Consider the following 492,750-nt stretch of genomic DNA (forward strand, 5'->3'; position numbering starts at 1 on the left):
AAAACATCCATACATGTAAAATAATAATAGAACTAAACTTTTAAATAATGCATTATAACATTACTCTTCTTCATAAAATTAAAGCAAGAGATTGTAAGACTGTTACTGGAGGGGGAATCTCTTAGGAAAAGGGGCAAGATTGACTTTCCTTAAGATTAAGGACGGTATTAACACTGAGGTCATTGTTTCTGCAGGTGGCCAGGGCTGGTGTTGCTTTATCCCAGTAAGGCTCCAGGGAGAGAGTGGTGCAGGGAGCAGGGACAGAGCAAACAAAGTAATCCTCCAGGAATCAGCCCCCAGCAGAGAAGAGGAAAGGCCCAGGCTTAGCAGAAAGGACACACGGGGCTGGAGTGGACATGAACTGGTGTGCTGTTGTCTCACTCAGTAGTCACTGTGGGTGTTGATTAAACTTGTGTGACATTGTAGAAGGCATTCCTCAGGATGTGTAACCTCTGTTACACAGATGTACAGCCCAAGAGGGTGAACTGCACAGATTGGTGCTTCCAAGCCAACCCAGCCTTGCTCTCCACACTCCCATGGATAATGACTACCTATCCTTGAGGGACACCAGGCATGCTGACTGGAAACAAGGTCCCACCTATGGCCCCCCTGCTTGCAAACTCTGTTCCTGTAACCTGCATATTTGTGTATTATTTATTGTGTAAAGTATAATGTGTGAAGTGAGAGTTAATACTACTAATCAACGTGCGAAAAAGAAGAGCCAGCTCTTAAGTAAAATCAGGATTACTTGGCAAGTTGCATCTAAAAAACTGACCTTGTTTGTGAATTTATTGGTTATTCAATAAATTCTGACATTATGGTGACATAAACATGTCCGTCTATGTTTCTTGTGCAAAATGTGCTTCAAGGTTTCCTCTGTGGGCATCTCTAAACTTCATGTGCTATAAACAAACGCGTTGGCATTTGAACTTTTTACTCATTTTTTAAGTCAGACATGACAACAGTTGGCACATTTCCTGCCTCAGAGGAAGAAGGCATAAAAGTTCTTAAAAGATTTCATTCAGGTACCTGGTCCTACTTGGCCCAGCGAACTAAGAAATCCTAGGAAGTAAGGAAGTTTGGATCCTAACTATCTTCCGGGACCACTGCATCTCCCAGAGGGCGCCCTCACCTCGAGCCGGGACCGCAGGTGGGAGATGCAGGACCCGGGGCGTGGTCTCAAGGGTGGGCACGGAGGCGTGGTCTCGAGGGCGGGTCCTAGGGCGTGGCGCCGGCCTCGAGGTCTGGAGCGCAGCGGGCTGAGCGCGCCAGGATCCGCGGTGTGAGCCGGTCGGCGGAGTTTCGTGCGCCCAGCAGGAACAGGCTCCAGGTAACCTAAGCCGGACCAGTGGCCGTGTAGCCCAGCAGATCTGGACAGCATCGAGCCGGATCTACGTGGGCGGGCGGGACGAGCTCCACCGGGGAGGGAGTGGTGCTGATACCGGGTGAGAAGGCGCTCGGTCCGGGTGCCCCGGGCCAGGATGGAGCAGGAGCGGGCGTCCTCTTCCCACCCACCCTCTTTCCGGTCCTTCGGTGGGACGCCGCTACACTGTGGCATCTGGAAGTCACTTTCTGACCTCTTTTGCCCGGACCCGTGTAAGGAGGGGGGGGACTTAGAAATCGGGGTTAGGTGCGGCATGGAAAGTAAGAGGAAGGTAAGAGGCGAACGGTTACAGTGGTGGCTTAGGCGCCAAGGAGACTTAAACTTCGTAAAACCACAGCCCAGCGAAGAGGCGTTGCGACCCCTGTTAGAGCACCGACCGGGAAGCCGGCGCCGAGGCAGACAGTGCCTGGGGTCCAAGCAGTAGCCGTTCTTCCTCTTGCCTTGTTCTTCGGGGCTGCCGGTCTGTTACGAAAACAGGTAATTCTTCTTAGAATCGTTACTTCTTTAGTTTCTTTGCTTTTGTTTTTTGGGGCTATTTAGATTTTCTGTCTTTCCTTTTGTGGGAGTGGTGGCTTTGAACAAAACAGAGATTTGCCTGCCTCTGCCTACCAAAGTTAAAAACATGCGCCACCACGCCTGAAACTTAAGAAACCCATCTCATGCTCACAGCCGCTCCCAGTCTCAGTTCTTTCAATGCTGAATAAAAAGTGCGCCCCCCCCCACGCCCCGCGCCCCCTTCACGTGACTGTTAATCCTCTTCCCAGTTCCACCTTAGAGGAGTCGCTGGTAGATCCGAACTTGGCTCTGCAAAAGCTGTCAGATTGATGTGAATTCTTTGGCTTGCCATTTCACCTCAGAAGAGAGTTGTTTTGTTACAAATAATGGAGCTAGAGGCAAATTAGGAGGAGATACAGTGTTCAGACAGAGCACTGGTGCGTTGATTTGAGAAGGCGGGTGGGTGGGGCTGTGACCTGGATTTGGTGAGTAGTGGGGGAGCAATATGTTTTTTTCCTCTGGCCTGCTGCCCCCATTTAGAGCTGCCCTGAAAGGCAGGTTTGTCTTCTAGAAGGGAAGAGGAGGGGTAAATGTTTTTTTGGGGTTTTTTTTTGTGTTTTTTTTTTTTTAAGATCAGCGTAAATTACCTGTTAGTAGCTTAGGTGGCACAGACAGGGGCCCCGATGCAGGAGGATTGGGAGCAGGTTTCAGTTCTGGAAGGGTGGGAAAGTACAGGTATCTCTGCTTTCCCCTTTCTTCTTCCTTTCCTTCCTTTTTCAGGCTTTAAAGATGGTATTTTGGGAAAACCTTGCTTTCTTAGAAAGAGCCAGTTAGGAAATTAGGCAGTGGGAAACAGTACTGTTGGAAACCGACTTTTCTAAATGCCAGATGCTGTTTTTTTCTGGTTGTTTGTTTGGACAGGGTCTTACTGTACATAGCTCAGGCTGGCCTCAAAGTCTGGATCTACCTCCTGAGTGCTGGGATTTCAGACACGTGCAGCATGCCGGGCTCAAAGGCTGCTAGCTATGAAGTATGTAGTATTTGAGCCGCGCTGAGTAATGTAGTCGTTTATGGGGCAAGGGTCCCTGTCTTTTTTATTAATTCATCTTTATTAATGAGGAATGTACTCACAGTTCTAGGTCAGGATGTCAAATATCCAACCCTGCAGAAAAGGGTGTTCCCGGGTGACTGTTGTAAATCAGATATGGTATGTTCTTGTGGAGTCTCTATTCTTAGCCTTGACTAGGTACGGTTTGATGCTGTCAGGTTAACTTCAGAGACAAATGTCTTATGTGTTTATAGCACTGTTGACATTTTTGGCCAGATAGATTTCATTTTGTGATAGGGTCTGTGTAGCCTGCAACTCACTATGAAGTGGACAGAAAATGACCTTCAATTTCGAATCCTTCCGTACCTCCTTCCCAGGAGCTAAATTATAAGTGAGCTCCACCAAGCACCCTTATGTGGTTCTGGGTACCAAACCCAGAGCTTTATTCCTCTACTCTTGCAATCTGAGCTTTAGCCCTAGCCCTTGGCCAGATGTTTTCTGTGGCAGGGGATCGTTCTGTACTTTATATGACTTTTACCAGCATTCTTGTACCCACCGGGTGATAGAAACACCTCTCATACTCCAGTGACAATAATCTCATGTGGCTCCAGACATTGTCAAGGATTTCCCAGGGGAGCAAAGTCACCCCAATTGAGAATGAAAGTAGGCCTGCATGTGAAATGTTCTGGGTGTCAATGAACTATTGTTTAAGTACTTCCTATCAAGAGAAGCTATCAATAAATTAAAATGCCTTGAATTTTAAGACATTTTTTATTACAAAAATCCAAGAGTTACTATTCCCTGTGAATGGCTTGTGTGCCACAGAAATTTTATCGCCACAGAAATTTCAGGTATTAATGCCATTGTAAAACTTCATAAAGTTTGGAATTAGAAACATAAAACTAGAGAAGGAATACTAGCGGCTATAGAGTTGATGGCTCAGAGGTTAAGAGCACTTGCTGCTCTTATAGAGAACCAGAATTTAGTTTCTAGAACCCATGTTGGAAGGCTCACAATTGGTTGTAACGCCAACCAACTCCAGGGGTCTGAGGCCCTCTTGAGGCATCTCTGGTTACCTGCATGCATGAGCACATACATGTTAAAAAATAAATAAATCTTTAAAAGAGGAATATTAAACTGATTTTTTAAAAAAGTACACTCAATGTTTCTTTCAGCTTTTTTAAGTTAATGAAACATGGGTTGACCGTACATATTGATTAGGAAAAGTTGACAGTCTGTAGTGTCAAGAATTTTCCATGCATGCCTTTAACCCTAGCATTCAAGAGGCTGGAATGGAAGGATTAATGGTTCAAGGCTACCCTGGCCTTCATAGACCCCCTCCCTCAGCAAGCAAACAATAACAACAGCAAAACCTAACCAAAAATTCTAATGCTGAGACGCCATGTAAATAAAGCCAGTCAGATGGCTCAGCAGGTCGAGATGCCTGCTGCCAACCCTGACTGCCTAGGTTCAATCCTGGGGTCCCACATGGTAAGAGAGATTCAGTCTTTAGCTAACGGCATTCTGTGGTACACTTCCGTAGTCTAAGAAACCAAAAGTGAATGAAAAAGAGTGCCATAAAACACATGCAGTAACTGCTATAGGAAGAAAAGGCGACCCCTTTATTAGGCCTTACTTAAGTTCAGGGAGGTGAAAGCATAGCCCTGGCTATGAAAGGTGCATTTTTAACCGTGAGTTGCTTGTAATTGGCCCCTTCAGAAATAAAAGTAATTTGTAAAACTCAGGAATGTGTACATAATTTGTGAGGTGGGTTTTTTGTTTGTTTGTTTGTTTGTTGTTGTTGTTTAAAATGTAAGAGTGTTAGGCTGGTGGGAACAGAGTATGAGGCCAGCATGCCAGGGGCCCCATGGGATGGATGCATAGGCTGTGTACCTGGGAAGCTGGCTCCGTTTAAGCTCTATGTCCATAGCTAAAAGGAGGATGGCAACCCCACCCAAGTGAAATGTTACCACCCCCAAACCCTGGAGTTTTCTATTTTTTTTTTCACTTTGTGCCAGGTGGGATCAAACCCAGGCCCTTGCCCCACCTAGGCTGGCACTCCTCCACTGGGCTTTGTCCCCAGCCCCTCAGGGGGTTTCTGAGACATTGATCCGTACTTTTACTTCCAATTAAGAAATTCTCAAGAAACCCTCCCATGATTAGTTTTTCTTTTGTGAGAATAGTAGCCATCATTCCTTGGGGTCCTGGGTACCTGGGCTACTTGTTCACTCAGGTTTGTTCACTGAACAGCTGTTTACTGAGCCAGGCATTGTTGGCTCTGGGGCTCCAGCTGCGACCATGATGGAATGAATGTCTCTGTAGTTTGTCTCTGCATTTATGCATCCGTTAGTCTGTTGGCTAGAGAGACAGACAAGCACACAGTCACACAAGGTATCCTGATCTTAAGTGGTGCTTCAGAAAAGCACATGGTATTGTTTGTTGCGCAAGGGCCGGTCCAATGGTTTGGGGAAGGCCTGGACGGTTTCCTTCAATATAAGTTGTATTTGATATTTAACATACCCCCAAAAGTGACTAGGAAGCAACCAGGTAAGTTAGGGGATGGAGTTCTAGGAGAAAAGTGTTGCGCTGAAGAGGAAAATGCCTTGGGGCCATTTGTAGGACTTTGGATTGTGGTAGTGGGTACCCACTCATGGGTCTGAAATGAGAAAGGGGCTCCTCTGTGGTTTTCAAATGATTACGCTGCAGCCGTGCAGAGCGGTGTGAGGAGCGGGTACAGCGGGTACTCACCGTGCCTATGGGGTACCAGTGTGAGAAGACTGCTTTGTACCCCCAGAGAGAGAGCACCAAAGGCTTCAGTTCCTCAGCCAGTCATGTGGCACAGCCTGTGCAGTCATGGGCAGCCACCCAGGAAGAGAGAGTGGGTGTTAGCAAACAGTGCCACCCCAGGCCCCTGCAGTCACCCAGGGATGGTGTGGTGGGTAAAATCTGATAGCTGAGGTTTAGTTTGTAGTTCACATCAGAATGATAGCGGCGCTTAACTAATACTGCTGACAGGGAGGCAGCAAGGATGACTCAGAAGTTTCTGGCATGAACAGCTGAGTGGGATGGGATAGGGAAAGCATTTATGGTGTTGGAGAGCACCAGGTGGGTGGTTGGGATGAGGTTGGTTGGTACCAGGTCGGGAGGGAGGTGATTCCCTTTTGGAGATGTTTTGCCTGTGAGAGAGACAGCTGAGGAGCTGGCAGCTAGAAAGATCTGGGATGGAAATGCCTGCAGACCTTGGAATGGAAATGCTCACTGCATAGTAAAGCCTTGAAAGAAAGGGTAGGGTGAAGAGAGAAAAGGTCTGTTCCTGCAACTGTTGACCCTTCCCTGTTCGAGAAGAGAGGCCAGCTGAGGCTGCTGTTCAAAAGGAACCAGTACACATATGGGGTAGGAGAAAACCTGGGGTCTGTAGTTTCTGGTTTGGTTTTTGTTGGTTTTTTTCTTTTGTGGTCAGAATTGAGTGGAGAGACACTGCATTGGTTTAGTTGTACCTGGAAACATCAGGCAGGTAAGAGGCTAATAAAGTATGGGGAAAATAAAGGGTGGGCCCAAATTCCAGGGATGATAAGGACTGTGGGGCAGGGTTAGTCCGTGATAGGAGAGAGAGGAGGCATGAAGATGCTTCATTTCACTTTTCTTGAAAGGAACAAGATTATTAGCCGAGTTTATTTGTTTCTGAAGTAGAATATTACTTTAACTAGTGTGTTGTTTTTGTTTTTTTTAAAAAGCTTTTTATAAAAAAATGTTTAATTTTGCTGTGCTAGGGATTGGACCCATGTGAAAGACAAGTACACTTCTAGAACTATAGTCCTGTTGGAGTATTTACTGGTGCCAAGGTTCATGATTGAGTGCCATGAAAAGTATTGAGTTCATTTTTCCTGGGAAGATGTGAACAAAGTCTGTTCATCACAGAGAGGGCAGTGGTGATAGACTGAAGGCTTCCACCTAAGTCCCTTTGGTGAGCCAGTGGGACTGTGGGGGGTGGGCATCTTACAAGGAATGTGGGTGAGCTGGAGAGTGGCCTCACCTTTCTGGACCTTGGGTGTAGCCTCACACCTTGGAAACTTTGTGGATGGCTCACAGGCTTTTGTTTACAATGTAAACAAACATCTTGGCTTCCTCTGCAATCCTGGTGACCTAGGGTTTTACTCTGTCTTTTGTAGTCCTATGTGATGTTTCAGAACCATTTGAATTCTTCCTTAGCAACCATTTGGTTACTTCAGATGCCACCAAAATCTTGTATGTAGATAGCTGCTGTAAAGACTAGGAAGCACCACTCTCCCTTAAGAAGCCCACACCCAATCTGGATGTATTGTATTCTTCCCCGAAGAACTTTTTTATTATTATTATTATTAACTCCTGTACTAAAATTCCTGTTAAAAAATCCCTTTTAGAAACTCCAGCTCTACCTCTCACTGACTTGGCCTGTGTAGCGAGCACATACCCCAGTTACGGGGGAGGAATAATCACTCTTGATTCAGACTTGGTATAACACTCATTTATTCACACAGTAAGATTACAAGCAATAGTCATCCTGTCTTCCAAATGGAAGCAGGAGTACCTCTCCGGGTGTACAGGTCCGGACTCGCCACGTCTGTTCCTCAGGATCTTGGGTCAGCCTTCCTCAGGTCAGCCACGTCTGCACTGGGGACAGGATCTCACGTCTCTGGCAGAGGAGAGTCGTCTCGCGCAAGGGCCTGACGAGCTCTGTTGGTCGGATCTGAGGCTTCATCTTTTATGTTCTTTCCTGGCTAGGTTTCTAATCTTATCCCTACTTCCACACATAGCTTATAGCTTATCACTGCTCCATTTGTGGTTTACTTACATTATTCTATTGCTTATCACTCCTGACCAGGGTTGTTCACCCTAGGCCTTACATGTGTTCCTTACAGCCTGAAATTCTTTTCTGGTGTGAAGTCAACAATTCTGACTTCCCCTGAGTAGAGGTCTCTGACTAGAACTTCTTGAGCTGCTGTGGTGGCCGTCAGAGCTGAGTCTGTGTCCTACAGTGAGCTCTGCTTCCTGCTTTTCCTTTGTGCTTGGGTGACTAATGTCAGTGACACCTGATTATGGGTCTTGGTTTTTTACCAATTTTGCCAAGGTTGCCAAAGGACAACCTTGAATGTCATTCCTCAGAAGCATTACACTTGATTAAATTGTTGAGACATGGTTTGATGGTAAGGCTAGGTTAGATTTGGCTAGGCTAGCGGTCCAGAGTGCCAGCGTTCTGCCTGCCTTTCTTTTCAGTGCTGAGATTACAAGTGTGTGCCACTGTGCTTAGCATCCCCCTCCTCCTCCTCCTGTTCTTTTTCTTAACATGGATTCTGGGGGTGGAAGTCAGGTAGGTCTTCATGCTTGCTGAGCAAGAAGTTTACTGACCAAAGTATCCCACCAGTTTGGTGCCTCGGGCTTTCAATCTCAGTCGTGGGGGTGGGGAGCAATTAGTGGATCCAAGGAGCTTGCTGGACAGAGTCTGCATACTTGAGATACTCTGCCTCAGAAGACAAGCTGGGGAGTGACTAGAAGATACCTGATGTTGACCTCTGGTCTCCACGTGCAGGTACATGTCTGTGCACCTTCCACACATGCCAACATTTACACATCTAATACTCAAATTGTGAAGATGGATACAGTGTCTAGTTTCTCCTGGAATATGAATATAAAATCTTACATGTATCTCCTTGTACTCATAAGTACAATTATTTGTCAATTAGAGTATATTTACAAGGTGGGGGGTATAGCTTAATGGAGTGCTTGTCTAGTATGTGGAAAACCCTGGGTTTGAGTCCTAGCACTGCCCAAATGTAAAATAAAATTTTCCATTGAAACATGTGGCAATACTATAATGATTTACCAGCCACCGCTTTTGTCACATCATGGTCACATGCTATTGTTGAGGATCCGCCTCAGGCATTTGGGTTGTTTTTGTAAACTTGTGGGGAGGGCTCTGGCTCTCTGGGCAGCTGTGTGAGAAAAGGTGAAGGAGAGTACTGCAAAGCAAGTCTCAGGTCAGTGCTGTGTCATTGTATATTCTGACCAAGCCTTCTGTGAAAGGTCAACTGCAGGATTCAGCTGGAGTCAGGCGGTGAAGAATTTTCTGGAATCAGCCACTGGACACAGGAATGTGCCTAGGGCACTGTCTTGGGCTTGTCGGGTTTGTTTGCTTGTTTTGTCCTTGGGAGATGAAGGTAGAACTGTTGGTATGTATGTCTAACCTTTGAAGAGTTGGAGCCCTGGACCTCAATTTGTTATGCTATTAAATAAGATAATCCACCAGTGGAGGCGAAGTCCTGACTCCTTTCTCTGATTAATAGAGCCTTTGGTATAGCTCAGGAAGCCTTCCTGTAGCTACTCTGTGACCCTCCTGAAAACTACATGAGGTTCTTAGTCCCCACATACCACAGGTTCTAGATGAAAGCCTACACTCTACAGTCTTACAACCTGTGTGTGTGTGTGGGGGGGGGGGTTGTGCAGCACTAGGAATCAAACCCGGGACCTTCTGATGAAATATAGTTGAAGCAAATTATATAGAATGTAACAACAAATTTCTAAGCTCCCTGAAAATACAAACTATGGCCAAAAATGTAGAATTAAAAAACAAAACAAAACATTGCTGGGCAGTGGTGGCGCAGGTCTTTAATCCCAGCACTTCGGAGGCAGAGGCAGGCATATGTCTGTAAGTTTGAGGACAGCCTGGTCTACATACAGAGTGAGTTCCAGGACAGCCAGCGCTACACAGAGATACCCTAACTCAGAGATAGACAGACAGACAGACAGACAGATAGATAGAAAGTAGATAGATAATGGGTAAGTAGGTAGATAGATAGTAGGTAGGTAGATAGTAGATAGACAGACAGACAGATAGATAGATAACCCCCCCCACACACACACACACACACCTTCAGAACAAACAAACAACAGCAACAAAAAACCACGGGGCCAGAGAGTTCCGGTCAGTGGTTAAGGGCACTTGTTCTTGTCAAACTGGTGAGCTTCTGTGTCACCAAGAATCCTTGTAAGTAAGACCTTGCAGTAAGATAGAGAGTGGTAGAGGACACTCCTTACCATGTGTGCCCTCCTCCACATGTTGGGGATTTGAGGCTAGCCTGCTTTACATAGTTAGACCAATCTCAAAACTAAACAGATTTAACGAAGGTTCAATATGAGGGAATGTAAACAACAATAAATAGAGTTCACAGTGGGGGTAAATACAGTGTAAGCGTGTTATAGACTGGTTAACTTTAAACATATTTTTTATTTGTATTTGTGTGTGCCTGCATATGTGTCTATGCAGCATGTGCATACTTGGTACCCAAGGAGGCCAGAAGAAGGCATCGGATCCCCTAGGACAAGAGTTACAAATGGTTGTGAGCTGCCATGTGGGTGCTAGGAATCGAGTTTGGATCCTCTGGAAGAGCAGCCAGTGCTTTGCATTTAACATGTCTTCTTTCCAGCCCCACTTACTCTTCTTTGTTTCTTGGAAGGGGGTGTTTGTAGCTAGAGTTTTCCTGCTTGGCCCACAGTCAGGACAAATCTCTGTCACCTGCCAGTCCCACAGCCGCTCAGACCCAACCAAGCAAACACAGAGACCTATATTGCTTACAAACTGTATGGCCGTGGCAGGCTTCTTGCTAACTGTTCTTATATCTTAAATTAATCCATTTCTATAAATCTATACCTTGCCACGTGGCTCGTGGCTTACCGGCATCTTCACATGCTGCCTGTCATCGCCATGGCTGGCAGTGTCTCCCTGCCTCAGCCTTCCACTTCCCAGAATTCTCTTCTCTGCTTGTCCTTCCTATACTTCCTGCCTGGCCACTGGCTAATCAGTATTTTATTTATTGACCAATCAGAGCACATACAGACCATCCCACAGCGGGGATGGGCTGTGTTTGAGACAGGATCTTGTAGACCAGCCTGGCCTTGAATTTGCCTCTACCTCTTGAGTGTTGGGGTTGTATGTGTGTGTACACCTACCACACCTGGTTTGGTCCACTTATTTCTAAAAACTCCCAAGTTCAATATGTGATCATATTCCCAACTAAATCATTTAAAATTTTGTGTGTGTGTGTGTGTGTGTGTGTGTGTGTGTGAAAGAGGCTAATATTACACAACGTGTATTGTAACCTCATATTCCATTGAAAATATACACTTTTATGTTTCTGGGTTTTTTTGTTTGTTTGTTTGTTTGTTTTGTTTTGTTTTTCAAGACAGGGTTTCTCTGTGTAGCTTTGCACCTTTCCTGGAACTCACTTTGTAGACCAGGCTGGCCTGGAACTCACAAAGATCCGCCTGGCTCTGCCTCCCGAGTGCTGGGATTAAAGGTGTGTACCACCACCGCCCAGCCACTTTTATGTTTTAATGTACCTCTGAAAGAAATACGATGAAATTTTCTGAAAGAAGACACTGCAGTGTAGAGACTCGAAGGTTCTCTGGAGCCTTCAGTTGTTATATGGTGCTTTCCAAGGTTCCTGCTGGATCCGGCTGGCTATAGAGGTCATCGTTATCAAATTCACTTATTTCTCATTGGTGAGCAAACTCAAGAGAGTATTCAAGCAGTAGCTGGTGGTGAGTACTGAAGAAACCCCTTGGTGATGTGCCACATTCCAGCTGAAATATTGACAAAAGTCATAGAGTATATGCACATGTTACACATAATTAAAATAATTTCAGAGATGAAATGGTACTCTGTAACTATTATGGTTCATTTGGAGGGCGTTCAAGGTGTACAGAGATTTCTAAATACTGGTGTAGGAATACTGTTCCTGGGAATTCCAAAGAAATCCTTTCAAAGAAAACAAAGCTAGGAATATATTAATATATTCATAGCGAATGTTCATAACAACATAATTTGGAAATACTCTTAATATTCATCCCCAAGACACAAATTGTGGTGAAAACAATAAGGGTCCTTGACATCCAGGAACTGAAAGGGGCAGAAGATAGTGCCCACTGCCATGTAGCCTGAGCAAATAAAGTCTGCCATGTTCACAGATGTGTATGAAAAGCAGTGGAGAAGAGTAAAACCAGGGCTGGGGGTGGCTCAGTACACTTGCCTTGTAACCCTCCAAAAGGAGTGACCCTGGAGGATATGAAATGATACACTGTGAATTTGTCTTTGAGAAATGATCATAATGCTTTGTGAATATTTGGACTAAAACTTACGTTAGAACATTGATGCCTTTTAAAAAATTTCTTCTTGGAAGCCGGGCGGGGGTGGCGCACGCCTTTAATCCCAGCACTCGGGAGGCAGAGGCAGGTGGATCTCTGTGAGTTCGAGGCCAGCCTGGACTACCAAGTGAGTTCCAGGAAAGGTGCAAAGCTACACAGAGAAACCCTGTCTCGAAAAAACAAAAAAACAAAAAAACAAAAAAAAATTTCTTCTTTGAGAATTTCACATGTATACAACATATTTTTATCATATCCATTTCCAACTCCTTACCTCCAGTACCTCCCGGATTTCCTTCCATGTCCCTTTCCCAACTTCATTGGCCTCTCCCTCTCCACTGAATCCCAAATTGCTGCTACCCAAATGTTCATAGGTATAGGGCCACTGGAATACCTCAACCCACTAGACTGTTCTCTAGCCACCATCAATGGCCAGTAGCTCCTCGGCTTGGAGTGGGGATTCATGCAATCCTTCCCCATCCATGCTGGATGTTGGCTGGCTTTAAATCTGTTTATAACTTTTTGTTGTTTGTTTTTTGAGATAGTCTCTGTGTAGTTCTGGCTGTCCTGGGACTTGCTATGTTGACCGGGCTGGTCTTGAACTCACAGAGATCCTCTTGCCCCTGCCTCCTAAGTGCTGGGATCAAAGATGTACACCACCACACTTTGCCAGTTTGTGATTTTTTTAAAAAAAAAATTGCTGAAATTAAAATTCAAACATAAAAATTAGAATAAACATCCCCCCTCCTCCAAAAGAAAAAAAAGGTTCCCATTGAATAATTTTGGGTGTATGCTCCCCACATTTTTCTCATTGTATACATTTGATACTTGGATAATTGGATACTTTTTTTTAAAATGGGCATACTGGAATATAACAAATATGATTTCTTCTCAGAAACCTTTTTTTGATGTTACTACATTGAGATATATGCTTGGCTTTGGAGATGATTTTAAATTTAACAACTGTATCAAAAAGTAACTGAAATCAAGTGAACATGGTGGGTGAGGTTTCCTGGTTATTTTGAAGCATATGGTCATATGCAGAGCACAGGTCATGAAGAGGTCCCTGAGGCCTTTGGGCTGACATACTTATAGGAGAGTTTATGATATCCAACCTGCAAGAAGACTGAGGGAGTGGGGGGTGGTAAAGACCCAGGGGACAGACCTGGAGCTGTTAATGACTGCTTACTGTATGGTGCTTGGCTATAAAAAAAAGCCTGTGTTCTGGTCTCTCTGTCCCCAGGGTGTTGGCCCTTTCTCATCACTGACGCCTGCCAACCAGAGCAGATGACTGTTGTTGGAGAACTTTTCTCCAGCTCCCGCCACCAAGTCCCGCCAGTCCCAGAGCCCATTTATAAAATAAACATATAAACTCTTATATTATTTAAACTGCTTGGCCATTAGCTCAGGCCTGTCATTGTCTAGCTCTTATTTTTATATTTAGCCCATTTTTGTTAATCTTTACTTTGCCACATGGCTCGTGGCTTACCGGGATCTTTTCATGTGGCTTGTCATGGTGGCGGCTGGCAGTGTCTCTCCCTCAGCCTTTCATTTCCCAGAATTCTTTTCTTTGTCCCGCCTATATTTCCTGCCTAGCCAATGGCCAATCAGTGATTTATTTATTGACCAATCAGCAACACACTTGACATACAGACCATCCCACAGCACTTCCCCTTTTCTTTTTTTTTAAAAAAGGAAGGTTTTAATTTTAATATAGTAAAATTATATATAATAAAACAATTATCAAGCAAGAATTATAGATATAATATTAAAGAAGAGATCCTATCTATCTTATATTTGTGAGTTTAAGGTTTTATATCTAATTTATCTTTTATTATAACTAAGGAAAATTGTAAGTATCTAGTTTTTAACCATATCAAAGACCTCAGAAGGATATATTATTATCTGAGAAATGGAGAAGGATATAAGCAACTTTTAGGAGTCTTGTAGGGTAGACAGAGACAGCTGGCAGCCTGGACAGTCATTTAAAGTTCTCTTGTAAAGTTGGGGCATCTGTCTTTAGCCCATAGGCCTAGAGTCTCTTATTTATTTTTTTTGTGTCCTGTAGAATGTCTGGCAGTTTTTTCTGTAAAGCAGGAACCTGAAGGACCATTTTGTCAAGCAAAGTTTAGTGGTCATCTTTTTATGGGTCCTGCATGTCCAGTTGATCAAGCAGTCCAGGCAAGAACAGTTTCTTGCCCAAATGGCTATTTTTGTCAAGGTGAAGATAAATTCCATATGGAGTGTCTTTGATGCCCATCCTCCTCTCTGAAGTAAATCGGTGCTGTCAGGAGCAGACATGTCTCATTGTCCAAAAAGTCTAAATTTTTAAAACATTTTAAATGCCATATTCTGTAGGTCTTTGAAGTGTTTGAAGACTATCTATCTATTTGAAATATATCTATGTATATTTAGAAGACTTAATTAACATGGCTACAAATATTATCATAGATGATTAACTATTAATCTATTTTTTAATTATTCATTATAATTTTAAATGAGTTATATAAACATAATATCTCAAACAAGAATAGAAATATATATATAGTATAACAAAATTAAGTTTAAATTTATATCAATAAATTAAAATCTATAGCAATGTAAAACATTTTAAACAAGTTGTTATTCTTTAAAAGTAGGTTCAATAATCTACCCTTTCATCCTATCATATCTAAACTATCCCCCTTTTTGTTTTAGAAAGAGATTGTATTTATAATCAACCTGATTTAAATAAAAATATTGGTTTTTCTCTGTCCCACATCAGAGGGCTCTTCTGATTTGGGACATAAGAATCTCTTAACCATTTTTTTTTTGAGCAATATGTCTGGGTTTAGAGGGGGAGTGAGCCAATTCCATCTCTAAAGCCAGCTTGGTATATTTGGGAATTTGGGCGTAGCTTTTCTTATTACTTCCTGCTGGAGGGGGGCGCTGTATCTTTTGGAGACAGAAAGAAAATTTTAGGATCATGGAGTAGTCCGTGAGGCTGTATATCTGAGCCAGTTGACTTGAAACCATTTTGGATGTTGAATCATCTGGGCCATGGTGTCATTGGTGACCTTTCAGGGGGTCTTGGCTGGTCAAACCTGATGTATCTTAATCTGGAACAAATCCATAGTCTCTGGCTTTCTGTGGAAACAAGAGCAGAGACTCTTTTCCAAAGCAACATATCCTTATATCCAAATTTTGAAGTCAAGGTACCTTTAAAATATACATTTTGATATAATTCAACAGCTTTTATAATCAAATGTTTTTCTACAGTTATGAATATCAAAGAGAACATAATCCAGATTCTTTGTGTGGTAGCCATCTTTACGTGGCTTATTTTTTTTATATTAGCTTGAGCCTATTTCTTTTAAACTGCAGCCTTCTAAGCCTGAAATGGCGCAGTGGCTGCTGGCTCCGCCCATTTCAGCTTCCCAACATGGCGGTGGTCCGCTTTCCGCCAGCTCTGGGAGCCGTAACTCTCAGAAATAGTGGGTCTACATTTTTACCAAAGTAGCGTGTAGCCCAGAAACCTCTTTTTTTGTTTTGTATTAGCAAAGGCTAAATCCATCACATAGCTTAATGTGCCATTTGCAGAGGCCTCATTCCCACCATACTGCAGGTCGAGCATGCACGCCAGGAACCCGCCATAGTGGATCAAACATGCAGGCTGCCGCTAACTTAAAAGAGACAACTAGAAATTGTTTTTAGCTCTGTTTTAGAATCTTTTTTTTAAGTTTTTAGGTGGAAACTCTTGCCCCACGTTGGGCGCCATTTGTTGCTGGAGAACTTTTCTCCAGCTCCCGCCACCAAGTCCCGCCAGTCCCAGAGCCCACTTATAAAATAAACATACAGACTCTTACATTATTTAAACTGCTTGGCCATTAGCTCAGGCCTGTCATTGTCTAGCTCTTACTTTTATATTTAGCCCATTTTTGTTAATCTTTACTTTGCCACATGGCTCGTGGCTTACCGGGATCTTCCCATGTGGCTTGTCATGGTGGCGGCTGGCAGTGTCTCTCCCTCAGCCTTCCATTTCCCAGAATTCTTTTCTTTGTCCCGCCTATACTTCCTGCCTAGCCAATGGCCAATCAGTGATTTATTTATTGACCAATCAGCAACACACTTGACATACAGACCATCCCACAGCAGATGACCACATGTAAAGCAGCTGGACTTAGTTTCCTTTTACTCTATTCCATGAGAGCAAAAATATCTACTTGGAGGGTAATAACGAAACCAGAGCGGACAACCACATGTAAAATAGTTGCAGCCTCGATTTCCTTTTTACTCTTGACTATTCCATGAGAACAAAAATAGCTACCTGGAGGGTGGTGATGGGAATTAAACAAGAATGTATGTGAAGCACTTGTTCAGTATTAATAGAACCATTCCCCTAAATGGTGGTGGCCCACGCCTTTAATCCCAGCACTCCAGAGGCAGAGGCAGATGGATGTCTGAGTTCAAGTCCAGCCTGGTCTACAGAGGAGTTCTAGGGCTACACAGAGAAACCCTGTGTGGGGCGGGGGAGAAGAAAAAAGAAGCAAATAAATCCACAGTCCTGGACACTCCTGTATCAGTTCTTAGATACACATCAAATTCAAAGCTCCTCAGTGTGAGAAGTAAGTGATTTTATTTAAACTTACACCATCCTGTAGCTAGGGTTTTCCTGCCTGGCCCACAGTCAGGACAAATCTCTCTCACCTGTCAGTCCCACAGCCACTCAGACCCGACCAAGGAAACACAGAGACTTATATTGGTTACAAACTGTATGGCCGTGGCAGGCTTCTTACTGTTTTTACAGCTAAATTAATCCATTTCTATAAATCTATACCTTGCCACATGGCTCGTGGCTTACCAGCATCTTCACATGCTGTTTGTCATTGTGGCGGCTGGCAGTGTCTCTCTGACTCAGCCTTCCTCTTCCCTGCTTTATTCTCCTCCTTGTCCCGCCTATACTTCCTGCATGGCCACTGGCCAATCAGTGATTTATTTATTGACCAATCAGCAACACACTTGACAAACAGACCATCCCACAGCACCATCCCAATTTCCCTGACACATGGTGTTAATTCTACTGATTGAAAATAAGACCACTACCACAGTTTAAAGCCAAATTTGAAGCAAGCTTTAATTAAATACTGGCCAGGTGGATGAGCTCTCTCCAGGTCCATTCAGGTTCCTGGGAAATGGCCCAGAATCACAGTTTGTAGTGGCTTTCAGAAGGAAAACCCATAATTTATTGCATTTCCCATCAGGTCCAGTCAGGGGCAAGCGTACATCCTGAAGTACCTCCAGCCTATGAACCTCCTGCCTACATGTGATCAAGCACATCCGGTACATATGGGTCAAACAAATTTGTTTAGGGTAATGAAAACCGTGTGACTTGTTATCTCCCATAAACATAGGCTCCAGCATTTCAGGAACTATCTGTCCTTGGGCAAGGGGCTTGCAGATCAGAGTCATTTTTGTTTCATGGATCTCTTAGGCATAGTACTTAAAACCTGAAATGTAACTGGCTCTCACCATGGCCCAGTAGGCCCAAGACACAGACATCCTTCCCAGCCCTGGCCATCATGAATCTGCTAAGGCCAGCTAGCACCCAGGAATTGGGCACCTCTCATCAAGTTCAGCTCTTTCTAACAAAAGTTCAGCACCATTAGGATAATCCCTAAACAGGATGGGAACTCTACCCAAAATGAGGTCTGTGGTTTGGGGTTTCTTTGTAAATGCTCCTTCTGTAGAAGCCAACAGTGGGTGCTTTGAATTCATGCTCTTCTCCCTGACCCACTGTAACTTGGACTGTCTGAGTACTGAACTTGAGTTTCCTTGTCTGGAGGCAGATTCATTTAACAGAAAAGCATCAAAGAGGCTGCCCTACATTTTGGGGAAGGGGTGGGTATGTTTGAATGTTGGATCTTCTTATTCAGTTTTTACTAACTGAATAAGCTTGAGCTAGGTCCAGAATACAGTGTGAGTAGCTGGAGATGGGAAAGGAGTCCAAGGCTAGACACTGGCCTCCAGGAGCTACCCAGAGCACACAACATAGATCAGTCTACACCATGTCACTGAAGTTCCCAGTTGACCGAGCAGCACTATGTGTTACTGGTTTCTAAGTCATCACTAAGTGAGCTAGGTATTTGGAGGAAGTGGCTATGGGTTGGTCTCAGGGTCTTGCACATTCAAAGCATGCTGCCCTCACTCAGCCCATGATTTCTAAGGAACTTTACCGCCTGTTAAGAGTTGGCATAGTTAATTTGTAGCTGAAGTTTTCCTGTGCCCACCTGGCTCCCGCATCCTCGCAATCCCACAGACGCTCAGACCCAAATGAACACACAGAGGCTTGTAATAATTACAAACTGTATGTATGGCCTATTGGCTCAGGCTTCTCACTAGCTAGATCTTACATCTTAAATTAACCCATTTTTTATAAATCTGTACTTTGCCACGAGGCTCATGGTTTACTAGTACCTTCACGTCTTGCTTCTCATGGCGGAGACTGGCAGCATCCTCTCTGTTCTGCCTTTCAACTTCCTCCTCTCTAGTTAGAGTGTCCTGCCTAACCCTACTCTGCCTCACCATTGGCCAAACAGCTTTATTTATCAACCAATCAGAGCAACATTTTTTCACAGCATACAAAAAAGACATTCCCCCATCCCTTCCCCTTTTCTTTCTAAACTAAAGGAAGGTTTTAACTTTAACCTAGTAAAATTACATATATTAAGCAAGAATTACAGTTACAGTAATTTATATCCGTTTCTGCTTGTCTTTACCTCTTTTGGCCCAGTGGCTTCTAATAGTGAATGATGGGCTTCAAGGATGCACCACTCATGTGATTCATGGGAGGGGACCATGTGGAAGGTGTTGAGCTGGGTTTCTGAATGTGCTAGGGGCAAGCGGGCAAAGAACACTTGTGATTGTTAATAGGTAGCCTTGGACCTCATCGTTTGGAATAAAAATAGGTCAACAATCCCATTTACCAAACCAAAGGTAGAGAACTTGAGGGCAGCCTCTGAGATGCAAACCATGTTTGAATTTCTGGGACTAAGGAAGCACTGGGGTGATGGGAGAATTTGTGGTGGGGTTCGTTCAGGGCCTGGGCCTGTCATGTGGCAAACAGGATGGGCTCAAGTTTCTTCTTGCTCAGTTTCCACTTCAGGGTGGAAAAGCAGCCGAAATCTCTGCTGAAGGGCTGCGCTCGGCTGTCATCTTGTCTCATTGGAAAAAACGTGGAGCACACAAGATGAACTTGAAAATAGCTTCAATCTAAAATTTTGTTTCCGTCAAACTGTGCTGCCACAGTCACTCTTCTAAAATAACATACCGGGCATTCAGAAAAGAAGAATAACTGCAAAGCTCACACAGCTCACTTGGAAGTGGGCAGGGAGCTCCTTTACTCTTTTTTTTTTTTTTTTTTGGCCTGTGATCCTAATGAGGTTGAAGATTTCTTTTAAAAACCATTTTCCCAGTGGATGTGAGTGGATGTGATTCTTTTGGGACTGTTGAAGTCCATCTCTGTGAACCAGCCCTGCGGGTGCCTGAACCAGTAGGACTTCTCCTGTTACTCACACTTCAGCACCTTGTGGGTAATATTAAACCAGCTTGGCTGAGGAAGCATAGCAACCTTTGAGGCGATGACTCTGAAATCTTTGTTCTGAACTAGTCTGAACTTCTCTTCTCTTCTCTTCTCTTCTCGTCTCTTCTTTTTCCTTTCCTTTCCTCTTTTCTTCTCTTTTTTCTTCTCTTTTTTCTTTTCTTTTCTTTTCTTTTCTTTTCTTTTCTTTTCTTTTCTTTTCTTTTCTTTTCTTTTCTTTTCTGTGGGTGCTTGGAATTGAACCCAGGGTCTTGTACATGCTAGGCAAGCCCTCTATAACTCAGCCTCAACCCCAGCCCATCTCTAAGTTTTTATACCATGGAAATAGAACTATCCTTTTTTCCCTTTGAATAACCTGGCATTCCACCTACCTGTACTCTGCTGATAATTTCCTTGAGTGTCTATGTAAAAATCATTTTAAAAGATGCTTTTGAGTAATATGCTTTGGGACTGGATGTAGTTCAGTGTATGGCCCTTGCATGAGTAAGGCAGCCCTGGGTTTGAGCCCCAGCACTGCAGAGTAGCTAGGTAGGTAGACAGACAGATGGTAGATAGACAGACACGTGCAGCTATCCTGCAGTGAGTTTGGCTACTCTAGTACCTTGTATAACTGGAATCTTAGAGAATCTGTCTTTTATGTCTTTGTATTTCAGTTAACATAGTGCCTTTGGGGTCATTGATGTTACAGTATGTGTTGGAATTTTGGTTTTTTGTTTGTTTGTTTGTTTGTTTGTTTTTTTAAGGCTGAATATTATTCCACTCTGTTGATCGAACACATTTTATTTCTCACTTCTTTTTCTAGCTGCTAGTGTGATGTCTTTTGAGTACTTAAGTACAGTTATGGGCTTTCCTTTGACTTTCAAGGGAATGTGTGAAATGTAAGAAATTCCTGTAGTTAAAGGCATGTATATTTCTAGCACAAAATTTTAACTTGAAAGAGAAGTTGGTAAAGGATATTAGTGATGGAGAAATAAAGCTAGGGTTGGAGGAAAGAGACTTTTGCTATGGGAAATACAATAATGTTATTATATTAAATATTGAAATCCTCTTTGAACTGATAGGAAATCCTGCCTCTAATTTCCTAATTTCCCCTTGTCCTGGGCTTTGGCCATCCTCTACTGTAGTGTCCACACTTGATGGGCCCCAAGGGAAGTCACCCTGGGATGAGAGGGCCTCTGCAAGTGCGCTGATGCCAGTGAACTCACCACAGCTTTTCTGTTTTAGTATCATTATTAGAACTCCTCCAGGTTTGAGAAAGACCCACTCAGGCCAACACTAGCTGTCTTTCACCTTTGATCTGCGTATGTTGTTTAAAGAGAGGTCTGGATCAAGAGTCTTGGTTAGTTTTTTGTTTGATGTGTGTGTGTGTGTGTGTGTGTGTGTGTGTGTGTGTGTGTGTGTGGCAGGGGACAGAGGGACAGACATATAACAAGAAAATGTAAAACCTGCTTAGTCAGTAGGTTAGGCAGAAGGACAGCAAATTTGAGGTTAATCTGAGCTACATAACGAGACCTTTTTTTTCCACAAAACAAAACAGAAAATAACAAAGACATGATTACGTAAGTGTGAGTATCTGAAATTTTACCTTGTAGAGCTGAGGAGTCCACCGGAATTTCTGTGAATCCTGTAGAAGACAGATGACTCCTGGGCCATTAAAGACGTGCTGTAGGAGCAGCAGTAGGAGTCAGTGATTTGCATTTTCCACTTACTATCTTTTTTTTTATTCAATTTTTTTGTTATTATTCTATGTGCATGTGTATCTGTATGTGCTGCATGTCTGTGGGGATAGGTGCCCATGTGGTATGTGGAGGTCAGAGGACAGCTTTTAGTGTCAGCTTGCTCCTTCTACCACCTGGGATCTGGGATCTGGGTACTGAACTCATGTCATCCGGCTTGCACAGCAAGCTCTTACCTGCTGAGCCAGCTCGTTGGCCCAGGTTTGTTCTCTCCCTTTCTCTTCTCTCTTTTCTCTCTCTCTCCCTTTTTCTTTTCTTTCTTTCTTTCTTTCTTTCTTTCTTTCTTTCTTTCTTTCTTTCTTTTTTCCTCTGCTGTTTGGTCTGTTTTTGTTTTTTTGAGACAGGATCTTATATAGGCTAGGCTGGTCTTGAACTCTTGGTCCTCTTGCCTCTACCTGACAAGTGCCAGGATTATACAGAAATATACCAACTGTGCCCAGCTTCATGTAGACCTAACAAGTGCTGGGATTATACAGAAGTACACCACTGTGCCCAGCTTCATGTAGACCTAATTTTGTTAGAGCAAGTAGATGACCAGTTGATAAAGACAAGGTGATTTTAAATATTTATTTTATTTTATGTTAATGAGTATTTGCCTGCATATATGTGTGTCATGTGGGTGCTTGGTGCCCATAGAGGCCAGAAGAGGGTGTTAAATCCTCTGGAACTGAAGTTATGACTAGTTGTGAGCTGTCATGGGGGTACTGGGAATTGAACTTTCATCCTCTGTAAGAGCAACAAGTGCTCTCAACCGCTGAGCCACCTCTCCAGCCCCTAAAATCAGTTTCAATGCAGATTGAATAAAATCCACCTCTTTTGTGCTAAAGACTGAAGGCTTCTGTTTAGGTAGACTAGATATCTTTTGATATTTAATACTTACGCCATTAGAAATCACAAGCAGGGCACTGGAGAGGTTGCTCAGCGGTTAAGAGCACTTGCTGCTCTCCCTGAGATCTAAGTTCAGTTCCCAGTGCCCACATCAAATGGCTGACAGCCACCTGTTACTGCAGCTTGAAGGCATCTGACACCGTCTCTGCCCTTTGTGGACACTGGCACATACACATAAATAAAAACAAACCAATATTTAAATATTCTTTGTGTAGAAATAGCAATAGTGAGCTCATCACATCAAAACAGAAGTCATTGTTTCTGAAACCCCCTCCTGGTGTTTTTAAGAAATCAGCTAGTGAGAAGGGAAGAGTCAGGGCAGCAGTGCTCTATGGGTGTTTGGTAACCGCATTGTCACCCTGGTTGCTACAGCCATCCTATTGAGAAAGTGCTTATCACACCTCTGGGAAGACGCACTGTGTCCAGTGAAGCAAGAGTGAAAGGATGCCTCATGCCCTGGTGTTCTGAAACGCTTTGAAGACTTATGCATGCCTGTGTTCTACTGGCATCCAGTGCCTGTGTGTGTGAAAAGGCTGAGCATCAACACACCATGATTTCTCTTCTGTTTTGTCTTTCCAAGTTAATATTCTCCCTTTTTTTCTTGTTCATTGTACTTCTTTATAAGATGAGATCTTGGTATGGAACCCTGACTGTTTTGGAACTTGCTGTGTAGATGTGGGCTGGCCCCCAGAACTCAAAAAGATTGCCTGCCTTTGCCTCCAGAGTACTGGGATTAAAGGCGTGTGCCACTGTGTCCAGCCAAATTAATCCCATTTTCACATTTTTTGTGTGTTCTATGTACATTACACTCTTTTAACTTGAACTGTGCTGTAACTGTCAGTCACTACCTCCTTCAGGGGTTTCCTCGGTTCTGTCTCCTTAAAGAACTGTCTGGAACTTCCCTTGCTCACCTTAAGACTGTTTTTCTCCATAGCTGGCCTCTCGCTCTCTTTTGGAACCTTGGGATTTCCATCTCCTCTCTTATGTTGAGTGCCCTGATCAGCCAGTCTCTGGCTTTTTCTCAATAGACAGTCCAGCATACACATGAGGACAGATAGTATGGGCTTAAATAAACCTAGCTCTTTGGCTTATCTAGCTGTGTGACCGTAAGCCATGTAACCTCTTTCTGACTCAGTTTCCCCATCTTAAAGGGAAAACTTACTTCTATGTGGAGTTATAGTGAATAGTGAATATCCTGTGTGCTAGCACAGGTCAGTCACTTGAAAGAGTTCCTGGAAACTCTTTTAAGCATCCCAAAAGCAATGATGCTTGTAGACGAATTTCTAAGTGGTGTCATTAAATAAAAAACACAGAGCCAGAAATAGGGGTGATCTGACAGAGATCAAAGGAATCGGAACAGCCACCAGTTAACCTTACCTCACCACGCCACAGTTTCCAAAAGTGAGTGACTTCCTGTCTAAACAAACTTATATATCTTTCTGTTCTGCTAACTCATTTCCTCTCTCCACCAAACTACATCACTTCCTGTCTGTCTGCACAGACCTCCAGAACTCTATGGTTGATGCTGGGATTAAAGGCATGTGTTACCAGGCTTGGCTGTGTTCCCTAGTGTGACCTTGAACTCACAGATATAGATGGATTAAGGGTGTGTGCTTACATTGCATGACTTCTGTTTTTACTAATAGTGGCTGACCTTTCTCCTCTTTTTTTTTTTTTTTTGTTTTTGTTTTTGTTTTTCGAGACAGGGTTTCTCTGTGTAGCTTTGCGCCTTTCCTGGGACTCACTTGGTAGCCCAGGCTGGCCTCAAACTCACAGAGATCCGCCTGGCTCTGCCTCCCGAGTGCTGGGATTAAAGGCGTGCGCCACCACCGCCCGGCTGACCTTTCTCCTCTTATCCTCAGGTAAATTTTATTGGGGGACACAGATAAATTATCATCACAGATGCTGTTGGCATCACAGTTAGGGGTGCTCCCCACCCCCCCTTTTTTTTAAGTGGCATACATTTTGCAGTAACCTGCCAAGAAGAGGCTTGTGTGACTTTCTGTGAACATGCCTTTATTTTGTGTCACATTTGACCTGCTGCCCGGCAGACTTGGTGTTTGCAAATGAAGCTTTGCCTAGCTTCATGGAAGCCTTCAGCAGGCACTGTGCCCCAAGTGTCCCACTACCTGAGTCTTATGCTTAAGGATTCAGCTTGTAAGGCTCCAGGTCAACCATCAGTCATTCCCTCTAACTTTGGAGATTTAAATGTGGGCCTTTACAACTCTATACTTTAAAAAAAATGACTTATCATTTGATCTTCAAGCAGTATATATTTAGAAATGTCTGCTTCCTGCCAGCTGCAGGGGACTGAATGCAGCTCTCCCCCAGCAGTCAAAAGGATGAGGGGATAGATGTGACACCCCTAGCAGAGGAACATGGGCTGTGTTTGAAGGTCTCGCTCATTCAGCAAACGCTGAGCGATCTTCTGTGCCTGGCACTGGGTTGTGGCTTTGACTCTTCTGTCTCGTCACCACATGATCTCATTTTGGTTGTAATATTCAAAATACTCTTTCTAAAGGGGCCCCAAGATGCAACCCAGTGCCGCTTATAAAAGGTCTGTGTTGCTTTATGTTTTCTTGGCAGGAGCCTCAGAAACTGAGAGCAGTAGATACAGGTCAGGAGCGTTCCTTGTGGTTAGATTCTCTTTCAGTGGGAGACTCAGAGTCTAAGCAGACCTCAGGGAGTGACAGACAGCAGTGGGTAGGTAAAGAAGAAGGGGATTGGAAGGGGCAGAGGCCCGGGGCACCCAGAGGAAGAGAGGTTATGAAGGTGCAGATAGCAGGAAAGAGGAGCCCCACCCACATGTCCAGCCCTTGCCCTCAGCCATCTGTTCCTAGCACATCTCTTGGCCTTCTCCTGGTGGCACTTTGGGCTTTCTCACTGGAGTCACAATCCTGAGACACTTGTGTGACTTGGTATTAGACACAGGAATTGGTATTTTGCTCATGTCACAGCAGTCCCTGAGAGGTTGAGCACAAGATTATTCCCTGGAATGAGATGCTAACTGGACAGATTTAGATCATGCTTCCTGTTGCTGTGGAGGTATGGACCCTGGTTTCTCATGTGAGCACTGTAAAATCGAAAGGAAAAAAGATACAGTAGATAGAGTTGTTTGTTTGGGTTGTTGGTTTTTCGAGTCAGGCTTTCTCTGTGTAGTCTTGGCTGTCCTGGAACTCTGCTCTGTAGACCAGACTGCTCATAGAGATCCACCTGCTTCTGCCTCCTGAGTGCTGGGGTTAAAGGTTTCAGTCACCATGCCCAGCTTCTTCTGTTGTCTTGCTATATAGGCTAGACTGGCCTGGTACTTGAACTCATCCTCCTGTCTGCCTCCTAAGTGCTGGGATTATAGTTGTAGGCCACCATACTTTCTGGTTTTTTTTTTTTTTTAAATATTAGAAATGTAATTGTTAGGTCGCAGGCTTTTCATATGTCTAGAAATGAGCTCAACCTGGACTATAGAAGGATTTCTGACAGTTAGACAAAAGCCAGCATTCCTCAGGAACTTTTGAAAAGGCTTCTCCATCTTCTCTCCCCCTGGCTACTCCTGCTCTGTCTGTCTGTTCTCTCTCTAGCCTCCCAACCCCCATGCCGCCATGCTCTATCTTTTTCTGTCTCCACTGATCTCTTCTACTCTTCTAGCCCTGGCCATATCTAGTTTGTTTCTGTTTCTCTCTACTCTGGACTCTTCCAGATGCCTCTGGATATTTTAGCTCTTATTCACAATAAAAGCCTTCCTCCCAATGGAACAGATATGCCGGCACCCCCTTGCATCAGTCATAAGGAAGGTGTAGCCTCAGCCACACATTTTGTTTTCTTAAACACTTACTCTTCCCACTTCTCTTTTGGTTCAGTGGTCTTTCTGAAAGTGAAACCTGCACTAGTGTTTGGTTTGGGGGTGAATATGAGTGATATTTTAGAATCTGTTTTATTTTGGCATACTCAAGTGTGTCCTGGTTCTATTAGTAGACTGTGGTTTTGAAGTGCTCTCATTTTTTGCATTGCCTGTCTTCTTGTGTTTCTTGCATATTTTAAGCTGAAGTTGATCCGACAGTCAGTGGTTTGGAGACCTTGCTTGCATCTCCTGTAAAAACAGCCCTGCCTTGGCTCGCACCCTTATCCCAGCTTGACTGTTTCTGTCTGGTCCTCACCGTATTGAATTGTGCAAAATGGTCATTAGTTAAATAAAAGGAGAAAGAGGCTTTTGTTTTACCACAGCCAGGTAAACTGTGCTCCCATGATGCTCTGATTAGTTATGGGTGTTGCTGAGTGACGGGCTGCTTCCACACTCATCCCCTGTTGCTTACTGCTCCTGACTCGACTTTACTGAATTTCATCTCCCTCCCTCCGCCTCCCTTTCTTTCCCTACCCTTCTTTTCTGATGTGGGGGATGGATCACGAAGCTTAGAGCACAGTTTTATTAAATTTTGGTTCACAGCACTTACATGCTAAGACCCAAGAATTTTCAGAGCTAAACCATGGGAAGCTAGGTATATGACTGCCTTCACCATAGCTCATCTCCTTTGTCTTTGGACTGACTCCATCATTATGTCTGTCCCTAGTTCCCTTCTTTTGCCTTGTTTTCAAGGTAGCTGTCATAAATTCAGCCCAACGTCTGCTGTTGTTTAAACTGGTTTGCGGTGTTTTATCTTCATGAAGACCGTCACTCCCAGGACCTTGCCCACCGTTGGCTTTGTCACAGTTCTAGGCTTCACTCTCCCTGTTTCTAGAGCTCATGCTTGGGCAACAGCTGCCTGAGCACAGGTTCACAGTGTAAGTGTGTTTTCTACTCCGGGGTTCTTTTTATTCACTTGGTGGGTCTCCTGGCCATGCTGTCTAAAAGGTCTGTGTTTTCCCTTGCTGGTCCAGGAGTCATTTTGTCTCTAGAACTCCTTCTACCCTTTCTAGTGACTTTTCTCATTTTGGCTATCATGTCATTAATGTTCAAAGGCCTGGGTTTTTTGTTGTGTTTTTGTTTGTTTGTTTGTTTTTTGGTGGTTTTTTTTTTGTTTTTTGTTTTTTTTTTTTGCTAGGTGTTCTGTTTTTCTGCTTGCTCTACTAACCTATTGCTTTGGGGCAAACCACCTCAAATGTAGCCCCATCTACTTTATTTTTAACTCACCTGCTCAAGGATTCAGTTAAGACTGGCCATAGCTACAGTTGCCTGATGATTTATCCGCTTGGTTGAGGCACCTGTGACACCTGGAGCCGATGTCTGGGGTACCGCTGTCTGATTTCTTCTCCCTGCGGCTTCTCAGAGCGTGGAATCTGTTTTGAAAGGAGCCTCTGGAAAGCCCAGTTTCCAAGGCAGGGAGGTAGAAGCTGCATGTTCCTACATGGGCTGATATTGGTGCTCAATGTCATTCCTGCCAAACTCTTTTGGTCAACGTAATCATTATCTGTCCAAATTGGTGTGTGGGCCGGGGTTAACTGCTTGAATAGGGGCTGGCAAAGTCACCTTATGGAAGAGCATAGGACAGGACTATTCTAGCAGCCTTCTGACAGTGTAATCCACCTCATAGTTACTTTTATTTTTTTTTCAATTTTACTTGTTTAAGTAGAGTGTGAGTGTGTGTGTGTGTGTGTGTGTGTGTGTGTGTGTGTGCATGCTCGCACCTGCACAAGTCACGGTGCATGTGTGGAGGTCAGAAGACAACTTGCACAGTTTTCTCCTGCCTTGTGAGTGCCGGGGATTGTCAGGCTTGGCAGCACATGTCTTTACCTGCTTTGCCATCTCACTGGCCCCATCATGTATTTGTTTTTGAAGACACCATGTCTCTCTGAGAATCTGTAATGGTAGTTTTCCTCTTCCTAAAGTCCGTTTCCTTTGAACACTTAAGAAGTACTCACTTGTAAGAGAGCTATGTAAGTCTCATTTTCTCTTAATCTAGATTCCCTAGTAAATAAACTGTCTCACAGCGATGACCAAAAATTCCAGGAGCTGATAGGGAAAACAAGTGGGCTAGACCGCGTCCTCACTGTTCTACATGCTTGGGGCTCTCTGTTTTCTGTTGGGGATCACAGACTCTCCGGGGGCACTTCTGCAGAGAGGAAACCTTGCTCTTAGCTTGAGGCTTGAGGTGGAGCCTCAACTGTTTTGTAAACAGCTTCCAACCCCCCCACCCCCCCAACACCCCACCCCCCACCCCCCAACACCCCACCCCCCACCCCCCAACACCTCACCCCTCACCCCCCACCCCCCCAACACCCCACCCCCCACCCCCGAAAGGTAGGTATGTCTCCAGCAATCCCTGAACCTTTTGAAGATCCCACAGTGTACACAGAGCTGCTCTTTCTGTCTCTGTGGTGGGCTGGGACTCTGGGCTTCTTGCCCTCCCTCTGCTCTGCCCGTAGTGCTTGCACACTCCTTTCTCTTCATCCAAGGTCATCTGCGTCTCCCTTCCCACTCCACTGAGTACCCAGCTGCCTCCCGCCTTGACCCGGGTGATTATTTATTTGATGTTGTAACACAGAGAGTGATCATACTGTCCTTGAGGCATGTCATACTTCTCTCATCCCCTTTCCTTTACCAACTCTCCTTATTACTGACACAAAAACCCAAGAGTCTCCTTTTGGAGTTTACTCTTCTGTTTGTTTTACTCACATGCTCATAACCTCTGTTTTCAGGTTCTCTTCTCTCTTCTCACTGGAGAGTAATTTTGTTCTAGTATGTAAGTTAAGAATCTTTAGTAAGTTGTTAGCACAGTATTCATGCGTAGTTCCCTCAAACTTCCATTCTTCATGGAAACCCCTTTCTCGATGATGTCTCCTTTTCCTGTCTCCACACTTGAAGAGAATGCTCTACTGGTTGAGGCTGGGATGACGAGTGAAAAATGCTAATGAACTGCCGTCTCCTCCATTTACCATGATGATAAATGTGCAGAATCAAAGGCATGATTAGTTTGCTCAATTGTCCTTCAAGTCAGACGGCTGAGTATTGCAGAGGACAACCATTCACAATCTGTACGCTTATCTGTGTGTACTGCCATGGCTGTGCTGTCTTAACTTGTGCAGCTTTGAGTTACTGTCTGACATCCTTTTATTTCAGCCAAATGGCTCCATTTATTGTCCCTTGTAGAGCAGTTACATCAGCATAAATTCAGCTTTCCTGGGACAGTCGTAACTTCTCAATGTTTTTACTGATCATTTGATGACAGTCATTTGTGGGTTTTCTTGTTTCATTTTGTCTTGTTTTTTGAGGCCCAGTCTCCCTATGTAGCCCAGACCTTTGCCTCTGACCCAAGATGACTGGTATTAAAGGCACTGACCACCGTACCTGACAGTTTGTGAGTGTATATTCATTGGAGCTCAGCGAACCAGAGTGTACAATTCATTTTGATAGATTTCTATGGAACAGTTTTAGGTTTATAGAAAAATTGCAGAGAAAAATAGTTCCCATACTACACACTATTTTCCCTGTTATGAACATCTTGTATTAGTATTTTTTTTTTAATGTGTGTGTGTATGTGTGCATGCACATAGGGGTCCCCATGGAAGACCAAAAAAAGGTAACATATCATTTTTGATTGAAGTTCCAGGTGGTGGTGGCTGCCTGCCGTGGGTGCTGGGAACCAAACCCTGGTCCTCTGGAAGAGCAGAAAGCGCTCTAAACCACTGAACTATCTCTTACCTCCTAGTATGGTGTGTTTGTTGTAACTGACCCCCCACCCCCACCTCTTCCCTCAATGCTGAGAATTAAACCCAGCACCTCATGGTTGCCAGGCAGGTGCTCTGCTGAACTGATGAACTGCACACTGGTGCTCAGCAGTTAACTCCTGACCATTGTGAGGGGTACATAATGTCCCTTAACCACGGTCACATGGAGTAATTTCCCTGTTCTCTAATAAGCAGGCTCTACTTTTCCTCCTTCCCTTCTTCCTCACCTCTGACAAATATTGATCTTAATACTCTCTCTACAGTTTTGTCTTTGCCAGAACATCTTGTGCTTGGGATGACAGTTTGCCATCTTTTCCAACTGACTTCTTTCTGTTATGATAGGATAACTTTTTATATCAACTCAATAATGTTCCATTGTGTGCATGTGTTAGCCACTGAGCAAGGCTGAGCCTAGCAGGAGGACACTCCTATGTTAATGCATTTTTGGCCTATCTTTTTCTTGGTTCCGAGCCAAAACTGTATGGTACAATAAGCTAAGCATTTCCAGAAATGCTCCCATCCGTCACTGTAATCTCCATGACCTTAAACTGAGCCTATTGAGGAGTCAGCCCACCCCTACATAAATTGTATAGACTCCCTGCATAAAACCCCCACACTTTGGAAATGACTTCTGTGCTTAGCTTGCCTGCTGCAAGAACTACAGCTCTAGTTCTTTATGTCTCGACTGTGCATATTTTAGCTTTGCTAAAGTCACTGAGGTGTGAATTTATTGCTCTCGGTTACAGCTGTCCCACAATATGCTTATCTATTTACTTATTGAAGGACATCTTGAGTATGTCCAAATTTTGAATGAAGTTACTATAAACATTGATTTGCATGCTTTTGCAACTCACTCATGTAAATACCAGGAATGTGATTGTTGGGTTGAATTGTTACTGTGCATTAAGTTGTATAAGAAACTGCCCAATTGTTTGGTCATACTGTTTTGTATTCATGGACCTATTTGAGCCGCTGTTCAAGTACATAGATAAATTTGTAGAAAGCTAATTTGGAAAGCTTTTCAGCCATTATTAAACAATTCTTCCTGTACCCTCTTTCTCTGTTCTCTTCTTCTGGGACGCCCCTTGTCCATCTGCCCAGATGCTTTTCATGTTGTCTCTCAGATCTCAGAGACTCGGTCAGTGTTCCCTAATTGTTTTTTCTTTTTGTTCCTCAGACTGAATACTGTCACTTAACTTTTCTTCAGGCTCACTGATTGCTTCTCTTTGTCATGTCAGCTCAGCCCTGCTTTTGGACCCCTCTAGTCAGTTCAGGTGTTATAATGTGTCAGTTCCATTTAGTGCAGCGATTCTCAACTATGGGTCACAACTCTCTGGGGACCAAATAACCCATCCACAGGGGTCGCCTAAGATCATCAGAAAACACAGGTATTTACATTATGATTCATAGCAACAGCAAAATTACAGTTATGAAGTAGCAATGAAAATAATTTTATGGTTGGGGGGCAGGTCACCACAACATGAGAAGCTGTATTAATGGGTCATAGCATTACAAAGGTTGAGAACCACTGATTTAGTGATTATAATATGTCCATTGTGGTGATATTTTATTTGTGCTGAAATGTGATATTTTATTTGTTTGTTAATAAATAAAGTTTGCCTGGAGATCAGAGGTCATAGTCAGCCATAAACAAAACTCAGGCATAGCACAGGCCCTTAATCCTATCACAGGCAGGCAGAGTCTCTGCGTGTTCAAGGACACAGCCAAGCTGGTGACACACGCCTTTAATCCTAGTACCAACCATAGAGACCTGGAGGTCTGTACAGACAGGCAGTGACAAGGAAATGAGGTGGCTGGGCCAAGAGCCAATGAGAAGGCAGAACAGCAAGGCAATAAAGGTGCAGGTTAGACAAAAAGAAGCTGGTTCTCTCGGGAAGCTACAGCAGCGTGGTGAGCTAAGGTCAGCTGGTGGCTCTCACTGTTTCTCTGATCTCTACGGCTTTCACCCCTGTATTTGGCTCGGTGTTTCTCATTTAATAAGACTGTTTAGAAGTTTGTCCACAGTCCATTCCAGATTTCTGTTGGTCCTTTTTTAAAATTCTTTTTACTGCCATTCTCAATTTCTTAATTTGGTTAGCTACCTCATGATTTTAATTCTTAAGTTTTTTGAATAGATGTCTGGTAGTTATTTAGTCTGCTAAGGCTAACGCCTGGCCTTCTTTGGGCATAGAATTGACCACTTTCCCCCTATGTATGGGGCAGACTTGATTTCTTTGCGTGCCTTGTAAAAATGTTGGTTGTTGTATCTGGACATCTTGTGATCGTATTGACTCTGGAAATCAGACCTTCAACCCTGTCTTGCCGAGACTCCTTGTGACTCCTGGTTTTGTCGTTGTTGTTTTTAAGAGGCTGTATTATTGTGGGAAGTCACTCAAGTCTTTCATCAGGTCTGTAATCCCAGCACCCTAGAGACTGAGGCTGGGGGATTACAGATACCCAGAAGGCCTTGGTACAAAGTGAGATCTTGCCTCAAAATGAGAAAAAGAAAGAAAAGAGGGGAAGTCACTGTTTGTTAGCCTTATGGTGGTCTGCGAATGATTGGACAGAAGTACTTTTCCTTATTCCCTAAACTAAAATGGGGAAAGAGTTACTTAAAGGGATATTGTTGGTATTTTGCAATTAATACTAATTTTATTTTTAATTATGTATTTTGTGTATAGTTGTAAGTATGGTGCCTGAAGTTACAGGTGGTTTTGAGCCACCTGACTGACATGGGTACTGGGAACTGAATTCAAGTCCTCTGGAAGCACAGCAAGCGTTCTTAACCACTGAGCCATCTCTCAAGCCCCCATTGTTAATGTTAGTGGTAGCAACTTTAAGTATTGGTGATTAGAAGAAAATGAGGGGAGCCGCTTACTTAACTGTGAGGTTGTTGTTAATATATCAGTGAACACAGGGAGTCTTTATAATGAGGACAAAGTGGGTGGGATTCTCCAGTTAGATTAGACTGTTAAATTGTTCCCTAGCACTCATTTCGGGAGTGCTGTTGGAGTGAGTTTCTGTTAGAAAGCTTAACCTGTGTTAGGCCCTTGGTTTGGTTCTCAAAGGAGGAAGAGAAAGAGAGGGGAAATTTTTTAACCTAAATCACACATACAGTATTAGAAAAAGAAGTTAAGATTAGAAACCTCGGTTAGCCACAGGTTTGAGGGAGAGGGTGGAGTGTAAACATACTAGAATCGTTGCTTTCTGGGGATGTGCATACTACAGACACACACCATTAGCACCCCTTCACTCAATTCCCTTTTCATTTTGCAGACTGTTTGAAAAGCCTGCTGGGACATGTCATCGTTGCTGGATGCCTGGTGCTCGATAGAAACTTGGCAGGTCGGTAGCTCCTCTGAACAAGTGCGGGATGTCGCCAGGAATCAGAGCCCCGACGAATTCAGACGTCCTGTGATTCTAAATGGTAAAAAGTCTGAATGTTTTTCTTTGTCATCCTATCAGTATTTACTTTCCACTTTGTCTTATTAAATGCTTGTCTAACAAATTGCTTCCTAATGAAGTATCTTAAAGTGGCATTGTTTATTCTGGTGTTAACAATGTACTTCAAGCCTGGCGTGGTGGTTCATGCCTAAAATCCCAGTTAGTACTTGGGAAGCTGAAGCAATGTGTTCATCAGTAGTTCAAGGCCAACCTGGCCTCCAAACAACAACAAAAACACTCTTCCCTCCTTACTTCCCCCCTCCCAAAAAAAATTGCTTCAGGTCTGGTATGGATAAAATGAATGACCTTTGACCATTTTTCGAATAGTTATGGAACAAATTACCATGTCACAAAAATGTTTTTTGTTTGTGCTTTGTTTTTGTTTTAGTTTGTTTTTGAAGCAGGATCTCACTGTGTATCCTTGGCTGGCCTGAAACTCACGAACATCCAACTACCTCTGATTCCTGGGTGCTGGGATTAAAGGCTTTCATACACTGAGTTTACAGAACTGTTCTTAAAACAAAGTAAAACCAGTAGGCGCTGGAGAGATGGCTCGGTGGTTAAGAGCACTTGCTGCTTTTGCAAAGGACCCATGCTTGGTTCCTGACACCCACACGGAATGTCTTATAACTGCATGGGTAACTCTAGCTCAGGGAATCTTTGGTCTCTGTGGGTACTGTACTCATGTGGACATGCTGCCTTCCCATACACATAATTAAAAATAAAATAAGCTTACAGGGAAAAAAAGACTCAAAGGAGTTAGTTCTGTCAATGAAGAACTTGCTTTATAGAACTTGCTTTATAAACTTAAGCACCTGAATTCAATCCCCAAAACAACAAAAACAAAAAGCAAAGTTGCATAGTTTGTCATCTCAGTGCTAAAGAGGCAGATAAAGTCGGGTCCCTGGGGCTCTGGGGCCAGACAACCTAACATACTTGGTCATCTGTAGGCCAATGAGAGACCCTGTTGCATAAAAACATGGCAAAGAGCAACTGAGAAACAATACCCACCACACATATACAAGCATGTGCATACTCACCCTGCCCCTGAGTGTGTGTGCCTTGTACACACACACACACACACACAGAGACACAGACACACATACACACACAGGCGCACACACACACACACACACACACACACAAAAATAATATTTGAATGTTTATAAGCATTTTATATACTGAAAATTGGTTGGGCTCTTGGCATTTGAATTGAGACAATTTATAGAAGTGTTATTGTTTTTTTTTCTAATTTTGAGTCAGGTAGCCTCAACTTTACTATGTGTCCAGGGATGACCTAAAACTTCTGATCCTTCTGCCTCTGCTTGTGTGTTGAGGTTACAGATGTGTAATGTACCTGATCTTATGTGGTACTGGGCACTGAGTCCAGGGTTTCTTGCATGTTTAACAAGCATTCTACCAACTGAACTACACTCCCAGCCCATGTTGTTTTTCTTTTTTTTTTTTTGTTTTTTGTTTTTTGTTTTTTGTTTTTCGAGACAGGGTTTCTCTGTGTAGCTTTGCGCCTTTCCTGGGACTCACCTGTGCTGTTTTTCTAAGGGCTTATAATTTGTCATAGCCAATGCAGGAGATGCAAAGCTGTATTGTTTATTAAACATATTATCACTGTGGAACTGCACTTAGGGGTCCACCCAACACAGTCACCAATCTGGCTTCAGTTCAGCTAAGCCTTTCCAGCCTACTTTGAATACTCAAAATTTGTCTTGTTTCCAAGATCAGATACACAATTGTTTTTAAACTTATCTCTAAGTGTATCACAGCCCTAAATCAGCAAAAAGCAGAACGGATCTGACCTTTGCACATCTCCTGGCTGCTGATAGCTGCTGATGTCTTTCTTTTTGTTACTTTTTAGCATTGTCCTGTCCAGTGATATCTTGTCCCACTGATAAACTGGCAACTCATCGGGCCACAACAGAGGGAAACTGGAGGAAATACCATTGGCATCCAAGGCCTACAATATTGCCCCATCTCAAAGGGAAGTCTCTGACTGTTATTTGAAATGCTGAGAAACTTGTTTCAGAGGAGACTTTTTTCTTATCCCGCAAAATACTATTTTGTGGGTCTTGTCCTCTCTCTAATTACCTTCTCTGTTTTAAGAATTCATCAGAAGCCTGAATTTGTTAGTATCAGACACTTGGAGCTTGCTGGAGATAATGCTGATAGCAACATTAATTGCACCAAAGTTTTACAGAATGACCCAGAAGAAATCCAGAAGGTGAAGCTGGAGTTACTAACAGTGAAATTTAGGAAGCGCCCGCGGTGGACACCGTATGACTATATAAACATGACCCGTGACTGCGCCTCTTTCATCAGGACGCGCGGATACATTGTAGAGCCCCTTAGTAAAGAAGAGGTCGGCTTTCCAATTGCTTATTCCATAGTGGTTCATCACAAGATTGAAATGCTTGACAGGCTCCTGAGGGCCATCTATATGCCTCAGAATTTCTACTGCATTCACGTGGACAAAAAAGCAGAGGAATCCTTCTTAGCAGCAGTGATGGGCATTGCATCCTGCTTTGGTAATGTCTTTGTGGCCAGCCAGTTGGAGAATGTTGTTTATGCATCCTGGAGTCGGGTTCAGGCTGACCTCAATTGTATGAAGGACCTGTACAGAATGAGTGCAAACTGGAAGTACTTGATCAATCTTTGTGGTATGGATTTCCCTATTAAAACCAACCTAGAAATTGTCAGGAAGCTCAAGTCATTCTCGGGTGAAAACAGCCTGGAAACTGAGAAGATGCCTCAGAACAAGGAAGAAAGGTGGAAAAAAAAATACGTTGTTGTTGACGGGAAGCTGTCAAACACTGGGGTAGCTAAAGCCCCACCTCCACTCAAAACTCCTCTCTTTTCAGGCAGTGCCTACTTCGTAGTCAGTAGGGAATATGTAGGTTATGTGCTAGAAAGTGAAAATATCCGAAAGTTCATGGAGTGGGCACAGGATACATACAGCCCGGATGAGTACCTCTGGGCCAGTATCCAGAGGATCCCTGAAGTCCCCGGTTCTCTCCCCTCGAGCCATAAGTATGACTTGTCTGACATGAATGCCGTCGCTCGGTTTGTCAAGTGGCAGTACTTTGAAGGTGATGTTTCCAAAGGCGCTCCTTACCCGCCGTGCAGCGGAGTCCATGTGCGCTCTGTGTGTGTTTTCGGAGTTGGCGACCTGAGCTGGCTGCTTCACCAACACCACCTTTTCGCCAATAAGTTTGACATGGATGTTGACACCTTTGCCATCCAGTGTTTGGATGAGCATCTGAGGCATAAAGCCTTCGAGGCCTTAGAACACTAACTGCTGTCGGGAATCCTGGGGAAAATAATGATGCACAAAAGTGTTACCCTCATCTGTTTCCTTTGTCTTGTATGGGGTCCTCTCTGGGGTGATGGCTTTTAAGTCTGTGTCAGAGAAGCTGCATGAATTGTGCAGATACAATTACAAGAGAGGTTGACACATTAAGTGTTGTACAGCAGTTGTGAGGAGAGAGTTAAGATGGCTGGAAGCTGGGGAAGATTTTTATGGACAGAGGGGACCCAGGTGATTGGCAAAAAGGCCAATGAAGGAATTAGCCTCCCTGACTAATGAAAAAAACCAAACAGGTACTTAATCTAGAGGAGATTTGATTTGTGCCAAAATTCTCTTGGGAATTTTAAACATGATAATTTTCTTGACGTGAATAAATTTGTAGCAACAACCAATCACAAAGATACGATTTACATTGTATATTTTTTTGGAATGGACATTTGGTTTTCCTCTTAAGTTATCCTTGTAAATAATCCACTTCCTGCTGTGACTCTGTGAGTGTGGTGTCTCTGTGTGTCATCTCAGGGAGTTTAAAATATGTTCAGCATGAATATCTCTATCTTAATTTTTGCTTCTAACTATGCATACATATTTTCAAAAGCAAGGGAGAAGGGACAGTTTCTAGCTCACTGATTTTATGGATTCTTTTAAGTTATTAGAAAATTCTAGGAACCAGCTGGGTGTGTGGCCTGTGCCCGTGAAGAAGGAGGATTGTTTAAGCTCAAGTGATAGCAGCTAGGCTGGCAAAATAACAAGACCCCGTCTCTTTAGAAAGGAGAAGAAACAAACTCAGTTTTTCAGATATATAATCTTTTATCCCATCTTCCCAGACAGTGCGTGCTGTCAAATGGCGTACATGTTGCTGTTTTAAGACCCTATATCAATGCTTTGGTTCTTTGGTGTGATTCAGTCACCAGTAACTAGTACAGAAAACGAGGGAGGATGAAGGTGTTCAGGGGAAGGGTCTGTGACAGCCATGGCAGAGGCCCGGTGCACAGGTGTTTATAGCCAGCAATTGGTTCTGTCCTAAGAAATTAAGGTTTCTGCCCACTGGATGGGCTAGTGTCGAGTGGGGGCATCCTGACCCTGTTATCTGCCCACTGGCTTTTCTTAGCCTGCTAGTTAGTAGTTTCTCCCTCTCTCATGGCCCGTGAGGAGGGGGAAAGAAGCACGCTTGTGTCCACATGAACTGTTTGAAGGCCTGGGAAGAGCGCTGTGGTATCACAGCGTGTTTTCACCAAAAGACAAATGGTAGTTTCTGCAGTTCAGACGCTCATCTCAAGTGAAATTCGTTTTGTTTTATTTTCCCCCTCTTAATATTATTTAGCTAAATCTAAACTGTTTGGCCAGAATCATAATGAATGTGAAGCCTTGTCACTTAGTATTAATTTTTTTTTTTGGTTTTTCTAGACACGGTTTCTCTGTGTAGTTTTGGTGCCTGTCCTGGATCTCACTCTGTAGACCAGGCTGGCCTCGAACTCACAGAGATCTGCCTGGCTCTGCCTCCCAAGTGCTGGGATTAAAGGCATGCACCACCGCTGCCCAGCTAGTATTAAATTTTAAACAAGAATCAACACCTTGTACTTTTATTTCTAAAATGTAGTCAACTTTATAATAATCCATGAGAAAGTCATCACATCAGACGATTTTAAGGCATTCAACTGATAAACTATGTTTTCTGCCTCCAAGCTAGAATATATTTTTCTTTTAATGACAGCTATTGTCATTAGAAAAGCTGGGGGTCAGTAGATAAGGTGGGTTTTGTGTTGGTCCAGAAGAAACATGTCTGCTATGACAGTGCTCATGGAGATGCCGTGGTGGGTGCTGTGTGCCCTCCATACCGGCTTCTGGTTTCGTTCTGTAGTTTGGACCAGGTTTTGTCGAATGCTTCTTTTAGTAGGAAGACTTTCAACCTATGAGACAGGGCATCTTTTAAATCTAAAACCGGTGATACCTGGCGACATAAAATTTCTGCAAACAGCTGTGACTTAAGCAGTTTTTCTGTTTCTATTTTGAAAACGCAGGGTTAAAGCAATAATAGTCCAGTGACCCAGCAAGCAGCCCTGTCCTGAAGTCACCAGCGGTGAACACACATAGCCCCATTTGCTTTATACCCAGTGAACTCTTGAACTTTGCAAAACTGGAAATTAAATTTCTTTAATTACAAATGTTTTTTAAAAATGAAATCTTTTATGTTATTCATCTAAACACTCTAAGTATTATAGTGTGGCTGCATTTAGTTTAAAGACAAGTTGGAGGGTTTTTTTTTTCCACTATAGGAGTAAAACTGGGATTCTAGGGTTCCAGAGCCCCGCGTTAATGCTGTGAAGCCGCTGCCACTCTTTTGATACCTCACCTTCCTCCCATTGCACTTGTTGAACTAAGTCCACTGCGGTAGCATCCCGATGCCTGACACAGGGCTCCTGCGGGGTCTGTTTACTGGGACTCAATGAATTTTGTTTTTAAATTTTCCAATATGACTTAAAGCAAAAGAAATTCATACAGTGGGGATTAATAACTGGAAGAACTGAAAAGGGAACTTGAAATGAAACCCTAAGACATCCCAGAAGAGCACAATTCCAGTTCACTGGGCGAGATACAGGCTTTATTTTAAGTTTCTTCATAGTTGTTAGGAAACACTAATTTTAATACAATCATTAAGGTCTTTTATAGAAAATTTTTAGTAATCACATTCACAAATAAAATCGAATTCTAGCTATTAAGTCAATCAAGATTTGTGTATTTGTTAAAGATTAATTTTAAAAGATTGTTTATTTTATAGGCAACTGCGTAGATTTTTCCAAGTCTGAGGTAAAAAAACAAAAACAAAAACAAAAAACAAAACTGTTTTGCCTTAAAAACCAGGAACATTATGATTTCAAAATGTGTATTTGTGTCACTCATCTAGGAGGATTCATTTAAGTGAATGTATTTCCTCTTCACATGATTTGAGTTCGAAGAGGCTGTTTTAGTAGTTTCTGTGTAGGATTGATGGAACTGGATGTTTTTATCTGCTTAAATAATCATCATTATGAAGTATAAAATGCAAGACTATTTATGGTAAATTTTACTTTTTTGAATGAATCGGTCATATCACCATTAAAATCAGTCATTCAGAAACCAATGCTGTGTCTGCACAAATTATTCCTTCCTTCTTAGTTAAACCAATCACAATAAAGTTAGTTTTTCTGTTTGTGAATAGTGATTGAAAAATCAAGGTAGAGAGATGTCTGAATTTACCAAGGTAAAAAATATCTAAAAGGAAGATATGGCTAGAGAAAATTACTTTGCAAAGTAAGATAAAAGGCTAGTGTAATGGTGAACTCCAGACGCAGGGAGAATCACTGTAAACTCAGGACAAACCTGGTTTCCATAGCTAGTTCCAGGCCAGCCAGGGCTATACAATGAGACCCTGTCAAAAAAAAAAAAAGGTAAGAAGTCATGCTCAGAGATGAAGGTGGGGAATTTAGAAGCATGCTGTGAGTTGCATTCCACATGTTGGACACACTTCAGCTTGTGTCAGTGATACAGAGGACAGATTTCCACAGATTAACTCCATGGCTGTAAAGCTATGTGGCACCTTAGCCTGTCCGGCATGTACGAGAACCTTGATTCCCAGCGCGCGCGCGCGCGCACACACACACACACACACACACACACACACACACACACACAATGATAATAAAATCTTTTACAAGATTATAAAATATTCAGATTTTGAGAGATGAAAACTATATAATGTGATCTTCTAAAAGAAAAGGTATTGAACAGAAAGAAGTGCTTGGAGTTTTCCCAAAATTGCACCTGTTTGAGTCATTCCCTCCAGCTCAATAAAATTATTGACTGTTAAGTCTGAATTTTCCTCATGATATGTCTTAGAAATCTTATTCCTTCTATCTTGTGTACTTACTCAGACAGAAGGGGCTCCGCCTTCTTGCTACTCTTCCCCAGGAAATGATTTAGATTTAAGCTGTGGGGCTTAGCAGTGTGTTTTAAGGCCTTATCCTTGACTAACTATGAGATTTCTTAGTTGTATAGGTCAGGTAAAGCAATTTCCAGAAGTAGCCAGAAGAGCAATGCATTTGCTATTGGGGGGGGGGGGGGGGAGGGGAGTGCTGGTTAGTGATGTTACTTTATAGAAGAGCCATGCATACATGCCTCACTTCTGTGGACCATTGCCAAAATGTCTTCAAGATCCTAGAGTGCTTAGATTGGTAGTGATTTTTGCCTTTGGCTTCTTAAAATGTATATGTGTGGGGTTGGAGAAGTGCCTCAGAAATTAAGAGCAATTACTGCCCTTCAGAGGACAAAAGAGAGTCCCAGCACCAATATCAGTGACTCACAACTGTAAACTTAAAGAACCAGACCACCAGAGCCACACTGAGGCCAAGATAAAGTTTTATTTTGGGGAATGAACTTCCAGGCTGTCTCCAAGAGAAGGGAGAACGGCCCTGCCGAAAGGGAATTTTTATAAATTTTATTGGAGTTTCATAGGGTGATTTTAGTCTAGCAGGAGAACATTAAGGGGAAAGGAACTGTAGCAGGCAAAAGGAACTTTTCTGTAAGCAAATTTTGTGAGGAGAGCCTCTGGCTATTGGGATAGCAGGAGGCTGTGGTCAATCTGTTCTGAGGTAAGGGGCCAGCAGACCTCGGAGACATGCAAAACATCCAGAGGGGTGGATCCCCACACTCAAAAGAGCATCTATCTTGCTATCACATAGGTGACTCCATCTTGGGCTAGCCCCACAACATACTGTAACTCCAGCTCCAGGGGAATTGAATCTGACACCCTCTTCTGCTTTCCCCCCAACCTGGCATTCACTCATACAAACCCAAATAAATAAAAACAAATCATTAATACACACGCATATGATTTTTTTTTTTTTTTTGGTATCAGGTATTTGATGACATGCTACTTGCCAGTGAGAAAAAGATGTTTATCCTTAGTAGAACTAGAAAACATTCACCTTCTTCCTGCCATAGGGGTAACTTTGATGAACGCTGTTAGTGCAGAAGATCTTATCTAACTAGAAAATTTCGTGCAGACTGTGTGAAGGATTTCCCACATTTAAGATTGGCTAAGAAGAGAAACCAGTGTGGTTTCAAGAAACCATTGAAAAAAATTCTGAACATTAACACCATTGGCTTAAATATTGCTAGGTATTTATAATTTATTTTTGTTGTCTTCAGACACATTAGAAAACTTCCTGGCCTGGTTAGAATTCCCTTATATTTACTTGATTTAAAAGAAATGTTTTCTCATTAGAGAATTTTTTCCTACACCTTCACTCAAAGAAGAACACTCATTTGCATATGTTCCTTGAAGCTCATTGAGTGAATAATAACTGGCATTTGTTGGGCATTAGCGTACTGCATGTTCTACGCACCTGGAGGGTAACGTTACTTCGTTTTTTAGCACAATCGCCCGTGCTGTTCTGGCTACAGCTTGCAAAGGAGTTAGACATAACTCAAAGGGCATCTATTGATTTCAAACAGAACTGTCTTCTGTTTTGGCCCCACCTGTCCTTCCCAGCCACCTGCTCTGCTTTGAGTGGAACACTTCTTGGGAGGAGGCATGTATGCATGGCTCTTTCACAAAACACTACTAGCCAGCCCTTCCTTCCTTCCTTCCTTCCCTCCTTCCTTCCTTTTATTTTTTTCTTTCTTTCAATAGCAAATGCATTGAGAAATTACAGGCATAAAAACAGATAGTTCACTCATTGTGGAGTTGTTGAAATGATCCCTTAAAGAGCTTGTGGAGACATGAGAGAAAATTGAAGAAGCATGGTGAATGCAGAAGCATGATTCCTCCTCCCCCCACTTTTTCTTTCTTTCTTTCTTTCTTTCTTTCTTTCTTTCTTTCTTTCTTTCTTTCTTTCTTTCTTTCTTTCTGTGTGTATGTAATTATGTGTTCGCTAGTGGAGGTCAGAGGTCAGGTGTCCTCCTCTGTAACTCTTTACCTTGTTTTTTGTCTAACAGGATCTCTCACCTAACCTGAAGTTAGCTGTTTTTGTTAGACTGGCCAGCTAGCCCCAGGTACCTGCCTGTCTCCACTCCCACCCCCCAGTACTGGGGTTTCTGGTTTTTAAGTAGATGCAAACTTGGATCCTTCTTATGCATGTGTATAAGCAGCACTTTGTCTGCTAAGCCATGCTTAGCCCTGGGAGGGAGTCTTAAAGGCAAAAGGGAGAGGAGAGTTTGGAAACTATCAAAAGAATAGTTCTGATGTGTCTTCTTGTAATACCTGATGAAAGCATAAGATGGAGAAGGAGGTATCCTTACATAAAATACATGAAAAGTTTCAAGCCCCTGGTTCCAAGGCAGCCTGTGTTTAATCTGTATTCTCTAGTAATAGCAGCATGCCCAGGAAATGGAGAGAATAGGGGACTTATGGTAGACTGAGCCCTGTTAGGCTGAGTTTTGTGTTTCTAAGTGAATTAGCAATTGCAGGATTCACCAAGGAATGTGAGGTATGGAGGAACCAGCTGGAAAGACCAGCATGTGGGTCACAGGCCAGCAAAGGTGGGTGGGCCAACAGAAAAGCTTGAGGGAGAAAGGAGAGATTAGAGTGTTGCCTCCAGGCTGTTGAGGTATAACTGACAAGCAAAAATTATATGTGATTAAAGTGTATGGCAGGATGTTTTGATAGATGCTCACACTTGCTAAGGGATGACCACAATCAAGTTAATGAGCATACTCATCACACCTCACAGTTACCTTTGTTTCTGTGGTAAAAACACTCCAAGATCTACTCTTAGGGACCACAGAGATGGCTCAGCCAATAAAGAGGTTGGCTCCCAAACCTCATAACCTGAGTTCAATGCCCAGGACCCACATGGTAGGAAAGAATTGACTTTCCCAAGTTGTCCTCTGACCTCCACACAGTGACAGTGACACAAACAATAAATAATAAATGTAAGAGAGAGACCTCCTCTTAGTAAATTTGAAGTACACAGCACAGTAGTAACCAGCTACCCCGTACTTATGACTAGAAGTTTATACCTTTGGAACTAAATCCCCTCCATTTTTTTTTCTGCTCTCACAGCCCCTACAATCAACTTTCTGTTGTTTCCATGAGGCTGACTTCTTTAGGTTGCACCTGCAAAGAGGCTGGGAGTTGTTTGTCCTTTGCCTGGCTTCTTTCCTTTGATGTAGTGTCCCCTGACTTATCCACATTGCTTTAACAGCACACTTTCCTTCTCTTTTTCAGGGCTGAATAGTAGTATCATACTCACCCATTTTCTTCATCTTTTTGCTTGTCAATGAATACTTATAACTCAAAAAGTTCCAACAAAGCAAATATAGCAACTCACGACTTTGACAGTCCAGTGAGAGAGATGGGTGGTCATAAAAGAAGAGAAGAATTTATTCAGCTTGGCCTGAGTGGACATTAACAGGGAGCAGTGTCCTAAGTCCTGTCTTTCGTATACTAATAAAGCTTCAGGATTTCATAGGGAACAAAAGAAGCAGTGGGATGAGCATGTGTGCAGCCAAGTAATCTTGGTTGAACAATGTTCTGGTTGATCATGCTCTTGGGTCTCATTCCAGAGATCCATCTGGCACCAGAGAAGTCATTTTTCCTTGAGTAGGGCAGTTCAGTTCTGATCCCACAATGATTGCTTCTGCCTGGGGACACTCTCTTCCTGCCATCAAATGCAGTCCTGCAGAATTGTGACTCCTGGAATTTGAGATAAATTGGGAAGGACTCAGGGCCATCAAACCAGAACAACAACTCCTGGATGGGAACAATGGCTGGGTGTTCCTTTGAGGGAAGCAAAGGACTGTCTCAAAGGAGCCCTTGCTATGTCAGACCTCATCTGTTGTGAGTATGACTGCAATAGCTGAGAGCCCAGAGATTTCACCAAGATGATTTCAGTCTCCTTGATGGATACCCACCAGTTGGGATTTTTAGCTATAGAGGATCCTGTAATGCTGCCTTCTCTCTATAATTGCTGTGTTCACTTATACTCGCACTGAAAACATAGAACTCTCTTTGATCCATGATGTTACTAACACTTAACACTGACTGGTGTTTGCTATTTCCCAGCAAATGTATGATTTGCACTTCCTGGACAATTTTTGAAATCATGTACCTTTTCATATACCCATTGGTTATTAGTGTGTCTACTCAAGTCCTGCCCATTATTATTGTTTCTTCTTTTTTACTACTAAGATGTATGAGTTGCTAGGGTTAGGGAAATGTAAGGTAATAAAGTGCCTGCCTTGCAATCATGAAGCCTTGAGTTTGGATCTCTAGCACCATAGTGCATTTCTGTGACCTCGATGCTATTGAGGGAAGGAGAAAGGCAGACTCCTGGAGCTCGTTGGCCAGCTCATCTGCTGCACTGGTACATGAACAATGAGTGAGAGACCTTGTCTCAAAAACAGAGAGTCACTTTGGAAGACACATAACAACTTCTGACCTTCACAAACACACTCATACAGGCACCCCCACACACACATGTGTACACACCTACACGAGCACATATACTGTGCATGTACAAATGCAAACACACAATACCACAAAAATGATATATGAAAAATAGGGAGGTGGTTCAGCAGGTAAAAATCCAGACATTGTGAGAAGGTGGGAGGTGGAGACCAGAGACTCACTGCTAAAGCTCCCAGGCAACTAGCTCAGAGTATTTAGCATGATAAAAATGAGAGAGACTCTGCCTCAACAAGAAAGGCAAGAAACAGCTCCTAAAAGTTGCTCTCTTACCTCCACATATGTGCTGTGGTGCAAATGTACCCACTACTGCCTACACACAAATAGGTAAGTATTCTTTTTAAAAGTACATTAGTTCTTTGGGGCTGGAGAGATGACTAAGTGGGTAGAAGTGTTTTTGTTTTTGTTTTCTATACTTTGAGGATTAAATTTTTATGACTTTATAGTTATCATTTTATAATTCATGTTAATATAATTAGTCTTGTATTGGTCTATAATATCACCAAGACCAATATCAAGGAAATTTCTCCCTATGTTTTCTCCTAAGGCACTTGTATTTTCATATGTGTTATGCTTGCTAATTTGATTTGATTTGATACATGGTAGAAGATGAGGATTTGGTTTTGTGGTGGTTTGAAAGAAAATGGCCCCCAAAGGTAGTAGCACTATTAGGAGGTATGGCCATGTTGGAGAAAGTGTGTCATTGTCGGGGCAGGCTTTGAGGTCTCTTTTGCTCAAGCTTCCTTCAGTGTGACAGTCAGTCGACTTCCTGTTGCCTGCAATATGTAGCACTCTCAGTCTTAGCACCATGTCTGCCTGCATGCTGCCATGCTCCCTGTCATGATGATAGTGGACTGAACCTCTGAAAGTGTAAGTGAACCACCACAATTAAATATTTTCTTTGTAAGTGTTACCATGGTCATGGTGTCTCTTCATAGCAGTAAAAACCCTAAGACAGGTTTGATTCCTGTGCATATGGATGTATAGTTTCCCCAGGTCATTTATTGAAGAGATTCTCTTTTCTGCATTATATGCTATTGGTGATTTCTCTCTCTCTCTCTCCCTCTCTCTCTCTCTCTCTCTCTCTCTCTCTCTCTCTCTCTCTCTCTCTCTGACAGATTCTTACTGTGTAGCTCTGGCCACTCTTGCACTCTCTATGTAGACCAGGCTGGCCTCAAACTCACAGAAATTCACCTGCCTCTGCTTCTTGAGTTCTAGGATTAAAGGCATGGGAGACCATGCCCTGTAAGGAATCTTTCTCTGTCCCATCAGCCAGCTCCCAAATAACAACACAGAGACTTATTATTAATTACGAAAGCTTGGCCTTTAGCTTAGGCCTATTTTTAACTGTCTCATAGCTTAAATTAACCCATTTCTATTAATCTGTGTTCTATCAAGTGGAATTACCTCTCTACCATCCTGCACCTCCTGTTTCCTCTCTGTGTCTCCTGACATCTCCTACACACCTAGTTCCTCTTCCTCTTCCTTTTTCTCTTCCCAGAAATCCCACCTATACTTTGTGCCTAGCTATTGGCCATTCACTATTCAACTGTAGCCTTTCCTTTATCATCCCCAAGATCTTGTTTTAGTAATACTATCACAACATAAAACATAAATAACACTAAAAGTCCCACAGTCTTTAAAAATTTACTCTCATTAAAATATTTAAAATCGCTCTAAAAATCCAAAGTCTCTGAACTCTGAGTGCCTGTAAAAAAAAAAAAAAAAAAAAAGTTACATACTTTTTATTTCAAGAGGGAAGAACTAGGGCCTAGTAAAAGTCAGAACAAAGCTACCCCCAACTCCAACAGTATAAATTAGATCCTATAGCTCTGTGTCCCACATCTGGGATGTGTGGAAGAGCCTGATTAATTCTACTTCTTAGGTTCTACCATTCATCGCACAGCTTGTCCAGTAGACTCAGGCCAACACCTCTGTACAGCTGCCTGAGCCTACTGGACTAGCTGTGTCTTGGTGGTCATCCTACAGTCCTGGCATCTCAGATATGCTGGGGTCTCCACTGTAACTGGGTTTCACCTTTACCAATGGCGTCTTCAGGTCTCTCTTCAGGGACACAGTGCCAAGCCTTAGCTACTCTCCATGACTTCTTTGTGCTCTCAAGGCCAACACCACATAGATAACTCTTACACATTACTGAGTTTGGCTGCCAGTATGAGAGGCAGCCTTGGCCTTCTCTGGGCTACAGCTTCCATGTGCTAACCCTGAGGAAATATTTCCAGAACATTTCAACTCAGTGATGTTGGTCTCTTTTTAATCATCACTAATTTTCAACTCCAGCTAGCCAGCATCAACTATCCCAGCAAAGCAAAGGTTTCACCTTAGTGGTTTTGGTCTTTTGCTAACCACAACTGATTTTTTACCTCCAACTGTCCAGAAACACATTCTTAATTTGAAATACATCACATGTATGACCCTGATTGAGGCTTTGCTTCCCTCTGATATGTCACAAGCCAGGCCTCCATCTTCTGTATTGCTCTCAACATTCTTGTCTTCTAAGCACCCACAGACCACCTTGTTAAGCTCTGATCATCTCAATGGCTTTTCCAGACCAGAGTTCCAAATATCTCCATGGTATTTCCTAAAAAAACACTGTCAGGTCTGTCACACCAATATCCCGTAATATTTACCCAAAGTCTTAGCAGCCAGGTACCCTGCCTCTGAAGGGGTCTTTGTGGGCAAAGCTTGTAGGTGGCTAGAAATCAGGGTCTGTCTAATCAAATTATGATGGGCCTGTGTATATACTGAATTACTTCTAATGGACTTTATAGACTAGACCTCACAAAACTCTTCTCCAGTCTTAACAGTTTACTGAAGCTGCCAGTCCCAAAGCATCCCAGCACTTGCCCTCTCCCTTCCATAGTGCTTCTTTCATAGTCTGTTGTCATCAGGCCCTGATAATGTCTCATCATCCCTCATCTGGGCCACAGCCAGTTCCTGAGCTGCCTGTTTGTGCTGGCTTCCTGAAAACATCATCAAAACAACCTGACCCCAGGCAAAGCAGAGTGTGTGTTGCTATGTTCAGAATTCTGGTATCGTTTCAGTGAGAGGAAGACCCTGTTAAGTGTTTTATGAGGTTTTGAATTCTAGTTGAGGGGAGACAGGGTCACTGTTAATATGGAATCTTGGATAATGGTTAGGATGAAATGGTCGGGATTGTAGGACATAGCAAGACACAAATTTTAAAACAAAGAGATTTATTCATTTGTTTACAGACAAGGTCTCATGATATAGCCCTGGCTGGCCTGGAACTCAATGTGTATGCTGTGGATGATTGATTGATAAATAAAACACCGATTGGCCAGTAGCCAGGCAGGAAGTATAGGTGGGACTAGCAGAAAGGAGAATTCGGGGAACGGGAGAGGAGACGCTGCCAGCTGCCGCCATGAGATGTTAAGATACCAGTAAGCCACAAACCACGTGGCAACTTACAGATTAATAGAAATGGGTTAATTTAAGATATAAGAACAGTTAGCAAGAAGCCTGCCATGGCCATACAGTTTGTAAGCAATATAAGTCTCTGTGTGTTTACTTGGTTGGGTCTGAGTGGCCATGGGACTGGCGGGTGAGAGAGATTTGTCCTGACTGTGGGCCAGGCAGGAAAACTCTAGCTACATGTGTAGACTAAGCTGGTCTTGAACTCATAGAGATCTGCTTGCCTCTGCCTCCTCCATCCTGGGTTCAAAGGTGTGCACCACCATGCCTGGCTGAGCAATGGGTTACCTTTGTCTTTGGATATCAACTGTCATCTGATCCTGTTTATAGGTCTTAGAGGATGTTCCTGGAGGGAAAAATGAAGTTATTTGCAGGTTGAGTGTCCAGGGAAAACATTTTGAGCACCAGTAAAGGGTGTTGACAAAGATAGCAAGCTGTGAGTGTGATGAGTTTACATCTCAGTTCCATTCCTCTGTTGTCACACTGCTCAACTCCAACAACAGAGGCAGGAACTGTAGCGGTAAATATTTACTTCCCACCATAGGCATTCTAGACACTTTTTAGATATCAGCTCATCTAATTCTTCCTGTGAACCTGTGTGTTTTCAACCTTCCAGAAATGGAGGAACTGAAGCAGCACCAGGAGGTTAGGTCACTTACCCGAGTCATACAACATCTCTTCACTCCCAGAGTGAACTCTCAAAAGCAGAAGTTTGGAATTTGCATAAACTATTTTGAAGATGCCCTGTAATTTAAAAAAGTCAAGCCATGCCTCCCCCCAGAAGACATGGGTTATTAAATGAAAATCTCAATGCCAGACATGGGATACCTTCCTATGAGATGTCGGTCAGGGAGGTAACAGATGCCCCTAAAACAATACAGACTATTGCCGTTGCTCTTGCTTGCCCACAAAACCAGAAGATAAGGCTTTACTACTTCAGACCCACATACTTTGGTTGCAGGACATAGAAGTCAAGCTAAAACGAACATGGAAACATTCTCCGCTGGTTAGCGTTCATACTTCTAAAAGGTGCTAAGTAGACCACTGGGGTAGAAAAGGCATCAGTGGACTTATCCAGCAGCAAAGCTTACTACAGTAGTGACCTTCCAGACAAGATGTGCCCACTGGTGAAATAGTGGCATGACTGCTAAAAGGGTAACAGACCACTCTCTGATTGAATTCGAGGGCTACTCCACAAGAGTGAATTCATGCCTGGTATTGTACCTGGTCAGAAGCACCTGGCTTGGAAGGCCAACGCCCTAGGGGAGAACCTCCTAGATATGTCAAACCCCCTTCCTAAATATTTATCTCTGCCCACATAGATTAGTGCAGCTCTCAGCCTTGGTCTGAGAAGCTCCTTTTTTGCAGTGGGCAGCGGTAGAAGCACAGATTCAGAACTGGTCAAAGTGCTGAGAATATGTGACTGGAGTGCTTATCCCTAAAGGAGTATCTCTATCAGTCCCTGTGAAGTTCGGGGAACATTGCAGAAGAACAGGTAAAGAAGAACATAAGAGCTGAAGTCTGGGGAGGAATGCGGAGAAATGCTTGCTGTCGTCTGGACATGACATGGGATTTACACTCATTAACCCACAGCTGTGGTTACTTGCCCAAGATCAAGCCAGTTAACATTCCAGCATGGATGAGGGAGGGTTCATGAGGCTCCATCCCTAGCTGAGAAGCTATTGACAATTAATTGATGGCTACTGTCTGTCGGGGAAGGAGGATCACTTTTCTTTAGGCATGTGGCTTCTTCTGGGTTTATCAGGCTCAGGTGGATGGCTCCACAACCATACACATTCAGGCAGCACTAATTAGACTCAGTGAATTATACCAAAGAAAACTAAGGAGAGGACATGAAGGTGGGAGAGGCTGTAAAGTGGGAGATCCAGGAGGAGTGGGAAGGGTATGTTGGGGGGTATGATCAAGATACGTCGTATACATGTATGAAATTGTCTATGAATAAACAAAAAAAAAATTTTAAAAAGAACTAAGATTCCAATTTCTTCATGTGATATACACAACCCTCCTTGACTTCGGGACTGGCCTGAAGCTAAAAAGGTGTGGAAGCATACCCCAAAATACCAGATTTTGTCATCCTGAGAGCGTCAGGAGTTTGGCTGCTCCCTGACTTTGCTAGAATGCAGTAGACCCCAGCATCTAGGCTTTTCCCAAAGTGGACCTCCCCGATGCACATAGCAGCTGATAAGCTCACACAAGTCTCTAAGGCTACAGGACTAGTTGCTGCTTATCTGAACTCCAAAACATCCTAGGCTGGACTTCCTGTATGACCTTACAAAGTTCATTCTCCTGGCCCCCAATGCTCCCAGATATGCAGATGAAGTACCCTCAATGTTCTTTCTCCACCCAGTGACATACCACCACATGAATCCAACTGGCCATTCTTCCTAGGGTATAAATGTCCCTTGCCCCTCTGAATAAATGAGCTGTTCACTGACACAGTCTCTCGGATCATTTTTGCCAGTCCTACCGTTGCTACTCAGGATCCGCTTTGGTCTGCCCCATTTCCTCTCTGGTCTGGCTAGGGCTCAATAGTCCAACCACACCAGGACGAAGCGGGGCTTGAGCCTGGCACTTGACCTTGTCTCTGCTCCATCTCTCTGGTCTTTTTTATTGTATGATATGTCCTGTCTACATATGGTTCTTTGAGCACATGATGCTACTCCATGTCTTTATGAACAGTGTTCACTTGAGGCTTTGAGTCTCTGGTACCTACTCATCACCTCTCTCATAGAATAGCACTGGGAATACTCTCCAATCAGTTTCTGTCTACTTGCTGTATCCTCATTTTACATGAACTGAGAGCAGTAAGATGTTAGAGCTACTGAGCTCGTCTCTCAGGAAACAGGAGGATTCCCTGCGAAGGTCTAGACTTGACTTTACAGACTCTATCTCAGGGAAAGGGCTACCTGGACTTGACTTTACAGGCTTCATCTTAGGGTAGGGCCACCATCTCAGACCACCTGCTGTACTCAGTTTCAGGAAGGACCTCAGGAATGTGCCATGACAACTCGAACGAATACAGAGCAGTATCCTGCAGACATCCTGTCTGAGGTTTATGGCTCTTGAAGATATCTAGATCCTGTTCAGCGGATTGTGGTTCCCCACCAAAAGTCTAACCCAATGGTTTCAAATGTGGTTTTGCACCCAAAGTCTAGACCAATAGTTTCAAAAAAAATCACCTTGCCCCATATCCCTTCTACCCAATCCCAAATTGCCAATTCCTGGCTTGTGGTTTTTCCCTATGAAAACTCTCTACACCTGGGCTCGTGACCGCCGCCACATTTCCTTCCATCTGCTGTGTGGTGGCCCAGGTTGAACCTGAATAAAAGGACCCTATGTGCTTGCATCAGAAACCGGCTCATTGGTGGTCTCTCAGGGTTTTACAAAATGGGTACAACATCCCAAACACCAAGGAAGCAGAGGGATGATATGGGAGACACAGATGGTATTACCAGGCTGTGTCTTGAGCCCCAAGCAGTTGAGTTCAGCCTCTTCATTTGCAGGTCAATAAATAATGTCTTTGTTTAAGGGAAGTCTTATTAGTCAGCTTTCAGCTGCTTTGACAAGGCATATGAAAGAAGCAGGGGCGCGGTTTATTTTGGCTCACAGTTTCAAAGATTCCAGTCCATGGGCATTTAGCACCATGGTGGCACAGTACATCATGGCAGGAAGACCCGGAAAAGAAAACCACTCACCCTATAGTGGCTGCAAAGCACAAAGGGAGAGAAAGGGGGGTCAGGGTCTCAGAGATTCTTTCCAAGTTACACGGTAACAACTTAACTTCCTTTCTAGGTCCCAGTGGCACGGCTAGTGAGTAAGTCTTCAGTGCACCTTTAAGGGACATCGAAAATCCCAAACACAGCAACACTTAACTGCTGTTTTGAGTTTATTAAAAAAAAAAAAAAAAAGAAAGAAAGAAAACAATTATCTACTTATTTAGTATGCATGTATGTGTACAAATGTACACCACAGCACACATGTGGAGGGCAGAGGTGGAAGGTATATTCTCCTTCCACCATGTGGGTCCTGGGGATCAAATCAGGTCATCAGGCTTGCTGAAAAGCACTGTAACCCACTGAGCCAGCTCACCACCCTGCTCATTTGTTTTTGAGACAGGGTATCACCAGAGAGCGCAGGCTGGCCTCAAAGTCGCTAATCTCCTAGCTCCGTCTCCTAAATGCTAGGATTACAGGTATATCCCACTAAGGCCAGCTTTGACTGAGTTTTCTTACAAAGCATTTTCATCAAAAAAGTTAATGTACATCACACGTTTTCCTAAAACACGTTGCTGCAGGGTTTCATAATAGAAGGTGCTTTCAGCATCTGGCTCAGACATCTATTGTGTTTGTGTGTGTGTGTGTGTGTGTGTGTGTGTGTTTTCTTCTTCCCATTGCTGTCCCCCTTACCTCCTTGCATGAATGACCCCTCTTTCCACAGTGTCCAGGGAAGAATTAATTATCTAAACTGGATCATTGAATTTGTGCACATACATGTGCTATTGGGTACATTTATTTAATTGAATGCACTTTTTAGTATAGTTTAAAGTTCATATAAAAATTATAAAGTTCAAATAAAAAATTTTCCCATGCATCTTTCGCTCCCACTCCAGCTGTACACAAAACTCCTCTCCTAGCAGCATCCTGCACCTGAGTGGAATGCTTGTCACAGTGGTAGGTCTTCACTGACTTACCACTATCTCCCAAAATCCAGAGCTTGCATTGCGGCTCACTCTTGGTGTCCTCCTGTCTGTGGGTTGTGATCATATGCAATGACACCTAGTCTCCATTTAATCTTATTAAACAATTTTTTTAAATTGATTTATTTTATTTTATGTGTATGAGTGTTTTGCCTGTGTGTATTTTTGTACATTGTATGTGTACCTGGTACCCTTAGAGGTCAGAAGATGGTGTCTGATCCCCTGAAACTGAAGAATGGTGTGAGCCATCATGTGGGTGCTGGGAACTGAACCCGGATCCTCGGCAAGAGCAACAAGTGCTCATAACCATTGAACCATCTGTTAGCCCCATGTTCCCATCATTTTAATAACAGGAGAAGTACAAATGCTTGATACATGGGGTTGCTTCCTAATAAACCTATTGTGAGTTGAGATATTATAAATCAAAAATGTTTAACATTCCTTACCTAGTATACCCTCACAATACACTGTCGACCACCACTTATTTACCCTGTGACAGCATGAGTGAGTTCTGCAGTCTGCTCAGGTTCTATTTTTATTTTATTTTGTTTTATTTTATTTTTTAGTGATAAATTAGCCAAGAATTGTGGTATCCCAGTAGCCCACCTGTCATGTGACAGTTGTGTGAAAAGATTCCTGGGGAAGGCCTTTCTCTCTCTTGTTACTATGGCTTAACTGCTCTCTAAGCCAAAATGCATACTACTTTAAAAATTAAGTTTGTGCATGTACACACACAGCTCCCCTGTTTTCATTATCCAAGCCTATGTCCTCTTTTGAACCTCATACAAACTGGAGTCTAGCATTGTAGGAAGCAGGTGTACTGTGACCATGACCATGACAGTGACCTCCTTAGTGGCATTTCTACATTCCGCTTAGGAAAAGTACAACAGGAACTCACAAAGGTAGGACTGTCATCTCCTTCTCCTTCCTTCTCTATGAGTGAGCAAAACGAACCTACCCTGGCAGAGACCCACATTCTGTGACCTGCTCTCGAGTTAACACAATCACATGCTTAGGTAGCTAGATTGCTAAAGATCAAATCTCCTCAACAGAAATATTTGTGGGCAGAACATGAAAATGACAGAACACTATAGTTCAGATGCAGCATTAAGTATCCAGTGAGGTTTTGTTTCACCTAGAAAATTGTAAAAGGTTGAATTTAGCTAAGTATTACAAGGTTATTAGAAATTCTGTATGCTTTCCCCATCTGTTACAATTTCTATTTGAAAGAAATTGAAGTGAGATATTTTTCCCCTAGAAGAGTAATTAATCAAGATTAAGCAAATTAATTTACTTTCTTAATGTGCAGGTGTTTAGTGAGTGCTTACTGTCTATCTTGTTCTATGCTAGGCCTGGAAACACAGAAATGAAGGTGACACGTCCCTGCCCCAGTGAGCAAAATCAGCCGTCAATTCACATTTTTACTCAGTGCAGTATTTATTAGCTGTCTTTACAGAACAGCATCCAGCCTCCAGATGTTACTTTAATCTTTTAGTATGTATCTTCTGCTAAAGTACAGCCTCAGATTGGCAAAAGGGTTTGCAAAATTCATATCTGCTAAGGGATTGTCATAGAAAATGAGCCACAAATACTTAAAATTCAATGATATGAAAAATTAAGAACCTACTCTAAACTATTTTTTTTTCCAGAGCTGAGGCCCAAACCCAGGGCCTTGCGCTTGCTAGGCAAGTGCTCTACCACTGAGCTAAATCCCCAACCCCAGAACCTAAACTTTTAAAATGAGCAAAAGACGCACAAGATGATCTTTCAAGGCATTATGACTAGTAATATATCATAATAATAATCATAGGAAAATAATAATCAAAAAATAATCATAGGTAAATAATCATAGGAAAAGGTGTCCCACGTGTCACTCAAGAATGTCAAGTTAAAACAATAAAACACCAAGGCAGACCTGTCAGAATGTCCAGAACATGGGAACAACAAACGCTGGTGAAGAGATGGCACCAGCAGGACCCCTCATTCACTGCCAGTGGGAACTCAAAATGGTACAGCCAAACATTGTCTGACAGTGCCACCCAGCAATCATGATCCTTGGTATTTGCCAAAATCACTACAAGTGAATGGGAGGCAGCTCAGTGAGTACAGTTCATGCTTGTGCAAACATTCTGAGTTCATCCCACAGAATCCATGTGAAAGCGAGGCTTGGGAGCACATGATGAAATCCCACTGCTGGAGAGTTTCCGATATTCGAACACTTGCTCCCTGCTTTGTAGCAATGTTCAGGAGGTAGTACAGTCTTGCTGGAGGAAGTACGTCGCTGAGGTGGCCTTTGAGAGTTCATAGCGTCACACTACTTCCAGTTCAACCTCTCTGCTTTGTGTTTGTAAGTAAAGATGTGATCTTTCAGCTTCCTGCTCCAACAGCTCGGGGGAAAAAAAAGGGAAAGAGATAGTACTGATTGAAAATATGACAAGCTTTTGAAATTGTGTGTGTGTGTGTGTGTGTGTGTGTGTGTGTGTGTGTGTGTGTGTGCTGGCTAGTCTCACTTTAACATGACACACAAATTAAAGTTATCTGAAAGGAGGGAATTTCAGTTGAAGAAATGCCTCCATAAGATCTGACAGTAAGGCAGTTTCTTAATTAGTGATTGATGGGTGAGGGCCCAGCCCGTCGTGGGTGGTGCCATCCCTGGGCTGGTAGCCCTGGGTTCTATAAGAAAGCAGGCTGAGCAAGCCATGGGAAGCAAGCCAGTGAGCAGCACCCCTCCACAGCATCTGCATCAGCTCCTGCCTCCAAGTTCCAGCCCTGTTTGAGATCCTGTCCTGACTTCCTTTGCTTATGAACAACAATGTGAAAGTGTAAGCCAAATAAACACTCTCTTCTCCAACTTGCTTTTTGGCCATGCTGTTTCATTGCAGCCCTAACTAAGACCGTGTAGAAACAAGTTAGAACAAATTCTCAAATGCTTCAGATGAAATGAAGAGGTGGACAAGAACTCAGTTGTTCAGGCTCTCCTCGGTGTCTCGGCCTGAGAGAGGGTGAACAGTTATATTCAATACTTGATCTTTCTGGTAGTTATGTTCTATAAAGTCAAAGTCCATCATGAATTAGCAAATATTGAATATATAATTGTAGACACAAAGTAGTGCCTGTGATACTTACATGACAATGTAGGATTCTCAGAATTTTCTCAGGTGACCCAGGCCTAGTTCAGGTGTACTATTCCACTCTAACTAAAAAGCTCCCCCTTGCTATGTGTCTGCACTCCATTATTATTATTATTATTATTATTATTATTATTATTATTATTATTACTTTGATCTTTCAAGATAGGGTTTCTCTGTGTAGTCTTGGCTGTCCTGGAACTCTCTCTGTAGACCAGGCTGGCCTCAAACTCACAGAAATCCACCTACCTCTGCCCCCCCACCCCCCACTCCCAGTGCTGGGATTAAAGGTGTGTAAAGGTGTGCACCACCACTGCCTGGCTCTCCTTATTTTAAAACAAAGCTACACACAATAGGGATTAGCCCAAGGGAGAAGCACCCCCATGCACAGTTCTTGCCCCACGCCTCCTTCTTTTCCAAATCTAGTCATTCATTTGTGATGGTAGCCATCTTGCTTTCTGGTGACTGCATCATCTGATAGCAGGAAATGAAGGATGCTGATCAAAGAACTCTGAAGGGCTTGGCCTCAGCATTGCCAAGAGTATCTGTTGAGGGGTCTGAGAAGTTGGCCTAGAGTTCCAGCCAAGACGGTTTTCCTTGTCTGGGCAGCCTGTGTTGGACCACTGGGATGACACTCTCAGGGCTGCACTCCGCAGTCCTCTTCCTAGCACCACACTGCAGTACCCTCCCTGCTGCTTGGGTGGCTGAGCAGTCAGTCACGGGAAGACGGACGCACAGCTATGTCCTTGCCTTATCTTGCTCCCACAGCTGATACCATCTGTTGAGAGGCCTTAGAGGAATCATGGGGTTGGTTTATTTGTTTATTTTGGTACTTGAGATGGGCCTTGAGCATGCTAGGCAAGAGATCTACCACTGAGATGTATCCACTACCCTTAGAGAAGTCATTTATCCTTTCAAATGCATAGAAGCAGAGATTTAGCAAGAACTCTTTATGCATATTTGGGAAGACGGGGGGGGGGGGGGGGGAGGGGGAAGCACAATAAAAATATCCCCTTTTGCCCCCCTGAAAATCTAGAAAAGTCCAAAGGGGTAAAAATAATGTGCAATAGATAATTCTTTAGGTGTTATGTTTTTAGTCTGAAATAGCCCCTGCAAGTTCATGTTGTAATTTTGTTCCTCAGTTGGTGAAGCTCCTTAGGAGACTGTGGAACCTCTAGGAAGTGGGGGTCTAGCTGGTAGAGATAGGCCACTAGAGACAGGCCTTGCAAGGTTGTAACCTGGGTCCTACCCTCTCTGCTTCTGTCCATCCTGATGTGAAGAACCTCACGGTCCCATGAAGCTACCCCTCAGGCCTTTCCTGCTGCCATGGCCTGGACCCCCTGAAATCATGAGCCCAAATAGACATTTTCTCCCCTGAGTTGTCTCTGTCAGCTTCTTGGCCACAGTGACACAGAAGTCACCAGGACGTTAGGAGACATGGAGTGGTAACCTTTTCTTTGTTCTCTACACTGAGAAAGGAGTATCCAAGGAGTCCTTGATTAGGACATGTCCCTCTACTTCCCAATGCCACCAAAACTGCTGTTGTGATTATTTAGTGTCAATCACTGTCTTATTTGTCCCTTGAAGTTAAGCATCAGGTACAGTGTCCTTTTTATTCACTATCATCCTGTCTCCCAATATTGCGGTGTATAGCAGGTATTCTATAACAATGTGGTTGAACATAAGTTAAAACAAAATGGTAGAGAGGAAAATGAATGTATTGATGAATTCACATATTCATATGAGTCTATGCTGACCAAACTGATATTCAGGTTATTTTTCACAGTTTGATTTTTTTTTCTGAAGATAAAAAAACCAGGGCCTTAGAGATGCCACACAAAACCTACCAGTCATCAGACATTGTAAGTTGCCAACTTAGCCTCCATCTCTCTTCTTTCTCTCTGGCCCACTATTTTGAGGGGAGAACAGCCCTCCCTACCCCTGCTAACCTTCTTGAGCTCAAGAAGAAGGCAGTCTTGACTATTTAGAAACTCGGGGCCGAGTTACTCACTTTGCACTTAGCTTTTAGGGGTTTGCTTGTGACTGTTCCCCAACGAGATGGTCAGATCTGCTTGTCATAGGGGATTCTGGGAAAGGCCTGGAACTCCTAAAGGGCCATTGGGAAAGACAGAATCTCTAGGTTTGATGTTTCCTAGACGTTGTATTTGGAATAACTGAAGTCATTGTGTGACCCAATAAAATGAGAAAAGAGACTGAAAAAGTGGAGTCTTGGAGAACCAGCCTGATTCAGTGAGTTAATATCCCACAAGTTACCCCACCTTTGGCCTTGTCAGTATCAAAGTCGTTTTCATAGTGTTGAAGGCATTTAGAGTCATAGTTATTTTCAGATAAAGAAGGTAGTGAGAAGTAGCAAACACTGACTTATATTCAGGTCTAGCTCTAAAATCTGTGTGTTTATCCATCCTCTCCACTCTTTGAAAACAAGTGCCAGAAATTTCTAAATCCTGTGACACATAGATATTGTCCTAAAGCAGACAATTGTGCTTCATCCAGTGGCCTTAACGGATGAAGGCCACTGCTTCACAGGTATACTTGCATTAAGCACCTAGTGATGCTTAAATATCTAATTCATATTTCCTTCTTCATTGGTCCACTTTCCCCAGAGGCATTACAGTGAGGGAAGTACCCTTGTCTTGTTTTTCTATAATTCTGTATTGATGTTTCTTTTTAAGTTAAAAGACAGACTGAGTAAATTCAAATAGCAAATGGCGGAGTTCTGCCTTCTGTAATCAAACCATAAGAAGGGTGGGGCTGGCCTCACGCATGAGTGTGGCTGGAGCCAGGAATGGTTAGCAACTGGTATAGAGTCTGGGCTCAGCAGATCACAGAGCTTTCCCTGCAACTGTATGCCCTCACACCCTTCCGTATTGCTAGGAATTGAACTACTGACCAATTCCCGACAAATGAGAGAAAAGCCTTTTCGGTTTCTGCAGAAAACCTCTGTGAGAATGGACTGGATCAGTTGGACAGAAATTGTGTGACCCAAAGTTGTGTGTCCATGCTTGTATTTAAAAAGGTGCATCTTAAAAAAAAATTCTAGGGGCAGATAAAGACAAGAGCAATCTTACCCTCCCAGGGATTCTTTTAGCCATTTTACCAATACCTGTCACCACACAATTGCAAACAGATCACAAATGAGCACACACAGTACACCCTCATCAAGCCCTCTCAATGTCAAATCTCTGTATGGGCACCATGGAAGATGACTGTGGTGGCACCCAACACACCTGGAATGCCAGGATTTGGCATGCTGGAAAAAAAGACGGCAAGTTCAAGCCAAGTCTGAGACATCACATAATGAAAATATGAATTTCATATATATATATATATATATATATATGTGTGTGTGTGTGTGTGTGCGCGTGTGTATGTACACATGCATATACTTTGATATATACATTTTCCATATATATATGGAATATCTGTATCAGCCCACCATCAACACCAAGGCTCAGAGAACATTGTGTAAGAAAGGGTAGAAAGGACGTAAGAGCCAAAAGATGGGAGGAGAGCTGTGAAATGTGTCTCGGAACATGGCATGACTGTTGCACCCATGCATTCACAGCAGCTCTGGTTTTCTGCACAAGACTGTACGCGATCAAGTCAACAAGATCAGTCAGCAGTAGAACAGGCAATAATTGGACTCAGTGGATTGTATATACAGAAAAGGAGAGGGTGTGAATGAGGAGGAGCATATGTGGAGGGTACCTGGGAGGTGTGGGAGAGGGGAGTTAGGAATGGAAATGATCAAGATACACTCTTTACATGTATCAAGTTGTTGAAGACTAAATAAGAGACATTATATTAATACATATTCATATGTAATATAAATATGTTTTATGCGGTTTATATTATATACTACTTAATATCATATAGTAGATAATATAAATATTGTACATATTTATATATTAATTGTATATGTATATAGCATATGTTACATATATATGTAATACAGAATGTATATGTACATACACATGTATGTGTTGTGTTTGTGTGTGTGCACATGCCATAGCTCATGTGTGGAGGTCAGCGTACAGCTTCCTGGGTCACCAAGGAACCTTTACCCACTAAGCCATCTTGTTGCCTGTGGTAGTTTGGATGAGAGTGCTCCCCATAGAATCATATAGTTGTGTACTTTGTCCCCAGTTGGTAGAACTATTTGGGAAGGATTAGAAGGTATGGCTTTGTTGGAGAAGGTGTGTCACTGGGCCTGGACTTTGAGGTTTCAAAAGCCCATGTCATTCCCAGTGCTCTCTTCCTTTGCCTCATGGTTGTGTCTCAAGATAAAAGCTCTCAGCTACTGCTACAGCACCACGCCTGTCTGCCTGCTGCCATGCTCCCCACCATGTGGTCCTGGACTCAATCTCTGAAACTACAAGCTCCCAACGAACTCTTTCTTCTGTAAGTTGCCTTGGTCATGGTGTCTGATCACAGCAACAGAAAAGTAGCTAAGGCACTGCCCTCCCCCCTTTCCATGGCAGTGTCTTATGAAGCTCAGGTTGGCTTTGAGTTCATTATATTGCTGAGGAGGACTTTGAATTTCTGATCCTCCTGTCTCTACCCCCCGAGTTCTAGAATTGCAGGCATATACCACCACACACAGTTTTATGTTGTGCTGGGTACTGAACCCAAGGCTCATGCATGCTAGGCAAGCACTCTATCAGCTCAGCTACACACCAACCCCCATACGCTGTGTCTTGATTCTTGGCAGGTAGCACAGTCCTTTCCCTCAGAACAAGCTCACACATGAAACTCTTTCTCGAAGCCTGTGGCCTCAGCTTTACTTACATTTAGGCCATTTAGTCCCCAACTTGTTTTTGTAGCCCACTCAGATCTGTTAGTGCTCTGTCTGCATGGAAATGAGAGAGGACATCAATCACTGAGTTACTTTGATGCCCATGGGACATGGCTCAACCCTGAGAAAGTCTCATGGTTTCTTTGGCTTTTAGTGTGAGCTAACAAATGGCCTTTCATAAGGACAAGACTCAAGTTTGACTACAAAATTGCTTTATTCCAGTGGAATTTACAATTATCCAAATAGAGAGAAACGACTAAATAAATACATCTCTCCACATCATGATCCATCAGCCATCATTGGTGTGTAATGCAGAGGAGAGGTCTTACAGTGAGCCCCTAGACCAGAAACATCAAGGCCCCCTTGTTTGAGATGTGAAGTTTTAGATGGGGGATGGAGATGGTGGTGGGAAGTGCTGACTTAGCATGTGTAGGACTCTGGATTCACCTTGAGAAAGGCAGCTTCTCAGACTATGTCAGACGTACTGACCAAGAGACTCAGTGGGCAGAGACCAACCACCTGCCTTATCATGCCCATTACATGATTCTGATGAGTGCTCACATTTGAGAACTACAGGAGCTTACAGACACCAAGAGGGAGGGCTCTGCCATGTAAGGGTTCAAATAAAAGCAGATTGCAAGAGTGCCCGTGCCACAGCCCTAGTTTTGAAATATCCCTGCATGTGCATGAGTATGGAGAAACAGACTTGTAAAGCTAGCCATGACAATGCTGACATCGGTTATCACTCGGTAGTGAATAAATGATTTCTTTCATTTTGTAAATGTTTCTAAAGTGACTAACGACTACCTACACAATTTCAAGAAAGGTTAAAATTGACCTTGTCCAGGAGGGAATATTCAGCAGATGAGAGATGACCCAGTCTACTCCTGAGAGTTTAACCCTTTTGGGGAATCTCTTTTTCCCCCGACTGCCATCAAGTAAGCCACAGAGCACAGCTTTCCTTGTAAGTGTCTCAAGCAGGGAAACCCAGTTTTTTGTATAGTTGTATTTGATGGGTTCTCGTTCTCTCTCTCTCTCTCTCTCTCTCTCTCTCTCTCTCTCTCTCTCTCTCTCTCTCTCTCTTCCCCCCTCCCTCTGTTTTGAGACAGTGTCTGAGTACATAGCCTTGACTGATCTGGAGCTCACTATATAGACTAGGCTGGCCTTGAACTCATAGAGATCTGCCTGCCTTTGCCTCTACCTCCCAAGTACTGGGATTGAAGGCATGCACTACCACATCCAGCTCCATTTGTTTTTGTTTGTTTGATTTCTGTTAGAACAATTACATTTTCTAAAAATACTTTGTCAAGACCCTCACGTGCTAACAGCAGATAAACAAGCTCAGAAAATACAAAAGTCTAATTTTCTGAAGGTGGTTTCAGATGCCAACCCTCTGCCCCTTCCCATTTCGTAGATGGTTTGGGCTGTCTCTGGTCAGACTATTTGCACTAGGTCACCCCAGAAATATCCCACCCTCTACATTCCCTTCTGGAGCTACAGCCCCAGCCTCGCACAGAAAACCTGGTTTCCTCTCATGTCCCTGGTAGGGTGGCAGTGTCAAAATGATAAACTGACTTGTTCCTGGAGCATGACTACAGGTTGCAGTGAGTTGGAGTCTGCAAAGATCTATGGGCTTAAGAATCACTCCATACCAGGTGTAATTCACAGTCACACCTGCCTACAGGAAGTGCAAGATTATAAGTTAGAGATGTCTGTAATCCTAGGATTTGGGAAAAGGAGGAAGGAGAATCTTGAGTTTGAAGCCATCTTATCCAATAAGATCCTATCACAACAGCCTTCCTTCCCTCCCTCCCTCCCTCCTTTTCTGTGTACACCTTTACTTTTAAATAACTCAGCTTCAGAAGAGCGTAACTTCCATTTCTTTCTGAAAGAAACATTAAAGTGTCTTAACAAATCTATTAATTCCACTAATAGCCTAAAAAAATCATTTTTCTTGTTTCTGTGAGAAAATACCTTATAAAAGTAACTGAAGAAAGGGTTCACTCTGGCTCACAGTTTGGGGTACAGTCCATCGTGGGGGGAAGGCGTGGCAGAGGAACATGAGGCAGCTGCTCACACTTCGTCATCTACAGCCATCAAACAGAGAGACAGACAAACGCTGGTGCCCAGGTCATTTTCTCCTTTTTACTTAGTCCCAGATCCTACCATATTTAGGGTGAGTCTTCCCATCTCAATTAACACAATGTAAACACTCCCTCACAGACATCCCCGGATGTGTGTCTCCTAGGAGATTCCAGAAACTGTCAGGTTGACAATACTAAACTTCACATAGTCCGAGTCCAAAACAAAATGAGTTTTAAGCATTTTCTGGGGTTCTGCTCTATTAGGGGCACTCCCTGTTTCCAGGGTTGTTCTTTCTAATATATTTGTATCTTTTGTAGTTGTAGGTAAATTCCCACCAGTCACTGATAGAAGACAGTCACTTTGTCCCCCTGCTGGCCTTTATCTCCAGGTGGTGGTTTTTGCTTTGTTTTGTGCACACTTGTATGTGTCCAGGGTATTCTAAATGATTGAAGACCTGCAAGTACAAAACCCTGCTTGGCCCTCCTCAGCATTGGGATCCAAGCAGATACCATCTGTCAGGGTGACTAAAATTTGTTTTAAAATGCTTCTGGAATATATTGTGAGGCTTTGCACCTGTTATTCAGGTAAAATGAAAACCTCAGCTGTAAATCCACAAAATACTCAGAATGAATTAATTAGTATTAAAATAAGAAAGGGTTATATTCCAGAAGAGGCTTAAGTACTTTTGTTTAAGTAATATTGCTAAGCCAAATACTGAGTGACAAGGGTTGAAGACTTTTTTAGACTTATTTATTTTATGTGTATGAATGTTTTGCCTGCATGTATGTCTGTGCACCACATGCATGCCTGGTGCTTGGAGAAGTCAGAAAAGAGCTTTGAATCCCCGGGAACTTGAATTATGGATGGTTGTGGGTCACCATGTAGGTGGTGGATATCAAACCTGAGTCCTTTGCAAGAGCAACAAGTATTCCTAATGAGTCATCTTAAGCAATAGGACATCTTTGAGGCTCAGTGAGGATCCCCAGCAGCTGATTTCCCTCCTGCACAAAAGCATTTCCATCAAGGTTGTCCCTAGTTGATCTTTCCCAGGTCTCCTCAGCTACTTCTCTGAAGGGGGAGCTGTTTTATCTCTTAGGTGTAGGTTGAAGACAACCATTTATTCATTTCCAGTTGGGTATATTTGATCAAAATTGTTCACCATAACTAACCAAAATCCAGCAAAAGGAGGCCAAATAGCTAGCTATGTGCTCTGTTGACTGGGTTGGCAATGGTTTGTTTCATCTATATCTGTATATCTGTTCCTACTAGTTCTCTCTCTCTCTCCCTCCCTCCCCCCCACTCTCTCTCTCTCTCTCGTGTGTGTTTATATGTGCAGCAGCCAAAGGAGAATGTCATATGTCTCATTCTATCATACTATGTTTATTTCCTTGAGACAAAGTCTTCCAGTGATCTTGGAGCTAGCCTGGCAGTCAGCAAGCCTCCTGTCTCTGCCCATGACAGCACTGGTGTTACAGACACACACAGTCACATATGGCCTTTTACATGGGTGTGGAGATTTGAACTCAGATCCTCATGCTTATGAAGTAAGAACTCTTACTTTTTGAGCCATACCCCAGGCTGGTATTTGATTTTTAAATATTTTACTTGTGTGTATATAATAAATAAATATCATGTTTGTGTGGGGCACTATAAAAGTGGTACATATGTGTATATTTTCCTAAAAGGATTGGGGGGTGCTTATGACAAGAGACAGGAACACACAGGAAGTGGAAAGCAGGGAACTACCTGTTCCTCAGCCCAGACTCAGAGTCGGGAGGCTCCAGGAACAAGCTATGATGTTTTCTAGACTAAACCCTCCATTATCACTTCTGCAGTAAAGTGATAGCAACAACAGGCCAGGATGGACAGTTCTGTAGTGCTCTTTGGGTACTTTGAGGGATCAATGTCATAGGAAGCACCTACCTCACCAGCTAAAGTTGTACGGGCTAATGTCTTCTGATCCAGCTTCAGAGGGATGGGGACAGAACATGGATGGGACCGCTTTGATACTGAGTACAGGGTGGAGGCTTCCTGAAGTAGGTACGGAGGCTTTCAGCAAAGGCCGAGGTCTGCAGCTCAGCTCTGTGACAGGACCACGCAGCTGGTACAGGGTGGGCAGTATCAGGGTTAGTGTTACTGCAGACAGAACCTTAGCCATTCCACCACATTTTCGGAGGCTTTTGAGCCAGCACGATCACTGAGAGAGATACAACATGACTTTCCCTTTCATGGATGCTTTCCATCAAAACGGCCCATGTTGCACAATTGCACTGATATAAAGATGAATAGTGTCTGGACTAGATTGTTCATGACACCTATTAGTTAGGGTCCCCTGGAGGAAGAAAGCAGATCACATAGATATATAAAGAGGACTTATTAAACTGAGGTACATGATTCCACTAGAGAAGTCCAACCATAGTTGTTGGACCACTAGAGAGGATGAGAAGCTGGTGGCTGCTCTGCCCATAAGCCTGGGTGCCTCAGCTGTTCAATCTGTTGCAGAAAGTCTGGAGGATTCCTGGAGAACTGCTGTTCTTCAGCTCATACCAGAAGCCCAAAGCATCTCTTTCCATCATCAGTGAATGACTAGGCAGTGGCAGCGACAGGCTAGACTTGGCATTGGGAGTGAAGGCCAAGTGAGCAAAAATATTAAAAACGCTTTCCTTCTTCCAAGTCCTTTTATCTGGGTTGATACCAGAAGGTTCTCCCACCTTTAGATGGGTCTTCCCACCTCAATTAAGGTCCCAGGCATGCACACAGGCCAACCATAATATGGACAATCCTTCACTGAGAAATCACTTGCCCAGTGATTCTAGGTTGTACTAATTATGTTAGCAATGAAAGCTAACTATCCCATAGTACATTCATTGTTTTTTTCTGATCTTAAAACTTGAATCACTTTTGTGGGTCTCTGAAAAGTATCATGAGGCCTGAATATTCTGTTTATGGTGACTGAAGGATGGTTGTCTCTGCTTTCACTCAACATTTTCTTTCCTTTCTCCTTACTTACAGCACTTTCTGACTACTTTGCTGAGTTTAATCCAATTTTTCCTTCTCACTACAATTGGACATTTTAATACAAACTGGTCTTGTGTGATCATCTGCCATTTCAATTTAAAAAAGCAAATGACAATCTTAGCACATTCATCAAGCTACCCAACTATTGTTGCTCAAAATGATTTTTCATAAAATTTGAAAGCTATAGTTTTCCATAAACACATGACCATCAGTTCAAACCCTTTCAGTTTGCCCTGAGTCCTGAGTTCATGCCATGAGCCTGGGAGTGCAGCTTTGTAGGCTCTGTGTTCAGAAAACACCAATCAGAGGGCTCTACACACTTCACCTTCCTGCCCAGCACCCCAGTGCCCCTGCTGGAGTGTGTGTGGGGTTACCAGAAAGAGGAACAATGTCAGCAGGCCCCCAATTCTCAGCCAGCTGACTGTTTGCTTTATGGTTTTAGAAGAAAACCAAAAGTGAAAAAATAGTCTTTAAAAACTTGTGGTGTCTTAATTGTAAAAAATGATGAGTTTCCTTATGACATCTTCGTGTGTGCAGATCATGTACTCGGCGCATATTCGCTCACCACCTTCTCTGATCCTGCCTTCCTCTCCCATTGTTCCCATTCTCTTTCCAAATCATCCCATCTCTTTTCATATATATGCATACATACATATTTAAATTAGATTTCATGCATGAGAGAAAACATCAGATTTGTCTTTCAAATTTGGCTTATTTCACTTAACGTGATTATTTTCTTGCAAATGACATAATTTCATTCTTCCTTTTGGCTGAGTAAAATTCAATTGCATACACACAATGCCATGTTTTCTCTGTTTGTTCATCAGTCAATGGACGCTGGCTGGTTCCAGAACTTGGCTTTCGGGAGACATAACACAGCTCTGCAGTTATTCCTGGGTGCTAACAGACTCCCACAGTGCATACCTAAGAATGGAATCGCTTCATTATACGGTACGTCTATTTTTAGGGATTTTTGTTTGTTTGTTTTTAAGGAATCTCAAGCTGATTTCCCATAGTTGTGCATTAATTTATAATCTCACTAATGGTGTAAATCTGTTCTTCTCCCCCAGTCTTTATCAGCATTCTTTGTTTTTGTTGTTAATGACATTTTGCCTGTCCTGATTTTAATTTGCATTTCTCCAATGGCAAAGAATGTTGAACTTTTAAAATATATATTTATCAGCAATTTGTACTTACAGAACAATATATATATATATTTTTTTCTGAAACAGGGTTTCTCTGTGTAGCCTTGGCCATCCTGGTACTGCATCTGTAGACCAGGCTGGCCTCAAATTCCCAGAGATTGGCCCGCCTCTGTCTACCAAGTTCTTGGATTAAAGGTGTGCACCACCACTGCCTAGCCAGAGGAATATTCGTGTGTGTGTGTGTGTGTGTGTGTGTGTGTGTGTGTGTGTTTTGAGACAGGGTCTCTCTGTGTAGCTTTGGCTGTCCTGGAACTCAATCTGTAGACTAGGCTGGCCTCAACCTCACAGAGAACCGCCTGTTTCCACCCCCCAAGGGCTGGAATTAAAGGCATGTGCCACCACTGCTCAGATAGAAGAATATTTTTATAATTTGCTGGGGATCTCAAATATGAATCTTTAGGAAATGAGGTGTTATGTAGGATGTGATGTGAGAATATGGGGTCTCCCAAGAACCTTGAAAATCATTAGCATCCCCTTCCTAGGGTAAAAATATTATGAAGGACAGATGGGCAGTCAATTCTACCAAGCCAAAGGGGCTGTTACTTGCTCCTAATTTGGAGGTTTTACATGTTATCATTTTATGTGCCTTATACCTCATCCATCTGAAATGGCTTATTATTAAATGTAAGAATATGCTCCCAGGGCAGGGGTATGGCTGAGCAGGATAAAGGGTGTGGTGGTTTGAATGAGAAGTGTCCCCCCATAGGCTCACAGATAGGAATACTTAGTCTCCAAGTGGCATTGTTTGGGAAGGTTGTGGAATCTTTAGGACTTGGAGCTTTCTGGTGGAAGTACATCACTGGTGGTAGGCTTTGAGACTTCATAGCCTGACCCCACCTCCGGTTCTCTCTACTTCCTGTGTGGATGAAAGTGCTTAAGTCACCTTCCTGCTCCTGCTGCCAGGCTTACCGGTTCCCTGCCACCATGGAGTACATCCCTTCTGGAAGGGTAAAGCTAAATAAACCCTTTATTTCTCAGTCTTCACCAGAGTGTTTTATTGCAGAAATAGAAAATTAACTGATGCAAAGGGTAAAAAGCATTACCACAAAAGCCTGGTGAGCTGAGCTCCACTGCTGCCGGAGTCACTGGTAGGAGAGATTAGATTCCTCAAGCGATCCTCTGACCTCCATCCACCCTCATGCTCAGGAGCCAGTACTCACACACAAACATCATGCATTCAATAATAATGATGGTGGTGATAATAAAGTAAAACTTAAGTGGAACAGGCTCCCTTTCAGGATTTTCAATGGGGCTCTGCTATAGAGCTCTTGTCTAGCAAGTGTGGTGTAGACAAATTTCTAAACAGTCTTATTAAATAAGAAACACAGAGCCAAATATAGGGGTAAAAGCCGTAGAGATCAGAGCAATAGCCGCCAACTAACCTTAGCTCACCACGTCGCCATAGCTTCCCAAGAGAGCCTCTTCCTGTCTAACCTGCGCCTTTATTGCCTTCCTGTTCTGCCTTCTCGTTGGCTCTTAACCCAGCTACCTCACTTTCTGGTCACTGCCTGTCTATGCAGACCTCCAGGTGTCTATAGTTGGTACTGGGTTTAAAGGCATGTGTCACCATGCTTGGCTGTGTCCTTGAACACACAGAGATTCTGCCTGCCTGTGATAGGATTAAGGGCGTGGGCTACCACCGCCTGACTTCTGTTTTTGGCTTCACTATGACCTCTGATCTCCGGGCAAACTTTATTAACATACAAATAAAATCACATTTCAGCGCAAATAAAATATCACCACAATGTGGCACCCTGCATTCTGTGGGGTCCCCTTTTTCCTCTCTGTCCATTGGCCACAAGTCCATGAGGACAAAGGGGCAGAATCCGTGACAGAGAGCTTTGTAAGACCTGTGAACACGGTGAAAATAGCTTTCCAGGAGAGAGCGTCAGTGAGACAGGGTCAGTGAGACAGCTGAAACTTTATTTCAGAATGAGGGGATATAAAAAGATGCGAACAGAAGCTGGGGCACCACCTAATTTGCATTAAGCAGCAAGTTCCTACCAGAAGGCTCCTAGCTCATTTCTAATTACCATGGACAGCAGGGGAAAAGGCTTCTGCAGGAGACTGTGTCAAGGGTCACTCTAGAGATAAGTCAGGCATCCGGGCCTAGAGGTATTCTCCAGATAAGGTCAGGTAGAGAGCAGCCAGCCGCTGCAGTGGGAGGGTGGGGGGCTGGGGGTGGGGTGGGAAGGTTCTCCATGTCACTGAGTTTGGAGAGAGCTGACAGACCATGGTAGACTGCAACCTCTGACCAGCAGGGCCTCCCAACAGCATTCCATCTCCAACATTACAGGCAAAAAAAAAACAAAAAACAAAAAAACAAAAACAAAAAAAAAACAAAAACAAAAAAACACCAAACCAAAAAAAAAACCCAAAAACAAAAAAAACGAAAATGAAACAACCAAGAAAGAAAGAAAAGTTGTTTTTCAGTTTCTCATTTGGTTTAATTAATCAGAAGTGAATGCAGTCACTTTAATCCTTCCTTCCGCTGAGCTTTAATGGCCACAGATGAAATGCAAAGGAAGCTGGAACAACTCCCACCAGAAGCAATGTGCTATGGGAATGAAAGTCTCAGACTCCGTTTTCAGAAGGAGTGGGCTTAAATGCCTGCCATGCCACTTATGAGCTGGGGGCCTTTGATTTTGGGTTTCCTTCCCCTTAAAGTGGGGTCATAGAGGAACTAATATCATGCATGCACTTTAATGAACACGGCACGATGAACTCTCAGATAACATGCACTGAGGCCAGTACATATCGAACACGTGATACGTTGTCACAGTGCGGGCCCTGGGGAAGCCGGTGGTGGGGATTGCTTATATCAGGCTCCCTTGAGGCCTGTTATCTGATTGAGGAAACACCGCATGGGGCAACATTGAGAGCGCACAGCACCGGCTCAGAAGGAAGCAGAAGGCACAAAGTGACAACTCCTACAACTCCTAGTCCAGGTTCTGGAGAGAATGAGGGGAAGCCAACAAACAAAAGCATGTGAAGATGTAGACAGGGCAGATATGTGCTTGAAAGAAAAAGCATTCGATCTTCATGATGGAGAGCATGTCCTGTCCTCAGAAGGAAAATTAAAAGAAGACTTGGAACATTTCAAGGCAAACCATCAACCAGCCCTGGCTATTTCATGGGGCTTATGCCTAAGCTTCAAGTCAGAAACAGGCCAAGCCCAGTTGTACATGTGACAGCATTTTGACCAGGGATGGTATGCAGGACCGTGGTCTATAAGACGGTAATGAATCTGAAAAACACCTGTGACCTAGTGATGTCCTAAGAGAATGCAGTGCCCTGCACATCTCCCCTGTTTGTGATATGCGAACAGACCTACTATGTGCAAGTCACAGGAGAGTGCATCCATGGTGGTTTACAGCACGCAATGCTTAACAATGGGGCTAAGCTATTGTGTCTCTGGTTCGTGTAATTACTAAGCTTTTTTATCAGCGTCTTTGAGTCTATTCATTCCATTTATCAAAAGGGAAGTTTCCAGTTAAGCCATGTGCAGTGTGACGGTCCTACGCCCCAGGTTTCCACTGCCAAACTGGACTCTCTCAGCTTCTGTCAGCTCGGGCTGAAGGTCACACAGGAAGTGGCCTAACACCTGTCTTGGAATGTATTGCTGTTGTTCAAACACGAATATGAGGGAAGTTTACAGCTTCCTGCTTCTTCCCAGCTGAGCAACTCTCGGTACCTTTGTTCTCAGGCTGCACTAAACACAGAACAAGAGCTTAGGGATGAGAGATATAGCCACAGTGGCCAACTGCCCCGGTTTGCCTGGGGCCCAGGGCTTGGCTGCGCTAAAACCCTACAATGCCAAGCAAGAATAGCTCGTCACGGTACATATCCCTTCTATGAATTGATCATGAAAAAAAAAAAAATGATTGAGAGAAAAAAAATGTGCAAACAAATTTCTATCAAACCAAGAGAAGAATAAAAATGAAGTCAGAGACACAGATGGCTTAGCAAAAGAAGAAGCATGTGCTCATGTATGAAGCCGATGCAAAAATTATAGCTCCACCTTGGTGTGTTTTATAAATCTTAACAATATTGGAGAGTGGAAGGAGGGAGCGAGGGAGGAAGGGAAAGGTCAAGAGGTCCTGACTGTTCTCTTTTTCTTTTCATTTTCATAAATAAGAAGTCCATCTAAAATTAAAACAAACGATGAAATGTTCCCACTGACAACGTAAGCAGGGAATACATTTCAGCCGTCACTGCGTTTTTAAAACAGAAATTCAGGGCAGTGAAAAGGCTGAGTTGGGAAAGCCGCTTGCTACACAGCCTGATGACCCGAGTTCAATCCCGGCATGGTGGAGGACAGTCTCCCATCGGTTGTCCTCCAAGTTCCACATGACTGACGCTAACTCACTCATCAACAGTGCTGGTTAGTTTTTGTCAGCTCAACACAAATTAGAACCACCAATTGGAAGCCTCAGCCAGAGCCACTGCTTGACCCCGGTCAACACCATCTTTGGATTTGAACCCCAGTAGCCTGGTCCAGGAGCTGCCAAGCCGGCAGCATAATCTATCTGGAGCCATGCCCACATTGTTATTTCATTCTGTTTCCCATTAAAGACAGACAGAATAAAAATGTTCCAGACACCTGGGTCCCATGCATTCAAACTGACATCAGCAAACTTTCCTGGCTGGGTGCCCACCCGAGGGCGGGAGCAGGGCCAGCACACTGCGGCAGAAAGGAGACAGAAACCATTGCTGAAAAACACTGAAGCCCAGCCAGAATCCTCCAGAAAAAGCAGAGTCCCAGTTCAACCCAGCAACCGCTACAGCCATCAGTGGCTCCACAGCTAGAGCTTGAACTGGCTTGTGCCTTGTCTCAGGCTCCTTCTTTCTCCTGGCCCTCCCTGGGCCACTTAAATAGGACATCTTAAACCAGATAGCCTTTGTCCTCACTGCCCCACCTGCCTGAAGTTCAAGATTGGGTGCCGGCATTCCGACACAGCCTTTAAAATGCTCGTATAAGTGAACATAACACAAAATTTACCATTTAAGTGTGTATTTCAGTGGCATTAGCTGCATTTACATCACCACACTCAGCATAGGTGTTTAATACAGGGGACATGTTGAGGTGGTTCACCCTACAATATTCTCATCAATTTTTAGTCTTTAAGAACGTCAGAAGAAAACCATTCGTCACGGTTCTCCATTCCTTGCACTCTCTTCCCACCTCCTCCTGCTTGTCTACTTGTTCCTCGCGGACAGTCTGCTGAGAATCACTGTTTGATGATGCTTTTCTGTGTCGTCTCTGTCCATTTCCTGTCGCTGTAACAAAACACACCAGGCTGAGTTAGAAAAGAGGCTTATTGAGCTCATAGCCCCAGAGGTGCAAAAGCCTCACGGCTGACAACATTACAAGTGTAGAGAACATGTGTGGAAGAGATCACGCAGCAAGATGGGAAGGCAGAGGAGACATGAAACTGGAATGTACTTCAGAATACTTTAATCTTTGGAGAAAGAACACACACCATGGATTATATCCCTTCTCAGGACGGTGCCCCAATAACTTGCCTACCCTCTGGTGGGTTCTGCCTCTCAAGGTTCCACCCCTCAACACCACAATGCTAGTGACTCCCTTCCAGCCTAAGATTCTTGGGTGGACATACTGAAACCATATCCAAACCATCGTTGGGCATCTTAAACACAAGTGCATTCTTCAAAGCACTCTTGACTGTCTCTGTGCTTCAGAGGTGAAGAATCCCATCACATTTCACCGTCCTGTTTCCTTTCTTAGTGTGTTTGGATGGGGAACACTTCCTCTCTTTGTGCATGCCATGTTTGTGTGTTTGAATGTGTGTTTATGCTGCTGGGAATACACAAGTGTTTGTGAGTGGGTTGGTTTGTTTTTTACATTGCTACTTACCAAGAGTTCAGACCAGCTACTTTTACAGAGATCACTTGATTTTTTTTTTTTTTTTTTTTTTTTTTGTCTAATTGTTTCCACGTGTTAGATTCAAGCTCAGTATTATGGGTAGGAAGCTATTATTTTGTTATTGTTGTTTTCTCTCTCTTTCTCTCTCTCTCTCTCTCTCTCTCTCTCTCTCTCTCTCTCCCTCTCTCTTTGGTTTTTCAAGACAGGGTTTCTCCATGTAGTTTTAGTACCTGTCCTGGATCTTGCTCTGTAGACTAGGCTGGCCTCAAACTCACAGAGATCCTCCTGGCTCTACCTCCTGAGTGCTGGGATTAAAGGCATGTGCCACCAACTCCCGACTATTTGTTTGTTTGTTTGTTTGTTTGTTTTAGACATAGTCTTACTATATAGCTCAGGCCAGCCTTGACCTTGGGGCAATCCTTCTGCCTCAGTCTCCCAAATGCTGGGATGACAAGTATGAGTCATCAAGACATGCTTTGAAGTTATTTATTTTTTTGGCTTCAAGCAATGTACCATAATCCAGTTCATGAGAGCAGTGATCCTGTTGTGTCCAGAAGACACCTGCTTTGTGCCAGTCCTTCCTGACTTCTGGTTCTTATGATCTTCCCATGTCCCCTGTGATGGTCCCTGAGCCTTGGGGAAGCCAGTAAGTGGCTGGCATGTGTGCTAGCAATGGCTTCCTCTTTCCTGTTGACCCCTCAAGGCATGCTGCTCTCTCCTTTTCGGAGTCTGTGATACACTGTTTCTGTCATTCATGTGTTTTATACTGTTACCAATTTTGTGTCTCACCTGGCCATGGCACTCAAACCTAACTTCTGTTAAGGTTCTTCCAGAGAGGGCTGTCTGGGTGGGAATAAGCTGAGGGGATAAATCAGAAAAGAGACATGGGGCATCTGCTGTATCAAGTTACCTGAGGGGACACCCAGTCACAGGTCTGACTTTAGGGAGCTCATCCACCCCGGCGGGACTATCACACTGCAGGCATTCCTCATGACCTCCTCTGGAATGCCACCAAGAAAGGACTGGAGTTCCTAAGTTCTTCACAAGGGAACCCCAGGACAAAATGAGAGGGGGTGAGGAATTCTCAGGTGAGTAGAAACCGGAACAAAATGAAGGTTAGTCAGACGAGAGTCATGGACGATGGTGACTGTGCAGTCAACAGACATTGCTGTTCCTTCACAAAGGTTGTTTGGAGTTTTATCTTCCTTCATGGTCAACTTTTTTTCTTTTGTATTGGACTTTTGAACTCCAGTTGAGGAAAGCAGTCTAGTCTGCCCAAAGTGAAGGATCCCAGATATTCATGAAAACACCAGTACTGTATTAGTGTCAAATCGGGAGGAACTGAACTAAAATTGGAAACTACTGGTTCTTGGTCATATGAATAGTGTCCCCGAGAGTGACTACTAGAATTAGAGAAGGAAACTTTTTTCTGTAGTGCAGGTGGATACTGACAGGCAGCTCACTGGTAAGTGGAAAGGGCTCCTGCTGACCAGTGACCCTTACCACATTGACACCATCAGAAATGAAAACATTTGGCCCCTGGTCCCTGCTTCTTGGTTGTGTAAGTCACAAGCTAAAGGTTATGAAAGCAATTTGGTCTATTCTCAAGAGTTAAAACCTTTGCAGATAAGAATGGAATTTCAGCATCAGTCCTGTTCTTTGGCCCATCCTCTCCTGTACCAAGCTCTCCAATCGCCAAGGCATTTCACAGGTTTAATTTTTATCAACTTATTTGATAAAATTCACAATTCAGACATAGGAATGTCTTCTCAATACCAGGAAGGGAAAACACTCCACAAAGCTTGGAACAGAAATATCACTGTAAAAAAGCTTACAAATCAACACATAGGTAAATTTATAAATGTACTTAACTCTGCCTGAGATGTCAAAGATGGGATGTCTAGATGCCCAGAATGTCAAATTTATAAATGTGACATTGCCCAGGTTCCCTTAAATACAAACATGTTCTGAGTTATCTGTCTTGAGTAGATTGGGCTTGAATGGATGATTCCCCAGAAGAACTCAGTATCAAATCTCTTTCTAATTTGCCTGGAGGTTTCTGGAACAAAAGCTTTTCTCTTCTTGGTTGTTTCCTTTGCTGAAAAGTTCAAGGTCTCCCACAAGCACACTCATTGACCAGCGCAGATGAGTCTCCTTCCTGTCACCTTCTTTGAACAGTACCTGCTTCTTTTTTGAACCAGTTGCTCTGTTCTTAGTTTTGGCTGGGGATGGAGTTATTCACTGAGTGCATATAAAAGGCGTGATTGTTCCAGACCATCGTTAAGAGCATTTACAGAGGTGGGGGCAAACTCAAAACAAAGCAACCCACTCTAGGAAATGTAGCTTGTAGCTTGGAATAATATTCCCCCATTTTTCCTTCCAGAATAATTTCCATGCCAGGTAACTTCTGGAAACTCCACATAAATATTTATTCAAACTTAAGATCTTCCCACAATTCAGCAGAAATTGGGAAACCCCTCATTTTAGTGAGCACCGATGTTAACTGTTTGTTGGATTTCACAGTGAATCTAAGGCATTTATTATTTTACCTATCTCCTCCAAACTGTGCAAAAACATGATAAAAGGGGCCGAAGAGATGGCCCAGTGGTTGAGAGCACTGGTTGCTCTTTCAGAGGGCTTGTATTCCATTGCCAGCATTTACGTGGTGGCTCACAACTGTCTGTGACTCGGGTTCTGAGAGATCTGGGGGCACACACTCACATGGTACACAGACGTACATGCAAGTAAAGCACCTATACACACTAAATAAAAGCATGCATTGTTGCTCACTGTCTTGATTCTCCCATCTGCCTGAGACATTCAAGTAGTTTTGCATCACTGCAGTTTAAATGCCGAGTGTTTACTCCCTAGACAGTTCAAATGCTCTCCAAGTATTTTGTTTGTCTGAGGTGGGATCTTGGGAAGTAAATGCACAAAAGAGGGAGATAATAGTAATACTCGCTGAAATCTATTCCATGCTTACCATATCCTTGGCACCATGCAGCATTTTACACACATTGGCCATTTTTATCACTGCCTGTGGGGTAGTTATCACTTATCCTTTAAGTATTTTAGAGAATATGTATGTTGACAAATATTGCCTCAAGAATATCCCAATCTTATATTTCTTTGTTTGAAATAAATACATTTTAAGTTTTACTTTTTTTTTTAAAAGATGTGTTTGTGTGTGGGGATATGCATGTGAGTGCAGGTGCATCCCCTGGAGTTGGATTTACAACAGTTGTTACCTGTCCAATGTAGGTGCAGGGAACCAAACTTGTGTCTTCTGTTAGAACAGTGCATGCTCTTAACTGCTGAGCCATCTCTCAGGCCCAGATTTTCTAAGAGTAGAGATGTTTTGTTTTTCCTTATGTGTCTTCCAAATGCAAAACGATGCCTGGTCTCTAATAAATATTTATAGAATGAACGAATGAATGAACAAATGAAGTCCTCCACATAAAAGAGGATGAGAGCATGGTCCTTCAGAATTTGCTGGATACTCTTGTGTTTTCTTCCTTTTATACGCCATGCACCCACAGATTCCACGTAGAAACAGCTTGCCTTTGACATATTGGTTTCTATGCTAATCTGTGGGCTCCTGTTGTGGGTGTGGCTGGCACTCATTCAATCTCGCCTTCGATTTTATCTGGAGCATGGGCCAGGTGTATCTTCCTAGAAAGCTTTGGATTTTTGCCATGTTTAATCTGCCTATTGAGGGGATATAGTAACAGGCCATTGAAACACAGAGACACACGTTAATGTTGGTTGTAAGACTGGCTTTAAGAAAGTGAAGCCACAGAAGATCACATGATTATCCGAGGCAGCATGATTGGTGGGCTTCCTTTTTCCGTATGCAGCTGCTATGTACCAGCAGTCAAGTCCTCTTGGCTTTCCTGAGAATTGGGGTGAGAACCAGGATGAGAAACATCAACAACAAACCAGGAGCAAATCACAGTGGGGATGAGTCCATTGATTCAGCTGAGGAAATGACTCTGCTTCGGAACAGATCAGGTCTCATGTGGGCAGAAATAACAACAGCACTGGAGTCTGTGGTTGAGAGAGGCAGTATCACTTAGGTGGCCAGTCCCGGGGTTGGGGGAAAGAAAAGACCTTGGGATCTTTGTCTCCCATTCAAGCCATCAGTAGCGACACCTCTCTCTTCAGAACTCTGCGGAGCAGAATGTAGAGGTTTCTAGGGGACTGGCTGGCCTTTTCTACTAAGCAAAATGTGAAAATGAAGTAGAAATAAATGAAAGCGTGGCCTGGAAGGTAAAGTGCCCAGGCATAATTCCATCAGGGTAAGGACTTGGAATTCTGGTGGGAAAACGTTGTCCCTGCTGTGGAGGGAGACTCAGGTTGTATGCAGATTAGGTAGAGAGGATGTAAGGCTGTCCATTGCAGTGGAAAGCCCATGAGTGCTCTGTCAAGTCCGCTGAGGAGTGTCAGAGGGCATTCCTAACATCTTCAGACAAAGCTCATAAGTGACCCTCTGGCCGTGGGCGGGCAGGGGTGGAGGGGACCTCCTGAAAATACAGCAAGGAGAGTGCCCTCAAATGATGTCCTTAATGTGGCATTTCCTGATCACGTTTCCTTAGCTGTTCCTGCCAAGTTCTCGCTCTGCTGGAGAAGCAGTCTTGGTGCGGTGTCAGGAAGCATGCAGTTTCTGAATTGCAGTTAGAGAAACCGTTCCTTAAATACTTCTCCTGGGCCAGTGAGGTGGCTAGGTAGGGACAGGCACTTGCCACCAAGTGTGCTGACCTTTAGACATTGATCCTATGGTGGAAGGAGAGAACCCTGCAAGTTGGCTAGTTGCCTTGTCTTTTGACCTCCGTATGCGTACTGGTGCATGCACTAGTGAACATCCTCTCTCTCTCTCTCTCTCTCTCTCTCTCTCTCTCTCTCTCTCTCTCTCCCTCCCTCCCTCCCTCCCTCTTCCATACACACATTTACACTAAATAAGTAAATGTACTCCCGCTCTCTTCCTTCCTTCCTTTCTCATACTCATACACACTCACACGAAAGAAATAAAACGTGGAAACAACAAAACACTGCTAAAGTGGATGGACACTCCAGCTCAGTGCTAGAGTGCTTGACTAGCATGTGTGAGGCCTTGAGTTCAACTCCCATCACTGCAAAAAAAAAGTTCTGAGTTTCTCACAGCGATGCTCTACAGATCTTGAGTGATTTCTTCCTCTAATACCCTGTTCTTCGTTTCTATGACAAAGGATCATCTTTCCATTGATTGATATGTATTGGGTTCTAGGTAAACAGCAGCTAGCAATGGCAGGAATGGGATTGTGAGTTTTGTGAGGCTGAGCCCTTTGAGAAGGATCCATTCAGAACTCACCGACGCTTTCTGTGGGACAGAGTGTGCTTTCTTCTTACAAGTCTCAAAGAGACTGCACTTCCCAGTGATGGGCCATCAGCGTCCTCAGCACAACGCTACTGAAGAATTTTACCAGGTTTTTAACTGTGTGTGTGTGTGTGTGTGTGTGTGTGTGTGTGTGAGAGAGAGAGAGAGAGAGAGAGAGAGAGAGAGAGAGAGAGAGAGAGAGAGAGAGACTGAGAGATTTCACTCCACATACAACAGTCATATACTCTGCAACAAGGCTTTTTAAACCATTTCCACCTGTGACCACTTTTCACCTGGAAAATTTTTAGCAATCAGGCATAAAGGAAATATATACGTGTGTAAAATATCTACTGAAATCAAACATTTACTGATAATAAATCAGAGAGAAATTTATTTTAAAACAATTCTTTGACATACACAAAAAAATTACCATGTATTAAAGATGAAAGGAAAACTACGGGCTAATGAGATGAACTCATGTATTTATTTTTACATAAAGCTTAAATCTTGGCTGACTCTTTGATACTATGGGAAGTAAAGCATCTTCAATGCTTTTCAGAGTTGACCGATATTTTGATTTTTCAATCATCAATACTGAGAGTCCTACTTCATACAAATATATGACAAAAATGATAGAAGATTGTTTAAGACCATTTCAGAAATTTTTATTAGAAAGTCTACCCAAACTCTGAGTTGAAATTCTTTAACATTTCTAAAACTAACTTGTCAGCAACTCAAATAGAAAATTTTAAGATCAGGTAATCTGGCATGATCCAATTCGGAGATATACCAATTTGATATATGCTCAGGAGATTTACCAATCTGATATATGCTCAGGAGATTTACCAATCTGATATATGCTCAGGAGATATACCAATCTGATATATGCTCAGGAGATATACCAATCTGATATATGCTCAGGAGATATACCAATCTGATATATGCTCAGGAAAGGAGGGACTATTAAAAGTCTTCACTTTCTGTTATTTAACCATTGTTTCTAAAAGCACAGAACTTGTATGTACAGTGAAATGGGGCAGTTCATGGCATGCAGTAGCCTGGAGGCTGAGCTGGCGTGTTTCAGGCGGCGTCTGTGGGTCCTGTAAGGCAGGATGGCAGGCACAGTGCCAAGTGCGCACGGTTGTACGTCCAAAACTAAGGCTGCAGTGACATCAGGGGAGCATTGTGGATGAGCCCTGCCTGAAACACCCCAGATTCATCATGCACTGGATTTCGAGTTTTCTTCAGTCATTGCACATTCTGAAAACTTTTAGTGTTGCCAAGTCTTGTTATTATCTTAACACTCCACCACTACACAACCACGTTTCCTTCCACAATGCAGCTGTGACACAAATCACAAGACACTCATTTAAAAAAGCAGAATAAAACTTGAGCAGGTGAAGATTTCTGATCACTTTAAAACCACAGAATTGGACTAAGAATTTTCAAAACCCTGATAGAAAACAGGTGGGCTCACAAAACTGCTCACCACATGCTAAGGCAAGTAAAAATTAGTTATTATGTGGGACTGACTGAACTCAGGGTCGTTATAATTATGACTTTTCTCTTGAAGTCACATTGGTTCTTAGAAGTCTTGTTTTTCAGATGTAAGGAAGCCTTTTCTCCTTTCACATATGATGTCTATGCCTTGCAGCAATCTAAACAAATCTGGGACATGCTGCTTTTCTTGCTGCCCCATCACTCCGGAGTTTGGAACCTTTTTGAACATCCTTATTGGTCTCCTGGGTATTTGCTGAGTGAGGATCTGCAAGATGTAATTCATCAAGCTCTTGGGCTTGTAAATGTCTATATCTGATACTTTTCATTGTCAAATAGTTTTGTTTTTATTTTTCAAAGTTACATCTATTTATTTGTTTGCTTCATGTGTGTCTTGGTGTTCAAGAAAGAAGTCAGAGGACAACTTTGGGGAGCTGGTTCTTTCTTCCTAACATGTGGATCCGAGGGATTGAACTCAGGTCGTCAAGCTTGGCAGCAGATGCCTTTTACCCACTCTATGGCCAACGTTGCATTTTTTTTCCCCTCAGAATTTTAAAAATTAAATCTTTAGAATACAAAATAACATGGTGTTTTCACATACTGCCAGACAGTTTTGTAGTAATTTTTGTTTTTAAACAACTATTTTGGGGCCTGGTGAGATGGATCAGTGGGTAAAGGTGCTTTCTAAAAGAACCTGGCAAACTGAGTTTGACCTCTAGAACCCACGGAAAGGTGAAAGGAGAGAACCACTTCCAAAAAGTTGTCCTCTGACATCCATACCTGTGTAGTGGCACTGGAGACCTTGCAATCATATCACACACACACACACACACACACACACACACACACACACACACACACACTTTAAAACCATACATCTGGGCAACAGGATGGCAATACAGCCTGTAGTAATGCCAAAGCTCCAGTATAATGTAAGATATATACAGATGAGAGATGGCTTAGTGGTTAAGAGCACTTTCTGATCTTCAGAGAACCCAGGTTCAATTCCTAGCACCCACATTGCAGTTTACTATCATCTGTAACTCCAGTTCCAGGGCACCAGATGACCTCTTCTGGCTCCTGTGTGTACCAGGCATTCATGTGGTACACTTGTGCAGGCAAAATACTTATATACGGAAACTAAAGCTAAATAAATAAATCCTTTTTGTTTTTTTAAAAAAAAGGCTATGCATATGTGATCTCCAGCCCATAACTACGGCAGAAGCCCCAAGCTCCATTGTAGGCCATGCCAACACCCAGATCCCCAGGTAAGCACCACCCACCCCTGTGGGCTTGAGGACAACCAACACTCCTTCAAAACCCACCCAGCCTAACAGCTGCTCCTCCCCTCTTCACCCTATCCCCCCCATACCTCTGGTTGAAGCCCCCACTAGAGGCCATGCCAGCATCCAGATCCCCAGAGGCCACACCGGCACATAGAACCCCAGATGTAGCTGGAGTTTTCCTGCCTGGCCCACAGTCAGGATGAATCTCTGTCACCTGCCAGTCCCACAGCCGCTCAGACCCAACCAAGTAAACACAGAGACTTATATTGCTTAAACTGTTTGGTCTAATGGCTCAGGCTTCTAGCTATCTAGTTCTTACTCTTAAATTAATCCATTTCTATAAATCTATAACTTGCCACATGGCTTGTGTCTTACCGGTGTCTTCACATGCTGTTTGTCATGGTGGTGGCTGGCAGTGTCTCCCCCACTCAGGCTTCCGCTTCCCAGAATTCTCCTCTCTCCTTGTCCTGCCTACTTCCTGCTTGGCCACTGGCCAATCAGTGTTTTATTTATTGACCAATCAGAGCAATTTAACATACAGACCATCCCACAGCATCCAGAGGAAACCGACTAGAGAAGAGGTACTCCAGCAGCCAGAACCCCAGCCCCCAACTCAAGTAGAAACCCCCTGCTTGACCAGAGGCCACTCTGGCCATCAGAAGTCCAGTCCCCAATTCAGATTGAGACCCTTTATTCAACTACAGGCCAATAAGGCAAGAAGATCAGAGAGGAAACAGAAACTAAGGAACAAAATACCCACCTAATAAAGACAAACTAAGAAATCGGCTCCTAGACCTGTAATCACCCCAAACCCAGATGCCAGATGCCAGTATAAGAACATAATCAACAACAGCCAGGGCAATCTGTTACCACCAGAGCTCAGCCATCCTACTATAGCAAGCCCTGAATTTTTCAACACAGCTGAAGCACAAGAAAAACTACCTTAGAACTAATTTTATGAAGATAATAGAGGTCCTTAAAGAGGAAATGAATAAATCCCTTAAAGAAAACCAAGAAAGCCAAGAAAAACAAACAAACAACTGAAGGAAAACAATATACCTGTTCAAGACCTGAACATGGAAATAGAAGCAATAAAGAAACACAAACTTAAGGAATTTTGGAAATGGAAAATCTAGGTAAGCAAACAGGAACTAAAGAGGCAAGCATCATCAACAGAATACAAGAGATGGAAGGGAGAATCTCAGGTATTGAAGATATGATAGAATAAATGGATAACATTGATCAAAGAAGACATTAAATCTAACAAAATCACTGACACAAACATCTAAGAAATATGGGACACCGAAACTAAGAATAATAGAAATAGAAGGAGAAGAATCCTAGCTTAAAGGCACAGAAAATATTTTTTAACAAGATTATAGAAGAAAATTTTCCTAACCTAAAGAAGGACATGCCTATAAAGATACAAGAAGTTTACAGAACATAGATTGGACCAGAAAAGAAAGTCCCCTCACCACATAATAATCAAAACACTAAACACACAGAACAAAGAAAGAATAATAAAAGCTGCAAAAGAAAAAGATCAAGTAACATAGAAAGGCAGACCTATTAGAATTACACCTGAATTCTCAATGGAGACTCTAAAAGCCAGAAGGGCCTAGACAGATGTCCTGCAGACTCTAAGAGAACACAGATGCCAGCCCAGAATACTATACTCAGCAAAACTTTAAATCACCATAGATGGAGAAAACAAGATATTCCATTATAAAGTCAAATGTAAACAATATCTATCCACAAATCCAGCCCTACAGAACATATTAGAAGGAAAACAATCCAAGGAGGTTAACTATACCCACAAAAATACAGGCAATAAGTAATTTCACACCAGCAAAACCCAAAGAAGGGAAACACACACAAACACTACTACTACCACTACAACCACCAACAACATAATAATAACAAGAAATAACAATCATTGGTTGTTGGTATCTTGTGGTGATATTTTATTTGTGCTAAAATGTGATATTTTACTTGTATGTTAATAAATAAAGTCGTCTGGAGATCAGAGGTCAAATAGCCATAAACAGAAGCCAGGCAGTGGTAGCCCACACCCTTAATGAGATCACATGGCAAGCAGAGTCTCTGTGTGGTCAAGCATACAGCCAAGTGTGGTGACATGAGCCTTTAATCTCGGTACCAACCATAGAGACCTGGAGGTCTGTACAGACAGGCAGTATTAAAGAAGTCATGTGGCTGCGCTTAGAGCCAATGAGAAAGCAGAACAGGAAGGCAATAAAAACACAGGTTAGATGGGAAGAAGCTCTCTCTGTGGAAGCTACTGCTGGTGGTAAGCTAAAGCTAGTCATGGCTATTGCTCTGATCTCTTCAGCTATTACCTCTGTTTTGGCTCTGTGTTTCTTATTTATTTAATAAGACTGTTTAGAAATTTGTCTACAGTATCTCTAAACATCACTGGACTCAGTTTCCCAATAAAAGGACACAGACTAACAGAATGGATGTGAAAACAGTATTTCTCCTACTGGATACAAGAAACATACCTCAACATCAAAGATAGAGTAAAAAGTTGGAAAAAGATTTTCCAAGCAAATGGACCTAAGAAACAAGATGGGGTAGCCATTTTAATATCTAACAAAATAGACTTCAAATCAAAGTTAATTAAAAGAGATGAAGAAGAACACTTCATAATCATCAAAGGAAAAATCAACCAAGATGATTTCCCAATTCTTAAAATCGATGCTCCAAACACAAGGGCACCCATGTTTGTAAATGAAACATTACTAAAGCTTAAATCACACATCAACCCTCACACATTGATAGTGGGAGACTTCAATACCCCACTCTCACCAATGGACAGGTCATCCAGCCAAAAACTGAACAAAGAAATACTGGAGCTAACATATGTTATGAACCAAATAGACCTAACAGATATCTACAGAACATTTTACCCCAAAACAAAAGTATATACCTTCTTCTTTGCATCTCACAGAATGTTCTCCAAAATTGATCACATACTTGGTCACAAAGCAAGTCTCACCAGATACAAGAAAACTGAAATAACCTCCTGTACCTTATCAGACCACTATGGATTAAAGCTGAATTTCAACAACAATAGAAAGAACAGAAAGCCTACAAGCTCATGGAAACTGGACATCTCTCTACTGAATGACCGTGTGAAGAAAGAAAGAAAGAAAGAAAGAAAGAAAGAAAGAAAGAAAGAAAGAAAGAAGTTAAAGGCTTTCTAAAATTCAGTGAAAATGAATGAACGTACCTAAACTTATGGGACACAATGTAAGTGTTGCTACGAGGAAAGTTCATAGCACTAAGCACCTTCATAAAGAAACTGCAGAGGTCTCATACTAGTAACTTAACACCACATCTGAAATTTCTAGAACAAAAAGAAGCAAACTCACAGAGGAGGAGTAGATGGCAGAGAATAATCAAACTGAGGGCTAAAGTCAATTAAAAATAAAATAGAAACAAAATCTAAATAAAATAGAAACAAAAAGAGTACAAAAAAAAATCAATGAACCAAAGAGTTGGTTCTTTGAGAAAAATCAACAAGATAGACAAAACCTTATCCAAACTAACTAAAAGATAGAGAGAGAATATCCAAATTAACAAAATCAGAAACAAAAAAGGGGGAGAAAATAACAGACACCAAGGAAATCCAGAGAATCATAAGGACAGACTTTAAAAACCTGTACTCCACCAAACTGGAAATTCTAAAAGAAATGAACAATTTTCTTGACAGATACCACTTACCAAAGTTAAATCAAGATCAGATAAAAAATTTTTTTTCCGAGACAGGGTTTCTCTGTGTAGCTTTGGGCCTTTCCTGGAACTCACTCTGTACCCTAGGCCAGATAAACAATTTAGATAGACCTATAACCCCTAAGGAAATAGAAGCAGTCATTAAAAGTCTCCCAACCAAAAAAAGGCCCAGGGCCAGACAGTTTTAGTGCAGAATTCTACCAGACTTTCAAAGAAGAGCTAATACCAATACTACTCAAATTATTGCATAAAATAGAAACAGAAGGAACATTACAAAATTCATTTTAGGAGGCCACAGTCACCTTGGTACCCAAACCACACCAAGATTCAACAAAGAAAGAGAATTACATACCAATTTCCCTCATGAATATTGATGCAAAAATGTGGGGCATACATGGGCTGCAAAGAGGAAGTTAGACAAATAGAGCTTAAGCTGTTTATGCAGAGATTAGATACAAAGGATGGCTGAAAGGAAGTTAGCTTGGGTTGTTTGTATGGAGATTAGATACAAAGGATGGCTGAGAGGAAGTTAGCTTGGGTTGTTTGTATGGAGATTAGATACAAATGATGCGGAAGGAAGTTAGCTCAAATTGTATATGCTGAGACCTTTAAAGTGATTGGTTGGTTCCTTCACCTACCCACCCCCAGGGTTCTGAGGTTTTCTGGTATAAAAGAAGCTTACTGCCTAACAATAAACAAGTTCTTGCTTGACTTGACTGCCCCGCTGTGTCTGATTGTCTCTGGGTAAGAGGAAGGCTAGGAAACTGGCTAGCAGTGCACTTACCTTTCCTCGGTTCTAGGCCACCTCTTCACAGGTGACCTAAGTTCCCGGTGGGGCAGGACCCCACACAAAAATACTCCCAAACCAAATCCAAGAACTTGTCAAAAAGATCATCCACCATGATCAAGTAGGTGCCATCCCAGAGATGCAGGGGTGGTTCAACATATAAAAATCTGTCAATGCAATCCACCATATAAACAAACTGAAAGAAAAAACCCACATAATTATTTAATTAGATGCTTAAAAATCCTTTGACAAAATCCAACACCCCTTCATGATAAAAGTTTTGGAGAGATCAGAGATACAAGGGACATATCTAAACATAATAAAGGCAATTTACAGCAAAACTATAGCCAACATCAAATTAAAATGGAGAGAAACTCAAAGCAATTACACTAAAATCAGGAACAAGACAAGGCTGTCCACTCTCTCCATATCTATTCAATATAGTACTTGAAGTTCTAGCTAGAGCAATAAAAAACCAAAATGAGATCAAGGTGATACAAATTAGAAAGGAAGAAGTCAAACTTTCACTATTCACAGATGATATGATAGTATACATAAGCAACCCCAAGAATTCTATCAGGGATCTCCTATAGCTGATAAATACCTTCAACGAAGTGGCTCAGTACAACTCAAAAAAAAAAAAAATCGGTAGCCTTCCTATATACAAACGACAAATGGGCTAAGAAAATAAAATTCAGGGAAACAACAGCAACACCTTTCTCAATAGTCATAAGTAATATAAAACATATTGTGGTAACTCTAAACAAGAAAGTGAAAGACCTGTATGACATAACTTCACAGAAGATATCAGAAGATGGAAAGATCTCCCATGCTCATGGATTGATAGGATTAACACAGTAAAAATGGCCAAATTATCAAGAGCAATCTACAGATTTAACACAATCCCCATCAAGATCTCAACATAATTCTTTACAGAGCTAGAAAGAACAATACTCAACTTCATATGGAAAAGCAAAACAAAAAACAGCATAGTTAAAAATAATCCTGTACAATAAAAGAACTCCTGAGGTATCACCATCCCTGATTTCAAACTCTACTACAAAGCTTTAGTAATAAAAAACATATGGTATTGACATAAAAACAGGTTGATAAGCCTGGGAGGCCAGCCCTTTTCTGAAGAGAAAGAGGAGGAATGGATCTGGAGGAGAGGGGATGTTGTGGGGTGGGGGGACTGGGAGGAGAGGAGGGAGGGGAAACTGTGGTTGGTATGTAATATATGAGAGAAAAATAAATTTAAAAAAATAAATAAAAGGAAGGAAGGAAGGAAGGAAGGAAGGAAGAGAGGAAGAAAGGAAGGGAAGGGAAGGTTTTAGTTATTTGTTTTCATTTGAGAAACATCATCATCCCAGGATAGTACGGGCTATGCCCACATCACTTAAATGGTTGTATAATAGCCCAGATCTCCTTATTTCTAACTATTAACCTTTAAGCTTGCTTTTGTGCTATATAAAATAAATGTTTTTACATGAAAATCAATACATGTAATAGTTGTTTTAAACTTAATGAACTAGGATAATTTCAGAAAAAAATAACAATGATTATTTTGGACCCAATACGAGTGACTGTAGACAAGACTGTATTTAAGTAGAAAATTAAACTTTATCCATTATCAAGTTCTGGTCTCATTTGTTCTCAAAATAGAGTTCTGCTGTGTGTACAAGTTGGCCTCAAACTTGCTATCCCCTTGCCTCAGCTTCATAAGTACCAGCTATATAGCATATGCCATCATTCCTGGTTTGTAACTGATTGTTTTAAACAGCTTTACAAACTGAAGCTGAATGGCCTTAAACTTCAAAACAGTCACTGTGGATTCTTCTCAACTTACAGTGAGGTTTGCCTTTGTGTACCAGAGTCCTAGGCCAGAAGCATGGGTGTGTGTGTGTGTGTGTGTGTGTGTGTGTGTGTGTGTGTGTGTGGTGTGTGTCCCAACATACCAAGACCCTTCACCCACTCTGAAAGAAGTTTTGATGTAGTGGGAAAGGAGTTTCTTCAACACAGCTATGCTGGGAAGGGAAAAATGGAGATCGGTTATCTTTAATCCTGTCCTTGAGGGAGGTTGGTAATGGTACTTGCCTCACATAGAGGAAGAACAAAAGCCTGGTGCTAGCCAGAAGCATGTGTGGTCAGTAGTCTTTGTGGGACTATGGTCCGTTTATCTTTTTATCAGCCATGTTGTTAAGTGCTGCCTAAAAGTTAGTTTTGGTATCTGCCACACGGTGCTTCATGATCAGGGCTGTTGTTGCTGAGATCCAAGGTGAGTGTAGAAGAGAATGACTCAGGGGATGAGTAAATCAGGACCGGAAAACAGCACTGTTACAGCAATGACTTGTTCCTCTTTTAGGTTTGGGGCATTGACTGGAAACATCTACACTTTGTTTGGGTGGTTTAGAACCGGACGTTATAAAAGATTGTAGTTGGTAATCTGTTGATTATGACTTCAGCCATGAAGGAGGAGGTTTATCAGTTTCAGTTGAACACTCTGAAATAGTAAGCACCTGATGTGCAGACAGAGATTTGGTTTTTGTATGCTTATTATTTTTTCCCCTGCTAGTGTTTCCTGTAGCCAGGCTGGTCTCAGGTTCAATCAACAAAGTCTGACCTTGAACTTCCGATCCTCTAGCCATTACCTCTGAAATACCTGGAATGATGGACATGAACCACCACACTGTGTTTATGCAGTGCTGGGGAAGAAACCCACAGCTTTCTGTATACTAGGCAAGCACTCTACTGACTGAGCAACACCCTAGCCTTTGTCCTCAGGTTTAAAGTAGTAGATTAAAGCTGAAGGCAGAGACACCAAACTTTATCCTGCAGGTCCCAGTGAAAAGTCAATGCTTTTAGGAGAATCAGCCTCCAAAGTTCTGTTACAGCCTGGTAGACCCAGTGTAAACTGAAAATGTCCTAAGATTGAGAACATGTTGGATCCATCTAATATGCTGGCATTATGCTTAGCCTACTCCACCTTAAATGTGCTCAGAATGGTCACAATGGAAATACAACTGTGCAAAGCCACATAGGATACAAACTCCATTGTTAAATGAAGCACTGTCTATGGAACGTATTAAATGCAGTACTAGGGACCGAAGGGCATGGTACAGGCAGTTTCCTCTCAGGACCACCCGGCTGACTGCCACAGCTCAGCATCCCTTGAGAATATTGTGACACTTATATTGCTAGCTTGAGGAAAGGTCAAAAATACATTTTGGGGCTGCAGAGATATCTCAGTAGATAAGAGTGAATGATGTTCTTGCAGAGGACCCAAGTTTTGTTCCCAGCAATCACACTGGACAGTTCACACAACTGTCTGTAACCCTAGTCCCATCATGCTTCTGCAGGCATCTGCACACATGTGTGGATCACACATATGTATATGCACATATATATATATATGTGTGTGTATATATATATACAATGTAAAAATAAAATAATCTTTAAAAATAGCTTTATTTATTTTGAAGCCTTTTCTACATGTATAGTGTATATTTTGCTCATATCAATCCCTCACTCTCCGTTTCCAACCCTTCTCAGATACCACCACCCTACTAACATCCTATCTTTTAAAATAGCTCAATGAGTCCAGGGAGGGCTGTCCCTTTGTGCATGGCTATAAGGCCATCCATGGGAGCATGGGCAACTTACCAGGAACTAGCAATTGCCATAGCTCCTCAGCTAAGGGTGGGGCCTTGTAAGCTCTCCCACATCCATGCTGGAGGTGTTCACTGGCTTGATCTTGTGCAGGTCCTGTGTAGGCAAGCATGGCTGCTGTGAGTCCATGAGTACAATAGCCATGCCATGTCCAGCCACAGCTCTGCAGCAGTCCTTCCTGACCTCTGTCTGCTAGTCTTTCTACTTCCTCTTCCACAACGTTCTCTGAACCCTGCAGGGAGGCTCATTGCTATAGATGTCCCGTTTAGGGCCGGACATTCCCAATCACTTGTTCTCTGAACGTTGGCCAGTTATGAGTCTGTATTAACCATCATGCACTGCAAAAAGAAGCTTCTCTGATGAGGGCTGAAAGCAGTACTAAGTATGGCTATAAAGTTAAGTACTTAGAAGGCAGTGTAATACTCTTTATTTGGAAGAATAAAATCAGGAATTTCTCCCCTGGGTTCTAGACCCTCCCAGTCATGGTTCTTGATCACACCCTATAGTTTGTGTTCTCCCACAGCAGCCTTTTCTCCACAGCCCTGCTACCATTTGTTTTCTTTCTCTTAGCCATTCTGACTGGGCTAAGATGAAAATCTCAAAGTACTTTTAATTTGTGTTTCTCTGATGGCGAAGGATGGTGAATACTTAAACATTTTTTTTCTTCGCTATTTGTGTTTCTTCTTTTGAGAACTCTCTTCAGTTCCATAGCCCATTTTTTCAGTTGTCTTGTTTTTTTCTTGGTGTTCAGTTTTTTTGAGTTCTTTGTATAGTCTAGACCTAATCCTGTATCCTATGTATAGCTGGTAAGTATTGTTTCCCCATCTATAGAGGGAAGATTTAAGAGAGAAGGGGGTTCGAGGGTAAGATGTAAGAGGGGATAGTAGAAGGATAAAGAACAGCAAGGATATTTGAAGAAGACAGAGAGAAACCTGCTATTTTACACAATTCTGAAGAACATATTTTAAATGTTATTTTACTTTTTATTCATGTTTGTGTGCATGTGTGTATGTGTGCACACATGTGTGTGGTATCTGTAGAAGCCAGAAGAGGGCATCAGATTTCCCTATAGTGAGTCACCTGATATAGGTTCTGGAAGCTGAATTCAAGTCCTTTGCAAATGCAGCATGTACTCTTAACCACCGAGGCATCTCCCCAGCTTTCTGCTCCCCACTGTTTAAATGTAGTTACCCTACACAGGAGGATAATGCTCCTCTCACAAGCCAATGCTTTAAAGCTTCTGTTACATGGCAGTTTTACTTCCTCGGTTGGGTTAATTACAAAGTGTATTGTGAATGTGATTTTTTTTCTCCCTGATTTCTTTCTTAGCATTTTGTTGTTGTTTGTTTGTTTGTTTGTTGTTTTGAGTTTTTTTGTAAATAAGGGAGCTATTGAATTGGGTATGTTGATTTTACAACCTGCTACTTTGCTGAAAGTGCTTGTCAGCTCAAGGAGTTTCCTGGTGGAGTCTTTGGGACTTCTGTATGTAACGTAGTTTGCAAACAGAGATCCTTTGAAGTCTTCCTTTCCTATTTATATGATATTATTTCCTTCTGTTGTTTTATTACTCTAGCTAGGACTTCAGGCACAACACCTTGTCTTGTTCCTGATCTTAGTGGAAGTGCTTTAATTTTCCTCCATTTAATGACAGCTGTGGGTTTATCATACGTGGCTTTTATTACGCTGAGATACGTTTCCTCCGTTCCTAGTCTCTCTGGGGTTTTTATCATGAAGTGATGTTGGATTTTGAAAAGGCCTTTTCCTTGATGGCCACACATCGAGGAATCGCTCCTGTTTCTTTCTGCCAACTTATATCTCCTTTTCATGCTTCACTGTATTCCATAGCTTTCTTATATTTACAGCAGACTAGGTATTTTATGAACAACCGAAACTTGTTTGGTCCCTGGTTCTCGATTACTACATTCCAGAAGACAAGAGGTTGGGAAGACGGGTGTCAAACTCATCCTTTTATCAGGAACCCACTCCCACAATAACTCATCCAGTCCTGAAATAATAGCTTCGATCTTTCATTAGGTCAGAATCCTCCTGACCTCATCATCATTTGAGACTCTCATTTCCAACACTTACACATGAACTTGGGGATATACATTCCAACCAATAGCAGCAGCACCCATATCTCTCTATCTGATTTAGATCATTTCCTGATTTGCTTCTATGTAAGCAGCATTGGTCATGTTGAGGGCTGTATTCCCAGCACCTACCAAAGTATCTTACACACACATTGGGTGACTAATACATACCTGATGAGTGAATAAATACCACAAGACCATTTCCTCCCCACACAGCTTGCTCTTTGTTTCAGGGGATAGCAGCATTTTCCTCTAAAGGGCCAGATAGTAACTAATTTAAGCATTGTGGCTGTACAGCTCTGAGCATGCAATGTGAAAGCAGTCATAAACAATAATTACAGGAGTCAGTGTGGCCATGTTCTGTTAAATCTTTATTTATTAAAAACAGCCCATAGTCCAGATTTGGACTTTGGGCTATATTTTGTAGGTCCTGGTTGTGACGGTTAATCACTGTTGCCAACTTCACTGGTTTTGGAGTCACCTAGAAGACTCTCCTCTGTGTGTGTCTTTGATTTCCAGAAAAGTTTAGCTGAGGAGGGAAGGTTTACTACAAATGTGTGTGCTCCATTGTATGAAGCAGAAGTCCAGACTCAATAGAAAGAGGAAAAGGAGAAACCCAGATGAGCACCAGAATTCATCCCTCTCTACGTTATGACTGCAAGCTCAAAGTGACCAGCATCCTCTTGCTCTTGCTCACATGCTTTCCCTGCTGAACTGTCACCCCTCAAACTGAGCCAAAACAAACCCTCTTAGGTTGTCTTCATCAGTACCTTTTGTTACAGCAGCAACAATACTGTGGTGTAGATCAACCTGACTGTATACTTGCTGGTTTGCATAACACAAGCATTCTGATCACCCATCGCCCTCAGCATGGTCCTCAGCATGGCATTCCATGCCAGCAGGCTCTTACTCAGGACAGGGAAAGCTGAGTGTACCCTCAAAAGTCCATATGAATGAGCATCATATGGTTCAGCCTTTCACTGGATAATATCAAATGATAGTTTTCTCTCCAAGAATCTTCAAAACTCCTACCTCAAAGCTTGCCTTTGATCACACCCCACAATCCCTAAATAGTCCAACATGGTTTCCTTCATGGTCAGTGTGGTAATCTCAGAACAGTAACTTCAATGTTAGAAGCTGGTATTTCCCAAGTCAATCACCAGGAAAGGCAATCTCAAAGCAGTAACTATAATTCTGTTGCTTCTGCTATCATTATTTTTGGACCACCCTGGCCCCCACTAGGAGGAATGTTCCCTCGCTTCCTCCCTCCCTCTCTCCCTCACTCCCTCATTCAACAAATATCAAGAGCACAATACACATATCCCCTCATCATACCAGCTATTCTCAACAAGTGTGTACAAAAACAAAACAAAACAGATGTGCCAGCTGTGATACATGTCTAGCCCTCAGGAGGCAAAAACAGGAAAATTAAGAGTTTGAGGCCAGCCTGGGCTACACAGTTATTTCTATGCCAGTCCATGCTAATTAATGATATCATGTCAAAACAAAACAAGAGATCCCCCTCCCAAATCCTTCAGCCAGGAAACTTCGCTCTACATAATCTTTTCTTTTTTGAACTTTGAGCTATTTTGCTACCAAGGATTATGCTGGAGAGAAAAATCTTACTCATGAAAATGAGGGCCTCTGGGTTTTTCAGTGGTTGTTTTCTACCTTTTTTTGTCCAGACTATTAGGTTCACTGATTCTCAAATCAGCAATTCATAGTGCATATAGCCAGGAGTTAGCTGGAGGAGTTCCAGGCCGGCTGAAATAGCAACCTTTTGACCATGACTTCTGGGGGGAAAGGAGCCCTCTCTGCAATCATCGCTCATGAAACTTCTGGAATGTGTTTGCACAAAGGGCTCATTGAGAGTCCACAGGTCTGCTACAGCCATTCCTTTATTTCTGTGGAGGAAGCATCAGCAAATGCAGCCATCAGATTCTTCCATGTCTGCATAGGGAGGGGTTCAAAGGCTGTGTGTGCCTTGAGTAATCCGCAATTCAGGCTTCCCCTGTGGGTGGAGGTCCTGGGGAAAAAGCCGAACCCCTGAGTCAGAGTAAAGACTGCCAGCTGAGACAACTTACTGAGCCTCGCTGGCCTCCCCATCCTTGTCTGGGACAAGCAGACAAAAAGAGAAAAGAGCCTCCTAGGGGCAGCAGCCCGCCAAGAACCCCGGCAATGCCAGCCACTGTTTTATGAAAGCAGAGACTAGCTTCAGCAATTTTACGAAAAATGCCCTCCTAGCCTGCCTTCCAAAGTCTTCCGTGTAGCTGTGTGTCCACAGAAACACCAACTTTATCTGTCCTCTTGTGGGACTCGTAAAGGGGAAGCATGTCCCAGAGGTAGAATACATCAAAGTGAGCGGAGCTAGAACAGATGTGGGTTTGCAAATGCTTTCTTTCCCTCTGTGTGTGGGGGGGCGACCAAGTGTCTGAGGATGGACGGTTAGGAAAGGTTACTGAAGCCCTGCCCCCACGCCCATCTGCCTGAGCCCCAAGCCTCTTCCTGAGACTTAGAGGCCGGCCCCCAGCTCCCATCTTGCCCAGGACTTCCCTTCTGAAGCACAGGTGAGTGCCCTAGCTTGCCCCCGACCCCATCCCTGGGCACCAGCCACTCCGGGGAAGACCTGCCCAACTTGGGCCCAGGTTCTGGTCCCCGGGCAGGTGCCCTTCTACCACAACCGGGAAGGATCCCCTTCTCCAAGACCCCTGGCAGACCCTGCAGTCTCCACGCCCTGCCCCCACGCCCATCCGCCTGAGCCCCAAGCCTCTTCCTGAGACTTAGAGGCCTGGCCCCCCAGCTCCCATCTTGCCCAGGACGTCCCTTCTGAAGCACAGGTGAGTGCCCTAGCTTGCCCCAGACCCCATCCCTGGGCACCAGCCACTCCGGGGAAGACCTGCCCAACTTGGGCCCAGGTTCTGGTCCCCGGGCAGGTGCCCTTCTACCCCAACCGGGAAAGATCCCCTTCTCCAAGACCCCTGGCAGACCCTGCAGTCTCCACGCCCTGCCCCCACGCCCATCTGCCTGAGCCCCAAGTCTCTTCCTGAGACTTAGAGGCCGGCCCCCAGCTCCCATCTTCCCCCGGACTTCCCTTCTGAAGCACAGGTGAGTGCCCTAGCTTGCCCCCGACCCCATCCCTGGGCACCAGCCACTCTGGGGAAGACCTGCCCAACTTGGGCCCAGGTTCTGGTCCCCGGGCAGGTGCCCTTCTACCACAACCGGGAAGGATCCCCTTCTCCAAGACCCCTGGCAGACCCTGCAGTCTCCACGCCCTGCCCCCACGCCCATCTGCCTGAGCCCCAAGCCTCTTCCTGAGACTTAGAGGCCGGCCCCCAGCTCCCATCTTGCCCAGGACTTCCCTTCTGAAGCACAGGTGAGTGCCCTAGCTTGCCCCCGACCCCATCCCTGGGCACCAGCCACTCTGGGGAAGACCTGCCCAACTTGGGCCCAGGTTCTGGTCCCCGGGCAGGTGCCCTTCTACCACAACCGGGAAGGATCCCCTTCTCCAAGACCCTTGGCAGACCCTGCAGTCTCCACGCCCTGCCCCCACGCCCATCTGCCTGAGCCCCAAGCCTCTTCCTGAGACTTAGAGGCCGGCCCCCAGCTCCCATCTTGCCCAGGACTTCCCTTCTGAAGCACAGGTGAGTGCCCTAGCTTGCCCCAGACCCCATCCCTGGGCACCAGCCACTCCGGGGAAGACCTGCCCAACTTGGCCCCAGGTTCTGGTCCCCGGGCAGGTGCCCTTCTACCACAACCGGGAAGGATCCCCTTCTCCAAGACCCCTGGCAGACCCTGCAGTCTCCACGCCCTGCCCCCACGCCCATCCGCCTGAGCCCCAAGCCTCTTCCTGAGACTTAGAGGCCAGGCCCCCCAGCTCCCATCTTGCCCAGGACTTCCCTTCTGAAGCACAGGTGAGTGCCCTAGCTTGCCCCCGACCCCATCCCTGGGCACCAGCCACTCCGGGGAAGACCTGCCCAACTTGGGCCCAGGTTCTGGTCCCCGGGCAGGTGCCCTTCTACCCCAACCGGGAAAGATCCCCTTCTCCAAGACCCCTGGCAGACCCTGCAGTCTCCACGCCCTGCCCCCACGCCCATCTGCCTGAGCCCCAAGCCTCTTCCTGAGACTTAGAGGCCGGCCCCCAGCTCCCATCTTGCCCAGGACTTCCCTTCTGAAGCACAGGTGAGTGCCCTAGCTTGCCCCCGACCCCATCCCTGGGCACCAGCCACTCCGGGGAAGACCTGCCCAACTTGGCCCCAGGTTCTGGTCCCCGGGCAGGTGCCCTTCTACCACAACTGGGAAGGATCCCCTTCTCCAAGACCCTTGGCAGACCCTGCAGTCTCCACGCCCTGCCCCCACGCCCATCTGCCTGAGCCCCAAGCCTCTTCCTGAGACTTAGAGGCCGGCCCCCAGCTCCCATCTTGCCCAGGACTTCCCTTCTGAAGCACAGGTGAGTGCCCTAGCTTGCCCCCGACCCCATCCCTGGGCACCAGCCACTCTGGGGAAGACCTGCCCAACTTGGGCCCAGGTTCTGCTCCCCGGGCAGGTGCCCTTCTAGCCCCACTGGGAAGGATCCCCTTCTCCAAGACCCCTGGCAGACCCTGCAGTCTCCACGCCCTGCCCCCACGCCCATCCGCCTGAGCCCCAAGCCTCTTCCTGAGACTTAGAGGCCAGGCCCCCCAGCTCCCATCTTGCCCAGGACTTCCCTTCTGAAGCACAGGTGAGTGCCCTAGCTTGCCCCGGACCCCATCCCTGGGCACCAGCAACTCCAGGGAAGACCTGCCCAACTTGGCCCCAGGTTCTGGTCCCTGGGCAGGTGCCCTTCTAGCCCCACCGGGAAGGATCTCCTTCTCCAAGACCCCTGGCAGACCCTGCAGTCTCCACGCCCTGCCCCCACGCCCATCCGCCTGAGCCCCAAGCCTCTTCTTGAGACTTAGAGGCTGGCCCCCAGCTCCCATCTTGCCGTGGATTTCCCATCTGGAGGAGAGAGAGAGAGAGAGAGAGAGAGAGAGAGAGAGAGAGAGAGAGAGAGAGAGAGAGGAGAGCACCCATCCTCCCCCGGACTTCCCTTCTGAACAAGAGCTTCCATCCTGTCCCGGACTTCCAATTTGGACAAGAGAGCTCCCATCTGGACAAGAGAGAGAGACTTCCTGAATCTGTCAGCTCTGAACCAAGTGTGCGAATAAGGCCAGGAACGAACCACAAGGAGATGGGCAGACGTCAAGGCAGAAACACATACAACAAAATGAATAGTAATACACCATCACCAGGCCCTAGCCCTCCTCCAACACCTAGACCTGAACATCAGAAATTGGAAGAAGCAGAAGAAAATAGCCTTATGAATGTCATCATGAAGAAGCTAGAGGCTCGTGTAGAGGAAAAGACAAAAAAATGTGAAGAACGCTGTAAACAACTAGAGGAAAGGGCAAACAAATTAGAAGAAATCAATAAAGTCCTGGAAGAGAACAATAAAATACTGAAAGAAAATCAAGAAAAATCAATGAAACAAATGAAGGAAACAGTCCAAGACCTGAAAAGGGAAATAGAAAAAATGAAGAAGACACAAACAGAGGGAATGCTGGAAATAGAAAATCTGAGAAAACGATTGGGAACTTCAGATGCAAGTATAATCAACAGAATGCAAGAGATGGAAGAGAGGATCTCTAGCGTTGAAGATACAATAGAAGAAATGGATTCATCAGTCAAAGAAAACACTAAAGTCAACAAAGTCATGAACCAAAATGTCCAAGAAATTTGGGACACCATGAAAAGACCAAACCTACGAATAATAGGGGTAGAAGAAGGAGAAGAATACCAACTCAAGGGCACAGAAAATATATTCAACAAGATCATAGAAGAAAACTTTCCCAACTTAAAGAAGGAAATGCCTATGAAGATACAGGAAGCCTATAGAACACCAAACAGACTAGACCCCCAAAAAAAGTCCCCTCGCCACATAATAATTAAACAATTAAACGTACAGAATAAAGAAAGAATATTAAGAGCAGCAAAGGAAAAAGGCCAAGTGACATATAAAGGCAAACCTATCAGAATAACACCCGATTTCTCAATGGAGACTTTGAAAGCCAGAAGGTCCTGGACAGATGTAATGCAGACATTAAGAGACCATGGATGTCAGCCTAGACTAATATACCCAGCAAAACTTTCAATCGTCATAGATGGAGTGAACAAGACATTCCATGACAAAGCCAGATTTAAACAATATTTATCCACAAACCCAGCCCTACAGAAAGCACTAGAAGGAAAATTCCAACCTAAGGAAGTCAGATACAACCTCGAAAACACAGGCAATAGATAAAGGAAAGGTTACTGAAAAGTCTAAAGGCTCATTTAAAAAAGATGGAACGCCTACAGAATGGCAGAATTGTAATCACCCTGCAGATGGGAAGAAGTTAGAGTTTTAGGAGTGAAAGCGCAGGTATACTTCTTATATAAAACAGAATAAATCAAAACTGTCAAGTATGGCATGCGGAGGAAGGAGGATCAAGAGTTCAAGGCCACCCTTAGATACATTGTAAGACAGAGGCCAACCTGTGGTACATGAAATCTTATCTCAAACAAACAAAGCCAAAACAAACAAACAAACAACAACAAAATAACCCAAACTCTGTGGAAGCACAAAGTCTCCCTCAACCACCAAGTCCTCACCACGGTCCAACACAACCTACAAGGCTCCCCCATGACAGCCCACTCTCTGAAGGACAGAGTTTGATTATCTCTGTGCTTGGCATCTGTGTTATGTAGCAGAAACAGAGTAGCCTGGAAAAGAGATGAAAATGCAGCTACTGTCCCAGCCCAGGGCTCAGGGGTTTTTGTAAGAACACAATAATAATAATAATAACGAGGGCTGTTTGTTGAGGCCTTTCAGTATGCCTGGTTCCTGGTAGGAGTATGTATGCTCTCTCATTTTATATCCAAGACGAGAATGTTAAGCAGCTACTGGTTTCCTTCCCGTTTTACAGGTGAGGACTCAGAGGTTCAGGAGGGTAAGGACCTTGGTAAGAAACTCTGACTAGAGCAGATTTTCCTTAACTCCGTGGTCTGCTTCTTTCCACTAGACCATTTTAAAAGACAACTTAAGTCTGTCTAGCCCTTCTTGTTGCAGGCCACCTAGAGTCTGTGGATTCTAAGCTTGGGTTTCTATAAAGCCATTTCAGAGTGTATTGCCTCTAGTCTGGATGGATATTTTTGGAGAGGAGTGTAGAGTTTGGATTAAAATGGTTTTTTCCTGGGTGTAACAAGAGAGTATAGTCTCAGACACATGATGAAGTTCTATTTTCCTCCTGTGTTGCCAACTCGGTCTGTTTGCTTATTTATTTATTTTCTGTTTATTTTTTCTTCCCAGCCCTAGCATAAGGCAACTAACTAACAAAATCCTCACCTTAACTTAAAATTCAAAAAGGGAATTACTCATCAAGGCAGAGTGACATTGATTTTTATTCAAAACAAAACGAACATAGTAACACAAACCGGGAAATGTGCTGCCTGGAAACTTTGAAGCAATCTCTAGTAGAAGAAGGGAAGAAAGCAAGTGAGTGAGCATGTTCTCCCTCCTTGGGGTTCAGAAGGCAGGAGCAATGCCTCTTGGACTGTCAGGAAAAGATGACTGCTTTGTCCCCAGCAAATTCATCCTTACCTTGGTTTTAACAGCTGACGAATTAGGAAATTATAGCATGTCAGATTTTGAAAATTCTGCCCAAAGATGAGACAATCATCTCTCAAGCAAAGCAGACTTGTCTCATCCCTGTTCGTGTGGACCAGCTTTTTGTGTGTGGGGAATACCAACTCCCACCTTTCATATCAGAATTTTTTTTTTTTAAACCAGACCTGAGGACCGAACCCAGGTCCCTGTGCTTGTAGGCATGTGTCTCCAAATAAGCTAAATCTTCAATCTGGTCTTTTTCAACCATATTTTTTGACTGGTTAATTTTGTACCTGGAATACTTCCAGGTATATGGTTCCACTCATTCATGGTCCCATACGTCCTCTAAACAAAAGCTTCGGCAGTTCCAGTTTCCTTGAGAAGCCTCAGCTACCCTGGGTGTTTGTAGACTATACAAACTGGGTTTGTCTCAGTTGATTCTTTATTTTTTATGAAGTTTGTTGTTGTTGTTTGTTTCTTATCATTTTTCTTGATTGAGATAGAGGCTTACTTTGCTTTGGTGATTGGATAGCTGTGTTAGTATCATTTATTAATGATGATAATAATAATTCCCTCCTTGAGTTGAAATTATACTTTTGTCAAGTGTTTTCATAGATGCTGAGCTATCTTTCTGGGTTCTCAGGTCTCCTCCACTGCTATTTCTCTACAATACTGTAACCATCCTACTGTGGTAGCTGTACGTTCCTTTTCATATATTATTGGCTGTCTTTGTACATTTATTCATTCATAATAATTTCAAGAATCTTATCAGTGTTTGCAGAAGAAGGACCCTGGGGCCTGTCAATATTATTGACAAGACAAAAAGAACTGTGTAGGTGTGAGGAAGTAAACTGATTTGAGGTGGAGAGGTTATTGAGAATGAATCTGTGGTTTTGATCTGATGACGTAATGGTCCTTACACAAAGTACCCAGGAGGAGTCAAACAAAGACGAGGAGGCGGCAGTGTGATGTCAGAAGCAGAGATTAAGTAAACCATTTGAAGACAGAGGGACAGGCACAGGCCCAGAAATCTGTACTAGAAGCCGGAACAAAGACAAAAGGTAAAGAAAGGAAGATCTCCTCTCCTAAAGAGCCAGGCTCGTTGACTCCTTCACATTAGCAGCGGGTATCAGTCAGTTTTCTGGTACTAAAACAGAATGCCTGCAACAGTCAACTTAAAAGGAAGAAAGGTTTGTTTTGGTTTACAGTTAGGAGGTTTCAGTCCATGTTCTGTGGGTTCTGTTGATTTGGGTTAATGGCCAGGCAGTGTATCACCTTGCTGGCAGGGCAGAGAGAGCTCTTCATTTCATGGCAGCCAGAAAGCAAACTAAGAAAGACCAAGATTTAATATTTATTTTATTAAAACCTCCTCTTTTTATGGGGATGGTGGTTTGCCTGCATGTTTATTAGTGTGCCATGTAGGCACAGTACCAATGGGGGCCAAAAGAGGGCAAGTGAGTACTGAGAATCGAACCCAGGTCCTTTGGAAGAACAGTCAGCGCTCTTAACTGCTTAGCCATTTCTCCAGCTCCAAGATTTAATATTTTATCAGCAGTATTTGATCAGATATTTAATGTATGTTATATATGGTATAATAATAAATATGCAATGATTTCAGAGAATGTGCCCATGTTAAACTGGTGCCCTAACAGCATCCTCTCAGAATCCCAGATGGAGGAGCACCTTGTTCCCATCCTCACAGCTAAGAGATGTGGCCTAGTGCAGGCTAGGAAACACTCAAAGGCACATCTAGTGGCAGATGCCAGATATGGAACCTGGTCACTCCACTAGGAAGCCTGTGTTTGGTCACTTGGCCACCTGCTCACAGCACAAAGCCAGAGTGCATGCTGGGACTGCAGGCCTGAGCATCAACTCCAAGAGTGCAGGAAACCCTGGAAGAACAGTGGTGGCTTATTCTTCCTTAGTTTTCCAAAAAGCCCTTTGAGGAAACTTCCTACTTCAAATTTTTCCCTTGGGACAAGTTTTTGGTTCTTTTGTTGTTGTTGTTGATATATATGTTCATTTTTATACATTTTGAATTAAAATATAATTACATAACTTCTCCCTTTCCTTTTCCACCCTCCAACCCTCCCCGTGTCTGCTTCCTCCAATCCCTCCTGTACCCCTCCCCATTCTCAAAGTGACAGCCTCCGGGTTTTTTGTTTTAAAGCAAGGCGGGTACAAATTTCAACACTTAAGAAGTAAATTTGCTTTTTAGAAAGGGGAGGAAAACTTTCTCCATATTGATGGATGGGGAACATGACGCGTTCCTTCTCTGGCTCCACCTGTGTCTGTTTACTGTAGGGCTTGTCTGCGGTAACAGTGTGGGAAGACCTTTTTGTCCTGTTTACACTGGGTGTGGCTTTTCCTCCTCCACCTGTGTGCAACTCCCTGTGAACACGGCTTGGGAGGGACTTGTGTGTGGACTGGTGCTGTTGAATGTCTTCCTACTGGCACCACAGAAGCACTTGTGTAACAGGATAGAGTAACAGGAAAAGAAGGCTACATGTATACATATACTCCTCTCTCTGTGTCTGTCTCTGTCTGTCTGTCTGTCTGTCTGTCTCTCTCTCCTGTGTGTGTGTGTGTGTGTGTGTGTGTGTGTGTGTGTGTGTGTATGTGTATGTTTCTGTTCTCTTTTTGTTTGTTTGTTTAAGTCAGGGTCCCACTGTATATCCCTGGTGGCCTGGAACTTGAAATGTAGGCTGGCTTCGACCTCATAGAGACCCACCTGTCTCTGCCTCCTGAATGCTGGAATTAATGGTGTGAACCACCATGCCTGGCTTTTTCTGCCATTCTTAAAATTGACACCTAGGGGTTGAAGGTATAACTCAATGGTACAGTATAGTCTTAGCATGGGCGAGGTTCTGGGTTTTATTTCTAGCACCTAAAACAATCCAGCATGCTGAATTCTCTGGCTAGATGCGTGGATGTTTCCTGAAAACAAGGATATCCTTTCACTAAAGCACAACAACTTGCTAAAATCTGTAAGTTAGACCCAGGGAGATATCTAGGTGGTTAAAAGTACTTGAATTTGGTTCCTGGATCCCACAGTAGAAAGAGAAAATTGACTCCAAAATATTTTCCTTGGCATGTGTGCTTCAGCACACACATACACACACACACACACACACACACACACACACACCAAATAATAACAATAAAACTTATTTTTAACAAAAATCTGTAAATTAATATGGCTACTGTAGGTGAGGTTTTTCATTGGGACTGCTAGCTCCCAAATAACCTCACAGAGACTTATTATTAATTATAAATGCTCAGCCAATAGCTTAGGCTTATTACTCACTGGCTTTTACGACTTAAACTAACCCATATTTATTAATTTACATGCTGCCACATAGCTCATGGCTTGTTACCTCATTTTCTACATGTCCTCCTTCTTCTGCATCTCGCTGGTGACTCTGCCCTTCTTCATCCCCACATTCTTTTTCCCTGTCCACAAGTCCCACCTAACTGCTTCCTGCCTAGATATTGGCCATTAGGTCTTTATTAGACCAATGAGAGCAACACATCTTCATAGTGTACAAAAAGACTATTCCATAACAGCTATACTATAACTGACAGATTCTCAGACCCTGTCCCAGTGTCACTTGTAGCATGAATCTTAAAAGGTCTTGTTAATAAAAACAAACCTGGAGCCAGGTATTGGGGTGAATGCTGAAAGATCAGAGAAACAGAACCAGCCATGGCTAACCTCACCTCACCAGTTCCTCAGCTGATCTCGTTTCCTCAAACTGGAAGCCTCTGTGTCCTCATCTGAATGGATCTCAGCTGAACTGCTGCTAAAAGCTAAAGGCTTAAAGAGGCTCTAGTTCCTGGTCCTCATGCCTTATATACATTTCTGCTTCCTGCCATCACTTCCTGGGATTAAAGGTGTGTGTCACCATGCCTAGCTGTTTCCAGTGTGGCTTTGAACTCACAGAGATCCAGACAGATCTCTGCCTTCGAAATGTTAGGATTAAAGGTGTGTGTGCCACCATTTTCTGGCCTCTATATCTAGTGGCTGCTCTGTTCTCTGACCCCAGATAAGTTTATTAGGATGCACAGTTTATTGGGGAACACAATATCACCACAGTCACCCTCCAGTGACTACTGCAGCAAATGAGTTCCTTGAGAATTTCCTGTTGTATGACATTGTCAATGACTTTAGCTTCCTGTGGTGTGCAAGAATTAGTTCCTGGCCAATCCTGGACTGTCCAGATCTCCCAAGTGTGCTCCCAACAAACCCATCATTGGAATATTAGTTCAAAAATGCAGTATGAAGGAGGCAATTGGGGAAATACTATATTGCCACACCCTGTGTGAAGTATAGAGTCTGCAGGCACAAGAGCTGTACCCATAAAGTTTGATCTTACACATACAAAGTATGCAGAACTATTTGGATCTATTAATGGAACACTTTTCCCTGAAGGAAATATTAGCACATTGCATTCATACTATTCTCAAATGGCCAAAATACTACAAGAAGGCCATAGAGAACCTCGCAGCAAAAGAAAAGTTGAAGTTTCTCAATGTATTAGGCACAAATACTGATGGCAAGACTGAATTCATTGCATCCATTGCAGGATACAAGCATCCAGTAGACACCATCCAATGGTATCTTGCAAAGCACTCTATGAGTGAAAGTGATTGAGAGGCATTTCCCATGCAACCAATGTTGTGAAGATCGAATTTTACTCAGCAGAGTTTTGTTTTTTCCTGAAACTCCCCCCCCCCCGCCCTCCCCCCCCCCCCCCCCCCCCCCCCGCCAAAAAAAAACAGTTATCATCATGAGTCCAAACTTGAGGATATGGAATGTCTGATTTATCAATTCTACCCAGTTCATACTAGAAATACTTCTTCATTTCAGCATTGTTACACATTTGACCAAAAGTCTTCAATATGTTAACAGAGCAACTTTGAGTAATTCAATGATTGAGTTGTTAATCTGCTGCTCATGGCAAAATGAGAAAACCACACAGATTCCTTTCCTGGGTGCCTTGTTCTGTTTCTTTATTTAGTACATGATTATTTTTAACAGATTTGATAATTTGATAGGAAGAGAGATAAATAATCATAGTGTTTTTCATGGAATTGTCTTCTTGTATCTAAAGATTAGAAAAATGTAAGTTTATTGAAAATAATAAAATTAGTTAGTTCCTAAAAATTTTCCTTGACCTTTCTGAATTGGATGCTGTATTAGGGACCTTTGAAAAATGCAACTACTCACAGAGTACATTTGTAATATATTTACATATTGTATACATATTCATGAATATATGCATTTATTAGATTTGCCTGCAAGATAACAGAGTTTACAAAGTCCCACAGTGGAAGTGCAAGTTAGAGGCTGGAAAGCCAAGTGGTGGCTCAGTCTCAGAATTAGATGGTATAACTACTACTCAAGGTCTAAGGCTTGAGAGCCCTGGATTCTTTTGAAACTCCAGAAGGAGAAGGGAGGAACTACCCTCTTCTATGACTTTCCATTGGAACTCCCCGCCAGTTTGATTATCTCACCCACATCCGAACAGATCTGCCTGACTCATACGCAACCTTCCCTGGAAACACCCTTATAGATGAAACCAGAAGGATGCCTTATTGGTTCTCTAGGCACCCCACGATCCAGTCAAAGTGATACCTAAAGTCAACCACCATAAGCACTTTTACAGATTACAGACCTGTGGTTAGAAGTCAGTCTGTTCTTTCCATTCCTGCCTTATGAGGAGTTCTCAGTTAAATGTCCCCAGCACACTGATCATTTGATTAAAGGCTGTCTGCCACACACCCTGCTCCCCTAGGAAACTACTCTTTTTATAGTTACTCCAATTGCAGATTTTCTGCTATAAAAATATCTTGTGGGGGAAGGTCTATGTAAACATCCCATTCTTCATTAAAGTTTCTGCTTATCTATACATTTATGTTGCCAAGGGCTAGCGGTTTTCTGTCTATCCAGTCAACTATAAGATACTGTGGTGCTCATTTGTTTGATGTTGAAATTAGTTTCTATGTCTTTTTGCTGTGCATCCCATCATTGCTTTGCTTTTGAGTACAAGGTTCATACTCAGCTTCCTTGCCTCAGCCCTGGCATTTTTCTCCAAAATATGCTGGCTCTTTTGTGGAGAACTATATCATCTGAGTTAGGGTTTCTATTGCTGTGAAACACTGTGACCAAAAAGCAAGTTGGAGAGAGAAGGGTTTATTTGACTTACTCTTCCACATTGCTGTCCATCACTGAGGGAAGTCAGGACAGGAACTCAAACAAGGCAGGATCCTAGGGGCAGGAGCTGATGCAGAGGCCATGGAGGAGTGTTGCTTACTGGCTTGCTTCCCATGGCTTGCTCAACTTGCTTTCTTATAGAACCCAGGACCGCCAGCCCAGGGATGGCCCCTCCCACAACAGGCTGGGCCCTCCCCCATTGATCACTAATTAAGAAAATGCCTAGAGCGGGATCTCATGGAGGCATTTCCTCAACTGAGGCTCCTTCCTCTCTGATGACTCTAGCTTGTATCAAATTGACGTGAAACTGGCCAGTACACTTATCTCGTAGAAGATAAAAATGAGGCTTGCTCATTGCTATGAGAGTTTCTCTTACTATAGACAAAGCTGACAAGATATAGCTATACTCAAGTTTATGTAGCTATGTACACATATGTATTCATATATATACCTGCATTTTTACATTTTTTTTTCGGTCTTTCTATGATGGTTAATCTTCATTGCCAACTTGATTAGATTTAGAAACATGTAGGAGATTGAGCCACAGCTCCGGGTGTGTCAGTGAAGATGGTTCTAAAGAACTACCTGGAAAGGGGGTAAGACCCTCTCTAAATGTGAGTGGTACCATCCTCATGGGCTGAGCACCCAGATGGACTAAAATGGGAAAATGGGAGAACACTGAGTGATCTCAGCAATCCCTTTCTGCTCCCTGATTGGCTGTGAGGTAACTGCTATGTTCCACCACACTCCCATCACTGTGGACTGACTCTGAATCCGTGAACTGAAGCAGGTGGTTAGTGGATTTGAGGCCAGACAGACTTTGTCTCTACAAGCAACAAACAGACAAGATTCCAGAAAAGATATCAGAAAAAAAAATGTAAAGCCTCTCAAAAGCAGAAGTGAGCATAAAGGTTGGAGAGGAAGTCATCATGTTAGGAAAAAAGGCAGGGGCATTATACAGAAGTGGTCAGTATGATTGACACCCGGTCTATGATGGTGGAAATGGCTGACTCATGGCCTGCTTTCACTTAGCTGTTGGAGTTCTTTGCTCAGTTGAACTGGAGCCAGCTGAGCTGGGCATGGCTGTGTGGACCAATGTTAGCTGGATTGGATGGATAATTTTTAGTCAAACATTCCCTGGTTTTGGAGAGAGTTATTGCAGACAGAGGGTTGTAGATGTTTCCAACCAAACATCAGACACCTCATAAAAATCTGTAGAGCAAAACTTAAAAAGGACAGATCATTTCATATTCCTCATATAGACATTTTGTGGATTAAAGACAGCAGCTTGAATATTTGTATGTCTTTCAGTTTTCTTCATTTCTTCACTAAAATGAGAGTAAATAATTTTTTTTCTGAAAACCCATAAATACAAGGGAACTGTGAATGGAGGAAATTCAAAGGAAAGCTTGGTGTATTAGTAAGGGATCTGTGACTGTGATCTGACATAGAGACTCAGTGAACTGAAACCCACGCTGGCAGTGAGGGGAATGAGCCACCTGTCAGCTTGCACCCAGGATGCACAGGACTGAGTGTCATTAGGCATCTCTGCAGTAAGGACAACTGGGCAAACACGGGGAGGCCTCTTGGGAGGTCTCTTTTAAAAGCTTCCTTCTCAAGGTCTTCAGTAGACCTCCCTGCCCCACCCTTTGTTCAGAGTGGGAGTTCAGCCTCAGAGCTGTGCTGCCCAGTGTGGTAAGTGCTTGCTACACATACCCTTTGAGGATGTGCTGTGTGGCTGTTCTGAACTGGGGGATGTTGTAACATGAAAGAGACACTGGATCTCAAAGATTCAGTTAGAAACAGAATATAAAATATCCTGGCCAGCAAGCTGGGTGAGCAGGTAAAACCCATTGCTACCAAGCCTGATGACCTGAGTTTGATTCTTGAGACCTATATGGTAGGGAAGAGAGTAAACTCCTAAAAGTTGTCTTCTGATCTCCACATGTGCATGCATACTCTATGTGGTAGTTTGAATGTAATTGGCCCCCATAATCTCATAGGGAGTGGCACCATTTGGAGGTGTCGCATTGTTGGAGTGGGCATGTCCTTGTTGGAGGAAGTGTGTCACTGTGGAGGTGGGCTTTGAGGTTTCTTATGCTCAGGATACCACCCAGTGTTTCAGTCGACTTCCTGTTGCTGCAAGATGTAGGACTCTCTCAGCTACTACTCCAGCACCATGGCTGCCTGCACACCACCATGCTTCCTGCCATGATGATAATGAACTTCTGAAACTGTAAGTGAGCCACCCCCACCCCAATTAAATGTTTTATGTTATAAGGGTTGCTATGGTCATGATGTCTCTCTCTCTCTTTTATACACACACACAAACACACACACACACACACACACACACACACGTAGCCAGAAGGTTCTCAGGTCCCACCAGGCACCCACAGTCCTGTAGCCTGCTTATAAAATAATCACACTGAGGCTTAATATTAATTATAATTGCTTGGCCATTTGCTCAGGCTTATTACTGACTAACTCTTACACTTAAATTAACCCATAATTCTTATCTATGTTTAGCCACGTGACTTGGTACCTTTCTTCGGTTCTGCCTTCACATTTTGCTTCCTCTGTGTCTGGCTGGCAACTCCTGACTCTGCTCTTCCTCTTCCCAGCATTCTCCTTGTCTGCTCACCCTGCCTATACTTCCTGCCTGGCTACTGGCCAATCAGTATTTTATTAAACCAGTGTACAAAAGCATTATCCCACAGCACACATGCACAAACAAATGTAATAAAAACTTTGAAAGATAAGATATAAAATAACATGGCAATTTAAAAAATATTGCATGCTGGTCAGTGTAGAGCATTTGAGCACGGGCTTCTGCCAAGCATGCCCTAGGGTCAATCCTCAGTACTGTAGCCAACAAACAAACAAATAAAATGCTAATTAAAAACAAATAGATAAAATACTGATTCTCTGTTAAAGCAGTATTAATTTTGGTCAGTGAACTGAATAAAACATGATTACAATGAACTTCTATTTATTTTTAGTTTTAATTTGTAGACAGAGTCTCATGTAGCCCAGGCTGACCTTGAACTAATAAATAGTAGGGGATAACCTTGGATCTGATCCTCTTGCACCTACCTTTCAAGTGCTGGGATTATAGGTGGGTACTGTACACAGTTTTATGGTGCAAGGGATGAACCCCGAGGCTCTGTGCATGCTGGCCAATACTGAGTGTATCCACAACCCTCTTTTTAATTCAAATTTAAAACCACTTCTATAGTTATATTATATTTCCACTAGAACATGCTGCTCTAGAATGTATTGACTAAGGGTTACTTAGTGACAAGGGCATTGCTGAGGAATTTCCATACTGAATGTGGGGTGGCCAACTGGAAGCTGGAGTTAGACACTGAGACTCAGCCAATGTGGATTTCTGACAGCTAGGTCAAAGATGGATATTCGCCTACGGAGAAGCTAATCAGTCTAAGAAAACCATGAAGACCTGAGGCAGACATGTCAGCCCTTGACTCTGCATCTTTGGCATAGGCTTTTGTACATGAAGCCCTGAGCTCTGCAAACTCCTACTATTTGCATCAATAGAATGCTCCTTTCAGCTACTGGTCAGGCACACCAAGATACCAGCGGGCTTGTGTGCTCAAGGTACCCACGCCAGCTTCCGTCCCTTGCCTTCCCACTTTTCAGTCTCCCTCTTAGAATCTCCTGAGATTACCTCTGAAGTAAATTATCTGACCTGGATGGCCTGCTTCTGGATCTGCCCTGAGATAACCTGAGGCCAGGCAAACTCTAAGTTTGAATGCCTTCAGGTAAACAGCACAGCCAAGGTCACCTTACAGGGAAGCCATGAACAGGTCTCGCTCATGTATTCATAAATTTTGATATTTTGGTGTTTCATATTATTTTATTTTCTAGCTCTGTTGCCATGTAATTGGCACAGAAAATCTTGTATATAATATACGTACTCTTCCCAGCTTGCACATATATGCTGCTTATTAACTGTAGGCACTTTGTCATGTGAGCAGATCTCTGGAACTTCTTGTGTGACTGTAACTTTATAGTCATTAAACAACCAACCACTCCGTATGTCCTTCTCCCCCCAACCCCACAACCACCATCCTACTGTCTGCTTCAACACCTCTGCCTATTTTTGGTGTCTCATGTAGCAGAATTAGCTGTCTGTGTTCCGTGAGTCACTTTTGCTTAGCACAGTAGCATTTTCTTCACCCATTTGTTGGCAGATACACAGCTCCATCTTTTCCATGTCTCAGCTCCTATGGAAAGTGCTGCAGTGAACATGGGAGTGAGGATTCCTCTCATAGACCTCAGCTATTTCACACGAATGCCACAAGTGGGGGAATGTTGGGCCACATGATCATTGTGTTTTGAGTATGTTTGAAGAACTCTATACTGTCTTTCACAATGGCTGCACTATTTCACTCTTCCAAATTTTGAGAACCAGAGACTGTTTTTTTCTGCATCCATACAGGTGCTTGTTATCTTTTTTTGTTTGCTTTGGTTTGGTTGTTTTAGTGATAAACTCTCATGTGGGCTTGCTGTACGTTTCTCTGATGACTGCTGAATTTATTCTCAAACTTGCTGTTTACTTGTGTGTGTTCTTTGGAGAATTATCTGTTCTATCCTGCTATCCATGTGTTACTTGGCTGTTTCCTTATGTTAGCTGCTATGAAAACTATAATAAAACCATTTTCTCAGAGCCTAATTTCAATTCTATTATGTAGCTATTCATTGTAAAGTCTACTCTTAAATATAAGTAGAGTACCCAAACAACTAGACATTCAAAGAGAATAAAGATTCAGAGGCTAACACTGTTTGAGGGATACATTTAAGATAATGACAGGCTCTGAGCTCAATTCCCAGCACTGCAATAAAGGAAGGACTAAATACATGAGTAAATGAATAAATTAATAAATAACCAAAGAACCTACCTATGGCTTATGTTTCATGCTGCCTTGATTCACAGAGGTAACATTGGGCCATAGCATCGTGCTAAATGTGCAGAGTGTACATGCAGGTCTGTGCTCCTCTCACTAACAGATCACTAAAATATGAGCTATATGTGTCTCAAAATTAGTACCTGCCATCTTCTGAACACACGATGGGTGCCACTCACTGTCTCCAGTGCTGGATTTGTTAGAATTCTGCCCTCACTCCAGCTACATGACTGCACATGTGCAGTTCAGGGTCTTGCGTCTTACTTCAGCAGTGGACGTTGGCGACTACGTATACTCGGTGTGGTCACACAGTCTGTGCCTTAAAAGCCAGATGCAGACCCCACGCTCCCTCTGCTCTCTCTGCTCTGCTCCCCTCTCCCCCCACCCCACCATCTTTCTCTCTCTCCAGGCCTGGCTCTCCTCTCTCCTCTCCCCTCCTTCCTCCCAATAAAGCTCTCTGTAACTCTGGTAGTTGTGGCCATGGCTCATGACTTTTCTGCCTGTAACCAGTGCCGCCACCAGCACCACACCGCCACCAGTGCTATTTATCATCCTTTCAGGATTAAATGGGTTAAAGCCAGTCCCTGCTAGCTAAATGTGACAGAAACTCCTTTGCTGAAGGAAAATGCAGCCTTAATTGCACTTTATTTCTGCTCCTCAGTCTATCTCATATTCCAGGACCAGGAACGCTCCCACCCCCAACCCAAAGCAGCCATCTCATGATCAGAACTGAAATTGCTCACCCTACCCCCAGGCAGCAACAACTTCCCTTGCATCAGCAAATCCCCAATCACCAGACCTGATACAATGACCAATCAGAGCACAGTTTGACCAACCAAGACTGTTGGACTATACAAACTTCTTGCCCTGTCTTCTTCCCCTGTATAATTCTGTGGTGATTGTCAGGACCTTGAAGACAGAATTGGATAGTTGGCCTGCTGTCCTTTCCAGTTCTGGAGACACTGAAATACATTCTTTATCACTGTTACTTATTTCTATGCTGTTGATTTTTTGGAATAAGTGGTAAGATCTGGTGTTTTGGGTTCTCCCCATAGTCAGGCCTCTGGCTTAGGACTCCAGTACACAAGGAGATATATTCAAAGGAAAGAGACAGAAGGTCAATTCTGTTGTGTGGTGGTTGGAATCTTGGTGGATGGAATCTTCACGGCAGACCAGGAGAGCCAGAGTGACCCTGAAGTGAGCAAACGGTGGAAGCCATCCTGGAGAACCAGCGGGGATGCTTCAGAAGGAAGGGCATCCCCCACAGGAAGCAGACTCCTCTGAGAGAGCTGGAGGGAGGGGCATAGGCAAAAGGATCCAGGAATGGGACTGGAAGAGAGCCCAGCTCACTTCATGCAAGGCTTGGCTTACAATGCTAGGGCAGGAGAATGACTTAAAGACATCAGGATGTCATAGACAGACTCTCGGGAGTACCACCTAGAGAGAATCCTCTTCTGTGCCCTCTCCACTGTTTCAGTCTAAACGGCTTCCTTCCCTTCTTGCAGTTGCCCTAGAGCACTAGTTCTCAGTATGTGGGTCATGACCCATTTGGGGGGGTCACATGTCAGATATTTACATTACAATCCACAATAGCAAAATTGCAGTTATGCAGTACCAATGAAATAATTTTAGGGTTGGGGGTCACCACAGCATGAAGAACTCTATTAAAGGGTCCCAACATTAGGAAGTTTACGAATCATTGCTCGAGAGGAATGGAACAATAGAATAAGCACTCCTCCAGATCTTTTGAGAAGGAAAATAGCAGAGACAGTGGACACAGATGCAGCAGGTGCATGACAAAGCTTTGAAGTATATTTGTGTGTGTGTGTGTGTGTGTGTGTGTGTGTGTGTGTGTGTGTGCCCACTCCCTGCCACCAACACACAGCCCATTGTTTGCACCTCTCTCCCAGCATCTCCATGTGGTCCCAGAGACTGATCAACAGCTGAGCTGAGGTCTGTAGACTCAGCTGATCCTGGCTAATGTGACTATTTTCCCAATTAGTATCTCGTCTTAAACCAATTCCCTGGAGGATAGCTCTAGAAAGCACCAGAAGGAATCTATGGGAGAAAGCTGGGCTCTTTATGAGCTGATAAGTGCTAGACAAAGGCCTTGTGATGCCTATAAACCACCAACAGGCATGAAGGATGGATGGGGGTTCTGGGAAGCTAGAAAGAGAGGTGTCTACAGGAAGTCCTTTAAAGAGTATGTAGGGAGCCTGGTAGGGACTCCTGGGTTTTCCCTTGCTAAGAGAACCACCAGATAGCGATTGTGCCATCAAATATTGGGAATCTCTGTGTCCAGAACACCAGACTTCTCAATAAGCTAATGGGAGGGTGTGTGTGCTGCTGAGCTGCATGGCCTAGACTTTTGCTCCAAACCAAGTTATGGAATAGAGCCAGATGGGGGCTGTCGGGAGCACAGAGGTCTTTTCACCCAGAGCACTAGGAAAACCAGGAATGTTAAACATATGGGGTTATCTATTCAATGGAGGAGATAAAATACCTACATTCCACCCAGAAAGCTGAGAGAGGATATTGTTAATGACTTAGTGACCTTTGGCTATCAATAGAGTCAGATCTCACCCAAATCCCCAGAATGTTTATCCCAGACTCTCCCTCCCTAGACCTATCTTTAGCTCCCAGTTAACAGAACCCATTATTAGGGGAGATGTCACATGCATTTTATGACCTGCTGACCTCTATGCTATCTGGGTCAGAGGCCACACTGGGTTGTAGGTCTTTTATCTATAGAGCCCACCTTCACAGTCACAGAGAGTCACACCCAAGCTTTAATGTGCACCTGGAATGGTAATGCTTGTTGTCTGGAAACATTTTCCCAGATTCTATTGTATTTGAATATACTTACAATAAACTGCCTGGCATCAGACTCTAGAAGTTTGGTCCAATTTGACTGAGTCAAACTGAATCTAGTTTTCTTTCTCATCTCTTTGCCATTCATTTCTGCCTGTCATAATACCTGCAGGGACTCTCCTCGTGGGACATTGCCTTAAAGCTTAGCTTTGAGATGAGGTGCTAGTGCAGGAAAAGATCTAGAAGAAATAGAAGACAGGTTTATAGCTGAGAAGGGTAGTTTTTCACTAGATTTCACAACCTCACAATAATTATTCTCTGGCACCAAGTTCAGTTCAGTGGGTTCCCTGGGCAGTGACACCCTCCTGACTCACAGACATCCCATCTAGTCTACATCTATGGCTTTGCTTACAGGCTCATGTTACTTGATTCTTTTTTATTTATTTATTTATTTTTTTTATTTTAGTACAAGGTCTAACTAAACAGCCCAAGCTGGACTGGAGCTTGCTCTGTAGCTCAGGCTGGCTTTGAACTCCTGGTTCTCCTCCCTCAGCCTCTGGAATCCTAGGACTCTAAATGTGCATCACTATGCTTGGCTTCAAATGTTTTCTTATTTTATTTTGTCTCTGTCTCTTTCAGTGCAGGCAGGTGACATCTAACTGGTACAAAATCTACTGTTTTAAAAAGGTTTATTTATTTTGATTTATGTGTGCATGTTTTGTCTGCATGTATGTATATGTTCCATATATATATATATATACACGCCTGGTGCCTATGGAGGCCAGAAGAGGGTGTCAGATCCCCTGGAACTTGAGATACAGGTGGTGGTGAGCTGTCATTTGGGTGCTGAGACCACATGGATCTCTTTAAAAGTAGTAAGTGTTCTTAAATGCTGAGTCATTTCTCCAGGCCCAGCTATAAAATTCGAAAAGCCTTGTTGGATCTACCCAATGAGACAGGAGGGCCCTCCACAGGTCACTTCTGGATAGACACCTCTCTTCCTGACTGTTGAGACGACAGACTGGGTTCATATTTCATACACAAATCTTTGCAAACTTGTGTCCAGCCTCACCCATGGTCCAGACAGATGGAGTTATCCAGCCTCACCCGTGGTCCTACTTTATACAAAATAGTAGACCATAATCTAGTCAAGTTTTCTGCCACTTTTGTGATATATATTGCCTATCCTCTAGTGTCTAGTAACATTTTCCTCATTTCCAACACTTTAGCATTCCATCAAAAACATTTTGATACTCCAGTTTCCAGCAACACTCTGTTCGTGATGATTATGGCTTTTCTACAATTACAGCAGTAGCAGTATTATCAAATTCCTGAAAACTCAAAAGCCTTTACAGATCTCCTAATTCCACTTCCACATTTCAGATATGTTATGTCTCACTGTCCTGAACCCAAATCTGTATTCATTTGCTTAGACTGCCCTGACAAAGAGCCACAAACTGAAAAGCTTTAACACACACACACACACACACACACACACACACACACACACACACACACACAGAGAGAGAGAGAGAGAGAGAGAGAGACAGAGACAGAGACAGAGACAGAGACAGAGACAGAGAAATCTATTTTGTCTAAAAGGCTAGAAATGCAAGGTCACAGTGTAAGTAGAGTCGTACCCATCTGGAGCTCCAGATCAAATCCTCCTCCTCCTAACTGCTGCTGGTGATTGATAACCTGTTCCTCCAATCAATGTGCCATTTCTTATGATGCTTTCCTGTCTGTGCATGTCAACTTTCCCTTCTTATGAGGATGCAGGTCACATGGGATAAGGATCCACTCTAGTGATCCCATTTGGAAGTCTGTCCCCAATGGAGTCACATTGCAGAAGCTGAAGGGTAAAACTTCAACATCTTTTTTAGGTGGGGTGTGTTGTCACAATTCAGCACATGGCAGTAGATGGTGATAACAGATGTATGTAACATCTGCCAGATCAAGACAGAAAGTCTTTCCAACACCAAAGGCTCCCTCAGCCTCTATCCTCCAACAATCCCTCAACACAGCCTTGATTCTGAACATCACAGCTTTGTTGTGTGTGCATGATTCTTATTTCATTTGTTACCATTTGAGAGCCAAAATAGAAAGGAAAATTTCAAATACTCATCGGGGAAATTTGTAACAACGAATTTGGAAAGATTTTATTTATTCATTTATTTATTTATTTATTTATTTATTTATTTATTTAGTTAGTTAGTTAGTTAGTTTTTTTTTTCAAGACAGGGTTTCTCTGTGTAGCTCTGACTGTCCTGGAACTCTCTCTGTAGATCAGGCTGGCCTCGAACTTGCAGAGATCTGCCTGCCTCTGCCTCCCAAGTGCTAGGATAAAAAACGTGTGCCACTAGACTTTATTTTTGTTTTAAATTGTGTGTGTGTGTGTGTGTGTGTGTGTGTGTGTGTGTGTGTGTGTGCAGTTTCTACAGAGGTCACAGTCAATTTGGGGCTAGGAACAGAACTTGGGTCTTCTTGAAGAGCAGTATTCACTCTTAACCACTGGTAATAACTAGAACACTCATGTAGTCAGTGATAACCTGTGCTTACAGGGCTTGGTTTTTAGCCACTTGGGACATAACTCTACCAAAACTTCATACTTTAAAAACAATTTATTTGGCTGGGTGTTGGTATCACATACCTTTGATCCCAGCACTCAGGAGGCAGAGGCAGGTGAATCTTTATGAGTTCAAGGCCAGCCTGATCCACAGAGCAAAAAAAAAAATTATGTGGTGGCACACATCTTTAATCCCAGCACTCAGGAGGCAGAGACAAGTGGATCTCTGTGTTTGACGCCAGCCTGGTCTTCAAAGCAGGTTCCAAGACACCAAGGCTACATAGTGAGACCCTGTCTTGAAAAATCAAAACCTAAAATCAAACCAAAACAAAACAAAAAGAGATTTATTTATTTATTTACTTATTTTTGAGGCAGGATCTTTCTCTGTAACTCTGGCTGGCCTGGAACTCATAGCAATCCTCTATTTCAGCCTCCCAAGTACTGGAATTATAGGTGTGCGCCACCTTGTTCTAGCTAAGACAGTATATATTTTGGATTTCAGCTAAATTCCAAGCACTATGTTATTTATTTATGAACATTTTATTTAATTTTATACCATAAAACCCTTTTGGGGAAAGTATGCTCTTTTCATATTTGAAAAAAATTCATTAGGACAAATGTGTTTGCCTAGCAAATAGCTAATCCTCAGCTAACAAATGACTCCTGGGTCCAGACAATGGGCTTTGGATTCTCAGATTAGCATTTGGTTCAGAAAATATTTGGTGTGTGATCATTTGGGCCATAGGCAGGGGACTTGTGCACAAGTACCACATTTAACCTGCCCTCAAGAGAATGCATGGTCCTTGGAGAAACCACAGTGAAAAGATAGCTTTAAAGCAGTGTGTTCAGAGAAGGTAAATGCTAGTCCACTTGGGTGGGGATGATTTATATTTTGAAGGAAAGAATAAACAGGAGATGGGCAAAAGAGATGAGCAGAACAGAGTCAGGAAACAAGGCAGATCAAGCAGGCGACAATGCTCGGCCTGAAGTCTGAGTCGTGTGGTAGCTGGAGCTGAGTCAAAAGCAGAAGCCATGCCAGACATCTGTGTCATCATGAGGATGGCTTTCCGGAGGTGGCAAATGCATTGCTCACAGACTTCTTTGAGACTACACATGCTACTAGTATTCTGTGCCATGCCGGGCTATGCCATGCTTGAGTTTATGACATCCATGAAGGAGATCAGGTGCCACTAAAGTGTTTTAGGGAGTAAACTTCATGAACTTGAACTTCCAATAACTTTCTCAAGAAACAGTGTGGGAGAGTTGAGCAGGTACATCTGGGGAAGAGTGATCATTAAGAGTTCAAAGAAATGTAAGACATGTACTAGAAGAAGTAGTAAGCATGGTATGGTATGGAATCCCTGAGAACAAGCTAGAAGATACAATCGCTAACAGCCAGTGAGTCACTGGAGGCCAAGAGGTGAGACATGGTCTGCCTTCCCAGCCATTACAACTATGCATGCATGCAATTGCTCTGCTGGTTCTAACTCTGACATAATCAGCCTGGCATGCAGCCCAAGACACAGAAATTGAAGGGCAATAAGGAGCCCAGTGAAAAATGAAGGGTCCATTTGTCAATCCAGAAGAGAAAAAATTCTTTATCTCTTCTTTTCCCCCTTTCCTACTCCCTTTCCTGGATCTGCAAATGCAGAAAGAGTGCAATCATTCTTGGGGTAACAATCCTTTAAAGACCCCGGGAAGCTTCACTAGACAGGCAGGGAGTGAAGGGTTTAACAAAGAAAATATCGCATATTTAAAATGCATATTGCATAGTTAAAATGTGTGCGTAGAAATAGGCAAAAGGTCCTGTGCTGTTTCACTAGATAAGAATGTGCAGAAAGTATTGACCACAGATGAACTGCACACAGATGACTGCTGCTTGAGACTGCCTCCCTACAGAGACCTTGGTTTAACTAAGCCTGCCTCCTTGCTCAGCTGTGTGCCCTAAAATCACCCCCTCATTCAGTGGTACGCAGAACAGACATGCAGAGTTTCCAGCCTGCTGGTTGGTCTCCACCAGAGCACAGGGCCCACCCCATGCCAGCTTTTCTGTATGTGTGTCTGTGTGTCTGTCTTTTCTTCATGACCTTGTTGCCCCATCAGGGTAAGTCCAACGCTGTTCAGGTTACCTAAATTGGCTCTTGAAATGCAAGTATCTGTGGCAGAATGGAATCTATCTGAGTACACAATGGAAATTAGTCTCTTTTCTTTGGGCTTACATTGTTTAGCTAATGCGTCACATTGTTGACACATTCTCTACACACATCCCTACAGTGACTGAGTGATCAATGGGAATGCTTAGTGAAGAGGAGTACAAACCAGGATGTTTCTGCAGTCCCGTGTTTCTTGGAGTAGTGGGATGGGAGGTGTTGAAGATGCTGGGGTTTGGAAATTACTAAATGGAGCTAAAGATTCTCTAAATGAGATGATGGGCTAAAAGAAACAAAACTGGAAACGTAGAGGAAGAGCATGGTGGAGCTCAGAAGATTCCAGAAGTTGGGCGTTTAGATTAGAATGGGTAAGGTGGCTGAAGGTGGAGTCTGAAGCATGGGTTTCACATCTGTCTTGACCTGATCCCTTACTGGAAATTCTTTCTTCTACACCGGACCATTTAGCACTGTCTTTGAAGTCCATGAGCATTTTAGATTGGATGGACTTGGTTCCAAGTCTGCCCCTTACTGTGCAGGAACCGCAAGAGCAAGAACCTTGGGCAAGGATCCCCCAGGCACCATGAGCTTCCTCAGTGGGAGGGTTGGCACAAGGTGTGTAGGATGAGTTAGGCTACACTGTCATCATGGCATTCTATGGCCATGCCACCCTGAACGTGCTTGATCTTGTCTGTCCTCATGGCCATCAGCTCTTGTGAAGAGAAACTTCTGGCTTCAGGAAATTTAGGCTAAAAGGCTACTGTTTATCCACTGAGGGATTTTTAATTGTGGCATGATTGGTATTTCAGGCAGGATAGTTATTTGCTGGCTTATCTTGTGTATCATGAAATGTTTAATAATATCCTGGCTTCTACCAAACAGATATAAAAGAATAGGATAATTGTCATCAACTTCCAAGGCAGCTTAGAGACCACTGATCTGTTAGACTCCTTGCCTGGGAGAAGCAATTTCTCTCAGAATCCCAAGAAGACCCTTGAAAATTGTTTGGTAAGGAAAGAGTGGAGCTAATGGTCTGTGGAACAAAGAAAAGGAAAGAGAGGTGGGGGATTAGAGAGGGACACAAAGGAAGAAAAAAGGGTGTCACCGATGAAGGGTGATGTGTGGATCCACTTGTTCCTGACCCCAGGCTACAGCTCCCACACAGACCTGAGGCCTATGCAGAAAATGAACCACTGAGCAAGTAGCAGAGGCTGGACTTTGGGTAATACCTTGCCTTTTAAAGCACCAAGTATCCTGGTACTTCTATTTGTTTGTTTGTGTGGAGACAGGGTTTTTCTTTGGAGCCCTAGCTGTCCTGGAACTCGCTCTGTAGACCAGGCTGGCCTTGAATTTGCAGAGATCAGCCTGCCTGTGCCTCCTGAGTGATGGGATTAAAGGCATGTACCAACATGTCCCCCTGGCTAATCATGGTGTTTTTTTTAACCAAACTCTATGTGCCTTGAGTTTTCAGAGAACTGCACATGTTTTCTCACTGCTTCCTCTCTGAAAGCCAATAAGATAGGTGATAATATTATCCCTGGTTTGCAGATTAAGATATAAAGGATCAAGAAGAAACTGAAGCCTTCCAGGTGCAGATACAGGATTTGGGTGTTCGTTGGTTGCTGTTTTAATTGAAGTGCTGGGGATGAAACACAGAGTGACTCGTGCTAACATGTGCTCTGCTGTTGAACTATGCCTCCAACTCCAGAAGAAGAATTTGAGTGAAACTAACTGCGGACCTCTGACCAGAGAGCAGGAATATTCCAGCTTAGATGGCCGTCAATCCAGGTCCAGTAGAAACGGAGTGCAGGGAGCATTTCCTGGCACACATGGATCTCTGTGCCTCCAGGACTGACCTTGGACCCAATGCTGGTCTGCTATGGGAAGGCAGCTGCTTCCTGTGACAGTATCCCACTCTCCATCTGGTGCATTAACTTGTTATTCATCTCCTCCGCTCTCCCTTGGCCTGTAGGTCACCAGGCTACTCGATAGCACCTTGGCCAGAGACTCAGTGGCTAAGGAAAGGAGAAGAAGGAAAACTTAACTCAACTCTTGTTACCTGAGGCGGCAGCTGAAACCAATGCCCACAAAGGGAGTTTTGTGTTTCCCATGAATTTAAAATGTTCCTGTCACTCATGCTACCAAATGTCCTAAGCTGGTGATTAAAGAAAGAATGCCATCATTGTGCAAGCAGGGTAGTTTATGAGGAAAACATCATAGAACACATTTAGTACATTAAAACCTTAATCCCAAGGAGCAGATTGCAAGGAGAGAGTGTGCTGTATCATTGCGCCTGCCTTGACTGGAAGGCAGAGGAGGTGTACAGGGAGAAGAGAGCTGTGGAAAGGCCCCAGATCTTCAGGGGCTAGGCATGGAGTGTGAGTGGTCTTCTTTTGATTGATAGGCTTGAGTTATGGAATTTGTTCACTGGGAGGGTCTTTCCCCACAATGCATCTTATTTTATTAATTTTTATGCACAATCACACATAGGCATATGTTGCTAAAATTCTTTCCCAGGGAGAAACAGAAACAACATATATCTCTCCTTTTAAGGTTCCAAGGACAAACAGAGGCACAATTCTGCTGAAGTTTACTCTGGGGATCCAATGAGTTCATTAAGGGTTTGAGTGCTCCTCCCTGCCACAGGAAAGACCCAAAAAGCCTTTACCCAGTAGGAATGAGAGCTTCCCTGTAGCCACATAGATGGAGCCTCCTGCCCATGGACCCCAATCCCCGCCTGTATACTCAAGTTCCTCCCTGAAGCCATAAGCAATTAAGGCAGAGTTGTGTACAACAGGGAACAGGTGGATACTCAGATAAAGTCTGTGACCCTCTCCAGTCTTCCATGAGGGGTGTAAGTGGTCAATAAGCCCAGCTCTGATAAACCTTTTGCAAGGGGGCACAACTGAACTCCCCAAGATGGCAGCTGATTGACTCCTAGGATAGTCACTCACAATAGCATAGGATGATAAATAGGAGATTTTCCCTAGAAGTTCATTCACAGGGCTTAGCTTGACTTACTGTGCTCATATCCAAAACTTGTCCAGATTAGATCAGCCTACTGCACCTCATTGCAGGTGCTTCAGGAAGTGTTTGGCCATGAAAAGGGAGTTGCAAGAGTCAGTAGGTGCCATAGGTCAGAGTGTCCTGAGTGCTTTGTTTCAGAGTGTTTGTGTGTGCAGCTTGGTACAGGTGAGGGTCTTAGGTTGCTAAGTGCCTTTTCAGGAAAGATGTGTGTGTGTAGCTGAAGTTAAGAGGGGTCCCCAGTTGCTAAGCTTTCTCTACACTTGCCTGTTCCATTACTGGGAGTGGCCTAGGAGTGGAGCTCAGTTAGTAGTATGCTTGCCAAGCATGCACAAAGCCCTGGGTTCAACCCCCAACACTGTATGTACGGGGTGTAGTGATGCATGTGGCATGTCTTACGTAATCCCAGCATCCAGAGGTGGAGGCAGGAGGATCAGAAGCTCAAAGCGATTCAGGGTGACAAAGCCCATTTGAGATCAATCTAGGACATACAAGCCTTTGTCTCAACACAACAAACCATCCTGGCTTGTAGCCTAGAGGTGCACTTGCTTACAAGCTGAGGACCAATTTTACCTTAGCTGAGCGGGGGTGATTCTATTTCATTTCTGAAGTTGAAAGTAAAATGAGAGGTGAAAGGGTGAAAGTTCCTAATTCTGACTTGTATTTCTTCTTTCAATGCAGTCTTAGAAACTTCTTGAATGTCAATAAAGTAAAATTTCTCTTCTGTACTCCCCGACCCCAACTTTTCTAAGATTTTCAGAGAGGGCTGTTACTACTTTTTTGAATTAAAAAAAAAAAGGAAGAATTTTTTTTTTTTTTAATTGAGTACACTAGAAGAAGGTGAATGGGCTGGGCAGTAAGTAGAGTACCATCCATCTACAGCTTATGGCCATGGGCCATGTGCAGCAAGGGGCGGGATGCCCTCCACTGCTCTGCTGAAGTTGTTTAATGTGTAGCTTACGGGCATGTAGTGCATGCCTTGAAGGAGGGCAGTCCAGACTAGTCGGTGTGCACAGTAGAAATCACAGGACTACGGGTTGCATTCATGGTGGCTCACACTAAGGTTCTAGAATACTTTTTATTTATTTTTTTCAATCATGAAACAGCTCAAATAGAAGCAGTGTGGAGGGAAGGCCATTAGTCAGAGACCAGAAATGGAGCAAGGCAAGAGAATTTGTTCAGAAACTATGCGGTTCTAAGGGAGGAAGCAGGCCAGAGCAGAGCAAAGCGAGACGCTCAGTAGCGGTGGAGGCTCCAAAATCACATAAGGTTCAGGGGTTGTTTGCACATCACAGGCCTTCTCACATATGTTCTCTGTGTTGTGTGTAGTTCTGCATACAACTTTTATGCATGTCTCATTAACATCTTAAATCTCCACGCAGAGTTGGACACTTAGGGTTACAATGGGTCTCAGGTCATACACTCTGGAGTGCCTCTGTACCAGTGACTCCAACTGGTTCTATATTGGCTTCACCTGGGTGTTTCCAGTTTTCCTCTTTACCCTCTCCCTTTTCTCATAACATTTTCTCAAATGTTACAGCCTTTGGATAAGTCCTTCCTGGGCTCACCCTCAGGCCTGCTCTTCTGCCTCAGTGTTCACCACCCTGTTCCACAGTGTTGAAGATTCGTCTGTGAATGGAACATTCCTGACGATGAGTATGTTTGAGAGCGATTGCATGTTGATGTGTTGGAGCTGTAGCTCCTAAGCCTTCCCATCGGCTGAGCACACTGACACGGACCACCTGGAGAGGCCATGCTTAGCACAGGCATCGCAAAGCAGCAGTGTTCAGTGTTCTAGGAAATGCAAATGACCAAGGAGCCTGGCCTTATCCCTTCTGAGTTATTTCCCTATATTAGTCAACCACTGCAAAAGATGCAAGAAGAGACCGATGTTCCTTCTCCTTCCAGTCCTTCCTTGTTCACCCTTCAGGATGCAGTTGGCTGGTGAACGTATGCTTGCCGTGTCTGAAATAAAATGAGGTGTGTTGTTTCAGTCACTATTTCTGATGCTCTGGTTGGGACAAAATGTATGTTATAACACACTCACTGAGGTCACATAATAGTGTGGAAATCTAATAATTCCACTTGCAAATTAACTGTTGATATGATTTGCATTTAAAATTGAGCAAGGCTGGAGAAATGGCTTAGTGGGTAAAGGTGGCTGCAGCTAAGCCTGATTCCTGAATTCCATACCAGGGACTTATTTCTCAGGCTTATCACCAATAGTGACATCTGCCTACCTTGTATATGACATTTTTGCTTCTGTACTTTGGTCACCGTATCTATGTGATACGAATTACAATCTTCCCAGTCAGAAATTCAAGAGACAACACTCCTTCCTGGACTCATCCTTCCTTCCACAGACCCTGGGTTACCTGCTAGCCCCTCTGCTCAAGTTGGAACATGTTACTCCTCTAAACGGAGCCTATGCATGCCACCCTCTATCACATAACCAACATTAACATTATAGATGTTCTGTATTGAATGGATACGAATTCCCTGCTTCTGTTGTTGGGGGCTTTTGGTCTTTTTTTTGGGGGGGGGATTCACCACCCAGCTCCCAAATAAATCACACACAAAGGCTTATTTTTAATTTTGAATGCTCAGTCTTAGCTTGGCTTAGTTTCTATCCAGCTTTTTTTAAACTTTACTTTATCCCACCTGTCTTTTGCCTCTGGGCTTTTCTCATTCTCTTACTTCTGTAAATCTTACTCTTACTCTGTGGTTGGCTGTGTAGCTGGGTGGCTGGCCCCTGATGTTCTCCTCCTCTGGCTGCTTCTTTCTTTGCTCACTCCTCCATCTCTCTTCTTCCTCCTCCCAGATTTCTCCTTCTGTATATTTTCTCTGCCTGCCAGCCCCACCTATCTCTCTCTCCTGCCTTGCTATTGGCCATTCAGTTCTTTATTAGACAGGCAGAGTAACGCAGCTTCAGAGTTAAACAAACCCAACATAAGCAAAAGTAACACACCTTAAACTAATATTCTCCGTCATGCTTCCACCAAGCAAAGAAAAGTAGATTAAAAGTCACTTCATATGCTGGTGTAGAGAAAGTGTGTGCTTCCTTCAGAGTCGTGTTGTCCAATGTTAATAACATTCTCCCCTCTCTTTCTTGACCGAATCATGCTTGTCCTTCAAGGAGCAGCCATATACATTATTTAGCTTCTGGGGTGTTTGATGCTAGCTCAGGCTGTATCCCTGCCAGTGTCTTGATCCTGCTATTCACCAGTGCCCCTTCTGCCTCTCTTGTAAATGGTCACAGCATTTGCCATCACTCCATGACACAGGAGGAAGAGCGTGCGCATGCTAGAATTCCCAGGAAGATCTCCAGGTTTGGTTCTGATTGGCTGAGCTCTCACCAACATCAGTTGAATTGTGTTAGAGGTTGATTAACTTAAACTGAAGATTATTTAAACTGATTGCTTTAACAAAGGGGAAGTGAACTCTACTAATGCATTACATTATATATATTTTGATGTTGGGAATGGAACACAGAACCTTGACCATGCTAGGCAAGTGTTTTGCCACTAAGTTTTAACCCTCAGCCCCCTCTCATTTTAAATATAAAGAAAGAAGTCCTTTAAAGAGAGGGGTCTGTTCAACCAGTGACAGAGCTGGGCCTGGCCCATGGTCATATACAGTACCATCTTATGATGCCATTTGGGAAGGTTGTACTCATATGCTTTATCTCCTTTTACACACTAAGTTTCCAAGGTCCAAAAATAGTGTCTGTCTGTATCATAACACTTAGCTTAGGGCTGTCAAAGGGCAAAACCTCAAAAATTTAATTAAGAGATTTTAATTGGCTTTGCTTTTTTATCCCATGTGTGTGCATATGTATGGGTATGTTTATGTAGGTGTGGATGTGGGTGCACATGTCTGTGACTGTGTGTTTAGTGGTCAGAGGACAATCTCATGTCATCCCCAGGAATGTTGTCCTTGAGACAGAGTCTCTCATTGGCTCAAGACTCCCCAATTAGGCCAGACTGGCTAACCAGCCCTGGGAGTATAAACATGCACTGCTGTACTGGCTTTTTACCTGAGTTCTGGAACTCAAGTCCTAATGATTGTGAACCAGGCACTTTCCCCACTGAGCTCTCTCCCAACCCTGGCTTTGTTTTTTATTCTAGCACTGTGCAGCGCTCTGTTGCATTTAATGGAATGAGTTGCTCCAATGGGATGTGCAGAAGAGGCTGTTTGCATAGTTATAAAGAACTGGACAAAGCAGAAGCAATAGAACGCAGATTGGTTGAGTCAAGGTTCCTTTTCAGATAAGGATGAGAGACAGAACTGCAGAGAAATAACTGGCTGGTTGCCATCTTAGTTACAGTTTCTGGTGCTGCGATAAAACACCAAAAGCAACATCAGAAGGAAAGGGTTTATTTAGCTTACATTTCCACATCACAGTTCCTCACTGAAGGAATTAAAAGTAGGAATTGAATCAGAGGTCGTGGAGGAGTGCTGCTTACTGGCCTACTCCCCAAGGCTTGCTCAGCCTGCTTTCTAATATATCCCAGGATGACCAGCCCAGGAGTAGAACTGCCTACAATGGGCTGGGCCCTTCCACATCAAATATTAATCAAGAAAATGCCCTACAAACTTGCCTAGGGAAAATGCCCTACAAACGAGCCAATCTTATGGAGACATTTTCTCAGATGAGGTTTTTTTTTCCTCTCAGATGATGCTAGCTTGTGTCAAGTTGACAAAAAAATAGACAGCACAGTATTCCAGGCTATTCCTTTTGCATAAGGATTATAACAGAAGAAACTTCATTATCATATTAATTGAATATGGCCTGCTTATGATATTTGTCTGCACTAAATTCCAGTTTGGTGATGGAACTTAACATGAGTGACTCCATTTTGATTTTCAGTCTGGTCCTATTGAGCCTGGTGCAGGAGCTTACTCCAGAACAGAGTCCTATAACTGTCCTGGAAGGAGTGAAGAGGTTTAAAAAAGACACCTGGGCTACTCCCAGTGCTATCAGACCATTGAAACAAAGGACCTCAAGAAACGGGAAATCCCCCAGGAATTTCATGCTGAGGGAAGGAAAAGGCAGAAGCCTGGTACCAGGTACCAGCCAGAGGGGAAGCTTGTTTTCCAGGAAGGGGATTCACAACTCCTGCCTGGTGGGAGAGACTGGAGCTGAGGCACTGATGATGGGCTCGACCACACCTTAGCCTAGATTGTTTAGTTATGCACAATTATTGCCTTCTCTTTAAATCTAACACTGACTTCAGGACTTGGGGACTATGTAGGGAAGGAAAGTGTCATTGGACCTCTTTGTTCTTTACCCAATATGGTCATAGTAAATGAATCTCTTTTTACTGCTTTTTGCTATTGATTTATGGCTTATTTCTAATGACAATGGTTGACTGTCATAGTTTGAATGATAATGGCCCCTACAGCCTCATAGATTTGAATGATTGGTCTCCAGTTAGTGGAATTGTTTAGAGAGAATCAGGAGGTGTGGCCTTGTTGGAGGAGGTGTGTCACTGGGGGTTGGGCTTGGAGGTTTCAAAAACTCACACCATTCCCAGTTAGTTCTCTCTGCCTCATGCTTGGGGATCAAGATGTGAGCTCTCAGTAACTTCTCCAGTGCTATGCCCGCCTGCCTGCTGCCATGCTCCCTACCGTGATGGTCATGGAATCTAACCCCCAGAAACCATAAGCCCCCAATCAATTCTTTCTTCTATAAACTGCCTCAGTCATGATGTCTTATCACAACAATTGAAAAGTAACTAAGACAGTGACCAAGTTTGTTAGGGATGCCAGAGCCTAAGCTCTCACCCTGAGAGTTCAGACAACGTTGCTAAAATTTTAATGGGATAATAATGAAAGCTCAGCTAAGGACTATAAGCACATTAAGCATACTTATATGTATACTTATATGTATATATACTTATACACTTTATAGTGAAACAAATGAAAGAAATCTGTTTATTACCAAAGTGCAAAACAAAATTCATACAATAAGATAGACAGTTATTTAGATTGCCTTTTAAAACCACATTTGTGTGTGTGTGTGTGTGTGTGTTAGTGTGTTTGCACATGTGTGTGATGTGTATGTGCAGGTATACATGTCTTGTGGAGGTCACAGGACAACTATTAGGAAGTTGGTTCTCTCTTCCAGTTTTTTGTGGACTCTGGAGATTGAACTCAAGTTGCCAGGCTTTAGAGACAAGCCCATATACCCATGGAGCTATCTCACCAGTCCCAGACTTATTTCTTGTGATGTGATGGAGCAGATGTTTTCCTATTCCTTTAAGTAAAAATGATATACTAATGTAACCTGAAAGCCTCAGACTTATGAGTAACTTTTGTGTGTCAAGACACTTTCAACCAATAATAATAAATAACATGTGTGGCTGTGGGTAGCAGAGTGCTCGCAAAGAAGGCTCAGGGCCCTGAGTTCTAACCCCAGCACTAATTATAGTTCTAGATAAAAAACATGGAGCTCTTATCAGTTTGAGAAATGCCTGGAGTCTGGAAAGGTTAATTTCTGCTTTTAATAATTAATTCCCTATACTACACACGCATCACTTGCTCTTTAGCAAGGCTTGCAATTTCTTGCTGAAATATAGACATGACTTCTTTAAAAGTAACTTCTAAAGAGGCCTTTTGTGTGAAGCTTTGTCTGGCTGGACTTCAGGTTCTCAGTGTGCTGTTTGCTGTCATGGTAGGTATTAGAAACCAAGGTTTCATGTGGTTCTTGTGGTATACTTGTTATGGCCTCTCTGTTGCCTCCAAGTCTCCCTAGAGACTGCTTTAATGGTCTCCAGGGACTTATTAAGGGGTTCCCTAGGTTTCCACTCCAGTCCTTACTCAGCTGCCCTATAGATGTGGTGATGCATAGGTGGGGGTGTTCAGTGCTAAGCAGTCAGCCTGTGCTCTGGAGCCCTTACCCGGTACCTCTCTCTGTTTTGTTTTGTTTTTCCACCTCAGGTGAGACTGGAAGACTCTCATTGTCTTTCTTCCTTCTGCTTAGTTTGGCACTTGAGGGCAGGCCTCATGGAAGAACAGAACTTTCTGGACACGTTTTTAAATGACAGCTGGGTATGGATTATAGCCCCAGCACTCAGAGGCTAAAGCAGGAGAGTGGGAAGTTCAAGGTCAACCTGGGTTGTACAGAAAACTGTCTCCAAAAGCCAATAATAAATGAATAAATTAATTAAAGCAAAATGGCTCTATTTCCTGCTGAAAGCATTTCCCTTGACCTTTAATGTGAGAACACAGTAGGGTCACTTAAAATAAAACTCAAGAATGATTTTAAAGTTGCCCAAATTTCCTGTGGAAAGACCCCTCTGTGCTGTGCAGGCCAGTGGCTTAGCTCCATCCCCAGCCGTCATCCCCCGGAGCACAGCAGTGGGCTGCATTCTGAATGTGGCAAGTTTACAGGCTTGATTCTGGGGGACTTGACTCATGAAGACCACTGATGTTCCTGACAGCCAAGTCGAGGCTTCTCTCTGCTGCTGGAAAAGCCTAATATTCATCTTCAACTCCGCCCCAGGTTTTAACCTAGAGTAGTCCACGCTGAGCCTCTGGCAGTCAGATAGTAGTAGTGCGGATTTTCCTAACCTGGTACTGGTTCCTCTGGAATTCTCTTCTCTTAAGCTCTTGCTTTGTTCCCTGTAACTCCTTGTGTCTGCCTGTTTCTCCAAGTCAGCGCAGCTGTTTGCTCTACGGCCACAGTTCTACCACGGATAGAATGGTTGGTTTTCAGTCTGCAGGAGTCTTCTTGTTGGTGATCAAAAGAGATGAATTCCAAACTCTTATAATAAACCAAGAAGGAGAAGGCTCTCTGTGGGAGGCAAGGTGGGAGACCAGCTCCCACATTTTACCCCAGGGTACTCTTGAGGACAGAAGGATAAGAGATTTAGATAGAGGGGAGAGAAACAGATAGAAACACAGGATAGCCCCGGGAGGGCCTGGATCCTAATCCACCAGCTCCTCCTGTCTCTGCTAAAGGACCAAGGGGTGGAACAAAAGACCTCTCCCTAGCTCAGCCAAGTGTAGACCTTCCAATCACCTAGAAACCATGCACATGGTCAAGCAATCCTCTAATACAGCTCTGCTGAGTAAAGTAAGCTCAGATCTCTTTTGTGGGCCTCCACACCCATTTCATTTTAATTTAAGGTCTATGAATAGAATTTCAGACACAGTCACTCACATATCCTCCTGTATTGGCCTCCCAAGTGGTAGAGGACAGCTGTGTGCCACCAGACTGGGTTAGGCTTGAGTTAGAGAGACCAAGGGGCTGGTTAGGGACTGTGGCAGCTGCTTTTCTCTTCTCTTCTGAGCCCCAGACTCTGTTTGAGGACTCGGGATGGTGTTGATTATCATTTAGCTTCTAAGTCATGCAATTCTTTAACGGGGGCAGAACACAGGCTGACTGACGGGAGGAGATAATGTTCCTGTGTGGGGAGCAGATGAAGTCCTGAGTGTGTTGTTGACATGAGCATGGCATGTCAAGGGCCCCAATGCCTCAGACCCATGAGAATGGCAAAGCCTTCCCTGGGTCAGGCTCAGGGATGTGGCAAAGCCTTCCCTTGGACTGAGGGTGAAAGTTGACAGTGTGTGCAGAAAGTACGAACCTCAGCTCTCTCCTTCCAGATGACTAGACTAAGACTGCTCCCCTACAGAGATCCCCCACCCAACCACTCACACACCAGGATTAGCTTCGTTCAACTGTATATAACAAATGTAGTGAGTTTCTGGGGGGCGGGTGCACCTCCACCAGAGTGCATGGGCTACCAGATCCCAGCTGTTCTGAAGATGTGGCTGTCATTTCTTCATTCCCTGTAGCTCCACTCAGGCCAGTCCTAAAGCCGTGCACGTCACAGGTTCCCTGTTCTAGCTTCTTATACAATTGCAGGTAATTTTGGCTTATTACTGGATAATTTATCAACCCATTTATTGTTGCTTCTTACTCTTGGCTAGAAGAGATTTTCAAAAGGAGGAAAAGATGCTTTTCATTTCTTTTCAAGTTAATTCTGTGCGGCCAATCTCATAGATCAGTTAGCTGATGCTACAAAACAAATTATCCTGACTCTTAGTGGATACTACAAGAAATGATTATTATTTCAGTGTCTGAGTCAGGCATTGGCTGAGTAGCTGGCTCCATCTCTCAGTCAGCTGGACTCAAAGCTTGGCTAAGGGTGCAGATACCTGTGGGCCTATCTTGGGGAGCATCCATCTGTGTTCAGATTTGCTCATGTGGTTTTGGCAAGCCTCCCAGTTCCCTCTGACTGTTCTAGATAGTAATCCCTTGCCACACGGGATTCTCTGTTGGGAAGCTCTCAATATGGCAGTTGGCATCTCTCAGAGAAGGCGGAAGAGAAAGAGAGCAAAGAAGATAAAAGTCACCACTGCTAAGCTAATTTTGGAAGTGGCATTTTCTCCCATTTGCTGTGTTCTGTTTGTTAGCATGAATCACTAAATCCAGCCCACACACAGAGGAAAGAAATGCACCAGGACATGGACGCCAAGAGGCGGAGATCGTTCAGATTCTCTTCCAGGCTGCCTATCACAGGTTATTAATTAGCACTTCCTAGGCCAAAACAAAGGTTCAAGGCCCCTGTTATAAAAATGGAGTGACGCTCTTGTGTGGGAGGCAGATTTAGCTGGGTGTCCGGTAGAGGGAAGAAAGAAACAGAGTCTGGAGATGGTGGTTGGTGAGGTAAGAGAGGCCATACCCGAAGTTAGTGGTGGCTCCCGGGACTTCGGGAAATCCACAAGCATTGGTTTCTTATGCAGAAGCATTCTCCAGGGCAGCAGAATTTCTGAGGAGACAAGTCTGCATGGTTGCTTGGGGATGTTATACATCTAATACTGGAGTGTCTGGAGCTGTGGAGAAATTGCAAGGTCTCTTCAATGGCAAAACAAACAAACAAACAAACAAACAAACAAAACAAAGAAGCTATGGAGCCTTTGGTTGGGCATCGTTCTGAACAATGAGCGTCACAGTAGTGATTTTGATTTACCAAGGACCCCACAAATTTCCTCGGCAATTTTTGACAGATTTTGCCACTGAACGGTAAAGGTTGCCTTGGTAGATGCTAGTATTGGGAGTGTTACAGTCCTCACAAGTGGGTAGAACTTAGCCCACCAATGGCTGACTGATGTGGGAGGGCCCAGGCCACTGTGAGCAGTGTCACCCTTGGCCAGGTGGTAGTCCCAGAGAGGTATAAGAAAGGTAGCTGAATGGAAGCCTGGGAGCAAGACCATAAGTTGTGCTCCTCTGTGGTTTCTGCTTCAGTTCCTGCCTCCGGGTTCCTGATTTGAGTTCCTACCCTGACTTTTCTTGGTGATGCAGTGTGGCCTGAAAGTGTAAGATGAAATAAATCCTTGTTTCCCCATGTTAGTTTCAGTTAATATTTTATTATAGCAGCAAAAAGTAATGCACCCCCCAATTTTGTTTTGTTTTTTGAGATGGGGTTTCTCTGTGTAGCTCTGGCTGTCTTGGAACTCTTTCCGGAGACCAGGCTGGCCTTGAACTCTGAGATTCACCTGCCTCTGCCTCCTGAGTGCTGGGATTAAAGGTGTGGGCTACCACCGCCCGACTCATGCTTTCTTTTTTATATATAACCCACAGTGCCATTATATATTTAACAACACAGAGAGTCCAATTAGCTGCATGTACAGGTACAGGGCCATCCACTAGGGTATGAGAGACCCTGTCTCTTAAAGTCATCACCTTAGGTTCTTAGGATTACAGCGCGTGAACTGAGGGTTGGGAGAGCATACACATCCAACCCAGAGCAGAAGGTTAGAACAAAAAGCAATTTTTTGGCCAGGCGGTGGTGGCGCACGCCTTTAATCCCAGCACTCGGAAGGCAGAGCCAGGCGGATCTCTGTGAGTTCGAGGCCAGCCTGGGCTACCAAGTGAGTTCTAGAAAAGGCGCAAAGCTACACGGAGAAACCCTGTCTCGAAAAAAAACCAAAAAAAAAAAAAAAAAAGCAATTTTTGTTTTGTCTTGATTTTGAGCTGGGATCTCACACATTTTGAACCTGCTGTATAGTCAGAGGTGATCCTGAACTTCCTGATCCATTCTCCTTCCTCTAACTCATGAATTATTCCAGATACATATAACTCAGAAACATTATGTATATCTTCTACCCTGGAATCGTTTATATTTATTATTTATGTCTAGGAGAAAATGCAGGCATGACCTGGTGGCCAGCTGACCTAAATAAGAAGCACAGCAATCATGCTCCTGAAGTCAGAACACTGTACTCCCCACATCTCTTCCACATAGAGACTCTGGTGGTATGAGCGCCCACTGTTCAATTTGAGGTAATGTGCTAACCAATCACAGTCGGTAGGCTTCTGATATATGTCTGGAGTGGTTCATCTCCATGCCCTTTACCAACCCACAGCCATTCTGGTCTTATCAGGGGGTGTCCTGGTAATGAGAGCACTTACGTAGTCTTATCTATGTTAAATTTCTATTAGGTTTATTTATTTTTGTATGTGTAGGGGTATGCACATGTGTAAGGAGGTTGGAGAACTTGCAGGAACTGGTTCTGTCCTTCCATCATGTGAGTTGCAGGGATCAAACTCAGGTAGTTAAGCTTGGGAGCAAGAACCTCCACCTGCTGAGCTATCTCACCAGCCCTTAGAACAACAAGCGCTGCTCATGCCTTCCGCAGGAGCACCTACCTGTAGCCGAGAGGAGTGGAGCTTTGTTGGACTAGTGTCAAAAAGACATAGAAGCTGGAGCATTGCCACATGCTTCGAGGATCCTTTGGACGCTGGTTGCCTGGTTAAATACAGAACGGGAAGGACACACTGAATGCGGCGGGAAAGTCAAGGTTGAGGTTGCGGTCGGGCTGCGCGGCTGTTTCAGGATGCCGTTAGTTGTTTGCCTCCACTCTTCTGTGTCTATGCTCTTCAAGTTCAAGCTCCTCAGGGAGGTACAATGCCTTTCCACAAGTTCAGACCTACAATCTTCCAGATTCACCTGCCCTAGAAAACATGCTAACAATCGCAAAAGGCTCCTGAATAATCTTACTAGGTGCCAGTCATATGACTATCCATCTCTGAATTTATCTATCTATCTATCTATCTATCTATCTATCTATCTATCTATCTATCATCTATCTATCTATTTATTTTTGAGATAGGGTTTTACTATGTAGCTTTGGCTGGCCTGAAACTCAGTACGTAGACCAGGCTGGCCTCAAATTCAAAGAGATCTGCCTGCCTCCGTTTCCTGAGTGCTGAGATTGAAGGTATGTGCCAGCCCTGCCTAACCATCTCTGAACCTATCTATTATCCGTGAATGGAATGGTCCTTTGGGCCAGACCTAGGACAGATTTCCATTTGGACAATAAAGGTGACTGTGGGGCCAACTCCACCTGTACACAGAGGTAATTTCCCTAGAAATGAGTATAGCTCCTTACAGATACAATTGATTCCTATGAAAAGGAATAATAACAGACACACAGTCTCTGTCTTCAGAAATCCCGTAGTTTTAAATGTGATAACCATTTTAAACAACTTGCCTTCTAGGTTAGTAGTACTTTGAAAAAGTCTTCTCGAATCCCTGGCCACCTGCTCTGGCAGATGTTATGTGGAACAGAGATGAGCCATTTCTTCAGGCCTTGCCTAAGTTGCAGACTAGTAGGTACAGTGAATGACTGGGATTGTCCCAAGCCACTTAGGAGGTAGAGCCATAATGAATGAATGATCCAAGGAGTGTTAGCATTCTCGAGAGGGGCAGACCTGATTGAATGAACATGTAGTGCACAGGACCTGACAAGATTAGCTTCCTGAATGGAGCAGGGTAGTCCAACAATGACTGTCTGCATACTGGTAAAGCCAAGGACCCAGTAAGCCGCTCAGACCACGAAGCTGGACACCTCAGCAGTCCCAATGTGACACTGACGGCCAGGAAGGTCCCTAGAAAGCCTCTGGTCTTCAGTCTACATTGGAAAACCAAAGAATCTGGGTTCCAATGAAGGATGGCCACAGCAGTAGCCATGCAGATTACATGTATCCACCAGCATGGAGTGAAGGCAGGCAGGCAGGCAGGCAGGCAGGCAAAAGCAGCCCTCCTTTCCCCTCAGACCAACAGAAGGTGCTGCCACCCTGGGCAAGGGTTTCTCTTCCTCATCTAATCCCTCCTGAAAATTCCCTTAAAGATCCAACCAGAAGCATTTCTCTCAGTTGATTCCAGATTCATTCAAATCGACAACCATGACTAGCCATCACACAAGGGTGGGTTTGAATTTTTAAATTACAAATGCATTTTAAAAATTAAAATTCTATGACTGATTTGGAAGAGAAATTCAAGTTTAAAACACAGCAAGAGTTCCCATTTGTGTTTCTATTGCTTAACCCCTAAATTTCCAAGTCTTCTAGTGGTCACCTGCATCCCCTCCCCAACTGTCATAACATCAGCAGCTCTAGGCCAGTTTCCATGGAAAGAACAGGAGGCAGATTGAGAGCGGAAGCTGGGCATGGATTCTAAAAGTAGTTAGTATTGGCAAGTGCTTCATTTATTCGTTATTTCTTTCCTGCCAGCTCAAGGATTCTTTACTGATTCTGCCCTCTCCAAAGCTCAGGGCAACAGCTTGACCCTGAACACACTCCCTTTGAGGAAAGTCTGCTCCTGAATTCTGCCTTTTGTATGATTTACCTCCACATAGTGAAGGTGGGGCTCAGGATGAGACTGTTTCCTCTTGAGAGCACATTGACCATTTCTGTACTCCCAGGAAGGACTTGGGAAGGTCAGCACTCCCTACGCAATTAGGGAGAACTGTCCTTTCTGAAGGCTAGCTTTCAGTGACTACCGCATTTCCCAATGAACCCAAAGAGCTTCCTGTTATTTTATTTTAAGAATGATTTTAAAGGTGTCCAAGGAGGCCAGAAAACAGCATTGGATCCTTCATAGGCAGTTGTGGGCTGCCCGATGGGAGTGCTGGGACCTGAACTCAGGTCCTCTGCAGGGGCAGCAAGCGCTTGCTTTCAGGTGAGGAGGCATTTCTCCAGACCTCCTCCTAGTCTTTTTTTTTTTTTTTTTTTTTGGTTTTTTGAGACAGGGTTTCTCTGTGTAGTTTTGGTGACTGTCCTGGAACTCACTCTGTAGCCCAGGCTGGCCTCGAACTCACAGAGATCCGCCTGGCTCTGCCTCCCAAGTGCTGGGATTAAAGGTGTGCACCACCACCGCCCGGCCTCCTCCTATGCTTTGACCTGAGGTAGAAGCGGCTAACAATATCAACTAAAAGGAAAGTGTGGTTGACGGCTCTTTGAGGTGGATGTGCTTTCCATCAGAGCATGACCGATTGCTGCTTGCCCTCTCCAGCCTCAGAGGAGAGAAGGGAGCAAGGAGAAGACTGTTCTAGTCAAAACTGTTGAACTTGGCCATAGCTCAAAGAAGTGCACCTGGCTGAGCTCAGTGCACCACTCCCCAGGGCTGTGCATTTGGGAATCAGGCACCCCACAATTGACTTCATTTCTCAGATCACCTCAGACACAAAATGAGGTAGAAAACTGAACTGAGTTTATTGCTGAGAACATGGCTTGGCTTAGTGTTCGTGGGCACAGGAAAGATAATAGGGATTCCGTGGGGATTTGTGGCCTGGGATCACTAACTGGCAAGTACACGAAAAATTTCAGGTGTCAAACTGGAAAATTATAAGCCATTAAATAAAAATAATGGCTACCTTCTCTGAAAAATGAATAAAACATCATAGCCAAGACCATGAGAGGAGAAATACATAATATGCTTGGCTTTTGAGAAATGCAAATAGAAACAAAAATATTTTCCTCTACCAGAATGATCAAGATTAAAAAGCTTTCAAAGCTGAATGCTGGTCAGCATTGGCAAAGAGCCTCTTTGTGGCCAAACTCTAGCCAGGTTCCCTGCACCCTTTTATCAACTTGGCTTCTGGCTTAGCATGTCAGTCACAAGCTTGGAAGCATAGATGAGACTTAAACACTAACCTAGCCTCTAGAAGTTCCAGGCTATGTCCCCAGGATGACCTCAGCCCCCTTACTGTGCCTGCCCAGGGATGCTCAGCTCTGGCAAAGGATGCTCTGTAATTTGAGCTAGCACAGGCCCTTCACCACCCCTTCAAAGAGCACTGATTAACAAGGGCTCATGGCTGTGAATCTGCTTCCCACCCACACAGCTTGAGATAAGCTTCTGTGTGCTTCTAGGAAATTATCTGAAAGATTTCTGCACGGGGAAAGATGTTCAGAACACAAGATGTCCTTACTGTCTCTCTCTAGGTAGTGATAGACAAGTATACATGTGTTTCAGAGGAATTCATCCAGAAAGGTTTTTCCTAAGCTGAAGGGTGAGCTGCATGGCTTTTACTCTCTTTTCTGGCATCATGTTTTGATGTATTTAGTTGTAAAAAGCACATGTCTTTTCTCTAAGAAGAAAAGAAGACGAGTCTGTTTTATTTTTATGCTGAGAAAATGGATTACAACAGATGAGAGGCTCTGAGTGGGCAGGGGCCCTGGCTTTGTTCTGGCCTTGGTGGTCTCACTGCCCAGCTCTCATACTGAGGACATCACAGGAATGTCAACTCCCAGCTGCAAGTTCAAGTGACGACACAAGGAGTGAACTGTGCTCTTTTGTCTTTTTTCTACCTTTATGTATTTTCAATTAAACATGTATCATGAGTCACTGCCAACGGTGACAAAGAACCAACACTATTAAACTGTGTTTATTATGTTTATAAAAAAAATTCTGGATAGCCAGTATAGATTTTATTATTTAAAAAGTTATACATATACTTATCGTACACTTACTTGTTTATTTTGGATATGTGTGTGTGTGTGTGTGTGTGTGTGTGTGTGTGTGTGTGTGTGTGCATGCCACGGTGCAGTGTGTGGTGGTGGGGGTGGGGTGAGGGGCAGAGAACAACTTGGAGCAATTGGTTTTCTCCTACAATATGGGTCCTTGGAATCAAACTCAGATGGCTAGGCTCAGTAGCAAGTGCCTTTACCAACTGAGCCACCTTGACAGCCCTAGAATGCATTTTTGAAAATCACTCTTAGGTGAGAAAATAATTTTGAATGTGAAACGTGCAATTACCTCTTATAATGGAGAGGGAATCATTTCTCTGTTAGGTTTTACTAGCTGTAAAGCTATTTATGACTCTAAGAGTATTGTGTTGCTCCAATGGCAGGAGGTCTAGTGTCCTTGCTGGGGCTACTGGGTGGGAGGCAATCTTCTTCAGTAAGTTTCCAAATAGATGAGCTCCAAAGCCTGAGCATTGTAGGGTTGTATTGACCATCATAGGGGACAACAATTCAGAGTAAAGCCATCCACAGAAGTGAGTCAAACTGACAGCAGAGAGAATCTAAGTCTTGGTCATGGGCTTTTATTGGAATGAGAAGAAGTTTGATTTGACTTAACTTTTGGTCAGGTTTCTATGACTTACTTCCTCAAGGGTACTGACTAAATACATGACCCTTCCTAGGACATTTACTATGACTTCCTAACTTGATGACACACCTTCTGTCCATGACTCCTGTGATCCTGGACCCCTGGGCCTGATCCCTTCTCACCTTTATTTTTATTTTATGTGTATGCGTGTTTTCCTGTATGTTTGTCTGTGCACCATGTGCATGCAGTGCCTGCAGAGTCCTGAAGAAGACATTGGATCCCATGAGACCAGAGTTATAGATGTTTGTGAGCCACCATGGAGGTGCTGGAAACCAAACCTGGGTCCTCTGGAAAAGCAAACATTGCTCTTAAACCTTGAGCCATCTTTCCAGCCCATAGGTCTGGTATCCCTGATGCATACATAGTTTACTCTGCATGAGTTCTAGTTTTTGGAGGTTTGACATATCCTATCTCATACATAGGATCTACAAGATTATTCCAGCCAAAGAGACCATTTCCTGGGTCTGTGTCACAAATACTGTGACTGGAACTTAAAATATGTCTAACAAACATTGGTTAGTTGGGTAAGTGCTGTGAATAAACATGAAGATCAGGCAGTGAGCACTCAAGAAGATTCCTGCTGGAGAAGCCATGAGTTCTAATACATGTGGTTCGGAATGTTTCCAGAACACTGATGCCTTAACTATTATGTTGGCCACACATTAATTAATATGAAGGCTTTGCTTCTTGGCTGTGGAGAAGTTGAGGGATGAAGAGAGTAGGTTTACAGCTTCAGTTTTGAGCCTGCAGATTTAGACACTAAGCAACAGGATGGGTAGCGCTGCTCAGTCAAACACCGACAACACACTAGAGACCAGTGGGATGGGCGCTATGCTGTATGCAACACTGCGAAAGAACCAGGCTGTTGAGAAGCATTCCTTTGTGCAGAGTGCCTGGGACTGCACTGCCTAGTTTATTTGCCTGGGACATTTCTATCAGTATTCTATTCAGGCTTCCTAGGTGAAGATATCTTCTTGTCTGGTATCAAAGATCCAAATGGCTGCAAGACTATCCATGGGATGGGGCTGAGGTGCTTCAGGATGGAAAATATCAGTGAGAACTCATGGGCTTCAATACTTGTAGAGACAGACATAAAGATGTGTGTGTGTGTGTGTGTGTGTGTGTGTGTGTGTGTGTGTGTTCTCTAACTCAGTGTAACTAAAAACCCTGATTTTCTGTGTAACAAAGAGCACATTCAACCAGGGCTCTGGAAAGAAGTTGAGGAATTCCCAGGCTGGGCTGTGGATAATTACAGTCACATTTGGAATATCTTATTCCAAAGTAGAGAATTGTTCCAAAACTGATGAGGACTTATCAAGGCACACAGAAGCCAGATTGAAACAGCCTGATTACAGGGAACAATTTGAGGACCAAAATAAATAATCCCACTTACAGAGAGCCTATTGAATAAAGTAAGATTTTGTAAGTTCGTGCCAACAGAACTATATTAGTAAATTAAAAGTCTGATGGGCAACAGGCTATCTATGCATACCCAGATCTCTACCACAACAAAATCATTAATTACAAGGGCAGAAAAGCGTTTTTTCCCCAGTGGGAAAGCCTTACAATACTTTGTAATCATTATTCAAAATGAGCATCTGTAGGGTGCAGTTGGAAAATCATAGGTCAGTTCTGATGTACTATTGCCAAGGATGAGTAACCTGAATCCAACAGCTACAACCAAGTTGAGGGACACTAAATGGAACAACTGTAACATTCATAAATGCCAGGGCTGCAGAAGTCATGGAAAGCTGAAGAATCATGCCAGATTGAAGGAGACTAAAGAGGCACAAAGACTAAGTATAAATGTGGTCTGGATCACATCCTTCTCTACAAAGGACATTTATTGAGACAATGGGTGAAACTTGAAGAACACAGGGATTGAACAGCAGCATGTTGCAATGATAGTTTCCTGATGATGTCTTTGTGGGTAGGATACACTGGATACTGGCTGATGGTGAGGAACTCTGTAGACAACCCACTCATAAATGTCTTCTTCCCTTTCATTCCTTGCCTCTCGCTTCTTCCTCTTTACCCTCTACTGCAAGGCATTGGACTTCTGCCTCTGAAATATCACATGTCTTGGTTATAGTTCCATCCCTGTTCTTGCAATGCTTGAGATTATCACTAAACAAAAATAAAAACCAAGGGCTAGAGAAATGACTTAGCAGTTAAGAGCACTTGCTACTTTTCCAGAGGACTGGAGTGATTCCCAGCATCCACATTAGGTGGCTGACAGCTATCTGTGACTCTAGCTCCTGGGGATCTGACATGAACCTCTGGCTTCTTGGGGCACCTGGATTCACACCCACATGCAAACACAGCCACCTTCACACAAAAATAACAAAAATAAATCTGAAACAAAAAAAAAAAAATCTAAAACCAAGAAGCAAACGGCAGAAGTAAGAGTTTCGAAGGAGTATGGCAGGGGCTGGAACAGTGTGACTGACTAGCTAGCTTTCTATTGCTGTGATGAAACACCACGAGCAAAATACTGGGAGGGAAGGGTTTATTTTCCTTTCACTTCCACATCACAGTTCATCCACGAAGGAAGCGATGACAGAAACTGAAGGCAGGAACCTGGACGCAGGAACTGAAACGGAAGTCATGGGAGGAGTGCTGCCTTCTGGCTTGCTCATCATGCCTTGCTCAACCTGCCTTCTCACATACTCAGGACCACCAGCCCAGGGGCAGCACCACCCAGAATCCACAATGATCAGTGAAGAAAATGCACCACAGACTTGCCCACAGACCAGTCCAGAGGAGCATTTTCTCAAAAGGTGTTCCCTCTTCTCAAGTAACTCTAGCTTTTGTCAAGTTGATATTAGACTCACCACTACAGGGGCTATCGGAGGCAAAGAAACTTGTTTGTGTGGAAGAAGAGTCAAGAAGGAAATGAGATGCAGGCATGGTTGGCAGAAACTAAAGTTGAGGCTAGGGCTAGCAATGGTCTTGGAAATCAGCTAACATCTCCAGACAAAGGCTAGAGCAGTGTGGAGCAGGGAGAGAAACCATAGATTTTTTTTTTTTGTAATGCTTTATCTGTATTAAGCCCTAAGTTGGACATTTAATTACAATTTAACCAGTATATAAATATAGAGGATGAAACTTTGATCCACATTTTTAAAAATATGGACAAAGGGAGGCTCATAGAGGTCAAGGAACTTGTTTAAAGTCATACAAGCTAGTAAGTAGAACCAAGATTGAAATCCCAGCGTGCCTGATCTGAAAGACAGTGAGAGGGCAGAGAAATGGTCTCATCAAAGCTTGGGGAAGACAGCTTAACCTTTGCCCCCAGATGCTGGAAAGGGCACAGGGACTGAGAGGGAAAGGGTGGTTTGCCATGGCTGTTGACACCAGGATGTGAACAATCTGAAGAAACGTGTCTGTTGGATTCTTGGGGGAAGAGAGGAAAAAGCAAAGGAGGAAAACATGGACAAACACCTTCACTAACAAGCTAGAGGAAGCAGGAGTCCAGGGATTTTGCAGAGGGCTTGAGGGTATGACAAAAGACTTCCAGGGTGGTTTTAACAATCTCCACTTCCTGGTTTGTATACCTTGTGTGGGTCTATTGACTTGCCTGTTATGAAAGAATAGAACAACTTAGAAAATATCACTTTTGTGACATCACAAAAAAATGCACCTTCCATCTTGCGAGTCTCTCCCCCTCAACAAGTTTTCCATGTTAGACAGATCCACACGGCAAAGATCTGAGGGCTTCCGCTTACAGGCAGTGTGAATGGGGTCCTCAGTTCACCAACCATCAATAAAGTGAATTCTGCTCCAAGCCAGGCAGGTAAGCTTGGGACCGGATTCTGCCCCAGCGAAACCTTGATGGAGACTTGATAGACACCCCGGGCCAACACCTACTTTGTACCTGTGAGAGAAGCGAACTTTCTGACCCCCAGACACTGAAATCAGTATGTGTTGCTTCAAGGTGCTGGGGTCATTGGATAGATTGTATTGTCAATATTCAAGGACTCTACTGTTGTAAATTCATTTGCTGAAATTTATTTATATCCTCAAATCAATACTTGGGGCACTTTCACGGCCATTTATGAACATGTGCAGAGTGGAGGCACATTTGCATAGCTGGAGACAGGAACTCTGGCTGAGGTTGAGCAGGTGGGGCTATGTCTTTGCTTCAGCTTGCCTGCTATAAACAAGTGTCCTTTCCTATGGTTTTCCTTCTGTTCTTTTTTGTTGATTTCACAATTGAAGAGGACTCCCAAGTGTAGAGATGAGTACTGCTTAATATTTTTAAATGCACAAGGGCTGCAATGTGTCTTCTTTTGCTGTTGTGTTGCTTGATGGTGGGAGACAGATCCAGGGTCTTGTGTGTGTTAAGCACGTGCCTTACAGGGCTAGACCTCCAGCCCTGGGACTTGTCTTCTGGAGAGATTACACATGCAGAGAAGCTCCGCTCTGGCTGGGATATATTCAAGCTGTTGGCTACTAACTCTATGTTAATAAAGTAAAAACATGTCAAATAGGTGTTTTTTTTATAAAACACACACACACACAAACAGAGGGAGAGAGAGAGAGAGAGAGAGAGAGAGAGAGAGAGAGAGAGAGAGAGAGAGAGAGAGAGAACACAAGCAAGCTACTGTGCTGGTCAGTTGATGGAAATGCTATAACCAGAGGTTCCTACTAACCCAGCCCTGTGCCTCTTCCCCATGCAACGGATTGGTGTGCACTAATTCATGCTGTGTTGATTTCATAGGACAGAACCATCATGGACAATGAGAATCAACCACAACGTGTTAACGGCAATGGCTAACAAACGTGACGGACGACTGGATAATTCATCTCACTCACTTAAGAGGGGAGAGTTTCAAAAGGAAATCAAGGTCAAGTGTCCAGGGCTGTCTGTTCCTCATTAGGGACAAGACTGCAGAAACGGAGAGCAGTTATTTCTGTCAAAATAGTCATATATTAAAAAGAAAAAAGTTTCCTGGTTGAGAAGGTTGTTTTAGGGGCTGGAAAGATGGTTCAGTTGTTTAGAGCACTTACTGCTCTTGCAAATGACCCAAGTGTGATTTCCAGCACCCATGTTGGTTGGCTCACACTCACCTGTAACTCCAGTTCCAAGGGCTTTCTGGCCTCCTTAGTCACTGCATGCACATAGTACACACATAGGCAGGCACACACACACACACACACACACACACACAGCACAGGCAAATGCATGCTCATTAAAAACAAACAAACAATCTTTAAAGAAGGTTATTTTGGGCAAATGTGAATGAAATTATCTAGGACAATTAGCCCCCCCCCCCCGCCCCCCAAGCATCTTCCACTCTGTAAAGCCCGAAACTGTATGTGGATCAATACTTGGAAAGTCATCAGTCGAGTTAAAAACTCCATGACTGTCTAGAAGGATGAAACGGGGCAGCTCCTGGCAAGGCGTGTGCACATGGACAGCCACTGCACTGAAAGGGCACAGGTGACGGAGCGAAGGGACCAGCCCTTCGGAGACCCAGACTGCCTAAGCACAGCTTTTCCACGACCTCCCCTGAGAGGCACGGCTTCCGCGGCTGAAGGCTGATTCACTCCATAAGACTCCCTTTGATTCGAATTATTAATTAGGCTCCCCAGTCCACCCCTCATCTCACACCCTGCATTTGCTCCAAAGGGTGGGCTAAGTCCCTGAAAACACGTGGGTCTGCATAATGTCTGTCTTTGTTCGGCATGTGTGTATTTGGGGAATGTTTTTTTTTTTAACTTTTCTACCTCTGCCCTGTGGTTTAAGTGCTCCTCTGAATGTGTAGCTTGTTGCTCTTCACAGCTGAGCCACGTGAAACAGTGTGCACCCGCCTCATTCCACCCAGTCCCCCCCCCCCCCCCCAGTTCCCACCATCGCAGTCTGGCATCCTTTTTTTTTTTTTTTTTTTTTTTTTTAGTTTTTCCAGACAGAGTTTCTCTGTATAGCTCTGGAGCCTGTCCTGGAACTCACTCTGTAGACCAGGCTGGCCTCAAACTCAGAGATCCACCTGCCTCTACCTCCCGATTGCTGGGATTAAAGGCGTGTGCCACCACCGCCCGGCCAGTCTAGCATTCTTTCATCTGTGATTATTTCAGTCTCCTCTTTGCTTCTTCCCCTCCTTGATTCTAATATCCACCAGAACTCATGCGGAGAACACAAATCCCTCACTTTTTGTTAATGTAATTACTGATTCCGAGTGTTGTGACTACAAGAGTGTGATTCTGGGCTGGGTACATGTGGTGCTGGGGCTTGAATTTAGGGCTTTGTACATGCTAGGTGAGCATTCTACCAACTGAGCTACACCCCTAGCCTCCCACAACTATTTATTTAGTTTACAAAAGTATAGTAGTGGGGCTCAGAGGTGAAGAGCACTGACTGCTCTTCCAGAGGACCCAGGTTCAATTCCCAGCACCCACATGACAGCTCACAACTGTCTGTAACTCCAAGATCTGATACCCCCACAGACATACATGCAGGCAAAACACCAGTGCATGTAAAATAAAAATAATTTTAAAAAAGTATAGTCATGGTTTCTAACTCTGGTTTTGCCTAAAAGCTATGAAAGTTCATCAAACAAAACTCCAGAAAAAAAGGAGGGGAGGGGAGAGACTAAAATGACAAATGCCTCTTTGTGCACCCATGCATGCATGCTGCAGTGTGTGTGTGTGTGTGTGTGTGTGTGTGTGTGTGTGTGTGTGTCTGTGTCTGTGTGTGCGTGTGTTTTGTTGGAGATCAAATAGAGAACCTTGCTCATTTCAAGTACATGTTTTACCACTGAACTACACCCCAAGCCCTAAGTACACTTTAATTTAAAAATAAATATGTTATGAAAAGGTAAGTGACAGAGAAATGCAAAATAAAGTAACCATGAAATACGGGGACACTCCCAAAATGAGAAGTTATTTACCCAAGGAGTAAATGATACACTTTGAAAGTATAGTGCAAAGAACTCCAAGACATGAAAGGTGATACTAGAAAGAGAATAATACAGTTTAGATGGCCAGGAAAACCAAAATATGTACAGTTTGCTGGTGGCAAGTGCCAAGTATATCACGTTCCTGCTAAGGGAGGCCACAGAGAGTTTCACTAAGTTGAAGAAGGAAGCCACAACTTGTGGAATCTATTTTTATTTCTGAGTTACACAGCAAGGGTTTATAGATATATTGTGTTTTACATGTCTTCATACTTTTAATCCATACTCTTTAGGCAGAATTTGTTTACTAAAACATGTCTAATCTATACTTTATTCTGAGCAATCCAATACATGTAGAAAACTCTTTCAATATATAAAAGGTTAATTTGTGCACACCTAGATATTCCTAAAGCAGCAGACCACAGGAGCATTGTGATAAGACAAGAGTTGTGCAGAACCATAAAGGAATCCTCAAAATTACATCCTAGGAATGGAGGCTGGGGGAGTGACTTTCTTGCTCATCAGTACGCCCTAGGGAGGAACTTCATATAACACTGTATGGCTTCAACAGGAACTTTGGGGCCTTCCTCCATCCCTAGCTGTTGCCCTCAAACTTCTCACTCTTCATCAACTACCTTCTGTGCAGATTTTTGTTCCATCCCTTGGTCAAAAGCCAGCCAAACAGTAGCTGCTACTTAGAGTGAAAACACCACTTTGGCCCTGATGACCCCCGGTGTTCCCTTAACTACAAATCTACAGGAAAAAGTGCAAAGCAGTTCCCGGCAGTCGGACCAAAGCAAGAACGCTGAGGTGCAGGCACCAGGGCTGAGCAGTGTAAGAGTTCTATCTACCTGCTTATGGGCTATTTGCGGGGATTTGCTGGAAGTCTACTCATTTGCTGAACATGGTGGCTTTTCTCTAGCACGTGCAATTAAAGCAACTTGTTTTCTGAAGATAATAAAATAGCATAAGCTTAAATGTTGGAATGGTATTACAGCCCAGGATATTCCAAACAACATCATTTATTTGAAAGACGCTCACACTAAATTTACCATGTCATGTCACCTGAATGATCTTCCACACACAGGCTGGACAAGCTCAAAGAAAATGTAAATGGCTGGGTTGTTACCATGTCTACGGATTTGTTGAGTTGATCTCTGAGGTCTTCACGACTTCATGGGTTCAACATGGTTGGGGGAACCTGTAATTCATCTTCCAAGTGGGACTGGATGGAGTTAACGTGTTAAGCAGGTGAGCAAATGAGAATACTGGGTAGTTATACTTACATCACCACGATGTTCAGGGTTAGGCTTCCGAAAGGTCAGGGCAGGCTAGGAAAGCCTAACTGATTCGGGGATTTTTCTATCAAATTAGCCAAATGTAATGAGGAAAGAGATTTAAAAAAAAAAAAAAAAAAAAAAGACAAAGGCCAAAAAAGATACCAGGTTGAAAGGGATCGGAGGGTGAAACTAGATGATGATGTAGAGGCTTATGAAGGAAAAGGAACTGGCCCATGTATAACGTGTGAGCTTGTACGGAAGACAGGATTAGAAACAGACACGAAGCAAATGGAGCCAGAGAAACCCTGTCACCTGGGCAATGAAGTTTCCCTGCTGAGGGGACTTCTCCAGGGCTCAGAGTGTAGACAGCTCTCCTCAACAAAGCCACGAGGCAGGGCCTGTCTTCACTCTGTCCTGATGTCTGCCAGCCAATTGGTAACTGTTTGACTCTGGAGAATGATTCCCAAGAGAAGTTTTCTGGATGGCTTCAGTTTGAGTCCGGCCATCGCGTCCTTTTCTGTGAAGGACCCCTTGCTTGTCTCGGTAGGCCATGGGTGGATATTTCACTGTCTGTAAATGTCAAAATTTTCTTTACAAGGCCAGACATGGTGGTGCAAGCCTATAATGCCAGCACTTCGGAGGCCGAGGCAGGAGGATCACCACAAGTTTGAGGACAACTCTATTTACATAGTAAGTTCTAGGCCAATTATGGTACATGGTGAAATCTCGTCTTGAAAGAAAAAATGTTTTTGACAAAAACCAATGAGTGTACATCCGCTCTGCCCACTCAGTTGGAGAAAGCATTAAATACATACAAAAGGTGCAGAGGCCAGGGTAGGAATGGGTACATTTGGTAGCGTAGGGGTCAGCACACTTTTTTTTTTTTTTTCTCCTCTAAAGATGTGTTTGTGGAGAACTGTCTGCTGTCACTATTCCATTCTGGAGGGGAAGGCGTGAAAGACGCTTCAGACAGCATGAAAACAAATGTGTGTCTCTGTGTTTCAGTAGCATTTTATTTTAGGCTACTAAACTCTGTAAAATGTCCTAGTATGGCTAAATATGACTAATTGAAGGAAACAACCTTCTCTTATAGTGCAGCCCTACCCTCGGCACAGCTTGGAAGCCTCTGCTAGAGATCCACAGATTAGAAATTACACCGGCAATTTAAAGGGCATATAAAAACCAGAAACAGACTATTTCATAAAGGCTAGTATATACTTGCACTGAATTTTAAACCTCTTAAAGCAGGTTGCTTTTGCAATGCATATGAGAGTTAATTTTGGATGAGTCAATGTTGCCAAACAACGTTTGAGTGGGCCACCTTGGAGCTGGCATTTGAAGTTTAAAGGCTCAAACCTGCTTTGTAGCCTGAAGCATAGTTAGCTACTAAAAATTTGATGTTCATCTTACGTTTCACAATATGAAGTTCTTCAAAGATCATTAGGGAAATAGTGTCCTAAAAGAGCCATTACAAACAGCTATGTAAAGTAAAGCTTACATGAGTTAGAAAGCCTAGGTTCCTTTTGAAAAATTAAAAGAAGACTCAAGTGGACAGGAAGGGAGCAGGTGCCTTAGCTGATGAGGATTTCATATCTGTCTGTCTGTCCTAATCAGACGCAGCATTTCATAGAGTTCTAGAGAGCCACATTCCTGGGACAAGGCAAGCCCTGTGTATCTTAAATCCAGAACAAGCTCCACAGGGAGATTCAGTCAATCTACGGACCTGTATTCACATCTGTCTAACAGCAGAGTTAGGCTATGCTTTTGGTAAAAGCCAGTCTAAGGAACCAAGTCCCGTTGCACCAAGGGTTACCATAATATTAAAATGGAAGGTCCTATTTTCTTGCTAAGGTTCAACTAAAATTATTGAGGCACGTAATTGGCAAAATAGGAAAATACACAACATTTCATAAAATATCTTAACAGTAAACAGATTCTCTTCCCGTTTCCCCCCCTTGGACATTTCCAATGGCAGCAGGTGGCGCAAAGTGGAGAGAGCAAGCCCTGTCTCTTCCAGGCAGGCCTGTTCTGGCAGAACCACGAAGCAGGCAGTGATCCCTCCTCCGGCAGGCTGGCTAGGGCTTCTCTTTCAGCTTCAGGTCGATACTGGTTTGGAGGGGGCAGGGGAGAGAAAAGAGACCAAATGAGGAGCATTCAATAATAATTCAGCCACCACTCGGGTGCACCTTTCTTCAAATAACCTCAAGAAACTACCTAACTTTATGCTGGAAGAGTCATCGACCAGTTGTTAAGTTTTTCTATAAAGTATTGACTCTAGGGGCTGGAGCGATGATTAAGATGGCTTGGCAGTTAAGATTACTGGCTGCTTGCTCTTCCAGAGGACCTGGGTTTGATTCCCAGAATCCACATGGCCATTCGCAACCATTTGTAACCCCAGTCCCAGGGAATCTGGTGCCCTCTTCTAGCCTCTATGGACACCAGGCATGCACAGAATGTACAGACATACATGCAGGCAAAACACACACACACATGTAAGTACATAAACAAATAAATATTTTAACAATAAAAATACTGACTGTTTCTTTTTACAAAATCGCTTCTGGAAGCATTTTCCACCTTTCCAAAAGGACCCAGAAATGAAAGGTTCACGTTAAGCCTCAAACCCAAAGTCAAATCAGATAAAGAACATCACTATGCCTTCCTATTTTCAGTGGGTCACTTTTTCTTTCTTATGATAGTCAGTTTTTGGTGTCCACTTGACTGGAGAGATGGTATAGCACATTCCCCCCCACCCCCCGCCCGTGTGTGTGTGTGTGTGTGTGTGTGTGTGTGTGTGTGTGTGTGTGTACCACAGGAGTCTGGACTGAGTTCTCAAGAGCCATCTTGAATGATAGTGGCGTGGTCTATCAGACTGGGTGCGGGATGTCCTGGAAAGCAGAAGTCTGACAGGACTTGCTCTCTCCTCACACTGTCCCTTCCTGTCTGGAAGCCTTTTCTCCTGCAGTTGCTTGTGGACCTCAGACTCCCGAATCTTTGACCTTTGAACACAGGCTCACACCAGCAACCCTCTAGAGAGCTCTCATCCTTGAATTGGGACTGCATACTGGTCTTTGGGGTGTCTAAGCAGCAATTTGCTTTCTTGGCTCTCCTAGCTCCTCTCCAGCACAGAATAAACATTCTTAGAGTTGCATGGGTCTCTCTTCTGCCTTTTAATGAACATCCTACAACCGTCTTGTACCTGCCCCACACAGGAAGAGAACCAGAGCCAGTGAACGGCCAGAGAGAGAACTCCAGTCACGATAAAAAGAGGAACGAGTAATTTGAAAGGAACCTGTTAGGAAGTCTGGATTTCTCTCTGCCCCTCTGAGCTATCAGTCTGGCTAGGGTGGACTTTCCTGTGGCCCATGTGGCAAACAAGTCCTTTTTAGGAACTTTGCAGACAAAGTCACGTTAACCTAGACCACTTGTCTGTCTAGGGTGCACTTGTGTGCTGCTTTTCCTTTGAAATTCCCTCAGTGACTTCAGCACTTCATAGCTGTGCACACTTGACCACATCACCTACGCCCTCCAAGTTCCCATTTCTGGGTTGTATCCTGTTAAGATAGATTGGCACAGTCTGTCTCACGACTAGTAAAGGAATAGGTCTAACTTGGCAATAATCTTCCCTGCTTAGGGAGTCTGAAGAGCCTGCTGTGACAGATGTGGTGAGTGGCCGGCTCAAAGGGGACCACTGGTAACTTATTTGTTTCTTGTGCTTTCAAGGATCTGACTTGTTATCTGCAGGACTTTCCTTGGGTGGCATCTTCATTTGTCGACTGGACTCCTGTATCTGTTTCTAACATACTTTTACAAAGCAGGTCATGTTTTCTTTTTTAACTGCATTTGCTTCTAAGATGTTGTTAGATGTACTCAGAAGTCAGCGCTAGGTCTCAGTTGGTAACTGGAGCTTTATTCTCTCTCTCATGGAGTTGGCTCAGTTTTCCACTGAAAACACAAAGACATTCACTAATCTCAGATTCCGTAGAGTCTAAAGTAGGCAGTCTGTGCTTTGCAATCTGGACCTTTGACAAATATCTGATCCAACACACTAGAATGGACATCTCCAACCCTATCTTTCCTTTTCTTTTGTTCTGAGTCCTTTGTCAAACTTTTTGGGGTTTAAATCATTGCTTTGGTTTTGGTAACTGAATAGCTGAAAGACTAATGCCTGTTCACCCAGAGTATGCAAAGAGCAACTGTGGGCAACTTCCTGATAAGTCTGCACAGGAAACCACTCTACAGATGGCTTCTGAGACAAGAGCTACCTTGTGGAGTTAATGAAGCCACTAGTAATGCTTCTAATTCATCGTCACCAAACAGAACCATTGATCATAACATTTAGAAAATGCATTACAATGATAAATAGTCCTGCTATAACTTTGTGATATGAATGAAAAATTCCAAATCTAAAGTGAGGGGGACAAGCACTGAAAGTAGTTTCCTAACCAAGTGTCCCATTGGAGAATAGCACCAATGGCAACTTTTGGCCAGAACTGAATGTAGATGGGGGATTCATCCTGTCTGGGGAGATGAGCTTAGCTGTCCATAACCAACTTGGCCCTGCACAAGAATGACCTACCATCCAGTGGCAGGCTGGTCCCACTTCTTGTGAGGTTCCTTACCAGGTATGTGGCAATCCTATTTAATGGCAGTTAAGAATACTTGTGTTTTAGGGAGGACCAGCAAGGAAGGCATAATGTTCCTTCTCTCTGTGGAGAACAGGAGGTCACTATGGGACCCTTACATATCTTACTTCACGTCATTCTTAGCCTGATGGAGCCCCCTGAAAGAGCTTGTGCCCAATTTGCAGTTCATCCATTCAGTACTAGCTACAGGTGTAAAATGCTCCCATGCAGGATCCTTCCATCTCCCCCAGAAGCCAGGAAAAGGTGAACAAAGCCTGTTAGTTCTAACATTCATTCTAATGTTAAAGCAAGCAAGCAAACAAATGCAAGTCTGGAGGTCAGGGGGGGAACATTCTTGCCCACTCCTGTTCCTCATCTGCGATCTCATCCTGCTGGTTAGGGAGATGATATGCTTGGTAGGAGCTCAGGAAAGATAGGAACGAAGAAAAGGGAAATTTCCAGAGCACATGTTCTTCTAAGAATGGGAAGTAACATCAACAGTTGGCAGCATCCACCCTTCCTCTCACCCAGTCCTGGAGAGAGCCCGAACAGGAATAGGCATGCCACCCTCTACACCAACCCCACAGCCCTCTCACTAACGAGGAGCAGACAAACCAGGCAGGCAGAAGAGTGGGTAAGCCCCCAGATGTCGCAGCAACAGGCCAATGAGGGAAAAGGCGAACTGTGGGGGCTGTTAAGTGTTCAAGGGGCTTTGCTTTGCAACAGGAGGAAATGCCCTGTGCTGGAAAAATGATTACGGTGGACTTAGGGACTGAGATATGTTTGCTTTGCAAAAAGCAATTTGCTTGAAGCAACTGGTGCTGTCATCTCAAAAGCTGGGACAAGAGTGACCTTTAGGAAATAGCTAGATGATTCGGAAGGTCCCCTTACAACAGTTATCCTGCCCTTTGTTCCTTCTTTTGAGTTGGGACTCAGTGTTTTGTCCCTAAACTTCCTTTAAGCTGTAAGGTCACCAAGGCAGCTGCAGACACGGCACTGTGCTTTTCCAACTTCTCTCTGGACTAGGAGGAGACAAACAGTGCTACGGGAGCCATGTTTAAGTTGACCTTGGCTTGCCTTTCTTGTTCCTGGGAACAAGGACAGGCCTAAATTGCTGGATGTCAAATTTCCTGAAACTACACTGCTGACCACAGTTCTATGAAACTGACATGGCCACTTTTATGTGAGCAGTTTCTGGCCTTTGTTAGATGAGAAGCAGCAACAATTTCAGCATAGACCACCTCCCTGATTTGAAAGCCATGGACTCTGGATCTGCAAGATCAAGATTCAAATCCCACCTTGGGGCCCCCCCAGCCCCCCCTTTTTTTTAATGGCTGCAAAGCACTGGTTAGTCACATGCTTTATCCATAGTTCCTTTTTCTCTGTAAAATGTACTTCATAAGCTTACTCTAGGAGCAATCACAGGCACTGTATGTGAGCTTCTTACAGAGTCTGGCATAGGCTAAGGACTCTATGCATGTCCAGTTTCTATTTCTTATAGGACACAATATCCAACTATAAAATTCCAGAAGTCCCAGACAGACTCAACTGCCTCTTGGAACTTGCAAAGCAAAGATATTTCTTCCCTATCCATCAAAATATTAAATCCACATGGAAGGTTGAGCCTTTCCTAACTGCAATGGATGACGTAATTCCGAAAGCAGAGTTGCATTCCTCTTGCTCCAGTGTTCGTACAACTGGTCCCCAAATGCATTTGCTCATTTTTGGAGTGGAAAAGTGGGAGGTCAGGTGAAGCATTCTGTTGTCTTTGGCGGCAATCACTAAGACAACAATATCTGGCAAATGTCTCTGTAATTAATTAGCCATTTCAGGAACAGAGCCCATGAAAGCTGAACATCTCACAGGTTTACCCAATCCTGGATACATTAGTTTCCCTTTGAATCCAGCCATACGAAACTACAAGTAAGCACATAGCTGTTATTGATGGCGAGTTCTTACTCCTTGTCCATAGAGGTCATTTCCGGATCATTGTAAAGGCAGCTCGTTCTGAGTGCAGGGGAAAACAAACAAACAAACAAATAGGAAGTAGTCAACATTTTCTCACTCTTGTGGCCATGTCAGCATCACTGGCTGGGGCATTTGAAACTGTTTAATGTGGTCCCATTTGCTACTCCTGTGATTCCAAATCTAAAACAAATGATGCCATTAACTTTTAGCATCAGGCCTGAGATATAGTCATTACTCAAGATATAGAAATATAAAAAGATAATAATAGTAACAAAACTTCAAATACCTCCAGTGGTTATCTGTCCAAGCCACTTTTTCTTACTTTTCAAATCTGTTCTTATGCAGTGAACATAAATATTGAATAAAAATTTATTTACCTCAAAGAATAAAAAAATATTTTATACACAGAGGAAAACCTTTTAAACAGCTGAATTTTGTTTAGGCATAACGCAGTCAGCCTTCAGGCTTCACAAGAATGAGGATTTTCCAAGGCATGGTAAGAAAAGACTGCCTGGGCCAGCTCGACTTGATGCTGTTACAGGAGAGGGCCAGGACGCTCTCCACTCCCCAGGGCTGAGCCGTGTTCAGGAGGCACTCACGAATTCTAACACTACCTAAGTGGGACAGGTCCAGGAAGAAAAGTGCACTCACAGAAAAGAATGGAATTCAAGTTTTCAATGGTGCATATGTCTTTGTATAACTTAGCTGTTCATGATATCCATATCAGTGTGATAACTATGCTAACAGATTTCAAGTTCACCTTATAGCAGCAATTCCTAATACTACACTGTAGCTTTTACTTTTTTTTTCCTCCTCTGGCAAGTTTTTTTTTTTTTTTAAAATGGGAAAAATAATTTAAAAGATTCTATGATCCTTTTTATTTATGTTTTTTTAAAGGTTTAAGAAATGTGTACGAGTGTTTTGCTTGCATGTAGTGCACTGCATGTGTGCCTGGTGCCTGCAGAGATCAGAAGAAGTTGGATCCCCAAGAATTGGAGTTACAGTGAGCTGCCATATGGGTTTTGGGCACATAAACCGGGTCCACCCGAAGAGCAGTAAGTATTCCTAACTGCTAAGCCACCACTCCAGTCCAACTGATCCTTTTAAAACACAAGGGCTCCTTTTCCATTGGGAATAATTGGACAAGCTAATTTTCCCGTTTGATGAGGGTCTGTGGCTAGTTCAGTATTTTCCCGAAAATACCAGGAGGCTGTTTCCCTCGCAGGTCATTGCCCCCCTCCTTCCCTCCCTCCCTTCCCTCACCCTGCTGGTGGTCTGGTATTTTTATGGACAAAGTTTGGCGAGGACAGCAAAGTAAGTACTGACAGTGAACTAGCAAAAGCCAGCAAAGCTGGAACAGACTCAGGAAAGGGCAAGCTTCCAAGCCCAGGCTCTCTGCTTTTTAACTGGGGGATCTCCCCAAAGGAAACACAACTAGCCGACATTTTAGTGCTACCACTGAAAAGGTGGAGAATGGATTCTTCCTCATTTGTGAACAAAGAAAGGGTGTGCGTATAGTACAGACCCTTCCAAAGTGTTTTCTACCCTCGAGTGGGTCTCAGGTTCAAAAGAAAGCTGTCAGGCTGAGCCATCTCTGTGGAGGTCAATGGGAGGCGCTGTGGAGCACACAGGGGAGAGGCAGAGGTTTTAAAATGCTGTAGGAACGGCAAACACAATAGGCAGGAGGCTCTGTTCTTTATACAGCACATGTCTGACTCAGGTTAGAGCCAGTCCAAAGCTGCCCAACAAAACCACACGGACAGTCAGGGCATCTATTAACCGAAAGAACCGGGGGGTAGCTAGCCTCCAACCTCAGATAAGCAGAGATCTTATTGTTTGAGCCAACAATCATCTACAGAGTCTGCCCCAGGGTTTAGGGGCTGTATCAGAGGCTAAAACCTAGCTAAAGAGGTACAGTGAGCACCAAAACGGTTGGACTTTGAGGCATTCTGTGGAAGCAGGTGTGGTGGCACATGCCTTTAAGCCTAGCACTGGGGAGGCAGAGGCAAGTGTATCTCTGTGAGTTCGAGGCCAGCCTGGTTTACAAAGCAAGTTCCAGGCCAGTGAAGGCTATAATAGTGAGATGCTGTCTCAGAAACAAGAACAACACAACAACAAAACCCACTAAAAACCAACCCCCTGTGGGGTCAACAGAGCTCAATTCATTTTCCTTATATATATGCAAATGTGAAAATACTTTTTGATTTCACCATCAAAAGGAATAGGATCAACTGGGGTGGGATTCTTCTGGCAAATATCTTACCCAACAAATCAGCATCAAGACAGCTAAGGTCATCTAATTGTTTTTATTCAGGTATTTTTAATGCAAAGGAAAACCTCACTGCTTAGCATTTACTCAGAATTTGTAACAGCCTTGGACATTGTTCAAGCTTTTTGCTTTGGTTGTAAAAATTAACAGTATAAGCAACATTTAAAATGGCAAAGAAGCTTAATGTACTTAATACAGCAGACTTTCTGGATAGCAGCTGTACACATTTAACACATAATGTCAGAAGATTTCTTTGTGGCCTTGAAAACGAAAAAGGAAAATGATTGGGGCCTGTTCCCAGTCAGCTCTAGCACGACATTCCAGGTCTGTCCCTTAGTGCCCCAAGGGCAGAGGTTAACTTGTAGATTTATGTCCTACAGTGATGCGACCATCTCTATCCAGTGGAAAAGATAACCTGATGTTAGTGCATTGAACATTAACCTATTATCTAACCCAACTATGTTATCCTAACAGCCTTTTGTAAATTCCTTATAACTCAAATCTGCAATTGTACTTTTTGCAGGTTCAGCTACAAGCAGTCAAACATGCTCTGAAAATATTAAATGGAAAATTACGGAAATAAATCACTCATAAGTCTTAAGTAACTTCTGTCATGTTATGTGACCTATTGTAAATCACAGGTATGTCTGAGTTCAGTCAACGGTTGGAACCGCATATGGCTTCAGGTATCCATGCGGTACCTTGGAACAAGGGAAAAAGTGACTGCCACAGGTATGCCACTTACATTCTCTCCAAGTTCCTGGGAACTCTTTACTGGTTCCCTCACTAAATAATTCACCAAATAACATCATTTGGTATGTGTTCATTTTCTGTTTTCCTGACAGTACATCTTTGCCTTTTCCAGTATCCTGCCTCACAAGACGGAGCAATGACCACCCTCAATCAAAATAGCTCAGAAACTATGGGTTAAGTGATAGTTCTTAAAAATTAAACCAAGCATTTGCTTATTTTTACTATTATTTTATGTGTATGGGTGTTTTGTCTGCACATATGTCTGTGCACTATGTGTATAAAATGCCTGTGGAAGCTAGAAGAGAGTTTGGGGTCCCTTAGACAGATAGTTGTGAGCAGTCATGTGAAAATAGAACCCTGATCCTCTAGATAATGGTTGGCCCACCTCTCTAGCTCCAGAGTGTTACTTAAATCTTGGAAGGTTGTGAAACTAATTCTACAAAAATCTTTCCAATTTTTATTTGCTACTGTTTCTCATAATACGAACTGGTGTGGTTCTGTTCCCTCAATATATGTAAGGGTCATTCAGATGCCACACTCTGTGTGACGATGCCTGTGATGTGTTTTCTGGTGATATCTAGAATTTCAGATACATTAAAAATAAATTAAACAGTGTCAAATGCTTTCCTTAAGATAACCAAGATAGTAGGGAAATAGATGATAGTGAAAACATCAATGATTCCATCGGCCATGGAAGGAAGGAGACTTTCCCGGTACAGCATTATTATCAGGGGCAAGAAGAACACAGCAAGCATGCAGATTCTCCCAGTCATTCCTGAAACGCAAGCCAACATCACACCAGCCGCAAAACCCAAACCAAGTCTTACTTAGCTGCTTCGGATGCCTCCCTCAGTTCTTCATCCAGTCTGCACGAGCAAAAATAATCGTTGGAGAAAAGAAACAAACAAACAAACAAACAAAAAAGCAAGCAGAGCGTGAGCGTCTCCCGCAAAGCAGAGCCAAATGTAAGTGGTGGTGTGTTTTCACTTTTTTTTTTTTTTTTTCCAAAACTGTCTCCAGGCACACTGAGACCCGCTCAGCTAAATATGGTGCCAATCCTTCCTGTTGAGCAGTCCTGTTCGTTTACTTTGCAAATCCCTTCATAAAGGTGATATCGATGTCACAAAAGAATGAGAAACATGCTAGCTGAATAAAGCTCAGAACATCCATATCAGAGTGCTGGGTATAGTTAAAGTTAGCTCACAGCCTAGGCCAAGTCAGGGGTGTATCTAGTTTAGTAGGTTTCAGTAGCAGATCAGGTTGACCTCAACAGCTCGACACACAGACAAAGACTTTGAGGGGGATTCAAAGGACTGATATAACAGACTTCCTCAGGCAGCATGTTGAGGTCACCCACAAAAACAACACTGGAGTATACACACAGGGGGTCCAGCGTGAATACAGATTTTTACCTCACACTTCTCTTAAAAGATTTTTCTTCATCATACCTTACAAGATAAGAAATGGATGCCATGAGGACAGGGAGGAACAGGAGGAAATGACAGGTAAATGCTTGAAAGCAGTGGTTCTCAACCTTCCTAACACTGCGACCCTTTCATACAGTTGTTCATGTTGTGGCCACCCCCCAGCCACAAGATTGTTTTGTGGCTTCTTCATAACAGTAATCTTGCAACTGTTGGGAATTGTAAGGTACACATCTGCTATGCAGGATATCGGACAGGCCAGCCCCAGTGGGGTTGCAACCCAAAGGTTGAGAACCACTGCTTAAAACAGTAAGAACACGAGAGAAAAACGCTTACCCAGACAACACGACTGGCTTTGGAGAGAAAACTCATTTGTATTAGGCACAATGAACAATTTACAATTCATAAATATACAGTCAATCCTCATTATTTGTAGATTCCATGTCTGCAAACTTGCCTTGTTCACCAAGACCTCTGAAACTTCCAGAAGCAACGTGCAGTGCTTTTGTTCACTTGTGGACACGACAAGGCGACATAAACTCAAGCTGCCGCCTGTGCACGCGATCAGCCGAAGTCGAGCAGGATGAGGCTGTGCCTTCCTGTCTCATAGAGTTTCTTTGGTAAATGTCTCCCTCATTTTCCTGCTTTTGGCTGGTGACCGTGCTATTTAGAATAGCAGTCAAGCATGTTACCAAATATTACCTACTGTTTGTAGGCAGCAGACGGCCAATGTATCTCACAGAGAATGCATGTGTCCCATAATGCTGTTTGAGGTACAAGTGTAGTTCTGGGCCCTTGAGTACAAGACTGTGGTTTGTTTTGCTTGTTAGTTTGAGAGAGGGTCTTGCTGTGTAGCCCAGGCTGGCCCTCAGACTCTCTGGATCCCTGTGTTTCAGTCTTTGAGTGTTGTGATCGCACACAGTTGCTACCACATGCAGTTGAGCACAGTGATAGTGAGTCAACAGTATGTGTATACACTAAGAAGCTTTCTCAGACAGAGCCACACATGAGCCAAGGTTATGTACTGGCTGGTGATAACAACATTGCACCCAGAGGCAGACAGGATCCCAGGCTAGCATTTCCCCAGGAATAATAGCTCAGTGTCCACCGAGTGTCTACAATGACTTTATTGAACACAACTGTTCTTAGCTAATGAGAACCAACTGTAATTAATGAATATAAACTGCATTTCAGCCCATTGATGCCAGGCTCCACCCAGCTGAATTTTGGTCTTGGGATCGCTTGGGATCAAATGCTTTGAATGTTACTCAGTGAGAGAAAATAGCTGTGGCTGCATCAATTCGGAAACTGCACAATGTGGGAATGAAGCAATGAGGGCTAGTAAAAGAAATGGTGCCCTGAGATGTATCATGATGACAGGAGGAAACACAGATGGGGTAGGGTCGGGGGACCTGCAGTGCTAGGTTCTTCCTCCAGAAAATGAATCTTTCTACATGGAACTCTTCCTCTTGAAGCAACTTTCCCAAAATGTAGCCCTTGAGAATAGATGGGAAGCGCCTGGCCATGGCTAGCTTCTCAATGGACACCCCGCCCCCAAGTACAGTAATTCTCCAAAGCAATGCAGTCATCAGCAGCAGCAGCACTGTAGGCCTCAAGCTCTGTGCTCACCGCCTTCTGCTCACCGCTCTCATTCAATCCTCAGGCCCTTCCACGCTCTCAGAATTACTTCCCCATTCTATGGATGTGAACACTAAGCCTCTGAGGATTTTTATAGGCTGCCTGAAGTCTCAGAGACATTGAGAAGGGGGAGAGGAGGTTCACACTGAATTGCCTCCAAAGCCCATCTTTTCATTCCACTGTCTTTGCCAGTCCATGGGAGGCCTTGCTGGTTTTTTTTTTTTTTTTTTCTGGAAAAATGGCCAGTGCTCACTCCCTTAAGAAGAAAGACTATCCTTGTCATCTTTTGCAAAGGTATAGCAGTACAGGAGGTGATTGACAAATGATGGCAATGGGAGATAGCAGCTTGTCGGGAAGTTTTAGGGGCAGGCTTCTCAAAAAGGAGCAGTTCGGATTTTTGTCCTTGGACAGAAGGCGGAAATATCTGTAGTTCTGTCTGGGTGAAGACTAGAAATGCAAGTATGTTTGGGGCCTATTGTCCTGGCTTGGTTTCTTATCTTTCTTCATATACACAGCAAGGAATACTGTTGTCTGGAAGCTATCTATGAGGCTGTGACAGAAACTGGGGTGCATGAATACCTGATGGGTAGGACAACTGGGCTGAGCAGATCTCCCCCCATTCCCCATCCCACGCCTCAATCTAGAAAAACCTTCTTAATCCCTAGATAGGAACATTTGATGGTGCCCTTTCCTTGGGACCCACTCAATATATGGGTGCTTTGCTGGTATATCAGCTATAAGCTCTCATATGAACCTATAATAAACTCCTTCCTAAAACTCACCCTCTCCATTGTCTGTGAAATTCATTGAGTCTGTGATAAGAACATTAATAAAAAAAATTATTATCACCCCACTGGCCTGGGGTGACTTTTGGTGCCTGTTAATTTTCCAGGACCCTAGGCACCGTCCCACCAGCTACAGCTTGCCTGAGTCTTCCATTGCTCCCAAGAACCCCTGCTTACCCCACATCACCATTACTTAAAAGAAGAGTAGGTCTGGGAGAGGGTGCAGCTTATGGCATGCAGGCCAGAGCTGGAAGGGGCATTGGTTGTGGGAAATCTGCGAAGCTCCGGAGGACTGCAGCCCTAGTTAGGGTCTCATGAGTACTGGTTGGCTCAGCTGAGCCACCTGACTCCAGTAAGTCTGTTAGTATGCTGTGCTCAGGCCTGATCTGGCTGATGGCGGGAAATCCAATGCATCTACTTATGAGCTACTGTATAAAGATCCTACTAGAAAGGCATGTGGGCATTTGGTGACAGGCTAACCTGGATTTGAACTCTAGTTCCACCTCTGTCTGGTTCCTGCTCCTACTTCCATAAGTAACTTCTTACTAACTTATCTCCTGGCCTCTGTAAAATGGGGTTGGATATGAGAGTTAAGTGTGCTATATAAACACAGCTCTTCTTTGTTCCACAGTAACCAGTAACGGTGGTTTCTATGTGTTGCTACTGAGATGCTTTGGATGCCCTCATTAGAAGGTCAGTTTTGCTATCTATTTTCTGGAGGGAGATACACAACACTTGTCTTTTTTCTTAGAGTTCATGATCAAGTCCCTTTCAAGTCTAATGAAACAAACAAACAAACAAACAAACAAACAGTTAATTAGCTGTATCAAGAGTGAAAAAAACCCAGGATGCACAGAGAATTAATGGTTCTTTGCAATGATGTACCAGATAGGAATGTCCATTCTCTAACGTCTCTGTCTTCATATTCCAGTTTCGAATACTCTGAGTTAACTTTTATTACTACTTTCAGACATAATCTTGACACCCACAGTACATGTGTTTCTGACCTACAGGCTGCCTCCTTGCCTGGTCCTAAGCAAGGAAGTTATTTCTCACCATCCGCTTACTCCTCAAAAATGTCTCTCTATCTAATCTTCCGTCCAAAGGAAATCATGAGGACAGTGGATGGGTGTTTGAAGAAAAGAGTCATTTCTTTTATCTATTTTTCTGGGTCATGCAGACAAATTACTTATGAAGATAAAAATCCAAATTATGGGAAGACCTTGATGTAAAGTAGAGGGTCACAGGTATAAATATTCTAGTTAATATTAAGTGCACACTGTCTCCAGAGTGGAAACAAATTTCAAAGTAAAAATGTCAATAGTTAATCTTGGTTGGAAAAATATGATCAAAATGTATTGCACAAAATAAAACTTTTTAAAAATCAGTGACAAATCATTACAAGTTGTATGAAAGAGGATCTGAAAGAATAGTAATTTACAGGCTATAGCGAAAGCTTTATTTATTAGATAATACTTAATATTTCCTTTAAAAATAAGATGCCATTTCTCATTATTCTAGAAGTGAGTGTTTTTCCACCCCCTTTCTCCAGTGGGTATTATTGCTCACCAGAGCTCCCAACCCTTGGACTTACTTGATGATGCTCTCTGGAATGTGGATGCAATCCATTGGGATAAGCCCACTGAGCTCAGATAAACTAGTAACATATTTAATTTTGCTGCTGAATTTTGAGCTGGAAGATAAAAAGGAGAGGAGCCTCTTAGCATCAGTTGCTACACTTCCTTCATAAAGCCATCATCTCTTCCTGAAAGCCTTCTTGTGATACTTTTCCACGTTACTGACAATAGGGCTTTCATACATGCTAAGCATCCAGCATACCCACATTCTGCACTCGTGATAGGCTCAAGCTTGACCCAGCATGCTTGCTGAGCAGAAAGGATAACACTGTCTTCTTATGGACCATTCTTATGGACCAGGCACTGCTTTATGACCATTTTTTAACACTTTTATTTTTTTGAGAAGTCCATACATGAGCAGTGCATCTCCATCACGCCTGTCTTTCCCTTTCCACTTCTTTTTGTTTTTTGTTTTTTTCCCCGAGACCTGGTTTCTCTGTGTAGTTTTGGTGCCTGTTCTGGATCTCACTCTGTAGACTAGGCTGGCCTTGAACTCACAGAGATCTACCTGGTTCTACCTCCCAAGTGTTGGGCTTAAAGGCATGTGTCACCACTGCCTGGCCTTCCTTTCTACTTCTAACTCTTTCCTCCCTACCCTATATTCAAGATCTCTTCTTTATTATTGTTATATACTATACATAATACATATATATGTCAGTTAGAAATAGTAGAAACAGTGGGAATCGCCATTACTATTTTTCATTGACAAAGATTTGTGTATATATCTCTTCTATACACAGCAGGTGCTCTGAAGTACTAAGTGCTTTGCAGAACAGCTCATTTGTGCTAGGTAACGCATGCCATTTCACATCCTCATTTGTTTTTGTTTTTTGTTTTGTAGTAAAAACATTTAGAATCCACCTTCTTAGAAATTTGAAAATGTAAGACAGTTTTTAGCCATGATGCTGTAGAAGGACTTTCTTGAACTTTTTTATTTTCTATCTGAATTGTGTACTCTTTGAGCATCTTATAACATTGGCACCTTGAATTTATCAGTTGACTTTCCACTTCTGTAAATCCCATGCTTTCAGATTCTACAGACAGCTTTCCCTCACCATCCATGGGCGTCGGTTCCAGGAATCACCACCCATCCCTAGACGCCCAGATCCAATAGTGCAATGTCAAGACCATGCAAGTTTGACTGCTTGCTTAGGGGGGAAAAAAAGGAAAAAAAAAAAAAAAGAAAAAGGCTGTGTATTTTTAGAGTGTCTTGCCTGTTTAATATTTTCTATCAGTGGTTGGCTGAACCTGTATATGAAGATCTCATCGATACAGAGGGAAGAGAACAGTCTCAAACACAATTTCTTTGCAAAAGGAGAAATGCAGAGTGCCCGAAACACATCTGAAAAGCGTACAGGATTCGTATTTCAAATGGAGACTCAATAGCAGGGCAGGAGCCCGCCTGCATTTTGCAATTGTGCTCCCGTTTCTGAAGAGTCAATCTTTCCCCACAAATACAGTCTTATCACTGGCAAATGTCCAGTCTTCTTGGGGTCCCAAAACATGATTTTTGACACAGAGAGCTGCACATGAACAAAGTACCTCGCAGGGAAACAGAAGCTTCTCTTTCCAGATGGGCTCGGCCCCACTCCACACATTTGGAGCCTTTTGGATGTGAGTTTTGAATAATCCTATTTAGTTACTTTTGGTGTTTTTTTGTTTGTGTTTTATTAAATTTTTTCCATACAATGTATTTTGATCATGTTTTCTCCTCCCTCAACTCCTCCTAGACCCTCCCCATGCACCTTCACGTTCTCTCTCTCCCTTTTTCAAAAGAAAAACCATTGGTTTTTGGTTTGGTTTAGTTTTCATTGCCTTTTGTTTACTCTGAGAATCGAGCACCTGCTGCTGCTTTTGTGTTTCCTACATGCTCCCCAAACAAGTAACCCAGCCTGCCATCTTCTCTGAGAGGTAAGCTTAACTTCAGAATGTGCAGGGTCCAAGTTGTGCAATTGTCTGTGTGTGGTTTGTCCTGGGGATTGAGACATGAGTATGAGTCTCAGCGAGAGCATCCATCTTTCTGGGCTTGGCTCCAGCAGGTGGCTTGTAGCAGCTCCTTCTGAGATGGACTGACCGAGGAGGGATCTCCAGTGACCTTTGGGTCTTGGCCACAGCTCATCATTTAGGAAGTTCCTATGTCCACCTCTCTGCCTGCACTCATGTCTCTCTGATTTCTGCCCATTATTAACTCTTTCCTCACCTTCATCCTGACAGGTCACCAACAGTACCAAAATGCCAACTATATGGAAAAGTTTGCATAAGAAGCAATTTTTCCTATTCAAAGAGGGCTTTGAAACACAATGATATCTAATTCCAGTAATTTATTTGCTAAACAGAAATGTCTGTTGGGAAATGGCTCACACATGGCTGCACAATGAGACAGTCAACAAGGGAACCACATTCTTCAATGTAGAGTTGCACTCTGTCCATTTAAAATGGGATTGGCTGAGGTCATTCTTGCCTGGAACAGTGACCTTTCTACTTGTTCCTAAATCCTGTCCATTTCTCTCCAGGTTCTATCCTGTATGTGGTTTGAATGAGAAATGTCCCTATAGTCTTGGGCATTTGACCACTTGGTCCCCAGTTGGTAGCATTTTGAGGGGTAGGGAGGTTTAGGGTGGTGGAGACTTGCTGGAGGAATCATGGTATTAGGGGCAGGTTTTGAGATTCAAAGCCCCTAGTTATTTCTAGGGAGCTCTTTCTACTTCCTGTTTGTGGTTCAGTATGTGCACTCTCAGCTTCCCGTTCCTGTCACTGTGCCTGCTGCTTGTGGCCATGCCTCTGTGCTGCCATCATGGACTCTCATCCCTCTAGAAATGCCAGCCAAATTAAATTCTTTTCCTTAAGTCACCTTTGGTCATGGTGTTTTATCATAGCAACAGGAAAGTAACTAAAACATGGAGTTACAGTTTAAAAAATGTTGTGAGCATTTAGTGTGTGCGCCCTCCTCTCTCTCTCTCTCTCTCTCTCTCTCTCTCTCTCTCTCTCTCTCTCTCTCTCTCTCTCTCTCTCTGTGTGTGTGTGTGTGTGTGTGTGTGTGTGTGTGTGTGTGTGTGTGTATGGCTGGAATGGCTGGCTGGCTCTCTGTCTGTGTCTGAGTGTGTATAGTGCCGTATGCCTGTGTGTGCATTTATAGAGGGGTAAAGCTGACATCAGTGACTTCCTCCACCTTATATTTTGAGCCTGGAGCTCACTGATTGGCTAGACTGCCTGGTCAGAGTATCCCTCCCCTTCCCCTGGGATGCTCCTGTCTCTGTCTGCTAGCTCTGGAGTCCCAGGCATGCTCTGTCATACCCTGCTTTTTACTTGGGTGCTGGGGATCCAAACTTGGGTCCTCATGCTTCTTCCCACAAAGATGGCCTCTGCAGCTGTGTTCAGCAGAGGCTGGGACACCTGAAAACCCTGGAATCAAGTCATGGCAAGACAGGTGCTCTCCTCTCTCCCTCCTTTACATGGTAGGTCTGAATGTTCGTGCTGCTTCGGAATTCTCTTGTAGAAACAATGAGAGCTCTCCCTAAGGGCTCTGCTCCATCTACTCAGCTATAGTGAAAGTACTGGGCTACAAAATCACTTCACAGGTGTTTTATGAGGCTCTCTCTTGCCCCATGGTCTAGAGATCTAAGGATTAAATACTCTTTGAGGAGCTACCTTGGCAAGTTACCCACAGCTTCTTTGGGAGTATAGCACCAAGAAACAGGTGTGGGGTGGAGACAGCGATAAGCCTCAACCACTAGTTTGAGTCCAAGTGTAGTCTCCAGAAATTTGATATACTCTGATTTGCTGTTTCCTTGAAGCAATTAGAGTTGAATTGCTGTCATTTAAAACCAAAGAACAGGTGCGCTACTCTAGGCCACTACCCCATAGTCCATAACACTTAAAAGAAAAAGGCAGTTCATTAAGTTCCTCATACTTTAGTCAATAGTTAATTTTTGCCAGCAGAATCCTGCCGCTCAATTGTTAGAAGTCAGGAATGAGAATGCTAATAAATATCATAATATTTAATATTTTAATTACTGTTATAAATACCACTCCCTCTAAAAAATCTGGAAGGTACAGTAAAATAATCTTTTTTACATATATACATACAATGCACAAAGACAGACACACATACACACTTTGTATTTAATTATTTTCTTTAGAATATTGTAGTTTTAATGAGAAATTTGTTAATAACTTGAGCCAGGAAAATTTTTTTTGTATTTATTATATTTATCTGCCTTGATGGTTGTGTGAGACTTCATTCTATTTTTAAAGATTCCTGGAAAATAAATACTGTTTCATCCAATTAACTATTTTAAGCTTACTATATTATGAACCATGTTTTACTTTCTTCACATCTCCAAACATCAAGTTACATAGCACGTAGGTCAAGTGTGGAGTAGTCAACTGAACAAAAACAATGAATCCTTACGTTTGAGCCCACTACAACTCCTGATAACTGCTCCTCAGACTCATCTCTCAGTTTTGCTGACTGCACAGCTCTTGCCCAGAAGAAACAACACACTTAAGGCCTATGCTTTTGCCCTTCCTAGCTTTTATTGTCTCGTGTCACCAAATGTTTCTTACACCTAACATATCTCCACACAAGCATTGGCTAATCCTCCTTCTGTGTGGCATGGGACTCTCATAGCCCACACTCACAGGAAGTAATTTAGAGACCAGGTTTTGCAATGGCTGAGGAAAAGACTTATATGAAGTAATTATCACTTTTTTTTTTAAGCCAAAAGTTTGCTATGAAACTCGATGGCCTGAAACTTGTGATCCTCCTGCCTCAGCCTCCTGAGTGCTAAGATTACAGGTGTGTGCCATCACATCTGCCCTTTAAATGAGGACTCTGGATGCATAGTCCAAAGCATCTTTCCAGGAAGGTAGAAATAAATTAAGTTTTCCTGGATTCTCTTAGTTTATAAATCCCCGATACAGGAAAATTCACATACTCTGTAAATATGTTATCATACAGCCATCCTGTGACTATGACAGTTATACCTTATAAAAGGCCGCGTCACTGCCAGGATTGTTCTGATGAACCAAGATGGGTGGACAATGATGAATGACTTCAGATTCTTGCGCAACCTATTTAAAAAAAAAAAAAAAAAACAACAACAACCAATTCTATATTGTTTTAAACTACCTTTCCATTAGAAACAGAAAACAGATCCCCAAATAAGAATACACGAAATTTCTGGGAGGTGTTCTAGGAAAGTTACAATTTCTGATGTGCAGAATGTCCAGGATTAATTTTTAAAATGCCTTTTGATTTCTCTCTCTCATTCTCCCCCACTCTATGTGTGTGTTCATTCACTTGGGGATGTGTGTAAGTGCATTCACATTCCTGTAGAGAACACTGACGTCAAGTGTCATTCTCTGGGACAGTCTCCCACTGAGACCCCAAGCTTGCTGATCAGACTCTGCTGGCTGGCCAGGGAGCTCCAGGGATCTGCTTGTCTCTGCATCCCCAGAAAAGGCATACAAGCATACACCGCCAAAACTTTTTTTTTTTTAAACGTGATGCTGGGAATTGAACTCAAGTCCTTGTGCTTGCCTGGCAAGCACTTCATACACTGAACTATGCCCCTAGATTCCTGAAATATAATTAGACACTTAAATCTCCTTTTCCCAGAGGCACAAATGTAAAAGAGAAGGGTGATACTTTTACAGTATTCAAATTTACAATAATTGGCATATTTTTTGCTTAATGATGCTTTTCAATTTGTTAGCCTTATCTTTGTTAATTTGAAAAGAATATGTTTTCAGTAACAATTTAGACTATTAATTATTTGTTTAATGTTTTTGTTTTTGAGACAGGGTCTTGTGTAGCTCAGGCTGCCCTCAAACTCACATGTAGCTAAGGATTATGTCTAACTTTTGATCCTCCTGCCTCCACCCTCTGAATACAGAGATTTCAGGTGTATGCAGGTAATGGAACACAGAGCTTCATGAGAGTTAGGTGAGCATGCTTCCAGCTAAGCTACATCCTCTATCCCTTGATAATTTATTTGGTCTGACTAAGCCTTATTTTGTTCTTATATATAAAGTAAATTTACCATTTCAAAAATTCTTGTGTTTCAGGCACATTTTTCAGTATTAACAATGCTACTTTATTATCGTTGGATCATAAAATAGATTTTAGTTAAATGTAATAAGGCACTCTCATGGCATTATGAAAGAAGTCTCACCTAAGGGCATGTAACATATACTAGATACCACAAATTAGTAGTTTTATTATTTTAATTTTCATATATATGACAATAAAGTTTGTCTGAGCAGAGAGGTATTTTGAGGAAGGTGCACACAGAGGCAGTGCTGGGCTACCAGATACCTTGAACTGACAGAAATGCTGAAATAATACAATGGTCTCATGAATCATCATTACTCTAATGCAGTGGTTCTCAAACTTTCTGACGCTGCGACCCTTTAATATCATTCCTCATATTGTGCTGACCCCAACCATAATTATTTTTGTTGCAATTTCATAACTGTAATATTATAGAGGAACAGTGTCTCAGCTCCTAAAACCATTGGAATTATGTGTTTTCGATTGCAACCCACAGGATGAGAACCACTGCCCTAACACATAAAACAGTAGCTGGGTCACATGACACCACTAAGGACTCATGGGTACCTAGGTTTGCTTATTCAAGTTGCACCAGCATACTTGTAGTCTAGAGTGGACCAGATCTGCCAGGTTCAGGAGTGGTGTTCATAAAATTTAGGGATGATTGGCTTTGCTTAGCTTTAGGAATTATATGGTACTTCCATTCATACTTTTACAACTTCCTGCTTCATGTATGAGCAACCCACTATCTCTAAGATAAGACTATATTATAGGCTAGAAGAATATTAGCTAGGAGAGCTAGTGAGAAGTCAGAATAGTGCTTAAATGGAGGCACCCCCATACCGTCGGTCAATCATCTGGTAGCATTTCTTCATCCAGCCTAGCCCGGGCATCTTCCGCCTTGGGGTTGCACCATTCAAGTACACGATCATGTAGTCTTCAGCTACCATCAGCTCTAAGGTACTTATTACATATCTGATCACAGGAAGGAAGAGAAATATTTTCAGTTCCCACATGAAAGACTTCATTCTATTCACACCATTAATTCAGTGACATTCAAATTACAGGGTAAATGACATGGAAGAGTAGTGGTGCATGTTATCTCGTTTTTTCTTGAGAACAATGCACCAGCATTGGCCTTTTATTTGTGTATGTGCAGCCACCCTAGAAAAATATGTGGGTTTAAAAGGTGACGTAAAAAAAAATGTCAGCAATGTTATCAAATGTTAAGGTTAACTCAGATTAAACAAGGGCAAAAGTCAGTGGGGGCAGTTTTCCATCGCTAAGAACACGTTATCAGAAACAAAAACAAACCTTTGCCCAAAGGAAATGTTAGAAACGTTGTAACTATGGCTAGACCGCTCGTTTTCTTTTTCCACTCTTCTACAGACAGAGTTCCCGAGAACAAGGCTCCTTCACAGAAACACTACTGGCTTCTTATTGAAGGCTTAAGATCAGCTAGGCCATATACCCGTGCAGTTAAAGACCTTTATCAGCCACCACATGCCCACGGATGTCAACCCAATCACCACTCACAGGAAAAGGTTTTCCATGACATAGTGGTAATCTGCTCGGCTGCTGTCTGGCAGAAAACAGGCGGCAAACACAATGATGGCATTCAGACCGTCCCCATAGTATCCTGGGGACAAATAAAAAGATATGTGTAACTGAATGAAATTCCTTAACAAGGTCATAGTGCTCCTAGAAAGAGAAATGTGGCATCTTGTCCAGTGTATGCATGCATATAAATGAGATATAACATGAAATGAGTAATCATACCGAAGAATGTTCTGTACATATATATATGTGTGTGTATGTGTATATATATTTTAGTGGTTAACATGTTTATATAGAGTCTTGTATACATAATATGAGACAATACTTTGACTCATAAGTAAGTCTCCAACTTAATACTAACTTACAAAAAAGCAAATCTATATAAAATTTCATTCTGATGGCTGAGAAAGGTTCTCTTAGATCCACATTGGTTCTTCTAGTTTAAGATATAGTGAACTGTGACAATTTAGTCAGTGAATTGCAATTTAATCCCAGACCCACACACTCCAATAACCAGGGCCTAGTAGAGAGACATGCAAAATACCTTTATTTTGATTTCTAGGCCTAGTCATTTGACAGTAATGATCCTGGATTCTCTGGATATAACAGGAAGAGCAGGAATACATGGTAACTTCCAGCCAGGCCCAGAATAACAGCACAGAATTCACAGCCTCACAGCTTAGAGAAAGCAGTGTACTAAAAAAAGGGCCTACCTAAATTCCCTTGAGCCCTATAGAGATACGTGCATTTGGGGAAACCTGAGATTCATTTCCAGATGAGATGGGTGGGAGGCGGAAGTGCTGTTTGCAGGCAGAGATGAGAAAAAGAGGATCTGTGAAATGCAAGGAAATGCACCATTCAAACTCCGAAAGTCGGAGAATAGAAAGATACATCTCAGGACATCCTTCCCATCTGCTGAAATAACTGACGTAATCTTAGCACTGCCTCAACTTTTTCCCACAAGCATTTTGTTTCCTCAGCGCTCATCTCTGAAAGTGACGGCAGGTGCTGGTCAACTACCCAAAGGTAAGTGCAAGGAACAAAATATGTCTCTGATACTTAAAGAGGAAGACCATGCCCTGGATTGCCACTGGGGAAGCACTGGGGATTGAACCCAGGACTTCACATGTGCTACACTCACACTCTAGCACTGCAGTACCCTCAGCCTTGATTGGCTTTAAATATGTCCCTTTGTAATATTGGGAACTGAGCCTAGAGTCTTAAGCGTGCTAGCAAGCACTCCACCACTGAGCTACGTCTCCAGTCCTTAATCATTTTTATTCAAGGTCTTGCTAAACTGGGACGCTCACCTTGAACTCACTCTAGAACTTTAAACTTGGAATTCTCAGGTTTCAGCCTCCAGAGTAGCTGGAGTATAGGCGCACGCCACTAGACCCTACCCTAATCACATTTGTTTTTCTTATCTATTTATGAATTTATGTATTTATATATTTATTTAGTGTTTGAGTGTGAGATGCGTGTACAGACATGTTCCCTGGCACACCTTAAGGAGGTCAGAGGACAACTTGTGGGAGTTAGTTCTCTCCTTTGAACACAGGGGTTCTGGGCATGAAACAAACGTCACCGGGCCGCTGAGCCATCTCACCAGCCCATTAAATGTCCCCAATTTATACACTTGTAGTTTACAGCACATTGTTCCAAATTTACGGTCATTACATAGAGATGCCTTTGGAGCTTTGAGCAAGGCAGGACAGGAGTGCTCGTAACTCTGATTCCGCTCTCCCAGAACTCAGTGTGTTTCATTTTCCTGTGAGCTCTAGCTCTAGCAGTGAGACAGCAGGAAAATGCTGGCAGTAGATGTGGATGGCTCCCTCTTGAGGAGCAGTTTCATAAGATGTCCCCTACAAAGACACCAAGTATGACTCCATCACCAATAAAGCAGAGAGAAAGGAACTAAAAATGCATCCTGTGGTGGGCTTGTGAGTGTGACTAATTTGGGGTGTTGAACAGGGTGTTTACGACCTGAATCTTATAAAATGCTACACATGTTAACACTACATCTGGTGCAGTACGTTTGTGAACCAGCATCCCCTTAGCCTCCCTCTGGGCTTCCTGCTTCAGTCCCATCAAAACACTGTGTAGTGGTTTACCAGCTTCTTTTTAGAATGTTGACATGAAGGAAATTTCAAGGCAGACATTTGATGTGAGGAGTTCTTGTTTCTGGGGACTCTCAAGCAAATGGAAATCCACAAGGGATGTAGGAGCAAGCCAACATGAAGACATGCAATTCAGACAGCACAGGACAACGTTAAGTGTCCCACACAAGAGAGTCAACGTTACAGTCCTCGTGGAAAAATCAGCGTGAATACATCTTTCTAAATGTGGTTGTCAGCTGTGGTGTCAGAATCATGAGACCAGGACTACTCCGAGACGCGGAATTCCTAAGAAACGTTAGCGTGCTCAGAATGCAGTGGCACCGCAACCTTCGCATCATCTAACAACGGAGTACACAGGGACCACTGTCGAAGCCAGGGGTGAGCTTTGTACACAAGTTGCTGAGATTTGCGGATGAAAGCGGCTCCCCACACTGGGTGGAGGAGCGGCCCGAGGAGACAGGGAAAATGAAAGGGGAGAAAATGAGAGTGCAGGAGGCGATGTGAGAATGGCCACGGAAGAAAGGGATTTCCACGTGAAAGCGTGTCCCCCAGGCTGTGAGCTGATATCTCTGCAGTGAGGCTCTGGACACACGTGAAAACTGGTTCACTGGTAAGTGAGCAGCTAGGTCACTGCTAGGTCCTACCTCAAAATGAATGAATGAATGAATGAGTGAATGAATAAATAAAACAAGATTTGCTGGGCAAGCGCAGTAACTAGAGTGAGAAACTTTGCTTTTTAGTCCTCTGATCAGATGCTTTTCGGGACCAACAAACCCTTCAATTTCTACCTCAAATCATGCCACTTTTCAGGTAAAAGTTGGTAACAGCGTCACTCATATGAAATTTGGTTTGTCTGTCCGTTTGTACTGGGATTGTAGCTAAGTGCCGGCGCAGGCTACGGCCGTGTTCTACTGTTGGGCCACATCTATAGTCTTACATTTCATTTTGAGTCAGGGTCTCGATAAATTGCTCAAGTCGGCCTTGAGTTGCTCTTTAGCCTAGGAAAGGCCCAAATTTAGAACCCCTTTGTCTCAGACTCCCAAGTAGCTGGAATCGCAAGCCTGGCTTGGAGTTTGGTTGCTTAAATATTTAATTTGTCAGGCTCTGTTCTCATGAAACGAGAGGTGGACGGACGTAGGATGCACATTCTGGGGGGTGTCAGCAATCCCACCGTGGAGCCTCCTGAGGCCCTAGGGAGCAGCGATGGCAGGCCTTACCTGAGGTGACACAAGAGGCATGAAAGAGTTGTGACACAAGTTTGCTGGCCAGCAAATGGAATGGAGAGAGAAGGGAAGGTGTCACAGGTGCAACAGAATGTCACAGGTGCAACAGAACACAGGCTCGCGCGCACACACACACACACACCAGCCAGCAACTCTTCTGCCCATTCTTTCCAGGCTCTTTTGTCCAGCAACACTGCAGAGGTTACCTGAGTCTCCTAGAGTGAAATAAGAGAAGTAAAAAGAGAACAAGAGAGGAAACTCCTTGTTAGCATCCTTTAGCGTGATTGCTCTCGGTTATTCAGTGAGCTTATTCTCAGCTCTAAGTTTAAAAAAAAAGATCAGTTCTGGCTTCCACCTGACCCCATGACACTGGCTACATAAAACCACCCATCATGCTTTTTTTTCTTTCTTTCTTTTTTAGAATATTGCTCATGGGACCATAGGATGTGAACACTGGCATCATCGCAATTTGCCTCTTTCAGGTGATAGAGTAACCAAGGCCAGAGAAGGTTAGGGGATGTACCAAGGCCACAGACCCTGAACACAGCTTCTGCTCCTTGCACAGGGTGTCCATGCCAAGGTCACCAAATCTGAAGAGTGGATTAGAAACACAGCTGTGCACACTGGGCAGCATCTGACTGTGGACCAATTTCTTCAAGCTTTTGATCGCTTCCACCTTACAGTTTCCTGCACTGAACACGGCCCTGCCAGAAGTTTCTTTGGGGCAGATAGGAAACATCTTCAGAGCAATATGGAACACAGGAGCAAGACTCACGTTCCGTGTGCTGTCTGTTTTGACATGCTCACCAGAAATCAGGCTGACAAACTTGGTTGGCAGCTAAGACGCTTGGTCATCAGAGTTCAAGAGAGTGATGTAAGTTTCCAACACGGAAGACTAAGCTTTGTCAAATTCAGAAGTAACATCTGAGCAGTTTTTACCGAGAGCACAAAAGCTGTCCAGCACGCAGGAGGAGGAGGTGGCTTCTTGACAGTGGCCTGAGGGTACAGCCAGAGGCATAGTCATGCAGCTGAAGGAGACTGAGGCAGAGCCAGGGAAAGGAGAGGTGGCCTTCTCTTCAAAACAGACTGACAGTCACTCAGACAAAAACCAAATGCACACAACATACTGTGTGGACATGAGCAAGTGCCAAGGGGAAGTGGGGGCAAGGATGGAGCTCAGCAAACCAGGTTCCCCCCGAGGTCACAGACGGACTTCAATAACCACGGCCGGCAGAGAGAGTCCTGCCCACCAGTGTACTCTCTCGGTGACCACTTGGCCTGATTCCAGTGACTTGGTCACCAGGTCACACAACCCACTTGATTTGACTGAGTTTGAAAAAACCAAGAGGTGAATCTACTAAGGTATCAAGAGGTAGTTTGGCCTTATAGTGACAGCAGAACCGTGGCCTGCCTTTTCATGACATGGGGCTGTAAGGCAAAGAGCTAAGGGCAAACACATGCAGACATCATTACTATGTGACTTTGATTTACCCTAGCAGACTTTTGTATATTTCCCATGCATTTTAGAGAAAGCACAGGCCACTTTTATAGTCAACCTTCGTGAGGTTTGTTTGTTTGTTTGTTTACTACCCCAAAACAAACAAACCAAAAATACCAGAGGGGAACCTCGAAGCAAGAAGGACTCCTAAGAACACTGGAGGAGGGCTCCGGTTCTGCTTCTCACCCCAGCAAGAGGCTGACTTTACACAAGCTTTGCTCAGCTTCATTCCAAAGGGCTAAGGAAGAGATTCCTCCCACAGGGTCCTACCCCTGCCCACAGCAGCCATCACAGGGCCACGCTGCCATTCCAGATTACACAGTAAGGCAGGAAATACAAAAGTCATGGTCAAGGGACCTCAAGGGCATTCTGTTTCTGTCAATCAGTTTCCTTGGGTGGCCCTGGTGCTCATGGGAGGTAGTGGTGCATAGAAAGGAAGGTGAGAGATCTAGAAGGGGAGGGATAGTGGACCAGGATATTTGTGTGCACATCAGAAAGCAAATGCTATTGATTTAACGCAGTATGAAGAAGGGCTGAGGAGACAGCTCAGTGGTAGAGCCTTTGCATGGCATATGCAAGCCCCTGGCTTCAACCCCCAGCATTGACAAACCAACTCTTAGTGAACTGCCACATCTTATTTTCCAGTTCTCGTTAAGGCAGAGAGGGCACTGATAGCAACAGCTGCCTTGTGAGCTTGTACCTTTTCTTGGATGGCTAGATAGAGAGACGCCTCAAGACTGCAGGAATGGGATGCATGCAGCAGACAAGTCAAACAGCCAATGATGCTTTCTGAAGTCAACAACGTTCAATGCAATGCCTGTGTTCATCTGACTTTTTTCTGGGTCTCCAATTTAATCAAAGCCACATATGTGCCTGGAGTCCCCAGGTAAACACGCTTTTCCCTCTCCAGGGTCCCTTGCTAAAACAGAGGTTATGATGGTGGTTAACTTTTGTCTGTCCCAAATTTAATGTGGTTCATAAGAGAATAAACTTTTGGTAGGGAAAATAACTACTGGGCTGAGTCTAAAATGATGTGCTGGAGCCTCTGAAGTGGGGATTGGAAACTCCTCCAGGGCTGAGGTCTTACTAATGACCTTATTCTATGTGCCAATAATTCAGTTGAACCCCACATTTGTTTCCCAATGAAAAACATGGCCTGCTCTCCCATTCCCCAGACTTGTAGAGATCTTGAGTACCTCCGTGAGAAATGACTCTCCTGTAGGGCTCGATGACCTTCATGTCAATCCGCTGTTCCTGTTCCCCGATCACCACTGTCCTCCACAGACGGTTGTCTTCTCGCTCCTCTTCAGCTGTATACTCTGGAATAGACTCCGACTCTTGGCCAGAGCTTCTGTTGGCCGTGGGATCTTCTGGAAGTGAAGCAAAGAGCAGGGCTGAAGCGGCAAGACTTTCATGGGGAAAGCGGGTTAAAAGCCACCTGCTGGAGCTGCACACTATGAACAGCTTCCTTAGGGGCGGACAGCAGCCTGACCAAACAGCACCTACCTTATAGACTGGCGGAAGAACCAAATCCTTCCCTAAGGTCATGCTGAAGTAGGAACAGTCGCAGTTAGAGTTCTGGTACCTCCTCATCTTTGGTCATGAGGTTAAACACTATAGGTCTTTTTGGTGGGGTGATATCAGGCCCAAATACCTTTAGGTTCCTGAGGCCATTGCCCCTGGTTGCTGGGAGTGTTTGAGTGCCTTTACATGATGGCACTATCTCTTAGACCTCTGCTGTAAGACTCTTCGGACAGGGGTGAAGCCCCTTGTCCTGTTGTGAAGCTAGGGCATATGATGTACAGAAGGCTGATAATGCTTCCCACGCATTGTTCCAGAATATGCTACAGTAAAGACTATACAGTGAACGGGAAACAAACAACTTCATAGACTGGAAATTTTCTGACAACTTTTAAACTTTTGTGTTCACAATACAATGACAACAACCAAAAGCCCCACTGAGTATTCTTTGGTCAAAGTTTATTCTTATACACTCAAAATAATAATCACGTTGTTCATTAAAAGAATAAGCTGCAAGTGTTAACCATTTTTACTAGAAGTACTGATAGAGTTCAGCAAAGGGCATTCTTCATAGCTTTAAGTACTCTGAAGGGAAAGGTTATGTATTACTTTCCCTGTAACTCTGAGATGTGGCTGTTCTGATTTTTTACAGTGTGGGGAAAGACCATTTAAATGACATTGCTCGTTGCCTCTGTCCCTCCTGTGGCACCGTGATAGGAACAGCAGTGCTGTGCCTCCTACCCACCGGTACTAGCATGGCAATGGGTGTTAAAATGGACATTATACCAACGAAGAACTTGGTGACAAATTAGCAACAAATACAGTGGACACCTGCACCTCTGCAAACTCTCCGAAGCTACTGAGGTGTGACTCCCAGTCTGAAGAGGCTGTGAATTCCTTGGGCTAGGGAACTTTGTCTGAATCACCTTCACAGACACTTCACACAGTTAGCACCGAAACCTACTCAGAATACACAAACTCTGGGAAGGTGAGTGGGTAAAGGCAGGAGAGCTTGAGCAAGCTCTTGCAACTGGAGATGGTCTGTCTATAAGGACCCACAACACAGCATTGCATCCTGGATGATTCAGCTGTCACTAAACATTCATAAGTACCTAATTATTGGGACTCAGCATTGGAAACTGAAGCTCAGCTGGGAAGCCAGCCTAGCCTTCTTTGACAATACCAACAGCTACAGCGCCCACAGAGCCCGGGCTCATTCTGGTTCCACTGTGGTCCCAGCGGCACTCGGCAGCTTGTTAAGGATGGAAGGCAGCATCCATGGCTTCTAATCAAGCACCATGTCACCTGGTGCAGACCTATTTATTTGTCTGGCATTCCTTCCCACTTCTTCCTTTCTACTTGAGTTGGGAAACCAAGCTAGTAGCTCTCTAGCCCTGTCAGGTTCCATATTTCTCATCTTGTCCCTGATACCTAAGAACTCTATATTCAGATGTTCATGAACATATGTGCCCTTGACATCAGTCAACTCACCACCTGTCAGACCCTTCATGAACTTACCATGCATCTAAACCAGTGAACTCACCACTCACCAACTTTCTACAGCATGTTTGGTACTGTAGTTTGGTAGTTTGGTACTCTATCTAGCGTACTCTAGTTTGTCCCTGGTGATCTCTGTGGGCTGATACTGGGGTGTGTTGTGTATATATATATGATATATATATATATATATATATATATATATATATATATATATATCTCATATATATATACATATATACACACATATATATGATACATATAGACTCAAACCTGCATCTGTTCACAAATTAGCTAAAATTGGGTCATATGCCTAATGTAAAATGTTCAAACTAAAAAACAGCATAAGAGAAAATCTAATTGACCTTGGCATAGAGATGGTATTTATGTATATATATATTTGTTTGTTTGTTTTATTAGGGTTTGCCATGTTACCTGGGCTGGCCTAGAACTCATGAGCACAAGCATGGCTCCTACCTCAGCCTCCTGAGTATCTGGGCCTGAAGGAATGTGTCACCGGGCCTGGTTCTGCAACTGATGACTTTAAGATATAACACTAAATTCATGGGAAAAGTAATTGGCAAATTAGATTGTGTTAAAGTTGGAAATATGCTCCGAGAAAGACAGCACCAAGAGAATAAGAGGGTAGCTACGGACTAGGAGAATATATTTATAGAGTACAAATCTGGTAAATGATTATTATTCAAAATGCACAAAAATGCTTAAGACTTAACAGTAAGAAAATGAACTATTTGATAAGCAAATAAGTGGTACAATGATGTTGGGGCTGTACCTCAGTAGCAGAGTGTTTTCCTTCTATGTACAAGATCCTGTGTTCAGTTCCTAGCAACACAAAACACACACACACACACACGCACACATGCACGCACACATAAGAACTGAGCATATATCACCTCATCAGTGGAGATACAGTTACCAAGGAAGCCTAAGAAAAGATGTATGACATCATTTATCATTAGAGTATTTTAAGATAATACAATAGTGAACTATTACTATGGATACTATTAGAAAGGCCGAAGTCCAACACATGACAAGCACCAAACTCCTGAGAATGTGGTGCATCAGGGACTCTCATGTGTTGACAGTGGGGATAGAAATGTTCAATAACTTTGGAAGACAGTTTGGAAGTTTCTTATAAATAAGCTCCTCTCACTGCAAAGTCCAACTCCTTTGTAATTAGCCAACAGGAAGGAGATTTCCAGATAAAAATCTTCACATGTATGTTTATAGTTGCTTTGTTCATACTTGCCAAAACTTTGAAGCAACCAAGATGTCTGCCAATAGGCGACTGGAAAAGCAGAGTGTCACATCCATACACTGGAATATCATTAAGTGCCGAAAAGAAATGAATCCTCAAGATGTGAAAGAATCACAAATGCCTAAGCAGAAGGCTACTCTAAAAGGCTACTTACTGGTGTGATTCTAACCATCTGACACTCTGTAAAGGGCAGAGCTAGAGAGAAAATAAAAGGATCAGTAGCAGCCAGGGGTTAGAGGGTTTTGTGCAGCAATTTTCTGCAACAGGAAACCCTGTGGTTCCATCTATTTCCCTTCTCATTGACATAAATTGGGAGAAAATAGAATCATTTAAGAAACAAGGGGAGGGCTGGGGATGTGGTTCAGAAGCAGAATGATTGCCCAGCTTAGGGATGGCAGGGGAAGAACAGGGGAGGGGGGAGAGAAAGGGAGAAGAAGAAAAAGAGATAGATGGAGGACAGGAGAGAATAGAAGGAAGGAAGGAGGGAGGGAGGGAGGACGGGAGGGAGGGAGGGAGGAAGGAGAAAAATCTTCAGAGCGCTTTAAGGACTTGTCAAGTGTTTGTGTCTAGAAGTCAGTAACACGAGCCAGTAAAGCGGCTCTCTTCAGCCCGTTGAGTTAGCTGTACCTTCTTGATCTTAATAATTCTGTTACAACTCTAAAGTCCCATCTTTCTTTCCCAGCTACTTCAGGTGTGTTCAGAGCTTATTTAACTCTCCCCAGGACCTCCAAACCAGTCCTCAGCATTCGTCTCTCCTCTTCACTAACACGTTTCTCCTTACTGATACTCCCTTTCCCTAACAGCTGCTGAAGACAGTTAGACCATCGTCCATAAAGAGAAGTCAACCTGGACTTTTCCTCTGGGCTTTCTGAGACAATTTAACACACGCACACTTGAATGCTCGGGGCTACACTGCCCACAGTGGGGTCAGCGTGGCCTTGCTATAGGAGCACACACTTGTGAAAGCTGGCTGGCGTTCTGCATCATGATGCCGCATGGGTGACGGGAAAGCTCTCAGAAGGCAAGATGCCTGACATTTTTTGGTTTTAGCAAAGACATCCAGCACACAGCTTAAGAGGTTAAAGTCCCCTTGGTGATAAACAACAGACAGGAAGTTAACCTGGGTGTAAAATCTCAGTGTAGGGGCTAGTCAAATGGTTGAGCAGCTAAGAGTACATACTGCTCTTACAGAGATACATGTCCAGTGTTCAAGCCTTTATCACTAGGCTTACAAACACCTGTAACTCCAGCTCCAGGGGACCTGTCTACCTCTTTTGTATTGCACTGGCACCTCGAGACACATGTGTACATGTCCACACGTACATACACAGAGGGACAGATGATTTAAAAAATGGTAAAAATAAATCTTCAAAAAAAAAAAAAAACCTCAATGTACAAGAATACAAAGAAAAAAATCTTTTCAGACATACAAGCTTAACATGTCATTGCCTGCACGTGATGTGGAAACAAGCACTTGATTTCATAAAGTTGGTTGCCTCTTGGTGTTGGAAATAAGGAAGATATCAATAGGGACGCTAAAAGGTGTGTGACTCTGACTGATTGAGAGGATGCTGGCATGCCTGTCAGCCAGAATTCTGTCATCAGGAGTGTTAGAAAAGCTGCTTAGGTGGGGTCACTAAACATCACTTGAGGACCTTGAGTCTAAAAGCACAGAGAAATTGCCTTTGATGTTCTTTTTTGTTTGTTTGTTTTTGTTTTTGTTTTTCGAGACAGAGTTTCTCTGTGTAGTTTTGGTGCCTGTCCTGGATCTCGCTCTGTAGATCGGGCTGGCCTCGAACTCACAGAGATCCACTGGGCTCTGCCTCCAGAGTGCTGGGATTAAAGGCGTGTGCCACCTCAGCTCAATGTTTTTATCATCAGAAACACACAGGTCAAATTCTTTACCATTTTTCCACGTCCATGATAAAGATCCTGTATCATGTCTGAGCTCTGAATTGTGAGAAAAATTAAGTCATGGTTGGTTTGGAAAAATAGAATGAGGTCATCAATGTCCTCTGACCTTTGAGTCTTTTGTTTCTAGGGTTAGTATCACTAAGCTCTGAAAGCAAAATCCAGATTACTCTTCATATGAACGACTAACCCCCAAGCCCTCCACTATCTGTGCAGTTCTGATTCCGTTGGCACAGAACTCAAGCCTTAATTATATTCTCCAACTGTTTGGACATAGCTATAAATGAAAACTGATTGAAAGGGAACACGTTGCGCCTTTGGATGGAGAGATTAAATTGTTTTTTCATAAGCAAACTGGCAATGTTAGGCAAATTCCCTGGAAAAGTGTTTGGTCATCAGCTACTAAATAAAAGGGGGAATTGGTGTGAAAATCCTTGACGCTGTAAAGGATGGGTTCTCAAACCAACAATGTGACCTAGAGAAGCATACATGCTGTAGTCATTTGAATGTAAGTGGCCTCTATTAGCTCATAGGGAGTGGCAATATCAGGAGGTGTGGCTTTGTTGCGGTAGGTATAGCATTGTTGGAGGAAGTGTGTCACTGTAGGGGTGGACTTTGAGGTCTCATATATGCTCAAGCCACGCCCAGTGACCCAGATCACTTCCTGTTGCCTTTGGGTCAAGATGGTCAACTCCTCCAGCACCATGTCTGCCTACATGCCACTATGTCATACCATGATGATCACGCACTAAACCTCTGAAACTGTAAGCCACCCCAGTGAAAGTTTTTCCTCTCTAAGAGTTGCCATGGTCGTGGTGTCTCCTCGCAGCGATAGAAATGCTAACTAGGACACATGTGAACGTGAGCTTTTGCACTGGGTTTCCTGTGCGCAGGCTCCATTTAAGAAAAGGTCCCTCCCTTTCTACTCATCAGTCTATCAGACAGGGAAGCAGCACGAGCAGGAAGTCAACACAAGGCTTGGCATGAATGCCAGTGCGGCCGCTTGCAGCTGTCTAACATCAGGTGCTGGTGTGACCTCTGTGTTCTCCACAGTGGGGGAAAGAGTCTGTTTGACAGAGTAGACACGAGGCTCACAATAATTAGCCTTGAAATACCTGGGATACATCCTACATGTTACAGCAGATACTATGAAACTGTCCATCCAGTAAAATAAGTTATGACCAATTCTGAAACACTGTACTGGAAAGTATCGACAGTCGGGATGGTAGTTCACTTGCAGTCTCATCAAGTGATCTGATCTTAACAAAAACAAAATAAACCCAAACCCAAACCAGGAGGAATTAATAAACAAACGATCCCCTTTAGGATGTATATGCTGGCTTCAATATGCTTACCTGAAAAACTTCCAAGACACCAATCTTTTAAGCACTTATTTCATACACTAGGTCTAGCATGTATTTATATTCCAGTCTCTCTATGCAGTGGTTATCCATGTCTGCTGTACACAATATAGCTATTCACACAAACTCTGTGTTTTTCCATAGGTAATGCTTTGGCTTGCTTATTTATTTGTTTATAATAGTGCTTGGATACACACTTTTCATTTGAAATCAAAGTGAATTTTAGAGCTCACAATACATTAGAATCCAGCTCTCTAAGACCTAGAATAACCGGGGTCATTAAACTACCTCTTTCCACACGACTATATCAACTAAATAAAAAGAACCATGTCAGCAAGTGGCAGCTTTAATTACCAGCTTGCTCAGCCACCACCTCTTTGCTTGACAGATTTACTATTTATAACTAAAAGGCTCAGATGTGGTGTGACAAAGCTCTCCACAGAGAGAGCAGAGCAAAAGGCAGGGGGAGGGAAGGACCAGTCATAACTGTCTTCGTGTGGTTTCAAGTCAGTACATTAGCAGGAAAAGAGCTGGGACAGCAGGGGGCACCTGGAATAGATGGAGGGGATGGGAGCAGGTGGGATGGAGGGAGCAGCTGGGGGCGACTCCAAGGTGGCAGGAAAAAAAAAACAATTCAAGATGTTCTTTTACTTTATGCTTGTGTATTTTTAATAGTCAGATCAAATACCAATATTATTACACTCAGCTCCCAACTTCAGCAGATTCAACCAACTGCAGGTAGAAAATATTTTGGGGAAAATTGCATCTGTATTGAATGTGCAAGAAGCTTTTCATTTTCATTATTCCTTAAAATACACATTTACATTATATTAGATACCATGATTAATCTAGAAATGGTTTAAAGTTTATGGAGGATATATGTGGATTACATGCAAATGCATATACATATAAGGGACTTGAACACCCTTAGATATTGGTGTCTGTTTGAGGTCTTAGAATCTATCCACGGCCGGGCGGTGGTGGCACACGCCTTTAATCCCAGCACTCGGGAGGCAGAGCCAGGCGAATCTCTGTGAGTTCGAGGCCAGCCTGGGCTACCAAGTGAGTCCCAGGAAAGGCGCAAAGCTACACAGAGAAACCCTGTCTCGAAAAACCAAAAAAAAAAAAAAAAAGAATCTATCCACTACAGACTATATGTGTGAAGAACCCTACAGAAACCCATGAGCAGGACAAAAATGCAGCTTAACTCTATGTAAGCACAATAAGCTTAGAGTAGTCCTGTACCTGCATCTATTATTATTATTATTATTATTATTACTATTATTATTTTATAACTTAAGGGAACAAAATCTTCAACTCTGTAAATCTACAATGCTTATGGATGTTGTCCCCATTGCTCAATGACATTGGGCTGAATTAATCAGCTAATTTGATGAATTTCCCAACCATATTCTCCTATGAATGAGATTTCTGTGTCTAAAGCCTGAGCATCCTTTTAATTGCAGTGTTTCTTTTTAAGACTATCTGTAGACCAGGCTGGCCTTGAACTCACAGAGATCTGCCTGGCTCTGCCTCTCGAGTGCTGGGATTAAAGGCATGTGCCACTGCCGCCCAGTGAGAATTTTTTCAATAAGGGGCAACAGTTACAGCTGAAGTCTTTCACTTCGACTTTCAATGACACTTTCAGAGAAACTACCTGGCTTTAAGTGAACTGAAAAGGCATCACTGCTTTATGAAGCAAAGGCTCTCTATATTTGTTTGTACTTCTGAACAAGGCAAATGTCACCAAGCAAGAGAAAGGATTTACAGGAGACTAGCACCCCATCATGGTTGTTGGTCCTGAGTCTGGCAACTCTTCATTGCCTTGTCTTTACCTCCATCCACCCACCCTATCCCTTCTTCCTTCTTTCTGTATTGAAGATACAGCATCAGACACCACAAAGTCTCTGCCATGAAGAAGCATGCGTTCTAGTGGGGAAAATCCAGTCAGCATCTCAGTCAGATAAGCAAGCAAATCATTAATCAATGGGGTTTCAACAAGGGAAATGCAAATAAAGGAACCCAGCATAGAGTGTGAGGAGCTGGGGGTACACAGGTGGGGGACGTCTGTGACAGCACATGTCTTGGAAGGCCTATTGAGGTGGCACCTGTGGAGAGATGTAACTGGTCGACTAGGGTCTGAGGGAGCGAGCATTTTAGAGAGCAGGAGCTTATACAAAGGAATTGGTTTCTGATTTCTCCTCTTCAGATTTTGCATTCCAGATTCAAGTCCCTTTCTTTGTCCACACCCAGCCTCAGTTTCCCTGTAACAGTGCAGGGTGTAGGGTAGGGATTTCACAAACGTGTGATAGTTGCCAATGAGTGACCTCTGGAAACTGTACGTACTCAAAACTGCCAAGCATGGACACCCCTGAGCGAGGTTTAACAGAAGCTTCTAGAGTCACAAAAATTAGCCACTTGCACAAAAATGAAAGATTTGTTTGTAATGTTACTTAGACAATCATTTATTTACCTAACTTTGGCCTCATTATCTCCAAAACTTACCATGGCCAGTGTACTCAAAAGAATCTGCTTCGTCAGGAGTATCGAGGTCATCCACATTGATGTCAATCTCATCTGGACTGTCCAGATTATCATCAGAGAGAATTGATCCCTCGCTTTGGTCCAGAGAAAGGTTGATATTTGGGGCCGTGAGCTTGATTCTCTGAGGGTGACTGCCATTGAGATCCAGGGTGTTAGGAGGTTCTAAAGAAAATAATAGCAACATTAGGTCACACACATGGTTCTCATGAGTGGAACTTGGGCTCAAGAAAAACATCCTAATCAGGGATTTGGACCTTGCCCCCAATTTGTCCATTACATCCTTCCTTCCCTGTTTTGTTTTATAAGACAAGTTCTCACTACATAGCCCAGGCTGGCCCTTAACTTACAACTTCATCTCCAGTGCTGGGATATAGGTGTGAGCCATTTGAATGCTTTTATTTTTTTCAGTTTATGTGTGTGTGTGTGTGTGTGTGTGTGTGTGTGTGTGTGTGTGTGTACATTACATGTGTCCAGGTGCCAGAAGATGGCATCAGACCTCCCTAGAGCTAGAGTTACAGGTGGTGGTAAGCCACCCAGCATAGATCCTGGGTCTTGAACTCTGGTTCTCTGGATAAGCAGCAAGCACTTTAACTGCTGAGCCATCTCTCCACCCTCCTCTTCCTGGACCCTCTTCTGGGGAGCATCCCTCAGTATTGGCTTCCATTCAGCACATCATCCACATGAAAACAGGACTTGAGAGACGCTGTTACATGGGTAGAAACTTGTTTGTTTGCTGGTTTTGTTTCTCTGTTTACATTTCAGAAGGCAATATGCTGTAATACTAAGTTGAATTTCATGGAGTTTATTGGGCACAAAACCAGTTAAGCATAAAAATTTTCTTATGGTTCTTTTAGACGTTATTCTATGGAATGGAGGTTAAGAACATTATCTGCTAAGTTCATAGAAAATGCCAAAACACCTATTCTCAGGTTCTGACAGTTCTGTATATTATCTTCAGTGGCCTTTCTTGTTTTTCATTTTTTAAAATAAAGCCTTAAGTACACTAGTTAGATTCTTTGAACTTCCCAAGCCAATACCACCCTACACTACTGTCTACAACATTCATGATGATATATGTTAAGACTGACAGAGGCAGCTCCTACCCTCTCTTAGCAGCATGTCTCTCTGCTCATGCGCCATTTATTGGCTAAAAACAGAGTCAAACAAGTCCCTTTTGTACAAGTTTATCTGAACAAAACAGAGAGAGATATATTGTGATCTAAGAAGAACTATTTGGTCTTTATCTCTGGTCCTGATCATTCTGGCTTCTAAATTCCTTGGAATTTCCCTAGCATATTTGCAAGCCCTATTTGGATTATACTGATTTTACGACCTGAATTTGAAACATCTCTGCTAGGCTCTTTTGGGCTGGGCTCTGTGGTAGACTGACTGCCTAGTGTACACGGGGTCCTGGATCCCATCCTCCTCACCACACAATAAGAGACTGAACAATCCCAGAACTCTTGAGCCATGTGTGCTGACACTGTAGTTAGCACATTAAAGGACTAGGAGAATCGCAGATCCTTCTTTCCTCCTTGTCTTCAGAAAAAAAAAAAATCACGAAAACCAAAACATCTAAAGAGCACATCAAAACGGAGTTGTGAGGGTATTGTGTGGTGTTCACACTATCAGGCTATTCAAGAAAATGAACTGGGTGCAGGAATGTGAACTTTTAAATTGAACCAAGTCTGAAAATGCCCCTAACATCCTTGAATGACTGTAGCCTCAACTGCTGCAAAGTGGCAGCGGAATGTTTCACTTGTGCTTAGATCTAGCCACCTGTCACACGTGCGCTAACGGTGGGTAAGCTAATGTGATGGCGACCTTCCTATGTCAGCCATCTTCCTTTTTAACGAACTTCAGAATGTCCATTGTCTGCAGCTTCCTCCCTCCAGTCCCCCAGTACCATTTGAGTTTCTCTGAGACACTCTGAACTCTTGTTTTCCAAACATGTCATTCCCAAGATCTCAAATAAAGTTACTTAGCTTTTATAGTTCCTAATTTTGGCTTGATTGGCATCACGTGGTGTCAGAGATGGGGTTTGAAGTGGTTCACACTCCCCCCAATGCTGCCAAGGTCATAATGTGCACACGGGTCTTTTATTTTCTATCAGCTCCCTGGTAACTTTAGATCATGTAAATCCTTTCAGCTTCCAAACCTCTTATCTCTGATTAATGTTCCAAAACTTTGAGTTGTTGCCCACAGCTTAGGAAGAAAATTTCTTGGCAAGGTATCTAGGACAGACACCCTTCATGTGGTTGGGATTTGGGTTCTACAAAGGGAAAAATTTTAAAAATATTTGTTTATTTTATACTATGTGTATGAACGCTTGTTGTCTGTATGTATGTGGGCACTATGTTTGTGCAGTACCCTCAGAGGCCAGAAGAGGGCCTTGGATCTCTCAGAACAGAAGTGACAGATGGTTGTGAGTTGTTGTGTGGGTGTTGGCAAACGAAACCGGGTCCTCTGGGAGAGCAGCCAGCCCTCATAACCACTGAGCCATCTCTACAGCCCCAGAAAGGTAACTTTCACCTTAAGTTACTATTGTGGTATTGTGAATGAGAAATGTCGCCCCAGTGGCTCACATATTTGGGCACTTGGGGTGGGACTGTTTGGGGAGATTACAAAAACTTTAGAAGGGGCAGTCTCGCTGGAAGAAGTCCATCACTGGAGGGGAGATCTGGGGGCTTGCAGCCTTGCCCTGCTTCTTACTCTTTGTCTGCTTCCTGTGTGTGGTTGGTTGAGATGTGATCTCTCCTTGTTCCTAACGCCATGCCTTCTCCACCATTGTGCCATGGAGCCCGCTGGAACGGTATGCCGAGGTAAACTTTCTTGAGTTTGGTCACAGTATTTTATCATAGCAGCAGCAACAACAACAACAACAAAAACTAATACAGAAGTTGGCACCAGGAGAGGGGCTTGCCCTAAGGGGAGCCTTTCCATTGTTCCAGTGCTGAGCAGGAAGCCGCTCCTGAACAGCGCTGATCTCTTTAGCAGATACAGACCCTTCATACACATCTTGAGGGCGGTATTAAGCTTCCTAGTGTCCTTTCTTTCTGACCCACTTGTTTTTTTTTTTTCACTGTAGATCTGCATAAGAATAATCAATAAATAACAATGCCTCAGACTCAAGGTTATGTTTTGTAAAACACTTCTTCCACCAAAGAAATTAGCTATTACTTTTTCACTTATCCTCATGCAAAAGCCAGATTCTTTTCAAAAACAGTGCACAAATGGCCTCTAGTCCAGTTGCTAATAAAGTCCTTGCTTCCCCCCTTGAAACCTCATGAGCTCGGCCTCCATTCTCCCCATTAGTTTCAGCACTACTGTCTCCCAGGCTCCTACTAAAAACGGCCCTTTACACTCTGCTTCAGCATTCAATGGCTTTTTCCAACTTCCAAAGTCTTCCAGAACCTCACACCCAAAAGACTAGCATCATTAAGGTGAAATCTTCTAGAAAGTATCACCTCCAGATCAGCACACAGAATCTGTGGTCCAGAGGGAACCAGAGCTGCATCTTGAGCTAGAAGCCTAATTTGGAAATATATAAGAGTCTCCCACATGGTACTGGTTCTGAAGGAAGAAAGGGTCATGGATAGTAGCTGAGGCTTGGTTCTGTGTGGCAGGGTCAGAGTTCCCGAAAAGGGAACAGAAGCCTTTGGTGAAGGTGCAGCCTCAGTTGCTGTAGAGAACCAGGATATTGCAGATGCCAGGACTGTGGGCTGTCCACCAATGACAGAGGCAGGTATGGAGAGGAGCAGGAGACTATAAGACAAGCCATGTGGATTATAGATGGCAGTTATAGTTATAGAGCTAGGGAAGTGAGACTGCCCAAGCCCTTAGGAGCCAAGAAGATCATAAGTGAGTTCCAGATGGTGGACACTGACCTTTTCATAATGTTGGATTTTGTTTTTATTTTGATCTGATTGTCACTACACCCTGGTCCTTCCCTCTTGGAATTAGAATGGATATAATTTGTTTTTTTGTTTTTAACTTTACAGGAGCCCACAGTTAAAATACTTTGGCTTTTAAAAAGACACTGAATTTTTTTTTAAAGTGTTGAAAATGTCAATGACTGCGGGACTTTTAAAGTTGTACTGTATTTTATATTTTGGTATTAATGTGGATCTTGGGTTCAACAAGAAAGCAAATGGGTGTGGCTTAAAGTGTGTTTGGGCATCAAGATGACAAGGAATTGGGTCTCTTAGTTAGCTTCACCTATCAACTCTGAGGGAGTCTTAATTGTGAGATTATCCTGATCAAACTGGTCTATGGGCGTGTCTGGGAGGCATTTTTTTGATTGCTAACTGATGTAGGAGGGCGCAGCTCACTGTGGGCTGTACCATTCCTAGGCAGGGAATCTTGGGCTATGTATAAGAAAGCTCTTTGAGCAGACACCTAGACAGCAATCCAGTGGGCAGTGTTCCTCCATGTCTCTCCTCCAGTTCGTGCTAGACCTCCTGCCCTAATGTCCCTTAATGATGTGTGTGACCTGAAAGGGCAAGCCAAATAAACTTTTTCCTCCCCGAGTGGCTTTTGTACATGGTGTTTATCACAGCAACAGAAAGCAAATCAGGACGGTTGCCTATGGGCAACCGCTACCCAAAGAAGGCTACTGAGCAACCACTGTTCCAGAAATACAGTTTCTCTTATGGCTAAGCCATGGGCCCTCATCTTGAAGATTCCTTATTTGATAGATTAAAATTCCTCTTGATGATTTGAAACTAGAATGTACCCTTTGAACCTCTTTGGCTATTTCAGAATGAGTTCTCCACGTACTCAATAAATATAAAATTATAAAACCAAGCAACTTATGCAGGAAGCAACTCTCTTGAGTGCCCTCCATCCCCACTGCTGACTCTTCTCTGAGCATCCTTTCTAGGACATAAAATTTGAGCTCCCTCAAAGACCTGAGCCCTCAAAGACTTGAAATTTGAGTGTCCTCAAAGGCTGAGCAAACTGTGGAAGCAAGACAATAAGCAACATTCCCCCATGGCTTCTTCTTCAGTCCCTGCCTCCAGGTTCCAGCTTGAGTTCCTGTCACAGACTTCCTTTGATGATGGACTGTGACCTAAGAGTTGTAAGGCTGAATAAATCCTTGCCTCCTGAAATTGTTTGGTCATGTTTTTGTTGTTATTTTGAGATGGGGGTCTCTTTATGTAGCCTTGGAAGTCCTAGAACTCACTATGTAGACCAGGCTGGCCTCGAACTCACAGAGATCTCTCTGCTTCTGCCTCCCAAGCACTAGGATTAAAGGAGTGAGCCACAATTCTTAGCTGGTCGTGATGTTTTATCACAAAAATAGAAACCCTAATTAAGACACCTACTTAGAAAAACCTATCCAAAATTGATGCTTAAAGTGACCCTGAACCTAGCCCAGGAGAACTGTTAAAGGGATGTTTGGATCCAGTTCCAACTGGCTAAAATCTAGTTTTATTGTTACTGATATTTTTAATAGAGTTTTAATACTATATATAACTCATTGCTTAGTTACTACTTTTCCAGGGTAAGAATCCCATGTTGGCCACAATAATCCTAACTGAGAAACACCAATGAGAAGTTTCAAGTTATTGCTTCTGCCCTGATCTCTGACTGCAACTTTGTTACTCAGTGTGGCCTTGTGATCTACCTGTAGTCACACCTTCTCTCCTCTGTGGGACATGCCAGCCTGGGAATGAGCTATTCCAGCTACAAGGGACTAAATGAGTATAAAATTGACAAACTGTGTGTGTTTTAATGATGGATATCTCAGCATTGAAGTAACTTTTCTGCACCAATTATCTTCCTTTCCTTGTAACTTTTAAAATTTCTCTCTAGATCCCCCCCTTAATCTCTCCACACTATTTGGGCACCCACTCAGAGCCATCTGAACCTTGGGGGAACTCCAGAACTGCAATTCCCAAGGCCACACTTCCAGTTTCAGAGTCTGAACTGATCAGCACCCATCCTGTGTATCTTATCATTGAACCAGACGTCCTCTGCCTAATTTATAACATTGTTTGTATTAACAAAATAGGAAAAAGCAACATGTCTCCATGAGTTCTGTAAGCTGTCCTAGTGAATTATTAAGCCCAAAGAGGGGGTGGGTGTGGTGGTATTTTACTTGTACTGAAATGTGATTTTAATTGTATGTTAATAAATAAAGTCGCCTGTGGGTCAGAGCTATTAGAGCCATAGCAAGAGCGTGGCGGTGGTGGCGCATGCCTTTAATCCCAGCACTTGGTAGACAGAGCTAGGTAGATCTCTGTGTGTTCAAGGATACAGCCAACATTGGAGACACACGCCTTTAATCTCAATACCATAGAGGACCTGGAGGGCTGTACATACAGGCAGTGACGAAGCAGTCATGTGTTTGGGTTTACAACCAATAAGAAGGCAGAACAGACAGTCTATATAAAGACGAACAGACAGGAAGTAGGCCCCTTTCGGAGAGCTCTCTTGGCTGAAGCAGGAAGGGTAAGGCTCTTAGCTCTGCCCTCTTGGCTTTCTTCTCTGAATCAGCTCTGTGTTTCTTATTTAATAAGACGGTTGGTTACATCTACAGGTGGGGGCTGTGAAACCCCAATTGATAGCCAGTTGGTCAGAGTATAGGTCTAGCCTGAGACTGTAATTGGTGGCTAAGTGGGAGCTGTCTTGTGGGACTGAGCCCTTAACCTATGGGAAATGGGACTGTCTAGGCAGATGTGTAAGCACTAAAACAAACCATAGGATATGCAGAGGGAGTTAGTGAAAAACCCTGGCATATTGATCACAGGCATATTCATTCTATGTGCAAGTATAGTAGGAGAAATGTTTCCTAGCCTCATTCAAAACCAGAGTGATGGGCTTCCTAGCACAAAGTATTTAGAAGGCATCTGGTATGCCCCTCAACTCTGTCCTTGGCCTAAGAAATGTTGCTGTTCCTTCATTATGTTATTACAGTATTACCTTTTGCTTTTCTACATAGACCGTCGCCCACACAATGCACCATGGGATGTCTTAATACATCACTTGAAAAATATTTCCCTTGAAACATTTAAAAAACAGCAGGATCTGTGTAACAGGAATTCTCAGAGCAGTTCTGTCCAAAAGAATTTTTGTGCTCATTGCTATACATATGGCTATTGAGCATTTTAAATGACAATGGTGTTATTGAAGAATGAAATTTAAAATTTTTACTTTTTAATTAATTTAAATAGTCATATGTAATTAGCTGCTACGGTGACTTTTGAAGAATGGTGGAGACATACAGTGGTTACTGGTGGCTACAGAACATTTTAAAATAAGTGTCTTGGTATATGGCTTCCTCACAGAGCTCTTACCTAGTACACAAAGTCCTGGATTTGAAATTTGGCACCAACCCCTTCTAAAAAGGTCACATGACTCAAAATTGGAAGACTATTTTAAATAGCAAAAAAAAGAAAACTGTGTTCTTCCTTCTTATCTCATATAGGTTTAGCTAATGATGCCATGGTCAGGATTTGGTATGGTTTTGGTTTTGGTGCATTACAAAGTGAGAGCCATGTAGGTTATAAATGAACGTTCATAATTCCTTTTTGTTTATAATTCCTTTTTGCCTTGAGTTTAAACCCTTATAAAGTAAGGTAATTTTTTTTGTTATTTTTTGTTTTTTTTATGATGCTGGGTTTCAAGCTGGGTCCTGTGCATGCTAGCTAAACAGTCTACCACTTAGCTACCCCTTCAGCTCTGGTTTGGCGTTTTACTGTCAGGACAGAGCATTCTTGATATCCTGTTTCCCATATTAATCATTCATACAATTATGTTCAGTTGTCGAAAACAATCTAGAATTTGGTATTGTAGTATACACTAGCCAATTATAGGAACTGAAAAAGCTGGCAGGTAAGGGCAGTCCCAGCAGGTGATGAGCCTTGATGGGGCTCTTCACCGTGAGCATGAACATTTAAGTCCACCCTCAGCCTGACACCTTTCTCTCACACACTTTTTTCTCTCTCTACTTTTGTCACTGAAGTCACAAGCTGAATGCATGGGAAGTGGCCCTCTCACTGAATAATAACGGCTGCAGGTAGAATACCACGAGGAGGAAATGAACAGCTGTTTCTCTCACCAGGCCTCATGTCTGCAGCGCTGGGGCTCAGCGCTCCCTCCTGGAAGGGGACATCCATTCCCACATCCTCCAACGGGAATCTGAAAAGAAGCAAAAGAGTGAACGTTAAAAACAAAACAAAACAACAACAACAACAACAACAACAAAAAATACCACACAGGGCTTTACTTTAAAATCAGTAAACAGAGAATGGACGATAGACATTTCGGCTGACTTGACGTAAGCCAAATATGTGTGCAGAGCCCATTGGTAAGTGGCCCCAAATGCCTGTGAATGAGAACCACAAACACCAATTTCATTGACACCACGAACGGCAGTTTGACTGTGTACAACAGTTACTTCTCCCGGCTCCCACAAACAAATACAAATCCAGTAAGACTTCAGAAGGAGAAAATGCAAAACACTAGCTCATGGCAAGCTACATTGAGCATATATATTTTCAACATGAGAGGCAACACATGTGCTTTACAGCAGACAGATCTGAGTATCTACCCCACCCCCTCTATAAATTGGGCCTAATACCTCAGTTGCACAGGCCAAGGACAGGATACTCCACTGGTCTCACTTTTGGAGCTTATAATTAGAGCTCTGCGACCTACCTTACTCAGTTGTTGGAAGACAAGCAGTGAGAGAAAAGCACCCAATTCCCCGAGCTGACACGGACTGCTGACACTCTTTCCCATCCACCTGTGAATATTTTAAGATTCCCTGTGGCCATGTGCTGGTGAAGATACTTCTCATTAACCACCTCTTGTCACGGCTCAGAGCTGAGCCCAGTCCCATGTACATCACCCTCCTCAGGAAGACAAAGGCAGAGGAAACTGGGAAACTAGAGAAAAACTTGACACATTTGCCTGTTCTTCTAGGAAGCTGATGACTGTAGACGGAATTTCTCTCGTTTTTATTCTCTGGCCCTTGTCCAGTAAATGCTCCCATATCATTTCTTCTTGTTGGCTTCCATGGAGTTTGAATCCTTTAGGGTAAATCTTCAGATGTAGGCAAGAGTCTAAGTTTAAATAAGCTAACTTGGTATTCAAGTTCTAAATTTCTTTCCTTCCTCTATCCCTCCGTTAATGACCCTTCTCTCCATGCCAGCCTGGGTCTACCAAACATTGGGAGTTTGAGCAACTTCTGTAGGAATCAGGTTAAGTCCACTGTTATCGACAAAGCACTGAGGTGACGGAATACATCCTCTGCCTCTGGTGATAACTATACTGGCTTTATTTATTCGACAAATATGTATTGATGGTCTACTGTGTGCTGAGAATATAGTGGAACAAAACACTTAACCTCTTTCCCATGGAGATGGGAAGATGGAGCTGAAACAGTGCACAGTACTCCACACAGCTTTGTCGATACTTCCCTGGAGAAAAGTGCCCATGTCTTTCCCACTATCTCCACAGACCCTTCTAGAACACAGCAGCAGAAATTGTTAAACACTCCCAAACGCCCAGATGCTGAAGGCTTGGTTCCCAGCCTGTGGCACTCCTGGAAGGTATCGATCTTTAGGGGACAGGCTTACTAGAAGGCAGGTATGTCATTAGGAATGCGCTCTTGCAGGGACGCCTGGGACACAGTCTCCAGTCCCTCTGCTTCCTGGCTGCCATGACCATTCTCCGTAACTCACTGCTGCCATGATAGGCTGCCTCACCACAGGCTCCAAAGCAGCATGGACAAGCAATCCTAGACAGAAACTTCTGATACTATCAGTCAAATACAATTTCTTCCTCTTTTTAAGTTGGCCATTCAACTGTTTTGTCAGCAACAGGAAGCTGACTAACATGGGGAGTGTCTCTGCACAACATCTGTGACTTTGACCCTCTGTGTTCTTGAAAACTGATCCTGCACCAGAGCTGAGAGACAGTGAGCAGAGCTGGAGGTGTAGTTTAGTAGTACAGCACCTGTCTGGTATGTGCAAGACCCTGCATTCAACCTCTAGTTACACACACACACACACACACACACACACACACACACACACACACACGTGCACAGGTCAGAGGAGGGTGCTTAGTGCCTTCTATGTTATTATCTTCCTTGTTCCTCTGAGACAGGGTTTCTCATTGAGCCTGAAGGAGCTTTCAGCAAGTCAGGCAGCCAGAAAGCCTCACAATCCTCCTGTCTACCCCTAAAAGTGTATAAGTAACAGGTGTTGGGGGGGGGGATAGCCCACCTTTTTGTATGGGTGCTGGAATACAAACTCCAGTCCTCCTGCTTAACCACCAAGCTTTCTCTCTGGCCCCACAGTTCTGGATTTGAAAGTCCTGGGATTCAGAGGGGTAGATTCCTGACTTATCAAGATTGCACAGTTTGTGGTATATAAAATACACACACACACACACACACACACACACACACACACACTGAACTTGTTGTTTCAAGTTGTCTGTGTGGTTCTCCTTAACATTAAGTCTCTTTATCTGTCATTTAGAAAAATGCTGCTATGAGCAGTTAGCCTCAACACTTAGATCAAGCTGGGTGTGGTGGCATATGACCGTTATCTCAGCACTTGGGAGGTGGGGACAAGAGGACCAATGCCAGTTTCAGCTACATAGGGAGTCTGGGTGGGTACATGAAATCTGGCCCCAAGAAGAAAAGAAAAAAGCAAAAACAACAAAATACTTGAAAACCAAGCAAACTAAACGAATCACTTACTGTGTGCTGCAAAAGCATGTTATGTCACCATTTGTTTCTGCTTCCTCACTAATAAGAGGAGAATGTGGCAATTCTTCAACATGAACAATGACAGGAACCACCACACTATCATCACTGTACGAACTCTGCTCTCCAGGCGAAGGGCTTTCTCCACTTGAAACATCATGACAACAGCAATCAAATCTATCCTGTTCACTACTGTATCTCCAAGACCCAGGTGAGTACATACCCAGGAAATGCATATTGGACAGAAGCACCCCGAACCCACACATAACTTCTCTAGCTTTCTGTCCAAGAGTCCATCTTGAATGAATAAAGAAGCTTCAGATTCCTAATGACCATCACACTGAGCTCAGGGCAGATGTCAGAATACCCACTGACAACGCATAAAAAGAAGTTCAGGCTTCAGCCTCAAGGTAGGTATGGGGGTTTGAAATGTGACCGAGTATCAACCTAAATTTGGGGGCCTTTATGAATTCTGTGAATCATAGCAATTCGGTGAAGTAACTGCAGACGTCCTAGCTATGAGGTCAGGGTTCGGAGTCATGGTTCCCTTAACCACTGAAGAGCTGATTGGCTGAGAAAACTGGCTGCCAGTTTTAAGGGTTTTAAACAGAGATAATAAATATCCAACATCACAGACTATGGAGAATAAACTCAATACACATGAAACCCTCTGCAAATGAAAAAGCATCATCTGAGTTTAAGGTATCCTTACATTTAAGAAATAACATCAAAAGCAGTGGTTTAACTGAAGTATAGGTCGTACGTGTTTGGACAAAACACAGTTAAGATTCCTACGAATTGTGTAAGAGCCCAGGTAAGAGGTAATTTTACAGCTACACAAATCTGCGGATTCTATCATGCCTCCCAGCTCACCGGTGTTACAGAACAGAGCCTGAGCCCTCAGCAACTGTCCTCAGCCCAAAGTGGAGACCTGTGAAGAACATGCTGGAAAGCCATGCAGACAGTCATCAGGGAAGGGAAAAGCTGAAGGCCATGCTCAGGGGGTGTTGGAGGCAAGAACTCTAACAAGCCCATGGGTAGTCAGAGGCTGTGAAGGAAATCTGAGCCATAAGAGCCTAGAAGCGAGTCTAGGAGAGACCCAGGCATGGCTTAGGAGCATAAACATCTGTAGAAAAGAAGTGGCCTGAGGAAGAGTAGGTGGCAGAAGTGTGACCAGTGAACTGGCTGCATGTCTCCACCTAGAGGACGCCTCACGACTGTTCTGTGGGTTCTCTACTGGATAGAGTGTCACCACTTGTCCCTGACTCCTAGACTCCTAATCTTTGGAATGACTTTGGGTATTCGGTGACTTGCTGTAGCTAATGAAAAGACTTAGGAACAGGAGTATGTGGTGTAGTCCTTCCTGACTGTGGTCCTGAGGTTTCTGCCTAGCTAGATTTCGGGTACTAATGATGAGCTTAAGCCCAGCCAGTACATGAATAAGAAATGGTTTTCTGTTCTGTTCTGCTGTGAGACGGTGTCCTCACCTGCCCATTCTGACTACACAGCAAACTTTATTCCTTCAAAGGGAATATCTGGCTCACACTGTGGTCAAAACGTTATTTGCTAATTTGGATATCCCATTTCCACATTCCAACACAGTCTTGTGTTTACAATATACATAGTGCCTGGGGTGTGAAAGCATAAGAGTATATTTTTAAAGTGAAGACACAAATTTGGAAAGGTATCAAAGGCTTTCAAGTATTCCATAAATTGAAGTATCAAAATATCATCTTCATGGTTTTTATTGTCATCATCTATTCCTTCATATTTACTCAATCACTCAATTTACTTAATATTTTTCTTTAAATTGGTATTTGATTCAAGTAAAAATTATTTTGAAATGAATGTTTCTATCAGTAGTATACTTAGACACTTAAATTGCCTAAATAAATTAATCATGTGAATTAAGTAAAATAATGCTTTTGACTTCAATTTAGAGACCCTTCGGTCTCTCCCTCTGTGGCCTTGTGTCTTTGCTAAGAAGAGAGGACAGAAAATCTTAGCTATGTCTAGCAGAGTGTAATGGCTTGCATAAGAGATTTCTCAACCCCTTCCATAGCTCCAGTTTCTGTGGCTTCTGTTACCATACAAAATTCTAGTCTGAAAATATTAAATGGAAAATTCCAGAAATAAACAACTCATAATTTTAAAAAAGTTATATCATTTTATTAGTTATTGTTTATTTTATTAGCTTTTTTAACCTTTTACAATAATTAATTGATAAATTAATATTATCATTGGTACAGATGCACAGAAAAAACATAGTGTACTGTCCATAGAATGTTTTGGAGATGAGGTGAGTCTACCCTACCATAAACATAAATGAATGAAATTGAATACCTAGACAAAAACGAATACATTTCCAGGCTTAAACTCTGCCAAGAGAAATCCCCAGGTATCGTAATAAAGTTACTAAAGAGTCAATGAGTGGGTAAGATTTCTAGACTAGACACAGGCCAGTCTAGGCCTCCCAGTTCTGGTTGAAAGTTATAGACCTAACCTGCTACAGAAGGCTCTGGAAGAACTCCCTCTAGTAAAAACAGATGAGGCAGTCTCCATTCTCTGGCCCTGGAAAGCATAGTTGGCTAGGTGTCTTTTGTAGAAGATGAACAGCAGCCTCTAAGAACTGAAGCATATCCTCATTTCTATGCTCTAAATGATAGGTGAAACCCAAACCAAGAAACACGCACGCATGCGCACACACACACGCGCGCGCGCACGCACACACACACACACACACACACACACACACACAAATGCGTAACAAAATTAACTACACTAATGGGGCATTATGTATGAGTCATTGCCAAGAGACTTAATAAATGGGGAAGAGAGTAGCAAGTACTTTGAAAGAATGTGAAAGAGACTGTGACGATTAAAGAATAATTTTTCAACCATTGTGTTGAACCATTGAGATAGAGCTGAGCACATAACGTCACTTACACCCTGAGTAGCCATGCTGCTTAATAAGAAGTGTCTAGCTGAGTAATGTGGCATACACCTTTAATCCCAGTGCTCGGGAGGCAGAGGCAGGTGGATCTCTATGAGTTAGAGTCAGTCTGGTCTACACATAGACTTTCAGACCAGCCAATACTACATAGCCAAGACCTTGTCCCAAATAGGGGAAAAAAAAGCAAAGTGTCTAAGAGCCAGGCATGGTGAGCATTGTATTAATATCAACTGAGCACAATGATAAGCAGAAAAACATTGTCAAGGTAAAAAGGCTATTATTTAGTATTAATAAAGATAATTTCTCAGAGGATGCTATAATCTAGAATTAATTAACACTTTAACAGTAGAGCCTTATATAAAACACAACTGCAATATAAACTGAAATGTATGGTAGATTTCATAAAGAAAACTTGAATATATATCCTAGGAATATATTAATTTAAAAAGAAATACATGCAAACTCAGGAAATCTGGAGATAATTCAATAGCTTTCCTAAAGGGAAGGTCTGCACTAATAAGAACATACATGTTTTCAAACTCAGCACATAAAACGCTAATCCAAACACATCCAAGGTCAGTATTGTATGGGCTGTTCTTTAACTTTGGCCATCCATGTAAAAACCAACCATAGGACTACAGTTTAGAGACTGAAAAACACTTGTAAGCGATCACACAGTAAAGCCCACTTGTCACAACTTGCGAAAACAGTTTCAAGGAGTTCACAAGGAAAGTGACCTTGAATTCAGACATCAGTGAGTAAGATGAGCGGAATTAGCTGAGAGTGAAGAAGTTTCCACAAGAGGTAGACCCCGCCGCTGTGTGCTTTGATGCTCTTGACACTACGCTGTGCTCTCGCTAATGATCTGAATGTTGGCAAGTGGAGGCAGCGATATATACGGAACTCTCCGGTTTAAGAACGGATCCTGCGTAGGTCGATAGATAGTGTACTCCTGGTGTTTATGCTTCTAAGTAAAGAGGGGGCGATTACAGTAGCGTGGCACTCCTTGTATCACACAGTGGAAGGCAGCGCTGAAATGCCTGTCATAACTAAAGGTACCTTTTTCCACTTAGCATAGGGACAAAATTAAATTCTTTCTACATTTCGCAGTTCCGTGTGTGTGTGTGTGTGTGTGTGTGTGTGTGTGTGTGTGTGTTTGTGTGTGTGCACACGCGCACACTCTGTAGAATTAGCCTTGCCTGGAACCAGGTTCTTTTTAATAAGAAATGAGTAATGAACCAACGACACTTGGCACACACGGACAGCACTGCTAGATGTAATGTTTCCTGACAGGCATGTGCACCCAGCAGCGGGCGGCACCCCTTTCCCGGAATAACCACTGTTAAAAATTTGGCAACTAAAAAACACAGCTTCACAAGAAACAATGTAGTGGGTCAAGCTGGGTTTAGGGATTGTTCTTTACAAACAATTTGATTATGCTGATCATTTTGGGGAAAGCGTTGCATAAATAGTTTTCTTTAGGTCACAGTTCCTAAAATTTTCTCCATTTCCTTCTAGTCAACGAAGATACACATGTATGGTAAAATTGCTTTCAACTGAAATGGACTAAAAAGAAAAAGGAAACAAAGCAAAGCTTCCCTGGGGTATTTGCTGTTCTCTGTTGGGTACGTATTAATAGTTCAGTGGCTGGAGGACTGCCATTTCAAGATGCTTGTCTGATAAAGTGGCTGCAAGATTTAACAGTAGTACATGTCACCCTGTGAACCCCAGAGCGCTTATTAAATTGCTTAGAGCAAGAGGCAGGATGGACCCACTGCAGGTTTCACACTCAGCTTTACCAAGAAGAGCGCACATGGCTGGAAGCTGAGGTCAAGCCCACAAATCGGCTCTTGGCAACAATCCCCTATCCAGTGGCCCTCTATCCCCCCACACTAGCTCCGTAGCCAGGGAGGATATAGAGTCCTAGATACCTGTAGGCCCACGGGACATGAAGACAGGAGGGACAGAGAGTAAGCAGTGAGCATTCACCCTACACTGCCTTCTCTAGGAACTCTAGGAGAAAAGACCTCCCTACATCCACAGCGCCATGCCTGTGGTTCTCACGGGAGGGAAACACAAGGCAGCCTCCTCACTTGGGGTCAAACTGCAAAAGCTCTGAAGGTGCAAAAAGGTCACTTTGTACCCCAAATGACCATCAAAACACTTATGGAGGGGCTCAGTGGTCAAGAGCATTTGCTGCCTTCCAGAGGACTTGCGCTCAGTTCCCAGCATTCACATTGACAGGCTCCAGTCAGCTCCAGGAGGATCTGATGCCTCTGGCTCCCACAGGTACTTGTACCTACTCTCCCCTCATGGACATAATTTGAAATAAAAATAAATAATTTTCTATTAAGAAGTTCTTTTTGAATTGTCCTGAAATACAGCACTTAAATAGTCTTGTGAACAGATTCTTTCCAGTGACTCTTACATGTCCTAACATTTGAGGAACAGTGACTAAACACAGCTCACTTTCTGGATAGTAATTCAATTCTTGGTTGAGAACACAGAAACATGGAGAACGCTGTTTCTTGCTGTTTTCAATATTCTTCTATAACTTTAATAGACAGTAATAGCTGTGTTTATCACGGCTAAGTTAAGTTAGATAAGGCTGAGGAGGTAACCCAGTTGGTAGAGTGCTTGGCCACAGAAGCAAGAGAACCTGAGTTCAGCTTCCAGAACCCACGTCAAAAAAGTCAGGCCCGTGACATGCACTTGTAACCTCAGCACTTGGGGGGCTTGCTGGCCAGCCAAACTGGCCTATTTGGTCAAGAAACAAGGTGGGTGGCCCCTGAGGAAGGACACTGAGATTGAGTGGTAGTTTGAATGAGGATCACCATAGGCTCATATATTTGAATGCTTGGTCCCCAGTTGGCAGAGCTTTGGGGAAAGATAAGGAGGCATGGTCTGGTTGGAAAGAGGTATGTCATTGGGGAGGGGGCCTTTGAGGTTTCAAAAGCTCAAGCTACTCCAGTTAGGTCTCTCACTGTTTGCCTTACGCTTGTGGATAGCACCATGCCTGCTTGTCTGCCGCCATGCTTCCTGCCACGATAGCCATGGACTCACCCTCTTGAACTGTGAGTGCTAATACTCTTTTTTTTTTTTTTTCTGTAAGTTGCCTTGGTCATGGTGCTTTGTCATAGCAGTAGAAAACTAAGTAACTATGACAGATTGTCATCTCGCTTCTACAAATGCGCATGAACACCTACGTGAATACACACACAGGCACACACACACACACACACACACACACACACACACTCAATCATTCGCAGACACTCATGTGTGCACATAAACACAACATTTAAATCAGATTGGTATTGGGCACAATGAACATGCCTGTATCCTCACTACTCAGGAGGCTGAGGCAGGAGAATTATGAACTTGAGGCCAACCTAGGTTACAAAATTACAGGCCAGTCTCAGCTACATAAATGAGTGCCTGCTTCAGTGTCCCACCTTTCTAATAAAAGGTTAAATTAGACGACAGGCCAGCACTTGGAGCAGGGGCAGATTTATAGTGATTGTATAGTTCACAAGGAAACTTACTTGTGGGTATCTCAGACCCAATATGTACAAAACTGATTCTGCCATCTGTCCAAATCAGCTACATCAGACTTTACCTATGGTAAGTTTTTAAAAAGCCCCCAAATTCTTAGATCGTCCATTTAAAAAGCAGAACCTAATTCCCCTTCTTTCAATGTCAAGTGAATTTAGTGATTTGCATCCAAAGAACAGAGAAAGAGGAAATGATGATACCTAAGTTCTAAGGCTTCATAGGTACTCAAAGGCCTATGGTTTCCTTTCATCTCACCGGAATCACTAAGTCTAGGTTGGGGTCGGGGAATTGGGTGCTGTAAGAACGAATAAAGCCACAGTACATAGGGGTCCAGGTGGCAAGGAACTTGACTCCCTATAAAAACCCAGTAAAAAGGCCTGGGGCTTGGTGGCAGAGTCCTGGCCCTTGACCAGTCCCCTGCACCAAAATCAAATGGGTGAAAATGCTGACTAGAACAACTTCTGTCAAAAGCCTGGCCGCAAGCCCAGAAGACCCTCCCACCTCAGGTGTCCTGGAAGCCTCTTAATATAAAGCGCTGAGTCAGATCTACCTAGCTATTCCACTCTGGAATTCCTGCCACACAAAAACTGGGAGACAATATACATCTGTTGTCTTAAACTGCTAACTTTGGGCATAGTTTACTGCATAGCACTAGCTGGCTGTTACTGTTCCCTTCCTGGGATCAGGCACACATCCCTTGGGTACCCAAGTCCAGAACTCTTCCTTAGATCTTGCTTTCCTATCCAGTCAGCCACATAGTCCTACAGATTCATCTTTCTTCTCTCCATTCCTACTGGCTGTGATGGTTCATTTTGTCAACTTGACTTGGATACAGAAACCACTGGGAAACCAATCTCTCTGCAGGACTGTGAGGGCATTTCCAGGGAAGCTGAGCTGATGAAGGAATACCTACCCTATATGTGGGTTGGGAGAAAAGCGAGCAAAGCGCCTACCTCTCTCTTCCTATGTTCGACCTCTCTCTTCCTATGTCTTTCTGACTACTCAGTCTGTACTCAGTGAGCAGCTGCATCACGCTCCTGCTGTCATGCCTTCCTAGCCATGATGGACTTTATTCCCTTAAAACAGCCAAACTCTACCCTTCTTTCCTTTCTTATATTGCTGTTTGTCAAGTATTTGGTAACAGTATTGAGAAAAGTAATTGTCCTAGTTAGTTTCAGCTTCAGCTATCAAGCTGATGTAGCCTAGAGTCATCTGAGGGAGTTCCAACTAAGGGAGTGCCTAAATCAGGCTGGCCTGTGGTCACAGCTGTGAGGGATTGTCTTGCCTGATGATTGATGTGGGAGGATCCAGCCCACTGTGGGGGTTACCAATCCCTAGGCAGGTGGGCCTGGGCTGTAGAAGACAGCAAGCCAGGAAGCGGTGTTCCTCCATGGTTTCTGCCCTTACTTCCCTCAGTGATGGACTGTGGCCTGAATCTTGCTTTTGGTTATATTTATCACAGCAACAGAAAGCATTTGAACAGTAACCAATACACTGACAAGCCACAGCTCAGTTTACCCCTGGAGAAATCTCTTGAGCTTTGTCTCTGTTTCAGATCTTAATGCTTGTTTCCTCCAGACTGCTAACTGAACATGCTTGTTGGTCTCAACCTTGACGCTACTTTCTGGAGTCCTTTCTCACTCCAGATGTCTCAAGAACAGAGTCCTGGCTCCAGGAGGCCCTTGTGTCTCGGCCTCTTCCTCAGGCTCCTCTGCCTTCTTAGCCTGTAAGTCTTGCTAGTCTACTACTGCTCAGTGGTCCAATTCAGACACTGGATGTGATCCTCACCTTAGGGGTGGTCATGCCCCACAGAACCCTGTACTGACCTCATAGGCAGCCTTTAGACAGCCCTTTGGTTTCTGATTTGAAACTGGCCTGTCTCCTCCTCTACTAAGTGAAGCCAGAAATCCTGGAGCGCAGACACTCCAGTGTAGAGCATAGGGCCCATTGGCCCATTCATGGTGGGGATGAAGAGCTATTGAACAGAAACAAATACTTACAGGTGCGAAGAATAAGTGGGATGTAAACAAAACATACTGCATAGATGAAGCCCTGAATTTAGTGTCTAGAACCAACAAAAACTTTTATTTTTTTTCAGACAGCTGTGTAGCCTAGATTGGCCTGGAACTCCTAATCTTTCTACTGGGGCCACTACACCCAGCTCCCTCAAATAACAATTATTTATTATTATTGTTATTATTATTATTACATGGCTTTTCTTCAAAATGTGATTTGGGACTATTTGGTGACTCTTTCAGACATGTTTCACAAAGAAGTAACATCTTAGAGTGCACTGGAGAAAGCTCCTCCAGGGAGGCATTTACCAGCCTTCCCCACAATAAAAGCTCCTCCAGGACACAGCAGCAACTGGGAACGGGGGTCTTAGGAGGAGACAGAAGAGAGTAGATGTTTGTTTTCCTACAGAATGAGAGTCATCGATGCCCACGACAATAGGCTCCATTGGATGTTCAAGCAGGAGCAGAATCTCCTAGGGCTTCAGCCCAGGCTCCTGTACCCTCTGTACCCTGCTTCACCAGCTCAGCATCCCTGGCATCCAAGAGCAGCCCCAGCCTCCTCCCAGCCATGCCTGCGGCCAAAGGAAACATGCTCAGAGGGGGTTCTCCTTCATACCATATCAACATGGCTTTGCTTCCTCCCCCTGTAGTCAAGGGTGTGAGAACACTAAGATGCCCGGGATGATCCGGCACCAGAAATAGTAGCAATAGTAGTACACGCAAACGTATTTTCAACTGCTATCTTAGCAGTTTTATATGCTGACCCAAAGGGTGTGGTGGCAGACCTAAGTCTGCCTGCTCCAGAGCAGGGTACAGCAGAGGGTTTTCTTGTAAAGAGCCAGATTCTAAGTGTGTTCAGTTGGCATGCCACGTGTCAGCTCTGCCATTGCACACAAAGCATCTATAGATGGTATGGAAGTGAACGGGTGTGCTATGTTCCAGGGGCCAGGGGTGGAGCTCAGTGGGTGTTGTTGCAGGGCTCTGAGTTGAACCCCTGCCAAATCTCCCACTCCCTCCCACCAGGGAAAGCACAGGTGGTAGGCTAAATCTGACCTGGAGGGGGCTGTGTTCATCGACATCCGCCCCAGCGTGAAGGAGGTAGAAAAGCATTTTGCTTTCTTGAAGTTGGATGCATTTTTCTTAAAGTGTGAAGCTTTAATATTGGTGCAAATAGCACTCCTAAATGTGTCTGTGCACTCACTGACAAAGAGTGTAAATTGGGATGCTGTTTTGGGCTATATTTATCAGTGTGACAGCTTTTGGCCTGCCACTCTAAGAATGGTCATGAATATATATCTGAACACATATAGAAAGATGTGTAGCATTAAAAAAAAAACAGGAACTTTCTATGGGCAGTCTGAAATTGACAAGGGTACAAATAGTACATGGTTAAACCTTTTCCTAACTGTCCAGGCAAGATGAGGGCCTACCCACAAACCTAGTGTCTAAACAGCTGTCCGGCTGGAAGCACAGTCCTGGTCAGCCTGTGGAAGTTGTCCAACTCTTCATGCAGAGCGAACACTCCTCACTCAGCTTTGGAGAGATAGCCAACTACACCCCACTGCTCCAGCCAGGAAACACCCCTCAGTAACTCTCTCACTCCTCCTCTCTGGTCTTCTGTGCACACAGACTGGGTGATGGTTGAGTTTAGTATCCTGGGGTTACATTTTCAGAGACTTTCAGGGAAACATCAAGGCTACTGAAAAGCCTCTTGCTTTCTCTCTCTTTGAGGTTAAAAAATAACTTAGCACCATTTTGCCCTGGGCCTTGGTTGATAGCTGCTCATTCAGTTACTAAAGGAAATTGTCCCCTGAAATATTTTATTTTAGGAAGCTGAAAATTTTATTTTGCTTTAAAAAAATGTTAAAGGCTAATCTAAATGACCATCGATGATAAGAGAGTAATAAAATATAACATGACATTCTCTATAGTAAAATTCTAAGTATATTGGTGTGTAATGGTTTTTAAGATATGTTTAATTAAAAATTCAAGTTAACAAGGTGGCATGCTTTGAGTGATACTATTTACATAAAATTCATTACATACATTTTCAGATGCACACGTGTGTGTGTGTGTGTGTGTGTGTGTGTGTGTGTGTGTCGAGGACAAAGTATACCATCAATTGTGAATGTCTATATGAGTTAGGTATAGAAGAGGAAGGAATTTCTTTGTCTAAACTTTTAAAACACAAACATTTGGCAACATCAGAAAATATAAAAGAATTTGAAAATGATAAAATTCTTTAAGAATTTCTATAAATGGTACACGGTGGCAGATACCTATAATTCCAGTGCTTGGGAAGGGGAGGATCAGAAGTTCAAGATTATACTCAGATGCATTGTGAGTTCAAGATCAGCCTGGAATACATGAGACCTTGTCTCAAATCAAAACAATGCAGGGCAGGCAAGGTGACTCAGCCGGTAAAGGTACTTGTTGCCAAGTCTGATGATATGAGTTCAGTCCCCAGGACCCGCATGATGAAATGAGGAAGACTCCTGCCAGCTGTCCTCTGACCTCTGAAGGTGATCACCCCAAAGATAAATGTAAAAGAAAACAGCAATACAAACCAACAACTAGCTCAGGGGTTCTAGAAAGCATCACTTAGACAAATTCAAACACAGTTAGAAAAAAAGGGAATGCTTAGTAAGTCATAATTTCCCTTGTTTATCTGTAGCAACATTAGCTGTTACCCAGTGCCAGATTCTCTGGGTTTTTGATATTTCCATAACAAAATGAAGGAAGAAGAGAGCACATGGACTGAAACGTTAACGTCGTGGTGGAAGGCCTAGGCTGCAGTCAGCCAGGGCTACACAGCCGCCACTGCCCTCTGGCCGTGTGTCCATCACACTGGTTCATCTTCACAAGTGCGTTCTGATGATGTCACCTCAGGAAGCAGGGGAAAATGAAAATAACTCCAACTCCGAAAGCACTACCTGATTCCCACGGCAGCGGCTATGTACAGCCTCCCTGACCCATCTCCTGGAGTCGGTTGTCTTAAACTGACCTAGTTCCATCTCACTTCGCATCCAATTTTCAGATCTGTACACTACCTTTTAATAGTGTCTCATCCCCAGGAGTCTATTTTTTTCCACGTTGGTCTCTTTTATTGCTGCTTTGTCTATTTTGTTAGAATGGCTGTCTCTATTTTTCTTTTGTCTTCAGCCTGTATTTTCTTTATTAGTATTTTCTGAGTTATGCTATTCTTGCCCCTGAGGAGCATGAAAATCAAACCAAATCCAAACAAACAAACTCTTGGACTCTTCCCAAATGCTCCCTGACTCCAAATGTCTTTCCGTTTTCCTCTCTAGTCCTGGGACTGACGCAGGGTCTTGCAAAAACAAGCCAAGTGTTCTACCATTGAGCCACACTCTCAGCCCTTTGACCATTGTTCTCTGTGCCTGTTTCATACGTGGAGAGAGCAGGTTCTGTCCAGACAAGCATAATGTCAGCGCCTACAAGGCAGATGGTATGATGAGCGTGGCAATAGAAAAGTCATGGACCACTGCTCTGTCTCCTTGGTGATCCACCAGCACCCACCATCATTTTCTGGGCCTCCTTACTGATGGGTAAACCATTTCTTGCTTTCTTCTAGCATTAAATTATCTGTTCAGCACCACACAGTCACTGTCTGGTTGAAAATCAAGTCATTTCTTCGACCCCTTAGAGGACTCGCTGGGGAAGCCTGGAGGTAGTCAGCCTGTGGCAAGACACAGGTGGATTCTGGAATCCACCCAGCTGTCAGTTCCCCAGCAGCTCCAGTTTGGAAGACAGAGAACAAATGAACAGGGACAATTGTGACTCCAGTGTCCCCTATGTTCTGGGGCAAATGAGACCCAGAGCAAGACTGTGGCACTCATTTAAACCATCACTTCCCAAAGTCTGGACCCAGTTCTACAGATAAAATCCAAAAAGCTCTGGGCCAAACACTAGTGGGAAATGGCAGAGATGATCTAGGGGTCCTCCTCTTCAGGGTTTTTAGAATGTACACAGCCCTGTTACAGATCTTGAGGTCTTTATATAGAATATAAAGCTGTTAGACTTTGTTTCATTTCAATGAAGCAAACTTTTCTTGGTTTTTTTTTTCTCATTGTTGTTTTGTTCTCTGAACAAACATGTTAGTGAACGACAAACTTTGAGGCTCACTGAGAGTTGGGTTGCATGTGCAGGCCACTCGGGGCCTTGTAGACTGCACTTGACAAGAACATGGTGTATGGGTTACTTCTGCATCACAGTGCCCACACCACTTGACAGATACAATGAACTGTTTCAGTCCATTCTGGTGGGGAGGCATGGTGAGCAGCTCCATTTATGGCAGTGGGAGTGTGTGGCGGGGGCTGTTCACATCACTGCAGCACAGAAAACTGAGCAGGGACGAGAAGGAAGACACCAGGCAGCAGCTACAACCTCCCAAGGTCTGCCTCTAAGACCTACCTCCTCAGCTGGGCTACACCCCCTAAGGCCTCCGAACACCACCAGCAGCAGCTGGGGATGAGCATTCAGACAGGAACCCGAGGGGGCACTTTAGATTCAGGCTATTAACATCATCCTCCAGCTCCCAAATGTCATCTCACAACACAGAACACATTCAGTCGGACCCCAAGAGTCCCCAGTCTCACCAGTTCCCCAACCTGCTCAAAAGTGAAAGTTCTCTCTTGAGACTCAAGACAAACTCTTAATTGTGAACCTCTATAAACTCAGGAAGAAAGTAACATACTTCCAAGATACAGTGGCACAGAGTGAAAATCCCCATCCCAGAGGTAAGGAATGGGGCCACAGAGGAGAGATGGGACCAAAGCAAGATTGCAACCAGCAGGGTGACCATTAAATCATGTAGCAACATGTTTGGCACCCGAGGTAATTGGTGATATGATGTGGGCTCCCCTGGGATTAGGCAGCCCCATCCACACGGCCTTCCTGTTTACAGCTTACACAGCCTCTCTTGGGCTAGCTTCACTAAGTGCCCATAGCTGTCCCTGGCAGACATCCCACATGTCTGGCATCTCCCACAATCCAGCTCTCCATTTCAACTTACCCATCCCTTTCATAAAATTACACAAACCTTTCTTAGGGCCTCCTCATAGGGAACCTGACCTTGCTACACATTACCTGGCCTCATAGACCTTTCTAAGCATGAGTGTAGGCCTCTACAACACTCTAACCACTGTATTCTGCATGCCTTCAAGAGCAGCACAATGTGCAGAAAAACAAGTCCGGCCACCAGCTCAAGCAGCAACCAGGCAACCTTGGATCACAGCTGCAGCAGCCTCCAGTGGTTAAATGTGGAGGGAATACTCCCTGTGCAGCCTTGTATGAATGGAGCACCTGAGGAAGAGAAGCCTCTTTAAAAAGGAAAATCTTCCAAATGGGTTTGCAGTTTTATTCCTTGGAGTCTGAAATAGGTTGGGTACAGCCAATTGCCCTAAAGGTATCTCTCCTATTGTCCAGAGAAAACTGCAGCTGCTTATTAATGACACTAATCTCTGTAACAGCAGAGGCTTCTTTGTCCAAGCTAAGGATGCTCTTTTTCTGGTCACAAAATGTCAAACCCTTCTCTATTTTTTGCTCTAGATTCTCACTATAAATCTGGCTAAAAGCAGCCAGCAATTACAGCAATCTGAACACTATGCTGTCTTGAAATTGCCTCTATCAAATTAATGCCCATGATGTTTGATTTCAGTTCCACTCAGTTTTTGAGGACACAGGTAAACACCAAGTTTTTGCCATACGGTCACATCAGTAGCATCTGGTCCAGTGTCTCATAAAGTCTTTGTTCCCATCTGGGACCTCACAGGCACAGTCCTTGCTATTAGCCTTTCCATGAGCATTCTGGTTTTCCAACCCTGCTCCAGGACGGCACATTAAGCTATGCTTACAGGATTTTAGGGCTTCTCTAGCTTGTCTTAGCAAACTCCCAAATGCCTCTCACAAACCAGTCCAGTGGCCCAAGAGATCCATGGTTCAGGTTTCACCACAGTAATGATCCTGTTCCTCTGGAACCACTTTTCTTTTCTCTCTCTCTCTCTCTCTCTCTCTCTCTCTCTCTCTCTCTCTTTTCTTTCTTTCTTTCTTTCCTTTTTTCTTTTCAAGACAAGGTTTCTCTGTGTAGCCCTGGCTGTCCTGGAACTCCATCTGTAGACCAGGCTAGCCTTGAACTCACAGAGCTCTGCCTGCCTCTGCCTCCCAGTGCTGGGATTAAAGGCGTGCGCCACCACTGTCCTGCCAGGAAATACTTTTCTTATTCTCACTTTTGTACTGCTGTATCCTAAACACCTGACAGCAGAAACTGAAGGGCTGAAGTATCTACTTCGGCTCATGAGATCAGAGGGGTTTAGTTCATAACAACAGGAAAGACGGGAGGGAGCTGCTCAGCACACACCAATAGGCTGTATACATCATGGTGTTCCAGGAAGCAGACAGCATGACAGGAACCTCCAAAAGTGGGGACTGCCAAATAGTCCCCACCTCCTAAAGGTTTCACAACTCTCCCAAAAGAGTGCTCCAAGCTGAGAATTAAGTGTTCAAAATATAAGGTGTAGGGGACAATTCAGATTATATATAAAATTAAATTATATATTTAAATTATAAATTATATTTTATATTTCTATTACATTTATAATTATAAATAGCACACACTCCTACTTTACCTCTACAGATGGTCACTACTAACATTTTTCAGAACAATCTTTAGAAGTGTCGGCTTCAGACCCCAGACACCCCAAGCCAACTGAAACTACAGATAGCTCCCAACTCTATCCACACTGTAGTTTTTTTCCTTATAGACGTCTCCAATAAAACTTACTTTATGAATTAGGAACAGTAAGAAGTTAATAACTAGTAATAAAATAGAATAATTATAGTTATATAATAAAAGTTATTTAAAGGTGAAGAGAAGAGGATCATAACTTTGTGGCCAGCAAAATTTAGTAAGACCCTGTCTCAAAGTAAAATTTAAAAGGGCTAGAAGTATAAGCTGCTTGCCTAGTATGCAGGAACGCCAGGGTTCTTAAAAAGTTATGATTTGCTCTCTGCTCCCCCGGCAGGCCCAACCCCTCAGGCTAGCAGACCCAATCCCCAGTACTGTAACAGAACACAAGCTGCAGCCTCCCTGCCTGACTGTTTATTGTGTCCCAGCCCCCAACTCAGATGGACAACCCTTGCTCAACCACAGGCCATGTCTACCAGAAGAACAAGTAGCCTGACTGAAGACCTTCTCTGCTCTCTCTGTCCCCCAAGCAGACCCAATCCTTCAGGCTCATCCCAGCTGCAACCTCCCTTCCGCCATGTCTACACCTCCTGTGGATCCCACAGACCATCCCCTCCTGACCTCCCAGAAATCAGCCTCTAGACATATAATTACCCCAAACCCAGATGCCTAGACCAGCATAAAAACACTGTCAAAACAGTTAGAACAACATGTTGCCACTAGAGCCCAGCATAAAAACACAGTCCAAACAGCCAGGATAACATGTCTCCACTAGAGCACAGCCACCCTTCCACAGGAGGTCCTGAGTATTCCACCATAGCTGAAGCACAAATTAGACTTTAAAACCACCTATATGAAGATGATAGAGGCCCTTAAAGAGGAAATGAATAAATCCCTTAAAGAAAGCCAGGAAAACACAAATAAACAGTGTGAGGAAATGAATAAATCCCTTGGGAAATCCAGGAAAACACTATCCAAAAATCCATCAAGGAAACAGAAAAGAAGGAACAAAACACCTACCCAACAAAGACAAACCCAGAAATCAGCACCTAGACCTATAATCACCCCAAATCCAGATGCCTAGACACCAGCGTAAGAACACCAGCAACAACACCCAGGATAACATGGTCACCTCCAGAGCCTAGCTGTCCTACTACAGCAAGCCCAACACAGCAATTCCAACATAGCTGAAGCCCAAGAAAAAGACCTTAAAACAAACTTTATGAGGATGATAGAGGTCCTTAAAGAAGAAGTGAGTAAATCTCAAAGAAATTGAAGAAAAGACAAATAAAGAAAGCCAAGAAAAAAACAAACAAGCAGTTGAAAGAAACAAACTTGTTCAAGACCAGAAAATGAAAATAGAAGCAATAAAGAAAACAAATGGTGGGAATACTAAAAATGAAAAATTTAGGGATTCAAACAGGAGCTATAGAGGCAAGGTTCACCAACAAAATGCAAGAGATGGAAGAAAGAATCTCAGGCATTGAAGATATGATAGAGGAAATAGATTCATTGGTCAAAGAAAATGTTAAATCTAAAAAGTTCCTGACACAAAACATCCAGGAAATCTGGGACACAATGAAAAGACAAAACCTAAGAATAACAGGAATAGAGGAAGGAGGAGAATCCCAGCTCAAAGGCCCAGAAAATATTTTCAGCAAAACCATAGAAGAAAATTTTCCTATGCTAAAGATGGAGATGCCTATAAAAGTATAAGAAGCTTAAAGAATACCAAATAGATTGGAACAGAAAACAAAGTCCCCTCGCCAAACAATAATCAAAGCACTAAACATACAGTACAAAGAAAAATATTAAAAGCTGCAAGGGAAAAAGATCAATTAATATAGAAAGGCAGACCCATTAGAATTACACCTGACTTCTCTCTCAATGGAGATTCTAAAAGCCTGGACAGATGTCCAGCAGACTCTAAGAGATCACAAATGCCAGCCCAGACTACTATACCCAGCAAAACTTTCGAGAAAATAAGATATTCCATGATAAAGTCAAATTTAAACAATATCTATCTACAAATTCATCTGCAGAAGGTGTTAGAAGGGAAATTCCAAACCAAGGAGGTTTACTACACCCATGAAAATAGAGGAAATAAATAATTTCACACAGGCAAAACCAAAAAAAAGAGAAGCGTGCACATACACACCACCACCACCACCACCACCACCAACAACAACAACAACAACAAAACAGGAAGCAACAATCACTGGTCATTGATAGCTCTCCGTATTAATGGTCTCAATTCCCCATTAAAAATGTATAGACTAACAAAATGGATGAAAAAACAGGATCCATCCTTTTGCTGCATTCAAGGAATACACCTTAACATCAAGGATTGACATTACCTCAGGGTAAAAGATTGGGAAAAGATATTCCAAGCAAATGGACCCAAGAAGCAAGCTGGTATAGCCATCGTAATAGCTAACAAAATAGTCTTCAAACCAAAACTAATCAAGAGACTGGGAAGGATAATTCATACTTATCAAAGGAAAAAAATCCAAGATGACTTTCAATTCTTAACATGCCCCAAACACAAGGGCACCACTTTTGTACACGAAACACTACTAAAGCCTAAATCATATATTGACCCTCACACACTGACAGTGGGAGTCTTCAGTATCCCACTCTCACCCATGGACAGGTCATCCAGACAAAAACTAAACAGAAATACTGGAGCCAACAGATGATATAAACCAAAAGGACCTAACAGATATTTACAGAATATTTCACCCAAACACAAAAGAATGTACCTTCTTCTCAGCACTTCATGTAACTTTTTCCAAAATTGACCACACACTCAGACACAAAGCAAGTCCCATCAGATACAAGAAAATTGAAATAACTCCCTGCATCCTATCAGAACACCATGGATTAAAGCTGGATGTCAACAACAACAGAGAAAACAGAAAGCTTACAAACTCATGGAAACTAGACAACTCTCTACTGAATGAAAAATGGGTCAAGATAGAAATAAATAAAGACTTTCTAGAATTCAATGAAAATGAGTACATAGCATACCCAAACTTAGGGGACACAATCAAAATGGTGCTAAGAGAAAAGTTCATGCACTGAGTGCCTACATAGAAAAATTAGAGAGATCTTATACTAGCAAATTAACAGCACATCTAAAAGCTCTAGAACAAGAAGAAGCAAACACACTCAAGAGGAGTAGATGACAAGAAATAATCAAACTGAGGGCTGAAACCAGTAAAACAGAAACAAAGAGAATACAAAGAATCAATGAAACAAAGAATTGGTTCTTTGAGAAAATCAACAAGACAGACAAATCCTTACCTAAACTAACTAAAAGAAGACAAGAGAATATCAAAATTAACAAAATCAAAAATGAGAAGGGAGACATAACAACAGACAATGAGGAAATCCAAAGGATCATAAGGACATACTTCTGTACTACACCAAACTGGAAAACCTAAAAAAAAAGAAAAGGGGGGGGGGATAATTTTCTTGATAGGTACCACTCACCAAAGTTAAATCAAGGTCAGATAAAAAATTTAAATAGACCTATAACCACTAGTGAAATAGAAGTAGTCATTAAAAGTCTCCAAACTGAAAAAAGCCCAGGACCAGACAGTTTGAGTGCAGAATTCTACCACACTTTCAAAGATAAGTCAATGCCAATACTCCTCAAATTATTCCACAAAATAGAAACAGGAGCATTGCCCAATTCATTTTATTAGGCCACAGTTACCCTGATACCCAAACCACATAAAGACTCAACAGACCAATTTCCTTTATGAACATAGACGTAAAAATACTCAATAAAATACTTGCAAAGCAATTCCAAGAACACATCAAAAAGATCATTCACCATGATAAAGTATGATTATCCTTTATCCACCCCAAAAATGCAGGGATGATTCAATATATGAAAATCAGCAAATGTAATCCACCATATAAACAAACGCAAAGAAAAAAACCATATCATCATCTCATCAGATACAGAAAAGGCTTTTGACAAAATCCAACATCCTTTCATTATAAAAGTCCTGAAGAGATTAGGGATATAAGGGACATACTTCAACATAATAAAGGCAATTTACAGTAAGCCTATAACCAACATCAAATTAAATGGAGAGAAACTCAAAGCAATTCCACAAGTTTGTCCACACTCTTCATATCTATTCAATACAGTACTTGAAGTCTTATCTAGAGCAATAAGACAACTAAAGGAGATAAAGGGGATACAAATTGGAAAGAAAGAAGTATTATTTGCAAATGATATGATAGTATGCATAAATGACCCTAAAATTTCCACCAGGGAACACCTACATCTGATAAACACTTTCAGCAAAGCAGCTGAATACAAAATTAAGTCAAAAAACAAAAACAAATAAACAAACAACAACAAATCCCACAGCACTCCGACATACAAATGATAGACTGAGAAAGAAATCAGGGAAATACTATCTTTCACAATAGCCTCAAATAATATATAGTATCTTTGGATAACTCTAACCAAGCAAATGGAAGACTTACATGACAAAAACTTCAACTCTTGGAAGAAAGAAATTGCAGAAGCTATCAGAAGATGGAAAGACCTCCCATGTTCATGGATTGGTAGGATTAACATAGTAAAAATGTCCATCTTATCAAAAGCAATCTACAGATTCAACACAATCCCCACCAAAATCTTTTACAGACCTTGAAAGGGTAATATTCAACTTCATTAAAACAAAACAAAACAAAACAAAACAGGATATCTAAAACAATTCTGAACAATAAAAAGAACTGCTAGAGGTATCTCCATCCCTGATTTCAAGTTGTACTACAAAGCTATAATAATAAAAACCACATAGTACTGGCATAAAAAGAGACACACTGATCTCTGAAATTGAACTGGAGACCCAGACATAAATCCACATATGTATGGACACCTGATTTTTGATAAAGAAGCCAGAAACTCACACTGGAAAAAAGATAGCATCTTCAAAAATGGGGCTGGTCAAACTGGGTGTCAATATGTAGAAGAATGTAAATAAATTCATACTTATCACCTTGCATAAAATTCAAATCCCAGTGGATCAAAGACCTCAACATAAAATCAGATATAGTGAACCTGATAGAAGAGAAAGAAGGGAATAGCCTTGAATGCATTGGCACAGGAGACAACTTTCTGAACGGAACATTGATAGCACTGGCATTAAGATCATCAATTAATAAATGGGACCTCATGAAACTGAAAAGTTTCTGTAAGGCAAAGGACAGTGTCAATAGGACAAAATGTTAGTCTACAGAATGGAAAAAGAATTTCATCAACTTCACATCTGACAGGGGACTAATATCCAAAACATAAAGAGCTCAAGAAACTAGATATCAAACAAATAAATAAATAATAATTTAAAAAACAAAATCTAAAACAAAAATAATCCAATTAAAAAAATGGGGTAAAGATCTAAACACAGAATTCTCAATAGAGGAATCTCAAATGGCTGAGAAACACTTAAAGAAATGTTCAACTCCTTAGCCATCAGGGAAATGTAGATAAAAACTACTTTGAGATTCCATCTTATACCTGTCAGAATAGCTAAGATCAATAACACAAGTGTGGGGCAACGGGAACAGTCCTCCACTGCTAGTAGGAGTATAAACTTGTACAGCCACATGGAAATCAATATGGTGCTTGTTAGAATATTGGGAATCAATCTCCCTCAAGATCCAGCTATACCACTCTTGGGCATATACCCAAAGGATGCTCAGTCATACCACAAGGACACTTGTTCAGCTACATTCATTGTGGCTTTATTCATAATAGCTAGAAACTGGAAACAACCTATGTTATAAATTTGGCACCTCCTGCCAACCTGAGGCAGCCAGGTGTGGCAGCTCTCCTGTCGCTACAAGTCGTGTAGAGCTGTGTAGTAACACGCACCCATTTTAAAGTTCCTAACCACCCCAGAACATTCTCACTGTCTTGTTCATTCTCTTTATCACCCAGTCTCTCTATCTACCTGTCTCTCTCTTTCTCTCTCTCTTGTCCCCACTCTGAGATGGCCTTTCACTCTCCCCACTCCCAACAAACCTCTTGCATTAGATCTGTTGCATAGTATGATTCTCTTAGCAGCACACCTTGCCCGGGCCTGCCAAAGGTACCTTCTCACCACTTTATCCTAACAGCCTAGATGTTTCTCAACCAAAGAATGGGTAAAGAAAATGTGTTATATTTACACAATGGATTATTACTCATGGAGTTAAAAAAAATGACATCATGAAATTTGCAGGGAAATGGATAGAACTAGAAAAAAAAAATCATCCTGAGTGAGGTAACCCAGACTCAAAAAGGATATGGAGTCTGGACTGGCCATCTCTTGCAGGCAAGGCTTCCAGTAGTGGGGCTGGGTTGCGTTTGGTTGAGCTGTTAGCAGAAGAGGTCCCATGGAGATCCCTAAACAACCCAGACTGATGCTAGGGGGGAAAAAAAGAAAAATACTGTATTTTATATTTTCAAAAATGTTATGATTTATTTATGGAATTTGGTATTTAATAGTTTTGGATCATGGTTGTTGGCCACAGAAATGCAAAAGCAGTTAGTAAAAACATCCCTTCTTAAGGGGCTGATTATATTAGATGTAATAGTGTTTCTGTTACATTCCTTCCTTTTTGTTAATGACACATCCATTTCCGCTAGAAGAACCATCTTTCCATCATGCCAAGTACAGGGATTGTTAGCTGAGGTTAATCCCTCTGCCTTCATGGATGATGAGGCCAGGCTAACCCAACCAACACAGTTGTTACCCTCTGCCAGTGATTAGTGGTGCTAGGGTAAGCATATGAGCTAAACTGTTCCAGCTAGACTCACCCCAGATTCTGCTAGCAATTGTAAGAAAAAGAAAGCTTTCCGGAGACTGTCAGCTGACAGCCATGGACACCCCAGTGCATTATAGCAAAATGGTAGTTGAGAAAAGAGACAACACAGCAGAGGCTGTTCACCAGGAAGCAGAAAGCATGGCTGGAACTAGGAAAGGACAAAACCTCCAAAGGCCTACATGTGCCTGATACGGTGCTATTTTTTTTTATTGCTAATTTGCGGCTATATTTTAATTACTATATATATTTTACTTGCTAATTACTTTAGTTACTAACTAACAACTACATCTTTATGGAGTACCTGTGAGGGAATTTCCAAAGAGGAATAACCCAGTGGGGAGAACCTACTGTGAATGTAGGTGACACCATCCCATAAGCTGGGGGACCAGACTAAACAGAAAGGGGACAGAAGAGGAAATCAGAGTACAAGAGCAAGCCAGCAACGGTCAGGCATCCTGGACGTCCATGATGAACACGCCACACCTCCACACCATGACGGACTGTCGCCTCTGGGACTTGGAGCCCAAATAAGACTTTCCTCTCTTATACTGTTTCTCTTGGGCATTTTGGTCATAGTAGCAGTAGGAAAGAAATAGAGACTAACGCACATTTCAAAGAGATGACTGACTGAGGTATTTAACAAAGGATCTACTATATTACTACTGTTATTATCTCTGTTCTTAGAGGATTTGGAGTTAAACTAGACATTCTGCAGTGCCTGTGAAACCTGTTTGCGTTATCATTATTTGGAGAGAGGCTCGAATACAGCCCATGCTAGCATTGAACTCAGTATGTAGCTGGAAATAGCCTTGATTTCATGATCCTCCCCACATCTACCTCACAAGGGCTGGGTTTAGAGGTTGGACTACCATGTCTGGTTAAATTCAATGACAAGGACTGGACCCAGGCCCTTGCAAATGCTAGAAGGGCATCTACCAAATGATTAAATCCATATCCCATCGCTGTGAGTCTTGAAGTTGGTTATGGAACCCAGAATCTAAGACTCATTACTGAAATTTCTGGAAGCTGAGAGCCCTTCACCAATGATGAAACTCTGAGGAATTTTTTTTTATAGATCCATTGTCAGCTCTTAAAATATCTGGTATAGGTTGAATTACATCTCCCCAAATTCATATATTGAAAACCCAACCCCCAGTATATGAAATATAACTAACTAAAAAGTAAAGATACATTGTGGATGTGAGCAATATCATTCTGTGAAACGGACACCCAGACTGAACAAAGGAGGGGAAAGTGAGCAGTTTTTGAAGAATTAATTGAAACAAGGTCTTTGGGAAGGGTCCTAAATCTAATCTAACCGGTGTCCTTGTCAGAAGAGGGGATTTGGACACACACAGACACAGACCATGAGAAGGCAGCCATAAGCAAGCCAAGAAGAGAGGACTTAGAGGAAACCAACCCAGTTAACACCGTGACCTCAAATTCTGTCTCAGGGCAATGGGAAATACAGTTTCATCATATAAGTCACTCTGTTTGCAGGACTTTGTTAAAGGAGTCACTAACATGTTAAAGGAGCAAACTAACGTGGGGCATGATCTTCTCTGAAAAATCACCATGTCACAAAGGAGAACATTCTGGAAGGAGCACATTAGCCCTTCAGTTCATCTCCTCTCCGATGTCCTCTACTGCTGCCTGACAGATCTAGAGACATACATACAAGTTAGGTCCCCAGGATGAGGAGAAACGTTTACTTACATGTGCCCCACTGTACAGTTTAATCATGTTCTACAAACCTAATTTACAAGTCTTGATTAATTTTCTACTTTCCCAAGGGGTACATTGAGCAAGCACACAGGATTGTCAACCTCGCAAAGAGAATGGATTCATTTAGACATTTCATTCTCATTGGTATGTCTTCATCCTGTACATGTAGAAAGCTGTTTATGAGCCGGCGGTGGCGCACGCCTTTAATCCCAGCACTCGGGAGGCAGAGCCAGGCGGATCTCTGTGAGATCGAGGCCAGCCTGGGCTACCAAGTGAGTTCCAGGAGAGGCGCAAAGCTACACAGAGAAACCCTGTCTCGAAAAACCAAAAAAAAAAAAAAAAAAAGAAAGAAAGCTGTTTATGGAAAAACTGCTCATGCTGTTAAAGACTGTTCACAGAGTTACAGTATAACAGGATTTCATGACCTTGTCTCATACAGCACTCTCATTTTCTGGTTACCAGGTCCCTTGTGATAGACAATAGTACTAGGGGTGGTGCTGAAGATATTGCTTAGAAGAGAGCTTTCTGCTCACGCAGAGGACCCAGGAATAGTTCCCAGTACCTCTTCAATGGGAAATAAACATAATAGCTAAAGCTCAGTGCATACTTACCACGCTAGTAAGAATCAAGCTTAAAGCCGGGCAGTGGTGGCGTACGCCTTTAATCCCAGCACTCAGGAGGCAGAGCCAGGCGGATCTCTGTGAGTTCGAGGCCAGCCTGGACTACAGAGTGAGTTCCAGGAAAGGAGCAAAGCTACACAGAGAAATCCTATCTCGAAAAACCAAAAAAAAAAAAGAAAAAGAAAAAAGAAAAGAAAACTATATGAATCCACTGTCAGGGGGTGGAGAGATGGCTCGGCGGTTAAGAGCACTGGCTGCTCTTCCAAAGGTCCTGAGTTCAATTCCCAGCAACCACATGTTGGCTCATAAACCATCTATAATGATATCTGATGCTCTCTTCTGGCCTGCAGGCAAAATACTGTATATATAATAAATTGTAAAAAAAAAATCAAGCTTGAGCTAAACTCAAACTAGAAAATAAACAAATAAAACATTATAAAAGGCTCATCATGGGGGATCTGGCCTCTGACTATACAGTAATGAATGAGGCTTGATGACCTCTGACTTAGACTAATACACAAACAAAGCATCTCCAAGGCCTGAGAGACATGGGCCTTGCCTCTGTCCATCCCAGTCTGATTTTTCTCCATCATCACTACCAATTTTTCCTTAGTTCAATAACATCAACTCTCCCTTCATCCATTTTACCTGCCTAGTCTATCTCATGCTCCACTCTTGTGACCACAATATGGTGTTTTTGCTCCTGTTTTATTTTAGAAAGAGCTAGCTACTTCTAGAACTTTCCATTTCATCAACCTTTCTGAGATATTTCTGGGATTGGAGGTGGGAAAATGTGATTGCTAACTGGTGACATTTTTATTCCCTCACTTCGTGATTCTCTTGATCATGGGCAGTGGCAGCTCCCAAGCTGGGTTTAGATAACTCAAAACCTTGCTTTTCCAAGCATTATGGAAAGGTTGTGTTTGGTTACTACTTTTTTAACTGGAAGAGATTTTGAGGGGAAAAAAAAAATCTGTCTATAGGTGAAAATATACCTGAATCATCATGGCTTCCAAACCAGCTTCCCACAAGCCCTGACACTCCCTGCTCGCCTCTCTGGTAAAAGTTCAACAAACATTTGAATGTTGGCAGCATACAGAAGTGTTAAATCAGTCTAGGAGAGGGGATTACAAAGCAAATGGACCAGAAACACATCTGCTCTCTGTGAGTCTAAAATCAAGGAGACAAATCCAACAAAGCCACTCCGAACAGCACAGGAAGGGCCAGCTGCTGTGGCGGCCACGTGGGACGTGGAGACACGGGAGTAATGCTTCTTGTGACAGGTGTCCAGTGATTTGGCTGAGGTCTCCAGGTAAGAGCTGGCAATTGATACTGCTGGTAAACCTCAGAAGCAATAAAGAACAAGATAGCTCTCTCTCCTCCTGTGTTCTGCCTGGCTCCTATGCGGCCATCAAGACTCATTCTGTTGTTACAACCCATGAGTCACTCTCTAGAGCTTGTCATGGGCATGGGCGGGCGTTTGGCCTGATCCCTGTGTGTCTCAGCTGGCTAGTCTGAGATGACTCACACAGCCACTGCCCAGGAGGGAAGAGGATAACCAAAGGAAAATCTCCCCTTGTTCTTCATACCCCCCCACCCCACTACTACACCACAGCACACACAGGAGTCTGCAGGAAGCATACCGAGATCAGGGTGAACTGTGGGGCTGTAGCAGGATGAAGACAGACCTGGATTTTCATTTTCAGCTGCTGCCACTGCCTGAGCTGGATTGACCTTGCTCTGAAGAGGACAGTTGCCCTTTCTTCGCCTTGCTTATATTAATTTATATCAAGCAACTCACCAAAGCTGCAAACTCTGCCTTGATGAATGACCAGTTACCTGACTTCAAGCTTGCCAAGTCCCTGAGCAATGAATGATTCACAGGTCCTCACCATCTCCCATTTCCAAGCCCTACAGCGTTTTCCCTCTCTTCAGTTCTGAAACTGCCTCCCTCCTTCTGATCCCAGGCCCAGGTCCAGTCCTGATAACATACAGTCAGATTTCCACCTGAGACCATATGGACTCCCACTGTTCCCACACCATTGAGGCAGTACTAACTCAAAAAATCACTGGCTTCCAAAGCCAACATAATACATTTAATGCAAAGTTTTTTTTGTTTGAGTCTCAGGACTCAACCATTTAGTCAGTCCTCCCCTAACTCCTGCAACCGCTGCACTCTCCATGCACAACCAAAATCTCTTAGTCTTCCAAGTGTTACTGAAGGCTATCTTGACTATACTTGGCATACCAAAGTCTTTCTACCAGAAACACTTCTCCCAACCTTTGAAGTCTACCCCAGCCCCAATTCTACACTATCTCCAACCCCACCTCCACCCTATCCCCACCTCCACCATCCTATCTATGAACTTGTTCTTGTCCTCTACCATGAAGGAAATGGAGCAGTGTACTCTCTTACCTTGAAGGGCCCAGAGTCCCTCAGTCATCTCCTTACTGAATTGACTTCATTTGCTCTTAGCCAGTCAGTTGCTTCACTTCCCCCTCTCCAAGAAGGTGAGAGAAGAGAGTGAATCCTAATTAGCTTAGGATCACATGCAGCCCTTAGGGAAAACATTCTGTTCATAATAAATACACAAGTTCTGAGAGTTTGGTTTCATTTCCTAAATATAAGTGCAAAGATTATAAATGAATTAGGAAACATCACCTTTCTCCTGAAAATAGACGTGTGGTAAGTGTTTTGTTTTACCTAACACTGAGAAATTGAAATTTATGGGCTAAATTTTGCTAAAAGCTCAAAGCCAGTGGATAATGAAAGACCAAATGGGATGAGAACAGAAATTCACTAGGGTGCACCAAAGACAGATCCACCTATGGAAAAGTTAACCTGACTTCTTGTTCATGGGAAAAGGGGGCCGGCGGTTACCTGAAGCACACGGGGCTCCCAGCTTTGTTTAGGATCCGGAAGCTGCCTTCTTACAAATCTGCACCTCTGGGGGAAGCTTGGGAGCTGCTGGCTTCAAAGAACAACAGCCTCATCTTATTTGCTTTAGAGTTGCAGGGCGAGGAGGTTCAAGCCATTTTCAAACACAGTTTTCGCTATCCCACAAGAGTTTAATTTGCCAATAGAGATATTTCTAGAAGAGACATTTTTTTTTGTTGTTGTTGTTTTGTTTTGTTTTTTTATAGTGCGCAGATATGAAATTTCTCAACAATTAAGAGAAATTCCAATAGCCTATTTTCTTTACTATTTAAATTTAATTATCCTAGATTTTATGTTCTGGGCATATTACCAATTATAATGCCAAGAAAACTTTCATCAAAGGAAGAGTTTGAAATGGCTTAGTCAGAAGCAGCTCCCATCCTCCTCTGAGGGGGAGGGGGCTGAGGTGAGGGAAAGGGCTGGGTTAGGGCTGGGGCTGGAGCTGGAGCTCTAAGCTGGGTAGGGGGTGGGGTGGGTCAGGGGCTGGGTAGGCTGGGTGGGGGCTGGAGGGTTGGGGTTAGGGCTGGGTAGGCTGGGGGGGGGCGGTTAGGGCTTGGCACTCTCCTGATTAGAAGTGGGTCTGGAAACTAGTTATCTGTGACTAATCTGCAGAGAGGTGAGCAACTGATAAAAGCATGCCCCTCTCCCTTAAAACACGGCCAGTGCTCTATTCTCAGACAGGAATCTGTCTCAAATCTCTTCTGCCAGGTGAAAATCTAGTGTTATTCTCTAAAGTAGCCAGGAAGCATTTTATCTTTAATTGCTTACACAATTTACTTTCTCGATGAAACACTGACATTTTAAACTTAAAACTGTGCTTCTGTCTCTTGATTTTTCTCAGACAATAGGAACAGCAGAAGCCCATTTTTGAGGGTGACCTATTTCTGTAGCATAGACATCAGGTAGATCGTAAATGTTCCAAGATTCATCAGAGAAGTGGATGTTGTTATACTAGCTTCAGTAACTTTTAGAAACATACAAAATGTGAACTCTTCAATACTAGGGCAGTCTGCCTATCAAGCATCGCTCAAGAGTCTCAACAGTTTCAAAATGGTCATTTCCTCTAATTTTCTATCTGCATATTCATCCTAGATATAAAGGAATAAAAATTGATCATAGCTATGCAGAGGCATGTTAGATAATTACCCACAGCCAGGAAGGGGACGGGCAAGCACACGTCTGCATGCCCCTTGGTTCTGAGCTGATCAAAATGAATTGTAGCTCTCTGGTGTCAGGGGCGAGGGGCCGGGCAGAATTCAGCCTCCTCTCGCCCCCTCCTCCCTGCGCTCCAACTTCCCAGCAGCAGGCTTCCAAAAAAGACAGTCTCCATCGAAATCTCTCCTCACCCGATCTAATCTTCCTAAAGTCTGACCAGGACCCACCTACCTTCTGAAGATGACAGGAGGCTTGCTAGCAAGAGGGCCGGAAGGATGCGTGGTTTTGCCTCTTCAGCATCTCTCTACTGGAGCAGTTAACAGCAAGTACAGATTCGCCTCCATTTTCTGGTCACGTGATCCCTGGCACATCTAAATAAGGCTGATCACCTGCCTCCTAGATCTCCTAGTGCATCGGCCTGCTGTGCCTGCGGCCAGAGCCGAAGCTGGGCAGAGTGGCATTTGGGAATATAAAATACTCTCTCTGGGTTATGGAGTCACGAATCTCCCCTTGATTTTTATGTCATTTCACGAAAGCTGCTGCTGCAACTCCTGTCACTGAATGGATTCAAATTTCTTCAACACACAAGTGTGAAAGAGATTCAGTTCCCTGAAACCTTTAAACACACACACACACACACACACACACACACACACACACACGCACACATACACACACATGCACGCACACAGTAGCCCTACAATGTATGTATAAAAGATAGCAATTTAGTGCATAATGAACAATGCTTAAGAAAATACAATGTAAAAGCATAGGAGAACACTTAAAGAAAAATATCAGAAAGTTCTAGAAAAGTCAGAATGCCCACCCAGGATTCATACAGCTTTGATTATAAGGAGGCAGAGGTGCGTGACAGATTAAATATGCTGCAAAAAGAGTTTGAGTTTAAAACTAACTTCACTTACTAGCAAGTTTGCAGAAGACTAAACAGCATGGTACCTCAGCCTACAAGTTCATAGATAGCAATAATAATGCCACTTTAAAACTATAAGATAACCTAGGGTCCTGTATTCAATACTCAACAACCTCTTAAACCAGACGTGCTACAGAACTGAAGATGGCCTTAAGCATCATTCAGGTGGAAGCGAAAGGACCAGAAGCTTAAGGCCATCTTCAGTTCCGTAGCAAGTTTGAAGTCAGCCAGTGATACACACGAGACCCTCTCCAAATGAATACATGAGTGAATATATGAACAAATATAAATAAAGAGCAAGATAAAAATGCCAGAAGAAATACTGATGTAGTTAAGACAAATAAAATATTTGCATAACAGAAAGGAGCATAATAAGTTTTAGTCCAACTGTTGTTTGTTTGTTTGCTTGCTTTTTCTTTTTTGAAAAAGAACCTCACTTTGTTGTTGAGGCTGGCCTCAAACTAATGAGTGGTCCTCCTGTCTCCTAGCTCTGGGACTGCAAATGTAAAGCCCAAACTCTATGCTAACCCTTTTTTTTTCTTCAAGACAGGGTTTCTCTGTGTAGCTTTGGAGCCTGTCCTGGAACTTGCTCTGCAGTCCAGGCTGGCCTCAAACTCACAGAGATCTGCCTGGCTCTGCCTCCCTTGTGCTGGGATTAAAGGCAAAGGTGTGGGCCACCACTGCCTGGCTTACGCCAACTCCTAATTAGGGCACTTTTGAAACTCAATGTTTGGGGTCTGGAGAGATGGCTCAGTGACTAAGTGTGCTTATTGTTCTTGCAGAGGACCCAGGTTCAGTTCCTAGTACCCACATCACAACCATCTGTAACTTCAGCTCCATGGGATCTGTGACATCCTCCTGTAGCCTCTTCAGATGCCAGCATGCAAAGGGCACACATAAACTCATGCAGACACAGGCACACACACACACATACACATAAATAAAATAAATATTTTTTAAACCTCAATGTTTTGGTAAAGCTGTAGGCTTTATTATTATGATTATAAATCTATATTACTAGATAAACAAAATGTGGATGGTCATAATCATAAAAATCAATTTGAAAAATAACTAGAAATCTTATATGTTAGACAACCCTTTTTCTTTTTTGGTGGGAGCAGGGCTTGAAGAGACTGTGTTAGAATAGGGTGATGGGACAGTTTGGGGTAATCTCTAACTGATGTAATATCAACAACTAAAAATCAAATTATTCAGCAGAATATGGTGCTTACTTAAGAGGTTTGAGCTCCTTGAACGAAGGCATTCGGTGTCTTCCTCCTGGCTCTGGGGAAGGACATCAAGGAAAGGGAAAGGGGGACAATTTTTTTATCTTTACTTAACTAAAAATGTACAAGATTCATTAGAATTGCCAGGCATCGTGGCGTATACCTTCCACTCAACACCTGGGAGCCAGAGGCAAGCAGACTTCCGTGCCAGAGGCCAACGTGGCCTACAAAGCAAGCTCCTGGCCAGAGTTCCAGGGTGAGACTCCGTCTCAAAACCAAACAAGACAAATCATTAGAATTATGAGTAGTTATGAGAAACACTTAGCAAGTAACTTATTCAGCGACGGCCACACTGTGCTTGCGAGGTCACTTCTGGGGTAGCAGTTCAGCTCACGAATAGGTACATCTCTCAAGTCAGGAGGAGTCACACTGTACCAAGAAAGAGAAGGCTAGCAAGCCTGGGGATTGTGTCTGTTCAGGATGAAGGCTGGGAACTGTTTTCAATAGTATCTGTTTTAAAACCCAGAAGTTGCTATGGAAACGGACTAAATTCTCTCCTCCAGGGGCTCAGAGGTTAAGAACACTTGCCAATCTCGCAGAAGAGTTTGATTTCCAGCACCCATGTCAAGGAGCTCACAACTGCCTGTAACTCCAGCTCCAGGGGACCTGACACCCTCCTCTAGATTCTGCAGGCACCTGCAACCATGCATACATCTTCACACACAAACACACACACAATTTAAATGTTTATACTTTGAAATTTTGCCATGAGGCTAATCATAAATACTTTTAAAATGTTCAGTAATACTGCATTAAATGGGAAATGCAGGCTATTGGCTGCTAGCAACACTTCCCTCTGTTTGGCAGGATGTTCTCTCAGGTATACAGTTATATAAACAAATACATAGTTTTAAAAAATAAAGTCTTTAAAGAGACAGTAAAATTAATATAGAAAATAAGCCACGTAAAGATGAATATTACACAGAAAATCTGGATTGTGTTGTCTTTGGGATTTTTAACTGCAGAAAAACATTTGATTGTAAAAGATGTTGAGTTAAACCAATATGTATATTTTAAAGATACCTTGACTTCAAAATTTGGATGTAAGGATGTGTTGCCTTGGAAAGGAGGCTCCGCTTTTGTTTCCACAGAAAGCAAGAGGCTATGGATTTGTTCCAGATTAAGATACATCAGGTTTGACCAGCCAAGACCCCCTGAAAGGTCTCCAATGACACCATGGCCCAGATGATCCAACATCCAGAATGGTTTCAAGGCAACTGGCTCAGACAATACAGACTCATGGACTATTCCATAATCCTAAAATTTTCTTTGTGTTCCCATAAGATACAGCGTCCCCCCTCCAGCAGGAAGTAGTAAGAGAAGCTACGCCCAAATTCCCAAATTATATGTAATTTTACTTTGTTAAGGTTAAAACCTTCCTTTTTAATTTTCTTTCTACCAAGAATATATATATACAGCAGCATAACCCTCTTGACTCAGGCAAATGAACTTCCAGTAATGATCATTTGCTGTCGTGTGTGTATGTGTGTGTGTGTGTGTGTGTGTGTGTGTGTGTGTGTATTTTGTCAACTTCACACAAACCAGAGTTATTGGGAAGAGGTACCACAATGGAGAAAATGTCTCCATAAAATTGGTAGGCAAGTCTGTAGGATACTTTCTTGACTAATGATTGATGTCAGCAGACTGAGCTGGCTGAGCTCATGAGGGGCAGTGCTACTCCTGGGCAGGACATCCTGACAGCATGAAAAAGCAAGGTGATCAAGTCACAAGGAACAAGCAAGTAAGAAGCATTTCTCCAAGGCTTCTGCTTCATTTCTGGCCTCCAGCTTCCTACCTTGAGTTCCTGCCCTGATTTTTCATCATGATGGACTGTTATTCAGATGGGTAAGCAACATAAACCCCTACTTTACCAACTTGTTTTTGGTATTTTTTTAATCATAGCAATAGAAATCTAACTAAAACACCTGCCTTTTAAAATTCATCTCAGAAAGTCTCACTAGTTCACGCTAAGCCAGGTACTTAGGAAGAACCATCTTCCTATGGTTCCGTATTCATTGTGGAAAGGTAAAGTTCTGGATGGTAAGAATCAAATGATCATGCATGTCTTCTGGAGCTTGTAAACTAAGAACAGAAGAGAGTTCAGTCATAACAAAAATATTATAGTATATTTGCTTATAAAACTAGTGATGAATGATGCTTTATCAACAAAATAGAAGACCACTACAGAATTTACTGGGTTATATTTTCTATTTTGTTGACATTTTAAAGTTACATGTAATTTATTTTCCTTAAAGCCTTGAGAGCCTCACATTTCAGAATTTAGGTACTGTACTAATTAACATTAGTTTGGGGATTTTTAGAGCTTTATAATTCAACATTCATTTTCTTCAGGATTCAATATTCATGAATCCTGTTTACATATATTCTATATTCTTGTGATATACTGAGCAGGATAAACTGAGCTTATTTTATATTACACATATAAGTGAAATCATGCAGTGTGTGCTGCACTTACATCAGATAACATAACATCTTCAATGTTTATCCATAAATGTTAGCAGGGAATATTGCTCAAAGGTAGACTCAAAAGCACACTTGCCAGCATGTGCTTGGATGTAGGTTCAATTTTAAGACTCCAAAAAAGATTGTAGCCAGGCAGTGGTGGCATACGCCTTTAATCCCAGCACTTGGGAGGCAGAGGCAGGTGGATCAAGGCCAGCCTGGGCTACAGAGTGAATTCCAGGAAAGGGTCCATAGCTACACAGAGAAACCCTGTCTCAAAAAAAAAAAAAAAAAAAAGATTGTATGTATTTAACTGGCAAAACTTAATGTTTTGATGCATACTCACAGTATATATAACCTTTCTTGATATACTTGAATAAAACCAAAAATTTGATCAAAACTAAAAAAAAAAACAAAAAAAACAAAAAACTTCCTTTTTGAAAAAAAAAAGAAAAGGGGAAGTGCTGCGGGATGTTCTGTATGGCAAATGTGTTGCTCTGATTGGTTAGTAAATAAAACACTGATTGGCCAGTAGTCAGGCAGGAGGAAGTATAGGCGGGACAAGGAGGAGAAGAATTCTGGGAAGTAGAAGGCTGAGTCAGAGACACTGCCAGCCGTCGTGATGACAAACAGCATGTGAAGATGCCGGTAAGCCACGAGCCACGTGGCAAGGTATAGATTTATAGAAATGGATTAATTTAAGATATAAGAACAGTTAGCAAAAAGCCTGGTACAGCCATACAGTTTGTAAGCAGTATAAGTCTCTGTGTTTACTTGGTTGAGTCTGAGCAGCTGTGGGACTGGCGGGTGAGAGAGATTTGTCCTGACTGTGGGCCAGGCAGGAAAACTCTAGCTACACTCAGGCTGTACCAAGTCCTGTCTCAGAGTTAGTACTTGAGCAAAGGTATTAATTTACTCTTATATGAAAGCTGTTACTGTTTTTTAAGAAACACTACCTAAATGCAATAAATAACGTTCTGGTTATTGTATTGGCAGAAAGGACACAGTAGACATCACATTCTCCAGTAGGGTTGACATTGTTTTCTCAGAGCCTAATTGCTACTTTCCAATGATTACTTAATGAATTGAGTTTTTAAAAGTAAGATTGAAAAGGTCTTTAAAGATTATACATTGTCGACTGCTGCTGGAGTTGAGAGTATACGGGATGATGAAGTAGAGCGATTGTTCTTTTCCAACAAGGAAAGGACCCCTAGACTGAAGAGATTGTAACAGCCATGAAGTGGACAACAGATGACCAAAAAGGACCAAGAAAAGCCCTGACCAGGCATACTTATTTTTCTCGATGAGGTTCAGTAAAATGAATAACAAAACTCGAAGAAATCTAAAGGAAGGACTCTAAAAATCTTGGGGGAATTACAATGGACAGACATTTAGGAGCACCAGGAAATAAGTAACCATGATCTCATATTACAAGAGAAAGGATTTAAAAAAAAAAAAAAACTTTATGAGAGAAAGTTGCATATTATTCACAAACTAAGTGCAGCACATCCCCTTTGGAAAGGGACTAATAAATGCTTGAAAATCTCACAGCCTCATTAAAAACAAATTATGATAGCTGTGTATGGTGGCATCTAGCTGTGATCTCAGCACCCAGGAGGCAGAGGCAGGAGGATCACTCAAGTTCAAGGGCAGCTTGGTCTGTATCACAAGTTATGGGCCAGCCATGGCTGTGCAATGAGACCTCACCTCAGGAGAAGAGCGAGGAGGGGAACAATTATGTTGGACAAATCGTTTTTATTTTGTTGTTTGTTTGTTTCTGCTTGTTCAATTAGGCAAATTTGCAAGGCACTTAATATTTGGCAGTCCCTATTCTAAGCATCAGGTGTATTATGCTTCATAAGACAAACCGATTTCTGCTTTCTGCTTTCTTGGAAGTTGCAGTCTCACAGACAGAGACAGAAACTAAATCAACAAAAGAAAAGAATGGGAGCTCTCTTCAGATGGAAAACAAGAAGTAGAAAGAAAGTGAAGTGGTGGGATGGAACATGTTCTCCAATTTGCATGCGGGGCTGTGGAGATGTTGTAGGATGTCACAGAATCCTTCGTCTCTACACATTGTAAGAGAGCACTACCTACATCAGTTGTGTCTAACAGAAGGGGCAAAATCATTGCTGACTTGGGATCAGTATGCTGTGGAATAATCCTTCTGTACACTGTGAATATGTATTATTCTCATTGGTTAATAAAGAACTGACTCACCTATAGCTGGGCAGGAAGAGACTGGGCAAGAGAGCCAGACTAGGAGGATGCTGGGAAGGAGGGCAGACTCTAGACTATCAAGGAGCTGATGCAGAGAGAAGCAAGATGGGCATGCAGTACTGAGAAAAGGCACAAAGCTATGTGGCAAAGCATAGATAAGAAATATGAGTTAATTTGAAATGTGAGAGTTAGCTAGTAACAAGCCTGAGCTACTGGCCAATTATTTATAATTAATATTAAGCCTCTGTGTGCTTACCTGGGAGCAGCTGCCAGCACAGGAAAACTCCGCCTACACCAGTAGCTTAAATTCTCTAACTTTGGAATGACTTTTGATGGCCTTTGTTTCAAAGGACTCCCACAGAACCTGGGAATAGACTCCCTACTGCACTAGAGAACAGTTCACTGACCAAGTGCCCTCCTGTCTCTGTACTTGTCAAAGACTGAAGCCATTGCTCTCCACTTCAGCCAACTGTACAGAAAGCCATCTGCTTGCCTCTTTAGCTCTTCTTTTCCCACCTTGCTCCCTGCAGGCTCTCTCACACTCTGATTCCCAGGTGGTTTTGGCCAATGAAGGCTCTGGTGGTGGGAGATGAGAGGGATGAGGGAGAGGGAGAAGAGGACAGACTGACTGGGCTCCCTTCTTATGTGAGGCAGACAAGCATAGGTGCCACCTTAGCCCAGGACCCTGTTTGGTTCTCTCTCTCTCTCTCTCTCTCTCTCTCTCTCTCTCTCTCTCTCTCACACACACACACACACACACACACACACACACACACAAAGCAGCCTAATTACTTCGCCTGCACATGCTATGTACACATACTCTGTGGTGGTTTGATGAGGATGGTAACCACAGGCTCGTATATTTGAATACTTGTTCTGCAGTTGGTGGAACTTTTTAGGAAGGATTAGGAGGTGTGGCCATGTTGAAGGAGGTGTGTCACTAGGAGTGGGCTTTGAGGTTTCAAAAGCTCATACTGTCCTAGTTAGCACTTGCTTTCATTCTCTGTCTCTGTCTGTCTGTCTCTCTCTCTGCATGCTATTTATTGATCAAATGTAAGTTCTCAGCTATTGCTCCAGTACCACACCTGCTTACCTGCTGCCATGTTCCCCAGCACAATGGTCATGAACTCACCCTCTGAAATTTTAGGAAAGTTCTCAAATAAATGCTTTTTTAAAATAAATCTCCTTGATTATATTGTCTCTTCACAGCAATAGAACAGTGACTAAGACATACTCCTTACTGAATAATGTAAATAGCAACCTCAGAAACCCCTTGGCCCCCTCTACTTGCATCAGACTACATATACTGCCAGTTTTGAACAACAGTATAGGTTTCTCGGGCTCTAATAACAATCAAATTTAGATAGTTTCTATTCAAGTATAGTTCCAATGTATCCAGATATGAAAAACAGGAGTGATAGATAGATACAGCCTGGATCGGTTTTGGATCCATATGCAGTAAGGCAAACTGAATTCTTCAGGTAAACCTTTATGGAGAACCTCCCTACCTACTATCTTAACTATGTGCAATTGTACATACGATTAAAATCAGATGCATTTTGGGAAGGGACATATACAGTGGAAATAATAAATATATGACCCACTCTATCAATTAAAATGGAGGACCACCCAATATAAGCCATGCTTTCTTTAGAGCTCACAGAGACCTCGGGCTGTAAATCAGGGGTCCCTGAGCTCTCTCATTCACATAGCCTGCTGTCCATGTTGACAGTGTACTTACTCCCCTATATCTGTACTACCACTGTGCTCCAATAAAGTCATCTTGTTTGTTTGTTTTGCTTTCAAATTTGTATAAAGCCTTATTTTAATAATTCTTTGGGAAAGAGGCCAAGAACCTGGAAATATCCTGCCCAGACTCCAAGCCTCAGTAATGTGTGGGGACCACTCAGACTGGCCGAACTCCTTCGGGTAGTTACCCTTCTTCTCACTGTTCCCTCTCTGGCCTAAACCCTCCTGGGTTTTGGTTGCCACTTCCTTCCCCGCTGGAAACAGGACACTCGCTATCAGCTACACTATTACCGTACCTGGACCGCTGCACTATTCACCATGGGCTCCTCACACTCTGCCGCCATCTTTGTAAACGTGACTGGATAACTTCTCCCTTGAATTTTCCTAATTTGAAAGTTTAATATAACAACTTTCTTACTGTGTCCTACTATACCAAGACACCCTGCTTTAGAAAGCCGTGATGTTGGGGCTGGTGTGATGGCTCAGCGGGGAAAAGAGCTTGTCGTCAAACCCAACGACCTGAGTTCAACCCCCGCCGGGGGTGGGGGACACACAGTGAAAAGAGAAGATCAGATCCCCAAAGTTGTCTTCTGACCTCCACATGCGCATTGTGGCATGCACGAATGAATGTGCAAAGACAGACAGACAGACAGGCAGGCAGACAGACAGACAGACAAATGTAATTTGGAAAGAAAGCCAGGCCGTTTCATCCCCCTCGATACCATCAGTTTCCATCAGCTTCTCTGTAGGCAGCTCTGCTACTCATCCTGGCATTTCCAGTTCAGCCAGGGGCACACTTTGAACTCCCACAGGCTAGAAGCCAGCAGTACAGATGGGCAATTCTGTGCCGTTCCTTCCTCGGAGCAGCCAGGTGGTACCACCTCCCCTCGGCACAAGAGGTGCCTCTTGTAAAGCACCCAAGCATGAAGCACCACAGCTACAAACATTTGGAAACCCCAAATGAACACTGGAGGGCTCTGCCTTCCGTTTCCTTCTGTCCTCCAGCCTCTGGAGCTGGAGCCACACAGCCCCAGCAGGAAACAGCCACCAAGCGGAAGTAGCCCCCCCCCCCCCGCTGTGATGAGAAATCTGTGTCAGGCACTGAAGGAGCTGGGGGTGGGGGTGACAAGACCGAGATGTCAGGAACAAGATCTGACTCAGCCGCTTTCAAAACTTCTCACCCAAAACTGACTCTTACGCCTCTGACGCGTTTCAGCAGGCAATGAGGGGATCCAATTAACCAAGCTACAGATGTTGAAGAAAACATGTCTTTCTGTGGCTGAGCTTTATTGACAAGCACTGGGATGGAAATGAGAGATAGAAGTTCAGTCTAAACTTTACCATTCCTTGTTTTTAAATGACATCGGCAGTCTATTCTCTCAGTTTCCTCCATCAAGGCGGGAAACAGGACCAACAAGGCTTGTCCTGTCTCAAATGGCAACTGGGTAGACTAAAGAAAATGACATTCTTGTTAACGTATCATCACTTATTAAGGAAGGTCTGCTCTTCAGGCATCAGATCCCCAGAGAATGAACATAACTGCCCACAATTCAGCTCCAGGGGATCTGATGCCTCTGCAGGCACCTAGCACTCATGTGCACATGCCTAAACACACACACACACACACACACACACACACACACACACACACACACACACACAATTAAGATGTAATAAAATAAGAATATTTTAAAAGAGAGAAAATGGATATATTAACACCCAAGAAGGCTGATTTTGAAGGTCTCATGAAAAACAAGGAAAGGTCTAACAGTGTCAGCACACCCCAAACCTTGAAGGCAGGGGTGACGTTCTGTTTCTCGCTGCCCACCCTTGGCTTCCCATAAACAGGTCATAGAAAAAAAATCTACACTGGGTGAGCAGAGGGTACCATTACTGCTCTGACTACCACTTGACAACTCACAGCCAATCAGAGCAGGAGTGTGGCATGCTGATTTTGAGACTCCTGCTCTGGAGTCTCCTGACAGTCCCTCCTCAAAGCCGGGTGTTTATATGAAGCCACAGAACGGCTTTTCTGTACAAAAGTCAGTGTGCCAACAAGAAAGGCGGGGGGCTTCAGCGTCCATTCATTTGAGATGCGTCTAGGACAACATCTAGGACAGAAACATCCTGAGCCTTGAGTTCCTTCTCTCCCTCGCCTACTGTTCTTCCCTAGTCCCCAGCATGGAAGGGTCGTTGAGCTGATGAGTACAAACTGCCCTGCACACAGTAGGTCCTGGAGACACCCTGACACCCCGTATTCCCATTCCTCTTGCCTGTTTCAGAGTCACATAGGTACTGAAGGCAGCAGGGTGGGTACAGACTGGCCGCAAATCTTCATTTTGCTGATGGTTGTCTAGAGACTGCTTTTGCCGATGACACATCCTATAACAAATGTCAGGAAAGATCTTCTCACCCCGGCACCCTCACATTTCACAACTACTTGCTATTTCTCTGGTTTCTAAATGAAATAATTTTCATTAAAAATAAATAAATAAACCTAGTGTTTTGCTTACCCATTTGGTTTTGGCTTCCTGGGTCTCGGCTCAAGGAACTGTGTCTCCTCCTCCATTTCCTGTGGAGGGATCCTGTTTTTCTGGGACAGCGGTGGCGAAAGCATTTCCCATTCATTGTCGTGGGTGGCGGCCTGTGATGGAACTGCATCTAGACCAGCTTGACCTCGTCTCCTGCTCTTCCTTGATTGGCTGCTCAAACCAGTGACTTCCTCTAGTACTAAAGGATCTAGAGGCTTATTTCCTCCCAGAACCTGGGACTGGGGGCCCTTGTCCAAGCTGGGACTCAAGAACTGCTCCATAGTTCTGTCAGGAGACCCAGGCCTGGAATCCCTTGTTTCTGAGGATGGATCACCAACCTCACTGTGTCCCAAGACCATCCAGCTCTGCTCCTGTGCAGGAATTTCAAAAGATGCCCTCTTGTTGTGGTCGGAAGACATTCTCTCTGCAGAACCAACTTTGACTTCATTGAAAGACTCAGGCTGGCATGTGCCTGGGACCCCTGCTAACTGAGTGTCTGGTGGCTGTGATTCTCCAGAACCTATGGATAATTGTTCTAATTCAGATAAGTTTTCTCTTGCTTCCCAGGCCTCTGGTTTCAATGGTGAATCTTTTTCATGGCTTACAAGTATGTAATCCACAGCTAGTGCATGAAGGTCTTCGCTTTTCTCTGCCCATTTATCTCTAACACATTCTAATTCTGTCTGCTGGGGCTCTTTTGCGGGAATTACTTTCTCTTCTTCTAACTCTAGTATCTCTTTGCTGACACCTAGAATATGAAAGTGAGAAGGAGAGAACAGGCTTAATTAACACATTGTATGATCTGTGATCTTCACAAACAATCACTTAAAAAGAGACAAGCTAATACATATTTTCATTTTGTGGGCCTGTTCAATTTTCTCACCCACAGGGAGGTTTCACAATATAGTCATTACATTTACATATACTGAAGATGGTTAGACAATAGATTGGACATACAGTTACTTTCTCTGCCTGCTTTGGTAGCAATATTTTAACAAACACACTAATTTAATTAATGCTGGTTCCTTGATGGTGTAGATATGTGTGTATTGCGGGTGTGTGTGTGTGTGTGTGTGTGTGTGTGTGTGTGTGTGTGTGTGTGTCTCACTGCTTACCGTTTGGTGATCTCATATCGCCACCTGCTGGTGAATCTGAATTATCTTCTGTTTCTATTTCCCAGTCAATGTTTGATGGAGATGACTCTACGTTGGAACCTGTTCCTCCTACAGGTGAAGAGAGAGCCTCAGGGTCTTCATGAATATGCAGCACAGTCATCTGGTGTCTAGGCTGCCTGATGTTGGTCTCAGAGTGGTTTTCCTCCCTTTGATCAGGAAGAGCAGAAAGCAACATCTCCGCTGCGTCACTCCCCAGAGAGGCATCATCTGGAGACCCAGCTTCCTGTGCTGTTTCAGCATCACCAGTAGGTTCTGTGAGGTAGGACAAATCAAAGGGGGGTGTGTATGGTGCCAGCGATTGCTTCAGCGTGCCTTCTTCAAATGGAAGATCGCCACCATAGCGGAAGTGTTCAGGCTCTTTCATCAGATCCTCATCAATATTCTGGCCCATGACGTCATATTCAAAATCACCCCAGGAAGCTTCAGATGAACAGATATCTTGCTTCCCTGCATCCCCATCGAGTGGTGTTTCAGGATGGCCCTCTGACAGAGTTAACTTACTCATGTCGTCTATAGTGCCTGTGGAAGTGTTGAGGCCTGAGGCATCACTGAAACTGTGGTCGAAGGCAGCTTCGCTTACATCCAGGCAGGTGTCTGAGGCTAGCAAGATGTCAGTGAGCACAGCAGGGTTCTCAGAGGCAAAAGGCTGCTCACAGTCAAGCAAGGCTCCAGTGCCTGTCTGACTTTCAGGAAAAAGATCGTCTGGTACCCAAGAGCCGTTGCCTTCTGTACTGACCTCCTGGCGAGTTACAGAAGTGTCAGCATCTACATTTCCAGTGCCTGGGACCATCCTGTCCACCGCTTCCCCCTCTGGGTTGGCGTCTTCCTCTAACACTGTTGAGCCTGTGTTGTTGTCTCCATGCGTATCAGAAGGTTCTGAGGCACTTTTGGAAGAGGCATGCTTAGATGAGCCGTTTATGTCCGCCTGACTGTTGATTGGAGGCAGTGCTATTGCGTGTTCAGAACGGGGTTCTGAATTGCGTGGGAGGGATTCCTTCCCAGGTTCCCGAATAGAGTCATCATTCATTGTTGGCTCAGCGAGGTAACACTCACTGGGTTCCACTTCAGGTCCCAGGTAGACGGCTGTGTGCCTCTCCATCTCTTGCTTTCCTTCAGAATCATGGCACACATCCGGGCTGCTGGAGGCCTGAGAGTCGCTGTCATGGTCACAGTGAGTCAGTATGTCAGGATTCTCAGCATCTGCTTGAAAAGTGAAAGGTTGTTTGACGTCCATCCACAAGTCAGGTGAAGCTGAGGCCACTTGCCCACCCTCTTGGAAGTTGCCGTGTAAAATATCTGGGACAAAGTTATGTTGGGGCTCACTGGGGCTGGGGCTCTCCCATTCAGAACCCGACTTCTTTATCAGTTGTGTGGTAACATTGGCCGCAGGGAGATTTTGTGTGGCGGTGCTTGAACCTGTCACTTGGCTGAGATAGGGTTTTCCTTGTTCCCACCAGTTCTCTTGTTGGCACTCTGTGGGTGAAACCCCAGGGCTGATGAATCCATTTTCATCTCTGTTAGTAAATTCTGGATCTGCAGGGTCCCAGACAGACAGCATGGATTCCTGACACTGCTCTTGGGTGAGAGTTTCTGCAGGAAAGTCACCAGTGGCAGAGGACATGGCTGTGTGTTGTCCAGAATTTTTGTCTTTAATTTGGTTCAATATTACGAGCTGACTGAATTGATCGGCATCAGAGTCTAGCTGCTTTGGTTGAATGTTCCAAAGTTTCTCCTGTGACTTGTCCCCATTACTGTCTAGAAAGGGTGACTTTAGTTTATCACTGAAAGGACTTGTATTGCCTGTGTGCACAGGTTCACTATCACTCTGAATGGGTACACCCCAGGGACCTGAATTCTGGAATACCGGAGAAGTTGCCTCTAACTCACTCTCTGAGTTGGACAACTCTGCAGACACACTGGCATTTGGTCTCCCTTCCTGTAGAGGGCTGTTCCACCACTCACTACTGTCAGCTGAGAAGCCAAGCATTTCCAATTGAGCAGGGTCTCTATCCTGGGGCTCGGTTCCAGGAGATACCTGCCATATGCTGTCTCCCATCTTCCCTCTTCCTGCAGCTTTGGCCTCCATAGATGTGCCCTGTGTATTCATCTGCATGAGTGGTGACAAAATCCACTGACCAGGGCTGCTTTGTTGACTGTCACAGAATGGGTTTGACTTGCTCTCTTGCTCTATTGGCTCTGAACTACCCACAAAGACAGAAAACTCAGACTTGGGATCCTCTGTGGTTAAGAACTCAGGTTCATGCAATGAATCGCAAGCCCCAGATTCACTCTGAGAAACTTGGCATGTGGCCAAATGGAGGTCCTTCTCTACCAACTCTTCGTCACCCTCACTATCATCATCAGAACCGGAGCTTGTGGCTACGATCCTAGGATCCTCTGGCTGCACAACTTCCAGAAAGTCAAGTTCATTTCCCTCTTGGTGGCTAATCATTGCATTTCCTTCCTGATATGCATGAGAATATTCTGAATATTTATCCGTTCCAAGGCTGGATGAAGAGGATGAGTCACCATTGATGGACTCACTTGGAATCTCGGGAAATTTAGGATCCTTGTGATCAGACATCTTTCCAAACCCATCCTTTCTGTTTTTTGCAAAGTCCTTCATTTCAGTAATGACTTCTACTTGGGATTCAGTGGAAAATAGTTCTGATTCTTGGTGAATCTTGATCCTGCCGTCTTGATCCTCTTTCTGAAGTTCAATATCAGGTCCATGGGTCCAGGAGGACAAAGCAACTGAAGAATCATTTAGGTCAGGACTCGACACACTTGAATGAGTACACTCACTGGAGAGGCTGTCTCTGTCATAATTTCCTGGTGAAAGGGCTTCTGGGAGTCCGTTCTCAGTGCTCTGACCTGCAGGATTCGTAGCTGCCTCATAACTTATGTGACTATCCCACACATCACTATCTATAGGGCCATCCCAATCGGCAAAGTTTCGAGGAGATTCATAAAGCAGCTTTTCATTTGCTCTTTCTGGCTCTAGAAGGTTACAGTCTTCAGTTTTCTCAAGTTCCATTTCTGATAAAGGCATATTTTTTATTAGAGTAATCCTACCGGAAGTTGCAATGGTTTCATCCGAATTTCTGTGGTCCACGAGAGATTCTTCTTGGGTGTCTTTTGTCTGCAAATTACTTGTGGGATTCTCTGTTTGCATGGCAAAGGAGTCTGGAGTGCAAGGCTCCTTCTCAACTTCTAAAGCTTCCACTGGTCCCTCAGTCTGAGGACTGGAGGTGACTGAAAGAGAACTGATTTTGCCTGACGCACTGCAGATTTCTTGGTGTTCAAATGCAACTGAAAAAGACAGTTCCTGGTCACTGGGCTCTTTTCCAGAAACCCACGAGGCACCGTCTGCCTCAGAGCCTACCGCTGCCTCCCTGTCGAGATGCCCACTGCCAGAGGCTCCCGGGCCTTCCATCTCACTTTCACTCTGCCCGTATGTATGGCCTGTCCACAGATCTGACTGTGCAATACGTTCTAGACTTTCCCTCCTGCTCACCAAGGATGCTGTGCCACCTTGGGACTCTGTCCATGCATCCTGGTCGTCAGGCTGAGATGTAAGTGCTGCTGAGTCACTGAGTCCAGAGGCTTCTAACACGTGACTGCCCTCACCATTTACCGAGTGTCCAGGACTTTTAGGAGGCCAAGTGCTTTGTTCCATATCCGTAGTATTGGGTGGACTTGATACTCTGAATGATGGCATATCTTTATCTCTCATGACAGAATCCCAAATACTGTTCGCAATTAACTGCCCACTCTTCTCATTCAGGGTGTGGAATTCACTGGGACCAGTGTCCCCGGTGGACTGGGCAGAGGCAGAGAGGTCCCAGTCTACCTGGTTTGCTTCCTGATGCTCTGTGCCCCACGGTTCCAGCTGCTTCACTGAGAACCGGGTTTCAGGTTCACTGTTTACAGCTGTATAACCTTCTGCTTGACCGTCGCCACTGATCGCCACACCCCCACTGCAGTCATCCCAATCCAAGTCATTATCCATGTCCGAGATTGTCGCGGTGGACTGTGTGTCTTCTAGAATCACTCGGTTCCATGTGTCGAGGCTGTCGGGGGCTGTCTGGCGTGAGTTGGTGTTGCTGTGTAGAAGGGTGAGCTGTCGGTTGGCCTCATTGTACAGTTGCATCATGCTAGGGTCATCGTAACTGGATGGGCTGCTCTCCCCTACGTCATCCTCCACGGAAGCATTCTCATCTTCTGCACGCTCTATCTTGAGTAAATCTTTATCTGGGTGATGTGCGTCCTTTCCTTCAGGCTGATCATCTGCATGAGGTGATGCCCACATGTCTAGGTTCCCAGGACCAGAACCAATTCGATTTCTCTGAGGCTGTTGTGGTGACATTGCAAGAGCCTCAGCCCCTTCTGCAGGACAATCAGTGTCTTTTGCCTCAAAACCATTCTCTTTAGCAAAGGGCTTGTTTTCCATTTCCTTTTCATCTCCAGCATATGTTGGTGATATGTAAGAGTCAGAGGTGGAGTAGTTGGTGTCTAAGGGAGATGGGACGGAATCTTCTCCTAGGTTGGATGCACTGTAATCAGAGCATTTATATGACAAGAAGGAATCTTCCCAAGGAGCTAATACATCTGACCCTCTTTTCTTAACACTCTCCTCAAAGAGGTTCCAGGAACCTTCCTTTTCATACACCTTCCCTCTGGCTTCAGGATCCACCAAACCATTCTGGTCTCCTGGTAGTCTAGAATTATTCCATGTTTGACCCAGATCAGAAATGGGGCTTCCAGATGTAAGAATATTATCCTTGGAGACACTGCTCTTCTTGCCCCAGATGTCTGGAGCTGCATCTTCATTGACCTCAACAAGGGGATTGTCCAGTAGATCTGCAGCAGGGAAAGAAAACCCACTTTTGGCCATAGCCCACTCATTTGGGTCCTGCACAGAAGGCCTCTCATTGTTAGAGGGATGAAGATTCCAAGTATTTTGCAGAGTCTCACCATTATCTTTCTTATCAAATGCACCCCAGGCTGGGAAGGGCACTGTAACTGCAGCTTCAACAGAATCTGAGGGATTTCCCCAGGGCTCAGGCATCGTTGTTGGTGAGTGACCTGAATGCCACAAAGCAGCAAAGTCTTCTATGAGATGGTTTGTCCCTTGAGGAGAGGCATCTATCAACTGTGGCCTCTCTATGGGCAGGTGCTGACAGTGTAAGCTCTCTTCCTTCTGGTCCTGGATATCTTGGCTGCCCAGCTCAGGCTGAGCAAATTCAGATTCCCAGGGATCTGACTTTGGGAGTCCAAAACCCTTTGGTTGGAATGCAGAATCTGAGGTTCTCCTTTCCACAGGGCCTGCCTTGTGATCTTTCCATGATTCAGGGCTCTGGAAGACAGACTCTTGTTCACTGGAGCTCCATGCATCTCCAACATTTTTAGAGTCAATTTCCAAGCCACCCCACCAGCTGCTGCACCGTGTACGGGTCTGAGGTGGCCCCAGGTGGCCCGTGTCAATTGCATTTTGGATCATATCTTCTGGATAGAGGGGAGCTGGCTCTTCAGCCGACGGTGAGATTTCAACAAAGCTATTCATAGGTGTTGGTGGGATCCTCTTTGGACCTGAAGGGATATTCTTCAGCCTTTGCGGGGAAGAAGGTTCATCTCCCACAAAGCATGTCAGGCTTAAATTTCTTTCAGAGTTATCTCCTGAGCTTTCTTGTCTCTGGACAAACTCTTCATCAAATTCCACAAGGCTGTCTTTCCCAGCCTCCGACAGAAGTGAACTGGAGGAGTAATTAGACTTGTTGATCCCCATCTCACCAAGTCCTTTAGGCCCTGCAGAGAGGTTTCCTTCCGATGAATCACTGTTGGGGAAGTCATCTTCTGGCGAGTAGTCTGCAGAATGGGAAGATGGCTGGGATTGCTCAGAAGCCATGGGTGCTGGGTCAAAGTTGAAGAGGTCAAAGTGTTCACTGTGTTCCCCAGAACGCACGTGTTCCTCTGCAACAACCCCTTCGGGAATGGGGCTGTAGGAGTCAAATCCTGGGAGGAGGCTGTGGTGAGGCCCAGCACCCTCTCCCACCGGGCTGTCGTCACTGAGGAACACTGAGCTCTCCTTGGATGAACGGCTGCTCCTGATGGTGGCCAGACCACTGTCAGGACTAACAAGGTCTACGTTGACATCCACCTGAGCTTGATTAGAATCACTGAGCTCTGGGGGGTTTTCTATGAAATTCACAGAGCTGGGCTGTGGCTCTACGTCAGAACCATACAATTCCATAATCCCGGAGGAGCCCTGGGACAGGGGGGCGCTGCCTGCCACAGCTTCTGTGGAGGATGTCCGACTGTTGGAGACCATCTCTGCACACCTCCTGTTGATGACTTCCTTGACGAGAAGAACCACCTGCTCACAGGTCACAGAAGGGTCCTCCTGCTGGTATACCAGGATCTCATCACAGCCACATTCAAAGGGCTCCAGTTCCAGGCAAGGGTTCTGACTTTCTTCCAATTCACAGCAAATCTACGAGGGGAGGAGGAGAACAGGGGTTTGTGTGAGCATGTAGCTATCCCTTGCATTTTGTCTTTCTCAACTTTTCACTAAAAATTTGTGTATTTTCACATATATGTGCCACATTAATTCATTTCTTACCTTCTTTTGCTCCATCTAACGCCTTTCATGCCCCCAAATCCCTCTCAAATGCATTGCCTTTTTTTCTTTATTTTTGTCATAAACACATACACAATATATATGAGTAAATATATAAATATAATTTGCTGAGTCCATTTAATGTTTCTCGTATACCTATGTTTTTAGAGATGGCCACTTGGTGTTAGATAACTAATTAGGGGGCTCATTTCTGGGCAACACTGATCGTCCTGGCTAGTTTTATGTCAACTTGACACAAGCTAGAGTTATCTGAAAGGAGGAGCCTCAGCTGAGGAAACGCCTCCACAAGATCTGACTGTAGGGCATTTTCTTAATTAGTGATTGATGGGGGAGGGCCCAGCCCATCATGAGTGGTGCTGCCCCTGAGCTGGTGGTCCTGGGTTCTATAAGAAAGCAGATTGAGCAAGCCAGTAAGCAGCACCACTCCATGGTCTCTGCATAGCTCCTGCCTCCAGGTTCCTGCCCCATTTGGGTTTCTGTCCTGACTTCCTTCAATGCTGAACTGTGATGTGGAAGTGTAAGCCGAATAAACCCTTTCCTCCCCAACTTGCTTTTTGGTCATGGTGTTTCTTTGAAGCAATAGAAACCCTAAGTCACTGATTCTCCCTTTATCAGCAGGCATTAATTGCCTACGTCCCTTCTTCTAGGGTAGGATCTTGTGAGCTTTCCCCCATGTACATTAGTATTTCAACTAGTGCTATCATGGTTTGGGTCTTACTTAGGCAACCACATTGTTGAGACTGCATGGGTGGAGCTTCTCTGTCATATATGAAAGACAAAGTCTAAGCAGATATTCTGGCCCTCTGACTCTTGCAATCTTTTTTTTTTTTTTTTTTTGGTTTTTCGAGACAGGGTTCCTCTGTGTAGCTTTGTGCCTCTCCTGGAACTCACTTGGTAGCCCAGGCTGGCCTCGAACTCACAGAGATCTGCCTGGCTCTGCCTCCCGAGTGCTGGGATTAAAGGCGTGTGCCACCACCGCCCGGCGCTCTTGCAATCTTTTCACACACACACACACACACACACACACACACACACACACACACCATTCCACAACATTCCCTGAGCCTCAGGTGTAGGTGTAGGGATCGTGTTGTAGATGTGTCAGTTGTTCTATGAATTTTGATGAGTTGTGGCTTTCTGTAATGGTCTCTGTCTGTTGCAAAAAGAAGTTTCTTTGATGAGAGGTGAGAGCCACAGTTATCAAACTGGATCCGGGCACAGGATGAGCACTGTAGGAGGGGCCTGGACATTGGATGTGGCAGGGGTGGGCTAATGTCAGGAAAGCTAATCAGACTGCGGTGGCATATAGGACATGCAAATGGGACCAAGTCTAGGGGGTGAATGGTGGCCTTAAAAAAGCGTGTGTGTGTGTGTGTGTGTGTGTGTGTGTGTGTGTGTGTGTGTGTATACATGACCATTTTTGTATGTTTTCTTTTGGAGGCTAGAGGACAACTTCATGGTCATTCTCAGAAATGCTCTCTACCTCTTTTTGAGACAGGATTTCTCACTGGCCCAGAGCTTATCAATTAGGTTAGACCGTTAGCCAGCAGGCCTCAGGGATCTCTGTCTCTATTTCCCCAGTGCCAAGATGATAAGCCTGTGCCACCATGCCCAGCTTGTTTTGAGGCAAGTACTTTATTTACCAAGAGAGTCATCTCCCCAATCCCTCCTCCTCACTGTTTTTGTGTTTTGCTTTTATTCTGAGACAGTGTCTCATGTCACTTAGGCTGATCTCAAACTCATTCTATAACTGAGGATAACCTTGAACTTCCTGCCCATGGTGCTTTGGGTGGGAACCCCCGACACACCTTAGTCTTGGGTATTTGAACACATCATCCCCAGTTGGCGGTGCTGTTTGGGGAAGTTTAGATGGTACAGCCTTGCAGGAAGAAGTACATCACTGGATGGACTTTGAGATGAAAAGCCTTGGGCCACTTCCAGCTTGCTCTATCTGCTTCCTGGTAAAGGATCTGAACTGTAAGCTCCCTGCTCCAGCTGCCATATCTACTGCCTGCTGCTATACTGCTCTGCCATTATAGATTCTAACCCCCCAGGAATCATAACCCAACAGAAGCTCTTTCATTGTACAAGCTCTGAACATTGCCTTGGTCATGGTGTTTTATCAGAGCAACAGAAAAGTAGTATACTGCCTCTAGCTCTTCAGTGCTGGGTCTATAAGAAGAGTGTGCCACTGTGCCAGGCTGATGTGGTGCACCTGATTGAACTCAGGACTTTGTACATGCTGGGCAAACAGTCTATTAACTGAGCTATATCTGCAGCCCATTATTTTGCTTAATATAAAATTAAACTATAGGGGGCTAGAAAGATTGCTCAATGGTTAAGAGTACTGGTTGCTTTTCCAGAGGACCCAGGTTCAATTCCCAGCACCCACATGGCAGCTCACAACTATCTGTAAACTCTAGTTCCAGGGGATCCGACACCCTCACACATACATGCAGGCAATACACCAATGTACATAAACTAAGAAAATAAGTTATTACAAAATTAAACTGTGTCCATCTGTCTACAAAGAAAGCCACAAACAACTGAGACCCAAGTACCACTGCACTCAGCTTAGTCTACTGCCAGCTCCTTCTCGGGCTCCATCAACCTGCTCAATCAACTTAAAATGTAGATGAGTCAGCTGCTCCACTTCACTGGTTTCTGAGAGTTACAGGTAAAGGTGTTTAAAACCACTGACAGCCTTTCCCAGGTGTAACATAGCTCCATCTCCCAACAAGTGCGGAATTTGAGTCTGCAGAACCCCTGGATGCTGACAAAGTGTTCAAAAAGAAGAGGAAGCCAGTCCTGATAGAGTGTTAAGGCAAAGGAAAAGGTGGGAAAGGGAAAGGGCCATAGGTTGAGCTTCCCCGTGGCACCCAGGCCCCTTCTGTTCCTTCTTATCCTGGGGAGCACAGACGTGGGACCCTGAACAGACCAAAGTGCCTGGGACGCAGAGGGACACAGAACCAGACAGACAGTTCCAGACCAGGCTGGGCTGCAGCACTTGGACGTTTAGGGAACATCAAGAGTGTTTTGCCACGCTGAGCTTTTGAACAAGCTCTACAGGATTAACAGGGGTTAAAAATGATGGGGGAGATAATAGCCACAGAAGCCATGGAAACGGCCTTGATGATAATAACATCGGCATTCAATGAGTGCTTGCCCACACCAGCACAGTTGTGTTTCTTTTATTCTCACAGCAATCCCATGAGGCTGTGCGAACCCACGCTTTGTTGATAAGGAAACAAAAACCAGGGAAGGATTAATGATTCAACAATTCTCAGCTAGTGTGATGGGACCTGAGGTTTGAACTCTGCAATTGAGCTGCAGAGGCGGACTCTTCACTGTGTGACCACAAGATAAAAGAAGGTCCCCTTGGTGCAGAAACTGCCCCCTCTGGGTTGCCAGGTATTTAGAGGAAATGCCTTTGGAGCCTGCTTGTGGGGTGAGGAGAAAAGAAGTGTGAGCTCCCGGGCTTTTGACCACTTCGTTTGCTTAAAGAAGCTTACTTTCAAAATGGTTTGAAAAAGGGGGTCTGCTGCTAAAACTGATTTGAAAACTATGACGGCAGACACTTGGGCAACTTATATCTTGCCTCCAGGAAGTTAATGAACAAAAAGTGTAAAATCTATCTTTTGTTATGGTTTGGCAGTAAAATATCCCTCATGGCCTCATGCATTTGAACCCCTGGTCCCCAGCTGCTGGTTATGGGCAAGCTATGGAACTTTTTAGACACGGGTCCTAACTAGTGGACATAGGCCTGTAGGGTCAGCCTTGGAGGCTGCAGGGAAGCCCTGCTTCTTATCTGGTCCTGTGCTTCCTGATCCACCACAGTGTGATAAGCCATGCCACAGGCTCCCACTCGCCACAGCTGCCAGCTGCCAGGTCTTCTCTGCTGTGATGGACAGTGTCTCTGAAATATGAGCCAAAACAAATCTCTCCCCCAGTTAGTCGCTTCTGTCAGGTGTTCTGTCACTGTGACAAGAAAAGTAACGAGTGCACCCTCGAATCCCAATGCACAGTGCGTTAGCACTGGAAAAGCCACAGTTGGTGATCTGACACACACAGGTATGTGGGTCAGAGGAGGGGAGACAAAATGCACCCGTGGCAGGGGCATCGTGTTCTTATCTGAACTTGAGAAAGCAGAGAGCGAATCAGGGAGTAAATATAGTCATGTTAACACGAAGGAGCCAAGTGGAGCTGTTAGAGGACAGAGGGGAGATGCAGGAAAGAAAGAAACGGAGACTTCGCCTCTTGCCGCTTGTGATAGCCAAGGACTCTTGACTGACTAGTGAGGTTCATATTAACCAGTCGTTATATCCATATCTATTTCTATCTCAACGTTAGTTATTAATTATAATAACTAACTCGGTTCATACATCCAGTGACCTGTTGTGATTAACCTTCTTCTTCTCCTTCTCCTTCTCCTCCTTCTCCTTCTCCTCCTTCTCCTTCTTCTTCTTCTTCTTCCTCTTCCTCTTCTCCTCCTCCTTCTCCTTCTCCTTCTTCTCTTCCTCCTTCCCACCCTCCTCCTCTTCTTTTTACTTTCTAGGCTTTGTATTAAAAGGCTCCACCATCACTCTACAAGATGCAACTGATTACCTAGTGAGAATCTGAGCACCTGCACACTGTGTTTGCTAAGGCATCAATCAGATTACTTGTTCTAAACACCAGGTACCACATGAGTATTGAGGCAGTGACTAGGTGAGTTATCACCAGGAAACAGTCTCAAGAGAAAACTGTGGAAAAGGAGGATTCACCTTTATTTGGGTGAGAAAAAGCTGATAGTTTTCTTTATGGGTTAAGTCTAGAAGGGGACTAGCTGTGAGACTCTGCTATGGTCTTCTATCCCCCTCAGATATGTGCACTCAAAGCTTGGCTCCTGATGTGGTGGTGATAGTATTGGTGTGGTGGGATCTCTAAGGAGGGAGAGGTACTAGAAGGTTGTTAGATGACCTAGGAGGATTAATGAAGGCTTCAAGGGATTGTATTAGTTATGTTGAGAATGGGTGGTTACAAAGCAAGTCTGGTCTTTTGCTTCCAGGTTCTCTATGTGATGCTGTCCACCAGAATGCCCTCACCACTACAATGCACAGGTCAGTGGCATGCCCTTGAATCTATAGAAGTGTAAGCCAAACAAATCTCTTTTCTCTATAAAGTACCTGGCCTCTGGTATTCTGTCAGCAGCACAAAACGGACTGACAGCCTTTCTAAAATGAAACAATGTGCAATGTACCCTGATTTCTCTGACAAGTCCGGTCTCAGGACTCTATCTCTTGGGCCTATTTTTTAGTGAGACTCCAGTCCATTGTTACCTCTTACCACGTGTCCTTAACTCCAGAAGTTCACAAACAGTGAACCAGATGGAGGGAGCCTCACCTGGCTGCACAGTTCCAGGTTCTGGGAGTACACGGCGATTTGCTGTTTCGGCTGCCCCTCCGTTGTCATGTAGCTCGCAATCAGGATGAGGACATCAAACCCGAACTTGTCTGTGAAGGCTTTCAAGTCACTGGTGATGTTGCTGTGGAACAGACAGTCCTGAAAGAACAGACATATGAGATTAGCATCAAACTGCCTGCTTCAGACAGGTGGCCACAGATCAGCTCAGGCCCGTGATGTATTAAGACAGATATTTATCACCAGAGGTGAGTGAAATAAATGCTTTGAGAAATTTTGGACACGTCCATGTTCTGGCATAAAATACACTTTACTGACTTGTTTTCTCAAACCAAGAAAAGAAGATGTCTCTGCCATTATTATCAACAAGAAACACACCTTTATGAAATATTTATCAAGTATTTGAAAGGAACATCTAGCCCTTATGATTTATAATAGCCATATAAGAACTTCTGTTGACTCGAATCTCAGCCTGTCACTAGAAAAGCAAGAAGCATCATATACCAGGGGTCTGCGTGACTGTCTCTCTTCCTTCAGGAAGTATGGTAAAGTACATATTCTGTCTCCTGGTCTTCATACATGGTATTCTGATATACTCCTATCCTATAATAGTGGTTTGTTGTTGTTGTTGTTGTTGTTATTTTGGTGCCTGTAGTGGTTTGGATCCGTATGTTCCCCACAGGCTCAGATATTTGCACAATTAGTCCCCGGTTGGTGGTGCCACTTGTGGGAGTTTAGGAGGTGTAGCCTTGCTGGAGAAAGGGGGACAGGCCTTGCCCTACTTTCAGTTTGCTCACTTGGCTTTGTGCTTGCAGTAAAAGATGCGATCTCTCAGCTCCCTGCCCCTTCTCTGTGCTTCCTCATCACAGTGGACTCTTTCCCCCTGGAACCATAAGCCAAAATAAACTCCTTCTTCTATAGGTTGCTTTGTCATGGTGTTTTATCACAGCAACATCTTCTATAGGTTGCTTGGTCATGGTGTTTTATCACAGCAACAGAAGGAACCAATACAGCATTGCATGTGTGTGTGTGTGTGTGTGTGTGTGTGTGTGTGTGTGTGTGTACAGATATCAGAGGACAACTTTTGGGAGTCAGTTCTTTCCTTCCTTGCTGGGCAGGTCTCTCTTGTTTCTGGTGCTGCTCCGCATACCCTAGGCTAGCTGGTCTGTGAACTTTCAGCCTATTCTGTCTCCACATCTCACCTCACTGAAGGAGTTCTGGATTACAGATGTGTGCCATTGTATCTGGATCTTATGTGTAGGTTCTGGAGACTGAACACAGGTTGTCAGGCTTGTGCTTCAAGCACTCTTAACTTGTGAAAACCTCACTGGCCCTACAATTTTGTTTTCTATGTTTATTGTTAGTTTCCATCCAAAATTCCCAAAGACGAACTTGGATGAATTGATCGAGGAATTCTTTTTTGAGATAGGGTCTCATGGATGTGGCACTGGGGTGTTGAACCCAGGGCTTTGTGCATACTAGGAGAGCATCTAGCAACTGGGATGTAGCTCCAGCCCCTGAGAGATTTTTACTGCAGTGCAGAAGTCCAGGAGAATTTTGTAACAGTTGTAATGTTGGGGCTACCTTGCTAGAAAGGGCAGGTGTGGAGAGAACAGTAACTGCAGCATTCCCAGAATGTAGCTCATGTCACCTACAGAAAATGTGTTGACTTTTCAAGGTATATCAATTAGAGTGAGACTACTTTGCCCATACAGTTCTCTCTCTTCTTTCAAGAAGCATAGTGAAGCCTGTATTATAACCCCTGGTATTCATATCTGGTATATACTAGTTGTTCAAGAAATATTTGTAAAATTATTGGAGAGAAATAAACAAGTTTAATTCATGCTATACCTCCTTTGTCACTAAACACACACACACACACACACACACACACACACACAAACGCAAGTACGCACACATACATGCTTACACAACTAATCACTATATCAATGAGTTCTACATCTGTGGATTCAAACAACAGTTGATCAGATCACATATGTTTAGAAAAAATACATCTCTACCAAACACATCCAGACTTGGTTCTTATTATCATCCCCTAAATAATACAACCTCTATCTGCATGTTCTAGGTATTATAGGTCATCTAGAGATGACTTAGAGAATGCAGAAGGATGTACATGGGTTAGACATAAATTCAATGCCACTTTACAAAAGACACTTCAATATCTATAGATTTGGGTATTCAAAAAGGGTTCTCAAAAAATCAATCCCCTACAGATACTGGGAAATGGTACACACACACACACACACACACACACACACACACACACACACTCACACACACACACGCACACAAACACACCATCAACATCCACATCATCCTTATCATGTAAAATCAATTAGCTGATAGTTTATCCAGCTATCAGTGAAAAACATCATTGATGTACATTCAAGGGATTTAGAAACTTTTATGCATTTTTATTATAATAGTAATTGTAATTGTGCTTGTTGTGGTACAATATTAAAACTTTACAGAAGTATTTACCATAGAAAATGTGATTGTCATACCACCCCTTCACAACCATTGTGAATGGCCAAATAGGTACATATAGTTATAGATCTGTTATCACATTAATATTTGCACAATGTAGCTACTTAAGACTATTTACCAGCCATCAAAAATTACCATTAACACAGGCTCTACAATTTTGATGAGTGGAATCTTAAGGTCTATGAATCCCCTAAGAGACCCTTGGTGAGTGGGGCTTCCATGTGTTGATGAGGTTTGGCTATCTGTTTTGTTTGTTTGTTTTTGTTTTTGTTTTTTGAGACAGGTCCTGGAACTCACTCTGTAGACCAGGCTGGCCGTGAACTCACAGAGATCCACCTGCCTCTGCCTCCTGAGTGCTGGGACTGAAGCTGTGAGCCACCATGCTGGGCTTCTCATGGCAGCTATTCTTGTTAAGGATTTTATTAGGTCACTTTCTCTTTTAGGTTAGAAGGAAGTACACACGAGAATGACAAAGCTTTTGGGATGTATTATTGATGGATACATAGGAGCTGTTGATCTGACTTGGTAGTGAAGTTTGTGATGTTAACATACAAGAACCTTAGAAGTACGTGACCCAGGAAGTACACTGCCAGCACCCAGACTTTTAATCTGGTGTCTGAATGCCATCCCAGCAATCATGAAGTAGATATTTTTAGAGAATGAATTCACCCACAGAAGTTTAGAGTACGCCTTCTTTGAGCCAGACTATCCTTATGTGTAATAAGCACTCACTAGGTAAAATAGTTCAAAGCGTCATTGGTGACTGATGAAGATACTTGATGTTGGAATTTGTGCCTCTATGGATCGAAAGCAGAAATGATCCTGAAAGCAAACATGAAAGACACTTATCTACAGCTTATTATCAACAACTGAAGACTTTGTAAAAAACCTCAAAGTGTTCTTTTCTAAATACTTGTAAGTATATGAACCCCCTAACACATCCATAAACCCTACAAGGAAGGCACACCTTCTAAAGACATTTTTACATGCGTTGGTAGAACAGGTTAATTTGACTTTACAGATGAAGATTCACAAGCATTATTTGAAGTTGTACTTGTGGGCATTCTGCTATTCACAAATGCTGGCTACATCAGAAAGCTATTTGGATTCTTCTTTGCTATATGGTCGCCTCTCACATCTTGTCCAGTAGCACTGGTACAGTCTCCACCCACACCCCAGACTTACTGAAGCTGCATCTCCTCTGCATCCCACCTACACAGCTCTGCATTAGCAAGGGACTGGTCCATATATTTTCCTGCAACCAGTCCATGGGAATCTCAGTGCTCTCCTGGGACTTAAATGGATAACACCCCCAACTCCTAATTCTTTATACTGACCTCATCACAAAAACACCCTGGGCTGTGCAATCTAAACATTTTGCTGGGGATTGTTATTTAGCAGATAAGAGACCAAATCCAAGAACATATGTTTTCATTATGTTCCTTAAGTAATTCTTGCAGTCTAGGTCTTCTGGGTAAGATTGCCCAATCCTCCTATAGGTGACCCCAAACCAAATTCCACAGAATTTAAGAAAGTACTGATAAAAAAAAAATTATGTAAGCTGTTTTGGCATGCTATCAAAACCAGATACATTTTACAGTCACCCCAAACAAAGATCAGCATTGACGCCCCATGTACTCTAAAGCCAGATCTCATCCTCCTGGCCTAAAGGTAGTGTCAAGAGTTCCATATTTAAAACAGTCAAACAAGGGAATGAGTGAGAATCCTCGGGAATCTGAGGCACAGTCTGTTTGTTCTGCTTTTATGCTGGTGCTGTTTGCATAGCATATAATTTATTATTGTCTTCTAGCCATGCAGGGAGTCATGTGCTGCAGTGACTCTTACTTTGCTGACGAGCGATGCTGGCCCTGAGTAAACAGCTCTTCATCATCAGCTCAGCCCCACTGTAGACACAGGTTGGCATTTTATTTCCCCATCTGCCTTCTACCTGATAAATTACTGTTTTAGTTACACGTATACAAATACGATTTGTTAACCTGCTCAGATGTCTGCAAAATGTTTCTTCCACTTTCAGTTAAATTACATACACACATATGCCTTTCCCACTTAGTTAGAAAATAAAGGGATACTTGTCTCTATAATTTACCACTCAGCTCCAGGAACAGACATGCTCTACATTTCTGAACCTCACTAGAATTTAGGAATTTACTTATCATTGCAACTGGGAACTGGCCAGCCAAATCAGGAAAAATGGCAATTGCTTCCCATCAGAGCCCAGGTCCCAAAGATTCAATAATCAAACACTTAGAAGGTTGTGAATCTGTTTGCCTGAATAATCTCTAGCTTTGGAATTAGACAAATCTAGAAAGACAGGGCACAGAAAGCGTTATTATTTCCTAGCCAAAAGCTAATGTAGAGATCTGAAGAACCCTACGATAGCTTGATGATAGTATAGATGATGACAGCATCCCAGGACGGAGAAGCAGACATGATTTGTCTCCACTTGACCTAATATAAGACCTGAGATTGTGAGAGTGAGTGTCTGGTAGATTTACTGTATTTGTTGTTGGAAATGCACAGTCAACTGCAGTGGGAAATTCCATTGCCCAAAAATACCATTTTACTTCTTACAGCATTACTTCAAAAAATTCAGTATTGCGGGCTGGAGACATGGCTCAGTAGTTAAGAGAACTTGTTGCTCTTGCAGAAATCTGGGTTCAGTTCTCAGCACCCACGTGGTAGTTCACAGCCATTCATCATTTCAGTACCAGAGAGTCTGATGCCTTCTTCTGACCCTCTAGGGTACCAAGCATGCACCTGGTGCACAGATGTAAATGCAAGCAAAACACTCATACATAAAATACCACGAATAAATCTAATACAAAAAATTTAAGTAGCAAAAACGCTCCCCACAGAGAGAGAAAGGGAATGCCAGGAGGCGTCACCAAAATTTTCTAAGAAAAATTCAGTGTTGAAGCTAAATGCTGGCAAAGCCATGTATTACACCAGGTGAACTCTGTCTAAGTAATGTCTTAGGAACATCTGAGTAGTTAAAGGTGGGCATTTCTTGGGAGAGAAACAGCTACCCCCATACACTCTCACCTCCAAGTGTCTTCTTAGGCTCCCTTGTTTGGTATTGAGACCCATCTTTCTGCTCAAACTGCTCTTCTCCGAAATGCCAATCACTCCATGTTGCCCAATCAAACATGTTCCTGTTCTTACCCCATTGGACTTTACCTGCAGCTCCAGCAAAGCTGACCCTTCTCCTTTCCGGAGCACTCCACTTTCTGGACATTATGCACTCCTTGGTCATCTTTCGCTGATTGTTCTTCCTTATGACACTGCCAAGTTCTCACTGCCCAGATACACCATGTCCCCCACTTCCACTATCTCCTTGGTACCCACTCTCCTTAGCAAGTCCATTCAGAGAGACATGGCTTTAAAACTACTTTCCAGTGAATAAACACATCCACCTGATTCTATGCATGAGAATGTCTGACCAGCCTCACAAATACAAGAAAACCTGAGCAAGTCCTGCCCAGTTCCTTCAGTATTATTAAGTGACACTACCATCCATAGTTACTCAAGCCAAACAGCTAGGAATTATTCTGGCATTTTTTCCATCCCCCTTCACGCCTCATGTATTCCAGCAGCAAATCTTGTTAACTTTACCTTAAAACATACATCAGGTCAAACACTTTTTCTCCATTTCCATGGCTGTCTTAAACATAGCCACCATATCATCTCTCTGTTCTCTGTTTCTTTTTTATTTTTAATTCTCTCTGTGTGTGCATGCATGCATGTGTGTGTCTGTCTGTTTGCATGTATATGAACGTTGAGTGTTTGTGCCACAGACAGAGAGGTCTTGGATTCCCTGAAGCTAGAGTTCCAGGTGTCTGTGAGTCAGCTGGTGTGGGTGCTGGGATTCACACTCAGATCCCCTGGAAGAATAGTACGTGTTCTTAAGCACCAAATCCTCTCTTCGGCTCCAGCCACCATCATCTTTTGCCCGAACACTGGTGACAGCATCCTAACTTGTATCCCAGGCTCTTTCCTCTCCCTTTGATCAGTTCACACAGCATCAACAGTGGCTTTTAAAAATGTAAATCAGACCCCAAAAGATGGGTCAGCACAGAAAGGCATTTGCCAACTGAGTTGTACACCTGGGTAGAAGGAAAAAACTGACAAATTGTCCTCTGCAGGGGTGCACATGCACACATGTACACACACACACACACACACACACACACACGTACACACAATACATAAGTAAATAAATAACAATATAAAAAATATAAATAAAATGATAGCACTTTGCTATTTTGAACGTACTGTTTCCCAATACAGAAATTGTTATTTGCCATCATTTTATTTTCCTTAATTGAGAGGCAAATATTTAGTATCCTTTAGTATAAGAGTTTAAATAAATTAATTAGAATTAGATATTCCAGTAAAAAACAGTTGGAAGACATAGAAGACAATTTACAACTGAAATACAAATAGCTAATAAATATTTAAACTCATTAATCAGAGAAATTCTTTAAAAGCAACATCTTTACTTTTTTTCTGTTATTAGTAAATATTTCCAAATGGGCACCCACATATGAATTTTAGCAATAGAGCATAAAGAAAAAATTGATATATACAATGTTTTTGGACAAAAGTATTCATGGGCTTATTACCTTAATAACTAATACTCAGAAAGAAAAATCTGTATGGCCAGCAACTGAGAAATTGTCAATAAATTATGCGACAATCATACAAATGAATATAATACTACTGTTAAAAATCAAAGAGTTGTTAACACAAGAAACTGTTTAAAACAGCTAAGTGCAATCTAATCTCTATGGCATAAAATTGAAAGATATTTTGTTATAAAATTTGATATTTCTTTCTTATAAAATCCCATATGTGGGGCCGGTGTCTTAGTGGGCCAAGGCACGTTTTCCCAAGCCTGATGACCTGAATTTGATCCCTGGGACCCACATGATGGAAGGGGAGAATTGACTCATGAATGTTGTCCTCTGACCTCCAAAGGTACTCCATGGCATACTTCCATGCCCCCCATCAATAAAAGTTTAAAAAATTAATTAAAAATTCTCATTTGCAATGATATTAAGACACGCTGACATTAAATTGTCACTAGCAGCCCAACTGTTGATCTAAACATCTTTGCATTTTTCTATTTCAAGGCATGTCTTCTAAAGTTTTCTAGTAAAGCCTTGTCATCAGTTAGGTGTTTGGCTCTGGCACTCTCTACCCAGGTGAGTATCCCTCCTCCTCTGAGCCTCTATTTCCTCTAAGGAGTGCTGTGAGAGCCAAGATGATATAAGAAAAGCTAGCCTGGTGCCTTGGACACAGCATCAGGCAATGGGTTTTTTTTCCTTCCCTGGTCATTAAACTGTCCAGAGGCCACACTTGGGCTTTTGGGAATCCATCCAACCACAGGAAGCATTTTGTGAGATTCTGTACATGGGAACTCCTTGTTTGCAGAATGATTCTTTTCTTTATGTCCTTTATACCACTTGAATTTTCTAATGATGATCACACTAATTTCTAAGTCACTTAAATGACATCCACAGAAAACCTTAGGTCAGATGATGGAGGAAATGACAAAGTCAAGTCTGAGCAAAGAATGCTTTAGAAAAAATGTGATATCAGAAATCCACAAAGATAACCCCACAATAGACTACTGGCAATGGTTGAGAGACAGCCCGAACTGACCTACTCTGGTGATAGGATGGCCAAACACCCTAATTGTCGTGCTAGAAACCCCATTCAATGACTGAGGGAAGCGGATGCAGAGATCCACGGCTAGGCCCCAGGTGGAGCTCCAAGAGTCCAACTGGCGAGAAAGAGGAGGGTTTGTATGAGCCGAGAATTGTTGAGACCAAGGTTGGATAAAGCACAGGGACAAATTGCCAAATGAATGGAAACACATGAACTATGAACCAATAGCTGAGGAGCCCCCAACTGGATCAAGCCCTCTGGATAAGTGAGACAGTTGATTAGCTTGATCTGTTCGGGAGGCATCCAGGCAGTGGAACCAGGACCTGTCCTGAGGGCATGAGCTGGCTGTTTGGAACCTGGGGCGTATACAGGGACACTTGGCTCAGCCTGGGAGGAGGGGACTGGACCTACCTGGACTGAATCTACCAGGTTGAGCTCAATCCTCAGGGGAGTCTTTGCCCTGGAGGAGATGGGAATGGGGGGTGGGTTTGTGGGAGGGCGGGGGGGGGGGGGTTGGGCAGGAGGAGGGAGGACAGGGGAATCCGTGGCTGATACGTAAAATTAAATTAAATTATAAAATAAAAAAAACCTATTACATCTACCAAAGGACCAATTGTGATTACCACCACAGTGGAAATAAAGCTATGTACTTCTATTTAATATATATATATAAAAAGAAAAAAACGTGATATAAAATGTAAACTTCTGGGTAAGGCCATGTTTATCTCAATAACGGACTCTTTGTCCTTAGCTCCTGGTACAGCTACTGAGCTTCTGTATGCCACTCAAAGCACAAAGAGAAACAGGAAGTGATTCTTCATTCCTTTGGTGAGGGTGCCAGGGATGGAGCCTCCTCCATCACTCCCCTATTCCTTTAGTGAGCTTTCCCTCTGAGCTAATTGTTCTATGGAGGCCCGGCATTCTGGACTACACACCTAATCCAAAGCAGTTGCCTCCCTCACCCATGACCGTGAACTAGATCGACTAAGGCTGGTAATAATGGAACGCTGTACTATTACTGACAAGGGGTTCCCAGACTTGTTACATCTATGTTATTTTCTTCTGGCGGGAAATAGAAACATCAAGTAAGTGGCTATCATTTGTAGGTAGAACACGTACAGGTAAGAGCCGTTACCAAGATTAAAACAACTTCGTACTGCTGCATTCTGAACAAAGAGGCTTTGAAACAGTGTCTGACGGTCCTCAGCTCCTGCAAGCAGAGCAATGGGTGGCACGGATTGCTGAGTTACTGAAATCTAAGAGTCTAGTTTGACATTTAGACTCTGCATGGATTTATTCCTAGACCAAGCTGGGGCCATTTTCCTGTTTAATCAAGATATAAGAAAAATGCTGAGGTGTGGGTACAAATGTTCTAAATGAGAGCTTCATGATTTATGCTACCAAATTTCCATTATGATGTTTAAAGTATTCAGCAATAATAAAGTATGATGATCTTGACAGGAAAATGATTTATGAGAACACAAAATGCATAAATTAAAAATTTTATTTATTCTGTTTTCCATACATTCTTTAATTGGTAAACAAAGAAATTCTCCATACTTTCCTTAGACATTTTCTTTATACATTATTGTACTTGTTTCTTATTTTTAAAAGGCAACCCAAGCATCATAGTAGTTAAAATACTTTCCTGGGCCTATTAAAACTAGACTGGATATAATATTTTGAAGATAGAGCAGGACAGTGTCTATTTTCATCCTTTATAATTAAGAAATATTCTGGGAAAACTTATATGAGACCTAAAAAATGTTATAGCATAAATTAATGTACAGCATATATACATATTAATGTACTTTCTTGATTGATTGATTGATTAGCTATATTGATTTAAGTTAATACTAATTTCCTAATACAACCTAACTGTATTGCATTAAGCATCTGGTTAACTATGTTCCATCACCTTCCATGAGCTTCCTGGTGCCCTGTGAGGTCAGTAACATTGTCTCTGTCTTGTATTTGGATAAGGAGGCTTGGGGAGATTAAGTAGTTGATCTTACACAGCTTATATACATGAAAAATGGGATTCTTGCTCTCACTAAATTTAAAGGCTTTATTTTAACTCCTATTTTATCCCCAAATGAGAATCTTCCTCAGAAGACATTACTGAGAAATTTAGCTTTTAACCTAATAAAAAATAGCTTTTCTACAGTCTTTACTTCTGTTTAGTAGTGGCTCTCCCTTGCCACTCTGCACAAGCTAGCCATGTACTTGACTTGTACAACCTTGATTATGAAGCTTAGCTTTATTATCACCGTGCTTCATGATAAATTTCCAGTTTCTCACCCACTAAATATAAGTGTGGGATTAAGTTAATTATAAACTATTAATTATATGTAAGAGCCTAAAATTGGAAACCCAAAGAAACTTCTATAAAGAAAAATGTCGAGATGTTCCTGCAGCAACATTTACTTTCTCCCTTCTCTCTCTCTGTCTGTCCCAGTCTCTGTCTTTGTCTCTCTGTCTCTGTCTCTGTCTCTCTTGCTCTCATGTAGCTCAGGTTGGCCCCTAGTTGAGGATTACCCTAAACTTCTGACCCTCCTGCTTTCATGTTCCTGCTATGAGATAGTCATGGTCCATCATACCTGGCTTCTGTGGTGCTGGGTAATTAAATCCAGGGTTTCCTGTGTATTAACTGAATACTACTGAAGGAGTGAGCTACGTGGATCCATAGTTAATGCAACACGTGCTTTCAAGGGTGGGGGTGGGGTGGATGGGGCAGTAGTCCTGGCATAATCACTGCTTGTCCAGAATGATCCTCATGAAGATTTTCTTCTTCCAATAGCTTAGATGGAAATAATGGGCTAACCCCACTTCATCATTTACTGTAACATAAATGTCTAAACATACTCGAAATGCTGCTTCTCATCTGCTCAAAAGCTCATGGGAGACAAGGAAGTGGGATTTATGGAGGAAGCAAGAGACTAAACAGGACTGCCTTTTGCTTTTGTTTTTTCCATTTGACTCAGTGGGTATCTTAACAGGAGAGGCCTATGAAAGCAACATCCTCTATCTAGCAACTATGAAGACGTCTGCTAATGTCAGCAGATGGCAAGTGCTTTGACTCAGGTCAGGCAGGTGGGAAACTCTGAAGGGAAAGGCTATAGTTTTTCATGCAATGACTCTTGTGGGGCCCTCACTTGACCTGAAGAATTCAAGGACAAAGAGGGAGATTGTATATTCACTGAAAGCTGAAAATCCCTGTTTTCATGTTATGAGACATAAAGACAGGAGCAGGGAGTGGGAGGGAGGGAGAGAGAGAGGGAGAAGAGAAGGAGGAAGAAGAGAAAGAGGAGGGGGAACAGGAAGAGGACAGGGATTGGCTGGGATATAATTCACCTCAAGGCTCAGGTACAAGTTCCGAACTTTATAAAAGGGGTTGAGCTGGATTCTGGCCAACTCTGAAGTGAGTTGAGACTCTGCTTCATCTTCAAGGCCTCTAACACATAGAGGGGCTGATGTTGTCCCATGAGAGGTGACCTGGAAACAGGCGCTTGAATAAAGTACAGTGGAAAATGGTTCCTTTGCTGGCTCAGACAACTGCTCAGGAGGAGACCGAGGACTTAGGAAAGGGAACTCCACAACCCATTGAAGACAGCACAGCCATCATTTCACGAACTAGCCCATCCTAATTTGCATTCTCTTTCCTCCCTCCTCCTCTCTCTCCTCCCTCCTTTTTTCCTTCTTTCTTTCTTTGCTTTCTCCACCCGCCCCCATCTATCTCCAGCAGGCTAACGCAGTCCTTGCACACTTAGACAGCACCTGTTCCCTCTTGGTCTCGAGTGTGAAAATCTTGGTGAAATACTTCTGTTCCATTTTGGATTGGATACCTCATCCCTGGGGCCACACCACGGTGAACTAGAAGGATTACCACCCACAGAAACAGCATCAGTTCCTTTCTTGCTAAAGCAAGGTCTCACATGACTCAGTCTGTCCTCAGACTCACTATATAGTTGATGACGACAGTAAACTCTGGATCTTTCTGTCTCTCTCTCACCCAAATGCTAGGAATACAGGCATACACCACCACATCCAGCTAATTGATGTTTTCTTTAAGGACACCATCAACGATCATCCAAAGTTTCTGCTCTAGCATCCCAATTAAAGACACTGAAGAAGGGCTGTGTAGCTCTTATTCAGGACCCCTTCTTGTTCATGCATGCATATAAATGAATAGATAATTCAGGAAATATATGTAAAAGAAAACCACTCACACTGGGTATGGTGGCACATGCCTTTAATCCCAGCACCCAGAAGGTAGAGGCAGCAGGATCTCTGAGTCCAAGGCCAGCCTGGTTTACAGATTGAGTTCTAGGTCAGCCAGGGGTACACAGAGAAACCCTGTCTCAACAAAAAAACAAACAAACCAAAAAACAGCAAAAGAAAACCATTCACTAGGCATGCTTCACTTTTGGAAATGATAGAACCTAGGCAACAGTTGAACTACTAAATAAAAATAATAGTAATATATTATTTCCACAGCCATGTTATAGATGTAAAAACATTCCTTGTTGATTGTGTTTGAGCCATAAACCCTAAGGTTCCTGGATTTTTTTCCTCTTTGTGAAAATAATTAATGACTTGAAGATCATTTCAGTAAAGCAGAAGAGCATTCTTCTCTGTAGGGTCCTTGTTCTGCCTTCCTGAAGCCACCACACCGTCTCCAGAGTGCTTCCACACATGTGCGATGCACACGCACTCCCGATGCATCTGAGCTGTGTCAATATTAACCTGACCAAATGAAGATCAAACTGTCTCTTTTGTTCCTCTTGCTCCTCACATGGGGAGCACAATATGGCTCTTGTCAGAGGTGCTTCATCATCTGGGCTCAAGGAAACTGTTAGTACAGTTTGGGATTCGTTCTTCATGGGCAGAAATCCTGATGGGTCTAATGAAGCCTTTCTGCTGACAACTCATTTGCTAAAAATATCCAAGCATCACCAAGCGTAAGGGAGGGGGCGGGATATGCTATGTCCCCTTTGCTCACAATCCAGTGGAAGTAATTAATTATTTTTGAAGTCTAAAAAATCTACCCATCAAGACACACACCTCTTACCATACTTCGATATGCTTTTGCTGGATTCCATTTGCTCCCTGATAAACTTGGTGCCATCTCTAAATTGGAAAATAATAGGGTAAACACCAATCTTGGAGCACACACGCAGAGGCGACAGTCTGTGTGTGCCATTTGTTGCAATCTAAGCTAATTACCAGCAACCCCCTCCAGAAAACAGATCCACTCTGGGCTTGGTGGTTTTACTTTCCCTTGGAGATGTGTGTATGGGGTGGGGGTGGGGGACCTGGAGGAGGCCCTCTTTAGAAGTTTCACTCACAGTGTTGTGACTCTCTTGGCCTCAAGTAAGAAGAACTTAACTATGATTGGCTTAAGTAAAGGGATAAAGGGTTTGAGGAACATTCGAAATGAAGTCCTGGAAACACTTTCTTGATGGCAAGAAAGGCAAGGGTGTCCAGGAGTGTGGAGGCCATTCTGCATCACTGGGGCCAACTGGCATCCTTCATGGGGTAGAAAATGGGTAGTTCCAGCAGGCTAGCACAGCCCTTAGCACACCTGTTCCCTCTTGGTCTTGAGTGTGAAAATCCTGGTGAAATAACTCTGTTTTGGATTGGATTTTAGATCAGATACCTCATCCATGGGCCAAATAACTGTTAACTAGAAGAACTACCACCCACAGAAAAGGTGTCAGTTCCAAGTTTGTGACCGAGACTCACTTTCTGGAGGCAACCCCCTCCCCAAACATATACACACATGCCACATTTCAATTGAATCTCCAGCCATCCAATCTAGTCCCAGGGAGAGCATGATGGTGCTTAGAAATGTAAGTTAGGTGAGGTGACTTAGTTGCTTTGTTGTCATGGACTATCACACTCCATCAAAAAAGAAATTATAAAGGAGGGTGACAAAGCAAACCTACAAGAGTATTAAGCTTAGAAAATGAAAGTCTACTGAATTGAAAATATGCGAAATAATCTTTAAAACAAAGAAAGAAAGGAAAAGAAGCTAAAACTTTCCGGTGTCTTTTTTTTTTTCCAGCTAATGTAAGGGAGTCTCTGTAACCCCTAGAATCCTTAGGAGCTCAAAATCTCCACCAAAGCTGTCAAACTTCCGTCGTTATTAGTGATGGTGGGCGATAAGCAGGAAGACAGAGGATGAGAGCCTTCTGCCCCCACCAACTCGCAGGCATCATTTGATTTAAATATTTAAATATCAGTACGTCAGCTTCCTCTGACACGAACAGCAGACTGTTAGTGAGAGAAATACCCAGAAGGACAAAGAATACAGTTTCAAAGGAGATGGATTTCCAACACTATGAAGGCAAACGGCTGAGCTGCTCGCAACTCATTGCCAAGGGCTGGCCTTTCACTGTTAGATTAAAACTAAACTGTCACCGACTTTCCAAGAGTGGCGGGAGTCCACAGCCTGCTTGTTAACTAATTGCAAGGTTAAAGATGAACCTGCAGTGAGCTTTGAACTGGTCCGAAGTTAACAGAACAAGAATGGAAGCTTGGAGCAGTAAACACAGTTACTCATGATTGTGTCCTATCTTGAACATATGCTGGGCCCCAGGCCCCCTAGAACAATGCTTAGCTGTCTAAATGAATAAACCAAATCACAGGAACATTACATAGTTCCCTCTTGGTTGGCCCCAAAAGGTGGAATGTTGTTTTCATGCCCAAGGGCCATACCATTTGAGAGGAGGGCAATTTTGCCACCCTTTAGGAAAAACCAAAGGAACAAAGGCCTTGAGCACCTGTTTTTCGTTGTTTGTTTGTATTTCTTTTCTGATGGACATACCCCACCTGCCGAGGTATATTTTTAAAAGATTTGTTCTTAATGTGTTTTTAATTGAAATAGAACTACATCACGTTCTCTCTGACTCCAGCCCCTCCCAGGGTGCCCTCCCACAAATGCCTCTCATGTCCCACCTCTCAAGTGTATACATAAATATATAAATATCACCTGATAAGTCCGTTTCTGTTGTTTGTGTGTAGATGGCTCCACTCTGCACTGGACAACCATTAAGGGGGCTTATGCTCCCAGAGAGAGGCTAATTTTCCAGCAGCCATAAGTCGCCCCCAGTCCTTCATCTAAGGGTGGGATCCCTCGAAATCCCCTCCCCATGAGCATGTCCATTGCTATTTACCCTGGTTCACTCCTGTTTATGCAGCCATTTCTAGGGAAGACTGTTTCACAGCAGACTTCCTGGTATTCTGGCTCTTACAATCTTTCCACCCATTCTTTCGTCATGTTTCCTGAGCTACAGACGTAGGAGCTGTGATGTGGATGTATCTGCTGGGGCAGGTTTCTCATGATCGGGTGGTCTCTGCATTGTGTTCAGTTGTGGTTTTCTGTGGTGGTCTCCATCTGCTGTATGGGAGGCTTATTTGGTGATGGGTGATAAATATACTAACCCAGGAAAGGTGGCTTGCACATAAAAGGAATTTGGCTAGAATTATTAGGCTTACAGGTTTGCAGATGGTGGCTGGTTGGCGGAAGGGCCTAAAGATGTATCTTTATTTATATGTATGTGTGTGTGTTCATGGAGTCCTTAAGAAATGGATAGCCTGGTGCCAGATCCACAAGTTGCCATGAGCTGCTCAACATGGATGCTATGAACCAAACTCAGGACCCCTGGATGAGCAGAAAGGGCTCAGTTCAGTTCTGGGGACTGAATTCAGGTCCTGCGCTGACAAACTGAACCATCTCCCACGCCCAAGTGGACATTTAAAAAACTGAACTTTCTACTTAAGACTCCCTGAAACCTGCAAGCCTATCTTTAATCCCAGTTAACCCGAAGTGTGGCTATAGAAGGAGCCAGTGTATCACCCAGCATGCCTGATGCCTTGCAAGAACTCAGTGGGCCACTGGGATCCTTGACTGCTAGCTGAGGTTACATGGAAAATGAGTTCTGTCAAAACTCATGTCTGGGCCTGGATTATTGTTCAAAACTGTACGTCCATTTCACCGGTTCTCAACCCTGATTGTGTCTCAGAATGATCCAGGAAGCTGTAAAACCAAACCAAACCAAACAACAGCAACAGAAAACGAAAGAAGCGAAGAACCCACTCAGTGAAATTTAAATTAGAAGCAGGTGTCTATTTTGCAGTTTCTCCTCCATTTATTCTGAACACAAGTAGGATAAAGAACAGTAATCTAATGATACAAAGAATTATTTTCAATCTGTAATGTCTAGACATAGTTTCTACAGTTGCTGTCCTTGCTTCTATACAAACCTGAACATCACACAGCATGTATATACATGCAAAAAAAAAAAAAAAAAAAAAAAGGGTTGGGAATTGACAGCTCAGCATTCAGATCCTGGCTCCATATGCTATCTATGGATCTTTAGGCATGTTACTTGATTGTGCTAATCTGCAGCACCTTCATTAGGAAAATGAAATAATGACCTACTTATAAAATAAAATGAGATGATGTGTAAATAGTTATACACATGCTCACTCACATAGTACTCCAGAGCACTGGGTGACTTTTATGTATACCAGAAAGAAGAATCTTTCACTATGTGATTATATATATGACATATGTATGTCATTGTTTAAATTATGTAAGATATAAAGTTTCTGATTAAAAAGGACTCCCAGGTAGAGAGGAGGAGTTCCTGACAAACGAATTGCTTAAGTACTGGGTTCTTCTCGGGGCACTACCCTTCTTGTGTTCCCTGCCAATGACTTAGCTCCATGAGAATCACGTGAAGGTTCCTGGAAACACAGACTCCTGGCGCCCGTCTGCAGAGGGCCTGAGTCAGTAGTCCAGCGCCCTCCTGTCTCACAAGCTCCCAAGGTGCTGACTATGGGTCTGAAGATGACACTTTAGATGGCTTGATGACCATCCTCCTCTCTGGGCCTAAGTGTCCTAATGTGCTGAAGAAAGAGCCCACAGCAGAGTCTGAAAATTTATTTTCCTTGATTCTTTAAACACTAGAGCTTTACGGTGGAAGGTTTCTGCCTACTGCTTGTTTGGGCTGATATTAGCAGTTATGATTAGGATAAGCAATTGCTTAATATAAGAATTGCTTTTTAGGGATTGGAGACATGGCTCAGTGGTTAGGAATGCTGGCTACTCTTCCAGAGTAGCTGGGATTGACTCCCAGCACCCACATGGAGGTCACAATCATTTGTCACTCCAGTTCCAGGGGGACCAAATGGTCTCTTCTGGCCTCAACAGGAACTGGTACACAGACACACATGCAGGCAAAACAATCATACACATAAAATTAATTAATCATTTAATTAAAAATTTGATTGGAGAGGAAAATGATTTTAAAAGAAATGTTCCATAAGAAACTACAACAGCAATTTCATTCAAACTCGAAAGTACATTTATGTATCCAATTATAGTTTCATTTCGAAGCAAAACCTTTGTGGGTATTTACGAGTATATAAGAAGCTTCTCACGCTCTTGGTGTAGGAATCATGCACAGAAAATGAAGCGCTCATTTCTAGTTGCAGTTCATTAATACAGGCTAAGAACAGACATGAGACAAACTCAGAATGTGGATCCCATCTACATTTCACGAGCCCCACCCCACTTCTGTAGCGGTCTTGTCACCATCCCAGGACACATTTTCACTCCAAACAGGTATCACCTCATTTCACTGAGTCTCTCCAAAGCATTAATCTATTCCACCAGTTTACTCAGAATCGTGTAATTATATTAACTACTCTGAATAGATTTGGGAGCAAACACAGCTGATCCTCGGTAAACATTGACTTTAGTCACAGGGTGTTCACACACCTGTGCTTTCTTAGCCAGTTTCCAGGGAGCTTGGAGCATTCTGCTGAGGTTATCAGTCAGCATGCACTACAGAACAGAACGGAGGATGCACAGCGCCTCCGTCAGTTAAGGGAAGATCAATAGAGCTCCACTATCAGAGGCCGAGCCCCCCAAATAAGGGATTTGCATCACTAGATACATTAGCTTACGCTTCTCTAACTTTACTAGGAATCACTGGAAGATGCTGGATAAAATGAGGATTCTGATTAGATCAGGGTGGGCTATCTGAAGATCCTGGGTGATGGCTGTGTGCCAGTCTGACTACACATTGAGCAGCAATACATTAGCCAACGCTGTTAGAAGCCACACACACAGACATGCATACACACAAAACCAAACACCAAAAATACAATAAAATAAAAAAATAACCTGAAGGGTCCAAGTAATTAATAAGAAATGATACTAGCAGAGAACCTTCTTAAACATGTTCCCTTTGCAAAATGAGGAACGCAGAGTGCCCGAGACATATCTGAATAGCATACTGGATCCGTATTTCAAATGGAGACTCAACAGCAGAACAGGAACCTGGCTGCATTTTGCAATTGTGCTTCCGTTTCTGGAGAGTCAACCTTTCCCCACAAATACAGTCCTATCACTGGCAAATGTCCAGTCTTCTTGGGGTCCCAAGACATGATTTTTTTTTCCGGAGCTGAGGACCGAACCCAGGGCCTTGCGCTTGCTAGGTAAGCGCTTTACCACTGAGCTAAATCCCCAATCCCGCAAGACATGATTTTTGACACAGAGAACTGCACATGAACAAAGTACCTCGCGGGGAAACAGAAGCTTCTCTCTCCAGATGGGCTCGGCCCCACTCCACACATTTGGAGCTTTTTGGATGTGAGTTTTGAATAATCCTATTTGGTTACTTTTTGTTGTTTTTTTTTGTTTGTATTTTATTAAAGTTTTTCCATACAATGTATTTTGATCATGTTTTCTCCTCCCTCAACTCCTCCAGATCCTCCCCATCTCCTCCCCATCCACCTTCACGTTCTCTCTCTCTCTCCCTTTTTCAAAAGAAAAAAACATTGGTTTTTGGTTTGGTTTGGTTTTCATTGCCTTTGTTTACTCTGAGAATCGAGCACCTGCTGCTGCTGCTTTTGTGTTTCCTACATGCTTCCCAAACAAGTAACCCAGCCTGCCATCTTCTCTGAGAGGTAAGCTTAACTTCAGAATGTGCAGGGTCCAAGTTGTGCAATTGTCTGTGTGTGGTTTGTCCTGGGGATTGAGACGGAAGTATGAGTCTCAGAGACAGCGTCCATCTTTCTGGGCTTGGCCCCAGCAGGTGGCTTGTAGCAGCTCCTTCTGAGATGGACTGACCGAGGAGGGATCTCCAGTGACCCTTGGGTCTTGGCCACAGCTCATCATTTAGGAAGTTCCTATGTCCACCTCTCTGCCTGCACTCATGTCTCTCTGATTTCTCCCCATTATTAACTCTTTCCTCACCTTCATCCTGACAGGTCACCAACAGTGCCAAAATGCCAACTATATGGAAAAATTTGCATAAGAAGCAATTTTTCCTATTCAAAGAGGGCTTTGAAACACAATGATATCTAATTCCAGTAATTTATTTGCTTAACAGAAATGTCTGTTGGGAAATGGCTCACACATAGCTGCATAATGAGACAGTCAACAAGGGAACCACATTCTTCAATGTAGAGTTGCACTCTGTCCATTTAAAATGGAATTGTCTGAGGTCATTCTTGCCTGGAACAGTGACCTTTCTACTTGTTCCTAAATCCAGTCCATTTCTCTCCAGGTTCTATCCTGGATGTGATTTGAATGAGAAATGTCCCTATAGTCTTGGGCATTTGACCACTTGGTCCCCAATTGGTAGCATTTTGAGGGGTGGGGAGGTTTAGGGTGGTGGAGACTTGCTGGAGGAATCATGGTATTAGGGGCAGGTTTTGAGATTCAAAGCCCCTAGTTATTTCTAGGGAGCTCTTTCTACTTCCTGTTTGTGGTTCAGTATGTGCACTCTCAGCTTCCCGTTCCTGTCACTGTGCCTGCTGTTTGTGGCCATGCCTCTGTGCTGCCATCATGGACTCTCATCCCTCTAGAAATGCCAGCCAAATTAAATTCTTTTCCTTCAGTCACCTTTGGTCATGGTGTTTTATCATAGCAACAGGGAAGTAACTAAAACATGGAGTTACAGTTTAAAAAATGTTGTGAGCATTTAGTGTGTGCGCCCTCCTCTCTCTCTCTCTCTCCTCTCTCTCTCTCTCTCTCTCTCTCTCTCTCTCTCTCTCTCTCTCTCTCTCTCTCTTCTCTCTCTCTCTCTCTCTCTCTCTCTCTCTCTGTATGTATGTATGTATGTATGTATGTATGTATGTATGTATGTATGTATGTATGTGTGGCTGGAATGGCTGGCTGGCTCTCTGTCTGTGTCTGAGTGTGTACAGTGCATGTGCCCGTGTGTGCATTTATAGAGGGGTGAAGGTGACATGAGTGTCTTCCTCCACCTTATATTTTGAGCCTGGAGCTCACTGATTGACTAGACTGCCTGGTCAGAGTATCATTCCCCTTCCCCTGGGATGCTCCTGTCTCTGTCTGCTAGCTCTGGAGTCCCAGGCATGCTCTGTCATACCCTGCTTTTTACTTAGGTACTGGGGATCCAAACTTGGGTCCTCATGCTTCTTCCCACAGAGATGGCCTCTGCAACTGTGTTCAGCAGAGGCTAGGACACCTAAAAACCCTGGAATCAAGTCATGGCAAGAGAAGTGCTTTCCTCTCTCCCTCCTTTACATGGTATGGTCTGAATGTTCGTGCTGCTTCGGAATTCTCTTGTAGAAACAATGAGAGCTCTCCCTAAGGGCTCTGCTCCATCTACTCAGCTATAGTGAAAGCATTTGGCTACAAAATCATTTCACATGTGTTTTAAGAGGCTCTCTCTTGACCCGTGGTCTAGAGATCTAAAGACTGAATACTCTAGCTACCTTGGCAAGTTACCCACAGCCTTTTGGGAATGTAGGCAGCACCAAGAAACAGGTGTGGGATGGAGACAGCAATAAGCCCCGACCACTAGTTTGGGTCCAAGTCCCCAGAAACTTGATATACTCTCATCTGCTGTTTCCTTGAAGCAGCTAGAGTTGAATTTCTGTCACTTACAACCAAAGAACAGGAGCAGTAATCATTTCTTTTGCTACGACCTGATTCCTGAACACAGAAGCAGAGGCAATCACAGTGAAAGCGATTACCTACTAGTTCAACAGAGACTCATGAGTCTGCATCCCTCCCACATTGTTCTAGGAAATGTCCCGTTATCAAGGAGGACAGCACTCAGTACAGGAGAGATGTTATTTGATAAGTAAAGAAACTACTATTTCTGCTCTCACCAAGTGCAACTGTCACCACAGCAGCCAGGGTATTTTCACATGTGGCTGTATATCTTCCTTGGAATATAGTCATTCACAGGCTTCTTGTAAGTAGAAAGGACAGGGGCTGCCTTCTTGTTCATATTTAAAAGTACGAGTCTATCAGTAATCTACCAGTGACTTCAGGAATACTAAGCTTTGGTACTTAGTTGTCTCCAGCCTTTTCCTTGCGGAGCGATGAGCACTCAAACCAATCTCCGTACTGAAGCACTGACAGCATTTGACTGTTGTACTAACATCAGTGAAAAGAGACATTCACATGCACTGCTCCAGGGCAATGCCTAACGGTGTGGCATGTACAACCACATAAAAAAAAACCACAGGTCCCATACTCAGCAATAGCTATTTTAGTGATATAGCTTCAGGTGCAAATTTACATGCAATAACTCATATTCTACCAAATAAATCCCAGGCAAACAGTAATGCAAAAACATATTTCCTGCTGTCAAGAAAATTTCTGGCAAAATTAATCAACCATTCATCCATTCAGGCTCTTTGCATACCCTTTTGTCAAGGAGGAAATACTAAGAGATTTCTTTTCTCTTCCACACACTCATTTCAGTGAATTGAAGAATCCATCAAGCTTGAGTTGATTTATTGAACTGTCTCTTGGCCCAGCAGTATAACTACAGCAAATGAACTGATAACTTCTTTTAAAATCAGCAGTGACTTGATTCAACAATATCTGATCTATTTAACTCTTTATCATGCCAAATTTAACTTGTTCTAGAATTCCTAAAACAGCACAGATTTTTGTACAACATTTAACTTGTTCTAGAATTCCTAAAACAGCACAGATTTTTGGCTAAAAGCTTGCATCTTTGCATGCACTACTTGGTATTCTGATAACATATAAAAGCATAGAGATTTGAGGACTTTTTCCTCTAAGCCAGTGGTTCACAATCTTCCTAATGCTGTGACCCTTTAATACTGTTTCTCATGTTGTGGTGACCCCCAACCATAAAATTATTTTTATTGCTACTCCATAACTGTAATTTTGCTACTGTTCTGAATGTGAATTGTAATATAAAATTTGGAGATGGAAGTTTGACAAAAGGATCACAACCCACAGATTGAGAGCCGCTGTTTTAAGAGACGTTAAAAGCACATTTTAATTAATGAAATAGATTTTTAAGGGATTTCTCTAAACACCCACAGCTTTTTTCTGATATTAACTGTTCTGGTGGTTAAAGTTTCTGTTAATAACGAATATCTAGTGACTTTAGCTGAAAGAACTAAAGACAGACAGACTGCTTATTTTTGTATTTATTGTGCCCGCTACATCAGGTAAAGTGATCTCTGGGAGAAGGGGACTTAGTGCATGAACATTAGAGAGAAACCAGGCAGACTGTTTAAACACACTCTAGCACAGAGCTGGTCCACTGAGCCCCCGGAGCCCATTTATCACACACCAGCTTTGCATTTTTCTTTGTAAAGATGTACGACCTTTGCCTATTAGATTTCATTAACGGGGCACCATACAAGGCTTCTTTGCACATGGCAGGCTAGAGAGCGCAACATCCTCGCCTGAAGGATTTGTGGGAAGAGCTCATCTTCAATCTTTGTCCCTGGGAGGCACTTTTAACACCTGCCAACCACAGCACTATCATCAGAAAAACATTTAGAGATTTATCTTCGGGCTGGTAATTATAAGAGATAATTTGTTTGGAGTATGGATCAAGTTGGTCTAGCATAAACAAACTAGAGGCTCAAATTACATGATGAACATCATTAACTATTGATTTAACCACTGCAGGTCTGCAAGCTCCCGGACATTCGGAAGATGGTGGGTTCCTGAAACCGCACCTTCAGCTCAAACTTTCCTAGGAGTCAAGAGATGATTTCCGTGTGTGCTCAGACTCATACTGGTTTACAATGTTTTCCTTCTTTGGAAGATTCACCTTTCTCTAGAGCTCTGGATTTTCAGAATGGTAGGAAATTGGAAATGAAAGAGTCACCCAGAAATGACACAGAAAGTGGGAGCATTTCCTGCACCCAGAGCAGAGGAGGGAATGGTGGCAACTGCTAGTGAATTCTTGGGGTGCTCTTCAAGGTTGATGAAAACTGTACTACAACAGTGCCCATGTCTGCACATCTGTAACTTTATTAGAACTATTGAATTGTATGATTCCAAGGAATTCACTATATGGCATGTGACTGTGTTTTTTTAAAGTTGCGATTAAAACAAAAACAAAAACAAAAACAAAAACAAAAAAACACTGTATGTTGATAGAGTTTTCCTGCCTGGCCCACAGTCAGGACAAATCTCTGTCACCCGCCAGTCCCACAGCCACTCAGACGCAACCAAGTAAACACAGAGACTTATATTGCTTACAAACTGTATGGCCGTGGCAGGTTTCTTGCTAACTGTTCTTACAGCTTAAATTAATCCATTTTCATAAATCTATACCTTGCCACGTGGCTCGTGGCTTACCGGCATCTTCACATGTGGCTTGTCATGGCGGCGGCTGGCAGTGTCTCCCTCACTCAGCCTTCCACTTCCCAGCTTTCTTCTCCTCTTTTTCCCGCCTGTACTTCCTGCCTGGCCACTGGCCAATCAGTGATTTATTTATTGACCAATCAGCAACACATTTGACATACAAACCATCTCACAGCACTTCCCCTTTTCTTTTCTTAAAAAGGAAGGTTTTAACCTTTACACATCTCCAAAGTCAGAGGTCCTGAGTTCAATTCCCAGCACCCACATGGTGGCTCACAACCATCTGTAATGAGACACTGTAGGCTGTCAGATAAGTCAAGATACTCCGGGAAGATTTTTAGAGGTGTGGGGTCAACAGTGTCACATGTCATGTACCACTCTACCTTTCTTTCCACTTGGAAGTCTTGGAAAGATGTTGATCTCACTGGAGCCTCACAGTCATCCATGTGTTTGAAACCCCCCCCCCCTTTTTTTTTAATTCTTGATGCTCAGAATGGAACCCGAGGTCTTTCTTGGAGTGCTTGTCAAGCTTCCCACCACTGAGCTGCCTACCCAGACTTGAGCCTCGTTTTAAAAGCAAGGAAACAGACACAGAGAAGAGCCGAGTGAAATCATGGATTCTTTTGTATATGCTACTATTCTCATCCTGTTTGTACATGGAACACCATGCTGAGGAAATAAAACAGTATGAAGGAGGAAAAGAATGCTCATGGGCAAACACAGTGGATGTGCAAGCCAAGGTAGAGGACAGAGCAGAACTGGTTCGGATCACAGCTGCATCCAGCACAGCTCTGTCTCTAAGTAGTTATGTGGCTCACTGTGAAGAATTACAGCCTCCAGCTCTCAGTGTAGAGTATCGCCTATACACACAGTAAGCATTCAATAAATGACACCATTAATGCTCTTTAATGCCATCATTAATACCGGTTGTGAAGAATGGGGGTAGCAAGCTCTGTTGATCCTTCCCAAATACAGGTCTATAATTTCTTATTAGAAATCTCTGGGGCCGGTGATATAGTTTGCCATTTAGAATATTTTTGTTTGAGAAAGGCAAAATGGTGATTATAACGCAAACCATTTGTCAATCACAGCGAAGCTTAGGATAAAATCTCTAAACCACACGGCACTGACACAAGGAAATGTCTCAAGAGAATAAAGACAAATATTTAGTCAGAATTTGATGTCAAAACTTCCCCCAAATTTCATGAGTTTTTAAAGGTTTTTCAGTTTCAGAAATGCACATAAGGAATTGTAAGCTTGAGCTACTCCTCAACAAAATGTTAAATATTAAATATTCACTGCTTAGCAAGAAGAGCAGGGCTGTTTCCGGTGACATGTTTAGATAAGTTCAGAACCGACCATTGAAAGAGAGCCTCAGTGAACCTTTAATGGGTCAGTTCAAATGAGACAGCTAACGGGCAACTACCATCAGTCTCATTAACATGAATTCTACTGAAAAATCAAACAGTAGCTTGTCCACAAATAACATTTGCTCTCTCAGTGAAAACAAGTAGTGGTACCCAAACACTGCAAGGGGAATATTTTACTTAACTAAGTATTTTATGGGTAGAGAGATAGCTCAGTTATGAGTGTTTGCTGTACACTCATAAGGATTTGAGTTTGGAGTCTGGGTATCCTGCAAACACCTGTAACTCAAGCTCCAAGGGAAGAGATGTCCTTTTCTGTAAGTACACAGCTATGTACTCCTACCCACCCATATATACATCCATTCACAGAGACACAGACATACACACTTACGTATGTGCATGCATGCACATAAATAAATAAATCTTTAAAAATTAAAACAATATAAAACCATTTATATTTAATTAAACACCAAAACAATTGATTAAAAGAGAAATGTGCATTTCGCTGGAAATCCCTCTAACCAATAACTTCTCTAGTTAGTAGGCTTAAAGGTGTTTTTGTTATTGTTTAATTTACTTTTTTTTGCTAGTACCTGACATAACCACTGAGCTACATCCCCAGGCTAGCCTGAGCTATTTATTTATTTGTATGTCTCTTCGGGTCTGTGTGTACATATGTGCAGAAACCAGAAGAGGCTGTAACTCTCCACCTATTCCTTTAGAGCAGAGTCTCTCTGTGAACCTGGAACTTGCATCTTGACTAGCCTGGAAGTCAGCAAGCCTTAGGATTCTCCTCTCTCTTTAAGGGGTTCTAGCCATGCATGGAATGCCTAGCCTCTTAAGTAAGTGCTCAGATCTGAATCCGGGGCCCTGTGATTGCTCAGCAGACACTCTTAACCACTGAACCATCTCTCCAATTCTCAATTTAAGCTTTATGGAAAGTCAAAATTTACTCATTATATTACTTTAACTGGTATTAGTTTAAATTCATGAGTTTGCACCTATGGCAAGTAAATCATCTGCTAGAGCTACAGACACATTCAATTTTATAGCTTGGGCTAAGTGATAGCATTTCTCTGGTGTATGCAAAGCCCAGGGTTCAGTCCCCACAGAAAGAGAAAAAAATATTCAAAGCTGATTTCTAGTCAAAATGATGGCTAAGTTACACTCACAGAAGCTTAAAAAGTAATCTTTTAATGTAAATGAACCAGAAGTTCCATGAATTATAATATACTTGCCATACATACACAGAGCTGGCCTGGACTCCAGAGGTTCATGATTGACACCGTAATTAGATCAAATACCTCACAGTATTGTTTCACAGAGAGCTAACGTCCTCTTCTTTTTGCACGTGTCTTCTCCAACTATATTATTTGGATCCCATTGTAAGTTAGCAAGATGTATTTGGCATAGCCACAAATGTCATCAAATGGATGCTGGCAAATGAGTCTGATGATTCCTTCAGGAACCAGAGCACAGTCCAGAAAGAGTGAACAGGCATTGAACAGATGACAGCGTGCTGCTGCAGACTCAGTGAGAAATGGGCCCTTTGACCAGCAAATGAGATAAATGTAACTGCTATACATGCAAAGAGAGAAGAATTAAAGATCCAAATGTAGAAATGTTAAATAATAAATTATTTGAAGAAAATCCAGGAGATTCTAAAATTCTGCACTCTAAAAGAGCTTCTAAAATTGTTTCATTTTACTTTATTTTTATTTTTTAGAGTCTGTGTATGTGGACTCGTGTGTGTGTGTGTGTGTGTGTGTGTGTGTGTGTGTGTGTGTGGTATATGTGCGCTCATGAAGGTCAGAGTGGGACCCTAAGTGTCCTACTTGATCGTTCTCCATGTTATTCCCTTGAGATAGGGTCTCTTACTGATCCTGGAGCTATAAGGATGGCAAGAAAGTCTCAATGATCCTACTATCTCCAACACACACACACACACACACACACACACACACACACACACACACACCAGGATTATAGGCATATGTGTAGCCATGCCCAGCTTTTTACATAGGTGATGAGGATTTGAACTCAGGTCCTCATGCTTGGGCAGGGAGTACTTTTACCCACTGAACCATCTCTCGGCTCCCAACAGAGATTTTTCAGAACACTAAAATTCCCACGACTATGAAGGGAAAGAGATATATTTAATTTTGGAAAATGTAAAAACTATGCTTAAAATACTGTAAACCAGGTCAAGATTTAAATGGACTGAAAAAAAAATCACTTACAATACTTATGATAAACAAACACCTCCTAACATACATAACTTTAAAAATCAGTAAAGGGAAGGTGGAGAGGTGGCTCAGTGGTCAGGAGCACTTCCTGCTCTTCCAGAAGATGGCACCTCAATTCCCAGCACTCACACAGTGGCCAACAACCACCTGAAACTCCTGCCCACAGGATCTGATGGCCTCTTTTGGCCTCTATAGGCACCAGACGTGCACATATACATGCAGGCAAAATATCCATACACATAAAATAATTATTTTTAAATCAGTAAAGAAAAGACACAATGAAAACAGAAGCTAAAGATGAACATAGAGAGAAGACAAAACAAAACAACAACAACAACAAAAACCAGTCGATGGACATGTAAAGAAAGGTTTAGTCTCATATATGATCAAAAAAGACACATAAGACACCAAGAAGACAGTGGTTTTTCACTACTGGATGTCTAAAAACTTAGGAAAAGTATGTCTAAAGCTGCTTAGGACGTGGGAAAATGGTGCTCTCAGATAAAGCTGCTGGGAATAGGTGCTAGAACAGATTTAAAAATAATCATATACTATTAATTTTAAAATTAAATAATTTATGATTCAATTGTTTGGGGAAAACTACTTATAAAATAAGAGACAAATCGTGTAAAGAGCCATGTATGAGGACAGTAAATCAGTATTGTTCGTAGTGGCAAAAATTTAAAATCACCATTGTCCTGCCATGCCTCCCCCAGAGTGGCAGTCACACCCACAATTACCGCCAGAAACATCCTGTTGATACTAAAAAAGTGAGTTATTTATACATCTTTTCCTGAGGAGGAAAGAAAATTAAGAGAAAAAAGAAAATTCCAGAATAATGTCTGTATTATGATCACATTGTTAATACTCATATAATTCCATGCTCCATAATTCTACAGATATGTTTCCTTACATAGGCTTATCTGTGTTTATACGATTTTGTACACAGAGTTAACAACTTTAGTTCTCTTGAGGGAGAATACTTAAGTGTAGGAACACGCAATAAATAGTTTATATCTTTTATCATTTTCTTCTTAAAACATGTATTATTTTTACGAATTTAAATATAGGATAAAGGGGAGATGGGAGAATAATGAAATGAACTGAGGGAGTGTCTTTGTTTTGTACTGTAAAGAGTCTGCATAATATCCTCAAGTTTGTCTAAGTGCACAAATAAGCACGAGCAGTTATGAGAGTAACTGAGGCGCCTTCAGCAACTCATTTGTTAAACAGTCAGTTCCTTCTGAACAAAACGCAAGTCATTATCTACCCAAACAAGAAAACAGTCTGCAGATGCAGCTCCCACGCCAAGTTTAGAGGCTGCGTTATTGTAATAGTCTACTCTGCTGGCAAATGCCCTTGTATGATCCAAACACTCCAAGGTCAGAACAATACAGGAGTTAAGGCACTAAGTCATGCCATCAGGGATCATTCCTTCTAGAACAGAGGGTGACCACGGAAGATCTCCATCCTGGGGAGATGCCTCGGTGATGCTAGAGTGAAGAAAGGCTTGGAGGACTGTACAGAAGAGGTCTGGATGTCCTGGCTAGGGATGTCTGCTTCTGCCCCATCCCATGCTCCTCTAAAACTCCATCCATGTCTTGCTGCACCTGTCCTAGCTGGGTTTCACTATTGCTGTGATAAAACACTGACCAAAATCAGCTTGGCTCACAGGTTACAATCTATCATGGAAGAAAGTCAGAGAAGGAACCTGGAGGCAGGAACTGAAGCAAAGACCATGGAGGAACACTTCTCACTGGCTTGCCTGGAGGCAGGAACTGAAGCAAAGACAGTGGAGGACCACTTCTTACTGGCTTGCTCAGCCTACTTTACAACACCTGCCCGGGGGTGGCACTGGCCACAGTGTACTGGACACTCCCACATCAATCATTAATCAAGAAAACACCCCCACAGACTTGCCTACAGGCCAATCTGATGGAGACATTTTTGCAATTGCGCTTTGCTCTTCCCAGACAGTTTTAGCTTGTGTCAAGGAGACAGAAAAAACCAGCTAGCACAACACCTAATTTTAAATGAAAGGAGCCCCCGTGCCTATCCCGTTCTGAGCCTGGAATGTAGGTAGAAGAGAAACTTGTTGAGATCATTTCACTGATTTATAACCTATGTTCTGCTACATGTAGTGCCTTCCTATGGCCCTTGAGTTCTGCAGTGTTCCCTGGAGTATGACCATAATTTCTCTTCCTTTTCATGTTCGTTCTTACCCCTGCTATGAATCCTTTTGAAGAAAGCCTTGATCCCTGAACCTCAGCCCAGAGTGGTGGCTAGGTACCTCTTGCCACACATTCACCACAGCTGTGCCCCTCCCAGCTGCCAGAGAGATAACCATCTACTTTGGACTTGTTTACAGGGACCAGATCAAAGGATGCTATCATGTACCTACATGCTGTATCTTCATATACCGAAAAGTGATGGTTCTCTAGGCCGAAGGTCAAGCCCTTAATTTTTTCCCCCACCAAGTTGCCTTTCCATGAAAATACATTTATGGCTCATTGGATCCCACTTTGGCTTACAGTAGTACCTTCCAGAAAAGAGAACAGGAAACAGTAACAGGTTCTTAACACTTTTGCCTGTCCAGCGCCCCCTCTCCTGATGTTAACAGAACTCTTTCATAAAAACCACAAGGCTTGACAGTGATCCACATTAACGGCTCGCTCTCACCACCTTCAGTGACAAACAAAGAAGATGTGAGCACTCACATCCTTAGCGTCCTGTGAGCTTGGAGAGAGTGGCTCTTTCTCTACCAGTGAGACTTTCTTGCCACATGTGGAGCTGGTGCCAGCCCATGTGCCAAGACATGGGAAGTGAGGCCAACCCAGAGGAGAGTAGGTGCCATGACACTGTGACGTGTGTGTTAGCTCTTTGTCTGCATTTTCCGGAAAAAGCTTAATAAAAAGCTCTGGAGCCCCTGGAGTCACGAAAGTGGTTCTCCTATGCTGAGATGACTGGGGGACAGAGGCCCCTAGGTAGCCTCAGGACAGGGGCAGGTCACTAGAAAGACAACGTCAGGCATTGTTGTAGGTTGGGATAACCCCCAACTTCCAGGGAGGAGAGGCTGGAGATTGAATTGTCAGTGGCCCATGATGAATCAATTATGCCTCTGTGGTTAAGCCTCCATGAAACCTGGGTCTCAGAGCCTCCAGATCAACGAACATGTATGTGTCCTGGGCTGTGCTCCTAGAGAGCATGGTGATTCTATATTCCTTCCCCCATCTGTGTCCTAGGCCTCTCTTCTCCAGGCCAGTCATTTACCTCGATCCTTCTTCCCTTTATAAAAACAGGTGAACATTAGCATCTCCATGATGACTGAAAGTTTCTGCAGCAAATTAACTGACCTTGGGACAATGGTTGTGGGAATTCCAGCTTATGGCTAAGAACTCCCAGAAGTTGAGACTTGTTGAGTGGCATCTGAAGTAAGGGGTAGTTTTTGTGCAACTGACTTGACACCAACTGTGGGTAGGTGTCATCAGAACTGAATTGGGCAAGCTCAGACAAGTAAAATCTCAGCACAGAGAGGGGAGGGAGGCATGAGGCCCCACCCCTAACTAAGGAGCTATTGGTAACTGATAGCTGCTGGGAGAGGGAGAGTCATGTTTTTTAGGGCATGGCCCCTCCGTAGGTTGACCACACTCCAGCGGAAGGCCATACAGGCAAGAGTACTGGCAGTGTGGCTTGAACTTGATGGGTTTAGGAGAAAAGAAAGAAGCAGAGGACACAAAGTTGGGTTGGGGGGGGGGGTCCTACCATGTTGCCACAAGTCAGGTTCTGAGGACTCAAAGATGAAGTCCTTGGTCACTAAGGCATTCAGGACGATCGGAGAAGATGGACTAGAAAGACAACCAGGCAAGCTAAGGGCATGCAGTCATACCCAAAGAGAATTCAGACTGGAGCTCCTTAGAGACAGAAGGTAGATTCATGGCTGCCAGGGTCAGTGTGGAGGAGAGAAGACTGGAAGATACTACTAACGATGCAAGGGTTCTTTGAGGGAATGAAAACGTGCTGATATTAGATTATGGAGACAATGGCACAGATGTATAAATATACTGAAACCGCTGGACAGTATAATCTTAAAAGGTGAACTTTATAGTATCTACCCTGAGCCACCATGAAACTGTTGCAAGGAATCCGACCTGGAGGCTCAGTGTGGGCTTCTTGGTGGCTGGATGACTGGATCTCAGAGAAGAATATTCTAGCTTGGGGAAGAAGCAAGGGATGCACATTCTAAGTTGACAGAATGGTGTGCCACTTAGCATGGGAGTGGAAAAGATACAGGAATAAAACAAGCATTGTAGGACACATACAGGGTTTCAGCACAGTGGGTACCAGAGGTGAGCGCTGAGCTGAGAAGGCTTTGGCTCCAGCTGGTTTAGGAAGGGGATGTTGGAGGTGCTCATCAGCCACACAGAAAAATGCTGCTTTAACTGACTGGAAGGGTACTGCCAGCCCTCCAAAGGTTTGAGGACGGTAAGCGGGCACGATTAGATGTGAGTGTTAGTGTAAAAGGAACACTAGAGATGATTTGGATTTAGGACCACAAACCAGCACTAGGTGTGACGGTGCACACCTGTAATTCCAACACCAGGAAGGCAGGAAGATACTGAGTTCCAGGTCAGCCAGAGCTGCACCATTACTTCAAGGTCAGCCTAAGCTATGTAGTGAGACCCTGCCTCAAAAATACCACTTGTGAAATAAGACTTCAGTCTCTGTTTGGGGTCTTCCACATAGAACTCTAAAATTCCCAAATTTCCTAAGTGATAGACATGTTTTCGTAGAATTTCCTGGTGATGGGAGCATGCTTTAGTCTAATGAACTGACTCTTGGTGGGCTCCTGGATTGGAGAGCTTGCAGGTGAGGTGCACACTGCCATGTGTCCATATGTCTGACTCCACGGAGTCAGAAGCCTCTGTGCTCAGGGTCCTTCTCAACCATGTCCCCTGCCCTTCATTTGGCTGTTCTTTACCATATCTTATCTAAAGAACTTCCTGAGCTCTGTGAGCCATTCTTGAAAATTATGACAATCAGAGAGCTCATGGGAACCTTTGGTTTATCGTTGGTTTATCAAATCCACAGTTGTCAATCTGGGCTCCCAGAGATCATCTGAGGTTGGGGACAAACAATCTCATTAGGACAGAAGCTGTGGAGTCTGCACTGGTTCCAGTAAGGTCGAGTCAATGTTAAACTGTAGGCCAGAGAAATGGGTGTTACTGAGAATTAGAAAATCATTTGGTGTGGGAAAAGACTACAATACATTTGATGGCCAGGAGTACAGAATTAAACAGAGTTTGACCCTACATGGTCATGTACAAATACTCCATGAGTCTCCAGAGCAGAGCCATGGCTCACAAGGATGGTTTCTCGGATGGTCTGGGCAAAGGGCGTGGGAGTTCACTGTTCACTACTAAACTTGAGCTAAGAGACGACATGAAGTTAGGGGAAGCAATGATGAATGTTCAGCAGAAGGTCCCTGCTGCACCAATTTGCCAAGCTTTCTGGCTGCACATATTTGCCCACTGAAATCTAGACTCAGAACATACACATGAGGAGAAATAAGTTGACTTTCCCTTTGCCCCACAAATAGCCTCTGCCCATGCACTCTGCTAACCAGTCTGGATGGGTACAACAGCTGTTCATTGCAAGAATGCTGGATGTTCGTCACTGCCAGATGGTAGCAGCTCCCCAGGGCAGGCAGGCACACACACACACACACACACACACACACACACACACACAGAGAGAGAGAGAGAGAGAGAGAGAGAGAGAGAGAGAGAGAGAGAGAGAGAGAGAGAGAGGAGGGAGGGAGGGAGGGAGGGAGGGAGGGAGAGAGAGAGAGAGAGAGAGAGAGAGAGAGAGAGAGAGAGAGAGAGAGAGAGAGAGAGCGCTTAGTAGGGTCAATAATACTGATATCCCTTGGTGAAGTTACTGAAACCTAGGCTTGAGAGAAAGGCCAGGAATTAAAAGCATGCTACATTTGTCATTAATATTTTGAATACCTGCTAGGAATAAAAAGCTTTTATTTTACATTTCAAATTTATAGATTTAGACAGTTCGTAACAACCACATCATTTAAACAAGTGATTGTTCCATGGACCTCAGATTCCCCTCCCCCCTCTGCTCTTTTCATGGGAAGAGGAAAAGCTTCCAATGAGTGTCTCACTGGGAGACAGTGAGATGAATCCACAACCCAGTGTGGCAGGGTGCTCGTGCTTGGTTTGTCTGAATCACTACATTTGGAAAAAGCTCCCACATAAAATATTACTAGAAATTCTTACTGATCCCTCCAGCCTGCAGACAAAATGAGTAGCTAGATCTAGTTAGATGGCTACCCTGGTAGAAGGAAGCTAGAGTTCTCTAGGTCATTCTCTACCCCACTCTCCCTGTCTTCACACACACACACACACACACACACACACACACACACACACACACGCACACTTTCCCCACAAAATCTATAAATCAGAAAAGCAGTCGGCAGTTGGGGATACAGCATGTAGTGGAGTACTTGCTCAACATGCACAAAGCCCTGGGGTCCTATCCCAATGCTGCCTAAGATAGTATGTAAGAAAGACAGAGGAGTAGATGGCTTTTCACGAAACCATACGCTTTCAGAATTAAAATAAAACAAGATTTGAACATCAGGTTTGAACTAGATCTTAAAGTCATTTAGTTCCATCACTTACCCAGTCCCTTTGCCTAACATTTTTAATACATTTATTTGTATGGGGTATGGGGATACACCATAGCATGTGTGCATGAAAGCGCAAGTGTAAATGTCAGAGGGTAACTTTTAGAAGTTGGTTTTCTCCTACCCCGTGAGTCCCGGCAATAGAACTGAGGTCATCAGGCTTGGCAGGAAGCACTTTTACCTGCTAAACTATTTTGCTGGCTCTACCCTGTGAGCTCATAGGCCAGCTCCTCTTAGCCTCCTATGCTCAGTCTATCTCTTCCCTGGGATCTTCTGTTGATCTGTTTGGGGCAGTACTGGGCATTAAGCCCAGGACCTCATGTATCCTAGGCAAATATCCAGCCTTCAACAACACCCCCCAGTCAATTCTTAAGTTCCTTCAACTTCACTCTGACAATTGGTCATGAGTCTTGGACTGAACACTTCTGTAGATAGGAAAGTCATTTCCACCTGAGATGGCTCTTTCCATCTTTTGCTAGGATACTAGAACGCTTTCACTATATATGGAAGTAAAATTATGTCCTTAAACCTTTCCCCGTTGGCTTTTAGTTTCTTGAATAAAAGATTAATAACAACAATGAATACTTAGGTACTTAAAGGTTGGAAAATCTTATTTCTGCTCATATGTGAGAGAAAACATGGCACATTTGTCTTTCTGGGTTTGGCTTATTTTGTTTAGCATAATAATCTGCAATTTCACATATTTTTCTGAAAATGATATATTTTTTCTTGTGGTTGAATAAAGCCCCCTTATGGGTATACGTGACTGTTTCTTTAGTCATTCATCAGTTGATGGGCATCTAGTCTGGCCCCATATCTTGGCTATTGTCAACAGAGCTGCGATAAACATGGAAGGGACAGACTCCTTTGCATACATCCCCAGGAGTGGCACAGCTGGATCATATGGTGGTTCTATTTTTAGTTTGTTGAGGGACTTCTTTACTTATTTCCGTAGTGACTAAACTGATTTATATTCCCAGAAGCAATGTATAAAGACACCTCTTTCCCCACATCCTTACCTGTATTTGGTTTGTTTGTTTGTTTGTTTTTGCACTTTCTCTGTCTCTGTGTTTGTCTTTCTGTCTCTGTTGTCCCCCGCCCCGTTCTGTGTGTGTGTGTGTGTGTGTGTGTGTGTGTGTGTGTGTGTGTGTGTGTACGTGTACGTGTACGTACACTCTCTACCTTGTGTACACAGGCTAAGCTTCCCCTGTCGCTGGGGTTACAGACACACGCACTACTTGCGTGGCACAGGCTTTTCCCACTGAGCCCTTTCTCCAGCCCCATGTAGCGGTAGTTCTAATGAGAGCCGTTTGAACTGGGGTGAGATGGACTCTCAGGGAGGTTTGGATTGCATCTTTGATGGCTTTGTCATCTCTGAAGAAGCTCCTCCTCATTTTGTCTGCTTGGTTAATGATGAGATGATTTGCTGTTGAGTGATTCACTTTTTTGAGTTCTTTATATGTCCGGGGACATTTTAATTCATGAGGAAGAGAGAAGGCAGGGAAGGGCAGTGGCCAAGTCTGGGAAGCAGGCCTGTGACTCTGCTTTAGTAAGGCCTGATCAGCAGGTGCCACAGCCCTACCCGGGGTGTCTAGAGTCCACCTTTTGGTCAGTTCACTTGCACATGTGCTGTTCTGCTGCAGCGTCTGTGAGCAGGTGTTTCCTGTTTGTTTTGCTTGTTTTATCATTCTGGCAATGACCAGGTCTTGCTAGCCCAGACTGACCTTGGGTTTGGGATCCTCTGACTCCCAAGTAAGGAGATTATAGACACATACTACCGTGTCTGGAAAGGGCCACTTGGTTTTCGGTTCTTTTCTTGTTTTGGTTTGCTTTTCCATTTGTTTAATATGGACTAGATGTAAAGAAGAGACACTGACCATCGTGCATGTTGGAACACATTCCAGATTGCTGTCAGTAATGTGAGTCCCAGGACATTCTTTGCCTTCCCCGGCATGAGACTTCCCCAGCATCTGACTTTTTGGTTTTTTTCACAGGACTGCAACCTGAATGCAAGCTTGGTCATGAGATCCACAGCTATCAGTGCCATGGTATACTTAAGAATCTTTAAAACGTACTTTATTTTTTATTAATATGTATGTTTCTGTATGTGTGCATACACATGTGTGTGGCTGCCCATAGGGGAGAAGAGGGTGTCAGATATCCCAGGGCTGGAGTCACAGGTAGCTGGGAGCCTCCCAGAGTGGGTGCTGGGAACTGAACTCTGGTCCTCTGAAAAAGTGACAATTGCTTCTAACCTCTGAGCCATTCCTCCAACCCCCATTTAGGCGACTTTAAGATTTTTTAAAGTTTGGTCCTGGTCATTTGAACTGTCAGCAAAGAAGTGCATGCCACATACACATTCTATCATACATTCATTCACATCTAATGAATCATCAGCCAGGGAACTTGCCTTTCACTTTAATATAATAATTATTTATTATTTATTTATTTGTTCATTTGTTTATTATGTGTGGTATGTATCCATGTATGCTAACCCTTGAGTGAAAATGTGGAGGTCAGAGGTAAATATCAGCTGTGTTTTTTCCTCTTGCCCTCCACCTTATGATTTTGAGACAGGTTCTGGAGTTCCCCCTTTAAGTTAGACTGGTGGCCAATGAGTTCTTGGGAACCTCCTGTTCCCCACCCCCTTCCTCAGCACTGGGGTTACAGGTGACCTGCCCCCTGCCAGGCTTTTTAACTGGGTTCTAGGGATCCAAACTACTGTCCCCATGCTTGCGTACCAAATACTCGGTGAGCCCTCTGGCCAGTCCTGGCAAGGAAGTCTTTTATTTATTTAATTTTATTTTTTAAGACTCTTGGAAGTTTCAGACATGAATGGAGCTTCATGGTGGACTTTACAGGCTTCTCTCTTTCTGTCTTCTGTTCTTTGAATGGTGCTAGGCTAACTTGGCAGTTTATATGCGTGATTTTCATCTAGCCAATTTTAGAGGACCTTTCACAAATTCATCACCGCCGTTTTGAAATCTTTTAAAGCTTTCTATCCTGCCTCTCTTTTTCACTTCACTGCTTATTTATCTTTTAAAGTCACCCTACTAATGTGGGGATTTAACAAGGCAACTCCACATAGTTAAAAAGGAGGTTTATTTGGGGGTAACTTACAGCCAGTAAAGGAGTTGGTTACAGGATCTGGGAGAGGTGAGGTGCAGTCCATCGGGGTTCTCTGGAGAACTCTTACTTGGTCTACCATCCAGAATCCAGGATCATGAGAAACCAAGAGGCCTGGCATGTCCAGATCTTGGGTCTTAAGGGCTCCCATCTCGGCCCTGCCCCAGGGGCAGGTCATAGGTAGTCATGGCAGTTACCAGAAGCCTCATTAGGGGTAGTACTTCCAGGTCAAAGCTGACACATCTACCTACTACACCCTACTATGTATTAAACAGTTTTAATAGTCCCTGTGTGTTTTTTGGTCCTGATTTATTTCTCTTCAAGCATTTCCAAATCTTGAAATCATATTGTATGTCTGTTTATTACTTTATTATCCATCTACCCTGTACCCAACAGAATGCCAGGTCTGTGATGATGGCCTTTGTCATATCCTTACTGTACCTTTGCTATCAAAGCCCTGGCTGCTCCATGGCAGATGCTAATAGACATTTACTTAATGAATAAATAAATAAATGGGGAAGTATATGCAGAGACTGATGGCAGGTCAGAGATTTAAGTGAATACCATGGACTAGACTCTGGGATATAAACACGATAAGCTTCCTTCCCTAAAGATTTGTGGTCCTAATTCACAAGATGTTAAACTGTCTCAAGGATGTGTGGGCAAAGGATGTGAGGGACAAGAGGAGCCGGCCTGCCTATCTTTCTGTAAAACAGGGTACGTGTCCTAATGTGCATTCCAATCTGTGTAAATAACAGATCCTTGGATCAGGTGAGCCTGCACAACTGGCCCTGACTGCCGTCATATTGGATTAACAACCCTAATATCCCTCTGGCACTCACTGGCCAGATGGTGCTGGCTCCTGGGGTCTCCCCCACCCTGGGGTGCGGCCAGAGCACCTAGGAGCATGCGCAGGGGCTGGGTGGCCGAGCTTCCCCCACCTTCCCAACAGCTGTACTCTCTTTGCCAACTCAAGCATTTTACAAAAATCTCATTAGGCATTGAGTGTTTTCCGCCAAGCTGTGTCCAGAGGGCACTGTGGCCTCCCTAGAGGGCTCTCTGGAGTCTCCAAAAGGTAATAGAATGAGGGAAAGCCAGGATATTAAGAAGTGGAAAATGAAGGACCCATTTAAAGTTTGTGGTCGTTTGTCATGGAAACCTAAAGGCTATTTCACAGTAAGAGACTCTGGGGTGGGGGTTCTGGGCTGTATATGTTCTCCTGTCCTATTTAAGTGCCGTATTTGCCACAGTTCTCCAGGCCGGATTAGTAGCAAAGTGTCTAATCGGTATTAATCTCCCACAATGTCATGAAGACTGCCTATCAATCTGCATAAATTCTATGGCAAAACTTTAGGAAGAAATGCTATTCAAAGCAAATGATGCATCAAATTCAAACAGGCCATCAAGATTGCTAATGGATTTTAATAGCAGCTATTACTACATAATAGTATTTTCCCAACAGCCGTTTGTTGATACAATTCTTCGTTTACAAGACCTTTATGTCCAAGCCCAGGAGACAGCCACCACTCATTTATAATCATTTGGTTCCACCTACAAACAAATGCTACTTATTTGCATTTGGATGATCCGCAGATCTGACCCACTCCCACCTCATTCAATGAGACCAACTGCGAATATTACAAGCTAGATTAATTAGTTAATATTTAGATGCATTACTGCCAGAATAAGAGAGACTGCAAACTGGCAAACTCAAAGAGAAGACTTATGGATGGCTTGGCTACATTCTGAGCTGTGATGGTTGTTGCAAACAGATTAAGATTCATCTAGAAGTTTCTGAAACCTAAGGCAAGGTAAACTCTCCTGTTTTTCTGCTTTAGAAAGGGTGGCAGTAAATCGTAGCCAGAGTGAAGGGCAGGATGCTCCTGGTAAAGTCATTAGAAGGATCAATGTGAGAGAGTCTGCTATGGAAATGCAAACTTTACTTCCTATGGCACAGCCAAGGTTACAGCTTTGAGAATAAATACCAGAGTGTGAGCTCTCAAAGTCTCACCTAAAGAACACATTAAAAATGCAGCTGCCTGGGCCTCTTGGCCAGAGATGTGAGGAGCAGCCCAGGAATTCACATTTTAACAGTTGCTCCAGAGGATCCAGTGCTAGCCTGCTGAGGATCGCATATTGAGAAAATTTAGGGGAAATGGCAGCAGTTCATAGACTGCATCTAAAATCTTGGTGCAATAGTAAGCTGTACGGATTCCAAAAGTATGTATTGAAAGCCTACCTAAAATATCATTTGAACATTTATTTTCATGTCTTTTACATTAATCGAGTTTTGTGAATTTAGAAAAATATTTCTTACTAATATTTTTCATCAAAACTTATATAAAAAGGAAAAAATCAAGAAGTAAATAAATTTAGTTTTTGAATAATCTAATAAATGTAAAGGAAGTACGAACAAGTATACTTCTAGATGCAGGTTTTTGAAAGTTGGTGGTATTTATACTTCTGCAACTATTACCATACAAAACCTCAGCAAACTTTTGAGATTAAGTGTGTAGAACTTAAATAAATTCTGTCTGGGTGAAATGCAGGAACAAGGGTAGGATTTCTCACCTGCCTGGCCAAAGCTCTTTTGCTTTTAGTGGTCTCTGTGTGGACTCCCTGTGCCTACTGCCCAGAGATGCTGGGGACCTTTGCTTAATGTTGCAGAGTCAGTAGAGTGGGAACAACAGGGGATGGAACTGCTTGGCTGCATCCAGGTTACAGAGGGTGTAGGCTTTTTATACCCAATAGCTCAGTAGGCCAAGTAACATCAATGTCATACTTCATCACTTCATTTAAGCCTCCATAGTTTGGATGGTGGGTAGCATTTCTCTGACTTTATAGATGAGAAGGCCATCACCCCAGGGAATTCCTACACCTGGGTCATCAGAAAAAAAAAAAAAAAAAAAAAAGAGAGAGAGGAAAACAGCTGAAGACTCAAAGTCAAAGCTGCTCCTCCTACATTTCCATGCAAAATCTTGCCCAGACAGAGATCAAGGTAATGCAGCCTTGGAAGGGCAGTCAGGGCAAATAGGGTAAGTATTGGGAGGCTGCCATATTCTGGGGCAGCCGGTGTTTGCTGGAGAAACGGACTGACTGTAGAAAATGCACTCGTGTAGCTGGAGGCTACCCCAGCTCTGAGGGGGTGTTCTAGCACAGGGCCTGGCTGCTACTGCCCTCCCTGGGTTGGTCTTCCACCCTGGAGACAACCAGGGAGGTGTGATGGAGATACACATTGCAAGCCTGCCTGCCTGAGCTTTCCTGTGGCTGGAAAACTCATCATAGCATCCCTTTGGCTAATAGCTGCTTTCTTTAGAAACTAACAAAATAATACAGAAAAAAATCAACTCCATCCCTTTTCTTAACCATCTGAAAACAATAAATGAAAAAATTCAGAAGTAAACAGTTGCACACCAGTCTGCCCCTCATCACTCACTCCATGGTTCCTCCCTCTCCTCCCATGATTAACCATGTCTACAGCATCTATCTAAGTTATTACACCATTGCAGTTCTGGTGTTCTAGTAACCCTTATTTTACTTAATAATGATGGTAGCAATTTGTATCCATCCAGGAAGTGGTAAAGGGCTTCCTTTATGTGAAAAGGTGAAAGTTTTTAATTTAGTCGGGAAACGAACATTCTTAGGTTACTAGGATTTATTCTAAGTCATTGTAACTAATTCATATGTACACTATGTCATAGTTACATATATGGTGTTTGTATCTGAAGTACCTCAGAGGCTCATGTGTTAAAGGCCCTGTTATCATCCGATAGTATTACTAGGAGGTGATGGAGTCTTTAGGATGTGGGACCTAGAGGAAGAACAGGTCATTAGGATCATGCCTTTGAAGGGGACTTACAATCCCAGTGTCCTCTCTCACTCTCTCTGCATGCTGGCTGCTATGAGGTCTCCCCTGCAAATATTCTTCTATGGCATTCTGTGTTGCTGCACAGCCAGAGCAGTAGGGTCAAGAAACCATGGCCAGAAAGTCTGGAATTTGGAACCAAAATAAGCCTTTCGTTCTTGTAAGCTGTTTTATTTATTCATTTGTCTATTTCTGAGAGCTCAAGTCAGCCTTGAACTCACTATGTAACTGAATATGACTGTGAGCTTCTTATTCTCTGCCTCTACCTCCCAAGTGCTGGGATTATAGACATGCACCACCCTGGCTTCCTGGAAGGGATTTGTCACAGTGACAAAAGGCTGACACATATAGTATATAATAGAAAGACATTATACATATACACATAGGACTTAGGATGGTCTGTAGTGTCATGCATCCACTCTGAGTCTTGGGTTAAAATTCCCAAGGACAAGCGTGTGTGTGTGTGTGTGTGTGTGTGTGTGTGTGTGTGTGTGTGTGTATGTGTGTATGTGTGTGTGTACATGCACATATGGGTGTGTGTGTTTGTGCATGTGTATATGCTCTAATAACCATTCTGAGATTAAATAAATTGGTTTAGATAAGATGTAGAATGAGAAGGAGCTTGTCACTTGAATCTCATGTGGCTGCTGGATATAGAGCCAGGGTGTAGCTGGCTGGCTGAAGTTTATAGACGTTGCTGCAGCCTCAGCATCCATCACTTGGCAGGCACATGCTACCTGCTTGAATGAATGAATGGGTGGCTGGGTGGCTGTCAGCATCAATCTCAAACTTCCACTACCACATACTTGCTACTTGTCTGGTATATTTATTTCTATTACTAATATCATGTCAATCATAACGTCATAGGATAGGCGCTTCACACTCACCTTTCTCATACTGGGGTAATACATGATTATAGAAATATGTCCCAAATTCTAAGAGACTAGAACTTTTGCTGCCTCTCAAAGCCAATTAGTAATACACTTTGAGGTCACTTAAGACTTTGAGTGCTGTCCTTCTGTGTGCTCAAAGAGAACAATGTAACCATCAACCTTACTTGCCTTGGATTTCCCATGTAATCAGCCTTTATAATCTAGGATAATACATAGCTTTAATATTAAATTATGTAGTCTTCCATGACTCTGACCCAGAGAGCAATGCATGTGTGTATGTATGTGTGTTGGTCATTTGCTAAAAACAGCAGATACAGTGAAAAGCAACTTTATACAGCAATACCCACCACAGAGTTGACAGCAACGTGTGGATGTCACTTGGTAAGGATATGCTTGCAGCACTGAGTGTCCAAGGGTCAACAGGGATCAGTGTTCCTGCTTAATCCCTTGAAAAACTCTACTAAAGGTGTCTGTAATGTGTCCCCAACTCCTTCCCATGTCATGCTTCCTCTGCTGGTCAGTAAATTCAGAGCAAAGCCTTTCATTAGGAATGGTCAGATTCACAGCTAGACATCAGGCTGCCACAGGGCTGAGACACAGACACAGGCAAGAGAGGCTGATCAAATACACACAGATTATAGCAAGCCCAAAACCACAAATGACAGAAGATACGGGGAGAGAAGTGGGAAATCTGTCTAGGGCTTGCTCTTTGTCAAAGTAATCCAGGAAGTACTGAACTTTCTTTCCTTAATGAAGCACTGACACATTTTGGTACCTCTGAGGCTATCTTTAGTGCATTTAATGGACCATGTTGATGCTCTCTATGAGGAGTCTTTAATGCGTACAATCTACAGATCACACCCCCTCCATCACCCTCTCACACCATTCACAACCATTGTTGTCTGACCCATCATTCTCCCTCTTTCTTCAGTAATTCCACATCACTACATGCTAACAATTTCTATCTAAACCCATCAGAATCAGCTTTCTGTAATCAGCTTACCATGTTACTACCCACCCCCCAATGAGCTGTATCTCAATTTATATTCTGAACTCACCATAATTTGATTTTTTTAAAAAAAAAAGTCCCCCAAAGCACTATGCAAGCATCACAGTACTCTGCACCATGGCCACATCTTATCTCTCCCCCTTTATCTCCTAGTGTGTCCTTCTAAGCTGTAGGACTTGACTGCAACCACAGTAAGAGCCCCGGCTCCATCAGAACACTTGAAACTATTGCACTGATACCCAGCAAGAAACATGTACCCACCAAGATTCAGCAGAATTTTGCAAAAAGTAGATAAATCTTTCCCGAATTGAGTCTTCCTGCCCCAAAGTAGACAGAAACCGGGAGCCTCATCTGGGAAGTTTAGGACTCCCCTGTGCCTTTCCTTCTGCCAGCCTGAGACTTACCTTCAGTACAGCTTTACCTCGCTATCCCTACTCTCAGGACACAAAGCATGTAGGCCTGCTTCTTCATAGTAGCAGAGGCCAAGGAAAGGGAGGCACCCTTGTGAGTAAACGTTTATAGTTGTGTTGGGCACATTTGGTAAATGCCATCTGTATTAGAGTACTGCAAAGCTTAGCTATGCACACTATCTCAAATCTATGTCTGGGGGTCTCTAACCCCCAAAGGCTCAAGAGGCATATTCCACTTACCGTGTGGTAGGTCTCACCTTGCAGACCTGAACTGGATACAGCTTTATCTCTAGGCACAAAGACCAGGGATGAGGATTGCTTTTTCTTTTCCTGGAAGCCCTTTCTTATCCTGTTTTGTATTTTAAATACTTTTTGATCACTAGGTGGCTCCGAATAGCCACTGAAAAATAAGACCTCAAGAAATAGTAATAGGGCTGGAGAGACGGCTCAGCGGTTAAGAGCACTGGCTGCTCTTACAGCGGACCTCAGTTCAAGTCCTAGCACCCACATGGCAGCTCACAACTGTCTGTGACTCCAGTTCCAGAGGACCCGACACCCATGCCAAAACACCAATGCACATAAAATAAAAAAAGAAAAGAAAAGAAATCCTGACAAACACATACATTTCCTTTCACCAAAAATGTAAAGTTTTTACTTGAGAACATTAATCAGAGGTTACCAAAACCTCCATGAACTTCTATTAGCAGTCTTCATGCCTCTAACATTTGGGGTACATTTTTATAGTTCCATGTGAAATGACAACTATTTTAAAGAGTTCATAAACCAGATGCCATGTAATACCACACTAATGCTGTAATGTACTGTGCGGAGTCCAGCCTTTTTACTTAAAAGTGTTTTTTTTTTGTTTTTTTGTTTTTTTTGGTTTTTTTTTTTTGTTTGTTTTTTTTTTTGGTTTTTCGAGACAGGGTTTCTCTGTGTAGCTTTGCGCCTTTCCTGGAACTCACTTGGTAGCCCAGGCTGGCCTCGAACTCACAGAGATCCGCCTGGCTCTGCCTCCCGAGTGCTAGGATTAAAGGCGTGTGCCACCACCGCCCGGCTAAAAGTGGTTTTTAAAGTATTGTCATGTATCTTAGACTGTCTTAAAAGTTTTTCTGACGAGGACTGAGGTGACAGCTCAGTTAAATAAGTGCTTGCCGTGCAGGCACGTGAGTATAAGTTTGAACCCCAGCACCGATGTGAACACTGGGCATAGCGGTGCACCCCAGTAACCCTAGTGCTTGAGGGGTGGAAGCAGGAAGCCGGGCCAGCCTGTATGGCTGCACCAGTGAGCTCCAGGTTCGCTGAGAGTCCCTACCTCAGACTGGTGTGGGGGTGGGGCTGGAGGGAGACACATGGCATCTACCTTTAAGCTGCTACTTGTACTCACTTGGGCAAGCACACACACACACACACACATTGGGGTGGGGTGGAGCGAGAGAGGGAGATTGTCTAAGTACATTTTAGCGACCCTAGGAGTGACCAATTTTTCAACTTTTGATTTGTATGTTTTAACTGATAAAATGGTGTCCATCACTCTCGGTTGGACCTTCTGCTCTAGCCTCACTGGCTGCTTGCTGCCTCTGAAACATCCTGGCACATGACCGTGTTCTTTGTGGTGATATTTTATTTTTATGTTAATAAATAAAGTTTGCCTGGAGATCAGAGGAAATAGCAAGCCATTAACACAAAAGTCAGGCAGTGGTAGCACACGCTCTTAATCTGATCATGTGGCAGGCAAGGTCTCTGTGTGTTCAAGGTCACACTGGGAACTGAGCTAAGTGTTGTGACACATGCTTTTAATCCCAGTACCAACCATAGAGACTTGGAGGTTTGTACAAACAGGCAGTGACAAGGAAGTGAGGTAGATGGGCTAAGAGCCAATGAGAGGGCAGAACAGCAAGGCAATAAAAGCCTGGGTAGACAGGAAGTCTGGCATTTTGGAAGCTACAGAGCTGGTGAGGTAAGGTGGTTGTTGGCTCTCACTATTTCCCTCATCTCTAAGGCTTTCATCCCTATATTTGGCTCTGTGTTCTTTATTTAATACGACTGCTTAGACATTCATCTACAGTTCTTTCTTCCTAGGATGCAATTTCCCCCTCTATCTCCATCTTATAAGCTTCCAGTTTTTCTTCAAGTCTGATGTTAAGCCATCTGACACTGGAGTCTTCATCCACTTATGACAAGGAGCCTGGTGCCAGGCTAAGGCTGCCTCGGTTTGAAGTTCAGTCACATCATTCACTGGTCATGAGATCCTAAGCAAGTTAACTCGTTTCTATTTCTTCACCCATGAGTGCAGTGCTACAGTACAGTGAAGTTTGTGAACGTTACCTGAAGAGGACTGCGATGGTCAGTTTTCTGTCAACTTGACACAAGCTAGGGAAGAGGGAACCCTGATGGAGAAAAGCCTCCATCAGATTGGCCCTTAGGAAAGCCTGCGGGGCATTTTCTTGATTAATAATTGATGTGGGAGGGCCCAGGACACTGTGGGTGGTGCCACCCCGGGGCAGGTGGGCCTACATTGTATAAGAATCAGGCAGAACAAGTTATGAGGAGCAAGCCAGTAAGCAGTTTCTCTATGGCAATAGTTCTTAACCTGTGGGTTGCAAGCCCTTTGGAGGGTCGAATGACCCTTTCATAGGGGCCACCTAAGACTATCAGAAAACACAGGTATTTACATTATAATTCATAACAGTAACAAAATTATAATTATGAAGTAGCAATGAAAATAATTTTATGGTTGGGGGTCACCACAACGTGAGGACTGTATTAAAGGGTCGCAGCATCAGGAAGGTTGAGAACCACTGCTCCAGGGCCTTGCTTCAGTTCCTGCCTCTAGGTTCCTGCCTTGACTTACTGCCCTGACTTCCCTTTAAGATGGACTCTAACTTGTAAGCTGAAACAAACCTTTTTGACTCTGAGTTGCTTTTGGTCATGGTGTTTCTCACAGTATAGAAAGCAAACCAGAGCAAGGACTTTGAACAGTACCTGGATCCCACATGCTCCCTAAGAGCGGGAAAGGCATTGCAATGAGTTCAAGCTACAAGTAAAGCTTAGATGTTTCTTTGTATTTCACACTGTATTTGGACAACATGACTCCTCTCTAGTCTCTCCTGGACTAAACATCCAGCATACACATGAAGTGTAGGTTGGCTCTTTACATGTCCAATCCTTCCTTCCCTGGACTATGAGAGAACAAAAATACTGTGCAGCTGGGGTTTCATACCTCCCTGGCCCTGGTAAATCACTTGGATGTTATCTACCTAGCCTCCTTGTTTCTGCCACATTCTGGGGAATGAGAAGATGGATCAGAAAGATTTCTCTGTGTAAAAGGGATCCAAGATTTAAGCAACAGAAGAAGAAAAGAAATGAATGAGGTGACGTGGGCATTGACCATGTCACACCATTTGAGAGCTATGGGCAAAGGTAAGAATCCAGAGTGGACTGGGAAAAGGTAAGAATCCAGTGTGGACTGGGCAAAGGTAAGAATCCAGTGTGGACTGGGCAAAGGTAAGAATTCAGAGTGGACTGGGCTTCTAGACTTTTAGAAGCGGTATGCAAATCTCAAGATTTTATGTTTTTAGGTCCAGAAGATTATATGGTAGCAAGGGAAGGACAATTCATCATTTATTAATGAATTCAGTCACTAATCATCTCACAGAGAAAATCATATAACTCCTGCATATGGGACATTGTTTTCAACACTGATGATCAAGCTTTCCACAAGACAGACCATTCCGTGGCTGGTAAGGAGTTGCAGGCTAGTGAACAGAGAGTAAATAAATCTATTTAAAGAGGATTTCTAATAGTGACAAGTGCCACCCAGAATAAACACTGTGATGGGAAAGAACGTGAAGTGGAAGGGAAGTCAGTGTGGGAAGTCTAGACATTAATAAGGTTACATTTCAGTTCACATTCCCACACAATGAGAGATAATGAGCTTTGTCATATTCCAAACTCAAAGTAATCCAGAGAGAAAAACGAGCCTGTGCAAAGAGCCCAAGACTGCTGAAACACGGGGAAGCTTGGTATGGCAAGAGAGGAGCAAGATCAGACTATGTGGCAGGTTGGACCACATGACACAAAGCTTGTGGGTCATGGGAAAGAATTTGGATTTTCCTCAAAGGCAATGAGACAGGAGTCCAGGATTTTAAGTAAGGATGGGGATGCACGATTCACATTTGGTGTTTTGTGCAGATTAGGCGTGTGTTCAGTAGAGGCTGGTCCGAAAGAGGGAAAAGGGAAAAGCAAAGAAGCCAGCTAGGCTGGTAGAGTACTCAAGGTGAGAAGGCCTGCTCAAGGCTGTAGCTTTTGGAATTGAACGACGCTTTGTGTGGATTCTTAGCAGATCCCTCTTCCTCTTTTGAAATGGAAAGTCATTGGGGGGGGGTACTTTTGTCTGTTTCACTCATTAGTATTATATCCTGAGTGTCTAGAACACGACCTGTTGGCAAAGGTTGCTGAAGTGCTCCCAATTGAGAAAATACAGTGGTGTGGGAGAAACTTAGGAGAAAAGGCACGCACTCTCTTTAGGGCAAGTTAAACTTGACTGCCTGTTAGACACTTGGGGTGGTTTGAATAAGAATAGCCTCCACGGCTCAGATATTTGAACACTTAGTCGTCAGGGAGTGGCAGTATTGAGAAAGATTAGGAGGTGTGGCCTTGTTGGAGGAAGTTTGTCACTGGGGGTTGGCTTTGAGGTTTCAAAAGCCCAAGTCAGGTCCAGTTCCACTCTCCTCCCATTGCCTGTGGATGTGGATGTAGACATCTCAGCTACTTCTCCAGCACCATGTCTACCTGCATGCTGCCATCATCCTTGCCAGAAAGAAAACGGACTAAACCTCCGAAACTGTAAGCAAGCCCCAACTAAATGCTTTCTTTTCTCCGAGCTGCTGTGCCCCTGGTGTCTCTTCACAGCGACAGAACAGTAACTAAGATCGTGTTTAAAGATGCTGGTACGCAAGTTCAAGGTGTAAGCTTTGGTTCAGAAGCAGTTAGTTACACTCTGAGGGAAGGAGTAGTGAGTCACAGAATAGGTGTGGCCTTAGAGAAAAATTAGTGTGTGGGAACTCCAATATTGAGAAGTGAAACTTAAGAGGAAAGGACAGCAAAGGGGGAGACAGAAGTTTCCAGAAGATAGAAGGAAACCAGGAAAAATAATGTCATGAAAGCCAAAGTGAAATGGGATATGAAAAAAAAAAAAAGCTGGATATGGCAGAATACACCTGAAATCCTGGCATTCAGGAGGTTGATGCAGGAGAATTATATCAAGGCTAAGGTGGGCCACATAGCAAGATTGTATTTGGAAAATAAAAACACTACAAAACAGAAGGAAATAGTTGATTGTATTGAATATTGCTAAGAAAGATAAAACTAAATAATCCTCACATTTGATGACAGAACTCACAAGTGGCTTTGATGCATTTGTGGGGTTGTATGTGTGCCTAGACCAAACTAAGGCAAGGCAAGGCACAGGCAACAGAAACAGGCATTACACAGGGTTCTGATGTTTGCATCTCTACCCAAGTAGGCCCACTGTCCAATGAACAATTGTTCAATACTTGATGTTTTTGGATAAACAATCCATTCATCCATCCCTCCATTGGTTGGGTCTGTGTTTTCAAATGGAGAAGGCATAGCCTCCTCTAGTGAAAAGACACTTGGATCAAGAGTTAGGAAGCAGAACCATGTCTCTATATCACTATTCAGCTTGCTGAACTTAGCCAAACCCATATCTTCAGCTTTCTTGCCTATAAAACACATAAAACAAATAATTAGCCTAGATGGCCTTTAAAATCCATCTTTATAATTCCCAATTGAAGACTTATCCTTTAGAAAATGCAAACTCCAGCATAAGCACCATGTCTATGTAATGTCATTCTTGGTTTTTACAAATTAGCTTCAAGCAGAAGAGCTGAAGCTTTCAGGGGATTCCATATGTTCCCTCCACAGGCAAAGCCCTTCTATGTGAGATTAATGACAGCCACTGAGTAGCTGGCTCTGTGCTTTGTGGCAAGAATATATTACTAATGGTCACTGGACAAGAAGGTGTCAATTTTCTTTCCTCACTAGCTCTTTTCTTTCTAACTTGAAGAAAACTTAATTCTCTTTTATTTAAAACAATTGGTATATTATTAAAGTCTCCACTTAAACCAATTAGCATTTGATTTTGTTTTGGTCAAATTAAGTTTTATGAACAATTGGATGATGCTCATAAGCAATGACTTTACTTACCTTATTCTTTGGAACAATGTTTTTAGTCATCTGGTCCCCATGAATCCCCTTCATTTCATCTTAAACTATTCCCTCCTTGACTGGATAAATTTTTTTGTTCCTGGTTTTGTGTGTATATGGGGGTGGGGGCAAGGTCTTATGTAGTCCAGGGTGGTCATAGCAAGGATGACCTTGGACTCCTGAACCTCTCACCTCCATTCTCAAGTGCTAGGATTACAAGTGTGTGCTTGGTCTTGAGTGTCAACCTTGCTCTTGCCATAAGACCTTGAGATTTGTCATTTGTTCTGTATCTTACCACTAGATTTTATCACATCTGGCTTCTTCTTGTCATTTACTACTTCTTCTGTGAGACCAGAAGTGAGGCCTTCTTCAACATACCACCTGCTTCAACCGAAAGTGCTGTCCTCCAGTCCTACTCTACCACACACACGACATCACTATCCAAAATGATTTTGTTTTCATTCTGGATGCTTTATTGTCTACTTCCACCACCCACTACCACCACACCTGCCCCCGAGGAGGAAACAGGAGAAAGACCTTCACTGTTACATTCACTCTGCATCCCCAGGATCACAAACACACTGAGTTGATGGAGAAAACTCAGTTGAGTGAATTCATAGTCTCATCTGTATTGAACTCACTGCCTGAAGTCAGCAGTCACCCAGTGTCTTAGTTAGGGTTTCTATTGCTGTGAAGAGACACCATGACCATGGCAATGCTTATAAAGGAGAACATTCAGTTGAGCCTGGCTTATAGTTCAGAGGTTTAGTTCATTATCATCATGGTGGGAAGCAAGGCAGCATGCAGGCAGACACAGTGCTGGAGAGGTAGCTCAGAGTTCTGCATCTCAATCTACAGACAATAGGAAGTGAACCAGGTACCACACTGGGCACAGCTTAAGCATATGAGACCTACAGGTCTACTCCCACAGTGACACACTTCTTCCAACAAGGCCACACTTCCTAATAGTACCACTCCCTATAGGCCAAGCACTCAAGCACATGAGTCTATGGAGGCCATACCATATTCAAACCACCACACCTACTCAAAAAAACTGCTTTTTTTCACTTGTCTTTGGTTCCAGTGACCCCTCCTCTTTGACACACAACAGCAACAACAGCAACAAAATGCAATATATAAATAATAAAATATAAATTCCATAACTTTAGCCTCACTGACCGCCCCCTCTGCTGTTTCCCAGCTGCTTCTGCTCACATCTTTCCCTCCCTCAATATGAGGAACCTTAAACCTCTCAACCATCTTTTTCTCTGTGAGCTGCTCACTTCTTTGTGAGTCTTTATAAATACCTGCCCAGCACACATCTACCTGGTGTACCACACCAGCTAATGGCAGCTCACACTGACTCCTACATTCATTCAGCACACTGTGAAAACACACCTTCACAAGCTATCTTTGAACCCACAAGTCCTTCATTACTCCACCATGGCATATGGCTGCTTGTTGAATAACCATCAGACACCACAGGCAGAAGTAGGCTGGCCACAGTTTCTTAACTATGCTATGGAGAGGTTTCTGCAGGGGTGAATTTTAGTTTATTAAATCACTGTCTTAGAGTTTCTGTTGCTGGGAAGAGACACCATTATCATGGCAACTCATATAAGAAAAACATTTAATTGAGGGGTTTGCTTACAGTTTCAGAAGTTCAATCCATTATCATCATGGTGGGGAGCATGGCAGCACGCAGGCAGGTATGGTGCTGGAGTAGTAGCTGAGAGGCCTACACCTTGCAGGCAACAGGAAGTCAACCGAGACACTGAGTGTAGGAGACCTCAAAGCCTACCTCTACAGTGCTATACTTCCTCTGACAAGGCCATACCCACTCCAACAAAGCCACACCTCCTAATAGTGCTACTCCCTAGGAGATTATGGGGGCCAATTACAATCAAACTACCACAATCACAATATTTTTGACAAAAGATATTTATTTTAATTTTTTTTAGAGGTGACTGCCAATTTAGGGTCTGTAAGCAGAGCAATTCTGAGATGGACAACCAATCACTTGCTATAAGCCTCATGGAGTTTTGACTTTGAGAATGGCTTATATCCAAGTTCTTGTCAGCTTTTAAAGGAGCAACTCAGACAAACTTTTATAGCTTTGCAAAGGACTACACCCCTAGGGAGGTTAAGTGCAGATTTTGATTGTACAAATTATTGGCAGGCAGCCACACAGATCTAACAAACCTACGGCTTTAGTTAAAGAGGAGAAGCCGAAGCAGGTCACTTGGAGTTCTTGCTGACAGGAAAGAGCCTATTAGCTTAAACCTTTCCACCGGGAAAAGGAACGATTTAAGTTACAAAACAAAATTCCAATCATATAAACAACAGAATTTCCTTAATTGGAATTTACTGCCCCAATCCCACCATTCCCCCCTGCTCTGTACTACTCAAAGCCTGTGCACATTTGCCAAGCTAATTTTAATTTCCCAAAGTGGTCTTCTGCTGTTGCTGTTGGAATGCATCCAGTTTAAGAAGAAGCCCTTAGAATTACTGTGTGTCAATTAAGAAGAAATGAAATAAACAACTCATATTGTTTTCCATTGAGGAGAAGTGACTTTTTTATTAAATTTTTTTGATCATTAAATTTTTGATAATTAAAATTTTATTTACATCATTTATACCCCTTCCTCTCCCCCTGTACTCTCTCCCTACCCACCTTAAATTCATAAAATTAATGACCTTTACTTCTTTAACTATTATATATTTACATATACATGTATAATACAAATCTATATTTACATATACATACACACAACTGTGTGTGTACATGCACATAAGTCTGTATAAATACAACCTGCTACATCCACACTAATACAATCCATTAGTGTTGCCCTTATGTGTATTTGTTTAAGGCTGACTGCTTGGGGTTGGATAACCTGTTGGGGCTTACCTCTAGAAAGAGATTCTCCCTCCCTCTGTTATTAATTGCCTGTAGCTCTTCATCTAGGGCAGCAGTTCTCAACAAGTGGGTCGCAACCCCCTTGGGGGTCACATACCAGATATCCTGCATATTAAATATTTATACTACAATCTATAACAGTAGAAAAATTACAGTTATGAAGCAGCAACAAAATGATTTTGTGGTTGGGGTCACCCCAATATGAGGAACTGTATTAAAGGGCCACAGCATTAGGAAGGTTGAGGAACACTGATTTAGGTAGAGCTTTATTATACTCCCCATGTATGTTAGCGTTTTCATAAAATGGACGTCTTTTATAAACCTAGAAAAACACCAGAACTGGCTAAAAAGATGACTGATTTCTACCAGATCTGAGTTCTTTATGCATGCTATCCGACTTCCTAATTGTAATCACAGGATGAACAAATTAATTCATCTTAAACAAATATGTGCAGTTACAATGTCAGAATCGTTTCCTTCCTATGCCTATGTAACAACTGGTAAAAAGAATTTAACAAGAAAACATACTTAGGAGACCCTGCATGTTAATTAATTTTGGTAAAAATAACCCCACGGGGCGGGGGAGGTGGAAGTGATGGAACAGCACAAACACAGAAACGGGGCTCACGACGGGAAGAGGGGAGGTAATGCAGGCAGATGAGTGCTAGGAGACACCAGAGCTATTTTAAGGCTACGGGGCTAGGAAGGGACAGGTATTTTTAAATTTAATTGGAGCCTTTCAAATAACAATGAGATTAACTGCTTGAAAACTTGGGCAAACCACAGGGAAAACAATTTCAACTCTAAACTATAAAGAAATTGAGATTAAAAAGACAAGCTAAAGACACAGGAAGAGACAGGATCCAGCACCTCTGTGATGAGGTTGCAGATTTTAGGGGTTTCAGATTTGCTACCAGCGATGAACTGATGTGGCCCTGTGCCTTAGTTTCTCCATCTGTGAAATGAAATAGGATAATGTCTGTACCACAGAAAGGGTTGTAAGAAAGCAACAATTTACAGGATGTTCTTGACACACTGTTATCATTTGGGGAATTATGAAAACAGTAGCTCAAGCCTTAAAAGGAAGAGAAAAAATCTCTATCATCAAGACAAGCTGGGCAAGATTAGACAGAAAAGCAGTTTGTTTGGGGTGTGGTGTGTGTGTGTGTGTGCATGTGTGTGGTGGGGGTGGGGGGGTTGTGCATGTTTGAGACAGGATCTCACCATGTAGCTCACAATCCTGCCTTGGTCTCCCAAGTGCTGGGGTTACAGGTGTGTGCCACTACATCTTGCTCCGGGACCTTTTGTATTTTAATAGATTATAATGTAACTACACCATTTCTCTTTTCCCTTTAGTCCCTCCAAACCTGCCTTCTTCAAATTCATGGCTTCTTTTTTCAAATTGTTATGGCATGCATATATGTATATACATTTATATTCCCAGATATAACCTGCTCAGTCCATATAATGTTACTGGTAGGTGTGTTTTCAGGGCTGACCATTTGGCACTGGAAAACCAGTTGGTGTGTTGGTCCCTGGGAAAGAACATTTGTCCTATTCCCAGCTTTCTTCAGTTACTCATAGTTTTTTTTGTGTGTAGATTTGAGGCCTTGTAGGCTTTTTCCTGTCCAGTTTGATATGTATATTAGTGTCATCCTTGTAAGAGGTCTGTTTCATAGTTTGTGCATTTAAGGACATTTTCTTTTCTTTTCCTTTCTTTTCTTTTCGTTTCAGGTACACAAGAACCATTTCTTCTTTACATTTGGTCTAAAACTACTGAAAATTGCTTGGTTATAAACTTGGTTTTATATCATTCCAATGTATATTACTGGATAGAAAATTTAGTTTTATATTATTCCATTGAAAGTAGACTCTCCTATATTTTACCACTTCAAGAAGGTGAATGAGGATGGCTTGCCTGGTCTTCACGCTGATGCAAGTAAGTATGTTCTCAGTGTATCACTTCTCAGCCTGCTGCTCAGCCCAACACCAAGTACACTTGGCCTTTGGAATCTGTGGGCTCTGCATATTCAACCCTTTGTGAAATAAAACATTAAGACAGAAAGAAAGAAGAGGCAGGTGTGGTGGTACACACTTGTAATTCCATCACTGTGTGAGTTCAAAGCCAGCCAGGGCTACACAGTGAGAATCTGCCGCAAGAACATAAGCACTCCCCCAAAAAAAGGAAAAGAAAAAGAAATGGGGGGAAGCAAGAACCCTGTTTTTACAGTGAGCCCAAGAAAACTGTTTTTTTTTTTTTGAGTGTCATTGCTAAGCAATACAGCAAAACAACTATCTGTGTAGCATTCAAACTGTTTTAGTTATCATGGCTGATCTCCAAATGATATAAGGTATATGTAAGGTAGGCACAGACTACATGAAAGTACTTTGCCACTTTATAAAAAGGACTTGGATGTCCTTGTGGTTAGTGTCTTAGTTACTTTTCTATTACTATGAAAAGGCACCACAACGAGGGAACTTATAAAAGAAATTGTTCAGTTTGGGCTTACAGTCTCAGAGGATTAGAGTCCATGATGGTAGAGCATAGGCATGGTGGTAGGAACAGATGAGAGTTTATGTCTTGATCCACAAGCACAAGGCAGACACACAGACACAGACACAGACACACACACTCACACACACACACACTGACATTCTGGGAATGATACTGAGAATAGTGTGAGTCTTTTGAAACCTGAAGTCCCACCTCCATGACACACATCCTCTAACAAGGCCACACCTCCTAATCCTTCCCAAACGGTTCCATCAACTGGGGACCAATTATTCAGATATATGAGCCTACCACTTCCATCTCTAGATATGTCATCCAAACTAAAATCCAATAAACCTGACTTAAAGTACACAATAGAGCCAACGGACTAACAGATGTATACAGAATATGCCATGTAACAGATACAGAGTGCACATCCTTCTCAGTAGCCTGGAACCTCATATAAAATATGTCACATGCTAGGCCACAAATCTTCTTATCAAGTACAAAAGAATCAAAACAAATTATTTTATCTTACCAGGTAATAGTACAATAAAACTAGAAATCAATAACCAGAAAATATAGAAACTGCACAAACACATGGAAACTGTATAATATACTCCTGTCTAATCAGGGCCAATCAAAAAATCAGGGAGGAAAATTTAAATTCCTAAAGTCAAATGAAAATGAAGACTCAACTCACCAGAAATGGGATACAGCTAAGGCAGAGGCAGGCAGATCTCTGAGTTTGAGGCCAGCCTGGTCTACAGCACGAGCTCCAGGACAGCCAGGGCTACACAGGGAAACTTTGTCTTGAAAAACCAAAAATAAATAACTAAATAAACAAAGGAAGTGAAAAAAAAAAAGAAGTGAGAAGCCTCTGTACTGAACCATCTGACACTGAAAAAGAAATCAAAGAAGACACTACAAGATGAAAGGACCCTCCATGCTCATGGATTGGCAGAATTAATATTGTAAAATGGCTATCATCTGAGAGTGATCTACAAATTCAGTTCAGTTCCCATAAACATGCCAAGGACAATCTTTGCAGAGCTAACAAAACAATCTCAGAACTATATGTAGAAGATAAAAGATCCTAAATAGCTGAAGCTATCATGAGCAAAGACCCTTAATGGGGGCTGGAGAGATGGCTCAGAGGTTAAGAGCACTAGCTGTTTTTCCAGAGGTCCTGAGTTCAGTTCCCAGCAATCACATGGTGGGTGGCTCACAGCCATCTATAATAGGATCTGATGCTCTCTTCTGGCATGCAGGTATACATGCAGAGCACTTATATATAAAATATAAATAATTTGTTTAAAAAGAGACCTGAAAATTTGAAGCTGCTAAAGGGAAATATTTTGGGATAATTCTCTGGGCAAGGATTTCCTAAAGAGAACTCCAGTGGCTTAGGAAATAAGCTTAAAAATTGACAGATGGGTTATATGAAATTAAAAAGCTCAGTGTAGCAAAGTAAACAAACAGTGACCAGAGGAAGAGACAGCCTGCAGAATGTGGAAATAATATTTGCCAACTACACATCCAACATAAATTAATTTCTTGGGTATATAAGAACCACAGAAGCTAAACATTAAAACAAAACCAACGTCATCTAGTCAATAGATGGCCTCATGAACTGAATAGATAGTTTTCAAAGGGAAAGATACAAATTTCCAGTAAACATTTAAAGAAGGGCTTAACATCCTTAGTCATAAGAAATGCTAATTAAACCTGCTTTGAGATCTCATCTCACCTCAGTCAGCATTGATATAACACCCTCCCCCCAATGCCAACAAATGCTGGAGAAAATGTGGGGAAAGAAAAGCCCTTCTTCATTGCCAGTGGGGATGTAAATTCAGGCAGCCAGTGCAGAAATCAGCACAGAGATTCATCAAGAAATTGCAAACAGAACCAACCACCACATGAGCTACACCACTCTTGGGTACATACTCCAAGGACTCTCAGTCAACATGCCACAGAGATATTTGCACATCCGTTTTCATTACGGCACTACTCAGAGTAGCTAAGACCAGGAACCAACACAGAAGTCCATCAATACTTCAATGGATAAAGAAAATGTGACAGATATGAACAGTGGAATTGTATGTAGCCATCAAGAAAAAGGAAGTCACATTTACAAGAAATAGGTAGAACTAGAAGTCATTATGTTGAATGAAATAAGCTGGTCTCAAAAAGACAAATGCAGTATGCTTTCTCTCATATGAAGAACCTAGATTTAAAAGTGTGTGTGTGTGTGTGTGTGTGTGTGTGTGTGTGTGTGTGTGGTGTGTGTGTGTGTGTATTTGTGTGTGTTTGTGTGTGTGTATGTGTGTGTGGTGGTCAAGAAACTAGAAAAGGGAACATGAGGTAAGAGAGCTATCTTAAGGTGGGGGCAGTAAAGGAACACACGTGGTAAGAAAGCAGAATGGGGTGCTATGTGAAGTAAAGAAAGGGGCCAGACAAATGGGGAAGTGGGCGGGAGGAGCCAAGTGGGAGGAGGGAATTTGATTCAACTAAATGGGTCAAAAACCAAAACCAAAAGGGAATCTGAGAAAGGGCTAGTAGCCAGGAAACTGGGGTATCAGAACAATGAGAGACGTGATTTATTTTATGGGGGGCCTAGGGCAATGCCTGGCTTACCTAACATTTGATGGAGAATTTAGGAGAGGTACAAGGCATCTTTATTAATCTTAGCTGTTAATATTGTTCTTACATAGTTCTGCCATGGACTGATTCATCTTGCCTGAAGCCTGAGGAAAAAAAAAATCTAGCTATTAACAAAGGAATTTCTGGCCCTGGGTAATGGTGGCTGATCATCACAACTGAGTAATTCCATCCAACAGGACTCCTTTAATTTGCCAGCCATACCACCAGGTTCACATAAATGTATGATTTTGTTTTTATCATTTCTCCAATGATTTTTTATTCCACTTTTAAAGGCATTATTGTGTGTGATTAAAATAAAGAACTTGGAAAAAGTTTTGATAAAATATGAAATCAGTGTAAATTCAAACTTTCTGGATTGGTGATACTTATACTCATGGGAAATAGTTTAAAATAACGCAAGATAATAGATAGATAGGGGATGTTATTTTGGAACACTATCTCAATGTTTTCTTAGCCATTTGGGGAGGATCTGAAAATGCCAGTACTTTTACAATTCACCCGCAAGAGTTAGGGGTATTTGGAAAATGAAATATCCACATTTACAGCTTCCTTCCAACCAAGGTTACATTTTGAAATACACCGAGCAAGACAAACCATCAAACAGAATGCTTGTCTCATGTGCAACAGACTTTTACAGATGGAACCAGTTATCAACATTGAGTTATTTTCATTCTCAAATGTCTCATTTGAAGAGAAAGTTTAAAAACCTCATGTTTATTTCTATGGAAGGAAAACTGTGTGGTGTGGACTTCTGAATGCCTTTATTCAACATAAACTAATAGGTAGAGAAATTTCCCTGACAGGGATCGGAAGCATTGTCCCTGGTGCTCATAAATACTCCACTGTATTGTCTGAAATGGCTTATGTCAGTCTGACTGTGGGCTCAGATTTACTGTACAGTTCATCAACTTCTCAGCATGATGGATAATGAATGTTTCATTTACATCGCTAATTGCCAAGCCATGGTTCCTACAACCTTTAACCCGTATGCTTTATCCCATTATCACCATATGTCAATATAATTGCATTTAACATTCTGAGTGATAAACTTTCTTCTACACAGAGAAATATTTTTCACAAAGAAACCATGCAAAGGCTGTTGATGAAACACAAGCCTGTTACAGAAAATGACAGGGATATAACCAGAAAAATAGGTAGATGTTCCAAGTAAGGAAAGCCATTTTTGGACAAGAACTGATTTCATGGGCAGGAAAATAGTGGCTTAGTATTAAGAATCAGTTTTTGGGCTTTTTTTTTAATCCAAGAAATGAATAAAGATCCTCAAAGCAATATAAGCCAACATTTGGACCTGTTTAATACACAAAAATATATATAGTTACTGATAGCTATGTGATCCAATTATACTTACTATGCTTACTTGACATTCTGCAAATAAACAAACATATAATGAGGCAACCTCTTTCCTCTCCTCCAATTTGGAACCGAACACATTTACAGAGGCTAGAAAGCGTCACATACGAAAATTGCTAAGCTTGGAGAAAAAGCTGGCAAATCCTTTTCTAGTAGTGCCAGCAGACCCTCATCTGAGGATTTGCCCAGAGCAGCCAGCCAACAGAACCTAGAGGGCCTCCCACCTGGATCACAGCTGTTTCTCTCAGTGAGTAATTCCGTGCACCCAGCAACTGTTTTAGACTTCATACCGGGGAATTCTCAGCGAAATTACTTTTCTCCGTCACCCCCATAGTCACTCTACCAAGTCCTACTTGTTAGAACTCAAAAGTGTATCTTGCTTTTGTCTATGGTATCTCCACGGTCCCATCCTACTCTGAGCCTCTGCCACGTCTCTGTGGTCTGTGGGGACAGTTTCTAGTCGCTCTCTGTTTTTGTTCTTACGTTTTCCCCATTGCTTGCTCGCCACCTCCCCCCCTGCTTACAGTTGTCCACTGTGGAATCTAAAAAGCTCCTGGCCAGTCAGACTTTACACAGTGCGATGACCTGCCATCTCTGCATCCACCCCAGGCTCCCTCCTCCCTACACCCTGTACTTAACAGAGCTTCCTTCCATCTCCCCAGGGAACCTCTTTCCTAACTAGGAGCCTTTGCATTGCTGGTCCCTTCCCCCTGGTTTTCTCCTAGCTTATTGCTGTGTACCCCAGACTTGCAAGCTGAAAAGACACCTTCTCAAGGAGGCTTCATACAGCCTCTCCATACAGTAGCAGGTAGGTCACAGCACTAGCCGCTGATTTCTCAATGATGCTTCTGTTTGCTTGCGATGCATGTTTGCTTAATGTCTAGTTTTCCCTCTAAACTGAGAACTCTGAGATAAGTGCTGCTTGTATTTGATTTCCCTCTGTCCTTAGCAGACACACAGGGTGTGCAGCATCGGAGAATTCCTTCATAGTTAATGCCTTGGCACTTTTCACTGAACTTTTACTTTACTAGACTCCAATTTTCTCTTAACAAACTCAAGAGCAAAAGGGATGGTGATTGGGGTCAGGACATAGGTAGACAAGACAATCAGTGGTACAGAAAGTGTTGGAAATGCCAAGGAAACCTCAGGATGCTTGGAAGAAAGCATGAATGAGCTTTGGTTTCTTTGTACTTAAATGACCCTGGGCAAGTTCTTGCTCTTTGTGCCTCAGTTTCTCTATATAAAAATGGAAGTAACAATAATATCTTCTTCACAGAGTTCTCATGAGGTTTAAGTGAATTTGGAAAACCCTTCAAAGAGCATTTACCTTGTGTCCTACAGGAGCATACTTACTAAGTAAAAATAAAAATGTGGAATTATAGGCAGTGAGGCTTGGTTTAGGGATATTTACTTGCCGACTACTGCCTCTTTCTATCCTCAGGACTAGCTCTAGCATTCCTCTGGCCAAATATTCTATGCATACGTAGCCACCTTCACTTTCCATGTTTAGAGTTCTGGTCTATGCTGTGACCTTTCTATGATAGTACTTTAACATTTGCTATTTGGCTCAAAGACTTTGCATTGAAATCCAATATTTTGTTGGCTTTCTTAAAGTACTATATTTCCTGGCCCAGAGCATCGATGAAACGGGGGAACGAACCTCAAGACCTTGCCAGAGTTAAACTGGCCAGCACATGGCATGACTGTGGAGTGAACTGTCTGATAACCACCGTCCGAAGCTTTCAGACATACAGAAATTCATCTTTATTTTTGTACCCATTTTAAACACTTGAAGATGGCATTCTGTTAATAATACCACCAGGAAAATTATATTTTCAGCTGGAAGAACTCTTTGTTACATATAGCTGTGGTTATTTTATTACAAATTCTATCTTTCAATCCAAAGATGATGGAGCCTTTCTTCTCTCTCCTTTGTTGTACTCCAGTATAAAGCTCACGTGCTTCCCCTTGTGCTGAGGCTCACTTTTCTTTCCCTCTGCCCTTACCTGTCATCATCATCAATCTTCCCCGTGAACCCAAAAACCTCCACGTCCTATCAGTTCCCAGATACATTGCCATACACTACTCTTTTTTCCACAATACAGTGCCTCATCCCCTAAGTCTAGAATGATGTAAAGTTCTGAGTATAACAAAGATATTACAGAATTTATGGTCACATAGGAAATTATTAGCACATATTTCAAGTATGGTGATTATGGAAGTTTGGATAATCATAAAGGGTCAAAGGGTCAAAAATACATACAGGGCTTGTCTCTAAGCTTGAGGTATGAAGCTAGGGGAAGGAACCTATGTTCCCATATATAAGACACTTCAATTGTCTCTCAGTCCACACCACAGTATCAAACAGTCTTCACAGAATCAACACCAGTCAAATCCCTGAAGGCAACCTCCATCTATTTCATGATGAATGCTCTTTGGAAACTAAGCAAATCCTATCGGTCACTTACCTCAACCTTGAGATCACCTTATCCAGTTAGATTATCAGGAGAAATGAGCCACTGCAGAGGCCCCTTCTGGAAGGAAAGTATTTACAAATAACTGCTCTGGACTAGTTGTTAAGACCTATAGCTATGCGTATGAGAGAGAAGGAGAGAATGCATGCCAGAGAGTGTCTCTCCCTTTGACCCATGATTGCAAACTTTAAAACAAGCATGTTTTCAAATGGTACTATGAGCTGCCAATGATGTATCACCCCCATATCTCATTATTCTCTGCTAAATGTGATAATAATGTGATCTGTTAACATAAAAAGTTTGGCTCCACAGAAGCAGCTGGAAATGGACAACCACAATATGCATAAATGTGACTCTCACCATCGGCTGCACACTGCTTGATACATATTGTTAGAAGCACCTAGCATTGGTGGGCTCTTGTAAGCAAAATACTTGCATTAGGTCTCAGCTGGGGCTGAGCATCAGGCAGTTTGGGAAATATTCTATTCTCAGCAGAAGCCAGAATTTGAATCCCTGAGTCTTTTAGGAATCATTTACAAGGTCTGTGAGGATTGAGGTAGCTCAGGTGCATCCACAGATATCTATGGATGGTCCAATAAATAAGGTTATCTTTGAACTGATGCTCACAGGGGAGAAAAAACAAAAAACAAATCTAAATACCAGGATTCAGGACTCAAAGATACATGGGGTTGATACTCATCAAATAAAAAGAAACCAAGTACCAAGAGGTGGAGAAATCATCACCCATCTTTATCAGATATAATTAACAGTGGGGCCCAGCAAAAGGTACCCACCCCAGGCTTTTAGATGAATGAGGCCAGTGGTGTAAGTTTAACTCTGTTAAAGGTGCTAGCCTCCAGTCACCTCTACTCCCTTTTTTGTATTAATTAGCTTCTAGCTTTTGCTTCTGTGTATGTCTTTGTCCTTTCTCCCAAAATATTATTGATAGTCCTCTCTCCAACCTGTTGTTTTGTCCACTATCACCCAAAAATATCAAGGACTCCCATCTTTTGTCCATCCCTACCATTACCTGAGTGCCCAACCCCTCACTTCCTGTCTCCACAGACAATGCCAACTAAGTGGCCTGGGGTTAATTTTAGACATCTAAAACTCTAAATGTTCACATTCAAACTCATTATCTCCTATTTTTCCACCTCCCGGACCTGCTTCTCTCCCTTATTATTAGGACCGCACATTCTTCAGTACAGTAATGCAAATCTGAAGTCAGTGACGCATGTGGAGCCCGCACACAAGGCTGCTGAGGCCGGATGACTGTGTGTGGATGAGGGAGTCTCTCATGGGCCTTTGGTTCTTGGGGATAAGACCCGAGCTGCTTCCTTACTGTTCCCAGGGTCCTCTGTGTCTGCCTCACTACCAAGGAATCATAGAATTTATATTAGAGAATTTCTTTTTAAAAGATATACTTTTAATCTGACCTATCAAATTCACCTTTTGAAAATCTATTTTTTTTCAATCCTAATTTCAATTTTTTCCCTAGTGTTTTGGTATTCTACATCAAATTCAATTTGTTGCTGCTGTTTTTTTTTAATTTTATCATCAAAAGTTCTTTTGTTCTCTATATTATTTAATTTTATGCTTACATTATTATAATACTGTTTTATTATTTTATTCTCTTCAGGATCAAATTTACTCCGCTCAGTATCAATGTATCCTCATGAGTGACTTTACAACTTTTATTCATTTGCTATGTCTGTTAATTTGTTGTTAAGTTTTTTTTTCTTGAGGTAGAATTAAATATGATACTTTGATCCAGACACTCAGCTGCTCCAGCCTGGCTGGTCACCATGGCAGCCTCCATGGTGTTCTCACCAGACTGGCTTCTTCTCTCTGGCTGTCAGAAAGCCATGTCTGATAACGTGGTTCCCAGAGTCCTTCATTGCCCAACTTCTCCATAGCCAAGCCTCGCCTTACTCATTCACTCCCTACAGCAACCTCTACCCTTCCTGTGCCACAGCAACACCCAACTGAACATCTCCAAACATCTATTTTCATTCATCCTTCTGTGGGCATTCTAGAACACTCTCTGTTTAAGCTGCCCTTCTGCCTGGGTCCTCTTCATCCTTTAAAGCTCCAAGCAAGAGTCACTGGCTTCTGATGACATCCTCGGTGACTAATGTTCTTTGTGCCCTCAACTGATTTCATAATTTGGTATAATAGGCTATGAGCATCCAAAGAAATGAAATCCCCTATGTAACCATTTGCCAAACTTGGCTGAACATGAGAGTCAAACTAGTATTGAATAAGCACTAATGTTTGTTCAACAAACAGCTATAATTTAGTCAAGAGAAACACATCTTTTATGATGGAGAGAGCTAGCACAAGAAATTGCTTTATTTAAAAAATATTAAAAACAGTTCATGAATTTAGTTGATAATTATTGCAGTCAATAGGCTTTAAACCCATAAACCACCCACTTCTTCTATAAAAATGTCCAGAAGTGCAGTGGAGGCCAGTGGTCCCATGAACTTTCTGGGTTGAAAGCCTCCTCCACTTGCTAGCCATGTGCCAGTGGGGAAAAACCCAGCCATTCTCACCTATAAAATACGGATGCTGGTAACAACGGCGGTGACCAGGTGCGGCGAGCATTTAGAACAGTGTTGGACACAGTGGTGTTGGGCACAGTGTAAGTAAGCACTTGCGACTGGTAAGGTTTCATTTCTAGTCCAATGTGACCGTGATGACAACCCAAGTAGGTCACACCCCGTGCTGAAGACTGCAAGGACAACCACTCTCAGACTAAGAAAAGGGAAAAGCGCAGGCTTGCAGACACAGAAGAACTAGCGTGTTCCTGCACACAGCTCACAGACAGGTCTGGATTCAGCCGAATGCTTCAGCTCCCAATCTGAAGCCCTGTTTAGCCATTTTCACTCAAGGAATGATATGCCTGCAAGCTACGCCTTGGAGTCAAGACAGCTATCTCGCTGCGCCTTGCTAGGAAGAGCAAGAACAAACCCCTGGACACCAGCGTTTCCGGAGGAAGACCCAAAGAGGGGGCTTGTGGGAGCTCAGTTTCCATCTGATACTCTCAACTTTCACTTTTCTGTTTTCCAACGGGCAACGGGCCCGTCTATATTTCTGCAGGGAATATTTTTCAACGAACTTCAACGTAATGTTTTCCAAATGTATTGTCATCTTGGGCCCAAAGGGAAACCAGGAAACTGATTTTAAAGACACCTACCGCCTTCAGAGGCATTTCACCTTTGGCAAAGTTCTTCACATCATCAAGTCCCATAACATTCGGATGCAGCCACAGTGATGACTAGTCTTCCCATTTTACAGGGGAAATGACTGCTGATGTTCACAGTGCTAGTTCGCGAGGGAGCCAGAACTCAACACCCAAACTTCTTACCCAGTGGCCTTCCCACTATATCAGAACGGTATTTCTCCTTCCAAATAAAAGTTGTTACTCTGGAGGACTCTAGAGTGAAGCTGTCCTTTGCAAGTAGGACTCGGCACACCAGAGAAACAGTCAAACCAGAAAGGACTACTGCCATTGGCAGCTTCCCTGGACGCCTTCTACCTGGGGTCTACCTGGCTACAAGGTGGACAATTCCTGAATTGGATACTGCCAACATCTCCACAAGGTTTCCCCACGTGCACATGCCTGGGAAACTCCAGTCCCAGTCACATAAGAGACCAGTGAGTAACGTCTTCTGCCTGGACCTTTCCTTGTCCCTCTTCCTACTGGCCTCAACTTCTGCAAGTCCCAGATGATGACAGTCAAAGATGGTTATCAGAAACCTTCCATAATCTTCTCTCTGGTACCTAAAACAGCTTAAGACCCTGGGTCTGGGCATGAGGAAGGCAGACTGTCAGATACATGGGCAACCCCTTCTTTATCATGAACAGGGATCAAAAAGCAAAAGCAGCAGAGATAAGGCCACTTCTTTGCTAATTAAACCTTGAGAAGTTGCTGCACTGAATTGCAGGCAGGATTTGAGGTGAGGGATAAGGAGTTCTTGTTCCAACAACTTTAGCCTGCTTTTTCTCCATGAAGCACCCTACCTGGGCCCTCCAAGCTGATCCTTCACATGGGGCAAGTCACTGTGCAGCTTCGCCATAAAGGAGCTTTCGAAATGAGTAGCCATCCAAGAGCAGTGTGGAGAAAGACGTGGCATTGCATCTCAGTGATTGCCATACCAAGGCCAGGATCTTGATTACTGAAATACTGAATTAAGAATAGGTTGACCTGTAAGAAGTCTACCATAAAGCAACACAGAGTTACTAACTATAGTGAGCCCCACTGACAACAAGGAAGCTTCAACTCTGTGTCATATCAGAACATTTCCTCAGTGAACTTCATGTCCTCCAAGTTAGGAGTAAAACATGTCACACTCTCTGGTTCTATCTTCCAAGACACAGTTTTGTTTCTGAGACCCTGAACCATGCACAGGTATGTCTTAGACGTGATCCCCCTGCTTCTGCCTTCCATGTGCTGGGATTACAGGTGTACCCCACCATGCCTGGGTTCCAGGTACACTTGGATGTTGTTGGTATTTATTATCATTGTGCTAATCAGTGGCAAGCTACTTCCTTCTGGAATGCCAGGAGAGCTGCACTTAATTAAGTTAGATTCAGAATAAGACAGCAAAGACAAAACTTTGTAGCAGATCTTACATAATTAAAGCAGAGAAAGGCTGTTTTCCTATATTCACTCGTTGTGGATGTGTGTTTGCCATAATTAAGCCTACTGGGAAAGTGATGCTGAGCCTCCCAGATGGTGAATATCAGACCGAGACAAGAAGAAATGATTTTTTTTTAATTTCTGAATTAATTCTGTTCAGATGATAACACTCAGTAAGCATTCAAGAGCCCACATGGTTAAAAGGAAATGGGGCTTCCAATACAATGGGAGATACCTAAAGACCAAACTTTTAAATGTCAAGAATAGCACATTGTGCTACCATTTGTAGTTCAAGTTTAGAAAGTGTCCTTTTAGGGAACACCACTTAATCTCACATATATGCTGAATCTCAATCAATCCTATAAAATCAGAAAGTAGAATGCTGGTTGCCAGAGGTGGAGAAAACAGGGAGGTATTGGTCAAGGGTAGAAACTTTCAACTGCAAACAGAAAAAGTGCCATCCTTTGGCTGCACCAGGACACGGCCACTTGCTACCATACAGAGCCTAAGCTTTAGGTCAAGCTCAGCATCACATGGCGTCACAGAGGACAGGGTGACAGGATTGAGAACTGCAGAACACTTCTCCACATGCCCAAGGGGAAGGGTTTGGGGGAGAAGGAAGCTTGACAGGACAACACTCTCCTTTTTCGGAATATGAGCGACCCTCTCAGTAAAACTAATGCACTGTGGTTCAAACATACAATTTTATCCATTACTTGGGAAGCTAAAACCTCTAATAAATATATCAGCTATTCATTTAGATATTTTATTCTTTTTTAAGTGAGTGACTTAGTCACTTTATTACAAACCTATAAAGATTCTTTCTATACTAAAGGTAATATCTACAAATAAGTGGCAATATTTTCCCAAACATGTTTTCATTTCATTTTGGTCTTTAATGCAAACGTTTCTTTTCCCACTTCTGGTGAGTGCTACCAGCTATGAACTAGCTTGGTGCTTCCTTTTAATACATTTTCTCCACTCCCTGAAAGGTTACCGTTTCACGTTAGTGACAGAAAAATGGATGCTTAGGGCTATAATTTGTCCTAAGTTTAAGTGACAGTACAAGGAGTTGCTAAAATCCCCCACTCATCTACTATGTGATGTGGGTAGGAGTGCATCTTACACATTTACTGTAGGCAATTAAGGCAGAGTGCAGCAGGAGCTCTCTGACCGTTGCTTTATAGGCTAGAAGGGGTTCCAAATTCATAAACTAATTAAATAAATAATAAAAAGATATTCTGAAATAACAAAGGAGTATACAGAGAAAAATAAAGAATGTAAACAATATTGGATACAGTAAGTAATAAACATGGCTGCTATTGACCCAAGGGATACTATCTAACAAAAATTATAATGTTCCCTGAAGGGAAGATAAAAGTTGATAAATATTATCCCAGCAGGAAGATATTGTGTTTTTATTATATATTTATCTGTTGAGGGTTCAGGCAGCCACAGATAGCCTTCCATTGCCTGATATGTGTACTTGTTTGTGAGCACTGGCACACCTGTGTATTGGTGCCTTTGTATACACACGAGTATGATGTAGCTGGAGTATTCCTGTGTCCACCTGGCTCCCGCACCTGCTCACACAGAGACAATTAAACACACAGAGACTTATTTGACTTATAAACTGTATGGCCATGGCAGGCTTTTTGCTATCTAGTTCTTATATCTTAAATTAACCCATTTCTGTTAATCTATATGTCACCATGTGTTCTGTGGCTTTACCTGTTGTCTTTATATGTTGCTCCCTGGACAGCAGGCTGGTATCTCCTGACCCAGTCTTCCACTTCCTAGCATTCTCTTCTCTGCTTGTCCTGTCTATACTATACTTCCTGCCTGGCTACTGGCCAATCAGCATTTTATTTATCAATCAATCAGAGCAGCACATTCACAGCATTCACAGCAGTGTGAAGGCTGGAGGCCAACTTTGGGAATCTTTTTCTATGTTCTCCACCTTGTATTTTGAGTCAAGGTCTCTCCCTGGACTTGGAGCTCAGTGATTCAGCTAGACTAGGTGGCCAGTGAGCTCCAGGGATCCACCTGTTCCCTTCTCCCCTGCAGGACTGGGGCTACAGATATGTATACAGCCATCATGTCCAGCTGTTTTACCTAGACCTAATAGAACAGTGGTTCTCAACATTCCTAATGCTGTGTGCAACCCTTTAATACAGTTCCTCATGTTGTGATGATATGCAACCATAAAATTATTTTCCTTGCTACTTCATAATTGTAATTTTGCTACTATTATGAATGATAATGTAAATACATGACATGTGACCCCTGTCAAAGGGTCATTCGACCCCAAGGGGGTCACGACCCACAGGTTGAGAACAACCATGCTAGATGACGACAACATCCTCTGATGCTGTGAAGACAGGCAGGAGAAGGTTCTGGTGTCCTGCTGCTATGACATATGTTCAGCATGGAAAGGACATACTTTGAGTAGGAATGGGGGCTTAACTGAACCGCATGAGCCCAGGTGGCTGGGCTCCAGCTGTCACACACTCAGAGGAGCCTTGGCCAACCTCCAGAACCAATCTGCATTAACTGTTGTTCTGCCTAGACTCTCATGTCAATACACAAGTATCTGAAGTGTGTGCTTGCTATTTCTGGACAATGACACCAGCAAAGACGGTGTCCTTCAAAAACATCTTGGAGCTCGTAAAACCCAGGAAAACATATCAAGGGAATCACAAGATCAAGCAGATGTGTCCCTGCTTTACTGCTCCCTCCAGTGTCGTCTGTGGATGACATCTCGTCAGACTCCCTGGCTCTGGAGATAGCCAAGAAGAAAAGTCACAGCCTATGGCAAGTTCAGACCCAGCATGTCTAATGTGTGCTCAATCTAATTTTGAATTGCCCAAACCCTCTGTGAGAGAGTCAAAAGTTCTGGAAGTCATGTGATCATGTTTTCTTTGTCTCCTGGTTCCTTTAAACAGTCTGAGGGAGGGGGAGGAAAAGAGAAGGAGAAAAGACAAAGGAAGAGAGAAATTATGTGTGTATGTCTGTCTTCATTGAAAAATATAGAATTCTATTAAAAGACTGTAAATATGCCACTTCTAATGAATCATGTATTTCATTTTCTACTATTAAGTAGTACTTAGTATATGCCTTCAATTTAAGGCCTCAGATAGCCATAAAAGTCACATAAAACTTTTAATGAGAAGGCTGGAAATCATTCCATGTTGTATTATTTATATCAACTTGCCATATTTCAGAACATTTTATGGATAAAACTGAAACAGACAGATATTGGCACACTGCAGATATAATAAACAATTGTAAAACCTTACAACTTACAGGGAATTTAGTGATGGTTTCATTAACTAACTCACATATGCCTCACTTGATGTTTAACTCAGACTCTAAATAAATGTTTCACCACAAAAAATACGTAGTCATTAACAAGATTCTCCTAAACAAATTTATTAAGAAAGCATACAGTTTTTAACCAGCAATCTAAGCTGGAAATCCCAACAACTCCAAAGGAAGGTCCAAACAATGAGATAAGAGGCTATGGCCCAAAATAAGACAAGTCACTGACTGGTAAAGCTGTAAAAAAAAAAAAATCCCCATGACAATGACAACTTCTACTCCCACAACAGAAGCATGAAACCACAAGTATAACTGATAAGAGGAAAGAAAAGGAGACCAGAATGGAGAAATTTAAGAACAGCCGAAAGACATATGGCATATAATCCCAGACTTGGAAGGTAGAGGCAGGAGGATCAGCCTCAGATACTCAGTGAGTGTGAGACTAACAGAGTTTTCTGAGACCCTGTCTCAAAAACAAACAAACAAACAAACAAAAAAGTGGAGGAAATAAGACACATCCAGTCGAAATGGTAGCCAGCAAAGACTGGGAGACGGACTCCCAGCCAGGTCCTTCACTCAGTCTCCATTTACAGGGACCCTACTGTGTCCCTGATATTATTCCAAGGACTGAGAGTTCAGTTAGAAAGGCCAAGCAGACAATATTCCCGCACTCAAAGCAGGTCACACTATCAGGGAAGAATGCATTCTTCTGTATAGCCAGGGGCTACCCCAAGCTCCCACAACCAGGACCAGAGATATTTAATAGTCTAGGTAACCTTTGTGCTATTTGTATGGCCAGGGGCTCCCCCAAGACCCCACAACAAGGACTGGAAGTAGCTAATAGCCCTCTACACTATCTTTATGATACCACACCAGATCCTCCCTCCCCTAGTAAGATAATACATGTAGCCTCTTTCTAGAACCTACCACCACGGAAGAAGTGGCATGTACTTTGAGAAGAGTTTTGATGTAATTATGGCTCTTGTGCACAGGGGATTGTGTTACACCTGGAAACTTTCCCCAAATTGTACTATACTTAAATATGCCTATAATAAACTACTCAACATCAGACTCTAGAAGTTTTGAACCAACACCCGATACTGAATCATATTGATCCTGACTTCCTTCTGGTCTCACATGGATGGTCACTCTGTTGACCCTGGTAGTCACAGAGACTCCTACAGCAGGGGATGGGGAAGGCTGCAAATGACACCAGTGTTTTGAAACCTCAAAGCCCACCTCCAGTGACACATCTCCTCCAACAAAGGCACACCTAATCTTTCCCAACTGGGGACCAAGTATATGAGCCTATGGGGGCCATTCTCACTCAAACCACTGCATTCCACTCCCTGGGCCTTATGGGTTTATGGCCATATCACAATACAAAAGGCATAGTCCAACTTCAAAAGTTCCCACAGTCTTTCAGTCTCAACACAGTTTAAAAGTTCAAAATCTCTTCTGAGAATCAAAGCAATCTCTTAATTATAAACCACTGTAAAATCAAAAGGAAAATTAGAGGCTTCCAAGATACAGTGGCACAGAATACACATTACCATTCCAAAAAGGGAGAATGGGGGCATAGTGAGGAAATACTGAACCAAAGCAAAATTGAAACCCAGCAGGGCAAACTCCACATTCTGTAGCTCTGTGTCTGATGTCAGACCTCAGATGGCTCCACTCCTCCAGCTCTGCTGCCTACAACACACTTCTCTCTCCTAGGCTGGTTCCATTCCCTGTCTGCAGCTTTCCTTAGAAGATGCCCCATGGCTCTGGCCATCTCCAACATGTATCCAATACAATTCAGGCTTCATTTTCACAGCGTCATGCAATGGTTTCTCAGGGCCTCCATGCAGAGAATCCCCTGATGGAATCCCCTTAGCGGCTCTTCTTAACCATGGAAGAAGATTCCATAATCCTGCCAAGTTCTGTTGTCCTCTGGGATGGAGCCTGACCCCCTACATTTGCAGCACCTTTCCTTTGTTGTGTCTTTTTGGGAGCAGAAAATTGCTTAGGTCTTGTCTTTCCACAGTTGGAAGCTTAGCTGGGTGAGGTCGCACCCCCCTTTATTCTATTTTTAATCAGATCTTTCTGTAATCTCCTCATCTCTTTCAGTTTAAGCCTCGGCTCCAACATTAAATTTCCTGGAGCTGTTTTTCTCCTCAAACTATATATTTTGCATTTCTTTTTACCACATTTGTCCCTTTTCATTATTGACCTGCAGAAGAGTGATTACTAATAACCACTCAACAAAGTCATTATTAGGCTCTCTCTAAATCTCCTCCTCCAAGGAAATGAATTAGCCCAATATTCTTCAGTCCAGCCTCAGACAAATTCTTAAAACAAGGGCAAGAAGCAGTTGCATTCTTTACCAAAGTATCACAAGCATTATCACTAGCTCAATTGCTAATATTCTACCCACCTGAATCCTCTTGAGCTGGGCCTCCGTAGTCCATGTTGCTAATAGTACTACTATTTCCCAAGCTCCTACTAGGATGGCCCATTAAGCACCACTCAGACCATTCAATTACTTTCCTATTCCAAAGTCCCAGAGTCTCTTACTTTTCTCAAAAAACAGCACACTCAGGTCTGTCACAGTAAGAGCTCACTCTCTGGTACCAACTTCTATCTTAGTTCATTTTCTATCATTGTGGTAAGACACCACTACCAAAGCAACTTAAAAAGAAAGTATTTAATTTAGGCTTACAGTTTCAGCGGGTTAGAGTCCATGATGGTGGAGCACAAGCATGGTGGCAGGGACAGCCAAGAGCTCACATCACGATCAGCAAATGGGAGGCAGAGAGAGACTGGGAATGGTCTTTTGAAACCTCAAAGCCCGCCCCTAGTGACAAAAATCCTCCAACAAGGCCATGTCTCCTCATCCTACCCAAACAGTTCCACTATTTGGGGGTCAAGTATTCAAACATATGAGCCTTTGGGGGGCATTCTTGTTCAAACTGCCACAACTGCATTCTTCTTTTGTTTAACAAATCTACTCAATCATTGATGTAGTTCAGTTCCATTAAGTCTATTCATTGATGTGTAATCAATCTCTAGAGAATGAAATTCAATACCCATTAGATAACAATCTTTCGTTTTATCTTCACTTAACCCAAAACCATTTGTTTCTAGCTCCAGGAATTCGACTACCATAGATACCACATATAAGTGGATGCATAAAGTATCCATATCTCTGTGATGGACTTGTTTTACCTAGCATAAGGTTCATCCACCTTGTAGTATACACCAGAGCTCCCTTACTTTATAAGGCTGACACCACTCTATTGTATACATATACCACATCATGTTTACTATTTCATCTATTCATGGCTCCTTGGGTTGCTTCCAATTTAAATAGTGCTATTATAAACATGGTAAACAATAGTGAAATTTACAGAGTTGGTTTTGAAGAACTTAGCATAAAGAGAAAAGGCTAAGATATTCTGCATCCAAATATTCTTTGACACCTACTCCAGGACAACTCCATCAGCCACACCAGCTTAGCCTTCTACATTCTCTCTATTGCTATGAGAGCATCCTTAAGCATGTAGCCTGGCCACAGTTCTGAGAGGTAAAGGCTCTTAAAATAAATGGTGTAGCTAGATATAAAATCTTTCTCTCATTGAGTTTGGCTTTCTCTGACTCTTCCACATCCAGGAACTGGTGAGACCCCCCAAGGACTAAGACCCAGAGACTCTGAGAAAAACAACCCATGATGCTATCTTGCCTGAGCCTAGTTTTACAGATTTGCTCACACAGGTCATCACTGTAAGGGGACTTTATTTATAGAGCAATGAAAACAAATTGGAAGGTTGGTGATTTTCAGTGAATATTCATGAGCAATCATAGATGGGACACAAAATTTGATCAATGTGCAAAATTTATGTTTGTCATAACTGAGCCTACAGAGTAGAACTATAGATCTGAAAAGAACCTTGAACAGGGGAGGATATGAGATACAGAATGTGTTTGGGGAGGGAGTAGAGTGTAAATTGTTCCAAGTTAAACATAAGAGATGACAAGTTACATCCCAGAAAAGGAGCATGTGTTTTTCAGAATACTGAAAACACTCTGACTCCTGAGTGTAATAAACCAGGATGGCTAGGCAGGAAAAGTCCTAATCCAGTTAGAGGACAAACAAAAGAACTGTTGATCACTTTGGATACTTTCATACACACCATAAAATTTAGTTGCAGTTACTTTAAAATTGACACTACCTTGTTTACCACAGTTTATAATTTATTAGTACTCTAATACAGCATACAAAATGTTTTAGAGAGCTGAATGACCATAAAGGAGTTGGTGGAACACTTCTCCAGGGCCTGTGTTCTCCCAAAGGCCTGTATATGACTAACATTCATCTGGGATGTGAAGCTATGTTGACTGCGAAAGCATGGCATTATGGAACTTTAGAATCCCAGCCCAGCCCTCTTTCACTCTAGCAAAGACATGATTGATAATTTATTTGGAAACAGAAAAGCAAAATGCAAATGAGGTGATTTTTAATTGTCATTTATGGGTGGTGAATAATAACTTTCACTTCATTTTATGTCATTTATGAGATTCAGAAAATTTAAATAGCCAATTTTATTTTTAATTCTTTGTTTTTTTATCTTTTATCTTTAATCACCACACCAGTGCTTGGGCACTGGACTACTCATGTCTGTGAGGCTAAAAACTTCCCATATCACTCAGTGCTTCAGAAAAGGAAGACTCAGTAGCACAGTCCTGGGCAGGATTTGCCTCCATGGCAAGCCTGACCCTCTGTTTCCTGGATTGACAGAGGCACGCAGGCATCATCTATTTAAGACTCTGTACGTGCTGGATTGTGTGCACATACTGTCAAGTGGTGGAAACAAACACTGAATAACATATGAATAAATTACAAGATCTATTTTACACTTAACATTTTTCAAAACACACCTCCTGCTGCTAAAGCCCATGCCCCGTAAACATCTCCAGGAAAGCTGTGATAGAAGCAAGAATAACAACCCCAGAATGACAAATTGGCCAGACAGAGCAAAGGCAAAATAATAAGTACTTCCACACTAGTCAGATGGGGAGGTTACACACACATGCCCACTGACTTGTCTGCTTTTGTAGCTGCTTGTAAAACATGGTTTCATTTGTGTTCAGAAACAAGTATGATTGAGATCTACGAGCCAAGGTCTAATACTTATCTAATACGTATATTAATTGTATGAGAATTCTACACACAAGAATATTACATTAAGACAACTTGAAAAAGAATATGGGCCACATAAAATTTTGGAAAGTTTTTGCTCTTTGAAAATAATAGCTTCATAAAGAATTGATTAGCACGGAATATTGGAAGAGTATATTTACCCCAGAGACCAAACTTGGAATAGAAAATAGATCTAGAAAATGTAACATGGATACAATATTTCAACATCCCTTAGCAGATTATTAATAAAAATAACAAAAGATCTAATCAGCATCTTTAATGTCTTAAGTTGGTTTCCTCAATAAGAACATCTTTACTAGACAAACATCAATGCATTTTTAAGATGAATAACTATAGCTTAAAAACTGTTGTCAAAACCACTTAGAATAATTCTAGACTTGAATGCAAAGAACATATCCATCTTTTCAGTCTCATCAGATTAAAATTTATTAATTTTCATTTATCAATGTAAAGCACATCTAGCGATAAACTCTTAGGAAACGACCCAGTGGATGCAATATTGTCAGACAGTCTACTATGATTCGGAAGTTCCTTGCCACCTGCTTTCTGTAGCTATGACAGTGGTATGAGAAACTGAAGAAAGCACAGCCACATCGGCAAAGCTCCTGGGCTCCTGGAAGCCACCCGTGCTGTGCTGAAGCAGGGCTCAGCATCTGACCTAGGGCATCAATAAAACAATGAAGATGGGCCTCTTTCGGAGGCACATAGTGTCATGTCATTAATCGAACTTGGGTCGGAGCCTCCTATTCTTATAAGATGACAAATTAACCATATGGCTACCTCATAGATGACAAGACTAAAATACATTAAACTCTGTGGGGTAAATACACCCACAGGCAAATCTAATATACTGACATTTTTAATACTAATTGAAGCTGATTGATTTACGTATTTTACGTTCTCAACTCTCCAAAATGATGTATTTAATGTTTTATTTTTAAACACAATTAAAAAATAATATATAAATATATACATACTGCAAATGTAATACAGATAACAAATTCATTTAAGCCCATTTATGCACATTAGTAACACACCATGTGGCAGGAAGTCTGGGCGACAAGAAGACCCCTTGGCGATTTATTTTATATTAAATCCCTAATGGCCTCTTCTTATCTTTGCAAAAATATGCACGAAAGTCCAGACTATGCAGCCATCAAAATGAATGGTTATTTATTTGCTAAACGAGAGCCCTATGTTTAATGTTCCTTACACATAAGGTATCTGGGAAAGTCGCCTTCCTACAGCTCCATACATCATTTATTTTACATACCCTAACTTCTCACAACAGGCAGCGCAAAGATATCTCCGAACAGCGTTGTGAGTCGCTGCGATTTTTGTTCCCAATTCCATTACTGGCAGATTATATGTTAACATGTTTACTCGCTTCTTTAACAACAACAACAACAAATTTATAGGCCATCTTTGTGCCTGACACAGACATGAATACAAAATGGGCGAAAGTTTGCCAGTGTCAAAAACAACAGTAACAAAAATATCAAACCACGAATGGATAACAAAAGTTCAAGCTTGCAAATAAATCTCGATTAAAAGCCAAAGACAAAGCTTCACACACAGTAAAACTGTCTGAAGAAGAAATGACTAGTAACTGGCAAGTTTTAACAGTGTGTTCTTTGGCTTTCAAAGAACAAAAAGAGCCTTTCTCTTGTACCTCAAAACTTTGCACTGTGGGAGTTTGAAGCATTCAAGTTGACAGGGACACACTTTGCTATGAAACCACCTCATTGCGGGTTCACACAACCAAAAATGTGTCCATCTGGGGAGCCTCAGGAGGAAGGAAGTACACAAAAACACTGTTGCTTCTTCCCGGCCCTGTGCTGTCTCCATCTAAATTCAGAATCAGAAGAAAGAATTCACACAGAAACAAACACTTGACAGAGAGGAATGTGCGGAATTAGGAAGGACTAAGCCCACCCTTTTTGTCTTACAGAGAGAAGGAGCCCCCTTTGTCTATAGGGCACATGGTAGTCTTCCTGAGTCTCCTTTGTCTATAGGGCACATGGCAGTCTTCCTGAGTCCCCCTTTGTCTATAGGGTATATGGCAGTCTTCCTACCCCCCCTTTGTCTATAGGGTACATGGCAGTCAGTCTTCCTGAGCTCCCCCTTTGTCTATAGGGCACATGGCAGTCTTCCTGAGCTCCCCCTTTGTCTATAGGGCACATGGCAGTCTTCCTGAGCTCCCCCTTTGTCTATAGGGCACATAGCAGTCTTCCTGAGCTCCCCCTTTGTCTATAGGGCACATGGCAGTCTTCCTGAGTCCCCTTTGTCTTTAGGGCACATGGCAGTCTTCCTGAGCCTCACTTTGTCTTTGGGGCACATGGAAGTCAGTCTTCCTAACCCCCCCCTTTGTCTATGGGGCTCATGGCAGGCTTCCTGAGTCCTGCTTTGTCTATACGGACACGGCAGTCTGTCTTCCAGTATCTGGTTTTACTTCTATAGTTTCACTAACCTGTACTCAATCATGGTCTGAAAAGCACAGATATTTTGAGAGAAAATGCTATATTTGTGCAACCTTTATTATAGTATATTGCTGTAATTGTTCAATTTGGGTATTGATCTCAATCTCTTACTATATATACATAAGAAAACAAAGCAGGATTTGGAGGTCATGCCGTAGAGCTAATTCTTGCCATGATTCTACATAAAAACTTCTACTAAACCCTATGATTTCTCTGGATGCTCTTAGTTAACATAGCTCTTGTGATTATTTCACAATATGAGGCTTAGTGGTCAAAACTTCCACCCCATGTCACAGGCACAAGTGCAATCATGGATAGTTATACTTCAACCCTTCCCAGGCAGGCTCATTGCTAGTTGAGGGAAATATGGTCTTCTCTTCTCTTCTTTCCTGGCTCTTTCTGCTCCTCATCAACAAGCTAACTATAGTCTGGGACATCACTGTTATGAAGCAAAGAAAGGGAGTTGAAGAAAGAGGCTGGTGAAGTTCTTGCTTTATGGAGGGTGCACATGTTAGAGTTCCCTGTGTCTCATGTGACCCAAGGGGCCTGTGCCCCTAGACATTGCAATAAAAGACCATCCACTTCCCTGTTACAATCAAACACCTCCCATCTCTGTACCTAGGAAGTTGCAATGAGTTTCCATTCCTTTTCCCTGCAGTCATGGAGATGGCGCTTCCTCTCCTCTCTCAGCTGAGATCTGCTCAGCTTTCACTTTAAAGTCAGCCTCTTGGATAAGATCTAAGGAAAATGCTGTCATTCCCACATGGCCTGTGTCTGGCCTATCATAGATTCCTGTGTCCATTCCAACCATTTTCTTAGTCTAAAGGCTTACTGCAGATGGGCAGTCTAGAACTCACTGCAACCCAAATGGCCAGCATATTTTTCACTCTTTAGATTGGCGTCCCTTCCCTTTACTCATATGGTGTTGTGGGATTCATGTGGTGTCGTTTTGTACACTGTGAAGGTGAGTCTCTGCCCAAGGCATCTGATTGGTTTAATAAAGAGCTGAATGGCCAATAGCTAGGCAGGACAGGATAGGCAGGATTTCCAGGGAGAGAAAGGAACTCTGGGGAGAAGAGAGATGGATTTTGCCAGCAAGATGTAGAGGGAGGGAGACATACATTATGGAAGAAAGGTAACAAGACACATGGCAGATTATAGATTAATAGATATGGGTTAGTTTAAGTTTTAAGAGCTAGTGGGAGAAGCCTAAGCTAAGGCCAAGAATCCATACTTAATAAGAAGTCTCTGTGTCATTATTTGGGGGCTGGCAGTTCCAAAAGAAAGTTCAACTATGAGACTCACATGTTCTAACACATCTTCTCTCTTTTATTACCACATTTCAAGAATTCTCTTCCCTTTAAGATAGTGAAAGTTTAAAGCCATATACTTTCTCTGAAGTTTGTATCCTTGTGCTACGATTTGAGGTAGAACCAGCTGGTACCTTTGTAGATGATTAGGACATGGAGACTAACCCACTCATGGATTGACAGGTTAGCTCAAATGGTTTCATTATAAAAAGCCCTTTCCGCTCTGTCTCCTATATTCACTGCTCCATGTTTTTGATGCCTGTACGGAAAGGGGAACTGACTCTCCTCAGTGTAGGCTGCAAGTTGGTGATAGGTGATCTGCTTCTCGGCCTCCAGGACTGAGATCTGAATTAATCTTCTCTCAAACTTGTGCAGTTCATGGCACTCAGTTATGGCAACAAGAACTGGAATAAGAGCTCTGCTTTCACACACCATGGTGGCAAGGGTGATAGGCCTTCCTATTGCTTCCTCTGAAGCCCTGAACTAAAGGTCTCTTGGCAAGTGCTTGCCCACGTGTCCTGCAGAATTTGTCTCCATCTTCCTCCATCCTGTTCCCCGCCACAGACAAAGGCTCCACAGAAGATACCTAGAGCCTCTTCTAGACTCTGAACTCTTGGGTGCTTCAGCCAGTAGACCACATCAGGAGATGTTGGAGAGAACTTGGCCATTTCATTGTCAAAATCTCTTGAGGCCACTCTCTTTTCAACCATATTCTCCAAGTTTCTAGGCACTCCTCTCCTCCTTTTAGCCTAACAGTGGCAACCCTTGGAAAACATCTGTCTTTCCTTGTAGTTATATTTTGCTTGTGATCTAATAAATAAAGCTTGCCTGAAGATCAGAGTGCGGAGCTAAGCCACTAGTTAGCCATAGAGGCTAGGCAGTGGTGGCACACACATTTAATCCCATCACTCGGGAGGCAGAGGCAGATGGAGATCTGTGTGTTCAAGGCTACCCTGGGCTACACAAGATTGATCCAGTCTAAAAGAGAAACAGAGCCAGGCAGTGGTGGCACACATATTTGATCCCTGCACTAGGAAGGTAAAGACAGGAAGTGATATGGCTGAGTGGAGAGAGGAATATAAGGAGGGAGTAAACAAGAGCTCAGCTCTCTTTCAGGCTGAGGATTTCATAGAGGTAAGAACTAGTGACTGGTTGCTCTGCTTCTCTGATCTTTCAGCTTTCATCCTGATATCTGATACCTGTTTTTTATTAATAAGACCAATTAGGATTTGTACTACATTTCCTTCAGTTCCCTCACCATGCCTGCACCTAATAACTGACTCACCTCATTGGCCTTCCTGAAATTACCCCAATTGGTTGGATCATTTATTCTGAGTAGGACTAAGGATGTCAACATTATATTTTTCAAGCTCAAATTCTATGACACCATAAATAAATATGAATCCCTCAAGTTTCCCTATTGCTCCTCAGCCTGGCATGGATACATGTAACCTGACCTCTCAAGTATCTTCTTCTTCTCCATCATTTCCTGTCACTATGCTCTCCATAAATCAAAGGAAAGCTTTATGGGTATTTTCAACGCAGGTCATTAAAACCCTCTATGCTAATGGATATTTGAGAGCCTGCAAAGAGAACTGGAGTCTCAGAGCCCCAGTTACATCTCCAAGGCAAAGACTCACCAAATGGATTGGTCAAAAAGCAAGAAGCTCTTGACTTCATCACTGTTCTCCCCAGTGTGCCAGGCAGTAGGGATCTTCCATAGGACATAGGACAGACAGTATTTGTCTGGATAAAACACTAGACAACTAACACATCTAAAAGGTACAGCTACTACCAGATTTCTGAATCTGAGTTCCAGATCCATGGATTAAATACCCTGGGTTTAAAATGTCTGAGAAAAATAACTGAACATGTTCAGACATTTTGTCCACTTAATTCCCTAAACAATGTGGTATAGTAATTACTGACATGATGCTTGTGAAGTGTTATAGAGATCTGATGTATACGGGAGGATGGGTGGGATTACATGCAAATTCTACCCCACTGTGAGTTGACTTGACTATCTGAATATTTGGGTCTCCTCAGAGGATCTGGAAGTCATTTCCCCCATGACAAGGACAGTGCACATGAAAAACTAGTTAAGAAAGAGCCAAGCTTGTTGGAAGGCTCTGATGGATATTTTCCAACTTCTCTCATCCCTGGGTGGGATATCTCATTTTGTCTAAAGTGGCACCAATGACATGTTTTGGTAGATAGAACAAGGCATAATCTTGAAGGACTTATGACCCCTGACCTCTAACATTCTTGCTTCTAGTACCTGGGATGGGCTCTTGTCTCATATGAAGATGCCTGGATGGAAGACCACATAGAGAGAAGGAGATGAAGTTACCCAGATTCACCATAGTCTCCCCGATGAAGCTACAGCCTCGTGAGTGAGGACAGCTGGTCCTAGCCACATCTTACACTCTGATGACAGCCACGTGACTGAGCTCAGACGGGACTCGAGAAATCATGAGAAACACTCTACTGTTAGTCATGAGGAAGAGGAAACAAAGAAGAGCCTCTGTTGCTGTTGTTGTCACATTGACCAGAACTATTGTGTTGTGTCCACAGCCAGATAATTCATCTAGGCAGTTGAAAAAAAAATAGCTTAGACAATCTTCCACAGAACAGTTGGTTTCCCCCTGTGACCCAACATAGAACAATGAGGAATGATGGGCCTTCAAAGTCAGATTCTCTGGTTGGAAATTTACCTTGTGATTTGAGGTCATTCACTTTCCCTCACTGTCTTGGTTTAATCACTCACCAAACAATTTGAATAGCCAATGCCATAAAAAGCTGTCAGAACCTGAAAGTCTCCTCCCTGAAGACTAGCTTTTATAGTGCCAGAAGGTGCTCTTCAAACTGACAAAAGGGGAAGCCATCAATAGTCCTACTTAGATGAGATGCCAATAACCGCAGTGACCAACAGAACAGTAAGATATCCCTAAAGGTGCAATAGTGGCATTTGTGTCTTAGCAGTAACCAACAGCTGTCTCATTGGACTTAAGGCCACTGGAAGCAGGGAAGAAATACCTGGTACTGGGAACCTAGTCAACTGCCTAGGGCTAGTGAGGTTATGCTCTTGGATGTCAACCTTCTACTGACCCTTCACTGGATCAGCACAATTCCTAATTGCAGTCAAAATGCTTTTACCCACAGGTAAGTGCCGCTCTCATTCCTTGTCAAAGAAGCTTGCTTCTCTTTACAGCAGACAGAGACCATCACAGAAAACCACAACTGGTCAAAACGCAGAGAACTGCCAATCAGTCATGGAGTGGTCAGCTCCAACAGTTACATCTGCAACATAACATCTGTAATCAGGTAGAGGCAGGTGGATTCCAGTGACATCCAGGTTCATTGAGAGACCCTGTCTCAAAAATATAAGTAAGTGAAATATGGTGGAGACTGATCAAGGAAGTCACCCAACATCAACTTCTGAGCTATATACACATAAAATGCACATACATATAACTTAAAATTTTTGGTCAAAATAAGCAACAATTCTGATATTTCTTCAGTTTTCATTTGAAAAAAAAATAGTTTCAGGCTCACTGATACTTTGTTAGTGATGGAATAGTTATCAGAATAGATGGATCCAAATGATTGCTTTACATAATTTATTATTATGTTTAGGAAGTGCTTACCATATGCCAGACCATTCTAAATACTGGCTACTGTTAACTTAGTCCTCAGAACAACCCTCCAAAAAAAGCACTAGTAAGTTCCCATCTTATACACGAGACACACTACATACTTGATGTCTGTCGCCTTCTCCATCACACCATTTCTAATCTGAGGAAGCACGTGGTGCTTGTATGTCCTCTGTGACCAAGAAGAGCTGTTATTTGGTTTCAGTGTTTGAAACCCCTGGCTGATTCAGTGCAACTTCATGCTTCACAGTATCCCGTTTTGGTGCTGGGTGGGAATGGCTACGTGAAGAGTCTTCCTAAGCCTTCCCAGTGCCCTGGATCTGCCTCTGGGTGGCGGCTAAGGATGTGAACTACAACGCGGGACCCAGGCTCTCTGGGTCCTGTTTTTGCCACTCCCAGCTCTCTGCACCTCAGCCTCACAGTCTGACCTTGGTCTGACTTTGCTCCCCTTGGTCACCTTCCCAGCTCTTCTGTCACCAGCTGTTACTTCTGCTCCCTTCACCCCAGCCCACCTTCTCTACCCTGGGAAGTCTGATATAATCTCTATTTTCTGGATCCCATGTTATAGCATGGGTACACTCTGGATCTGTAGGGACACTTCAGACTTTTCCCTAGTGGAGAAAGGGAGGAATGGGCACAATGTTTTACCAATGCTGGGTCCCCTGGTCTCGCTAGACAGCCCGTGGTGTGCAGTTATTTCTCTAGCTTCCTTCTGATCTCCTAATCATCTGCTTGCTGCACGTCTCCCTGTCTGTCATCCTCCTGTCTTCATTCTTCTTGAGGGTTGTACAGCAAGAATCAACCCAGCAGCCTGTCCAGAGCGAAGTCTAAAGTGGATCCAAGCAGGAGGAGGGGCCATTTCCCCCAGGTGTCTAACTCAGGACACAGCACCATGCTCTCTCATCTAACTGTGGCACATATGTTTTCCCTCATCTAGATGAGCGGTTCTCAACTCAGGGGTCGGATGACCCTTTCACAGGGGTTGGACCTAAGAGCATTGGAAATATCAGATATCTACATTATGATTTATTACAGTAGAAAAATTACAGTTATGAAGCAGCAACGGACGTAATCTCATGGTTGGGGGTCACCACAATGTGAGGAGCTGTATTAAAGGGTCTCCCCATTAGGAAAGTTGAGAACCGCTGCCCTAATTAGAACACTAGAAGACCTTTGCTTTCCACCGCCTGCCCCCAGTCTCATTTATACACCAACTTCTATATGCCTTTTATAGGGGCACCTTTTCCACTGCACGATTCTCTCCCAAATCAGACTCTGTGTTTCTCTGGTATTCATATTTAATGATTTGCACCACTGAGAATGAGCAACCATTTATAAACACACGAGAACAGAGACCAGTGCATAACAGGATCAAACCTGTACTTCAGGCACACAGTAACTACACAACTAATGTTTCATGAATAAATGTCTATGTTGGGGGGTGAGTAAATGAATGAATAAAGTATGTGTGTGCATTCCAGCCCAATGATGCACCAGCCAGTTGCTGGGCTGTAGGCTGAGATGGACCACTGGTGGATACAATGTGGGTTGAGAGCCTCTTAGGTAGACAGAAAATGATTGTTTCCCTTCGGGTTTGGCATAGAAAGAAAGCAATGTCAAGTCCAGCGAAATGAGGTATGCCTGGCATGAGAATTTGTGAAGAAATTAAAACTAGATTTCATGACAGTATCGTAAAAAGAACATTAGGCTAAAATGTTGGAAGGCAAAAGATAGCCACGGTGTTTAACATCAGAAACCACTTTTAGAAGAGTCTTTCAGAGTTCAAAAACAAAAACAAAAACCTGGCATTGTGGACTTATTTATTTCAAAGCTTGGCTTTGGGGAGTCCAATGAGAAAACAAAATGTGGCACACACAACCCAACAAATGCAGGTAACATTCAAGGCATGTTGGATATATTTCATTGTATTTGTTGTCTAGGTGTGGAATGCATGGTATGAATATACGTATTCTTTTTTCCAATATGAAGCATAGCTGGATTTTATTAATAAAAGGTTTTAAAGCATAGGGTGAGACGGGAGAAGGTACCGGAAAATGGGTGTTGGCATTTCAATAGAGTTGGTAGACAGAATGAGGGAACACTGAGAGCGGCTTCCAGCATCACAACCTGTTTTCCCTTCTCTACCACTAGGCGGCACCACTGGCCCGCAGTATGCTCTTGATGGGCCAGTACAGCACCCTTGGCAATCACTGGATTAAGATCAGCACAAGGTCTACTCTGTAAAAGTAGATTACTTTGTTTGACCCTCCCTGTTTCAAAAAAGATTTCTTTTTAGTGCGTGTGCCAAAAACAGTCTAGCTACTTAGACATCCAGTCTGTATTTGCACAGAGAGCTGAAGGACCTCTAGCTCAAAGGCATTCCCTGTTGTACTGTTTTTGTTTTGGTTTGGGTTTGGGTTTTTCAAGACAGGATTCTCTGTATAGTCCTGGCTGTCCTGGAACTTACTATGTAGACCAGGCTGGCCTCGAACTCAGAGAATCCACCTGCCTCCGTCTCCCACGTGCTGGGATGAAAGGCGTGTGCCACCACCGCCCGGCTGTCACAAGAGGAGGAACAAATTACCTTCAGCTTGGAAACCTGCTTTTCCATGACAAGTTGATACAATGTAGTAATTAACCATTAAAACATTGCAAGTGCTTCCCTGGAAAGTTACAGTCAAATTAATTTAAACCAAGGTCAGGTCCCCAAGTCAGCAAAAAAATTCTGAAGGCAGGTGACAGGGAAGAGAAACTAGAGGCAAGGTAGGCAACAGCTGCTATTAAAAGTAACTCGGGGCAGCTCAAACTGGTCTGCGTACATTCCTAAAAAGGCAATTAGCCAAATCCTTTCAGAAATTAAGCCATCAAAATGACATTACAATACACTTAAAAAATGTATTTACAGAGCAAAAGAGCAGCCATCCCGGCATAGCATCGTGGCCTGAGGGGTTCCTTTCTCTGAGGAAGTGTGTAGAAGAGAATTAGATCCTTAGCTAAGAAGAAACTTCAAATTGTCACAATAGATTTGGGGTGGTGCTATTTCTTAATTCCCTCAGTGCTAAAGCAGAGACTGAATTAACGCACTTGGTTGTTTCTGGTTTCTTTGTCATCTTATGGGGTGGTTAGGATGACAATAGTCTCCTATGGCGATGTCTCAGGAAGGAGCTGGTGGAGGCACGGGAAAAGGAACACTGTGCAAACCCTACTCTGAGGAGGAAAGACAGGAGCCGTCAAAGTGACAGACAACCCAGGATACAGCTCAAAGGGGTCCTGAGCCCTCACTGGCACAGGCTATCACCATGAAATCTCACAAGAAAAGTTCACAGTCCCAGAGGCATTGTGTCCCCGAGGTTCTATGTCTTCACCTACAGAGAAGGGAGCAAAATGTGGAGGAAACAGGGCTTCTTCAGGCTGGGTTCCCAGCAGCCTGTGAGGTAGCTACAGCTGTGGTGTTTGGCTAAAACTGGGAAAGGTTACAGACCAATTATTAACGCTACCTGGGACTTTAAAGATGACCAGACTCTGACTCCAAACTAAAATCATTAACAGCTGAAAATACAAAGTGCATGGAACTAGCTAAGTAAACTATGATCATAAATTAAGTTTCTATCTTCTTTAATTATTAAAAAATTATTTATTGGTTTACTTTAAAAGGAAAGAAAGGAAGGAAGGGAGGAAGGAAGGAAGGAAGGGAGGAAAGAAGGAAGGAAGGAAGGGAAGGAAGGAAGGAAGGAAGGAAGGAAGGAAGGAAGGAAGGAAGGAAGGAAGCAGCACTTCAACTCCAGTATCTCATGAAGGGATGTACTTTTCTACATGTGTATGACAAGCACCCTCTTAAAGGTCTAGTAGCCTTATGCTCATATCCACAACACGTGGATATGTTAACATTCTCCGTGGGCACAGGGTTGATAAGAAACAGAACATTTTTTAGAAAAGAAAGTTTGCACTCAGTGACACAGCACTGGGTACCAGCACTGGGTACCAGAAGCAAGTTCGCAGGCTTGCCCACTGTGTCCCATGCCCCCACCCCTCACATCAGGGATCAGAGCCCCAGTAGACTGCTGGCACCATGTTATAAGGGGTAGCAAGGGATGACTGTCAAATTTCAGAAAATATGCAAACCCATTATTTGCAAATTAGAAACAGCCATTATGAAAATTATCTAATTTAACCTAATCATCTCCTAAAGCTTTCACTTCCTAACACTACTGTTAAGAATTAAGTTTCAGTATCAATCTTGGAGAGATGCAAATATTAAGATCATAGCAAACAAAATGATAGCTAGGAAATATAAAAAAGGATTTGGTGTCATTTAGGGAAATCCATTTACAGAGGAGAACTAGATGGAATGTGTTTTATGAATCATGAAGGTCCATTTGAAATTGACTAGTAGATAAAATAAAGAAAAGTCATCAGTGGAGAGATACATTACCCCCAAGTTGAGTTTAGTTGGAGAAACAACATAAAAATTCCACTCCAATGCATTTTTTAGTAAGCACATTTTCGCAGACTTTTAGCTACACTGTAGTTTGAATCAAAGGCCCATGTGCTAAAGGCCTGGTTCCCAACCTGTGATACTGCTGGGAGATGATGGAGGCTGGGCATAGCAGAGGGAATTTAGGCAGCTAGGGATGAGGCCTCGAAGGGGATATTGAACCTCCAGCTTCCTCCTGCTTCTCCTTTTGCTTCTTGGCCTCCTTGAGGTGAGCAGCTTCCTCCAGCAAATGTCCTGCCATGATGTATTGTATCACCACAGACTCAAAGCCACCATGGACTGAAACCCTTGGAACCATGAGCCAAAGCAAACCTTTCTTCCCTATAAGTTGATTAATCTAAGGCATTTCATCACAGTGACAGAAAGGTAAGTGATACACTGTCAGTGATGTATTTTTGGCCATCGTCAGAAAGTACCTACATATAGGTTGCAAAGATCTTAAAATGTCACAATCTTCAGCTGCTTAATTCTTTAACTAGATCACTCTGATCCTCTCTCCAGGTTCTTGCCACTGTAAAGAACGGCTCATTCCACAGTGGGAACAAAGGCCCATGTTTCCAGGTCTGGTTTCCATCTCTTCATTCTGCCACAGTGCTCAGGAAGCTATGAATTATTGGCATGAAAATGATTTCAACTTGCAATCTACACTTCGTGTGCCTCATACAAGCTGATTCCTAAAATCCCTCCCTGACAGTCATCCAGTCATTTTCTTGTTTGCTTCAAGCCCCCCTGGAATTCTTCAGCATAAGAACTGTGAAATTCAAACACCTCAAATACACAGCGTTTTGTTGTTTGGAGTTACTCCCAACGTTGAAGAGCCATCCTATTTTGTTTTGATAAAGAGAAAACCCCCATCATTAAATATGGTGGCTGAGCAAGCTGCTCTTCATTTTATACACTGATTTGGAAACACTGTGTTGCAGCAAGGGAGTTGAATCATGTGTGATTTTGAGTTCTAGAATCAAGCTGATAAAAAAGGAGGCTGAGAGCAACTGAGCTACCCGGGAAGGGGGTTCTTCAACCTGTTGAGCTGCCTGCAGGCTGTGCAGTGTGCACCATGTTCCCGGCTCTTGTGAGCTGTCACCCATGCTGGGATGGGCTTTTGCCGATGCCACTGTCTTTCTGCTCTGACAGGATTCCTAAAACCTTCTGCCCTGGATCCTCAAGATTCTTTCCTCTTTGTGGAATAGGATGAGAAATGTCTTTCCAGGAGAAGCTGGGAGCTGTATGTTCAAAATAGCTTCCGAATCCCTTCCAGGCACTCAACCCAAGCATCAAATGGGATTGCTGCATGAGGAAAAACAGCTCTGCGGTGAGCCTCGAGGTTCAGGCTTGTCTGCTGCAGATGCTGGAGGCACTTCCATCAAAACAGGGACCTACCATAGCACCTTTATTCTTTGGGGTTCCAGGAGGGTTTGGATTCATGCTTGGATGTTCTCATTGCAGTGTCTGATGCACACTGACCATGCATCATCACGCATCGTCTTCTACAGTAACAAGGACAAGCTGACCCGGACTCAGAAGGAAATGGAAACACCCAGCATTTAGAACCCGGAAGTGCTGGGGATGTGGCTTAGCAGGAGAGCCTATGCCTTACATATGGGAGGCCCTGGGTTTGATCCCTAGAAACACACCACTCAAAATAATAACTTCTACAAAAGACAGCATGATAGGTGTTAAATTTCAAACCTGGGACAAACAGCTGAGGTGCCTATTTAATATAGCAAAGCAGTCCTGGCCCCTAGGTTCTCCCAGCACCCCTCAGTCCCTATCTGTTACAGGGTATGGCTGGCACACTCTACCCTGAACTCTCCAGCACAGGGGCTGAACTGTCCTTCCCCCAAAGGCTCTTTCCTATATAATCCAGACATTTTGGTTACCCACCCCTTCCCTTTCGGACCTTTGGCCTCCCAGCTGCTGCACCTGATTCCCCTCTCTCTTCTCTCCCTTCCCCTCTCCCTCTCCCACATGGCCCAGCTCAGCCTGGCCATGTCCACACTAGACTCTTCCAGATATCCCTGCCTCTGACTATGCTCTCCCTTTTATCTATAATAAACTTTCTCCTCCACCATACCTAGGAGCAGTCATGTCCTTTCCTTTCCCTTTTTTTTTTTTCTTTTTTTTGTTCAACAGGACCTGGAAGGGCTTATCCAGGCTTTGAAAAGTCATTTTTTTTTTTCAAAAACACTTCAGTATTTATTAACATTTCAAAAAATATGCTAGTCAAAAAAAGTTTCCCTAAAAGAAACTATGCATTTTATTACAAAATAAAGCAGGTCTTTCATCTTGACTTAAAAAAAAAAATCTGTATCTTTGCTCAAACAATGGGATGCCATCATTGGTGTCTAAAGAGGTGCTCAGTCTTCAATCACTGGTTATGATGGGCATTTACATTCACAAACTGGAATAAATATTCTGTTGGAGCAATGCTCATGGTGTGTCTTCTGGTCTGTGCTGTCTGTGGCTGCTAATGGAAAGTGCTGGTGTTTTTCCCCTCGGCTGTGTTCCAGGGCACCTTGTGGGCAGTGATCTCTGTGCAGGACAGGATGAGTCAGTGCCCTGAGTCACTCCAGGAGAATGCAGCCCTGGAGCTCTACCCCCACCCCCACCCCTGGGGTTTCAAATAGTAGAGCTCTGGTCAGGAGGACTCTCCCAGCTCCCAGCTCTGTAGAAGAATGATCCAGAACATTAGCTGTAAATGTGGGTTAAATTTTAGGAGTTGTGATCACCAGTGCTTCTCATTTACAGTAAGCTGATTTGCATACAGCAGCAACAGGTCCATGTTCACATAGACAATCCTACTGTAAGTTTTCTTATCTCAAGCTTTCTCAAAGATCTCATCACAGTGAATGTCCCCCTGAAACCTATATGTCAAAATCCTAACTGGAAACACTTGGAATGTGGGTTTATTTGGAAACAGGACTGTTAGAGATATAAGTTAAAAGAGGTTGTCAGGTGGGATCGGATCCATTGGGACTTATGTCTTTAAAGCTGGAACAGGGAGTCAGGACACAGAGCCCCACACCATGGGCAGATGACATAAAGATAAAGCCAGGGGTCTTGATGATGCTTCTACAAGGCAAGGAACGTCATTCATTCTCCCAACCTTCAGCAGGCACTAATCCTGCAAGCATCTTGATGTGAGGCCTTGAGCTTCCAGAACCATAAGATAATCAATGTCTTTTGAACCATGTAGCCTGTGGCCTTTACAGCACCGTTACATCAGCCCTAGCAACGGCTTACAGCATGTGTCTGTCTGTGTGTGAATAAATCCTAGTGCTGCTGATAAAAAGCAACCCCCACCCCAGAGCCTGACCTTTGTCCTCACAAAGTAAAGATGCTAATGTTCTACACCTCTCTTCAGGGAGATGCTTAAGGAGGTGTTGACAAAGGAACCATTACTATAGTATTACCGTGACCCACCTCAGCAGCTCATTATTAGAATGGAAAGATACAGGCATCTGAATGTACTGCTTTACTGGGGTGTAAATGAACCTAATAAACAGAATCACTAATGGTTCTGCTAGCAAATGAATAATTGTAATTTTAGTTCCAATTGACCACATGCTTTAATGTTCGTACATTTTTCGTAACCAATGAGAAGGCCCAAAGGATCAGTTCAACAATCATCAGTCAAGGAACTGGATGTCACTCCTTGAGGCACATTCCTTTAGAGGTGTGTGCTGCAATCAGACTCAAATGCCTTGGAGGAAATGGGAAGGGGCTGAATGCCTTTGCTTCCCGCAGCTCTGTCTGCAAAGGCCTGTTGTTGCCGCTGCTGGCCAGCTTCAGGTAGGGTTTTACTTGTTACACCTCAAAATCACATTCATTTATAACCTTGTGTGCTGAGCAAAGCTCTGAAACTGTGTTACTATAATAATTTGATTTTTACAGTAGTTCTTCCCACAACTAATATTAACATATTTTAGGTTACAGTTATCACTTGTGAGAAATCTACATCAAAAATGCCAAATGGGTATCTACAAGCTTTTTCCTTATCGTGTAGAACACCCGAATCTGTCTGTCAGCATCAGTGGTTTCTACCTCCCGTGCCTGTGGCTCCCTCTATGGCCCACTTTACAAGGAGAAAAGCTTCTTGGGTTTCTGAATATTTACATCCAACAAAATTAATTGGTCCATTGGGCAAACAAAGGCCAGGTCATATACAATGGTGGGCTTAGAGCAACATAGAGGACCATCAAGCGTGTGGAGTGCTTTTCCCTTCTCCTGGATTGTTACAGAGCATCCCATTGCCCTATATGATTTAACAGCTGACTAGTTGGCAAAACTACTCACGCAGTACTGAGGCTGCTGAATTAAGTGGTAATGACCCTGAATATAAACGTGTAGGCCATTTAAAAAAAGAATCTGTCTGATGTTAGCTTTCAGTCATAATTGAAAGAAACTGGTTCAAAAGGGGCAAAGAAAGTGAATTAAAGGCCACCCTGAGCTACATAGGGAGATACTATATCAAAAAAAAAAAAAAAAAAAGGAAGGAAGGAAGGAAATAAAGGAAAGGAAAAGAAAAGAAAAACAGAAAAACCCCAAGAACTAGGCAGTGGCAGAGAATTTAACTAGGAAGCCCAAGGCCTTGGGTTCAATCCTCAGCAATTTAATAGTAAATAAATTTTAAAAAACCAATCAGATATTAAACAAATCACAAATGAATATCTGTATTTACTAAGCACCTACTATGTGCCCACAACTGCCCGAAAGTCATGTCAAAATAGCACCCCCAAGTAAATAAAAGTACCATCTAATTATAACTAAATATACTAAGCCAGTTCACACTGACTGGAATTCATAGTACACACTGAAGTCTCAGTTGGTCGGTTATAGAGACTGCATTGCGTAAGAGCTCAGAGGTGGGGTAAGAAGTAGAGAGTTTTTGGGGGCCATGAAAAAGTGTCAACCCAATGTGAGCCTGCTTGGGAGAACAAGCCTGATTTAGAAAGCTGTGGGAACAACGAAGAGCGTCCTTGAGGACATGCCGAGATGGAGAGAAGCACTGAACAGCTATTCTAAAACACAATAATGTTTGGGGGATTCGGGTCTTTGTTTTTTAAGTGAGGTGGCTGAGAATCAGAAAGGAATGCTGAACCCCAATTACCTCCAAAATAAGGTTAGGAAAACAGCACTGTGTGACAGGATGCCTTAGCGGGGAAAATAAATTCTCCCTTTAACTATGTGTGGGGTTTCAACTGACACACTGGATTAGTGAGCATCTTCTCTTCCAGGGGAGCTGCAGCATATTAGGAAGGAGTCCTTGCTCTGTTTCCCAGCTCTCTTTAACATCCTCCCTCTGATGTAAATACAGACATAGTGTTAATAGCATGCCAGCTCGCTTTCAGCTGGTGAGAGCTTCAGCTGTACCTGTCGATATACAGAAATGTCCTCTCCCCTCCCAGAAAACCACACAGGGATTCCAGAATTATACTTAACTGTCTGATTAATTACTGGACCTCCATGGAAATTACTGTCAAGATCATACAATCATTCTATCTCTGGTTCTGCTTGATAAACATTTGTAGTTTAACATATTTGGCAAAGTCATTATATACTGCTGTAATATAGATGAAGGTACATTCAAACTACAATAAGTCTATGATATTCATAGCCTTAAAATAACTTACTAATGACAGACAGTTCCTTGAGCAATTACAAGATGTTCTATGTTAATTTAGAAAGGAATTCCAAACAAGCCATTTAAAACCTAATAAGATGCCATTAAATGAGGGGGGACAGGGGAGGGGGAGCTAAAGAAAACCCTAAGGCTTGAACCAGTAGAAATGATTCTCAGAGCTACTGACCCTTGCAAGATCCATGTTTCACTTGGGTTTCTAGACACAAGGCAGATTTCTAATTGAAGGTGATTATCTAGTTACTACGTCCCAAATTGCACACATTTCTTGTATTGGTTCACACCCACAACTAATTAGACGGAGCATTTATCAATCTGAAAGTCCATGGAAACTGTTGCATTGATCTACCAAGCTACACATTGAGAAGGAGTTATCAGCTCGGAAGTGTTAGCCGCTGGTACTGAGGACAGCCAGCCCCTGCTGGTACTGATGTGCATCTGTGAGCTGAACTGCAAAGCTCATCCCCTGGGGTGAATTCACAGAGAGGTCACAGAGTGAAGGGCCTAGTTCGCTCTTGGGTTTTCTAAAGTGTGGACACCAAATATGTATATCAGCCATTCCCAAGAAATAGACTCACTGAGACAGTCACCATCATCACAAGGAAGACACAAATAGCAATATACCATTCTAAAGACATTCCTATCTAGCAAATTTTATCTCCACACACTTCTGAACTCCATGCCTCCAATCAAAGATGGGTAGGTAGCCTGAGTGAGGAAATACAAGAGTAAAATACATATATATATTTCCACAAAGGCACAGACGCACCTCCGTAAAATATAGCTCCCATTAGTTGGGTTAATTAAGATTAACACATAAGTTGTTGGGAACCCCCAAAGTAAACAAAAGATAATTTACCAAGGAAAGATATAAAGACATTCCAAGTCATTCATTAACCATACTGGAGGGCTGAGGCTCCTTCTTAATACTGGAGTTGTCATAGCCGATTATCAAAATGGCATATGACCAAACAGCTTACAAAGGCCAAACCACAACTTGTTTGCACAAAAAAAAACGTGCAAGTGAACCTAATCATGTATGTTACAATCACTACTAAACACAGATACATGTGAAGGGTTTTCACTGGCATACACAATGCTTCCACGGCAACAATAACCTCCTGGCCAGTCAGACACTCAGAGCAAACCCTCCCCCTGCCTCACACAGAACTGCCTCACACGGCAGGACGTTGCACTCCCAGTGTTCAGACAGCAACTGTGTGAAATCTGTTTTGGCTGGAAAAGCACCCTGCCCTTACCTCCAGGGTCATGTTCACAGTGCTGACGGCCACCTTTATTTCGCCATCTGACAGCTCCTTTAGGTCTTTCAACATTGTTTGTTCAATACTTAAACCTGTAGATAACAAGAGGAAAAAAAAATCTATACTTGGGATCCATTAAAAAATACATGTCAAGGGGTTATGTACAGAATTTATTCTACCAAGTTCAACGTTTTGTAGTATCACTTTTACCTGTAATAAACACACACTAAGTCAAAAATCATGTTTGTGGCAGCATCTATATCGGGTAAGATGCAGGCGGGAAATAGAATTTAACACTCATAGTGCAAACGGAGGTTCTTAGTGGCAGGGCACTTACAGAAGGGTGGACGGATAAAGGAGAAAATGAAAGATGAGCAGCTAGAGACCAGCAAAGAACAAAGACTAGGGAGCCAGGACTGGAGAAAGGAGTCTCCAGAGCCTGACAAACAGCAAGAATGGAGCAGGAAAGGCATGCCCAGCCTTAGTGTCCTTCCTCCTGCCCTCACTATTCTTCCCATTGACCGACAGAGACAAGGGAGCCTGGAACAGGACACACCCAGGTGTCAGTCCCCAGAGCCCAGAGCAGGTCCGGTAGGGAAGGAGTGGACAATCTTACCATACCAACTAGCCAAGTAATAGCCCCAAAGGTCCAAATTTAGGTGACCCTCTATAATTGTATAATTGCCAGCATAATCTTATGTAAATTGTACTTTATAAATGTAGCTCATAAAACTTCCATAATTGAGCCAGGTGTGGTGTTGAACATCTCTAATTCCAGCACTTGGGAGGCACCGGCAGGTAGATCTCTAGGGGTTTGAGACCAGTCTGGTCTATATAGAGAATTCCAGGCAAACAAGCCACATTGCTTAGTGCCACCCTGTCTAACACAAATGAAAACTATCTTAATTGAGCTGACCACCCCTGTAAGAGTCTCTGGCAGTAGGTGTTACCGAATTCCTCACTTGATGGCAGGAATAATCTAAAGTGGCTATGCTGTTGAGAACTCTAGAGCTGTAGCAGGTGACCCAAGTATTTCTATCACAGGCAAACAAGAACGAGTATGTCTTAATGTTTAACTGGCTTTCTCTATTGAAAGATACACTATAAAGCCATGGAAGACACAGGCATTCTTTCTGGATGTTTATGAAGATAGTGTACCGCCCACCCTGCCAGTATGGAGCACGCTGTCCATCACATCAACATGAGGAAACAGAGAGGGCTACTCGACAATCTCATTTGACTCAGAGTGAAGTGTGGCTTGTTTTGATTTCTAGAATACACTGTAACAACAGCAACTTGGGGTGGGTCAGGGAATGAGTGAAGACAGACACCACTGTGCACCTGTGCATAGGCATGCACCCACACCCATGCACAGGAAACTGTGTATGTGGAAGATGCTGACAAGGCCCCACCAATATCCTTAACCTCTTTTTGTCTCATTTTGGCCAGCATCACACTCCACTGGCCATCTGAGATCTTTGCTGGAGCCTACTTTGGAGGATCCACTCTCCACTGGACTAGGGAGCACTCACTATTTCAATGGTCTGCTGATTTAACAACTAAATCTAGTTTATAGCACTCTGTTTCTGTGGTATTAAAACACCGACCACGACTAATTTCAAACTTTTAACCCAGTATTAGCCAACTCACAAAATTCCAAAAAGTTAACCACCAGGCCTTAGGGCCAAGGTGGCCTGCACCTATCCATCACTGTATCTACAGGGGACCACCCTAAGGTGCAGATTTAATTCTTTCCCAGAGTTTCCTAGTAAGCTCTGGTCTCCTACAGGGCTTACTTGCTGGATAAAGCATACACTTGAGAGACTCCTCAGATAAACCACTTTGCCCCTAGGGAACTCCAAAGTAAGGAAGGAAGCTTTGTAATTTAGTATTTTCTCCTTAAAAGAGGGCCTTCTGAGTTTCGATCCCGCCCAGCTCACTTGCCACAGCTATGTGTATTGGATGCTGGGAGAGCAAGGAGGCCTGTCTGTGGTTCAGTGTTCTCATCTGCAAAGTGGGGTGTCATGAGGATTCAGGAAGGTCATCCTTGCAAAGTTTGACTGTCAGAACCTTGTGCAGATTAAGCTCTGACTGAAACATGGCTGTTTATTACTAACAATGGTGCATCAGGATAATCCATTGTCCCAAGGAGGCCTAGACTTAGAGAATGATTTCATTGGCTTAGCCATCTTCTCTCCATTTATTCTAAATGAAATCAGAATGATGAAACCCAACTGTGTTTGACATTGCTCCAGCAATGTTCTCAAAACAGAACTTATTCAACGGGTGTAGACACCAAATGCATTAGCCCATGGGTTAGCTAAATACCCAGGCAGAAGCCTGGACAAGGAGTTCCAGCATAAGATGCTCACTTCCAGACTGACAGCACAAACCCAGAAACCCCTCCAGAAGCACGAAGAAAGAGAGAAGAGTGCAAGCACACTCAGATTGACCTTCTGATAATCCTCCACAGGCAAGCCACGCCTCCTGGAAGCAGTGACCAGCTAGGACAGTCACTCACCCTGAGCACTGAGCTGGGTCTCCTGCAGCACGCTGATGATGTCATCTCTTGGAGGCAGGTTGGGAAACTGTTCTTCCAGGATGGAGAGAATGTCCTCCTGCTTCTCTGGGAGTTCAGGATCCATGGTCATCCACTTGAACAGGATGCTGCCTGAAAGGCATGGGTACAAAGGCACTTGAGCTCTCTCTCCATCAGCCAAGACATGAACAACGAAAATCAGCGTCCTCATGCTGCAGGTACTGGCCCGGGCTGGACTGGTCCCTACTCTCCTGGGCACAGAGTTTGAGAAGAGAGAACAACACATCTCCACACAAACACAGAAAAGGGGACAGCCTTGGCTTTAAATTACTTCAAAACAGAAATTAATGGCAAACTATTCAAAAATTTTGTCAATTCTATCCCCTTTAAGGGATCAGAGAACATTCTTCCAACTTGCCATGCTACTGATTTTATATATTAATTTACTTATTTTCATAACTAGATGATTGTACAACTCCACAGTGCACAGCTATTCTATCTGACGGCCTGGCTAACCTAAGGCTGTTCCTAGCCCTTCAAGTACCATACACAGCTTTGAAGTAATTTACAGTTATCAAAGTATACAGGCTCACAGCTGGCTCTCAACTTCAGGCTGAGGTTTTTCAACTAATTTGTTGCTCTGGTTTTAGAAGGAAATGTTAAAAAATTAGGCCAAAGAGTTAGAGGCAGGTAATAAAAAACTACCTTACCGTCTGTATTTGTGTTCTAAGAACAGTGGGGGATCGCTACGGAGTTCTGCTCTCATTTAGGGAGCAGTAATAGGAGGACTAATGCTCTCATTTACATTTTGTGTTTTTATAAGCCAGACTTTGTACTCTGGCTACCTACCATGTGGAGAATAAAACAGAAAAGGAAAGCAGGAAGCCCAGCTGGTTTTGTTCTCTGTTTGTGTGTTTACAAGCATCATCTTACCATGAAAAAAAATGGGACAGATTTAGTAGAAACGACCAGGTAAAAGTGGAGAGTGACCAAAGAGATTTTGAGTAGATTTTAGACATAAAATCTAAAAGACAAAAATGATTTTCCCCTTTGTTTTTAAGGCAGACACAAATCCAAATTTCACAAAAGATGTTCACCAGCTTCCGGATCTGGTAGACCAGTTGAACAAGAACAAAGTTCTATGCCCAGAAATGACATAAACTGTGAACGCACCAGAGCCCTCAGCAGCAACCTGGGAACAAGGATGGTGTAAGTACAGAGCAGAGACCCAGAGTTCCTGGCTGCTTTCCTATCCAAGCAGTTGCTAATTCAAAAGTTGTAGCCACTGGACAGAGAAGCCTGGGAACCTATCAATAGTCTCACAAAGCCTTATAGAAAGCCTCAGGGAGAAGCACTCTTAGTCATCTGGGTTTTGAGAGGGAGGCCCGAAGAGCTACCAACCCTAGCTAGCTGCTTGATGTTGTAAACAAAGTTTATGGGGACACAGACAGCTCCGTTAATTTATATATTGTTTATAGGCATATATATTGTTATATATATGAGGGCAGACAAGTGTTTCAACAGAGCCCGAAATATCTGCTTGCTGGCCCTCTTTGGGAAAGATTTGCCATCTGCTGCCACGGAGAAGCGTGAAACAAAACCAGAACGTTTTCCATGTTTAGAGTCAGTTTAAACAGAGTGATCCAGTCTCTCCACTCTTCCAGCTCCACCAAGGTGTGAAAGGAAGTCTGCTCCAGAGAAAAAGAACTCAGCATCCCCTCACCACCTCGATGCTGTCTGTAGCTAATGTTCAGCTGTCACTCAAAAGCTACTAAATATAAGGGACCTAAACCAAGTGTATGTATGGAGGGAGATGTATGGAGGGAATGTATGGAGGGAAAAACTCCTGAGAAGATGAATGGAGCAGAGCCAGAGGGAATAAAGTGTAACTAGCTGGAGAATCAGACTCTACAACCAGTCAATGAAAATGTAAAACTCTGTTTTTAGTGGCTGCTTTTAAGAACCCCAAAATGTTCTCCACTGTAGATCGGATGTGATGGGGAACTGAAAACTAAGTCAGAAGAAAATATCTGCACTGAATCATGAAGAAAAAAAGTGATCAAAACTACAGAGAAAAGTCTAAGGACCTAAGAACATGAGGCTGGTTTTAATATGTGTGCGACAACTCCTGCTAGGAAAGGGAGAGAGAGAATTCTAACATTTAAGAAAAACTACAAACCCAAGTCAGAATTAACATGAAGTAAAACATCTGTAGGCAGTAAAACTGCTAAAAACTACACAGAAAAAGATTAATCAGTGAGAGAGAAAACATATTCCAAACCAAAAAAACCGCAGTGAAACAGAACCTGGCTTCTCAGTTAAAAGGATAGAAGTCAGAAGAGGGTAGAGTCGTGTCTTCAAAATACAGACCTAAGTCATCGCCATCCTAGAGCCTGACATTCAGTGAAAACGTGGCTGAATAAAGACATTTCTAGGGAAAAGATGGAAACATGTCACAAGAAATCCTACTCTGAAATAAACAAGAAGGTAAAAGACAATGATTTCAGACAGAGGCAAAACCAAACGCCAGAACATCGTGGTGATATAAACATGTGGTCAGCATGAATGAACAGTCACTGTATGAACGGCGTCTTAGAGAATTTAAAGTAGATGCAATTAAACACATTTCAATAGTGTCGAGTTGCAGAAGGGGTTAAGGAGAAGGAGAGGAGAAGGGGCAGAGGGGAGGGGAAGAAAGAAAAGAATGAGGAAAAGGGAACAAGATGAAGGAAGGGGAGAGAAAGGGAAAAGACTAGGGATGGGGGAGGGGAAGGGGAGAAAGAGCTAAAACCACCTGTCTTCTTATAAGGTGTCTGCAAAAGCCTCAAAGAATCTACTAATGATATAAGAATAGTAAATGAATTTAGGAATTTGCTACATCTAAGGTCAACAGCACAAAACTGTATTTATATAAACAGTCACAAAAAATTAGAAGCCAGATTTTAAAAATGTAATGGCATCCAAGCATAAAATGCTTAGAAATATCTTTCACAAATATGTGCCTGACTGATCAAATGAAGACTCCACTTTGCTTTGATTTGAGGATTTCTTTATTAATTTTTAATTTGGGTAAACTGCATAATGTTGTATAATAATAAAACTTATTATCTTGATAATACTTAAGCATATACTTCAATATTGTTAAGTATTCTACATGGTTTGTATGCTTCATTCATTTGTAAATAACTGTTTGAACAAGCACTACAGAGTGGTGACTAAGCATAATAAACAATGATGATAAATGTGTAATGGTATGTTTTTATCCAAGTATTTTAAGAGTTAAAAAGGTTGGTTTTTTTTTTCAAATTCTATAAAGGTGAGGTAGCATTTTTGCATATTTGCATACCCCTCTGATATTTGGCTACTAGAAGCTAATTGAATTTTCATATCTGTTTCTGTGCTCACCATAGTGCAGAGTATTATCTTGATGGAAGACTATAAAGGAAGCTTCCAGGTAGACGGGCAGATAGAAAAAAAAATAAAGTGTGCTTTAATATTTGTTATAGATGACTGCAGATTTATCATGTGGCTGAGAGTCTTGATTTTAAAACACATAGAAGAGAGTCTAAAAGATACTGCATTAAGCAGAATCCCACAGCATGGCTCACTGGAAAAGACTGATTCAGTCTGGCTGATTCAGTCTGACTTGGCAGTAGCAAGGACATGAATGCCTAACAAGGACCAGAAATCCTCTTCAGGCAGATGCACGCCACATCCTGAGCTGTCTTTAAAGGATGATAAAGGTTACGAATGAGCTTCATCCTAGGACTCCTCTGGAGACTTTCCACTTCACATTAGAAACGTATTTATGTTATTTTTAAAAACCTCATCATTTAAAGATTTGCAAATAAATAAAAACACCTCACACCAAAATTAACCAGACCCAAAGTCTGGACAACTCCACAAATTTCTATAGTTAGTATAGGTATTATAGAGGGGATCTGAGGCTAATTTTTATTCTAGTTCTAATTCTGTCTTAGAATTTTGTTTTGTTTTGTTTTGTTTTGTTTTGATGGTGGATAAGTGCATAAAATATATTTGATACTGAAAGTATAAAATTTAATGTGACACTCCACTACCTCTGTTCTGAATGCCCAGAAACACATTTAGTAATTACATAATTTTGCTAAGTATCAGTATCAAGATACATAGTAGCCAAAGACATCTGTGAGTACATTAGAACCTGGTTCTGAATGACTTAACTTCTAGCAAATTCTGAGGACAGAAACAATCCACAAACCTATACCCCAAAGTATCCCAGTTATTCACAGGCTGATAAGGTGGAGATAGGATTAATAGTAAGTGACAAAGAAAGCAATTATAATAAAATATAACAAATGTTTTATTTCTGTAGAAAAAAATCAACCATAACATCCTTTGTTCAAAAGAATTGATAATAGCAACTGCAGCATGCTAACACTGCACACTCCCTAAGCAACTGCAGCATGCTAATACTGCATACTCCCTAAGCAACTGCAGCATGCTAATATTGCACACTCCCTAAGCAACTGCAGCATGCTAATACTGCACACTCCCTAAGCAACTGCAGCATGCTAATACTGCATACTCCCTAAGTAACTGCAGCATGCTAATACTGAACACTCCCTAAGTAACTGCAGCATGCTAATACTGCACACTCCCTAAGTAACTGCAGCATGCTAATACTGCACACTCCCTAAGTAACTGCAGCATGCTAATACTGAATACTCCCTAAGCAACTACAGCCTGCTAACACTGCACACTCCCTAAGCAATGCAGCCTGCTAATACTGCACACTCCCTAAGCAACTACAGCCTGCTAATACTGCACACTCCCTAAGTAACTGCAGCATGCTAACACTGCACACTCCCTAAGTAACTACAGCATGCTAATACTGCACACTCTCTACAGCACCAGAAATTGGAAAACGGTCAGCATGGGAGATTGGAGTTGTCTACATGATGAATTCCTAGCAGCAAAGGGGGGGGGGGTGAGGGGCTTAAATCTCTTTTCTGTTTACCCAGGATTGATGTTCTTTTGGTACCGAAAGAAAAATATTAAAGAATTAATAACAGAGGTGGGCAAAGAAGGAAAAGAGAAAGAAGAAAAAAAAAACATACGCTGTAATTCCCACTTTTGTCTAAAAAGGCACAAAAATACGCACATTATTTGCAGATTTAGAATGTCTGAATTTAAGAGAAAGGCTACCTGTGTGGCTGAAAAAGTAACACGGAGATTGAACGGTTACTTTGATTTCCTAGGAGAAATTAGAATTTCTATTCCTACCCCTAGCCTCTTCCGAAGCACTCCAGGCAACAATTGCCTTGATGTCATAACCATTTGGAGGTGGATGATTCACCCATTGGGCAAGAGAGGAAGGAAAAAACCCACCTTGGCTCTGGTTCCTTTCCCATTTGACCTCCTTAAAAGGGATCATTTTGAAGCTGTTAATCCAGTCTACCAAAATAGCAAACAACGAGTCTTTATTAAAGGTCAGCTGGGATTGCCAGTGGAACAGAGAGCCGACTTCTGAGGACCTGGGCATGGCTTCCCACTTTGTTCTTGGCTAAGAAAGAGAGCTCCTGTTTGCTTTAGTCTTCAACTTATGGCTGCTGTCAAGGCCTTATGCAGACAAACATGAAGGGCCATTTGGACAGAGTGTGGACTTGAGGAAAGCCTGCTTGGGAATCAGTGGCTGAAAACTCACTGCCAGATGGTTCCTGGAAACACACACACACACACACACACACACACACACACACACACACACACACACACAAACACACACACCTCTCGATATGATGATTCAGCAATTTAATGGATCTCAGAGTTGGCAGCCTCTCCTAGAATACATCTCTGAGGAAATAAAACAGGTTGAGCAGTCCAGTGGGTTTGTAACCATGCTTGGCACAAATCCAGAACATGACCAAACATAAACTTTAGGCCACAAAACGTGACTGTTAGATACGTTCACATTGGCCGTGTTTGAAAATAATAGTGATAAAAGAATCTTCCAGAGAGTTAGGGGACTAGAAATAAGAAAAGGAGATAAAAAGGGAAAAGAAAGAAAAGAGAACCACACAGCACAAACGAAGACAGATGGGAAGGGAGAAGCCAAAAGATGTCCACACTTCCAAGAACCAAGGTCAAGGATTTCACCAGCACGACAGCTGTGTCTTCCTCTACAGGTCATTCCTTACACAAACAATTCAAAAGTCATTCTTTATAAATATATGCCTTTCTGGAAGAATTAGATGTTAACAACTGTGCCTTGAATTTACTGTTTCAAATTAAGACAAGAGGCAGCGATTCTGAAAGGTTCGAGTTTAAGGACCTGCGTTCTCCTCTCTGCCTGCAGCTACCGGAGGTGCAGACAGGAAGAAAAGCAGGTTCCTGCTGCAGCACACCTCAGAAGGAGAATGAAAAACCTCCCCAGAGCTGAGGCCAAGTCCCTGAGAAAGAAGCTTATGCAAAAGATCCTGGGATGGGCAGGGAGAAAGCTTGTGGACCAAGAAACTAAATGCTAGCGCCTGGAAGACAGGCAGATGTACAGTGCCGAGATTTGTGTGGCTGGAGGCAAGAAAAGCCAGCAACCTCTGTACCTACTTAGGCTGATGTCAAAGACAGCGAGGCGTCTTCCCCTTCCCCGGCTCATCAGTGGCACCTTTACTAAACTGAATATTGCATGAGGGTACCAAACATGAGGAAGGACCAAATCAGTAAGAATTGCCTTGACAGCCTCCACTTTGCATTTGGGCTCTGTGGAAAATGACTTCTTCATCTGTGTGAAGTACCTGACTCAGGAGATATGTGCTGTCCAAAAACACTGCAAAGAAGCAAATGGAAGACAAGGATGCTGGGCACCAGAGATGACCAGATTGACAGACTCATTAGAAGGATGAACTGAAGTGTCTACTGTGGTGTTGTAATTTGCCTAGTTAATAAACAGTGATAGCTATTTTAAACGAAGAGAAATTAATTTCAAATTATCTCAAGATGGCTAAATACTCCGCCAGCCTTGAAACACTGCTGTTGCCCTAGTTGACTTGTTAGCACATATTCCTAACTGTCCTTGGGGCCAAAAGGCTACCGGGCAAAAAAAATAGAGAGACACAAGGAGTCCTTGTCCATGATGACAGTGTGATAGGTATGTGAATGACCACTTAACGACATCCAGAGCAATCAGGTTCTGTGTCAATATTTGCACAACATAGTATAGTATATTGCAAACAGTTTGATAGCTCATTACAGTAGTAAGTTTTAGGACCAAGAAGATCACATATGATTGAATCTGAATATGTAGTGTGTGTGTGTGTGTGCATGTGTGCGTATGCATGTGCGTGCGTGCGTGTGTGTGCGTGCATGCGTGTGCGTGTGTGTGTGCACGTGCGTGTGTGCGTGTGCGTGTGCGTGTGCGTGTGTGTGTGTGTGTGTGTGTGTGTGCGTGTGAGTGTGTGTGTGTGCTGAGAGGGGCATCAGCAGATAGAGATGAGTCAGGGACAGTGAGAACAGAGTCAGGTACCTTTTTGAAAGGACTGATGGAAAAGAACAGCCAACCTTTAAAATTGGTTTGTTCCTTGTAAAAAACAAAGGAACTAAGAGAGACAAGTACTCTCTATAACAGAGATAGATATCTATACAGAGTAACTGTCTCTAAAACAATATGAAGTTCACCAGGAATCACATTCCTTTCTTCGTTTGCTTCAAAAAGCTCACATCCAAAGTTTGAAAGGGGATACTGTTGCCACACCCCCACGTTTTGTATGATATCCTGATCTTATTCTTTCCTCAACTGTTCTTTCTTTCCATCCTGACTCTTTTACTGTTTTATTGTATTACATGCTTTTTGGTAAGTGACTTCAAATGTTCTGTGCAAGAAGGATTTGAATGACAAAATCCATGATTCATAGATAACTGGCCTACGAAAGCACACACTGTGTTTAGAATGGACGCTGTCTTGGTCCATTGGGTATAAGGGTGCATGCCTATAATCACAGCACTCAGGAGACAGAGGAAGGTGATTGCCATGAGTTCTAGGCCAGCCTAGGCTGTACAAGAGGAACTTATCTAAAAATAAAAACGTGTCCCCATCTTTTCCACATGAAGGTACAGATTGAAAACTAGTTTACCACCCCACTTCCTAGAAAGTGAAGGGACAGTTTCTTTGCATACCTGAAATCCACCTGTCACTACACAGGCACAACTCAGTGTGACATGATATGGGTGTGAGGAGCAAAAGACAATCAAATTGATACAGTAGTCAACTTACCATAAATTCAGAAATTTGGTACAAGGTTTATAATAGTATATTCTCTATGTCTATTACAATCTTCTAAGTCTCAGCCACAAGTATCTAGTCTTGTGACATCTATAACTTTTCATGGCCAAATGTTTGCAGAAGAATTTTGTATTTAATTTATTTTAATTTTTAAGATGTAGAAGAATTCATAGATAACATGTCTAAAAAATGTGTCAAGTTCACCTCAAAGTAACTTCACAGCTGCTGATGAAGACTGTTTGGAAAGATTACAGTTCCTGTTGAGAATTAAAAGATGCTAACATGGCTTAGAGGAAGACAGAAAACACGTCCTTTACACTTGATGCGATATGATTGGAGAACTATAAAATCTAAGTTTGACTTCAGTGAACAGAGCAAACCTTGACTCAACTTCCTTCTTATATAACTAAAGATTTGAGAGCTTTACAAAATTCATCTATTGCTGCAAAATATGAGTAAAGTTGTGCAACTCTGAAGACAGACCCTGAACATCTGAAGCATCTCTTCAAAGGCAGGTGCAGGTTATCTGGTCGACCATCCTTTACTTCCCTCTTTCTTCAGAAATGTTTCACCTCATCTCCACATACATGCACACAGACAGCACACACATGCACGATGGCCATAGGTTTCTACTCAACATTCTGAAGGGACAACTAGAAGAGACAAGTAGTCCCTTTTAGTTCTCCAAATCTGAGCACCATCACCATCACCATCACCATCATCATAGTCATCATTATCATCACCATCACCATCATCACCATCATCATCATCACCGTCATCATTAGCAGTAGCAGCAGTATAAGCAAGCTACATCATTGCACTGATGTATTACAGTTTCATCTTATTTTACTATTTGTAAACCTCATGACGGTGAGTTGTGTGTTGACTATGTCTTCCCACTAAATAATGTGTGTCCTGGACTTTTAAAACTACAAACTGCTCAGTTTCTAAGATACATAAACAACATTTGAACTGCTGGACAACTTTCCCTGAACTGAGATTCCTTATTTTCTGTCTGCCTTACCACAAAGAAAAATGATTACAATTTCTTAGGTTAGTTGAAGGTACTAGTTCAATGACAGCATTGTTACAGACATCCATTGTCAGTACAATATTTATGACCAGTTTCCTGGGGCCATTAGTTCTAAAACTTTTAGAGGAATGGTGTAACTCTTGGACTTTCCCCCCTAAATTGTGGTAGAGAATTAGGCAGAAAAGGAAAGTCCTAGGAAGCATTGAGCCAGCCTGTCCTCGGCCTCCCCAATTTCTGTCCCTTCAGACTGTCTCCTGTAGCAAACATTTTGAGGATAATTTGTGCCTACTGGGTCTAAAGTGAATTGCAGAAAGAAAAGAGTTTTATACAAAAACAAAAATATTTTTGCATGTCACATATGCAAAAGTAACTGAATGCCTGTGCTCATTTTGTGGCACCAAAGCTGATGGACACTTTTTAATGTGAAAACCATTTGTCGGAAGCAGTGGGCTCCAGTGAATAGTAGCATATGGTAATCCCCCAGCATCTGTAGGAAGTTGAATCCAGGATTCACATGGATACCAAAATTTGTAGGTGTCCAAGACCCATGTGTAAGATGATGCAGTGTTTGTCTGCATCCTGTCAAATCCTCAGATATATTTCACGTACCTTACAATACTTAATATCACTTACAATACTTAGTATACTTATAACACTTAGTATAGCCCCTTGCCTTACTTAGTACAGTAGGGAAACAATGTAAATTGTTATGCTGAAGTTTTTGGAGAATAACAATGAGAGATGCCTTTGCTGTGGTTGATACAAACAGTTTAAAGTGATTACTTTCAGCTCAGGGTTGGTTGAGTTCATGATGTGGAGACCATGGATTGTGAGGAGAGACATGGAGGGTTGATTGTGATAGTACTAGGCAGCAGTGACCCACATTAAAACTGAAAGATCAAGGTGGAGGACCAGGCATCATATCGAAACAAAAGGTGAATATTTTGCCTTGCAGGAAGGATTCTATAAGCCAAGCATGCATAAGTATTGGGGGATACTCCAAGGCCACAGGAACATAGAATTCTGCTCCACACTCACACTGTCACAGGCGAGAATCTCCTTTGGAAGCTATTAACAGCCAGAGGAGGGGCTCTCTCTCCAACCAGGATGCAGCAGCCCCATTTAACATTCTTGTCTAGTGAAACAGCCCAGGCCCTTGTGCCTGTTTTGAAATGCACATTTTTAATATTCAATATAATGCTACTCTTTAACAAACTCTTTACTCCCTGCCTCTCTGATGGAGCTTCCTGGGGTCTTTAAAGGGACTGTTAACCCAAGAATGGATCGCACTCTTTCTGCATGAGCAGGCCCAGAACCAGCCCATTAAGCCTCCGGTCTTTACTCCGGCAGTGCTGGTCTCACCTCTGAGGAGATGTGCCAGCTGCTGGGTGATGAGCTCAGGGGCTTCTCGCAGGAGCTCCTTCAGCACCAGTGCAGAGGAAGACTCCGGGATCCCCAGCTCGCCATCGCTCTGCTCACCAGGGTTAATAACTCTGACAACTGCAGCTTCCAAAGTTCTGTCTTCACTGTAAAATAAACGGAGAGGAAGAGAAAGAGATAAGGCATGTTTTCCCACTTTGGAGGATGATTCAGTCTTTACTCCCACATGAGTAATAATTTCCCCTAATTGGCCCAAAACATAAATTCTCACGACTGTGAAGAATAGGACCTGGAGAGTTGGCTAAGATGCCTTCAGAGCAAGCATAAGGACCTGAGATCCCCACAACCCATGTAAAAGCCTAATGTACTCCTTGCTATGGTCACTCCAGCACCACAAGGTGGTGGGGAGCAGCTGAGGCTATTACAGATACACATGCTCACACTCTCACACACACACACACACACACACACACACACACACACAATCACACACATACATACACACAATCATGTACACTCTCTTACACACACATACATACACATACACTCACACATATACACGCAATCACACACACACACACACACACTCTCTCTCTCTCTCTCTCTCTCTCTCTCTCTCTCTCTCTCTCTCTCTCTCTTTCTCTCTCTCTCTCTCTGCAGAGGGGAGAACAGAACCTTATTCTGGGTCTCTTCATCTGTCATTTCCACTCATTACTGCCCCCAGGATTCTTTGAGTATTTTCATACCTCCAAAGCAGCTACTATTTATTAATTTCCATATGACCAGAAACACTGTAGCTATATTCAGACCCTATGAGATGGGTTCTAGTAAGATTGTCCTTACATAAGTGGGGAAACTGAGGCACAATGGGGCTAAGGAATGTGTTCATGGTCAAGTGACCAGGGACTGGAGCAGGTGGCTTTGAGCTGACAATCTCTCTGGTACCTGCTAAGCAGGGTCACTGAAGTTCAGAAAAAATACCACTATGCCCCTGATAACTTCACCACAATTTTTTTAAACTCAGACTGTTTATTAACTAATTAATTAAAGTTTGTACTTTTTTATTTTTGGAGTGCTGAAGATCAATCTCGGGGCCTTTGCATGCTAGGCAAGTGTTCTGCCACTGGGCCATCCTCCACCCATCACCCACTTCATATATGTGATAGAGGTGGATTTTCTTTTTTTCTTTTTTCTTTTTTTTTTGGTTTTTCGAGACAGGGTTTCTCTGTGTAGCTTTGCACCTTTCCTGGAACTCACTTGGTAGCCCAGGCTGGCCTCGAACTCACAGATATCTGCCTGGCTCTGCCTCCCGAGTGCAGGGATTAGAGGTGTGCGCCACCACCGCCCGGCGACTTGGATTTTCTTAAAAGCAGGCAGATGCAGATAAAACTACACTGTTCCTGACTATTCAAAAACAAATAAGTAACAGTGAAAGGAGTTAGCTCTCTATTTTTGTGGAATATTCCATTTCATAAACAACTGCAAGCCCAGAGCTTATAACCTCAGTCTCAATGTCAAGCCCAATGTTTTCCATTTTAAGTGGTGACAAAATTCTCTCCCGTCTTGTGTTGTGTTCTCTTTACTTATGTGTGTTGCCTGAGTTGTCCTGAAAAAGTTAGACATAACATTAGCCAAGTGTGTAATAACTAGGGACACCCAGGCTATCTGTTGTTTGGGGACTGAATTTCCTCCAAAGGTTCACATGTGCAAGATGGTACCCACGGTGGAGACACTGGACGGTGCTGAGGGCTTTAAGAAGTGAGGCCTGGCAGTAATCCGTAGATCTCCAGGGTCATGCCTGATGGGGGAATGTCTTTCTGTAAGCTGTGAATATGTGTTGTTCTGATTGGTTGATAAATAAAGCTGTTTGGCCTATGGCAAGGCAGCTTAGAGACAGACAGGAAATTCAAAGAGAGAGACAGGAAGAAGGCCAAGAAGGACGCCAACCAGCCACCCAAGGAGCAACATGTAAAACCATGGACCATGTGGCAAGATATAGATTAATAGCTATGGGCTAATTTAAGATCTAAAAGCTAGCTAGCAAAAGGCTTGAGTCATGGCCATGCAGTTATAATTAATATAAGCCTCTGTGTGTTTACTTGGTCTGAGCTGCTGCAGACCAGGTGGGACACAGGAAAACTCTGGCTGCACATGCCCTCACAGGGGGTTGGGTGATTCTAGCTTTTAGTTTCTGCCCTGGTTCAAGGTGTGACTGTTTTGTTCTTCTTGCTGATGATATACCAACATCACCACAGCCCCCTCTGGTGACCTGATCTGAGAGTTGACTCTCCAAAGCCATGAGAAAGTTAAACCTCTTCTTATTTCCTCAGTAGCTTGTGCCAGGTACTTCATTATAGTGCTAGAAAGCTGGTAAATACAACTGATAACTGAAGTCAGTCCAAACTCTCACCCAAAACGACCAGCCTCTTGCCAATAGATGACTGATAAATAATATTCAAAAGAATTTCATTTGCCCCCCAACAGCATAGGGATGAAAGTAGCCCACAGACTGTTTCCCAAACACTTCAAAACCATCTGTATAACTGATACTGGCTTGGTATACTTTAATTCATATGTAAGTATATGTCCTAAAAATGGTTACACTTAAAAATTATTAAATAGGAAGGTCTTATTTCAAGTATTCTAAGGTCAAGGTTAGTGATGGTCATCAAAAATAGGCAAATGGGCAAGCTATAAAGAATAAGCACTTCAAGCTGATGTCCCTTCACTCACGAGCAGTAGAGAGTGGATCACAGAGGCACCTCTGTAACACCCAGTAGGTAGGAATCTGTCTTATTCCTCTCCCTTTCTCTCAGATCCTTGCCCCAGCTAGCAGGCAGATGAGCCAAGCTCTCATCCAAGCTCTGCACTGACTGTACATGGCGCCCTGGGCAGAGCCATCTGTGGCACTGGGATCTATATATCCTGTCTATAGCATGAGGCAACTGAACTACATGGGCTGTCAACAGCCTATCCTTTTGCCATATAAATGGGAAACCAGTGATCAAGTGGCCCATTTCCCAGCTTCCCCCTTTTCTCTATGAGATTTCTTTAGAACCTTTCTGCTTTATCTGGTTTCAACTTTTGTTACTTATTTTCAACATCAATACGTGAGATTCTTGGGACACTGTAAGGAAATACTATTTTGGTAAAATTTACAAGAGGATTCTATATTTGCAATCTCAAAAATCAAAAAAAGTAAAAATGGAGAACTGACATAGGCCAAATTTTATCATTAAAGAAAAAAAATTACTCCTTTTCCTATGAAGTTCTTTTTTTGACCTTTTAAACAATAATAAGGAGACAATAATAATTGTGGGAGCCCACAGTGACTCCAATTTGTGGCTTGATTTCGTCTTGACTCACGGTCGGAGAGTTCAAGCTTGTCTTTTCTCTTTAAGACTGGATAACAGGATGTTTGGCCAAAGGTGTGCTTACCAGATATCTTGAGAATTAAGGAAATGTTTACACTTGTTTGTTCCTTGAACCATGATGTCTTTGAGATGGGGTAGTCTTTCCCTACTCCCTGCTTTGGGTATAAAAAGGCTGTGAGAAATCAACTCCGGGCTGCTGTAGTATTGACTCAGAGCCCTCCCAAACCTATTTTGTGTCTCTGTCTTTCCTTTTATGTCTCTGTTTTTCCTAGCTGGTTTTTCTCAATCCTCACTTCCCTATTCAGGGCTGTTCAACAGGTTGGGTGGGACCCAGCAAATAATGGTGACAGCTGACCCGGAAACCTTCACTCAGGACAAATGCACAGAGCCTCACAGTGAGTCTTACCTCCCCAGGACGTGGCTGCCCACAAGCGTTATGGACAGCTTTCCTTCATCATTCAGCTGATGCAGGTTAATTTCATCTCGGAATATGTGGAATGATTCAGAGATATTCAGCTCTTCTAAAATAAACCTTGTCTCTGTGAAGTAGTTGAATTCAGTTCTTGGGATATTCAGCACTGGCAAGCAGAGGACCCCAGGTGGACTGACCTACCAAAAGAGAAGTTAATTCAACCACTGGAAACAGCAGTTTTCCTCCAGCTTGAAGCTAATTGCTAAAGACAGTATAAGTCTTTTGCCACAACTAAACCATGTGACATTCAAAACAAATCTCCCTGAACCCAATTACAGAGCACTTTCCACTAGTAAATGGGTACTGGTGTTATATTCCTAAATTATTATTACAGTATTTACTTCTCTCTGTGTGTGCACATGGCACAGCACACATGTGGAGGTCAGAGTCAGTTCTCTCCTCCCACCATGTGGGTCCTGGGAAAGCAGACAGGTGGTCAGATCTGGCAGCAAAGACATGTGCTTGTTGAACCATTTCACCAGCCCAGCCATGATGCTTTCTGACCTCTTTTCTTTACCTGAAATTTCACAGGTAACCTTACTAGGAACATTTACGCTTTACTTCAAACCCCACACAATTAAAAAAAAAATGTATGAATGTATGCAGACATATACATTTATACATACACACACACAGAGTCTCCTCGTCATGGGTAGCAAATGCATGTCTTTATGGAATTGACAAAAAAAATTGATAATTGGGACAGGCTGAGGTGACAGAAGGTAGGTCTGTCCCCATCGAAATGAAATACTTGCAACCTAGATCCAGTCAACAGTCCAAGTCTACTATAGTTAAATCTTCTATTTTCTCAAGGTCATCTGGAAAACTATATGTTAAAGTATGGTTTGTGACATGTGGTTGTGACATTTAAAAAATTTACTTATTTTTATTTTATGTGCATTGGTGTTTTGCCTGCATGTATGTCTCTGTGAGGATGCTGGATCCCCTGGAACTAGAGTTAGACAGCTGTGAGCTGCCATGTGGATGCTGGAAATTGAACCTGGGTCCTCTGGAAGAGCAACCAGTGCTCTTAACTGCTGAGCCATCACTCCAACCCCGATTGTGACATTTTAAAAGTGTTATTCACTTGGGAGTCAGGTTTAGCACACATACTAACAGGTTGTGATCTCTACTGAACATATTTATATATAATAAACACACACTTATGTTCATAAAACTCTTATATAAAAAACATTTGTGGTGACCAGATGGGGAGGAGGAGGAAGAGAATTTCAGATTAATAATAAATTTCTTTTTCTAAAAGAATTTTTAAGTAAAGTATTTTTAAAATCACTTTACAGGTATAGCAATGAGGATCTCACCGCCACTGGAAGAATGTGGGTTGGTGATGCTCATTTCTGAATAAGCAAATAGCCCTATTCTCAGGTGACCACAGCTCTGCCACCAGCACGTGCTTATTCCATGGCTCAACATCCCAGTGTTTGTCTTCCCCTGTCTAACACTAAAAAGGCAGGATTGTTTTGTTCTGCTGTCTGTTCCAAGACGTAAAACAATCAGGCAGTAGCAGACATTTAATAAATATTCACTGAATTAAATAAATGAACCAGACGCTGCTATTGTACACAAAACACAAAAGCATCTCCACTGAAGTGGGTTTTCTTTCCATTGTAATGCTAATACTGAATCACAGTCGCATAATAATCATTAGTGATTTATGTATAGCATGGAATTCTTCCTAACTAATGGACAATTGTGTCTCAGTCCTGCAAATGCAGTGGAGGAGAATCAGTACATGAGTCGGAGTGTATGTCTCAAGCTGTCCAAGCAGGACTTCTTCTGGAGGTGGGACCAGAAAACTGGACGGCAGCCCCAGCTCCTGCTCAATGAATTGGAAAAAGCACTTCTCCATTCTGAGCCTTTACTTTCTGTTTCTGTAGAATGGGGTTTGGTCTCTGTTCTGCTCACCAGAGTGTGAAGGATGCATGCAAAGCCACAGAGCCCTGAGAGACCGAATACGGTTCACAGGAAAACTCCACAGAAGCACAGCCCACAACTGTTAGGCAAGACCCACCACACTAAGACAAAGGCACAGTATCTTCGTTAGGTTTCCTGTCACTGTGACAAAACACAGGAACAGAGGGCAGCTTGAGGGGGAGAGGGTTTATTTCATCTTACAGCTTGTAGTCCCTCATCCAGAATTCAGGGCAGGAACTGACGCAGAAGCCCTGGAGGAGTGCTGCTTACTGGCTTGCTCAAGCTGCTTTCTTATAGAACCCAGGATCGCCTGTTCAGCTGCTGCACTGCTCTGCCCTGTGGGCTGGGCCTTCCTACATCAATCACTAAACAAGAAAATCCTCTATAGACGTGCTTACAGGCAATCTGAAGAGAGGCATTTTCTCAATGGACATTCCTCTTCCCAGAGAACTGTAGCTTGTGTTAAGCTGACAAAAAACCAACCACGCAACAAACAAACAAAAACCCAACCAAGACACATGGAAACAACAAAATCCCTAATATGTGATTCTTTAGTAATGCCATCTTTGTTTCTATCCTTAGTTAAAAGTCTCAAAAAAAGGAGAGTCTATATAAGTCTGTGTTCATTTATCTATCTACCTATTGATCATCTATCTTTTATTACTCACAATTTCCCTACCTCCTTTTTGCAGGATGCATCCGCATTGATGACACTATAACTATAGTTGATGATGTTAATACTATTATATACTTTCTTTAAACTGCATAGTGCTGGTAGTCTTAGAGTCAATCCAGTCCAGTCAAGTGTTCTCTGGATGAGCAGCCGAGAATAACAAGGATTGCTTAATACACACATCTCAGCTCAGACACATTCATCTTCTCCTGCCAATTACTCTTCCTTGCAAACTTCAACAACTTTTAAGATAAATTTGATGGAGAGCCCACATGTAGAGATGAGAATACTTTCCCCATCATTTTCCTCAGCTGCCCTAAAGCAGTGCTTGCCACCCACAGCTCATTCTGGAAGACTGGGTTTCATGTGAATTTAAATCACTCCAGATCAGCTATGCATAGTATCAGGGGATCCAGATCCAAACAAAATTGAAATAAAATAAACCAGACTCTGGAAAATTAAAAATTCTGTGAGCCTTCTGGAACTAGTACCCAAACATTAGGAACATACATTTGAAGGTTTTCAGGCAATAAAGCTCATCATTGTGGCCTGATGGGGTTTATATACGGGAAGTTTGAGCATGATTTGTTAAAAAGGCCTTTCCAGTCTTGTGGGTGCGTCTGTGTTTTACAGAGTAAGAAGCGTCTCCCTCAAAGGACATTAGCAGCAGGGATAAAGGCAACAACTAAGACTTCCAGAACCTAGATTGGACATGCCATGCCCCTGTTTCTGAGTCTCCGGCCAGTGTTCTGTGCTTCATGTGCTGTTCGTATGAGTTATTCCGCACATTTTTCTGTTCCCAAAGGCACAGTCACATAGTACATGACAGAGGAGAGAAAGGGGTCCTGAGTCCTGCTTTTTATTTCTCCTCTAAACTCTCATTAAATACAACCAACTACCACAAACGTGTTTTAATATGTTGTTTGAAATGGTTTTGAGAAGAAACCAATAAGACATAAGCAGAGCAAGGTTTAACGCCCAGGAGGTACTCAATAAAGGCCTGTTGCTTACTGGATTTTAATATTTACTCTCTGCAACAATGTACCTGAACATGAAAAACTAAGTTAGCAGCTTCATTTCCCTACATTTATTCTTAAAAGATACACAGTTCAGGCACAAAGGATATAATCCCTTTCCCCTCACCTTGTCCAGAAAGTATGCATATGTGAAGGCAGAAATGAGAGAATCCAGGTCACATGACTTAGGTCCAATAACTGCATGGACCTTCTCCAATCGTTTACTTCGATCCTGAAACCAATAAAAAGAAAAATTACACTTTTACATTCTTCCAACCAATATAAAGTGGAAAATTTTCAATTTCTTAAAGTGTGGTTGTCTATACTCATATACAATGGCAGAAAATAATAAATTTACCACAAAATTATATGAAAACTATGTATTATGTTTAACATGGCCAAGAAAATAATCTACCTTTCTTAAGGCTACCTAGGGGGCTTCCACCCACTCAGGGAGGTGCATCTGCACATATAGACACATATAAACACACCTCTCTCTCTCCTTTCTCTCTCTCTCTCTCTCTCTCTCTCTCTCTCTCTCTCTCTCTCTCTCTCACACACACACACACACACACACACACACACACACACACACACCAAAAATATAAGACTATCTACGAATTAACTTCCTTTGAACTGTATTTCTGAGGCACCCTTCTCTTAGTAGAAGGCCATTTTGCTGTGAAGATCGGTTCCACAGAGTGCTATGATTGTCTCCTGATACAAGACGTGTTTCTCAGTTCAGGAAACAATGTAACTTTTTCTCTCATCCCTCCCACACCAGGTAGTCAAACAGTCTGTCTGAAAAAGCTTCATTTTTTCACATTCTCTTGGATGTCGAAGATATTCTCCCTATATTGTTCTATTTTTTAGCAAATAAAATATTTTTTTTCTCGTTCAGAAAGGGAGGTGTGATTTACATCATTGGTCTAAAACTTAAATTTGTATCCACTGCTTCTTTAAAAGTGTGCATATTCACCTCTCTAGAAAAGAACACGTACTTTTTGTTTGTTTGCATGAGGTTTATTCAATAGCTTTTTAAATTCTTTTAAAGAAGCCTGACATTTCTTTGAAACATTCAAAAACTAAGTGCTTCTAGAAAACACCATAGCAAATTGCCTGACACACACACACACAAAAAAAAATTATAAAATAAATTTATATCTTTCCCTTTCTTTCTTTCTTTTTTTGTTTGTTTTTTATTTATTTATTTTTTTAATTTTTATTTTGCAATACAATTCAGTTCTACATATCAGCCACGGATTCCCTTGTTCTCCCCCCTCCCGCCCCCCTCACCTTCCCCCCAGCCCGCCCCCCATTCCCATCTTCTCCAGGGCAAAGCCTTCCCCTCAGACTGAGATCAATCTGGTAGACTCAGTCCAGGTAGGTCCAGTCCCCTCCTCCCAGGCTGAGCCAAGCGATCCTGCATAGGCCCCAGGTTTCAAACAGCCGACTCATACAATGAGCACAGGACCCGGTCCCACTGCTTGGATGCCTCCCAAACAGATCAGGCCAATCAACTGTTTCCCCCACTCAGAGGGCCTGATCCAGTTGGGGACCCCTCAGCCATTGGTTCATAGTTCATGTGTTTCCGTTCGTTTGGCTATTTGTCTCTGTGCTTTATCCAACCTTGGTCTCAACAATTCTTGCTCATATAAACCCTCCTCATTCTCGCTAATTGGACTCCCAGAGATCCACCCGGGGCCTAGTCATGGATCTCTGCATCCTTTCTTTCTTTTGAGAAAGGGACTCATGCAACCCGGGCTGGCCTCAGCCTCACTCTGTTGCTGATGGAGCAGCACCTCCGATCTCCCTGCATCCCAATGCTGGGATCACAGCATGCTCAGGATCACAGCATGCTCAGGATCACAGCATGCCCCACCATGCTGGCTGTCAACAGCATCTTTCCAGGAAGGGAGCAGCCGTAGCTGTGTTTCCTTCTCTCGACTTTCATCACTTATTTTCATCTCCCTGTTTAAGACTGACTAGACACCCACATATTGTGAAATTGCTCCAAACGGCAGGACTAGTCATGACTGTTCAACAGCAAACACTTAAGATTCCTTCATGAACAGGAAAAAAAAAAACCAAAAACTAAAACACACCTACTAACCTAGCAGGTATCTTGCGAATGAACTTGACAATTTGTTATTATTTGTAGCACAAATCTTAAATGGTCTTATTGTGGTTGATATATTGTGCACCCCAATAAACTTATCTGGGGTCAGAGAACAGAACAGCCACTAGATAGACATAGAAGCCAGGCATGGTGACACACACCTTTAATCCCAGGACTTGCGATCTCATGTCTTGCTTAGGAAAGACACACACACACCTTTAATCCAAGGAAGTTATGGCAGAAAGCAGAAAGGTATATTAAGTCGTGAGGACCAGGAACTAGAAGCTTTTAAACTTTTAGGCTTTTTTAGCAGCAGTACCTCTGAGATCCATTCAGATGAGGACTCAGAGGCTTTAAATCTGAGGAAATAAGATCAGCTGAGAAGCTGGCAAGATGAAGTTGGATGTGGCTTGTTCTGTTTCTCTGATCTTTCAGCATTCACCTCAATACCTGGCTCCGGGTTTGTTTTTATTAATAAGACCTTTTAAGATTTGTGTAACATCTTAATAAAAGAAACTCAGTGCCAGCTATTGGGGTGAATTCTGGAAAGTCAGAGAAGCAGAACAAGCCACAGCTAACCTCACCTTGCCAACTTCTCAACCAATCCTGTTTCCTCAAACTGGAAGCCTCTGGGTCCTCATTCGAATGAATCTCAGCTGAATTGCTGCTAAAAGCTTAAAAGCCTCTAGTTCATGGTCTTCAGGCCTTATATACCTTTCTGCTTCCTGCCATCACTTCCTGGGATTAAAGGTGTGTGTCTTTCCCAAGCAAGATATGAAATTTCAAGTCCTGGGATTAAAGGAGTGTGCCATCATGCCTGGCTCTGTTTCCAGTGCGGCCTTGAACTCACCAAGATCCAGATGGATCTCTGCCTCCCAAATGCTAGGATTAAAGGCGTGTGCGACCACTGCCTAACCTCTATGTTTAATATAATTATTTGTGTAGAACTGGTGGCATCAGAGTCAGAAACAAATTATTAAACAATGAGGATTTGGCCCAAGCACCAAGATGAAGTAAAAAAAAAAAAATTGCATTGTTTTACTAAATTACATAAGACCATGTTCATGAAAGTGCGAATGCGCTTTGAGTATATTTATCCCCACAACCACTCTCCCACTTTCCACGTCCCATCCCTTCCCATTAGTCTCCTTTGTTTCCCCAGACACTTTCTCTTCTACTTTCGTGCTATCTGTACAATTTTATGAATCAATAAAAGATGAAGAAAATCTCAAAGGAGGTTGGGTAGAGTCCATCACAGGGAAAAGCAGCAGAGAGATTTTTTACATAAGCTATTCCCGGTACGTGGGTATGTGATACTGCTAAATTAAAACAGACTCATAGTTCCAATTTCTTTGATATTTATTAAAGAAAACAGCACACTTAAAGTGTGATACAGACGGTGAAGGTGATTATAAGCTCCCTCTGCATGACCACCCAGTCTAGCTCTCACGCCCCTCCCCCTTTCCAGCTTCTAGCCTTGTAAACGTACAGCTGGCTCACTGAACTGAACATCCTCTCAGGGGTTTAGCTCAGGTCTAGAGCTCAAAGTCAAGACAACAAATATTCTAGAAGCACCTAAGTAAATTTAGGGAAATAGAATTCCAGCCCATTACAACATGAGCAGATGTATTAAGATATCACATTCCTGTAAATGCTGCTCTTCCGAGAAACTCAAAGGTCTGAGGAGACATTACCTCACTTCTCCCATATCTTCTGAGACAGGCAGTAGAAAGATCAACAGTGTTTTTTACAGGTCAGAGGAGTCTGCGATGGGGCCAAGTTCGTTTCCAGAATCTTCAGCCTGGCACCGTGAGAGCTGACTCCCTGCTCCATCTAACCACTTCATAATGCCTTAATGACTCTGTGCCCACTCGAGTGTACATGGCACCGAGGGAGGAGAGAAGAGGCTAAAAATGCACACTAAATACAGTGACGCTGCAGACATTGGTAACATCGACAGAACTGACTTACCTTCCCAACACAGCTCTGTGTTCAATCTTCAACTTACACAAAAGAAGATGTGCAGGGCATAGCAATGTCTCTGTGTTGATGCATTTGTAGATACAACCCCAATTATTATGTTAGGAAAGAAAGGAGCTAAATAAATGAGGATTGTGACTCCAACGATACTAAACCAGTGCTCACAAGACAGGAACCTTCTACGTTAACCACTGTCTATTTCTTCTTCGTTTAAAGAGACAAATGACATATTCTCTTGGAGACCAGATCCATGGCAGACCCTGGTGTGAAACTCTGAGGGCTCCCCATGGTGTCGCATGCCTTTCTTTCATGCTCTCTCATCTCTCTCCTGACCACTCTTTTTGCCACGTGTCACAGTATATCATTGTCGTGGTCTCTTCCGATGCCATTCATCTATAAGATGACTAATATGGCAGTCAGCTTGACAGAACCTAGAATCACCTGGGAGACAAGCCCCTGGACAGGTCTGATTGGGAGTTGCTGTTATTAATAGATTGGTTTGACTGAGGGCTTCACCGTTTCATGGTCTGGAGGTCCTGGACTGAATAAAGACTGAATGACCTGAGCTCCAGCATCCATCTCTCTCTGCTGTATGACTTGGGATGGCCAGCTAGGCCTCAAACTCTTGCCCCTGGGATCCCTCCACTAAGAAGGACTTTATCTTAAACTGAATAAAATAGACCCTTCCTTGGCTTGCTATTGTCCGGTATTCTGTCATAGCAACAACAAGAGTAACTAACACATCACACATCTGCCAGCCCACATCACACATCTGCCAGCCCAGCTAATGGCGTAGTGCCTAAGGTCCAACACTTTCTCCCTCCGCCACCCTCCAGTCAAATGGAGAGGAGCTGCAGAAACAACAGTGTTGTAGAATATTCTTTTACGGTGTGTTGCTTTTGTTCATGTTGCATTTGTTTAACTCTGTGAAGCTGTCTAAAACACCTGATGGTCTAATAAAGAGCTGAATGGGCCAATAGTGAGGCAGGAGAGAGACATAGGCAGGGCTGGCAGGCAGAGAGGATAAATAGGAGAAATCTCGGAGAAGAAGAAGGAGCAAGAGAACAAGGAGAGGATGACATCAGAGACCAGCTACACAGCTACACAGCCATCCACATAGTAAGAGTGAAAGTAAGATATACAGAAGTAGAGAAAGATAAAAGCCCCAAGGCAAAGGAGTTAATCTAGGTTAAGAAAAGCTGGCAAGAAACAAGCCAAGCTAAGGCTGGGCATTCATAAGTGATAATAAGCCTCCTTGTGTGATTTATTTGGGAGCTGGGTGGCAGCCCCCCCCCCAAAAGAGTAAGAGAAAATCCAACAACACGATGGTACATTGAACAGAGTGTGTTTGAGCTGATGAACCAATAATGAGATAATGAGAAATGAGAACACCACGGAAAGATTAAGAGGATGCTATGGCGAGTTTCTTTGAAAAATCTGATGTTTCAGTAAAGATGTGAACCCGGGCAGTGGAGCCTAAAGTTATCACAGGCCATGGGAAGAACATACGCAAAGGTCCTGAGGTTAGGAAGGGTCCAACATATTCAGCAACTGACAAGTACACGCCTTTCCTAAACATGATCTTGTAAAGTCAGCAATGAACAGCTCTGGCAAGTAAATGTTCCCTCCTTAATGGCACACAAGTACAGCAAGCATTAAGGAATCCTAGAGACAAAGACTTACTGTTAATGCCCAAGCCTCACACAGACAGAACAGTGATAATCTGACGAAACAGATACTGCCAGCTTTGTCATCTAAATGTACTTCCAAATGCACTGTCAGCACTTTCCCATAATTACTTCATAAAAACATTGAACTCACCAATATTTAAGATCATGATTCGAATATGCTTTCAATTTCAAACTACAATTTTATATATCAATAAAATGAGACTTCTTATCGAAGTTAACTTCCCAGCTCTTCTTAAAAGCTGACAAAATACTTGCATATTCAGACCGCACTGCATGTTAGAGGAAGTATTAAGACAAAGCACTTTTAAACCCACCCATGGAAAGCAGAGGTCCTGACCAGAAAAGGGCTTCCAGAACCTTCCAATAAGCATAAGTTGGCTTGTTCTAAATTTCCCCCTCTCAGAAATAAAGTTGCTCTTACCTCTAAGTTTTCCAGTACAAAGTCTTATACAAAATATTTTTCATCAAAAAGCCCTTTCACAAAAGTGTGTGTGTGTGTGTGTGTGTGTGTGTGTGTGTGTGTGTGTGTGTCTGTAAGTAACAGACTCCTGGAAGCAGCATAGGTGGCTTTACAAATCTCTATGGGGGCTGGAGAGATAGCTCAGCCATTAAGAGCACTTGTTGCTCTTGCAGAGGACCCAGGTTCAGTTCCCAGCACCCACATGGTGGCTCATGACCATTGGTAATTCCAGGGGATATACCACCTTCTTCAGACCTCCAAGGGTACCAGACACGCACATGGTACATCAGGCAAAACACTCATACACAGAAAATAAAATAAATCTAAAAATCATTTTGAAAATATTATATTGCTAAATAGGATCTCTGGCTCACTGGCTGCCTGATCTGGGTTCAAATAATAAAAACCTACTAATTCCTGGCATAGTGGCACACACTTGTAATGCTAGGAACTTGGGAGACTGAGGCAGGAGAATCACAACTTTGAAGCTATGCTAAGTTTTATAGTGAGAATCGGTCTACAATGGTTAGTCATTGTCAAACTAAACTAGATTTAGAATTGCCATGGAAACACTTCTGGGTGTGTCTATGGGGGTATTCTGAGAAAAGTGCAACTAAAGAGTAAAGAGTCATTGAGAATGAGACCAGCACCACTCCATGGGCCTGGGTCCTGCACTGAATAAGAAAAGGAGACCTGAGCACCAGCGTCCATCCTGACTGTGAACACCACGAGAGCAGCTCCCTCCTGCTCTGCGATCACACCGTCTCTATCATGATGGACGGTACCTTCAAGCTGTCAGTCAGAGAAACCTCCGAGTACCCTCCAGCTGTCAGTCAGAGAAACTGCCCTTTCTTCTAGTTATTCTTGCCAGGTACTTTGTCATGGGCAATGAAAAAAAGTAACTGATTGTCTCAAAAAAAAAATCAATTTCAGAATAAATTCCAAAAAAATAAAAATAAAAAGTAATGAGAGACTAATAGATCATAATTGGTTTCTTCTTGGAAGTACACCTCAGGTTGTGGGTGTACAAAAGCATTCGCCAGAACCTGCAAGTACAGGACACAAGCATATTATATTCAGTTTTCTCATAAATGTCGTAATTTAATTGGTGACCTAATTAGGAAAGGACAAAGGGCTTTCAGTGGTTGAGACGGAAAAGGATCATGAGGTAATATAATTGCCTGATAAAACCAAAGTAGTCAATTCAGATCAATTTACGTTGCCAGTAGCCTCTGCTCTTGTCACTACTAATCCCAAACTCTCAAGACTGGGGGAACTGAGCTAAACCGATGTGCTGAGTCCTTACAGGCGCTAACTAGGGAAGGACCAGGCTGAGAACACATTTTCACAAATTCTAGCAGCAGGGCTAGATAGCTGGACGTGTCCAAAGGACTGCGAAGGTGTTGTTACAATGAAAATAATGGAGGGGAGACGTGAGTTGTTGACACTGATTGGCTACAGACGCGAGGGGCAGGGCAATGTAAAGCACCAAGCATTTAGGAATAGATAGTTTATAAGGAAGGGTTGCGATTACAGTCCAGAAAAATAAGGCTAACAACAGGGTGGGATAGCCTTGCTGGTCAGCCATGCTGGGATTTAAGTCAGGGTCTGATTAAAAACATTCAGGAGTGTGAAATTGTGTTTTTGTTAGTTTGGTCTGAAGTTGTTAATTTATTAACTTTCCTGGTTCTCTCCCTCTCTCTCCTTGGTATCCCCACCCCCAAGTCCTTCAGCAACTGAAGTGAATTTGGGGCATGTTAGATTCTTTCTTTTATTATCACCACTCTCCTCCCCAACCAAGCTCAGTGTTTTCTCTCTGGCTTCCTCTTGCCATGCCGGAGGATGCCTTTCTTCAACATCTTCTATTTGAGAAAACTGGGGAATGGAGACCAGTTTAAACACATTCAACTGTGAATAGCTGTGGTCAGGTAGACCTGAACCTCTTTTTTGTTTTGATACACAAGAGGCTGTTGGTTGTAAGTAGGTGGTGGGGAGTCAATCCCCAATACTGCCTGAGGACCTTAGATGAGCTGGGGGTCACCGGCTCACTTGAGGGAGCCTCGAGTCTAACCAGGTATTTTATACTCAACCACCCTTCCCTTCTCAGGTGAATCTACCCTTTTTCAACCTGTTTACTGCCAATCTTGCAAACAGAATATCCTCAGATGGAGTGACCTCAAATATCATTATGTACACTTTTCTGCATAGTTCATTTTACTGATGATGATGATGTGTGTGTACATATATTGTTCAGGGGTGTTTTGAAAGCAGTACTATTATTCTTCCTCTATAACTTGAACTTTGAAACTTTAGACCTGTACCCCTAAATCCTTACCTTCACTAAAGAGTCCACAGGGAATCATCCGACAGTTTTCTGAGGGGTTTTAAATTTTTAGCTGTCTGTCTTAGAAGTGCTTCTGTCTATGACCAACTGGTCCCTTCTCATGTAAATAGACAGCGCATCCTGGAGTTTGCCCTCTGTGATTTTACAAGTCTTGAAAATCCCCTCAACTTTCCCTTTCAAGATTAGGGGGCTGTCATCTTTTTCATGGTGATGGAAGTGAACCTGGGTCCTTAATCTTACTCCTCAGCTCTGACCTGTCTTGTGTCTCCTTTCTGTGCTCAGTCCTCCCCAGGAAAGGCATTCATACTCTCCGGGAGACAGCATTTGGTACAGATTCTGTTGCCAACCCATCCACATTAAAGGCAATCTGAGGGTTTCAAGGATAAGTGCAATAGAATGGCCCCTGTATCTGGCATGCACCCATGCCTCCTGAGGTTTACACAGCAATTACTTATTTTAAAATTTGCAAAATAGACAGTCACAAAGGGGAAAAACACTCAGTTCCCCAAATTAAATCCATTGCTATGAACATTTAGTGTACTCTTTGTAATATTCTTTTCCCATGCTTCTATGAGCACTCTCTCCTGCTATATATGATTCATTCTCTCTTTTGAAATTCAACAAGGCTCTCTGTTCTCTGAAAATTCTAGGATATAGATGTTGCGATGGCCAGAAGTAGTTTGTATTTGCTTGCTTGTACAGTCTCCAGCTGCTACTTGGTACATTTAATGGCTTTCTTTAATATGGCTCCTTATAATGTATATACTCAGTCTTCTGTTAGAGACTTATTTGAATTTTTGGAGACAATTAAACCTTATGTAGTGAATATTTGGGAGAGAATGTTTTTGCATCAATTCCTAATTATTTTTTTAGAATAAATTCCCAGGCTTTAAATTTCTAGGTCAAAGAAAGTAGTATTTTAATACTCGCCAGAAAAGTTGAACAGATTTTCATTTCCACTGACAGAAATACTGAATTGTTAAATCTTCAAACACACGTTCAAGTAATTACGTTAGCAGGTAAAATAACACGGCAGTGTTGTTTGACTGCTTTTTTATGACTGCAAGACAAGTGCTTGATCCTTTTTTTTAAATGGGCCCCACAACATTGCCTGCATACTTTTATGCTATTTACCCCACTTTCATTGATGAAGAAACTACTAAAACATTCACATCCTGCACTTTGGTAATGTCTGGAAGACTCTCCTTTGTTCTCGGGCCTTGTGCATCTATGAGAGAATCTGTTCGGTGAGTTGCATTAGGTACGCAGTACACATGCATTATTTAAGAGAGCATTATCGTTTTTAGCTCTAAATCGCAGCCATTCTCTGTGCCCTCTTTTCCCCAGTCAACCCACTCCACTCCTAGACAAGGTTGCAACTACGTGCTCCAAACTTGGCTGGAGAGCAGCAGAGATCTGCAAGCTCTTGAACGGAATGCCTCAACTCTTCTGATATGCTTGAGATCTCAATGGTAAAGCAACTTACTGTGCAGTCTAAGATGGTGGCTATATGACTATGAAGTGTTTTTAGACACAGATAAATTTTGATAGACAGCAGTACCAAAAGAGGAATGATAAACAATAAACAGTGGAAGAGACTGCACAGAGTCCTCACAGTCTTCCCACTGGTGGGACAAGATTTGAACCCTCCAAAGAGCTTCTACGTGCTGAGGCTTTAAGAGGTCAAGCAACGCAAGGGAATACTAGGTAACAGAGGTGGCTAGGTAACTAATAGAAAAAAATGCACGTGAGTAGGTGGTCAACCTCATTAGCGGTCACGGAGGTCAAAGAAGACCAAGGTGAGTGGTAGAATGGCTTCCCATCATGTCTGCAAGAAATCAAAACTACTTCTCACGAGAAGCAGGCCTGGGAGCCATGGCCTCAAAGAGAAGCTATAATAAGCTCCTTAAGACCACGTGACTCCTGTCAGCTGCAGAATGTATCTGAAGTCAGTTTAGTAAAGGAACTGCTGAATTGCTTCAAACCAAGTACAACTTGAGAAAGAGTTGCTAGTCATAACACTGCAATCTGCTAAAGTTTAGAGTTAGAAGAGGCCTTAGGATTCACCAAGTTGGAACCCTTCAGTGTTTTCCCATGTGAGGTTGTCTGTGTACCACAGTGTAATGGAAGAGATAACACAAACTTAGGGTTATTACAGCCTGTTAAATAGTCTTACTTTAGAAGAGTCTTAAATGTGCCTTATGATGCTATTTAGTACTACCTGAATAAGACTGAAATAACATGTATGGAAGGAATGACTCGTGGATGTCCAGTTGCTTCTATTTGCCCAGCTTTGATTTGACATGACTGAGACAAAGAGGGAATGAAGAAAGAATAGACCCACAGACACACACACAGAAAAGTAGGGGTGGGGTGGACCATGTGCTCTAATGGAGATGCACCAATGGGCTGGAAATGCAGTGAATTTATTATATACCACTGAGCAAGGAGGTAGGTTTATGTACACAGCTGAACAAGGAGGTGGGGTAACTACTCTCTGTAGGAGGTCTCTGTGGGAGAGCAGTTATTGGTTATAGTCATCCAGGAGGAGGAAGGTGCATTGATAGTTTCCGCATATGCTAGTTTTAGCTGCTTAGACTAGGCTGTACCATTTTCACAGGTCTGAGGCACTGGGGTCCTTGATGTGTTTGTGCTCATGTCAATAATCCACATGTGCTTAGGACTTCGTCTGCTCCTCACATCCAGTGTCAACGACTTCTACAGTTCTAGTTTGAATGATTCAAGACCCAAAGAGACTCTATTGTCATCACTGTGAGAGATTCTGGGATTTCTACCCCCAGGCCAGGATTTTACACGGGCTGGGGACATCTAAGGAATTATAGTGCTTCATATGGTGCTTTTGATGAGATTTTACAGTTAGTTAAACAACGTAGTTAGCAAAATGTAGGAAATGTGTTGTAAAACTCAAATAACTTCTTTTGGGCAATAATAAGACATACAAACACTTTTTAAAAAGTGAATTCTTCAAATTGAGACATTCCCATAAGATTATTGGTAATTTTTGAAGGTAGAAGACGGACGTACAGCATTCTCCTACTCCTCTCTGCTAGTATATGTCTAAGAACTTAAGAAAAAAAATCCTATGACATTATGACCAAAAGGTAAAGAGGCTGAAAAGAAAGGAAAGTCTGGCTGTAGCTGGTACCAGAGGCCCCATGTAACATGTTCAAGGCTCTGGATTCCAGTCCCAGCAATGCCAAAGGAAAAGGAGAGAGAATACATTATTTATAAATATTTTCATTTTCCTGCAATGGATTCTCTTGCAAAATGTCTTCTGCCATTTTACATCATGTTTCCAGAAGTATCTTCCGTAAGCTGGGGTCCAGATCAAGATCTGCAGACGTGTCACCCCTCCTGTGACACGCACTACATGGCACAGGTTGCTGCGGTTCCTTTAATTATTTCTGTTCTTTGGCTTGGAAAGGCTGGAGCTAATTAGTCAGGTCTTGTCCCCCCCATGAACAAGTGGAGACATGCTCAGAAGGCTTCTCCCAGAAGCTTTGCCTTCTGCACTCAGCTCATTGTCACAGGAAGATCTATTGCTTTAATACTCGAGAGTGTTTGTCTGTATTCAGAACAGACATCAGGCCTGTGACACCACACACCTGGTGCATCAAAAATCCACTCAGACATGACAGTAATGAACAGACACGGGGCTAGAAGCAGACAGGAGGAGAAGAATTTTCGAGTGTGGCGCACTCCAGCAGGTTCACAGGGACATGTGCAAGGGATATGCAGAGCAATTACTGTACTTTGCAAAGATGACAGTTTTTAATGATGCCATTATTTATTACATTGTGTGTTTTTCAATGACAGAAGGACTCTCACCTTCCAGGTGACCCCAGTGTTCATTCTCTCTCTGTATATATGTGTATACACACACACACACACACACACACACACACACACACTCACACACACACACACACAACACATATAATATCAAGTATATGATTCTTGCAAGCCAAAAAAAAATTAAAACTAAATAGTACCTAACACACAGTAGGTAGATATGCAGTAAAGGTTTATTGCAATTCATGTTTTATAACATTGAACACTGTAGGGGGGATATGGATATAAAAGGAAAACATTAATAGAAATAAGTGTATGTAAATTCTGTATTATCCCACTGATAATTTATTTACTCATTTGTTTTGATGATGAGGGGTTGGTTAGTTGGTTTTTTTTTTTTTTTTTTTTTTTTTTTTTAGAGTCAAAACACTTTATTCAGAGGCTTGGGGAAAGGGTGGAGAGGTCCACGCTGTCCGCTGTCTTCCGCTGGGCAGATCTTCGAGCTCTGCCGGTCGCTAAGAGCTGGTTAGTTGGTTTTTAAGGTAGGATCTTATGTATCCCAGCCAGGCACCAACTCATTATGTACCTGAGGATGACCTTGAACTTCTCAACTTCCTGCCTCCACCTCCTCAGTGCTGGGATTACAGGCATGCACCACCACACCCAGTTTTTGTTATGCTGGCTATCAGACATAGGGATTCACTCATACTAGGCAAGCACTCTACATCTAAGTTTCATCCCCAGGGCCCCTGTTGATATTTGAAAAGTGTAAGTACGTTATCATTAACTGGGTCCATATTCTAGTAGGGATAACTATTTACCACAGTGCTCTGAAATAATCCTTTTGTACACTGTGAAGATTTGCCACTCAGATTGATTTAATAAAAAAAAATTGATTGGCTGGTAGCCAGGCAGAATTATAGGTGGGACAACCAAACTAGGAGAATGATGGGAAGAAGGGCAGAGTCAGAGAGATGCCAGTCAGCCACCAAGGCAAAGCATAGATAAGAAATATGGGTCAATTTAAATGTAGGCATTGAGTAGTAACAAGCCTGAGCTATTGGCTGATCATTTATAATTTATTTTAAGTCTCAAGTCAGTTATTTGAGAAGCAGCTGCCAGTTATTTGGGAGCAAGAAGTCAGGACAGGAAAACTCAGCCTACACCACAGAATCTCAAGTTTTCTATGTATCATATCCTTTCTAGCATGAGATAATAAGACTTTATGGTTTCAAAAAACAAATAGCTACTTTAGCATTGTCCATTGAGAGAACTGTTTGGAGTCTGCAAACAAAGCTCCACAGCTGGCATGGTTTTGTTTTTTGGGTTTTTGTTTTTGTTGTTGTTGTTTTGTTTTGTTTTTGTTTTTAAGATATATTTTTACTCTCTAATTATGTTAGGGGAGGAGGTCATGCATATGAGTGCTGGTGTCATTGAGGCCAGAGGTAAGTTCAGGAGTTACAGGAAAGTAAGTGCTGGAGTTACAGGTGATTGTAAGCTGCCTGGAGCGGATGCAGGAACAGAACTCAGTCCTCTGTAAGAGCAGGGTGCTTTTAACTGCCAACTCATCCCTCCAGCTTCCAAAAACTGGTGTTTTAACACTAACCATTTGCATTTTTTTGTAATTTTGATGGGATAATTAACTGAGCAGATAATGCAGAACATCTTTAAGAACCAACTCTCCCAACACATTTTTCAGTCTTGATGTAAAAACTAACCACCTAAAAGAAAGGAGAAAAAGGGAAAAAATGTATAACAGATTTTTTTTTTTTGCTTTATTGGACTTTCAATAAGAAGGCATAGTCAGAAATTTAAAACTGAGAAAGATTTTAAAATGTCATGGAAACTCCAACACATCATAAAATCTTTCTCCAGTGTAAGCCTTGTAAAATAGATGATAATCAGTTTTTTAAGATGTCTTACTCATCTTGTAGAATAAATCTTTATCCATTCGATCTAATAGCTATGCTCAATCATGAAAATTTTTAAACTCTGAATTAAAGACTCAAAATCAACTAGCCATTTTGATTAGTTTCTTGATGTTGCGGGATCTTCTCTAAAGATGCCAGGCTGCGGGATCATCATCAAGGGACACTTCCCTTTGCAGCTAGTGCAAGGTCCAAGTCCTTCCCTGGGCAGAAAAGGACAGCAACACAGGGAAGCTTATGGCTACCCTCTGAGTAGGAATGGAAGAGCACAGCGGGAGGACCTAGAGGAGTCATAACATCAATGGCCCCTGACCTGATTTCAGAAAGCTCTGTTTATCCTCTGGAACAGGCCAAAGCCCTAAGATCTTCTCCCAAGTTGTTTCTCTTGACTGCTTTTTAGAAGTCAGTGACAACTAAGATACTATAGGTTACATTGAGTATAAATTTTCATCAAAAGAAAACAGAGGGCTGGGATTACATATCAGTAGTACAGTGTTTGCCTGATAATCACGTGGCCCAAAATCAAAAACCCAACTACAATCAACCAAACAAGCCAGCAAGAACTAAAGAGTCAGACTCCTAGATATGTGTGTGTGCATGTTGAGGAGTGGCTTTCTAATTTATTAATAATTTAATTCACTCTTGAGAGCAGAAAGGAAGGGAACTGATGTTTTAAACAAACAAAATAGAACAGCAACCGTTTGCGGGTGGTTTATAGATGCAGTGGTTGGGAGAACAGCTTGGGACCTCTGAGTGACTGACAAATTTCAGCTAACGCTAACGGAAGAGAGAAATACAAAAGACAAGTACTAGTTTTTAATCACAGTGAGAGCAGAGTGCCCACTCTCACACAACTCTGGAGGGTACCATTACACAGGATGGGATGATGTCATTTGACAGAGCCTAGTCCAATATGGCATGTGCTAATAAAAGGGGAAATTTGAACACAGACGCTAACAGAAGGAAGACACAGGAAGAAGCCATCTCAAGCCAGGGGATGCTGAGCCCACCATCTGTTAGGTACGGGGCCTGGAGTCTTTCTTTCTTGGCACCTCCTGAGGAATCATGGCCCAGGAAACCACATCTTCAACTTCTACCCTTCAGAACTGTGAGACAATACATGTCTGTTGCCAAGCCACCCAGGTTTTGTCAGTTTGTTACAGCAGTCCTGAGACTTAGAATACCAAAGCAGAGGTCCACCACAGATTCATGGTGCAATTCTTTCCATTTTTGTATGTGTTTTAAATTTCCAAAATAAAAGTTTTTAAAAGAAGCTTTGCACACAATCTCAGAGACATGAATAATTCAGTTGTACTCTGCCATAGTCCTCCTGAGGAAAACAGCCACAGACAAAACTGTAAGATCCAAAATACAGCCGGTCTCGTCTCCAATCCCTGAATCTAATTTCACATCTGTAATTCCTTTTCGAGGAATCGCTGCTAAATCTCCCAAACAAGGCGCCAGAAAGCTCAACTGTGCCTCCAGGCTCTTTCGGGTTCCCAGTGGCGAACCCGCCTCTCTCAAGCATAATTGAACGCAGCCTCATGGTGCCTCAGAAATCCACACAGGAGACAAGAAAGAGAGAGGGGAATCTTTCTGTGCAGACCCATGACAAAGTCCTGCGAATTTGTTCTCTGCCCAAGCATGAATGGCCTCCTGTACAGGCCATATAGGTGGCATTTAGCACCCAGTAAGCAGGTTAAGAAGAAATACATCATGAAGTGCATTAAATAACCCCATAATCACATCTAAGGACTAAGTAAACCAGGCTACCACAAATACTAAAATGCATGATAACAAAAGCAGTCAGCATTTTCCAAACCATATGCTTGTAAATGTTATTCTGCAGGGAACCAATTAAAACTATGGGATACTTAGAACACAGACATATGGAACAAAACAGGGCAACTTATCTTGTCACTTCAGTGCTTGCTCAGTACATCTATTAGTGAGATATAATACTGAATTATTAGTACAAATAAATGCTATCTTAATTATCCACACCAAAAGGCAATGGCAGCGCTTCAAGCCGCTGCCTGGGTGGTGGTGCTATTACTCTTAAATGGGAGGGAGTCTACAGTCATCAGAGAGTCACATGAAATTCCAGTCATGTTAAATATCATAAATATAATTATTAAGGCAAATATTTGATCAGGCTAGGTCTTCGTTTTCTTCTCTGGTGCAATAGAAAAATAACAATAACAATATTTTCTGAAATGCACATGGTTCCCAGTGAAAGCCCTTAAAAAGGGCACAAGGAGAAGGAACCCAGGGTGTATGATGCCTGAGTGGGCTGAGAGTGATGCGGATTGCCACTGGACAGGAGATATGTAGCTGATTCAGAAGAAGCAGTCAGAAGACTGATTTCGACGCCATTGGGTTAAAAATTTAGACAGAGGATTACTACATTTCCCTGATACTAAAAAGTAAATAAACCAGAAAACTTAAAAACAAAAATCTGTGATCCATTCATAGATCAGCCTAACGGCTAACATTTTTCATCTGATTACTGGAGCTTCATTTGCCATTATCAGTCAACTTAAAATTAACATTTAAGGGACCCAGACAAACAAATTCTAATAAGATGGCCCAAACATAGTTACAATAATCCTAGAAATGGCAGCCCTGAACAATACCCTAGAGAATACATGAAATACTAAAAGAGATGAACATTTTTCATATATTTGTAAAGAAATACAGTTGGGTAATAAACGTTACATGAACAATGGTCAATACGCATATCTATCAGTCAAATGCAGGTCAAAAACACTCGAGATTCTATTTCATCCCAGTCCAAACAGCTGTGAAGAAATTAACAAATGCTGGTGAGGGAGGGCTGAGGAGGGAGCCCTTGGAGCATTGACGGTGGGAATGTAAATTAGTGCAGATACCATGAATGACAATACAGCCGTTCATCCAAAAAACGAAAACTAGAACTGTATCATGGTCCAGCCATACCACTCCTGAGTATGTATGGAAAGGAATCTAAGTCAGATCTAAGTCAGCAGAGCAAAGAGATAGCCTGGGCACAACAGCCAAGAAATAGAATCAACCTCATTGTCCATCAACGGTTGAATGGACAAAAACATGTGACCATATATGCATACACGTGAGTGTATTTAGCCATTAATAAGAACAAAGTGATCATATCATTTGTAGACAATGGACAGCACTGGAGAATGTCATGTTAAGGAATAAAACAAGGTCAGGTGATGGTGGCGCATGCCTTTAATGCCAGCATTCAGCAGGCAGAGGCAGGCTGATCTCTGTGAGTTCAAGGCCAGCCTGGTCTACAAAGCAAGTTCCAGGACAGTCGGGGCCACACAGAGAAACTCTGTCTCAAAAAAGCAAACAAACAAACAAAAAGAGATAAAACAACACTCAGAAAGGCAAATGTCTTCTCTGGACTTAAAACTACGGATGCAGAAAGGGAACTTTATTTGGGAAGAGCAGGGGACCAGCAGGGGGCACAGAGGTATGGATAAAACAGGTCATGGGAAGGTGAATATGATCCAAAGTTTGTGACACACATGCATGAGAATGTCATTAGGAAACCCAGTATTTTGTGCTAAGAACATACGCTAATAATAAAGAAGAGATTAGAGAAACGAGGGGGGAAAGTCTCACAGTGAAGGATTCTACTGACTGTCACAGATGAGATGAGAAAGAGGGGCAGTGTAGTACTGCAACTGTGGGGAGCTACATTAATAGTAATGAGCACCAAGCATAAGTAACAAACTATAATATACCGTTTTCACATGTGTACAACCTACTGTCTTGCCAATGACCCCTCTGAAATGGTCTGTTTACAAGTCTGTGCTTCTCAGCGCTCCCCCACACACCGTGTATCTCAGGCATACAAGACAGCACCTGGCGTGTCTACACAGGCCCACTTTATAGTCTTCAATTCGTCTTTCTACCCTGAATTCCTTCTCTTGCCTGAACTATGAACCATGACTCTTTTTCGGGGCTCAGACCTAGAGACTTCTGCCCACTGATAGGTAGCCCCCCAGCCTGTGTGTCCTTACCAAAACGTCATTGTTCCTCAATATTCTCCAGTGCTGGAGATTTCTGAACTGTGAAGGATATCTTCATACCTATTACGCAGGGTGTGCGTTTTAGTCATCTCTGTGAGTCCAAGGCTTTGATGTTCTGTGCACATAGTAGATAAGAATTTACTTTAAAAGTGAGTAAATGGAGACCATGGCATAGGGTTCTCCCATCACTCAAGAAATACCATCCCCTACCTTGTACCTTTCCTATCAGTGTCCCTCTAACAAACTTGAGAAAATACCAGCATTATAGCATGCACAGGAGGCACAGAGATACTGTTGATGGCAGCCCTGGATCCTTTCTGCTACATCTGATGAGACACCCAGGGTCAGGCCCAGGTACCTCTGTGTTGAACATCTTCCTTCTCAGGTAAATGCGACATAGCAAAATTTAACATTCACGCCTCTAGTTACTGATCTGAGAAAATCCTGTTTCCATAAGCTTGCTTACAAAGCCTGTTTCCAGAGAACTGATGTAATCTAACACAGAGGGACAGTCCTGTGTCTTAGAAGAAAGCAAATTAAATGGAAATAAAAATGTAGAATGAATACTTAGAACTCATAACCTCTGTGGATTTGACTGAGGGGAATATAGAGAACTGTGAAAGATGTGTGTACAGTGCAAAGAGCAGTGTGCTGTGCCAGGGCACCTCGTGTCACACCCATGCTGCATGAGGGAGGGACTGGGAATCTGCCCTCCTGACCATGCTCTACTGCCCCGTGGGGGTTCTTTCCTATGACTTCTCCATAGCAGGTCACAGAGAACACTGATTCTGCGTGTAAATCGGCACAGTTTTACATGTCTTTCCTTCCTGTGGCTTCGTTCTTCTAACTGAGCTGCACACATACCTATCACACTGCTGTGGAAGTATTGGGAGCAGGGCCCAGCATCTCCCCGACACTTTTAGTGATTTGACAGAGACAATCAGCCTGTGGCAATCATTCTAACTCTTCTGTTTCAACATTGCTTCTACTCCCAGCATGCCACTCTATACACTGGTTTTAAAATAACCACAGGCTCTTGCAAGTGACTTAAACCCACGAGGAAATTTTAGATATAATTACCCCAATGCCTGCCATCTCCAGAATCACAGTGACTCTAGAGGAACACTAATCAAACGGTTGGTGCATGGAATACAATTTTAGGCATGGAATTTAATACAGGTTGACATGTTTGAAAGAAAGTTGTCTCCTCAGGATGCCATCAGACAGAAACCTTGCCGGTAAGGAGGCTGGAGACACAGGGTACTTTGCCCAGCTCACTACTAACTAGCTATGAGACCCTGATCTAGACACTCCTGTGTCCTCAGCCTCAGCCTCTGAATCCCTGAAATAACAGGCTGAACCTGAGGCTCACTAGGACTGTGTTCATTTCAATGTTCTAGAAAATGGCAAAGAAAATTGGGTGTAGAAAATGGATCCCAGGAGGAACCACATTTTAAAGGAAGACCTATCCATTTACTTACTTACTCTTTATTTATCAATGGATGGGTTTTTGAGGGGAGGGCTCTGGGCATTGCTACACTCAAGACTCTGATGTGACCTATTAGGAATCTCTGTAGTCAGACCACAGCAATCCCCCACGGCTGTTGGATCCATCCTAAGGTTTTGAGCTCAGTGTTTAAGAAACAGGAAGGCATTAGAACACCAAAACAGAGTATCAGGGAATGAATAATCTGCCATTTGAAGAAAGAACATTTCCTTGGGGTTATAAATAATGCACAGTTTAAGTATTTTGCAGGAATAAGCAACCGTTACCTTTTATAATATCACTTCCAGCCTCTGGGGTTTGGAGAGAAAACATCTCTAATGGATACACTTGCCCAGAATGGACAACAAAATCTACTTAGGTGCAGTGTCAAGATACACTGTGACCCTTAGGGAAGTCATAGAATGTGGACTCACAGGAAGTAGGGTTAGCAGCGGTGGTGTTATTGACAGATTCTGGGGCTCATCAGGCTGTTCAGCAGAGAGAGCTGGGATCAATAGCCAGATCAACAAAATGCTCCAGGTCCTGCTGATTTCTCAGAATGTAGGTGCTGCAAAAAAAAAAAAAAAGGCCTGCACTGTGGTCGATCTGATGGTCCTTGAGGCCACTGGAGAGTCAAGATATCGATGACTCTGAGTGGAGAAAAAAATACATACTGGCTTCAAGGACATGGCAGCCAGTTAGAGGACCAGGTGTTGTCTTTAAAGACTGCTTAAAAGAAGGGCAAGTGAAGAGTGTACTCAGAAGGCACGTGAGTGTGTCCCACACTCATAGGTGAGGATTCTCTAGAAAAGGGGAGGGTGTCATGAGCTGGAAGGTGACCCACAGCTTCTCTTTGAAGGAATGGAGGTCCTCTTGACCTTCCTTTTTCTCACCCATAGTCAAGTTTCCAGCTATGTAATGAAGACACTTAGAAAGCACTACAACCAGCCTATAGCCCCCGAGTTCTTAGATCCCTAAAATTGGGTTCGCTGTCCCCTAGGAGATACCGGGAAGTCCATCCACTTTGAACAGTTATAGGAAGTGTGATGAGGATTTCTGATGAAGGGGGAAGTTGGAAGTGATCTTAGTCTCTTTTCTGTCCCAGAACAGGATCCTTGAGATTGGATAATTTACAAACAAGGAGGTTTATCTGGCCTCACAACCCTAGGGGTTGTGAAACCCAGTACTGGGTAGCCATATATGCTGAGGGCCCTGTGCTTCCCCATAACGTGGCAGGACTCAGAACGGCCAGTAGGCAGATAAGGAAGGGAGAAAAGATGACAGGTAAATTTGTTTTATAACATTTATCCTCACAGTAGTTAACTCAATGAGGGCATGAGCTCACTCACTGTCACAGAACCAATCCAGTCCAGAGAGAAAGTTCTCACTCCCTCTTAACAACCTCATTGTCTCTCATAGTCCCACCTCCTACCACAGCCACCACAGACATCCACTGCCCACCATCTCTCATAGCTCCACCTCCTACCACAGCCACAGACATCCACTGCCCACCATTTCTCATAGATCCACCTCCTACCACAGCCACCACAGACATCTACCACCCACCATCTCTCATAGCTCCACCTCCTACCACAGCCACAGCCACCACAGACATCCACGCCCACCATCTCTCATAGCCCCACCCCTACCACAGCCACCACAGACATCCACTGCCCACCATCTCTCATAGCCCCACCTCCTACCACAGCCACAGCCACCACAGACATCCACTGCCCACCATCTCTCATAGCCCCACCTCCTACCACAGCCACAGACATCCACCACCCACCATCTCTCATAGCCCCACCTCCTACCACAGCCACCACAGACATCAAACCTCAGCATCAGTTCTGAAAGAGATAAACCTTATTCAGACAAGAAGAGCTTTGTCATGTGGGCTTTCCTTTCTTTATGACCTAAAAAAATCTGAAGAAAAAAAATGTTCATCCCTCCAGGTTTCATCCGTTTTGTGCAGGTACTATCAGAATATACCATTTCTCAAGCTCTCTTCCAAAATCACATAAAAACAAAAGCCACTACAAATGCTGATTAGCCCGTATCACCCACCAAAACAATCTCTTGTTTTGAAGTACATATATTAAAATTGGGGCTGGAGAGATGGCTCAGCAGATCAGCGAGCTTGGCACTCTTGCAGAGGACAGGGGTTCAGGTCCCAGCACCCACACAGTGGCTCACAACCATCCAAAACTCCAGTTCGAGGGATCCACCACCCTTCTGAACCTCACGGGTACCAGGCACACCTGTGGGCAACACACATGCATATAGGCAAAACACTCACACACATAAAATAAATCAATCTTATCAATCTTAATATATATATATTAAAATAAAGAAAAGTTATGTCAGCATATAAAATTAAGAACTGTGAAATGAAACATTTTAAACTTTCCATTTGGAGGGATTAATGCTAACTTACGTTGGAATGTTTCTTGAAGGACAGTAAGCAATCCACGGCCTTTACCTTAGCTGACCCTCACAACTATGCTGAAAGGCCAGCTGAGGGGAGGGACTGTGTATAGACAAGTGCTTCCCAAAGTACACCCTCAGCAAGAACTCTGGAAAACACTGTGTCCAATAGTGTTTACACATGCGAGCACATCATAGGGCCTCTTAAATCTTAGTTTATATGTATAAATCACTGTTTTGAGAGAGAAAGGGAGGGAAAGAGAGAAGAAAAGTGGGAGGAAGAGAGAAAGGAAGAGGGAGAAGGAAGATAGGACAGACAGACAGACAGACATTGGGAGTGAACCTCTTAGGAATGCGTGCTGGAACTGTCTGTTCATCACCATTTTGTTAAAGAATAATAAATGTTTACACCAACATTTTAGCTGTACTACATTCAACAGCACCTGACAGATGTTTGCAGAACATCAGTGTGTCAGACACATCCTAAAAGGTGTTAGAACAGGCGAAACAGTGCTGACATAAAAATAAACAGTTTGTGTAATTTACATTAAAAATTGTAGCTTACAAGAAGAAATTAGTGTTAAAAAGTGTGTGAAGCGTGTGTGTGCATGCATGCACATATTTGCGTGCACACACACTCACACAAGTTTGTGAGTCTCTGTGGTAGGAAGGAGACAATATTTTCAGTAAAGTAGACAAAGAATGGAGGATGGGAAGAAATCACAGCCTGTCTGCAGGCACCCCGGGCGAGGGCACAGCAGACCTGAGAGGCTGCATCAGAGAGAAGGATCTGAAAAGTCCTAAAAAGGAGACCTCTTATTCATAGCCACTCAAAAGATTGCTCAATCGTTCAACAAAGATGCTTCATGTTTAAAAGTCACGTAAGACCTAAGTACACATAACTCAGAACTGTGATACTTCGCGGTGAGCAATCACAGAGCCCTTCCTTCATGACCGACAAAACCCAGGGGCCTCTGGTGCTGTGGGATGGTCTGTATGTCAAATGTGTTGCTGATTGGTCAATAAATAAATCACTGATTGGCCAGTGACCAGGCAGGAAGTATAGGCGGGACTAACAGAGAGGAGAATTGAGAGAACAGGAAGCTGAGTGAGGGAGACACTGCCAACCGCCACCATGACAAGCCGCATGTGAAGATCCCGGTAAGCCACGAGCCATGTGGCAAGGTACAGACTAATAGAAATGGATTAATTTAAGCTGTAAGAAGAGTTAGCAAGAAGCCTGCCATGGCCATACAGTTTGTAACCAATATAAGTCTCTGTGCTTACTTGGTTGGGTCTGAGCAGCTGTGGGACTGGCGGGTGACAAAGATTTGTCCTGACTGTGGGCAAGGCAGGAAAACTCTAGCTACACTCTGGTATATACTTTTAGTGACTCCACAAAGCCAGTTCTATCCTTGTGAAAATTGGAAAGGTATTTACAGGACATTTGGACCAGCAGCTTTCACTGATAGCCTCTAGTGTAGAAGCCGTGCTAGGCAACACCACCAAGCGCTCAGCAGGAATCAGGGGCGACTAGCCACCACAGACCCCTTCACAGCCACTGCTGCCCGGGACAGACAGCCAGTTCCACTGGACAATGTTCTTGATGAAACAGTGACAATGAATTTGTTTAATTCAGTCTCCCATCTCAAGTACACATATTTTTTTTCTACACTGGTAAAATGAAAAGAATGAACACAGCATTTCCTTCGCATTCTGAAGACCAGTGGTTTCTAGAAGGCAAAGGAACTGTAAGATTATTTTGACTTATGAGCTGAATTAGCTACTCTCCTGAATGTTTTCACTTTTGAAAATATGGTTAGTTTTTGCAAAATGTATCATTTTAATATGTAATTAGTTTATGCTATTTTAATGGATTAATGAGTATTTAATTTGCTCCAATTAAGTTTCTAATGTGATAAATGTTGGCAAATAAAATCACATATCAGAAGGTATTGATAATTATGATTCCTTTTTTCTTGTCATTTTAAAATGATTCATTTACTTTTTTGTTACGTTCATTGGTGTTCTGCCCACATGTATGTGTGATGGTACCAGATCCCCTGGAACTGGAGTTACAGACAGTTGTGAGCTGCCGTGTGGGTGCTTGGAATTGAACCATGGTCCTCTGGAAGAGTAGCCAGTGGTCTTAATTGCTGAGCCATTTCTCCAGTCCCAATAATTCTGAGTACTTTTTAAGAGTATGGGGGTCCTGAAACTAAAAAGGTTGAGAAGCACTATAACAATAAAATGGCAAAAAATTCATTAAGTCTTTTATATGAATATCCAAGTGCTCAGACACATTTTTAAAAAAAGTTTATTTATTTTATTTGTATTTGTATGATTGTTCTGCCTTTGCATGTGTATGTGCACCATATGAATGTCTGGTGCCCACAGAGGCCAGAAAAGGATATCAGATCCCCTGGAACTGAAATTGCAGATGGTTGTAAGTTATCATGTAGGTGCTAGAAATCAAACCTGGGTCCTCTGGAAGAGCAGAAAATGCCCTTAATTCCTGAGCCATATCTCCAGCTCTCTCAGACACATTTTTAAAAAAATCTAACTGAAATTCACATAGCATAAAATTAACCATTTTAAAACAGACAATTCAGAGACCTTTAGCACATTAATGTTGCTGGGCCACTAGCATGCTATCTAGTTCTCAACATATTCATTTCTCTTAAAGAACACCCTGGCAGTGATCAGTCTGCACTCTCTCTCTATAGACAGACCTATTAGGGAATGTCACACAAATGCAATCATTTCCATGTGATCATTTGTGGCTCACTTGGTCCACTTAACATTGTCTCCAAGGCTCCACTACACTGTACTATGTTTCAGGGCTCCATTTGGCATATATTCCTTTTTAATTTATTCACCTTCTCCTGTTATTTTAATACTAAATACAGGATCTCCAATTAGAAAGTCTCTTTATTAGCAGGTATTTGTATACAAGTATGCGTGTGATATTGCATAAAGTTATTTCTACACAGTGTGTATGTGCATTACTATCAAGTCTATAAAGTATTTATTGGCAAAGGACATGGAATATTAGTCACTTTGTAATGCTTCCTAATAAAATACACATCTGCACATGTAATGAACTTTTGTTTAGTTTGGGCTGTTTATTTAGAGAAAATGAGCAATTTGCTATACGGGGACAAATAATTATGACTGTGTCAGAGTCCAGATCAACCCTCACTGTGTGTAAGAGTTTCATAGTTGACTTCCTGCTTCAACCCTCTATTTCTTCACATTGAAGGACATTGCCTCTGCAAGTTTCTGTATGCACAGTTCCATCAACCAGGAACTCCTCAAGCACCATTTTTGTGGGTTCTGTGCTATCCACTGTACTTGCTTACATTTGAATTGATTCACCTCTATTTATAAGAAAAATTAGTTTTAAAAAACAATTATTAATACTTAACGAAGAAGGCCAATGCTACTTGGAAATAGAAAAAGAACAAATTATTTTGAGTCAGCCAAGGATCCACACTGTGCCAACTTACTGCTTATGGTATAGAGCACCTGCCTTTTAGATCCCGATGATCAGTCTAGAACAATCCTTACCATGAGGTGAAAAGCTGAGGCCTTGGTAACTTCTAGAAGCTAGGACTCATTGCTCATTATCTCTGTCTTGGAGAAGCTGGTGGTATATTTCTAGCTTTGGATACCACAATGCCTGTGTAGCACTTGGCAGAGCTTTGAGATGTTAGTGAAATGGCCTTTCTAGCTTGTGATTTGTTCTGAACATAAGAGTCCAAATGAATTCAGAAAGTACAAAATTCTCCACATTGGACAATGGAGCTCCTGAGACTACATTACACTCTTATTACCTTTGGAATTCTATTTGTAGTAAAGGGGTTCATAATACAAGAAGCTTGGCATCTGACTCCCCTCCTCTTGGGCACAAAAGTACTCCATAAAAATGTTCACTGTCCATGTTATTTATACTATGGACACAGGCAAACTGATTTCTGTCTCTGTCTCTCTGTCTCTATGTTTCTCTCTGTGTGTGTCTCTCTCTGTCTCTCTCTGTGTCTCTCTGTGTCTCTGTCTCTCTCTCTCTGTCTCTGTCTCTGTCTCTCTCTCTCTCTCTCACACACACACACACACACACACACACACACACACACACACACACACACACACACGCTACAATGGCCCCTCTCTCCATTTACAGTATAACTTTGCAGTTCCTCCCGTCCAGAGTGCAGATCCAATTTTTCTGTGCTTTAAATCTGAGTCAGCCTTGTGATTTGCTTTGGCCAGTGGATATAAGAGCTCATCTGGGTCAAGCTGAAGTGGTGTATAAAAAGTATTTCACATGGTGTGTCCCTTGTTAAGTGGCAGCAACTACCATGGAAGTGTACGTGAAATAAACAGCATGGCATAGGAGAATGAGTCTTTGTTCCACAATCATTGGTCTCCATAATTCTCCAGCCCTGGTCCTCTTCTCTCCCCGGCTTGCCTTCTCTTTGGCCCTGCACAGCTGGGTAACAGCTCCCGCAAAAGTGGGAATTAACTGACCCATTCTTGAGTTCACTCAGAGAGCCACAACAAGGAGTCCATGACTAAGGGCTTTGATTTTATTAAATGTCAGGGTAACCCTCTCTACTCTGAGTGTCAATTTTATATTAGTCCATGTACAGATGAGGGAAACAAGAGTTAAAGAGAAGAATAACACATCTGACTCTGTGGCTAAGAACTGGTTCTTGCTCCTCAGGCTTCAACCACCGAAGATCCCTTTGTTTTTCTCTTTCTTCTGTAGACTCCGCATCTTCAAAGTTCTGACTTACCGCTTAAGAGCATTATTAATTTTGAAATACTGAAACAGATTCTTGCCTGGGAGGGGGGGGAGCCCCCACTATGGGGAGGTTAAGCCAAGCCTAGCTGCTTGCTTTGCAGTTGAAGAAAGAAAATTCCAGATAGGGTCAGTGATTTGCTAAGTCTCGCTGCTCCTCCAGAAGGGAAGGTGCTAAAATGCACATCAGGTCAGTCGCTGTTTTCTCCTCTACAACAGGGCACTAGTCACAGGTCCGACCTGAAATGAAAACTCCAGTAGGAGACTAGAGCTGGGGAGGCAGAATCACCCAGGAGCCTTGCCTTGTCTTCATGGCAGCTGTTCTACAGGCGCCACACTTTGATTTAATAATCATTTCCCAATGGAGGAGAATCAGAAGGCTCTGTTCTGACACCAGGTAGCATAAACAGGAATAAACAGATGAATTTTAAAGAGAGTTGACATCCCAACCACACTAAAAATACACGTAAAGTCATTCACACCTCGCTGGAGTAGGTTTCCTACAAGAATTAATTTTGCTGGAAGGAACACTAAGCTATGTCAGGATTATTTTTTTAACTTCTGATTTGCTTCCCAGGATGAAATAGTACCTTCCAGGTGGTTGCCATCTAAGCTGGGAAAGTGAGAAAACTTCTCACAGTAAAGGACATTAGGTGAGCTTGTGAGTCAGGTAAGACCTTTCTCGGAAAAAATCGGAAAAAATACGACTGACAGCTCTCATTCCTTCCCTAAACACGCTCTGGTTCTGACCGGCATAGCAGAAAGGAATTAGGAGAAGGGAAAGGAAATGTCATTAATGTGACTGGAGGTCTGAGAGACGGATCAGCAGGTAAAAAAAAGCGTTTGTGTTCAAGCATGTAAGCCTTGTGTTCAAGTTCAATCATAGGAACTCTTGTGAAAAAGCCAGACGCAGTGGTGCGCATCTGGAGTCCTAGCATCCTCCAGGAGCAGATGTTCCCTGGGCAACCAGCCCGGAGGACACAGTGCAGCAGAAATGAGAGGGACCTCCTCAATGAGGTGGAAGGGAGAACTGGCTTTAAAAAGTTGTCCTCTGATGCCCACACAACGCTGTGGCACATGCCTACTTCGCACACACGATAATGCACACACTCATACACACAGCAACAAATAAATGACATTCCAATTGGTGTCCTAGGAGTTGGAAGAGGTCAACATCTGCTAAAGAGCTGACAACAACGAGGCAGCAAAGCATGATGGGTATAAATATGGACTGTGGGACTGAACTGTACTTTTCTGCCCATGAGAGTAAAACCCACCTTCCTCCCTCAGTTTCCCCATTACTATAAAATGGGGATCACTAAGGGGTGTTCCTGTGAAAACAAAATTATTTAGTAAATATTAAAATAATTTATATAATGTTCTTCAATGTGTCAGGATGGATAAATATTAGATAGCATTCCATTTTAGAAACTGACCTTGTCCCAAAGAGGCTTGGGAATGTATCTAAGTTCCCACACCAAGTGGTTGAACTTGACCTTTTTGTTCCTCTACCCTGGCTTGGTTTCCTTCCCCTGCAGGCTTGCCAGCTGAGGTGACAGATATGAGACACAACAACCCCGCAGGCCAGAAGCTTGGGGATGCATCAGTAAAATCCTTCTCAGCACCCACCAGTACTTCTCAACTCTTGTCTACTGAGACCTGCCCCCAAGGGCTGGACCACTGGCTTCCAGACAGAAACCACACCCTGGTTTGGAATTTCCCAGTAGCATGCCACTATCCTTAGAAATGTCCCTGCTCATGTAGCCCATAGGTACTATAATCAGCTAATAAACCAGGAGGGTATTATATGCAACAATGTTTAAATGACTTTCCGTACAGTAGCTGGAAGTGGGCAAACACAGCCTGGAGAGCTCCATGTCTGTCTGAGAGAAATCGTGACTGATTTTGTCAAGAGGCCAAGAATTCACATCTCTCTGCTCTATGTTAATTTACTAATAAATATTGAACTCATGAGTATAAGCCTGATTATCTATTGACTCTAAACTTGGTGACTTGGAAGTCTTCAACATGTTTTTCAGAAGTTCAGATACAATAGTAGCAGAAGTCACTAAGAACATCAAAGCACACACCTAACGTATTTTTGTTATGTATCAAGCACATATCTGACAATTTTACATATACAAAGTTAATCTTAAAAGCCCTACAAAGAGCACTCTATTGTAAGTACCATCTCACACAGGAAGCAGCTAAGACACCGAGAATCTGGAGGGTTTTCCTAGGAGTTCTTGTTTCATAAATGCTTCCCTGATGATCTAAAGGAAGCAACTTAGCCTCCTTAAACCTCTAACTTGGTACACAGACTCGGCCTGAAGTCATCCTAAAGGTGGCTGTGAAAATGACCTTTTCCCAGCCATTAACCGGAGAGAGGTGATTTATAGCACAGACAACTGCCCAACAAACTCATGGTTTTGTTTGTTGGTTGGTTGTTTTTTGTTTGTTTTGTTGGTTTTTCAAGACTGGGTTTCTCTGTGTAGCCTTGGCTGTCCTTGAACTCGCCTTGTAGACCAGGCTGGCCTCAAACTCAGAGATGTGTCTGCCTCTGCCTCCCGAGTGCTGGGATTAAAGGTGTGTGCCAGCACCACCTGGGCAAGCTCATGTTTTTTAAACAGTGTTTTTATTTTGTGACAAGCTACCCACTGAAATGACCATTAATGCAATATTAGGTGGCTTTCCAGTGCCTCCCACCCCCACCCCACCCAGGACAAGATGCCTTCTAGCTGTGAACAACGTAGCAGACGGCAAAATCATCCCTACTTACTAACTTTCCTTGCTGCAATGTAGCTGGAGACGTTCTCTCTGAGTTCCGCCAAGCCCCCACAGTCCCGAAGCCCACTTATAAAATAACCACTCAGAAGCTTATATTACTTATAAACTGTATGGACGTGGCAGGCTTCTTGCTATCTAGTTCTTATATCTTAAATTAACCCATTTCTATTAACCTATACCTTGCCATGTGGCTCGTGGCTTACCAGTATCTTTACATGTTACTTGTCGTGGCGGTGGCGGCTGGCAGCGTCTCCTGACTCAGCCTTCCTATTCCCAGAATTCTCCTCTCTCTTTGTCCCACCTATACTTCCTGCCTGGCTACTGCCTGATCAGCACTTTATTTCTTAACAAATCAGAGCAACACATTCACAGCATAGAGAACATCCCACAGCACTGCAAAGGTGAAGTAATGTATCCTTGTTCCATGCATACACCTTGCAGTACTCACTCTGTTTAGGAGTGGAATGTAAATCTCACCCCAGTGCTCTTCAGCGTGGCCACGTGGTTTGCTTTGGCTTATGAAGTTCAAGTGCAGTAGCTGTGGCAGTGAGGTGTATTTCTGAGACACAGCTTCACATTGCCACTTGTAGCAGCCTGAGTTCTTTTCAAAGACCACACCCCCTCCCCCAACTCAGCTAAGCCAGGATTCTTGCCATCACCACAGAAAAAAAATCGCAGGACAAATCAATATGAAGCAGAATAGGAACTAGTAGGGAGAGAGTTATAGATGTAAGCACAGGTATTAGGCACTTGAGTAAAGGATAACATGCATGCAGGTATGATTGTGTACTTCTCAGGAGAGCTGTGCTTAAGTGTTTTTGTAATCGCTCTATGTATGGTTTGCGTGGCTGGAGTTACATCTCAAAGCATTGCTGAAGAAATTTATTTCTCCTTCTTTCCAGCAAATGAGGTCAAAGAATGGGTCTTGGGTTGCACTGTATATGATTTTAGCTGGTAAGGTAAATCCACGGGTCCCAAGGGTCATACTGCTGTTGGTTGTTTTTACTCTTTTGGGGAGCCCACCACTCAGCTCCCAAATAAATCACACACGGAGGTTTATTCTTAACTGTAAATGCCTGGCCTTAGCTTGGCTTTTTTCTAGCCAGCTTTTATAACTTTAAATTATCCCATTTACCTTTGGTCTCTGGGCTTTTTCCTTTTCTTACTTCTGTAATCTCACTTTGACTCCTACTCCATGGCTGGCTGGGTGGCTGGGTGGCTGGGTGGCTGGGTGGCTGTGTGGCTGGATGGCTGGCCTCTAGCATCCTCCTCTCCTTGTTCTCTTGCTCTTTCTTCTTTTTCTCCCAGATTTCTCCTTCTGTTTATTCTCTCTACCTGCCAGCCCCACCTATCCTTTCTCTTGCCTCGCTATTGGCTCTTCTGCTCTTTACTAGACCATCAGGTGTTTTAGACAGGCACAGTAACACAGCTTCACAGAGTTAAACAAATGCAACATAAAAGAATGCGACACATCTTTGCATCATTAAACAAATGTTCCACAGCATAAACAAAAGTAACACATCTTAAAATAATATTCTACAACATTGCACAAAGCATTAAGACACGTTTGTACTGTAAATGAAGGTCATGGTCTTGTTTGTGAAGCCATCAAAAAAAATTACAGGTTTCCATCTGGAAATGGAAGAAGGCCATTCTCAGAGGCAGTCACTTGGGCCCTAAGCATAGTTCATTGCTATTGTAACATTTTTATTTGAAATATTCCAAAAAAATAACATCAGAAAGGTAGTCATGCAAATTATGTTATTATTCTAAAATTATTGACTCTCAGCTGGCCAGAGACTTCAACCAGACGCCAGGACAAAAATTCCTTTCCCTTTCCATGTCCTCTAACTTTTCCCCGTGTTTCTCCCACCTCCTTCAGAAGTGACTGGTTCCAATTCTGAGCAGAAGCCTTCAGAATCACTCACTGTGTTGGGGACATACTCCAGTGGTTGAATGCTTGCTGGCATCTAGCATGTACAAAGCCCTGGGTTTGATCCCAGGTGGCTGTTCCTCCTTTAGCCTGTACCCAGGACACAGAAGGTGCTTGCCACTCTCCTGAGAGGATCTTGAGTAAGGAATGGCCAGAACAGAGCACGCATCTTTGTGCTGAAAACCACCAGACACCCGGGTTCTGTTGCCACAACACAACCCCGTACAACATATGTGGAACAGTACTTAAGTGATACTGGAAAAATCCAAAATGTCTGCTGATCATGTTCAAACTAAAGGAGACACAAGCCACTCAGGGGCCCTCACCGTTTGGAGAAACAGATTTCTGTGTTAAGGGAAAAGGAAGAGAAAGGCTCCAAGGGCCTGTAGGGAATGTAGTGAAAGCCATCCACAAAGAAGGAAGGGCATGAATTATAAAGGAACCCCTTAAGTAACAGCAGGACCTAAGGGAACATGCATCCCCGAGAGAAGGGTGGGTAGGACAGGGAAACCAGAGCAAACAGCCTTGCAGAGAAGCGTAGTTTAAGGTAATCAGGTAGAGAGCAAATGGTAGGGAGAGAGACACTGAACAGTTTTATAAGACAAAACACAGTTTCACCCAGACACCACCAAAAGCAAGAGCTTGAGAGCAGCCGGACTGCACTGTGCTTCTGAAATAGCTGAGAATCCAGCTAAGGGCCTTGCATTTCTAAGGAGGCTGCCAGGCCCTTCCATCCTTCTCTCCTCTCTCGCCAGAAAGCCCCCTGGTATATTTATGGTCCTCTCCTGCGGCCAGGTCCTGTGAAGCCTCAAATCCTTGTGTTTTGTGTCAGCAAAAATAAGGGACATGAACTAATTTTAACTCATATAAGAACACAAATTAGTGCAGGACTTACCTTGTTGGTAAATAGAACCGAAAGCTGACTGTGTGGCAGGATGTCTGAGTGGTTATCCTCCCAGACCATTTATGCTCTTACCAGAATTGTGGTAGCTGCAGATTAGCCCTTTGGCTTCCTTTCACATTCTCATAGCTCCAGAGAGCCTGGGGCTTCTCAGAGGCAGTGTGCCTGCAGCAAGGCCACACCTTCCAGCCGCTGCTCCATTTCCCCTTGGCTGCTGCCTCCTGGCTGTGCAGACTTCCAGCTCTAATTAGCCTTTAAAGGGGATGTGAGTGGTGGTTCCTGCTTCCTGGCCAGTCAATGATCCGGAACTTGCTACTCACATGGTGACCTGGGGCTGGGGAGCATCAGTGTCTCCTGAGACCATGTTAGAAGCATGGGCACCCAGGTCCTCAATCTGTATTCACTCAGTCTGTGTCCTCCAAGATCCCGGAGGCTCCTATACATAAGGACATTTCATTGGTGCTGCCCACACACCACTCTTCCCAGAAGAGTATCGTATCCCTGTGTTGTGATGAATGGAAATATAAGCTAAGAGTCTTGGCATAGTGTTCTAAAAGTTAACAACATTTGCTAGTCCTGTGCAGAGAGTATGCTACACTCACATCTCTCAGCCTCAGTTTTCCCCTCTCTAGAGTGGGACTAATAATGCCTGTCTCAGAATTGTGGTCACAATCAAGTGCTCACCAGAGTGGATGAATGGCAGGTCTGGGAGAAGGACATTTCGGAGGCACTCTGGCAAAGATTCTGGGCAGGCAAGACATGAATTTAATTTGATTGATCCTGTCTGGCCCTCAATGCTTTATGCTTTGTGTTTTAAAAAAGCCAAAATGTATTTAGAAAAGAGTTGGATAGCTAGGAATTTTGACATACAGCACACACTAATTTACTTCCATAACCATCTGCCCCATAGCATGCCAATATTTATGTGCATGATTCGGCACCTACACAACACAGTCTCTCAGAGTCTGGTTTCTCCTCCCAGCCAACACTGGGAGAAAGAAGTTGGAAGAAAGTATCATGTCAAGTAAGTTGCCTTGGAATATGCAAAACCATCTCAACATGGCATCTGGAGTTACAGTCTATGTACAAAACATCCTAGTAGACAACAGAATCTCCAAGAGAAAAACCTGGATTTAGGGGGTTGAAAGACAACAATAAGCCTAAAATTTTCACCCAAACAAAACATGAAGCCCGGAGTAATCCTGAACCCGACTTCCCTGAAGTTTCTTTCAATTACAGCTCACGCTTCCTGTCTTCCACCAGGGTGGATTAAACAAGTCTTAAGAAAGATGGGATGAGAGGATGTGTTTGACATGTCTAAGGCCCCGAGTTAAAGCCTCTGGGGTCTGGGAGTATGGGAAGAAAGTGGAGACACAGAGAGATACAGAGACAGAGAGACAGACAGACAGAGAGGCAACGCAAGTGCTCTCTGCATGGGCCTGGACGCCTAGTGCATCATCAGGTTTGCACACCTTGAACTTGCCCTGTGGCCTATGGCGCACTGTAACTGTGCCCAGTTAACTTTCTACCGCAAAAGCAACTCAGGGAAGAAAGAGTTTGTTTGCCTTACACATCATGATCACATTCCTTCACTGAGGCAGGGACTCAACGCAGGAACCTAGAGACAAGGACTGAGCAAAGACTATGGAGAAAAGCTCCCCAGGCTCACGTTCAGTTTACCTTTCTTATACCTCTCAGGACCACCCGCCCAGGGGTGGCACTGTCTACTGTGGCCTGGTCCCCCTCGCATCAATCATGAATCAAGAAAATGACCCCACAGACTTGCCTACAGGCCAGTTTGATGGAGGCATTTTCTCACTTGAGGCTCCTTATTTCCAGATGACCCTAATCTTGTGTCAAACAGAAAAACAAACAAACAAAAGAAAAAAAAAAAACACTAACGAACACAAGCTGTAACAAATGATGTATTTTTGGTTTGTTTGTTTTTGTTTCCCAAGGTTTCTCTGTGTAGCCCTGGCTGTCCTGGAACTCATTTTGCAGACCAGGTTGGCCTCGAACTCAGAGATTTACCTGCCTCTGCCTCCCGAGTGCTGGGATCACAGGCATGCACCACCACTGCCCAGCACAAATGTATTTCTTAGAACAAATTCTGATAAACTAAAATGACATTAAACTAAAACTATTCCCTATTTTATTAATAAAGAAATTATTGGGAAGGAGAGTTGGAATAGAGAAAAAGGAAAGAGAGAGAGAGAGAGAGAGAGAGAGAGAGAGAGAGAGAGAGAGAGAGAGAGAAGGGGAAATCTGACAAGATCACACCTTCTCTGCAGCAGGGAAAGAGTTTGTATTATTGGCAATTAAACTTCCCCACATAGAACTCTCAGCTGAATCAACAGAACTGACACCCATGTTGCCCCATGACAGGTGCATCAGATGATCCCACAAGTTCTCCAGAGACCCTGTCTCTCAGGCGTCCCTTCCCGTTCCAGGTGACATTTGGTCTCCAGAGCCTGTGGTGCTCAGCATGATTCTACCAACGACACATTCATTAATCTTACACTTTGCTACTGCACATCAGGGTCCATCACACAAACCTCCAGAGTTCACTGAGCTTGTTCCTACGTGAGGACTTCCCTGTCACCTGGCCTCCTCCTGGAAAGTACCCTGTCTTTTCACTCCGTCATTCTTCCAAAAAAAGGTACTTTAAATTTGTTTATTTTATGTTATATGTCTAAACGTTTTCCCTGCATGTATGTATGTGAACCATGTGCATACCTGGTAACTGTGGAGGTCAGAAGAGGGCATTGGATCCCCTGGCACTGGACTTATGTTTGGTTGTAAACCACCATGTAGATACTAGAAACTGAGCCCAGTCCTCTGCAAGAGCAATAAGTACTCTTAACCACGGAGCCATCTCTCCAGCCTCCTGCCCCATCATTCTCTTTTATGCAGAAGAATCCAAACTACCTTCAAATCATCTTTTGAAAGAACCAACTTTCTGGACCCACAGATGCTAGGAAATCAGAAAAGACATCCTTCACCCAGCTCTCTCACTAAATTAACTGGTTGTGTGCCCTTGACCAAGGCTGTACTTCGTCTCTCTGATCTCATTCTCATATATGATACAAATATGAATGGCAATTATGAAGTGCAATACTATGTTCTGAATTACTAACAACAGCTATCCTTCAAGGTTTTAAGGGAATTGATTTCAGAACCCTGAGGCTACCAAATGCCACAGATGCTCATGTCCCCTATATAAGGAGGGAAGAACTCCTAAGGCCCTATCCCTCTTAAGGGACCTTAGACATTTAAGAGTGACTAGGGAAAGGGATGTCACTTTCTTCAATGGTATAACCAATGAAAATTTGTCGCAGTAAATAATGCCCCACCCATGCAGTCCTATTTAAATTCAGTGGGTCAAACACACACACACACACACACACACACACACACACACACACACTCACACACACACTCACCAGACATGGAAGGAGGAGTAGACCTGTTGGGAAGGAGGAACGGAAGAAGGAGTAAGGATGAGACAGGGTAATAGGGGTGGAAAGGATGGAAACTTAGTATATAAATGTATGGAACTGTCAGCAACAGAAAATAAATGCATAAAAAGCATCTCAATTTTAGAGCTATTGAAATGTAGAAAGATATGCATCTCCAAATTAATTGTATATAGGTTAAACAATAAACAATTGTATATAGGTTAAACAATAAAGGTTAAACAGTGGAAAAACAGTGGGATCCATCCATTAAAAGTGTCAGCTAAGTGTTTGAGAGAAAGGGTCTCAGAAGTTAAATGGGGCAAGAAGTTGCAAGGAGCCAAGAGCAGTGAGGGAGTGATGCTCACGAGCCGGCCGAGGCCTGCGAGACATTTCTATTCATTCTGTAAGGTGTTCACATGAAAAGCACGTATCAAAAGCTATCTCTATGGTTTCTCTCCTTAGAAGAGGATGTCGGTTCTGAATACTGTGTGATAATACAGGAAAATACTTAGTAAATAATGTTGTTAAAATAATAAAAGTCAAGGTGCCAACATGTGGGAACATTTTATTTTGTCTTGAGCACAGAAAACTAGCAAATCCACTTCTCAAAATATTACCCATTATCACTCAATGAACAGACTAAGTTTCTACTTTTAGCTCTTAATTTTTCTACATGTATTAAAAAAACAAGAGTTTTATATTTCCTCTTTTCCAGATTTGCTTTCATGGTTATTATTTTACTAAGAAATAAGACCGCAATATAATCCAAGAATGTTTCTACAGATGCCAAAGCTGTGACCATTGTAAACATCAAGTCTGTGACTCCAGAGCTGTTAACAGTTCTGTAGCACAAATCACAAACACAAGATGGACCAGTGGGATTCTCCCAGCTGGGTCTACACCCCTCTGTCAAGGGGCCACCGAGCCAGGGCATAACCAGGGAATGGCCACTCGTCTGAGAGTGCAAATCCAACGAAGAGGAAAATGGGAACATATGGGTCAATGTTTGTGAGGCCCATCAAAATAATCTATATAAATGGCAGCATAGGAAGCCCTTCTTTATAGGAAGGGATAGGGATGCCATGCTTTTTTAATGAGATAATTAAATGAAATGAGAGGCATGTTTTTTAATGAGATAATTCCATAAAAATAAGAGGTACACTTTCCCTCATCAGGCTTAAACAGACCTAATGGTTTGGAAGGATAATAAATCTTTCAAAATGTTTTAAAAGCCAGTGCTAGGATGATATTTTGGTCTGCCTCTACCACAAGGAGTTTATGTTCTGGATTTTTCCAAGAGTAATGGCATTTCAGGCCACCATCCAGGGTTATCAACCAAGAGGCCAGCACAGTCAATTATAGAACCACAGCAATGTCTTTGCTTTATGCATGGTTTTATTTATTTCTATATGAGAGAGAGAGAGAGAGAGAGAGAGAGAGAGAGAGAGAGAGAGAGAGAGAGAGGTATATGTACCTGCATGTATTCAGATATGCATATACTACACATGTGTAGAGGTCAGGGGAAGAGATCGGGTACCCTGCTCTATCACTCTCCACCTTATTCCCTTGAAACAGGGTCTCTCCACCAAACTGCAGCTAGGTTGGCAGCCAGCAGACCCCAGAGATCCTCCTGTCTCCACCCCCGACAGTACTGAGTTACAGTCAGGCATATGACTACACCTGGCGTTTTACATGGGTGCTCGTATTCACTGAGTAACTTGTCCCTTTGCCTCCGAAGAGAGGAGCCCAGGCCAGCTGCCTTCCTGGAAGCAGCCAGACATGTGTTCTGTCCTCTTGGACACACCCATGCGCTACAAGCAGCTGAGCTAAAATGACCATCTGTCATTTTTGTGTTCTGAGAGCCAGGTGCTGGTCTGGCCAGATGACCAGTTCTGTGAAAATATGCCTGAAGAAGGTGTAGGGTGTGCAGTTTGGAAGAGCTTCTGTCTCTCTTCCCTTCATGGAGAAGAGGCAGGAAGCCCAACAGGAACATTTCTCTATGTACAAAAGTCATTCGTTAACTTATGAGATCATCTTTTTTTATGGAAAAAAGTCTGGGCCTTCTGAAATGAATGGGCTTCCTTTAAAAGGAGGAAAGTGGGTCCTTCTGAGTCTTGATTTTACAACTATGGGGGGAAAAAAGGATTCCTAAACAGGGCTCCTTCATAAAACCCTTTCAAATACTTGACAGCTGGCATGGGTCTGCCAAACATTCTTTGCTTGGAGGCCTTTTCATGCCCATGGTCTCTGTTATATTCTCCTGGATTCCAACACCAAATGAATTACTGGTTCAGGGTGGGAGTTGGGGTGAGTACTCACCTCTCAGACATGCCAAGGATTCATACCTCCCCACAGTTCATATTTCCAGCTTCATTATCCTCTGTGCTGAATCATGATCACTTGTGATAAACACATTTCACACACCTGTTTGACTGAAGGACATGGGCTCCTATTCCAGAGGCCTCACCAGACAACAGACATTCACCCTCTACGTAACCGTTTCTACTTTTTTCTAATTTAGTCCTCTTAATGAGTTGTTGTTTTTGTTTTTAACTGAAATTGCTTGCTTCTTGTACACCACATCTTTCCTTTTATGTACGACAGACACTAAGTTTATAGATCTTTCGCCCTTGGTTATTCAGGGTCGTTACTATAATACTGTATGTATGTAGTTGACATCAATGATGGCTTGTCTTCCACAAGCCGGGCCCATCTTCAGGACTATCGACCTCACACCAAATGCAACGGCACACACTGGAGGCCCCGGCCTGCTTCTGTAAGGTCCTGTTGGACTTGCTTTTGTTTGTGCTGTTCCTCCACCAGCGACTTCTATCACCTACTCTTGGGAAAAGCAAATGCATGAGTACTGTGCAAAGTGCTTGCTAAAGTGCTAGTGCAAAGGATGGTAGCTGCCTCTTGTTCGCCTTTACTGCAGCCTGGTGTTGCCCGGAGCAAATAGAGAATAGAACTTTCGGGATTCTCCTGTGAAAAACTTAATAGTGGGTGTGATGGTCAGTTTGAGTTTTCAACTTGACAGAGTGTAGAATTACCGAAGAAAAGAGCCTCAATGGGAAGTTGTCTAGGTCAGGTTGGCCTGTGGGCAAGTATATGTGTGATTATCTTGATGATATTAATTGGAGTGGAAAGACCCACCCACCGTGGGGGTGCCATTTTCCTGGGCAAGGGAACCTGAACTTTCTAAGACAGGGGAACTGGAGCTGAGCACTGGCATGCATGAATTCATCGCTCTCTGCCCCTAGCTGTGAATGTCATGTGACTGACTGCAGCAAGTCCCTGGTCACATTGACTTCCACATAGTGATGGACTGTAACCTGGAATTGCAAGCCAAATAAACCCTTTCTCCCCTAAGTTGCTTTTGTCTCCATGTATTTTATCACAGCAACAGGAAATTAAATGGAGACAGTGCTGGTGCATTTTCAATAATTAATTTCAGCTGCCTGGAGGAAGCTGCCTAGGCTGAATTCCCCATTTGGGGCAGGCTTTGGGCTGGCAAAGGCTGCTGGGGAAATGAGCTTAGAGACAGGAAATGCCCTTGAGTCATCCTGAGCTGAGTTTCGGATTTCCTTCTGAGTTACACCATTGTGCAGACGTCCCCATACCCCACCCCAGATCTCTCTGTCCCTCTCTTTGCTCTTACTTCCCTTCCCATTCCCTCTTTGGTTTTTCGCTCACCTCTGCTTCACTGGACGTGCTGAGCACGCCATCAGTCCTCTGGGATGCTGCCTCACTAGCCTGCTAGACAGTGATGGCAGGATGGGTACAGGACAGCAGCAGCAACAGCAACCCAGGTTTCCTTCACAGCTGTGTCCACCAAAGTTCACACCACCTTACAATGGGTCAAAATAACCCCCAAAGTAACCCCAGCCACCAGCTCCACCAGGACAGCCCTAACCATGAGGGAATCTGCCTAACCAAACAATGTGTTCATGACCTTGGCACCTAAATATTGTTTTCCATTTAAACCTCTCACAATATATTTTTGTCATTAAAACTTCACCAAATACCTACATGTTGTGGAATAATCCTTCTGTACACTGTGTAAATTAGGCTGTGATTGATTTAATAAAGAATCTGACTGGACAACAGCTGGACAGGATAAGTTTAGGTGGGAAAACCAGACTAAGAACACTGGGAAGAAGAAGCACAGAGTCAGAGGGGTCACAGAGACATGGAGAGGAAACAGGAGGTGGAAGATGAACATAGATTAATATAAATTGGTTAATTTAAGTTGTAAGAGTCAGCTAGTAACAAGCCTGAGCTATCAGCTAAGCATTTATAATTCATATTAAGTCTCCATGTTGGTTATTTAAGAACTGGTGGGTGGGGAAAGAAAAGTTTGTCTACACCTACACTATTTCTAGTTATACTGAAAACTAGTCACATAACTCTATCCTCCAAATAGCTCACTGGCACACAATGAAGATCAACAGCTTATTCAAAACTCTAGTGCCATATTTTTCTCATAAAAAATTCTCAGTAGTATTAGTTGATTGATCAGTTGTCCAAGGCTTTTAATGCAGAACAGAAGCACAGAGATGTAAACTTCCCTGTCTAAAGGCCAATATGGGGTTAAACAAAACAGGTCTCTCTTAGAGCTAAGACAGATATTCAACAGATTTTGGTTGAAATAAAGAGAGCTAAGAATTGTTCCCAATTCTGTGACAGTGAACAGGGTTGCTTGGCTCTCTTATCCACTAGTGGCCCTTGTCACCTTTCTAGTACCATGGATGGAGACCACAGTCTCATTTTGACATGTGCCCACCTGCTGCAGGTTTAGAAAAGGGATTTTCTTCTTGTTTTCACTTTCCAGACAGGATAACCAAGACTCAGGAAGGCAAAGTACCCAAGATTGTGTGACTACTAACTGGCAATGGCAGAGTCGGGATCTGCCATCAGGCATCTGGCTGCAGAACTCACACATAGCCACAATGCTGCACTACATTTAGGGCCAAGAAATGCATGTGGAACAGAAGGCTGTCCGAGGTTCTTCTGAATCCAGAACTCATGATCCAGGAAAATCTAAGTTCTTATTTAGAGCAAGTGGCTTCCTCCATGGCTGCCTCATACATACCAGTTCAAGGTCTCAGATGCACAAATGTGTGCCCATTGCTGCTCTTAGGGAGGTCAGCAGCCACCAAGGATAAGAACACAAGCTTTGGAGTATGTCTACATCTACTTCAGCTATAGTTTGGAGGGTTCTGTAAGATATTCTCTCTTACTAAAAAATCTAGTTCACAAAAGTGAACAAGTAAACCCTAGCTAGACATAAGTTGTTGCTAAAATACATCCAAGATTGGATACATTTTTGTAAAGTATGTTTACATATTCTTGCCAAGAGTCAAAAGAAAAAAACAAATCATAATAAAGATACCTCTCATTCTAAAAAGAGTAACAAAATAAAAACTAAGAAAGAAAATTTTATTTCTAAACCAGTAAGCCTAGGAAATTAAACATCAATATGCCTTGCTTCAAAACATGAATTGTGAAATACATAAAAATATTCAAATTTTGCACGTGAATACAAAAATGTAGAGACTTTTCATTATAAAGTCATCAGTGTAGCTGGGAAATTCAGGTCACATCCTGAGAGTTACATGAGGTAGAGGACCAATGTTATGCCCTGCAACAGTCCCACTGTCTAAACAAGGGATCTGGTTCAGAACTTTGCATGAGTTTGCTCAATGTATGAGGTGTGCAGTGGTAAGTCTGGACCCACCCACCCAAACAAACAAACAAATCTGGTACCGTTACTCTTATTCTGAGGGGTGCTGAAAGTCTTCCCAGTCGATCTGTCTCATAGTGTTAGTAATAGCACAGATGCAGAGAACACGCTGGACCAGCTTGGTACATCCACTGGGACTGAGGCTATCCAACTTCTACTCTTAGAGCCTCACTAAGGAAGTCCGGAAGTAACAACTCTTTTGTTCATTCATCTACCACGTGTGACTGTACGGAGATTTGCCTTACTTTCCCGTCTGCCTTTCTGTCCCCACGCTTTGGTTCTGTCAACATTTACGTATCCCAAGCACCCAGGGAAAATAGCTAGCCTCCTAACATTGTAAGGACATTTTGGATTACAGTGTGAAAAGCATTGCCTAGCACTCCTTGACCTTAAAGCCCCTCACCTTCTTGCCGATGAACTTGGCATCCTGCAGATTGTTCCCAGTTCTGCTCCAGATTTAGGCCTGCAAGGATGTAACTTTGGCCATCCAGCTATTCATTTTTATTGGGCCACTACATTCTAACATGCCTTGACCAGGACTCTTGATTTGCAGCTTCATTCATTCTAAAATCATATAGAGCATCAAGCACCATGCCAGGTTCCAGAGATATAGTGGTTAGTAAAAGCATATGGAGGCCCCACTGACTATTCTTAGCACACTGGCATTAATCAAACTTGCCCAATATACTGACAAACTGAGATAAGAGACCTGAAAGCATTTTTTTAAAATCTGGTTTATAGTCAAGGAGTGAGAGCAATAGGCAAGGGGGATTTCCTTTCTTCACCTCATGTGAAGAAATGGCAGCTGCTATTAAGCCAGAGGCAAAGGAGAAGAAGCCAGAAGAGGGTAACAGCAGTGGTGTGCTAAGAATGTCATCCAGACTCCTAAGAGCCGTTGAAAGTAACCACAAGGTTTTAAGATGGAGAAACTGGTCCTGAGGCTAAAGCAATTCTCAGGGTTTTAGGGGGATGGTGGTGGAAGATGCTTTCAGCTTTGAGTGCCAGATACTTTCAAGGCTCCTTTGCAACAAGCTGCATGAGAGCAGTTTGTAGAACACCAGTGTGCTGGCCACCGCAGTCAAGGATGAAGGAGAGGATGTTTCCAGTTGGATAAACTGGATGATTGACAACATCATTGGTTACCATAGTGTCTTACAGAAGAGAAGCAGCTTGGGGAAGAGTGGAGAGAAGAGTCCTTGCTCTGTGCTAAGAGCCATGGTATCTCACTTTGATTTTATGACAAACACATGAAGTAAATACCATTATATATCTCCAGCTTAGAAACTACCTAAGTTTTCCTAATTCAGTCTATATAGGCCTGATTTTTCAGGGCAAAGTCGTGAATGGGCTATTTGGGTAGCTATGATAGGAGAGCCACATCACCGTGTAGATCGTGTACTGCACAAGCCCAGAGGTGCTATTCATGTCAAAGTCCATGTGAGTGCCGCCCCCTAGACCCACACCAGCCTAGCCCCTTCGTACTTTTCTCCAAAAGACCACAAAGTCTATGAGTCTCCACTAAGCCCAGGGGCCAAGAAGACTCAGTGACTAAAGACACACTACATTCTTTGCCTATCTGTTGTCTCCTCTTTTACAGCTTCCAACCGTCTCCACTATCCCATTCCCATTCTTTTCTGTTCAGATGGAACACTAGAGGTGGGGGGAGAAATGCCAAGAAAGCAAAAGCTTCCTTCACTAAGATACCATGGCTTGAAAGAGTGCCCCAGATTTATACACCAAAGTCAAAATAACCACACTATCCACTCAGATAACCAGTGCTACACCAAACTTGTCAGCTTTTTATTTAGGTGACATAAATATCCCCCAAACCACAGACTGAAAAGCACCTTGCCCATTGATCATGTGTCCTCCAGGACCTGAGCTGCTGTGTGAATGACAACGAAAACCTCTTTTCTTTAGACAGACCACTAGACTCTGACATCCGGTTACCTGGAAAAGCTCCGGGCGGGTTCTTTTCCAAAGGTCTTGAGGCTAAAGCAATTCTCAGCTGCTGGTCTGGCGGATCCCACAGTGAGAAATCCAGCTGACTCTAGATCTAGCCAAGGGCTCATTTCTCATCAGCCCACAAGCAAGCAGATGACACTGTACTTACTCAGAGAAGTGCTTTGGAGGCCCGAGTTTCCTGTTTATAAATGCTCTGGGAAAATGCACTGACTCAAGCCAGGCAAGGCAGAGCGTGACTGTAATCCCAGATATTGGAAAGCAGAGAATCAAAAGCTCAAGGTTAGCCTGGGCTACAAGAGTCCCTGCCTCAAAAAATCAGAGCACCTGCCTGGCTTATAGTGCGGTGGGGGCTGATCCCGTGGCCCTGGATCCGAATACAGTCAGCTCTGCAGCCTCTCCATCGTTGCCGCCCCTTACCACTGCAGTCCTTTCCTCAGTGCTTTTAAAAATTCCTTTTCAAGGTTCTGAGAGACGCTCAACGGGTATAGGGTGACAAACCTGAGTTTGATCCCCGGGACCCACATAGTGAAAGGAGAAGACCAACTCTTGAAAACTGACCTCTGACCTACACACACACACACACACACACACACACACACACACACACATACATAAATGTAATAAAGAATTTAAATCCATTTTGTGAACATGCATCTTCTTCCAGTGTAAGAAATAAGGATAACTGTGTTGCTTCAATTTCCCACTGAAATGGTTATGCCACAGAGCTTCTCTCCAATGCAGCCGTTCATGGAGAGTTTAGACTGAGAATTCTCATCCCGGAGTCTACACTGACATTCAGTTCCCCTGCCTTTTCCTCCTATAGAAATCCGTGTATCGACAAAGTCAAACTTCAGACACAAGTGCCTCAGCTGTCACTGTTGAGTGGCAGATGTGTCCCCTGGATTGCAGTCATGACTCTTCACTTTCTCTTGACAAACAGAATTCCTGGGATATTGATGTGTCCCATTTTTCCAGCAGCAGCAGGTGACCCCTCCAAGGCTGACTCACGACCTGCATGTCCCAGAGTGTGGGTGGCAGTGGTCCCCACCAACAGCAGCTGCCTGACTTGCACCAGCTGGTGGTATATGGGGGTAAAAGAGGCTCGGCAACTATCTTACCTAGCATGGACACTGGCTTCTTGCCAGCCACACTTCAGCCACACTTTCTGTCCACCCCTAGGTTATCCCTCAGTTATAATTTTCCCCAAAAGTTCATGGGAACTTAGAGCTTACTTCCATGAATTGATCCTTGATCTGAACACTTTTCTGAGGGAAATTCTGTAAAGTTGGAGAACATTTCCCAAATCATAGGCAGGAAGCACTTCTTCCTTACCTTTCTTCTTCAGTCTCTCTTACAAAGGAATAGTGAGTGTGTCTAAGAAAGGCCAAGCCACTGCCATACAAGTGCTTAACTGAACAGAGGCCTGGTCTGAATTGCAAGATTTTCAGGCTGCCTCGGCTTCAACTCTGAACTGGCAGGTGGAGGAAGAGCCTGGGGACACTGGCTGAGAGGAGGAAAATGTCTTCTCACTCCATTTCATAACCAGCAGTGGGTTCCCAGACCAGAGGCATAGCTGTGTTTTCATGGAGGACTGGGAGGCATGTCCACCGAAGGGCAGCACTCTCTGGCTGCTGTTACCCCTGGCTTTTTCCTTGCTGTCAGTTATACTGTTGACTTGGTTCCTTTTAGTTTAATCCAGGCCCTGGCCTAGAAAGAAAATACTCTACTCTCAACAATGGTTGAAAAACAAGTATCGGTCGTAGGGAAAAGCAGACAAATCTCTCCAACGCTTTTTGTTTGTTTGGTGGTTTGCTTTACTGGATGAGGGGGGAACCTAGGCCTCTCACGTGCTTTCTTTCTCTTTTGAGATCCGATCTAAGTTTTTCAGGCTGACTTGGACTCATTCTGTAGGGAATCCTTTTACGTGTGATCCTCCTGCCTCGACCTTCCTAGTTTCTGGGATTACAGGCCTGACCAGGCTAAGAACTCCAAAGTTTTGGTTCTTGGAGAATATAACCATGGCTCATAGAAATTCCACTTTGGAGTCAAATCATTGTCTCCTGGATAACCAGCCCATGTCCAGACCTTGGGAGGAACCTCAACTATTCTAAACCATTCAAAGTTATATATCACACCTATAACACATCAAAATAAATAATAAAATCAAGAGGAAAATCAAGCAATCGGGCAGTTTTAAGTATCATATAGATCAATTTATATTAACTTTGAACAGAAAACAGTTTATCCACAATTCTATTCTAATTATGGTTCTAGCAGAAGTTAAGCACAAAAATCAGAACAGTAAATGTCTTTTCCTTAATAAACTTCTCACATACAAATGGCATGATTACAGACATGATTTATCTTCCCAAAGAAAACAACAGCTAAAGTATTCTCTCTTTGCATATTATATAATAAGCATGAATTTTATTACTAAAAATATTTATTAGGAGAAATGTGTGATGACCAAAACTGACCAGACACATTATGGTAGCTGAGAGAGAAAGGTTAATTGTGATTTCTAGCCAGAAGCCTATTCTAAGAAAAGACCAATTTAGCTATAATTGTTCCTCTGGCTAATGCAGGAAACTGGTAACAATTTCAAACAACCTCCTTTTTCCAGTCTTTTTTTTTTTTGTTTTAATGATGGAGAACAATTGCTGGTCTGATGGAGGGACTCAGTAAATAAATTACACATCACTTTCAGCTGATGATTCTCAAAGAGGGAATTTCCATTCCAGCTTTGCTGCTCAGGAATGAGACTCCCAGCGGACCCCACAATCTGAGCATTACTGCTAGAAACCGAGAAAATACATGTGATGGACCACAGCCGCAGTCCCGAACTCTGTGTTTATCCTTCATCATTATCCTCTTAACACACACAGGCCCATACCACAAGCTGCCAAGATTAACTTTACATTTCCAGCACGCTTCTCCCATTCCCATGGGAAGAACAGCGGGTGCTTATTCCAGCAAAGATGCAAGGCAGTTATTGAGTTTCTGCAGTAAATTGCCCCCCCACCCCCCACACGCTGTTTTTTGTAAAACTTCTAAGGAGTCAACAACCACAGAAATGATCAGAAACTTTCTCAGTTCTGAAACAAATTCTCCCAAACACTCAGTGATAGATAGGCTGGGGGTGGGCAAGGGCTGAAGATAAAAAAAACAAAGTATCAACATTCATCAACTTTAATGGTCTCTTTTAAAAAAAAATAAGAAAGAGGAAAAGAGAGAAAAGATATCTACAGTTGATGCTGTCTGGCTTCACTTCCAGCTTTAACCCTGAGTGAAGGCCCTCCCTGCCCTTTGTTGTGTCCGATAAATAGAGGACATCCTGCCTTGTGGTGGTGGCATCACCTCAAGAGACTTTAGGCCTGGCTTCTGTGAAGGTTTAAAGGTTATAGGCACCATAGACTATGCATTTTTTTCTTATGCCAGACCCATAAAGGTACCTTAGGTCTTCATAAAAGACACAGCTTCTAAATGGGCCTGGCTTTTCTTTCTTAAGTGCCAAGACTGAAGCATTTCCATTACGATTATTATCGCCATGCTAGAGAGAAGTGCCCCGACGTTCAGAATGGGTGGTAACTGCAGACACACGGTGAAATTACAGTTCACTGTTTACATTTTCAGGCAGTAAAACATACCAGACCAGTGTGCGGAGCCTCAGAGGCTGGGGCTATCCCCTTCTGCCTCAGCTCCAGGGTGTGGAAAGGAGCAGAGAACAGAGTCGGGATACCCTGGATGCCCCTAAGTCCTGCGCTGAGCAGGCAGAGCCCTGGCCCTCACAAGGGCTTTGCCACTCTCAACCAAAGTACTGTTCCAGGGCTTCGGTTTTTTGTTTGTGTTTGTTTTTCTTTTTCACGCCTACAGGTCTTTTGCATCTATGGAAGGAAAGCTGGGTTCTTTTTCTGCGGAGGAGGAGAACCCTCGTTCACTCACTGTCCTTTGGGAGCAAACTCTCGGGAGTGAAGCCAGGCGGAAGGGAAGGGACTGTGTGGCGCATAAGTCACACCAGTTCAGACAGGCCTCAGCACTTCACCTCTGCACCTTGCCTGGCTGTGGGGAGAAGATCGCTGATACTAGAGAGTTGCAGAGATTCTTTGCTGGCACAGCTTGCACACACCGTCAACTAAGCTGCAAAGTTGTTTTCCTCTTCACCCTCCTCTGCACACCCTTTCCTCCCCGCCTCCGGCAGCACACACCCACGCACGGACACAGGCGCCCCTGAAGCTTCAACTTACCAGTTTAGATTTGGCGCGTTGCAAAAATTCTTCCATGTCTCTGCTAGGGACTGGGACCAGTGGTCCGGATGGAAAGCTCCAAGAAGGATGAGAGCAGCAGGGAGGAGCAGAATCTCCAGAAAGTGGTCGGTCGCTCCTTGGGGCTCAGGGACCAGCCGCTCCCTCGGCGGGCTGGCGGGGACTGAGCCCTTCTAGCTTCCTCAGGACTGCTGGCCCAGCCCACGCCCCGCAGCGGCTCCAGCTCCGACTCTGTCCTAATAAGGAAAGTGGGTGTGCCGCCCGGGAGCCCAGGGCCGCCACAGGCCTGCCGGCACGCGCCTGGGGGGCCTGACGCGGGGCTGGCGGTGGGGGTGGCGAGGGGCTCCTCGGCCAATCGCAGGGCCCCGCGGTGGCCTCCTGACGCGGTGCGCTGAAAGATGCTGCAACCATGGACAGCGCCCAGAAGTGCACGCCAAGTGCCAGGGGCTGCTGCAGAGTGACACTGCTGCAGGCCCCACCGCGGTCCGCGAGAAAAGGTGGGAAGAGGGACAGAGGCCCCAGGAGAGGCCTTGTCCTCGGCCAGCGCCTCTCTGGCTGGCTGGCACCGTACCGAGAGCCCAGTGGTCACTTAAAGAGCTGGTCTGCTGGCCCGGCCCCGAGATGCACTCAGGGAGATTGGCGCTGGGAGGGAAGGGGGTGGGGAGAAACTGCTGAGCTAAAAGCCATCCGACCTTGATGGCTAATAACCAGAAGAGCTGGCTGGGAGATTGTGTAGGCTGCAACTTTCCTCCCTACCCTACAAACATGCCCATCCAGCAACCGATATCTGCATCTCACTGGGGCCTGAGGCTAATGGATAGCTATATCCTTGCGCAGTCTCCATCTACTCTTGATATGCATGGTGGGGAAAGCTGGGCAATACAAGCTAGCAGTTTCGCAGAACAACAGCATCATCATCACTGAGCTTATTAGAAATGTACTCTCTGCCCCAACCCCCTAAATAAGTGTCAGTTTCTACAGGATTCTCAGATATGTCTATGTACACTCAAGTTTAAAGCACAGCAATAAACATTTACGTTTGCAGCTGTGAGCTTATTTTATACCATGGAGTTTTGTGTGCATTTATTAGTCTTAGGTCCTCGGGCTCCTATATGGGGGCCGGGAGGGGGGGCTTTGTACAACTGCCTGTAAGACTCCCATGGCCCTCTCCTCAGCCCTTAGTGCCTAACTTGAGCTTCAAGCCTCAGCACAGAGGTGTTTCCAGCCTGCCTATAGTCACCGTATACTAACCATAGGCTTCAAACCCCTGTAGACCAAGGCCCTGTTCCAGTCCAACTAAAGCAGCATCATGTGGCATGAGGCTAGAGCATCAGCCTGGTGTCAGTGTGCCGCCCATGAAATGCAGCCATGAGGCTCCTGTTCTCAATGAACATACGTCTGAATCACAGACAAGAAAATGAAACAGGGGTTTCTGTGCCACATCCAGAATTTCCAGTCCGTCTACATGTGCTTAAGACTTTATATGTCTACCCATCTCCCAAGGTTTGCGCAGGCTTTGGACCCAGGTACCACACTTTGAGGATGAAGTTTGTTATCCAGAATGCCTTCCTGACACATTCATCCACAGATTGAGTCACTGCCTGTTCTGTGTTTTCTATTAGCAACTTACGTTTTCTGCTGTGCTATAAATTGCCTGGCTGCGTGTCTATATCCTCCTCCAAGTTGCGAACTCCATGAAGACAAAAACCTCACCTACCTCATCCATAGCTGGATCCCTAACAGGACATGAGTTATGCATCTATAGATCCTCAGTTAAACATATGTTAATGGATAAATGTATGTCTGAAAAGAGTGATTGTGTGTGTTGTCCTCTCTGTCTGATACTGTATCTCTGTCATGTTCTCACTCCTTGTATGCACTTACACCCTTCCTAATCAAATCATTTTTCATTCAGAAAACTCTAAAGAGAAGAAATCAGCAGAGTCTTCCGATCCAATTAGAGGGAAGTGATGGGGTTCTAAAGCTCCAGGGCACATTCAGGTGATGAGCTGCAGATCCTATCTGCTTTCCTTGCTGACTTAAGGAACTTAAAACCATCCAGATAAAAGAGTGCAGACAATTCCACTAGCACTATAGAGAAAAATCCAGAGAACTCTTTTGCCTCTGGCTTCACTGGAGAATTTAGTGAATGTCACATAATACCATTTTGTGCTGCTGACCTTTTTTTTTCCTTTTTTCTCCTTTTCCCCCTTTCTTTTTCTTTTGAGACAGGGGCTCATTCTGTATCCCAGCCTTGCCTGGAACTATGTAACCCAGGCTAGCCTTGAATTCATGGCAATCCTCATTCCTCAGCCTCCTGAGTATTAGGATTGCAAGTGTGTAGCCCCATTCCTGCTCTGATTTCTGATGCACACTCCGGGTACATATGACATGGCCTTGAAATTACAGACCTTTTTTCTGATGGTTTCAGATTTCAACATCTTCCTGTCCTACTTTTTCTCTGCTAACGATTACCTTTCAAAAGTTTGCCAAAATTTCCCTCTTCATGAAGTCTTCCTGATCTGACCACCTATGCTATTTTATTGAGACTGGGGTAAAAAGTCCCACAAACTCGGTGGCTTCATACAATATGAATTCATTATCCTATAGTTCTGTAGGTTGCTAATCCAACACACGTCTCACTGGGCTGAAAGCGTCTTCTCCATGTGGCTATATTCTTCCTGGAGGCTCTGGAAAAAACCCTGTCTTTTCCAACGACTAGAAGATTCTGTATTCCTTGATGTGTGGCCCCTTCCTCCACTCTTAAAATCAGCAACATTGCATTTCTCTGATGATTCTCCCAGCTTTCTCCGTCTCCTTTTGGTGCTGGGGACTGGCCCCCAGGTTGCTCACACATGCTTAAGCAAGCACTCTACTGCCAAGCTATACTTCCATGCTCTTACAATATTTGACACAGGGGTCTCACTACGTTTCCCAGGCTGGCCTTGAACTCACTCTGTAGCTAGGCAGACCTTGAGTTTGCAACCTTCCTGCTTCAGCCTCCTAAGTATTTGGGATTATAAGTGGTATAACCAAGTGTTATGGGGTATCCACCAGAGAAGACTACTTGGACACAGGCTTAAGCCGGTATAGTCTTTATTAGCTAACCAGTGATGATATTGGGTGTTCTAGATCGCAGTATAGCCCCAAGCCTTTCTTAGGGTGCACTTGTAAGCACAAAAACATTTTCTTGGGTTGACGTACTTCAGTTAAGAAGAACAGATAGCCAGAAGTAGAACTACGGTTCTTTCATTTCTTCCTTCAGCATATATGAAGCCTTGGCTATACTTGGGTTGATATGTCTAACTCAAGGTGCATAAGGCATGATCCAGGCCTTCAGTAAAGTTCACAGGGTAGTCATCGTAGTTCAAGGCTAAATGAAGCAGCTGAGAAGTGAATCAGGTTTGGTACTAGTTTTGATGCAATACAGTATGGCAACTAAAGTCTATACCCTCATCCTTGATCTATGTGGTATACTCAATAAGGTTGGCAATCCCTTGACATTGCTCCTATGAGGGGTAGGGCCTATATTTTCTCTCCTTGAATCTAGGACAACTCCATGACTCCACAAATAATCAAATATACCAGAAGTGGCATCTTGTCCATTTCTAAGACTGGTAGCTTCTCCTTTCATCTCTTGGAATCTACACTCTTGGAATCTGCCCCATGCTGTGAGGAAGCTTAAGCCACCTTAAGGAGAGTCCCAAACAGAGGAGCAGGGGCTGCAGTGAGCAGGCCAGTTGTTAGCTATATATGGGGAGTTGTCTTAGCTTCTCCAGCCCTGAGCATTCCATTGTGGAACAGAAGTAAACAGTGTCTGCGGGGCTCTGTCTGCCCAAACTCTTGGCCACTTACATACACACTAAGCAATTTTGAGCAAACCCCCCTTTTTTTTCAGGGCTTCAGTACCTCCATTTATAAAGCTGGACTAGCCCCCTGCCCCTGGTCTCCCTTACAGTCACTATGCAGCCCACATGCAAATTACACAGGCAAGCTGCCACACTCCTAGTCAGTAATGCCATCACTGCCCTTGCCAAGGCTCCATGAAGAACAGGAGGAACAATGCAGTGACTCCAATAGAAAGGGGGGGGTCTTCTGTGAAGCAAGGGGGAGTCTCAGGTGCACTGCAAATGCACTGAAATGAAATGACATCATTGTGGTTCGTGTCTGACCCCCCACCACATAACACCTCCTACGCTTTTGCTCCTTTGGTGCCTGGATTTTACACAATGAGAATCATGTTTCCAGAAAGGCACCACAGGTGTTTCTCAACAGCAACACATCCACCAGCACAGCTGGCTGGTGACATTTCAGTTTCCCAGGACCTGTGTCCGTCCCTTTCTCAGTTGTTCCTTCCCACCCCCACGGGGCACCGGATCTTTCTTTATAGGCTCTCATATGAACACTATACCTACATCCACCTCCAAGTATTCTAAATACTGTCATTGGTGCCGCTGTAAGGGCAGCGGGGTTTTCCTTTCCAGGCCAGCTCCCCATTACCAGAAAGGAGGGTAATGGGGACATCTCCTTGGTTAGAAACAGCAACTGGCATATGCTGTGCCTTTTAAAGCGAAACTCAAGCAGCATGGCAGATGCTGAGTCACCACTTGTGTATATTTCCACACCCTCCCTGCACGCCCCTCCCCCAACCCCGCTCCAGCAGGTGTCATCCCTTGGTACAGACATGTTAGCTGCATTTAATGCATTGCTGTGATACAGGCCAAGGAACTGTATCTCACGCTGAACTTGGTTAGAGAGAGCTGGAGGCTTGTTTGAGGATGGGAGACAGAGGCGGGGACAAAGGTGTATTAGCCTTTGTTCAGCTTCTCACCATCTGGGAAATGCCTGCTTTTCACCCTCTGAATGATCAGATGTGACACAAATCATAGTGAAAGAAAAAAATTAATTTTTTAATGTGTTTTGGCAAGGATATTCAATTTTTAAAAGATGGACTTTGCGAGACTTTATTTTAAAAGAGGAAATGCATATAGCTGTTACCTTCCCCCTGTTAAGAAAGAAGAAAGGGGCCTTACTGGACTTGTCCGTGGATGGCAAGGCTTAGCTCATTTGGGAGAATATCCTTAGAGTCAAGTGTCCAGCTCTGAGCAGGGCACACAGCACTTGCGTCATTTCTGGGAAGCACAGACATCTTGTGGAGCAATGAATTTAATTTGAAAGGACAGCGGAGAGGGTGAGTGCTCTGAGTCACGAGGACAATGAGCAGAGGTTGCCACCTTAAGATCTGTAGCTGCTGAAAATGAAGCATATGGCTGTAAAGTCTACCTTTCCTCAACCCTCTGACTAAGGCCAAAGGGTTCACCTTTTCCACATTCTCTTCCTGCAGAAAAGTAGCTCAGTTCCCTTCAAAACAACACTGTCTGTCTCACAGACACCATGGCTGGGTATGCCCTGGAAGTTGCCTGTGTTGGAAGCTTGGGGGCTGGTATGCAGTGGTAAGAGAGAGGCCTTGTGGGAGGCCATCAGAAATCTTGCTCATCACCATAAGGGGTTAGTTTGTGACATGATGAGTTAGTTCCCTTTAGAACAGGGCATTAGGAAAGATTAAGGCTCACCCCATCCAGCCCTCTGGCTTCCTCACCGAGTGAGCCCTTCCATACACAGTTCTACCATTTTGACTCCACCTCATCAGATCCCAGGAAACACCATCCCTTTAGACCTGTGAAGCCTTGAGTCAAAACAAAAACAGCACAAAAAAATCCTCTGTACTATATAAGTATGCAGGCTGTGATATTTCATCATAGCAGTTCAAAACAGACTAACGGCTGGTGTGTGTTTTCACTCGCGGCACCATCACACAATTCCATCAGGAAAACACTGGGCAAGGGAGTTGGAATGCTAATAATTGTCCAGGTCTGGGTTTCTACTAACATGATCTCTTATCTCTGAAGTAACCTTATAAGATGAGAATCAATGGCCATAACATTGACTCTGTTTCAGAAATAAAGAAACTGACACCCCCAATTGCTCATTGACATGATCAGAGACTGAAATCCAGTCTCTGGATTTGATAGTCCACATCCTTCTCCTGGAGAAGGCCACTGCCTTCTGCACAATGGCTTTGCGTGAAGCCTCACCATAGTGTTCTCTGTGTGCCCATAGCATTCATTGTTCTCATAACGGAAAGGGCAGGTATCATCCAAAGATGTGAAAACTAGGTTCAAAAATGTAATCTGCACAATATTATTCAAGCAGCAAGTAACCAAACCAGGATTCCAACTCAGGCACCAGGGTCTTGAGCCCAGGAGCCAAAACTGGAGCGTACCACTGCCCATCCATTGTCATACACAGCCTAGTGGCCCATCTGACAAAGGAAATTTGGAGACTGGGAAGAAATAAGGACAAAAACCACTGCTCTATTAAGTGCATACTCAAGAATAAGCCGGCCACACCCTCACCTACCGAGTACTGTTTGAACAGAGACTTCGCAACTGCTACTCAAAGATGTGCCAGAGAAACCACTAGAGCCACATGTCTCAGAAGCACAGGCATCCGAGGTCTTTTGAGACTCTTGCCATAGACTGTGGCTCAGCTAAATGGTGGCTTCTTTCTTTTTTTTTTTTTTTCTTTTTTTTTTTTTTTTTTTTTGGTTTTTCGAGACAGGGTTTCTCTGTGTAGCTTTGCGCCTTTCCTGGATCTCGCACTGTAGACCAGGTTGGCCTCGAACTGACAAAGATCCGCCTGCCTCTGCCTCCCGAGTGCTGGGATTAAAGGCGTGCATCACCAACGCCCGGCTTAGTGGCTTCTTTCTTACAAGTGTACTTTACCTATTCCCATCCTCAGCATCCTTATCCTCAGCATCCTTATCCTCAGCATCCTTCTTATCCTCAGCATCCTTATCCTCAGCATCCTTATCCTCAGCATCCTTATCCTCAGCATCCTCCCCTCCACTTTCCAATACCCCTCTGCTACAGCAGAAAAGACGACGTAGTGATGGGCAGAGCCTGCTTTCATCTTTTAGACAGACTTTTCTATCTCCACATCTCTTTGTCCTGGCAAAACCAGAAAGACGTGAATAGATGTTCTCAACCTCAAAAACCTACTGTTACAAAACAGAGTCATGTTAGGTCCATATGGAGTAAGAACAAATACGAGGAGGAATTAAGCCTTATTTCCAATTAAATATCTTTATGGACATTGGTTATGGTTTGAAAAGTCACCGCCCTAAATGAACAAAAGCGGAGCCGGCATTGTAAGGAGCCTCGGTTTGGAGCTCAGTGGTTAAGCAATGCAAACCGGCAAGTCTGGAGAGAGGAAAGCAGCAAGCTGGATTTGTTGAAAGTCTTTGCCTCCTTGTGTCTTAAATGCTGAAGTCCTCAGAAGAATTATCTATTCATGGTGGGAAGCCTAAAATTAAAAAAAAGTCTCAAGTTTCAGGTTGGAGGATGCTAGGCCACTGTCATCTAGGGCATCCTTAATCTCACCTCATGACTGAGAGAAAACAAAGAATCCAGAATTTAATGGGTTTCCAATAACACTAGATAGGAAGTAGTAAAATAGGAGTGGACTTAAATAATTTTTACTTCTATTTATGTACATGAGGGTGCACAGCCATGCTCATACAAACCCACATACCCACGTGTGCACATGTATACATTCAGAATGGTTCCTAAAAGTGGCACCAACAGAGGGCATCACATCCCCTAGAGACCAGAAACTAGAAGCATTTGGCTGGTTAAGCTTTCAGGCTTCTAGCAGCACAGTTCAGCTGAGAGCCATTCAGATATGAGGACACAGAGGCTTCCAGTCTGAGGGAACAAGACCAGCTGAGAAGTTGGCCAAGTGAGGTTAACTGTGGCTTGTTCTGGTTCTCTGATCTTCCAGTGTTCACCCCAATACCTGGCTCAGGTTTGATTTTATTAATAAGACCTTTTAAGATTCATGCTACCCTGTTGACTTAAACGAAGGTGAAAAGTTCATTTTCTCCATAGCTCCCTATTTTGGTTTGTTGCACCATAAAAACGGATGCAGTTCCAGAAGGAGAGGAAGAAACACACCGAGTCTGTTAACCAGGAGCCCGATTCCTGCTGCCACACTCAGCAGCATTGGAGCCTGGCTTCCGCACGGTGCATCACTGCCCAGTTCCCCAACCAGTGCCCCTGTCCAACTCTCTTTCCCACGTTTAGTATAGTATAACCAAACCTAGCTTATACAGCTAAATTAAGAGAGTCTGGGAACTGTTCTTCTCAAGGGTGCATTCACCTTAGTCTTGCATGAGATTGCCTCAGAATTCTAGGATAGAAACATGGTTTACTTCTCATAATTTCAGAAATACTTCTCCCATCCCACTCTTACCACCTTTGGATGAAAAGAAAAACAAATCAACAACAACAAAACTTTTAAAATCAGATTTGAAGTATCAAGTTAGGAACGGGACACAGGCACTCTGTTGTCACTTCCAAACCGCAGTAAGAGCGCAGTGTGGTCATTAGCTTGATTAACAATAAATCCACACGGCTCCACAGCAGCTAGTCGGAAACATCTATTGACTTTAAACCGCAAGAAAAAACGTCAAGGAAATCGCCTGAGCAAACCAGGGAGAGTCAGGGGCTTTGAAAATGGTGCATGAGTTACATTGAATGCTCTACTATCCACCGAATGCCTTTTTAGCCCAACCTTCTCCATAGCGCTGAGCTGCTCCAGAGGACAGCCATCCATCTCAGCTTGCCGTATTCTCCCACTACATCCGGCACTGTGACCTTTCCAGATAATTACTTCCTCAGATAATGATGATAAGAAGTGTTTTTCAATTCCTCCCAAGCTGAAGCCTCACAAACCAGATAGACACGCCGGGGGAAAAAATATACAGGCATTTTGAACTGTTTAGTCGGGTTTTATCAAAATGGGTCAAAATGATGGCTTTTAATTTTTTTCAAAGACAGTGTCTTCCAGAATGCTGGCCCAAGCTAACTTAGATTTGGAAACATGGCAGATGGAGAAATACAGCAAATCGCTAAAACTGGACGATTGCTGGGCTAAAGGAGGAGGAAAAATTACCTACTCAAACAGTTCGAACCTGCCTCCATTTCTTTCTACTTCCATCTGGTTAATGAGCTTCTCTGTTTGGAGGCTTTCACTTCAGAAGAAATGATAAAAAGACACATTTAAAAATATTTACTATCTTTAATTTTTAAATCATGTGTGTGCATCTGTGTGGGGTAAATGCAAGTCATCGCAGTTGTCCACGGAGGCCAGAGGATCCCTTGGAGCCTGTGTTACAGGCAGTGTGAGGCATCTGGCGTGGCTGCTAACCGCAAGTTCTCTGCAAGAGCAGTGCACATTCTTAACTGCTAAGCCCCCTCTCCAGCTTAAGAAAAGATTTTAAAATGATCTCAAAAATGTACATCTGCTAATTGCCATCGCAATTCCTCAAATATTTGTGCATGCAAATATGGCTACTTGAAACCAAATAATTAAAGCTGTGCAAAAAGTAAACTGTGCTTGTAGCAGAGGAGAACTATGGTAGAGAACTCTGGGTCCTGAACCTGTGTAATGATCTAGTAAGGGCTGAGAAACCCTGGGGGCTCAGGAACAGGAAAGACCTAAATGTAAGAAAAACACTTAGAGAATGTGTAAGAGGATGCAAGAATTTCTGGTCTGCACAAACACATTCATGGCAAATCCTTGCAATGGTCTTATGCCACCTCAGGTATTGTTCTAGTCATGGGGGACACATATAGACAGGTGGAACCATAGATATTCCAGGTGGAGGGGAACAGATTGGGCTCTGAATGTGTCACTCCCAAATAGGAGCCCCTGGAAACCACAAAAGAGCCAAAGTAAGAAAGTCTCTCTGGCCTTCTCTTATTTTCCAAGGAAAAGCAAATCAGCATACACAAAACACGGAGCTCAGCATCCGTCTCGCACAGCCCTCTGTGAATGCTAGCGCCTCATGCTCCTTCTAAGGAGTCTTGTTTCTGTTGACAGGGCATTTGATGCCTCTACAGCTGCAGCTGAACTGGCTCACTGAACCACGGGGCTTCGGGCCTTATGTATTGAATCCAGTCCTCCTTCCTCCGTGCGTACAAGTGAACACTTATTCTCCCAAGGAGAAACTGAGGCTTGGTGAGATATGAGGGGGAGCACTCCTGTGTCCTCATCAGATAGGAGACCATCATTCTTTCTCCAGGGAATTTACTCAGAGTAGTTCCTTGCCCATCTTTGCAGGATGTAAGGGAATATGATACATTGCTGACCAGCAAAGCAAGCTGATTATGCAGTAGGACTGTGATGGAGGAGGCCCTCAGGTTCCTTGCATAACCCAGCAGCAAAACAGGAGCTGGATTCTCATTTTCTTAAGCCAGGCTGTCTCCTTCATTACCATTTTTCAGAGAATGTATACCATGCTACAGCCAGATTTCACAGTGGCTAACCACTCGCTCCTCTCCAACGTTGGTGACAGGTGTGCTTAGTAAGGCATTTCTCCAAGGTCAAGGAGAGCCTCCTGGGGACATAAATGAATGATCATGGAACCTGCAAGGTTCTGATCATCCTCTCTCTTCTCTTGGTGTTCCCAAACGTAATGGTCCCTGTGCATCAACAACATGTGCCAAAACAATCATTTAAAAGGATTTTCTAAATAACAGCTCTCCAAAGTGCAAGCATCTCTGGAATTATCACTTAACTGTGCCAAGTCTCTGCAAAACTCAGTTGTCCTTAATGGACCACACTGACCCAGGAATACCAAATATACCAGCCAAAACAGAAATTGTTTTCAACCTCTAAATAAGCTATAAAGATGAAAAAAACAGATCTAGAACAGACATTACAAATTATTAGTATTGGAGCATCCATATTGCAACTAGCAAGTACTTCCATTTTTAAGCACAGTGTGTATTTTGAAGTACAAACAAAAGAACCCTTTTAAAAAGCACGGAGAGTGGCTTTATGTCCACTTCCCAATGGTGTGCTGGTCAGTGTTTAGTGATCAGCTCTCCGGACAACAGGGAAGCTCTTACTGTAGCATTTGCTGATTTTCCTAGGGTACCTCATTCTCTTGCACAGCTTTAGTTGTCTGTCTCCTCTGGAGAAGTGTGTGCATGTGTATACTAGGGGGAGGCTTGGTTCAATGTGTGAGCCCAGAAGTGCAATGGTTCAAAGAGCCAACTCACCTGCATAGTGGCCAGTTAAGAAAGAGCACGATGCCAATGAACACAGAGCGGAGAGGAAATGTGGATGACTCTCCTCATGAGCTGCCACAAGTCAGTGTCAGCATGCCACCCACCATGAAGGGGTTTAGAAGGTGACGCCCTATGACTCAAAGGCTTATCCTAGAAATGTGGTATCAGAAAATAGTCTAGAAAGGGTGAAAGGATACATGTATAAAAATGTTTGTCACAGGTGATTTATCAAAAAATTTTAAAGCTGTTCTTCATAAATGCAGTGACAGGAGCCCCATTTTTCTCACATCTTCTGCCCCACCTCCAATACTTTGGGAATCTCTGAACTTTTACTCTCTCTAAGTTTTCACTTCCTCAGAATGCTGCATATTTGGAAGCACCCAGGGTGTCTCTTGTTCAAACTTCATCCACTTAGCAATGTAAATTTAAGATTTGTCCTTGTCATTTTGTTTTGGGTTTAGTTTGTAACAGGCTCCCAGTCTAGTCTAGACTGGCCTTAAACTTACAAACACCCAGCCTCAGCCTCCTGGATGTAGATCACAGCTGTAATCTACATCCAGGATCCACTTCTTCCCCTTTTTAGGACTTAGTAGTTCATCTCTTTTTATCACCAAGAGATGAGACAGTATTCCAAACTCTTTTTACCTCCTTTCTCACTTATAACAGGAATGTATGTTCAATGAGGAATATATGTTTCTCCTAGCATATAGCAGATAGTTAATGAATATTTTCTTTTTCACTAATTGGGATGTGGTGGCTGAATAATTCCTCCTTTCCACCAAAGATGTCAATGCTATAGTCCTTGTGAGTGTGTTATATTGCACAGAAGAGATTTTACAAATGTGATCAAGTTAAGGATCTGGAGATAACTGATTATCCTTGGATATCTACTGAGCCTCCTGTAAACCTGGAGTCCTTATAGGAAGGAGACAAAAAATCCAAGGCCAGAGAGAATTATGTAATAAGAGAATCTGAAGTCAGAATGATGTGGCCAGATGAATTGTGGGAATCCTCTAGAAGCAGAGCAAGGTATTTGATGGCAGGGCTCTACCCCAGAGCCCCCAGAAGGAATGCACCTCTGCCACAACACTGATTTCAGCCTTGTAAGACTCAGTGACTTCTCTGACCTCAAGAATGGAAAGATAATTCATTATGTTTTCAACCACAACAGCAGCAAGAAGCAGACACAGACGACTGAGCTCCACATGCCCTTTCATTCCCTTCCTGCAAGTGTCCCTTAAGCCTAGAAATCTAAAAATGACATTTCCCAGAGACTATGACAGCTGGGATCCAGCCATCGACATAATTCCATTTAGATGCATCTGTACACGTTATAGAGAGCAGAGGTGAGGCAGGGATGAATTGACCATGTTTCACCAGGAAAACATGTTTGTGGGAACAAATTCTGGTGGCAGATTGGTGCTTTGTAGGAATCGGGAAGCAATTGATGAGAAGGCAGTATGGATTCCCAAATCCCCAGCAGCTTTCTGACTTCTCACCTTCCTGAAAGAGGTAGTTGTTCTACCAGTTGATAAAGCTCCCTGACTGTGTCCTGGGGGTCTCCCAAGGGCTCAGCCTAGACATGCCCTGCCAGCACTCCTGATTTCCTGTGCAGGTAACTCTGTGTCCTCAACTTCTTTCTGCTCAAAATAATTACAGTTGTCTCTCTTTGCCACATCAAAACCTGGAATGATGCATCCTGATGTCTTACTCCATCCCTGGAGAGGTGGAAGATCCTTACTGATGGATTTGACCTTGATGTTCTCAGAGATGCATAGCCACTAACCAGCATATTTCATTTGCTGTCCCTTAACCAGATCTTCTCAAGTTTGAGTTTTCCTCTTATGGAACAACAACATGATAGTAATTTTCATGGGTCCAGACAATAAGGATTGCTGTCAAAAATTTAAAGGGAGCTAGGGAGATGGCTCCATCAGTAAAATGCTTACTGCACAATCATCAGGACCTGAGTTCAGGTCCCCAGCACCAACATCAAAACTCAGGAATGGTGTTACATGCTTATAATCATTGCCCTGGGGAGGAAAATGGAAGAGTGTGCCTGGTGCTCACTGGCTAGCTGACTTAGCCAAATGAGTGAACTCTGGGTTCAATGAGAGACCCTTCTCATCAGAGAAGACAACCACCATCACCTCTGGCCTCTACACACTGGTATACTGGCACACACATGCATACACCACACACAAATATGTACACGTGCACATACCACACATACACACAAAAATATTTAGAGACATTGTATAAGGCAATATCCCTTAATCTTGTAAAAATAATTTTGAAGACCACAATGAAGGGAAAATATGTGATTGGCAGGCTCCAAGAACAAAGGACATTTATTATTTCTCTCCCTTTGAAAGTTCAGCAAAGCTCTAGAACTCTACTTACATTGGTTTAGACCCATAATTCTGAAAGATAGTCTTTTGCATATGATTCTTCATTCATGTGAATGGTTGCAAAAAAGAAAGAAAGAAAGAAAGAAAGAAAGAAAGAAAGGAAGAAAGAAAGAAAGAAAGAAACACATGACTGTCCTCAGAAGCTTTCAGAATTCCCAGGAATTTTCAAAGTTTAATCTACATATCTCATACTTTTAAAAATGGCTTTTAAAAGACACACACAGAATAATAAGTCATGGGGGATTCAAGGATATGGGAATTAATAAATTTAGTTAAAGATATAGATGAGTAAGGTTCAATTAAACTTAAGCTATCTTTCTATAGCTCTATCCTGCCCTGGACATTTTCTTCAGTCCCTCATTTTTTAAAGAGCATAGACCAAAATTGACAATATTTTCCTAAACAGAGCCACATATTTAGTGTTTGGGGCTCTAAGGATTATCTGATCTCTGTTGGAGCTATTCAGTTCAGTCCTTGTAGTTACAGAAGTGCTTAAGACACAAATATGAGCACAGCTACGGTCCAATAGAGCTGTATTTGTAAGCACTGAAACTTGAATTTTGTACTGCTTTCCCATATGCACTATATACTACTGTTCTGATGACATTTTATCAACCATTTAAAAATGGACATGAGATTGTTCTGGCCGTCCATCTTGTCCAAGTTCTCAGTGTGATGAAGACAAGGTCGTGCAGCAGGGATGGAGATCTTGCCTTCTGAGAGGAGCAGTGATTTTTCTTTGTCTTTTCTTCCTGTACACACATAGCTCTTCCTCCTCCTCCTCCCAGATTGGTTTCCAAACATCACAGAAACTTCTCTGACGATATCGGACTACTTCCTCCGTAAACGAGCAGGGCAGTCAGAAACCACAGTGAGCACAGAATCCCCTTCCGAGCTCCACCTCTCAGACTTTAGCTCCTTCTTCAGAACAGTGTCACTCAGCTATTTCTCCAGAAACTGATGTGAGGTCACCAGCTGTCACCTCACCCGCTACACAGAATTGGGTGACTGAGTGCACAGATCCCAGGCAGGCTTTTCTGGCTGTTGGGGGGAGGGGCTTTAGAGTGCCTTGACTTAGGGTAAGGTGCACCAGCTGCAGAGCGACATGACAACAGTGGAGGGGAAGGAGCAGGTGATAAGACATGGGGCTTACTGTCCTGTGTTGCCCACGCCTCCCCATTCACGGGCAGACGGTCCCTGATGCCAGCGGGGCATGCCTCACTACCCATGGCTCAGTCTTTCTTAGCCAAGGCTTACACTCTCACCACCACTGTGCTGTGGCAACCCTAGCAGAGCCAGCATTTAGCATCTAAATCAAAATCCAGGGTTGTTGTTGTTTTTCCTCCCCAGTGCGTTAAAGAAAACTAAAATCGATTTGAAGAGTACAGAGAATTTTCTCATAATCAAAGAATCTCAAGAAAGTGAAAAATGGAAAGATTAAGCTTGAGGAAGGAGACTAAAAGAGCATCTTGAAGATAAATGACTGTTGTTGGCTTTTTAAATGTTACAGAGATTAATAAGGCAATATAACATAATCACAAGAGGAGTGAGTCACAGCCTTATGATGTCACCATGATCCATCTTTCTCTGACCACTTTACTAATTAAAAAATTTTATAATTCTAACATTTTAAATGGCTTTGGTTTCTAACATACAGATGTTAGCTTTTAAATTTTACACAAATCTTAGTAACATTTCCAAACAAATACAAATATCAGTCACCATCAGGATGAAGACTGATAGGGCTATGGACTTGCTAACCATGTTTAGTCCTATGCTTTTTATCTCTATTGTGTCCACATTCTCGGCACAAAAATGACTGGCTGAGGTCTGCCAGCTTCCAGCACCTAACTTTCTTCTACTATGAATCCTTCGTGATTATTACAGATAATAAAACAGTTACCAGAAGTCTCTCATTAATTTTCTGCTTTGATGGCGTGTTTACACTCACAAAGATTTTTCAGCCAAGAATTCTTGATGTAAATCTAACAGTTTGGCCATCAGTGATCATTAGTGTCACATCTAAGAAACAATTCTAGTGGGTGTTATTTATCAAAAGGAGCCAAAATGTGCCGTTTATGGTCCTAATTGCAATATTTACTCAGATGGCCATATTTATCCACAACAGGAAATAATGCCAGGCAGCTGCTACAACTTCCACAAAAGGCACATGAGGCAACAAAGCCCAGTTCTGTGGAGTGGTGTCTGTCTTAATTAGGATTTCTATTGCTGTGATAAGGCATCATGACCAAAAGTATCACGAGAGGGAAAGGGTTTATTCCATTTTACAGTTTACAGTCCATCACTGAGAGAAGTCAGGGCAGGAACTCAAACAGGACAGGAATCTGGAGAACAGCTAATTCAGAGGCCATGGGAAAAGGTTGGTTACTGGCTTGCTCTCTCCTGGCTTGCTCAGTCTGCTTTCTTTTAGCACCAAGAACCACCTGCCCAGGGTTGGCACTGCCCACAGTGAGTTGGTCTTATGCAAATCAACCATCAGTCATGCCACAAGCTTGCCCACAGGCCAATCTGGTGGAGGCATTTTCTCAATTGAGCTTCCCTCTTTCAAAATGACTCTCGCTTGTGTCTGGTTGACATAAAACTAGACAGCACATGCCATGGAAAGAAATATTACTTATATTTATAGAGTACTCTGTGATGGAGGTAATAAACCTGGCAATTTAGACACTGCCATTTCATTCACACGCAACAGATACCTGTTAGCAGGAAGCATCCTCTACTCTTACCGAGATAACAGGATGTTATAGACTGCTGGTCTCTCTCCTGCCCCTCAGTCAATTCTGGAGCCAGTAATTTTATGGCCTTGTGCTGTGGTTTGGGTTAGGTTTGGAGTCTACCAGGAGCCTGGCCCTTAAGAATATAGAGGGTTGCTTAACTAAGCACCGTCTATGGCTGGGCACAAAATGTGAAGGTAGAGTGGCTTCCTAGTCCCACTCTTTGGGTTCCTTCATAACCTGCTAGCATGATCTGATTTTGCAATACAGCTGTGCATCATTGGGGACATGTTCTAAGAGTCATCACTAGAGAATTTCATCATTATGCCGACTTCCAGAACATGCATAGATAGGTAGGTTAGTCCATACTTGAGGTCTCTTGACAAAACCAAGAGACTTATTAAACAGGACATATATGAGGTTATTGCTAGTCTAACATGCTACACTGATTCTTAGCAAACATTTTTTTAAGTATAAGGAAAAGCAGGAGTGCAATATAAAGTAAACTCAAGCTGAGGTCTGAGCATAGATTGCATTGCTGGGCAGTTGGTTTGTGGACAGAGCAATGCATCACACCGCACCTAAATGATGCTTCTAACGCCACCGGAGCATGGCAAAAGCCAGACAAGAAAACAACTATTAAAAAATAAACAGCAACAAAATCAGTAAAAGAAAGTCACCCAGAACTGAAGATGTGTGTCTTGGAGCCCTCTCTCCACACTTCTGTTTGGGTAAAACAAGTCACAGGACCCTTCTGCAGCAACACTAAAACTTATGACACAGCAATGAATGCTTTTGAAGAAAAATGGCTAAGAATGTTCAAACAATGTTCATCATCCCTAGGAACTAGGAAAATGCAAATAAACAACTTGGAAATTTCCAGCAAGTTCTCCTCTGACCACACAAGAGTCATGGTACATGCATACCCCCCCATAAATAAATGGGTTTTTTTTATGTCATCAAAAGTAAATGAACATACTTCACACCTACCAAGATTGCATTAATGTCCTGTATGTCCTTCCTTGAACTACCACAGCAAATAAATGCAAATTAGGTACTTCAAGAGATTTGGAGCTAGGCTGCAACTCAGTGGTAGAGGGGTTGGCATAGGTCCTGGCTTAACATCTGAGAACTACAAAGAAAAACAGAGCTAGACACTTATTCTCTCACTGTTGCAGGAAGCTGGGGTCCAAAATTAAGGGGTCAGCAGAGTTACCCCACCCCAAAAAAGAGAATCTGTTCAGCTTGCTTCTCATGCATTCTGATTATCTCTGGCAATCTACACATCCTAGCTTTGGTTGGCATGAATCCAACCTCTGCTCCATATAGTGTATTTTCCCTGTGTGCCAGTCGGCATCTTTCTTTCTTAGGGACACTCAGCATGTTGGCTTAAAGCTTAAACCTGATGACTCACCTTAGCTTGCTGGCATACACAATACTCCATCTTCAAATATGGTCGCAATCACAGGCATCTGAGGTAGAACTTCAGCAAAGCTTATTGGGGAAGAAAATTTGTCTCATAACACTGCCTAAAGACTTTGTGCAACATATGCTCCAGCAAAAATAAATAGGTAGATGATAGACAGACAGACAGACATATGGTAGATTAGATAGATAGATAGTAGATAGATAGTAGATAGATAGATAGATAGATAGATAGATAGATAGATAGATAGATAGATAGATAGATAGATAGATATGGTAGATTAGATAGATAGTAGATAGATAGATAGATAGATAGATAGATAGATAGATAGATAGATAGATAGATAGACAGACAATAGGCCAAGGATCCAAGAAGCCTGGAACCTCATAAGAAAATAAGTGCCATGTCTCAGGATGGCCCTAGAATCAACTAGAGCAAACAACCCATTTCTCTGCCTTTGGGAAGAAGAAGGAAGGGACGCCAAAAGCTTAATGATTTTGAGCCTGTGGGGAAGAAGTCTACTGGGAGACAAAAAAGATAGCAAAAGGGGAATATAGGATCTTCTCATATGTATGCAAGTTTTTGAAAGTAGCAACCCAATCTCTAGCACCAAAAGGAAGTAAGAATTTCTAAAAATAAAATGTCACCCCCAGATGGGAAATGGTCATTTAAAATGGGATATGTGGGAAAGGTTTGGAAGAAGGGAAAGGCATGGGGAAATGATGTAATATATTAAAATCTTAAAAAAAGAAGAAGAAATTTAAAAAGAGAATTATCGCTCATATTAAAAAAAGAAAACCTTGAAAATTTATAACTAAATTTTATTATTACATTGAAAAAAAACTTGGCTTGGTCCTAAACATTTACAAGATCCTATAATAATGAAAGTACTGAATGTTGGTTTAATCAAGAAACTCCCCAGAGGACAAAGAATGGAAAGGAAGTGACATTTAAGAGGGTAAAATTTTCAACTGTTGTAAATGGAAATGAATAAATAATGTTGAGATGATAACAAATCAAGAGATATCATTATAGCATAACCTTAAGAACCAGATCAATATAAAAGCTAGCTACTATAGCTAAAGCTTTGCCTCTGAGGGGTACAACTGGGGCGGGGTGGGGGTAGCTGTGACAGGCACTCAGGTCCACTACAGGTTACAGTATTTTTGGAGCTACTTGATTTTTCTGAATCTTTATAGAAAATATTTTTACTTTTAATTATTTTTAAAGTTTAAAAAAAAAACCTCTTTTGCTAGAAAACTTTGCACCGATCCTTCAGAGAACTGGTTCTTCTTCCACCGATTCCCCATAATCCTCTTCACATGACTTTACTACAGCTTTCCACACTTCAATTGTCAGGTTCTGCCAAACCTTTCTCCTTACATGGAGCCTACTCACTGCCACACTGACTCCAGTTGGCACCAAGCACAGTTTGGCCAGATACGATGTGAGTAAACACCCTTCCTTTGAGAAACAGCAGTCACTCTAGACCTCTAGGCCCACCCTGTCTTGTCCTGTGAGCAATTGATTGCCGCTAATCCACTTCCGGCCTACTTCTTCCTCCTGCATCCCATCTGTGCATCAGGCTGATGGATCTATTTCTTTGGGGGTTCCTGGCTCCTCTACTCCTCACTGCAGTGTCTTGCTGTGAAGACAGCTACTTTCTGATGCCCAAACTTCATAGTTAGAATTGGCTCCTCTGATTTTTAGGGTGGACTGAACTTCCAACAATCTTCCTTCTACACCACCATCACCTCAGACACTCCCAGGTCTCACTCCCACTCACTCTCCCCGCAGAAGCTGAGATCTTGCTATTCTACTGAGATTAGAACACAGACTCCACACACAAGCTCCCAGTATCACGGTCCACTCAGACTCCTTCAACCAAGTTTCTTAAATATCTGTTCTAAGGCTTAGTGTTGTGGTCCACACCTGTAATCCCAACACTCAGAAGGCAGAGGCAGAAGGATCGCCGTAAGTCCAAAGCCAGTATAGGCAATGGAACAAGACTGTCTCAAAAAAAAATAATAGAGAAGCTTCTTCTTGCAGTAGATGGTAGCTAACAGAGAGATCCACAGTTGGACAATGTGAAGAGAGTGGGAGACTTTGGAACACTCAGCCTTAAATGGGATGTCTTCATCAAACCCCTCCCCTCAAGGCTCAGGAGTCTATGTGGAAGGGGAAAAGACAGATTGTTCTTGTCAGTGGTAGTGGGTGATTCCAAGGAGGCAGTGTCTTCAGACACCACAGAACTGATGGACCTATGAGCACAGAGACTGGGCCAGCACACACATCATCTGCACAGGTACAAAGCTGACCAAGTCCCAGCACTGAGGAGGTGGACACAATATCCCATCTCTACCCAAAAAGCTATTTGCAATTGATAACTGTTGAAAGAGAGACTATCAGTTTTTTCAAAGAAGTGTCACTGGGTATACTAACCACACTCTAGGGCAGGCCCAATGCCCAGGGATAGTTTGTCAACACAAAATGGACTCCATGGTCTTTTTTGTGTATTTTTTTGATATTTTTGTCTTATTTTCTTTATCATCTTTTTTTGTTGTTGTTTTGTCTGTTTTAATTTTCATTTTTTGTTGTTTGTCAGAGAGAGAGAGAGAGAGAGAGAGAGAGAGAGAACACATGAAGCTGGGTTGGTAGGGAGGTGGAGAGGATTTGGGAGAAGTTGGGGGGAGGGGGAAGAAAATGACTAAAATGTGTAATATGAAAAAATGTTTAATACTTTTTAAAAATCTGTTCTGGACCAGAGCTGACTGATTACTCTCTTCCTGGGACTTTGCTGATTAATACCATCAGAAAAAAAAAAAAAAAAGAACTGGCATTTTTCTGTCTAAATGCTGTGCTTACCTCCGTAGGCCTAGTACTGAGTTAAATACTTAGTTTTATTAAGTAAGTTTTTTTCAAAACTTATTTCAGTAAGTTTTGGTTACTAAACAATAACTACTTTGATTCTTTTCTGGTTAACATCTTTTGTCTCCTCATCAGCTGGTACCTTCATCCGCATCTCCTCTAGCTCAGCACAATTTGTTGTTGTTGTAGGTTTTTTTTTCAGCTGTTCCAGTTACACAGAAACAGTTGGTGTGCAGTTTTGCCGTATCCACTCTGATTTCCAGTAGCTGGAGTTTCTTACTCCTTTTTTGCCTCTCAGCGCCTGGTTCAAACACAAGCTGTGGTAGATTGTCTTGGTTACCTTTCAGTTGCTGTATTAGAGGGTTACAGCCCATGGAGGCAGAATGAAGAAACAGCTGAGAGCTCACATCTTGATCCACACCATCAGGCAGAGAAAGGGAGAGGGGGAGGAAGAGGGAGGGAGAGAGAGAGAGCACACACTGGGGATTACAGGAGTCTTTCAAAACCTCAAAGCCCTCCCCCAGCGACACACTTCCTCCAACAAGGCCACATCTCCTTCTCAAAGAGTTCCACCAACTGGGGAATTCAAATATATGAGCCTATGGGAGTCCATTCTCATTCAAACCACCACACAGGTGTTCACCAAGTGCTTATTGAAAATATGACTCTGATTAAAAAGTTGAAAGGATAAATAAATCCATTTCTGAGCATCTCAATAGAGCCTCGGATGCATTTTTCCACCCATTAAATATTAATACAAAAGACAGCAAAAGCTTCCCGTAGAACTGTCATCTGTTCTTTAGGAAGATCTGCCTCATTCCAATATGAAGGATCAAGATTGCTTAACACAGGTTTGTGTGCCCATCAATGTCAAAATGTCCAAGCGGTGCAGTTCATCAAGGTCGTTGTGAGAGAAGCCAGCTTTAATCAGCATTGTTCTTTATAATTGTAAGCTACCAAGACTTCCTTATAGGAGATGCCTCCCCAGATAACGTTCCTTAAAAATGGTACCCCAGGCACTCCTCCATCATCATCGGAATGTCCTGTCACTGTTTCTACTCTGTGATCTTCTCTATAGTGCTAACCTACAACCCGGGACCCTCACAGCCTAGGCAGCCAGTCTCTATGAAGCATTATGGGCCACACAAGAACTTAACTCAGCAGTGGACATGGTCTCTATTACTGGGGTCAGGGATAAAGAGGTATGCACACTGGTGAAAAACTTTTAGCTATATCCTTAAAATTTGTGAATCCTGCTGTATATAAATTATATTTCCGTAAAGTTCTCTTTGAAAGGCACTGGGGTGTAGCTGGATACTTGAGAGTATGTTTAACACATGTGAGGCTCTGGGTTCAGTTCTCAGCACCACAAAAACATAAAAATTACAGCTGGTGAGAGGACCCAGTGGCAAACCAAGTCTGAAGGCCAGGGTTTGATTCCAGGGAGAGACACACACACACACACCAAATGTAATAATTTTAAAGCATAACAAGAGTTGTTCAAATAGAATGTGTGGCTTTCACCCCACAACACAGCCCAGGCCATTGCTATTGCTCTCGGCTGCTCACCAGAGCTTAACGGCAAAACCCTGTTAGTAAAACACCATACACTTCGGTCACAGGTTAGGGAGAAGTCACGTTGGAACAGGGCTAGAAGGTTCTTCCTCACTAACTTGCTTTCTTCAGTGCCGGGAGGTACTATGTGCACTGCTGGGGGAGGGAAGCCATCAACAGCCTTACCTACAAGTTCGAGGAATGACCTGCCAGGCAAGACAAGCCCCTTAGTGCAACAGTTTCATGATCGTTATGGGCATAACCAATCACTTTCTGATTATATTTGAAGCCCACTCCATAGGAGAGAGTTATGCCTGGGATTGTGAACCTGGTCCAGATCCTGTAGGACATCATAGATCCTGGTTGGGGGCTATTGCTACTGTTTTGCTAATGGTCAAGTTGTCACACTGCCTGCTAAACTAGTTAAATATGTATATTCATAGATTAATGCTATGCCCAGTCATCATCAGCAAAGCTTCTTACTGCCCTGGTGGTGGTTAATACAGAAATCCATAACTTACCAAAGGGCTGAGAATAAGTGATAGTGGAAGGCATGGCCCTCAATGAAACATCTGTATCACCCCCTCCATGGCTCAGGGAGCATGACAGAAGAGGGAACAGAAAGGATGTAAGAGCCAGAAGGTGGAGAAATAAATACAAAGCAAAAACCTGTCTTCCGGACAGCATCTGGGTGTTCACTCACTAACTCACTACACCTGTGGAGCTATGCAAGCCCTGCACAAGATTGGCCCACCGATATTTCATCAGGTACGGGTTGGGGAGCAGAGCACCACCAGAACAACCAAGGAAAAGCCCACACTGTTGCACTGAGACACCCCATGTCTTGGGGCAGAGGCCATCCTTCCCACAGTGCTCCCCACCTGTCACTGAGCATGACTGGGACAAGAGGCAGGCCATTCCTGGGAGAGACAGCACTCCTCTGACATGCTCTGAGTGTGGCTCCTTAGGTAGCCTCTGCAATGCCTTCTCAGCGCCACAGCTGCCTGTCACTGCAGCCCGACTTTCCCCAACTAACCCTGCCCATCCCCGGTTTTCTCACAGATATGTTTACCCAATATTACCTGAATATGTAATACCACCCTCACATCTGCTTCTCGGGAGACCCCAATGAACACAACCACTTACAAAAAGAAGAAACTGAGTCAACAAGTGATACAGCAAGAAAAAAGATCACCCACCTATTAAGAGCACTTAATTGCTCCCTACTTACAAGCTACATGCCTGGCCACTCTCTTAAACTGATGTTCACTGTGATGTCCCAGGGACTGAGGGTTCTTTGGAGCCACTGACTGACCTTCAGTTTATTGAGAACTGCTACCAGGCCTCTCACCAAAATTGACACAAATCTCAAGGCAAATGAATTAATGGTCTCAGTCATTGTCTGCTCTAAAGGGCACACTAATAAAATTGTTGAGGGAGGAAATCAGGTCACAAAGAACAGCAGGCTGAACCTTGAGGGACTGACTGTGCCTGGCTAGCTCTGGAAGCATCTCACCTGATTTCATTACTTAAAGCAAGTGAGCCTATCACACTCCTCCAAGAGGGAACACAGTGTCTGACCATGGCTAAATATCATCACGCCTTGCCAATAAGTCCTACAGCTCTAGTCTGGACAGCAAGCATGGCTATGGTCTGGGTGTGGCTTGTTTCCTAGGGATCTATGTATTAGAAAATTTTCCTGTCCTGGGAGACAGTGAGTCTTTAAGTAGTAGCTTGTCTGAGGTTTTAAGTCCCTGCAGGCATGCCCATGAGAGGGATTAGCACAATGCTCCTTGGACCCAGTCTCTCTCTGGCTTCCTTTCTCACTGTATCTCTCTATCTAACACAAATCCCCACCTCCATGAGTTCCTCACCAGAGCCAACATCAGCAACAGCATTATCTTCTTGAAAATAATCCTATTTTCTTTATAATCCAACTCCAGGAATTTCATTATGGTAACAGCAGATAGACTAACAGAGAAATGTTCTGTTATTACCAATATGAAAACTGACTTTGTTATCATAGAAATGCGGCTTGAGATTGGCTCAACATATCATTAAACTCTCTCTTTGTCTTTCTCTCTCTCCCTTCCTCCCTCTCTCTCTGTCTCTCTCTCTCTGTCTCTCTGTCTCTCTCTCTCTCTCTCTCTGTCTCTGTCTCTCTCCAGTTTTTCAGACGGAGTCTGTGTATGTAGCTCAGGGTGACCTGGAACTCACTAGACCAAGCTGGCCTGGAGTTCTCAAGTTTCAAATCTCAACCTTCCAACCAATGCACTCACAGGCTCTACCCAGGACACCCAGCCTTACTCTGGATATTTCCATCTGAAAAGCCATGTTGTTCTTCTATACTTCCCAACACCAAGACAGAATATACAAAGTGCCTTGGATCATCTTCTTGATGAGGTGTTCATACTTTAGAACAGACCAGAACAGAGAAGGCCTCCCTCCATAATAGGAATTCTCTAACTACAAGTAAGTCATAGTGTATTTTGCTCATCCATTCACTTCTCATACTAATTCACTCAGTGTCCTTTAGTATCAACCTTCTAATCCCTAATCCTTATCTTCATTCACAGCCAAGAATATCCCTTCCCACTCTCCATCATCAGAGAATGTCCACATGCTCCTATTGACACAGATGCATATGCTCACTGGCATCCACAGAAGATATGCTTTGCCTTTCCACTTATGTAGATGGATGGTCCACGTTCTTCTCTAAAGCCAGCTCCTACATACACACATTCTCAAGGCTATTAGTAACAACATCCCTTTGATCTCACCTATGTTATCCATTTCCCCATGGCTCCTGGCTCAGCTTCAGCATACTGACATGCCACTGTTTAACAGAGCCCCAGAAAATACAACAAAATAACAACAATAACCTAACCCATCAACAGTGAAAACAAACAAAAATCCCTTTATTCCTCCCACCCCAGAAAGTGTCTCCTATATCTGCTTCCATGCACAGCCCAGGCAAACTGGCTGTTTTGTCTCAGTCTGTCTCCCCATTTTCCCTGCAGTGAGACTTAATTCTATGTCACCACTGCTCCAGTCTTGTCAAAGCTAAAGATGACAGCATTGCACATTGCTGAGACACCTTCCCGTTCTCAGTTGATGAGAGCTTCCTCTCTTTAGCTGCTTAGGCCCCAGATCCTCTCCTCTTTCTTTCTCTTACTTCCTCAGTCATTTGTCTTCAAAATATTTACAGAACTGGCCACTTTCCATTTCTGGTGCTGCTCCAAACCACAGTCATGGTTGTCTCTTCTCAGAGCCTCGGTAGTAGCCCCTTAACTGGTTTGCCCACTCCTGGCCTTTACCTTATAATCCTAACATAGAAAAAAATAATGTGTGTGTGTGTGTGTGTGCATGCACACACGTGCTTGTCCATATGTGCCTGTGCATGCAGATGCCAGAAGATAACCTCATATTGGCATTCCTCAGGCACTGCCCACAAGATTCTCTTGTTGCTGTTTTGTTTGTTTGTTTGAGGCAGGGTCTCTCCTTGGTCTGGAACCCATCAATTAGGCCAAGCTGACTAGATAACAAGCCCTAGGAATCTGCCTGTCTCTATCTCCCCAGTGCCAAGATACAAGTACACCCACCATGCCCAGATTTTTTAAAACCTGGGTTCTGAAGACCAAATTCACTCCAGTCTCCATATTAATGCAATGATAAACTCAAGGTTGCCATTTCACTCAACTCATATGGACACAAGTGACACTCTTGACATTAGTGAGATTACATACTGTATGTAGTCCTCAGTTCTCTTCCAACTTTAAAATGTCCATAAAATGTGACCTGGGACTTACACGAACTTCTCATTAAAACTTCACTTATTTCAACTGCAGCATCATATTTCATAAAGAAGGTATACAATGCCTTATTGACAAAGATGTTCCATTGTATCTGTTTTCCACCATTATCCACAGGCCCCAAAGCCCTAGTCTACACAGGTACACATCTCTTTCTGGGATGAATGCCTAAGAAAGCAGTTATCAAGTTAAAGCATATACATATTTCTAAGTAAGATGCTTATCAAATGCCTTCCACAAAGGCTTTGGCACTGCACCTAACCACATGTGGCTCTTTACATTATCTTAGTATTGGATATTAGTAATTAATAAACCCATTTCCATCTAAAAATGTGAAATACCACCTTTATCATAACTCAACTTACTGTATATTCCAGAACCATATCTTGCCTTTTTGATACGTTGATGTGTTGTTGATTGAAAAAACAAATGCCTCCCTTTTAAAAACTGTCTGCCAGCTATTTTGTTTTTGCTTTTCCATTTATTCTTCAGGATCAGATTGTCACATTCCAGTCCAGTGAAAACCTGACTGGTTGTTTAGGAGAGGGAGTTTCCTGTCAGCTTCATACAATCTGGGGAGACGTGACACCTGTAACACTGAACTTCTTCATCCCCTTCTTCCCCAGCCTCTGGTCCATCATTCCAGTTTCTTCTGAAAGCTAATCCACTTTCACATTCTTTATGTAAACTACATTGGGCCATGACCTATTGTCTCTCTAAGTATCACTAGATTCAATTTGCTTATAATGTGTTTAGGATTTCTGGCTTCAATGTTCATGAGAGAAATTAACTTTTTTTTTGCAATATGTGCAGATTTTGAGGTCAATGCTGCATATATTGTGATGTTTTCCTTTTTTCTCTCTTCTCTAGATGACATTGTATTGAGTTTGCATTCTCTTTCCTTTGATGGCAGGCAGAACACACACAGACCATGTGGATTACATTTCTTATAGCAGTGTTATGCAAATTCTGTTTTTCTAATGATTTTTCTCCACGTAAATCTTTAAACTTGTTGGTATGAGCTTGCTCCCATTCTTTTGCTATTTTAGGGTCTAGACAGTTGTCTGTTGTGTGATATTTTGTTTGTGTTCTGACAAATAAAGCTTGCCTGGGGATCAGAGGGCAGAGCTAGCTACTAGTTAACCATAGAGGCAGTGGTGGCACACACCTTTAATCTCAGCACTTGGGAGGATTGCTGTGGGATATCATTCTGTATGCTGTGAATGTGTGTTGATAAATAAAATGCTGATTGGCCAGGAGACAAGAGAATTCTAGGAAGAGGAAGGCTGAGTCAGGAGTCACCAGCCAGACACAGAGGAAGCAAGATGACAAGGCAGAACTGAGAAAAGGTACCAAGCCACATGGCTAAACATAAATAAGAATTATGGGATAATTTAAATTTAAGAGCTAGTCAGTAATAAGCCTGAGCTAATGGCCATACAGTTTATAAGTAATATAAGCCTCTGTGTGTTTACTTGGGTCTGAGCAGCTGCAGGACTGGACAGGATACAGGAAAACTTCAGCTACAAAGGATCATGCCTTTGATCCCAGCACATGGTAGGTTCAAGCCTTTGATCCCAGCACATGGGAGGCTCATACCTTTAATCCCAGCACTCTGGAGGTGGAGGCAGCAATATAAGGCAGGTGAAGACAGGATCTTGGCCCCCATTCAGTCTGAGGATTCAGAGAGACAGTGTCCCATTTGGTCTGAAATTTTGTAGAGGTAAGAAGTCTCTAGTGGCTGGATGCTCTGCTTCTCTGATCTTTCAGCTTTCACCCTCAATATCTGACTCTGGGTTTTTATTGTTGAGACCAATTAGGATTGCCCATCAGCTGTCATTCACTGTTACTCTCAAATCACATATCTTCACTTTTCCCTCCTTGTTTCTTGACTAGAAATAGAAGGCAGAGCTTTCAGGTCCACCAAGAAGTCTAAAGGCTGTCCTGGGTGAGCCTCGCTCAGTACCACCCAGCCTCCTTCATGCCCACACCGGCATGGTTGGACTTGTGAGTCTGTCTTCAGGTGCAGCATGAACTTTAGAGAGCTCTGCTTTTGAAGTTTATTTTAATGCTGCCTTCCCCTTGCCGCTCAGCACCTCCCAGCAACATCTACACCGTTAGCCAACACTCCTTAGGTATGATGTGGTTAGACAGTTACATCTGTGCCTCCCAGTGTTGTAAGCTGTGGGGCTGCTGGTCTTCTTTCTCTGGGTTGTTTTGTTTTGTTTTTTTCTAGTGATTATTGCATTAGGATAATTTCCAAGAATGGAAATAAGAAAATGTCATCTCTAATCTACATTCTAAAGACCATATGATTGTTATGGCCAACTCATACAATTTGAATGAGATACATTGCATGCATATATATATATATATATATATATATATATATAGTTTTATATATATAACTATAAATGTATTTGATTAATATAGTTTCTAAAACAGTGCCTTTTCCAACTCAGGAATCTGGTATGTCTCATTGTTCCTTTGGGTCTTCTAAAACCATTTGTTTCACTGTTGACAGGATGGCATAAGTATTTTAAGGCTAACACAGCCATTTCATACTTTGGTTTTTGTTGGAACTGGATGGGATCATGGACTCTAGTCCTAGGAAAGCCTACTGCTTCCTCACTTTAATGTTGTATCCAATTGCTTTAGCAGTACAGAGCTCTAACTGTGTGTCATCTGTTATCTTGGATCTTTTAAAAAGATAAACTGTGAATTGCAAAAGCAATAATGGGTTTTGCCCTCTTCCTTTCAAATACAGGCATGCCTGATATGTTGTTACTGCCCTGGCCAGCACCTCCACAACAAATGGAGCTGACCATTCATTTACCATTTCCACAGGGAAAGAAGGGTTTTCAATGCTTCACTAGCACATGGTTTCTAAGAAATAGCTTGTCCAAAGTTGAGACAGGTTCCTTCCAGTCTTAGTTTTTAAGCTGAATTGGAGTTCAACTTTGTCAGTTTTTTTAATTTAAAGAGAAAACATATGATCTTTCTTCTTTATATCACTTACAAATTAATAGTTTCCCTATATTGAAACTTTCTTCTGTTTCCACTGTGTACTCTGCATGGTCATGATCTATTTCAATGAACATGTTGATACTGTTTTTACGTGCATGGCTGATGTAATTTGCAGCTTTAGACAGTAATTCTGTATGTGGAGTTTTTAGTGACTTGTCTGGGGTTTCCTTTCGACACACATCATCCTTATTTAGTTTTTGCATCAGGATAGCCCAAGCTTTTAGAAAAAGTTAGGATTGTTTTTCTGCCTTTAGATTCATTCACTGTACTAGTTTAAGCAGCAGAGAGATTTCCAGTTCTGTAAATATTGATAATGAACACCCTTAAAAACATTTAGGTGTGGTGCTTTAAGATCTTAGACTACTTTTCAATCTCTCATTTAATATATTTAGACATTCTGTTTACCAACTCAATTTTATGCAGTTTTTTTAAAAATTAACAATTCATCAAAATGCTTGACTATGGTATGGATAATGAATTAACACACGGCTATTCGATGTTACCATTTTCCAGATCTGTGAAGAAACAAACTATTCTTCTTACTATCAGAGAAATTCGTGAATGAACTTTTTTCTCTTGATTTGATATGCCAAAATTTTATCCATTTTCTTATTTTTCTTAAAAAAACAGTATTTGTTATTTGGTAAAAAGAAAGAGACATTACTATTGTTCTTGCAAAGGGAGTGGAATTTGTCTGGAAGTTTTTACATTAATTTCCCATTTTTATATCACACCTGGTAAAAGTAGGCTCAAGGCTGGCTGTCAGGATGTTTCCTATGACATGCCCTGCTCTGTCTGATGGGTGGTGAACTCTTGTGAATGCGCTACCCATTTTTAATTTCTTTTCCAAGCTTTCTAGGCACAGAGCCTCACAAACACAGAAATTATATATGTAATACATACATTTAGTTTGTTAGTTGGTATTCAAATTCTTCAACTTTTAACTATTTATTCAATCTGTTAATTTCTAAATCCTTTGCAATAACTGAAATTTATGTCTTAGTATAATTAGTATATTGCTCCTTTATATGTGAATCATGATTTGGGGTTAAGTTTGGCAGTAATAAGTATTAAATATTTCTATGCAACCTTTCATTTGCCCTTGGATTTTATTCTAATTGCAATTACTATTATAAAAGTTCCCATAGTGTTTGAACTCACCTAGCATTATACCCTCCCTTTGTTTTCAACCTTTATGATAATTCTTAGGTGTGGCTTTCACTGATGGCATATAACTTCTGTATTAGTCGGTTTTTATAAATCCTGAAATGCTTGGTGGACTCCTGACTGGCCTCATCACTTTAATTTTGCATCTGTGCATGGTTTTCTCCTGGCATAGACTCCATTCACTGTGCCATCACATCCTTTGTATGGCACTCTTCCCTTCCAAACAGTTAACGATCCCAGTCGGGGCTCTGGATGTGAAATGCCTTTCAAATGTGCATGTGTTTTCTGATTTCCCAAGTCTGCTTTGGGCCACCAGGAGAGAGAAGCAGCACACACAGTACATTAGGCTCCAAGAACAGTTCATTGTTTGCAATCAGGGTAAACATTTCTGCCAGGTGCTCCCAACCATCCAAAGACATCCCAGTTCTCTTCCCCAAACTCCAGTTCCAGGTGCATCTGCGGCATCACCCCTCCACTGCCGAGCACCTGCACAGGTATGTCAGGAGATGCTAGCCCACTTTCACCAGAGGATGGTTTCTCCAGCCGGTTACCATGGTTACACCAGGCATGTTTTCTCTTCTGCCTTCAAGACTCCAATATCCCCTGTGCCACTGTCACTTTTTGTGGCTTCTCTTGCCATAGCTCCAATCTATCTTACCTCTGTCTGCTAGTGTGTGGTGCCAGAATCCTGTTTCTTAAATCCTGTCCAAGTACACACATGTGCCCACACAAAGACCATCATGACTGTAGTAGCATAAATAGTAATGTGTACTAGATCAGTGGTACTCAGCCAGGTGTGAATTTTACCTCCAGCCTGAAGCATTTTTAGTTGTCACAACTTGGAAAAAAACATCTAGGGGCAGAGGCCAGGGATGGTCCAACACTCCATGGTGCCCAGAGCATTCTCTACACAGAGATTATCTGACCCAAATTTTTAATAGCCCCAATGTTGATCAACTATGTATGAGATGCTCTGTAGGAGCTGTTGATTTTATAAACTGTGAAAATAGCATTGTAGTCAAGTATTTAAATTTTAATTGGTTACAACTGCATATTTAAGGGTTTAAAAATAAAAATAAACTTGCTGTGTGAGATAGGACCTAAAATTTTCTGAAAATAATTGGGGAAGGTAAATTCAATTAAATCTGGAAAATCTTAACATTTTTCAAGCTGGGAGATAGGTGCATAGATGTTCATTATGCTACTTTTAATTTTCTTTTCTTTTTCGTTTTGTTTTTGTCTTTTAAGATGAAATTCTGCTATGTAGCCCAGACTGGCCTTACAATCTTGATCTCCTTACAATCTTCAGTACCCCAAGTGCTAGGATGATAAGTGTATGCCACAACACTAAGCTTTTTTTTTCATTTTTTATTTGAAATTATATGTAATATAGAGCTTAAATAGTTTAATTGTTTAAGACATTGTATGATATTTTCAGTCTATCTCTTAATGCAGTGGTTTGAAAGAAAATAGCCCCCAAAAGGGAGTGGCACTATTAGGAGGTGTGGTCTTGTTGAAGTAGGTGTGGTCTTGTTGGAGGAAGTGTGTCTTTGAGGTCTCATATGTTCAAGTCATACCCAGTGAGACAGACCACTTCCTGTTGCCTGCAAGTCAAGATGTAGGACTTTCAGCTACTTCTCCAGCACCGTCTACCTGGACGCCACCATGTCACACCATGATGATAACGGGCTAAAGCTCTGAAAACGTAAGCTACCCCAATTAAATGTTTTCCTTTATAAGAGTTGCTTTGGTGTCTCTTCATAGCACCAGAAACCCTAACTAAGATACTTACTAATATAAAATAAAATATTATAGAATTTCAATAATTGTATTAAATGGTTGGGTTTGGGGTTTGGCATCAGATACACTCAACAGCAATTTTTCTGCCAGTAGCTACATAAGCAGGAAAAAGAGAGCACTATAGTAAAGGGAAGATATTCTATAAGGCACATCATGACAAGACCTACCTCACCAGAGCAACTATGATATTACATGGCTAGTATTGGGATTAGATAATGAACATTTTAGTCAGCAGACAGAAGATTTGCCATAAAACATCTTGGGGCATTGTAGTTTAAAGAGAGATTGATTTTGTGGAAGTAGTCTGTATGCATTTTCTAGAAGAAAAATACCATTCAAAAAATAATCCTATTAGATCTAAATTTACTACTGTAATTATATTAAGAGGGAATGTTTATGTTTTTTCTTGTAACTAACTCTTCCTGAGATTCTGAAAACAATGGGAGAAGCTGAAAGTAATGGACATGAGATCCAAATGCAGGGGAAGGATTGGCCTTGGCCACAAGGGCATGAAGGGAAGGCAAATGTGTGTGTAGGATGGTCTGCAGGCTTTGAACGGCAGGGAGGTAAGATGACTAAGTCTGAGGGTGATGGTACAGTTAAGATGGTAAAGGAAGACCTCTAAAGGGAAAGGAGACAGTACCAGACAGCAAGCAACAAAATGGGATTGCTGCCAGTTTGAGGCTTTAGCTCATGAATTCAGCGATCTCTATCCATTTGCTTGAGTGATTCCATCTAGTGACACAGCAGTGCTCTAATGGAGGCATGAAGAAGAGACAGTAGCATCCTAATTCTTCCAAGCTTGATGGACAGAGGAGGGAGAAGGAAGGTGGCTGTATTTGCTAAGGAGTGATGTATTGAACGAAGGGATCTCCCTGGAAAAGAAGAAAACAAAATGAAAAGAATCAGTGAATGAACTGTCTAGATCCCATGAAACAATTGTCCTTGTGAATTACTTAAACAGTTCAAAAAGGAGAACAGAGGTCATGGTCAATAATAGACTCTCTGAAATTGATACTTTGGATGGATGGAGTACGTTCTGGTGATGAAAGTGCCCACGATGTGAGCTGCTGACTTACAGGAAAGTTTCTGTCATCAAGACAGGTTGTCACAGGAAACATTGGGTTGTCCTGATGACCTGACCTGTCTCCCGCTTAACAGTCCCTTTAGTAGAAGTGAATGAGTGCATGATGGGGACAAGTATGATGGCAAATATTATTTACTGAAGGATGCTCAGGTTAGGTGGGCTATGGGGGTCCTAAGGAGCAAGCAGATGGCAGGGTTCTCCTGCATCTTGACAGCATAAAGGAAAAATGAGGGGAGCTGGCATTACCCGTGCTGGTGCCTTAAGAACAACCCTGGATAATTTTCACATACTGCACTCCTCACACATTGGAGAAAAATTCATCATCTAGAGCCAGTCAGAAACATTCAAATTTGTCATAATCAATTATAGTAATACCATGAAGAACCCCACGTATTTCAGAAAGGACTACCCAGGAGCAAAAAGTCAGATCTTCCTCCAGCTGGATGAGGATAGATTCCTTTTGTCGCTCAATGGCTGTCCAAATGTAGAAAGGACAGTTTGCCCCTGCTAAATTATAGACAACATAAGTAGCCTTCTGCCTTCCTGTGGCTGCTCAGGACAGATGCAGCCATACCTGAATCAGAAGTGCCTACTTAGCCATGGGATGTAAACATTAAAACCTCAATAATTGCTGATCTCTTCCATACTTTTTTACCACTGAGTTCTGATTTCACCTCTAGAGATGATCAAAGGGAAAACGTGGTGAACTAGAAGTGTGCTGCACTTCAGAAATGTCCCTGTGTTTCATCCATTTATCAAACAAGGGTTTATTAGCACACCCTGTAATCCAAGCAAGCATCCTGTGATAGAGGCCACAGATTGGTCTCCACCTTGAGAGATGGCAGGTTAGTGAAGATGGACAGAGACCTGGTCAACACTGAGATTTAATTACTTAGTTTCATTTGTTTGTAAGTTATGTACCACATATTTTGTTTGGTTGTAGAAATACACATACATCAACAGGCATACCTCCTGCCTTGATTGGATAATGTTCAGAATGCTCACTACATAATCAAGAAGATCTCCTTGGAAGAAGCGCCCTAGTACTGAGTCTTGAGTGCAGAGCAGAAGTCTCAAGGAGAGTCCCGGAAACACATTACAAACAGAGCACCAGAATCATGAACACCTATTCGTCTGATAAACCACAAGAAGTTTAGTACAACTGGAGCCAGTGTCTAGCATGGGATGCAGTAACAGGCAGAGGAAGAGACAGCACAATGAGTGTTCACTGGGTTTCAGAATTTAACCCTCACTTTGGAGAGAATAGCAAGCTACTTAAACAACTTCTTCTTCTTCTTCTTCTTCTTCTTCTTCTTCTTCTTCTTCTTCTTCTTCTTCTTCTTCTTCTTCTTCTTCCTCCTCCTCCTCCTCCTCCTCCTCCTCCTCCTCCTCCTCCTTCTCCTTTTAAGCAGGGGGATAAAATGACTGTGCTGCACCCAAATGGACCATTCTGTAGCAATTTGGAAATTGGCTTTGTATCAGGCCAGCCTGGATGCCAGAAGTGCAATTAGCTCCATGCAATAATCCAAATGATTGGCAATAAGGATAAACAACAAAATCCATGGATATGGCAACTAACTGAAAATCAACAGGATTTTAGTAGGTGCACAGTGGTATATGCTGATGGGAATAGAAGCATCAAGAGTGACTTCCATCTGTGTTCTGTGCACCAGGTGAGTGAGGCTGGCACCAGCTGCCATCACGGTAGAACAGGAAGGGGTTTGCATCAGGGGACAAGGTGTGATTTTGCACTTCTCAGTTGAGGGTTTAGGTTTAGTTAAACATTAAAATTTAACATATGAATGAGACTGTGAAAATTAAAAACTCTTGCTTTCTTAAATATTCTATGAAGAAGATGAAAAGGTAGACTACACTCAAAGAAAAAAATCCCCAAGCCCATATCCAACAAATGTTCTGTATCTAATGTATATCAAGAGACGTCAAAGGTTAGCAAACAAACAACCTAATTAAAAATAGGGCAAATTTTTTTGTCAAAAACACAAGCTGACATGTCACCAAGGAGGAGACATGGCAAGTAGGCATGTGGATATTTGTTCAATATCATGGACCATAGGAAAATGAAAATGAAACTGAGGTACGACATTACCAGACATCCATTAGGCTGACTAAGGCGATAAAAAAACAAATAGCCAGTGTTGGTGAGAATGCAGAGAAACATGAGCAGGTGCAGGACATAGTGTGGGTGCGGCTTTAAGAGACAGGAAGAAAGGTCCACATCTAACACCAGTTCCTCTACAGCACAGAAGTCACAGCCCCTGTTCAAAGTGATGAAGAAGTGGCAAGTTACAAAGCTTGAGCCAGCTGAGGTTTGGAGCAACCATAGAGGGATGCAGGAGAGGGTATTTGGTGGAAACAGCATAATGCCCACATTTCTTACCCTCTTCGTACTGCCTACAATGCTGCCCCAGAGGATTCTGCACCATGATAAAAATGTTCCATACCTGTGCTGTCCACTCTCGAGCCCTCATCCACCTGTGGTTCCAGGTAAGGGAAGTGTGGTAAACGTCACAAAGTTAGTGACTTATGTCACATGTGATTTTAACTTAGATAGCCATATGTTGTTAGCAGATTGTCTATCAGAAAGTGAAGATAACAGGTGTACATAGTAGGCTATCAATTTTCTTTTGTATTAATTTATTTTTTAACTTGAAAAATTTTATTTTATGTGTATGAGTGTTTTATTGGATTCCCTGGAATTAGAGTTACAGATAGTTGTGAACATGTGGGTGCTGGGAACCAAATTCAAGACTTCTGCAAGAGCAGCAAGAACTCTTACAGCTGAGCCACTGCTCCAGCACCTTTAGTTTTTGAGGTTTTTTTCTTTATTAGCATGCAAAGGATTAGATTTAACTTGGGTGGTGGTGGCACACGCCTTTAATCCCAGCACTAGGGAGGCAGAGGCAGGTGGATCTCTATGAGTTTAAAGCCAACTTGATCTACAGAGCGAGTTCTAGGACAGCCAGAGCTGTTACACAGAGAAATCCTGTCTCAAAACAAAAGTATTAGATTTCATTATGACATTTCCAAACAGAATCTGAGTTGGCTCTCCTCCCCCGGCCCCTTGTCTCTCCTGTCCCCCAGCATCCCTGTACCATCCCTCCAGACTTGTTTCTCAGCCTTTACCTGCACTCTCACTCATTTACATACATACATGCTTTTTGTCTGAGTCTGTTTCCTCATTGAATATGAAACTTTGCAATTGTATCCATTTCCCTTCAAGTTTCATAGTCTCATTTTTCTTTATAGACATCCATTGTGTACATGCAGCATTTTTGCTAACTATTCATCTGTTGCTGGATATCCAGGCTGGTCCCATTTCCTTACCATTGTGAATGGAAAAACAATAAATATGGATATGAAAGTGTCTCTGTGGTAGGATATGGAAGGATCGTATGTTTTCAAGCACAATATTGTCCTTTTGGGTAGCTAGTAAAGATCTAGGCCTATAATCCAAGCACATCATTTTTCCCACATGCTGTTCATAATTCAGCAATTCATTATAAAGTACTTGGCCCTGAAATCTCAAATAGCAAGCATTCTCATCATCCTTTTACTATTGTTCCTGATTTTTCAGTCAGAATTGTCAGGCTTATATCACAAACAATCCAGTAGAGTGGTAAGAGTAAAGATTAGCCTTGGGGGTTGAACATTCCAGTACACAGTTTCCCAGAGCCTTCTAACATCAGAATGGATTTCAGAAGGTGTGTGGGCCTGCCTATTCTTGTGGCATGGCTAATTGCATGGGCTAATGACAGGGAAGGCTTCAAACCCAACTCCATCCTGTACCACCCTCCCCATACTTCTTGGGTTCAAACATACCAGCACTTAGCATGACATTTCCGAAGCACATAGACCTTCCTGACTTTGGGACCCTTAATAAAGAACTTCAAGAATTGAGCCAAAAGGATTAAATGAAGAAAGCTGTGATGGTTAGCTTTAACTGTCAACTTGATGCAATCTAGAATCATGTAGGAAGAGACAATGAGTCTATGCATTGGGGCTGGCCAGTAGACATGCCTTTGAGGGATTTTCTTGGATGAGTTTACTGAAGTGGGAAGACCCACCCTGAATGCAGATGGTACCATTTCCTGATACAAGAACCTATAAAAGTCTATATCTTAATTTATTAGTGGGTGCAATAGGAATACAAACTCACTAGTCCAAAACAATAGAGATGTACTGCTGATCTGATACCATTCTACTCAACGCCAATCAGGACCAACTGCAAGCAGCTCCCCCACTTGACTCGGTCTCAGCCACCTAAGAGAGAGCACAACCCTTCTCTTTCTGCTCTTAAGTGGTCATCTACACAGACAAGACCACGCCCTGAGGCTTGTTATCTCAAAGCCATTGGCTAAATGAAAAGAATTTCCATAACACTTCCCTTTTTTGTCTAAATAAAAGAGTTCTAATGCTAACACAAAGCTATATAATATAAGAACAATTATAGAGTATTGTCTAGAAGAAAGAAAAGGTAATAACATAAACAGAAATAGAACTACAACCAATAGGAACAACATCAAGTAAGAAACACATACCAAACATACTAAACGTCTAGGCCAAAGGTAATTGGCAAATTAGAATATTTGAAAAGCTGTCCTATCCTGAAAAATATGAATCTTGTACCTGAAATGCTCTTAGCTAAAATGCAAAAGGATTATAACTATAACTATCTAGTCCTTAACCCTATCAAAGACCTGAGAATAAGAAGAATATTACCTGAGTAAACAGAAAGTGCAATCAAGCAACTTCCAAAAATGCAAGAAATGACAGAAACAGCTGGATGCCTGTACATCCAATGTTTCTCTGCATTATTGGGGCATTCAACTTTGGCTATAGGCCTAGAGTATCTGACAGACCATATTCAGAAGCAGGAAAATTTGAAGGACTATCCTGCTCTGTCTTGGCAAGATTCAGCAGACGCTTTTTCTAGCAATTTTCTTGTTCTAATTAAACTTCATGCTTACTGTCAGCAGTCAAGGCAAGGGCAGTTCTTTCCCCAACAGGCCAGTTTTGTCAAGAAAAAGACAAACTCCAATTGAAGTATCTTCAATGCCCATCATCCTCTCAGGAGTAGATAGATCAGTGCTGCTGGGAGCAATGATGTCTCACCTCAACAAAATTAAAACATTAAATGCCATGTTCTCTGGGTCTTTGAAGTGTTTGAAGGTTACCTATCCATCTGAAATATATCTCTGTTTATCTAGAAAACCTAACTAACATGATTATAAGTTTGACATGCATGGGTCACTATTAACCTGTAATTCTTATCAACCTATATAGCTTAAAGACTAAGGCTTCATATTATAAAAATAAACAATCTGCAAACAGTTGGATAGTATAAGGACAATGACCTCAAATTTGTGACAATATACAAAAATATCTTAATCAGAGGTAGAAATGAATAGTGCAATATGACAAAAATATCCTTAATTTGCATCAATATACAAAATATCCTAAACAGAAGTAGAACATACATACAGTAAGACAAATATAAGTTTACATCATTTGCATCAATATATAAAAATATTTTAAACAGAAGTAGGAATGTATGTACAATATGACAAATATAGTTTTGACTTTGCATCAATATACAAATTATCTTAAACAGGAATAAAAAAAATAATTTTACATTTGTGTCAATACACAAGAATCTATACTAATGCAAATTATCTAAAACTGATGGTTGCTAATTTAGTTTACAAGTAGATACAATAATCTACCTTCTTATCCTATCCTGTCTATCCCCCTTTTTTCTATTCCAAAAGAGATTCCTGAGTCTAAACTTTATTGTTCCACCCCCAACCCTATAACAACTTACAACCAATCCCTTACAGATGACTGTTATCCATAACCCTAAGAAAAATAAAAAAATAAATAAAAACCTGTTGGTAGAGGAGGCATCGTTTTCTTAGAATTGCTTCCTGCTATCTAAGGAGTGATGGTATCTCTGTGGAATCCTATAAAAAAAAAACTAAAACAATGATTAAGTCTAATAAGGACTAGCTGTAACATTTGTAGCCAGTCTCAGAGTAGTAGGTAAAGCTTATCTGGCTAGAGTGGTGTAAGATGGTGGACCATCTCAGCTTGCCACCTTGAAATTGTTCTGAGCAGTTTGTAGTCCAAGGCTGGTCTTTGAAGTTTATCGGCTTTATAAAGATGACATCATTATGAACCAGGTAGAATCATTGTTGTGGGGCCCATCATCCTTCTGGGGACTTCAGAGATCACTGTTAGGAAAATTTATTGTTCATTGTGGAAAACTTAAACACTGTTAATATCACGACAGAAACTTTAAATTTTAAGATAGTAATTGTATCTAAAGAAAGGTTCTAAAGAGTCAAATATAAGTATGGGGAGAAAGAGAATTGTGATAATAGTCCCTAGATTTTGGTTGGGGTTTGCAAATAGGCTATGGGGGCTGAGTGTTTCGGGAAGGTGAGATGGACCATGGGAGCTCAAATAATCAGTGCATGCAAGGTAAAATGCAGAATGAGCCACAGGCTAGCAGCCTCAACTTAAAAAAGCTAGCTGAGTACCTAGCAAGTGAACAAACTATGTGTTTATTCTCTCTCTGCTCTTGACTGCAGATATGATGCTTAAGTTCCTGCCTTGACTTCCCCACAACCATGGACTGTAACCTAGCTGTATAAGCCAAGTAAGGCCTTTCTTCTCTGTCAGCATATTTTATCACAGCAACAGAAATAAAACTAGACCAGAAGTAAAGAAATGAAGCCTATGATTAGTTCTAGATATAATGTAGGTATTAAATACTCTCTGAAGGTTATTGTGCTAACGGCTTAGATCTAGCACATCAGCACTACTGGGAGGTGCTGGAGCCTTTGCAGGGTAAGTCCTAGAGGGAGGAAGTTATGGCACTGGAAGAAGGTCCTTGAAGGGGATTGTGAGATCCTGAGTTTTTTGTTTGTTTGTGTTGTGTTTCTCATTGCTCTCTCTCTCTCTCTCTCTCTCTCTCTCTCTCTCTCTCTCTCTCTCTCTCTCTGTGTGTGTGTGTATGTGTGTGTGTGTGTTTCTCTCTGTATCTCTCTATGTCTCTCTGTTTGTCTCTCTCTGTGTGTCTCTCTGTGTATCTCTTTATGTGTCTCTCTCTATGTGAGTCTGTCTCTATCTTTCTTCATCTCTCTGCTTCTTTCTCTGCCTCTATCTCTCTCTGTCTGTGTGTCTGTGTACAGACACACTCTGTGTGTCTCTTTATGTGTGTCTCTCTGTGTCTCTCTATGTGTGTCTGTCTCTCTGCATCTCTCTGTCTCTTTCTCTCTCCATCTATCTCTGTTTCTTTCTCTACCTCTTTCTCTCTTTCTCTCTCTGTCTCTGTCTCTCTCTCTGAGTATTAAGACAGTATCTGTGAATCTGTAAATTAGTCTAACTGACCTGGAAATTAGTATATACCACAGGCAGACCTTGAAATCACAATCATCCTGCTTCTGTAATCCTGGGACTAGAGACATGTGCTGCCATGCACAATGTTAGCCTCTTCTTGTTTAAGCTCATTATTAGAGGCATTTCCCTTACAGTGTTATAGCACTTAAAACAACACACTCTATCATCAGGTAGGGTGGTCCTACCTGAGACCAACTTCCGTATTCACACCTGCCTTTCTGCAAATCCCTGTCCCAATTACTTTAGGTCCTTACCAGTCATGTAACCACAAAGAACAGGGAATACCTATGATAATATATAACCCCGACAGTCCAGATGGCCCAAAACTCCCCCTTCAAATTGTGCAGTAACTCATTAGATGATATGTGCCATTCTCCCTCTAGCACAGGGACTCTTAACCTGTGGGTCACAACCTCTTTGGTGGTCAGAATGGCCCTTTCATAGGGGTCAGCTAAGACCACTGGAAAACATAGATATTTATATTACTATTCATAACAGTAACAAAACTACAGTCATGAAGTAGAAACGAGAACTATGTTATGATTGGGGGTCACCACAACATGAGGAACTGTATTAAGGGAAGGTTGAGAACCACTGCCCTGGCACATTTTCACCAGAAACCTAAACCCACCAGTGAAAGCTGCTCTGCTGGCACACTCTAGAAGATTCTCTCCCACTCAGCAATCGTTGACTAAACTGTTGACTAAAGAAGTTCCTGGGGCTGCAGCTTCCTGACACATGACTGGTTAAAGCAGTCTTGGAAATGGAGACTGTAAGGGATACGAAGTGTGTGTCCACATATTGTCTTCCCAGAGATGTTCCTCAGAGTGCCTGAAGCACGTGGCCTTTCCCCTGTAATGGGAGAGCTTGGCTGATGCCCCACAAGTGTTTTTCTGAAGGGGAAGAGCAGCTTAGTGGAGCCTTTCAAGGATAGCTTGCACATTAAAAATTGATGTAGCACTTTAAAGTTTAATATTTAAACAAAATGCTTAGTGTTTACTGGTATTGCACATTTTCATAGGTTTAAAAAGTTGAAGGGAAACTTTAGGGCTGGGAAAGCACCGAAACCACTTTAATATTTAAGGTATATGTTCCTAAAAAGTCAATTCAGATTCTTTGGCTTTTATCTATTTTCTATAATGGTTTTTCCTCAGCCTGGAGACAGTATTTAAGTTGGGAAGGCTGCCTGCACTCCCTTCCAGTAGCCATGGATATTGGATGAATCCCAGTTCTCTGCTTCTACACTAGCCATTCCCAACCTTTATCTCTCTAAAACCTTCAGGGGATTGCCCTTAACTGTAAATGATAGTATAAAGATCCAATTATCTTAAAAATTCATGCACATTGAACAAAAGTGTTTGTGATGGTGGAATAAAATGTGCAGAGCACAGACGAAACTGACCACATCATCGAAGTGAGGGCATACAATGGACAAGAGAGAGGAAGGCGGTGGTGTGGGGGAAGGCCGAAAACAACCTGCCCTTAACTAGCCTAGTTAGAGTCAGGTGGGAGCTGCAGGAACAGAACAAGTGTGAACTAACATGTAATGTGGCCAACTGCTTGAGTCACACACAGGACCAGTCTAGCTGCAGTCCGCTGGCACCTCCTCGGTGTCAAATGTGTTGGGACAGAGTGTGGGACACTGCAGTGTTGTTTCCATTTGAGCAGCAGCCAAGGCGCCAACTGTTAGGTAGCAAAGACCCACGCTGACTCAGAGACTGGTTCAAGGACTGTCACCCATGCCCCCCACAGAAACGACAGAAGCTAGAGTAACGAGAGGGCTCCGACTGGGTAAGCTGCGGTTGTAGATGAATTTCTGAACAGTTTTATTAAATAAGAAACACCGAGCCAAATACAGGGGTGAAAGCCGTAGAGATCAGGGAAATAGTGAGAGCCACCAGCTAACCTTAGCTCACCACGTCACTGTAGCTTCCCAAGTGAGTGCTTCTTCCTGTCTAACCTGTGCCTTTATTACCTTGCTGTTCTGCCTTCTCATTGGCTCTTGACCCAGCTACCTCACTTCCTTGTCACTGCCTGTCTGTACAGACCTCCAGGTCTCTATGGTTGGTACTGGGATGAAAGGTGTGTGTCACCACACTTGGCTGTTCCCCTAGTGTGTCCTCGAATACACAGAGACTCTGCTTGCCATGTGATCAGATTAAGGGTGTGGGCTACCACTGCCTGACTTTTGTTTATCGCTGGCTATGTCCTCTGATCTCCAGGCAAACTTTATTTATTAACATACAAATAAAATATCACCACATGAGGTCACAGTCCTGTCCCTGATAGTCTAATTTAGGAGCAAGAACAAGCAGATGGATTCAGCCACATTTTTTTTTCTGATGTTCTGAAGTGTAGACACTGTGCAGACAGACAGCCCTGGCCCCCTTGCAGCTACATGCTAATGGGCACTTGGATATAAACAACTAGGGATGAGGGCTGTGGAGGAAGGTAAGACTATGTGGGGGTAGAGGGAAGACAGGGTGACTACCGCATGCATGATAACCAGCAAATGTGGTTTTGAGGAGACACCACCCCGCAAGGGACCCATAACAAGTGGAGGAGCAGACCTTCAAGGGAAACTGCCCTGCAGGTGAATGGTAGTGGCAGAGTCAAGATCAACAATGTGCTTGGCGGGTGAAGGAACCAGAGCCTGCAGAAGAGGGAGCAGAGCCAGGGTGTGCATTCCACACCAGATGTTTTCTCCCATTCAGCACACAGTGCACTGGCCCACAGCCCCGGGCAGACTTGTCCTTCCGCAGTAGATGAATGTCCACTGGAATTTCTCTCCCTGCCTGGTTTGGTGGGGATCTATCAGAGTCCTGACCAGAATCTGTCTTTTAATGGCCAAAAGACTTTTCAGCATTATACTTACTCAGGCAAATCATCTTAATAAACTTAGCAGATTGACCTTGGCATTAAAATGTATAGATCTGTATGACGTATCACAGGCATCCACCATGCTTACTCTCTTCAACATACAAAGGCACTTGAATGGTCTATTAGGCTTAGCAAGGACAAAAAATTTTAAATGGGGAATACTTTCCAATCATATCATTCCAGGTTCCCCAGAAAGGCTTTTGATGGAATAGAAAAGTCAGGAGATCTAGCTCATATATAAAATTGCATGTACTTGCTCTTACCATTTAACATGCTTTCTAGAAACCTTATGTCTATATGCTTTAGTGTCCTTTCTGAGATGAAACAGGAAGGAGAGGTTTTAAAAATAGCTATTTGGGAATGACCTGATAAGAACAGCTAACAGTAAGTTTGGGTCACTGGGGCTATGCCTCAGTGGTAGTGCATTTGACTGCCATGAATGAGGCCCTAGGTTCAATCCCCAGTGAGGGAGAATTAGGAAAATAGGTAGAGAGCAAAAAGAAAAACTGACTCCCTGAGATGGCACTTCTTATTCCCAAAGGACATTAAAGGAGAAAGGGGGAAAGGCATGGGATGGGTATCTAAACAGGACCGATGTGGGAAAGCGGAGGATCTAGAGGCCCCACTCAAGCCAGAGTCAGTTGAGGGCCTTCCCAAAGGGGTAGTTTTTCCTTTAGCTTTCTTTGGGGTTTGGTCTTCAGTCTTTCCCAGAATTTGAATTCTTTGTCCATCTCAGAGAATGAGCTCAGGATTCCCTAGATGCCCTCTAGTACCCCTGCCACACCAGTACTGGCTTTAAGAAAGAAAGAAAGAAACTCCAGTACTTGGATTGTCTGGTTGTTAAAGACGCCTGATTTGAACCAGACATATAGCTTTAAAAGGCCACCGGGCTCCCGTCTTACTTGAGATACTTGTCCATCAACTGGACACATCCGACTGTAACTTACCAGTTTGATTCCTATGAAAATGCAAATATCCCTGAAATATGGGGTTTGAGTTACTTCTTCAGTTTTCCTAGAAGACCTGGGAGAAGCTGGAATGTCAAATTGCAGAACTGTCTAGGATTAGCCCCCAGCCTCCTGTCCCTGTCACCCACCCAGGGTCTGATTTCTCCCCACACCAAACTCCTTCCAGGTCCCCCAGTGTCTCACTTGGCATCCTTCTTGCCACACTCTGGCCTAAGTCTGGCTATAACAACCAGGTTAGGTTTCTACCAGAGGCTCAGCTAGCTTCTGTGCATTTACATATATTGCTTCAGTTAATGGCTGTGATCCATCTCTCTGTCTCACCAAACTGCCTACCCCCTCAATCTACCAAGACAATTCAATACCTTAAGTTTAAATCTCACTTTTCCTATAAAATCTCCCACAGTTCCTCCACATGCACATTTCTTTTTAATCTGAAGTCAAGCATTTCCTAAAATACTATCTAGTCATGCCAGCCTCACAGTACCTTCAATATCCATGCTCTCATGTACCCTGCTTCTGCCTGTAGGCCATGTCTTAGTTAGGGTTAGTATTGCTGTGATGAAATACCATGAAGGAAAGCAACTTGGGGATGAAATGGTTAATTTCACTCCCAGTTCCATATAATAGTCCATCATCAAAAGCAATGAGGGCAGAAACCTAGAGGTGGGCACTGATGCAGAGGCCATGGAGAAGTGATACTTACTGGCTTGCTCAGCCTGCTTTCTTATTCAACCCAGTATGACCAGCTCAGGGGTGGCCCCACCCACAATGGACTGGGCCCGCCTATATCAGTCACCAATAAAGAAAATGCCCTACAGGTTTGCCTGAAGCCCAATCTTATGGAGGCATTTTCTCGATTGAGAGATTAAGAATAGTCATCTCTCGGATGACTCTAGCTTGTGTCAAATCAACATAGAACTAGCCAGCCCAGGACATAAGTCAGCAGCAGGGCTCCGCCTACATCTCTTTGCAGCATTGTTCTGGAAACCTGACTGAGGCAAGGAGGGAATGGAGAAAGAACAGACACACTGACACATGTACAGAGCAAGACAAGGTGGGTTGTGCTCACCCTGATGGAGGGACCAACTGCATCCCAGAACCTCAGCATCCTTATTTTACACATCTGAATTGAGAATACAGGTTTACTGTATACAGCCAAATAAAGAGATGGTTTTATTGTGCACAGCTGGAGGCAGCTATGGCTGACCTGGGTAGGAGGTCTCTGTAGGTAAGCAGTCTTAGACTACCATCAACCCAGAGGAGGAAGCTGTGGTTGACAGCTTTGCCACACATTGTCAACATTCACATTTGGACCAGAGGAAGCCTTTGCCATTCCCATGGGTCTGAGACATTGGGGTCCTTGACATGGCTGTGCTCATGCGAGCAACACACATTCACTCAGCGTTTCCTCTGATCTCCACAGGACAGGGTGACCATCTTCTCATAAGCCTTTATACTCCATCGCTCATGGTAGCTACCTTTTTTCCTACTTCCTGGGATGACCTACCTCAGGGTAGCACCACCCATAATGAAGCAGGTCCTTTGCATCAAACATTAATCAAGGAATGCCCCCTACAGGCCAATCGGAAGGAGGCATTTTCTTAATTGAGCTTCCTCTTTCCAGATGACTTTGTATCAACTTGACAAAATACTAATCAGCACACTTTCATTTTACTAGTCCCAAATTTATTTAAATGATATTAATTAGCTAAAACATATTAATTAGTTAAAACAAATAACAATAACTTGTTCATCTGAAAACTGTCCTAGTCTAGGTTCTGAGTGTTGCTCAGTGAAAGGGGAAGTATCCTTGATTTCATGCCCAAATTAAGCATTTATATTGACTTTCCTATATAAACTATCGCATACTAACCAGATAATTGATAAGAGAAAGTTTCCCTTTCTATTAAATAGCCATCGATTTTCTTTTTAAAGAGGGAATCAACATAACACTTCATAAATTCTAATGATTTTCAAAGATTTAGACAAATATAATCAAGGGAAGCTAGTAAAACAAAAGAGAACCGAGCATCCTACCCCTTTGTATACAGACTCACACAACCCATGAAATTATGCTCGACAAATACAGTTTACCCCAAATCTGGTTAATCCCACAGGATTGATAAACTGAAGCTCTCCATAACAATTTACAGAGAAGGTGGAGGACAGAATATTATATGTGACCTTCCGTTGAAAAAAAAACTTAACCAGTTTGTTTTTCTTTTTTAAGAAGAGAGAGATGCTCTTCATTTTTACGTCTTACGCAGAATGATAAATACTAAACACACTGAATGCTGATTATGCACCTGAAACATAGTGGAACTGAACTAGTCTCCCTGCAATGGCATGAGTATCTCCCTAGTGCCCTCAGGATAAGGTACAATACAAAGTGTGATTAATAAAGAGAACCCAGCTCAAGTGGAACTGGAGAGAGGCCACACTAGCTTCACCACAGCACTTACGTGAACCTGCCAGGACAAACTGCTAAGGTGTGGCTTGCTCAAAGACTTGGAAACCCATTCTTGACTCCCCAGTCAGTCTACTCAGCTCCAAACAGCACCTCGTTTCCCAGTAGGGATAATGATGACTGGACCACATTAGGGACTCTCCTCTAGCAACAAAGCCACACCATTTAGTGCTGGTGCCTCAAGGTCCCCGGCAATGTGTTGACTGTCCCATCTACTTAATAAGAAAACACTGTCTCGACTGAGCAGATGATTTTTATGTCTGCAAAGTTCATTCACAATTATCAGTTTTCTACTATAAATGAAAAATAGGGGTCATTTTTTAAGAAAAATTCCAACAGAATAAAATTCACCAGCAGATGAAAATATATGTCCTCTGTTAATATGTCTTAAGGAGGAGCAGAGAACAGCTGCAGCAGCCTTCCCCACCCTGGCTCACCCAATCCAATCCATCCACCATAACTGATTTCATATGAGCGTATAATTAGTATTGTTGATTACTATCTGGTGCCAGATATCCCAAATGCCCCACCTTCATGCTAATTAATCTTGAAAACTTTCCAAGCTTCCTTCTACCCTGCCTGCCTCTGTTTCCTGCATCGGTGCACACATAGCATTTTATTCAAACAAATCGAACAACAACGGCATGACTAGGTCTTGCACACAGTTGGTACTCAGTAAATGTTTGTTTATTCAAATCACTGCTCCTTCATCACAGTGATTCTCATTAGAATGGAAAACCCACAGCCAAGATTGAGGCTTGGGTCACTAACTAGCAATTGACTTTAGGGCAACTTGTGTTCAAATTGCCAGTGAAAACCAATCTCTAGAAAACCCAAGGAATCATCACGGACAATTTTCTGGTAGACCCTGAGACATGAAACTCTGCACCATTAAGGATGTATCTATACATCCTTACAATATACATCTATACAATCACTGATTGAATGAAAGTAGTGGAAAGCAAAGAGAAACCAGGCAGAGAGGCTAGTAAAACTTAGGCTTAAACACTGATAAGCATAAGTGTTTTCTAGTATTTTTCATGAAGCTAGTTTTATGGAAATATTTGTGAGGTATATGTTGTTGTTTTTGTTCTTTTTTTTATTTTTCAAGACAGGATTTCTCTGTGTAACAGTCCTGGCTGTCCTGGAACTCACTTTGTAGACCATGCTAGCCTTGAACTCAGGGGTCTGCCTGCCTCTGCCTCCCAGGTGCTGGGATTAAAGGCGTGCACCACCACAGCCCAGATTATTTGTTTTTATTCTTTTTGGGGGGCCATCACCCAGCTTCCAAATAAATCACACATGGAGGTTTAGTCTTAATTATGAATGCCTGGTCTTAGCTTGGCTTAGTTTCTTGCCAGCTTTCTTTAACTTTAAATTAGCTCAGCTATATTTGGCCTGGGGGCTTTTCCTGTTCTCTTACTTCTGTAAATCTTACTCTTACTCCGTGGCTTGATGTGTAGCTGGATGGCTGGGCCCTAGAGTCTTCCCTCTTTCTCTCACTCCTAGACCTCTCCTCCCAAATTTCTCCTTCTATATATTCTCTTAGCCTGCCAGCCCCACCTATCCTTTCTCCTGCCTTGTTATTGGCCATTCAGATATTTATTAAACCATCAGGTGTTTTAGACAGGCACAGTAACACAGCTTCACAGAGCTGAACAAAAGCAACATAAACAAAAGTAACACACCTTAAAATAATATTCTACTACAAGTATATTTGGTAAACAATGGAACAAATATGACCTTCAGCAAAGATGTGGTATATAATCCTTTGCATGTGTGGCCCCATCCTCATTCTGTCCTGCCTTTTAAGAAATCCTGAAGCTTAATAAACACAGCATTCTGTACTCTAAGAACCCCCTTCCCAAAATGGAAGACTTCTTCCAGGAGCCTTTGAAAGTGAGTGACTTGGCTGCTGTCACTAAATGGTGGTGCTAAACAGATGGAGATGCTGGCAAACAGCAAGGACAGTACAAGGATCAGAAGAAGCGAAGTCCAAATGTCTAGTTTGAAACATCACCTGTCACTGCCAGCTAAGCACACCTTACAGCTTTTGTTCACACATTCAACTGTCCAAGGACTCTAAGCCTAGTTCTTCACCAAGCCTCCTTCCTCGATGCTTTCTTTGGATGAATTTTTGTCTGCTCCCTCAACTCCTCTCCACATTTTCCCATAATGAAATGATACAATCTCAAAACTCTGACCCCAAGGCCAATCATTATTTCCTAAAACAAATACTTATCAAATGTCTACAAGAGAATATATATTCTAATTTAAAGGAGGTAATCTGGTATTCATTGAAAATTTTATTTGTATGACTCTGTATGCAAAAATATTTAAATGTCTATACCTTAAAAAGGAAACAAAAATTTAAAGTCGACAATAAACCAGAAAGATATTGCAAAAATACAATAAATTGACATTTCTAAGTACTATATATAGGTATATATGTTTATATGATATGTATACTATATATCATGTAAATAGTATAATTTATGTAAAATAAATAGGACTGTGAATAGGTAACTCACTTAAGAGAAAAAACAGATGTGCAATATATGTTTTAGTCAATGTTCTTTTGCTGTGGAGAGACACCATGTCCAGGGCAATTCTTATAAGGGAAAGCATTTAATTGGGAATTGCTTACAGGTTGAGAGGTTTAGTTCATTATCAGCATGGTGGGTAGCATGATGACACACAGGCAGACATGGTGCTGGAGAGGTAGCTCAGATCCACAGGAGAGTGGTAGACACTGGATCTGGCTTGAGCATTTGAAACCTCAAAACCCACTCCCAGTGACACACTTTCTCCAACAAGATCCTACCTACTCCAGCTAGGCCACACTTCCCATAGTGCCACTCCCTGGTGACCAAGCATTCAAACCTATGAGCCAATGGGGGCCATTCCTATTCAAACCACCACAATATATTATAGAATGTACTGGTTAGTTTTTTTATCTACTTAACATAAGTTAGACACGAGAGACAGACAGATAGACACAGAGAGAGACACACAGAGAGATGATTTACTAGGATGACTTACAGGCTGTTGTCCAGCTACTCCCACAGTGGCTTCCTATGATTGAAAGGTCCAATAATCCAGTTGTTTCTCAGTCTGTGAGGCTGGATGTCTCAGCTGGTCTTCAGTAGATGCTGGCATTCTGAAGAAGTGGGCACCAATGCTAGTGAAGCGATGGACTTGCTAGCATGGCAGGAACAAGAAGGCAAAGAACAAAAGCCTTTTTCTTCCATGTCCTTATAATGGCTTCCAGCAAAAGGCATGGCTCACCAAAGGCAGTGCCACATCTGGGCAGGTGGTCCTGGGTTGTGTGAAAAAAAGCAAGCTAAGTGAACCATGGAGAGCAAGCCAGTAGGCAGCCTGAATGGTTCCTCCATGGTCTCTTCTTCAGTTCCTATCTCCAGGTTTCTGCTTGAGATCCTGTCCTGTCTTCCCTGAATGATGGAGTCTAACTTGTAAATCTAATAATTCCCTTCCTCCCCAAGTTGCTTTTGGTTATGGTGTTTATCACAGCATTAGAAATCAAACTGGTACATTATCTTACCAGTAGAGAGATAGGGGAAGACAGTCAACACCAACTTCTCTTCTCCACAGGTACACTCACATGTAACAGGGCCCCAGACCTTAGCACAACTGACTCCATATTGGAAGTGCCATTCAGGCTGTAAAACTCAGCATGTAGACAGCACCACCAGCCAAAACGAAAACAAAGACCTAATCCATCAAAGTGCATAGTTCTGGGAAACTTTTTAAATGTAATAAGCTTGCTTTATGGCTTCTGTAGTTCTGTGTCTAGCTCACTATTCTGTCAACCCAGGATATGGTATTTGTGCTTAAAAGCTCACCCTGAGAAAGGCTTGGTGCTATGCTGGAATCCCAAACACCTAGTATAGCCTCTGGCCAGCTAATAAAGACCTTCTATTGGCTTAAACCCATGCCTGAACAGTCTTCTCTGGTGGCTATCCCACAACACACAAATGAGAAGAAAATGGATAGATTAAACAGCTGAATTGAACTTGACTGACTCCAAAGAAAGACAACCAGTTATAAAAGATATTAAAGATAGGAGGAATATATAGTAATAGGAGACAATTAGGAAATTAGAGTTATTAGCTAGATGGTAGGTGATATGTGGAAATTATTGTCAGTTTTCTTAGCTATAGCTATGATCTAATAGATAGAAGAAATGTTCTATATTAGGAGTTACATGGTAAATAAGGACTAATATGTCATGATGTCTGTAACTAACTTCCAGATAGTTCAGAAACAAAAATATATATGAAGAAAATACTTACACTTTAAAAGATACACAGTTGTATTTCTTATCAAAAATAAAATAGCAATTCCAAACTGCTCATTATTGATAGACATAATTTTATTATTGAATTGAGTCACACCCTATCAACCAACATGTGTGACAGTAGAAGACCATGAGTTGAGAGGGTCTTTAAAGGGAAGATAAGATGATTCTAGCTAGTATGTTGGAGCAAAAAGAGTGTGTCGGGGGCGGGGTGCACACACATATGCATGCACACACGTGCATATGTGTATGTCGAGATAGTATAAAATCTTAAAGGATTTTTCTGAAAGAAATTATCAATATCTTTTTCTAATTATCCTTAAGTTTGAAAAGAAATGTTTGGGCCTGTAAGATAAAGGCTCTTGTTGCCAAGTCTAACAAGTTAACCTGAGCTTAATTCCCAGGGTCCACATGCTGGAAGGAGAGAACCAACTCCTATACTTTGTCCTCTAACCTCCAGACACATGCTATGGCAATATGCATGCAAGCTCATACACACACACACACACACACACACACACACACACACAGAGAGAGAGAGAGAGAGAGAGAGAGAGAGAGAGAGAGAGAGAGAGAGAGAAAGAGAGAGAGAGAGAGAGAGAGAGAGTAAAAAACAAACCAACTGAATAAATGAATAAATGTAATTTTTAAAGGTTTTTTACTTAGAGGCTGGAGAGTGGTTAGTAACACTTTAGTCAACAGTTTAGTCAACAATTGCTGAGTGGAAGAGAATCTTCTAGAGTCTGCCAGCAGAGCCGCTTTTACTGATGGGTTTAGGTTTCTGGTGAAAATGTGCTAGAGCAGTGGTTCTCAACCTTCCTGATGCTGTGACCCTTTAACACAGTTCCTCATGTGGTAACCCCCACTCATAAAATTATTTTTGTTGCTACTTTATAACCATAATTTTGCTACTGTTATGAATCATAATGTAAATATTTTTGGAAATAGAGGTTTGTCAAAGGGGCTGAGAACCAGTGCACTGTAGAGCATGAGCTGGGATTTATGGGTCCATTCATTCATCACAGAAGAAGCCACAAATAGAGGAGGCGTTACACCAGCAGAAGTGTTACCGGCTATGCTGCAAAGGGACAGAAATGGGAAGCAGAGAAGACTGTGGCACTTCCAGTTCCAGGCCAATAGTGGCAGCTAGCTGTGAACATGCATTATCCTACAGAAAAAGGTTGATGGTGCTGCCATTGCCACCCTGGGCCAAGGGTCCTAGGTGCAGAGGTGGAGGTCACTGCCCTGGTGGTCCCGGAAGACAAGATCACTCCTGTGGCCTGGGATGAAAAGAGCCTGAAGCTTTACAATCTAGTGGAATCTTCCAGTAGGAGTTGGGACTTGCTTAAAACCTATGCCTATTTCTTGCCTCCAAGTTCTCCCTTGTAAAGTGAGCCAGTCTATCCTCTGCCTGTCCCATCACAGTACTTTGCAAACTGAAAACTTCATGCGATTTAAGAGGTTATCAGCTAGGCAGAAAGTCAACTTCTGGATGCATCACAAAGAGTCTCAGACATATGTCACTTACACGATGTGATACACAACATGTATGTGAGATTCTGCTACTGGATGGTTCAGACTTAGGGTTGGGACATTGGGATGGAATTAATGCATTTTTCATGCTTAAGATGGCCTACCATTTAAAGGCCATGAACTTTGAGTCACTTAGGCAATGGGTATTTGCTGGCCAGTCCCTTCTCACTCTATTGCTGCCCTTGGCAAGAAAGCCCACTGTCTTAGTGACAGCAATGACTTCGGTCATACAACACAGAGAAATTGCCTCTCTTTATTCACTTAGTTTAACCAAGGTTTAAAATCATTAAACAGATTCCAAGTCTTACTATTTAATTCTAATTTCTCATGGCCTACTTTCCTTTAAATCATCACACTTCTTTAATGCTAATCTTGCCTGCTTTTAGCATCATGCTAACACAGGAACCCAAACTCTTAGCTCTCTTGACCTCTGGAGAATCCAAATCTATGTATGCCTAGGTCCTCTACCTAAAATAGAAATAGAAAGAGTTCCTGAAAAGTCTGTCTAAGAATATCAACACTTGCCTTTACTTGCTCTTTTTTCTATTTACCTTATCTGTACAGCTCCTTTAGATACCACCAAAGACAAACCAATCTTACATACACACATTTTTCACATTTAGTTCACTTTATGTATCTCCAGATTCCTAAGGCCTTGAGAGTGTCTCCAATCCCATCCTCTCACTTTATAGCTCAGTGGCAGTCAGTACAACTGACCATCATAGCATCCCTTAAAGAAAGTACTACTATCCACATCTTAAAAATAAGAAAACCCGCTGGGCGGTGGTGGCACATGCCTTTAATCCCAGCACTCAGGAGGCAGAGCCGGGCAGATCTCTGTGAGTTCGAGGCCAGCCTGGGCTACCAAATGAGTTCCAGGAAAAGGCGCAAAGCTACACAGAGAAACCCTGTCTCGAAAAACCAAAAAAAAAAAAAAAAAAAAGAAAACCCAGAAGAGTGTGGGAGCCCATTCTCGGGTTCCTCGTGGCTTTACCCAGCAGGTCCGAATAGAGGATGATTAGACCACGGGCCTAAGTGCAGATATCTGGGATGGTCTGCACTTGGCTGTGCTGGGGGAGGAGGTCTTTTGCTCCACCCCTTGGCATCTCTATAAAAACCCTGGGGCAGAGACAGTCGGGGCCCGTTGGAATAGGTTCCAGGCCCTCTCGAGGCTATCCTTTATTTTCTATCTGTTTATCTCCGCGATATTCTCCGCAATAAATCCTTCTAATATTTCCTGCTGCTCGCACTCAAGAAAACTCTGGGGAACTGTGGGGGTGGTTGGGTAAACGCCCCACAGAATGGCGCCATGAACAGGGACTAAAGAAAAAAGAAAAAAAAAGGGACTAAAGAAAAAAGGGGGGACTAAAAAAAAGGGGGGGACTAAAGACAAATGAACAGGGACTAAAGACAAAGTAATAGGGACTAAAGATAAAGGAAAATAATAGTTTTATTACAGAGTTTTTGGCGAAAGTGCTGAGTTCAGCCCTGTCAGTGGATGAGGCATGCCGGTGTTATGGAAAATATATATTTTATATATATATTGAGAGGCAGGGGTTTTATCCTGGAGAGAAAAGGAAAGCGGACTGGAAGGATGTCCGATGCTGCAGCGAAATTCTCTTCTGTCAAAATTTTCTATCTTCTATCCCTTTCTCAATTTCTATCTGAAAAATAAGTATAAGGAATAGGGTAGTAATATAGTGTAGGAGAAACTTAGAAGTGTAAGATCGTGTAGGAAAAAATAAGTAAGGCAACTAGCCAGAAAAACTCTTCAATTTTCTAACTTTGGGGGCTATAAACGCAAACTGGGAAAAAAATCTTTCTTTGGGCTTTTCGGGTAGTAAAAAAGCTCTTCTCTGAGTTTATGGGGAAGAAAAAGTTTCCTATGGAAGCTTTTGACCTGGGGACAGCTAAAATGCTAAGTCCAAGCGGCAGGAGAAAGTGATTTCTCCCTGAGGCAAAAATGGGGGTGTAAGAAGTCAAAAAGTTTAAAGTTGGGAAGTTTTGGGAAAAGTTGGTCTTTCTCCTGGGGGGGGGGGGGAAATCTCTTTAAAAAAGCCTTAATCTTTCTCAAAAGCTCTCTTAAACTTAAAAACTAAAGACTTTAACTTTCTCAAAAGGACAAAAATTAGAATCACCTGAAGATATTAGTATGGGGACCACTTGTGATTAGGTCAAAGGGAAAACAACAAACCTCTTAAGACAGCAAAACCTCTAAGTTCTCTTTCAAGCTTTAAAAATCCTCCCTGCAATGCAGGAGGCAGGGACAAGTTCCTAAAAACCTCTTCTAAGCTCTGTCTCTTCAAACTAGTAAAAGACAGTGGGTCAGAGTACCCTGAGGGAAACACTTGGGAGAGTGTGGGTGAAGAGCTACAGAGAGCCCAAAAGGGCAGGAAACTTTACCTGAGAAAAGCCAAAAAGCCAAGCTTTTCAGTTACAGCTGAGCTGAGGCATCAAGGGTTTTGTTTGAGTGAGCTTTTCAGAATGAAAAGGTCTCCTAATCGTCCTAATGCAAATATCCCCTGAAGCATTGTATCCTCACTTCTGACCAAAAACCCAGAGGTGACTGGCCAGCATCTCTGAGTTGGAGTGCATTTCGGGGATACTAGGGTTCCTGCAGTTGTAAACTTCCTGGAGCACAGAGCTGAGGGAGGAACGTGCAGGACCCAGGGGAAGATTGCCAATGAACAAAGCCAGTGGGAACAGCACAGTTGTCCACTTTCCTACAAGTCCCGAGTTGGTAGGTCCACAGCTGCAAAAAGACATCTGAGAAAAGCTTTCCTATCAGTAAGGACCTTTCTGGGAAAACAGTAAAGCTGAACTGTGTCTGAAGCAGTTGTGCTGCTGAGTCAGAATGCTGTCTGGGGAAAGAGCCCAGCCAGGGCAGAACAGAACTATCCAGGAGTAAAGCTTTCTTTTCTGTCAGAGAAAGCACCTCTTTGAGAAAAGCTTTGTTTCAACTGACTCTGAGATGAGGGGGAGTGTAGCCCTGAGGGGTGATTGCCTCTGGCATAAGCTCTGTCCTTGAGCACCCAGACAAGCAAATGCAACCCACTGGAGGACTGGGCCAGATGAAGGCCTGATAAGGCAAAACACCTGTCCTAACGGGAGTTTAGAAATGGCAAAAACCTCCCTTGTTAGATTTTCAGTCTGTATGCAAACCACACAGACCCCAAAAACAAACGGACAAAAAGCCCCTACCTTCAGTAGCAGGGAAAGCCGCCACTGTAGTGTCGGAAACTGTTTCTGGGGTAGAGGGGATAAACTGAGACCAAACTGGGAACTGTCTGGGAGAAAGACTCTGAAGAAACAGAAGGGACAGATTCCTCCCCAGAAAATACATGACCTGTGAAAAGCTGCTAGAATTTGAGACAGATTCGGAGGGAGAAAAAAAAGCCCCTACCTCCAAAGGCAGCTGGCAGAGGTACAGAGCTGCAGACAGATAACTGAAGCTCTGCATCTGGGGGGGAAGGAACAAGCAAAATGAGAATAAAATTAGTGGGAGAAAATCTCTCTGAAAGAGCTATGAAAAAGCTGTTGTAAATGATCTTGTTTTTCACTGACTGGCTAAGGCAAGCACAAGTCCCGAGGAAAGTTGCTATCAGAAATTGACCACCTCAATGCGCGCTAACGAGGCAGGTGCAGTTCTGATTTGGGGGCCAGTGTCAAATGAAGGAGAGACACCTGTTAAAGCCAGTTGAGGCGAGAATAGAAATCTCCCAATGTGCCATAATTGAAAATGTAAAATACTTGTTCAAATCTCCCGTTGCAAAAGCAAAAAACTTTGTTCAAACCTCCCGGGCAAGAATTTGTAAGCAAGTCTGGTAAAAGAGAACCAGTTGACTCTCAGACCCGAAAAGAACTATGGGAAATGACTGATATAAGGGAAATGATATAAAGGACTGATATAAGGGACTGATACTATTATGGACTGATATAAGGAAAATGCATTCTGGGAAAGGTAGTTTTTTTGCTAAAGATGGCGACATTGTCCTGAAACACGTTTGTCAGCTCGAAAATACGTTCATGGTAAACTTTAAAATACAGCTTTTAAAAGAATAAGGAGGAAAATCGTCTAAGAGTTTAAGTGTCAGTTCCATTGGAAAAATTGAAAGGATACAGAACTAGGTGCTTCGCGGTTTGGGGCTCCGTTGGTAAAATGCCTTATTTACTGTAATAGGTGTGCAAAGTTTTTATGGTAGTTGAATGACAGAAAGCTACCTTTAAGAGCAAACAAGCCACTTTAAAATCCTTAAAACAAGAGAGAGCAGTTTATACACTGAACGTTGTCTTAGATATGAAAAAACTTATGTTGAAATTAAAAAAGTTCTTTGCCTTTTGAACAAACTGCCTGCAATGAGTGATTCCTCTGCAAATCTAATTAAGGGGATAAGAAACAGGCATTCAAAAAGAAATGACTGCTTTATAGATGGGAAACAAACTTCAGAAAATCTAGCTGTCTTACAAAAGAGTTGCTTCACCTGAAAGTTCCTTATAAGAAATCAATGCTAAATATTACAGCTGCTATTAACATCAGGAGTTAAAGCTAATGAAGTGAAAATACTAAATATAGTTCAGAGCTGTGCCACTTTTGGCTTTACTAGCTCCTTTGGAAAAATACTTTATATCACCTAATAGCTGTGCGGTATTTGGCAAAGACCTTACAGCAGCTAAATACGGTAATTTCACCCTCAGTGTGAAGTGAAGTTTTTCCGTAGAACAAACCAAAAGTACTGCTGTAATAGAAAAGTTTGTCTGAATTGAAACACTTAGGGGAACTATTATGAATTTGGGTGAAGGGATAGCCTCTAGTTAAAAACCGTTTACCGCTGACAGTGCATCTCTGCCGGTTCCGGAACGGCTGAGAGAACTGGCAACTTTGGAGTGTGGCTTCATCCTGGGAAGGTTATAGTCCCCTAGCAACAACTATCACAATTATATAACACTCACTAAATCCCAGTGTTTTATAACAAAGCTGACTATAAACTCTAAACTTTAGAAATGATGTACGTACTTCCTGTCTAGTTAAGAGAATCTGTCTAATAGAGATAGTGATAATAATTAAGAGTAAGAAGTAGAAAAAGATGAAAATAAGATATGTAAGTTTGTAAAAATTCTCTTGCTAGATCTGTGTTAAGAAATCTTTAGGTGTTTGCTAAGTTAAATATATGCTAATGGTAGCCCTGTATAAGTTTGTAAAATAGATTTATAGAGTTCCTTTAAGAATATAAGCTTGCAAGAAGAATCTAAGGTAGTCCTAAGACATGTAGTAATAAGCTTGTAATAAGTAAAGATGCTAGTTGTAAATGTAAGTTTAAATAAGAACATAAGAAATACATAAGAAGTAATAAGAAATATATTTGCTAAAATAGTCCTATAGTTTCCTTAAGGAGTATAAATAAGATGTTAATGTTATATGAATTTGTAAAAACGTGTAAATGTTATATGTGAGTCTAAATGCTTTGCAAGGCAAAAGGTTATATGTGAGTTTGTAAAAAAGTGTATATATAAAGTGTGAGTCTATTCTTAATGTATATGGTTGAAAGAACCTGAGACACAGAAGGAAGTGTCCTAGTAGACTGCAAAGTAGTCAGTCTGAGCAGTTTTCAAAAGCTCCAGAAGCTGCTAAGAAGCTAAGAATGGCGGACGCCAGAACCACCACAAGGCATCCGTAGCTGAGATCCGTGGAAAATCGACGCAACACAGAAAAACCTGAGCTAACATCAAAAACGGTGCGGTTTAGAATACTACTGTACCTAAAAAGGTCTCTGTCTGTGAGAACAAAAGTTGCAGAGACGCTTGTTTGAACTAAAATTGTTAACGGCAAAAAGTTTTGGTTGAAAAACGTCTCTTCATATTTTGAAGTGAAAGCCTAATACCAGAATTTATTTCTTGTTTGAACTTTTTGAACTTAATGGTTATGGATTTCTTCATATTTGGAAGGTTCGTACCAGAATTTATCATTTGAATTTTGGGACTTAAGAAATGAAATAAACAATAGAGATTTCATTGCAATGGGACAATTTTGAGTTTATTCATAGTAATGACCTAGGAAACGTTTTCTGGAATTGGGTTAAATGAAGAAATTTATTGTTTCTACCTAGAATCAAGATGCAGTTTTGTGTATGCATATATGCTTTCTTAATTGGTGATTCATGTATTCTGTGTTAAAAATGCAATTGTTTTGTGGAACTGTTTATGTAAAAATGGAATTACATACAGAACTGGTTTTGTGTTACAAATGGAACTGTTTAAATTGAAAAGTTTGGGTTTTCTAACTAGGCTTGAGATTTTGCTTAAATTATAAAGAAAGGGGGAAGAGCTAATATTCCTTAGTCTAATTTCAAAAGTTGTTTGAGGGATTAATGTCATGTTTTTGTTAGTAAGAAATGCAAATGAGGTATATTAAGAGACTACTTTTAAAGTGTAAAGAGTTTTATTAAGAAACTGCTTTTGGATGTTTTGCTAAGTTTTCAAAGTGTTAATGGTTAGATTGAGAAGATTGCTTTTCAATATGGGTTTGTAGGAATTGTATGAGTTTGGGTTCTTCTAACTAGGTTTTAGATTTTGTTTAAAAAATTATAAAGAAAAGGAGGAGTTATGAGGTTGAATTATGTTTGCAGAAATTATATTTATCCTATTGATATTAATGCACCCTGGTTTTGTGGAGTTAAGGAATATTTAAGTTTGATATGAATACATTGAAGTTTTTCCTATGTTCTGTTAGCAAGAAAATTCAAATGATTGAGTTAAAGTTGTAAGACGGAGAAAATTAGCTGGGCTGTGGTGGCGCATGCCTTTAATCCCAGCACTCGGGAGGCAGAGCCAGGCAGATCTCTGTGAGTTCGAGGCCAGCCTGGGCTACCAAGTGAGTCCCAGGAAAGGTGCAAAGCTACACAGAGAAACCCTGTCTCAAAAAACCAAAAAAAAAAAGACGGAAAAAATTGTTAACTATATATAGCACCATATATGCTAATTCAAATGGTTCTGTTAAGAGTTTGCTTTGAGTTGTAAGACTGAGAGAATTGTGGCTATGTATAGCAATGTTTATGTTAACCTGTTAATGGTAATGATGAAGCTAAGGGATTCTTTAAGTTTGTAGTCGCCTTAAGAGTTTTTGGCTTAGAAAGGGCTTGAGGCAGCTAAGACTGCTGTAGTCACCTTGGACCTAATTCAAAAGAGAAATGCCATCTTTATCATCCTCTACTCCCATATTGGGAGGTATAACAGCTATGGAGATTGCTGTAAGCCAGTAATAGTTATTTTTTTATATATTAAGAAAGGGGGACCTGTGGGAGCCCATTCTCGGGTTCCTTGTGGCTTTACCCAGCAGGTCCGAATAGAGGATGATTAGACCACGGGCCTAAGTGCAGGTGTCTGGGATGGTCTGCACTTGGCTGTGCTGGGGGAGGAGGTCTTTTGCTCCACCCCTTGGCATCTCTATAAAAACCCTGGGGCAGAGACAGTCGGGGCCCATTGGAATAGGTTCCAGGCCCTCTCGAGGCTATCCTTTATTTTCTATCTGTTTATCTCCGCGATATTCTCCGCAATAAATCCTTCTATCTAATATTTCCTGCTGCTCGCACTCAAGAAAACTCTGGGGAACTGTGGGGGTGGTTGGGTAAACGCCCCACAGAAGAGCAGAAGCAACATGACCAACTCAAGGCCACTCATTGTTACACAAGTAACTGAGCCAACATGAATTAAGATACAGGCACACTTACTTTAGAGTTTCCATGTTTAATGGATTCAAATTATTACAAACAATGAATGGTTACCATGTGGTCAGGTTGCTCATCAGCAACCCCACTCCTGGTACAAATTTCTGCCCTAGTTTCATTGGTATTGCTATGATAAAGTGTCTTGACAAAAGCAACTTAGGAAGGAAGAGTTTATTTTTGCTCACAATGCTAGGTTAGAGTCTACCAAAATAGGGAAATCAAGTCAGCAAGAAATTAAAGCAGCTAATCACATCCACTGTCAAGAGCAGAGAGAAGATAAATGCATTCATACTTACCAGTGCTCAACTGGATCTTTCCTTTTCACTGTCCAGAGCCCATCTTATGAAATGGTTTCACCCACATTCAGGATGGATCTTACCACACGATAACTATTATAACTTTATCCTTTATTTCTAAATTTATATCATGTATTTTGATCTCTTATTTAATTGCCTTGGCTTAAGCTTATAAAAAAAATAATACTGATAAAATATCCTGAAATAACAACAGTGATATCTAACTTTCTTCTCTTAAACCTGCTATGATACAAATACTCCAAACTTGCTTTTGTATGCATTGTTTACCATATTGAAATTTTTATACCTTTTTCTAATCAGGATACATATTGTATGCCTTTTCAGCATCTATTAACAAAATCAAATTGCTTGGTATTTTTTCTCATTTTGTTTCTTAATATGATCTAGTATTAAAATCTCAGAGCACCAGAACCTACAAAGTCTTAAAGTAGTCATTCCTGTTTTATATCAGACCCTTGTCTCCATTTTAATGTATTTAGCTATATAGATTTTCTAGTACTGAATCCTTATTATTCAAATTATATATGATCTTTATTCATGATGATAAGCCCTTTTGGTCATGATGTACTTTTTCACTGCTAGGATCTACTTACTGATTGTTTTAAATTTATTTTATTGTTAATTAAAACATAATTACAAAATCCCCCTCTCCTCCCTCAAACCTCTCACTCTCTTCCTACCAAATTAGTGGACTCTTTTTCTTGATTATTATTGCTACATATATATAAATGAAAAGATACATGACTTCAATTTGCTGAGTCCATTTAGTGTTACTTGTGTGTATATGCTGTTAGGGCTGTCCAGTTAGATAACCAGAGGACTCATCCTTTATAAAGACTAATATTTCCTCTCTGAGAAGTTATTAATTACCTGTAACTCTTCATCAAGGGGTGGAGCTTTATAAGATTCCACTAACTACATTGGCATGTCAACTGGTGTTGTTTAGGTAGCTGTGTTTTTTAGATTTCATGGGTGCAGCTTCCCTGTCATAACTATAAGACACAATCTGACAGCAGGCTTCCTGGTCCTCTAGTTTTTACAATCTTTCCACTCCCTCTCTGTGATGTTCCCTGGGCTTCAAATGTAGGGTTATTGTAGGTGTATCAAATGGGGCTGGGAATCCCACAGTCAGTTGTCTCCAAATTTTGACCAGTTGTGGGTCTCTGTAATTGTTTACATCTGCTGCAAAAAGTGGGGAGAAGCTTCTTTGATGAGCAGCGAGAGCTAAGTCTATCTGCAGGTATAAGGATAAGTACTCAGAACGCTGTTAGGAGTTCCACTGGTTTAGGAAAGTGGCAATAGTAAAAGTGGCAATAGTAGGTTCTCCTCTAAGATCCATGACCTCAACAACCATAGGTAGTTTGCTAGGTTTACAGTGTTAGCAATGATTTCCTTCCTGATCAGCAGGCCTTAAATCTAACTAGACAGCTATTGGTTACCCACAAGATATAAGTGCCACCACTGCACATTTAAAGGTATCTTGCTATGCTCATCACTGTGGTTCATAGACATTACAAATGTCTAGGGTAGGACTATTGATTGGTTTCATCCTTTGGCAGCTTGCTTAACTCTTTCTGGTACTATGAAAACTAGTCTTTTGAGAGGAGGCTTTTGGGTCAGATCAGCTCAACTCCTACGAGTCTCCTGTCTGAAGTTTGTGGTGTCTTCAACAATAAGGATTTACTTTCAACTTCTGGGAGGCAACAAAGAGCAACAGCCATAGCCTATGTTGTTTGGGGAGTCTCTTGGACTCCCCTGACCAGAAACTAAAAGGTAAGTCTCTCATGCCTGGAGCTGGAGGTTTTGCAAGATAATCTATGGTTCTTGGGGAGAGCATTGTCACCTCAAGTGGCATAATTTCATTTAAACTACACACATGTACACACATACATAAGTGTACAAGTGTTATATGTGTGTACATGTGTGTATGTGTGTATAATTTTAGGTGAATAGAAAACAATGTGATTCCTGTGGCTTTTCAAACATCCTTGGCTATTTTTGTATCAGCAATTTTAAGTGAGGGCAGTTTGTGGCCTTCCTTCTTGTGCTATTTTGGTCCAGTTTTCATAATAAAAATAACATATACATGTCTTCTTTTTCTGTGGTACGTGTTGATGGTATGAGCATCAGATTCAACTTTGCTATAGAGGCTTGTTAGAATTTTTGGCAAGTGGCATAGATTCCTGGCCAGATGAAGCTGCAGGCTGACTCTACCCACACTGGTTCACTTCACTCTATTTTTCCTCACCACCCCCACCCCTGGTTATTACTTGTTCCCTCCAGAACTCATGTTGAAATTTAATTACTGTTATGAGATATTAAGAGGTAGGACCAATCTAGGCATGGTGGTGGCACATGTTTGCAATCCCAAAATTCAGGAGGCTGAGGCAGGACGTTCTTGAGCTCAAGGCTAGCCTAGACTGCATAGAAAGACACCACCTCAAATATAGTTTTTTTCTAAAGGGTTGATCAAGTGGAACCTTTAAAAGATGACTAGGGGATTCTTCTGAATAGATCAGCCCATTCATTCAGTGAATTGCTTAGTGGGTTAATAATGATTTATTTTGAGAGTAGGTCTGTTATCAAGGGCAGTTTGCCTGGGTCTCTCAGTCCCTGCTTTCCTCCCCCCATGTGACATTCCATGACACCCTGGGAATCTGCCAACAGCAATAAGATATGCTCCACACTGGACCAGAACAATGAGCCATATAACATATTCATCTTTTTAACATACATATGGTGTGTGTGTGTGTGTGTGTGTGTGTGTGTGTGTGTGTGTTTCTCTTTTTAACAGATTCATCTCAGGTATCATGCTATTATCAGACCAAGCATCCTTTCTTTCTGTCACATCTACGAGATTCAGCAGAACCTTCTTTTCTACAACTTTTCCTTTTAGTGTTTCTTCTCACTTCTCCTTGAAAGCATCACTTACAGAATATGTAGCTTTCCCATCTGCATGTGGCATGCTACTGAGTTGGTTTGAAAATGACAACAATTTTCAGCTATTTGGATACTTAAAATGGTGTTTGGGGGACTGAAAAAATAGTTCAGAAGCTAAGAGTAAACACTGTTCTTGCAGAGGACCCGAATTCAATCCCTTGTCTCCTCAATTGAGAAGCTCACAACTGCCTGTAACTCCAGCTCCAGAGGATCCAATGACCACGTCTGTCTTCCTCTGGTATTTGCACTCACATGTACATACCGTACACACACACACACACACACACACACACACACACACACACACACACACGAATGCAAATAATTTTTAACCGATGTTTCATAGTAGAAGAGATGAGGATTTCAGACAGTCTACAGAGGATTTCTGCTTAAATTAATCCCTTTGGTTTTGAGTTGTTCAATATTGTGATGAGAAGAATTTAGAGAGAGAACATGAGATTATGTTTATACATTGTATGGAGAATAGGAATACTTCTGAGAGCTTACATGCAGGGAAAGCATGTGAGAAGACTCCTATGATGTGACGTGCCATGTAACTGCTTGCAGAGAGCTGGCCCCAGAATGCAATCATTGACAGCACTTAAAATCTCATACTATTGGCTATAACATAGATATTGCCAGTGAAATCTTACAGCCAGTTTCTGCAGGAGGTGCTGTCCCTGGTCCATGCTCTTTCTCTCTAAGCTGAGTCGTATAGCAACGAATCTGATATTGAGATGACTTGGGCCATTCAGCTGACACAGCATGTCAAAGTCTATTACAAACTGACTTCCTCAGTTGACCCAGTTCCTGAAACTCACCAAAGTAGATGACCAAATCTACTCTGAGTTCCCTGAAAATTCCTAGAAGCTCAGGGTAGATGTATTAGATCCAGAAGAACTCAAATTAGAATCCTCTGAAGAGAACTGGAGGCCATTCTGCTTAAAATTTGAGGGGACCATAGAAGACTACAATGATGGGACTTTGCTGTGACTGGATTGTGCACAGGACTACTCCGAGAACACCTGCCTCGTACGCAGGATTCAATTATTTGTGATTAAAATTGCTCGGAACCGGGAAAGGCTATAACAAAGCAGTTTCTGTTAGGACAAAGAAAGAGAAAAGAGCTGACAATAAAGAAGAGGAAGCTGAGAAAGAGCTCATAATGGAGGAGAAAAAGGGGAACAGTCAGCAGAAGAGAAAAGTAGAAAACTAACTAGGGAGGAGAAGAAAGCCAAGAAACGTGACTCATCTGAACCCTCAGATATCCAGTACTGCTTGCACAAACCCTTTTGGTTAAATGATTGCCCTTGTGCAAATGGACAACTCAGAAGGACATCTTTCTAGCTACTAAGAGAAGCTATTTTGGGCATAATAGCTTAAACACAATTAATGGAGTCTGTTAGTTTATTGTTGCATGATACCCTGTTTCTTGGCTATAACTGTTGTTGAAGTAAGACATTTTTGTAAATAAATTGCTTTTTGTTTGTGTTATTTATGACTGACTTCAGAAAGTATTTACATTTATTTGACACTTCAAAAAATTTCAAGTATATAATCTCATCACCATATCTCATACAAAACTATCTGTCAGTTCTTCTCACTGTTCTCAATAATGAAGTTATCTTAACCTATTCATTTGTATCTGCTATTGGGATTAGAAGTCCATATATGGGAATTGACAGACAGGCCTAGGTGCTCATACCTGTAATTCCAATACCTAGGAGGCTCAGATAAGAGAATTGCATTACTTTGAGGCCAGCCTGAACTATAGAGTGAGATTTTGTCTCGAAAATAAATAGTTTAAAACAGAAAAAAAAAACCACATATTATTTTCTGATAATGGCATGTTAAAAATCTTTTATCTTTGGAAGTTATATAAAACTATTTCTGGCTACATTTAATGTTGTTTCATTTTTCTTTAAAAGAAAACCCTAAGAGCTTTAGGTGATAAACACTGAGCAATCATTTTCGAAGTTATGTTTGAGTGTGAGTCCATTTATTTCCTTATAAGATCACACAAGTATGTTTTGCTTTTGTTTGTTGTTTGTTTGTTTGTTTGTTTGTTTTGGTCTGTGCTCCCAAAGAAAGGGAGGAAGACCGAGAAGGGAAGAGGGGAAGGGAAGGCATGAGGCAAGGAAAAGAGAGGGAGTTCACAATCTCACCTAATCAGAGGAGTCCATTCACAAAGTCATTTCACAGTCAGAGGTCACACCTGGCCTGCCACAAACTGCTGAGCTCCAGGACACAGGGTCCTGTGGCCACTGGAAGGCCAGTGTCTCAGACCCTTTCAAGTGGCTGGCTCAGCCCAACTCATCTGTTCTGTTCACTCCTGCCCCCTCTGCTGGTTCCACAGCTCATTGGCCAACCCCTAACACTGCTTGAGCCTTGGGAAGCAGCAAAGACAAACTGGGCCCTGAGCCTCAGTGGTGATAAAACTTGTCACACAGTAAGTAGCAGACCAGTGTGGTGATATATTGTGTACCTACATAAAATTTGCCTGAAGATCAGAGAACAGAATAAGCCACTAGATTAAATATAGAGGGCAGGCACACCTTTAATTCTAGCACTCGGGAGGCAGAGATCCATCTGGATCTCTGTGAGTTCAAAGCCAGCCTGTTGAGATCTCACACCTTTAATCCCAGTACTTTGGAAGCACACATGCCGTTAATCCCAGCACTAGGAAGGAAGTGATGGCTGGGCGGAGAAAGGTATATAAGGCATGAGGAGACAGGAACTGAAGCCTTTTCAGGCTGAGGAGTCCTAGAGGTAAGATGTGGCCATAGCTTGTTCCTTTGTTCCCTCTGATCTTTCAGCATTTACCTCAATACCTAGCACCGGGTTTTTTTTTTTTTATTATAAGATCATTTAGCATTTCGTGTTACAGACCAGCTATGTGATCAGTCATGCCACTACGCCACCCAGCCTTCACAAGTGCAAGGCACCTCATCTCAGGTGACACTCCTCATTGTGAGCTGGCTTGTTTCAAAATGCATATAGTCTATTATAACACACACATAACTGTAGAAATTCTGACACAGTTATCTGAAAGGTTTGTATAAATAATTCTGCTTCCAACACTGATGGTAACAATACACAAAACAAAACAACAAAAATCACCCCCAAAGCATACTGAGGGAAACAGGCTGGACATCAAATAGTACAACTATCCAGCTCCCTTTCCATGTAGGCCCAGACCCAGCTGAACCACACTGTATCCTGACAGAAGCAAATCAGTGGTGGTCTGAGGCAGGAAGGTACCTGTGGAGTAATGGAAATGCTGTGGATGTTAACTATGATGCCAGTTGCACTGGCATACACATACATCAAAACTCACCACACCATTTTACATAAATTGTGCCTCAATAAAGCTGCTGTTAATAGAAAAAAATCTGTTAGCCAGACACTAAATCCTAGTCTGTTTTTCTAATCTGAACATACCTAGACACATTTTATGTGTCTGAGTGTTTTGCCTGCGTGCATGCAAGTGGATCAAATGCATGCCTGGTGCCTGCAGAGGCCAGAAGAGGGCATAAAACCCCTCCCAGGAAGCCCACTCAGGTCCTCTGCAAGAGCAGCAAGTGCTCTTGACCACTGAGCCATCTGTCCAAGCCCTAGACACATCCCTTGAAAAAGAAAAAAGAAATACCAGAAAACAGCTCTCTTCTTATTTAGTATTTAACCACAAGCTTCATTTTTTTTCCAGAAAAAGAACAGCTTAGACCCAAAAGGTAGGACTGGGGAGGAGAGCTGTTACTTTCCTGTGTTCTCGAAAAACAATAAGCTCTACAAATACTCACCAATGGGTGAAATAAAAGTGCATTGTATTGCATAGGCAGAGCGCTGGATGGGAAGCTCTCCTCTCCAAGTTACACATCTATACACTTGTCCACACTGAGCTGAGGGCCTGATTGCCTATGGCAAAGACCCGGGCAACAGTAATAGAATGTATCCTCCATTCCTTGCCCTGTAGCAAGGTGTGCACCCCAGGTGGGGAGCTCTGCTGCTGGTCAGGGCTGAAACCAAGAGCTTAGTTCCCCTTTGATCTCAGGGACACACCTTTGGTACAGCCCCCTGGGCTTCAGAAACACCCCAGCACGATCTCTGCTGCAGGGCACCATGTATGGAAGCTACAGCACCATGTATGGAAGCCTATATGGGCAGAAAACAACTATGTAGATGACATTTATATTAAGCTAGAAGTATTTTAAAGTACACAGGATGATATGAGTAGACTATATCTTATTTTATATAAGGAATTGGTACATCCATGGACTATGGTATATGTGTGGGTCTTAAAGCCAATCCCTTACAGACACTGAGGGTACCATGGTTCCAATGTCCCCAAGAGATATAACTTTATGTTTCCAAAATTGTTTGACCCTTGATACCATTTTGGAGGCATTCCTTGGGACATAAGCAATCCAGAACGTTGGGTCACCTGAGTCAGATGAGAACTAAGAATTTGGCATCTAAGAATGGACTTCACAAGCTGATATGTAAGCTAAGAACAACAGCCAGCTCTACAGAGCACTTATGTGTCCCAGACATTGTTATGACCTCTCTAACTGGTTTAATTATTAGTGAGGTGCAATACTACTTTACCCGCATTTAATGGATGAGAAAAGTGAGGCAGGAAGTGGTACAGTAGTTTGACCAAGATTAATGGAGGAACAAAGCCAGAAAGTAAACCTGGCTGTCTAGCTCCAGCACTCATACTTCCAGGAGTACCGCAGTGCCTTTGCACACTGTGAGAGGAAATTAACACATGTGGCTTCAGTACTCATGCCCCAACCCCACCAAATTCATATGCTGAGATCCTACCCTCCAGAGGTGTAAGAAGGTATGGAGGAGATTAAATTGTGGGGATGAAGTTTTTGTGAGTGGGATTAATGTCCATAAGTGACCTCATCCATGTAAGGGGTGTCTTCCACTATATGAGGACAGAGCAGGCCCTTCACCAGTGCCTTGACTTGGGGTTTTAGCCTCCAGAACCCAGAGAAATAAATAGTATGTTTATGATCATTAAATAGACTCAGCAACCCAAATTAATTAAGACCTGTATGTTAAGCTCTCATTCAGAGTGGGTCCATCCCTAGGAAGGACGCATGGATTGCCCAGTGATGGAGAAATGGATGAGATCTACATGAGCAAACTGGGGCTGAAGGGGGTAGTGGAGGGCAAGGAACAGGGGATGAGAGCTTAGGGGAGTGGGAGGTTCGAGGTGAATGGGAATAGAGTGGGAGAGCAATGAAAAAGATACCATGATAAATGAAGCCACCATGGGAGAAACAGAGTGCTAGGGAGGTTTCCAGGAATCCACAAGGATGACTCCACCATAGACTACTGGCAATAGTCGAGAGGATGCCTGAGCTGGCATACTCTGTTGATCAGATGACCGAATACCCTAACTGTCATCATAGAACCCTCATCTAGTGACTGATGGAAGCAGATACAGAGATCCACGGCCAGGTCCCAGGTGGAGCTCCAGGAGTTCAATCAATGGGAGAGAGGAGAGATTCTGTAAGCAAGGGATATCGAGACCATGATTGGAAAAAGTAGAGATGACCAGCCAAACTAGTGGAAATGCATGAACTGTGGACCAATAGCTGAGGAGCCCCCTTAGTACGGGACTGGGCCCTCTGGATAAACGAGACAGTTGTTTAGCTTGAACTGTATAGAGGGGCCCTCAGGCAGGCCTGTCCCTAGTGCAGAGGCAGGCTTTTTGGAACCTAGTGCCTATGGTGAGACACTTTGTGCAGCCTTGGTGCAGGGAGGAGGGGCTTGGACCTGCCTCAACTGAATGTACCAGGCTCTGCTGACTCCCCATGGAGCCTTTGCCTTGGAGGAGGTGGGAATGGGGAGTGGGTTGGGAGGGAAGGCTGGAGGGTGGGAGGAGGGAAATCTGTGGTTGGTATGTAAAATGAATAGAAAATCTCTTAATAAAAAAATTATTTAAAAAAAAAAGAGTGAATCCATGGGTCAGCCAGATTAGCATCACCTGGGAGTTTACTGAGAATGCGGAGCTCCTCCCAACCCTGCTGCTTGCAAACCAATATTTTAGCAAGATCTTCAGGTGGTCCTTCAACAGTGGAGAAGCAGGGCTCCGAATGACAAAGCTTTAAGTTTGTCTTGTTTTGCTCTGGTTTAAATCCCACACTACTTGGGTGTTTGGTGAATATCATGGACTCTGAGCATGAAAATATGCACAGGATTTTGAAGATTTCACAGATTTGTGTTTAAAAACCTTTCTGTAGAAGGTTTAAAGGGGCTGGGAGCCAGCCTTTAGGGTTCTCATGCATTCTTACATTTAGTCTTTTAAACAAAGTATTGGTAAACTTGAGAAAGTTAAGTAAGCTACCCTAGACATAGCAAGGAAGAATGACAGAGAATCAACCTAGACCTTCTGCTGACAGGGTCCTTCATAAGCAAGCTATTAGAGGTGACCCAGCTACAGGAATTCTGGTGGACCTCTCTCTGAGAAGATCATCCCCTGTACCTACAGTGTCTTCTTTTTTTTAAATTTTATTTTACAATTTAATTTAATTTTACATATCAGCCACAGATTCCCTTGTTCTCTCCCCCCCCCCGCCTACCCCCCATCCTACCCCCCATTCCCATCTCCTCCATGGCAAAGACTCCCCTGAGGATTGAGTTCAATTTGATAGATTCAGTCCAGGCAGGTCCAGTCCCCTCCTCCCAAGCTGAGCCAAGTGTCCCTGTATACGCCCCAGGTTTCAAACAGCCAACTCATGCACTGAGGACAGGACCCAGTCCCACTGCCTGGATGCCTCCCAAACAGATCAAGCCAATCAACTGTCTCACTTATCCAGAGGGCCTGATCCAGTTGGGGGCTCCTCAGCTATTGGTTCATAGTTCATGTGTTTCCATTCATTTGGCTATTTGTCCCTGTGCTTTTTCCAACCTTGGTCTCTACAGTGTATTCTTACAAAGACCTGGTACAGTGATAAGGAAGGGCCACTTTCCTTCCTAGAAAGTGGCCCAGATGGATCCCAGGAGTCTGTGCAGTGAGAGATGTCCCTCCCAGATGCCACACATATTTACTTGGTTTATTTCCAACCTGAACAGCTTCAAGTAGCATGGCAACCCAGGACTGTCACCTGTCATGTTAGTCTACTTAAACCATGCAATAAGATTTCATTCTGTGGACCGAGTGATGCATTGGTGATAGCTTCTTGGTTCTCTATACTGAAAAGGAGCCAGGTGAGGACCACGATGGATGAGGCCTGCCTGCCCCCCAGTGGCATGGGGGCGGGCACAGTAGCAGGAATGCATCTTCTTTTCCCAGTACAGAAAATCACTGTTCAATTCTCTCAGATTTCTAATCCTTTATTTAACATGCCCGAGAAATATGAATTCTATAGATTATAATCATGATTCCTACCAAATAAGAAGCATCCTTACCTCAGGGTGGATGAACTGAAACTATCCGATGCATGGAGAATTATGAAGAAGTATATACTACTTAAACACTTTGTGTATTTTGTATTTACTTATTTGTTTTGCTTTCTGTGTGTGTGCTGGTTTGTTTTCTTGACAGTCTAACATTTCTCGTCCTGACCTTGAATACTGATCTTCCTGACTCTATCTCCTAAGTGCTGAGACTACAGGTATATGCCACCACACTCAGCTAACATTGTTATTTCTAGTTCAAGCATTTCATATGCATCTATAAACCAATTTCAGATTTTTATCTTTGCCTTCTGTTTTTAAACGCCAAGAGTAATTCTTCTTTAAGACATTCAGTAGCATAAAGTCAGGGTTAAATTTGTCATTTTGCTTCTGGCTCCAGTCTTTTGGAGCACCCTATGGAGGTTTGTTTTCATACTACTGCCTTTTAAATAAGTCTTCTAAAGAAATACAATAGTAACACCGTTATAGGTATATTTTCCTGGTTTAAAAAATGATTTTTCCAGCTGGGTCTAATGGTGCAGGTCTATAATTCCAGCTATTTTGGAGGCTAAAATAGGAGGATTGCAAGTTTGAGGCCAGCCTGGACTACAGAGTAAACTCAAGACCAGCAAGGTCAACTTAGTTTCGAAACAAAAAGTAAACAGGGGAGAATGTGGAATATTCCTTTACACTGTGTGAATATAATATGTTAAACCACTGTGATTGGTTTAACAAAGAAGCTGACTGGCTAATAGCTGGGCAGGTAGAGGTTAGGCAGGACTTGCAGACAAAAAGAGAGCATGAAGAAGGGGGAGGAGTCTCAGGGTCACAGAGAGAAGCAAGATGAACTTGCTGTGTTTAAAAAAAAAAAAAAGGTACCAGCTGTGTGCCAGAGCATATGTAAGAAATATGGGTTAATTTAAAATGTAAGAGTTAGCTAGTAACAAGACTGAGCTATTGGCCAATCATTTGTCATTAATAACAAGTCTATATGTGGTCATTTGGGAACTGGCTGGCAGGACAGCAAAGTCTGCCTATAGGGGAGGGCTAAGGTTATAACCCAGTGGGAAAGTGCTTTCTTAGCATGTGCAAGGCCCTAGGTTCAGTCCTCAGTACTGACAAAATGAGGTTTCCTATCCAAAGCAATTTCTCCTGGAAAATTCATTTTTGTAATTCTAAGCATTTGAAATTATTCCCATAGAAATAATCCTTTTCTTTCCCTTCCATAGAATTATCAAGCCACTATTTAACAAAACCATGTAGTTACAGGAAAAAGTGCAATCAGTACAAAGATATTTGGGGACAAACACAAGTATGTGTTGGCTAATCGATGACTCAGACAGCTGCAGGAGGCATGAGCTACCATGAGTCACAGAGAATTTGAGAACATTAGTCATCCTGTTGAATTAGGCAAATAATGTCCAATTGGAAGAGTTTTTTTTTTTTAATTTATTTAGTATATGTGTGTGAATCTGTGCAAGTTGCTGTGTACCATATATGTGGATGAGTCCATGGAGGCCAAACTCAGATCTTTTTAAAGAGCATTAAGTGCTCTTAATTCCTGAGCATTCTCTCTGTCCCTCAAGAGGAATGTTTCTGTTAGAGTACCTCAAGTCACATCCTCTCTATTGAAGTTTATTTTATTTGGTTTTTAAGACTGGGGCATAATGAGTCCAATCAGAGGAATCTACCTGACCAAGCATGCACCACATCCCACCTCCAGGCCAGGCTACTTGGGGAAGAAAGAGTTTATTTGGTTTACATTTCTGCATCACTGTTTATCATTGAAAAGAGTCAAGACAGGAACTCAAACAGGCCAGGAACTTGGAGGCAGGCGCTGATGCAGAGACCATGGGGGAGTGCTGATTACTGCTTTGCTCATCATAGCTTTCTCAGCCTGCTTTCTTAGAGCCCAGCACCTTCAGCCCAGCGATGGCACTATCCATAATGAGAGAGAGAGAGAGAGAGAGAGAGAGAGAGAGAGAGAGAGAGAGAGAATCACATTAACGTGAAAGCTCCATAACAAGAAGAAACAATACCCCAAAAGAGTAGATGGAAAGAAATAATCAAATTCAGAGCTGAAACAAACAAACAAAAAGATTACAAAGAATCAATGAAGGTTCTCTGTGAAAATCAACAAAACTGACAAATCCTTGGCCAAATTAACTAAAGGACTGCAAGAAAAGATCCAAATTAACAAAATTAGAGACAAAATGGGGCCCTTGGAAATTCAGAGAATCATAAAAAACTATATTCCACCAAATAGGAAAACTTAAAAGAAGTGGGTGAATTTCTTAATATATACAACCTACCAAAGGTAAATCAAGATCAGATGAGCAGTTTAAACAGACCCACAACCCCTAGTGAAATAGAAATAGTGATTCAAAGTCTCCCCAACCAAAAAAAAAAAAAAAGCCCAGGGACAGACAGATTCAGAATTTTACCAGACCTTCAAAAAATTAGTGCCAATATTCCCAAATTATTTTGCAAAATATAAACTAAAGGAACATTTTCTTATTCTTTTTATGAAGACATTATTACCTTGTGTCTTAGTTACTTTTCTATTGTGAAAATACACCCTGACCAAGGCAACTTGTAAAAGAAAGCATTTAATTGGTTGCTTGCTTACAGTTTCAGAGGGTGAGTCAATGATCATCATGGTGGGGAGCATGGTAACAAGTAAGCAGGCATGGCACTGGACACTGGAGCATTAGCTGAGAGCCTACATATGGTCCATGGTGGGGGGCGGGGTGGGGGATGTGGAACAATGAGGGAGGGAGGGAGGGAGGGAAGGAGGGAGGGAGGGAGGGAGAGAGAAACAGAGACAGAGAGAGAGTGACAGAGAGTGAGAGCCCACCTCAGTGACACACCTCTTCCAACAAGGCCACACTTTCTAATCCATCCCAAATAGTTCTTCCAACTAGGGACCAAACATTCAAATATACACATCTATGGAAGCCAATCTCATTCAAACCACTACACCCAGATACTAAAATCACACGAACACCCAACCAAAAAGAAAGCTATAGACCAATAACCCTTATGAACATATATGCAAAAATTCTCAATAAAATAATTGCAAACTGTATCCAAAAAGATTATACAGCATTATCATGTTGGCTTCATCCCAGAGATACAGGGATGGTTCAACATTTATAAATCAATAAACATAATGCACCACATAAACAGACTGAAAGACAAAAAACACATAATTATCTTACTAGATATAGAAAAGGCCTTTGACAAAATCCAACTTCCCTTTATGATAAAAGTCTTGGAGAGATTAGGGATACAAGGGACCTTAACATAATAAAGGTAATTTATAGCAAGACCACAGCCAACATCAACCTAAATGCAGAGAAACTCAAAGCATTTCCACTAAAATCAGAAACAAGGCTGTCCATGCTCTCCATACCAATTCAGTATAGTACTAGAAGTCTTAGCTAGAACAATAAGACAATTGAAGGAAACCAACTGGATACAAATGGTAAAGAACAAAGTCAAAGTATTTTTGTTTTTGCAAATGATATGATCTTATACATAAAAAGGATACTAAACACTCCATCAGGAAACTTCTACACCTGGTAATTAACACACAAAAATCAGTAGCCATAAATGGCAAATGGACTAAGAAAGAATTCGGGGAAACAGTACCCTTCACAATAGCCTCAAAAAAATATCTTGGGTACTGTTTCCCTGATTTCTTTCTTAGTCCATTTGCTTTTGTATATGATAACTTTAACCGAGAAATGGAAGACTTTCATAATAACAAAAAAAAATCTTTAAGTCTTTGAAGAAAGAAATTGAAGAAGATATCAGAAGATGAGAAGATCTCCCATGCTCATGGATCAGTAGGACTAACTTTGTGAAAACGACCATCCTACCAAAAGTTGTCTCCATACTCAATGCAATCCCCATTAAAGGCATCACCATGCCAGATTTGAAGTTGTATTATGGAGCTAAAGTAATAAAAGCAGTGTAGTGTTGGCATAAAAACAGCAACAGCCACATTGGTCAATGAAATCAAATTAAAAAACCAAACATAAGCCCACAAATTTATAGACACCTGGTTTTTTGAAAAGAAGCCAAATATAAACACTGGAGAAAAGACAGTAACTTCACCAAATGGTGTTGGTCAAACTGGATGGATCAGTGTAGAATCTATCACCTGCACGAAACTCAACCCCAAGTGGATGAAGGACCTCAACATAAGACCAGATACCCTGAGTCTGATGGAAAAGAAAATGAGAACTTGAACTCAATGGCACAGGAAAGGTCTTTCTTAACAGTAGCACAAGCACTAAGGCCAACAATTCATTTTTGTGGCCTAATTAAGCTGAAAAGCTTCTGTATGGTAAAGGACACCACCATTCAGGCAAAGCAGCAGCCTAAAGAATAGATAGAGATCTTTACCAATTATATATCTGATCAAGGGTTAGTATCTAAAATATGTAAAGAACTAAAAACACTGAACATCAAGAAAACAAACAACCCAACTAAATAATGGGGTTCTGAACCAAGCAGAGAGCTGACAAAAGATGAAACACAAGTGTCTAAAGAAATGTTCAACGTCCTTACCCATTAGGGAAACGCAAATTAAAACCACTTTGAAATTTTGTTTTACTCCAGTCATAATGGCCAAGATCATTAACACAAATGACAGCACATGCTGAGAAGGATGTAGAGTAAGGGAAACACTCATCCATTGCTGGTGGGAGAGCAAACTTGTAAAGCTACTGTGGAAATCAGTATGGCAGTTCCTCAGGAAGCTGAGACTAGATCTACCTCAAGATCCAGCATATCATTGTTGGGTATATACATCAAGGACTCTACATCCTACTCTGGAGATAGTTGCTCATCTGTGTTCATTGCTGCACTATTCATCATAGCCAGATATTGGAAGCAGTGTAAATGTCCATCAAATTACAAATAGATAATAAAAGTACAGTACATGCACATGGTGGAATATTATTCAGCTGTTAAGAAAAAATAAATTATGAAATTTGCAGGTAAATGGATAGAGTTAGAAAAGAAATCATTCCAAGTGACGTAGCACAGACCCAAAAGACAAATACTGTATGTTTTCTCTTTTGTATGGATGTTAGCTTTTAAATTTTCTATGTTTTCTACCATTGGAATAACTACAGAGGTTAAGCACCTACTAAGGAAGTAGTGGGGATGAGAAGATCTCCCAAAATAGGAGAATTAGAATATAGTGTTATGAAAAGACGAGGGGGAAATTAGAAGAATTAAATAGGGAGGGGGATGGGAAAGAAGGGTAAAGAAGAGAATATGGGGAGGGACAACTAACACTAAAGGCCATGTGGAGAAACCATGTGGAACCCTACTACTATAGAAGCTTCCTAAAATATATACATGTGTGAAAGTAACCAAATAATAGGGAAGACAATGACCGAACTAAACATCTTATGTCACTAAGAAAAAAAACTCCAGTGCCAGGAATGGGTTATACCTTGCTGATCTGTTGGTCAAAGGAGCCCCATCAGAACCCCCAAACATCACAGAGTACTTGTTAAGGCTATCATTTACTCTCTACAACCTGACAGTAAGACTACATTGCTAAAGACAATAACTTATGTCATTGAACATGAAGAAGTTAAGCTGGTGTCTAAGTAGAAGTTCCACCCCTACTAACTAGTGTTCACAATACTGGAAGGTACCAGAGGAGAAAGGTAATCATCAATATCACCCAGCTACTGTGACCTACAGTAGTGACCTACCTGCAATAGGGTAGTAATAGGGGCACAAATGTTATGGAAGTAACAACTACTTTTTACATTTCAATTTAAGGCCCACCCTATAATATGGAACCCACAACTGATACTTTTAAATTGACCAAGAACCTGAGACTAGATAGTTCACAGGCCTAAAAGAAAATCTACCACTATTAATTCTGCTAAATGAATATAGCAATAAAATGACTCCTAATGACATTCTGCTATATCCATAGATCAATGCATTGCTCAACCTTAACCAAAGAAGCTTCTTCTTGCAAGATCTGGGGATTAACACAGAGACCCACAACTGGACAATGTGCAGAGAGTAACAGACTTTGAAATATTCAATCCTAAATGGGATGTTTCCATCAAACCCTCCCTGCCTCAAGTCTCAGGGATCTGTGCAGAAGAGGAGGCAGAAAGATTGTAAGAGCCAGAGGTGAAAAATGACTCCAAGAAACAGTGTCTTCCAGACAAAATGATACTAAAGCACTTTACAGAGACTGTCACCACATGCACAAGATCTACATAGATCCAAACGAGACGGGGTCTCCACACTAAGTGGGGAAGTCGGCATGGGATCCCACTCCTAACCAAAAAGCTATCTGCAACTGACAGCCAGTAGCAAAGGTAAAATCCATTTTCTCCAATGGGCTCTCACTAGGTATATCAGTTACACTTTAGGGTAGTCCTCGTGCCCAAGAGTAGTCGGCCAGCACAAAACTAACTTGATGGTATTTTGTTGACTTTTTGTTTCATTTGCTTTTGTTTTGACTTTTTTTGTCTTATTGGTCTTTTGTTTGTTTGATTCTTGCAGTTTTGTGTGTGTGTGTGTGTGTGTGTGTGTTGTTGTTGTTGTTGCTGTTTTTGTTTCTTGTCTTTTGTTTGTTTGTTTTTGAAAGAGAGAGAGAAGAACATAAAGCTGGGTGGGTAAGGATATGGGAAGTATCTGGAAGAAATTGGAAGGAGTGGGAAACATGATCAAAATATATTGTATGGAAAAAAATTTCTGGAAAAAATTTTCAATTAAGAAAAAGAAGCCAAAAGTATTAATAGATGAGACATGATAGTGTTTTTTGTTTGTTTTTTATAGAAACGGTTAATTTGGTTCTAGAATGACAGTGCCTCAGTCATCAAAGACAAATACTCTTTCATTCTCCTTCATTGTTACTTTCCTCCTCAAATTGGCTTCATGGTATTGAGATGGCTGCTGCAATCCCAGCGATCACATTACCATCCTAGATAGGGAAAAAGAAAAAGAAAAAGAAAAGAAGGAAATAATACAAATGCTTCCAGCTAGCTCAGCCTTCCTAGAAAAACTCCCTTGGAAAGCTCCATCTAGTGGCCTCTGAGAAGTCATCACTGTTTTGTTTTGTTTTGTTTTGTTTTTCTGCTAGGAGTCTAAAAATGTCATTTTATAGTGAGGTCCAAGACTCAACTATTTTGAGTTCTCTTATGGAGGAATAAGAAGAGAACAAATACCCAGTAGACAATTATGTTCCTTATGAACATAATCACAGCAGAGCACTGGAAGCACCTGAACATTTGAGACCTGCCTTATTTCCTGCCTGCTCAGGGGCAACAGGGAATTGGCTGTATGCTGTATGCATCTATTGATTTCTTTCATTGAGAAAGTGTACTTCCTAAGAATTATGTGGAACATTCCTTTTCTTTATTTCCTATCTCCATTTCAATCTACATACTACCAGAATGTCAATCTTGGACTCCAACCTAAGCAAAAAGGTGCTGCCAGCATGAACAGAATTCCCTTTGTACAGAGAATATACTGCACACATCCAAATCTGAACTTGTAGATACTTAGATATTTGCCAATAACTAGCCTCTGAGAGCACCGAGTGTTCTAGGTAGCTCAGTGACTGCCCAGGGACTCTTCCAATCTTCAAGGAACCAAATACTTTTCACAGGAGTGTAATAGTCTCTCCTGAATCCAGTCCAACATTTGTTACAGTGTCTCATGGCTGGTTTGGAAACACAAGCACTTAGGAAGCCTTAAAGTTGCTAGAGAATGGGTCTACTCTTAAGGGTGTCATACCTAGTAAGAGGGATGGCCAAAAGCATAGAGACATTGTGGAAGATGGTCTATGGGTTCCTGGCTTCAACTGTTCAGATAAATGAACAAGTCCATCCTATAAGCCCATTCCCTGATGGCTCGTCTGGACACTCCACTTTTTCTCCCTGGGAATGACATTGGATTGCTCTACTCTCTCTTTGGGACACTAGGTGCTGCTCACAGTGTCTCCATTACTCTCTCCTAGGCTGTATCTAACCCTTCCTTCCATGCTCTTCAGCTCTAGTGCTATGCTCAGATGCTCACCTTCCTGGAGTTGCTCTTAGATGAGAAGACACTACCAAAACTGAGATCACTTTGGCTTCCCTGGTTGGGCCACAGCCATGATCAACTCCAACCAATGAGCAATCTCTGACAAACACCCTTCCACACCATGGCTCAGTCTCCTAGATTTAAACAGCTTGGTAAATATAGAAACTTAGTAAGTCTATCAATACTTGTTCATAGGTGGAACTTCACCATTAGGCCCTGGGCCTCCACCCAAAATCTAAATTGCCAACAGTGCAAAAATATCTTTCCTACATTCTTAGTTTCATATTCTCATTGTATAAGTAAATTGCCTGAGGCCACAGTCATGATTCTTAGCAAATATCATAACTGAAGAACCAGCAACTGGGTGTTGTGGCTCACACCTTTAATCCTAGCACTTGAAAGGCAGAGACAGGCAGATCTCTGTGAGTTTGAAGTCTGCCTATTCTACATAGCAAGTTCCAGGACAGTCAAGGCTACATAGAGACTTTGTCTGAAAAAAAATTAGCTGTGACTTCTGTATACAAACAGACAGATGCATTATCTGTTTTATATATTATATTATATATATAATATAAATATTATCTGTTTCATATATTATATATATGAAAATATGATGGATATTTTCTGGCAGCATAAATATCCAGTCACACATAATTTATTTTCTCATCTAAAATATACCTTTCTATGTAGTAATGTATTTGGACTTTCCAACTACTCTGAGATATACAGCTATCAGGCAAGTATCATAATCCTTTAAGATATCAGAAGTGGAATGTTCAGAAGGTCAAATAACTTTCTTAAAATACCTCCAACAGTATAACAGAACTTCATCTCCTATCCTGGTCTGTGTACTGCTACCTTAACAGAGTAGGATGTCAACTCCTTTGGGCTTACGCTAAGTAGTGGTATAGTTGAGCCATATGGTAGAATTATTCTTAGCTTTTTGATAATTCTCCACAGTGGTTTCCAGAGTGACTGGACCAGTTTGCAATCCCTCTGACAGTGAATAAGGGTTCTCTTTCTCCCGTGCTCCATCCACCATTTGTTGATCTTTTCCGTTCTAAGTGGGGTAAGACGAAATCTCCAAGTTGTTTCAATTTGCATTTCCCTAATTGCTCGAGATGGTGAGCATTTTTTTTTTTTTTTTTTTGAGATATATCTTAGCCATTTTTTCCTGTCTTTTGAGAATTCTCTGTTCAGGTCCCGGACACAGGTTTTGGATGAGTTGTTTGGTTTTTCACTCCATCTTTTAAGTCCTTTATTCTGAACATTAGTCCTCTGTCAGATATATAACCAGCAAAGATTCTCTCTCAGTCTGTGGGCTTCCTTCTCACCTAATTGATTGTTTCTTTAGCTGTGCAGAATCTTTTTAATTTTATGAAGTTCTACTTGTCAACTCTTGGCCTTAGTTCTTTGACAAATAGAGTCCTATTCAGAGAGTTCTTCTCTGCACCTATGTCGTGTAGAGTATGTTTTCTTCTAGTAGTTTCAGTGTTTGGGGTTTCATGTGTAGGTATTGATTTACTTAGAGTTAGTTTTTGTGTGAGGTGATAGATGTGGGTCTAATTTAATTCTTCTGCATGTCTGTTCATGTCTCTGTCACTAATTCCACAAAGCCTGAAGCTATAGGAAGCCCAGGATAACTATGGAGAGACACTAGGAAGCAGTCCTGCTGAGCTCCCAGACAGAAGCCAGTACCAGCCTGTCAACCACGTAAATGAGCCTTCTTAGGTCAACCAGTTCCAGTCAGAACATACAAGCTGTGGTGATATTTTGTTTGTGCTCTAACAAATAAAGCTTACCTGGAGATCAGAGTGCAGAGCTAGCCACTAGAGGCCAGGCAGTGGTAGCACACACCTTTAATCCCAGCACTTGGGAGGAGGAAACCGGAAGTGATATGGCTGGGCAGAGAGAGGAAGTGATAAGGTAAAGTGGAGACAGGAGCTGGGCCCTTTCTGTCTGAGGATTCAGTAGAGGTAAGAAGTCTAGTGGCTGGTTCCTTCACTTCTCTGACCTTTCAGCATTTACCCTGATAGAATTTGCATTATAACAAGCTGTCTGCATCCTGCCCTGCCACGTTGGAAGACCCACAGACTAAATAATTGCTAGTATTTTAAGTCAACAATTTTGAGATGGTTCATTTTAGAACAAATAACTGGAATCTACTTTTCTAAACCATACGCTGATCCCCTTCATATCACTGTGACAAAATACCTGAGATACACCTGAAAGAAGACAGACTCTTGTTGGCTCATGGTGTCAAAGGTATCAGCTCCTGCTCACAGGGGGGCCCCCATTGCCTGTGGGTTGTGACAAGGAGGTGAGTACATCCTGTGGGGGAGGGTGTGCCAGAGACCTGCTCACAGCATGGCAGCTGGGAAGCAAGAAGAGAGAAAGAAGAATTCTGGATACTCAGAACTCAGTATCCCCTTCAAGGGACTGTCCCAAGGACCTGACTTTCTTTCACTAGACCCTCCCCTGAGACACGCCCATATCTTCTGATGATGCACAGGCTAGTGACCACCAAGTGTCAACACATGGACTTTGGGGAGACCCCCACCCTTACCCAAAGACATACATCCAACTGGTTAAGCACTGTGAACATTTTCATGTTTGTTTCACACGAGAAAAAGTAAATGAAGGCAACCCCCTTCAATTTATGAAAGCAAGAGAAAAGAGACAATTAAACAAATTGTTTTAAAATGCCTTCAACCCTAAGTAATAAAGTCGTACTATAAATATGTTAGTATTTGGTCCAAAACTCTGTGAAAAGAATTAAGCCCTCAAGCTTTGACAGTTCCTTGAAGGGCTTCTAAATATAGGAAAATAAAACTGAAATTCATGTCACTTTGTTAATGGCATCACTTAAAACTATAAGTTAATTAACTAATTAGCAACTTAATTAACTCAGCACTTAATTTACTTACTTGAGTTCACTTAAATTCCCTAGACATGATTTAATGAACTTTCAATGTAATTCCTGACTAACCATGTAAATTGTGCGATGTGTATCTGTTCAATTGAGTAGACAATTCTTGAAATTAAATAACTTAAGGCAGATGCTAAGCCTAACTGTGAGTTTTCTTTTCTCTTCAAGATAGAAATTTGACCTGAATTTCTGGTATAGCAGTTTTCTCACAGTGCATTTTTTAAAAAAAACAAAAAAAAAAACAAAAAAAAAACAAATACCTGAATGTGTTGATCTGTTTAAATGTATCGAAACAAAGTTCACAAAGTATCTAGCCAAAGTGAACATTTTTTATCATATATACTGAAAGTGTACTTTCTAGATTCTTTTCAGTTTTTATTGGCTGTATTAGACATGATAATACTCATTATGACATGTTATACATGTTTAATTATATTCACCTCCCATTACCTTCACTAAGCTTCCTTCCACACCTGCTGACCCCTTCATCTTCTCAAGGAGTACGACTTCTGCTGTTACATCTTTTAATTTGTTTGTTTGTTTGTCTTTGGTTTTGGTGACCCAATGAGTCTCATTCAAGTTGCTTATTAGAGCAGGGTGAGGGGGTATTTTCTGGAGTGTGGGCTACTTATCAGTGGCTATACTAATGAAGGAAACATCCCTCCCCAGCAAACTTGAGCTGCCTACAGAGCTTCATGAGTTCCCTCCTTCTCCGTGATGGGATATTGAGGGGCCTCGTCTTGTGCAAGTTCCACACACAGTATCACAGTTGATGGAACTGCCTCTGGGTCAAACAATACTTACAAAGCACAAGAGAAAACCCGCTGTGTATTCCTTTTTTCACGTGTTTACTGACTTCACTCCCTTGTTCACAGAGATGAAATTTACGTTGCTCATGGTGTACTCACTGTGGGGCTATCTTACTCTTACTATTTTCCTAGAAGTTCATTTTGTTGATTTTTTTTTCACAGACATCTCACTCTAAAACAAACTATAATCCTTTGCAAATCCAACTCTTCTTCAAATGTAGTTTTAGAAGCCTTGGCTTAACTGTACTAAACCCTGGACAACAAAAACAAAATATGAGTAAGTGTCCCTTGCTCTCATAAAGCTTACATGTTGGTAGGAAAGGTGAGTGGTACTGTTATACAGTTTAATCATAAACAAACAGCATGTGCT

General features: G+C 42.8%; 2 protein-coding genes, 1 long non-coding RNA gene and 1 pseudogene across 6 annotated transcripts; 2 read left to right on the forward strand and 2 right to left on the reverse strand.

The window, feature by feature from the left end:
- The first annotated feature begins 1,244 nt into the window (after positions 1-1,244).
- Gcnt1 (glucosaminyl (N-acetyl) transferase 1) lies at positions 1,245-36,767 on the forward strand. The gene is made up of 3 exons (XM_059247779.1): positions 1,245-1,330; positions 33,234-33,384; positions 35,275-36,767. The coding sequence occupies exon 3, from the start codon at positions 35,422-35,424 to the stop codon at positions 36,706-36,708; it is 1,287 nt and encodes a 428-aa protein (XP_059103762.1). The 5' UTR covers positions 1,245-1,330; positions 33,234-33,384; positions 35,275-35,421; the 3' UTR covers positions 36,709-36,767.
- On the reverse strand, positions 4,529-7,093 carry LOC131896936 (uncharacterized). The gene is made up of 3 exons (XR_009375548.1): positions 6,961-7,093; positions 5,676-5,770; positions 4,529-5,285 (listed from the first exon to the last, which is right to left on the reverse strand). It is a non-coding gene; the product is annotated as an uncharacterized LOC131896936 (long non-coding RNA).
- Positions 36,768-146,833: 110,066 nt separating the features above from the next.
- On the reverse strand, positions 146,834-409,733 carry Prune2 (prune homolog 2 with BCH domain). 4 transcript variants are annotated; one of them, XM_059259935.1, is made up of 20 exons: positions 409,542-409,733; positions 361,549-361,653; positions 357,732-357,934; positions 353,934-354,097; positions 343,264-343,413; positions 340,740-340,834; positions 247,109-247,267; positions 235,027-241,579; positions 233,894-234,659; positions 191,570-191,649; positions 183,466-183,666; positions 174,588-174,758; positions 168,533-168,635; positions 167,840-167,971; positions 165,928-166,014; positions 160,899-160,997; positions 156,870-156,905; positions 156,285-156,323; positions 152,427-152,474; positions 146,834-147,948 (listed from the first exon to the last, which is right to left on the reverse strand). In XM_059259935.1, exons 1-20 carry the CDS (start codon positions 409,575-409,577, stop codon positions 147,918-147,920), a joined length of 9,258 nt encoding a protein of 3,085 aa, XP_059115918.1. In that variant the 5' UTR covers positions 409,578-409,733; the 3' UTR covers positions 146,834-147,917. The 4 variants fall into 4 exon arrangements, with proteins under 4 accessions (XP_059115918.1, XP_059115908.1, XP_059115926.1 ...); XM_059259925.1 differs by having other exon boundaries at positions 174,588-174,761; XM_059259943.1 differs by lacking the exon at positions 156,285-156,323 and having other exon boundaries at positions 174,588-174,761.
- A 10,985-nt stretch (positions 409,734-420,718) lies between these two features.
- Positions 420,719-474,497, forward strand: LOC131903402 (protein PBDC1-like; annotated as a pseudogene).
- The last annotated feature ends 18,253 nt before the right edge of the window (positions 474,498-492,750 follow it).

This window comes from Peromyscus eremicus, chromosome 1, assembly GCF_949786415.1.
Source record: "Peromyscus eremicus chromosome 1, PerEre_H2_v1, whole genome shotgun sequence".
Lineage (NCBI taxonomy): Eukaryota > Metazoa > Chordata > Mammalia > Rodentia > Cricetidae > Peromyscus > Peromyscus eremicus.

Coding starts and splice junctions, on each gene's coding strand:
- Prune2 (XM_059259925.1), bottom strand. CDS start 409,577: ATGGAAGAATTTTTGCAACGCGCCAAATCTAAACTG. Junction 241,580..247,108: donor ACCTGGAACTGTGCAGCCAG/GTGAGGCTCCCT, acceptor CTCCCCTCGTAG/ATTTGCTGTGAATTGGAAGA. Junction 191,650..233,893: donor AGGAAGCCAAAACCAAATGG/GTAAGCAAAACA, acceptor GCTTCTTTTCAG/ATTCCCGTTGGAGGATGTGG.
- Gcnt1 (XM_059247779.1), top strand. CDS start 35,422: ATGCTGAGAAACTTGTTTCAGAGGAGACTTTTTTCTTATCCCGCAAAA.